The following is a 576,716-nucleotide window of genomic DNA, read 5'->3' on the forward strand; positions in this document are numbered from 1 at the left end:
GCAGAGCTCAGTAAAACTTTAATCTGCTTGACTGCTGATGGGTGGGGCTGGGTTCCCTCCCTGTTAGTTGTTTGGCCTGAGGCAACCCAACACTGGAGCCTACCCGGGCTCTTTGCTGGGGTAATGGCAGACTCTGGGAGGGCTCACGCCAAGGAGTACTTCTCAGAACTTCTGCTGCCAGTGTCCTTGCCCTTGAGGTGAGACAGAGCCACCCCCCGCCTCTGCAGGAGACCCTCCAATACCAGCAGGTAGGTCTGGTTCAGTCTCCTGTGGGGTCACTGTTCCTTCCCCTGGGTCCTGATGCGCACAGTACTTTGTGTGTGCCCTCCAAGAGTGGAGTCTCTGTTTCCCCCAGTCCTGTCGAAGTCCTGCAATCAAATCCTGCTAGCCTTCAAAGTCTGATTCTCTAGGAATTCCTCCTCCCATTGCTGGACCCCCAGATTAGGAAACCTGATGTGGGGCTCAGGACCTTCACTCCAGTGGGTGCACTTCTGTGGTATAAGTGTTCTCCAGTTTGTGAGTCACCCACCCAGCAGTTATGGGATTTGATTTTATTGTGATTGCACCCCTCCTGCCGTCTCACTGTGGTTTCTCCTTTATCTTTGGATGTGGGGTATCTTTTTTGGTAAGTTCCAGTATCTTCCTGTCGATGATTGTTCAGCAGTCAGTTGTGATTCTGGTGTTCTTGCAAGAGGGAATGAGAGCATGTCCTTCTACTCCACCATCTTGAACCAATCCTCACTACCCAATTGAATGCAGTCTTAATAGCTATAAACTGCTAACTATAAAATATACATGATTATATTACTTTTTAAGATAATTTTTTAAAATGTTATTTCTTATAGGTGGAAACTGGTTCGTTTGAAATGTAAACTGCACTTAAGCAGTTGGGCTAAAGACGGTAGTAAAATTGCTTCCTTTCTTGGAAAATAGGTAAAAGAAAAAAAATCAAGCAGTACTTTGAATTTAGAGCAGTGAATTTAATAATGAAGTTAAATTTCACAATATCTGAAAAATTTAAGAACCTAAGCCATTTTACTTAAGGAGCTAAGACTTTTCATTTAAGCCAAGGTGTAATTTCAATATATCATCAGTATAAAATTGTTAATAAGATAATTTATATTTTTAATATTAATTCTTTGAAATCTGATGTGTATTTAGACTTACCACATTTCTCAGCTTGGATTGGCCACATTTCTGGTGGTTAGTTGCCATTTGTGGTTGATAGCTACCATATTGGACCTTACAGTTCCAATCTAACTGGTCATACCAATACAGGAGGATTCTAGCGAGGGCTACTCTTCGTTGCCGTGCGTGGGCATCTCATTGCGGTGGGTTATCTTGTTGTGGAGCACAGGCTCTAGGTGCACGGGCTTCAGTAGTTGTGCCACGTGGGCTCAATAGTTGTGGCTCGCGGGCTCTAGAGCGCAGGCTCAGTAGTTGTGACGCACAGGCCTAGTTGCTCCACGGCATATGGGACCTTCCTGGACCAGGGCTTGAACCCGTGTCCCCTGCATTGGCAGGCAGATTCTTAACCACTGCGCCACCAGGGAAGCCCCTCATTGCATCTGTATTTCACTGCTATCATGTTATTTTTTTTTCAAGTTTAATAGACAAAAAACAGCATTTCATCATTTTTAATTTGTTTTTGATTAGCAGGAATATTTATCGTAACTAATAGTTATTGAGAACCACCTGTGTGCTAGGATTGTAGTAGTTGCTTTATTAATGTTATCTAGCTCTTCACAAAGATATGAAGATGTGTTAAAGGGTAAAGGGGTCCCAGAAGGTTTCCAAAATTTGCCAGACTCACACAGCTTTAAGTGGCGGAGCTGGGATCTCAGATCTTTGTTTTTGACTGACTTAGGAATTTATGTAGGGCCAGTGGTCTTGAGATTCCAGGGAGCTATAAATTGAACTTTATTTCATAGGCAATGAAACTATGTTAATTGAAATGAGTGTGAAACTCTAAATATAGTCCTCTGATTCTTAGGTAACTCCTCAAATAAATTCATCTCTGGTGCCCAATATAGCTGAAGTTACCTGAGAAATGGGCTCTAAATGGATCAAATGTCATTATTTTGGTTATCTGCTATGTTTGTTCAAATGAACAAGTATTAATTAACTCTGTTGTAGATATTCACCACTCTACTAACAAATATGCAGGAGTTAAATAAGGTTGCTTATTGATGAAGACCGTCTGATTTTAAAAATATTTCCAGATTATATTTCATTTTGATTCTAGAGGAATCGAGGACTTTTTCCTAGTAGTCCGTCTGCCCTGTACGGCTGTTTTTCTGGATTCTAAAGCGCTGTCACATAACTTCTGCTTGAAGTTATGCCTCAGTATGCAGTGGGTTCCTGTTTGCAGCAGAAGCCCAAAGAATGAATTGAAAGTGTCCTCTTTGTTTGTATATATTAATGTATAAGTGCTTCTTTCCCAGGATCAGTTTTAAATCCAAGGGAGCTGGAACCTTTTTAGTGGTGATTTGAACCTCCTAGACTGTTGAACATTGTGAACATCAGAAGATCTCTGGTATAGAATATGTTTAATATTTTGAATCTCCATTAGCACCAATATGAAATCCAGATATGGCAGGAAATATCCATGTGTATGAGGAAAGCAGCATCTTTTGAGTCACTGAGTAGCCATGTAAAAGAAGTTTTGAATCTTACTCTAAAATAATTTTCCTTTTGTCAGGATTTTAGTTACACATTCAGGTGGAGATCATTTTTATGCTGAGGAAATACCTTGGCCTTGGTCCCACTGTCCTGAACGGAATAGGAAGGGGCAGATGGATTTCTGGGAACCACAGAGCAGCATGCAAGTTTGCTTTGGAGACAGGGTTTCTTGCCATGCGTGTGAATTTCAAAGTGAAATGTTAACCTGCCTTAGCATCTCTAAGCCTTCATTGTTGGTTTTGGCTATTGTTTAGTGACACTTGTACTACCAGCAGTTGGAGAGTTTGCAAAGGCGTCTGTAGCCTTGTTTTTAATATTACTCTAGCTGTCAGTAAGTAGAACTTCAAAGCCATCATTTTGAAGAAGTTGCATTGAAAATGAACTCCATTTTAGATGAAATTCTTGGTCAAAGCAAGAGAAACATTATCATAAAAGTTTTATGACTTTTTCAGTGTTGACTTACAGGGTAGGATTCAGTATGAACCCAGGACAACATGGAGCATACAGAGACTGGAAAGAAGGTAGAAGGTCACAGCCCTGGGCCACTAGGATGCCAAAACTTCTACCAAGCTCAAACGTGATTCAAGAAACTGTGTGTACTAGGAGTTAGGACCATAGTTAGTTCTTAGTGATAAGGTTTTTCCAGGCAAATGGATTTCTAGGAAACAAAGTTAAGTAATGTTAAGCTCTGACCACTTTAAAAGCAAAAGAAAACTCACCCTCCTACTGCTATCTTTCTGACTGAGGCCTTAAAGCTTACCCCAGGTTTCAGGTCAGGCTACTTAGCATTAGCAAAGATGCGAGAAACTAGAGCATTCTGGAAGAGGCCATATCCTCCACAAAGATTCTGTGGGCTTCCCCAGGAAGCGAGAATTTCTAGTTACATCTCTGCAAGGGGTCCGTTTTTTTGTTTTGTTTTTTTGATTGAGCATATCAGCAGGAAGTAAAGGTATAGAGCAAGTAGCAGGTATTTGACAGTGTAGGCTGGAGATGGGGGACATATTAAAAGCAAGGTACTAATCCACAAAGAGTGCTTCACATACATTAGAGGGGTTTCTGAGTGCCCATCACTAAATGCATTTCAAAGTGGGGTTCTTGTCCCAGAAAAGTCCAAAATCTCAGGCGTGGTCATGAATCAGGGAAACTTCAGGGGAAATGTGGCAGTAGCCCAAGTCTTTTTACAACTATAATAGGGAATATCAGGAAGACTATCTCCCTATGCACGGATACTGGTTGATACAAGAAAAGAGAGGGGCGATCCAGGACCCTATATGTTATGAGGAGCACCGTATCCTGGCAGCTGACCATAGGACTGACTGTAGGAGAGTACTGATAATCTAAACCAAGGTTGATCCAGGCACACAACCTGAAAGTCAGTGGTCGCAGTGACCCCTGCTGTGATTGGTTGGCATGGACATAAAGAATACACTGGCTCTCTACTAGACCTAGTAGGAAGAGACCAGGCGTATCTATAGATCACCCCCTAAGGTAGATCCTAAAAACAATATGAATAAGAAAAACAGTTTACCATTAAAAAAAAAAAAGCCAATCAGAGATTATATTAGTACAGTGTCTAACACGTTCACTAGCTCAACTTTCACCCTACTGGTCTCTGCTAGGTTGTTACATGTTAAGAGAACAATATATAGTGGCACTGTTAATAATTCCATTTGAATTCAAATTTACTTCAAATATATATCTTTAAAAATAAAGAGATGGCATATTTGAGAACATCTTAGGCTGATGATGATAATGATGTTTTTGTCCAGAATACTTAGACTTTTACCTGCATAACGGTGGAATTACATGAAGGTAGTGATGGAACTGGATGATTCAGAGGAGAGAAGAGTGAAGGAAACAGAATAAACCACAGATTCTAGAAACTACAGTGCACAGTTTCCCCTGTTACTGTAGTAGGAGCGCTCACGGTCATTGCACAAAGCCATGTGGCTTAGTTAGCTTAACAGAATAATGGGAGAACAACAATCTTAGAAGGTTTTTAAAATTCTGTTTCAATGGGATTTTTCCCCAAAATTGACAGCTTATGTGCATATTAATATTTTTAACTCATAAATCTCCATCAGCTTCATACTTTTATTTTGAGAAACCCTAAACAATGCCTTGCTGAAACCTGGAGTTACATAGAGAACTACTTTGAAACCACTCTGGGGATTCCACTGTCCCTCCCCAAGGAGGAGAGATGGAAGACTGTTATAATTCTGTAGCATCCTGAAGATCATCTGTTTCACTGTGCTACGCTGTGCAACTATCAAATCCCAGCCTCCCTGATGTTTGTGTTCTTTGAACTCTCTTATCATGGAAATGTTCAAAAGATGACTATTCCACATATGAACAGGGATAACTGCTACAAAGTTCGTAGTTGACAGAGCTCTTCCTCCTTAAAATTCCACCCATCTCTTCAAGTTCTTTATTGTTAAATGGACAATTTTATGCTAATTGATTATTCCCCACTGTGACACGACCGTTCTTACTTTCAGTGCCATAAATCTTCAGAACCTATTTATATTGAAACAACATACATATTGCCTCTACAGTTCCATGATGCCATTTATTAAATACTCATTGGATTATTCACGACACTGTATTATCCATTGTTTCTCCCATGAATACTGGCCTCTGGTGGCTCCCTCAGAGGTTGTTCCTATAAACACTAATAACCATGAATGGACCTCTTACTCAGAATGTGGAGGGAAATGCAAACCATAATTTGTTTTCTAGTCATGTTAAATTTAGAATTTAGAGTGTGAACTGAGAATAACACATCCATCTTTCAATTATATCTTTTCATGAACTCTTTTGGCCATAATAAGTGCTTTCTTAGATTGTAATCTTTTTTTAAATTTTTTTTATTTTTTGCGCGGTACGCGGGCCTCTCACTGCTGTGGCCTCTCCCGTTGCGGAGCACAGGCTCCGGACGCGCAGGCTCAGCGGCCATGGCTCACGGGCCCAGCCGCTCCGCGGCATGTGGGATCCTCCCGGACCGGACCGGGGCACGAACCCGTGTCCCCTGCATCGGCAGGCAGACTCTCAACCACTGCGCCACCAGGGAAGCCCCGATTGTGATCATTTTGAATGTTAACCGTGCCCCTGTGTTCTACAGAAGTCCACCCATAGGTCAGGGGTGAGGGGACCTTGGATAGAGAGAGAGAAGTTGCCTCTTCATACAAGGAATATCTCTCCCTTGGCCATACAGCTGGCGACCGACCTGGGGAAGCACATCAGTAGGAAGTAAGAGAGGATATTGATCACAAGGACTCATTAGCATTAGGGAAAAACGGTCTTGAAAGGCCTTCGAGAAGATAGATATGGCCACTACTAGAGGACTGTCTGACAATTAGCAAATGGGGAGGGATGGCAGCTCTGCATGCAGTGGGCAATGAGTCCACAGGATAGAGTGCCTGCTGCTACCCCCTGCTACCCTTAAGTGCTATAGACTAGCAGCATCACCACAGTTGGAACATGGGCAAACTGATGCATGGGCCCACGAAGCTCAAGGCTGGTGGTAGACCTTTGGTTGCCCAGAACCTGAACTCGCCCTCTGTCCAACATGAATAAACATTGTTCAGGATCATTTATGTTTGCACCATTTTTGCAACCTAACCTTGTACAACCTTATGGAAGAAATAGTACACTGACGAGTGGGAGGGATCCTTTTCCAGGCTGCTCTCCTGGAACTAGAACAAGGTCACTAAGCCCTGAAATAAGTGTGAATCCCTAAACTAATCGGAACAACTGGTTCACCCCATACTTGGGATAAAGCATTGGAGAAGACCTCAAATAGAGGAAAACAGGAATAGGTCCAATACAGTTCTGGTCTGAATTCGAGGTACCACACCCAGATAGCACTGCAGACCCTGGTACACTCCAGGCACCAGAGAAGGGCTTCTTTAGAAAATTTCAGTGAAGTGGTATAATGTTTTAGTTATGCAAGAGGAATAAGTTCTAGAAATTGGCTGTACAACATAGCACCTATAGTTAATAATACTGTATTGCACACTTAAAAATTTGTCAAGGTCTTCCCTGGTGGCACAGTGGTTGAGAATCCGCCTGCCAATGCAGGGGACGCGGGTTCGTGCCCCGGTCCGGGAGGATCCCGCATGCCGTGGAGCAGCTGGGCCTGTGAGCCATGGCTGCTGGGCCTGCGCGTCCGGAGACTGTGCTCCGCAATGGGAGAGGCCGCAGCAGTGAGAGGCCCGTGTAACGCAAAAACAAACAAAAAAACAAAACAAAATTTGTCAAGAGGATAGACCTCATGTTAAGTGTTCTTACCACGTACACACAAAACAGGAAGGAAACTTTCAGAAGTGATGGATATATATGTTACTTTGTGTTGATGGCTTTCTGGCTTTATGCATATGTCCAAACTCATGAAACTGTAAATCAGATATGCGTAGTTTTTTGTATATCAGTTATACGTCAATAAAGTTATTTTAAGAAGAAAGGAAACTTTCAAAGAAGGCACTTCAAGTGTGGGAGCCCCTGAAGACTGGGGCCCAGGACAGGGGCCTCACTTGCCTGGTTGTAAAAGGTGGCACTGCCCATTAGAGCTGTTTAATTGTGTAAAAAGTTTTCTTCTTGGTTCTAAGTCATCTTTTCTTGTCCTTCTCAATTTCTTCCAGTCTTCCCACAAGTGGATGAATGCCTTCTGAAGTATAACAACATTGTAGATGCCATTCCTTTATGTGTGTGACCGTCTGTGCATGGGTACTGTCCTTCCTAATTAAGCTGTACATAACTGTCGTCTGCATTGTTTATATGTTTGTTTGGCATTCATATCCTTAGTAATACAATCTGTTCAAAATCAATAAAATCACCCCAATTGTCACTCATCAAATGCTAATATTACCACATAGGCAATCATAGTTATTTTGGTACATGTTTTAAGGCCCACACAGAGGACTCTGGGCATTTTGTAATTGGGGCCAGTCATTGGTTATTTTGAAAGGAAGATAGAAATGAGCTATTCTTATATATTTAGGAGTTTATAATTTAATCCTGAAGTGTTTTAAGATCACTTTACTCAAGTTGCAGAGGAGAGTTTAACCTCATTTAAGTTGGTATTTAGTTGATTTGAACATGAAATTAATTTTCTTTGTTACTTCATGAGATTTAAAAAAGGAGACTTTTATTAAATTGGTTTTATACTGTTTTTAAACCCAATAAAACATTGCATTGTTGTTAGCTGTTGGGAAGGAAGAAATTTTTTTCTACTCTTCTAGGTTCTTCTGGCTGGTCTAAGAATTAAATGGACATGAGACAGATTAATAAGAGAACATCAATCAAAAGTTTAATAACATGTACACATGGGAGAGACACAGGAAAACTAACTTGGCAAAATGGCCAAAGCCCTCACCTTAAATACCATCTTCAGCTAAAGCCAAAAGAGAAAGTTGGCGGTAGTGGTTTGGGACTTCAAACGACAGGAAGGCAATTCACATGGAGATGGAAAAGCAAATATTTGGTAAACAAACGTTGGCTGGTCCCTGCAGAGACAACGGGACACAGAGGGGAATTTTAACAGACTACGCTAGATTCCTCCTGGTATACCACACCTAGTTCATACTATAGTTATCTACGGTGTTAGTTCCTTTCCTGGAATAAGTCCTCTATCGACATTCTTTTAGGCAGTTAGGGAGAAGGCCAAAGGTTCTTCCTGAGTCTCTTGGGCCTTGATGATTTTCAGCTCGAAATAATCCACATGCCAAAGAGACCCATTTTGGGGTGGTAAATTCTGCTCTCCTACATGGCTTTATTGCATTTTGTTCTGCTTTAACTATTTCACCATCTTATAGGAGGTCTGTAGCTCTGAATTAGCTAACAGACCTCTCCTTTATAAACGGAGTGAGTAGGTACATAAATTTCTGCATATTCATGTCAATATATAAGTGACATTTGTGAAAGCAAGTCTGGGTCATTGTTTTGGAAGCTATCCCAGTTCACATAACATATATACCTCATCCAGGAAGTATCTGCATATGCATCAGCAAGCCAGTCTTCCCCATGCCCTCTTGTAAAATCTCTTAATGGTATGTTGTCAATTATGCTAGGTTAAGAAACCTGCTTAAAAGTTTTCATGAACATAAAACGTTATGAAGGCTATTAAATTAAAAAATGTGTTTGGAAGGTGGAAATCCCCAGAAATCCTAATCTTTCAAACTTTCTTCTTTATTCACATCTTGTTGGAAGAGGCTAGTATGTTCATACCCGGAGCTGAAGGAAGACTTTTGACAACAGTCTTGCTGCCAGACCTGAATTCTTCAGTCTCCAAAGTTCTTTGACCTTTCTGAGACCCTCAGCCACAAATCTCTTTTCCAGCCACTTTGGCCTCAGCTCTGTGCTCTTGTGCCTCTCTAAATGTCAGTGTCAGCTGCTTACCCCATGACTCCAATTGTTCACTGATCAGACTACCAAGAACAGATTGTAGACGGGTCTATGGTATCTAGGTATCATGCCAATTGCTTAGGCTATGAAGGTAAATGATCTATTTCAAGGAGGTGCCTTTGAAGATCACATTCCACTGGAGGAGAGGTCCCATTACAAAAGAAGGTGATAGGTGCTGCAGAGACTTTTGAAAATATAGAAGCAGCAGCAGCTGACTGTGTTTCAGGCATTCAGTTAAGATGATTCTTAAGCTAAGTCAGGAAGCCAGAGAAGAAAAGGGCCATGCAAATACAAGGAGTAACATGACCAAAGGCGTGCAGTTCTGAAAGAACATGGGGTACGGGAGGAAGAGTATGGCTGGAGTCTAGAGTTCACGTGAGAGATGGTCAAAGCTGATGCTGAAAGGTAGAGCCAGTACCGTGGAAGAAAAGGAAATTCAAGATAGGCACACAGACCGAGAATAGAAGGAAGGCCAACAATGAAACCTGAAGAAACTGACTAGATAAGAAGAGGACACCAACATCAAAGAATGACAGAAGAAGAACCAAGAGAACATTATAACACAGAAATAAGAAGAGAAAACTGTAATGAAGGAGGAAAGAATCATTGGTGAACTTTGAAGGAGGGACATGAAACCAAATGAGAAGTGTGCAATGATTATTGAATGTCACAGCTAGATCTGTTTCATCTGACTTGTTGGGAAAGAAAAATGGCCATAGTTTGAGAAATTTAAGGGACATGAGAAAGAGGAGATGTTGAGTGGTCAAATTTGTTGAAGGAGAAAAAAGAGCAGAGAATTGGGACCTGGAGTCTCATCCAAACAGGCTACTTTTTTGCTCCCAGATCGAAAAACTTAGATCACATTTATCCCACAAGGGAGAAGAGCTAGAGGAAAGGAAGATGGTGAAGATATAGGAAATAGAAGAGATTGTAATTACTTTTAAAGGAGGTGTGGAAAATCTGTCAATTCCTTTTGCACATCAACACCACCTTTTTCTCTCCATTTCTTTTCCAAGTGAAACTTAACTCCCCCTTTGGCATGACTGTAATCCACCAACAAAGGTATTCTTTTTATCTCAGTCTCGGAACCTGGCTCAGCACTTTCCTTAGTGGCTGGCCCTTTCATTCCCCAGTTATCATGGCCTCATACATATTCATCGAATCGCTGTCTAATATGGATAATGGCCAAGAGAATGTTTTTAACATTGAAAGAGGATGGTTTTCGTATAAAAAACATATTGATATAGCTGAAGAAAGTAAAAAATAGGATAGCCACATGGCCTCAGGACAAGTCCCTTAACCCTCTGAGCTTCAGTCTCCTCCTGCTTTTTTAAAAAATATATACTTTTAGAGAAGTTTCAGGTTTATAATAAAATTGAGGGAGGCACAGAGATTGCCCATATACCCCCTGACCCATAGTCTCTCTCATTATCAGCATCACGCTTCAGAATGGTACATTTTTTACTAAGGATGAACCTACATTAGCACATCATAATCACCCAAAGTCCTTAGTTTACCAAACGGTTGCCTCTTGCTGTTGTACATCCAGTGGGTCTGGAAAAATGTATAATGACATATATCCATCACTATACTATCATACAGAGTGTTTTCATTGCCCTAAAATTCCTCTGTGCTTTGCCTGTTCATCTCCCCTCCCTTCAACCCCCTGAAACCACTTATCTTTTTATTGTCTTCATAATTTTTCCTTTTCTGAACTGTCATATAGTTGGAATCATACAATATACAGCATTCTTAGATGGCCTTCTTTCACTTAGTAATATGCACATAAGTTTCCTTCATGTCTTTCATGGCTTGATAGCTCATTTTCTCTTCTTTTTTTTTGGAATATAGTTGCTTTACAATGTTGTGTTAGTTTCTGCTCTACAGCAACGTGAATCAGTTATATGTATACATATATCCACTCTTTTTTAGATTTTCTTCCCATTTAGGTCACCACAGAGGATAGCTAATTTTCTTAAAATGCTGAATAATATTCCATTGTCTGAATGTACCACAGTTTGTTTATCCATTCATCCACTGAAGTACATCTTGGTTGCTTCCAACTTTTGGCAATTGTGAATTAAACTGTTGCAAAAATTCCACGCACAGGTTTTTGCGTGGACATAAGTTTTCAATTCCTTTGGGTAAATACCAAGGAGAGTGATTGGTGATAGTATGGTAATAGTATGTTTAGTTTTATAAGAAACTACCAAACTGTCTTCCACAGTGGCTGTACCATTTTGTATTTGAATCAGTAGTGCATGAGAGTTCCTGTTGTGGCATATCCTCACCAACATTTGGTGGTGTTAGTGTTTCAGATTTTGGTCATTCTAATAGGTATGTAGTAGTATCTCATTTTAATTTGCATTTTCCTGATGACATATGATGTGGAGCATCTTTTCATATACTTACTTGCCCTCCATATATTTTCTTTGATCAGGTATCTATTAAGGTCTTTGGCCCTTTTTTTTTCCTTTATGGCTTTTGTTTTAAAGTCTATTTTGTCCGATATGAGTATTGCTAGCCCCACTTTCTTGTTCCCATTTGTATGAAATATCTTTTTCTATCACCTCACTTTGAGGTTGTGTGTGTCTTTCATCCTGAAGTGAGCCTCTTGTAAGCAGCATATTGTAGGTTCTTGGTTTTTTTTGTTGTTTTTTTTTGTCCAATCTGTGTATTTTGACCCATTTTTTAAAACTTGGATGGTTTGTTTTCTTATTGTTGAGTTTTGAGAGTTCTTTGTATATTTCGGATAGCAGTCCTTTATCAGGGGTGTCTTTTGCAGTAATTTTCCCCTGTCTGTGGCTTGTCTTCTTCATGGAGTAGCCTTTAATTTTAATGAAGTCCAGCTTATCAATGATTTCTTTTATGAGCCATGTCTTTGGTGTTGTATCTAAAAAATGCATCACCATACTCAAGGTCATGTAGGTTTTCTCCTATGTTATCTTCTAGGAATTTTATAGTTTTGTATTTCACATCTATGACTGTGACCCATTTTGAGTTAATTTTAGTGACGGGCATAAGGTCTGTCTCCTCTTATGTTTAAAAATGATAATTTTGTATAGCTTCTATCTAAGATGTATTCTAGCTAAAAATTCAAGTATACTAAAATTAAGCAATTAAGAACTTTATGAAAAGGGATGAAATGACTAGTAGGAAGTATGGTGGAAAGTCAAGGGGTCACAGGGGTAGGTTCCAATCTTGGCTTCTGGTATGGTAGTTTTGTATCTCCACCTAAGTTACTTGAACTAAGTCTCAATTTTGACATCTTCATAATGGGTAGGTATAATTTCCTACAGGACTGTTGTGAGAACCACATGAGATGATCTGGATAAAATAACCAGCACAGATGTGGCACATGATGTGTGCCTAGTGAATATTTGTGATTCTCTTCTTCCTAAAGTTAATTTTGCTCAATGGTAATGCCTTTTCTCAAGAACATATTAATAGCAGACATTGAATGAAAATTTACTATGAACAAGGCATTGTTTTAAGTCTTTTACATGAATTAATGTATCTAATCTTCTTTAAAAACCTTTTGAGGTAGGTAGGTATTATTTTCATTGCCATCTTATAGTTGAGGAAACAGGCGTAGAGAGGTTAAATAATTTGCTAGGGTCACTCATAAAGTAAAGAACTAAACCCAAATTGAAATCCAGGCAGGTCAGCTCCAGAACTTGGTTTTAAACTACTACATATAGTTGCTGTTTATTTATGAAATAATTCTTAGTCAAATATGTGTTTGATATAAATTACATTTGATATAAGGCTCAGTTATATATGGCTTCCAAGCTTTCAAATATAATTTCTAATATAACTTCAGACATATGTAAGATGCCCAGTTTGTCAGTAATAACTAACAGAAGAGCACAGATCCCAGAGCAGTCATGCCATCTGTCAGAAGCATTTTCTGATAGTGCAGTAGTTACTGTATTTGAAAAGAGGAATGTTGATCTGTTTTGTATGGTTAGCCAGATAACTACTTTGACATCTGAGACTTTTTCTGTACATTTCCTTGCCCTAAAAGAGTAAACAGTAAATTCATCAAAGAAAAGTCACAGGAATGTTTGAAGAGACAATTCTGATCATGGGTTAGTAAACAGGAATTACTACACTTTTGTAAATTAGTAAAGTAAAGCTTGAATCATTAGAGTAATTTAGTAATGATCTCAACTTAAATGGTTTACTTTTGTAATTAAGTTAATATCTTTGATGCTAGTGTTTGAAATATACTGCCATTATAGAAAGTCAGATGTCTCAATAAGGAATTGATTTTAAAAAGTTATAATGATGACTATTAGACATTAATTGAGCATATCCTATACTGATATTTTTTCGGTTAACCTGGCAGTGAATGTTATTAATTTTTAAAAAACTGTCAGTTCCTGTTTTGAGATGGTAGCTTCTCATCAGTATATCTAGTGAAATGAATGTTTGACCAATAACTGGGATATTCAGGTTAATTTTTTTTTAAATGGAGTTAAGGAAATAAGAAGGAGAAATTTGTTTTTAAAGAAGATGATGGGTTTGAATTTGGGTATGTTTTATTGGATGCCAGTAGGAATATGGAAACACAAGACACAAGAAACTTGTTCATGCTAGAGTTCTAGATTTTATTTTTTAATTTAAAAACTTTTTTTGTCATTGGAAGTATTAAGAGGCTGGTGGTGAGGGTCTTTCTTTAGTTTATAAGAAAGAATATTGGCACTGAGGACAACATTCATAGGAGTGGAAAAATCAGAAATGAGAAAGCTAAATCCCTGTAGGAGGAGCGTAGATTGTCAGTTTGCAGTCTCAGAGATGGAGCAATTCTAAATGAAAAGAGGTTCTCTCCTGAAGTAGCCTTGGACTTGGATGTCACTGGGATTGAGCATGTCAAGGAACTGAGCCAGTCAATAAATTGTCCTCCCAAGTAACCAGGTGAGTGTTGTTTAGTGAGGACTTTTGCCTGAACTACTTAAGAGCTCTTGAAAAATAGACCTAGAAAGTTGAATTTGACTTAGCAGTGGCTTGTCTCAACAGTTGCCAAGAGCTTCAGGTCTGAGTAGTTAATGAGAGCCTAGCAATCACACCTGTACCACAGCTTCTGGAGCCTGCCCACCATTCCTTGCTTTTATATGAAGTCTAAGACTTTACCATTTGGATTTAGGTTAGCCCAGGATATGACCAAGTATGAAAAATTAATACTATATATTCAACATTGGTACCTACTAATAATACTGAATATGTATCATTCTTTTATGATGGACCAGACAGTGTGCTAAGGGCTTTGCATAATGATCTCCTTTAGACCTTACCTCAACCCTGAACTGGATATCATTAACTCCATTTACAGATGAGAATACTGGGACTTGGAGAGGTTGTGTGATTTGCTCCAGGTGACAGCACTAACAAGGGGCAAAACCAGTATTCAAACTTGGGTCTGTCTGATCTCTAAGTTATACTGATTCTGTGAAGGCTTTTCAAAAACTTTGTATGCTTTGTACTCTGAGCGACAGACAATAAAACACAAAGATGATTTCAAAATAAAAGAAGAGATTAATTTTGAAATCTTTTAATTAGGAAAAAGCAATGACTTATCACCAAACTAAGTATTTTTACTCATAAATTTTTGACTGTACTTGTCAATCCTTTTATGAATAGTATATGTCTTTCTGTAAGGAAACCTCAGAATCAAATCTTTGCTGAAGCTAATGATAAATAGTGTTAACACTGAAATTGACTTCACTGAGTAAAATTAGTAAGGAGATGCTAGCAATTTTCATATTAAAAGCTGCACTGAGTTTTTTTTTTTTTTTTTGGCTATCCTTTTATCTTAAATATAAGTTCTTCTTGGTTTGATAGGTTCTGTTTCAGTGGGTAAACTCACAGTCACATGAGAAGCTGTTTTAAAAGGAAAATCCTTGATGGTTCAAGCAGTTGGAATCTGTGTTGAATTCTTAACTGAGGTTTAGGATGACTGTTGATGGGCAAAATGTGCTTGTGGGACACACATGTTACATGATAGCACCCAGACCTGACTTAATGAACTAAACAGATTGCTGGTCTTTCCTACCAGCTGTTCCAGCATTCTTTAGTTGTTTGCATTATGACTTTTCATGAACAACAGATAAATCTGGGCATTTCAATAGCATATATATTATGTGAAGAAACTGTAATGGTAAAAAAATAGGCTAGTTTCTGACACTGTATCATTCCAATATTTAATCATCCTAAATGGCAGAAACAGATGAGTTCTTCTATTGGCTACAAAGCCATCCAATGTCATAGACATGACATCATTATGGGATATATAGCTGGTTGGCATGCACTTCAGTAATAAATAATCAGAGATTGTTTTCCCCCAAAGTGTTGATTATTTACTGTATCACGTTATCAGAACTCCTTTTGCCCAAAACCATCAGCTTTTTATTGTTTTCTCTAGTGATGATCCTCAGGGATAAGAATGTACTGAAATTATTGTAGACAAAAGCAGAAAGACTGTGATTGTTACCACCAAGATTGCAAAAGAAAAGCAATATAAACAATAACATCTTCCATTGGAATATTCTACTTGATGTCCCTATTAGTTGTCTTTGGATTTTGCAAGGTGTTCTATGTATTTTAAAGAAAATTGACTGCAGGTCATTCTGTTTATTCTGTTTATTCACAGATATTTATCGAATACTTACTAAGTTCTAGTAAGTAATACTTACTTACACATGTTGGAAATATATAATCTCTGGCTTGGTGAAGTGGAAAAATAATTAGTGTCCCAATGGAGTTTAAAATCTAGTAGGGGAGTCAGACAATAAGTATGTTAGATGGTGATAAGAACTATGGGGAAATATAAGGCGGAAAAGGCAAATAGAGAATGCTGTTGGGGAGTCTGAGGAGGTGCAATTTTAATAGATTAATTATCAAAGATTAACTCTCAAATATGTCTTTTGACAACTTTATATGCTGTTTTTCCCAGTGTACATAATATGTAACTTTGATATGTTTACTTAATTATGTCATCACACTATATGCTATTTTTATATTTACGTCAACTGATCCCTGCTGTTTTGTTAATGAACAAAAAATAAGTAGGATTTGGCAGATTCACAAGCTGCTGTTCTATCTTAGGAACTGGTAGGCATTAGATATGGTTATTTTGCAGTACTTTGTATTATGTTGCCAAAAACTCTGTTAGGTTTTTGTTGTCCTTACCTTGCCTGTTAAGCTCACGATCAGGATTGGTCATGGGTTAAAAATGCTTGAGTTCACATGACATTTTTACATTAATATTACTGAATTAACGTGAATGAAATAATTTTCTTGCGAATTACGTAGCAGTTTCTAGTTGTGATTTTCATGCTCAAGTGAACAGTGATGCATAGCTGCCTGCCCAGCTATAGAGACTAGAAAGAATGAACATATCATCTTCTACTCAGATGTTCGGATGGTTATATTCTCACACACTGGGAAAGGCATAACAGGAAGTGTCTGCAGTTATCCAATCACTGCCCTCCTTTGCTCCACTTCTGTGAAGAGGGAGGGTAGACTTTATTAGCTTTCATAAGTAGATGCTGGTCATAGTCTTATTTTTCTGTATAACCACTGCTCAATCAGCAATGTATAACAGTGTATTCAACGGACTTCTCAGAGCACATTATTTTGATGTCACTGCTCCAAATGTTTAGCAAAAGCTGGAATGAGAAAAAGAGTACTTATGGAGGATTCCTTGAAGGAGGCGCAGATCATCCACCCCCCTAGACTAGTAATTACAGACTTAAAGGACTAGAGAAGCCAAGAAAGTAACAAAATTGAATGAAGGCAAATATGTGACCTGTGGCCTCCTGGAGGGTCACATGCCCATCTAGGGACAATTATTCCTCACTCCACAAAACACTTTTTGAAGGTTGATTTCTGCAAGTAGATGACCACCTTAAAACCGTGCCTTTAAATGACCAAAATCTTCCTCTGATTACAATAGGCTGGTATCTGATTAAGATACCTAAACCACATTTTTTCCAATCTCTGTTAAAATATAATTCTGAATTCTAATGTGTTGTGAATATAACAGTCTACATTGAGGAAGTTAAAAAATAAAGATTTATGAAGCCTGCCATTCTATTTACTATATTTATATATCACAGAGTACTCCTATGGGGATCCCTGGGAGAAATTTCTGTCTGATCTTAGTACCAGGATTAGTTGAGCTTATACTGTGAACAAATGAATGATTTTATCTTATGAATAAAATAAGTAAATTTGTACCATTATATAGAAGGAGCTGGTGGCTTTAGACATGGATATTCCACTTAAAAGAGTCTATTTGTCAATTTCAGCTGTCTCTTGCAAAATGTAAATTCCTCACCAAGCTCTAGCCAGTGGATCTCATCTTGCAAGGTGTACTTGTCTGTCACCTTCACTCCTGACTTATCTTACCTTTCTTATTCTCATTTTTCCTCTGATCTATTTAAAAATTTATATTTTAATCTTAAATTTAAATTTATATCTATTTAAAAATTTAAATTTATATCTATTTAAAAATTTATATTTTTTTATTGTATATAACTATATAGACCACCTTCAAACTTTGGGAACAGGTAAGATTAAAAATAAATGAATAATCAACTTCCAAAATCTATATTGGTTGACATTTTTCTTATCACAATAGCATTGCATACTAGTATATCATCAGGTCAGTCACAAATGCCAATATTTTTGTTACCAAACATAATTAAATAATAATAGCAAAATATTTACATTTTGACATGAATTGATAATTACTAGATGGTCCTTATAATGATATCTTAAAGAAGACCATCGTTCACTTTCTTAAGTTTGATAAAAGAGGTAAATTTACATCTAATGCTGGGAGTAGCATGTCAACGGAAGTTTGTCCTTGTGTGTATACATGACTGCCACTAGCCCATGTGGTACCTTTCTATGGTTTAAAAAAGGACATTATGGGCTTCCCTGGTGGCGCAGTGGTTGAGAGTCCGCCTGCCGATGCAGGGGACACGGGTTCGTGCCCCGGTCCGGGAAGATCCCACATGCCGCGGAGCGGCTGGGCCCGTGAGCCATGGCCGCTGAGCCTGCGCGTCTGGAGCCTGTGCTCCGCAATGGCAGAGGCCACAACAGTGAGAGGCCCGCGTACCGCAAAAAATAAAAAAAATAAAAAGGACATTATGTCCTCTTAGAGGATACAATCTAAGGTCAGGTCTCATACTTTTGTCCTCAAGGTGTGGCAAGGATTTTGGTCCCCATCTCTCTCAGACCAGGAGTTATTTGGGAAAGGCATAACCTACCAGGCCATTCATGGAAACCTTACTAGTGTGTTACATGTGAGTTTCATCTGCCACATGTGTCTGGCCAAGGAAAACTAGATTGAGATCTGATGGGGTAAATTCTAGGTTGGTGACATTTTATAAACACATGAACAAAAATAAGCACTTCTAATCTCACAGAAAAGAAAGATATGACAACAGGGTGCATATGTGTCATATAACAGATTAGTAATTTATTGATATGTATTGAACTCTTCCTGCATTTAATAGCTAAATACTTTTTGGTAGGTCATAGACCTCTTGAGAATCTGATGAAAGCTATGATGCCTCTACAGAAAAACGCACAAAGGCATAGGTGTATATATATATATATTTTTTAATTGAATTTATACAGGTTACCAGATGTTCAGAAACAAACCCCAACTATTGATTTTGGAGAGCTCATTCATTCTCAGTCCTTTGTTCAGAAGGATGATGATAACCTCCTTATGAAGGTACTGCACCTCTCTGACACGATGTCTCAAAATCATCAATCCCTAAGCTCATCAAAGCCATGCTCTGGGATTGCACCACTGATAAATATGGCCTCTGAACAAGTCTAAACAGGAGCAGTTTTATGCTACTCACACAGTGATTAATAAAAATGAATGTGAAGATTTCCTTATCCATGTAATCCAGTAGTTGAGATTCCACTTAGCGTATCCTGATGCTTAAGCGTATGTTTAGGAAAACAAGGATTAAGTAAATCACTGTACATTTATTCAGTGAACTATTACACAGACACTTAAAAGAATGAAAAGAATTAGTAACCATCTAGGGAAAAATGCTTGGTGTATACTGTTAAGATAATAAAGTAGACTATGTAAGTGCTTAATCAGTATGATTGCAACATTTTTTTCTTAAAAAATGTATTAAAAAAACTAGAAGATACTACACCAAAAATATTAGCGATTCTTTGATAAAATTATAGATCATTATTTTTTGTTACACCATTTTATTTTCCACATTATTATAATGAACATGTATTATTTTATATGAAATGGGAAAAAATTTGAAAATTATAAAAGCAGTTTGCTGGAGAAAGGAAATTGTATATATTAGTAAAGTATAAAATTGTCATCTTCAAGCAAAAAGAGTTCTCAATCCTCACTAACAAATGTGTATATAATTACATAGCATCAGCTGTTGTCTTTGGGACAAAGAAAGATCAATTTAGTGATTATTGAGATTGAATGTCTCAAATGACTGAGTTAAGCTGTGATGTATATTGGAATTTGTAATTTTGTCAAATTATTAATAAAAACACATTAATAGGCTTTGAAAATGTAAATTAAAAAAGAGGTCTCTTTGATACTAGCCTGTGCCACTTTGCATATGTGAGAATAAATTATTGGAGTCTATACTTATACATTGCTTTGTAATGACACTTTTGTGGCAGTTGGTCACATTACTTATTTCTGCTACAAGTGTCAATTTTGGATAAATGTTATAAAGCAACTGAGATTTGTGGTTTTGAGTTGAAATTTTGTCACGACACTGAAAAATCTCACCCAGAGGGTATGAATTAAACTTTTGGCTTCTACCCATGAGTAGGGCGAAACTAAAACTAAAATAATATCTCAAGGGGTATAAAACCAACCATTCCAGTAAAATGGACATACAGGCAATGCCTTGTTTTATTGTGCTTCGTTTATTGCTCTGTGCAGATACTGCATTTTTTTGCAAATTGTACGTTTGTGGCACCCTTGTGTTGAGCAAGTCTACAGGCACCATTTTTCCAATAGCATTTCCTCACTTCATGTCTCCATGTCACATTTTGGTAATTCTCACAGTATTTCAAACTCTTTCATTATTATTATGTTTGTTACCGTGATCTATGATCAGTGATTTTTGATGTTATGATTGCAAAAATATTATAACTCACTGAAGGCTCAGATGATAGCAATTTTTAGCAATAAAGTATTTTTCTATTAAAGTATGTACATTGTTATTTTAGCCGTAATGCTATTGAACACTTAATAGACTATAGTACAGTGTAAACATGACTTCTCTACGCACTGGGAAACCAAAAAATTTGTGTGATTCACTATACTGTGCTATTCAGTTTATCATGGTGGTCTGGAATTGAACCCATGATATATCTCCAAGGTGCCTGTATTCTGAAATTGAAGTTCTGTGTAGCTTGTATATACTCAGACCATCCAGGACTGCTGAAAAAGAGAAGTTACAACAATCTTAAACTGCTTGTTGGGAAGAACTAATATATACAGCTGGGCCACCATGTTGCACAACTCAGTGAAGTTCAATGTGAATAAAGTATGAAAAGTAGCTTCCAGAATTGGGCAAACACTGGGTGGACTTAAACAGTCAAGGAAGACTTTACTATTCGTGACTATTAGAGGTCAAGACTATTACAGTAAGATTCAAGGTTATACAGTAGAGGAGAGAGATTGTTTTAATTCTGATGAACCAAAAGGCAGTAGATTTTTTTTTTTTTAAACCCACATTTGTTTATTTATTTATTTTTTGGCTGTGTTGGGTCTTCGTTCCTGTGTGAGGGCTTTCTCTAGTTGTGGCAAGCAGGGGCCACTCTTCATCGCGGTGCGCGGGCCGCTCACTATCACGGCCTCTCTTGTTGCGGAGCACAGGCTCCAGATGCGCAGGCTCAGTAGTTGTGGCTCACGGGCCCAGTTGCTCCGCGGCATGTGGGACCCTCCCAGACCAGGGCTTGAACCCGTGTCCCCTGCATTAGCAGGCAGATTCTCAACCACTGAGCCACCAGGGAAGCCCTGCAGTAGAAATTTTAAATGCTGGGATGAGCTAGTGGAATGTGGGACATTTGTGGGGAGGTTGGTCAATGTGTTTGCAATATGGCAGTTTACCTAATCTAGGCTCCTACCCTCCCACTGAGACTGGAAGATTGAGGCTCAATCTTTCTTGATGATAAAATTTCAAAGGGATGTTTCCCAGGTCCTTGAGAAAGACTTTCCTAGGTAGTAGTATGAGCTAGAGGCTGGGAAAAGATTTATATCTCAAAGGGGAAGAGAAAGAATTTACAAATTCAATGTTTTTAAAAGCAAATCCTCTAAGAAAAGAGAAGGCAGAGGCCAAAAGTCAGGAAGAAACCTGTCTAAAGTTTAGTGATGCTGAGGGGATTCTTAAGGCCATCTTTGTTACATTCATTTTCCTTGGAGGCAGCATGGAGATAGAGAATCCTAACCATACGAGGTAGGTTTTGTCCTTGGCTCTGCTTAGGTGTATTTTGGGGATGTTAGTTTTTCCTCTATGAGTTTTCTATACTGTGTAACAATTACCACACTTAGTGGCTTAAAACAACACACATTTATCTCACAGTTTCTGTGGGTCAGAGATTTGCTTAGGCTCTGTTGCAATCAGTGTGTTGACCACAACTGTGTTTTCTTATAGAAGTTCAACTATGGAAACATCTGCTTCCTCCACTGGCATGGTTCTTGGCAGCATTCCTTTCTCTTTGGCTGTAGAATTCATGGCATTTTGCTTCTTCAGAGTGAAAAAGGGGAGACAGAGATCCTAGAGCAAGTTGGCTAGCAAGGGAAGTTTTGCATAACATAGTGTAATCCTGGAAATGACATCTCATCACCTTTGCTGTAGTCTATTGGTTAGAATCCTCACATTTTCCATGCACACTCAATGGAAGGCTTTTACATAGAGATGTAAATACCAGGAGGCTTCTGTAACAATCTATGCGCCACATCTTTCATTTGCAAAATTAAAGCAATTTCACTAATAATAGTTTCCTTCGATGTGTAGGAGTCCTCAAGTTGCTTCTAGAGAGGTTTGGTGATGGAGGTGATGTCTTCATGTTACAGAGCTCTGGTTCCCCATATCTACTTTAACCTAAACAAACGTGTTGGGGTTCCTTATGAAATTTGTCTGTTTCTTTCTCCTCTTTTTTCTTTCCTTTTTTTTTTTTGATGAAGTTTTTCTGTTTCCTTCAAAATATAATAAAAAATGCACCACACCAGATAATAATTTTGATCACACTAGCTGGAAAAGCTATGATTCAAATAAAATTTAAAATGAAAACTTATCTCATGAATTAAAGCTTAGCTTTATGAATTTGACCAGTCATATAGTTATGATGTGACTTGTCCTAGAGAGAATTTAAAGATCCCCTAGCTTGAGCAAACAACCTATAAGCTGGCAGCTTATTTTGCACAGAGTTTTTATCCTTGTGTATCCTTGCATCCTTCATAGCTGTACCTTCTGAAAGAAATTACCCCACTCGAAATAGGAAAGTAAGAAAATTCTAGCAGAGCTGAAAGTAGTATCCAGATGAAAAAGGACCAAGTCACATGTTGCTCTCATTCTAGACTGTTTATTGCTTACTTGAGCTTTCCACATTTGAGAACATACTTTAATTTTCCCCCACTTTTTATTTGCAAAGTTCTCTTTTCCATCTTAGTGTGAAAATGGAGCATATGCTGATACAATATCCCAGGCTGTGTTTACAGACTCTCTGGAGGTGAGGTGGAGGTGGGAGGGAGCATGGGAAGAAGCAGTTCCTTAGCAGTTGTTTTTCTCATTATGTTGTTAAGCAACCCATCACAAGTTATCCTTGGAACATATTTTTTACATTCACTTATACCACTGACTCTAGATATGATTATTTATTTTTCAATTTATAATATTAAGGTGCCATTTTAAAAGGTGCTGTATTAACTCCAGTTTGGACTATAGATTCCAGCTGCTTCTTCATGTTTTACTTATTAAGACAGTTGGAACCAATCCTTGCCTTTGTACTTATAAAGTGTAAGCACATGACCTTTCCGGGCCTGGTGGGAGAACCTCCCCAGACCGAGCACATGGAGCCTGCAGTTGTGAAGAAAAAGGAGCTAGTGCAGGTCTGGTGGCCTTGTTCTCAGGTGGCCTGGGCCTGCAGCGGCTTGAAGCAGGATTGCGGTTCCCAGCCAGAGATTGAAGTCAGGCTGCAGCAGGGAGAGCGCTGAATCCTAGCCACTAGTGGCCAGTGACAAGGCCCCAGCCCGTACGGCTTTGCAGAGAATGAATTTCCACAAAGAAATGGAAAGTAGTGAAACAAGTAAAGTGTTTATTAGGAGGAAAAGGGGTACGTGTAGATAGGCACACGGGTGGACTCAGAGAAAGAGTTGCATTGTGGTGGTAGTTTGAATCACGTATATGGGGCATTTCTTCCGGGTTTCCTTTGGCCAATCATCTTGCTTTGCCTGGTTCTGTTTCCGTATTTGGTTTACCTCAGGGTCCTCTCATGTGTGTGTGTGTGCATCTCTTGGCTAAGATGCATTCTAATGAAGAGGCCTGTGGGTAGGTTGACATTATATCACTCCCTTTTTTGACCTCCAAGAAGCCTTTCTGCACATGTAGAGTGGGGAAGGTCTCCTTAACCTTGAGAATGAGAAATCTATGGTCTCTTACCTGGGCAGGGCTCAGCTTCACTCTCGCTCCTGCTATTTAGGAGTATCTGTCCACAGGGGACCAACTCCAGCTGCTCAGCCTGGGGCCTGTCTATCTCCTGCCTCAGCCTCTGATTGCTAGTGTCTGTCAACCACATTGCCTTCTCTCAAGAAGTGCTGGGAATGTGATCAGGCAGAAGCACACTTAAGTGAATTGCAACAGTGGAAACTACCAAGGAAGAGTATGGTACACAGAGAAGAGTATGGAGAAGAGTAGACCACAATGTGAGCTTCCAAGGAACTCAGCATCTTGTTGATATGGAGGGACGTGGATTATGTAGAGAGTAAATAAAGTGTTATGGGAATTAAAATAAGGGGCAAAATTTTTTTTTAAGTGGGGGAATGGGGCAGGATTCATGGAAAGGATACGTTTGATCTGGATCATATGGAATGAATAGGACTGAAAATGGAGCTTATAAGGGTGAGAATGTTTTACATTAGAGGAAACTGCATTAATAAAAGGATGGCCATCTATGGCTTGAGGTGTATAGCTTATTTGTAGATACATGCATTTCAATTTGCCTGGAGTTCAGGTTCCATGTGGCTGAGCTAGAGAGGTAGGGGCAAAGGGAGAGGTGACTCTGGAAAGGCAAATAGAAGCAAATCATAGGGGGCGCGGGGGTGGGCTCAATGACCAGGTTAAGACTTGTTGATTTTTTTCATGGGTGTGTGTGTTGGGAGCAGGCTAGAGTTATAGTATAGTGATTCAAACCACAGACTTTGGGATCAGAGTAACTTGGGTTTCCATCCTGACTCTGCCATCCACAAGCTATGTGAACTTGTATAATACATCATGTTTCTGACCTTCAGTTTTCTCATCAATAAATGAGGAGCAATAATGCAAATTTATTTGAAGCATTCTGAGGATCAAATAAGATTAAGTACCTAAAGTGCTTAGGCTGGTACCTGCCACTCAGCAACATTCTGTGAGCGGCAGCTATGATCATGCTAAAGAGAAGGATGGAAATACCACTAACTTCAACACCATTACTCTCTTCAGTTGTTGGTGGAGATGTAACATTCCCTCTCTCCCAGATAAGTAGAAGCTGTCCCTGCTGTATTGAGCTTATTGCCAAGTGGATTAGAACACTGGACTGAGCAGGGAGTCCAGTGATCTCATGGAGAGAAACGTAAACCAAAGTCATATAGAAGAGTGTACAACAGAATTATCAATGAAGACAGGAAGGATCTAGAGATGAGGCAACAGAAAGCACAGGGAAACTAAAGGAGATGGAAATCCTGTGAATTCAGAATGAATTCCCTGAGGTATCAAGGCTGGGAGAGATTTTTTAGGAGCTTGCAACTATGAGTTGTTCAAAGAGGAATCTATTATGGTACTTCCTTGGTCTGGATAGAAGGGAGTGATGGTTCTTTATCCTTTCTATTAACCTTTGATTATCATTCTGAATAACACTAGGAACTGAAAACTGATAGACTTACTAAGATACACATCATGAATGGAGGTTCAAACTACATACTGATTAAAGTCAGAATCTGAAAGTATTGGTAGTTGAGCAGATACAGCTGTCAGAAGTTAGGCTACGCAGGGACCACAAAACTAGGACAATGTTACCTAAAGGAAGGATGATATAACTAATATCCCATCATCAAAAGCAGGAAGTTACCTGCTAAAGGCATGTCAAAGTTAGAGGTGCAGTGAGAGTCAGTAGTAGAACTCAGCCTATGGCCGGAATCAGTTTGGTCAATGAAGCAGTTCCTTGAACTAGTATCTTGTATTTTCCATTTCTTGTATGGCTGGAGGAGCAATATGTTGGAAGGATCAATTTGGGTACATTTGACATTGGGAGATGTGTCTGTCAATGATCTTAGTACCAAGCTTCAGAAGCTAACTCACAAAAGTAAAATGAAAATTAATAAGGATAATGTAAGTTCAGTGAATTAGTGAGAAGGATACTGCAAGTTCAGTGGATCAGTGGGAACCTGGAGGTCCAGACTTGGAAAATGGACAGGAGCTATAGGCACAGTACAGGTTGAAGAGCAGGAACCACAGTGAAGGTCACGTGGCCTTCATGCCTCCACTCTGAACTCCAGTTTTTCCCATGTTAATTGTTGTATCACTTACTCAACACTGAAAAACCTCAGAGAGCCTCAGACTGACCTGGACTCTGCCCATGCCTGGCCTCTTTCTGTCCTGAACAGGGTCGTGAAGATATTTACTACTTTGACGTCCTTAGTGAGAAGTAGTCACTATTTCCTAAGGCAACGTGCAATGGGGGAGGATGGAGATCCCCTAAACAGAGATGGATGCTAATCAGAAAAGGGTTTGCATGTTACACAGATGCCTTCCTAGGAGGCACTGAGGTAAAGAAGTAGGAAGAGGGGGAAGGGAGCTAAAGAGGGTAAAGGGAGACAGACAGAGGAGGGTCAGAGTGTTCTTCTTGTACTGGCTGTTTCTTAAGTAACTAATTCAAAATCATCAGTATGCCAAAGTGGCATTTTGGGGGCAGCCTACCCTGAACGCTGTCAGCAATAATGGTAGGCTCCCATGGTAGCTTCAAGATGCCTTTTATCAGGGGGCAATTTTCTCAGTACATACTTTGGAAACCCAAAAAACCTGTGGCCATTCCTCCTTCCAAATCCTTTAGTAACAGAGCTTACGTATACTGAGTTGAGGAGAAGTTTGTCATGTTAAACCTTTAAGTCAAGGCTTAGCAGGAGCTGAATGATCTCTTTTGATGAGTGCAGATTTATAAGAATTTTAGCTTGGGGTTTGAGATCAAATTCTCTCACCTAAGCTGTGGGAACCCATGAAATCTTTCCAATAAAAATGATTGCAGTTGAGAGTTTTGCCAAATAGGGCCTCTTAAAAAGAGTCCCTATTTAAGTCATTTCTCAGACATAATTGAAAGTGGCTATTTTGTTATGCTCCTAACTGCTGTGTGGTACCACTTATTTCTTTTCGAGAAGTATGATAGAGAATAAGATAATTCTGATTATGGTGAAATACGAGAACACTGATATTATTTTATTGGGTTTTTTTTCCCTGAGTTAAAACTTTATATTTTTGGATTGTTCATCATATACCCCTTTGCCTGCTATCATTTCCAAATGGTGACTATTATCCATGTGTTTTAATATTCTTCATATGTCATTTTAATGTTGTTCATATGTTAAAACTGAAGGGACTGCTTTTTTTTTTTTTTGGTCTTTGTAATACTAGGATAATTTAAAGAGAATGTTTTTGAAACATCACTCTATTTTTTTGTGAAGTGGGCCAAATAAAATATTTTTGTTCATTTGGGCAGCATGTCAACAGCCACGTAGTTCAAATAATAAGTATAATTTCTTTGAACATTTTGAAGCAGTTCAGATGGAGGCAGCATACAAGGTGGATCCTTGGAAAAGCTCCTGTTAAAAGATCCTATTTAAAAAAAAAAAAAAGATCCTATTAAAGCTGATGTTGAGAGTTGGGGTTACAGATGGAAGGACTATATAGAAGAAATCCCTGAATCTCTAACTCTTCCCTTTTTCCTATCCCCACATCACCAGCTTTTATCATTTCTGACTGCTCAGGGTCTCTCTTTCTGAATGCTACGAGCAATGGTATTAAGGTCTTAGCATCACATTGTTCTTCTATAGGATGTCTTGGCCTTCTGTCTCTTAGCACATATTATCCTCAGTTCCATCATGCCATTTCTCTGCTCAAACTGTTATTCCCCATTATATCAGAATACCCAAGAAGAGCTTTGATGTTGAAGAACTATTTATTACTTTAAGTTGATGGAAAAGTACTCCCTTTATCCTCTCGTCTTATTGGACAATGTCATCCTGAGGTTGAAGAGCTGGTGAACACCAGGCACAACTGTGGAGAAACAGAGTTCTTGTTTGTGCGGCTCACCCGTCCTACCTGTCCTTTAAACCGGCAGCACTTGCTTAGATGCCCAGAAGGTAGCTTCGGTACAAACACCGATGTGACCTGCGAATTTTACTGGCATTGTTTCTTTTAGGATGTATTCATTGTCTAATGGATTAGAATTCATAAGCCTCCACCTCGTAGCGATTCTTTGAACTAAGTTAAGCAGTTTTTAAAAATAATCTTCTTTGTTATTTAGCAATTTTTTGGGAAACTGTTCATTTTATGTAAATGTGATTTACCAAGATGGTTGGGTAGATCATCATACAGTTAATACGGAGTGTGCAGTTTGATAGGTCTACAGATATACACATTTTAAAATTGTTCATGGACTTTTCTTGATAATGATTAGATCTAGATTTAAATGGCAACGTGTTTGAAAATATTTTCAGTATTATTAAAATATTTCATTAGCCCTGTTAGCTTGAGAACAAAAAAAAGGAGAGAGAGAGAGAGATGACTGAGAGACGGTATATTATACAGTTCAAGATGCTAGAGCTAGATTCCTAGTGTTCTAGTCCTAACTTCACGAATTATTAACTCCGTGATCTTGGGCAAGACATTTCACATTGCTGTGCCTTGCTGTTTTCATCAAGTATGCATAATCCTCATGGGATTGTAGTGAGTATCAATAGACCCAAATAATGTCTTTACTGTGGATTTTATGGAAGTGTATCACGTGCATATACGCAACTTTCTTACTGTTAAGAGTTATTCAGAATGATGTTGAGACGTTTGTAGTAAAATTAGAAATCCTGGATGTTAAAAAGAAATGCAGCAGGTAAAAATGTGCTGCGTTCATTTCTCAGTCTGTGAAGGTTTGGGCCTTAAGTTAATGCCGAGTGTGGTCAGTAGAGGCAGAAAGCCTGGCAGGCGCGGAAGGATAGTCCTGAGATGGGCTCCCATGTGTGAGCTTGGCCAGGTTTCTTAACCCCTCTGTACCCCTGTTGTCCCATCTATAAAAATGCCAACTTGGATTACCTGATCTCTAAGGTGTCTTTCGGCTGTAAAAGTCTATGAATCTTTCAATATACTTTGACTTAATGCATTTTACACATGGAATGTTCTTGAAAGCATTTAGCCTTTTTCTAAAAAAAAACAAACAAACAAAGGCTTTTTCAGGTGTTTCCTCTTCCTCCTCCTCCTTCCTGCCCGCCTCTCCTTCTTCCTTCTATTATGTAGAAGAGATACCAGGCCTGACTACTGCTTTCAGGATGGTTAAATGATAGGATTTCCATTTCTAAGACATAGTAATTGAGATTACATGAGATTAACTTCTTCTAGTAGATTGAAACAGTAACAAAATAAAAAAATAAAACTAAACTTGATTTTGTCTCCAAACCGAACTTCTCTTCTCTGTTTCCTGGTTCCCCAAAATCAATCCCTCCCCTGCTTTCCCTCACCTTGTGCATGGTATCCCTTTCTACTCCATCTTCCCCAGCCAGAGAAATGGAAGCCACAGTAGAAGTGTCCCTCTAACCTCCTATCCCATCCACAGTAATCCAGTAGCCAAGTCATGACTCTTCTATTTAACATACGTACTAGTCCATCCTCTGCTTTCCATTTCCTTTTGCCACTGCCTCACTTCAGACTCTAATCATTTCTTGCTTGGATTATGCTAACGAACCTATTTTCCTTATTCTGATCTCAAATCCTTCCAGTAAATTTTCCCCTTCTCTCCCAGAGTGGGATTTCCTGGAAATTATGTCTGATTGTCAAATCCCTCCCCTAATAAATATCTCCATTTTCTTACCAGCTCTCCATCAACTGCCTCCTGCCTACATTGCCACTTAATTTATTAGTCATTAATTCCTCTGTCCCCTGACCCTCTACCCTCTAGCTGTTATTGAACTACTTTCTTTTCCTTAGTACTTTTCTTCTGGTACCCACTGCCTAGCTTTATCCTCCTGTTCCCACTGTCTGGAATACCTTACTGTTCTTCATCTGCCCACTAACTCTCATCAGCAGTAACAAGCCTCTCTTTGGTGCCCCTACTGTCATTTGCAATATAAATAACCATAAAAGAAATGATAGCAAATTTTCTCATACTACAGACTACAACTGTGATGCACAGTGGACACGTGCTTTCTTTTTTTTTTTTTTTTTTTTTTTTTTGCGGTACGCGGGCCTCTCACTGTTGTGGCCTCTCCTGTTGCGGAGTGCAGGCTCAGTGGTCATGGCTTACGGGCCCAGCCGCTCCGCGGCATGTGGGATCTTCCCGGACCGGGGCACGAACCCGTGTCCCCTGCATCGGCAGGCGGACTCTCAACCAGGGAAGCCCGACACGTGCTTTCTTAAACTGAGCTGGTGTCCTTCACAAAGGCCTACATCTTCTGACTTATCAGAAAAAAATAGATAAGATATATGCAGCTGGCTCTTTAGGTGGTGCTTGGCATCTCTAGGAGAAAACATTCAATCTTGGATTCAGGCCTCTGCCCCATTTTAGGCTTTTTTCCTAGATTGGTCTGGGTATAAGGTGTTGAGGAGTAAATGACTTGCATAGTCTTATGGGTAAAGAGTTGAGGTTCTTGGGTTCTGAAACTTCTGTTTCCTCTGACCCCTGGGTTGATTACCCTTGTCCACCTGGTTGCTGGTCTTGGCAGGTGGGGACAGCTATTAGTGTAGTTTCCAGTCTGGCTTCGTGGCTCGGGCAGGGCCGACCTTTGCCCCCCAGTTGACCAGACTTTGCTTGTTTCAGAGGCTTTCTGGCCTTTGAGGCTCTGCACCATCCTCTGTATGGTTTGAGATCATGGACATTTATCTCAGCCTATAAGATTCACTATCCAGGGGGCCCTTCAGCAGGCCCAGTGACTCTCAACTCACTGTCTAACGATGTAAGAACATTTCAGGAGTGAAAACTAGAGCCTCTCTGCTGGACCACTCCACTCAGGCAACCTCTGCAGACTAGGTCCTCCTTACCTTACTGCTTTCCTCCACTTACCTCATGTTTTTAAAGGCATTTCTCTCCACCACTCCCTTCTCCCCTTATACCCTTTTAGGGTATAATTTCAAAAGAGGAGGAAAAGGAAGGAAGAGAAGAAGGCAAGAACCTTGACCTCAGTTTGGTGTTTTCTTAGTTCCTGTAAGACAGTAAGAATGGTTTCCTTTTGTTATTCTTTCCTTCTGACTCATCCTTATGGGTGGGTCCTAATGATAAAAGAGTATTTTCCTGGCATGTGGAACAGGTTCTCTGATGAGATTGAACCCACTTAGCTCTTAGAAACTTATGATGGGTGCTTTAAACATACTGTCTCATTTAGTCTTCATAAGTCCCTTATGACATAGGTGCCGTTATCATTTCTATTTTCAGAAGAGTTGCTGAGGCTCACAAAGGGTAGTGAGTAGCCCATGGCTTACCACAGGCATGTGGCAGAACCTAACATCTGGTACGTACTGCTGTAAAAGCCACCTAAGCACAAAGCATCTTACGTTTTTTTCCATCAACATCATCTAACATTAGTATCATTCTCACTTTGTATGCTACTGCCAGACTTACTTTCTTCCAATTCCTCCAATTTTTTTTTTTTCTTTTCCATCTGCTTTTCCCTCTGCTTGGAATTCCTTATCCTCCTACAAGCAGCAAATATAAAGCTCAGTTCACAAATGCAGGTGCCAAGCAATAAAAGTCTTGGTTTCATAATTCAATTTGTTACTTTAACCAATTAAACCTCCTGTTAGGCTGGCAAAATATTTAATCTTCAGCCTTTTTTAGGGCCCCCTCATACACCCACCTACATGGTACCCAAATATCATGTAGGGCTAAGGCTTTGGACATGGATCGTGGTGGCCATGACAATACACCTCTCAGACCATAAGCTACAGGGAGCATCACTGAACCAAGTCCCCTGCTGCTGTGCCCTGAACTCCATCAGCACGTTGACACAGGCTTCTCGGGGGACTGCTCACAACCAGTTACTAAGCACAGCAGGGATCTTAAGGCAGGCCTGTTCCATGGGATTCCTTTGATGGGCAACTCTGGTTCAAGGACTCTCCACAACCTTGCTGAACTGTCCTTCGATTGCCCAGCAGCCTGAGGCACTTTCACTCCCAAATGTCCTTCCCTCTCTCCTCCATTGGGATCAGACTGGTACAATCTGAAGGCAGGCACAACCTTTTAAGTCTCCCTCCCTATTTTCTTTCATAGATGTTTCCCATAGTAAAATCTTAGCACATTTAATCCTGTCTCGGTGTCTGTTTCTAAAAACTCCCTCACTAATATATAGGGGATTTGGACATCACCAAATCATCACTTCCCACCAGTTACTACCAAGAGGCATTTCTCTCAGTGGACATGTTACTGTGGCCCTTCAAACCTGCTGTCTCTTAGCTGGTTCATTCCATGATTCCAGTGCAAGGGTCTTCAGAGAGGCAACCTATGGCCCTATGTGCCTAGTTACCCTAAGAAGATAAAACCTTTCTTGGGCCTTGCAGATGTCAATTGCAATTGTATGGTCCAACCATACACCAAATGAGGCTAACCTCTATGAACTTAATTTCTACTGAGAAAGCACAGACGATAATGAAATGAAATGAATAAATGAGTGAATAAGTAAAATAATTATAGCTGATAGTTAATCTTGTGAAGGAAAAAAACAACAAAAGAGGTATAATAAAAAGAATCAGGCAACATTATATTGAAATCAGGAAGGTTTCATTGAGAAGGTGGTATTTTGTCTAAGACTGAAAGAGAAGTGATAATTTCTTAATGTCTTCTGTTTAAGGTGTTAAGGTAGTTAAGTTGTAGCTTCCAATTTATAATATAGAAGAAAAGCACTGAACTTAAGGTCAGGAATCTGTTTATAGCCAAGTTTTCCTCTCAAACTATCAAGTAAAATCTTGGGCAAATAAGTAAATGTCTTAGGGACTCCATTTTCTTATTGTTATTTAAATTAGGTGGTTTTTAAGATCACTTTACTTCTAATGGTCCCCAAATTGAAATCAAGCTACCACCTAGCTATCGATCGAGAAGACTGATCTTGCCAGCTATCTATCTAAAACCATGTCATTTTAACATCAACCTTTATATTTTTCAGAGCACAGTGCAGCAAAGTCAGAGATATTTGGGTTTCAGTACTGGTTTGCTTTCACCTAAGATGTGTGACCTGGGTACAAGTTTTCAACTTCTTCTTACTATAAAATGAAAATAATAGTGCTTTTCCATATTGTGTGTCAGAATGGAGATCATGTGTGTACAATGCCTAGCACAGATAAACAGTGTCTCTTGCTTTTTATTTCATTTACAAAATATTCATGGAATATACATTATTGTCCTATTTTTACAAATTAGAAAACTGAGGCACAGAAAACACAACTTACCCAGGTCATATCAGAGCTAATAAGAGTATTAATCAAGGTCTTAGGAACCCGATTTGTTTCTTCTATAACCTATTATTTACATGTGGTGTTCTTTAAAAGCATCTTTTGTGGGTTCTCAATATATATGTGTTTGTGCATGTTAAACTGATTCAAAAATTATGATGTGACTATTTCATTATATACTTAGAGTAAGTAAATCTGTAACTAACACGTTTGCTGATTTAATTTTCTGTACCTAAGGATTAAACAGAATTTTTACAAAGTAGAAAGTTGTTTAAAGATAACGTATTCAAATACCTTCATTTGATAAATGAGGAAGAAACTAAGTTCAGGATAGGTAACACACACTGCATGTTTAACAAATTTGCTTTAGTAAAGGCAATTTGAAGTTAAGCATTTCCATTGATCTCTCTCTTTCAAAACTCATTGTTACTGTGATATATAAATACATTTAGTCTTACATAACTTTTATATATGTATATAGTTAGTTATATAACTGTATGTAGAAATTATGGAAAATCAGTGCATTTAATAGCTGTGTGACAGACAAATTATTTAACATCTTGAACCTCATTTTCCTCACCCGAGGAATAAGAATACAAGTAAAACCTTGTTTATAAGGCTTCGTGAGGATTAAATGAGATAATGTTTGGTGCTTGAATATGTAAATTTTAATTTTATTTTATAATTTTTAATGATAAATGATAATAAAATATCATAACTGTTATGAATACTGTTGGGGGGGACTTCCTTTCCTCTGACCTCATGTTGCTATGAGGAAATTCTTGAGGGCAAGATTCATATAGGATTTGACTTTGTTTTTCAATGTTTATATACTATAAATAGGTATCAGTGAACGAATTAATGAATTAATGAAATGGAACTTCTCTTTGATCCAAATAAGTAACTTAGAATTACTTCATTGGAGGAGAAATACCTTATCAATTAGCTTTTAGTACATAACAAAACACCCCCAGACCACCATTCATTAACAAATTGTTCTGTGGCTCAAATGGAATGTTTTTTGTCTGCTCCGTGTGTTTTGGCTGTGTTCAAGCATCTGCAGTGAGTTGGCTGGTCCCTCATGGCCTCGCTCACATGTCTGTTGGTTGGTACTGGCTCTCAGCAGGACCACATGTCTATACAAGGCTAGCTTGGGCCAGAGCAACAAGAGATGGGGCACACCCCAGTGTGTAAGTACCGTTCAGGCATCTGTTTGTATAGTGTTTGCTCTTCTTCCATTGGCCAAAGCACATGTGGGAGGAGTCAGTGTGAGAGGAGATAACACAAGGGTTTGGATACCAGGAAATATGATTATTGGGGCTCTTTCTTGTAACAGGCTACTACAAGTATAACTTTTGAGCCTCCCTTGCTTTATTGGATTTTTAATTTATGTTTAATGCTTTGCTTAGCTTTCCTGTTAATGAAGTAAAATGGATAAATCATTGAACGTGATTTTAAAGTCAACATGATCCTTTATTAAGAATTATTGTCTCATTATAATTTTTTTTTTTTTTTTTTTTTTTTTTTGCGGTACGCGGGCCTCTCACTGTTGTGGCCTCTCCCGTTGCGGAGCACAGGCTCCGGACGCGCAGGCTCAGCGGCCATGGCTCACGGGCCCAGCCGCTCCGCGGCATGTGGGATCTTCCCGGACCGGGGCACGAACCCTTGTCCCCTGCATCGGCAGGCGGACTCCCAACCACTGCGCCACCAGGGAAGCCCCTCATTATAATTTTTAAGTCAGAATGTGACTGAGCCAAAGTTTAGTTGCTATGACTGGCGATAAATACTAAGAAAATTTATTCCTCCCCCAGTGATGATGATGCTAATGATGGTGACAGCACCTAACAATAAATGAGCTCTTAATATATGTCACACACAATGTTAAATTCTTCACATACATTCTCCTCTTTTAGCCTTATCATAGACTATTATTTTTCATTAAAAAAATCAAACAGGAAAGTGAAATACTAGGAGGCTAATAAGTTCTCCCAGAGTTATATACTAGTAAGTGGTAGAGGTGACAATTGACATTTGTTGGTCTGACATTAGAACACAGACTTCTGATTTCTACTATACAGTGTCACAAATTTTATATGTGTATACATGTATACATGGGTTTGTATACATATATATTTTAAATATGAAATGAATGTATGTAATTACAGTGCTTTACGTTATCTGTACTTAGTTATAATGCTGTTATATTATTTGATTCTTCCAGAATCTCAACAGTAATCTCAGTGAGTCAATGTCCCAAAAAATTAATGACACAAGTAGAATACTGTGTTAAAAGGCATCATTCTCACCATCATATGTACTTGCTTTCTGAGAGGTATAACAGTTAAAACATGTCAAACCATGGGTTTGGATAATAGTTTAATAGTAGGAGACTTGGACTTTCATGGAACATCAAAAGTAATGTCATGAGATGGCTTTTGAGGCCTTGAACTTGGCAGCCACTGCAAAGATTCAATTTGGCCAGCCAAACATAGGTAAAGGCCAAAAGGGAAGAGGGTAAGCAGGAAGGGACTGGCTGTATTTATGGGTGGGCTTTAGAAATGAAACTCTCCCAAAGCAGAAATGGAACATGCAAGTCAACTGCCATAGCTAATAAACTGAGGTATTTAAATCTACAAATCACACGTGTTTGCTATCGTGGTGTAAAGTAAATGGGTTCTAGTGAGTGTATAATGGAATGTTCTTGGGGCTCATATTTTTCTTGAGAGAATGTGAAAATTTTGATGGTTACTATTTATAAAATGGAGCATTTGACCCCCGAAAGTCATTGGTTTGATATTAGCCTTAGTTTTCTAATATTTCCTAACAAACAAAATAGGCATTTTTCTTGTCATTTTTAAGTATAGTAGGTACTACTATGGTCTACAAACAATTTATGATTTTATTTAGAAGTGATTATGTAACTCTGCTTTTAAAATTAGAATTAACAGCAGACTTTGGCATCTGTGGAGGTGGCCTACGTATCTGAGTTTATATCAGAATGAGTTGTCAAGAATTAATTGGGGGAATATTTTTAAGACCTGCTTTTTAGGGCTTCCCTGGTGCCACAGTGCTTGAGAGTCTGCCTGTCGATGCAGGGGACACGGGTTCGTGCCCCGGTCCGGGAAGATCCCACATGCCACGGAGCGGCTGGGCCCGTGAGCCACGGCCGCTGAGCCTGCGCGTCCGGAGCCTGTGCTCCGCAACGGGAAAGGCCACAACAGTGAGGGGCCCGCGTACCGCAAAAAAAGAAAAAAAAAAAAAAAAAAAAGACCTGCTTTTTAATGGACACAGATGTGTGAGATAAAACACATAATAGAAAATTCCTCATTTATTTCTATACTTATTCACCCAGGATACTCCTCATGATTTTTTAAAACATTGCAATTATTCACAGTGGATTCTATGATTTTATTAAAGAGGCAATTAGGGCAAAACATGACAACAGTCTTTTCTTACCAAAAATGATATGTTTCTTTGCTTTGCCTACCTGAGCATTAGAATCTGAAAAAAATTAGTTTTGAATTCAGATTCTAATTCATCTAGATTTACCTTGGGTACAATATTGAATCTCACAGAGTTTTAGTTCCCTACAACAAAAAACTGCTATTATAACCTAGCTCAAAGTATGGCAGTCAGGATTCAATGAGCTAAGTATATGACAGCAACGTGGCAGAGTGGCTGCTGCATAGACATTACTCAGTAACTATTAGTTCCTTTCCTCCATTTACATGACTACATACCGTACTGTGTGTATGTGTGTGTGTGTGTGTGTATATATATATATATACATATATGTATATATATATATTATGTGTATATATATATGTGTATATATATATAACATATATGTAATACTGTATATGTAATTTATATCATTACATAGCATGCATTAAAAATACTGTCATTGTGAACAAAAACTAAACCTTACCTCAAAGTGGTTTTAGAGATGTAATGGATTTTAAAAATTAATTATACATGAATTTTAATTTCTTCTCCTATTTTTAAAATTCACATCCTCAACATTTATTTGCAGCTCTCTCACACAAACATACATGCTGAGGAAGAGAAGGATATTTGTTTTTCCCGTGATTTTAGAATTTCTGTTTTGACACTGTGTACTTACGGTATTGATTTTCAGAGCCTCAGCACGCATTAATATGTTTTTTTGCATTCTTTCTTCCTTTGATGAATAAAAATGGAACTTGGGGGATATTTTATTTCACTAAAACTCTGAAAAAGTAGTGTGCTCCATCCAAATTGGAAAACTTAGTATAGAAAACTTAAATTTTTGTTTCTTGGGTTTTTTGCTTAATGATAAGTCAACCTGGAATGCTTGCTGTGACTTGCTTCCCAAGACTTCAGTTTAATGCCTGGAAAAACTAAGAGCTGCCCCTCATGTCCAAAATTCTTCATTCTTCAGCCCTTTGGGGGTAACTCCCTTAGCCCATCAGAGATGTTCATCTTCACTCTTTCATGATTTCTAAGTGAAAAGGTCTTGTCTTAGCTTCCTTTTCAGTTAGTAAGCTACTGAGGGAGAGATGACATTCCTTACATCTCTCTCTGCTCTTTATAGCACTTTTGCTCATAGCTGCTGCTGACTCAATATTTGATAAATGAATGAATGGTCATGTAGTCGCTCATGGGCTCCATGTTGAACATCCTAGAATTGTACATATAAATATAAAAGTGGGCTAAACCAGTCTTTAAAAGAATACATCATTTAAAAGAAGCCTTTGGCGTTAAAGTGTTTCCATGAGTATAAGAATATGAGAAACACAGTAACGGACTCTAGGAAAACCATACCTAAGAGATTTGAGAAGTTAGGTATGTCATGAATTTCGTATTAGATTAACTGTGTGGTTTACATTTATAGCTCAGTCCAGCTTATCTCTGATTTTTAGGAAGGAAAGATGGAAAAAGAAGAAATGCTTTTGCTATTATTCCCAGGGATTCAAAAGGAAAACAGTTTCTCCTGAGAGAGTCAAATAATTGTTTTCTGTAAGTGGATACTAGGGTAATATAAATGTGTTTCAAGTGAATTGTGTTAATGAAGCCCCAAAAAAGCTTTAAAAATTACATTCTTCTTGTGTGCCTAGTACTTTGAAAACTCCTTCAGACAATTTAAAGGGTACATTTATTATGCAACATCCTATATTCGATGATATTTTAATGACAATGTCACATTGTCTAGCTTTCTTCCTTGGTATATTGTTTACATTTTAGCCAGTGAACTGAGGAATGAGTTACTATCTTTCTTGTTTTTTTGTTTTCTTTAGTTATGAAAAAAATGCAGAATAAAAAAGTACTTTGCTGATGTGGGTTGTTTATTCTTTATGTTTGAACTCTGTCCTTTAAATTGGGTTAAGTTGCTAATTTCAAATTCATAGCAAAACCACCCTTGTGTGGCTTTTTCCATGGTGAATTACAAATCATTTTGGCTTTAATGTTTGGCAGATATGTACTTGGTCTGTGTATCAGATCTGCCTTTGGTTGGGTTCCTGGTTGCTCCAGTGCAGCAAAAATTGAATTGCAAAATATTTTTATTGGCTTGTCACCTTTGTTGTTGTAAAAATACTAAATCAAGTATCTATTAAAACCAGATTCTCAAATGCCTGACTATTCAAACTGTTCTGCTCAGGATTGATCCGGGTTTTGCCTTCTTTTTCAGTTTAATTCCAAATTCTGTTGGTCAGTTTTCTGAACTTAGTCATTTTACACATTTTTTTTGGTACAAGATCCATTATATGTTTTTATGTTTTAGTGAATAATTGATTGTTATTACTTGTGAGTAACTGATTGTTTTAAAGTGATATTATATGATTCCATTTATAGACTGATAACTGTTTTAGAAAAAGAAAATACTTTAAAACTTAGCGTAATGTTGCAGACCAACAAGGCTAAGCAGATTTTTCTTTCCAGGGTTAAATACTTTAGGGCAATTATTTAAAATAGAGCTAAGACATTTGACATTCGTCAACAAATATGTTTCTTAAAAATTTTTTTAATTCTTTTCATTCCTTAACAAATATTTCTGCCAAGCCATTATGAATAAATGTAGGCCAATATTCAAATTGTCTTTTTTTTTAAATTGCCACTTAAAAGATTTATGTTAAATCAGCTTTATTAAGCTTTCTTATTTTAATACAAAAATACTTGCTCATTTTAAAATATGCAGTGAATGATAAAAATAAACAAATAGCTTTATATCAGATTCCCCTGCTATGACTACTGATAATAAATATTGAAGGCAGTTAGATTTCTTAAAGGGAAAAATTGAACCTTTTCAATTAAAAATATTTCTCTCACATGGGATGTAAATGTGCATAGTAGATAAATTTTTAAAACTTAAAGAATAAAAGTGTTAATTAGTATTGTAGTTATTAGGTGGTAGTGTCTCTGTCCAGTTCTTCAGCATCTACTCCTATAGTCCATGAATATCTACTGATCCTCCACCCATTCTTCCATTCTTTCAGTATCATTTAAGAGCATGATAATCTGCATAGTATTTGGCCTTGTTTTCTAATATATGGGAAAGCTAATTATAGTAATTCATAATTAAGAGAATATATGATAAAACAGGTATTAAGACAACCCTTTCCTGACAACCTCCATCCCCAAGTCTCAGTCAGATTATTTAGTTATATGTTCTCAAGGAATGTTTCTTTTTTTCAAAGTACTTTTATTGATTTGATGCTAAGCCTTCTTTAGTTTGATAATATAATTCTTCTCATTTGTTGTAAGGGGCTCACCAAATTTTTCCAGAACTTAACACAGTGCCCTGCACATAGTGGGTGCTTAACAAATATTTGTTGACCGAAGGACTGAATATGAAATACAGCATAAACACTCAGAGAAGTGAAAGTTAACTTGGGGTTGGAATTAACAAGGAAGATCTAAATCAGTAAATGACATGTGAATTGCCTTTCTAAGAAGAGAAGGACATGGATAGGTGGAAAGAAGAAAGAAAGGCGTTCACTGGAAATGCTGTAAAATAAGAGAAGATAACATAGCACAAAATTAACCATTTTGAAGTGGCATCAGTGGCATTTAGTACACTCACAATGTTGTGCAACCACCAACTCAATCTAGTTCCTTAAAACTTTTATCACCTCAAAAGGAAACCCTGTACTCATTAAGCAGTTGCTCATTTCCTCTCCTCTTCTTAGCCCCTGGCAACCACCAGTTTGATTTCTGTCTCTATGTATTTACCTATTCCGGATATTTCGTAGAAATTGGAGTCGTATGACATATAACCTTTGTATCTGGCTTCTTTCACTTAGTACAGTGTTTTCAAGGTTCATTCCCATTGTAGCATATATCAGTACTTCATTCCTTTTACAGGCTACATCTTTCATTATATGTATATCTACAATTTGTTTATCCATTCATCCATCTATGGGCCTTTGGCCTGTTTCCACCTCTTGGCTATTATGAGTAATGCTGCTATGAACATGAATGCACCTGTAATTTTTAGTATATTTTTTTTCATGCTTTGAATTTTCTTTTTTATTTATTTTTACTGAAGTATAATTGACTTACTATATTATATTAGTTTCAGGTGTACAGCATAGTGCTTTGTACACTATGCTGTACAAAAATGTGTTTTTATACATTATGAAATGATTACCCTAAGTTTTGTTACCATCTGTCACCATATGAAGTTCTTTATAATGTTATTGACTATATTCCCTATGCTGTACATTACATCTCTGTGACTTATTTATTTTGTAACTGGAAATTTGAACCTCTTAATCTCCCTCACCTACTTCTCTTCTCTTCCCACCCCTCTCCCCTCTGGCAACCACCTGTTTTCTTTGAATCTATGATTCTGTGTCTGTTTTCTTAAGTTTGCTCATTTGTTTTGTTTTCTAGGTTCCAAGTATAAGTGAAATCATACAGTATTTGTCTTTCTCTGTCTGACTTATATCACTTAGCGTAATGCCCTCCAAGTCCATCCATATTGTTGCAAATGGCAAAATTTCGTTATTTTTTATGCCTGAGTAGTATTCCTCTGTGTGTGTGTGTGTTGTGTGTATGTGCACCACATCTTCTTTATACATTCATCTGTTAATGGACACTTAGGTTAATTTCATATCTTGGCTCTTGTAAGTAATGCTGCAGTGAACATAGGGCTGCATATATCTTTTCTAATTAGTGGTTTTGTCTTCTTCAGATAAATACCCAAAGTGGAATTGCTGGGTCGTATAGTGGTTCTATTTCTAATTCTTTGAGGAATATCCAGACTGTTTTCTACAGTGGTTGTACCAATTTATTTTCCCACCAACAATGCACAAGAGTTCCCTTTATTCTACATCCTTACCAAAACTTGTTATTTGTATACTTTTTGATAATAGCCTTTTTGAAAGGTGTGAGGTGATATCGCATTGTTGTTTTGATTTGCATTTCCCTGATGATTAGTGATGTTCTGCATATTTTCATGTGCCTATTAGCCATTGGTATGTCTTCTCTGAAAAAATGTCTATTTAGGTTCTCTGCCAATTTTTTAAATCAGATTGTTCATTTTTTTGATATTGAGTTGTAGGAGTTCTTTGTATATTTTGGATATTAACCCATTATCAGATATATTATTTGTCAGTATCTTCTCTCATTCAGTGGGTTGCCTGAGGAGACAGATCCAAAAAATATTGCCAAGATTCTACTAGGAATCTCACAGCTTCTGGTATTACATTTGTCCTTGAGCCATTTTGAGTTTATTTTTTCATATGGTGTAAGGTCCAGTTAACTTCTATTGTATGTAGCTCTCCAGCTCTATTTATTGAAGAAACTTTTTCCCCATTGTATATTCTTTTTCTTTTTTTTTAAACTTACTTATTTTATTTTTGGCTGCGTTGGGTCTTTGTTGCTGTGCGTGGGCTTTTCTCTAGTTGCGGTGAGTGGGGGCTACTCTTCGTTGCAGTGTGCGGGCTTCTCATTGCGGTGGCTTCTCTTGTTGCGGAGCTCAGGCTTGACTCTAGGCGTGTGGGCTTCAGTAGTTATGGCTCACGGGCTCTAGAAGCGCAGACTCAGTAGTTGTGGTGCATGGGCTTAGTTGTTCTGCGGCATGTGGGATCTTCCCGGACCAGGGCTCGAACCCGTGTCCCCCGCACTGGCAGGCAGATTCTTAACCACTGCGCCACCAGGGAAGTCCCCATTGTATATTCTTGCCTCCTTTATCGTAGATTAATTGCCCCTATAAGTGTGGGTTTATCTCTGGGCTCTCTATTCAGTTCCACTGACCTATGTATCTGTTTATGTTCCAGTACCATATTGTTTTGATTACTGTTGCTTTGTAGCATAATTTGAAATCAGGGAGAGTGATACCTCCAGCTTTGTCCTTCTTTCTCAGGATTGCTTTGGCTATTTGGAGTCTTTTGTGTTTCCATACAAATTTTAGAATTATTTGTTTTTAATTCTTTAGGTTATCTATTCAGGAATAAGATTGCTGGATCATATTTTTATGACATTATGCTGATTTTAGGGCATATTATGACCAAATATTTGATATCCTAAGATAAGATCATTTTTTGAATATTATGACTATTCATTTTGCTAATTTTTGCATTAATGGAAAAATTATTTTCAAGTTTATGATTATTTTATTCACAAACATATCTTATTAAAATTATTTTCTACTGTATGTGAGTTTAAAATCAAAGTTTACTTTTTGGTTTGTTTTAACCCTTAAGCCTTTTATCTTCTTACTACTCAGATGAATAACCTGGTAAGGTGATTCTTGACTTTGGAGATGCTGATTAATTTCAGAGCCTTGATTCCATCATCACATTTTTATTTACACTTAACCTTGACATTTCTTTATAATATTCTGCAAATTGGTAAGCATAAGCATAGAAAATTTTATTCCATTCTTCTAGGATTTCTTCATTCAGTGAGACATGTATTTTCCTCTGTTTTCTTTTACTGCCCTAGCCTGAAATAACAGCCCCACATCCTGTTGCCAAACTCCATGCCATTCAAATTCTTTAATTGTAACAAACTTCAGCTTCAGTTCTATTCCTTTAACTTACCTTGTACTCTCCTTGGACTGGAGATACCTGGATAGCCTATTCTGATGGGAATTTAAGTGATTGGCTAAATATGAAGATAAATAACTTAAATAATGAAATGCTATTTAATAAATGATTCTTTTCTACCCACCCTGACTTCCATGATTATTTCAGAGATCAGAGCTTAGTCCCTATGAAGTATAGAGAAACTTTTTTTTTTCCTAATGTAACAAAAATCACATTTGCTCATTGAGCAAAACTCAGGGATTGACATAGACAGTCTTCATAAATAAAAAGTCACCAAACTCTTAAGGGTCCTGGAATTCTCTCAGCCATTGGTTCCTGGGCAGAGTTTACATACAAGCAAGGAGCCTGTGTGCAATGGACATCTTTTGTTTTCACCTGCCAACATTCATTACTCATTCTTTTGCTAACAGCACACTCATTTTACTTTGGGGAACCAGCCATCAAAGACATTGGATACTGTCTACGATATATCAAGGTACTCTACTTTTGCTGGCCAAGGACTAGGGATGTGACCCAAGTTTTGTGAATCAAGTCTTTTTTTTCCCCGGAATGCAGTCCTTGAACAGAGTAACAAAAAGTCTGAACTTGATCTTAGGAAGCCCTGAAGAAAGTACCCATCAGTTCCTGCCACTCAGATCACCAGACCTGATTGATTTGTTTTGTTTTATTTTTTCCTCAGTTCTGTTTGTATCTCCTCTGCATCCTCCTTCCAATGGTTATATTCATACATGGAGAGGCTATCCCAAATCCTAAAGCTATCCTACAGAAAACAGCCTGGGAGAAAGATGAACCCATCGAAATAAAAGGGCTTAGGGAAGACAGAATTAAATGTGTATCTAAGAGATTGTTCATAGGGAATTATGAAGGATAGGACTAGTCACCAGCCACAGGGCCGGTACTAGATTGGTTCACAGGACTGACAGCAATTACTCAAAAAATTGGAGTCTGGCACTAATCCAAACTATTTCAGGAAAGGTGGCAAATTCTAGAACTTCAGTGTCTTCATTTCCTTCAGTTATTTTTTTTTTTCTGGCATCTAGTATAAATACATCTAAGTTATTCTCAAAAGTAAACCCTCTTTCTTGCTCTTGCCTGTGTTGCACACTACAAAACAGTGGTTCACAGAGTGCGGTCTCCAGATCAGCAGCATTTAGGAACTTGTTAGAGAAACAAATTCTCAGGCCCCACCCCCAGATTTATCATTTCAGAGACTCTAGGGGTGGGGCCCGGCCAGCTGTGTTTTAGCAAGCCCTACTGGTTCCGAAGCCCACTACCATTAAAGGACCACTGACCTAATATCATGCCAGAGTTTGGTGGACACTCACAAGTCCAATATCCCGGGGGAATTAATGTGTCATTGTTCAGGGAGACTCATGGCCCTTCATAGGTTGAGGAAAAACTGATTGGGGGAGAACATTTCCTGCCCTGTGATAAATTTCTCAAGAATCCTTTGGGATGATGTGGTCTCCAAATCAGGCATTCTGCTTTCTCTGCCATGGCCTGGCATTGAACTCTACTTCCACCAAACTCTACACCATGCAAATCGGAAGAGAAATAAATAAAGCAACACCAAAGCGATGGAGATCTTTATTTGAAATGTTATACCAAGAAAACAACAGGGAGAAAAGGTTGAATTCAAAGGGAATGAGTGGGTTAGAGCCAATAAAAACAACTGATTGTGGTAAGCAGAGGCAGTTACTGAAACAGGGAAAACACTGGATCCTGTGGAAAGTACTAAAGAAGTGCGAGAAGCAGTTTGTAAACTGAGAAAGTGAGTCCTCATGGGCACAGGCCTACTTTCCTCCTTAATTAGACTGGAATTACCCATTAGTGGGACTCACCTGTGATTAAACCCAACAAAACACAGTCCGCTACTGGATGTGCAAGCTTGAAAACAAGTTAAGACTGTTTTAAGATGGTTCATGGTTTTAAAATGTTGATTAGAAAGTTGCTTCTGCTGGGGCTATTAATCAGTGCGGTTGGAACGTGAGTCCCCAACTTAGGGAGAGGAAGAGATGTTTTGTTTTGTTTTTTTAATTTTCCCAAAGTATTTAGATGTATGCAGCAAGATGTGCTGATTTTGCTATCATTTAAGTTGGCACTGTTAATGGAGGGGATCCTTGAAGCCTGCAGGGGTGGAAACTGACATGAACATCAGAGCATGGCAATGTAATTGACAAGGTGGTGAGTGCTGATGGTGGAACGGGGGATACACGTTTCTTGAATTTTAGTTCTGGCTCTATTCACTACCAGTCAGATGTTCTTCGTTATTTCAAAGTAAAGTTTGAGGCTGAATAAATAAATAATACAAAAAGCAAATAATTTGTAGACAGTAATTTTAGTAATAACTTACTATTTAGTTCAGTGCAGTTTTTTATTTATGGCATGACAGTTACTTATATTGTTTATATTGAAGCAATTAAGGATCTCCCTTGATCTGGAGGATACTAGAGTGGGCAGAGATACAATTACTTTAAAAATCCAAGTGGTGAAACTTGAACATCTTGTTCTGTGAAGATGCTGCTATGTTATTATGTTACTATTTTCTCATTACTAGAATTACAGCATATGCATTTTCAGGAGCACATAGTAAATACTGACCTTTCATTTTAAATATTTGGGTAGGCTAACGATCTCTACTATGAGTAGATAGGTTAAATATGGTGCATTAAAGCAATCCTGATACACCCCTTGATGTATGGCTTTTTAAATTATCATGTACATCATCTCCAGTAAGTTGTAGCTTTTAAAATTACATTGTAGTCTCATAAAATTATCGCTTTATATTAGAACATCTTAGTTCTAATATAAAGTGTGGTCATGGCTTCCTGAGATGTCATAATTCATCAAATCTTTTTTCCCCTACATCTCATCTCCACATCCTTTCTGAACTGTACACTGTAATTTTTAGATTGCCAAGTATGACCTATCAAAACTAGAACTTGGGTGTGGTACTTAGTAATTTTTGGATATTCCAATAAAATAATAATCTGATGTCTAAGGAGAACTGGATACTTTTCTATCGATATTTTATGGTATTTTGGAACCTCTTAATATATGAGTATGCACTAGCAGAGGTGGGGAATTGAAATACATTATATTATGTGTCAAGCTAGTCTCATATGTCAAATGATTTGAGAGGACAGGGAATAAGAGCCAGGAGTACTGAGGAAATATAAGATAGAATTTCAAAGGCAGGAAGAAACTTGATGGGAGAGTAATTAAGAATGAATTGGTGGAGGTTTGTGTATAATTACAAGGCATGTTTGGGGGAAATGAACACAGTATTCTTTGGAAGGGGTTAAGAATGAAGACTGTTAAAAAATGCTCGAAGCAGGAAGTCTGGAAACATAGGCTGTTTTTAATGATGTTTTGTACTGTAATATCCATGTACCATCTAATGTATTCATCTATATTTTCAGACTTGATGACCACCCTCCACTATGATCAATATGTAAATAAGTGGTTTTAGCTCAGTCAGAGAAGAAGGTGCATTTGTACAGAGAGAAGGAATTTGTCAGCCTTCTGAAAAGTAAACACACTGGAAAACCACTGTTTTCACTTTCTGGGTAGAATTGGTACTAGGTCAGTATTTTCAGATCAGCTCTAAGATAATGGCATTTATATCCCTGTGCTCCCTTTCCTGTGAGTTTATCATCCAGGACTACCTAGAAGTTCTTTATCCAATGTGAGCACAAATGACTAGAAAAAATGAAAGGTGAAGCCACCAGGTAGCCTGTGACATGCAGTGTTACTGCCTCTCTCTTGAATGGTGCCCAGCTATGGACCCTACAGTCTTTGTGCCTAGTCAGCTTTGAATTTTACTTACAAACACGGTATCTTTTTCCATTTAGCTTTATGTTTACTTCGTTTTATTATTTGCCACTCCTCTCCCCACTTCCCTAAGCCAGAATTGGAGGAGAAAAATTTATATCAGTAGGCAAATAGTTTAAGTTATTTGAAGTAAATAATGTGGGTTTGGGGCTTTATGTTTCAGCTCACTTCTAAACATCTTTATGATCTCTAACCTATGGAGGGAATTTTCACTGTTTTCCAGTGAACGTTTAATGCTAAAAGTTCAGAGAGAATAATAAAGTGCCGTCTATATGGTAACAATTCTATGAATTCTTGCTGATTGACAAACTGAATTTTGTGACTCTGTGTCTGCACAGCTGGTATCTTACATGCTTCCGTCAAATTGTGGTTGCTCCTGTTGATTTCAATTTTTTCATTCTCTTTTCCAATTTATTATACTCTTTCCATCTTCTGGTTGGCTAGTTATTGATGCTTAAACCTAGTTTACTGTGTACACGTTGGTGATCAGTTTTTGGAAGGATGCTTGTAGGAGCTCAGATACTGAGAAAGAAAATATACCAATAAAATGTAAACTGGAGAGAAAGAAAGTGGGCAACCAAACTTTAAAGCTTATCTAAATGGAGCTCACTGTTTTAAGATTGTGAGCCTGGAATGACTGTACCTACTTTAAGGTTTACTAATAATTTTACCCTGTTAGTGAATATTCTGTGAAGGAATAATAAGCCCTGTTCTTTGCCATAGATGCGTTGTTTAAATCAGATCTTTTGGAGAAAAACTCAAGAGGAGAAGCTGCTGAGTTTACCTGAGTTTTGTTTTTTTTTTTACTTTAAAGTTTCCTTGACGGCACTGCTTGTTGATTAAAATGCTTTGAAAAGTTCTTCCAGTGATTCTGTCAAGAACACACTCTACTTTTTTACTGCAGAGGCAAATGTTAACCTCTCTTCAGGATTTTCTCCTTTTCAGCTCTTAACATTGCCAGATGTGCAATTAAATGGTCACTTCACCTTTATTATAGTTTTCGTGGCATGTTATTGTCATTATTTTTCTTGTTTATGTACACTATAGCAGTTATGGTCTCCATATGCTTGTTTTGTAAGATAGCTTTTAAAACCCAGCTGAGAGATGCAAGCTGGTGGGGAAAAAATCACCACTGGTCTCTCATTTATCTCCTTTTAACCCTCAGGGGTAAATTCATCTGGGTAAATGTGTGTCTAAGCATCTTTCAGGATCAGGCAATGTTGTTGTATAGTTCCTCTCTAGAAAGAGGAAAGAGGGCTACAATATAGAACCTGATCTTATCACTTAATAGCTTTGGGCTATTGAGGTAGCACTTTTTAGATAAGATACAATGAGCAGATGAATTAGAAGCTGAGGTGTGGTGAAATAAATATATGTAGAAACTGGGCTTTTTGTGTTTGGGGAAGAGGGCATGTAAGGATTTCTTCCTGATGAGTATAAAGAAAAACAACTTCAAAGAACATGGGAGTTTAATAATTTAACTAACTTAGAGCAAGCCATACAATTGAATTGAATTGATTTCTCATAATGCTCTTCTTAGAGAAATCCCAAATATCTTGTTTCATGAGAGTCTGGGATATGTACAATGCAAGATGCAAATATGCCGTTATTGCTGAAAGAATTACAGAAATAAAACTTCTAGAATGCACATCCTTTGGGGCATGGTTTTTAAAACTGTCCTATGAAAATGATATATTTCTAATGAGTAATTTTAATGCTTAATAGGAAACAGGGAAATTGGCTTTATGGGAGAAGAATCTATCCCATCCAATTTGAATTATGAAACTTTCCATTTACGTTTGTTCAAAGTGTTTTGTCTTGTTTTGTTTGCCTGTTTTTTGTCAGAAAGCGTGGAAAGTTGGAAAGTGTGGAAAGTTGGCAGTGTTGTCCCCAAGACTAAGAGTATGTGAACCCTTTGTTTTCAGTGACCTCATCCAGGTTAGCATCCGATGGTCTCCATCAGACAGGGTTTAGAGGAGAGGAGACAAATAACACATTACCTTTCATCGTTAACATTTCCTCTTTCATCCTGCCTGCATCTAAGAGGAGACAGTTCTTTTCTGTTAATTCCAGAAAATATGTGAGAGATTTTGTTTTACTTATGATAAAGAATATGAAAATACATTTATTATAAGCCAAGTTTAAATAATGAAAAGTGAGATTATTTTAAAACTTAGCAAACTTTTCATTCCCCTGTTTCTGTATTCCAAGTTCACATGTAGGATGTATCATGCCAGTTGATAGATTTCAGCCCATCCCATTTTCAGCAAATCTAATAGTATTTTATTCTATTTTATTTTGACTGTGCACATTTTCTCCATATTCTTAAAATCCATTGAAGGCATTTTCAGTGACTAAGGAGATCTCTGTCAGTGATAGTGGAATTGATTGATTTCAAACCTTCTTGGTACTGTTATAGAACTTGGCAAAGAGAAGACTCATGGCAGCGATAGATGTTTCTGTGAACTTTTTATGAGACCAGTGGGAAACTTATAAATTTTTTTGGTGATTCCCTCTCCCCTCACCCTCTTTTTCCTTTTTGTCTGGACTGACTGTTAACATCACCATGGTATAAATGTGCTACTCATGCTGAAAGTACAAGAATTGACTAATAGTGAGGATTTTAAGCTGACGTTACCAAGTCAAACTTCCTCTTCTATTAGATGAAAATCTACCTTATCACCAGCTACTTAGTAGCATGTTATTAGCAAATTTTAAAATTCTCATTTCTTCTAAGTCTGAGGAATCTAATTCTTAAAAATATAGCTATTGAAAAATGAAAACTAGGCTGACGTTTTAGATACCAAATTTAGTTATCCTTTTCTTCCCCCCATTCTCATCCTTGCCTAGCCCCTAACGCTTATAAAAATTTTGTGGAAGCATTGTGGGGGGGATGAGAAACAAAATGTTTTTGTGAAAATATTTAGCAAGAGAATATGGGTACAAGGAATAAAATGAGGAGAATAAAACATCTTAACCTTAGCCTAAATTTTCAACTTTGTTAAAAATTAGAAGCTCCTCATGTATATCTTATGTTGATAACGATAAAGAATTTCCTAAACTAAATTAATTAAAATTAATTAATTAAAAGTCATCTTTATAGAAATCTGTCATACTTTATCAACAGTATACTTTTCTACTCAGCCATGTTCAAGGTTCAAGCAATTAAAACAGAAAAGAGGAAGATATTTAGGGTAACATATGTGTTGTTCATAAAAACAGTGACCAAAAATATGTAAGAAAGATTTAGGCAACTATTTCTACTGCTGTCAGAAATCATTCTTCCTTTATGAAATTTCAAGAAGAGGAACCCTTGAGATTCAGATAATGTGGAAGTGAAGGGAATGTATATTTGGACATCAATATTTTAGTAAGAAAACAGATTGGGAAAGAAAACAGATGTCAAGGTCAGGATGAATACAATGTCTAAAAGGAAATACATAAAGGAAAACTATTTTGGTGAAAGGCAGATAAGAAAGAAAAAGAAAACTGTGAAATGTTCCCTCAGACTTTTTTAAGAATATATTTGAATCTTGCATCTTTTATGGTGTATTTTCTATATATTCTGAATCCAATGGATTAGATGTCCCTGATACAAAAACATGGTTTTCCTGTTATTAGTCTTATTTTATTTCTGGGCTATTGAGAATAGGACCATTGCATACAGCTGGGAAGATTGTGCACTGCAACAATCCAGGTGTGAAAGGCTCTATAACTACAAGTGCTGGCCCTGGATCATTACTTTTGTTCAGTGGAATAAACAGATGATCTTAATGTATATGTAATATTATGTTGCTGACCAAGCACCTGAATAAAATACTCAGGATAGTAGGAGAACAATCCTTAGACCTCATGTTTTCATCCTCACTCTTCCTAATTCCCTATTTCTTTCTTTTTTTTTTTTTTAAGATGTTGGGGGTAGGAGTTTATTAATTTATTTTTAAATTTATTTATGCTGTGTTTGTTGGGTCTTCGTTTTTGCGCGAGGGCTTTCTCTAGTTGTGGCAAGCGGGGGCCACTCTTCATCGCGGTGTGCGGGCCTCTCACTATCGCGGCCTCTCTTGTTGCGGAGCACAGGCTCCAGACGCGCAGGCTCAGTAGTTGTGGCTCACGGGCCCAGTTGCTCTGCGGCATGTGGGACCCTCCCAGACCAGGGCTTGAACCCGTGTCCCCTGCATTAGCAGGCAGATTCTCAACCACTGCGCCACCAGGGAAGCCCTCCCATTTCTTATTTTCATGCCTTCAGGTAGGATGAATAATAGGGAAACTTGCTGCATCTCTCAGTACTTCTCCTCTCCTCCCCGCCTCCCTCCCTCCCTCCTCCCTCCCTCCCTCCCTCCCTCCCTCCCTCTCTCTCTCTCTCTCTCTCTCTCTCTCTCTCTCACACACACACACACACACACACACACACAGCTGTTTTGAAATATCCCCAGGGTTCCTAGTAAAATATTGTATGACGTGATAAAGACCACCTTTGCAAAGCTATTGATTTGGGTGGGTTTTCTGGGTGGTCTCCTAGAACGGAGATGAAAGTTAGTTATATCTGAAACTCCCTTTGCTAAAACTAAGGGACATATCTCCTGATCACAGGCAACAATTAATTTAACTCACTTTTTGGGTTAAAATTAAAAAATAAAGTTAAAAAGAGAACTTTAGAAAATATTTCTTCTGAATTCCTGAAAGAATCCTGGTGCACCCTCAATATATCTGAAATAAAGTAGGGGATAGTTAACATTATTCTGAAAGAGTATTCTGAAAGAGTAAGAGCAATGGTTATATATCATGCCCTAGGATGCTCAGGATATGAAAATGTGTAATGTTCCAAGTGATATTCCTACAAATTCTTCCCAACTAGTAAGTACAACCTTTGCAAACATTATTACTGATACCTTTTAAGCAGTCGTCTCTTTGTATTTTAACCAATTCATATTTATATATAATATTCAAAAATAGCTGAAAATAATGAAAAGTGGCAAGAAAACAGTAGTAAAAAAAAAACATACTTTTATAAAAAAGTGTTTTTACATATTGTTATGCCTAAAATTATTTGGCTGCATTTTCCAGGACCAAACTGTCAGGACGTGGCTTAAGTTCCCTTTCTTTACCTTCATAACACAGTGTGTTTGTGTACTTATATGCCAATAAGAGTAGTCCTTTCAAGTGCAACTATTTTTAAAGTTATTAATGTCCTTTTTCAGTAAGGTCTGCTGTCTTGTTGGAGCACTGAAATTTATCTGGCAAGACTATCAAAGAGATTTTTGTCTTAATAAAATAACTATCCTTTCTCCAGATGTGTATATTTTTGACTCTGGGGGATGATATTCTGAAAGGGAGAATATCAGTGTGAAGTGCCATTTCAAAGCTCACTGTATTTGCTTTTCATTGTACTTTGTGGTTAAGAGGCCTTCTGAATTTGGGGAATTTTATTTGCTCAGTTAACTATATCAGTAGTATATTGTAAGGAAGCCTGTAAGATGCTAAATATTTGCCATAGAGCAAATACAATTAGTTTTCACCTCTCCTGAATTGTTCCTCATTTTAGTGGTTATGATGTGCATTTCCAAATGTCCATTAACTTTTATTATTGGTTCCTTTGTACTCCTCACCTACCTTTATATTTGAACCAGCTGGTTTACCTTCTTTTCCCCTGCTTAATACCACAATAAAGGCATATCTTGGCTTATTGCTCCCTCAAGTATACTACATGGCTAATACTTCTCTCTGCATCAAATTTTTCTCAGATATCTGAAAAAAAATGGTGCCAATGGGGATTCTGGAAAGACATTCTAAAACAGGTCTTAGTGTTTTAAGTGCTTCAAGCCAAGTTTGGAGAAGAGTTTTAACTCCATGCTCGTTGTATCCTGTATTAGTTTTTATTATTTGAATTTTCTCATTAGAGCTGGCAGACAGTCTAACCCAATCAATCAAACATTTTGCAAGTTGTCAGTACAAAATATTTCTTCTCTAAGGTTTAAGGGAAGTTCTCAGCTAAATGAAGGAGGCTAACAAACCAATAAAGGTTTTGAGGTATATTGTGAAAAACTAATAACAGTAAACAGTTTTCAGGATGGATTGGAGAAAAAAAATTAAGATCTGACTCTTTACTTTTGCTTCTAACCATTATAGATTAATAGGGATCTGATTTAATCTTCTGTCTTAAACAACTAGAAACTGGACAAAAGTATAAAAAAATATATTATTCAGCCATTGGATAAAAGGCAGCACAGGTCTGTGATACCCAAGGGAAGGGTAATTAAAAACCAGTCCTATTATTGTGCCAGCTTACTGCCTGGAGGCAATATCCAGATCCCAGAGAAGGTCTGGAGAACCCACGTAGAGTCCAGCCATTGTGCTGAGTTGTAGAGACTGAAATCAAAGTTCAGGAAAGCCTAGAGGTCTAAAATTTTCAGACAGAGTACCAGGAAGGAAGGAAAAAATGAGAGAGAGAATGAGAATGAACACTGGAAACTTACAGAGGCGTTTCCTCCAGTGTTTGGTAAAGGTACTTGTATGAGAAGAAACAAGCAAAGGTCAAGGAAAGAAGTACCAGAAAAGAGTAAGATAAACAATTCCCAGAACTTGCATAAGTCTGGGGACACTAGGTATTTCCCCCGGCTGGAGTGGAGAGGCCACTTAATAGGCATTTGTTTGAGTTCAAAAAATTGTATTTCTTTAGGAGTGGTGTTAAACTAGCCCTAGACAACAAGCTGCTCTGTACCTTTTTAAAAATAGCTTGTAATAAAGTCTCAAAAGGAACTTAATTGTGCCATTACAAAGTCATACACCACATGAAATCCAGCACACAACAATGTATAACTCAAAATGTCTCCCATCCAGGAAAAAATTACCAGACATGTAAAAAGCAGTATAACATGAGTCATATGCAGGAGGAAAAAAAAAAGTCCATTAATAAAAACATACTCTGAAATGACAGAGATGATAAAATTCATGTATAAGAATATTAAACAACTAATATTAATATTCCTCATAAATGCAAGAAGGTAGAAGAGAACATAAATACGGTGAGAAAAGAAATGGTGGATACAAAAAACACTCAATGGAACTTCTAGAGAAGAAAAATGCATTATCTGAAATAAAATACACTAGATAAGGTATAGCAGATTAAATATTATAGAAATAAGTAAAGGTTGGTGAACTTGACAATATAGCAATAGAGGTTAATTGATTGCAAAATGAAAAACAGAGTTAAAAAGACCTAAAGAATAAATGAAAGCATTAGTAACCTGTGGTACAAAAGAAGATGGTCCAACACATATGTAATTGGAGCCCCAGAAGGAAAGGGGGAGGCAACAAATATTTTTAGAAATAACTGTTCTACATTTTCCAAATTTGACAAAACTCTGAAGACTGCCAATGAACACAAAACCAAAGAAGCATAACAAAAGTCAAATTGCTAAAAATGACTAAATTGAGGAAATCATAACAAAAGCTGGATAAAATAGCCACAGTACACAGGGAGGAGCAAAGATCAGAATTACAACAGACTTCTCCTTAGGAACTATGCAAATGAAAAAAAATAGAGTGACATCTTTAAAGTATCAAAGAAGGAAAATTTTTAACTCAGAATTCTATACTCAGAAAAAAATTTCTTTTAAAAACAGAGGTGAAGCAAACTCTTTTTCAGCCAAATGGAAGCTGAGACAGTTAATCACTAGCAAATATGTAATAAAATAAATTTTACGGAGGTTGTTCAAGGAGAAGGAAAATGATACCAGATGGAAATTTGCATCTACACAAAGTAATAAAGACCACCGGAAACAGAAATTATGTGGATAAACATAAAATGCATTTTTATTCATTTTTGTTTTTCTTTAAAAGGAAATTGACAGTTTAGAACAATGTAATAATGTGCTATTTTAATGAATGTAAAGAAAATGTATGACAATAATAACAAAAAATGTGAGGGGAACATGAAAATAAAATACTGTGAGGCCTGTACATTATACATAAAGTGGTTTAATATTATTTGAAGGTATATTGTAATAAGTTAATGGTTTAAATTGTAAACCCTAGAGCAACCATTAAAAAATGTTGACATAGAACTATATGTTATTAAATCAATAGCAGAGATAAAAGGGAATCATAAAAAAATGAATCGATCCAAAGAAGACAGCAAAAAAGCGGAAGAAGAATAAAGAAAAAATAGAAAACTAATGGAAAGATGGTAGACTTAAACCAGTCATATCAATAATTACATTTATCTGAAGTGGTCTCAATACTCCAATTAAAAGGCACAGATTGTCAGAAATAATAAAAGAACAAGATTAAAAATGTATACCCTAACAGAAATCCAGTTTAGCTTTAAAGACACAAAGAATGGAAAAGTTATACCAAACACTAATCAAAAAAAAAAAAACCACAAAATATTGCCAAAGTAGACTTTAGAATAAGAAATACTAACAAATATAAAGAAAGTATTTTCATTATGAATGTTAGAGACAGCTAGCTCATCAAGAAGAAATAATAATCCTAAATGTGTATGAAGCCAGTGATAAAGCTTTAAATACATAAAGCAAAAACTGATGATATTGTAAAAAGACAATATTAAGATAACTAAAGGGTGTCAAGAACTATAAGGCGTCTGAGACTTTACTCTGTTTGAAAGCTAATAATAAATTAACCTGGCATATATTCATGGGTGTTGGCAGAAGACATTAGACTTCTCTGTTAGAGACCAGAGATGGTTTATTACTTAGAGTAATAGCAGTAGCCAGAATATCGTATTTTCTTCTGTAGGTTTCTCTAGCCTCAGTTCCTACAGGACAGTGTGACAAGGGCCAGGTGATGTCTGCATATGCAGTAGGTTGGGTTACAGGAGAAGAACTTTGAGCCTAGGGAACACAAGTCTTTTATAATTAGTTGTAAGCAAACCTGTGTCACCTTTTTTTCCTGGAGGGAGACATGATTTTTATTAGAATATACAGCAAATAACTCTACTCTTTGCTTCAGGGGAAACACCATTCCTATCTTCCAAGGCTGTTTGCTTCTAGATAGAAGTCTTCCGAGGCTGTTTACAACTCAGAATCCTAGAAAAGATAATTTAGCATAAAAGGACAGTTAGTTATGGCCTCTGCTCTCAAGACTGCAAAATTGTGAAAAATATAGAGAGAATTTTCTCCTAATGAAAGGCAATCTGTATACTAGGAGAATATGTTTTTAAAAATGTATCTAAGAAAGGACCTGTATCCAAAATATATAAAAAGCTATTAAAACTCAATAATAAGACAAAAATATTGGTAGACATTTTGAACAGATATGTCACCAAAGATGATATATGGGTGGTATGGCATATAAACATATGAAAAGATACTAAATAAATTATTAGAAAAATTCAAATTAAAACTGCAGTGATGCACTATGCACCTCACTAAAATGGCTAAAAGATTGACAGTGTGAAGTATTGCCACTGGTATGTTTTGGAAAACAGTTTGGTAGTTTCATATATAGTTAAATACATGCTGATCCCCTCCTAGTTATTAATCCATGAGAAAATAATATCAACACAAAACATATACACCTATTTATAGAGGTTTGTTCATAATATCCTCAATCTGGAGACAAGTCCGTATGTCCTTCAGCTGAAGAATGCATAAACAAATGGTGCCATACCATGCAATGGACTACATCTCAGCTATACAAAAGAAAGAACTGTTGATACACATAACATGGACAGATTTCAAAAGTATTATGCTAAGTGAACCAAGTCAGACAAAAATACTGCATGATTTCGTTTAAACGTGTACTTGAAAAGGCAAAACCAGTGTCAGAAAGCACTTCATGGGTTGCCGGAGTTGGGTGTGGGATGTTGACTACAAAGGGGCATGAAAGAAGCTTTTAGGATGAAGGAGATACTCCACATTTTGATTATGGTGCTGGTGACATGAAGTATTTCCTTAGAATTTTATTATGTGTAAATTTTACTTCAGTCAAGCTGTTAAATATAGGAGTGTGACTCTCTCTTAGAAAATATCAGAGTTGACTAACCAATCATATTTTTTCTTTTCACAAGCGTGTTTTTAGTGTTCATAGTAGTTCTTTTTTTCTCTCTCTTTCTTATAAATGAATAATAGCAAATTGTCATGTCATGGGGTTTTATTATATATTTTCAAAATCACTGATATTAAAATCTAGCCTGGTTAGGATTCTCTTACTGCCTTCGACTTAAGCTTGGCTTTAAAAGGCAGTATGTTTTAGGAGTCATTGCTGCTTTTCCTGTTAGGTTTGATGGGAAAAAATGACTATAAATTTATCTCATTTTTATTTTCAGGATTTTACCGAGTTCAGTTATGTTAACTCTATGATCCTGGCCAATCTCTTCAGTTATGCCTCTTGACCTTACCTCAGTAATTCTCAAGGCTATTATATTTCTAATAACATTAATACCTAACATTCATTGAGCACTTACTGTATAGTAGACTCTGTTCTAATGACTTCATCCATTTATTTTCTTTAATTCTCACAACTACCTTGTGAAAGAAGCACCGATTTTTTCCCATTTTACAGAAGATGAAACTGAGTCATAGCAGCTGCCAAATTCATACAGCTAGTAAGTGAGGAAGCAAAGATTGGACTACAGGCAGTCAAGCCTTTTAGAGTCCATTCCCTGAACTGTAAAGCTACAAATTAAGTAAAATACAGATCATAAATTTTAGTGTCTAGGAGAATCAATCAATTTATTTAAATTCAGTTCTCAAACTTCTCCCTCTCCCTCCTGATTCTTATTTGGTAGATTTGGGATGAATTCAGGAATCTATGTTTTTAGCAAGCACTCCAGGTGGTGGTTTGTTGAACCCAGTTTGAGAAACCCCATTTTCTGTGACCTTAAGCTAATTACTTCTAAGGGCCTTTGTCTCCTATTCAAAGGTGGATTCTTTTAGGAAGAAGTGCTTGCCCGGTAACTGCTATGTAGTACATTTCCCATATGTATTAGCTGTAAATATTTTTATTATCACCATTATTAAATTTTAAATGATTACTATATATCTGGTGCCCTGTTCTCTGTATTTACTATATTTCCATAACCTAGGCAGGCATAATCTGTTGGATGAGTTAGCAACTTTAGCTGCTATTGCATGAATTTAACCTGATTTCATGGGATGAAACAGAATGAACACCGTGGTTCATGGCTGTCAGTAGTGAAAAATAGCTGGAAATCAGACAAACAGCTTCATTGCTGGGATTGTTTCCGGGCTAAAAGTTCTTCCAACAGCTGTTTGTTTTGGCCATTTATCGTGTCCATTCTTTTTTTTTTTTAAGCTGGGGGAAATACAATTTTCTTTAAAAGGAGAATGCAGGCTGGTTATTTCTGAAGTTAGGAAGAATGCCTGTCCTTCCACTATTGTGGTCTTTTGGCTGCTTTGACAGTTGGACTGAAGGGCTTTCCTTTTGTTCTTTTTCACTCTCAGTGCTCAGACTCAGACTGTGTAGTGAGAAGAAAAGGTAAAACTAGGAGCTCTTTAATCCTAGAGAAGGAGCTTTGTAGCAGTTACCTTCAAGAAAAGTTTCCTCCCCAAAGGAATATTTAATATTACATGGACACTGAACAGAGAGAGAGAGAGAATGGATATATGAGAGAATGAGAATATGAGAATTCAAGCCAGCAAGAAAGAAACTTAACTAAAGATGAAGGGGAGTTTTGCCTCTTCCTGAAAGTTATATTATTAGTTGTGTTTTCTTCGTTTTTTTTTTTTTTAAATCGTGTTGACTGCTAGTTTTGTTTAAAGTATTTGTTCTGGAAGTACTAAAGTTGGAGTCTACCAGACTGAGGTTAGAAGCATTTTCTTTGGCAGCAAGAAGATACTTTTATAGAAGCCATGCCTGTACTTGGGGTTGCCTCAAAACTGAGGCAGCCAGCTGTTGGGTCAAAGCCTATTCATACTGCTCTTCCGATACCAAATTTTGGCACTACTGGGTCACAGCACTATTCTTCGAGACCTCTGGAACTTACTGAATCAGAGAGCTCGATGCTTTCTTGTCAGGTCACATTACAATCAGCCTGTGAATTTGAAGAGAAGAAACCCCTCCAAGGAAAAGCTAAGGAGACAGAAGACAGCAAGGTTAGTGGCTGAAGGTTACCTACAGACTTATAAAGCTGAAATGCAAATTTCCTTTTAGGTAGAATATAAAACATGCTGTGAAGTGGGGAGTAGTAGAGGAATACCGGTGTAAGAAAGTAAGTAGTTTGAAAAGCTGAATATTTAGCCTGTGCAGAACTGTATTTATAATTTATGGTTGTAAAAGTTGTGAACGAAATTCTCTGAATATGCCTGTGTTATCAGTACTACTTACTGATGAAGTGCCTAGTTAAATCCTAGCTAACTCTCTTACTGCTAACTGTAATTGATCACAAATAGGAGGAAAAGGGGAGCTATTTTTCAGATATAAAGCAAAAAAAAGATTTATTTGTGAAAACTAGTACAGACACCTTCACTTTTCTCTAAATGTCGTTTGCATTTTAAACACTTTCTGATTGAATATGTGAATCCTAGCCTGCTTAATTCATGAAGCAAAATGAAGTATGATTTTCCTTGATACTGCACATTTGTCTGGGTTTTCACTTGTAAATTGAAACCCTGCTCTTTTACTTATTACTGACATCTTTTTCAATCATTTAATTTATGACATTTGTGAGCAGTAGCTCACAGCTTTGGGGTTTTAAGCCATACTACACTCATTTTCTCCAGATGCTGAGGGGTAGCATGGCCCTTCAGTTGGTGAACTTAACGGGGACTCCTTTGTACCTTGATGAGCATCACTTTTTAATGCAGCATTAACTATGACATCAAGCTTTACAAAGTCACCATTCTCACCTCTGGCTCCTTAGGGAATGATTTGATTTTACTCTCCCGCCCAAATGTAATTTAAAATAATTTAAGAAAAGGCTTCATATGGAAATCAACTCTACAAGTTAAAAAGGAAGTCACGCTTTTTGTCTGAAATGTCCATTCAGTCTTCACCTGTTCAAATCCTCTCAGGTGCAGCCCAAATGCAGCTTTCTTCATAAAGTCTTTGCTAGTTACCCTTTCCTTTCCTGTGGTTATTCATCTGTAGTAATGCTTATGACACCTTAATTTATATTGCGTTTTAATTATTTGGATAATTTATTTCTATCCCCACTAAATTGAAAATATATAGAACCTAAGACCTTATTCTGTGCTACAGCTCCCTCTCCTCAATGCTTTAGGCATAACAATTAGTAATTGAATGGATTGATACATGAATGAATGAATCAATGAATGAACAATTATACTGAGAAAGATTTAGTTACGTTCATTAGTCTCTTTGGATCATTCAATCTATAAAACGTAAGGTTTAGAATGAATGATTTTTAAAGTACTTCTAGTTCTAAAATTATTCCTTTTGTGTTTTAGGACAACACTATCTACCCAAGAAAAAATCAATTAAAATAAAATAGTTAATTTTAGGCTTAGAGTTCTCAGTCCAACATAAGCAATTCAGGGTAAAAGTAGGGAAGTGTAAATTATCAATAAAAGACTAACAATATTTAACTTTATGCAAATAATGAAAACAAATGCATGCTGTTCTCTTCTAATATTCTGTGTACCCACAATGACTTGTCTGGATTAGATGGAAGAGAAACCACTTTTCTCTCCTGACCATGGCTATCATCTCTGCAGGTTTACTCAACCTTGTACTTTGATAAATGGCCTTGGCCTAAGACTTGACCACTGTAAGTACTATTTGCAATAGAATTTTGGTTGGTCTCTTTGGTTAGCAAACATAATCAATCATACATCGGATATTCCAATAAGACTCTGTGGTAAGCAATGTTGTATTTATAGAGATGTTTTTACCATGCTGCTTATCAGATGGAAAACTTTTTCAAACAAATGTAAAGAATACCTGGTCAGCATTTCAGAATATTTCTAAATGTTAGAAGAGAATTAAGATTTGTATAAACTTCTGAAAAAAAATAGAACTAAAGAAAACAGCAAAAATGATCAAGGTCGTTGTGTTAGAGAAAATTAGATTTGGCTGCAAATAGTAAAAGGAAAAAAAACAAAAAAAACATAACAGCATAAATAAGATAGGAGTTTATTTCTTTTTCATTTAGAGGATATCTGGAAGTAAGCCATCCATGACTGGTATGGTGACTTCATGCAATTGTCAGGGAACCAGGCTCTCTCTTTTTGTCCACCGACGTCATTTTGGCATCCATCTCTCAGTCTTGAGTGGATAATTGAGTTACACTCAATTAAAAAGACACATCCTGGGCTTCCCTGGTGGCGCAGTGGTTGAGAGTCGGCCTGCCGATGCAGGGGACACGGGTTTGTGCCCCGGTCTGGTAAGATCCCCCGTGCCGCGGAGCGGCTGGGCCCGTGAGCCATGGCCGCTGCGCCTGCGCGTCCGGAGCATGTGCTCCGCAACGGGAGAGGCCACAACAGTGAGAGGCCCGCGTACCGCAAAAAAAAAAAAAAAAAGACACATCCTGTTTCATTAAGGATTCTTCCATATCCATTTGGCCTGTTGATAGTTCCAAGGCTTTATCTAGTTGCAGTGGAGACTGGAAAATGTAGAGTTTATTCTAGGCCCAACTAAAAATTATGGGTTCTATTTCTCAGGAAAAGAGACCATTGATAGTACCCACAATAGATGACTGTCATTAAGAAACACTTATGTGGAGTATTCTGCTGGTCCTTGCACCAAACAGCCTCAGTCTGGTGAGAGAGAACAAACCTGTATACGACAGTGTCAGAAATGTATCTTCAGTCCAACACTCCCTTCTCCTACCCTTGTTTTTGGTTAGTGTACATGCCATCATTCCAGGCATCTAATCTTGAATTGCTAGTCTGATTTCTGGTGATATACATTGCTATTCCACATTCCATAATTTGCTAGAAATTGGAGATTTTGCTTCTGTACTACAGCTTGGATTTATCCCCTTATGCACATCCTCATGCTTTGGCCCTTGTTAAATTTTCTGTCAATTACTGTAATCATTCCAAATTGGTCTCTTCTCCAGTGGCTCTCCATCACATCCATCCAAAACATTTACCCTTCTGATTAAAGAAAAAACTTTAGTTTCTTCTCCTGTCTCACAATTTTTTTTTGGAGCACAGGCTCCGGACGCGCAGGCTCAGCGGCCATGGCTCACGGGCCCAGCTGCTCCACGGCATGTGGGATCCTCCCGGACCGGGGCACGAACCCATGTCCCCTGCATCGGCAGGCGGACTCTCAACCACTGCGCCACCAGGGAAGCCCTGTCGTACAATTTTTTAATTCAGGCATTTCAGTCTCCTAATTGTTGTCACTTCTTCGATCATAGCTTTATCTAGCTACTCTATATCTCATTCTTGGGTGTCCCAAATTTTTCAGATTGCTTAATCTCAATGTTCTTTTTTTAAATTGAAGTACAGTTGCTGTACAATATTATATGAGTTACAGGTGTACAATATAGTTATTCACAATTTTTAAAGGCTATACTCCATTTATAATTATTATAAATTATTGGCTGTATTTCCCATGATGTACAATATATCCTTGTAGCTTATTTTATACCTAATAGTTTGTACTTCTTAGTCTCCTACACCTATATTGCCCCTCTCCCCTTTCCTCTCCCCACTGGTAACCACTAGTTTGTTCTCTGTATCTGTGAGTTGGTTTCTTTTTTGTTATATTCACTAGTTTGTTGTATTGTTTAGATTCCACATATAAGTGATATCATACAGTATTTGTCTTTCTCTGTGTGACTTATTTCACTTAGCGTAATGCCCTCCAAGTCCATCTATGTTGCTGCAAATGGCAAAATTCCATTCTTTTTTTTTTAATTCCATTCTTTTTAATAGCTGAGTAGTATTCCATTGTATATATATACCACATCTTCTTTATCCATTTATCTGTTGGTGGACACTTAGGTTGCTTCTCTATCTTGGCTATTGTAAATAATGCTGCTATGAATATTGGGGTGCATGTATCTTTTCAAATTAGTGTTTTTTAGGGGGGCTATATACCCGGGAGTGGAATTGCTGGGTCCTATGATAGTTCTCTTTTTACATTTTTGAGAAATCTCCATACTGTTTTCCATAGTGGCTGCACCAATTTACATTCCCGCAAGAGTGCACGTGGGTTCCCTTTTTTCCACATCCTTGTCAACGTTTGTTATTTGTGTTCTTTTTGTTGATAGCCATTCTGACAGATGTGAGGTGGTATCTTGTTGTGGTCTTAATAAATAACTTTATAAATAAAGTGGTCTCAATAAATAACTTTAATTACAGATTCCATGGCCTATTTTCAAATTCCACCATGATATCTAAAAGGCATATCTTTTCTATTTACCTCTTGTTCTGATTTCTTGCTTTCCTTGAATTTTCTAGAGTCTCTCCTCATATGGATTTGTTTTTCCTTTCTTCCTGGGCGTTCACCCAAATGAGAAGGAGAGTAACTTTGCTTTGGAAACGTTACTTAAGAATCTGGAGATTAAGGTTAAGAAGAGTGTTTTACATTGTCATGGTTCACCAAATAACATACAGTTGAGCATTAGACATCCTTGTTCATGAAAGTTCCTCAGCCATACCTACCACTGAAAACTGGCCTTCACTGTTTAATCCCCATCCTCCTTTCGGCTTGATCTGTCACCTAAATTTTGCCCCTGTTCTCATTTCTAACTTTTTTCAGACTTGGGCTTGCTCACCCCTTCTTTCTTGAAGTACCTATGCAAACTCAAGATTCTTTTTACATTATTATAGAAAAGAATTAATTTTTTGAGCACCTATCTTGTACTTTATAGGAAATTTCTCATTTTATTCTCACAATGTTTCAAAGAAGGCACTGTATCCACATTTACAGAGAAGTAATCTGAGGCCTAGATAGAGTGGGAGACACTCGTGAGATCAGACAGTTAACTACCAGTTAATTTTGATACTACTAGTATCAAAATCCAGAATTTGAATCTAGATTTGTCTCTACAAAGCCTTTATTGTCTTTTACATTACACTCTCTCATCATGATATACTTGCAATATTTTTTCTAGTTATAACCTTTTCTCCAAGTTCCACCTATTTTTTTTAAGGCTCACTTCAAAAGTCAAAGAAAATAATCAATAAGTTGTTGTGGAGGTTAAAAGGAAGGAAAGTTTATATCCAGTTGGGGAGATATAAAGGAAATTCTTGAATGAATAGTGGAATTTATATACATAGTAGAATGGATACTTGCTTAATGTTCTTACCCTATTAGTTGTAAGGACAATCAAGATAGAGATTATTGCTTACTATTTTGTTCATATAGTGCTAACACTGATGCTTTGAAAACAGAAGATACTCAAAAGCATTAAATTGAATATTTTTTAAAACATAAATTGTGATATAGACAAGCAAATATATGGATAATATTGCTAATGAGGGCAATTATTTCATAATTTACATTTGAGAGAAATCCTGTTTGGTTGGAACATTCAGAAAATACTTCATCAAGTAGTTGTAATTTAATGGGCAGATAGGGCTCATATAGAGAGAGGAAAAAGCATTCTTTTGAGGAGAGGGTTTCATAGAGGAGTACCCAGAGAGTAAGCCATCATGGTTTGAGCAGACTATTAGTGAAAACGAACAGTTTGGGGTCAGATGATAGATGTAGGCAGACTTCATTAGGAAGACAATGAGGAAGGCTCTTCCGTAAAAATGAGACAAAATTACACTGTCAAAGACATTTGGGAGAAGTAATAGCAGAAAGGGACTTACATTAACTAATGTCTATAGAGGCTTGCTATATGCCATTTACTGGACCAAGCATTTCACGGAGTATTGTATTCAGTCCTCACAATAGTCTTATAATATAAGCACTGTTATCATCCCCATTTTACAGTTGAAGAAACTGAGGCTGAGGTTAAATTACTTGCCAGTATCCCAGTGTGGTAGAAAACGGATTCAAACTAAAACTGTGTGATTTCAAAAGATGCTACTCTTAACCAATAAACAACATTGCAACAATGGGGACTTCTGGTGCCAGGGGGAGAGAAGAAGTGCTATTGGTTGACTTGATTTCCATATATATATATAAAAGTAAGGTTTGCTGTAAGTATTTAATTAGCATTGCTCCTGAGTTGCAAATAAAGCATTGGTATGCCCAAGTGCCTAGAATTATCAGAAGACAATTAAGTGGACACAGGGTCTCCACCGACTTGTTTGAAAAACAGAAATAAATAAAAGAAACCCCAGAAGAGAAATATATAGCAGCAGATGTCAATAGAGTAGATGACAGGCTCTGGGCTCCAGCTGTTTCCTTCATGGCGAAGATGCCTGATTGCTGAGGACTGTGGACACCCCTGTTGGCTCGCTCACATGGTAGCACTTCCAGAGCTGGCCAGGCCCACAGCTGCATAGGTCAGCCCTCAGGTCTCTAGATGATTCCGCCTGCTTTGCCTGTTTCTGCTGCGCTTGCACATTTAGTTATTTGTATTTAAAGAAACATGATGATTTCTTTTTCTGGTTATACTTCATGCTCCAAGTTTTATAGTGAAGCTGTTAATGGTCGTTTTAATTGTTTTTGCCTTTGTGGTAGCAGTAGTGTAAAGAATGCTGTAATGACCCTTGAATTTTAACTTTTTCTCTGCTGGAAGAAGGCTCAGATTTTCAGTATCATACATTTATTTCCCTTAAGTAACAATTTATAGAAATGTGACAGTCTAATACTATTGTCTATTATTTTTGTTTGTGCTTTACAACGTCTTTAAAGAATTATATGTAATGCTTTAAACTATGAAATTACCAGAATTTCTGGTGTAAATTACATGTGATTAAATGTTATTCAGAACCTCATACAACTTTTAAATTGTTCTTCTGCAAGTGTCAATATTGAGTGTATATTTGATGCTGATTTGCCAAATGTATTCTTCTTAGTTTCTTCCTTTCCAGTGTTATAGACATTTTTCTTTCCTTTAATAAAAAGGAAGGCACTAAGTATATTGTTTATGGAGACATAAAATCATTAGGTATGTCATAATTTTTAAACAAAATAATTGTTTCATGGTTGATATTTATGCTGTCATATCTCCAGCAATTACCCTCAGTCAATCTTGAACTTAAAATACTAGGTGTCATAGTGAAAAGAACATCAAATTAGGAGCTCAAAAGATCTGAATTAAACTTCTGCTAGATTTTGAAATGATAAGTCACTTAAACTGTCTCAACTTCAATCTCTGTTATCTGTTAAAAATGAAAGAGAACTGAGGACAATAGTTCTTGGTAAAGCTTTTCTAAGGAGAATATTTTTATTATCTCTTCCCCTTCTTCTTCTTCCTGATTTTTGTCTTATCAGTTATCACATTTCTCTTATTTTTTCAATCTCTTCCAATCCAATGGATTCTTTGGACCCAGATTTTTCAAACTTGTCACATTTGGGAGCTGATAATTCTGTGTTTTAGGGGAATAGTCTTACTATTGTGGGATACTTAGCATCATCCCTTCCATTATCTACTAAATACTAGTAGCGTTCTCCAGTGTGACAGCCAAAAATGCCTCCAGACTATGAAATGCATCTGTGGGGAAGGTGAAGTCAAACTCCGTGGAGATTCCCTGCTTTAGAATCAGCTTCCAAAAATGCTCAGATCTTTACTATTTTTAATAATTATTATTATTATATCCTTCAACATGCTTCAGATGATCACTCTTTCTAACTTCGCACATACATTTCTTTAAAGAGTACTTTGTGTCCATTGCCACTATTCCAAGGTTTACATTTGCTTTACTTTTCCTGATTTCAGACTTCTGTTTTCTGAGAGGTTACCGGTGGCTTTTAAAAAGACATCTTTTCTTTTTTTGCCTTATACACTTCTAAATTGCAGGGATTTTTTTTTAACATCTTTATTGGAGTATAATTGCTTTACAATGGTGTGTTCGTTTCTGCTTCATAACAAAGTGAATCAGTTATACATATATCCCCGTATCTCTTCCCTCTTGCGTCTCCCTCCCTCCCTATCCCACCCCTCTAGGTGGTCACAAAGCACCGAGCTGATCTCCCTGTGCTATGCGGCTGCTTCCCACTAGCTATCTATTTTACATTTGCTAGTGTATATATGTCCATGCCACTCTGTCACTTTGTCCCAACTTCCCCTTCCCCTTCCCCACATCCTCAAGTCCATCCTCCAGTAGGTCTGTGTCTTTATTCCTGTCTTGTGCCTAGGTTCTTCATGACCATGTTTCTTTTTTCTTAGATTCCATATATATGTGTTAGCATACGGTATTTGTTTTTCTCTTTCTGACTTACTTCACTCTTTATGACACACTCTACGTCCATCCACCTCACTGCAGATAACTCAATTTCGTTTCTTCTTATGGCTGAGTAATATTCCATTGTATATATGTGCCACATCTTTATCCATTCATCTGTTAATGGACACTTAGCTTGCTTCCATGTCCTGGCTATTGTAAATAGAGCTGCAGTGAACATTTTGGTACATGACTCTTTTTGAATTATGGTTTTCTCAGGGTATATGCCCAGTAGTGGGACTGCTGGGTCGTATGGTAGTTCTGTTTTTAGTTTCTTAAAGAACCTCCATACTGTTCTCCATAGTGGCTGTATCAATTTACATTCCCACCAACAGTGTAAGAAGGTTCCCTTTTCTCCACACCCTCTCCAGCATTTATTGTTTATAGATTTTTTGATGATGGCCATTCTGACTGGTGTGAGATGATATCTCATTGTAGTTTTGATTTGCATTTCTCTAATGATTAATGATGTTGAGCATTCTTTCATATGTTTGTTGGCAATCTATATATCTTCTTTGGGGAAATGTCTATTTAGATCTTCTGCCCATTTTTGGATTGGGTTGTTTGTTTTTTTCATATTGAGCTGCTTGTAAATTTTGAAGATTAATCCTTTGTCAGTTGCTTCATTTGCAAATATTTTCTCCCATTCTGAAGGTTGTCTTTTGGTTTTGTTTATAGTTTCCTTTGCTGTACAGACGGTTTTAAGTCTCATTAGGTCCCATTTGTTTATTTTTGTTTTTATTTCCATTTCTCTAGGAGGTGGGTCAAAAAGGATCTTGCTGTGATTCATGTCATGGAGTGTTCTGCCTATGTTTTCCTCTAAGAGTTTAATAGTGTCTGGCCTTACATTTAGTTCTTTAATCCATTTTGAGTTTATTTTTGTGTATGGTGTTAGGCAGTGTTCTAATTTCATTCTTTTACATGCACCTGTCCAGTTTTCCCAGCACCACTTATTGAAGAGGCTGTCTTTTCTCCATTGTATATTCTTGTCTCCTTTATCAATGATAAGGTGACCATATGTGTGTGGGTTTATCTCTGGGCTTTCTATCCTGTTCCATTGACCTATCTTTCTGTTTTTGTGCCAGTACGATACTGTCTTGATTACTGTAGCTTTGTAGTATAGTCTGAAGTCAGGGAGCCTGATTCCTCCCACTCCGTTTTTCCTTAAAAAGATTGCTTTGGCTATTTGAGGTCTTTTGTGTTTCCATGCAAATTGTGAGATTTTTTGTTCTAGTTCTGTGAAAAATGCCAGTGGTAGTTTGATAGGGATTGCATTGAATCTGTAGATTGCTTTGGGTAGTATAGTCATTTTCACAATGTTGAGTCTTCCAATCCAAGAACATGGTATATCTCTCCATCTATTTGTATCATCTTTAATTTCTTTCATTGGTGTCTTATAATTTTCTGCATACAGGTCTTTTGTCTCCTTAGGTAGGTTTGTTCCTAGATATTTTATTCTTTTTGTTGCAGTGGTAAATGGGAGTGTTTTCTTAATTTCACTTTCAGATATTTTCATCATTAGTGTATAGGAATGCTAGAGATTTCTGTGCATGAATTTTGTATCCTGCTACTTTATCAAATTCATTGATTGGCTCCAGTAGTTTTCAGGTAGCATCTTTAGGATTCTCTATGTATAATATCATGTCATCTGCAAACAGTGACAGCTTTACTTCTTCTTTTCCGATTTGGATTCCGTTTAGTTCTTTTTCTTCTTTTCTGATTTCGATTCCTTTTAGTTCTTTTTCTTCTCTGATTGCTGTGGCTAAAACTTCTAAAACTATTTTGAATAATAGTGGTGAGAGTGGGCAACCTTGTCTTTTTCCTGATCTTAGTGGAAATGGTTTCAGTTTTTCACCATTGAGGACGATGTTGGCTCTGGGTTTGTCATATATGTCCTTTATTATGTTGAGGAAAGTTCCCTCTGTACCTACTTTCTGGAGGGTTTTTATCATAAATGGGTGTTGAATTTTGTCGAAAGCTTTCTCTGCATCTGTTGAGATGATCGTATGTTTTTTCTCCTTCAGTTTGTTAATATGGTGTATCACATTGATTGATTTGTGTATATTGAAGAATCCTTGCATTCCTGGGATAAACCTCACTTGATCATGGTGTATGATCCTTTAATGTGCTGTTGGATTCTGTTTGCTTGTATTTTGTTGAGGATTTTTGCATCTATGTTCATCAGTGGTATTGGCCTGTAGTTTTCTTTCTTTGTGACATCTTTATCTGGTTTTGGTATCAAGGTGATGGTGGCCTCGTAGAATGAGCTTGGGAGTGTTCCTCCCTCTGCTATATTTTGGAAGAGTTTGAGAAGGATAGGTGTTAGCTCTTCTCTAAATTTTGATAGAATCTGCCTGTGAAGCCATGTGGTCCAGGGCTTTTGTTTGTTGGAAGATTTTAAATCACAGTTTCAATTTCAGTGCTTGTGATTGGTCTGTTCATATTTTCTATTTCTTCCTGGTTCAGTCTTGGAAGGTTGTGCATTTTTAAGAATTTGTCCATTTCTTCCAGGTTGTCCAGTTTATTGGCATAGAGTTGCTTGTAGTAATCTCTCATGACCCTTTGTATTTCTGCAGTGTGAGTTGTTACTTTTCCTTTTTCTTTTTTAATTCTATTGATTTGAGTCTTCTCCCTTTTTTTCTTGATGAGTCTGGCTAATGATTTATCAACTTTGTTTATCTTCTCAAAGAATCAGCTTTTAGTGTTATTGATCTTTGCTACTGTTTCCCTCATTTCCTCTTTCATTTATTTCTGATCTGATCTTTATGTTTCTCTCCTTCTGCTAACTTTGGGGGTTTTTTGTTCCTCTTTCTCTAACTTCTTTAGGTTTAAGGTTAGGTTGTTTATTTGAGGTGTTTCTTGTTTCTTAAGGTAGGATTGTACTGCTATAAACTTCCCTCATAGAAGTTTTTGCTTTTGCTGCATGCCAGAGGTTGTGGGTCGTCGTGTTTTCATTGTCATTTGTTTCTAGGTATTTTTTCATTTCCTCTTTGATTTCCTCAGTGATCTCTTGGTTATTAAGTAGTGTATTATTTAGTGTCCATGTGTTTGTATTTTTTACAGATTTTTTCCTGTAATTGATATCTAGTCTCATAGAGTTGTGGTCGGAAAGGATACTTGATACAATTTCAATTTTCTTAAATTTACCAAAGCTTGATTTGTGAACCAAGATATGATCTATCCTGGAGAATGTTCAATAAGCACTTGAGAAGAAAGTATATTCTGTTGTTTTTGGATGGAATGTCCTATAAATATCAATTAAGTCCATCTTGTTTAATGTATCATTTAAAGCTTGTGTTTCCTTATTTATTTTCATTTTGGATCATCTGTCCTTTGGTGAAAGTGTGGTGTTAAAGTCCCCTACTATGATTGTGTTACTGCCGATTTCCCCTTTTATGGCTGTTAGCATTTGCCTTATGTATTGAGGTGCTCCTATGTTGGGTGCATAAATATTTACAATTGTTATATCTTCTTGGATTGTCCCTTGATCATTATGTAGTGTCCTTCTCTGTCTCTTCTAATAGTTTTTATTTTAAAGTCTATTTTGTCTGATATGAGAATTGCTACTCCAGCTTTCTTTTGATTTCTATTTGCATGGAATATCTTTTTCCATCCCCTCACTTTCAGTATGTATGTGTCTCTAGGTCTGAAGTGGGTCTCTTGTAGACAGCATATATATGGGTCTTGTTTTTGTATTCATTCAGCCAGTCTATGTCTTTTGGTTGGAGCATTTAATCCATTTACCTTTAGGTAATTATCAATATGTTTGCTCCTATTACCATTTTCTTAATTGTTTTGGGTTTGTTTTTGTACGTCTTTTCCTTGTCTTGTGTTTCCTGCCTAGAGAAGTTCTTTTAGCCCTTTTTGTAAGGCTGATTTGGTGGTGCTGAATTCTCTTAGCTTTGCTTGTCTGTAAAAGTATTAATTTCTCCGTAAAATCTGAATGAGATCCTTGCTGGGTAGAGTAATCTTGGTTGTAGGTTTTTCCCCTTCATCACTTTAAATATGTCCTGCCACTCCCTTCTGGCTTGGAGAGTTTCTGCTGAAAGATCAGCTGTTAACCTTATGGGGATTCCCTTGTATATTATTTGTGTTTTTCTCTTGCTGCTTTTAATATTTGTTCTTTGTATTTAATTTTTGATAGTTTGATTAATATGTGTCTTGGCATGTTTCTCCTTGGATTTATCCTGTATGGGACTCTCTGTGCTTCCTGGACTTGATTTACTATTTCCTTTGCCATATTAGGGAAGTTTTCAACTATAATCTCTTCAAATATTTCTCAGTCCCTTTCTTTTTCTTTTTCTGGGACCCCTATAATTCGAATGTTGGTGCTTTTTTTTTTTTTTTGCGGTACGCGGGCCTCTCACTGTTGTGGACTCTCCCGTTGCGGAGCACAGGCTCCGGACGCCTAGGCTCAGCGGCCATGGCTCTCGGGCCTAGCCGCTCCGCGGCATGTGGGATCTTCCCGGACCGGGGCACGAACACGCGCCCCCTGCATCGGCAGGCGGACTTTCAACCACTGCACCACCAGGGAAGCCCGAATGTTGGTGCATTTAATGTTGTCCCAGATGTGTCTGAGACTGTCCTCAATTATTTTCATTTTTTTTCTTTATTCTGCTCTGCAGTAGTTATTTCCACTATTTTATCTTCCAGGTCACTTATCCGTTCTTCTGCCTCAGTTATTCTGCTATTGATTCCTTCTAGAGAATTTTAAATTTCATTTATTGTGTTGTTCATCATTGTGTGTTTGCTCTTTAGTTCTTCTAGGTCCTGGTTAAACATTTCGTTTTTTCCGCCATTCTATTTCCAAGATTTTGGATCATCTTTACTATCATTATTCTGAATTCTTTTTCAGGTAGTCTGCCTATTTCCTGTTCATTTGTTAGGTCTGGTGGGTTTTTACCTTGCTCCTTCATCTGCTGTGTGTTTCTCTGTCTTCTCATTTTGCTTAATTTACTCTGTTTGGGGCCTCCTTTTCACAGGCTGCAGGTTGGTAGTTCCCATTGTTTTTGGTGTCTTCCCGTAGTGGCTAAGGTTGGTTCAGTGGGTTGTGTAGGCTTCCTGGTGGAGGGGACTGGTGCCTGTGGTCTGGTGGATGAGGCTGGATCTTTTCTTTCTGGTGGGCAGGTCCACGTCTGGTGGTGTGTTTTGGGGTGGAAAAGACATCGTTTCTTGACTCATATTTACCTCTTGTTTTCATCCTGTTTACAGCACTTGACGTCTGCTGACCACAATTCTCTATTTAGAATGCTCCAATATTCACTATCTAAGTGACCGTGGCAAGTCAATTAATACTTAAGTTTCAGCTTCTTCATCTATAAAATGAGGACAATAATGTAAACTAACCACATAACGTTCGCATATAAACTGTATGCCGACAGAGTGCTGTGCATAGTTGGTGGTCAACTTATTACCTATTATAATACTATAAAAGTATCTAATAGTTTAATACTGAAAGTAGTAATATTAAGCATTGTTAGTAGAACAAAGGAGACAGTGACTAATTTCCACCTACGAGTAAAGTAACATTTCAGCCATGTTTTGAAGAATGAATTTTTTTAACTAAATAAATATGGAAGAAAGAACATCTTAGGTAGAATAGCATCTATCAAGGTATGAAATACTGTGCTATGTTTAGAAAACTACAGATTATTCTCCAATCCTAGGTTTTAGATAAGAGAGATGCCGTTGAGATGAGGCTATGGGAAGATGATATTAAATGCCCAGTAAGGAGGTTGGACTTAGTCTATAGAGGATGGGGGGAAGGATGTCAAAGAGATATGATCAAGTCTGTATTTTAGAAGGGTGAGGATGAAATGAAATGTGGAAATATCCAGTAAAAGGAGAGTTCAAAAATCAGAACATTTAGGAGTGTGTGATGGAGCAAACTTTTGTCTAAGATATCCCTCTCAAGAGCAATGGAAGAGGGACACATCTAGTGAAATAAGCTGTAGCTGTTTGAAATAACTTATTAATTATCAGCAAAACACAGAATTCTGCGTCTTGAAGAACACGTACATGTTTCTTCAAACAAAACTTAGTTTATTTGGAAATGATAATTTGTGAACTTGGCAGCAAGTAGCAATCAACCAGTGATAATTATTAATACTTTCTGAGTATCTACCACATGCTGGATGCTATACCCAATTTATTTTTTTTACAATTAAATATATGTAGAAACTGAGCTCAGAGAGGTACTAGGATAAAGCGGGAATGCCACCCTAGGTCTGTTTGACTCTTAAGTCCTTGCTTTTCAATCTCCCTCTCTGTCTCTCTCTCAGAACAATTTATGAACCACAGTCAAAATCAATGTTATTATTTCTTCTTTTTGTGGATTCTGAGTCACATAATGGGAAAACAAAGAAAACTGTGGATTCTTACAGGGGGGCTGAATTAATCTTTGACAGATTTCACTTTGCACTCTTCTTCCTCCCACTGTTACTCCACTTTTGCTTTAAGAAGTGCTTTTCTTTGGACTCCTAGTCACTAGAGCCAACAGAGAAATTCAATATCTGTGGGAGAGATCATTAATTGGACACATAGCAGGATTTCTCCACTGTTCCCAGGAAATGGAATGATTTGTTAAAAAGTGTTACAAGTCTGCCTGGAGATAAAGGCACCAGATGAAAAGGCAGTGGCAAAAATTTACCTAATTTTTCCCAATAACATAACATGATCTGATCTCCATCAAAGAAAAGAAACCCAAAGAAACAAAAACAGCAGGCCATCTCTTTTTGCTGTATTTGCATGTTGTCAAATTGATGTTCACTCTTGAAGTTATTCTCTGATGTTTACTCTTTTGTAAAACTGAAAACCTGAGGTGGGCATTTCCCATCAGGACATGAGTTAGAGTAAACTTCGTAAACAGTGGAAATGGCATTTTATTAGTCAAGGTAATGCTAACTTCTCTAGCAGACAGATTCAAGATCTCAGTGGCTTCACACAGTAGGAGTTTATTTTTCGTTCTCTTGGCTGTTTGTATCATCAAGGGTAGACAAACGGTGGTCCATAGGTCAAGTCTGGGTTGGCACCCAGTTTTAGTGAGTAAAGTTTTATTGGGACACAGCCAGGACATTTGCTTCTGTGTTGTCTACGGCTGCTTTTGTGCTGTGACAGCAGAGTGGAGTGGTTATAATAGAGTCAGTATGGCCTGCAAAGTCCGAAATATTTACTATCTGATCCTTTATAGAAAGTTTGCTGACACAGGTTTATGGTAACTCAGGAAATCAGATTTTTTTTTTTTTTTTTAGCTTGTGGTTGTACCATCCCACCTTTAACTAACCATCAGTGAAAGAGAGAAAATAGAGGATGTGTAAGAGACTTAGAAATTCCACATATCACTTCTACTCAGTTCTATGGGCCAGAACCCAGTCATATGATACCTAATTGCTAGAAAGGCTAGGAAGTATAGTCTAGCTGTGTGCCCAGAAATGGTTTGGTGAGCTATTAGCCAGAATTTAGTTAGCCCATGACTGTCTAATTAGTCAGATGTTCAACATTAGGCAAAAAAAATTGCCATATGAAAAATATTCTAAGGGCCCAGAAGTGGCTTCCAGGTTGTCAAAATGTTGCCTTGAATGATAAGAACATGTCTTTAACAGCAAAACATTGAATGTGTGGAGGACCATAATTGTATTCAGGTTTCTCAATGTATAGAAAGAAAATATCTTGTAGTTAACTCTGCTTTTAAAAAATGGACCAGGCCCATCTACACAAGTGTATCATACAGAAAGCTCACTGTGGTATCGTGACTCCTCAGGCTGCTTCCCACTTGATGATTTTGCTAACCACCTTCAGTTTCTCCTGTTCCAACCTGGTGATCCAAACTCACGTCCTGAAAGCAACTCTCTCTTGGTCCTGTGCCCTTGTTTCTACTCGCTTTACTACTCAGCTTGTAGCATTCTTCTCTTGTGGGACCTGGAAACTCTCCATCAAGCTGGGAGCCAGAAGGGCCAAGACAGTGTCAGATCTGAATTCTAGAAGTGAAATTTAAAGAGTCAGGCTGGAGTCAGGCGTCACAGCAGGAAGGAGGCATTTCCTGGCTTCTAGATGTCAAATGGGTGGCTGTGTAGTTGTGTGAGGGAGTATCTGCTCCCTTGGCCTGGAGACACCATGTAGCTTCTGTCACTACATTGCAGATTGGTTCCAAAAAGGACCTAGTGGGAAAGTATGAATGGGTCATTGACAAACCCACCACTGGTATTGAAATAAGCAACTCATATTACAATCCTTTCAGACCTTGGTGAGCAAATATAAAGCAGAGTGCATAAAGCAACCTCTTTTCAAATGCAAGGTAAATTTCTAAATGACTTAATTGGTCTTTAGATTCAGTTGTGCATCTGGGATTATCTACTCAGGTTTCTACTTCTCTTTCACAGTGTTTACTATTTAGCTTTAGCATGGATCAATTTAAGTTGTTCAGTTTTTAGACTCTGAAACGTATGCAGGTAACAGACATTTCTCTTTACTGCCTCCGAATGCTTACATTTTTAATCTTGCTGTGCCTTTCTTTTTTTTGGCAATTTGTTGGATTTCTACAGAGTGATATTTTTGCCAGAACCATTTATGTTATTATTTTGACCCATATATTTTTTTGGATTCTGTTTTACATTTCCTTTCTCTTCAAACCATCTGCTTTTTATAGCTGTTTCTTCCTTCCTTTGGCTGACTTTTTGATATCCACATTTGTGTGTTGCCTTCTTCCATTGAACACAAGGTTTATCATCTGCAACAATATGTTCTCTCTGCTCTTTTCCTCTCATTCAGGCTAGATCTATTGTATTCTAAAACAAGGTGGCTATTGCACAAATGTAAATCCTTCCAATTTCTACTTCTGCCTCTTATCATGGATCCTAGTTGACTTTTCTTATCTTTATTTTGTTTTAAAGAATCATCTTTTTTAAAAAATTTATTTATTTTTGGCTGCATTGGGTCTTTGTTGCTGCACGCGGACTTCCTCTAGTTGCGGGGAGCGGGGGCTACTCTTCGTTGCGGTGGGCGGACTTCTCATTGTGGTGGCTTCTCTTGTTGCGGGGCACGGGCTCTAGGGCACGTGGGCTTCAGTAGTTGTGGCACATGGGCTCAGTAGTTGTGGGTCGCGGGCTCTAGAGCGCAGGCTCAGTAGTTGTGGCGCACAGGCTTAGTTGCTCCGCGGCATGTGGGATCTTCCCGGTCCAGGGCCCGAACCCGTGTCCCCCTCATTTGCAGGCGGATTCTTAACCACTGCGCCACCAGGGAAGTCCCTCTTATCTTTATTAATCAATTAGTTCATCATCAACTATTCATTGTTTACTTACTATGTACGAGGGGAAGTGTGTGTGTCTATGTGTCTGTGTCTGTGTGTGTGTATGTTTGAAAGCTCATTTTGACATGATAGGCTTTATGGGAAATATACTAGCAACAACTGGGACTCTTTTTAGGAATTTATATTTATTATATGGGGCAACATTAAATTCCTGTTTGATATTACCTAGAAATATCAGAAACAATTATTCAGATTTCCAGTAATCATAACTGTGATTATACATTCGAGGAATGTTTGTTTTATTTTGAACGGATTTATTCTCTCCAGTTGTGACAATCAAAAATGTCTCCAGACGTTGCCTCCCCTTGGTGGGGGAGAAATTGCCCGCAGTTTAGTATCACTGATTTAAATACTGTCTCTTTTGAAAAAAAGATTTAGTAGAATTTTTTTAAATGCAACATATAAGATTTCAAAACATGTGCAAATAAAATAGGATTATAAGAAGAAAAGAGTAATAGAATAGGATAAAGCCAGAGGAAAGAGCTGGTATATAAAATTTGTGCTGCAATGTTTTGTATAGTTACTAGGGGTCATCTGCACATTTGGATACAAGCTTTTGAGTTGGTGATATGTAAAGGTTAAGCAAGTGATGTTTTAATCAATGCCCAATGCATGAGCTAATATTTGCTTAGGAGGTTCACATCTTTGTCTCCTTTTGGGTGTGCAAGAAATATTTCCTAGGGGCATACAGAGACATTAGTGTGTAATTTAAATAAAAATTTTCTTGATAGCTTTTTTATTCCAGATTTTACTTACTGTTTTCTCCCCTGACCCCCATTTTCTATAAGCAACCATTAAAATAAAAGAAATTATTGAGTCTACATAGAGTGACCAGCTATAGTGGCTTTCCCAGAACTGTCCTGATTTTAGCACTGAAAGCTCTTGTTTTGGGAATCTCTCAGTCCAGGGCACACTGGGATGGTGGGTCCCACTAATTCTCAATCAGATTTTCATGTGTTCCTCTTTAATCTTATTGCATTTTTGTCTAATTATTAATTCTAATTTTGTAGTAGTAGAAAATGTATTTCATATTTATTGATTTTAAAACATTGCCTCGTTTGATTAAAAATTCATTGCCAGACTGTCTAGTGAGATTTAATAGAACATGTCCTTTCTTGAATGGCAGTTATTCAAATTAGAAGTAGTTTCTGTGGAGGTTTTAGTCATTCAAAGAAGAAATTTTTTTTTGAGGTTCAGATACTTACATCTGCTCCTTCCTTATCTGTGTCATTTTAACTAGTGTTGGCAATAATGAATGTCCTGTTGTTTCCTTTTGTGTGAAAGACTTAGAGTTGTCAACAAAACAAACATACTTAGTTCCCAGAGTTCATCAGGTAATTTCCACCATAAGTCCTATAGGTCCTGAGTTGAATTTAGAGCTACCTTGAGGTTGATTTGTTTTCTCTCCACCTTAGAGACTACACAGAAAAACAGGACTTTGATTTTACTCCAGCAGCATCCTTCTCCATAAGACAGACAGGATGTGGTCTGGGAGAAAGTCCACACTTGAACAATAGACCATTGACAAAATGTTGGGGAAGTTCAGAGAGCATCTGTGTACACCCAAAATTATCAGAGGCATTTGTGTATGTGTGAGAATCTTAGGTTTCAGAAAAATGTTTTTTAAGGTCACCCTTTTTCTGTCTCTGTTTTTATTGGATGAGGAAGATTGCCTTCAAGATAACACAGCATTTTAAATTCAGGGGAGGAATTGCATCACACTTTGTCTAGTTATCCTAGGCAGAAAATTAATTCCCTCAGGCACTAAACACATTTTGTTTAGCTCTTATGTCTGGTCTGTGTGAAGCAAGCTGAGAGAATTGAAAGAGCGAGAAGATAAAATCCAATTGAAAGATAAGGCTGCAGAGGTTTCAGCAGGAAAGAAGTCCTTTTAGGCCAATAGTGGACCAGGTGCTGACATTATCTACAGCTCACTCTGCCTGAAATATGAGAAAAGATGCTACACGGAGTAAGGGTATCACAAGCCCTGGTATGTCCCTTTCTCTTCTGCAGCCTTGATCAAGGAATAAGTAAACTTTTAATTAAATTTAATATTTTAAGGAGTTGCAAGAAAATCTTGGACATCATATCCCTGTGTTCGTTCTGCTGCATCTGTAGCTCATTTCACCTTCCAGAGGAAAGTTCCTGTCTATACCACCCTATCACAATGGTGACTCAGGAACATATCCAGTTGGTGCAGCTGCCTTTAAGTTGAAAGGAGAGTTAGAACAAGTCCCAATGGCTGCCTTGTCTTTTGCTTTCTTCTTCTCTAGTGCGGTTGTGTAGAACTTTTGTTCACATGTCTTACCACCTGGATCCTCTTGTAGATGTGTCACTACTCTCCAAAGGACTTGGCCACGGTTAGTTCCTGTTGTACAACAGGCTTTCCTTTACAGGACATCTGTAAAACCACAACATGAATAGTCATAATAGCAAAAACGGCCTTCTAATAAACATAGTAAAATTTCAGAGCACATTCTTGAGCCAGGGGAAAGTGCCCCAAAGAACAGATGTGATTTAGGATGAGTAAGGCATAAGTCAAGGTGCGGGTCTTATACTCTCTACCAGAAAACAACACTAGGATTTCCTGGCAATACAATTATGTAATGACTGTGGTTTCTTTCTGTAAACTGTGTTTCAGACAGGGAGGAAGAAGGAACCAACTGGATTGTGTAACTTTATAAATAGAAACAGCCATGTTAAAATAACAGGACTGCTCTGAGTTAAGCCTATGAATTTTGCTACTAGTGGCAAAGCTGGGCCGCTGAATGAATATAAGATCCATTCTGTGGAGTAATTTCTCAGGTTTGCCCAAGAATGCTTAATGGGAAAAATCAGTGAGAAGTTCTTACCCTCCTTCCATTGTATGCCAAGTATTTTAGTCCAAGTAAATCAAAACTTTTCTCTGCTGGAAACAGTCAAGCTGGAGACATACAGGAACTTTGTCCTCCACTACAAAAAATAAATAATGAGCTCACACCATTTTTAATACAACACATAATTTACTAAATACTTGGAACAGTTTGTTCTGGCAGTGGCATAAAGGATAAAGAGGTACCTGCCTTTTTATCTGTTGAACAAAATGAGTGCTACTTTTGCCATCTGTTCTGGAACACTAGATGATTTAAATTTCATTGCTGTTCTTTATTTTAGAGGGCAGAACCCAGGTAAACAGAGATAAATTTCTTTAATAAAGACTGAAGCCATCAGTCTTCTCAGCGTGATGCCATTCGATTTGATATATATTCCAAAAAAGAGATTGCGCTATGTTGCCAGTTCACTGAGGTTTATAGATCATAAGTTTAGAATCTCTCAGGAATGACTGTATAATAGCAATGTTTTCTTTGATTTTTGTGGCTATAAAAGTGATACTAGTCCTTCCTAGACGCTGTTGACAAATTAATATTCCCTAGCACAGCGGGGAATCTTGGCATTCATTCAAAGTTCTCCCTAATCTAATTGAAATGAATTTTCTCATTTAAACTCTTACTTTAAGGAGAGGCCTATTTGATTCATGTTTATATCCCCTGAGATCCCTAACACAATGCCTTGGGTACAGTAAGAATTTAAACATATTCATTGAATTAAAAAAATCAATAATGACTTTTGTAATCTTATTTTTTTCAACTCATGATTTGCCTTCTGAAGACTTTGTTTCAAAAAGAGCTCTCCTAGAGGCTGTTCATGATTGCTAGGATATAAATATTGGCTCTACTGTTTCGGTATATTTCTGCTATTGGAGTAATTCAAGGTCAAAATCTTCCTAATTTTAGCTTTAGTATAGTATACTAGTCCATCTTGAGTGAATCTATCCTGGTTCAATGGTCGTTTCATATATCTCTAAATCTATATCATGAAATGTATCATATTAATAGTGGAAGGGATAGTGGAGGGTATTCTAATACAAGTATCTCTTTTTTGTACATTGATAAAATCAAGACCCAGCAAAGTGAAATGGACCATCTTAAAGCCATATAATCTTAAAAAGTGAATATAGAAGTCTTTGACCTAAGTGTCCCAGTTGTTGTTAACTATTACTTAGGTTACCCTAAGAATCCGGCTTGAGAAAAATGATTATGACTTTAACATCAAATCCAAGACTCATCGTTTCACAGAAAGCCAGCCATTGCTTTGTGCTGGAGGACCAGTAAGGAGATGGGAGGTGTTCCAGGCATGCTCCAACACGTCAGATTATCTTGGCATTCTTTGATTTCCTTGTCAGTTAGAACATAATTGATGAGATCAGTCTATTCATCAACCATGTCCATGCTCTATCGCCAGAGTAGGTTTATGGATGTTAATACAGTTTTCCTTGTCTAGGGTGATGTATGATCTGGATCTTCCTGTAAGTAATCACAGGTCCATTGTAGTGTAGTAAATTCAGCCAAGTGCCTTGTAATTTGTATGTTTGACTTAAAGGGCTTTAAGATACACTACTTCTCCAAGGTATAAAAAAATATAATTCAGTATCTTCTATAACATATCTCTTCTTGCTCTCCAACCTCCATTCCTGCTGATAGTAGTAGTAAAGGTTGGTGAGGATGGGAGAAACCTAAATTAGACTCCTTTTTCTGTTTGTTTGCTTAGGAAAGCCTCATTAGAGTAAATATTTAGTAATTTGAAGGTGAAACTTCTTGTCAGTGCTGTTTTCCTTTCTCTATGAGGTTTCTCTCTTCTTTTCTCATTTCTGAAATGGCATCATCTGACAGATGGACACAGTATGTTTAGGGAACTTTGTGTATCCTCAAGGTAGTAGCAGATGGAGTGGGAAAGGCTCTCGGGTTTGCTTGCAACCATCTATACCCTTACTGGTCTGTGCTGGGATGGCCCCATGCAGCTTGGTCACTGGGCGTGCTGTGCCATTTTCTGCTGAGAGTTGGGCTTTAGGTACTGTGGACACCCACTGCTGGTTACCATCGCCTAAATTCTGCATCTGCCTTGCCGTAACGCTCTCTTTGGGTACATAGTCCTGGCAGCACTGTTGCATATCCCCACTGGCATACATAGAAACCCTGGATTTGGTGCATATCAGGAATGCTGTTGCAAGCTCTGTCTGGCTAAATGTGTCCTGTTGCCATTTTCCCTGTACTTTGGCTATTGATATTGGCAAGGGGCACCCTGCATTTTCGCCCTCCCAGCTACCAGATGGGAAGTGGAATGCAAGTCCTCTTAGCTTTCACCCTGATCCTCAACGTACCTGGGAAGTCTTCTTAACCAACAGTCAATCCTGGGACTACTCCCCAGGGTATGGAGTCATGGTCTTCCATCTCGGATCCTAATGGTATCGTATTTTAGACATAGCCCTTCTGAATCTCCTTGCTTCCTACCTGCTATTGGAATTTTTTAAAATTCTCACCATCACAGTTAGTCTCTCTGAAAATATCTCCTGCATCCTCTGCATTGTGTTTTATATGAACTCTATGTTCAGGTTTTCAATGTGGTAGGTAAAAGGTAGCTTTTGCAATCTGGGAAATGGTCTCATTCAATGAATCCTAACTTTCAAAACTATTTTGTCACTATGGACTTAAAAAAATATTTGAAATACAGTTGAGCAATGAGTTCCTTGTCATATGCTGAATTCTGTCTTCTTGAAGTAATAAATATCATTGTTTTAATGAATCGAGGAACCATATGTCAACTAAGAAACAGAAATAAATAAGGACAAAAATATGCTGTTTTGAAATCTCAAAAATACACTCCCTCCTACCTAACTACAATGAATATATGTTATGATTAGGTAAAATTCACAACTCACTCTTAAATATTTGTTTCCTAGAATGTTGAAAACATTTTCTAATTCTGGCCTCAGGGTCTATTATATACCTCGTGAAGAATACTACTAATAATTAGTTATTAATGAAAAACATTATTTGAGATATAAAATTGAATATGTATAATATATTTCACAGCTGCTTTGTAATACACACACACATTTATAAATTACCAAACTGTTCTATTGTATAGCCTGAATTTCAGTATATTTTTTGCGAAAAAAAATTAGTGAAATCATTATCCAAAAAATCTGCTAAAATTGAAATATCTATGACTGTTATTCCCTTGACTACCAACTTAGTAACACTGTCACAAAATGAAAGAAAGTTAGTTTGATAGAATCTATTCTTAGTGAACCTATGCTATCCCTAAAGGGCACTATATATTTTCCTATTTTCTCATAAGGTCTTTGTTTAATGACTTTGTGGTATAGTATAAAAATCCTGCATGACATCGTAGCTCCTCTCATCAAAGTGGGGTGCAGGATGCTACCCCCATTTTGAATCTGGGCTGACCTTGAAATTTACTTCTAGCAATAGGATGTAGTTGAAGAGACACTCTAAGAATTCTGAGCCTAGTGGGTTTCCCACTTGCTGCTCTTGGGAACCCTAGGTGACTAAGCCTGGACTAGCCCACTGGATAATGAATGGCAAATGATTCAGGTACCCAGCCAACAGCTATCTCATGCCAAACTCACTCAATGAGTGAGACATCGACTACCAGCACAATGCAGATACTTGAGTGAGACCAGCCAAGATCAAGTGAAGAACTGCTCAGCTGAGCTTAGCCCACGTTGTCAACACACAGTGTCATGAGCTAAAAACTGGTGGCTGTTTCAATTTACTAAATTTTTGGTAATGTATAATATTTTATAATAAATGCTAACTGATACTGATATGTACTGGATTTTCATAATAATGTTATATAGTTTATCTCCATGTACGTTTTATTATTAAAATTTCTTTTTCCTGTACATTTTGGAATATTACAGTTTTCACGTCAATATAATTTTTCTGAAATTCATTTTTTCTGGCACATATGCCATGGATTACAAAGGAATGCTTTATAGTTCTTTTTACCAATGGATGTACATTAAGATCTTTTAAGTCCCTGCTGTTTGTTCTCTTTTAGGAAAAACGTAGGGCTTGTAGATCTTGGGCTTCTATTGACTAGAGTATTCTTATTATTGTTCATGTTACCTTTAGCTGTTTAAGTCTGAACATAAATACCAGTTTATGAAATGATAATGACAGGGTGAAATTAGGAGAAAATACTGATAAATTGCTCATAAATTATGAAAGCTGGCTGTTGGCATCTTCTGAGCCCCAAGGGCTATGTTCTCACACAGAAGTTCCACCCGAAATTTGTTGTCTTTATTCTAAAGTGTAAAGATACACACTGGAAATCTAGATTTGTTTCAATTAAGACTATATTGGCTTAACTTAATGTTTAAAGTTCTTAAATCCAAAAATAATTGAAAAACTTTCCCTTGGAAAATTTTGTAGTGGAAAGAATGTCATCACAGAGTTTTAAATTGATGTAATAAAAAGTAAAATAGTAAAAATAAAATTCTTACTATTATATTATTTTACAATTTGGGGAAATAAAGAGACATTAAAATGTAAAGTTGGAAAGAAGAAAAATAAAGTTAATTATCTACTTTCTTTTCTAAAATAACATTAAATATTTGAATATTAGGGAATGGCTTTTTAAAAAAATTTTCCCAGACATTGTGAAAGTAAACATTTGAACTGTTTGAGTTGAAAATAAGCAATGATAGTTTCTGAGGACTTACCTGGCAGTCCAGTGGTTAAGACACCCTTCCACTGCAGGGGGTGTGGGTTTGATCCCTGGTTGGGGAACTAAGATCCTGCATGACGCATGGCCAAAAAAAAAAAAGAAATGATAGTTTCTGAAAATAAGATTTTTACAGATCTTAAAATGGTTTAAAATGTTTACACTTACTTTGGACAGTGAAGAGATAGAATGGTTAAGTTCTAATTGTTTAGACTTCATTTAGCATTATCAAGTATTTAAAACTATTTTTCTAGTTTTGCATAGAATACATCTTTAACTTTTTTTAAACAAATGCATTCATTTTGATAATCTGTAAAATGAGATACCAATTAAGGGAAATTCAAACCTACATGTTTCTGATAAATTTGCAGAGGAATTCAAGCATGAGAGTTGGAACCAGCCTATTTTACACATAAATTCCAGCCCTGCCACTTATTAAAGGAGTAACCTTGAATATATCATTCAACCTCTCTGTGTTCCATGTCCTTTCTCTCTAAAATGGAGATCATAATATGACCTTCATGAAGTGTTTTTAAGTGTTAGATATCTTTTTATAGTGATTGGAATAAATTGAGCCTTTAATAATAATAATAATAATAGCTATTGTTATATACTCTTAGATTTTAGTTTCAGTTTTCTTTGAACTTATATGATAATTGTGGGATTTCTGTTTTATTTTTAGTGGTGATGGTTGCATGGAATAGAAAGGTTGCGACAAAAATTTTTTAAAAAAATTAAAAGTCTCATTAATTCAGCAACTAAAATCAAAATGTAATCAATTCTGTTATCTTCAAATATTCAGCCATACTTGTAATAGTGAATTTAAAATATCATTATTTTGATTCCTAACAGTTCCTTTTTTCTGAATTTTAAACCATTATCTTTAGTTATATATGACATTTCTTGGATTTTTTTTAAGGACATGAAAAAAACAAGGTTTTGGAAAAAGTCTTCCCTGGATAATCTTTTCCTCAAAGGAATTAATCATATTTAAATGTTCTTGCGAAATATTTAATTAAATGCTCAGATATAAAGCCATGTCTTAAAACTGAGGATAATAAAAATATGTATCATGTAGATGTATTATGTAGCTGGAAAATGATCCACCCCATAAACTCTTATATTAGCAATGCTATGGAGTTGGTTACATTTTTGTGACACAAAGTTGATGAGTTTTGGTGTTGTTTTATTTGCCTTACTTTTTTTTTTTTTTTTTTTAACTATCTTTGTAAGGACATGAGTGTAAAATTCACGTTAGGTAACAAACGTTATCTATGCATTTTGCCGAGACTAAAAGCACATTTTACATTTGAGACAAAATACAATCCGTATTTACTTCGCGGGTTTAGGAATTTCAAGAGGTCGCTTCTACAGGAGAGTTCTAAGGGAGTTAGGAATCTGGCCTGTGATTTTTACTTTTGGCAGTGGCTACTGAAATAAAACACAATAGCTTATAATATTTCACAAAGTTATCCATCATTCACACTGTAAAGTACATTGCAGTATTTTAAGCTCTGGAGTATGGCTTGAAAAATTTGCTATTCATGGGGGGTGGAAAACATGAAAAGAAAATGAAAATGGGAGACAGGGGGTTTAGGGGGATTGGGTTCCATGTGCATGAAGAATTTGACTCAAAATACATATGTTCCAGGAAATGTTTCGGGAGGACTGTGTTGTTAATTAAGATTTACAAAGGTTCAGCAATACCTCAGGTACTCAGGAAGTATGACGCGTACAACCACCATGTTAAAGTTAATATCTAAGACTCCAGCTGTTTATATACACAATTGATTTACCAGGAGAATTGGTGAGAAAGCAGCTCTGTTGAAGACAGATTGGGAACTCACAGCCATATTTTATTACCACTATCTCATTGCGGTTTTTCACACTGTGGGAATTCTGCTTCCAGAACTAGGGGAGCCTCTCTACTCTCATTTCAGTCTGACCACTTTTCTTCAGGGAAAGCAAAAGCTCACAAATCAAAAGTGTGTTCCTGTTGAACCCCAGGAAAATATTTAAAAGGAAAATCCTGCTGTATAAGCATGCTTATCCACATAACAATAGCTGCTTTACCCAAACCCAAACCAATCCAAATAAAATCTTACAAAATCTCATTAAGTATACAACTGCATGTGCAGTGCTTAGCAGAGGAGTTGCCCTGGATAATTCTGTTATGGTTTCCTACTGAGAGAGATGCAAGCTTCTTTACCCCAACCTAAGATCATAAGCCTTTTGTGTTTATTGACTGGCATTACATATCGACAGGTATTTCTTCCAGTTTATTTTCATTACAGCTGTAGAAAGGGTAGCTCCTTACTTTGTTTTTAAATGAGTAAGGGTATATCATTCACAGTAAAATAGTTTTGGTCATCCTATCCAAGAATGAGAAGTAGAAGTTGTAAAAAACTGGTTGAGATCTCTTTTCAAGAGATCTGTTTTCAAACTGGTTGAGATCTTTTAGAGAAGGGAATAAAATTTCAGTTTAGCTGTGATTTTTCTTTAACTCATGAAACTTTTAGCATATCTTATTATACTCGTAAGCTTTCCTTGGGATACAGTTACATTCCAAGATTGCAACCTTAGAGATTATATTGTAAGACCCTGGAAACTATTATTGCAAATGTGTCTTAGAAACAATTTAAAATATAACTCCAGTCTTCAAATTTTTCAGTTTTGTCTAAGAGAAGTATATAGTCCCTAGAGATATGTCTTTTGGCCCTCAGGGCAAAGGTTCTATGACAGAGTTAGTACTTTTTCAGGCTTAAGGAAAATCAGATGCGGCTCTCTTGGGAGAACAGTTTTTTGATAGCAAAGACTAAATTGATAGCCTTTCTTGCAGTATCTTTCTGATATTCAAGAAAATATTTAAAATGGTAACTTAGCCTTGAATTTGAACTCTGACATGCCTTGTCATTCTTGTATTTTTTTCCTTCTCTTGCTTACACTGTCACCATTTTATTTTTATGCTTAATTGTATTTCCTCATAAGTGGAATCAATTCCTGCTAACAAGTGAAACACATTTAAAATATTTCCCTGTTCATTGAAAAATGTGGTTGATCTACATGTACTGATAATGAGTTAGACTCAAGATGTGTTAACTGGAAAGAGTAGAATGCATAACATGGTGGATAGGATGCTTCCATTTTTGTAATCAAATACACACAAAATACATTTGCATGTATATGTACATATGTATTTATTTATGCATATACCAGCTCTGGAATGATACATAGGAAAATAGTAACAGTGATTGCCTCCAAGGAAGGAAGGGAAACTGAGAAGCTTAGTGCTCAAGGGTAGAGGTGGTCTTACTTTACTGTAATATATAATAATATAATATACTGTTACACTGTTATATATTTATATGCTATATATATAATTTATATATATATAAAAGTAAAGTACACACATAATTATACACATATATACATATAACACACATATATCTACAAGTATATATATATACACTTATTACATATATAAAGTTATACATGTAAACACACACACACCCACACACATATATATATGCACTTTGTACTGTTTAAAATTTTATTATGCACATTATTTAAAATCAAAGAATATTAAAATGTTGCTGAGGTTTAAAAAACAATTGTTAAATCTTCTTTCATACTTGAATTAGAAATAGCCATTTCCAAAGTAGTACTGCACAGCAGCAATCATGAGTATTCAAACAAACAAAAAATATTTATTTTTCTAGTTACTAGAAAATATTTCTCTCTCTTTTTTTCTTTTTACATCTTTATTGTAGTATAATTGCTTTACAATGGTGTGTTAGTTTCTGCTTTATAACAAAGTGAATCAGCTATACATATACATATATCCCCATATCTCTTCCCTCTTGGGTGGGATAGGAAGGGTAGGAGGGAGGGAGGAAAATTTTTCTCTTTTGTTAAATGTCTTCTGGGTGTAGGGCACAAATTGCGAGTATTCAATAAAGCTTTATTACTTTGGGCTTGGAATAAATTGCCATTATTTTATTTGAATAAAATACAATACTCCCAAGTCTGTATTTGACATTTAAACAGAATGAGGTTAGTTTTTACTGTCAAAATATTAGGTGCAGATGTGAATGCCTAAAGTCAGGTTTAAAATATTAAATAGAGCTCCACATGGGTTTCAAATTGAATGGGAAGGGATGCTGGCAGTGTCTCATACAATTTCGAATGGCAGTGAGCTTAGCATTTCAGTAATTCTTGGTCAAACTGCTTTAATTGGCCTATAAAAGGGATATAAAGGGCTTGAGGATCAAAACTGCCCTTCATAGAATGGGTAAGCATGATCATTTTAGTCTGAATTACTTAACTGTATGATACAACATTCATTTGATATGTGTTTGTGAAGAAATGACAAAGAGTCATTTAAAAGCAGAGCATCGGTAAATCCCATTAATTCCTTTCTTGATCACAGAGACATTTGTTCGGGGCATTCGTATGCTTCATCTTGATGCCATAACCATGATTGTCTCTTATGTAGTACAGATAAAGTTAGCAAGTGATTGCAATATCATATAGCCCTGTAGTATTTACAGGGTCATAATTGTTTAAAATGTTTCCTGGCTTAAAAAGAGAAACTCAAATTTTCTTCCTCTTTTTTTTCTTCTGTTTTATGCAGATGATTATATACATTCATCTGCATGAAATTCTCTTAATTAACCTCAACCAACAAGAAGTTTTGTGACTTTTTGTCCAGTTTTCTATTATCATATGGCATCAGTCATGATTAGAGATGACAATATTTAATGGGTTAAATTAATAACATTTACATTCTGGTCAAATGCTAAGAAATTTGGAATGATGTTCTAATGAAACCAGTTTGTATGTCTCTCTTAAAAGCACACTAAGAAAATGCTTCAGCGTTGCAAGTGGAGTTTCATATTGTATCCTGATAAAATAAATCAGACAGTTAAATAACATGAAATATGGCCCCCTGAATCCCCTGGACTTTTGCAACCTGCTATATAAGCAATAAGATGTCTAAGTTAGAGTTTCTGTTACCTTTTGGCCGGATATCATGGAAGCCAATTTGGCTTTAAGCTGTTGGGTTTGGGGAGGGGGTAGATTATGGGAAAAAGCTCCTGAAATCTTAGAGGAGACTATAAAATGTCCTGAGATCTTAAATAATTTTTCTGAAGGATGTTTACTAGTTTATATTCTATTACATATTATATTTGAACTCCATAATTCTACAAACGAAGTTCAATTTTTGAGCCATTAGAAAAATAGTCACTCCCTTCCCAAGCTAATATCAATGTGAATAAACATTAGGTAGGATTTCAATCATTTTTATCAATTGATATAAGTTGTGTTTGTCTAAAAGTACTTTTAAAATATACAGTGAAAAGTCAAGAAAGAATTCAACACACACAAAAAGATACTTTTCTGCTGCCTCATTTCTGACTTGTTTTCTAATTTTTCCAATGGATAATATTGTGATGATTGTTATTTTAAATAACAGGCAAATACAGCTCTTCAGGGGTTTCTGCAGATGTGGGATACACATTAAAATGAATTATGTTTCTCTTCATGGGTCTTTGGAGGAGTACTGAATAAAGTAACAGTCTATTAATTTTATTTTTTATGTCATTAAAATAATGTTTTTTAAATGTTTTCAAGTTAAGTGTATAGAGAAGAGCAGTTCATCAGTTACCCCTGAAGAGCCTTTTGAACAAAGGAAAATTTGGTGTGACATTTTAATTACCTAAAGTTTAATGACAAAGATAATAAAGTATCTTGCCTTCCTTGAGTCAGTTCTGCTTGTCAACGAGATGAATTTGTTTCCAGTTTTGTAATGCCAAAGGAGTCTGGGGGGAGGTGAACAGAAAGTTGGACTATCAACTGAAACTGATGCAGAACCCGCTATGGCCAGCCTGTAGAATCTGTTGAATAATTTGAGACTGTTTCCTTTGGCTTGATGTTCTATTTTGAAATGGAACCAAAAGTAAAAACATGTATTAAATTCATAATCCTTCCTGTAATCCTTCGTAGCAAGGTCCAATGAGTGTACCAAGCAAATGATAACAAAAAATTATTAAAAAGACAGCATCATTATTCTCCTTTTGTTGGAATTCATCAAACAAATGAAAGCCCAAAGGGAAAGTATTGTTTCATTGGTGGTGATATGTGACCTTTTTTTAAAACATTATTTTGATTAAACGATAGCTTATCTAATGTTTCCATATTAATCAGGCAGAAGTTTCTTGGATGAAGCAACTATTTATTTTAGGACTTGAATGGGGACAGGATGAAGGAGGATACTGTCACACTCAATTTTAGAAGGTCATGAAACCTTTGCCTTCCTTTTTTTCTCATCTTTAAAAAAAGAAAAGAGGCTAAAGCATTCCCTTTCTTTACTTGTATCATAAACACTGCATGTTACCATTCTGAATTCCCTTTCTTCTTTGCTAATGAAAACTTTTTGCCAGTGACTTGATGAATTGTATTCATAGTCTTAAGAAATGGACATCTTGAAAAATCTGTGTTAAATTATCTGCATCTGCTCATACCAAATACAACAGGTTTATATTTAAAATGTAAGGGCTGGGAGTGCCAACTAGAGAAATGAAGTGCAAAGTGTAAACAAATAATTCCGCTAAAGATAGGTATATCAGAATACATACTTGCTTGACAGAGTTAGCTTTTAACTTATTTATCTAAGCCTTGTTAAAATGAATCATCTATATTTAAAGTCCTAGAAGCTCAGTTCTCTTCAGATGTCAGGGGATATGTTGAGAAGATACTCTGACTACTGGTTAAACTTGTACAAATCACCCAAGTATTTTTTAATCACTTCATATTTCCTTATTTATAGTCACTATTTGGTAGACAACTTTTTGAAGGCCTCCTAATTAAGTATTTTAACTACTTTTTTTCTAAAATAAATAATAGCATAAGTTACTCTACTGATCATTTTAGCAAGATATTTTTATCTGGTTTGGGTCGTGATATGTCTAACTCTTCAGTTTTCTTTTTATTATGATCCTTTGCGTTCCCCATTGGCATAAGTGTGTATGGGATTCATTCAGTTTGCATTATTCTTATAGTCTTAAATTATCCTTTTGAATGAAAAAGTTTGAATTGACTACATAGGGAAAAAAAGTTTTTCTATAATCGGAGAGAGTCATATTTTAAGGCTACAGTGAATATTTGACTGACCTTTGAAAGTAGGAAAATTGAGAACTAAGACATTTACTTAAAGACAGTTTTCTCACAATTTAATTTTATGTGGTTTTTGTTTGTTGGTTTTTAATAATAGGGCTATTACACCAGAAGACAGGAACAAAAATCATTTAAGGGAGTCACTCAGGGCAATCAAGTTAATAGTAACAGATCCCCAAATTCTCCAACATATATATTAATATTTCAGTTCATCTGTCTCTGTAAAAATATGCCTCTTATGGCAGATATTATAATATAAATGGGGGCAGGACTAATGGGTGTCTTTGGTACATCTTAGAAGATACCTAAATACAAAGATTTGTTTAAATACCGTGATTAGGGCATCTCAAATTTGATTTGTACTTTCATCCTGCTATAGCTTCTTCATGCACCCCTTGTTTATATCTTCTTTTTCCATTTTCAGTCCTTTACTGAGTTCTACCAAGTTATACTTCCCCTTTCCTTATCACTCCCTCATCTTCTCAGAAGTAGGGCCCAGTGGTTTGCCAATGTATGTAAGTGTAATAGTGAAATTTGTTCAAACATACGTCGTTATGAAATAGCTTTGAGTCCTTTTCATAACAAGTAATCCTTATTTTAACTACCTTACAAATATCACATGTCCACTAGCATATGTTCACTGCAAGAATTTCCCTGGTGCAGCAGAGTGGAGGAACTTGCTAAACAAATGCTACTCTCTATAGTAAGCATTTATAAAGCTTTGATGCAGTTGGTTATAATTTCTGAGATGGCTGAGAGAGCAAAGATTATAGAAATTCTTAAGGCTAGTCTGAATAGAAGTAGACATCCCTCAGAACCATATACACCAGTAGAGTCTCTGCTCACCTCTTAAGCAACCCTTTTCCTATCTAAAATTCCCTCTGCCCACCCACTATGTGTCATGTTACCTTTTTTTATTTCTTTCTTGGTATGTACCTCAATCTGTAATTCTCTTACTCATTGTTTTGTTTGTTTTAGAATTATGCACCATGAGGGGAGAGGCCTTGCCCATCTTATTCTTTTTCATCCCAGACCCTCTGTGTCTTGAGTGGTGTCTTGCACAAAGTTGGTGCTCAATAAATATCTATTCAAATAATAAATGGAGGAATGCATGAGTGAGCTAAGCCGGGAGTAACCCTAAAAGGGTTCAGAATGTTTACTCTTCTCCAGGATTAGCCTGCTGGCATCAGGCACGTTTTATGATTGATTTTGATTCTTTATGGCCATTACATGCATCATGATAAAATCTATGAGAAAGGCATTTTTATGTTGTCAATAAATGATGACTTTGATGAAATGTGAATAGTTGGTGAGGAAATATGTAAGGTATGTTTATTTACATTAGCTCCTTTTTAAAACTACGTGGTTGAACTAAAACATACTCTACAGTTCAAAACTCTTTCATAGTTCATGTAGATGAGTCTGTATGTTTTCATCCTGTTTTTATTTTATTTTACTTTGAAATGGGAGGAAAAACTGATACGTGAGACATTTCTATTGAACAAGAAAGAATAGATGCTTCCTTTTACTCTCATAATGTCCATAAGGACACTGAATATTTCAAATCCTTTTACCAACAAACATAATAGAACTTGTTTTTGTTTTCCAATCTTCTTTTATTACAAACACATTTTCCAAGGGAGATTTTGAGGTTCTTTGGAACTATAGCTATCTCTGAGATACAGGAAAAATATTCATTAGTTAATGTTTGAACCCTTAAAATGTATTTAGGCACTGCCGTTGATAGTAGTTAAATAGTTTAAAAAATTAGCTCTGTTAAATAGTCTATGTATTATAATTTAAGGGAATGATATTAAGAGTAATATTTAGGGATGTTTATAAGTTTTAAGATAATGTATTTAACAACAAACAAATGAATGTACAAAACCTCTACTATGTAACTTTCTACAATATAAAACAACCTATTGCTTTTATTATCCTACATGCATATTTTTGTCATCCTAATATGTTTGCTTAGTGACTACTGTGAAACAAATGTTCCCATTTCCCCCTTTTTCCCTAAGCTTTGAGATCCTTTACTTTGTGCCTAGCAAGTAATCAGTATGCACTTCTTTTTAAAAATGCATGAAAAGACAATCCACTGCTCTTAGGGATGTTCCCATTGGCCTCACATGATAGGAGTTTGTCAGTTTGCCACCAAAATAATATGTGATAACATTTTTCCAGTATTTGTTTACCAAATACATTTTATGAAGAGTAATTAATAAAATTTTAAGCATATGGTTTGAAACCACGTTTTAACTTTAAAAAAGTAAAAATCCAAACACAAAAGAAAAACATAATTCTTGAGCACAGTTATATTGATGTTGAATGATTTGTCAACTTGGATAAAATATGAATAGTGGTAGAGAAATTATGGGGATATTAGAATATTATCTTTCTACATTCTATTGGAGAATTGAGATTGAATACATAAGGCTTAAGGTTTAATTAGAATGGTTTTGAGGTTTACGCAGTGCTGCTGGATAGAAGAAGGGAGTTTTTATTTATTGGGTTTTTCTATTTTTCTTTTTTATTGAAGTATATTTGACATACAATATAATATTTCATATGAACAGCCTAGTGATTTGACATTTGTATACATTGTGAAATGATCACTACAATAAGTTTAGTTACCATTTGTCACCATACAAACTTGAAACAATATTGATTATATTCCCCATGCTGTACATTACATGCCCATTACTTATTTATTCTATAAATGGAAGTTTGTAGGGAAGGGAGTTTTTTAAAAGACTTTGGTACCACAGGAACAAGTTAGCCTAAGTGGCTGCTGGCTCATGCAAATTGTACAGGCCTCCTGGTCTATGGGGCCATAAGGGCACTTTGATTTGACTCAGAGAAGCCGGAGGATCCAGCAACCACAGGATACAGAACCAAACATTTTCTTCATTTAACATCAAGACCAATAACTAAGGTTAATTACAATCACAGAAGAATTTTGAGAAAGGCCTAGTGACAGATTTACTCTGTTGGTTATTTATAAGAAGTTTGCCATTTGATTAAGATTTAAAATCTCTTAAGTTTGTGGCATAGAAGGTATATATTTGCTCTATATTCTTCTTGAATAACTCAGCGAGTAACTTGAATAGCTCATTTAATAATTATAAAAGGAAAGAAATCCTCTTAATATCCAATCAAAGCTTTGGTCTATAGCTAAATTTGCCCATCAAATAACAAGAAACATAGATTCCCAATGAAGATAAATTCTTGAAAATGTCTCATTTATACTTAGCCTCCTCTTCAATGTAACCAAATAAAATTATTAACAGCTACATTTATTCTTTAGAACATGCCAATAACATGGCAAGGATTAAATTTAGTAATGTGACAGTCAAAACAAGCAATAAATTTAACAGTTTAAAAGGAAGTCAGTGTTTAGACATGATAAATGCAATTGTTCAAGTTGAAAGTGGATGAGGTCCAAGATACATAATTATTCTTTTTTCCTCTTGACTGTTGTATTTCTTAATACATATTGATTTCCTCTAAACTTTTCTCTAAAAGAATATTTGGCATTTCTAAGCTGAAATGCATATGCAGGGCTAAAGTACATTTAAAAAATATGTGAGTTATTAAAATATAGGTTAGTATATAAAATCCTAAGGGTAATTGTTTAAAGTAAGTGAAATTAAAATTTAGCTGAGCTTGATGGTTACAGGGAGATGAGTGTTGAATGATCCTTGAAAAATAATGAATAGATGGGGGTGAGGAGCGGAGTGGAACACACGATGTGCTTTCAAACAGAATCAAAGCTGTAGAATATTCTACAGTATGAGAATAAAATGTGAACATTCCCAAGCATGGCAGGCAGGCCGTTCCTAGAGCTGTGACACTCAACCCTTGAGTAGACCCAAAGGTATAATAAAAACTAAAACACTAATTAGTTTGAGTAATTGTAGTATAGCAAAATCTTTCTTCATGATGATAGAGTAAACCCTAGGGTGCTGTTGTGACCCCACCCCCTCAGGCCCCAAATAGTATAAAAAGCAGGCAGCCTACAGTTCTGGGCTGCACTGACCCAGTAGATTGCAGGGTGCCGAGGCCCCTCAAGAGTGGATGTGTTTAGGTAAATCACTGAGGAAAACCAGGGAGTGGAGTCTGCTCGCCCCAGATACTGTCCTTCATCTCACGCACAGGCTCTGCATTGTGGATGTGCTGGTTCTATTGTAAACCAAAGTTTGTCATTTTCTTCTAGTCTTCAAACTTTTTAGTTGGCTCTAACCCAAAGAACTATTAATATTTGGAAGAACTTGAGAAGAAAAAGCAGCATGCTGGGATCTCTGGATTATAATGTGGAGAGAAACAGAGCCAGGGGAATATGTTCCTATGGACTAAAAATAGGTACTCCTAAAAAACTCAACTCTTGCATGAAATCTGGTTAATTTAAATAATTGTTATGAGAGCCTTAAATGTCACTATGCAGAAACGACACTTACAGATCTGCACAAGCCATTTAAAATGATTATTGAAGAAGAGTGAGAATGCTCTGCTCTACTACTGAGAATGCATGTTTTAATTGATATGGTGGAAATGAGGTCAAGTGGAAAGAAGCTGGGCTCTGGGCAGGGCTGATTCTATTCTTAGGTTTGCCCCTTACCAGCCTTATGACCTTGGGCAAATTGCCTAACGATTCTAAGCATCAATTTCCCAGCTGTACTAGGATTCCATTAAATAACAATATAAAGTTCTTGACATATAGTAAGTAAATACCCTATTTGGGGAAATAAATGTCAAGTCAAAATAATTTTGCATTGAAAATATGTTTTGGTAGTGATAATTTTTTCTGAAACACATCAGCTAATGTACTGACATATTATGCCTATGATCATTTGTTGAGAAAATGAAAATTTGTCTTAATGGATGTGAACCCGACCATGTCAGCCATTTTGAACATGGCATTCCCCTCCCTCTTCAGGATTTTTGGAAGTGCTGTTTGTGTTTGGAGTTTTCTTCCCTTGCTCTTAACCTGGTTAACTCTTACTTGTTTTCAGATTTTAGTTCAAACTTTACTTCTTCAGGGCCAACTTCCTGGACCACCTGCCTCCACCATCCAAATTTAGATTAGTTTCCTTTGCTTTATGCTCTCCTGATATCGTGTTCCTTTCATTGAAAGCCCTTATCTCTATTTTTCATAATACATTTATTAGTATAATTATTTATTAAATATATTTTTCCCACTAGGCCACAAACTTTATGGGGGAAAAACCTGTGATTTTTTTGCCAACCAATATATTTCTAGTGTTTAACATATACAAGGTGTATACTGTTTGATGAATGAATGAATGATGTGTGTTCAATTCTGTTTTGTGTATCATTTTTGTGTTGGATAGGAAATAAGTAAATACATAAATAGTCTTTTGTTGTTACCTAACTCAAATTTTATATCTATGACAGTTTACCAAGAAAAATATCTGAATATGTTATTGCAACATACTATATAAAGATAGACTATATAAAAATTTCTAATAATCATCACATCTCTATATAATTTTGGGCAAGAATGTACAGGGATCAAATTACTATATTTTAGGTGATTGAGTAAGTCAGAATAAAGCCTAGATAATTGGAACATTTTCTTTCTATTAGTGAGACATTTAGGAATAGAAATCAGGGAGAAATATTGGGTCTGGAAATGAAATTTTATCAAGTTGATGAGTCAGTTAGTCATGGTGCTTCTGTTACAGGTGCTGGAGAATGTTCGGATGGGGAATCTGTCACACACTGGGGAAAGGAAAGGAAGTGAGCAGAGTGGGAAAAACAACCAGTATTTAAGGATAATTCTGTAGAGGAAAATAGTGGGAGACCTGGCAAGAAAAAGTTAATCCACGAGGATCTTAAAAACCAAACCGAGAGAGGCAAAGAATTTAAACTGAATTCTGAAAATCACCATTTTTCACGAAATTCAAGGATATACATCATCCTCAACTTAAAAGCAAGGTGAAAGCCTGTGTGAATATGGTAGAAAGTCCATTTATGATAGCTTTAGCTCTTGAATCCAATCATTTACAAGGGTATTGAAAAATGTGTATGCCCAGCTTCACTTGTTAGGAGCTTGTAGTCAATTTAAATACGTGAAATACATTTTAATACAGAACTAAGTAGATAGAATCTTATGCATTATATCTCTTATTATATCTCTTATATGAGAAAGAACTTCTATATATTAGCATATAAGTAGAAAATAAACTTTAGTAAAAACTGTCTTTGAGATTTTCTTATATTGAAGACTAGCACACATGATACTTTTGTGTACTATACTAGCTTACAATTTATTGTTTTCTTTTTCCTGAAACATGAGTGCAGATTGCCTTTTCTTTAATCATTTCATTGAACATGAAATAAGGTAAGCTTATATTTGAGACCAGCTAATATGAAAAATTAAAAAATAAATGGCATAGGGATTTCCCTGCAGACCAGTGGTTAAGACTCCATGCTTCCAATGCAGGGGGCACGGGTTCAATCCCTGTTCAGGGAACTAAGATCCCACATGCTGCACAGTGTGCCCAAAAATTAAATAAATAAATAAATGACATACATGATGCTGCCTGAGTGGTATTTGTGTTCATTTTACATATACTGTAACTTCACTTTAAGTTCTAAATTTCTGAGAAACAAAAGCATTCAGAGAATAACCTGATGTGGGTATTAGTGGAAATGCATACACTAGAGCTGAGGGTACACCCTGAAATGTTGGTACTTAGTGAAAGACCGTGGTCTTGGGAAAGAGACCTCAGACTCGGGAAAGCTCTGGTTGGAGATTCTAGGACACAAGGCCAAGTTCTAGGACAGAGCCACTAGTTAATGACAATCCTGGGGAACCAAGAAAACATATAATAGAGGCACAACTACTGAGAAAAGTCAATTGAAGCATTTTATTTTCTTCAAGCTGAGGTCTTGGCCACTGCAACTTAAATCATCTTTGCCAAGATATTAATATTACTCTTTTGTAGACTTTTAAAAATTTGGAACCCTCTAAATATGTGATTATGGCTCTGGCTTTAACCAATGTGGATCTGTTTTTTTATATCATTTTTCTATTGTGTTGAATAAATATAATGTATGCTCATTTCAGAGAACTTGAAAAATATAGCTGAAAGTTAAAAAAAACCTCTAACCCCATTTTTCATATGTTACTTTTAAAATTTATTAGAGTAATTACCTTTAGTTTTAACATATGAGAAGATATACATTTTGTACATATTTTATCCTTTTAAACTAATATTTAAAAAATATTTCTCCATATCCATACATATTTTGAGGAAGTTGATTTTTTTTAATTGAAGTATAGTTGATTTACAAGGCATGTTAGTTGTTTCTGGTGTATAGCAAAGTGATTGAGTTATAAGTGTGTGTGCGTGCTTGTGTTTGTATATATTCTTTCCCAGATTTTTTTCCATTATATAGGTTTTCCCGAGATACTGAATATAGTTCCTTGTGCTGTACAGTAGGACCTTGTTGGTTATCTATTTTATATAAAGTAGTGTGTATCTGTTAATCCAAAACTCCTAAGTTATCTCTCCCCTGCTTTCCACTTTGGTAACCAAAAGTTTGTTTACTGTGTTGTGAGTCTGCTTCTGTTTTGTAAATAAGTTCATTTGTATCATTTTTTTTAAGATTCCACATATAAGTGATATCATCTGATATTTGTCTTTCTCTGTCTGACTTACTTCACTTATTTCACTTAGTATGATAATCTCTAGGTCCATCCATATTGCTGCAAATGGCATTATTTCCTTTTTTGCGGTTAATATTCCACTGTGTATGTATGTACACACACAATGGCATATATATGTATGTGTATATGTATACATACCACATCTTATTTATCCATATGTCTGCTGATGGACATTAGGTTTCTTCCATGTTTTGGATCTTGTAAGTAGTGCTGTTGTGAACACTGGAGTGCATGCATCTTCTGAACGGGGAAGTTGATTTTTAATGACTGAAAGAATTCCTACCATAGGTCTGTTAAAATTTCTCTCAGTACGTGCCTAGTGTTCAACGTCTGTTACATGTAATTTTTGTTTGCAAATTTTTATAATGTCATAAAGAACCATGACTATTTTTTTTATTTAGGGTAAATATCTAGAAGACCAAATGTTGTTAACATTTTAAAAGCTATATATTGTATCATATTATAGCATGTTAAATCATATTATATTATATGAAATTTCTCTTTCTAAATATTGTTTGAATTTGTTCTTTCAATAACAATGTTGTAAGAGTGTCTGTTTCTCTATAACTTAGAGAATACTAGGTGCTAACATTCTTTTTAATCTTTTCAAATGGGTTGGGTAGATTTTTAAAACACCCAAATTTATTTGCATTTTATTAATTACTGGTGAATGCTTTCATGTGTGTAGGTTTTAAGCTTTGGAATCTCTCAGAATGGGTTTATATACTATAATTACCTTTTGGGAGTCCCTCTGGAACAAGTTACAAAAGGCTGTGATGCTTTAGGTTTTTGATCTCTAAAATGAGGTTAATAATACCTACCTTATTATGTTATTATGAGTAAATGAATTAAGCATACAGGGGTATCTGGCTTAATAAATGATTATTTCATTCTCCTTACTTGCTATAAATTTGGTTACTCAATTTGGCGTTAACAGCTTCCATGATAAATATATAAAAATATACATTAGAGGAAACTCACAAAAGTCGCACAGCAGATTTATATTTTCTTATAGGAAGAATGCATTTATTTTAACTTTACAAATAACAAGCCATTGGGCAAGAGTAAAGTTTTTCACGGCAAGACGTTAGCTGCCACCAGTAGAGGTGAAAGGAAGGTCTTTTTGGTCATCTGTTGGTTTTTATACAGAAGAAACATTTTGAAAGTATATTTTCTCCAGAAGTGTTTTTTGGAAAGCCCCTTTTTCTTCAAACTGCCAACAAACTACAGTGTAAACATTTAAATTACTATTTTACACTATTAAACACTCCATGCATGATTGCCTCAGGACTTCTGTAATGATTGTTACCCTTAGGTTACCCAAGGCTCATCTCTATATTTTATACAACTTTCTGCTCCAGTGGCACCTCATCAAAAAGATCTTCTCTGACTACACTTCTCGAGAAAACACCTTGTTGCTCCTTATTATCCTGTTTGATTGTTGTGCTTGATAAGTGACAGTACTTATCAATACATTATAATTATCAATTAACTTCCCCATTGGAATGTGAGCTGTATGAGAACAAGGAGTGTTCACTATTGTGTTCTCACTTCCTAAAACGTCACCTGGCATATAGAACAGCCACAATACATATTTATTAAATGAATGAATTTATGAATGAATGAATGAATACGTTGAATCTAGTAATAATGAGAAAAGAATTCTTATTTGGTTATGGAATTTGATTAAATCGACAGTATTTTGATTGTATCCCTGCTCATATGAGTGATGTATTTTATTGACTACACGTATTTAAGCTGTATGTAAATTACATGGTAGATAATACATTGCAAACACGTTATTAATGAGTAGCCTATAATATTCTTTGTCTCCATTTGCATGTTCCTCTATCAATAGGTAATACTTAGAGAGACCCACAATAATTTCCTCTTTGCCCTTGTATCTTTTGAGAAAAATAGGACATACTGGAGAAACACTTAGCATTTCAGGTTAGTCCTTTTGCAAGGCATAGGGTAGCATGACAATGGCGCTGTGAGCTGTTATTGTTCTTATTTCCATCAAAATTCTAAAATAGTATAGATATGAAAGTAAATGTGGAAATGCAATTGGTTTATGTTTCTATCACTATTTTGTAGCCATGGTCTGAGAAACGTGCAGAGCCAGGAGGACCTAAGCAGACATAGCAACTAAAAGTATTATGGTAGCCTGAATGAGAGCCTGGAACAGGAAAAAAAAAGACGTTAGTCAAAAACTAAAGAAATAAGAATGAAACACGGATTTTAGTTAATAATAACGTATTAATATTGATTGGTTGATTGTAACAAATATACATAGTAATGTAAGATGTTAATAAAAGAGGAAATTGGGTGCTGGGTATATGGGAACTCTCTGTACTGTCTTCTCAATTTTCTGTAAACCTAAAACTATTCTAAAAAACTGTCTATTAAAAAAAAAAAGGTAATGTGATCTGATTAAGAGGTCTCTGGCAAGTGGAGCTTAGACATTCTGGTTACATTTGTTTTATTTTAATTGTATAATGGTTGTTAGAGTTCCCACGGTACGTACTCTTTGCTCTCGAAGTAGCTTTTGGCCATCAAATTCTGACCTGAATTGCTTTCTGAGAATGGCTGAGAAAAACTAACCCTCACCTCTGTCTCATAAAGTTCAATAAGATGTTTACGGGGAGAGACGTGAATTTGTAGATTTTCAGTCCCCATTGAGCATATTTGTGACTATGTCTGCACATGCTTTGTCTCAGACAGCCATTTCTTAGTTTTCAATGACTAGTAGCAGGAGGCAGCTCTCAGTGGGCAGAATGTGGCAGTGCCTGGAGGTCGGTAGCTCTTTACCACCAAATATAGCTGATGCAGAGGAACTATTTATGAGTTAGTAAGGGAGAGTTACAACACAGTCTAGATTAAGCAAGTAACCCTGGAAAGTCCCCAGGCTCAAAAATTTCTCCTCCATACCTTCAGAGAACCATAGCGTTTTAAAACAGCAAGTTGTTTTAGTAGCAAGTTGTTTAGTAGTCTAAATCAAGTCTCTACATAATGTAAGATTCATGTTCACAGAATTCATATTAAATGGGAATTAAAATAATATTTGATCCACAGGGCTATGTGAGCTGAATGAGATCATGTATGTGAAAATTATTTTACCACTGTAAAGTACTCCATATGGATGTACATAATTATTATGTGTAATCATCAGAGTTCACTGCCTCACAAACCAGTTTGTTTCACTGTTAGTGAGCTATAACTTTTTAAAAAGCACTTTCTCTTGTTAAGTCAAAGTCATCTTTTCCAATAATGATGAAGTCCCACAGATGTGCGTTCAAATGCTGGCCCTCTTACTTACTAGTCAGGACCTTGGATAAATGATTTAAGCTCTCTACTCTCATTTTCCTCATTGATACATAATGGCGATAATCTCTGCCTTACAGCAATATTGTAAATGTGATAATATTTGTAAAAATGTGCCTATCCTAAGTGCCTAATAAATGGTAGTAGTTACTATTATATGAGTTTTCCTTTTACGATTCTACAATAGGTAAGAGAGAGTGAATAGGAGCCCCAAGCCTTTCCGGCCTCCCAATGGCACTTCATAAGAATATGCTTGAACTTCCATTTCTAAGTAATTAAGACACAGTGAGTGGCATAATTCTGTTCCTCTTATTGTATTTCTCATTCTAGGAAGAGAAGGCCTGAGGGAGGAAATCCTTCTTTGGCACATAGCTTGTCTCATAGCGGAGTCACATCTTGTAAAATGTGGTTTCCCCTAATTGTCAGGAAAATGGACAATTCCATTAGTATGCAGTACTTTTTCCTTTAGAGAGGTTCCGTATTTGTTAGAAGTGGGATAAACCCTGCAGGCAAGTAGTACTTCTTCAAACTTCTCCATCCAGGGCCTCAGTGTTGTGTTGCTCCAACTTTGGTAGATACTATCTATTGATACATAGACAGCATGTAAATGGCATCCTCTGGAGTTGTGCATGGCATTGTTGCTGTCTCCACCTACCCTGCCAATTAATGACCAGCTATTTTGTAGTTGTTTTGAGGCAGAATGCCTGGATAGCTGTGCTTTCCTTTAGGCTACCTTTGTGGATCTCAAACGTAAGCGTGAATAAATATGAGTTTATTATCAGCATAACATTTTTTAAAGGGATTTTTTTGACATGGTGATTTTGACCTTAGGAGCTGGCTTTAACATGGGTCTCTCTCTCTCTCCTTGCCCCATTCTAACACTTGGCTCCACTGTGCTGCCAGGTGAAATCTCAAGTCATTACAGTGTTTGCAAATGGTTAGTAGCTCAGTTGGAATCTTCCATAAACTGCGTATCAGGATCAGATTTCATCGTCCGTCAGCATTCATGGAAAATGGCAGTTAGTCTTTTGCAGCTTTATCCACTGCTCAGCAAAATCGTTTGATATACTGTTCGGGTAAACAGCTATTTTCTTCTAACATGTTTACTGAGAGAGAGAGTGCGAGAGAGAGGATGTGCACTGACTAACATTTCACAGTAAAGAGACTTATTTTCTCTTTTCTTTTCCTCCAAGATGGTCTCTGCTGCATTACGTTTTTGCTGCAGTTACTTGGTTTTTCCCTTTCTCTTAACTTTCGGTATACCACAGGGAAATTGGAAATCACAGGTCCAGCTGGAAATCTTTCCTAGAAAAGATTGATTATACTTTCATGCCATATTTTTTAAAAGAGGTACAAAAATTACATTTGGCCACCTGAAATATTTTTTCCATGTGATCTTGTAGTAATTTGAAATAAAGCCAAAAGTAACCTCTCTGGGAGGCCCAGCACCTACTATAGCTTTAAAACTTTATCGCCCATTCAGCTAAAAGGCAGAGCTGGCTTCTAAAACCAGTTGGTTCATTTAATAACCGGGTGCCATTTAGCATGGTGCCTAGAAGCAGCTCCAAATGATAGCTCTGATTATTTCTTTATTTCTGGAATTCTCAGATTCCCCATCAATTCAGTAAAACTTTAGAAGAAGGAAATAAATGTTGACAATGCCAAATTATTATGAGATGCACCCCATTTTCAGAAATGCTAAGTATGGTTTATCATAAGAATAGTAATAAGGATGATGATGAAAGGATGGAACATTTCTGGAATCTTTATTGTTAGAAAAGTCTATATTCATGGACTATAAATCTACCATGGAGAGTATATCCTGTCAAATTTTGTGTCATTTACTTTAAAGTAAAGGAGGCTAACCATTTAATTGTCTCATGGTTGTTCCTGGAAACATGAGATTATCCTTATAGAGAGTAGGGGAAAAAATTAAAATATTTAAGCTTTTTTTCTAGGAGTTAGTGTTTTATTACAGTGAAGTGTGTCGATTTATGTCAGAGTCACGGAGTCAGAGTTTGAAAGGCCCTTAGAATTCAGTGGCCTAATTGTACAAATGATCAATCTGAAGTCTAAAGAGACTACGTAGTCACAGCTTTTACCATTACTTGTTTTTTTTGTAGCTATATATGCATATGTGCCTCTTATTTTCAGAAAAAAATGTAGCCATGCACAACAATACCTTGTACAGAACAGTGCTCAATAAATGCGTATGTTTGTTGTATAATAAATATCTACATAGAAATAAAAGTTATGTTGGTCATATATGGAGGTTCCCTTGCTTCTTACAGGTTGTATCTGCCCCAGAGGAGTATTTTTGTGAATCAAAATTTTCAAGACTATGCTCTGATCTTTAATTGGAAGTGATGTCTAATATTCATTCTAAATTTCTCTGCCGAGGCCCATCTCCTTCCATTAGTTTCTCAGTTGAGTAGTTATCGATCATTAACATGCACTTAAATACATTGGAGTGGTCACATTCTTGAAAGAACATTGCTGAACCAAGGAACCAACTTGCAATTTGAGTCATTCTCCAACTGTCCTGTTGCTTAAGACTAATTTTAATCCAAAGCGAGATATAACTCTAGCTCCATGAGCCTTCTCACCATTTTTGACAATGGGAGCAACTAAATCTTTCCGTTTAAGAATATTTCTGTTTAAACAAGCAATAAATTATTTTTGGCATTTCCTCCTCCCAGTTAAAAGTGGCATCATTTATCTATTTAAGCCAAATATCTATTCTTCATTCCTGGTATCAAATTAGTCACCAGATCCTGCTTATTTTATGTCTTAAATATTTCTTCAACCCTTCCCTCTCCCATTTCTCTCTTTATCACTGTCCTGCTTCCCATCATCGTAATCGCTCATCTGTACTCTCTGAAGTCACCCTGTTGATAGTCCCAATCCAGTCTTACAGCCTCCCAACCAATCTTTCAACTGTTGCCTGAGAAATGTCAATTGTACCACACCACATCCAGGTGAATGCTCCCTATTGCCACAGGGTGAATTCCCATCTACACAGCATGGTATACAAAAAAGCCATGATCTGGTCCCTGCATTCATTTATGGCATCATTTCTCTGCTCTAGTAACACTGAATGGCTTCTGCTCACACAACCTGCTGTTCAGTGGTTCAGTTTTTTTTCCCTCTAGCTCCTTTGAACTTCTGTATCTTCCCACTATCACTACAGTGTGTCTATATCTTAGACTTAACATATTATGTTTATTTATATTAGCTTTGTCTTAGTCTAACACAGACTATAAGTCCCTCAAGTATAGTAACCATGCTTTGTTCATATTTCTTCAATGAGGGTGTAATTTCTTTTCGTTTGAAAATATCTCAAATTGGTCTTAGATGTCATTTAAGCATTTTGTTGCTTCCACCCCTGGATAACTTGTTGCTGAATTCTTCTTTCTCAAAGCTGTAGTTACATCCCACAGTTTTTCTGATATTCTTGTTTTTAACTGTTGTAGCTTGCTGAATAAAAGCTGCTAAATTTGTTACATGTTTAATGTCATTTCCTTCATCTTTCTGGAATTGGAGGTACTTTTTATTTTTTTTTTTAATTTAACATCTTTATTGGAGTATAATTGCTTTACAATGTTGTATTAGTTTCTGCTGTATAACAAAGTGAATCAGCTATACATATACATATATCCCCATATCCCCTCCCTCTTGCGTCTCCCTCCCACCCTCCCTATCTCACCCCTCTAGGTGATCACAAAGCACCGATCTGACCTCCCTGTGCTATGCAGCTGCTTCCCACTAGCTATCTATTTTACGTTTGGTAGTGTATATATGTCCATGCCACTCTCTCACTTCATCCCAGCTTAACCTTCCCCCTCCCCGTGTCCTCAAGTCCATTCTCTACATCGGCATCTTTATTCCTTGGAGGTACTTTTTAAAAAATCTGATCTTCTTAAATAAATATCTAGCACAGTGCCTACCACATAGCCAGCTCTCCAAAAATAATTACTAGGCTGAAATGAGGTATGTAATTGTGGTTCTAGTCTGGTGTTGCCTTTTGACATGATTTACATACAACTTACCCCTTGATTTCAGTCACCATAGTCAATTTAAAATGTCTTCGGGTGAGATTTTTCATTGTTTTCATTTAGTATGGATTCCAAGCTTTTTGAGAAAGGAAAGTTCTCTTCTAGACTCATGGAGTTTTGACAACAGTTTTGCATGCTAATTAAATGAACAATTATTAAGTTCCAGCTACGATGTTAGATGCTAAGAATATAAATTTGACCTTGCTTTAAAGAAGATCCTGTTCTCAAGAAACAGATGCACCCCTCACAGTGGTGTCCCATCATAGGTTCATTTAATTTAGAATACTTTATTTATAGGCACTGGTGAAAGAGAGAAATTGGGAGTAGATAATGAAAGAAATTAATTTAAATGCTGTGGAAAACTCAGCTCATCATTCCATCATGAGATGGAAGAGTTGAATCCCTTCTTGGTTTCAGTTTCTACATGACTAATAGAATAGACTTGTATACTTAAAACTATGCATCTTCTACTTTAGCGGAAACTTCAGTATTTTTCAAGGGAAAGGTTGAGTATGAGTAATGTGTGCCTTATGTGGTAACTTGAGAACCAGTATCCAGGGAAAGACAGTGACTCCTTGTGTTTAGGGATGTAGTAAAGTTCTATCAAAATTTGTGTTTATTTGTGCAATTATGTGATGCCTATTTTCTCCACTAGATTATGTTCCATGATAACAGAGACCATATCTACTTTGTTTACTCTTACATCATTAGCCTTTAGTAAAATTCCCAAAACTTAAGGATTAGAGGAGTTATTACATGTTAATGTGATTTTCCCCTTCAGTAGATTTATTTAGATATTTATACTGCTTTTGTAATCTTTAATTCTGAGTTCATGTTTTCTGTAACTTGTGACTTATCTTTTTTAGATACTAGATATCAATATATAGGATTTAATTTATTTTAAAATAAATAGTAAACTTTAAGAGAAATACAACACCTCATTTTATCTTAAAAATTGATGTAGTTTAGAAAGAACATCCACCTTTTGGGTAGCGTGATAGTTAATTTTAGATGTCAACTTGATTGGGCCACAGGGTCCCCAAACATTTGGTCAGATGTTACTCTGGGTGTGACTGTGAGAGTGTCTATAGGTGCGATGACATTTGAATTGGTAGACTGAGTAGAGATACTCTCCCTAATGTGGATGAGCCTCATCCAATCAATTAAAGACCTAAATACAACAAAGGCTGAGTGCTTGAGCTGGGACATAGTATTTTCCTGCCCTTGGACTAGAACTTACCCCTTTGGTTCTCCTGGTTCTCAGGCCTTTGGACTCAGACTGGAACTACACAACCCACTCTCCTGTGTCTCCAGCTTGCTGACTGTACACCTTGGGATTCTCAGCCTTCATAATCACATGAGCCAATTCCTTATAATAAATCTCATTATATGTGTACCTTCTGTTTCCATGGAGAACCCTGACTTATACAGGTGGATTTAGCTAGGATTAAAATTTAAATGCTGGACAATCCATGGTAAATGCAACTATTTCAACTACCATAAATTATTTCAATGATAACTCAGTAAATATTCTTTTACTCTGTAATAAATAATGTTATACTGAACTCAACAAATCATGTTATACCGAACTTAAAGAATCTTGTCATTAATCTTGATCATCATTAATTATAGTTTAGGGTTATTGGCTGTTGAGCTGTTGAAACCCAGTTGTTATTAGAGATATACATGAACCAATAACTTTGGGCTCTTCTTAATATCATTCCTAAGTACAGTTCATATCTTTAGGGTGAAAGAAAATTCTAGTCCTCACATAAGCATACAAAAATATGTCCAATAGTTATACCATTTATCTGCATTTGGTAACTTCTCCAGGATATATGAAGAACAGCTATTATAAATTTGGATTCTATAAATACATGCAGTAGTTACCACTCTTATCCTGTAGCTGTCTTAAGCCTACTTATTCATAACTGAAACCAAACCCAGTGGGTAGGTAGAATAAGAGAAAAACCTAAGAATTAGAACTTAATCTTTGAATTTTATGTTATGTTAGTCTCATAAGCCTTCATTTTATAAATTCTTGTTCTAACAAATTATAATTCATGTTCAATCAAATCTTAGCTCTTGGTTAAATTGTTTTGGTGAATGACCTTCCTGAGAACTTTGCTATTTATAGCCTATTTTGATTTCTTTAATTTTAAGGAAATTATGAAGTAAAGAAATATAATAAATATAATTTTTATGCCCTAGCTCATCTCTAATTCATATGTGGTTATCCATGGCTTGAATTAGAAAAACATGTCTATTTTTTACCTTTCCTTTTTAATTTAGAGAACATCTGTTATACTTCGATATTTATAAAAAACCTCAGAGGGTAAATAGCCTGTTCTATTTTGACTTAGAAAGATATCCCTAAATCTCAATATACCAGCTATAATATTAGAATTTAAAGTATTGGATATGAAGATGACTTTTTGCCCAAAGTAGGTACTCCACAATGTGAATATATCCCAAACTGTCTTAAACAGCTATCTGTAAGCTCTGTAGAAAAGCTTCAAGTTCTTTTGAAAGTAGCGTCAAGTCACATCAACATCTGAAATGCCTATATAATGTTTCAGAAACTAGTTCAAAGGGAGGGAATCATGCCCAATATTCTAATATGATAAATGATTTAATAACTGAGACACAAGATAGTTCTCCAAAGTAGCCTGTGCTTAGTCAAATATTTTCTGCCCTTTCTTCTCTTAAGCAAGATTGTCCTGTTTTATAAGTAAGAGTCCTTGTTAATTTAGCATTCCTGATGAAATATTAGCACTTTTCCTTGGTATTTCTGCTTTAAAAATTGGTAAGTGAAACAAAATGAAATGACAAGATAACTTAGATCAAATATATTTTCTCAGTGATCTAGATAGGGTATTCTGTACCTATGCTGTGATTCAGTATAAGTGTACTACCAAAGATTATTTTGATAATAACTTAGTAAATGTTTATGTGATGAGCATTGTTTTCATATTATGTTGAATTCAAAATATTCCATAAGGCACTTTTGCCTCTCACCTTCTTGTTTATATTCTTGGCAGACAAATATACGTATGTTGTCTGTTTGGGGTAAATGCAATCTTGTTTCTCGTACACTCAAATCTAGATGCAGACATACCTTGGAAATATCGCAGGTTCAGCTCCAGGCCACCACAATAAAGCAAATATTGCAACAATGCAAGTTACAAATTTTTTGGTTTCCCAGCAAATATAAAAGTTATGTTTATACTATACTGTATTCTATTAAGTATGGAAAGCATTATGTCAAATAAAAATACCTACCTCAATTAAAAAATACTTTTTTGCTAAAAAATTCTAACCATCATCTGAGCTTTCATTGAGTCATAATCTTTTTGCAATCGTAACATCAGAGATCACTGATCATAGATCACTGTAGCAGATATAATAATAGCAAAAACGTTTGAAAATTACCAAAATGTGACACAGAGACACAAAGTGAGCAGATGCTACTGGAAAAATGGTACCAATAGGCTTGCTTATTAACACAGGGTTGCCACAAACCTTCATATTGTAAAAATTGCAATGTCTGCGAAGCGCCATAAAACAAAGCACAATAAGATGAGGTATGCCTATATATTTTTCAAGAGCTCCTTAACAAATTTCCACTCCTATTATTTGTGGCCCTTTACATTTTTTGAAACAGTAACAACCGAAGTTCAGTGATATAATGCACTTTATCGTGTATATCACAAACAGCTAGCAATTTTTTTTTTTTTTTTTTTTTTTGGCGGTACGCGGGCCTCTCCCTGTTGTGGCCCCTCCCGTTGCAGAGCACAGGCCCCGGACGCGCAGGCTCAGCGTCCATGGCTCACGGGCCCAGCCGCTCCGCGGCATGTGGGATTTTCCCGGACCGGGGCACGAACCCGCGTCCCCTGCATCGGCAGGCGGACTCTCAACCACTGCGCCACCAGGGAAGCCCACAGCTAGCAATTTAACAAACACTTGTTCATTGAAACAATTGGAGTTGAAGGACTTATGCACAACTCCAAAAGCCAGCAGCCATAGAAACGGCATTGGACCCTGCTTTTCAGTCTAATAGGCTTGTTTAACACTATACTGCCTTCCAGAGACAAGACATTCATCCTAAGTGCCACTGTTCCCTTGTCCATTGATTTTCCTTCACAGGAAAGGTGTCATTGATTCCATCAGTTTCTCCCCTTTGCTGCTCTGTGACCAACAGCCTTGCAGGTGTAATTCCTCATCTACTAGTCTAGCAGAAGCCTCTGGGAGGCTAGTCATCCACTCTGCAACTTTCATGGGTTTAGAGACATTGACCTACACCAACATTTTTCAGGTGTATTTGACCATGGAACACTTTTATAATTATAATTTTTTTGTTAGATTACTGTATTAACAAGATACAATAATAGAGGGGAATAATTCAAACTAACAGAGGGTAAAAATGGTCTCATAAATTAATTGCTTAATAAATTATCAAAATGTGACACATTTTATATATCAATACAATAAAGATACTAAAGTTGTAAGCCTATGTCATAGCCTGTAATCACTGAGAAGCGTTTAATGCAAAGATGAGTTGATGAATGCTTCATATATCTTCTTGCTGATGGAAAATTATTTCTTTATATGTCAGAGGATCACCAAAGGTTTCCCTAAGTTCGTAAGGGAGGCAAGCAATTGAATCAGAGTCTCTTGTTTTAATTTCAGCTTTACCATTTATCAACTGTTTGATTTCGAGAAAATTATTTAAACCTGATAAGCCTCATTTTCTTTATTTCAAAATGAGAATAATGAGAAAATAGGAATGAAGTGCTGATACAGTACCTGGTACAAAGTAATAAATATATGTAGCTATTATAAAGGAAAGGAGAGCAGGGTAATGAATATTTGGTAGGTAACTAACTTTGATATTAATTATGTAAGTAAGGAAACAATATCATAAGTGATGAGTTTCATGATAATCATTCAGTGCCATTGAGTAACAAATATTAATATCTCAGTGGATGTTAGTCTTCTGATCAATGCTTAGAAATACTGACAGAGTTATAAGAACTTTATATCTAACTATAGCATTTTTCTTACATGGTGTGGAAAATGTCTTTATAAATATAGGATTCAAAGGAACTAAGGAAAGAAATTTGTTATCTTTAAGAACCTCAGAAATGAGCTAAATAACCAACTACAACTTACATCATGCTGCAAATCTTCTAATGTCAAAGTTTATGGAGGTCCCCTTCTACGAAATTAAACTTTTTCTTAGGAGTTTACTGTTAAGTCAGACTTCCTCTGCTGCTCAACATGAACTTTTTCCTCAAGCATAAAACTCAGAAGAGTAATTAAGATTGTTTGTTTAAATTGTTCTTACTTATTTATTTACATATTTATTTTTATTGATGCATAGTTGATGGACATATTTTATTGATGTGTAGTTGTGTTAGTTTCTCTCGTACAGCACAGTGATTCAGTTTTTTATATATATATATTCTTTTTCAGATTCTTTTCCCTTATAGGTTATTTCAAAATATTGAGTATAGTTCCCTGTGCTACACAGTAGGTCCTTTTTGGTTATCTATTTTATATATAGTAGTGTGTATAAGTTAATACCAAACTTTTCATTTATCCCTACCCCTCCTTTCCTCTTTGGTAACCATCAGTTTGCTTTCTGTGTCTGTGGGTCTATTTCTGTTTTGTAAATGAATTCATTTATATCATTTTTCTTTTAGATTTCATGTGTAAGTGATATCATATGGTATTTGTCTTGTTTCTCTTAGTATGATAATCTCTAGGTCCATCCATGTTGCTTCAAATGGCATTATTTCATTCTTCTTATGGCTCAGTAATATTCCATTGTGTGTGTGTGTGTGTGTGTGTGTGCGTGCATGTGTGCGTGTGTGTATGTGTGTGTGTATGCCACATCTTCTTTATCCATTCAGCTGTTGATGAACATTTAGGTTGCTTCCATAAGATTGCTTTAAAATAAGAAAAAAGGAAAGATCTAGTAGAAGTCCATAATGCCAATATATTCATATTAGAGTTGAACTGCATAGAGTACTTACATTGGCATGATCATATGCACATATTAATAAACAAAGCATCTTATTATAAGTGAATTGATAAAAAACAAAGACTATTATTGTAAGAAAAATCAGATACCCAATCTAAGAAAAAGTGAAGGGGGATTGAAAATTTGAAATTGTGTAGGCAAGCTTAATCTGACTTTTAAAGGATGAGCCTTGCTCAAAGACAAAATCAGGGGGTCAGGATCGTAGAGTTAGGAGGCAAGAATGGTACCTTGCTCCAGTAAGGCTTTGGAATAGTGACTTCAGCAACTTAAATCAGAGTTTTGTTTGTTTGTTTTTTTGCGGTACGTGGGCCTCTCACTGTTGTGGCCTCTCCCGTTGCGGAGCACAGGCTCCGATACGCAGGCTCAGCGGTCATGGCTCACAGGCCCAGCCGCTCCGCGGCATGTGGGATCTTCCCGGACTGGGGCACGAACCCGCATCCCCTGCATCGGCAGGCGGACTCTCAACCACTGCGCCACCAGGGAAGCCCTAAATCAGAGTTTTTGCAGTGGTGTTTAGAGCAGAGTGAGTTTGTCAGAGCTGGAGAAGCATCTTCAGGATGCTCAAAGAACTTCCTTTTAGCTCTTGAATGAAAACTTCAACTGTAATTATAACATTGCTCTCCTAATTGACATCTAGTTACACTAACATATTCTAAAGAGTAGACAAACAGCTACCTGTTTTCTGCAGAAAACACCAAGGATGTCAAAGGCAACTTGTTTTTGCCCATCTGTTGCCTTTCTCTAACTCTTGGCACTTACCTGTCCCCTTTCAAATGCGTGATTTGATCTCATGGGTCCCAGAACTTCAGCTCCCCTCTCACCTCCTGACTTCCTGAAACTATAGCAGTTTTACTTTGGTTTGTTGACTTTGGAAATTTGCCCAGCACTTTCCTAGATATTTTTCCAGTTGACTAACACTGTGGTGTTGTCACTGCCCTCTCAGCATGACAATTATGAACGTAACCTAGAAAGGTTTCTATTTCTAAAATAAGATTCAAAATAGTTTATAAGCCAAGATAAAAGTTAGAGAAAATATACATCTGTTATAGATCTTTAAATCTTGCTCTAAGTGGTATTTCATGTTAATATAAAATTTCAGTAATTTGGGTTTGGAAAACAATAATCTACAGAAAGTGAAGCAGGATTGATTGTTAGAAAAAAACCAAATCCTTGGCATTGCATTATTTTAACCAACCCTACCAACTGTAGCTAGCTGAATTAGAAAGCATTAGCCAATACCTAGTACGGGAATTGTAAAGTCAAAGAAATGTCTCTAGGGACCAGACAAGAAGAGGTAAATATGTGAAAAGGGCTGATGATATGAAACTACAGGTAATGGTGAAGAAGATTGGTTAACTGAAAAGCGGTCCTTATTGACATGCAAGAATGTGGATCTAATGCTGCTACATCTTCCCATTTCTCAAAAGAAGCCAGAAATCTGAAATAATCTGAGTTTTAAAAACTAGCTAAAATCTTTTTAAAACACTGTGTTTGCGAAACAAAGCATCTTTGGAGGGCTTGATCCGGTTGACTGCCTACCTCTGCACTCACAGATATTTCTCACACATTCTTATTTTCTTGACACCAAATGCCTCACTTGTACAGGAGTAACTCATTAAAATATTAGCAAATTAGGGCACATTTGAAAGAGACGTGAGCTCTTGGGGTCTGATCAAAGAAAGAGGGATAAGAAAAGGACAGCGATGTTTCTTGAAGAATATGTCATTTTCCTGGATTCCTCCAATGACTGCCTTGCATGGCTGGGACCCCTGTGATGGGGTATGATGAAAGGAATTGGGGATATGAAATACGAACAAACAGAGTAATAGAAACAAAGAGTGAGAAGTCAGCAGAGACTTGCTGGTTTGTCTGGGACTGACCTGATTTTAAAAACACATTTTAAAAAGAAGGGGAGGGCTTCCCTGGTGGCGCAGTGGTTGAGAGTCCGCCTGCTGATGCAGGGGACACGGGTTCGTGCCCCGGTCCGGGAAGAAGATGCCGCGGAGCAGCTGGGCCCGTGAGCCATGGCTGCTGAGCCTGCGCATCCGGAGCCTGTGCTCCGCAACGGGAGAGGCGACAACAGTGAGAGGCCCGTGTACCGCTAAAAAAAAAAAAAAAGAAGGGGAAGAGTGTGTGTGTGTGTGTGTGCGCGCGCGCGCACGCGCACGCGGACGCGCGTGCGTGCATTTTGTGGGACGGAGGAAAGAAGGGAATCGTAGACTGTGGATGGTAGAATGTTCAAAACTTTCTGGTCCGTGCTTTCATGATAAACAGTAAAGGGAACGGTTTTTGAGTCTTGGACATGCTCCTGAATATAAAACTTATACTCTCCAAATACAAGATAAGTATTTTGATTAGAACCTGCCTTTCTATTATTTGGCTTTGACTTTATGTTGTTAATGTTCTCAGCGGTTCTCAGTGCAAAATTTTACTCCGGAGCTTTGTATAAAATATTTTAAGTTTTATGTTTTCTTTTGTAAAAAAAAAATATTTTAAAGTATCTGCTTTAAGTAGGCATCATGATTCTGTTTCAGATCTGCCTTCCTTCCATATGCCACTCCACCCTATACCAACATATATATATATGCACACACACACATTAAAAAAAATTCTGTCTGGAAACATTTACACAAATGTTCCTTTTTAAACAAAATACACAGATCTGATAAGGGGAGTTATGTTTCCCACTCTTTTGCAAAGAGCTCATATAAAAGTATACATTATGATTTATAACCACTGAAAGTGGGATTTGATTTTATTCTGAACTTTTGTGGTCATTTAGTTTGTCTTTTGATCTCAATTTCCAGTTAAAAAAAAAAGATTCTGTTAATGCTATTCTTAGGACAATGGAAATCTGTCACAAAACAGAGAAAGTGGTGCTAATGTTAGAAAATTAATGAAGTAAGCAATTTATAGTAAAGTTGTGCGTTTAATTTTATCATCATTTCTGATAACAGTAAGTAAGATCTTTTTCAGGATAGCTATAGCCCTGTTCTCTAGTTTGTCAGGCCACAAAATTCATCTAAAAGATTGACTGTGAATCTATAGATTCACTGTAGGCAGATGTAAGTATAGCTCATGGATCTGCCTGCACATTAAAACCAGTGGAAATACTAATGTAACAAAACAGGGTACTGCTAAAGGAGTCCAAAAGAAGGCTCTTGATTCCAAGTCTCTGTTTTCTATTAGCAGTTCATTTCATATTACTGTTTGCCAGGCTCTGTCTTAGGTACTAGAAACAGATAGATGAATAAAACCATGTATTTCAAAGTCAAAAATGTGAAGGGGATTGGCAGATAATATAAATGATTGATATGGAAAAAGTATACAATGTGATACAACTAGGTTTACATTTGTTTCCTCAGTTTTGACAGACATGGGGATGGAAAAATATCTCTCTTCTAAACAAAATCAACATAAAAATTGCATGATGAATAGAAAAATGGTCTCTGCCTCTGTCAGGGATGTACTTGGTAGTGAAGGAGGCTGCTGGCAATTGGATCGGACATGCCTCCTCTGAAGGGGTAACTTTCCCACCCCTCCAGTGTCAACTGATGGTTGACAGGTGCAGTGATGCCAGCTGTCTTAGGATTCTAAGAGAACCAGGAAACCCAATCTTTACATATAGTCTCGTGCTTTCTCATTGTAGACTTTAAATTGTGTGGGCCAAACAGAGCAAAGCTGTAGGTCTTGGGCTGCAGGAGGCCAATGACCAGCCACAGAAGACCCACGTCAGGCTTTGCAGTTGCTGACACACCAGTACCTCACTGGTTAAAGTGTGGACCAGTGGTAGAAGCATAACCTGTCGCTTGTGAGCTTTTTAAAAATGCAAAATCTCAGGCTCTGCTCTAGATCTCCTGAAGAGGAATCTTCATTTAAATAAGTCCCAAGTGATTTGTAGGCTCATAAGCATTTGACAAGGTCTGGCCTAGGAAGCATCAAAAAGAAAAAAATTGACTTTTCTCTAAAAGTCGTGACTTTGAACTTTGGGCCCTTTCCTTTTATTTCTTCTGGTGCTTTTTCTGTGCCCACTGACCATTTTCATTGATTCTTGGTCTCTCCTAGAGAACAGCTCATCTTAACTTGCATGGAAATAAATCTTCTGAAACCATTACAGGGTGTTTCAGTAAATGACTAGTACATGTTGTCACATCACATCATTCTTTAACTTGATAGGCTATTCGAGTATTTACTGGCATTCTCCATGTCATCCTGGAGCTCTGACCTCGTTCTTTGTTGCCCTTTCTTGCCAGTTTGCCTCATATCTACTCTCTCATATTTATTTGACTCAGAAACAAAGTGGTCTTTCCCTAGCTGGGCCTTGGGTACACCTCTGTGGACTTCAATTTCCAGTTACTTTGTCACAGCAATTTGAATGGCAAGCCTGTAGGCTGCCCTGGGCTTAGTACTGCTCTGGCTTCTGTGGTTCTTTCTTCTGCTTTCTTTCATCGTGAACTGTACTGGTAGTCTCCATCAGCCCATTCTAAGCTCCTATTTTGTCCTGTTTTTCTTTTATATTGGCATATTTTTTGTTCCGGGGGCTGGTTGGCAGGTGTGTAGGGTGTATGTTTATATAATATGTCTGTGTTCATGGTGTTCAAAGTGCTGTGGGAATTGTACAATTCCAATGAGGTCTCAAGAGAGAAAATCTATGTACATATTTTATTATGGATCCTACACTCATTGAGCTCAACGTCCAATCTCACAACCCTGTTTCTTTATAGCTCTGTGTCTAAGTGGTCCACATCTCAGCTGACCTAATACTGGGACATCTCATCAATAATTTCTATTATAAGTACATATTCTTATGTGGCTTTTCATTGCTTTTGAAATTTATACTCCGTTTGTTTCTTATAATAACCATTACAGGTTAGGTGTCCCTATATTCCCATTTCATAGAAGAGAATATGATGATTATGGAAATTAGCTAAGTGACTAAGATCACACACACTTGAACCAACGCTAAATTTCTGGCATTTGGTACTTTTTTGGAATCATGTTATATCACATATTCTCTGGCAAGCATATACAGAAATACCCTTATAATCCATTTGCATTTCATCTCATTTCAATTATCATTAAACTAGTCAAACTGAATGAATATGCTTTTGTCCTGTTAAATACATAGTTAAATATTACAAAGGTAAAGTTATCAGAATTTGCTGACAGATGGTGCACAGGATATAAAAGGAAGAGGGGAGTCAAGGATGACACCAGGGTTTTAGAATGGCCAGTTGGAAAGATAAAATGAGATGGGACATGAGATGGGGGAGAATGCAGGAGGAGCCAGTTTCGGTAAGGTAGGGATCAGCGGCTCAATTTTGGAAATGTTGGCTTTGAGATGTGTATTAGGATTCTTCAGAGAAATAGAGTTCTTTTCTGTTGTTGTTGTTGTTTTGCAGTACGCAGGCCCCTCACTGTCGTGGCCTCTCCCATTGTGGAGCACAGGCTCCGGACGCGCAGGCTCAGTGACCATGGCTCACGGGCCCAGCCGCTCCGCGGCATGTGGGATCTTCCCAGACCGGGGCACGAACCCGCGTCCCCTGCATCGGCAGGCGGACTCTCAACCATTGCACCACCAGGGAAGCCCCAATAGAGTATTTTATATGCATTATATTTATATCACATATATAATATATGATGAGATTGCTCATAGAGATTTATTGTTTATTAAAAGGTATTGGCTCACAATAGTATGGAGGCTGAAAAATCCCATTATCTGCTCTCTGAACGCTGGAGACCCAGGAAATCGGGTGGTGTAGTTCAAAGGCATGAGAGCCAGAGAGCCGATGGGGTAGATTCCAGTGCAGGTCCGAAGACCTGAGAGCCAGGAGTGCTAAGAGCGGAGGACTGATGTCCCAGCTTATTCAGTCAGGCCGGGAGCAAATCAGCCTTCCTCTGCCTTTTGGTTCTATTCAGGCCCTCGGTGGATTGGTTGATGCCAGCCCTGCTTTCTCCCCACACACACACATTTTGGGGAGGGCCATCCGGTTTACTCAGTGCACCAATTCAAATGCTAATCTCTTCGGAAACACCCTCAGACACACCCAGAAATGATGTTTTACCAGATATCTGGGCATCCTGTGGCCATGTCAGGTTGGCACATAAAATTAACCGTCACAAGATGCTTTCTGGATATCCATGTAGAGACAGTGGGTTGGAAGTTGGATCTGTGAATCTGGAATATAGATGAATATATCATCTCCCTAGAGATGATAATTATAGTTAATAATTTTGGAGTCAGTAATGTACAGGTAGTATTTAAAGTCATGAAACTTGATGAATTCTCCAAAGAAGAAAGTGTAAATTGAGAAGAGGTTTGACTACTGATACTGGAGAACCATCAGTGTTGAAGGGTCAGGGAGATGCAGAAAAAAAAACCCAAACATGTGGAGACCAAGAAGGAGCAGTCAGGGAGGCAGGAGGAAAACCTAGAGAATGTGGTGCCCTGGAAGCCATGTGAGGAAAGGGTTCAAGGAGGAGAGAATGATCAACTACATCAAAAGCTGCTGATATGTCAAGTGTATCAGAATGAAAAAATGACCCATGAATTTAACACTTGGAAGTCATTATTGACCTTGAAAAAGACAGTGTACAGGGAGAATGGAAGATGGGTCATAAAATGCAATGGACTGAGTTTTATGAGGATGAGATGCTAGAGGATGCAGGATGATCTGTCCAAGCCTTCTTGAGGAGACAGATAAAAACTGATCGTTTCTGAAGATGTAAATGTGAATTTTGGAGCAGGGAAGGGTGCAAAGTCTAAAATTTTAATGGTATCTGGATCATAAAATGAAGCATATTTTATGGTTCAAATTTTTAAAGTTTGTATATCTTTTTCAAAATAAACTGTTCATTCACTAGCTACAAAAGTCCCGTAATATAGTCAACTTAATTTCTGTTCCTTATATCTCTTTTTCTTCTGTTTGTTGTCATGTTTTCTTTGTCATGTACTAACTGTCCTTCTTTTCTTTGGCTGCCTTCTTGAAATCTTGACCCTTTTGTTCCTTTCACTTCCAAATATGCTAAATAACTTCTTGTTCTCGAAGTCTATTTAGCATATTAAATATTGTCTATTAAAAATAGACAATTTTGTTCTCGAATTTCTTTTACGTTAGAATCGCATTAAAGCTTCCGCAGGTTGGACCTGGTGTCTGCCTCTTTGCTTCTTTATAGAGGGCGAACTTGGCCATTTTATTGTTTGATTTATTTGATCTTTTCAATATGCTGCCCTTAACTCTGCTCTCACAGCACTGTCCTCTTGAGGGCAAGAGAGGGCACAGATTCTGAACATGAAGAGAATTTAATACAGGTAATGTCAGCAGTTATAAAGTCCACCCGAGCTGAATGTGGAAAATGAAGCTCACCTGGAGATTGCTCACTCTGTACAGCTCCCCATACCTGGACTATTCTTGCCATAGATCCTTCCTTCTCTGGTTCTCTGAATCAACCATCAGTCTTTCCTGTAGCTCTATCCTTCTCTGCTTCATATTCAGACTGAGCCGTTGCTACCCTTTCTACTAGTCTCAGCTGAGCTACCCTGGCTCTTTAAAGAGGAAGATTCTCTTCTTTCCTTTCTGTTTGGGGTCTCTGGGTTTGCTTGAGTATGCAGCTCTGAAATTATCCAGTGGTGTCTTTCTGAGTGGCACGTAGAAGTACCCTCTGGATTTAGCAATAGTTGTCTACCATATGATTGTATGTAGGGTGCTTGTGGAAGAAGAGATGGTCCTATAGTAAATGATTTCATTGTAATTATCTTTACTCTTATTTGTCTCTCTGAAACAAGTGATTTATATTCTTATTTTTTATTTCTGGCATTACATTTTAGTTGTTATATGTTGTTTTCAAAAATCGTCTCCCGACACTTTGACTAGATATTTTATTGGTGGTGGAATTTCTCTGAATTATCTTCCTTACTTAATTATCTTTAATTAGGATGTACCTGAAATTGGTTTCTGGGAAGATCATGCCCACTCTATGAAGTGGTCAGTCCCACTGAACCAGTAGTTTGGCTGGTGCCCAGCCATTTGATTGAATGAACCATTGTGTTGTTTTTACGTGTGTAGACAGCCCCTGTAATACTGGGCCTGTGAAAAATGCACTAAAGGTTATCCCAAAAGGTAGTGGTCATGAAAACCAAGCCAACAGGGAATAGAAGGGCACAGCACTACTTATTAAATTTACTTTAGAACTACTGCCAGGTTCTCTGAATTCTATCCGAACTTATTTTGGGTTTAGGACCAAAAGTTGTTTTCATGATTATTTCATTATACGTCTATCGACTCTAATTTTCCTTCTCTGCTTTATCTGCACAAGTGTTGGTGTTTTGTTTTCTGGCTGTGCTGGTCATGCCATATGGTTGCTTTAATTTGATCGGGTACTTTATTTTTTTAAAAAAAATACTAAGAAAGAGATCTGAAATAAGTATGTATAAATGGTGCCAATGCATAAATCAAGGAATGAAAAGTTATTCTCATACTAACTGCTACAGATAGCAAAGCCAATATGCTATCCCCCTGGTCTGTAAACGCCTTTGAATATATCTGAAATTATTTCATTAAAAACTCACCTTTTGGCATAGCGAAATGTTATCTATGTCTTCAGGGATTTGGTGATTTTTAATACCAACTGAGATCTCAATATTCAGATTCAGAATGGATTGATATATTATAAGCTATAAAAATTACTTTGGGGGGGCTTCCCTGGTGACGCAGTGGTTGAGAGTCCGCCTGCCGATGCAGGGGACACGGGTTCGTGCCCCGGTCCGGGAAGATCCCACATGCCGTGGAGCGGCTGGGCCTGTGAGCCATGGCCGCTGAGCCTGCGCGTCCGGAGCCTATTGCTCCGCAACGGGAGAGGCCACAACAGTGAGAGGCCCACGTACCGCAAAAAAAAAAAAAAATTACTTGGGGGAAAAAACAAATATATCTACTTGCATTCATTACTGGTTGTATGCAAGTGGGAAAAAGTGTTTTCTTTGCCATGCATTTATTTCTTTATATCATCAGTGAGTCATTTTGTTTGAGAGAAATTCTCTAGATTTTATATCATTATCTCAAGTATTATATGTGTATGGGGGAAAAGCATCATAGTTTTTAAAGTAGGGAGACCTACAAATTGCATCTGTCAAATTATAGGTTGGCGAGGACCTAGAGAATTTGATTGATTTGTCCAAGGTTATAGAAGTTTGGTGCCATAACTGTGTGTATTCTTTTTCCTTTTTCACATTTACTTTCAAATATATTAAGTTTATATTTTCAGTTTACATTTATGTTTTCAGTTTTCAATTATATATTTACCTCCCACTGGATTTTATCTCCAAATTTAATGCATTTCTCATTCTTGGAAGCTTTTTGAATTAATAATAATGTAACTCAGTATAGAAATAATATGTTTATCTTTTATAGCAATAGTAATTATATTATTGTTTAATAAAAGCTATATTAACTGTGGCTGACCAGACCCAAAACAATATTAGCACAAAAATTACCACAGTAATTAACTTTTGTGTGTTGATCACAGTAGAAACTTTCTGAGCTAACTAGAACATTTTGGATTGGTGTTGAATACTGAAGTAGACAGGTCATGGGTACCTGGGGCTTCCTTCACTTCACTGAGTACTTTTTCCACAATCTACTGAGTAGGCAGCATGCCTTGGGACATTGCTTCCTCTGGTTACTTCTGTTTAGATAAAGGGTGGATTTTTGACCCAAGCTATGCCAATTCTGTTTCTTCTCCCTGAAAATTGTAGACCATGAGTGTAAGTAGTTAGCTTTAGACACTGGATTCATTAGTTCAAAAACATCAAACCTGTATTTGCCATAGACCTGCAGAGCTGAGAAAGTCAATCGACCCTCATGAAAGAAGGAAGAAAGACATTAAGGAGAGAGGAGGGGAGGGAGGGGAGTCCCCCAGATTAGGCATCCTGTTTCCAGGATCCCTTTGATAGCTTATCTATAGACATGCCAATAAACTCTAGTGTCCATGCTTTCTCTACCACTCTAGAGCTCCATGATATGAGAAGAGGATGACTGAAAATCAGATTGCAAAGGATTGCAGAGAACTTTGGATTTGAATTCAGATTTTAGATTCTTTGGTGGATGAGTAACAATCAAGATAACTGATTAGAGAGGAGAGGAAAGGGAGGGGTAGAGAAGATGGGCTCAGTAGGTATGAAAATCTTCCCTGAGGAGATACGACTCAAAGAATGTATCGAGGGCTTCCCTGGTGGCTCAGTGGTTGAGAGTCCGCCTGCCGATGCAGGGTTCGTGTGCTGGTGCGGGAAGATCCCATATGCCGCGGAGCGGCTGCGCTGGTGAGCCATGGCCGCTGGGCCTGCGCATCCGGAGCCTGTGCTCCGCAACGGGAGAGGCCACAACAGTGAGAGGCCCGCGTACCGCAAAACAAACAAACAAACAAACAAACAAAAACAAAGACTGTATCGAAAAGCAAAAAGGGCCTTCAAGTCAGAAGGAACAGAATGCAGAAAAGCCTGAGTTCAGGAGAGATGAGAGTTCATTCAGATAGCATGTAATTATTCCCAGTCTGAGTCTTTGAGAGTTTTATTCATTTCTGTGGAAAGCCATTCCTCCCTGTCTTTCTACAGGCTGAGCTTTGGTTGGTGTGGTTTCTAGTAGCCCCCAGATGGGAGCTGTTGGTAGCTCTTTCATCTCATAAGATTTTGCTCAGTCCCATCTCTTCTATGCAGCTTTTCTCACATGCTCCAGACTTCTCCTGGTTCTGCCTTTGTGATGAATAGTAATGCAAGTCACTGGTTATCTCTCTCTTATACTTTTATGTGGTATTCATTTGTTTTATATATACATAGAGATAGGGAAACATATGTGTGTATGGGGGGGGTGTATGTGTGTGTGTGTGTATATATATATATATATATATATATATACACACACACACACACACACACACACACACACATACACCCCCCACACACACACACGTGAGTCCTCACAACAACTCTGTATAATAGGTTTTATTACACCTGATTTTTCAGTTAAGAAAGCTAAGACTTCAGCACCATCTCTTAAGACTGTAAACACCTAAGAGGCAGCTAATATATCCAGTATATTGGACATAGGCATGTTGCTGGGCAAGTGAGCGAGCTCAATAAACATTAACTGACAGCAGTATTTCATATCTGAATGACATTACATGTGTGCCACATACTTGTAAGTAGGTGTGGATTATATGAACTTTTCTTTCACTGTGTGAGTGGCTGAATAAAGTTACTGGCCTCTGTACTAAACACAGTGATCCTCACATATTTTCTTCCATAATATTCTGGAAAGCTAGAAATAAACCACTCTCACATAGAAACTATAGAATTATGGTTAGCAGTGGTTTTTAGCTTGTTCTGTTATATTTTATTCATTATTTTAAAACATAATGAGGCCTTGGTTGTAAGTAGCAATCACAAATTATATATTTATTTGTCAGCAGGCTATTCCAAATAACTTGTATTCAGAATTGCTTATTTCCACATAGACTACTAATTACATATTGGAAAATATACATAAATATTAAAATCACCATATTGTAAATATGGTATAAAACCAACAACATATGCTTCTAGAAAGTATTGGAGCTGACATATTGTTTATGACTTCGTATGGGCTAAATATATTATGCTTCACTGGAAAGTTTGGAAGTCTTTTATTTATTTATTTTAGAACTATAAGATAGTTTCCAAATGGGCATCACTCAGCAAAATGTACACAAATGTATTTGTTAGAAGAAAAAGAAACAATGATATAAATATTTTTAAAAGGGAGAAAACGCAGTTTAAAAAGAATATATCCTTGTTAATCTCTAGCTTCCGGTGTCTAAACAGTTTTTGGTGATCATATGAATTCTATTTCATAATAATGTTTAAACTTTCTACTATTTTTTCTGAAAATAATATTCATCATAAAAATGCATACTTTGCTTTGATAAGTGGCTTAGATATAGTTAAAAGACCTTGATTAATAGTTGGATTTTTCCATTGCTTTACTATTTACAATATTTCAGAGAAGCATTCAGCATACCATTCTCAGATTTTTTTCTCCTTTGCATAATTTATAGATCAGATTGCTCCTTCTGTATAATGGCAGCACTTTATCCTTGCCTGTAAAAATAGCTTGAATAGTTTGTGTTTAAAGAATCTGAAAGTCAAAACAAACCATACATAGTTCAGGGAAAAGAACATAGACTATAGATGTGGAAATAGGCAGACTGGATTCAAATCATGACCCATCCATTTGATGTTTTTTTATCTATTTATTTATTTATTTATTTATTTCTGGCTGTGTTGGGTCTTCGTTTCTGCGCGAGGGCCCTCTCCAGCTGCGGCGAGCGGGGGCCCCTCTTCATCGCGGTGCGCCGGCCTCCCACCGTCGCGGCCTCTCTCGTTGCGGAGCACAGGCTCCAGACGCGCAGGCTCAGTAGTTGTGGCTCACTGGCCTAGTTGCTCCGCGGCATGTGGGATCCTCCCAGACCAGGGCTCGAACCCATGTCCCCTGCATTAGCAGGCAGATTCTCAACCACTGCGCCACCAGCGAAGCCCCCCATCCGTTTGATGTTTGACGCTGCTCAAGCTACGTAATTTCTCTCAGCCTCAGTTTCCTTATCTCTAAAACAGGACTAATACTATTTGCCTTATAGTTTTGTTGTGAGGATCAAACTAGATTCTCGATATAAAGCCCCTAATATAGTTCCTAGCCTGTAGCTGGTGCTCAAAATGTGGCTACTGTTATTATCAGAATTACATTTGTAGGTATAAGATTTTATAACTATCTGATCATTAAAGATGACATAAACTTTAAAACAGGAAATACAAATCAGTAAATGTATCTGAACATACATAGTTGAGAAATTTTCGGGGACCTTCTTCTGCTTTGATCTTGCTAAAACAGTGGTGCAGCTTAGGCCTGTTTCCAGCCAGATAATGACTGCATTCCCCCCGGGTCTAGGCTGATTCACAGATAAGAGGAAGGAGCACAAAAGATGCCAACTCAAAGTCTATAAAGAGAGAAAAAATGTTATGAGGAGATTGTGGTACTACATGCTAGTGATTGTCGTCACAGAAGAAAAGGCAGACCAACTTGTTTATTCTCCCTTAAGTAGAACTAAGCAGTTCCTTCTTCAGTGGAACATAAGCAGTTCCTTAAATGAACACAAGTGTTTTGCCTTTTAAAATCAGCTACTGGCATGAAGTTGTCACCTTTTGAACGTGTCACCCATTATCTAATGTGACTCAATGGAAATGGAGAATTTATTTTATGGTTCTCTTATACAGATAATTTTCATGAATGCTTATATATTGTGGAATAATCTCTTCAATCTTTATAACTATCAGATGCTATTGAAATGATTGGATTAATGTCAAAGTCTACAGTTACTAGGTACATTTTTAAAGGTATAGCGATTTACTTTAAACAAAGAATTGAATATCTAAAAATGTGTTTAGGGGACTTCCCTGGCGGTCCAGTGGTTACGACTCCATGCTTCCAATGCAGGGGGTGTGGGTTCGATCCTTGGTCAGGGAAGTAAAATCCCACATGCTGTGTGGCACGGCCAAAATAATAATAATAAAAAGCAAACAAAAAAGTGTTTACATTTGCCCTGGTGGTGTGGATACCTTTAGGGGCTAAAATACCTCATGATATTTAAGCTATCATTTAAATGTTTTCGCTGTTGTCGTTTTTGAGACATCTTTACAGTGTTCCTACTTTTTTTATTTTAAAGTTCTTTTCAGAATAGCACTATTTTACTATTAAGGCATTCTTAAACTATGTCCCAGAAGGAGTTCAATTAGAGAGGATGAATAATATTTGGCTATTCTAATGTTCAATAGAATTGGAGTAGTCTTAAGTTTAACAGATTGCTAATAAGGGTATCATAATCTAAAAACTCTCTCTTGCCTTTGTCTAAGTATGTTTGCTTTGAACTTCAGCAACTTGCTAGGACCTGGTCACAAGAAGCATTAAACCCTCATATCTGAGAAACTGTGGTTCCAGCAAGTCATTCTGCACCCGAAATTGGTGACATGGAAAGCCCTGGGCACCCCAAACAGATGACCTCTGTGGAAGAATAGAACTGAAAGGCTCTAACAGTTTATGTCCTATTATCTATATTCACGAGGTTCCCCTAGAGCTCAGAGAGAAAATGGGCACCCAATAGGCTGATGATGTGTCTCTGAAGCCATTTTTGCTTGAAAGCTGAGGGATGAAAGAAACATGAGAAACAATAAACCATGGGGTGCGGGGATTGGGGAGCGAGAGAGAGAGAGTGCAAGCAAGCTAGCTAGATACTGAGGTAGTATAGATACTAATTAGTAGAGAGAAACAACAGAAGAGCAGAGGGGAAAATTCCCAAAACTTCTGTATTTGGGATAGAATTGAATGGCCACCTCTTTTATACTTCTATCAGCCTGTAGCATAGTGCCTAGAAGATAGTATGGGCATAATAAAGAGATGCCAAATGAAAGAAATAAAGAAAGGGAAAGGAAGGGCAGGGAAGGGAAGGGAAGGGAGGAGAGGGGAAGGGAGAGGAAAGGAAAAGTAGGGAGGGGAAGGGAAGGCATAAAAAGGGGAGTGGGGAGAGGGAGAGGGAGAAGGAGAGGGAGAGAAGGAGGGAGAAAGAAAGAAAGAAAGAATGAATCTGTTAGGGCAGTACTGTGTTATTTCAACCAAACACTAGCTGTTGAATAACTTAGTACCCACGTGTCCAAAGAAAGAGAGAAGAGCCATCTTGATGAGATAACTGATCAAGTACCTCGAGACTTCATGATAAATGAAGATTAGAAATAGGATTTATACTAACCTTTAGCTGTTCTAGAATTTCCTTGAGGAAATGGGATTAGAATCTGGCATTTTCATAAAATTTATCCAACTTGTTGACTAGTGAGAGCATGAAACTTTGCCGTGAAAAATTTGTCTCTTGATTTATCATACCAGAATTGTTTTAAGATTTTCACTCAATCTTGTGTCTTTGTTTTTGTTAAAATATTAACTAATAAGAAGAGAAAAAAGATATTTTGGTTTATTATCAATTTAGATTCAAAGAATGGAATCCTATCCAGGACTTTCTGCAACATCCTGGCAAATGATGATCCATCCTATATATTAAAACAAAAAAGAACAAAAAACAAAACTATCATTCTGGCAATGTTTCTCTAATTATTTTTAATTAATTTCAAAAAAATAAAATATCTACAGACTGATGGAATGAATATTTACTTATAAGAGTTTGCCAGAAATCAGTTCTCCAGACTTGTTTTGAAGCTAAAATTATTTATGATACCCTATGTGAATTTAACATTCCATTACAAAATGTGTTGATTTTAAAATAAAATTAATGTTTTAACTCACTTATCATTCGATAAAGTTAATTTCCATGAAAGATACAGCATGTTAATCAGAAAGGTTTTTATACCACCAATCACACATTTCATTATCTCCAGGATGTTCGTACCCCAGTTTCAGAAACAAAGGCTTTGTAATCAGGTACTTCCACGTTTAAATGAGACTCAGCCTCTTACTTGCTGTGTCCTTCCAAAAAAGTAAATTAATCTTAACAAGCTTTCTTTTCATCAGTTAAGAGGGAGTGATGCCTGCTCTACAGAGTTTATGGCAACCATTAATTGAGGCAACATAGTGTCAATTACCTGGAATAAAGTACTATTGGGGATTGAACTGTGACCCCCCCAAAATATATGTTGAAGCCCTAGCCTACAGTACCTTATTTGGAAATGGGATCTTTGCTGATATAATCCAGTTAGGTTGGGATCATACTAGGTTAGGGTGGGCTGTAATCCAATGACTAGTGTTCTTATGAGAAGAGGGAACTTTGGACACAGACACATAGGGAAAGCACCATGTGACCATGGAGAAAGAAGAGAGTGATGGGTCTACAAGCCAAGGAATGCCTAGTAAACCTATTACAATGATATGGTGTTAATTTGATTTGTTCCTAGTAAACAGTCTGACTGCTAGAAACATCTTTTACTATGTAAATACTCATAAATCAATTACTTAGTACTTCATGCTAGAATTTTTCCATAAATCTGCATCAAGCTAGTGATCTGCAAATACACATTTTCCCCCATTTTGAAAAATTGGATCAATCTCTGTTTCTGAAAAGATGATGATAATGATTATCATGGTCTAAAAACATGCTTTTTTTCCCAAGAACTTTGGGAAATAGCAATGTGTACTTTAAGACTTTAGTATAAAGTGTCTAGATAATTTTTTTTTTTTACTGTTATTTTCTATTATCTTCTGTTATTTCGGTGACCCTCAATCATGTTTTTCCATTTCCAGGTTACCAGTTACATTTGAATCACTCTTTTGTTTAATGTAATTTCAAAGTCCATTTAAGATAAGAAAAAAATGTGCCTAGTGAAAAAAAATCCTTAAAATAGTTTAATTGGCCCCAATATATAATGTGTACATGGTATGTGTCATATGTACACATATACTTTCACTTTGTATATTATGTACACAGCAATTCTTATACTCAGAGGAGAGCCACTTAGCTACACTAAAGGAAAGAACAGAAGGAAAGTCCACATGCCTATGACCAATGGCACTCAAGTCACTATTGGTGATTGGGTTGCGGGTAGAAAACTCTCAACAGTCCCTGAAACGTGTGCTCCATCCAGTAAACCACTAGAAGGTTAATGTATTTGAATAAGAAGAGGTAAGATTATGATGATCATCACAGATAACACTTATCTAGTATTTAACCATGTTCTAGGCATTATTCTAAGAGTTTTGTAGGTACCGTATTAACTCTATTCAATTGATTTTTTTTTAGTTAGGATCATTTGACTTAGGTTGTAGTTTATTGGCAGATTAGATTCTGAATTCAAGGAATATGTTTGTGAATGAGGCTTTAAGAGGCTAGAAGCAAAATAGGATTTGCATGTTTTTATCTTTTCTCACTTAAGTTCTATCTTTAAATATAACTAATTAAAATGTTTACACAATTTTTATGCTGGGCTTCAGACATTTTTACAGCTGATTTTTAAAGTGTTTTCTTAGTTCTGTGCCTCTTCTTTTTGTCTGTTATACATATCCTTTTTCAGTCTGATGTGGATCTTGGATTTCTCAGGCAGCTTTTTTTAGCACTGTGCCTAGAATATAATACAGATTCATTGAATGTTAACTTTTTTTTTTCCTTAATTCTTTGTGGGCCTTAATCATATCCAGTGCAGAAGTCCCTCTTTACCTCTGAGCCATGACATTTTAAGGAAGCCAAGTCGAGGTTTTAAGATGCTCTGCTTTTAATTGAATGAAAATTTCAGCAGATGTTTAGCTGGTTAATGTGTCCCACAATTTTTACATTTTGTATCTATGCCAACTTTTTAAGCTGCTTCAGGGGAGAACCATCCAACAATCTCTTCTGCAGATGAATGCTTATTGGTCTTATTGGCATGTGAAGAGAGTATGCCTTTGATTCACTATTAGAAGCTTCAGTCGTTTATTCACTCATCAAGCAGCCCATCAGTCAATCATGAGAAAAGGTGTAAGATGTTTTGGGGGGTAAATTTCTACTGCGTGTACTGCAGCTGGCCTCTGAGTTTAGCAGCTACTTTGATATCTTAGTGAGGGGTGCTCTCTAGTGTTTTGCTACAGATGTTTCTGTGTCATGAAATTGCAAGATAAATGATTTTGCTTTTATCTAAAAGTCATACTTGAAGGATGACTTCTTGTTTGGGGGATACCATTAAAATAAATTATGGTCACAGGCACAGATTAAATTCCCTCAAAGGGTTAGCTAGTGCCCTATGGGATAACCTGTATATCTTGCTTTTATTTTCCTTGCACAAATATGGAGTGACAATGCATGGGATCTTGCCTAGTCTGTTCTGCACTAAAATGAATGTTGAATAGTTTGTAGAAAGCAATTTTCAGATATCTGTTCTCATTCATAAAACAGACACTTAAAACTCAAAACAGTAAACTTAAACCCGTTACCAGGTTAAGAAATGTGTAGGTGCTTTGTCTCTGTTTCAGGATCTGGTGTTTTTCCATTTTATGCCTAATGCGTGTGTTGCACATGCGTATTATTTTACAATATAAGTCATTTAAATGGCTTTTAAAAATCCAAGCTAAATGCAGCTCATTAATTTCTGAAGATCATTTAGTTTAGTTATGCAGTGTATGTTTAAGAGATATTTTGCATCTTTTTGATTCCAGCTGTCAGAATCTTGAAAACACCATAACAAAACCTAAATGTCTTCCTTCATGCCTTACAATCCTCCTCTCTTCCTGAGCTCTGCAGAAATTTCTCCACCCTGGATTTACTTCCTGACCAGCTGCAAATTTTGACTTTTGCCTCCTCCCAGAGTCAAGTGGCTTAATTTCAATATGTAATTAATTTTTTTTAAATACCATAGTGGACACATCACAGAATTTCACATTTCATGCTTTATGCAGAAGAATGCATCAGTAAGTAGCCATTTGTGTGTACATTAAATAAAACCTAACATTTATATAATGGCTAAAAATTCTTCCTGGCATTGCATAGCGCTGTGGAGTTTGTTTAGGGCTTTTCTGAAATTTCCACTTGTATGGCCCTCTGGAGATCTGTCAAATAAATAACAGATGTAGAGATTATCAGTTACTGTTGAATGTTTGACAAAAACAGACATGCAAGCCAGGGATTTCCCACTGGGTCTCTTCATGTTAAAAGAAAGAAAAGATCTTCCAGCCAGAATCAAGTAATTCAACTGAATAGTGTATTCTTTGCATCTTTTTATGTAATTTTTATCATTTTACATCTGCAAAATTTGATCAGGACCAGGAGGGTAAATTTTTCTGATCTTTGAAGATAATCACTTTATCTCTGAGAAATAGTTAAATTGACTGCATCATTGTCTTCTCCAGTAGAACTGTAAAGACAAGGAAGTTGTGAAATTGGTAAGATGTTTGCTACGTGTACTCTGTGGCCACATGCGTTCCTCATTCATTCATTTTATCCCATCAATATTTACTGAGCACTTCCTATGGGCAAGACCTAGTCCAAGAGACTAGAGATGCAGCAGTGAGCAAGACCATACTTGATGACATGAAACTTAAATTCTAATGAGGATGTGGAGGTAATTGGGAGACAAATCTTTAGGGTATCAGGTGACATTAAGCACTTGAAGAAAATAAAGTAATATATAGAGTTAGGCAGTGACAGAATTGGGATGGCGAGAGAGTATTTTATCAAGAAATTTAAGGAAGGCCTCTCTGAGATGGTGATTTGAGCAGAGACATGAATGAAATGCTTAAGGGAACAAATGAATGGTTAGGTGAATGATTTATTGATGGAAAAGCGTTAGGAACCGAAGGAGCAGTGAATACAATGCCCTGAAGCTGGATAGGACTTATATGATACCTAAATTGCAGCAATTTTTATTTAATGCTGCAACTAAAAGACTATTTATTATTTGAAAATCATTGGAAAATATGTACTACCGGTCCAATGTTTCGTTCCAGGAAGAAGAAAGAATAAATCCAGAGAACTGTTTTGAAGGGAAAGACTAAGGCTCCTTTCTGGTTGTACCTTGTGGGAGTCCAGTTCCTTCACCTAAAAGGTACCAAAGCAAAGAGGAAGGAATGGTTAATCCTACCAAGAAAGGGACAGATGTTGTAAAGATTGTATTAGAAACAGAGTAAAGGCTATTAGGCATTAGTTGAAATAGGAGGGAGGCAGGTTTTCACTAGATTTTAGTGAACATTTCAACAAAAGTCTAAAGTACAAAATCTACCTAATATATTTTTTCCTGTTGTATTCAGTATATTTTAATCTTTGAACACTTGTGGATGGTAGGTTGGCATTTTATGCAGTGAGTGTGTCTTCTCTTCTGTGGTCTCATATCTCGTCAGTTGTAGCTTCCATCAGTGAAGTCTAGCTTCTAGGATTCAGCAATACCACACCTCTTTTCCCCTTTGCTGTAGAGGTGATAATGGTTTCCTGCTCTTGCTAAAATCTGGATTAAACATTCTTTATTTGTCTTCATGGCTGTTCAGTGGCCACAGATTAGATTCTTAAAGTCTTACTTCTCTAGAGTGATTTCTATTTTCCTGACTGTACGGACCCTGATTCGTACTGTGATTTTGCATCTAAAGGCAGTGACCAAATGGATCCTTTTAATCTGTAGTTTCTCTTCTGAAACGTGGAAAGCATGGAATGGCATTTAGAAAAACTTTAATTTACCTGCACATTGTCAGCAGCATTGTTTTCTAGCAGAAGAGCTAACAAACGATGTGAAGTCCGGATTGAACTAATCAAAATTAAGCATTAACTTATACCTAAAGAACAATATTCTGTCTTTCAGTATGGAATGGGCAATTGTGATATTTTTCTCTTCTTCCTCGATCCTAGGGATTCCCCTTGCTTTAATTATTAGAGCTCTTCTTAAATGAGATATATTAAGCACCACTTTGTGACCCTTCTTTTGGACAAGTTTTCATGGTCAAGGCTGTTTTCTTTTAGGGACTCTATTGTCTTGCCTATGACATCTACATTCTGTTGGCCAGTGATCCATAAATAGAAGCTATTTGGCTGAGTAGGATTACAGTCTATATTATGGGGACTTTTTTTTTTTTTTTTTTGCAGTACGCGGGCCTCTCACTGTTGTGGCCTCTCCCGTTGCGGAGCAACAGGCTCCGGACGCGCAGGCTCAGCGGCCGTGGCTCACGGGCCCAGCCGCTCCGCGGCATGTGGGATCTTCCCGGACCAGGGTACGAACCCATGTCCCGTGCATCGGCAGGCGGACTCTCAACCACTGTGCCACCTGGGAAGCCCTATTATGGGGACCTTTTACATCGGCTAGTCCAGAGCTGTTAGCTACTGATTCTGTTAGCACATCCATACCTATTTCGAGTTATTGGAAGATGTATCGGGTAGCTTTTGCTGCAAAACCAACCCAAACTCCATGTCTTAGGACAACAACCATTTATATAGTTTACCACTTTGTGGTCGACAATTTGGCTTGGGCTCATCAAGGCAATTTAACTGTGTTCCATGGGTCACTCATGTTCGTGGTCAGCTGCCAGACAGCTAAGTGATCGTTTTTGAGAGTTGGGTGGCTTTTGTCAAGCTGGCCCACAGTGGCCTTATCTGATAAAACTGGGATGACTGGGACTTCATTCCACATGGTCTTTCCTTATCCAGCAGAATAGTCCAGGCTTGTTCACATGGCAGCTCAGAGTTTCAAGAGCAGCAGGCAGCAGTGTCTATTGCACAAATGCTTTTCTAGGCTCTGCTTGTGTCATGTTTGCTAAAGTAATGTTGGGCAAAGCAAGTCAAATGCCCAACCCCAGTTCAAAGTTAAAGAGCGACTCCATATCAATATGGGAAGAGTGGACAACATTACTACACTCTACCACAGAAAATGTGTACAAATGGCCAAGTGATTCATTCAAGGAAGGGGAAAGAATGAACCCAAGAGCTCGTTTGAAGGGAACATAGGAGAAAGAATACTTTCAAAGACAACAAGATAGAGGAAGAATTGGAATCTTTAGTGAATGAACAAGGGAGAGAAACTTAGGTTTGGAATGAGTATACGTATCACAGAAGGAGAATAAACAGAACAAACATTTGTCGTCTATGGGCAAAACGAAAGGGATGCTTGGCATGCAGGCTCTTAATCATGGATTAAGGTGAGGGGGGGTTAAAGTGTGATCAAAGATTTCTTTGCTCTGTTAAATCTTGACCAGGTATCCACATGAATTAAAACATGGGCCAACAAATGAAGGAAATACACGTGAATTAGGTCATTTAGACCTCCTTATCAGAAGACCCACATGAGTGTTGTTAATTTAGACTTCAACTACTGGGGTGGAAGTGGAGGAGGAGAATTCAAATATTGCAGTATAGACTTTAACTATTGGGGTCCAGCTTAACGTCTAGAAATACTCAGGCAGAACTGTTGCAGCTTTACACAAGTAGAACTTGGGATAGCAAGGAATACATCATGGCTAAGTAAGCCATTGCCTTGCACCTTACTTTTTGATGCCCTGTTTTACCAAAATACATAATTTTTTAAAATTCAAAAGTCTGTAATTTGGCTTATTTCTTTTTTTTTTAATTTTTTTAACATCTTTATTGGAGTATAATTGTTTTAAAATGGTGTGTTGTTTCTCCTTTATAACAAAGTGAATCAGTTATACATATACATATGTTCCCATATCTCTTCCCTCTTGCGTCTCCCTCCCTCCCACCCTCCTTATCCCACCCCTCCAGGCAGTCACAAAGCACCTAGCTGATCTCCCTGTGCTATGCGGCTGCTTTCCACTAGCTATCTATTTTACGTTTGATAGTGTATATATATCCATGCCACTCTCTCACTTTATCACAACTTACCCTTACCCTTCCCCATATCCGCAAGTCCATTCTCTAGTAGGTCTGTGTCTTTATACCTGTCTTACCCCTAGGTTCTTCATGACATTTTTTTTTCTTAGATTCCATATATATGTGTTAGCATACGGTATTTGTCTTTCTCTTTCTGAATTACTTCACTCTGTATGACAGTCTCTAGGTACATCCACCTCACTACAAATAACTCAATTTCGTTTCTTTTTATGGCTGAGTAATATTCCATTGTATATATGTGCCACATCTTCTTTATCCATTCATCTGATGATGGACACTTAGGTTACTTCCATCTCCTGGCTATTGTAAATAGAGCTACAAACAACATTCTGGTACATGACTCTTTTTGAATTATGGTTTTCTCAGGGTATATGCCCAGTAGTAGGATTGCTGGGTCATATGGTAGTTCTATTTGTAGTGTTTTAAGGAACCTCCATACTGTTCTCCATAGTGGCTGTACCAATTCACATTCCCACCAGCAGTGCAAGAGTGTCCCCTTTTCTCCACACCCTCTCCAGCATTTGTTGTTTCTAGATTTTTTGATGATGGGCATTCTGACCAGTGTGAGATGATATCTCACTGTAGCTTTCATTTGTATTTCTCTAATGATGTTGGGCACCCTTTCATGTGTTTGTTGGCAATCTGTATATTTTCTTGGAGAAATGTCTATTTATGTCTTCTGCCCATTTTTGGATTGGGTTGTTTCTTTTTTTGATATTGAGCTGCATGACCTACTTCTAAATTTTGGAGATTAATCCTTTGTCAGTTGCTTCATTTGCAAATATTTTCTCCCATTCTGAGGGTTGTCCTTTCATCTTGTTTATGGTTTCCTTTGCTGTGCAAAAGCTTTTAAGTTTCTAGGTCCCATTTGTTTATTTCTGTTTTTATTTCCATTTCTCTAGGAGGTGGGGCAAAAAGGATCTTGCTGTTATTTATGTCATAGAGTGTCCTGCCTATGTTTTCCTCTAAGAGTTTGATAGTGTCTGGCCTTACATTTAGGTCTTTAATCCATTTTGAGCTTATTTTTGTGTATGCTGTTAGGGAGTGAGCTAATCTCATACTTTGACATGTACCTGTCCAGTTTTCCCAGCACCACTTATTGAAGAGGCTGTCCTTTCTCCACTGTACCTTCCTGCCTCCTTTATCAAAGATAAGGTGACCATATGTGCGTGGGTTTATCTCTGGGCTTTCTATCCTGTTCCATTGATCTATATTTCTGTTTTTGTGCCAGTACTATACTGTCTTGATTACTGTAGCTTTGTAGTATAGTCTGAAGTCAGGGAGCCTGATTCCTCCATCTCTGTTTTTCGTTCTCAAGATTGCTTTGGCTATTCGGGGTCTTTTCTGTTGCCATACAAGTTGTAAATTTTTTTTGTTCTAGTTCTGTGAAAAATGCCAGTGGTTGTTTGACAGGGATTGCATTGAATCTGTAGATTCCTTTGGGTAGTACAGTCATTTTCACAATGTTGATTCTTCCAATCCAAGAACATGGTATATCTCTCCATCTATTTGTATCATCTTTCATTTCTTCCATCAGTGTCTTACAATTTTCTGCCTACAGGTCTTTTGTCTCCTTAGGTAGGTTTATTCCTAGATATTTTATTCTTTTTGTTGCAATGGTAAATGGGAGTGTTTTCTTAATTTCACTTTCAGATTTTTCATCATTAGTGTATAGGAATGCCAGAGATTTCTGTGCATTAATTTTGTATCCTGCTACTTTAGCAAATTCATTGATTAGCTCTAGTAGTTTTCTGGTAGCATCTCTAGGATTCTCTATGTATAGTATCATGTCATCTGCAAACAGTGACAGCTTTACTTCTTCTTTTCCAATTTGGATTCCTTTTATTTCCTTTTCTTCTCTGATTGCTGTGTCTAAGACCTCCAAAACTATGTTGAATAATAGTGATGAGAATGGGCAACCTTGTCTTGTTCCTGATCTTAGTGGAAATGCTTTCAGTTTTTCACCATTGAGGATGATGTTGGCTGTGGGTTTGTTGTATATGGCCTTTATTATGTTGAGGAAAGTCCCCTCTATGCCTACTTTCTGGAGGGTTTTTATCATAAAATGCTGTTGAATTTTGTCAAATGCTTTCTCTGCATCTGTTGAGATGATCATATGGTTTTTCTCCTTCAATTTGTTAACATGGTGTATCACGTTGATTGATTTGCGTATATTGAAGAATCCTTGCATTCCTGGAATAAACTCCACTTGATCATGGTGTATGATCCTTTTAATGTGCTGTTTCATTCTGTTTGCTAGTATTTTGTTGAGGATTTTTGCATCTATGTTCATCAGTGATATTGGCCTGTAGTTTTCTTTCTTTGTGACATCTTTGTCTGGTTTTGTTATCAGGGTGATGCTGGCCTCGTACGATGAGTAGGGGAGTGTTCCTCCCTCTGCTATATTTTGGAAGAATTTGAGAAGGATAAGTGTTAGCTCTTCTCTAAATTTTGATAGAATTTGCCTGTGAAGCCATCTGGTCCTGGACTTTAGTTTGTTGGAAGTTTTTTTTTTTTTTTTTTTTTTTTTTTTTTTGTGGTACTCGAGCCTCTCACTGTTGTGGCTTCTCCTGTTGTGGAGACCAGGCTTTGGATGTGCAGACTCAGCGGCCATGGCTCACGGGCCCAGCAGATCCGTGGCATATGGGATCTTCCCAGACCGGGGCACGAACCCGTGTCCCCTGCATCTGCAGGTGGACTCTTAACCACTGCGCCACCAGGGAAGCCCTGTTGGAAGATTTTTAATCACAGTTTCAATTTCAATGCTTGTGATTGGTCTGTTCATATTTTCTATTTCTTCCTGGTACAGTCTTCACTGGTTGTGCATTTCTAAGAATTTGTCCATTTCTTCCAGGTTGTCCATTTAATTGGCATAGAGTTGCTTGTAGTAATCTCTCATGGTCTTCTGTATTTCTGCAGTGTCAGTTGTTACTTCTCCTTTTTCATCTCTAATTCTATTGATTTGAGTCTTCTCCCCTTTTTTCTTGATGAATCTGGCTAATGCTTTATCAATTTTTTTTATCTTCTCAAAGAAACAGCTTTTAGTTTGATTGATCTTTGCTCTCATTTCTTTCATTTCCTTTTTCATTTATTTCTGATCTGATCTTTATGATTTCTTTCCTTCTGCTAACTTTGGGGTTCTTTTGTTCTTCTTTCTCTAATTGCTTTAGGTGCAAGGTTAGGTTCTTTATTCAAGATGTTTCCTGTTTCTTAAGGTAGGATTGTATTGCTATAAACTTCCCTCTTAGAACTGCTTTGGCTGCATCCCATAGGTTTTGGGTCATCCTGTCTCCATTGTCATTTGTTTCTAGGTATTTTTTGATTTCCTCTTTGATTTCTTCAGTGATCACTTCATTATTAAGTAGTGTATTGTTTAGCCTCCATGTGTTTGTATTTTTTACAGATCTTTTCCTGTAATTGATACCTAGTCTCATAGCGTTGTGGGCAGAAAAGATACTTGGTACAATTTCAGTTTTCTTAAATTTACCAAGACTTGATTTGTGACCCAAGATATGATCTATCCTGGAGAATATTCCATGAGCACTTGAGAAAAATGTGTATTCTGTTGTTTTGGGATGGAATGTCCTATAAATAACAATTAAGTCCATCTTGTTTAATGTATCATTTAAAGCTTGTGTTTCCTTATTTATTTTCATTTTGGATGATCTGTCCATTGGTGAAACTGGGGTGTTAAAGTCCCCTACTATGAATGTGTTACTGTCGATTTCCCCTTTTATGGCTGTTAGTATTTGCCTTATGTATTGAGGTGCTCCTGTGCTGGGTGCATAAATATTTACAATTGTTTTATCATCTTCTTGGATCGATCCCTTGATCATTATGTAGTGTCCTTCTTTATCTCTTGTAATAGTCTTTATTTTAAAGTCTATTTTGTCTGATATGAGAAGTGCTACTCCAGCTTTCTTTTGATTTCCATTTGCATGGAATATCTTTTTCCATCCCCTCACTTTCAGTCTGTATGTGTCCCTAGGTCTGAAGTGGGTCTCTTGTAGACAGCATATTTATGGGTCTTGTGTTTGTATCCATTTTTTCTTTAGGTGGGAGCATTTAATCCATTTACATTTAAGGTAATTATCAATATGTATGTTCCTATTACCATTTTCTTAATTGTTTTGGGTTTGTTATTGTAGGTCTTTTTCTTCTCTTGTGTTTCTTGCCTAGAGAAGCTCCTTAGCATTTGTTGTAGAGCTGGTTTGGTGGTGCTGAACTCTCTCAGCTTTTCCTTGCCTGTAAAGGTTTTAATTTCTCCATCAAATCTGAATCAGATCCTTGCTGGGTAGAGTAATCTTGGTTTTAGGTTTTTCCCCTTCATCACTTTAAATATGTCCTGCCACTCCCTTCTGGCTTGCAGAGTTTCTGCTGAAAGATCAGCTGTTAACCTTATGGGGATTCCCTTGTGTGTTACTTGTTGTTTTTCCCTTGCTGCTTTTAATATGTTTTCTTTGTATTTAGTTTTTGATAGTTTGATTAATATGTGTCTTGGCATGTTTCTCCTTGGATATATCCTGTATGGGACTCTCTGTGCTTCCTGGACTTGATTAACTATTTCCTTTCCCATATTAGGGAATTTTCAACTATAATCTCTTTAAATATTTTCTCGGTCCGTTTCTTTTTCTCTTCTTCTTCTGGGACCCCTATAATTTGAATGTTGGTGCATTTAATGTTGTCCCAGAGGTCTCTGAGCCTGTCCTTAATTCTTTTCATTCTTTTTTCTTTATTCTGCTCTGCAGTAGTTATTTCCACTATTTTATCTTCCAAGTCGCTTATCAGTTCTTCTGCCTCAGTTATTCTGCTATTCATCCCTTCCAGATTTTAATTTCATTTATTGTGTTGTTCATCGTTGCTTGTTTCCTCTTTAATTCTTCTAGGTCCTTGCTAAATGTTTCTTGCATTTTCTCTATTCTATTTCCAAGATTTTGGATCATCTTTACTATCATTATTCTGAATTCTTTTTCAGGCAGACTGCCTATTTCGTCTTCATTTGTTAGGTCTGGTGGGTTTTTATCTTGCTACTTCATCTGCTGTGTGTTTTTCTGTCTTCTTTTTTTGCTTAACTTACTGTGTTTGGGGTCTCCTTTTTGCAGGCTGCAGGTTCTTAGTTCCCGTTGTTTTTGGTGTCTGCCCCCAGTGGCTAAAGTTTGTTCAGTGGGTTTTTTAGGCTTCCTGGTGGAGGGGACTAGTGCCTGTGTTCTGGTGGATGAGGCTGGATCTTGTCTTTCTGGTGGGCCGGTCCATGTCTGGTGGTGTGTTTGGGGTGTCTGTGGCCTTATTATGATTTTAGGCAGCCTCTCTGCTAATGGGTGGAGTTGTGTTCCTGTCTTTCTAGTTGTTTGGCATAGGGTGTCCAGCACTGTAGCTTGCTGGTCGTTGAGTGAAGCTGGGTCTTGGTGTTGAGATGGAGATCTCTGGGAGATTTTTGCTGTTTGATATTACGTGGAGCTGGGTGGTCTCTTGTGGACCAGTGTCCTGAACTTGGCTCTCCCACCTCAGTGGCACAGCCCTGACTACTGGCTGAAGCACCAAGAGCTTTTCATCCACACGGCTCAGAATAAAAGGGAGAAAAAGAAGAAAGAAAGAGGATAAAATAGAATAAAATAAAGTTAGATAAAATAAAGTTATTAAAAAAAGTAATTATTAAGAAAAACAAATTTTACAGTAAAAACAAAAAATACAACAACAAAAAAACGGACGGACAGGACCCTAGGACAAATGGTGAAAGCAAAGCTATACAGACACAATCTCACATAGAAGCATACACATACGCACAAAAGGAGGAAAAGGGGAAAAAATAATATATCTTGCTCACAAAGTACACCTCCTCAAGTTGGGCTGATTCGTTGTCTGTTCAGGTATTCCACAGATGCAGGGTACATCAAGTTGAGTGTGGAGATTTAATCCGCTGCTCCTGAGGCTGTTGGGAGAGATTTCCCTTTCTCTTCTTTGTGCGCACATCTCCCAGGGTTCAGCTTTGGATTTGGCCCCGCCTCTGCGTGTAGGTTACCTGAGGGCATCTGTTGTTCTCTCAGACAGGACGGGGTTAAAGGAGCAACTGATTCGGGGGCTCTGGCTCACTCAGGCAGGAGGGAGGGAGGGGCTTAGAGTGCGGGGCGAGCCTGCAGTGGCAGCGTCCTGCATGACGTTGCACCAGCCTGAGGCGCACTGTGCGTTCTCCTGGGGAAGTTGTCCCTGGGTCCCGGGACCCTGGCAGTGGCGGGCTGCACAGGCTCCCGGGAGGGGAGGTGTGGGTAGTGACCTGTGCTCACACATAGGCTCCTTGGTGGCGGTAGCAGCGGCCTTAGCATCTCATGCCCTTCTCTGGGGTCCGTGCTGATAGCGGCAGCTCGCCCCCATCTCTGGAGGTCCTTTAAGCAGCGCTCTTAATCCCCTCTCCTCGCGCACCAGGAAAGAAAGAGGGAAGAAAAAGTCTCTTGCCTATTCTGCAGCTCCAGACTTTTTCCCGAACTCCCTCCCGGCTAGCCGTGGTGCACTAACCCCTTCAGGCTGTGTTCACGCAGCCAGTCCTCTCCCGGTGCTCCGACCAAAGCCCGAGCTTCAGCTCCCATCCCCCGCCCGCCCCGGCGGGGGAGCAGACAAGCCTCTCGGGCTGGTGAGTGCTGGTCAGCACTGATCCTCTGTGCAGGAATCTCTCCGCTTTGGCCTCCGCACCACTGTGGCTGCGCTCTCCTCCGCAGCTCCGAAGCTTCCCCCACTCCGCCACCTGCAGTCTCTGCCCGTGAAGGCACTTCCTAGTGTGTGGAAACCTTTCCTCCTTCACAGCTCCCTCCCACTGGTGTAGGTCCCGTCCCTATTCTTTTGTCTCTGTTTTTACTTTTGCCCTACCGAGGTACGTGGGGAGTTTCTTGCCTTTTGGGAGGTCTGAGGTCTTCTGCCAGCGTTCAGTGGGTGTTCTGTAGGAGTTGTCCCACGTGTAGATGTATTTCTGATGTATCTATGGGGAGGAAGGTGATCTCCGCGTCTTACTCTTCCGCCATCTTCCCCCTCTACCTAGCTTATTTCTTAAACTGAGATATGTTATATAGCAACCTATGAAGGACATCTTTATATCTTTCAAGGCAGAATTCATATTATTTTATCAAACATCTATTTTCGTAGGAGAATCAATGTGTTTCCATCGAGACAATCTGCCTGGACAGTGTTCTCAATGGCAATTATACTCTCTTTGCTTTTTATTTGATCAGATCAACAGAATTCTGGCTCTCAGAGGGCCACTGTTTATTCAACTTTATGAAAACCTAATTGAGCTTTGATTGTCTGGTGACCTTTTATCACTGTTGGGCTGTGTGGTTAGAATTTTTTTTTTTTTTTTTTTTTTTGCGGTACGCGGGCCTCTCACTGTCGTGGCCTCTGCCGTTGCGGAGCACAGGCTCCGGATGCGCAGGCTCAGCGGCCATGGCTCACGGGCCTAGCCGCTCCGCGGCATGTGGGATCTTCCCGGACCGGGGCACAAACCCATGTCCCCTGCATCGGCAGGCGGACTCTCAACCACTGCTTGTGTGGTTAGAATTTGAAGGGAAGGAGCGATGATTTCTGTAGAGGGCTGAACAATCATTTGTATTTCGTTTTGGCAATGACACTATACATATAGGAAGTTTAGAACTTAGCACCGTTTTAGACATTATTTATCAAATGCATTTAAAATTTAACATAGTAGTAAATTTGAATAGACAGTACTTTGCTCTATATTGTACGTAATTTTCTCAGTTACTTTATCCAATTCAAGCTGTTTTCTCTTGTTTGAAAAAAATTGGAGTTTGTTTTGGGAATGAATGGTCTAACATTGGACATGAAGAAAATGGAAAAGATAAATTTAAAAAACACAATAAAAAGCTCCCAAACTATAAAATGAAGTAAGTCCTAAGTGACTTTTTTACTTAGAAAGTTCATAGAACAAATGAATACTACATAGCATTTTTCTGGAAACGTAATTAATTTGGTATTGTGGAAAATTAAAGTTTTAGAGAAATATATATTGTGAAAATTAGAACTATCGGAAAGACAAGTACAAATATGTACTTGTACATATTTGGTACATTGGCAAATGTACCAATGCTCAAACACCTTCTTGCTCAGGCAGCCAAATATTTGCCATTTTTTCTACTTGATTTGAAAGTATAAATCCAAATATTAACAGCAATATTTGTCACAAAATGTTATATTAAAAAATTACACAAGGGCTTCCCTGGTGGCGCGGTGGTTGAGAGTCCGCCTGCCGATTCAGGGCACACGGGTTCGTGCCCCCGTCTGGGAGGATCCCACATGCCGCAGAGCGGCTAGGCCCGTGAGCCATGGCCGCTGAGCCTGCGCGTCCGGAGCCTGTGCTCCGCAACGGGAGAGGCCACAACAGTGAGAGGCCCGTGTAACGCAAAAAAAAAAAAAAAAAAAAAAAATTACATGAGATGCTTCTTGTCTTGAGAAAGACAAGATTATCAAAGAATAAGGTGACACTGACAATTGTTTTACCTTGTGAATGTGGAGAGTATTAGACGTTTAAAGGTCACTGTTCAGGTTCTTTTGGGTTATCTGCCCATGTCCTTGTCAAAAAAGGGAATGGAAGACTGTAGGTATTTCTGAATAGAGAATTTTGGTTAGGAAAGTGGGCTTCTAATTATTCCATCTTAAGAACATGAAAAGGACACCCATTCCCAAGACTCAACTGCCAGTGAAGAAGTTGAAATTTAAGAGTAGAGGTATGTGAAGTATTCAACAGACTTTTTGACAAAGGCTTAACCTTAAATTTAGGCTAGTTTGAGAAAAGATGTGAATTTTTTTTGTCATCATAAATCTAGTAACTGAGGACATGTATCTTCAAGATATGGAGTTCTGTAAATGTTAATTTTTATTCAAATTTTAATTTGAAAGTTTAGAGACTAATAAATGTTCTGCCAAGTCCATACCAACTGCATATAGTTGATGGAGTCATAGAGATGAAACTCAAATTTCATTTTTACTATTGATAGAACTGTTGAAGAATTATAGCCATGTGGCAACAATATACTTTATAATCCTGCACCCCAGAATTAACCATATATACCCTGTCAGAGACACTAGCAGTCTGGAATAATCAACAAATTGTGATCATTATTAATCCAAATATATTAGAGCAAAAACAAATGCTATTAATAACTGCAGCTTGGAACTGATTTAGGAAAGACTGTCCAACAGTAGGTTCTTTCTCTTAGCTAAGTCCTTTTACCATGGAGTTAACATGATCCTTCTAATGTGAAAAGATGAAAAATTTATTGGAAAACATAGGGTTAAAGTGACATATTCTTAAAAGACCCAGCTATTTTATGGGCATATAAAGGCAATACCAGGGCAAACATTTTGAACATTTTTATATTACGCTTTTTTTGTTTGTTTATACCAACAGAGAAGATGATATGGAGTCATTGAAAACATATGGGTATAGGAGAGAGAGAAGCAGTTTCAAACCTGGCTCTGTGACTTACTATTTATAGACTTTGGCAAGTTGGTAAAGTGGTCTGAGCCTCACTTGTCTCCTGTGTAAAATAAATCCAGTGGCCTCTCGGTGTCCATGAGGAATTGGTTCCAGGACTCTCGACAAACACCAAGCCCTCGTATAAAATGCATAGCACAGTCAGCCTCCATGTCTACAGATGCAACATCTGCGAATGCTGAGGGCCAACTATATAACAATGCCCATCTCATAGGATCCTTTGGAAGATGTAGGAAATAATACCCGTAAAGTGCCCAACTCGTGGGAATAAATGCTGTACTGGGGCGGGTGTTCTTCATGTCTTAGTGGGAACTGTGGCAGTTTCTTTCTTCTTTTTCTTTTTTTTTTTTTTGCAATACGCGGGCCTCACTGTTGTGGCCTCTCCCGTTGCGGAGCACAGGCTCCGGACGCGCAGGCTCAGCGGCCATGGCCCACGGGCCCAGCTGCTCCGCGGCATGCGGGATCCTCCCGGACCGGGGCACGAATCCATGTCCCCTGTATCGGCAGGCGGACTCCCAACCACTGCGCCACCAGGGAAGCCCGGAACTGTGGCAGTTTGATCAGAGCTTGTTCTGAATATTTGCGTCAGTGAACTTTGAGTACAAGAGCTTCTAGTCATTTGCCTAAAGAAAGCTACTGGCTCTGTCAGCCCTGAAGACACTCCTTAAATGAGCCATCAGTTCCAATTACCTCCTCTTCCTGAAAGTGCCAGAATAGCCACCCTGGGATGGTTCCCTGCCTCAGTGTTTTAAGATCTCTGAGCTGTGAACCAGAGAGATTTCTGTTTTTAAGATTTCTGCCATTTTGGAGGCTAGTGCTTTGTATTCAGTCTCCTAATTGCTTTTCTGGTCACCGTGCTCTTATGAACATCCTGGTTCTTGTCTGATCCCTTGATCTTCTAGTTCTTCAGTTGCCTCCACGCCTTTATTTCTGGGAAATTCCCTCATCAGTATTTCTTCCAACTTTTGCAGCTCCCTTGTGCCCGCCTTCTGCTGTTATCCTGCAAAAGTGTTGGTCATAGATGGGCCACCCCGAAGTGCTTTCAGACTACTTGCCAACTTTGGCGCCTACCTTTGTCCAGAACTGGCTTCACTCTTGTGTCCTTGGTATGTGTCCCTCAACTTTATGTGGTCCCAAACCCCTCTTGTTACCTGTAGTTCTCTCTATGGGAATGATAAGTAGTAATGAGTATTCATATTACTGCTTTGAATTCAAAGTCTCACTGCATCTTTTTTTTCAAGAAGACCAAGAAATGCTCTTAAAGTATTTTTACTAATCTTATATACCTGTGCAGTAATGATTTCAAATCAATTTTAATTATATGAGAAATGTAATCTTACAGAATTTTGTTAAATATAGACAAAAATCTGTAAATCTAATCACCCTCATTACAAATACTGTTATTCCCTGCATTTGCTTCTAGTATTTTTTACATGCACATCTAAAGATTATCTTATAGTCTACTTTTTTGCATCATATTAATACTTTTGCATTTTGATATATAAGCATCATAATTTCTATTTTTCATGGCTACTTAATATTTCCTAGGGTGAATAAACTTTATTTAGTAATAATAATTTACCTATTGGGTTTTATTTTAATTCTTATTTTTAAATACTATAATTCATATTACAAATGACATTTTCTTGGCACATAAATACACATTAAAAAGAGAATAAAGAAGATCATAGGGGTGTATGGCAAGCCTAAAGACAATTTGAGAAAAAAAAACGCAAAAACATTCTATTACTCCAGAATTCTACCACCTAAATTATGATAGTGAAGAATTCTGAATTTTAAAAACCAGTGCTTATTTTTTACATAATTTATAAGCCACTGAATTTAATTTCACACACACCCACACATCAGAACTAAAATAGATGAGAGGCTGTGATGGAATTGATAGAAATTGATCATCTTCCAAATTTTTAAAAATGAATTTTTAAAAAAATGTATTTTACTGAAATTTGGAACCACCATTGCCATAGAAGCAATGTTATAAATGATGGTTAATTTTCCCAAACAGTGCATCTAAACCCATATTACCCCTTCTGTAGGTCTGTAACGTAGGACTATAATTATAACACCTTCTCTATTCAATTCCAAAGAGTATTGTGAGGGGACTTCCCTGGTGGCACAGTGGATAAGACTCCACACTCCCAATGCAGGGGGCCTGGGTTTGATCCCTGGTCAGGGACCTAGATCCCACATGCATGCCACAACTAAGAGTTCATATGCCACAACTAAGGAGCCCATGTGCTGCAACTAAGGAGCTGGCGAGCTGCAACTAAGGAGCCGGCGAGCTGCAACTAAGACCTGGTGCAACCAAATAAATAAATATTAAAAAAAAAAAAAAGTATTGTGAGGAGCAAGTGAGATGACTCACTTGTAAATTATAAAGCAAAATTGGGATATTAAATATATTTAGGACTGGGGAGCTTCAAGATGGCTCAAGAGTAAGATGCAGAAATCACCTTCCTCTCCACAAATACATCAGAAATACATCTACATGTGGAACAGCTCCTACAGAACACCTACTGAACGCTGGCAGAAGACTTCAGACCTCCCAAAAGGCAAGAAACTCCCCACGTACCTGGGTAAGGCAAAAGAAAAAACAGAGACAAAACAATAGGGACGGGACCTACACCAGTGGGAAGGAGCTGTGAAGAAGGAAAGGTTTCCACACACTAGGAAGCGCCTTCGCGGGCGGAGACTGCAGGTGGCGGAGTGGGGAAGCTTCGGAACTGCGGAGGAGAGCACAGCAACAGGGATGCGGAGGGCAAAGCGAAGAGATTCCCGCACAGAGGATCGGTGCCAACCAGCACTCACCAGCCCGAGAGGCTTGTCTGCTCCCCCGCCGGGGAGGGCTGGGGCTGGGAGCTGAGGCTCGGGTTCAGTCGGATCGCAGGGAGAGGACTGGGGTTGGCTGCATGAACACAGCCTGCAGGGGGTTAGTGCACCGCGGCTAACCGGGAGAGAGTCCGGGGAAAAGTCTGGAGCTGCCGAAGAGGCAAGAGACATTTTCTTGCCTCTTGTTTCCTGGTGCGCGAGGAGAGGGCATTAAGAGCGCTGCTTAAAGGACTTCCAGAGAGCTCCTTAGCCGGGCGCGAGCCACGGCTATCAGCGCCGACCCCAGAGACGGGCATGGGACGCTAAGGGTGCTGCTGCCGCCACCAAGAAGCCTGTGTGCACGCACAGGTCACTATCCACACCTCCCTCCCAGGAGCCTGTGCAGCCCGCCACTGCAAGGGTCCCATGATCCAGGGACGACTTCCGTGGGAGAACACACAGTGCGCCTCAGGGTGGTGTAACGTCACGTTGGCCTCTGCCGCCGCAGGCTCGCCCCACATCCGTATCCCTCCCTCCGCTCGGCCTGAGTGAGCCAGAGCCCCCGAAGCAGCTGCTCCTTTAACCCCGTCCTGTCTGAGCGAAGAACAGAGATGCCCTCAGGCAACCTTCACACAGAGGCGGGGCCAAATCCAAAGCTGAACCCCGGGAGCTGTGCGCACAAAGAAGAGAAAGGGAAATCTCTCCCAGCAGCTTCAGGAGCAGTGGATTAAATCTCCACAATCAACTTGATGTACCCTGCATCGGTGGAATATATGAATAGACAACGAATCATCCCAAATTGAGGAGGTGGACTTTGAGAGCAAGATATATTATTTTTTCCCCTTTTCCTCTTTCTGTGAGTATGTATGTGTATGCTTCTGTTTGTGATTTTGTCTATATAGCTTTGCTTTTACCATTTGTCCTAGGGTTCCATCTGTCTGGCTTTATTTTGTTTTTTACTTTTTAAAAGTTTTTTCTTAATAAGTATTTTTTATTTTCATAACTTTATTTTATTTTACTTTATTTCATTTTATCTTCTTTCTTTCTTGCTTGCTTTTTTTTTAATTTTTTTTGTGGTACGCGGGCCTCTCACTGTTGTGGCCTCTCCGCTTCCGGAGGACAGGCTCCGGATGTGCAGGCTCAGCGGCCATGGTCACGGGCCTAGCCACTCTGCGGCATGTGGGATCTTCCTGGACCAAGGCACGAACCCGTGTCCCCTGCATCGGCAGGCGGACTCAACCACTGCATCACCAGGGAAACCCCTTCTTTCTTTCTGTCTTTTCTCCCTTTTATTCTGAGCTGAGTGGATGAAAGGCTCTTGGTGCTCCAGCCAGGCGTCAGGGCTGTGCCTCTGATGTGGGAGAGCCAAGTTCAGGACACTGGTCCACAAGAGACCTCCCAGCTCCACGTAATATCAAATGGTGAAAATCTCCCAGAGATCTCCAACTCAAGGCCAAGACCCAGCTCCACTCAGTGACCAGCAAGCTACAGTGCTGGACACCCTATGCCAAACAACTAACAAGACAGCAACAAAACCCCATCCATTAGCAAAGACCTTGCCTAAAATCATAATAAGGCCACAGACACCCCAAAGCACACCACCAGACGTGGACCTGCCCTCCAGAAAGACACGATCCAACCTCATCCACCAGAACACAGGCATTAGTCCCCTCCATCAGGAAGCCTACACAACCCACTGAACCAACCTTAGCCACTGGGGACAGACACCAAAAACAACGGGAACTATGAACCTGGAGCCTGGGAAAAGCAGACCCCAAGCACAGTAAGTTAAGCAAAATGAGAAAGAAGAAAAACACAGCAGATGAAGGAGCAAGGCAAAAACCCACCAAACCTAACAAATGAAGAGGAAATAGGCAGTCTACCTAAAAAGAATTCAGAATGATAGTAAATATGATCCAAAATCTTGGAAATAGAATGGAGAAAATACAAGAAACATTTAGCAAGGAGCTAGAAGAACTAAAGTGCAAACAAACAGTGATGAACAACACAATAAATGAAATTATAAATTCTCTAGAAGGGATGAATAACTGAAGGCAGAAGAACGGATAAGTGACCTGGAAGATAAAATAGTGGAAATAACTACTGCAGAGCACAATAAAGAAAAAAGAATGAAAAGAATTGAGGACAGTCTCAGAGACCTCTGGGACAACATTAAATGCACCAACTTTCGAATTATAGGGGTCCCAGAAGAAGAAGAGAAAAAGAAGGGACTGAGAAAATATTTGAAGAGATTATAGTTGAAAATTCCCTAATATGGGAAAGGAAATAGTTAATCAAGTCCAGGAAGCACAGAGAGTCCCATACAGGATAAATCCAAGGAGAAACATACCAAGACACATATTAATCAAACTATCAAAAACTAAATACAAAGAAAACATATTAAAAGCAGCAAGGGAAAAACAACAAATAGCACACAAGGGAATCCCCATAAGGTTAACAGCTGATCTTTCAGCAGAAACTCTGCAAGCCAGAAGGGAGTGGCAGGACATATTTAAAATGATGAAGGAGAAAAACCTAAAACCAAGATTATTCTACCCAGCAAGGATCTGATTCAGATTTGATGGAGAAATTAAAACTTTTACAGACAAAAGCTAAGCGAATTCAGCACCAACAAACCAGCTTTACAATAAATGCTAAAGGAACTTCTCTAGGCATGAAACACAAGAGAAGGAAAAGACCTACAAAAACAAATCCAAAACAATTAAGGAAAAGGTAATAGGAACATACCTATCGATAATTACCTTAAATGTAAATGGATTAAATGCTCCCACCAAAAGACACAGACTGGCTGAATGGATACAAAAACAAGAACCGCATATATGCTGTCTAGAAGAGACCAACTTCAGACCTAGGGACACATACAGACTGAAAGTGAGGGGATGGAAAAAGATATTCCATGCAAATGGAAATCAAAAGAAAGCTGGAGTAGCACTTCTCATATCAGACAAAATAGATTTTAAAATAAAGACTATTACAAGAGATAAAGAAGGACACTACATTAATGATCAAGGGACCAATCCAAGAGGAAGATATAACAACTGTAAATATTTATGCCCCCAACTTAGGAGCACCTCAATACATAAGGCAATACTAACAGCTATTAAAAGGGGATATCGACAGTAACACAATCATAGTAGGGGACTTGAACACCCCACTTTCACCAATAGACAAATCATCCAAAATGGAAATAAATAAGGAAACACAAGCTTTAAATGATACATTAAACAAGATGAACTTAATTGATATTTAAAGGACATTCCATCGAAAAACAACAGAACACACATTTTTCTCAAGTGCTCATGGAACTTTCTACAGGATAGATCATATCTTGGGTCTAAAATCAAATCTTGGTAAATTTAAGAAAATTGAAATTGTATCAAGTGTCTTCTCCGACCACAATGCTATAAGAGTAGATATCAATTACAGGAAAAAATCTGTAAAAAATAAAAACACATGGAGGCTAAACCATACACTACTTAATAACGAAGAGATCACTTAATAACCAAGAAATCAAAGAGGAAATCAAAAAATACCTAGAAACAAATGACAATGAAAACATGACGACCCAAAACCTATGGGATACAGCAAAAGCAGTTCTAAGAGGGAAGTTTATAGCAATACAATCCTACCTTAAGAAACAAGAAACATCTCAAATAAACAATCTAACCTTACACCTATAGCAATTAGAGAAAGAAGAACAAAAAACCCCCAAAGTTAGCAGAAGGAAAGAAATCATAAAGATCAGAACAGAAATAAATGAAAAAGGAAATGAGGGAAACAGTAGCAAAGATCAATAAAACTAAAAGCTGGTTCTTTGAGAAGATAAACAAAGTTGATAAACCATTAGCAAGACTCATCAAGAAAAAAAGGGAGAAGACTCAAATCAATAGAATTAGAAATGAGAAAGAAGTAACAAGTGACACTGCAGAAATACAAAGGGTCATGAGAGATTACTACAAGCAACTCTATGCCAATAAAATGGACAACCTGGAAGAAATGGACAAATTCTTAGAAATGCACAACCAGTGAAGACTGTACCAGGAAGAAATAGAAAATATGAACAGACCAATCACAAGCACTGAAATTGAAACTGTGATTAAAAATCTTCCAACAAACAAAAGCCCAGGACCAGATGGCTTCACAGACGAATTCTGTCAAACATTTAGAGAACAGCTAACACCTATCCTTCTCAAATTCTTCCAAAATATAGCAGAGGGAGGAACACTCCCAAACTCATTGTACGAGGCCACCATCACCCTGATACCAAAACCAGACAAAGATGTCACAAAGAAAGAAAACTACAGGCCAATATCACTGATGAACATAGATGCAAAAATCCTCAACAAAATACTAGCAAACAGAATCCAACAGCATATTAAAAGGATCATACACCATGATCAAGTGGGGTTTATTCCAGGAATGCAAGGATTCTTCAATATACGCAAATCAAGCAATTTGATATACCATATTATCAAATTGAAGGAGAAAAACCATTTGATCATCTCAATAGATGCCAAGAAAGCTTTTGCCAAAATCCAACAGCAATTTACGATAAAAACCCTCCAGAAAGTAGGCATAGAGGGGACTTTCCTCAACATAATAAAGGTCATGTATGACAAACCCACAGCCAACATCATCCTCAATGGTGAAAAACTGAAACTGTTTCCACTAAGATCAGGAACAACACAAGGTTGCCCACTCTCACCACTATTATTCAACATAGTTTTGGAAGTTTTAGCCACAGCAATCAGAGAAGAAAAAGTAATAAAAGGAATCCAAATCAGAAAAGAAGAACAAGAACTAAAAGGAATCCAAATCAGAAGTAAAGCTGTCACTGTTTACAGACGACATGATACTATACATAGAGAATCCTAAAGATGCTACCAAAAACTACTAGAGCTAATCAATGAATTTGGTAAAGTTACAGGATGCAAAATTAATGCACAGAAATCTCTAGCATTCCTGTACACTAATGATGAAGAATCTGAAAGTGAAATTAAGAAAACACTCCCTTTTACCATTGCAACAAAAAGAATAAAATATCTAGGAATAAACCTGCCTAAGGAGACAAGAGACCTGTATGTAGAAAATTATAAGACACTGATGGAAGAAATGAAAGATGATACAGATAGATGGAGAGATATACCACATTCTTGGATTGGAAGAATCAACATTGTGAAAATGACTGTACTACCCAAAGCATTCTACAGATTCAATGCAATCCCTATCAAATTACAACTGGCATTTTTCACAGAACTAGAACAAAAATTTTCATAATTTGTATGGCAACAGAAAAGACCCCGAATAGCCAAAGCAATCTTGAGAATGAAAAACGGAGCTGGAGGAATCAGGCTCCCTGACTTCAGACTATACTACAAAGCTACAGTAATCAACACAGTATGGTACTGGCACAAAAACAGAAAATATAGATCAATGGAACAGGATAGTAACCCCATGCACATATGGTCACCTTATCTTTGATAAAGGAGGCAGGAATGTACAATGCAGAAAGGACAGTCTCTTCAATTAATGGTGCTGGGAAAACAGGACAGGTACATGTAAAAGTATGAAATTAGAACACTCCGTAAAGCCATACACAACAATAAAGTCAAAATGGATTAAAGACCTAAAAGTAAGGCTAGACACTATTAAACTCTTAGGGGAAAACACAGGCAGAGCACTCTATGACATAAATCACAGCAAGATCCTTTTTGCCCCACCTCCTAGAGAAATGGAAATAAAAACAGAAATAAACAAATGGGACCTAGAAACTTAAAAGCTTTTGCACAGCAAAGGAAACCATAAACAAGATGAAAGGACAACCCTCAGAATGGGAGAAAATATTTGCAAATGAAGCAACTGACAAAGGATTAATCTCCAAAATTTAGAAGTAGGTCATGCAGCTCAATATCAAAAAAAGAAACAACCCAATCCAAAAAAGACATAAATAGACATTTCTCCAAGAAAATATACAGATTGCCAACAAACACATGAAAGGGTGCCCAACATCATTAAAGAAATGCAAATGAAAACTACAATGAGATATCATCTCACACTGGTCAGAATGGCCATCATCAAAAATCTATGAACAATAAATGCTGGAGAGGGTGTGGAGAAAAGGGAACCCTCTTGCAGTGTTGGTGGGAATGTGAATTGGTACAGCCACTATGGAGAACAGTATGGCGGTTCCTTAAGAAAGTAAAAATTGAGCTACCATATGACCCAGCAATCCCACTACTGGGCATATACCCTGAGAAAATCATAATTCCAAGAGTCATGTACCAAAATGTTCATTGCAGCTCTGTTTACAATAGCCAGGACATAGAAGCAACCTATGTGTCCATTGACAGATGAACGGATAAAGAAGATGTGGCACATATATGCAATGGAATATTACTCAGCCATAAAAAGAAACGAAATTGAGTTATTTGTAGTGAGGTGGATGGACCTAGAGTCTGTCATACAGAGTGAAGTAAGTCAGAAACAGAAATACCGTGTGCTAACACATATATATGGAATCTAAGAAAAAAAATAAACAAAGGTCATGAAGAACCTAGGGGCAGGAAGGGAATAAAGACGCAGACCTACTAGAGAATGGACTTGAGGATATGGGGAGGGGGAAGGGTAAGCTGTGATAAAGTGAGAGAGTGGCATGGACATATATACACTACCAAACGTAAAATAGATAGCTAGTGGGAAGCAGCCACATAGCACAAGGTCAGCTCAGTGCTTTGTGACCACCTAGAGGGGTGGGATAAAGAGGGTGGGAGGGAGGGAGAAGCAAGAGGGAAGAGATATGGGGATACATGTATAACTGATTCACTTTGTTAAAAAGCAGAAACTAACACACCACTGTAAAGCAATTATACTCCAATAAAGATGTTTAAAAAAAAAATGACCAACAGAAACATAATACCAAGTATGTCTAGACTTCATTTTATGTGACATTGAGGAGTTAAATAAATTTGATGATATAAAGAAAAATAAATAAATTTAATTCTTAGTTCTCTTTTTAATCATCATTAAGAAAAAAAAGTTATACCAAGTTCTAAGGATTCCAGTTGTGGAAATTTCACCAACGTATGCCCACATTCCCATCCCAGGGACCGTAGCAACAGGTTGAATGGATTGCTCAGGACCCACGGTCAGAGCTTCACAAGGAAGGGAGAGGCATTCCTAATGATGAAGAGCTCATAATAAGTGCTCAAAAGGTACACATGAAATGAATTAATGAAAAGATTATCAGGAATGAAGAGAAAGTCCTTGGTAAGGACTGTGGGTACAGGGCAATGGTCTCTGGAAGGGAAATAGGAATATTTCCTATTTTTCTCCATTGGCATCATCATCAAATTCTTGGACACAGGAGATTTGTTCTGTGAAGAGTCTTCGGCTGCAAGGAGAATGTCTCTGTAATTTAAATTAACATCAGTCTGTAACAAACACCTGGATTCCAGCAGCTTAGCACAGTAGCTGTTTATTTCTCACTCCCACAGTGAAAGGTGTTTCCTGCTTGTTGGTTGTAGAATTAGGAATGCTTTGTTTTGGACAGTCACTCAGAACTTATACTAATGATAGCTCTGCCATTTTCACTATGTGGCTTCCATATTCCACCTAGATATGAACTTCCAGCTGCACCGAGGGCAAAAAGGATGGAGAATACGGTGTGGGGTATTTTTATGGGCCAGGCTGGGAAGAGATGAATATCACTTCAGTTCACATCCCATTGGTGAGAAGAAGTCTACATTTTCCTACCTAAATGCAAGAAGAGGAGAGCTGGAAATGAAGTTCCTGTGTGAGAAGCTGCTTGCTAGAGGATAGTCTATGCTGTGGAAGCTGGAACACCAGTTTTGGTGAACAGTAGCTAAAATGTAATAGGTTTTCTGACAAGGGATGGGAGTGGGGTCACTTACAGTCATGAAGCGGTTGGAAAGGCATTGCTAGTTAGGTCAGCTCTTCATAAAAATCATCCATTGTTATAATACATAGCTGATGTATGGCCTTTCTTGGAATAGACTAGGAAATACATCAGATATGGGCAGAGAAGAAATTCGAGATAAGGGCATTTTGTGGAGATAAATTCGTTTCTGTGTCTCATTAATGCAATTAAAAAACAAAACATAATTGATCTCAGTATGCATGTGCAATAGTTCTTTGAAATGATTCTATGTTTGTTTTGGGGGAATATGTTTTTAAATGTAATTCATGGGTAACATGTTTCATGGATTATAATAATGATGCCTTATTTTGTATAATATATTTTGCTTTTGCAAATGTTTTCTATTACAGTTAATCCTCACAATAATCCTCTGAGATAGGCAGGGTAGATAAGGATATGATCCCTGCATTAAAGAGGAGGAAACTCAAGATCCAGTAGTAAGTGGTACAACTGGGAAAGGAGCCCAGAATCTCTGACTCCAGGCTCTACTTCTGAAACCCTTCAAAAATTTAACTTTTTTTTTTTTTCTCAGAGGGATTGGGAGTTAGAGAACAACATCAGCTGAGATTGGCTTACCTGCTTAGTGAGAAGTTTTACTTCCTGAGTTGTCCATGTTGGGTGAATGTTCTAGACCATGTTTCACATCCTCTTGGGGAACAACTTCAATCACTGGAATAGGTTTATAAGAAAATAGATTGTAAAATTTGGTTTGGGGGCTTGAACTTGAAATATTCGCCCAATTAGAATCTTTGATTTCTATTTGCTACCTTGCATTTGTGTATAAATACAGTATGAAATCATATAGTGAGCAGTCTGCCTTTTTTTTTTTCATTTTTATTTTCCATTTTACTTAATGAAGTGTAATAACTTATAAGGGATTTAAATTGAATCCTTAGCAGTCTACCTGTTGTGGTACATTTAAAATGAAAGGATTTCAGAATGAAATTTGGAGATTTTTATGGTGATTGTCAATGTGATGACTTCTAAAATCTTGGTGCTCTCGTCGGGGTCAAGAGACCACTAGTGTGGTTGTCCAATTAGGTGAGCAGGTTTACTCTGCAGCAGGACAGAGCTGTACAGTAGATGCACTCCAGCTGATGGTCTTGGAGTTATGTGGCTCTAGCCCCTACCTGTGGTGATTTGGAGCTACAGCATGTCACTGTAGAGAAACCACCTGCAGGAAGCCGATAAATAATTGTGTCTGATTGGAATATAAATTGGATCCATCAGTGTCCTCAGCAAACAGCAGACTACATGGCACATATCACCATGTGTCGTGTATACTACAATGCGTGATAGTTTCAAAAATTTCAAATATTTATGAAAATAGGATATGGCCCCATGGGGATCAACAAAATCTTCCAAAATGTATTGTGTTTGCTTAGAATTCATGTAACAACGACAAAAAGAAGATGGCAAGAAAACAAATATTTTTAAAAGTCTCTCTTTGTCCCCAGAAATTTCACTCCTGCAGACTAGCAGTGGCTGGATGGATGTATCAGTGCCCCTGGGGTGATGCATTTCTATTTCCATTGCTCTTCATTGCAGCTTTTTAGCACAGCAGGAAGTGTGTTCTCTCTCAGCTTCCAAGTTTTATGTTTTTAGCCTAAGTAAATAGAAACCACCTGTTGTTCACCTCCTTGTAAATAGATTTTTTTAACCTTGATAAAACTTTGAAATGGATACCTACCTTTATTACTAAAAATTTAAATATTTTAACATAAGAATGAATGGTTTGCAAAGAGCACTTACAGTCAGTATTTTCTGGGCTCACTGCGAGGTGCTTTTTGGTTTTGGGGGGTTTTTTTGGTAGCAGGAGAATTTTAGGGGGTAAAGGAAAATACTATATAAGCTGTGAGTCTTTTGTTACTTTTAATTTACATTGAAATAACATTCTCTTTACAGTGAAACACAGTTTAAAGTGCTGGAAATAAACCCATTTTTATGTGTGAACATCATTGTCTATGCCAGTGGTCCTCAAATATTAGCTAGCATACATCAAAATCACCTGGAGAATTTTAAAAACTCAGATTACTGTTCCCACCTTTAGAGTTTCTGAGTCAGTGGTTCTAGGGTGAGGGCTGATAATTTGCATTTCTAACAAGTTCCTAGATGACTCTGATGATGTTGGTCCAGGGGCCATACTTTGAAAATTGCTGGTCTATGCTTCATGTTTCTAACAGTCAATTCCTCACTGTTAATTATGGGTACGTGAGTGGAAATACCCAGGTCAGAAGCCTAGAAACTGAATTGCTAAGACTAATCAAGGTTTATTCTCTCTTACCTTTGTGTTTCATTAATATTATTTTCTTACGCATATTTTTCTGCCATATTATTTCTTCTTTGAAGGACGGTTGCTAATATTTACCTTGAACTTAACTTACATCAATTATCAGACTGAGATAAAAAGAAGGTAAAAGAATTTCATGTATCATGCTTTTTTTTTCCCCCTAGAAAAGTATGAGAAGTAACTAAGTTCTCTTAACTGGTTTTCTAAAATACTCTTTGGTACAGTTTAATATGCAGGTTTTAACACATGTTGTCACCTGGGTTATTAGAATTTTGCAAGCAGTTAGGATGGATTCCCCATAGAGCATTCTATAAACGCAGTGGCAATGCGATTGAAGTTAAGTGAAAAAAATTTAAATTAGTACCAGAATTGTACTGTATGGTTATAATATCCAACACCTTTTTCAGAAATTTACAAAGTGTCATTTTCTCTGTAGAAGAAAAGATCATTAAAAAGCGCTGAGAATTTAAGACAGGGTAGATGGTTCTTTATATATTTCATTTCTGGCAGAGTGTTTATCGGATTGTCCACTGATGAGGAAATTGCCCAGGATGATGGTGACACTTATGGTTAGAGGAGAAAATATGACTCAAAAACCAAAACAGTCCGTACATTTGGAGTGGTCAGAAGGATCAGAGAGTGACATATGTGACCGCAAATAAATGCCAGGGAGTCTTCACAAGCGTGTGGGGAGTGATGATTTGGAAAAAAGATCGAGGTAGCTGGAATGTCACCAGATAGGCAAGGTGGAGAGAGACGAGGCAATCATCATTGCAAGGAACACCTGGTGGGTTCTCAAAATTGGCTAACCTGCTCCCTGCCCAGTCCTTCCTTCCCTCCTCAGGGACAAACTATGTGTCTTATCCTTTTTAATGTGGCCACAGTACCCAGCACAGCGCTGTGCAATCAGTGTTGGCTGATTTGATTTGATTATGCATGCCCCAGTTTGTATTCTGGTTTCATTATTTTCCCTACAAATAAACTGCAGGTTAAAAAAAAAAAAATCAGGAATACTGTAGTTAGCATAGTAAACTCTATCTCTTGTTTTCCTTTTAGATTACATTTAGGTCTGTTTCTGCTCATCTAAAAATTTCTTATTCCTATATGAAAATACAGGCTTACCTCGTTTTATTGTTTCACCTTATTGCACTTCACAGGTAACTGCGTTTTTTGTTTTTGGGGTTTTTTTAATGAATTGAAGGTTTGTGGCAACCCTGCATTGAGCTTTCCGAGCAGCATTTGCTCGCTTCGTGTCTCTGTGTCACATTTTGGTAATTCATGCAATATTTCAGCCTTTTTCATTATTATTACATTTGTTATGATGATCTGTGATCAGTGATTTTTGCTGTTACTATTGCAAAAAGATTACGACTTGCTGAAGGCTCAGATGATGGTTAGAATTTTTTAGCAATGAAGTATGTTTTAATTAAGGTATGTACATTTTTTTTTAGACATAATGCTATTGCACACTTAATAGACTACAGCATAGTTTAAACATAGCTTTTGTATGCACTGGGAAACCAAAAACTTCTTGTGACTTGCTTTATTGAGATACTTGTTTTATTTAGATGGTCTAGAATCGAACCCATAATATCTCCGAGGTATGCCTAAAAGGAGATATTATTACATTCCAAGCTAATCACTTGGGCTATAAATTTAAACAGATAAATGCAGTTGTAAATGAAAATATCAATATAATTTCAGTTTCAATAAAATCTGAAACTTGAATCAAGTGGTACATTTGACAGCTGTGTGCCAAGGAAGTGTCACTGGGATGGGTAGGGTTGCAAGCATGAAAGTTGAGAATGTTGATGTTGATTATTTGCTCCATCTGGCTTACGGTCAAAATAAGTACAGTAGGCAGCCAAGGTATATTCTCTTCTCAGGTAGGAAATAACTCTCAGAGAACTTGAAAGGTTAAATGCAGTAATAATGGAAAGTGATATTTTTGCATGTATATGAATTTTAACATTTATTTAAGACTGGTGATCCCTTCACATGGAATATATTATTAGTAATATATGTGACATGGACCAGAATTTTGATATACTAATCATCATTAAGAAGTTTTCTTTTTTGTAACCAAAAATCAAATATTTTTTAAGAATTAAGAAATATTTATATTTTCTTAAAATCTAAGAATGAAAGCATCATGTATATCATGTATATATTATGGATTGTGTATAGATGGACCAAAAGGCTGTGAGCCAGGCTTTTTTGGGTGTCTATTAAGTGGTAGACACCAACATTATAACGAAGTCTTTTTCTACTCCTGCCTTTGACACTGTTTTATTCTTTTTTATCTACCCATCTGGTGTCTGTATTTTATTTTAGAGGATTTCATCAAATGTATGGTAACCTTCAACTCTGCATGTATCAAGTGTGAGACACTAAAAAGCTATGTTCACACATCCACACATTTCTTAGTGTCCTCTGGGATTCACTCTAGGTCATCCACTGGCCAGCTGGTTGATCCACTGGGTACCTTGAATGATGATGTCTGTTGGTCTTAGGGATGGTAATTGTTGTCCGAGAAGGACTTTCCATTTCTGGCTGGAATGCGGATGGGGCAGATATAATCTTGCATTTCTGAAGGAGAAAGAACCTAGGACAGGAAGACAGTTGCTGGAGTCTTAGTATCAGGATGCATAATTTCATTGAATCCCTCATTTTCATTCCTATACCTCCACCCTCCTGTCTGACTGATATCTCTAGTCTGGATTTTCCCTGGTCTGTAGTTCCTGCCTCTTGATGGTATGAGGGAGAGGTAAAGTAGCTCTTGTCTCTGGTTTCCCCCACCCCAACTTTCCACTTGGTCTGTTGCCCACACTTCCTGAGCTGTTCTGGGATTCTATGGGAAAATCTCTTTGCATTGCTCTGATGTCTCCCTCCGCAGGCTCCTGTGGGCTTGATGTTCCTTTACTCCTCTTTGCTAAATCATGTATCACTCTTTCAGCTGCTTTCCATATTCATATACTGTAGTCATAGGAGATTGAGTTTGAGCCTTCGGTTTTTGTTCTTGCTGTCTTAAGGGAGAATTCCTAGAAAATACAGGGTGGAAAAGTTTTCATTTTACCATCCAGAAAGTGGGAGTCTTACATCTTAAGCCTTAGCCTCTTAAGCAGTCTCCCTTTACTGTTTTTCTCTGTCCCTCATAGCTACACCAGAGCTAGAGTTTAGAAATACAGCCATATCTGTCATTTTTATGCCTCCTACATAAAAATAAGCTTTTACCTAAAATATTGATACAGCCCTCTTTACTTTACATAGGACCCCTGCCTCATTCCTGTCCTCTTCTCTCTAACTTTTCCATGTGCCTCTTCCCCGTGCTCTGACCAAATGGAATTATTCAGACCAAATGGATTCAGAATTCAGAATATGAAATACACCTCTGCCCCTTAATAAGTTTCACTATCCCTCTTCATATATATATATATATATATATATATATATATATGGAATATGCTTTCCCCTTCTCTCTGCTTGTCAAAGCTCATCCTTTTGGATGGCATTCCTCATTCTTTCATCATTCTTCTAGGACCTTCATAGTTGTGGCTTTCTTTTTTCTCTTTTTTTTTTTTTGGCCATTTTTCTTTAAACAAATTCACTTTTTTTTTTTTTCGGTACGCGGGCCTCTCACTGTTGTGGCCTCTCCCGTTGCGGAGCACAGGCTCCGGACGCGCAGGCTCAGCGGCCATGACTCACGGGCCCAGCCGCTCCGCGGCATGTGGGGTCTTCCCAGACCGGGGCACGAACCCGTGTCCCCTGCATCAGCAGGCGAACTCTCAACCACTGCGCCACCAGGGAAGCCCTAAACAAATTCACTTTTAAGAACTGGAGTAAATTGGCTTCATAAGGAAACTTTTATTCTGAAGTCAAGTGGGAGCTATCCTGTGATTTTTAGGTAGGAAGGTAAATTACTTTATCAGATTTGCATTTTAAAGCAGTCCCTATCTATAGTGTATAGAATAGTTTAGTGCATACCCTGCCTAATTTAGAGACAGTTTCTAGGACTTTTAAAGTAATTTGGGTGAGAGATGATGAAAAGCTGAACCAGAATAATTACAGCAGTAATGGAGCCGAAGGGTCAAAAGATATTAAGGAGATAGAATTAACAGAACTGGGTCAGAGATTGGGTGTGAGAAATAAAGAAAAAAAGCAAAAGGAAATTATTAGAGTTTATTTTATGTTTACTTTAGAATCTACCTGCTTTCATAGACCTTCTTCTGATTTTCTGGGGTTGCTGACTCATCAATATTCACTTTTAATCAACCTTCAAACTTGAAATTTTTTAAAAAATTTCATTAACGGTATTTTCCTTGATGTAAAAACTGAGAAGTAAACTAGCTGAGTTGAACCATTTACTTGGTGAATCTATTACTTATATTGTGATGATGTTTATATTATCAAAAGCTTTTAATGGGTTCATTTTATACTAGTCCCTCATAGCCCTCAGTATGGAGATTTCTAGAAGGTCTGCAAGAGTCATGACATTGAACTCCATGGATCTTTTGGTCATATCAGTTCTGCGATAGCAACTGAAGATCCAGTCTGTGATCAAATTTCAAACTGAGTAAAAATAGCATGTTTCAGGTCTTAATTCCATACTGTAATTTTTCTAATCTCCTTCGCCCAACATTGCCTATCACTCATGGATTTTTGAATCATACACTGAGGTGTACAAAATTATAGCTTTTAAAAAGAATATATAGGGAATTCCCTGGCGGTCCAGTGGTTAGGACTCTTCTCTTGCACTGCAGGGAGCCCGGGTTTGATCCCTGGTCGGGGAACTAAGACCCCATAAGCTGCGCAGCGTGACCAAAATAATAATAATAATAATAGGCAAAGAGATAGATTCTATTTCTTTTTTTAAAGAATATATATATAAGTTCACCTCTCAAATTTCTATTTCTGTACAGCAGGAGAAAATTTATTTTTCCCAAGTCAAAGTATTCAGTTACTTCTGGTTTAAAGTTCAGTCCTATCAGAAAAGGCCCAGTCAACTTCAGATCCTTCTCCTTCCCTTGTACATCTTTCTCCCTGAAGTGATAGTCTGGGGAGGGTTGGTGAACAAGGGTACTTACTTCCAAGGCACCATGATGCCACATCTTATGGGCCGTTAGTGCCCATCAGTGCCACTGTCTGGTAAGTGGTGAAATTTATGATGTCTGTCAGACTGGAGTTATCATAACCTGTGCTCACATATTTCTTGCTTTTTGTCCTTTCCCATATTAGGTCTAAGCATCCTTCCTGTCCTGATTTCAAATACTCTCTGGGCTCACTTGCTTTCCCTTAGAAAATCCCATATGATTCTCAGGAATTGGAAGAAAAAAATGGTTGCTCTCCCATAAGCTTTTGGTAGATGTTATGCTTTGTGAGTCCTTCTCGGGTCCAGATGCTATGAAACTCCACCCAGAGACGTAGCCTGTTAGGTCGAATCTTAGCACCTTCCCTTCCTTCCAATTCTCTTCCCAGGATTAATTCTTCTCTTTGTGGGAAAAAACACTTTCATCACTGGTCACTCTTCCCTAATCTACCATTTATGGCTTATCTTTTATGTGCTTAGTCCTTTGCTGATTTATGTAATGTGAAAACCCAATTATTACTGTTGAAATTGTTGGTTTTCAAAACAGTTTCTTTCTGCTGTGGATTAGAAGAGCCTATTTGACTTCTCAAAACCTATAATTTGAATAAACCAGAGAGCAGTGCTTACGGGAATATATCACTACTCCTTGAATGTTGGGGATAAACTAATGTGTATAAATAAATGCAGGGTTGAAACCAGCTCAAGTGATATTTAAAATCATCTGACTTCATTTATAATATTTTCTAAGTAGGTTATAGGTTAGTGTCTTTCTGTTAAAATAGGCTCTTGACTGAAGAGTCTGTCTTTCCCCACCTACTTCTCTACATTTCTTTGATCATTTAGCACTCATTAAAAATAAATTTGTATCTCATTGAAACATTTGTATACCTCAGTGTGTAGTGTATGCAGTAACAAAAACAGTCATAATAATTTTTATATAACTGTCAGGTTACTTATAATACACTCATCAAATACTGAATTATGGTTAAAAAATTCAGGAGCAGTTTGCTGTGATACACAAAGGCAGTGCATTATATTGTCAGTAGTGGAAAAAAAATTCATCATAAACAAAAGTTTAAGACTCCATGGAGAACCAAAGTAGACCTTCTGATGTTGTTTTACTGTAACAGGATAAAAGCAATATGATGTCTATATTTTGTCTTCTATTTTTGTTTGTTTGTTTTACAGCATATTTATTATTTATTCATTTGCCGTTTTATTGAGAAATAATTGATATACATCACTGTATACGTTTAACGCATACAGCCTGATGGTTTGGTTTACATATACTGTGAAATTATTACCACAGTACGTTCAGTTAACATCCAACTTGTCATATAGATAGATACAGTAAAAAGAAAAAAATGGAAGGGGGAGTCTTCTTGTGATGAGAATTCACAGGATTAACTCACTTAACAAATTTCCTATGTATCATATAGCAGTATTAACTGTAGTCATCATGCCACGCATTACATCCTTAGTGCTTATTTATCTTGTAACTGGAAGTTTGTACCTTTTGCCACCTCTCTCCAATTCCCCCTCACCCTCCACCCTCCGCCTCTGGTAACCCCAAGTCTGATCTTTTTTCAATGAGGTTTTTTCATTTGTTTTTAGATTCCACATGTAAGTGAGATGATACAATATTTGTATTTCTCTGTATGACTTATTCCACATAGCATAATGCCTTCAAGTTTCATTCATATTGTGGCAAATAGTAGGATTTCCTCATTTTCTATGAGTGAATAACATTCCATCGTGTGTGTGTGTATAAACTTATATATCTATATTTTATATATCTATATATGTACCACAACTTATTTTTCCATTCATCCATCGATGGACACTTAGGTTTTTTTCTATGTCTTAGCTATTGTAAATAATGCTCCTATGAACACGGGGTTGCAGATATCTTTTTGAGTTAGTGTTTCTATTTCCTTTGCATATATTTCCAGAAGTAGAAATGCTAGATCATATGGTAGTTCTATTTTTAACTACTTGAGGATCCTCCATACTAATTTCCCTAGTGGCTATACCAATTTAAAATTCCACCAGTAGTACACAGGGGTTCCCTTTTCTCCATATCCATGTCAGCATTTGTTATCTCTTGTCTTTTTGATAACAGCCATTCTAACAGGCGTGAGGTGCTATCACATTGTGGTTTTAATTTGCATTTCCCTAATGACTAGTGATATTGAACATCTTTTCTTATACCTTTTGGAATTTTGTGTATTTTCTTTGGACAAATGTCTATTCAGATCCTTTGCCTATTTTTAATTGGGTTATTTGTATTTTTGGTATTGAATTGTACAATTTCTTTATATATTTTAGGTATTAATTCCTTTATCAGATTATACTGTTTGCAAATATTTTTTTCCCATTCCATGGGTTGTCTTTTCACTTTGTTGATTCCTTTTGCTGAGCAGAAGCTTTTTAGTTTGGTGTAGTCCCACTTGTTTTTTGTTTTGTTTTGTTTCTTGTGCTTTAGATGTCATATCCAAAACTTCATTCCCAAGACCCATGTCAGGGAATTTATTCCTGTGTTTGTTTCTAGGGGTTTCATGTTTTCAGGTCTTAATCCATTTTGAGTTAATTTTTTTTAAGTGGCATAAGATATGGGTCCAGTTTCATTCTTTCACATGTGACTATCTTAATTATCTCAGCAGCATTTATCGAAGTGACTGTCTTTTCTCCATTGAGTGCTCTTAGCTCTTTTGTCAAATATTAGTTGATTATATATGCATGGTTTTATTTCTAGGCTCTCAATTCTGTTCCATTGGTCTATTTATCTGTTGTTATGCTAGTACCATACTGTTTTGATGACCATAGCTTTATAGTATAGCTTGAAATCAGGAATATTGCCTTTTATTTGACCCTATTATTTTATAATTTACAAATTAGCACTGTAAAAGAAATATTATAGGATCAAATAATTAAGAGATCATTACAATTTGCAGCAGTTTTCCTTAATTAGTTAGGTCAACTACCTTTGGGTGGACAGCTAAGATTTAAGGATTTGACAAAGATACTGTTTTATAATGCTAATAAACCAATTATGATTAATGTAAATATGAAAATGTGAACTAATAATACTATTTGACATTTAACAAATATTTAGTAAGTGAAAGGCCATGTTCCAAAAGTATAAATTTATTAACTCCTCACAATAATCCCATTAATAAGTAATACTATTATTGCCATTTTACAGATGAGAAAAATCTTACACTGAGAGGAAATAAATGTTCAGTCGGTATCCACATGGATATTGAGTGGCAGAGCAGAAATTCCAACCGTATAGACTGTTCCTTAAAGAATACCTGCTGTTGCATAATAGGCCCTAAAACCCATGCTGATAAATATGAAATATAAAGTATGCCATAGTGCCTTAAATTTCTATTATTTTAAATTACTGTAAATGCATTATTAAACATACAACTGTGCTAGAGTTTCTAAGTAGCACTTTGGTAAACGTAATCTCATTAATTCTTCTGAATTAACTGAAATATAATTATTACATGAGATGACATTTATATTCATAATATTGCAGTTTAAACATCTGAAGCCAGCTTTCCTCAGATGTTTTAAGGTAAATGATATTTAAAGCTTTGGTCACAACCTTGATGACTTAAACACTCAATGGCCCTGTAGAAAATACCAAATATTGATTTACGATTGATATGATATTATTTTCAATTATATCAGTTTCTTCACTAAAAAAAACAACAACTATAATTCATACCATAATCCTACAAAATAAGTACCACACATTTCACTCATTCAACTGAGGCTAAGAGGTTAAATGCTGTGATTATTTTTATGGGAATGAATCAAGGGCAACTTTGGAGCTCAGATCCAAAATCCGGACATGATTTCACCATTCTGTTGTGTTTATTTGAACAACAGAGTCTAATGATGATTGACAAGGTTGTTTGTATCTTCTCTCATCAGGTTATTACAGAAGGTTTATCGATGAGTTTTAAATATATATATTTATATACCATGTGTCCTTTGCTTGAAAACTGTCTCCTTAAAGACACAGTTCATATGTCCACTTTTTTAAATTTAATTTTTTATTTTTTAAAAGACAGGAAAATATAAGTTTATATATACTTAATTTTAAATATATGTATAAGTTGCTTTGTAATTGTTTTATATTTCCTAATCTAGATTATAATCCTTTGAAAATCACTGATTTAACTTGAATCAGGTATCTTCTACACATGTCTGTTAGAAAGAGTAAGTAAATAAAGTGCATGGGACTTAGTTTTTAAATTCATTTATTTAGTCTGAATAGATTTTTCTGATTGCAGCTAAGTCAGAGCTACTATCTGAGCAAAGTTTCATGTGTTAGAGCTGCTGGACGAGTCAAAGCACTCAGGCTTGGGATTCCTCTAGAAGGAATCCTGGTTCAAGTGAAAACGTGTTTCATGAGCTCAGCCAGAGGCTATCCCAACAAGGTCTTGAAGCCAACCAGCTGGTTTCCCATCTGTTTTCCCACCTGAGTCCCAGGAGGGGTTTGGATAGAGACTAAGGCACTGTTGACATGCATTTGGAAAATAAAGGTATTATTGTTTTTATTTTTAATACATTCCATTCTGGGTATATTTAAATAAGTTAAATGAATATATTTTCCATAATTTAATGCCTTCATCAAAAAAGAGGAATCCATGCAACGTGGAGTTTGTTGGAGGCTGTGTCATGATGGAGGCATTGCAGGCCTGGATGAGAACATCACAGCCTTAAAATTGGATGCATTCCTCTGAGTTTGGATGGCAGACAGATCTGTGGCCCCAGTGAATTAGATAGCAGGAGTCAGAGATGTGAGTAGTGTAAGAAAGCAACGAGTACAGTTTCTCCAGTCTTCAACTGCCAATACTTTCAAATTTTTTAACCTTTGCAAAATGATAACATCAACACATATTTTTTGGAAATCCATCATAGCAAATAACACTTAGATGCCATAAAATGATAATAACAGCAGACCTTTTTTCAGGGCTAACGCTGTGACAGGCACTTTACAAGTGCTGTTTTATTTATTCCTGACACAATTTTATAATGTAAGTATTATTATTACCCTTATTTTTCAGATGTGGAATCAGGTTTAGAAAGGATAAGCAACTTGTTCAGTGTCCCAGGGGTGGCAAGAAGTCTGCTGGGCCTCAAAGCCAGGTCTGCTTGACTACAGAACTCATGTTCTTCATCTTTGTGGATCCTTTAAAGTCAATTAACTGGTGCTTATAACTCACTGCCTAGGGGACAGGCACAAATCAAGCCTGGCTTGCCCTGAAATTTCTACTAGAAACCAAACAATTAATGCTATCATTGGTTGATGTGTAGATGAAGGGAAAGTGCTCAATTTTTTATATTCTAAACAGTATAAATCCTTATAAAATTAAAATTTTACAATAACACAAGCAGACTAAAATCTTGAGGAAAATGATCACCAAATAAAAGTGTCTATCTAGAAATCATGTGTTTGTTTTCTAATTCAGGAGACAGTTGTGCAAGTGATTTTTCTCACTTAATATCACTTAATATCTCACTTTAATATCTTCAGTATAAAGAAGATCATGAACATGGAGAAAGATGTAGTGTTGCTGTCATATATGTTTTTCTTATGCAACAGGATGCTTCAAATTATTTATGTCTTTCAGGACACTTAATACCACTACATATGCATTAAGATATCACTTTGTATTTTCTAAAATAAAGAAACACCCTCTTTTTCTTCTATGTTGTATTTTGGAATGTTTGTACCTAGGATACATTAAAAAAACTTAGTGGTCCCACTTTTAGGTTTTGGTCCTGTAAAAAATACTAGTATATGAATGTGCCAAGATACATATATAAGATGTATCTTACAAATTTAGATGCAGTGGAAACATTTTTTAAAAAATTAAATATCCTTCAACAGGGGATTGATATTATGTATAATATTACATCAAAAATAATGAGAAAATATATGCAAAATGGTTTTAGAAGTGTTATTAAAATACTGTTACATAAAAAACTGAAAAATGTAGTGATAAGTAAAATTGAGCTAGATTTGGTTACACATTCTATCATGAGTATGTGTATGTGTGTGTAATATTGTGTCATGTGGTGAAGTGTGTAGGCGTAGAAAAAATTCTAGAACTATTTATACCAAGTTATTCAAAAGTGGGTGGGGTTGCAAGTTGTGGGGAAACCTCCATTTCTCAGTTTCTACACTTCTATTTTATTTTATTTTTACCAAAACATGTATTAGTTTTGTTAGAAATAAAAAAAGCATTTTTTACATTTGCTTGGCACTCAGTGCTCATGACTACAAGGCTCAATTTACCTTTCCAATCTAATTTGTCACAATTTCAGGCATCCTGCCTTAATTATATAATTTACAACTGTGCCCTTGATTCCTTTTTTCCTCTGCCTTTCTGTATCTTGTCCCCTCTGTGGGGAAAGCCCTTTCCTTCACTTCCTATCTTTACGTTCTATTATGTTTACAGTTCTAATTCCAGTGCTTCTATAACACATTTTTATGTGTATGTTTCTCAGTTAATTGTCCTCCTCTATTCTCATTTCAAATTTTGCATTCTTCTATCATATCACATATTATAGTCTGCCTTGTAATAAATGTATTAATATGTCCATATGAGCCATTCATGAAATTAAAGTCTTAACTTATTTATTTCCTTACATTTAGATTACATTACATCAGTAAGTGCCTATAACATTTGAAAAATTAGTAACATTTTATTTTTGTGAAGTTTTTGAGCAGTTTCATTTTTTCTTCTATCATAATCTGTTATTGGAGAGACACCTCTACTTTATGTAGATTGCCAACCTTATGGCTCATAAGCTGCTCCTCGATTCTGTATTATAATTTCTATGTAATAACTGCATTTGCTTCCTCTATTCTCTTATATAAATGCATTTCAAGAGGCTGAAATGGGATATGACAGTTCAAATAAAATAGCTTAGGCATTTGCAATTATTTCATAAAATGATGCCAAAATATTGTCACATACAGTATCTCACATGACGAATTTAATAAAGTCTTCTCAGAGAAACACACATTTTTATAGTAAGATTCTGGTATAAATCAATCCAGGTGGCTTCCTTTTACAAGGACAGGCAGATTATTTTCAATATGATAGAACCAGGGGCAAGAGAGTAAAAACTCAAACTGATTTGCAAACAGGAGCTTCCTCAGTAGTCATCCAGGAAGGGAGTTTTGCTGTGTCACAAGTGACTAGTCCCGGGTTTTGAAAAAAGAGTGAGTCATCCCCCTTTGAAACAAGAGATAAGTGGGGGAAAGAGCTGTTTAAAAATTATTTTACAACTGTTTCCTTTGGAGCTATGACTCCTTAAGCTGGAATGTGATCCAGAATAACTTCCCTTTGAATCCAACATTTGTCTTAAGCATTTTTATTGCCTCTCTTTTCCCTCGTCCCATCTCACTTCTTCCCTCCCTCTGTTCAACAGATTTACACGGACTGGGCCAACCACTACCTGGCAAAATCGGGCCACAAGCGGCTGATCAAGGATTTGCAGCAAGACATTGCAGATGGAGTGCTGCTAGCAGAAATCATCCAGATCATTGGTAAGATCTGCCCTCTGAGAAAAGCCATGAAAGTTTCTGCGCCCACGCACTTTGGTAAAATACAATTTAATTTGGATGCTTAGGAACTTGGTCCATGTGTCTCTGAGATTAATGCAGCCCTCCCCGTGATTTAATTAAAATGTTTATGTGAGAATGTTTGAAAAAGGCAGTTTGGCCATACTTTTAAATGGCTAGAACTGTATCTTTACATACACTGAATTGTCAGAAATGAACGCTTCATTAAACCATATGTCTCCCATGTGTGCATTTCGTTAGCTGGAGCAACTCATATACTCTGAGATTCCTTGAAACTATATCCTGATCCAGCAGGGACAATTGTGAAAGGTTTCATGCCAGCAGTCATTTGGCACAGGCTAAGGAATTAGCAGCAACTTCCTTCTCACTCACTTTTTTTTTTATTTGCCTGATTTGTGCATATGGACCTGGCGGCTGCTAACAAGAGTGTCTTCTTGTACACGGCTTAGGAGGCAGAGTGAATGTAGCACCAGCATTTTGCTTGGTGTTTTTTTTTTTTTTCTTTTTAGTCTCCTTTTTTTGTGTTTCACTTCATGGCTTAAGCATGTCATTCTTTTTTTCTCTCTTTTATTTTATTTCTTGGCTTTAGCAAATGAAAAAGTTGAAGATATCAATGGATGTCCTAGGAGTCAATCTCAGATGGTAAGAATCATGTTTATTCTGAATATATTGCTTGTCTTCACTTCCAGAGTTAACTGCATTTATAAATGGACTAGAAGTTTTGCATGTCTCTCTCCTTGTTTAAGAAACCATTTGATCATATTCTATCATATATATTTCTTTGGGTGCAATTTAGGAAGAAGTGATAACAACAATACAGTTGAATATGTATGACTCCTGAAGAACCAATCTCCAGGTGTTTTATCAGATTCTTGACCTTTTTTTTTTTTGTTCTGATGTCTGAATAATTTAACACTGGTCTTGGTGGCAATAAATCCCATTTCCAGTTTTAAGTGGAGCCTTTTTGTCTGAACAACTGGTTTGAAGAAAACCAAACCAAAAGAAAACCAAAGTTGCCATGTGCATTTTAAAAATATATGAATAGTATTTTCTTCGCTCATAACAAAGTCCAATGTAAACACATTGACTCTTCAACACTTTTGGAAATAACTCTAAGGGCAGGCTGCTGGAATTTTGCTGAGCAGGGACTGACTAGGAGATATGATTCATAGCCTTTTCCAGAAAGTTGTCGATCTAGAGGTCTGTCTGTCCCCCAGCCCTCTCTTATTTTTACCACTTGGTAAAGCCTAGAGTTTTATAATAAAATAATAGATTAATAAGCTGCTGAGATAAAAACCCACCCCTTTCTTAATTAAATAGCCACAACTTTATTTTATAGGACAATATGAAACCAAAATGCCTTAACTGAAGTTATGTCAGCAGATATAATCAGGAATGACAGCCAAAATCCACAAGATGAGGTTTCCTCCAAAACTCTTTTTAGCATAGAATAGGCATTTAAAATAAAAATAATGAGTAGTTAATTGACAGAAACTGGAAGAATGAAAAAAATGATGAACTGTTTTGACCTACTGACCTGCTTTATTTAATGTCAGAAAACTGAAATCCAAAATAATAAAAAGAATTTATTTTTAAAGAGTGATTAACTAGCATGTCTGGGTGTGTGTGTGTGTGTGTGTGTGTGTGTGTGTGTGTGTGTGTGTGTGTGTTTAAGCACTCCTCTAAGGACCTACTACAATGTCATGAACTCTGTGTCGCTCTTGTGAAAAAAATCACTATAAAGAAAGATTCTCTGTAAAACATTTCAGTTTTAAGGAAACTTCCTGATCTAATTACTCTGGGCACAAAGACGACTCTATTAAAATTAATTATAGTTATTTCCTGAAGTTTTACTGGAAGTAGTTATAATACCTTTAGGCCCTGCTATAATAAAAACTGCACGATGATGGGAAAGACATGTAACTTCTCTGAGCCTCAGCTTTCTCATCTGTAAAATGAATCTGTAAAATGAACCCTAATTATGATATGATAATAACATATAATTATGGACATTCTTTACTACCTAAACTGATATGGAAATGCAGAATAGTATTGCTACAAACTTTATAAAGAGCACATTCATGAATTAATACCTGTTAAAAGATTTTTAAGGCTTTATATTAAAAAGCTCTATAGTCCCTGAATATCATATGTTATTTCTCAAACCCAACACTGTTGGTTTTACTTTCATTATTTCAACCATAAAGAGATGTTGGATACTAAAACTCTTATGTTCTCTGCTGGCATTCCAATTTGATTCTGATTACAGTTCAATAAATAGCCAAGCTATTACTTCATGACAGATAATAAACAAATAAACCTTCAAAACTCATAACTATAGATAGAGATGCGGTCCTTAGATATTTATCTGAAACATCTGTGCCTAAAATTCTACAAATCTGAAAATATTCTCATGGGTATAAGACTCTCTTAATTTTATTACTTCCTGTTCCTTATTAGCCCCCAAATGTCATGCAACATCTAGTATACATGTTATGTTGATATTTCTGCTTCTGATTTAAAGCAAACAAACAAACAGAAAAACCAAAACCTGAGAAATGCAAATGTTATAAAATAGGTGATTTTTTTTTTCCAGCCAGAAAGTTTTAGTCAGAATTACACTGAATTTTGAGTCACAATGTGTTGTAACCTCATTTTTTTTGATGTGGTTGAATTTCTAACCTGAAATTGGCATGCCTTCAATAAGGTGATTCAGAAGAATACATATGACACAAATGTAACTTTTTTGGCTGAATTATTTTTGCCTCTGTTCTTAAGAATTGGCGTCGGTACTATGTTATTAATGAATAAAAGTTCCAGACTTTAACTGAGACAAGAAAGTAGAAGAAAGAGAATTATGATAGCATGACTAGGCTTATAAATTTCATACATCTTTTCCAAACAGGATGTTGCCTGTTTCTTTATTGTGTAACAACCGAGCAGTGCTGTGTTAGTAACAGTGAGCACTGTCCTTACTTATAGAACTACTTGTCCAATGCTTTTTATATATCTGATTTTTCATGGCCTTTGGTTGGCGTTCATGTTTAATAACAAAAGGTAAGGTAAAACTAGGTCTGCTACTGTTTCTAGTTACAAATTGTCTTTTTTTCTTTTTTAAATTTTAAACTTGGTAACCTTTATTGGATTATTTTCAGCCTTGAGTAATAGAAGTTCTCTCATGGTACGAATGTATGGTATATTGATGAATAACAGCCAGCTATTCATATTTAGGCAATATTAACTGAGCACATAAGGCACCAGGTGTAGGGACAATTGAGGATCAGAGGAGCAAATATTCAAATAAATAATAGCAACAGTGTTAATTGGGAAGAACAAAAGGAATGTGAAGGAAGTGAGCTTGGTGTGTTCTAGAAGCAGAAGATGACGGTGGTTTGAGCACAGTAAGAGGTGATTGGAGGGGATGACGGAAGCCTGATTATGTAGGACCAAAGGAAGGGGTTTGTATGTTACTCTAAGTTGATTGAGGAGCCTTTGGAGGACTTTTAAAGCTGGGCTGTGTTGTGATTTGATGTAAATATTAAAAATGATCACCCCAGGTGCTTTCTGGGCATTGTAGAATACTTAAGTGTTGGCCTTCAGTTGGGTATGGGAGATGAAAAATACAGGGACTATGCAGTGGTCCCCGATTTTTTGGCCTGAATGAGTAAGTAGTTACCATTAAACCAGATGATTATTATGGAGGGAGAAAACAGGCTAAAAGATGAAGAAGGGAAGAGGACAAATTCAGATTTTGACAAGTAGAATTTGATGTACCCATTGGAACGTGAAGTAGGAGGTTATTGGAGGCAATTAGGCATGTGATTCTAAAGGCCAGAAGTAAGATATTGGTTAGAATATACGTACTGCGTAGATAACGGTTAAAGCCATGGCCAAGGATGAGATCTCTAGAAGGTCTGTGTAAAGTCAGAAAGGAAGAAAGCTGAGGTTCTCACACTGAGGAATACCAACATGTATGTGATAAGCAGAGGTGAAGGAGTCAGAAAAGGGTGAAAAGAATGGTGAGAAAGTGAGCCCATCACTGAGAGAGTGGATCAACAGATATGGATTGTTAATCCTTAGGATAGCTATGGTAGCTTAAGCTGTAGTACATACTCGGACTAACCCAGTGGGGCAGGGCAATGTAAGATGAGGAAAATGTGGCAGATGCTGTCAAATGCTACCTAGTCAATGGGTTGGTATACCAGAAGGCAGGAGAGTTAGTTTTGGTAATTAGACAGGCGTTAATGACCTTCATGTAAACATCTTCTGTAGAGTGATCATGTGTTCAAGAATAGCTGAGAGGTGCAGATATCCACTGAGTCTTGAATGATCTTTCCAGGACTTTCCTGTTGAAGGATGAATAAAAAATATATAGTTTGAGAGGAAGTCAAGGTGAGGGGAGTTTTTCAAGTGCGGAAGTAGGCAGAGAGGGAGGAAGCAATAGGGAAAGGGGAGGATCCAGGGGGATGGGGAGACAAGTGACCATGCCAGATCCTCAGGGATGTGGCAGAGGAGGAAATTTGAAGTCTGTGTGGAAGATTTAATGTTGGAAAACAGTGGGGATACACTTTCCTTTCATAAGGGGATATGATTGCTTGAAGAGGTGGTATTTGTTAGTGGATTACGTAGAAATGGAAGGAATTCAAATAAATATGATAATGACTTCAGACTATTAGATAATATTACTGTGCTCTTTTTCATGTCCTTTTCTAATGGTTACCTTATAATATAAAGAAAAAACATTGATTATAGTATTTTATAGCAGATAAAGAAAATTCAACAAAAATTCTTTCAAATATCATTGGCTAAAGGGCACATATTTAACAAAAATATGAACTTGTCTTTATTAGCAGAATTATTGAGAGGTTGATTCATATTTATTCCAAGTTTCAACTGCTATCTATTGCTATCTTTCCTTAATAAGTTTGAGACCAAACTCATCCTGAAAAACACAGAACTAAGTTTGTAGGAGCTTATTCAACACTATATTTAACCTCATCCAAAGATGAAGTTACTAATGTGGATGACACCTGTTAAGTAATTTCTAGGTGGGTGGTATCAGGATTCAAAATATATGCTGCATGCCACAACTCTGGTGAGATTACATGAGGAAATAAATTAGCCAACTATAAATACCAGGAACATCCAGAATGCCCAGCAGATTAAAAATAGCAGAAAAAAAATGCCCAACATGTATTTGAAATGCAGAGGCACAAGTGCAAGGTTCTTAGACAAAAATGTAAGACACGTAGAGGAAACGTTGTTTTGAAAACAAAATTTTCTTTATTTTAAAATAGACCATTAGAGCACTTGGCCAGTTAGCTCAGTTGGTTAGAGTGGGGTGCTAATAAACTAGGCCATGATATTTAATAATCTTCATAAATGCATGGAGGGGTTAGGAAATTTGATCATGTGAAATAGTTGCAAACCAAGAATTAGATGGTGGGGCAGAGGTGAGGGTGTGGTTCCCAGCCTGTCCTTCCTCTTCGCTGCTTCCTCCCTTCACCTCACTCTAATAGCTCAACTGGTTTTTTCAGCCACAACATTCTCCCTTCTTTTCTATCATATCATATTGTTTAAAATTTGGTGAGATGCGGATTTTGGGAAAACTTGTGCCTCTTACCCTTTTCTATTCCTAGGAGATGAAAAATTAGGTTTTAGTCTTTCCTTAATTCTCTGATTTCATGTCCCACGGGGTTATGGCTGCCACAATAATTACCATCATGGATTTCACAGGCATCTTTATTCCATTTCTATAGTTTACAGCAATCCAGACAGTGAAACTATTCTTGACAGAAAAAGTATCCTGTTCTTTTATCACCATGCTGTCCTTTTAAGTTTTAATTCTTTCAGCCACTGCTTGTTATTGCTGCCCTTTTAAAGGATCTATTTAGGTAAGATAAGAAGATGAGGCTCCTAACCAAATAGGGAAGAGATAAAATATTGGAATGCTCTAAAGGTTTAGTAAAATCTTATAAATGGCACGCTGCAGGATTCTAGCACTATGACTCAGAGGAGTGGAATATTGCTAAGTTAGTCCATTCACATGATCCCCTGCCATTTTGAAACTGTTCATCTTCTGGAATGTCTAGAAAAAGATAGCTTAATGAAGACAAATGCTTTCCTACAAATAGAGCTCTGATCTCTAAAGAAATACTAACTGAAAATCTCTACTTTGTAGTTTCCTTAATGATCATTATTTTTATTTAGGCTTATACTTCAGGAGAATAAGCATAAACTACAAGTATTAGGAAATTTATATTAAATGATTAGAGTATCACCCTGATGATTTTTAAAACTGAGTTTGTCTCTAGAAGTTGCTCTGTGTACTTGTAAAGTTTGAATGAAGTAATTGAAATAACATGGGGGTGCTGAGAGTAAGTGTGTCATGTTGAAAGGACAGTGGTCACTGGAATTCTAATTCTGATTAGATGATCCAGGAAAAAGAATTCAGTAAATGCTCAGAGTTTTCACTCATTTCTGCAATGAGGAAATTAGACTGATTAAAGTCTGTTAGAACTCCGACTTGCTAGACTGATTTAATGAAACACCAAAGACCACGGTTTCTGTTCAATATTTCATCTTATAGATATACCTGGGTTTTCAATCTTTATAGCTTTTAAAACCACATTCATAGTAAAGTAAGAAAGACATTTCTTAGAATATATTACGTCTAATTTACAACGAAAAACAATATTTTTATGAAAGTTATCTGGTCTGCCATTCAGAAATTAAATAAATGCTGAAGATACAAGAATGCTTTTCTACATTAATTTTATATTATAGAATAAATAGTGTAAATGTTTTTCTTATGAGTATCAATATTTAAATTGGTTTGTGCCGTTAGTAGAAATTGAAGTTAAGTAACTCCCTTTAGGTTGGACACCAGATTCCACATACAAATTTTTTCCTTCTTTCTGGAGACAAGATATAAAATATTTCTGGTTTTGCAGGTAGTTATTAAGCTTTATTCTGTACATAAAAAATTGCAAAGGTACTTAATATTTCTACTATATATTTAAATACCAACCACTTTCTTAAACATTTAGAATGTTCTTTATCCTGATAGTTTTGACTTAAAATGCTGTAAGTTGTTTCCCACTGATAAGCCACTATCTGAGTAAGCACAAAATACCATCATACCTTGTATTAGAAAACATATTTTGTAGCAATCCTTTTGTAATTTTAGTTTTATTACCCTCACTAATCTAGTTTTCTTTTTAAAGAACTTACTGCTCCATCTTTTTCAACCCTTCTTGAAATTAGTAGAAAATTAACTGAGAAATTTAATACTCAGTACTAAAAAATATGAAATAAGAGCAGTTTTTAAAACCCTAGTTCAGAAAACCATATACTAAGATATGAAGCCATTTTAAATATGACCTATGATATTCTTAGCTTAAAAACCTATGGTGATTAAACAATGTTTTTAAAAAATACTTCCATAGGACAGAAAAAGGAAATGAAATGGGGGAATCTTATTCACTTGATCTCAGTATAATCATTTGGCAAGTATATCTTTGATAAAATAAATTATTTGAAAATCAGTAGATGTACCCAATCTACTTGTTTTATGATATTATATTTAAATGATTTTAATATGAATTAAATTAAACTGACCTGTGTGGATAGCCACAGACAAAATTCATGACATGTCTGGTTACACTTTGAAAAATTGTATTGCCCGTTTGATTTGTATTAGCCATGTTTCAAACATTAAAAAAATATTATGAAATCATATCATAGAAGCATCAAATTTTAGAGATGGACCTGAGAGTTCAGCCATATCAGTATCGCTTATTGATTCATCTGCAGGTTGAATGTCAGCCATCTTTATCCAGTGCTGTACTAGATGCTTTGCTTGCATTTTTCATTGAGTCATCATAGCAAACCTACAAAAGAACTTGTCTCACTGAGGCTGCCTGTGTCCCTATTTAGTCAGTGGAAGAATCAGTGTTTGGTCTCATGTCTATTTGAGTCTAGGCCAAATTGCTTTAAAACTTATTAACAAATGCATTTAAGAAAATACAGCCTGGGACTCAAGTCTTGAGATTTTGATCTCTTCCTCTTCTTCCCCCTCCCCCTCCTTCTCTTTCATCCCCGCCTCCCCTTCTTCTTTAAAGTTTGGATCCCTCTCCCCCCGCTCCAAACTTGCAATATAAATGAGGATTTTTCTTTAATATTATGCTTGTTTCTTCCATCTATGACAGGAATAAAAGCTTTGGTTAGGTTGGGAGAGGGTGTGGGCATATGAGATAAATAATGATTTATAAATTTTGTGGTGAAATTATGCATTGGGAAAATAATTAATTGTTATATGTAACTTTAGTCCTATATCTAAACAGATATTATTTTAGAATGGTTTTGTAATTTCATAATAAAAGAGTAAGTTTCCTTGTTTTGTTTTGTTTTCTGAAACAAACCGAGAAGCAGGAATTATTAAAAACCTACAGAGTATATTTTCAGGTCAATGAGTACTGACATAGTATTTTATAATTTTATATTTATAATACTTTATATTGGCAATTATAGCCTATAATGAAGATTTAATGTCATCTATAATTGGCAACCAATATTAAATGATGTTCATTATTCTCTAATCACCAAGTCAGTTAAAGCAGAATATAGAATTTTAAACAAAAAATAATTTTTATCTGATAAAATTCTAATAAATTTTCCATATCTGTACCCTTATCTATCTATCTATCTAGTCACATACACACTTCTGTTATATATGTGTTTATATAAAGCATTCCTAGTATGAAAATTTATACATACACACATGTACACACATAGATACACATATGCCTAGTATGGAGCTAAGCTCTTCATAAACATCTGCAATCCTCACATAATATATTGTGTGGAAACTGCTTTCATTCTCATTTCACAGATAAGGAAGCTGAGGCTTCAGCAGAGTAAAAACTTTATTTCTAACAGTGTGTAAATTGCATAACTATGATTCATATAAGACTGCAAAACTTTAAACTATTATACTATAGTGCTTAATTAATGAACTGACTCCTTGTAGCTACCCCAGACCAACTAAACACAAAAACAAACTGAAGAGCTAAACAAAATTTCTATCTCCTACCTCTCCCTATCCCACAACACAAACTAACGAGATAGGAGAGGAAAACATGGGACATAGCATTCAATGACATGAAATACCTAAACTGTACCTTTCACCTCCCCTCCCCACAGACTTAACAAATCAAACCTCAGAAGGCAAGGCCTAGAGCTCTGCATGCTTACAGATCCCAGCTGACCCTTAGGCTTGCTAAAGTTTGGGGATCTACTGCTCTGCTGCACTAGTTTCCTGTGACTGCTATAACAAATTATCACAGATGTGGTGGCTTCAAACAGTAGAACTTTAATCTCTCACTGTTTGGATGCCAGAAGTCTGCAATCAGTATCACAGGGCCAAAATCAAGGCTTCAGCAGTCCTGTGCTTCCTCCAGAGGCTGTAGGGGGAATCCATTCCTTGCCCATTCCAGCTTCTGATGGCTGCCAGCGTTCCTTGGCTTGTGACCACATCAGTCATTCTGTATGTTCATCTACCGGGAGATAAAAATGCATTGGTTAGTTGTGAAATAATTTGAAATCATTTAAACCTTATGAACTTAGAATATGGATGGAACAAATAGATTTTGCATACTCTTTCTGTCCTTCCTTTCACATGACACAATTTCATCCTTACATTCAACCACATATTTATGGAGCACCTATCTTGTGCCAGGCCTGTATCCTAACTGCCTGTCAATCATGTAGAGAGCTTGAGTCGGAAGCTGGAAATGGCTCAGTCAGAATGTCTAAATTATAGTGGTAGAAAGCATAATGTAGCAGAAATGGTGATTTCATTGGAGACTGACAGGGTTGAGTTTGAATTCTGGCTCTGCTATTTATTAATTGCGTAAACTTGTACAAAGTATGTCATTTCTAAGCCTCTACTGAATGGCCAAAATAATATCAAATTTACCAGAGTCTATGGTAAAGATGAAAAAAGCGTTTTGCATTTGCAGTAAATAACACCCATGCTTAAAGCTGTGTATGGGGCTTCCCTGGTGGCGCAGTGGTTGAGAGTCCGCCTGCCGATGCAGGGGACATGGGTTCGTGCCCTGGTCCGGGAGGATCCCACGTGCCTCAGAGCAGCTGGGCCCGTGAGCCGTGGCCACTGAACCTGCGCATCTGGAGCATGTTCTCTGCAACGGGAGAGGCCACAGCAGTGAGAGGCCCGCGTACCGCAAAACAACAACAACAACAACAACAACAACAAAAACTGTGTATGAACTCCCTTCCTGTGCTGGGTTAAGTGGTGAAGGAAAAAGTGGCTTTCAAACCATTTCCCGTGCTTCTCTTCTTGACATGTAGTGTCCAGTTCCTCACAGTGAAGCCTGTTCACCTAGTGTGTTATGAAGTTAATATTTTACAAATGACATATTAAAATTAAATACACTAAAATAGACTTTTTAAAAATCAGAGTGCATTGCAGATAGAATGGGTAGAAATTGACTTGTGAAACTTTTATTAATTTCTATCTATAAGCCTATGTATATACTATGTGGTTATATAAAATAGATATCTTCAGTGCAACGCTGACCATTTCTTTCACATCAGACACACCATTAGTCCCCTGAGCTCTACTATCAAGCCCAGGCCCTTAGCAAGACGTGGAAGATGTTCCACATCTAGCCCCTGTTTATCTCTATGGCCTCGTCTTCTGCTGCTAGATTTTCCAGATCTCAAGATACTTTTTCCTGGAGTCTTTCTGGCTGTTCTCTCCTCCAGCATAGTTTCTTGAAACCTACTGAAGGCCACCAGCCTTTGGAGGGGCCTGTTTTCGCATTGATAAACAAAGATGTTGTGGAGAAAGATTTAAGTGGGGTTCAACTCTTAATATTCCTGGCTATTCTGAATTCCCCAGTCCCTTAACTAATGGTGTTTCTCAACCCTGAGCAGTTCACATATTGCTCCTTCTTTGGGTTCACTTCACCCCAAATCCTGTTATTTGGTTAGCCCTTCCTAACCTTTCAGGGGCTAGCTCAGGCTTCCCTTGAAGCAGAAAAAAAAAAATGTGGGAGTTAATGATACAGGCTCTGTTTTTCACATATTCTCTCTGTGTATCCTTGAACATCTCAGTTTAATTCTCTGATCAACACTTTTATCATTGGAAAAATGCTATAGTTATGGCAACTTCAGAAGAAGGTATCTTTGTAACCATGATAGAGAAGTCTTAGTTACTAATAACTTTCTCCTTTCCTGGTCCCTTTACCTCTGATCATGAATAGACTGTTCTGCATGCTTCTTTAGGAGTCTGTGTTTCTCTGATTATAACATTCATCACATTACATTGGAATTATCTCTCCTGTGAGACTATATATATTTTTAAGGGCTTGGACATGTCTCAATGAATAAATAATCATTATGGAGTGAATGAAAGCAAACATCTTAAGAATATTTAACCAATGCAAAAACACTGTTGCATTTTACTTTAATTCTTCAAACATTTATATTTGAAAGAGTTATATTAAAATCTTTGGCTAAAATCTATATAATTATTTGAATTTTATGATAGGATGGGGTTTTGCTCAAACTGAGCCATCGTATCTATTTATTTTTGGTTGAAATCAAATGTAATTAATGTATATAATGATACTAGCAGTGTATGTTTATCATGAAAAATAGGAAGAATCGTTAATTAAAAATAGCACAGGTCCCAAAAGAACTTACCATTGGAGAGAATGAAAGTGATGTTTGCTTTATATTCTTCTACACATTCTCTGTGTATGATTCACACAGCAGTACCTCAAACATGCCCTAACCAGGCTGCATTGTGTCTATAGAGAGAACTCAGTCTTTGAAATATTATGCCTACTACCTGTTTTACAATTATTTAACTTTTTATATTGCAGTGGTTTTAGGATCCCAGGGGGCATCAGAGCCTTTTCAGTTCCAGGCCGAATTCAGCTCTGTAAACATAATTGCAGAAAGGAAAGGCTGGCATGGTCTGTTTTCAGGCATCCTCTTGAGCAGTTGTGTGTTGCTCTAAGCTGCTCTGCTGGGCATGGCTGCTCCCCCTTCTGAAGCTTGTCTAACCTTCTCAGAATCAGACTTCTCCTGGCCATCCAAATGACACTTCTTCTTTGAAGCTTTCACCAGATCCATAGTGAAAACTGATAAATCCATTCTCTTCACTGCCTTATAGTGTTCTCTATAATTCTTTTTTGGACTGTTACGCCTTGTGTAATGGTGATTTATGAATCTTTTTTCATCTCTTCAGCTATTTTACAGCTCACAAAGCTCATAAAGGCAAAGACCTTATAGTCATTTTTATATCCTTTAACCATCTAGTAGAGCTGTTTGCCCATAATAAACAGTCAATAGTGGCTGAATGAATTGATTACTTGTTGTTAAGTGTTGGTGCCATGGTTAAAATTTAATCACAAACTGATCTCAATTGATACTAATCACACTCAGAATGTAATTTCCATTAAATATCCGTAAGTAAAAATGAAAGAAACCTATGAATAGGCAAGGCATAACTTTGTTAATATTGTGAAAGATGCCTCCAATTACATCTTCCAAAACAGATTATCCTAGTTTTGTAGTAAAAATACTAAAAGGATGGGTGGCATCAAATGTGCCACTTAAAGTTCATGAGTTCAATAATTGGGAGATTGGGATTGACATATATACACTATACACTAATATGTATACAACAGATAACTAATGAGAACCTGCTGTATAGCACAGGGAATTCCACTGTACAGTAGAAACTAACGCAACATTGTAAAACAACTATACACCAATAAAAAATAAATAAATAAAGTGAGTCTCTTGTAGACAGTGGAAAAAAGAAAAGAGTTGTGCTAATTAAAAACACTACTCTTTTTTGGACTACTTCATTCAACACTGAAATGAATAAGTCCAAATATATGCAATACACAGTCTGCGTTTAATATGTTGAGAACACATATTGACCCTCAGGTTTAAAAAATATTTGAAAGCATGCATACAATGATGACTGTTTAGAGTTTTCATAAGTGAAGATAATGAAAACTCTTGTTTTCCTCATTTGAAATCCAATTTGTGATTTAACAATTAGCCATGTTCATACTGAGCAAGTTCATAAGGGTCAAGATAAATGTACAATTATGAAGTCAGACAATCAAATCTCTGAAAAATGACTCCCATTCTTTGTGGGAATAGTGGAAAATACTGGAAAGAAATCAATGCTCTTTAGAATATACGAGAATAGTGGCTATATCTTGAAATTTATATCTGTAGCACCAAGTACAATTCCAGGCATAAAGTAAGTTTAATAAATGATGAATTGGAGACCTTCAAGATGGCAGAGGACATAGAGATCACTTTCTTCCCCACAAATACATCAAAAATACATCTACATGTGGAACAGCTCCTACAGAACACCTACTGAACGCTGGAAGAAGACCTCAGACCTCCCTAAAAGGTAAGAAACTCCCCACGTACCTGGGTAGGGCAAAAGAAAAAACAGAGACAAAAAATAGGGACAGGACCTGCACCTCTGGGAGGGAGCTGTGAAGGAGGAAAGGTTTCCACACACTAGGAAGCCCCTTCACTGGTGAAGACGGGGTGGGTGGGAGGGAAGCTTCAGAGCCATGGAGGAGAGCGCAGCAACAGGGGTGCAGAGGGCAAAGTGGAGAGATTTCTGCACAGAGGATCGGTGCTGACCAGCACTCACCAGCCCGAGAGGCTTGTCTGCTCACCTGCCGGGGCGGGCGGGGGCTGGGAGCTGAGGCTTGGGCTTCGGAGGTCAGACCCCAGGGAGAGGACTGGGGTTGGCTGCATGAACACAGCCTGAAGGGGGCTAGTGCGCCACAGCTACCCGGGAGGGAGTCCGGGAAAAAGTCTGGACCTGCCTAAGAAGAGACCATTGTTTCGGGGTGCACGAGGAGAGGGGATTCCTTCCCTGTCTGCCCACAGAAGGCAGAGCACCGCCTAAATGCGCTCCAGAGACTGGTGCGAGCCGAGGCTATCAGCATGGACACCAGAGACGGGCATGAGATGATAAGGCTGCTGCTGCCACCACCAAGAAGCCTGTGTGCAAGCACATGTCATTATCCAAACACCCCCGAGAGACTGTGCAGCCCACCACTGCCAGGGTGCCATGATCCAGGGACAACTTACCCGGGAGAACACACGGCGCACCTCAGGCTATTGCAACGTCATGCTGGCCTCTGCAGCCGCAGGCTTGCCCTGCATTCTGTAGCCCTCCCTACCCCCCGGCCTAAGTGAGCCAGAGCCCCCTAATCAGCCGCTGCTTTAACCCCCTTCTATCTGGGTGGGAACAGATGCCTGAGGGCAAACTACATGCAGAGGTGGGGTCAAAACCAAAGCTGAACTCCAGGAGCTGTGTGAACAAAGAAGAGAAAGGGAAATCTCACAGCAGCCTCAGGAGCAGCGGATTAAATCTCCACAAGCAACTTGAGGTACCCTGCATCTGTGGAATACCTGAATAGACAACAAATCATCCCAAAATTGAGGAGGTGGACTTTGGGAGCAACTGTAGACTTGGGGTTTGCTGTCTGTGACTGACTTGTTTTTGATTCTTACGTTTACCTTAGTATAGTTTTTAGCGCTTGTTATCATTGGTGGATTTGTTTATTGGTTTGGTTGCTCTCTTCTTATTTTATTTATGAATGTATTTATTTATTTAAATATTTTTTATTTTAACTTATTTTGTTTATTTTTTTCTTTTTTTTCTTTCTTCCTTCCTCCCTTTTCTTCTGAGCTGTGTGCCTGACAGGGTTTTGGTGCTCCAGCCTGATGTCAGGCCTGAGCCTCTGAGGTGGGAGAGCCGAGTCCAGGACACTGGACCACCAGACACCTCATGGCCCCACGTAATATCAGTCGATGAGAGCTCCCCCAAAGATCTCCATCTCAACACTAAGACCCAGCTCCACCCAACGGCCAACAAGCTCCAGTGCTGGACCCCCCCATGTTAACAACTAGCAAGACAGGAACACAACTCCACCCATTAGCAGAGATGCTGCCTAAAATCATACCAAGTTCACAGACACCCCAAAACACTCCACCAGACGTGGCCCTGCCCACCGGAAAGACAAGATCCAGCCCCACCCACCACAACACGGGCACCAGTCCCCTCCACCAGGAAGCCTACACAAGCCGTTGAACCAACCTTACCCACAGGGGGCAGACACCAAAAAAAACAGTAACTAAGAACCTTCAGCCTGTGAAAAGGAGACCCCAAACACAGTAATTTAAGAAAAATGGGAAGACAGAGAAATATGCAGCAGATGAGGGGGAGCAAGGTAAAAACCCACCAGACAAAACAAATGAGAGGAAATAGGCAGTCTACCTGAAAAAGAATTTGCAGTAATGATAGTAAAGGTGATCCAAAATCTTGGAAATAGAATGGAGAAAATACAAGAAATGTTTAACAAGGACCTAGAAGAACTAAAGAGCAAACAAACAATGATGAACAACACAATAAATGAAATTTAAAATTCTCTAGAAGGAATGAATAGCAGGATAACTGATGCAGGAGAATGGATAAGTGACCTGGAAGATAAAATAGTGGAAGTAACTACCACAGAGCAGAATGAAGAAAAAGAATTGAGGACAGTCTCAGAGACCTCTGGGACAACATTAAACACACCAACATTTGAATTTTAGGGATCCCAGAAGAAGAAGAGAAAAAGAAAGGGTCTGGAAAATATTTGAAGAGATTATAGTTGAAAACTTCCATAATGTGGGAAAGGAAATAGTCAAGTCCAGGAAGCACAGAGAGTTCCATACAGGATAAATCCAAGGAGAAACACACCAAGACACATATTAATCAAACTATCAAAAATTAAAAAGAAAAAATGTTAAAAGCAGCAAGAGAAAGGCAACAAATAACATACAAGGGACTCTCCATAAGGTTCACAGCTGAACTTTCAGCAGAAACTCTGCAAGCCAGAAGGGAGTGGCAGAATATATTTAAAGTGATGAAAGGGAAAAACCTACAACCAAGATTATTCTACCCAGCAAGGATCTCATTCAGATTCAATGGAGAAATTAAAAGCTTTACAGGCAAGCAAAAGTTAAGAGAATTCAGCACCACAAATCCAACTTTCAAAAAGTGCTAAAGGAACTTCTCTAGGCAGGAAACACAAGAGAAGGAAAAGACCTACAAAAACAAACCCAAAACAATTAAGAAAATGGTAATAGGAACATACATATTGATAATTACGTTAAATGTAAATGGATTAAATGCTCCAACCAAAAGACATAGACTGGCTGAATGGATACAAAAAGAAGACCCGTATATATGCTGTCTACAAGAGACCCACTTCAGACCTAGAGACACATACAGACTGAAAGTGAGGGGATGGAAAAAGATATTCCCTGCAAATGGAAATCAGAAGAAAGCTGGAGTAGCAATTCTCATATCAGACAAAATAGACTTTAAAATAAAAACTATTTCAAGAGACAGAGAAGGACACTACATAATGATCAAGGGATCAATCCAAGAAGATACAACAATTGTAAATATTTATGCACCCAGCATAGGAGCACCTCAATACATAAGGCAAATGCTAATAGCCATAAAAGGGGAAATCGACAGTAACACAGTCATAGTAGGGGACTTTAACACCCCACTTTCACCAATGGACACATAATCCAAAATGAAAATAAATAAGGAAACACCAGCTTTAAATGACATATTAAACAAGACGGATTTAATTGATATTTACAGGACACTCCATCCAAAAACAACAGAATACCCTTTCTTCTCAAGTGCTTATGGAACATTCTCCAGGATAGATCATAACTTGGGTCACATATGAAGCCTTGTTAAATTTAAGAAAATTGAAATTGTATCAAGTATCTTTTTCTGACCCCAATGCTATGAGACTGGATATCAATTCCAGGAAAAAAAAAAACTAAAAATACAAACACATGTAGGCTAAACAATATGCTACTAAATAACCAAGAGATCACTGAAGAAGTCAAAGAGGAAATCAAAAAATACCTAGAAACAAATGGCAGTGAAAGAAGATGACCCAAAACCTATGGGATGCAGCAAAAGCAGTTCTAAGAGGGAAGTTTATAGTAGTAGAATCCTAGCACAAGAAACACGAAACATCTCAGATAACCTAACCTTACACCTAAAGCAATTAGAGAAAGAAGAACAAAAAAAAATCCAAAGTTAGCAGAAGGAAAGAAATCATAAAGATCAGATCAGAAATAAGTGAAAAAGAAATGAAGGAAACAATAGCAAAGATCAATAAAACTAAAAGCTGGTTCTTTGAGAAGGTAAACAACATTGATAAAACATTAGCCAGACGCATCAAAAAAGAAAGGGAGAAGACTCAAATCAATTGAATTAGAAATGAAAAAGGAGAAGTAACAACTGACACTGTAGAAATACAAAGGGTCATGAGAGATTACTACAAACAACTCTATGCCAATAAAATGAACAACCTGGAAGAAATGGACAAATTCTTAGAAAAGCACAACCTTCTGAGACTGAACCAGGAAGAAATAGAAAATATAAAGAGACCAGTCACAGGCACTGAAATTGAAACTGTGAATAAAAATCTTCCAATAAACAAAAGCCCTGGACCACATGGCTTCACAGGCGAATTCTATCAAACTTTTAGAGAAGAGCTATCACCTATCCTTCTCAAACTCTTCCAAAATATAGCAGAGGGAGGAACACTCCCAAACTCATTGTACGAGGCCACCATCACCCTGATGCCAAAACCAAAGATGTCACCTAAAAGGAAAACTACAGGCCAATATCACTGATGAACATAGATGCAAAAATTCTCAATAAAATACTAGCAAACAGAATTCAACAGCACATCAAAAGGATCATACACGATGATCAAGTGGGGTTTATCCCAGGAAGGCAAGGATTCTTCAGTATACACAAATCAATCAATGTGATACATCATATTAACAAACTGATGGATAAAAACCATATGATAATCTCAGTAGATGCAGAGAAAGCTTTTGCCAAAATTCAACACCGATTTATGATAAAAACTCTCCAGAAAGTAGGCATAGAGGGAACTTACCTCAACATAATAAAGGCCATATACAACAAACCCACAGCCAACATCATTCTCAGTGGTGAAAAACTGAAACCATTTCTTCTAAAACCAGGAACAAGACAAGGATGCCCACTCTCACCACTGTTATTCAACTCAGTTTTGGAAATTTTAGCCATAGCAATCAGAGAAGAAAAAGTAATAAAAGGAATCCAAATCGGAAAAGAAGAAGTAAAGCTGTCATTGTTTGCAAGTGACATGATACTATACATAGAGAATCCTAAAGACTCTACCAGAAAACTACCAGAACTAATCAGTGAACTTGGTAAAGCAGCAGGATACAAAATTAATGCACAGAAATCTCATGCTTTCCTATACAGTAATGATGAAAAATCTGAAAGAGAAATTAAGGAAACGCTCCCATTTACCATTGCAACGAAAAGCATAAAATACCTAGGAATAAACCTACCTAAGGAGACAAAAGACCTGTATGCAGAAAACTATAAGACACTGATGAAAGAAATTAAAGACGATACAGACAGATGGAGAGATATACCATGTTCTTGGATTGGAAGAATCAACATTGTGAAAATGACTATACTACCCAAAGCAATCTGCATATTCAGTGCAATCCCTATCAAACTACCAATGGCATTTTTCACAGAACTAGAAAAAAAAATTTCACAATTTGTATGGAAACAGAAAAGACCCTGAACAGCCAAAGCAATCTTGAGAAAGATAAATGGAGCTGGAGGAATCGGCCTCCCTAACTTCAGACTATACTACAAAACTACAGTAATCAAGACAATATGGTACTGGCAGAAAAACAGAAATAAAGATCAATGGAACAGGAGAGAAAGCCCAGATATAAACCCATGCACAAATGATCATCTTATCTTTGACAAAGGAGGCAAGAATATACAATGGAGAAAAAACAGCCTCTTCAATAAGTGGTGCTCGGAAAACTGGACAGATACATGTAAAAGAATGAAATTAGAGCACTTCATAGCACCATCCACAATAATAAAATCAAAATGGGTTAATGACCTAAATATAAGGCCAGACACTATAAAACTCTTAGAGGAAAACATAGGAAAAACACTTTTTTTTTTTTTTTTTTTTTGCAGTACACGGGCCTCTCACTGTTGTGGCCTCTCCTGTTGCGGAGCACAGGCTCCGGACACACAGGCTCAGCGGCCATGGCTCATGGGCCTAGCCGCTCCGCGGCATGCGGGATCTTCCCAGACCAAGGCACGAACCCGTGTCCCCTGCATCGGCAGGCGGGCTCTCAATCACTGCACCACCAGGGAAGCCCAAGAACACTCTTTGACATAAATCACAGCAAGATCCTTTTTGACCCATCTCCTAGAGAAATGGAAATAAAAACAAAAATAAGCAAATGGGACCTCATGAAATTTAAAAACTTTTGCACAGCCAAGGTAACCATAAACAAGACAAAAAGCCCTCAGAATGGGAGAAAATATTTGCAAACGAAGCAACTGACAAAGGATTAATCTCCAAAATATACAAGCAGCTCATGCAGCTCAATATCAAAAAAACAAACAACCCAATCCAAAAATGGGCAGAATATCTAAATAGACATTTCTCCAAAGAACATATACAGATTGCCAGCAAACACATGAAAGGGTGCTCAACATCACTAATCATTAGAGAAATGCAAATCAAAACTACAATGTGGTATCACCTCACACTGGTCAGAACGGCCATCATCAAAAAATCTACAAACAATAAATGCTGGAGAGGGTTTGGAGAAAAGGGAACCCTCTTTCACTGTTGGTGGGAATGTGGATTGATAACGCCACTATTGAAAACAGTATGGACGTTCCTTAAAAAGCTAAAAGCAGGGCCTTCCCTGGTGGCGCAGTGGTTGAGAGTCCGCCTGCCGATGCAGGGGAAACGGGTTCGTGCTCCGGTCCAGGAAGATCCCACATGCCGTGGAGCGGCTGGGCCCGTGAGCCATGGCCGCTGAGCCTGCGCGTCCAGAGCCTGTACTCCGCAACGGGAGAGACCACAGCAGTGAGAGGCCCGCGTACCGCAAAAAAAAAAAAAAAAAAAAAGCTAAAAACAGAACTACCATATGACCCAGCAATCCTACTACTGGGCATATACCGTGAGAAAAACATAATTCAAAAAGAGTCATGTACCAAAATGTTCATTGAAGCCCTATTTACAATAGCCAGGAGGACATGGCAGCAGCCTACGTGTCCATCGACAGATGAATGGATAAAGAAGACATGGTATATATATACAATGGAATATTACTCAGCCATAAAATGAAATGAAATTGATATATTTGTAGTGAGGTGGATGGACCTAGAGTCTGTCATACAGAGTGAAGTAAGTCAGAAAGAGAAAAACAAATACTGTGTGCCAACACATAAATATGGAATCTAAAAAATACCCCCCTGGGTTTGCGGGGAAAGGGTAAACTGTGATGAAGTGAGAGAGTGGCACTGACATATACACACTACCAAATGTAAAATAGACAGCTAGTGGGAAGCAGCTGCATAGGACAGGGAGATCAGCTCAGTGCTTCGTGACCACCTAGTGGGGTGGGATAGAGAGGGTGGGAGGGAGAGGCAAGAGGGAGGGGATATGGGGATATATGTGTACATAGAGCTGATTCACTTTGTTATACAGCAGAAGCTAACACAACATGGTAAAGTAATTATACTCCAATAAAGATGGTAAAAAAAATTTGAAAACCAAAACTAAAAAATAAAAATAATTTAAAAAATGATGAATCAGTGAATGGTTTGATTTATTGAACATAAAATTAAATGGTATTGCTTAAGATACTAATATTGGTTATAGAAATTATTCATGTCTAAAAATATGAATCAACTTCTGTTGAATTTATTTAGTATCTTCAATAAAAAAAAACACGCAGTGATCAATTTACTTATTTACTCTAGAAAAACTGTGTTTTGGTTTAGGCCATTGTGATAACATTATTTTCATACAATCCAAAAGCCTGAAGGCTCAGTGTGCCCAAACATTTTTTTTTTTAACTCCCAAACATTTTAAAACTTCTGAAAGTATTGATTGTATCTAGAATTTAGAAACTGTTGGTTTTATTTTCAGTATACAGTCAATATTTTTATAGTTATTTAGCCATCCTCAAGTTTAGCAGGAAAAAGAGAGGCAACGTAGGTGTTCCATGCCAATAAAATGTAAGCCACAGACAGAAGGACCCAAGAAATAGTGCAAGACATAAAATAGGCAAGTAAAAGTCCTGGGAGTTGTCCATGAGCTGCAGATATGAGTGTTACCTGAGCCAAATGAGAAATGGGGTGTCCAAAGAACAGAACGGATTTCTTTGTATTACTACTACAAAGGCAAATATATATTTTAATACCAAAGGAATAAGTATAAAACACATGAATTATATAGTATAATGGTTCAAATACACAAAAGACAATATAGTGCTGCAGTGTGAACAGTGCAATTCTTGCATGCACGTGGGGTAAATTGAAATTATATTCAGTTACTTTCTTTGAAGAGCATAGGTGGAAGCTTTGTTTTCCAGGCATTGCTGCAAACTGGAATCACCTGGGGACTTTGAACAGTTTTTGATAACTGCTCTCCACAGACATTCTTATTTAACTGATGATGGTGTAAATTGGGCATGTATACATTTAAAGTTCATCAGGCGATTCTAATGTGTAGCAAAGTGTGCAAACTGTTGAATTAAAAGTTTGGAAAGCAGGTTTTGTGCAGTGTGGATAATTCTCAGAAAAATTGCTGTAATACCAAAAGCAAAAGGTGCTATGATGCTATTTTATACCACTACCACCTGCTATTAATTTTTTTTTAATTTATTTTATTCACTTATTATTTTTGGCTGTGTTGGGTCTTCATTGCTGTGCGCGGGCCCCCTCCAGTTGCAGCGAACGGGGGCCACTCCTCGCTGCGGTGTGCGGGCCTCTCATTGCGGTGGCTTATGCCATTGAGGAGCACGGGCTCTAGGCGCGCAGGCCTCAGCAGATGTGGCCCGTGGGCCTCAGTAGCTGTGGCTCGCAGGGCTCTAGAGGGCAGGCTCAGCAGCTGTGACACATGGGCTCATCTGCTCCGTGGCAGGCGGGATCCTCCCGGACCAGGGTTCAAACCTGTGTCCCCTGCATTGGCAGGCAGACTCCCAACCACTGTGCCACCAGGGAAGCCCACCTGCTATTAATATTAAAGACTGTTACAGTAATCACAGCTACTTTTTTATTCTTGAGTTTATTAGAGTTCTTACTATGTGCAGTTCATTGTACTATGTACATAGTTATGTGCAGTTTCATTGGGTCCTCTGAGTAATGATGTATATTATCTGTTTCTCATCTCATTATTTAATTTAAAAGGGTCAGATAAGATGATCTTTATGGGCTCCTCAATTTTGGAAATTCTTTTAAATTATTTATTTCTATCAATCCTAAAATATAATGTCAACAAGTTCCCATAGAAGGGTAAATGGGAGAGGGGAGATGCTGGATCCCTCCAGTGTAGATGAGTGTGATGAGCATTAGAGAGGAGAAGCTTAGGATGCTGCAGAAGTCTAAGTTGCCTGGGCAGATAACGCTAAATTTGATTATTAATAGTATTATAAAGTATTGTTTATGTCTTTTTTTATTTGAATAATCTAGGCATAAAACACCATTTTATCCCTGTGTAGTTAATTCATTCCCTCAACAATTGTTGATAGCGTGCCTAAGGTACTCTTACTCTCTCTATGTGTGTATACATATACAGAGAGGGAGAGAGAAAGAGAAAGAGAGAGCCCAAGTGCCAGCAAGCATGAGAGGCCGGGAATAGTAGGATTGAGGCTTTTGTCAGTTGATTTATTTAATCCTAAATCTAAGAGTCAGTTCTTAGTTCTCATCTTACTTACCAGCTGCTTTAGCTAGAGCTCATGTCTCCGTTGGAGTTAATGTACTTTCTTCAGGTGCTTTTCTGTGTCCCATACTCTCCTAATTTGCGTGACATGTCACTGGTTGCTTTTCCTCCATTTCCTCTGTTGGTTCCTCCTCTTCTTTCCAGTGAGTCTCCTCAGGCCCACTGTTTGTTCCTCTTCTCTTTTATAGCTACACGCCCTTCGTGATTTAATCTAGCCCCATGGCTTTAATTACTTTCTGTATGAGGATAACCCTGAAATTTAGATCTCTGTTCCAAAACCTCTCAGTTGAACTCCAGATTGTGTGTCTAAAGGCCTGTACATCCATTTGGGTGTCTAAGAGACTAGATAACAGGTCCAGAAATTAACCCCTTGTATCTGTCTGTGGCTTTTCCCATCTTATGGCTGGAGATGTCATCCACCTGGCTACCGAGGCCAGAAACCTTGGCGTCATCCTTGACTGCTCTCTCTTATGTGCCACACCTTCCCATTAGATTCCTTCAAAGTATATCCAGAATCTGATCCTTTCGGATCCAGGTGATCCTTTCTCATCACCTCGCTGCTGCCACCATTGTCTGAAACACTATCATCTTTCACTTGAATTACTTGCATGAGCTACCTGATGCGTTTCCGTACTTCTATCTTTATATGCCTGGAGTCTATTCTCAACAAAGCGAGGGACCAATCATTTTATTTTTATTTTTAATTTAAGTAAAACATACATAGAAGAGTATAAATACTCTAATAGAATTTGAGGTAAAGCAAACATAAAAAGTGTATAAAATACTCGAGTCTTAAATATATAGCTGATAGATTTTAAATATCTCTACACCTGTGTACTCACCACTCAGATCAAAACAAAGGATACTTCTAGCATGTCTGTTCCCCTTGTGCCACTTTCCAGACTGTACCCCTCTAAAGTTCATCACTATTCTAATGTCTGTTTTCATTGTTTAGTCTTGATCTTGAATTTCATAAATTGAGCATCATATAGTATATACTCTTTTGTTAGCTTCCTTTGCTCATCTTTTTTTTTTTTTTTTTTCCGTACGCGAGTCTCTCACTGTTGTGGCCTCTCCCGTTGCGGAGCACAGGCTCCGGACGCGCAGGCTCAGCGGCCATGGCTCACGGGCCCAGCCGCTCCGTGGCATGTGGGATCTTCCCGGACCGGGCACGAACCCGTGTCCCCTGCATCGGCAGGCGGACTCTCAACCACTGCGCCACCAGGGAAGCCCTGCTCATCTTTATGTGAGACTTTCTCTGGAGGTCAGTTGCTTAATCTGTAAAGATGAGGGTAGACTAAAGATGAGATTAGGAGCTAAAATTTGAAAACAAACTGGTGTCCAATCCCAACTCACAGAATTTCTGATTCTTATTGTCTGGGGTCAGACACAAGGAAGTAGTATATTTTAAAAGATCCCAAAGAGAATATAACATGTAGCCGCTGGATCAAATGACTCTCTGTCTTCCTCTGTCTCTATCTCTGTCTCTCTTTTTTATTTCCTTGGATTCATTTTTTCCAAAAATACAAGGACCAATTGGCCAACACTCCTTTCCTCCCTTCTTCCTCAAGTATGTACTGTGCATCTATCAGACACCAAACACCATGCTAGGCTGCCAAAGGTGCACGAGTCAACAAAATTCAGTTCTTGTCTCTCAGAGGCTTAGAGCTTCGCTAAACCCATGTCTTCATATAAAAAAAACCAAAAAAAAACAAAAAAAACAAAAAGAAACTGAATAAACAAATAAATAAATAAAACTATGAAAACTCAACAAACATCTCTATTTACCCGCAAACCAAATAGAGGGAGTGAGGAGAGAGAGATCAAGAAATGATTGACTTTGTTAAATAACCTAGTAATTTTGAAATAGTTGTTTAAATTTGGTCAAATAACTGATTGCTTATGAAAGATTGACTCAAATTTCAACTCAGTTGCTTTCCTTTTCAAAATGATTTGGTATCTAGACAAAAGGGATTGAAAAGAGTTAAAATTCTTTTTCAGATTTTGAACAGAAGGGCGCCATTTTTAAACACATCCTAAAAATTAACTATGTGATTATATAACCAGTATTTTGAATATTTTGTTTTTGTTTTGTGCCAGTTAACTGATGTAATTAAATCCATGCAGAGACTTCGCTTGTGAGGATAATTTTCCACTTTCTGATTAGTCATTGAGTATAATGCCCACCCCCACCCCCCAAAAGAAAAGGTACGGTAGATGTGTCAATACTCTGGTCTTTTCAGGGCAGTGTTTTTCAAATTGTGGATTACTGTCCATCAATGGATCCTGAAATTCATCTAGTGGATTTTAACCAATATTTAAATACAGATTAAAAAGCATTAATTAATTAATGAAAAGAGAAGACAATGTTATTAGCAGAAAGCATCACAAGCGATTTCATGTAGCAAGTGTAAGTACTGATCTATGAAACTTTTGTTTCCATTATATTTAGGTAACTGTGCATTGGGTTGTTTATTAGTTTATTAAGTGCATGAAATTATTCTAATTAAAAATTGACCCAAATTATTAGCTGTTAAAATTACAGTTTGAATTTTGATAGCTTATTTGATATATGATTCAAATAATACTGAGAAAAAATAAAACTCACTTCAGTTAATTGGATAAATTTGATGGCAAAATCACTTTTATCTGTTTAGGATTTCAAAAATGTTTGGAGGTTTTTAGTTCAAACAACAGTTGAGGTTTGACATGACAGAAAAATTAGGAACTAAAACAGTATTTATAGATATTTAACTGGGAAATGTGAGGGGACAATCTATTATTTTAAAGCAGGAATTTTGAGAAACTAATGTCTCAAATTTATTAAAATAAAAATAATCATTAACCAAAATATATTATTATGTAGGTAGAAAGTATTCTCAAATTATTTTAGAGTATGCCTCTGACAAGGAAACTAAACATATAAATGACATTTAACAACATTTCTCATAGCCATTTTCTTTTATTATAACATCGCTGGGTAAAAAATGTAAGTAGTACCAACAAGCATGATTGAATTTATAGATGACTTTGGAGTTAGGTAGGGAGAGGATATTATTTTCTTAAGTTATGTTTGTTATGTTGTTACATTGTTGGAAAATTAATTATGACCAAACAAAAATTGGTGAATAAATAAAGTGTAATGAACTATCCTTTAATAGTCATACTGGAGATTTTGTATTCAAGTACTTATTCTGTTGCTGTTACTTACCTGCTATAGTAAGATGGGAAACAGAATTAACTACCTCAAATTGTTGGTGCTCATAGTGAATGACTGTAAAGGACTATTACAAAAGGTTGAATGCTTCTGATAAATAGATATGAAAGGAATGTAAGGTATATTTTGAGTATTTTTTTCTTTCCTCTACTAGGACCCTTTTAATTTCCCTTTCTAATTTATGGTGCATATTGAGAGAGAGTTGTTTGTCTCTAATACCCAATCTAGATAGCAGTTTTATTTTTTATTCTGTTTTATTCTGTATGGCCAAAAAAGCCATTTTACACTTAATTACAGATACAGTTCATGAATATTTTCTTGGTCTTCCAATGAACTAATCTGTTTATGTATAATAAAAATACATTTTGCAGTAAATTATATATATTTGGGCCAGAAATCTTACTTTCTATAAAATTCATATAATTGGTGTAAAATTAATAATATCAATAATAATTGTTGCAGCAAACATTCAAAAATACTCAGCTCAATTCTCTGTCTTAATATTAGGCCACAATAATTATTTGGCATCTTTTATTTTTAATCAACCTGAAAAAAATTTTTTTAAAGAACACACTGGGTAGACACAGTAGTATCTTCTGTTTGTTACACTTTTCTTTTTCTTTCCTTTATGTTATCTTATTTTCTAATAGCAAAGTGAAATGTGAAAGAAAGAATTTGAAGTGGATTCCAGAACCATAGGTTTTTTGGGTATTCAGACGTTGACAAGTAGAACGAGAAGGTCCACTTGGTCATGTAACATTCAGCGTCTTCAACTCTATCATTCTTTCAGTAAAACTTATTTTGAAACGAATCAAGAAGTTATTTTTTTCTCAAAGCAAATGTGTATACCTTGGCTGCAATCATTTTGAAGTAAAGAACCTCTCATTGGATATTATTACTTTAATTTTGCACAAAATTACATTTAAAAGGGAACGTAAACAGTTGTCCATTTTATAAAGACAGATTCTGGAATATATTTTTTTCTTTTTATTTTCTTTAACAGACATTTTGACCTTCCTATGAAGCTCAGCTAAAGAGGACATTGGCAAAACTTTGTATGTCCTCCTGCATAGCTTTTGATGAGAATTTAATAAGACAGAAAACAGTACCTTGCCAAGTATTAACTTTAAATCTCTTATTTACTTTAGAATTTCAAGATTTATGGAATACCACAAAACCCAGGGAGATGACTCACAAAGAACTGGAACTTTCTAGTTTCCTACATTCTTTTAAAAAGTCTTAGCTATTTAACTTTGCTACATAATGCCATAACTAATACTGAAATCAACCCATGAATTAACATAAATTAGTCTTTTTTTTTTTTTTTTTTTTTTGCTTCTCACCCTAAATGGTTAATCACTGGCTATCATGTTGCAAGGAACTGTTCAAAAGCAGTGGCATCACTCTTTTAAATTACAAAGGCAATACCTATATTTAAGCAGAGAATTAGCAACTGTAGAAGTACAAATACAGTTTTTAAAATAAAGAATTTCTATGATTTAGGATGAAAATATGCTTCATTTCTTTCATGTATATCAACCCTTATCTTTTGGCATACTTACCAAATATTACTGTTCGAATCTCAGTTACCCACATCCTAGTATTCTAACTCACAGAAACAGGAGTCTCCTCCTATTTGGATACTTTAGTTGAGACTTGTTTGTGAAGCACAAAATCAGTCTGGTTTTATGTTAAGTAGGTGGGTTGCTAATCTGTAAGAATGCCATTCTTGGTCAGGCCTTTATGAATTGTTTGTAAGTACTAAATCGGACAATGCAATCTTTATATTCATTCTGCAGTTAGCCAAAATAATTCTAGTTAAACTCTGGTTAAAGATCTCTAGTATGAAATGAATGTAAAATATTCATTCTTTCTTTATCTTTCTCTCTGGCTTCATTCTAGCTCATTTATTTATTTAAAAATAACCTTCTAAGTTACTTTTTCACTGCTTTTCATGTTGCAGATTGAAAATGTTGATGTCTGCCTTAATTTTCTAGCAGCCAGAGGAGTAAATGTTCAAGGTCTATCTGCTGAAGGTAAGAAAAAGCACAGTTGTCACAAATGGATCCATGTTTGTAAAAGACTTTTTATAATGCTAGAAATGTAAAGTGGGAGTACATAGCCCCTAATACAAGAAAGGAAATCAGTAAAGTTTCCAAAATAATAGAAACATAAATTCAATGGTTATTAATGTACGCCTTATGTAGGTATGTTCCAGATTTTGCCAAAATTGTTCTTTACATTACCGAGTATATGGGAGGGGGACATACTAACAAAATATCTTTATGTTATTACCAGTTGGTAGTGTTTGTAGAGTCTTAAGTAGATGGATGGATAGATAGATAATGCTGGATAATAAATACAGTAGATGGACATAAATACAGTTAAAATAGTGTAATTAATGCTCAAATATTTTATCAATAACAATTCTATAATTTGATCAAGTTGGTAGTCCAAGTCTAAATATTTGTTAATTTTAAATAAGTCATCAGGAGTTCTTACTTAATTAGCACTAACAGTATTAATAACTGGTCTTTGTAAAGTCCTTAAAATTATTAAATGTTTAAAAGATCATCACTGACATTGAAATATAGAAAAGTGGAAAAAGAAAACTAGATCTGTTATTTTTTTTCCTGCATTTCTTTTTCTTCCACATATATTTTTAGGAAGCCTTTGCAAAATTTTCAATTTAGTACTATTAACAAAAAACAATTGCTAAAGTTATGAAATACCAAGTCCTTTGAGATCTGTATCAGCAACAACCATTTTTAATTAGAATTTTATGATTAAACACTTTTGACAATTTATGTTGCTTCTTGTTTCTGCTACAGTCAGTTTACTCTGAAAAGCCTTTTTCCCCCACAGATAGTAGAAATATTAGACAATTCTAAGCTGTTCAAAGTTTGCTGCCATTGGAAAAAGAGGAATTGTGTGACTTCTGAAATATTATGGACATGTACTAGAATTATTTACGTTTGTCAATTTTTCTTCACTATTTAAATTTTAAATTTCTTTAATCCTTTATCTGTATATGTCATCATGATGTTTAATCTTAAATTACATATTTAATGGCAAAAAACTTATGTTCAAATCTAACTCATGGTTCTGTTAACTTAGAATAAAATTTGATAAAATCCTCCAGGATAATACTTTACTTTCTAAGTGGTTAAAGTTGGTGAGAAATGTTACCATTTATTCGTTTTATGTCTCTTCCGTATAACATGACATCTTTTTGTTTGGCTTTGTTTTGTTTTTTCATATTCTTTTTTTTTTAAAACATCTTTGTTGGAGTATAACTGCTTTACAGTGTTGTGTTACTTTCTACTGTATAACAAAGTGAATCAGCTATACGTATACATATATCCCCATATCCCCTCCCTTTTGCCTCTCCCTCCCACCCTCTCTATCCCACCCCTCTATGTAGTCACAAAACACCAAGCTGATCTCCCTGTGCTATGCAGCTGCTTCCCACTAGCTATTTTACATTTAGTAGTGTATATATGTCAATTCCACTCTCTCACTTCATCCCAGCTTACCCTTCTCTCCCAAACCCGTGTCCTCAAGTCCATTCTCTACGTCTGCGTCTTTATTCCTGTCCTGCCCCTGAGTTCCTCAGAACCTTTTTTTTTTTTTTTAGATTACATATATATGTGTTAGCACACGGTATTTGTTTTTCTCTTTCTGACTTACTTCACTCTGTATGACAGACTCTATCTAGGTCCATCCTTTTCACTACAAATACATCAATTTCATTTCTTTTTATGGCTGAGTAATATTCCATTGTATACATGTGCCACATCTTCTTTATCCATTCATCTGTCGATGGACACTTAGGCTGTTCCATGTCCTGGCTGTTGTAAATAGGGCTTCAATGAACATTGTGGTACATGACTCTTTTTGAATTATGGTTTTCTCAGGGTATATGCCCAGTAGTAGGATTGCTGGTTCATATGGTAGTTCTGTTTTTAGTTTTTTAAGGAACCTCCATACTGTTCTCCCTAGTGGCTGTATCAATTTACATTCCCACCAACAGTGCGAGAGGGTTCCTTTTCTCCACACCATCTCCAGCATTTATTGTTTGTAGATTTTTTGATGATGGCCGTTCTGACTGGCGTGAGGTGATACCTCATTGTAGTTTTGATTTGCATTTCTCTAATGATTAGTGATGTTGAGCATCCTTTCATGTGTTTGCTGGCAATCTGTATGTCTTCTTTGGAGAAATGTCTATTTAGATCTTCTGCCCATTTTGGGATTGGGTTGTTTGTTTTTTTGATATTGAGCTGCATGAGCTACTTGTATATTTTGGAGGTTAATCCTTTGTCCGTTGATTCATTTGCAAATATTTTCTCCCATTCTGAGGGTTGTCTTTTCGTCTTTTTTATGGTTTCCTTGGCTGTGCAAAAGCTTTTAAGTTTCATTAGGTCCCACTTGTTTATTTTTATTTCCATTTATCTAGGAGGTGGGTCCAAAAGGATCTTGCTGTGATTTATGTCATAGAGTGTTCTGCCTGTGTTTTCCTCTAAGAGTTTTATAGTGTCCAGTCTTATATTTAGGTCTTTAATCCATTTTGAGTTTATTTTTGTGTATGGTGTTAGGGAGTGTAACATGATATCTTTTATTAACATAAACCTCTTGCTTTTTATTTATCTCCTAAAAATATATGAATGCCCAAAATGATTTTCTAAATTGATTAAACATGCATAGTAATAAAATAAGAAGTTAAAAAAACCTCTTTCAATAAGATCATTCAGGTTTACAGGAGAAAATTAATACTTTCTCACTGTAGCTTTATATTGAACAAGCCAACACTTATATGTTATGACCCCTGTGAGGAAGATTGGGGGCTTATAACAATTCAGCCTCATTTTATATGAATAATTCCACGGCATAGTGTGTGTGGCATTATAAACCATCAGAGAGCAAGAAATCTAAGTAGTTTATTAATGTTTCTAAATTCCAAAAAGGAGCCATAAAACCTTGACCTCAAAGGAGGATATATTTTATTGCCAATAGCAAGTTTCAGTTAAATTATGATTATAGGTTGTGTAGCATTATATCAAGCTTTACTTGCATCTCGTTTTCTAATTTTAAAATTAGAAAGGAGGAAAATGTAGGCTCATGTTGTAGCCTACTTTGTGCATTGAATTTTTTATTCAATATTAGAAAAACTTACACAGGAGCCCCATGTGTTAGAACTAGGAATTCCACTTACATTTATTCAATTATGTTATCTAAAGTCACGAGTAAGGTGATCTTTAATATTTATTAATATGTAACATAAATTAAAAATAAAAGAATTGGAGCATTAAAAATGGATACCTATGATGTAGTCTGCTTTTTGGAGGACATATACATATATTTTTGAAAATAACTTGGTTGGTGGGTGATTTAGAATTGTGCTAACAGTTATAAATCTAGTTGCTATTATGAGGTGCACCCGTAGCATCAGTATTTATAATGTAGGACAACCGGCATTTAAGTGGCTTTCTTTCTCTAGCTCATAGCCACCACCGTGTTGGTAACAGCTGTGTGTGTCTGTGAGGGAAGCAGAGTGCTAAACCAAATGATTAGCACAAGACTGACAGCCCATCCATTTCCATGAAGAAACTAACTCTAGAAAAACTGTCATTCAGGGTCAGCAAAGAACATCACTTGAGTAAGCTTTGTTCTCTCTACGCTTCATCCCTTCCCTCTCTCCCTGAAATTTCCAGGCTATTTGGAAATGCTAGCGTGTTTCAGAAAATCAGATTTGCTTAACTCTGTGACTGAGAAAATCAAGTTGTATTTCTGTCTCCGTAGATTTAGCCTAAGAGAATTGCTTCTAGAATTTCATTTGTAAAAAATAATCATTTTCTATGATACTGTTTTTATATTTTCCGCTTGATACAGAAATAAGAAATGGAAACTTAAAAGCCATTCTAGGGCTGTTTTTCAGTTTGTCTCGCTACAAGCAGCAGCAGCATCATCAGCAGCAGTATTACCAGTCCTTGGTGGAGCTTCAGCAGCGGGTCACCCACGCCTCCCCTCAGGCAGAAGCCAGTCAGGCCAAAACCCAGCAAGATATGCAGTCCAGGTAAGGAAGGGAAGCGGGGAATGTGTTTAGAATGAATTTCTGTTGATACAGCTTGTTTTTAACAAGTTTTTGTCTGCGAGTTTGGAAAACATCTTTATATAGTTGTATCAAAGTGATGGGATTCTTTGATTAGCGTTATAGAATTTAAAACCACTTTTCTATTGGTTGGACGACCAACACTTATCACTTTTTAGGTGAAATATTTGTGTTCGTTTTCTGAAGGTGATTGTGGTTTGTATGAAAATGTGTGAAATGTTTTTCTTGTCAGTAGTATATCAGAGTTCCTTCCTTCTACACGTTACTGTTTAGAATGTGCTTTTTGCATCCTAGTCTCCAGTTGTGTAGTTTTCTTTGGTTGATGCTTTTGATCGATTAAATCGTTACGTCTGTCAAAAATTTCAGGTCTGTTAAACACAGGAGTTTGAGTGTTTGGGAACATACCATTTTGATGTGAGATTATCTGTGCATGCACGTGCGTGTATACGTGTGTGTGAGTTTCTATACACACATTGTTTGTCTGACTTGAGTCTGTGGGTGCATGTAGACACAGTGGGTGTGGGGTGCTGGCAAACCACTGCAGCTTCCTTTACTCTTTCGTTCCTGCCTTTTTTCCAGTTTGGAACTATATCAGTCATGATTCAGCTAGAGAAGCAGAATCAGTAAGAAACAGTGCAAACAGATTTATTTTAAAGAATTGATTCACATGATAATGGGGTCTGGCTAGGCAAGTCTGAAATCCTGAGGGCAGCCCAGCAGGAAGACAGGCTGACACTCTTAGCAAGAGCTGAAACCGCTATAAACTGGTGGAATTTCGTCTCTCAAGGAGGCCACACTCCCACTTTTAAGACCTTTCAAGGAGTGAGTCGGGCCTACTATCCTAGTGATAATCTAGGATTATCTCCCTTACTTGAAGTCAACTGCTATGGACTTTAACCACATCCACAAAATGCTTTCACAGCGACACCCAGATTGGTGTTGAGTGGAACTAAATAAACCTAGCTAAGTTGGCACATCAGAAAATGATCACAGAACGTAATTAAGTTAACAGGTTTCATGCAAATTACTCATATGTTTCTGATCAATTTTCGGGTTATCAGATCATTAGCTCTATGGCATACATAGCTATGATCATTTTTCTTAAGGAGGGAGAATGTCCAATATGAAAATACTCTTTTATTGTCTACTAAAATATACACACTGTATCACACATATGTAAATATTTAACTTTTTCCATCTTAGAAGCCAAGCCTAAAACCTAATAATACAGTTTGCCTTGAGTTTGTTTTTGGCAATTAGTATTGACTCAGAAAGCTAACATAAAATTCCAAGATACATTCACAAACCACTTCCCACTTATTGTCAATATTCAGCAGCTCAGAAATCCCCTTCTCTTTCATCTGTCAACCATCCCTCACTTCACATTAAGCAATGTTTCTGTCTCTGTACAGCCATGTAAACTCATTTCCTTTGGCAAATTTTACTCATTAGTGAATTATTAATAAAGAAAAATCACAGTTTCACCAAAAAATATGGAGTGTACTACAAAGGCCATGGAATGATAAGGGATATTTGTTTTTACTAAGTAATGCAGATGTGCTTCTGTTCTTTAAGCTTGTCTTGGTATTTTGTGATGTCATGTGAAATTGTGCAGGAATCAAAGTGAAAAAAACATTCTCTACAGTATAAGTTCTTTAGATTTCCTTAAGAATAGAGAAGGAGAAAAAATAAAATATATTTTTTATTATTAATCTTTTTGGGGAAGTGGTGGTTGGTAGAAAGAGATCTAGATTTTGAGAACTGCCAGAAATAATATTTCCTAGAGTTTGGTTTAAGTCATTTGAATGGACAAGAAACAAGAATGGTAGCTGGAAAAATATAGGAAGTAAAGTGGTATTGTGCAAAGGATGTTGACTCTGGAAGTGAGATGAGATATCGTTTGTCATTGCTTTCCCTCACTCTATTTCTGTATCTGCCATGTGGAGTTTCTTGCCCCACATTTCTCAGTGGTTATGACCCGTTGGGGGAAATTTTTTTCTCTTCTTGCTGGATATGCATGGATATTATGAAACTGTATTATATTTTAAAATATAGACCTATGTATAATAGGCATGGTCATTTTATACCATCTTGGGGAGAGCTATCTTATTTTTTTTAAGCTATCTTATTTTTTTTAGCTTACGAAAAGCATTCTTTTCACCAGTGTCCTTTAATTCTGAGATAGACTCTTAAATAATTTTTTCTTTTGATAAATTGGATTTGATTACTTTTGGGATTGTTAATTTAATAAATGCAGAGTAGTTACTGTACTAAAGGTAGTGTAGTACTTAGTTAGCACCATGATAAAGAGGAGCTCCAACTCTTCATTTTAACAGAATTTATTCTATGTTTTGGAGAATGTTATATTTCAGACATTAATACTTATTTCCATTTGTATAGATTTGACATAGTAAAATAGTGTATGAATTATAATCTATGTGAACTTAAATATAACAATGTACCTAAGCATTTTTCAAAGCCTGTATTGATAGTGTACATAGGAAAGGAATAAGTGTCTATACAATAGAACCAAGATAATTAACATGGAAAAGAATCTCAGTGACACATTATCTTCATTTACATGAGATGAGAGTCATAAATCATGATTTCTGAAGCCTTTCTGTGATTCCAAAGCTCTTCCCAAGTGGATAGCTTGAATGACTGGTGGCTATATTATTCTGGATATTTAGCCAGAAAAATGTTCTTGTATTTTTCTCTGTAGACCTAAAATAATTTTAGTGCACATTGTTTCATGAGAGTATTTTTGTTTTGTTCTCTTTGTTTATTTAAAGTAAATTGACATAACTCCACAATAATTTCCACAATATTTATTTTATACATTAAGAATTGCTAATTTGTTTTACTCTTTTGAGAATAATCCCAAATGTTTTCAGTCAATTTGAACATCTTTCATTTAAACAGACATTTTGATCTAAAGGTTAACAAGTAAAATATACAAGAGAGAAAATAAAATGTGGACCAAGAGACATAGAATGTGGATAACAAACTCTCCTCTTCTGGCTTCTCAGCTTCCTCTCCACTCTTGAGTGTGTGTGGGGGGGTTTGTGCACATGTGAGCGAGCATGCGTGCCTGTGTGTGTCCTGTTCAAGGACTGAATATCTCCTTGTTAAGAGCTTACCTCTAGGGCTTCCCTGGTGGCGCAGTGGTTGTGAGCCCGCCTGCCGATGCAGGGGACACGGGTTCGTGCCCTGGTCCGGGAGGATCCCACATGCCGCGGAGCGGCTGGGTCCGTGAGCCATGGCCGCTGGGCCTGCGCGTCCGGAGCCTGTGCTCCGCAACGGGAGAGGCCACAACAGTGAGAGGCCCATGTACTGCAAAAAAAAAAAAAAAAAAAAAAAAAAGAGCTCACCTCTAGAGTCAGACTGCCTGCATTTTGGATCCCAGTTCCACCACTTCCTAATTGTGTGACCTTGGGCAACTTACCTAACCTCTCTATGCTTCAGGTTCTCATCTGCTAAAAGGGTATAAAAAATGGCATCGATTTCATGAAATCGTTCTGGGAGTTCAGTGGGTCAGTATCTACAAAACTCTTTGAACATACCTGTCAGATGTCACTCTTTTGCTCAGAGCCCTGCCATGGTGTCAAATAGACTAGGCTTGCTCCCCGCTTAGGAAATATGCTGTAGCTGATTCCTTTGCCTGGAATGCTCTTCCTCTGTTAGCCACTTGGCCGAATCTCTCACCTCCTGCAAGTCAACTGCTCCAGTGTTGGCTTCTCACTGATGCTGACCTTAACTTCTCTTTTAACACTGCAGTGTGCCCATCTGCACTCCACATCATGGTTGCTGTAGTTTTCCTTCTTTTCTGTAGCTCTAACCCCTCTCTAACCTACAACTTATTTATTATATTCATTGTTTATTATTGCCACTTCCTCCCCTCTGGAATGTAAGCACTGTGAGGACAGCAGTATTTTTACATTTTAACCACTTCTGTATTTCAAGGGATTAGCCCAGAACCTTACACACAGTACGTCCTTAGTAATGATTTCTGAAATGAGTTAAGTAAGAATGAATGAACCTTTATTATAGCTGCTTCTAATTTTAGGTAGGAAAACTTTCTAACATTCACAATTGCAATGGTACGTCATTTAAAATGAGAATTGTGTGTATTACAAAACTGCTATAATAAAGATAAAATGTTCTTGATTCTTGGGTGGTCATGATATTGAACTACAGTTAGTTTCAGAATGATATGTAGTGGAACCATCAGACCTTATCCAAGTCTGATGGAACTATTTGCTTCCATCCTTGTTGATGCCTGACTATATACCTCTTTGGTCTTTTACCTATTTATTATAAATATTTTGTTCCCTTTGTTTTCTGGCTATCATTCATTAATTCACTGCTATCAGTGTTGCTGCCTCTGTGGAGTACCATTCCTTTACCAATATGTGGTTTCTGTTTTGCGGGATAAGAAAGCAGATTACCAAGATCATTAGCATTTTGGTACCACGAAAAGTAATAGGTAACGTGAGTGAAGTGTTTGGGCTATGAAATATCATTGATAGCTTAAAGCCTTGCATGTTTATAACTCCTGTCTTCTCTGTCAAGTTTGGTTTAGACAACGAAAGAAGATATCTGATCTAGGATTAAGAAATGATGCCTCTAATTTGCAGCTAGTGCAGAGTTTAAAATTTTTAATTAAAGGCTGGTTAAAAAAATGAATGCCACAACTAATCCGACACAAATGTATTATCTTTAAAATGTCCAAATTACTAATTTGTTTTGTTAATAAATAATATTAATACAGAAGTCCTTACCTCGTCAACATAAACTAATATTACAAAGGGAAAAATACTGTTGAAAGACCTATGTTCTGAATTAACCCTAAAATGACATATGGTTGGTGTAAGTTTAGTGATGACATGTGAGGGCAGTCTTGTTCCTTGATCACTGATCTGTTTATCATTTGACTTGAATTATCTACTTGTAGTATGTGTATTAAAATAAAGCTGCGACTCATTCTAAATTTCCTCAGTCCTGCAACAATCTCAAAAATTCGAACATATTTCATATAAAAATTAATTTTTCTCTATTTCAGTGGTCTTTGGAAGGACTTAACATAGGTAAAGTTGAAACATTTTGCTATATTAAAGAATGTTAAGTATCCTGTTTGCATTTATTTAATATAAAATATAAAATCAATTTCTTTTATTTTTCTGGCGCTTCATTTTATTTTGAAAAGAGTATATTAAAGGCCCTTTGTCTAACCAACTGGAAAGAGTATGAGAACTGTTTTAATATAAAGTACTAAAAATCTTATGTAAGAGTTGTGATCATAGTTATCTTCTATAGGCATTAACCAGGAGATGGGGAAAATAGTACTTCTTATTCAAAAAACAAGGTAGACATGAATCCTATTATTTTCAAACTCAGAAAATTTATTTCCATCAGTAAATATGTCATAGACATTCAGGATATTTCTGCTAATCATATTTTTACATATGTGAGTTTTGGCAGAATTCTAGTTGACATGAAAAGTAACAGAAAGTTCAATTTCACCAAAACTGTACACAGTGCCTGGCACATGAGACCAGCCAGCACTGAGCAGAAATCATGTCATGAATGTCTAATTTTCCTGAGAATATCTAGTAAAACATTATAGTGAAGGAAAATTATAAAATGAAAATTCATTTTTCTTATGTACTGGTCTGGTTATACATGAGATGTTAGGGTAATAGTATACATAAAAAATGCTTTCTATTTGCTAAAAGTTTAAAAAAGGGAGGTGATTTTCCTTAGAATACAGGCCTTTTAGCTTAATTTTTGTCTGCATCATTAAATGATTTCCCATCCCGTTATTAAATAGTTGGTGAATTGTACCAATCCCAAAACAGTGATTTTTGAATCACATGAACACGTATTTTTATATTATAGAGAATTAAAACATGTAAAAAAGAAACACAATGCATGTGAAAGTGTAGGTAAGAAATTAGATAGGTGATAGAGTGTTAAAGGCAGTGATAATAAGTCTTTCTCAACTAAAATAAGAGCTATTTGGGGATTTGGGGAGATTATGGTCTCCACAGAAAATCATTTGCCCTTCTGCTTTACATTTGGTAGGAGAAAGTCAAGAATGTGTCCACTTGCTGTTTAGATAAATTTGCTCCTTCCTATAGGACTCACAAGTCAAACTGCAAAATCTCTGGGCACGTGCTATTTGAGTGACTTGTCTATTCCCTTTGCAGCCCCTTCTCGAGGCTCCCATGACCCCTGCCACACACATTGCTTTTGGAGCCTTCTTCCATGGAGGACATTTGCCTTCCTCTTTTCCAGGAAACATCATTTCCTTCTGGGAGATTCACTCTGAAACTGGGATGGTTTACAGCTTTTCAGCCTGGGGTTATAAATCTTGAGAAGTATATAAGGGAGTTTAATTTAAGATGACAGGAAGGCTCTGGTAATTTAAGCCCTCATGAACCTGGCTTTAATTAGTTGCTTAATTGAGCTCTGTGTTGTGGCCTATAGTGTGCTCTTCATAAAAGACAGTGAATCAATTAAACTTTAAAGAAAATGAAACAAACAAAAACGACATTTATGAATCTCCTTTTAAATAACAGAATTTTTTATTTCTAGAGAGAAATAAATTATTTTATTTATAAAATTTATATTTATAAAGAAATTATTCTTTAATTGACTGATCAAGGAAACCAAGAGAGGGTGTAATACTAAGAGTATGTACACACACACATACACACACTGCTTATGTTCTGTGCTTCTAGTCCATTATTTTCAAAGCTTGACAACCACTCATGGTTCTGTTGTTATGATGAAGCAGCATATGTATAGTGTTGGTTATTTTAGAGTCAGGCAAACATGGTTTTCAATTCTGCCAACCAATTCCCAGTGATGTGGCATGAGGCAAGTAATTTTAACCTGCTCAAATACGAGGTTTCTTACCTCATATTAGAATAGTGGTAACCTTCTCAAAAGGGTATCGAGAAGACCACCTGACATAATTTGTGTTTAAAGTTCCTCCTTAGCACAGCCCTTAGCATGTAACAAGCACTCAAACCAGCCACTTTCATCTTTCCTCCTCCCACTTCTAGTTCATATCACATATATAATGAAATATATTGACCCACATTAAAACCTCAAGTCAACTTCATCACTGTTCCTTCCTCTCTCACTTTCTCTGATCAATTCTGTCCATTACACTTCTAACTTCTATTAAATACATAAATGTAATTCAAAGTAATAATATCCTTATGATTTAAAAATGACGGCCCAATGCTCAGACCTTCCCAAGCCTGGTCTAGCTACAGAGAGGTAACCCCATTAATTATTTTAGGTATTTCCTTTAGTAAGTATTCCCTTATAGCTAAATAAAATACTACTACCCTAATTTTTATTCATTAATTTGATCATTATCTTTTGATGTACACACTCTCCCATCTCTCCCATCCCCCATTAATATATTCAACAAATGTTTATTAAGCACTTAGTGTGTTCCAGGCACTCTTCTAAGCGTTGGAGATACAACAGAGGACAAAAGAAATCGAAGAATCCTTGCCCTTTTGAAGCTTACATTTAGTGATAGACAAACAATTAAAAATTTAAATATGTACTAGTAATTGGACAGCTGATGATAGAGAGGCATAAATCAGAAAAGGAGAAATAAGATGTGTAGGAGCCATATTTCTGCACATTTCAACAGGCTTCTGGGAAGGTCCTCACTCAGATGATACTGAGCAAAAAGGGTCATAGAACCAGCAGTTCCATTCCTGGGTATCTATCCAAAAAAACCCCAAAACACTTATTCGAAAAGATACATGCACCCCAGTGTTCATGGCAGCATTGTTTATAATTGCCAAGATATGGAGGTAACCTAAGTGTCCATCAACAGATGAAAGGGTAAAGAAGATATTGTGTGTGTATATATGTGTATACACACACACACACACACACACACACACACACACACACACACACACACAGTGGAATATTACTCAGCCATAAAAAAGAATGAAATAATGCCATTTCCAACAACATGCATGGACTTGGAGGGTATTATGCTAAGTGAAGTAAGTAAGGCAGAGAAACACAAATACTGCATAATATCACTTACATGTGGAATCTAAAAAAACAAAACAAACTAGTGAATATAAAGAAAAAGAAACAGATCCACAAATGCAGAGAACAAACTAGTGGCTACCAGTGGGCAGAGTGAAGGGGGAAGGGGCAAGATAAGGGTAGGGGATTAAGAAGTACAAGCTACCATGTATAAAATAAATAAGCTACAAGGATATATTGTACAACACAGGGACTATAGCCAGTATTTTATAATAACTATAATTGGAATATAACCTTTAAAAATTATGAATCACTGTGTTGTACACTTGAAACTTATTGTGTATCAACTACACACTTCAATTTATTTATTTATTTATTTGTTTTAGAAAGTAATTCTAATTTATTGGTTATCTGTTTTAAATAAATATAGCAGTGTGTACATATCAATCCCAAACTCCCAATCAATCCTCCCCCTCCCACCCTTACCCCCTGGGGGAAGTTTGTTCTCCAAGTCTGTGAGTCTGTTTATATTTTGTTAAAAAGTTCATTTGTATCAATTTTTTTAGATTCTACATATAAGTGCTATCATATGACATTTGTCTTTCCCTGTGTGATTTACTTCACTTAGTATGATAATCTCCAGGTCCATCCGTGTTGCTGCACATGGCACTATTTTATTCTTTTTAATGGCTGAGCAATACACTTCGGTTTGAAAAAAAAGAATAGGCCATAGCTCCTTTAATGATGCTCTAGAGGGATGTCAGTCCAGGTATACTGAGAGACCCCTCTTTGCTGGCATTTTTTTTCTTTGATTATTCAGTTATTATAGTTAAAATCGCTTCTTGTTTGTTTGGATGGTTAATTGGTTTGTTTGTGTCTGGCCATGGAGTGGTCATCAATAGTAATTGACATGGATGTTCGATTAATCTCCCTCTTTTTATATCCCCTTCATCTTATCTGAAATTTCCTAGTCCAGCCTCCCTCGTTCTTACAGACTGAATCCTCCCTCCATGCGTATAGTAGGATGAGGCTTCTGTGTTCATTTTGATGGAGAACACATGGAGGCTATGTGTTCCACATCAAAAATACTTCATTTATTTTCAGTTCTCCAAAAGCTGCTGAAGTCTCTTGGTCATTGATGGCCCCTTTTATCTATCATGTTATCCTTTGATGTTTTGAACTTAAACCTTAATATTGTTTATCAACATGTTAATGGCATCACATTCATTGACAGAACCATTCTTCATTCTGATAACTTTTTTTTTCTTTAACTAAGTAAAAATCAATTAACTGAGATTGATTTCTCCAGGTAGAAAATGCAAACATCACAGTTATACTCCATCTTTCCAAGGGAATGGTGAGAATATAATATATATTATAAAGTATTAGACTCACTCCTAATTTAGAGAATTTGACTTGTGCTCTCTGACATAAATGTCTCGATAAAAACAATGGTAAGCCAATGTTTCATAATTTTCTCTTGTAATTACCAAATATATGATCCATGTATCATCACAGAGCCGTTACTCAGAATAGCTAATTTGTGATTTATTTCTTTAACATTTTACTCCAGGACATTTTGATATCCTGTTTATATATTGCATGAACATTGTCTCCCAAACACTAGACATTGTTTGGTTCTATTTGATCTTTACTATTTCTGGGGCACTCTCTTCTCAAATAGAGCACTGATAATGTAGAGTTGATTATTATATCTGCAATTTTATACCATATGAAATTATTATGTATTAATCTGTTTTCCACTAAAATCTGTCTCAAAGGTTCAACTTATTGTCTTACAATGGAAAAATGCATCTGTCACAAAAACTATAATAATTGTGTCAGTATGACCATTGAATGTTTTCCTGTCACCAGGTCTACAGAGAAAGACAAATTGTAATCAGGGGATGACTGGGTGAGCATAGAATTGAATTTGGGGGACTTGCATGTTTCTGCAGCTGAGATAGTCTTGCCATTGGTTAAAAGTCCTTCTTCATTACAAAGCGCACTGTCAACATTTGCCTCTTCACACTCCCATTTCCTGTGCTTCTGCTGCTGACCACTCATAGCACCCACCCCTTTCTAATTGACTTCTCAGTCTCAAAAGATGTGTAAATAAAACCAGCTTTCTCTCCTCACAAGTGGGGGCAGACTCTAGACCAGATTCCACCATCAGAGATGTTTTGAGACCCCAGTTATCCCTAATGATATGAAACTGACTGTATTAGTGATTACATTTGCTTTGCAGTAAATTGAGAGGAGCCCAATTATAAGGACTCTCTAAAATAGACTTTCTTCTAGATCTTCAAACATTTATATAATTATTTTATAAGCATAATAATTAAGTTCATTTTCATGAACATGGGTACTAGGAAATAGTTTAACATAGTCTGTGCTTCCTACAATACTTTTATTTATTTATTTTATTTTTGGCCACATTGGGTCTTCATTGCTGCTGCACACGGGCTTTCTCTAGTTGCGGCGAGTGGGAGCTACTCTTCGTTGTGGTGCGCGGGCTTCTCAATGCGGTGACTTCTCTTGTTGCGGAGCACGGGCTCTAGGTGCCCAGGCTTCAGTAGTTGGGGCACACGGGCTCAGTGGTTGTGGCTCGCGGGCTCTAGAGCGCAGGCTCAGTAGTTGTGGTGCACGCGGTTGTGGTGCATGCCGTTGCTCACGGCATGTGGGATCTTCCCGGACCGGGGCTTGAACCCGTGTCCCCTTACTTTTTAAATCTTCAGAAGTATTAAATAATCCATATTTTTTCACTCATCAGGGTAGTCTTTGCCAAAGTTTGTTTACATTTTTAGCTTAAAAAATAGTAATAACCTATATGGGAAAATAATCTGAGAGAGAATGGATATATATATGTATATCTAAATCACTTTGCTGTACACCTGAAACTAACACAACATTGAAGTCAATTATATCCCAATATAAAATAAAAGTTAAATTAAAAAAATAGTTTTGTCTAGCGGTATTCAGGGTCCAGTTTTTTTAAGGTGGTTGCATTAAATTGGGCTTTTAGAATGGAGCACTGAATGCATTGAGATATAATTTTACTCCACACTGAAAGCTGTAAATGGAAAAGATCCATGCAGCAGCATAGTGTTTTGAGCTACATGTAAGTAAAAGCAGTGTGAAAATCTGATTTATAGTAACAGTGTGAGAGAAATGTGAGCCTGGTTTCCTGAGTTCTTTATCTTGAAGTTCTCCATTCCTAAAAGAACATGAGACTTTGATGCAGTAATATCCTAGCCAGGCATCTCCCTCTTTAGTTACTGTTTTGAGATCCCTCAAAAGCAGACCATGCAGGTGGCCTTATTAACTGTCAGTTGAAATTTAAGATAAGACAGAGGTTATAATAGATTTACATGCCATCTTTCACTAATGGGATAAGTTATCACAGTAACCTGTCTCACATGTAATCAGGATATTTCAGCCACCCAGCTGCTAAAAAGAAACACATGTGGATGAAGGCTAAGCTTCTGACTCATTTATGGATTAGGCAATAACTGTTTTTAGTGATGTCTCTGCAAAATTTATGTATAGGGACAACATTTTTATCACATACTCTGATGTGAGTATAGTTGTTACAAAATGTCTTAAATATTTTTGAAGGAGCGTATATGGTTTTAAGGTACAAAAGATAGTTTGCAGAAGTGGCTGAACACTTTCCTCTTTTTTAGAGCTATTAGCTTGTCAGTTATCATTTTATAACATTGCACAAGGACCCTACAGAAGGGAAACTGTATATACTAAAGGAAGAATTTGGTTTAAAGAATTCTTTAAATATTAATTCTGAAGATACGGTTTAATTTTTAGCAATCATAGGATATATAAGGAAATGTATTTCAATCTATCTCAGCCTTAAAAATTTTAGTGAATGTGTTCTACTATCTTCAATGTTTGTTATTTTATATAAAATCCTTAGTTTAAGACTTTCTTCCAATGTGCTTAATTATAATACACCTTGGATAATTTATCCCTAATTTTCTCTCAAGCCATTTTTAGTAAATTTGAAAGGAAATAATTCCTGTCTTCTTCACATGATACCATCTTACAAAAGAAAAGTAAAATTGGGAGGTTAAAAAACTTCCACCAAAATTTATGCCCAAGAAATTTCTTACCTCATATTGTGTAATTTGCTTCTTTGTATTCCTCCTTGGTTCCTTGGGAATAGTGTTGTTAGTAGAACAAATGTGATTTTATGGTTAAGCATTTTTTCTCTTTCTTTGGGAATCAAGAGTACTAAAGGTGTCACTGTAGAGGGATTCTGTATAGGGATTTCCACTCCTGTTTGTGTGACTCCAAGGCTGAAGTCAAGTAGACTGAAGGGAGGAAAGATGGTTGATTCTAAAACAATTTTCTGTAAAATCTCTTAATATAGATGAGGAGTTATAAAAACCTACATAATATGAAAGATTGCTCTGATAAACATAGTGTATTATCATATTTATATGAAATACATCCATTTTAAAAATTACTGTTTTGTGCTTATTTTTATGTTTTGATGAACCAGTCACTGTGCGTAGTCCATGAATACCACATGGCTTAATGAAAAACAACATTGTTCTAGTGATCTTTCACATATTACCTTAGAGCACAGGGTTCTTTCTTACTGGTGGTTTGAAAGTTCAAATGTGACCTTTCAACAAATAAAGATTCAGCCCCCACTGTGTGCCAGGAATTATGCTAGATGTGCAGCTGAGATCAGGTGATGCTTTAACCTTTTATTTCACCCATCATCTAATAGAGGACCTAGATGTTTAAACAGGTGGTTCAGTGAGGTGTGCTAACTACTCCAACAGAGTACAAAAGCCCATACAAAGGCACTGATGAGGAAAATGCCATTTCACTTTCAGGAAGCTGCCACTTTTGGGCTGAGCAGAAAGTGAAAGTGGAAATGCGTTCTGGGTATCTCTTGCTGTTTAAAATATATTGGCACAAAACAATAACGATTTTATCATCCTCATGGATTTTGTGAGCTTAGGAGTCAGACAGGGCACATCAGGAATGGCTCGTCTCTACTCCACTATTTCTGGAACCTTCACAGGGAAGGGTGGAACGGCTGGAGTGTCACAGGCTGCCCCGAGGCAAAACACCTGTGGTTGGAGAATCCACTTTTGAGGTGACTTCTTCACTCACATGTCTGGAACAGTGACTACATATGGCCTCACCAGCATGGCTGTCTCAGGGACATTGTACTGTGACCCAACTGTATTGTGACCCAACAGATGAAGAACTGACAATTCCACCCAGCTTCAAAGGGAGGGTGGGTAGGATAGAGATCTCACCTTTTAATGGCAGGAGCATCTAATAATTGATTGTAGCTCTGGGTTTAAATTGCCACAGGGCATGATGAGAGGGAGGCTATAGGCAGAGGCCAATTCATGGGGGCTCTGGATGCTCCTTCTAGGAGCTGGGAGTTCTTTCTTGCAGGTAAAGGAAGTTGCTTCAGGAATTTTCTTAGCAGAAGGAAAATGAGGCTGCTTATAACTTAGGAACATGACCTTGGTGACAGGGTGGAGAAAAATGTGCTTTGGGGAGAAATGTGAGCGGGTCCAGGTTTGTCATACATTATAGCTATAGAGACAAGAGTTTGAACAATTTAATGTTAATAGGCATGAGGGTGGGACTGAGGAAGATGGATTTGGGGACTGTTTGGAGGTAAGGGCCAAAGAAATCATCACATTTCTAGTTTTGTTGACTCACTGGTGGTGATGTATTTCAACAAGGGAAAAAATAGTAATGCTGTGGTGGAAACAGATGAGAAGGAGATGAAGAGAGGAAGTTCAGCTTTGGCCTTCATGGATTTGACATTTCAGTGGGACTTCTAGATGGTGATATCTAATATGAGGCTCTGGAGCCCAGAAGAGTGGTCAGGGCCAGATATATGGACCTGGGAACATTGGCTTAGCAATGTTTTGTTGATTGAAACTATAGAAATGGAAGAGATTACTCAGGAAGAGAGTATAAAGCTAGGGAAGAAAAGGAGGGCTCAGAACAAAACTCTGGAGACTACAAACATGTATGGGTCAAGTGAGCAAACAAGAGAATTCCTTTTGTTGTTTTGCAATATATTCAGAATTATGGAGGCCTGTTTGCTACCTTCTTAAAGGCAAATTATTTTTGTTGTTGTTATCGAGGACTGCCTCAATTTCTGACACATTTTACCCCTGTCTTTCAAATTAGTTATGACATTTAGAGTGCAAATCTAACACAAAACTGTGGTTGAAGTATTAAAGCAAATATACTATAGCATTAAGCATATCAAAACTATATTTTCATCTAATGACTGTATCACAAAACAGAACATTTATGAAATTCTGTATTTGAGATACTTTGGGGATTATGTACAGTTTTGAGAATTGCAGGTTCTGGAAGGCTCATCCTGTGCGTGCTGTTTTGGGAATGGTGGTTCTTGGATGTCCTATTGGGGCAATTTTCTGATGATTCTTTATAAGATTAGGACCTATAGGGCTTGATATTGTTGAGTTTAGAAAACAAGAAGAGTGAGTAGTATCCAGAGAGGTTTGAGGGAGAATAAGACAATTGTATTTGCTTGCACGAAATCGGGTCTCAAAGTAATTATAAACCAGGAGATTGAGAGCCAGAGTTAAAAGCTCAGGCACTGTCCTGAGATGTCCGTGCTTGTGGGTCTTAGAGTAAGAATGTAGTAGCATCAGAAGTGATAGGTGAGGGCTTCCCTGGTGGCACAGTGGTTGAGAGTCCGTCTGCCGATGCAGGGGACACGGGTTCGTGTCCCGGTCCGGGAAGATCCCCCATGCTGCGGAGTGGCTGGGCCCGTGAGCCATGGCCGCTGAGCCTGCGCGTCCGGAGCCTGTGCTCCGCAACGGGAGAGGCCACAACAGTGAGAGGCCCGCGTACCACAATCAACCAATCAATCAATCAATAAAAAATAAATGTATGTATGTAAGTAAGTAAGTAAGTGATAGGTGGGGCCAAAGAATGTGGTGTGGTGTTGAGTAGACAACCAAGCACAGGAGGGCAGGGTAGTTGTAGGAACATAGGAAGTTATGTTTTAATGAATTCACCAGACTATTTATAGAGCCTCACATGGGGGCTTAGTAAACCCAGGGACTCCCAAACGTACATCTGAATCCCACTGAATTTTCTTTTTAACTGTTCCAGCACTTATTTCTACCAGACACCCTTCTAAGTGATCTACAGTTTAATCCTTATAAGAACCTTGAGATAGATAATATTGTCATCCTTATTTAACCCCTGAGGACACAGGCACAGAGAACAGCTGAGCTGGGATTCAGGTAGAGTATTCAGGCTTTAGAGTCTGTGCTACTAACCAATATATTAGATCTTTACTACTGGCATTTCAATTTAATAATTCACAGAAGGTAGATATTTGAATGTACCACTTTTTGCACACTTGCCTGCTATTGTTTCGTTTCTTCTTCCAAGGTTGAAGTCAGTTCAGTTTCCATTAAATATCAAATTGTATTTTTTAGGAAGGGTTTTGAGTTGGAATACATGGTCTGAAGGGTTATACTTCTCAGAGTGAAACAGTCATCCCTGCATTCTTAAACCTAATTTTCCCAAATTAAATCGTTCTAGCACATTGCTGATACATGCCGGTGGTCAATAAAATCCTTTTTAATGATTTATTAATTGGTGGATAACGTCAATCAATATACGCTTATTAGAATAAGTAGAACACAAAACTAAATCAAATTTCTCAATATCTATGTCTGTCTGCCACTTTAAATACCTTAGGGGTGTGAAGTCAATTTCTTATTTATTAATTTATTCAATATCCAAAACTATTATGTGCTTTAAAAAAGAGCTATTATAATATGACCATAAAGTGATCTTTACCTTTTCTCTGCTGTGAAAATGGATTTATTCATCTGTGAATATCCATCTTCCTAGTATTTCCTGTTACTTTATTCACCCTTTGACTAATGGCATAACTTAAAAGTGGAGTCTTGATTTTTTTTTCTCATTTTACACTCTATCAGGGGTGTTAAATCTCTTTTTCCTGCCCTCTGTTCCCATGTAACTGTACTGCGCAACCCAAGCCAGAGGCCCCAGAGCCATCTTAGATTTTTCCCTTCAAGTCCTGCGTCCATGATTATAACTTCTCTCATTAATCATTTACTCTTATTTCCTGTGCCTCTGCCTCCATTCAGGCCCTCATCAAATCTTTCCTGAATTGTAGCAGTGATTTCCTATGTGGTCTCCTGGTTCCAGGCTTGCTAAATATCCCAACCTCTTTCGTCCCCCCAATTTCTTCTTTACATATCAAAGAAAATGATCTCATTAATCTGGGAATTTATTATTTATTCTGCAATTTAAACCTTTTGGTATTCTCTGCTGGGGTCATGACAAAGGCTCAATTTCTTAGGAAGTTACTGTGGCTCTCCAACTTTTTACTTGGGCAATGAGTAGTTGTTAAAAGAATATTTTAACTATCATGGGAATTAGATAGCAATTAAGGCAATTCAAATATTAACTGTCTCAACTGAGATTTTTTTTTTTTTGAAAGAACCTTGATAGTAGCCAATGGAGGTAAAGAATGATAGACGTGTGAGGCTCAGATATTATGTTTTGGTGACTTTTAATGACGCACATGTCTTTGTATCTGGGTCCAATTTGATTTTTGAAAATGAAAGCTAAGGAATAAGATTACATAATTTTTACTTCTGCATGGAAGTCCACTGGTAGAATAACTACAACAGAAATAGAACCTTCCACAAAAATCTTGCACTGAGCCACTCAAAATCTTCTTAACAATATCTGAGGAAAGCATAAGGAAGAGATCGAGTAAGTTTTACTCTCATTCTAAGTGTTCTGATTAGTAAGGGTTGCTGGAGTCCTAGCCAAGGATTTTGAGGCTACCACAGGACTCAGCAGAAAAAAGTTCTGTGATTGATTAATTAGTCATGTGTGCAATGAACATGGGAGTGGCAAGTTATAAATAGTATGCCATAATTTTCTAGCTCTTACTAAAATGTGGCTTAAACATTTAAAAAATAGTGTTTACTTGGAAGATTTTTGAGAATTGCTTGGACACTAAAAGCACCAGACCATTTAAAATTTGTTTTACTGTTTATTTCTTATTTCTACATAAAGTCATCTGTTGAATGAAATTATTTAAAATTCCCTATCTAAATGCTGAAGAGTATCTATTGAAAGTAGATTTATTTGACACCGGAAGAGATGATACTCTGAAGGCAATATAAAGTTATTATCATGATGTCTTGGAGATACAAATCCAAAAGGCAATGAATTAATAGCAAAAGAAACATTAAAGTATCACAAGTTGTACTTTGCAAGAAAATGATATGGTATAGTAGAACATAGCACAGCTTATAGAATCCAACAGAAGAAAGTTTAAATTTCAGTACTATTATATATAAGATGTATAACTCGTACAAGTTACTTAATGTTTAAAGGCGGTTTCATATTTTTCAGTCAGAAATGGAGTATCGCCTTTGCAGGACTATTGTGAGGAATAAATGAGAAAATAAATGTAAACTGTCACTTAATAAGGACACAGTGAAGACAAGTGTCTTCCTTTAATATACTTCTGATAATTCCATTCTTAAAAAGATTTCCCTTGGTTAAAAGATGGTGGTATAACATCATTTTTTGATAATACTACCCAGTTAATAGCAATCAATAGTTAATTACTGAACACATACCAACCCATGATAGGAACTGAGAATGAAGAAATGAACATACCGTAATTCCTGTCCTGGTGAACAATGCAATCTGTTCAGGAGATAAGCATTTACCCTGATAAATTTCCATGTTAACCTAATCCTTAGAGATGAATAAGGACCTGGGGACTAATGGAGGACAAAATTAACTCTACAAGACTTGAGAAATGCCTCAAGAAGGAGGTGACACTTGAGCAGGATCCTAAAGCAGAAGTAAGATTTCATGATGTGGGGAAGAGAAGCCATGGTGTTGCAGATGAAGGAAACCTCATGAGAAAAGCCATGGAGCCGGGGGAGAAGAGGCCTCAGGCCAGAAGCAGAGGTGTGATGACAGTGGAGAACATGGCATGCAGGATGTGCAGAGGAGATGAAGCTGTAAGAGAGTCTGAGGAGACACACGGAAACACTCAGTAAACCAGATCACAGAGCTTGGACTATATCCTACAGACAATGGGGAGTCAACAGCAATTTCAAAGAAAGAGATTGACATCTATTCTCTCTTGGGAAGTTAGTTGACTGTGAGAAGAATGATTGGATTTGGTTGGCAATAAAAACGGGATGATAACAAAGAGACTAGTGGAGGGGCATTATCAGAGTCCATGAGAGAACTGACACAGAGGTAGAAATGGAGTGGGTCATGTCAAAGAAGACAACTCTTCTTTGTTCAATGGAAAAATAAAAAGTTGGTGACTCTAAATTTAAATAACAAAGTCAAAGAGAGAGAGATGATTTGAAAGAATAATGAGTTAAGGTTTGAACATTTGGGAGATATCTGGGAGAAATATAGCTGATAGATCCAGGTAGAATATGTAGGAGATAATGAGATACTTAGAAAAGAGGCTCTGAGTTTAGAATTGAGATTGGAGTATAAAATACAGATTTGATATAAAAAGAATGGAGGGATATACCAGCTGAGACCTAGGATTATGGTTTTGAAAATATTCGTGGGCATAGTACAAAATTTAGAAGGGGTGATGGTGAGTGGACCTGTGTCTCGGAAGGAGGAGGAGTAGCTCAAGAGACAGCTGTCGTGTTAAGAAAGCTAAGTGAGTTGAGGATTTCTAGAGGAAGGAGGGTGTCAGCGCTATCTAAAGCAGCAGCAGCAGAATAGAAAATGAGGCATGGCTTGAGATGTTTAGATTATGCTCTTTGATTTTGGAAACAGGTGTTTTTCTTCCAAGCTTGGACATCTGTGGGTGTTCTGTAGAGCACAGCTTTTATTATGCGTAGGAATCCTGTTAAAATGCAGATTCTGATTCAGTAGATTTGGGATGAGACCTAATAATCAGTATTTCTAACAAGGCCCAGGTGATGCCATTTTGTTCGTCTGTGGACAACACCTTGAGTAGTGAGGCTCTGGTGGTCAATGATTGCAATTATGATCCTGATTGCAATTCAGGATCGGTTTACTTTGAGAAGTTTTCCTTCCTTATAATAAATGGATATTACAGTTCTACATGGGGGTTTGCACTGAAGCTGTATTGGATAGTTCTGGCAGTTTGGATCCTTCTGTGTATTGAACACCAGATGAGTTTCATCCTTTTTTTTAATTGACTGTCTCTAATCTCCTCCTCTTCCCTTCCATGTTAGGGGAAATAAAAAGCTTTCCCTTGATATTCTACTTTACAGGATAGATGAGAAGATACTTCCTTTAGTAGAACCCACAGTGTGTCTCAAAATATTTATTTTTTTATGCTTTTGTTTCTGATACTTTTTGCCACCCATTAGCTAGAAAGACTTTCATTTGACAACATTTCAGGAAAAGAATACATAATCTTCTAACCAGATGTCTGCAAATCCTTAGTTTAGTGGTGTTCTGACTCTATTTATCTGCCCCCACTTGCCTCAGAGCTGTGTCTACATGTCCCTTGTGTCTGTTTCACTAATAAACTGCTTTGGCTGTACCTACTCACTTGCTTTGTTACTAGCCCATTTGTAAACCTGAAATTAGGGACATGGTATCACAAGCACTGTGGGGAAAGAAATTCATTTCTGCTGCATAGAGAGCCAGGGCCAGATAAAAAAGGAAGGAAGAAAGAAAGAAAGAGAGAGAGAGAGAAAGAGAGAAAGAAAAAGGAAGGAAGGAAGGAAGGAAGGAAGAAAGAGAAAGAAAGAAAAAGAGAGAAATAAAGGGAGCTAGAGGCATTGTGAGAAGTGTTGGGGCTTGAGTTAGATGGTAAACATGAAAATTGAAGGAGAACATAGATAAATTTGTAGAGGTCAAATCAGCGTGGCAGGGTATTGATTGCACATCTACAATAATTAAAAGGAAGGAAAAAGGGAAGAGTTGACAATTGAGGTTTCAAGCCCAAACACCTAAAGAAAATGGTGATCCTGTGTACAGAAATCATGAAATGAAAGGAAGGATCTGATTAGAACTTGGGGGATTAAAAAAAGGAAAATGGTGAGTTTGATGTGGTAATTGATTTTGAAGGTCATGGAAATGGATGTCTTTTATTCAGTTGATATTGATGACTGGGAGTATGATGCAGCTATTAACTCTAGTTTCTAGTAGGGTTCACCTGAAATCTTAGGTAAGAATCAAATGAAAGAATGCATACAAGTGTTTGAGGAAAGATGACATATGAAAAAGCATGCTTTTAAGAGATGGGTAAGGGGAGAGGGCCTGGTGAAAGAAAGAGAAAATGGACAAGAATGATGGTGGGCAGATCAAGTGAGTTTATTAGTAAGTCTGTGAAAGAGAGAAATTTAAAAAGGCAGAGAGAAAAATAGGGTCAAATACAAAAATATTAGAATATGGTGAGAGTTGAATCAAACTCTTCTTCAAATAACAGTTTCACATTTGTAAGGATAGTATAGGGCAGAAGCCCAGTTTCAAAGAATTAAAGTAGGATGGCTTGGTACAAAAATATAGGCAACTAGTAGAGTATTCTCATAATAATTAGAAAACACAAGTGGGCAATAAAATCAGACTGATTTTGACCAAGTCGATTAACCTCTAGATTTTGTTGTTGGTTTTCTACTTCTATACTAGAAATTATGATACATCTTTAAAATCATGGAAGAAAAAATCCATGAGGTGGCTTTAGTTCCCCGAGGGAAAGTACATTGTTTTTTTGGCATCTCTCCTGCTAATATTTGTGTTCAATTTGGAGGGTACAGGATAGAAGACATCATGGTGAACCTGTAGGTAGTTCTCTTATTCTTGGGTTGACAAAGCAGACTGACATGTTCACAGAAGATTCTTTTTTTTCACTTTGGGTACTTTTAGTTTTAATTTTTGAATTAATATTTCATTGGAGTGCTTTGGTTTTTACTTTTAAATTGTCCTCTGATATTATTGTTGCTGAGGTAGTTTGGCCAGTTGTAGCCAGTTGTCTCAGTGTCCAGTACAGTTAGAATACAGAATGCACTCTCTGCAAATAAGAATATATCACATATCCACTTGAAAAACAAGTGCTCTGAAAAGCTGTCTAGATATGAGGAATTCTTTATTCCTCTCTAGCCAGGCAGTTCAAAGGCCTGCATACTCCCACCACAGACTGGCTGCATGGAGTAAGAGTTTACTCAGGAAACATGTCACCATCTTAAGGGATCCTTCCCTTGGTTAAATACCCTCTACTTAGCAGCAAAGCAACTGGATTAACAGCAGGGCTCCACATGACCCTTCCACCCTGACTCCAACAACCCCATGTTGTTCCTGTTTCCTTGGAGGCCTTGGAAACTGTGCATGTACAACAAATGTGTTCATGTAGAGTCATAACAATTCACCAGCAGAGTGATTCTCCACTCACACATCAACCCATGACAATCACAGCACGTGTGAACATGTTTAGGCCCACTGAGTCTTACTATAGCCTTCAGAACACTAATTTCAGAACCATTAGGTAATTCAGAAATCAGTTCAAGTTAAAGCACACATGTTCATTTCATTTATAAAGTATCCACTGCTCTTCAAAACTTGGTTTCCATAATGCTTTTTGGTGTGTTTTCGACCAAAGATTGTGATTTAAAAAATCATTAAGAATTGTAATTCAAGAATGCCCAGAAATTGTCATCAGCAGTTGTTCAGTCCGTTTTTGAAGAATTTGACTCCATTTTAATCTCAATTTTTTGCATAGATCTTTCTCTAGAAAAACATCTTGTATTAATCACGTCCATAAAATATTCTATCCAGGACTAGAGATCAACAATAACTTACTACACAGAAACCAGATATTTTAATCTTTTGGCTTTCAAAATCGTATTTAGGTTAAAACAGCAGACTAGAAGAGTTTATAAAAGAAAATAATGACTCTCATTTCATACTCTTTTTTCCATTTGAATCTTTTTGAGAAAGAGATCTTGCTATGGTGTTAAGTCAAACTTTAGCTTTCCTGAAGTTTTCACTGTCATTTACAAAGGTTGAATTTTTTTCTAAGATGGAATAATATTACTTTAAAAATATTAATATTGTCACACAACCATTTTTTAAAATTCATTGATGACACACTTATTAAGGGGTCCACAGCATTATTTATTTCATAATATGTTCATAATCAAAGGTCATGGTATATGTGTTACATTATCATAATTTTCTAATTTATTCTTTATACATGTTTGTACATGTTCTAATTGCATTTCATTAACTCATAGTTTTCTTGTAAGTTTGTACTTTCTTTCCATGTTCAAAGAATCTCTTTAATTCAATTTCTCTGTTTCTCCTCATACAGTCTGGCAGCCAGATATGCAACTCAGTCTAATCACAGTGGAATTGCAACCAGTCAAAAAAAGCCTACTAGGTCAGTTAATATCTCTAATTTATTGCTTGTTAGTGATAATAAAGTAAATGCCCAGTGATATTTTGTCCTATCATTCTAACTTTTTTCAAAAACTGACATACTTCTGGATGAAAAGCTTAGAGTACCGAATTCTTCCAAGTAGATTTCCATACGCCTTCTTGGGGGTGAGCATGTTTGTGTTAGATTATGAAATGGGTCTTGGGTTCTTCTAATTCAGTTTAGTTATACATAGTGCTATGACTGGGCTGAAGTCTAGGTTCTAGGCTTAGAGAAAGTCAAGGGGAAAAATTGCTTTGAAGACCCCATTCTTTCCAGGCCACAAACCTGGAAGTAAAACAAGATTGTAATTGCTTTTTGAAATGGGTATGCGTTAATTATTGCACATTTGGAAGCAGAAGTGAGAAACATTGGCAGATTTTTGTGGGGAAGTTAGCACCAGCTCAGCCTGAACCATTCTTTTATCTTTAATCATTTAAATTTTTGCTTCTTTATATCATATGTATTTTAAAGGCAGTCTATTATAATAAATGACAGTGCATTCTATACTGTTTGGAAAATACTGGTACAGAAAAATGTGTGGAAAGTGACTTTTTTTAATGTTAGGTTACTGGAGGCATGATGGTACAGCTAAGTGAAGCCACAGCAAATGTGTTTTGCCCCCCTGATTATTATGTGATTATATGTGCCATCTCACTCACTGGGGAAGTATCTCAGTGGTGGTTTACTAGTCACTACTCTAATAATTAATCATATTGTGCAGTATTTGACCACAAGAACTACTTATGATGCCTTGACTTGAGGTTATGTGCTTTTCCCCTTGCCTTGGTTTCCTAAGTTATGTTCATTTCCATAGTAATTAAACTGATTCTGGAAAGGCAAATTAAAAGGGTATTTAATTAAAAATCAAAAGAAATGATATAAACTAGGATGCGCAAAGAACAGTGACCTGCCATGTTCAGTAAGCATTTTTTATTATTACTTCTAAGACTTAATGAATATAAAATATATTTTAAGTACTTCTTTGATTTAATAGAACATCTCTTTTTTTGGCTTCATTCTCATTTCTCTTTTTATTACTTTGATGAATGATCTTGAGCTCTGGCTGACTGTCAAATTAGGGTAATGAGAAGAGCAAATGGATTTTTTAATTTGTTTTAATTTGTTCTTCTGAGAACTAAATGTCACTTGGCTTCATGGGTCACAGTCAAGATCAAAATGCATTTTAATTGCTTTCTAGAAACAGGTCAAGTTTCATTGCAAGCAGGGCAAATTTTGTGACAAAATTTGTTTATAAATGTGAGTTTGGAATGAACTTTCTAAGCCTATGGCTGTGTCTACAGGACTAGTCTCAGATTTATTACGATGGGACATTTGGCCAAATTAATTAGTTGAGTTCCTTCTACATAGTGCAATCACTGGTACTCAAAATTCCTGGTGTCTGTGGTTATTGTGCTAGACTTACAAACCCTGTAGATCCATTTGAGTAAAAGTTAAATGCTGGAGTCATTTGGAAAAGATTCTAATCTTGTGCATGACACAACCTCTAATTAGCAAAATAGCTGAAGGAACTATTTATTAGCCATATGTATTTAAACTCCAAAATACAGCCAACATTTTGAAACTATTAACTATTCCAAGATATCAACATTTCTGGTCTTAAGCTGGCGTGTGTGTTTTCCTGATGTTCATTCCATTTCGCAATACCTGTTACTATTATAAAATATTTATAGTATACATTTAAGAGTTTGATTTCCTGATAATCTATGGAAATAATGTGTCAAGTAGTATAATAAGGTGAGTTAAAATTTGAATATTGTAGCAACTGATAGTGAAATGTTGGGTACCAATATACTAGATATAAACATTCTTTTATTTTAAACATTTTGTATAACAAGAAAAAATTATTTGCTACATTTACAAGTTATGGATTGTTTTTGTTATTTTTCTTTTAAAATAGAACTTATTAGAGCAGTACACAGTGACATTCACATGGTGGCAGCAAACACTAGCAAAGATGCTGGCAACCCTTAATATCATGTTTTTAAATATGTCTTAAGATGCCAATATTAATTCTTGATTTCTAGTTTTTCATTTATGCGGACTGAGTTTACTATACATACACAATATACATTAGTATTAGTATAAAATAAAATATAGTAATTGCGTATTTTACGCACAGTTCTTGAAATAATTGATACCTGAAATTTTAATATGGAAACTGTTTAAACAGTGAAATAAATGATCCAAACTGATGTTTAATTATAGTTCAAATAAAATAACTGCAGATGATTACCTCCTATCAAACTTCCCCTAATTCTAATACAGTCTACCTACATTTCCTCATGTCTTGTCCTTCATACACAACGAGTAGCTAAAGCTACTATCACTGTAGGTGTGTTTTAAATTGTCATTCTACTAGCATAGATTTTCTTCTAGATTTTCTTCTTCTGAGACCTGCATCCTTGTCGCATGGCCTGTGTGATCAGTTGGCCACACTTGTGAGATAACCAGCTAGAGTCTAGGTGCTTACTTTTGGCAAGAGAGTGAAAGTTTTTATGTGAGACAGATCAGTCAAATATGAACAAACTCATGACCTTGGTCTCCACACCATGTTTTTGAGTAATTAACTAGCTTAGATATTCAGTAAGCATTTGCTATTTGCAATTTGTATGTAACTGTCTTCTTCTTTTTATTAATGTACAAGTTCATCTAAGATACAGCCACCTAAGATAAAAACAAATGTCCCGTATATTGAAAAGAACAACTTAACAACAACTGCAGGCAGCTGGTTAATACCCTGAGAATATAATAGATTCTAGTTAAGTATTATTATTTCCGTTGCTTTTCATGTAATTGTTAGAGTACCTTTAAATCAAAGTTTTATTCATCAGGTACATATAGGCATGACTTTTTAGTTAAAATTACTTTATTTCTAATTGTCCTGCATTATTAGTGTACTTTGGAGGCAAATTATATCATATGAACCAAGATTTTTCTGAAGATTTTCAAACCTTGTGTTTAGCTATTTGTCGCTTAAACCAACATTTTCTGCTGAATGTCATAAATTATGATTTTCCCATTAACTCTTCCCTGCTCAGAACCTCCTGTTCCCTATGTTTTTATAATGTACAATAATGATGTAATTTTTCTTGTACTATTTCAGACTTCCAGGTCCCTCTAGGGTACCAGCTGCAGGCAGCAGCAGCAAGGTCCAGGGAGCCTCCAATTTAAATAGGAGAAGTCAGAGCTTTAACAGCATTGATAAAAACAAGCCTCCAAATTATGCAAATGGCAATGAAAAAGGTAAGTGTTCGCCCATTACATCATTAAGGCACAAGTGTAACATATGGGCCTAATAAATTACATGCTAAATCTAGTATTTAAGCAGTGTTACAGCATTTGGAATGGAAATGTTATCAGTGGACTTCCTTACATTGTCTAAGTGCCTCCTCCTGAATTCCAGCTTTTTTCAGGACCTTTCCAATCTGAAGAACACTTTAAGGAAATATAGTCATTTATATTAAAGTGGTTAGTGATTATCCCCAAGTATAAAATCTGTTTCTCAAAAAAAGTTCCTCCTGGATGCATGTAAATAGCATTTTCTTTTGTTTTCTCATGTTTTATGAGCACTTATCTTGAAATCATAAACCTATATGAAGTGTTTTCAAATCCTTGGTTTTAATTAACATTAAATGCCATACATGTTTGAGGAAGTTAAGGTTGGAGCATCAAAATTTAAGACATAATTATGAAGGGTACTTAGTCTTTGAGAGCAGCAGGACAGATAAATATTATGACCTTAGTTTTTCCTATAAGAGACAAATTATTCATGTTTGTTTTATTTTCTTGAACGAGTGTATGATAGAAATATCCAATCACACGATCAGGAAGAAAGGACACAGTGGAAGTGTGTGTTAAAGGCAGATTATATATTAACTACTGTATGATACACAGTTCTCTCCAATGTGCACAGTGCATATTTAAAGAGGTGCTGGCTTGATGCATATCCCTGTGGAGCTTGCATCCGAACGGTAGGATGTGTAATTTACATCTAAACCATGAGAAAATCAAGAACCTCTGCTGTTGGGAGCAGTGTGACCCTGTGAGGGACTAGGGCATGTTACGGGATTTTGAGGTAGTATTTTCTAATCAATAAAACTTTAACTTCTCTGTGTAGTATTTAACTCTCCATGCAACAAGACATGAAATTCCAAAGTGACAAATACACTTAGTAGAACAGCTGGCAAATTTGGTTTGACTAATTGAACCAGGTAGAAACCTTTTGGCTCAGATTAGATCATTTCCAATTGTTTAATATGGATTATCTGATTAGACTTCTCTTACTCAGACATGAATTGACAGGAGTGATCTATGAATTATACACTTTCATGAAAATTTCCTACCCATTAAAACAAAATTGGACAGACTGTAAATCCCTGTAAGCAAAGCAGTGTATCTTGATCCCTGTAATATCCCCAGTTCTTGAGTTGAATGGAAAAAGAAGAAAATAGTATGTGTTTGGAAGTTAGGATTTTCTCTTTAAAATAAAGAATAAAACCTTTGATTGGAGAACCTAAGAAATGTTACTGAAGACTTACGCTTCTCCTGGAGAGAAAGGGGACAAGAATTTCTTATCAGAAAAACATCTCCCTCATTTTGTGACTTTCCTAGAAAGCATCATACAAAGGCCTATATATGCTATGAAATACTAAGGGAAAATAAACATGTTTAGACATTAAGATATGCTGAGTGGACTGCTCAAGTGTCTGATTTTAGCTACATGAGACTACAGTTGTATAAGAGTTTTGCAAAAAATGACTAATAACATTGGCAAAGAAACCTAGAAATGCTTTAGATGACCCAACGTTTTGATATCATAATGTATTTTTTGATCATGTGAAATAATTTTTGTATTTCTGGTGTCTAAAAGTAAAAATCCAGAGGTAGCCAAGTATTCATATCTTTCCATAGGCATTCAGCCTCTCTTATGTATGTCTAAGAAGTAGTGCAAAATTAGAAAGTAGCAATATTTATAATAACCACAAGGTGGAGACAGATAACACACATTACGAGGTTTTTGACCATAAGCAGATTTCCTTAGGTCGGTATCAAGAGCAAAAGTTTTCATGGTGAATTAGCCATTACTTTTAATTCCAACAAAGTAAAATTCCAAAACATTTAAAGTGTATGATCTCACATTCACAAATATTTATAATATTATATATCAAATGTAGGCATTAAATGTCTGTAAACTGTCAATCATAATTAAAGCATAAATTGCATTATATAATACAGCCTTCTAGAATTTGTTTTGCATGCTATATGACATTTTCTATTAATGTGGAATCACAGCTTCATATCAGTATATCCAGTATCATCTCTAAATTAATCATTGTGTCATGCTATTTTATATTTCCAAAATATTAGCTTAAATTATAGAGCAAACAAAACAAATATAAACATCACATATGAAACAGTTTATAATTTATTCTTTAGACTATTTGAATGGTACATCGTTTTGGATAAGAATGTCTTATTTAACCTTTGACATGGAGATTTTTCATGTTAACACAGCATATAAAAAAATAAGATTCCATCTGATGACAGGTTGATCTCTGTGACAATATAGTTCATACATAGCCTAGGCATGGCTAAATAAGGTGGAAATTAAACAAGAATTTTCAAAGGTTACAGTATTATAATAACAGAATTCAGAAATTACTAACTTGAGTATTCTAATTGCCATTCCTTTTTAGTTATTAGAAAGTATAACAGTTAAATTCAATAAATTAAGATATGGGCTCCCCTGGTGGCGCAGTGGTTGAGAGTCCACCTGCCGATGCAGGGGACACGGGTTCGTGCCCCGGTCCGGGAAGATCCCACATGCCGCGGAGCGGCTGGGCCCCTGAGCCATGGCCGCTGAGCCTGCGCGTCCGGAGCCTGTGCTTTGCAGCGGGAGAGGCCACAACAGTGAGAGGCCCGCGTACCGCAAAAAAAATAATAAATAAATTAAGATATTTTTACTCAAAAGAAATAATCACACTCTCTGTAATGTGCTCCCTGAATGCTTCTAAGTGAAAATGTACTTTCTGCTTTCTTTAAGAAGTCTTAAATGTTGAGTTATGTGAATCAATTGGGGAATCTCTAGAATTTGTAATAGATAGTAAAGGTTTATTCACAATTAAAACAATTTCACTTCCTTATTAAAAAACATACTGTTGAAAGCACAGTAGCTTCTCACATGTATGGAATGGTAAAAATAGCTTATTTATGAATTGTGTGGCTTATCTAATAAAGGGAAATCAGAAGAGAATCACAAACTGCACTTCAAAAGATACCTCTAATACCATTTTAATAGTAATCCAAAAAATAGTGTGCTCATTTCACCAAATGGATTAAAATATCGGTGAACATGGCCATAGATTATCACTTGCAGAGAAGGCTGAAATAGAAATGTTAAAATAGAAAGCAATGCCACCCCACCATTCTGTTGAAATGGAATGTAGGAACAAATTTCTCAGAACAAATGGTGAAGTGAAGATAGTATATTGTTTGTAGAAAAGCATTTCTTTGGGGAGTCCAAGTTTCTTCCCTTGGTGACCTGACATGCAGAGACTGACAATGAATAATATGTTCTGACACTAGCATTTATCAGTTTGCCCATGCACCCTATGAGATTACTCTAGACAGATGTATGCTTTAAAGAAAAATCAAATATCTTTTCAGTGGAAATCAGGGATCTTGTGAAAAAAAAAATGCCCTGGTTCATTTGGGCACACATTTTATATGCCTGAAGCAAATTATCTTCAGAAATAATTCTTGTTTTGTAAAATCGACATGATAAATATGAAAAAGGCTTAACAGTTCAGTACTATTAGGAATGTAAATGTCCCTAGCTCTATTTGGAATCCACTTTCTGAATTATGATCTGTAACCACTTATTACTTGGCAGAGTTCTTTAGCAGAGAGATGTTTTTCTCTGTTGCTAAGAAACATGCCACAGTACCAGAGGGCATGCTCCCATCCCTTTATTGTTTCTCCCGTGTGATTCTTACATGGTACCTGTACATCTGTGGAAGAGGAGATTTCCTTTCTGTTCTCCTGGGTTCTAATGAAGTAGCTTCTGGTGTGAAAGTGTTTTCTTTCATTTACACTCAACATAGATTTAGTATGATTGATATGGAGAATTTAGCAAAATTGAAATTGAACTTTTTAAAACTATAGGTTTAATGTGAATGTTACATTAGTCGTGGAGTTTTGACAGCTAAAACATAATTATCTAGTTCTTAAGTACTTTTTTAATTACTCTGAAATTACTCTGAAGACCACAGAACTGAACTGTTTTATTTCCTTTTCAATGCAATGCAAATACGTTTTACTCATTATATCTCTTTACGGGTGATTTCATTATGTGTTCCACCATGACTTTTTGCTTTATTTCCTTAATAATTATATAAACCTATAATGACATAATTTCAAGTTAATCTTGAGGATGTTTATGAGGTAACAATTAAGTACATAGGTCAAGTGATATGACTAAATAGACTTGGGCATATGTGTTGTTTACTTACGTATACATGCTTACATATTGAGGTGTACATGTATTTTATATGCCCGTACATAAATTACATACTTTAAAAAAATCTGGCTGGTGAGTTAAAGCTTCCCTAAATTTTTCAATAGTCCACAAAGTGGCACTCTCACGTTACTAATGGTACAATATATGCATGTGCAGAATGGACAGTGCCCCTACAATCCCTGTAATAGCATTCCATGTTTCTGTTCAGCATAAAATTGATGATTGAGGCATTTCGCAAGCCATCATTTATGGGAGACAGTGTGGTGAGGTAAACAAGGGGCCAGTTGGTAACAAAACAACTGAAAACAAATGTGAATGCTATTTTTTTTAACTTTCGAAACGTTCATTGCATTTTGGTATATTATTGTAAAATGAGAGTCTTAAGTTAGTTATTTACCAAGCTAATTGCTGTCACCACATTGATCAGTCATTTCCTTCCTTCCGTAATGATCTGTGATGCTGAAGTCGTTCTGTAATTAGCAGGGACCATACATATCACTGAGCACAATGCCTGCTGTACAGTGAATACTTTCAAAAGAGTGGTGCCATTGTCATTTTTATTGTTGTTGCTCCTTTCTGTGTTGTTACTTTGTGAACTGAAAGCTGGTTTGCTTCCATCCAAACAGTATACTACTCAGTGAGGAAGAAGAAATAAACAACTGAGGATGTTCCCTGGTCCTTTCTCAGGCTAGTAGCACCATTGGCAACGTAGCAGTGAGCTCGGAAGCGAACCTGCCAAATTTCCATGGAGAATCGTCTTTATCTAAACTTCCCATATGCCTGTTGTGACTGCCACATTTACCTCCGTGTATTAATTTTAGAACTAGATTGGCATTTTTCCCAGGTCATCAAAGTTATTTTTTTTTGTATATGAAATAACTAAAAATTAACTCTCTGAATTTAGATGTTTTCTAAGCAGGAATTAAAATCTATTCTTACATCAACTCAAAAGGATGGTGCCAGTAGGAGATAGTATATAGGTAACTGAATAGTGAGTATCTTGTATCATGTTCTCCCCATTTATATTCTGCTCATTGAGGAAGAAGGAACCCAAATTTCGGGGAGTTACCCAGTTGCCTTCACTGTTGTGACAAACATGTGACTTTCTGGAGAACCGAACCGGCAGAATTTTTGGGTGGGCAAGCAAACATATGGAAAGAAGGGAGAGTCGAAAGCCTCCAAATTTTGTAGTCACATAAACCTGGGTTCCAATTTTGGTTTTGTCTTTTCTAAATTTTACTCTATGCATGATTTGGAGCAAGTTACTTTCTCTAAGCTTCAGTTTTCTCATTTATAACAAGAGAAATAATATGTATATTATAGATTATTATGAGTTTAAATAAGAGGCATATGGGTAGAAGCTCTAAATGTGATACCATGTATCAAAGTACTTGGGAAAAGTAAACAGTTGATAAATAATATTATTTGGTTGCAATGGAATTGGTGGTGGTGGATGCGAGGTGGAAGAAGAAGGGGAGGAAGAGGAGAGGGAGTGGAAGAAACTTTCTCTTTGGAGGCTAGAGACAAGGAACCAGCTATAGGCAGAGAGGCCCTGCAAACGCAAGATACAAGTTTGTTGCAGGAATGCCCTTAAATATGTGCATTAGATACCTGTGCTTTTCCGCCATACCCAGCTAACAGTTCATTTATAGTCAGAAGCTGAGTTAACAACACTCAGCAATGCATCAGTTGAGACCAGGCTACTTACTATTGAATATGTAAATCGCACAGATTGTGCCGACCCCCGCTCTGTCAGAGCTGCAGAGGCTGCCATTTCAGCAGCTGTTGTTCTGCACCCTTTCTTGTGAGGTGTCCAGAGAGACACTCATTATTCTAATGCTCTCCTGATGCACAGTGACTTATGATTTTCACTCTTCATGCAACGTGAAGCACCTCATTGCTGATTATAGAGAGGAGCTGGGCACAGATTGAGAGTTGAGTTCAGAGAAGTGTCTTCTATGTGTGTACTTATCTGAGAACGATTTTATAGCTTTTGCTGTGACCGTTACTGTAGGCTGGATGTCGATGTCATAATTTGGAGTCCCTCCTGTCTCATTTTTGGGTGTGATGATGTGGAATTTCCTCTGTACTTGAACTGCGGTAGCAGTCTATCTAGCTAATGTCAGCACACTTACAGAGCATCCTGACTGGTCCTTTTCTGCCCTCTTCTCTCATCCTCACCAAAGCTCCCAGGCATACAGGGGTAGGAGTCCCCTGGCTTCTTAACCTAGTTGCAGAAACACAGAAGATATACACTAAGTATGTGGTGAAAATGATGAAATAAAGGACATTAGGAAAACCTCTTTTGTTTCTAGTGATCTCTCACCACAGATTGCCAAGCATCCGGGGGGAATGCAGAACTGACAGAGCTTCCAGAATCCCACAGAACGAAGAATATTAATGCTGCACAGCTATGGAACATTTAATGAATTTAGCCGATTTGAACACTGTCATAAGAAATAACTCTTTAAAGCCAAACATGGTCTGCGACCAGCAGCGTTGGTATCATGTGGAAGGTTGTTAGAAATGCAGAATCTTGGGGCCTCCTGCAGATCTGCTGAAGCACAATGTGATGTACATTCAGTAGGATCCCCAGTGACTTAAGCACACATTAAAGTCTGAGACCGTTATGTTAAACACTTAAAATGTCAGACATTCTACGATAATTATAGAGCTTGGGCTCTAGAATCACACATGTGGGATCAAATCCTAGCCACACCACACATTCCTCACTAGCTGTGCACCACTGAATGAGTTGTTTAGACCCTCAAAGCTTGGGTTTCCACAAGTGTGAATTAGAAATAGGAGCCCTTCCAAAAAAAGATAGGCAAAGTGATTATGAAATTGTCACACACAAAAAAAAATAGGAGCCCTTCCCATCTCATCAGGCTGTTGTGAACACTAATGTGAGATAATATAGTTAAAGAATCTTCAGCAAAATGCCAGTAGGCATTATTATATTTGTAATAATTATTAATATTATTTTCATTATAGAATAAGAAATATTGCAAATAACTTTTGAGATCAGTGTAAGAAAGTGAAGATAAATTCAATATGAGGCCATTATGTTCCTCTTAACAATACTACAGCAGACTATGATTTCATTTTGGGGGTACTTTATTTCTAGCTCTGTGTCCCAATATACGTATGTACTTTTTTTTTTTATAATTTATTTTATTTATTTTTGCTGTGTTGGGTCTTCGTTTCTGTGCGAGGGCTTTCCCTAGTTGTGGCAAGCGGGGGCGACTCTTCATTGCGGTGCGCGGGCCTCTCATTATCGCGGCCTCTCTTGTTGCGGAGCACAGGCTCCAGATGCGCAGGCTCAGTAGTTGTGGCTCACGAGCCTAGTTGCTCCGCGGCATGTGGGATCCTCCCAGACCAGGGCTCGAACCCGTGTCCCCTGCATTAGCAGGCAGATTCTCAACCACTGCGCCACCAGGGAAGCCCCGTAGGTACATATTTTTAAAATGTAAATAAATAGAATAAATTTTCACATAGTTTCATATAAAAATTCTATATTACTCCTGCCTTGAATGCCTGCATATCTCCCTTAGCTCATCTGTCTTGATCTTATTTAATGTTGTACAGCCCTTTGTGCACTTCTGATCTCTACCATTTTCTTTCCCACCTCCTACTCGTTTAACGTTTACTATATGCCATTCATCTTCTGTGAGTCTGAGTCTGATTTCTTTCCTCTGACTATATTGTAAGGTGTCTTGGGGAGTCTTACACAGAATAGCCACTCAGTAAATATTAACAGATGTTATGCCTAGATTCAAGTCCTAGAGATTGTAGGAACTGAGTAGCATTGATTAATATTTCTGGAAATAGTAGAAAAATGGAGGCATATATGTTGGACAGAAATCTGCAAAACAGTAAGGTCACTGTGTGAAATGCACGGGCACATACACAATTCACTGAACTTGAGAAAATGCATCTTGTTTGGAGATGTTCTTAGTTTCCAGTTGAATCTAGGTAATCGAGAAATAAAGTTTACTTGACAATTCTATTAAAGGCATGAATTTGACATACACTATTTTTTGTGTTTCTAGAGTCAAGGAATAATGTTATAACTGATAAGCCATTGAACTTCTTGTACATTTGAAAAATCATAGTGATTGACAGAATTAACTTAGAATCCCAAGCTAAGTTCAGTTCTCAGACTTGTCACTTACAAGTTGTGTAACTTTGACCAAGTTCTTTTACCTCTTTGTGCTTCAGTTTCTTCATGTGCAAATTGAGGGTAATAATGAAAATTTTATGCAGTTGTTGGAAGGACTGAGTTAATGTATTTCAAAAACTTAGTTTAGTGCCTGTCACACAGAAGGTGCTTTGTGTGTAATGTAGAACTACGCATTACTGGTGTGGTCTTTGCTTTCATGGACTGTATCAACGGTGCAGTAGAGGAAACAGGCAATCACAGTGAAGTTATCTACGTTTGTCTATACTATTGGCATTGTTAATATAAACTTCACAAATCTATTATATTGTTTTAGGCACACTTATTTTCTTTTAAAAAAACCTAACTCACACAAATATTTAATGAAGAATTTAACCTCTTTTCCTATCTCTTTCTTTATTAACTTTTTAATGTAAACAACTTCTTCTGAAAAATGGGTAAGACAAGTATTCTATACCAATTGGCTTAATTACCTACTGTTTATCATGCATTTTTGATACTGTTGGAAAAAACATTTAAAAGTGAAAGCATTGTAGTTTTAGATCTATGAATATTTAATGGAATTTAATGGTCTCCAATTCCTGAATATTATGAAAGGATTTATTAATAAAATATTTCCTTTGGACATTTCATTTATTTGACAATATATAGTATGTTAACAGTATCAACGTTGCCTCTTTTATATAAATATCTAATTTAATCATTTATCCATTTTTTTCTCCATTTCTCAGAAGAAAAAGAAAAAGAGGAGGGAAGAGGGAGGTATTTATGGTAGATGAAATTTAAGGTAAATAACATGACCAGAATTATATAGTTCTCCAGTGTCAACATTTATACTGAGATCTCTTAACTCCAAGCTCAATTTTTTTTTTATTCTATGCATTGTTATAAAATCTCTTTTTGGTTTAGTCTTTCATGCTTAAAAATAAGACTTGTAATCAAGCATTAATCAGTGCTATAACAGTCGTATAGAAATTCATATCATAATGAGATTTCTACGTGGAAAGTAAGTAAACACTAGTGCCTTATAAGTACTTATATGATAATTGGCCTTATTTTCTTATAGCCCCCAAAAAGTAGCTTGATTTTTTTATTAGAATTTAAAGTTTGTTCAGATCCCTACAGGAACCTGCAGGTGTGCTAGTTAAGAGCACAGGCTTTGAAATCCGTTCAGGTCCAGGCTGGATGATTTCGGACAAGTTATGTAGAATTTTTTAAAATTATTTATAAAATTATTATTTGTAAGAATTATTTGTAAAATATCAATACATACCTTGTAGGGCTGTTATAAGGATTATACATATTATGTATTACACATTTTTTAGTATTAAATATTTGTATTACATATTTTATATATTTCTTAGTAGATTATCTGACCCATGTAAACATCCCTTTCAATATTTATTTTGTACAAATAAAAAGAATATTAACAAAAAGCTAAATTATGATTCAAAAGCATATTTAATCAGATAAGAATAAGCTAGGCTCCCTGTAGGTTAAAGCAATCTCTCAGTATTCATTATTCTTATAAGGCAAGGTGGAATATCCATTCACTGCTATGAGCTACAGTAGTAGCTGGAAGAATACAGAGAATTGCTTAGGGGAGGGATAGTGTTTTATTCATCTATAGACCTCTGTGACCAGCAAAATTCGTTTGGCTATGAATAATTTTAGAAGGGGAAAAAAGTGTTGTGGTTTTTTTTTCCCCCAACATCACTGTCCTTCAGACACTGAATGTTTGATATCTGGTACAAAAACCACCACATTACAGAAGTGATTGATGCCACATAGCATGTCCGTTTCCAGTTCAGAGGAAAGAAACTTCCTTGTGCATACAGTTAGAAATACTCAGTGGTGTGACATAAGTGATCAAAAACTAACCAGCCTTTTTAAAATGTTTCTTCTTAACCACGTCCAGATTCCTCCAAAGGACCTCAACCATCTTCAGGTGTGAGTGGCAGCACGCAGCCCCCCGGCGCCGCTGGGCAGCCCCCGGCCTCGGCCATCCCGTCCCCGAGCGCTAGCAAGCCGTGGCGCAGCAAGTCCATGAATGCCAAGCACAGCGCCACCTCCACCATGCTGACCGTGAAGCAGTCGAGCCCAGGCACCTCTCCCACACCATCTGCAGACAGACTGAAGCCCCCTGCCTCGGACGGGGGCAGAGCAGCTCCCTCGGGACAGAAATCCATGCTTGAGAAGTTCAAGCTGGTCAATGCCCGGACTGCTTTACGCCCCCTGCAGCCTCCCAGTTCAGGACCCAGTGATGGTGGGAAGGAGGACGATGCCTTTTCTGAATCTGGTGAAATGGAAGGCTTTAACAGCGGTCTGAATAGTGGCGGCTCAACAAATAGCAGCCCCAAAGTGTCACCGAAATTAGCCCCTCCAAAAGCTGGAAGCAAAAATCTCAGCAATAAAAAGTCTTTGCTACAGCCAAAGGAAAAAGAGGAAAAGAACAGGGACAGAAATAAAGTTTGCACTGAAAAACCAGTCAAGGACGAGAAAGATCAGGTGGCGGAGACGGCTCCAAAAAAGACCTCTAAAATTGCAAGCTTCATCCCAAAGGGCAGCAAGACGACAGCAGCCAAGAAGGAAAGCTTAATCCCCTCTTCCAGTGGGATTCCAAAACCGGGCTCAAAGGTGCCAACAGCAAAGCAAACTGTTTCACCGGGAAGCTCAACAAGCAAAGAGTCTGAAAAGTTCAGGACTACCAAGGGAAGCCCTTCCCAGTCCTTCCCTAAGCCCGTAACGACTGAGAAAGCAAGCACATCCAACTGCCCTGCTCCTTTGGAAGGAAGGGAAGCTAGCCACGCCTCTCTGGCGGGTTCCTGTGCGGGGTCAGCGGCGCAAGGCAGTGGGCAGAGCGTGGGAAATGGTGCTGTCCAGCTCCCTCAGCAGCAGCAACACAGCCACCCAAATACTGCCACCGTGGCTCCATTCATTTATAGGTAAGGCGAGCTCCGTTGGTCCACAGCTGTAAACACTGACAGGTCTGCATACTCAGAGTATACATAATAAGGAAGGTTGGGGAGTCCTATTTCACATAGTCATTTTGGAACAGTATTTCATTCTGGAGAGAGAGGCCTAGAATTAAAATTTTTAAAAGAAAGCCTCCCATATCCTCCAATCTATTAGTCCTCATCTCCTTCCCCTCCCCCCTCCCCTCCCCCCCCACTCAAGAACCGAGGCCTTTGAAAGTTAACCTACTTGCCGTCAAAGGCAAAATAGAACCCAGATGTCATGACTTTTCCCCGTGTCTATTACTTTTACTACTATTATTTCTATTATTAGTCTTTTAAAATAATTCTCATTTTTATAGAGTTTAGAGATATTTTTGTTTTCACCCATGAGAAAACGTAAACCATAATGGTTAAGGGGGCATGCTCTGGGTTCAGGCAGATATAGACTTAATGCCCAGCTCTGCCACTTACCAGCTATATGCCTTTGGACAAAGAATTTAACATCTCTTAGTCTCATTTTCAGCCGTCAAATAGAAATAACAGTATCTACCTTGTAGAGTTGGGAAGAATAACAGGCAAAATGCATATAAGATGCTTATTGTATACTGTGGCACATTGTACATGTTTGTTAACTGTTGTTTATAAGGCGTTGCTTTCCCAGCATAAAATTTATATTAATTTCCACAGCTAGGCCTGTTGTTTCCAGGCAAAAATACTAATCTATATAATTATTATATTTAACTTTATTAACTTTCTTGTTATATATTTATATTATTTTTCATTTATTAAAATATATAGCACATGCTATATTTTAAAATATATATCCTACTAAACAGTTGTAGTGTAAACACATTTTGCCTATTGTCTTGTGGTAAGTTTTACTCGATTAGGACTATGTCAGTGCTGCTGTGTCTCCGTTTTTATCCACTGTCCTTTCAGTGAAGAGGTGGCTAGGGAGGAATAATGCCTGCGACTTTGGCAGGTGTACAGTTCATCAACAGGAAAAACAGGATGTAGGATCTGCTGCAAATAGGAAAAGGTCAAGATTATATAGTTTCAAATTTTATTAAATTTATTAAATATGTGAGTTTTTAAGTAAAGAAAATAATTATAATGATTTGTTTTCCCTCAGTGAAAAACCTAAGTGCTTTAAGTGATTTTTTTCTGGGGCTTTATATACTCATCCACACAAATGTATAATTATTGAATTTCAGGCCTACCTCAAATAGCTACCTCATTTAAGGCTGCTATTCTGACTTTAATAGCAAAAATTCATTTAAAACCTTTGTATCTGCATCACATGGTGTTACCGAGCCCAAGCTTGCTCTGCTTGCCACATGGCAGGCCAATAAATCGGGAGATGAGTTGTTGGGGCAAGGAATAACGACTTTAATCAGAAAGCCAGCAGACCGAGAAGATGGCACCCTAGTCGCAAAAAAACATTTTCCCTCAGTCCGCATTCTCTGGGCTCTTTTTCTACAGAGAAGGGGGAGGGGGAGGGGCCCACTGCAGTGCCAGCCAATTGCTGAGTGTGACCACTAACAGTCAGTTGCTCATTGACAGTTGCTCACTAGCGGTCGCTCGCTTGGGGGAGGGGCCCACTGTGGTGCCAGCCAATGGCTGAGTGGGACCACAAACCGTCAGTTGCTCATTGATAGTTGCTCACTAACGGTCGCTCGCTTGTGGGAGGGGCCCACTGCGGTGCCACCCAATGGCTGAGAGGGACCACTAACAGTTGCTCATTGACAGTTGCTCACTAACGGTCGCTCGCTTGGGGGAGGGGCCCACTGCGGTGCCGCCCAATGGCTGAGAGGGACCACTAACAGTTGCTCATTGACAGTTGCTCACTAACGGTCGCTCGCTTGGGGGAGGGGCCCAGTGCGAGGCCGACCAATGGCTGAGGGAGACTGCTCTAGGTCGTGCCTGTCCCACCTGTATTACAATGGGAGTCTGCAGATCCTTCTAGCTCCAGAGACCCTATCTGACAAAGGAGAATTTCACATGTCAAAATCATAATCCACGTTTCAAAAATATAAGAAAAAATTATAAACTTTAAAATACGTCATACTCAGCACACTTGTCACTCTCAAATGTATTCTGTAAGAACATCTGTCATTTCAAATCACCATGGATGAATTTCACAGGGAAGTATAAATCTAAGCAAAAAGAATATATCCACCAGTTTAGCAAGCTTCTTTCTATAAGTAGCAGCAAACTTCTTTGGTTGTTTTCAATAACATATCCAGTGGGTACAGATTTAGTGATTTTCATTTGGCAGTGTAACCTTTGCTATCTGAAAGAGGAAGCAGCACAGTTTAGAGGTTAAAGTGTGAATCAACCATGCGACTGCCAAATTCTCCAACCTCTTTGAGTTTCTTTTTGCCCTGTTTAAAACGGAGATTATAAAAGTGAGGTAATATAGCCGAGTAGCTAGGACTACAGGCTGTAGAGTCCGTTTGCTCTACCATGGTTCCGAAACTGCACCTTGTATTATTGAGACAATGGCCCCAAGAGCCAGGTTGCCTGGGTTGGAATCGTGATGACACCATTTATTAGTCATGTGACTTTGTGTAAGGCATTTAAAGACTTGAGACTCAATTTTTATAATCTGTAAAATGGAGATGATAATAATAGAAGCTTCCTCATAAGGCTGTTTTGAAGATTAAATGAGTTGATATTTATACAGGGTTCAGAACAGTACCTGCCACACAGTAAATGACCTTCCCCAGACTTCAGTTTCTAATTCTGTAAAGTGTGGTAGAAGAATATCTACCTAATTTGGTTGTTTTAAAGATTAAATAAGGCAATCAAGATTGTAAAGTCTTTAGCACAGAGCCAGATTCAGAATAAATTGCTTATAAATGTCAGTAATTATTTGTTTTATTATCAATAATATAAAGTAGTTGAAAATAAATAAAACCATCTAATAAGAAATGTCACATCGTAGTCTACATATGAGGAAAAGGCTGCTTGGAGTCTTTTATAAATTCAGAATAATTTTATAAATGATAATATAAATGCTCTTAAGGTTGAGTAGTCAATATTCAAGTTTCTTAACTGTCAGTGAAAGAGATATCGTAGAGTCATGTCATTTGGCTTATGTGACCCCTGATGTCCTTTCCACTCTGACTACTCCAACACCATTTAAGAATTTCTCTTGCAAAATCCCTGGCAGACTTTTCTGGAGGTGCTAATCATTTGATACAATAATAGTAATAATTTACTATTTTATAATGGTTTTTGTAGAGTGCTTGCTTAGTACAAGTCTGTATTACAAAATTTATGTTAATTTTTTCATTTAAACTGTGTCATCAACCCATGACAAGGGAATGTTACCCCATTTTACAGAGATGAAGAAGCAGCGATTTCAAGGCAGAATAATGATAATCTTTTACAGTCACAGGCCTGGCAGGAGTTTGCCTTTGAATCCATATATGCCTGAGTCTGTAGTGTGCCCTCCTTTGCTTAGCAGTTCTTGCTGTATGTGTAGAAATAAGAGGTATTGTTACTAGGAAAATTCTGGCTGGGAAAATGTCAATAGCAGATTTGCAGATATCGCAATCAGAATTCATTTATATTGGGAAATAATTGCTTTTAAGTAGAATAACTTTAAAATACATATATATGTATGTATATGTATAAACATACATACGTTTGATATTTAAAGAAAATTAAATAACCTCTATATAATGGGAAGATCCATGGGTGATGGTGATATTTTTCCCCGGTTCTCAGCCCACTTCTAGGTCATGCTGGTTATTAATTATTCCTTCTGGGACCTTATTATATGCTTCATAATACTCCTTCTTGCAAATTGAATGTTCAAAGTCCTATAAATGTAATGTTGAGTTCTGGAAGTTAATGAATTTCATTTTAGTCCTACTTCCTGCACAGTGCAAGGATATTCTATATTAAGTTTTTATAACTCATTTATCACTACTATGTGATAAAAGTAGTTTTGAATTGGGCATATCTTTATCCATTTAATGAGTGGATATAACTAAAATCAAAGGTGAAAACTTTAAGAAGATTTTAACTCACTATAAGAAGTTCCCAATCAGTAGCCCTGTGTGAATGGATTAGCCTGCCTTTTTTAAGTGCTGCGGTGGCTACCGGAGATTGTTAAGAAGCGATACAGTGACCAGTTGCCATAGTTTAAGTTAAGGGAATTCACCAAATATCTTTTTTCTTTTATGTACTCATCACTCATTCTGCAAATACTATGTAATAAGAATTACAAAGAGTAAAAAAAAAAAATTATCTGCTCTCTGGGAACTCAGTTTTATTGGTGATAATGAAAAGAATTTAATCAAGAACTTAAAACATCACTGTTGTCATGGAAGTGTATGCAACAAATAAGGTAGAAGAGTTTTCCTGAATCTTACATGAGGGTGGAGTCAGTGTATGCATTACAGAAGAGGTAAGAGAAGAGATGAGACTTAAAGGATGAGTTAGAATTTGTCAGGTGGAAGGAGGAATGTTATGGCATCATCCAAATATGACATTCTACAATTTTACAATCCAAGCATGTTGGAAAAAATAACAGGCAAATTACGAAGTGCTATGCAAAATGCTAGTAACTAAAACTGCTAAAGACTAGAGGTTAGAATTCATGATTACTTGAATGGGAGACTGGGAAGAAAATTTGGAATGAATCCATACTTTGTTCTTCTCTTCGCTCACTCCCTCCCAACACATCTTATTTTCAGCTAGTCCTGTTGGCTCTTGCTGCAAAACATACCCTCAGTTGGGCATTTCTTTCCATTTCCACCCTGCCTTCCCGTGATCAGGGCACCACCAATTTTCACCTAGTTTCCAACGAGTCTTCCAGCATTCACTTTTGATCCTTTCTGGTAGTATCCTTCACACAGCAGGGGCTCTAATCTTTTAAAAGTATAAAGTGTATGTCATTTAAATTCATGAGACCATCTACTGGCTTTACATTACACTTGAAAAGTAAAACCTAAGCATCTTACCAAGCCCTACAAGTTCCTACATAATCCGGCCCTCTCTCTAGCCCTTAAACTACGCTCACTGCCTCCCTGCCTTCATTCTGTTTCTTAACAAACTAACCTGTCCTGCTTTGGGGACTTTGTCATAGATATTCTCTCTGTGTATAAGGACTCTCTTCTGGATCAAAGCAGCCTCCTGGGACTTCCCAGGTGGCGCAGTGGTTGAGAGTCAGCCTGCCGATGCAGGGGACACGGGTTCGTGCCCTGGTCCGGGAGGATCCCACATGCCGCGGAGCGGCTGGGCCCATGAGCCATGGCCGCTGAGCCTGCGCGTCCGGAGCCTGTGCTCCGCAGCAGGAGAGGCCACAACAGTGAGAGGCCCACGTACCACAAAAAAAAAAAAAAAAAAAAAGCAGCCTCCTTCTTCTCATCAGAATTCTGCTTACATGCTACTTCTTCACACAAGCCGTTTCCAACCATCTAGTCTGAAGGAACACTCACAATGCCTTTTGCCAGAATTATACGCCATTGTCCCCTTGTATTTTATTCATAGAGGTTATCACCATCCACTGGGTTTTTGTTTACTTATTAACAAGTGTGATTTCAGCCACCTCCGACTATAACATAAGCTCATTGAAAAACAAGCATCTTGTCTTTTTTTATTTAGTAGCGTAATTGCCCAGGACAGAGCCTACCTACAATAGGAACCAACTAAAAATAGTTGAATGAAACACCATCATCATGGGTTAGACTCATCTGCTATAGAAGAATAGAAACACTACCAAAAATGTACAGTGGAATAAGAAAAATTCAGAAGTCTTTTATTCCTATAAATGGTAGGGTTTAATTGAAATATAAACGGCTTTAAAATGTTTATAGAATGAAACCATATCTTCTCTTCGGGACCTTCATTCACTTATTCTTTTCCTCTTTCGACTACCTACTAAATACATTTACCGTGTAAGGCGTCAGGGTTAGAGTGAAACATCACACATCCCATATGTTATTTCCCTTCCATGGTCCACAATGTAGTAGGCAAGAGACTGACTGAAACACGACTACAGAATGAAGCAGGAAGTGTAAACCCCCCAAGCAGTGAACCAGATTTGGTATACTGAGACTTCAAAACATGGAAAATGACCGCTAGTTGTTGGAATCAGAGAAAGTGGCTTCTTGTGCTTCAGAGATATGTGAAGTAAAGTTGTGAAGTGATTCCTGAGTCAAGGAGGAAAGAAAGACGTGCACATTTTCTCTAAACCTCAGTATTTTTAACAGCCCCCAATAAATTTCAAAATAGCTACTAACCAGATTCATAACTTGCTAGTTTGAGGTCTACATGCTCTTTGTTATTTTCTGACCATTTGTAGTAAATGTCAAGAAATCAGTGCATTGGACATAACGCAAACATCTAAAGGCAAAGGGAGAGAATCAGGGTGAGGACAGTTCACAGAAGGAAAAAAAGGAACCCAACCTTTAGATAAGGCAAAACATTGTTAAACAGAGAAGAAAATCATTGTGCTTCTTAGACCCATTAATTAAATATAAGCAGAAACCCTCTGTACACACTTGATTTGTAAAATTAGGTCAAGAAAGTCTGAATTTAGAGGTTTCCTTTTGTTACGCATATGTATATGTATATATATAATTGGTATAATATGATGTGTCTTATATAACAGCATCAAGGGTTCTCAGGAAAGATTGTTGTAACAGTTTTTGTGAGATTTCAGATTCACCTAGAAAGTGACATGGAAAATTGGCCCTTGAATATATTATATTCTGAAAGGCAAAGAATACAAAACATTAGTTTTGAAAATGCTTACTCACATGGTTTTAAGTTTGGCTTATTTGTTGAACCAGTAGATTCAGTAGGCGGATCTGTGAGTCTATGAATTTTGAAACGTGGAGCATAGAACCGTCTTGCAGATAAAGCTTTTGTAAGCCCTGCAGCTATTATTACAGATTATACTGCAATTGTGGTTTTATGTGAACTGGGCATAATTGGTTATCAGCACAAACTAAAACTTACTGAATGCTTGTCTTGCAAACTTGTCTTTTGCTGGGTTGGATGTATATCTGTGCATTGGGTAGCAGTTTAAGCTCCCTCACACAGCAGTATTTTTAAGCTGGAATGCAGAGCCAATGCTGGAAGAGGGTCTGTTGTGTAGAAGACTGCTATGAGTTGGCATTCTCCCCACAGAGAAGCTTGATAAACTGCCCTTTCTGTATTTAGTTTACGAGGTTCAGCGCCAGATTGCCCAACCAAACCACAACTGTTTCTTTTTTCTGTATTTTATCTTCTCTTGGAAAAGCTGTTAACGTTACAGAAAATTTGCAAGAATCGTACAAAGAACTCCCATATACATTTAACTCAGAGCACCCAGAGACCTTTTTCAAGTTTCACAAATTGTCCCAGAGATAGCACTTTTAGCGATTCAGGATGAACGTTGTACCCAGTCGTCATGTCTTCCTAACATCCCTCGATCTGGAACAGTGCTTTAATCTTTCCTTGACTTCCGTGACATTGATATGTTGAAGGCAAGCATTTTATAGACTGTTTCTTAATGTGGGTTTGTCTGATATTTTCTCGTGATTGCAGATATATGTATATAAGTGTATATATATTTATATATATATAATGTCACAGAAATGATACTGTGCTTTTCCATTGCCTTTCTACCAGGTATCAACATTATTGATATTCCCCTTTCTGGTGGTGTTGAATTTGATTGCTTGATTGGGATGATGTTTGCCACAGTGGGTCTGCTTTCACCCATAGGTTTTAGCATCCATTGATGTTTCTTGCCTAAATTAATAGTTTACTCCAATGGATGTCATGTGATTTCTAATTCCATTATTCCTTCTGCATTTATGCCTTGCCATTCAACTTTAAGAAAATGATGTCCCTTTCTTATTTTTCTCCTCCTCCCCCCTCCCTCCTTCTCCTTCCCCCTCCCCCCTCCTCCTTTTCCTTCTCCTGTGCTCTTTCCCTCTCCCCCTCTTTGAATTTTGTGGACTAATGGATTCCTACTGTCTTCAGTGGATTATAATCCATCAATATGACTATTTATTTTGATGTTTAGAATTTCCCAGATTTGGTTGCTGGGATGCCCTTCAAGCTGGCTTCTGCCCCATTATTCTTTGAGAACTTTGTTTCTTTTTGGCTCAAGGTAATCTAGGCTCACCTTGTTCTCTCACTGCCTTGGCTTCAGCTTTTATCTAAGGTGCCCTGATTTCTTTTGTGAAGAGTAATATTTAGGAACCAGATCTCACTGCTCCTAGCTTTCCTAAAATAGTAAAATATATGTAGGTACACACACACACACACACACTCATACAGACACACACATATTTTTGCAAACCTATTTCCTTTTTTAAAAATTAATTTATTAATTTATTTTTGGCTGCGTTGGGTCATCATTGCTGCGCGCGGGCTTTCTCTAGTTGCGTAGAGTGGGGACTACTCTTCATTGCAGTGCACGGGCTTCTCATTGCGGTGGCTTCTCTTGTTGTGGAGCACGGGCTGTAGGCACACGGGCTTCAGTAGTTGCAGCACGCGGGCTCAGTAGCTGTGGCTCGCGGACTCTAGAGCACAGGCTCAGTAGTTGTGGCGCACGGGCTTAGTTGCTCCGTGGCATGTGGGATCTTCCCGGATCAGGGCTTGATCCCATCCAGCCTGCATTGGCAGGCGGATTCTTAACCACTGCGCCACCAGGGAAGTCCCTACACACATATTTATCTCAATATCAACGAGCTATCTATGAGAGAGAGAGAGAGAGAGAGATGGGTATATAACCGTAAATTCACAGTGCCTCCAATTCCAAATCAACACACAGAGTTTATTCTTGCTTTCTCCTTTCCATACTTGCACCTTCCTTTGTCAACTGAGAAACCTGGCTCCCATTATACTCAATATGTTTTCTTATTTGCTCAGCCCCCCAACCCCCAGCATACAAATCTAACAAATCTCTCATCCACACTGGGCTACTCTTCACTCTGACAGATTCCTGGCCTTGGCCCTGGCTGTCACCTGTCTTCCTTCCCACCAAGAAAGAGAGAGCTGGTTTGGGAAAGATACTTGTTTGTCTTTCTTTTAGGTTGGGTTTATAAAGCAGGAACTCTAAGACCATTAGTTATTGTTGCTGACTCAAACCAGTTTTGTTTGTGTCCACATCTGTGACTAGTATAGCCATATCAAGATGAATTCACATGGCTATATTTTTAATATAAACCAATATGCAACACCCCTATTTATGAAATTGGAAATCTGAAGATTGCTAGTATCTAGGTGTATTGCTGAATTCCTTTAAATGGCATGTATAATAGCTTCCTTTTCTTAGGAGTAAAAATTTAAGGTAGTAAAGAGTAAAATTAAGGTTAGGCCATTGGGTATTGTCACATTCAAATACTGTCTGTTAATAACTTAGTGACTAAGCTATCTGTCAGCTAAGGAGACATCACATACATTAACATGCTCAGTGTCCAGAGACATTTGGAATTAAATGGAATTAAATTGTAGGGTAGTGGTTAATAAAACAATATTTAGAAGCTTCCAGATTTAAGTACAGGTTAAGTATCTCCCAGCTTGTTACACAGGGCAAATTATTACATCTCTAGAAGCCTCAGTTAATCCACAGCACCTAAATTACAGGTGTCTTAGTCTGTTCCAGCTGCTCTAACAGGAATACCATAGACTAGGTGGCTGACGCAACAAACATTTATTTCTCATAATCCTGGAGGCTGGAAAGTCTAAGATCGAAGTGCCAGTAGATTTGGTATCTGGTGAGCTCCTGCTTCCCGGTTCATAGATGACCATCTTTTCACTGTGCCCTCACATGGCAGGAGGGGCAAGGGAGCTCTCCAGGGTCTGTTTTGTAATGGCACTAATCCCATGCATGAGGGCTCTATCCTCATGACCTAATCACCTCCCAAAGGCGCCACCTCCTAGCATCATCACATTGGGGGTTAGGTTTCAACACATGAATTTTGGGAGGAAACAGATATTCAGTCCATAGCAACACAATTGTTGTGAAGTTTGAGTGATATGCCCTAGATAAAACACTGGGCATAGTACTTGGCATATAGTAAGTGCACATAAACAGGAACTAGCTTTTATGTTAATTATTGGTGAAACCTAGACCTCTGGCTACTAGGACTCTTAGTAACAGACACTAGCACTAGCTTATTAGAACTCTAAATAAATTAAATGGTGTTTTTGCAATGCCCTATCTTACAGTTTCAGTAAGTGCTTATAACATGTTGACCATGTTGTGAATGCACAGTAAGATAGTCTGCACAGGATGATGTCTTCTAAATATTTTGAATCATTTTTTCCTTTTCCCAGTCAATATGAGAGGAATGCAGTATTGGTTTACATGGGAACAGTGAATGATGCCACTGCAATATCCACCTTTTGGTTAGAAAACACTATTGACTCTGAAGTCTTCGTAAATTGTTTTATGAATCAACCCCAAAACCTGTTATTTTACTGGAATGAAGCATGCACAAAAGTAGAGGACATGCTTAGAGCCTTCAGAGATTAAACTGAACTTCTTTGATCATTTATATAAAAGTTAAATCTTTACCAGTTACCTTTGATTGTCCCTCTAGAGACTGGAGTTAAACTCTTATTCCACTTTAAAAAATAATGAGGTAGAAATCCTGGGGAAATCGATGTCTTGTAACATATAGAGAGCAGGGGATCTGGACCCATTTACATGTGAATACAATCCAAAGATAATTTCTGAGATCTTTTTATAATTATTTGAAGTTTAACTTCACCATGTTCCTTCCCTTGATCAATCTGTTGCCCTATCATTTCTAATGTAGGTAACTCAGATAGGGAACACTGTGAAACATATACCAAAGAACTTGAAAATACGGTATAAATAAGATTTTCTCTTGTGACCTAAACTAAAAAAAGAAGTTAAAGAACAAATCAGCCAGAAATGTTCACTGCCACATTAAAAAACAAAGTAAAACAAAGGTTTCCAAGACCAAAGTTTGAATACTTTTTTATCAGAGGGTGGGGACTTAGACAATGGAATTGAGTACTAGGTTTCATACACTGAGAAAGATAGCCGCACACTGAGAAATATTTTTTAAGATCTGTATATTTGCAGCAAAGAAAAAAGTCTACTCCCAGAACACATTCTGAATATTCTTTTGCTCCATAGAGATTTTCCTAGAGGGAGATGCTCTGCATCTTTATAACTAACATAGCTACAAGTATTCTGGTTCCTGTAATTGCTCTGGTCTTGTTCTAGTAAAAATCAGTTGGCATTGGGCTTTAGACAGCCATCCCAGTGAACTACTTTATGTGACTCAGCATCTGAGAAACCAGTCTGTGAATTCTGAGCCTGTATGACTGTAGGCCAACCCTGGCTCCCAGCCAGTTCACCCAGGCACCATGCCTCTCTGAGGCTTCTTGGCAAGCAGCCAGTAAGCTTTCCCTGGGGTGTCCTATCTTACTACATACTCTCCATTTAAATGGCTTCAGCAAGTAACAATCCTTAGAAATCTTCAGAGGAATTTTTTCCCCTCATTCATGGACATTAGGCTAAGGAATAAGCCAGGGAGGTGCAGTGGCTCACAAGAAAAGAGCCCAAGTGGAAGAATAGATGATAATGAACTTTAGAAGTGAGTGGGGAGGGGCAGTAGACAGGGGACATAGGAGACCCTGGGGGCCAGAGAAGAAAAGAAACAGCCCAGAGAGCCGGATATATTCCCCACATTATAACGTTGACCAGAATCCCACATGCTTCAGGAGAATGCCTTTCCAGGCCTTTGGTAATAATAACACTTGAGCTCACAATTATTTTGTGAGGAGCATATTTTTCTTTGCCTTTTACACATAAGCAAATTGAGGTTCAGAGAGGCTAAGTCACTTAGCAAGGTCACATGAGTTAATAACTGTTTAGCGAGAGAGCTAAGTTTTACAACCAAATGCAGAGCATGTACCATTATACCGTGCTTCCTTCTGTGTGCTTTACCCAATAATGACACTGTTTTATGATCACTACTGATAAGATTTATACATTCAGTTATCAAATATTTGCAGAGTGCAGCATATCTGCTAGACATGTGGCTAGGCATTGGGGTGCAATGATGAGCTTAAACATCGAGAATGGACTCTAGTTTGGAAGATGAACATTTATCAAATAATTACACAAATGTCATGTTACGAGAGTATGAAGTGCTCAAGATAGGTACAGGGAGAAATAAGTATTTGTAACTTGGGACTTCACCTGAAAATTTGGAATTGTTCTTTAAGAAAGAGTCACTTGAGCTGAGACTTGAAGGGAGAAATTTAATTGGATGTCGTGGGAAGGAAAATATTCAAGTAGAAAGGACCTGTTGAGGCCAGGAGCTATATTTACTTATACTTTGTATTTTAGGATATATTTTATAGAATGTGCATGGAAAAAATAATTTTAGGGGTGTTTTCGGTGCTTTTATCATTCTCAGAAGAACACAGTTTAGCCAGACTTCCTCTAAGACAGCAAAAAAAAAAAGGAATCTTTTCTAGTCTTTTGCCCAGAAAAAGTGCAGTCAATTATTGGTAATTACAAGCTTTCAAACTTAGAAAAGTCTAAGAAATCTGATTTAATACCTCACTACAACTTGGGTTGTATATGAAAAGTAAGGAAATTCTCCTGTAGATAGACAGCTTTGGAATGTCCCAGACATAAAGAAATGCTCACTTACCTTCATAGAAAACTTTCAATACATTGATTTCTTCTTGTACTAGAGAACTTTGATGAGCCGCTGGTGACAGCAATTGGTATTTCTGTCTTCTTGGTTAATTTCAGAGCACATTCAGAAAATGAAGGTACCTCTTTACCATCTGCCGATTCCTGTACCAGTCCTACTAAGATGGATTTATCATACAGTAAGACAGCTAAGCAGTGCCTAGAGGAGATATCCGGTAAGTGACCTGATTGGTGGGTAGGTCAAACTCAGAATTTTTATGATCTCTCCATAAGTCTTTTTATTAAATCATATTTATGCTATACTGTTTTCCCTTAGGCATAAATGGACTGTGTACATTTCATGCTTCAGAGATGCTTAGGTATTTGACTGTTCTGCTTAGAATGGTCTCTGTTGCTCTGTAATGAATTCTGTAAAGAACGGTAGTGCTCTCAGAGGCTGAGATTTTAAGTCATGGTTGCCCTCAGTCTAGTTGAATACTATCAGAGAAGACCTGGAGAATCTTCTATTGTTAATAAGGCAGTTCTTGAATATATCTAGAGATTTAAAAAAATATTAATGATCAGATGGCAATGTAAAATTTCCAAGGCCTCCAACCCTGCTCTGTCTACAATTCTGTGTTATTTTGAACATTTCTACATAGTGGCTCCAAATGTGTGTTCTGGGAAAAATCTAATTATGGAAATATTTCATTATATATAAATAATGTAAGAAAAATGACATATACATACTCCAGACCCAATCTGTCAGATTCTCAGCTTTAGTCCACTATTTCTCCTAGGATCCGGATAGGCCTAGGCACATATGGAAGCCCTCTGGTATAATTTTATTATATATAGGTCCATATGGACCTATATAACGTATAATATAGGAACTAAGTAGGCTCTTAACGTGATATACTGCTTCCAAGGGGAAAGACAGTTTAAGAACATTTTATGTGTTTCCAAGTATAAGAATGCATGGCAGTAGAGGTATGTCTTTTGGTCCAATAAGTCTCTGACTCAGACCTTGTATATTCCTAAGGAAAAAACGAAAAGAACTATTTAAATTTTAAAAATTACTATAGTACTCCTAGAACTCAAAGTATTGCTCTGAAGCTCATGAGCGTAGCCATATCACAAATTTGGAGGTTAAGAAACTTCCTCACTTAAGCAGACTTGAAACACTTTGGCGAGCATTAGCAGTTACCGCAGTATCCATAAATGGATATTGGCAACAATGACAGCACCACATCCCAAGGGTTCCTTCTGGAATTAACATCAGTGGTATCATAGGCTTCAGAGTTTTCATGTGGAGATGACAGTGGGCCAGTTCAGGGTAAGGGCAGAAATGGTAATGCAAGGCATAGCTATAGGGATACTTGTAGATTTTTCAAGCACTTGGAGAAAGTGTTGGTTTTCCCTGGCTCCCGAGAGCCCCTTGGTGAGTGATGATATGTATCTGTATTGTGACTAGATATTATTTAAACATAGTGTGGAACGTTTCACACATTTCTTTACTCATGCATGTCTTCAATTAGTATCACTATGCCTACAAAATACTAGAGCTCAAATCTGTAGGAGAAAATGCATTTAAGTACACTTTGAATTCTAATTATGTGATTTTCACAAAGAAACCTTGTTTTTCTGAAATTAGTATATTGCTTAGTATCTCTGATTGAATCAGTAACCCATGTTTGATCTTTTTTCCTCCAGTTTCTTATTCTTTTGACCATTTAATCATTTTTTATACATCCAATTAGTATTTCCATTTATGTAAGTCACGTCATTATGTTATACACCTTAAACTAATACACTGCTACATGCCAATTATATCTCAGTAAAACTGGAAAAAACATTCTTAATTTCCATTTAATGTTCTGATTTTTAATAGAATATTTGAAAGTGAAAAATAAACTAGACTTTAACATAATACAATAGTCTGATGGATTTATTAGAAGGTATAATATTAATTTATGTCAATAAGTATTGATATAGAATCATAGATTTGAATCTATGATTTAGATAGAAATAAAAGAAAGAAAACAGCACATAAGTGCTGAAATGAGGCTTATCTGATTATGTCATTCCTACGATCATTTGTTTAAAATGAGTCTATAGTGGAGTACCGAAAATTTCTCTCAATGCAAACTTGAGATTTCATGAAAGAAAGATATTTATGATTAGAAAGCTATAAATTGAGTACCATAATTGGAGAAATGTAGATGAGAGTATACTGGTGGACCAGTGATGAGAGGATGACAGTCATAGGGAAGTAGGCCAGTGACAAGAGCAGAGCTGGCATACCCTGACCTTTCTTCTAATGATCTTGCCTTCTAATCCCTCCTTGAGCTACTTATTCTCCTGTTCATACCCTACATCTGGGCACCGTCGGAATCTGCAGCTTCTCTATAATCTCACTTCCATGCATCCCACTCTTGCTGATGACATCCTCCTATCCTTTCAATGCCCTTCCTTTCATTCTCTGACTCTGACACTGGTCCTACTAAGATTTGCAATTTATTGATCCCACCACCATTACTTACCCTCACCAAACTCTACATATCCTTTCTTCCTTCCTTAATCAGATGAATTCCTATAGTGACTGAATGTGATTTTACTTTTACATATACCCTTTACTCCCTTACACCTCTTTCACTTCATTGTTCTCATTGGATGAAACCACAGACCTAGTAACATTCAGGTCTCCACCTAGTCCATACCAGCAATGAATGAACCTGGAGAAAAACACATCACGTGTTGATGTGATTCGCTTTACATTCATGGCCACCAACTTCAAGTGAGTAGTTAATGCTGCCCGGCAATCATTCTGTATTTCTCTGGCGCATTTACTCATTTTTTGTCATCTAAGAACTTGAGATTGTTCTTACATGACAATTTTATACCTTATCTCTTCTTTACAAAGCTACAGTGCCACTTCTCCCATCCCTTCTCTTAACTGATGACCTTGATGTCACTAAAAAAAATTTAAGCAGAGAGAAAAGAATTTCACAAACCCCTGCCACCATATCTACCCATGTACGGCATTTTATACCTATTTACTTCACTTTTCCTTGGATTACTTTCTTTTCTACCTTATCTCCCTCTATACCAAACCACTCTCTTTAGCCCCACAGGATGCTGCCATCTCTGCAATCTTAATTTAAAATAAAACAAAACAACTTTCCTTGACCCCTTCCACAGCTTTCTTTCTCTATCTAATTTCTCTTGTTGCTACTATATTCTGGCTCCTAGGGAAACCACAGACCACATGCACACTTGAATTTAATGCCACGTCTTAGACTAGCCCTTAGAATATTTCTTCAAAGACAGCATGAGATATGAGCAGGTAAGTGTTCTAGGAAGTAGAAAAAAATTAATCCTGGCCTCTGCACTGCCATTATTTTGTTGTTTGCGTTGTCCCTTAGTTCCCTTTTTTGTGAGGTGACTGTAGTGATGCTTAATAAACTCAGGATTATTGTGAGATACGGTTTTATTCTTCCATCCATCTTTTCAGTAATCATTGCCAGGTACGTTATAAATGCCAAGCATGCCAAGGATTGGGAAAACAAACATGACTAAGACATGAGTTCTCCTATGGAGGAATAAGAGACAAATAAACTTTAACACCACAAATAATTGAATTACTAGATTTATGGGAACAACTAACTTAACTGTAAAGATTTATACAGGGCCTAAAAGAAGATCACATGTGTGTATAGGAGAATTCTAATGGGTAAAGAAATCAGGAAATAATATTTCAGGAAGAAACAACTTCAATGGAAGTAATTTGAAAAAAAAGTTTTACTTGTTATTTTTGTCTGTTTCTTATTGTAAAAATGGGTACTTTTGGGATTTTGGTAGCTCAGTGATTTTCAATGCCAGTTTCAATGCCAGTGCTACTGTTGAAGCCTTATTGCTAAAGGTTGCTGTGGGGACCTCAGTGGGGAGTAAATCTGTCCTGTTCCCCAAGTGAAGTAGCCTAAATAATAGAGAACTCTGATGGAGTTAGTCTTGGCTGGATAAGATCCAGGTTTTGTGAATTTTTGAAGCCTATACAATTTGGAGGAGCCTGGAAATAATTTAAAAAATACAAAGTTACATTGGCTCAACTAAGTTAGAAGCTCTGTATATTAAACACCACTGGCTTCACAGTAGACGTACCTTGATGTCCTGGTATCGTTTTGCCTGACCAGCATCCATTGCTGCATCTGCTCATAACAGCCCCTTGATTTTCTTTTGGGGGACCATAGCCCCATCAATCTCTGTTCACGTAGTTCAAATGAAATTGACCCAAGCAGATCCAATCAGAACAACCCATCCCGTTGACCACAGTGACTCTTTCAGGAGTGGACAACTGACCCAATTCAGTTCAATCAGAACCAATGAGAATCAGTCTCAGAACTTTTCCTGGCTGTTAGGAAAGAGACACTCCGTTTTTCCACTAGACCTGAAGCTAATCAGAAGAAAGCTTGGAGCTGCTGGCAGTTACCTTCACCCTGGAGTGAAACAAACGTAGAGAAAACAGAACCTAAAGCAGAAGAATATTAGCTCAAGGTCTTTGTAGAAAATGTCTGAGCCCCTGAACAAGCCACGTCAGAGACTCTGTCTCTCTCCTTCCCTGCACTTTTCTGTTGTGTTACCCAGGGAAATCCCTTTTTGTACTTAAACAAATGTGAAAAGCATCCCTATTGCATGACCTGTGAGATGCATGACAGGTAAAGATCTATGATACTGTTAAGGAGAAAACTTGAATAGTCCACATTGAAAAGCAGATTTGTTAGGAGGCTTAGCTCTTTACATTTCCTCTATGCAGTAACTCATTTGAATTTATAAGAACAGTGTCTTCACGATTAAATGGTAGCAGAAGTTAAAAACGTAGTTAAATTGTGGTGTGAAGATAAGTATCAGAAATGAGTTACACAATAAAATGGCATATGCTGGAGAAAACTCAAGACTTTTACAATTTGGAGACCTTTTATCCCTCCAAAGTCTTTATGTATCTCTCTCAAATTTCCCATTATTTGTCATGTTCTTAGGGAGGAAACTGTGATATTTACCCAATCTGATGATGGTGGGTCTGTTAATTATTACAGTCAGGTGATATGCATTATATAATTTGTGACAAAGACCGAGTGAGCTTCTTGCTTCCAGCCTATCCTTAAGATTCATGCCATGACCTCAGTATTACAAGTCCAGCTGAACTGATGGTTTAGATTTTACTGCTTTGGCTTGGATTTTATTCTCTCATTCATTGACAAAAAGAATCTGGCTTCAGAAACCATCCCTTTCATCAAGTGCCAAGAGATCCTGCCAAATGCAAAGTGAGCTTTGTTTTTCATTCCACTGGAATCATTCAGAAAGTTTTTAGATTTTTTTTAATACATAGGTTCACACCTGCCCCTTGTTTTGCATAAGACCGTCTACCAACATGTATAACATTTATTTAATCCACTTTTTAACCTTTATCTAGAATTTATATTCCACTGAAAAATGGTGATAGATGCCAGACTGAATCAGAATCAGTGAAGCCAATATGTCATTTGTAAAAAAGTAATTAAATAATTGGATGAATTCAGGAAATCATTTTAGAAGTAAGAATTTAAATTGAACAGAGAGATAAACTAATGGTTACATGTGTTTTTTTCTGACTTCCCAGACTTTGTATTGAATAATGGGAAGTATTTGGTATTTAAGACCTGTGTAAATGATCACTTATTTTGCCTTTATCTTGGGTGTTTATAAAGATTAAGATGATCAAGCTCAGGTCATTTTAAATCAGTTTAGATCTTTTACTTAAATAGCTACTTTGTAATTATGTTTACTAAAGAGCTCAAAAGCATTCCTTTGCAGAACATTATAGTAGCTCTACTTTATGTGAGGTCTTGGCTAAATTAGAGCGATTCACATTTTCAGTGTTGATTGGGCGTATTTGTCTCATACACCGAGGCTTCCTCCTCCACCTTGTGTAACATACATTTCTGAGCATGCTCTCTGGAGCCCGCGAGCCACAACTGCTGAAGCCCACGCGCCTAGAGCCTGTGCTCCGCAGCAAGAGAAGCCACTGCCATGAGAAGCCCGTGCACCGCAATGAAGAGTAGCCCCCGTTCGCCGCAACTAGATAAAGCATGTGCGCAGCAACAAAGACCCAACACGGCCAAAAATAAATAAATAAATAAATAAATAAATCTATTATAAATAAATAAATAAATCTATTAAAAATAAGTAAATAAATAAACGATTGAATACAAGTAAGTATAAATACACCCATGTATGAATGTACACCCAAAGCAAGCAGAGATAACTGCCTCTAGAGAAGCAATAACTGGGTTCCCTGCTGTTGTTCAAGGTAAACTTAAGGACCCATGTAGTTGTTCCCAGGGGAAAACTACAAGTTGACAATATCTCTAAACAAAGAAACAAGCAAAAAATGCCCTTTTGGTGCTTTTCTCTGTTCGGGTTATATCTTCAAAACAGCCAGCCTCTCGCTGCTGTCTCCACTGGACTTAGTCCCTTCCTAAATTCACCCCTACAGCTGTGTTATACTTTTTACCCAATGAATCAGAATGGACCATGTGATTTCATTTGACCAATGACATGTGAGTGGAAAAATGACATGGGCCATTCTTGAGCAGAAGCTTAGGTTTCTTATCTCTTTTTCCCTCTGTCATGATATCAACCTATCCTAGACTGAAGTTGCTCTTTCAATATGGGTCTTTGTATAAGGGGTACCTGGATCAGAGCCACAGCCAACATAGAGTGGACATTAATGTGAGCCAAGTGCATCTTTGTTTCTGTAAGCTGCTGAAATTTCTAAATCATTTGTAAATACAATATAATGTAGTCCAAGCCAGAATTTCTCAACCTTGGAACTATCAACATGTAGTCTGCATAATTCTTTGTTTGGGGAGTGGGGTTCCTGTCATTATAGGGTGTATAGCAGTATCATTGGCTTCTACCTCTCAGATGTCAGAAGCACCACACCCACCTTTGTGACAATCAAAACTATCTTCTGATACTGCTGAATGTCCCCTCGGGAGGACCCAGTTGAAAACCACTAGTCTCTAGTCTCACTCTAGAAGTTCTCAAAGTGGGGTTCGTTCGAGAGCTAGCAGTATCTATATCACCTGGGAATGTGTTAGAGATGCAGCATCTCAAGCCCCTTTCAGACTAACTGAATGAGTAGAGCTGGGGCTGGGGCCCAGCAGGCTACGTTGTATTAAACCCTCGGAGAGATTCTGAACATTCAAGTTTGAGAACCACTGGTCTAAGCTGACTGGTACACAAGTATCCTTGTATAAGGAGAGGGCATCTTTATTGCTTTCACTTATAATGCTCAAGTTTAACTTTTGATGCCTAAAGCGTAAGAATTCCATTTTTTGTGAATCTGTAAGACTTTAGAGGATGCTGCTTGTGTCCTTTAGTGTAATACATATCAAACACATTAAAGTTTCATAACCTTAACAAATTTACTCTAGTCTTATAATCTGCTGATTTACTGGATCACAATAACTCCAAATGAAGAAAAAATCCAAAGTGAGGTAGCATCTTGATCTTTTGAAAAACACTTTATAAAATGATGTTTTTAGAAGGATAATTGTCAGTTTCTATGATTCAGCCTTTGTACCCTCATTTTATTTAAGCACATTTTGTATAAACATAGATTATTTTTGAAGAATGAAGAATTGAGAATCAGTATTCATAATTCACAGGTTTGTTTAATTGCAAAAATTTTTATCACGAATGATTGCCCTTCCTTCCATCTAATACCCTTTTACATATACCCTTGAGCTTGAGCATAAGGAATAATTAACTTTGCAAAGTAAGTTGTTATCATATGTAAAGGTATAGGCAGTGTACATTATAATGCTAATTTACATAGTTAAAAGACTGAGCATTCCCCCTAGCTGAAGTTAGCAACAGGAGGTTAAAAATCAGAATTAATTTGATGATATTAGCTCAGAAAATGCTACGGAATTATATCAATTTGAATGACACGAATATTTTAATCTATTTCTCCTTGCTGCCCCCTTTTAGTGAGGAATGTTTATGGGCAGAAAAATCTGAAAAGCTTTTCCTTGATGCTCTTCTCATTAGCTCTTAGTGGTACATGGTCTCTACTATACCTGATAAGTGTTTTAAAAGTTTTCCTAAAATCAGAATTTCAGGATGGTAATTATAACCAGTACAAGATAAATATAAGAAATTTACCCTTTAGGTTTTCTGCTTTTTATCAAAATATTAAAGAGCTGATTGTACAGTAATAGGTTTATGGAATAGACTAAGAAAAATGCTCTATGTCAGAAAACATAATATACGTTTTATGGGTTTTGTCACATCATTATCTTCAATGTACTTGGCCATCAACTTTCAATTATACGCTTTGAGTGAAAATATTCATTCTCAAAAAGAAAAAAGAAAAAAAACCGTTGGAGGTTTTTTTTGCGCTATTTTTGTATAGGAATAAATCTTGATTTTTATTGTCAGATTAGGATTGTACTAAATATCTTCAGAATAAAAAGCCCTTGGATTTGTTCTTTAAAAGAGGAGGTGAAGTCTTTCCCTTTAAAGCATTATCTGTCTGCCGGCGGAGAGTGTCACGCTCCGTTTTTTAGGTCCTTTACACTCTTGAATTTGATTTGTGCTTTTACAGCACAAATCCCAACATTCAGAAGACAGATCTGCCTGCTTCAGCTGCCTGCAGCTACAGAGAATTAGTCTGTCGTTCTCTGTCGTGGAGTGTGTGTTATGTATGTGAGTGAGTGTGTATGTAGTGTGTGTGTGTTTCTCTCCGTATCTGAGGCGGGGTAGCCGAGAGTGATTTAAACATGCATAGGGTTAATCGTGGAGCATCTCATTCAGGCTTGGCTTTGAAACCTGTGGCATGCTAGGCTGGACAGCCGCTTCTGTGCCTCTGTTTTAATTTAGCAGGATGTTTGCTGCCATGGCAGCCAGCAGCATCCACTGCAGCAAGGAAGAGCCATAGATCTGAGAATGCAGGTGGAATACTAAAACATGAGAGGCGCGTGCAGGGCTGGCTTCAGTGCTTAGTCTGCTCTTACGGGGCTCTGATGTGGAGGCTCTACATGCTGCACCCTGTCAGTTCCTCTAGAGTAAAGGGCTGCAGACCCAGATAGATCAGTGAAGGGCTGGTGAGAGGCAGGGAAAAAAAGCAAAGCCAGAGACATCGCTGGTGCTTCACTACCTCGCGTTTGGGAATACAGAAGCGATAGAGGGAAATGTGGACCCATCGCCCTGCTGAGACATGTGATTGGATAAAGACTGGAAAACGTAGTTGGCTTCCTGTGCTACTTTTCAGCTGGAGCAGTGTCTTTGATGAACTCTTTTCTGCTTCTGATATATACAAGCAAAACGTTTGTAAGTACTGCTGATGAGGGGCATGACATGGCAAGCTGAATTGTGGGCAACTCATTGATTGTACTATAGCTCTAGAATCTAACGTGAATGTTTGAGCCTTGCCTGAGCTTTTATTGAAGTGCAAGTGTTAATTAAAACCAAAAGGGCCAGTTGGCATCTCAGTGCAGAAAGACAATATGAAGTCCAATTGAAAAAGAAGAAGCCAGTAAGGAGAGCCATGCAGCGGCCAGCTGAACTCTCTGTGTTTCAGAGCAAAGTAAGGCCAAAGGGAGCTTGCCTTCAGAAGCAAAAGTCTCTGACCAATCTGTCCCTCACCAGTGAGGGGGAGAGGCGACCCACTGTGCGCATTTCCAACTGGTTTGGAAATGCCGCCAAGGCCAGCCAGAGAGAATCCAGCTATGCAGAGAGGCGCTCTCTGTCCAGATTCCTGTCAAGGTCCATGCAGTCCCTGTACCACACCAGGGGCCCAGGGGCCTGGAACCTGCTGCCCACCAGCCATGCAGGCAGTGAGAGCTTAGAAGAGTGGTCTTCCGGAAAAGGCTTGGAAGGTGAGAGTGATGAAGACAGCCGGTCCGAAGATGAAAATGTGTCCTCCAGGCCTGGCAGCATCGGCAGGAGCTGGGCCGAAGAGGAGGGAGAAAGCTGCCTGCGGGAAGGCACAGCTCATCTGGACGAGGATGTGATCCTAACAATGCTGGGCGACCTGGAACAGGCCCTTTACACTGACTTGTTAGGTAAGTCGGGTCTGCTCCTAAAAGGAGGATGGAATTTTCAGAAGCTGCCTCTTTGCATAAGCCAATAGCTTCTGTTCTTCTGACTGATGGTTTCGAAACCGTAGTTACTCAAAACAATTTTAAATTCCTTGTTTCTTGAAATGATTGTCTTCAGAAAACTGAACTGTGAGAACTAGTTGTAAAGTGTATATGGAGAAAGTAAATAGCAACCACCTGCCCTGGGCATTATTGGCCTAGAGTCTAGTACACTCTAGACATCCATAAATAAGTGTTAACATTTTAAAACTCCAAATTTGTTTTTTACTTAGTCATTAACGGGGCCTATTTATTCAACTTCCCTCAAGGCGACCTCACCACAGATTTGGAATGAAGAATGAAGGACCTCGTGGGTAAATTTTTTGTATAGTCAGGTTTCTTCTGCTGCCTCAGTGGTGTCTGAATAGATGGCCTTGTTTGTACCTCGGTGACAAGTACCATACATTCTAGTTATACTTGAAATGCAGAGGCCTCTTCTGACAGCTTTACTCACTTACTTTTTTTTGAAGTGTTGGGCAAAAAATACTTCTGAGTGTGTACATTATAACTATTTAAATTACTATGTAGATGCATGTGAACTGTTCTGATACTTTACAAAGTAGGCCTGTTTGATGACATGATTCTTAGGAGTAACTTCTGATAATAATCTTTAATTAATTAGATATGACAATGTCTGAAGTAATTCTTCAGTCTTGCCACCTGCCTGAATAGCTAAACTGTATACGTTTTCATTGTTATATCTAATTTCAGTGCTCTACTGTAGCATATTTATATCATACGGTGCCTTCTTCAAAAATTCATAAGCATTAAACCATTGACCACATCCTCTTTTATGTCAGTGTGTATTTCCACAAAGGACTTCATATAGGACTCTTTAAATTTGAAAGAATTAAACCAGACTAGTGATCCCTTTGTTTCTGATTCATACAACTGAAGCCAAATATAGGTTTGTTTTTATTCTCTGTGTAGACCCTCCTGTTACAAGGGGTTTTATGAGATTTTCTGGAATCTTAGTGAACCAGCTTTAGAAGAAGAAAGCTTAGAGAGACAGCAGAGGTGAATATCGCTCAATTTTTCTTGTTAGTTTAGCTTTAAAAGAGTAATGTTTCCACAGTTGCGGGAATAGTGATTTCTGAATCTGAATACACCAGGTGCTCAGACACTGAATATTTACTTCTTCACCATTGTGTGCTTTCCGTGATGAACTGCTTCTCATAAAAAAAAAAAAGAAAAAAGAAAAAAAAACTCTGCATGCAGTACAAAGGCAAGAGGGGGAGTCTTAATCCTTAAGAATTTTTTTCGTTTCTTGATCCTCTGAAATGGTAAAATCAAATAATATTTGTCCTTTGCCTTGAAAATGGTAGCATTTATCTTGTTCTAAGTACCTCTTATGTAAGTATTTTCAAAGATATGACCAGAGTAAAGTCCCCTGAAAGCATGTGTTGGTTGTTCTGTTAAATGATAGCATGCTGTGGCTGGGTGTGTATATGACATACGCCTGTTTGTACATAAATAACTTGGAGCATTACTGTCAGAGGGTCATCTCTCAGTAGGTGTCTGTGTATTCCATGGTTTTTAAACTGAGCATCTGCTAATTTATTTATGGGATTATTCTCCTTAAGGCTTTTTTCTCCCCCAGCATATGCCAGTATTCAAAGATGCAAATGAGAAAGTAAGAGGAAGAGTTTATTCAAATAGCTCTGATATGAATAATCATATCAGGATAATGAAGCATTGCAATGCAATTCCCTAAATAATGATGCATGTTAAGTTGGTAAATATATCCAAGCCCACAGCACACAAGAATTGCAGGATTTCTGCTACGTGCTTGACTAGGTTCTGCTTCTGACTCAAAATGGCTTCTTCCAAGTTAGTTTTTAGGCAGAGTTCCCTGAGTTCAACTCTTTATTCTTGGATATCCTAATAAATCAGACAGAGTAGGGTCTGTGCTATAACTATATAGGAGAATATTTAAAAGGTAGTGGTAAAGCTGTTAGCCATATTTTGCTATTTTTCCCCCAAAGTGTCTGGTTTAACCTGATGAGTTGAAAAATTTTCTATCCAACTCACCTTTGGGGTCATCCACAAAACTAGGGTGATTTCTCCAAATAAATCAGGCAGCTGTACTCTAAAAAATAACATTTGTAATATAGCTGGTGTAGAGGACATAATTCTCTGTGAATCAGGTTCATTCATATGTAATTTGATTTCCTCCTAAAAGATGACAAAGGCTGGCAGTGTTATTAATTACAGTGTGTGTAATTAAAGCTTGAAAAGTAAGGGCAGGACTGCACAGATTAAATGGTCTGTCTGCCATTAAGTAAAAACGCAAAAGCACCAAACTGAGCCTGTTACTCTGTCCTAATAGAAGAGATGTTACAAGCAAAGAGAAAGTAGTTTGCACTAATGTGAAAAACTCAAAGCAAATTGCAGAATATGCCGTTCTGGGAAATGTGTGTAAGCCCTTACTATTTTGTCTGACAGGAGGCTTCTTCCAGGAATAATAGCTAGCTTTGAGATTATAAAAGTGAAAGGGGATACATTTTTGTGACTAAATTTCTCATGTGCATTTTTCTGCTAACTTTTATTTGTTACTAAGTGTTTAATGGTATTTGCGCTTCTACATTTGGCCTTTTCACAGTTGTGATTCCCTCCCTGCCCCCATTTCTCTATTTTTTTATGGGATTTGGATACAAATTTACAGGATATTTCAGGCTTGTGCAATCCTTAGGGGGGGTTGTAAGTGCATTTAACCTTATCTTGCCTTTCGTGGGTCATTGAGAACATTTGCTGCAAGAAATTTTGATTTGGTTATTATCTTTCCTGACATGAATGAGGCAGCAATTATGTTTTGCTCAGTAAGTGTTGGGAGGAAAAGGTCCATTTGTCTGATTGTCATGAGTGGTGCAGTGTCATGAGTAGATGTCATGAGGAGAAAAAACAATGGAGAGAGAGAGAGTGATGGTTCTGAAACATGAGGGAAGCTGTATAAAGAAACACTGGATTCAATTGGAAGAATCCAAGGATCTAAGATGCCTGTTGGATTGGAAGAAGGAAATTTAGAAGGAGATAAAGAAGGTGTTAAAAAATACTGAGTGAAATGGAATGTCGGAAAATACACTGTTCTTAAAGTTTATGTAAAAAAGATATTGACAGTAATTCAAATATCAGTGTTACTAATATTATGCAATTGGCAAGTAGTTGAGATGCAGCTTGATTACAAAGTCAAAGTTCTCCCCAAAGGAAGGGGCTAGGAGATAGGAGATAGGGAGCTTGTAATGGTGTATTTTTGGAACTTGTGTAAGGGCAATGACTTGCCTTCCTTACTCCCTCCAATAAAAGTCATCTCAGCACTTTCTCCTTTAAGACTTTTCTCTTACCATCACTTAGAATCTTAGGCTTCTCTACTGTGTGAAATCTTAGATAAACTACTGTATATTAGCTTTAATGTGTCTCTAGTTTGGTCTCATCCTTCACTGTTACTTTTGCCATTTTAAGTAAAATCTCTTCTTCACCTCTGCCTTTCCTTTGACTGTAATGATATTTTTTTCTGCCCTTCAAGATTTTCCTTACAAAGCCTTCTTTTTCTTTCAGCCTACTGCCAGATTGTTTGGAAATAAGAGGTAGACTTCTTTCTAGCCATTTCTCAAATATGCTGTGTTATATTTATGAGGAGAAGGATGGGAAGAATTTCCAGAGAAAATATAATTAGAGTCTTAAGGGTTATTAACAGTTCTGAATTTTAAAATAATGTTAATCTATGAGGTTAGAAACTGTATGACTTGAATTAGGGTTAGAAAAGTTGTGCCATGTACAACATATTCTTATTTCTTTTTTTTAATTTCTTTTTTTATTGAAGTATAGTTGATTTACAATGTTGGGTTAATTTCAGGTGTACAGCAAAGTGATTCAGTTATACACGCACACACACATATATATTCTTTTCAGATCATTTTCCCATATAGGTTATTACTAAATATTGAGTATAGTTCCCTGCGCTATACAGTAAGTCCTTGTTGTTTATCTATTTTATATATAATAATGTGTATATATTACTCCCTCCTCTGCCACCTTTCCCCTTTGGTGACCATAAATTTGTTTTCTCTGTCTGTGAGTCTGTTTCTGTTATGTAAATAAGTTCATTTGTATCATTTTTTTAGATTCCACCTATAAGTGATATCATATGATATTTGTCTTTCTCTGTCTGACCTACTTCACTGAGCATGATAATCTCTAGGTCCATCCATGTTGCTACAGATGGCATTATTTCATTCTTTTTTATGGCTGAGTAATATTCCATTTGTGTGTGTTTGTGTGTGTGTGTGTGTACACACACAGGGAAGTTAGGGAAGTTTTTCAGTACTTTCTAAATCTGAAATAATAATACAGTTATTAAGCATTTCAATCATTCAAATAATTGGTAAATTAAAAGGAAGAGATTTGCAGACTGGCAGCAGAGTGGTGGTTGTTTTGGCAACCATTCAAGATGAAAGATAATGAACAGTATAGTAGTGTTTGGCTGAAGAAGAAATTAGCATTTGTCTTTCTGAGTGGCTGCCATGGTAAAGTGATATAAAATTATTCATTTGGTTTCAGAGCCATTGCGACCCCTGGGTGGAAGTTAAATGGGGGCAAATCATTATTCGTCCTCAGAATTGTTTTTATAATGAGACCTAATTGGCCTAATATTGGAAAGAGTCACCTCTTACTGGAGAGGAGGAAGCCTTTCCAATCTTGGAGGTTTTAGGCAGAGACCCATGGCCACCTCGCTAGTGACACAAAGAGTTTTCCCTCATTGGCTGAGAGGTGAGGCAAGACAATCTCTGAAGTCCCCATCAACTCTAAGATTCTACTATAGATGTTAAATGTGTGCATCTGTTGTGTGTGGTTTTTTTTTTAACCTGGCGTGAATATTGTGGAAGAAGAATGAACAGGTTGAATATCTCCCTGTATTCTTAAAACTGATGGTAGATATGCATCTTGACTTGTCTATGTGACAGTTTTCATACTGGAATTTAATACATGCCATTTTCTACCTTCACTTTTCCTTCTTTTTTTCTTTTCCTTCCATCCCGTCTGCATTCCTTTCCCTTCCCTGCCATCCCCTCCTTTGCCATCCTCTTCCTTTTCTTTCTTTCCTATACCTTCTCACCCCTTAATCCATTCATTCCCCTTCCTTCCTTCCCTTTTTTTTTCCTTCTTTCTTTTTATTTAAAATTCCTCGGGCTTCCCTGGTTGCGCAGTGGTTGAGAGTCCGCCTGCCGATGCAGGGGACGCGGGTTCGTGCCTCGGTCCACATGCCGTGGAGCGGCTGGGCCCATGAGCCATGGCCGCTGAGCCTGCACGTCCGGAGCCTGTGCTCCGCAACGGGAGAGGCCACAACAGTGAGAGGCCCGCGTACCGCAAAAAAAAAAAAAAAATTCCTCATCACTGGACATCCTCCTGAGTCCAAATTGAACAGAATTAAGACTGTGTTTCCTCTCCTTCCTTTCCATGTTGTTCTTACTATCCAGATTCACCAATTTCAATGGCCACTGGCCTGGGAATTATTACATGGCCATAAACAAAATGGTTTAATGGCACCTCTGCCCCCAAATGACAGATAGAGGTTGAACAAGGCCAACAGTTGTCACCCTGGCAGAGCTGTTTATTTTATGTGTAGACTTATTACTGGATTAGATGCCTAAGACTTTACTGGCGCTCTGGTGTCACATGTGGATATTTTGATTCCCTGTAGAAAGTGGAGAAATAGTTTAAAATAAAGCTATCCAATTCTTGGGTCTTGGTTCATGTGTCTAATAAAATAAAAGACTTAAAAAGATGTTGCTTCTATGAGAAAAGGCCTCTGTCTGATTCCCCAGAGTATAAATGTATACTTGCTACATAAGTCAAGTTTGTCTCAGCTATTCTGAGCACACTTTGAAATAGGTGATTATGAAAGTAATTAGGATCCAGATAGTTTCAGATATTTAAATTAAGCTTAGAAACATGGAGCACTGTACAGTATATTTCCAAACGACTCTCTCATTTTGCAATGATTAAGGTCATAGACCTACGAAATACTGTTGTATCATCACCACTTCAGATTATTACTTGTAACATTACATTTGTTTCTATTCACATTTTATTTGTAGAAAAAAATTATAATTTCAGATAATAATAGTCATTTGGAATTTTCTACCTATTATTTTACTTTTGCAAAAAGGAACTCATATCTATATCTATATAATTATTCAGATTATTCCCAGGACAGTAAATGGCATGAATAAAAAACTTATTATTATGTTGCTTTTCTAGGTGAAGACCCTGAAACAAGAAGAATGAGAACAGTTAAAAATATAGCAGATTTGAGGCAGAATTTAGAAGAGACTATGTCCAGTCTTCGTGGGACCCAGATAAGTCACAGGTCTTCTTCAATTCTGCCTATTTGGGGGCCAATAAAGAAAAAATTACAATTAAGCATTTAACTTCTTATAATGATAAAGAAGGAATTCTAGTTTTCCCTTACTATTTTCTCACTTAAATTTTATATGACAGTGAACTGGTGACTTCTCAGCCCTACCCAGTGATTTTTTCTCCTATCCATCTCTTCTTCAGTATAATTTCCCATTTAAACTGAATTAGCTACTGAAACTAACACCATCACTGCTAAATGGATTTTCACGCCTGCCTCAAATAACAACGGTGGAAGTTGTAATTAAAATGCATCTGAGGAGAGGTGGTAGAGAGTCTTTCAAACATAATTGTAGTTAACTTCCAGAAAAGTTCTGGGAAGGCTACAATGGGTTAAATTAAGGGTTGGTTGAGAATGTGAAACAATATTTTGTTTTATCCAAAATGTAATGATGGCGTTTCTTTTGAAAGCAAAAAATCTGTGATGAATGCCCCTTCCTACATTTTGATACCTGCAGAGGTGTTTAGAATCTCAAAATGAATGTATAATTTGACTTTCATGAAAATGGACATACTTCTAAGAAATGACTCTCAACTGTAGGCGTTCCTGTCTTCATGCATTCTGGGTCTATGGCCCCAGGTGAACAGAATATAGTGATTTCTCTATTTTATTTGACAGCACCCTGGAGACAACATTTGACAGCACTGTGACGACGGAAGTGAATGGCAGGACTATACCCAACTTGACAGGTCGACCTACTCCCATGACCTGGAGGTTGGGCCAGGCATGTCCTAGACTTCAGGCTGGAGATGCTCCTTCCCTGGGTGCTGGCTACCCTCGCAGCAGTACCAGTCGTTTCATCCACACAGACCCCTCCAGGTTCATGTACACTACGCCTCTCCGTCGAGCTGCTGTCTCTCGGCTGGGAAACATGTCACAGATTGACATGAGTGAGAAAGCAAGCAGTGACCTGGACATGTCTTCTGAAGTCGATGTTGGTGGATATATGAGTGATGGTGATATCCTTGGGAAAAGTCTCAGAGCTGATGACATCAACAGTGGGTAAGTGGCCCTGGGCCCCGGTCTCTAACAGAATTGTGTAAAGAGAGGTGGTCTACTACAATGCAGTAGCTGTAGGAAGGGGATATAGGTTAGTTAATAAAGTCATTAGAAAATGTGAGAAATCTAAGGTTATTTGGGGGTATTTCAGCCTTCTCTTCTAATCATTCATGAACAGTAAAATGTCCAAAATTTCTCTAAAGTCTTTTCATTATAATCCATTAACTTTTTCTATTGTTAGTTCAGAGAAACACATGTGCCCTGTGTTTTTCAGAGCGATTTTCACATGCTTCTTAAATAACAGATTTTGTAGTGAAGGACGTGGGAAGGAGATAGGAGGAGTTTTGCTGAGCTGCTTGATTTTTTTTTGGCTTGTCAAAGCTGCCTGTAACTGCTTTGAGGAACACAGATTTTCTAGCATTCTTCAATTATATACCTCCAATCTAACTTGAGAGAAAATCATTTTAGATCTGAAAATTTCAATCTATTTATTCTCTTTTGATGGCATCAGATTTTTTGTGTTAACCCCTGCTTTCCTTCTGTTTTCTGTTACATTCCAAAAAGAGTTGTGATTATGAAACTCTCAAAAGCATCTTGGCAATTTGGAATATTTAGTTCAATCTGAGGATGAGCCCCAATGGAGGAAATAGGATATTCAATTAAAACTACTTCTATTAATAACTGTAGTTGACACGTTGAAAATTTATTACCTACTTCACTCTTTTTAAGCGCTTTAAGGACATTAATTCATTTAACCCCCTCCCCACCACCAACCCTTATGAGGTAAGTATTTTTATACCTGTTTTACAGATAAGGAAACTGATCCCACTTGGCCCCAACTGTATTAAAGCTAAGCAAAGACTAGACTTGCATTAGGACTCAGATACATCTGACTTCAAAACCTAGGCTCTATAATAAAAGGAAAAGCTTCCCAACTAACTTTATCTATATTTTTCATGTGAGTCCAGGTTTTTACCTCTTCTTTGTCCTTATGCATCTGAGAGGACTGGTCTCTGAAATCATTCTTCTGTACAAGTAACCTTTGCTGACTTCAGTCATGAAAAGCTTGTTTGAATGGGAACAAGACCTTAAAAAGTACAAAAAAACTTTTGATCAGACTTAACAGCTCTGCTTTGATATCCTGATACCCACCAGTTCATTCCTGGTGGCCACCTTCTCTGAGTTTCTAAAGGTCTACAATTAGGGAGACAGGTTATTGTTAATTAGGGTAGGAAGCAGTTGAGTTGCCCCTGGAGTTGGAGTGTCTAAATTAAGTTTCTTTCTACCATTTTCTATCTGCCAACTCCTTGAGAGCTTAATGTATCCAAATTCCTTTCCGTAATAAGGATAAAATTGCAAAATCTTCATGAAATTGTTAAGAATGAAGAAAATAACCCACAAAATTGCACTTAGCACAAAGCCTGTCACAATATGTGTTCAGTAAATTATCATCATCATCACAATTACATTTTTATCAGTAATAATTATTAACCTAATGATTAATAACCTAATAATCATAGGATATGATCTTATATAGGAGATAGTAGAAATTATGAGAGGTGTGAAGAATCCTGGGAAAAGAATAGAGAAGAGAGATCATGAGCTGAATTATGTATGTGTGTATGTATGTATGTGTTCAAAAATATTTGTTGCATTCTTCCTATGTGCCAAGCAACATTCTAGGCACTGTGTGTTCAGTGGTGAACAATATAGGCACAGTACTGGCCCACATATACTCACGTTAGTGTTTTTATATTTTTATAGTTGCTCATTTATTCAATAAATGAATAGTAATATGTGTACATATGTATGTACGTGTGTATGTATATACATTCTTAGATAAGGGGTTTTTGAAAGTCATTTTTTAAAAAACTGAGTTCTGCTTAGAGTAGTATATTTCACCAGCATACCTATAGTCAGGAGCATTTTGTATTTTCCAGGACTCTAGCGGTATTAGGCAACTAACTTCTGTAACACAGAAATCTCAAAATCTCAGTAACTTAACACAAAGAAGTTAATTCCTCCTTCACATAAAACCCCTCCTAGTGTTTCTGATCATCAGTTGGGAACTAAGATGGATGGTAGGTAACTCTGCTATTATCCAACCAGACTGCCGACGTCACCCTGGGTGTTGATTTCAACAGACCGATGACAAAAGAGAGAAAGAACCATGGTGTAAGAATAGTTCATATGTACCAGGTCTGGAAGTGGGGGTTATGACTTCTACCCACATTTCCTTACCCAGAACTGCTGCAGCCCCATCTCACTGACAGCAAGGCCAGGAACCAATGTTCATCTTTGTGCCCAGGAGGAAGAGGAAATTGGTTTGATGAGAGCTGGCTAGTCTCTGCAGAACTAATGAGAGATTTTTAAGATACTGGTATATTCTTTGTACTTCCTACTTGTTTCCTGCCTCACTGGAAACCTGATTCTCACGTCTGTTCTCCAGTTTTGTTCTCTGTTGGCCTTTCAGAGGAGGTCTTGAATAGTCCCACAAATGAGTCCATGTAAGAACTCATTAGTGGTCTGCATGCTTTGTGTTGAGTCTTTCATACTCAGTGTCTAAAGCAGAAGAAGAAAAAAAAAACTAAGTAAAAATAACACAAATCCTATTTGAAAACTTCCTCTGATGATGTTTACCTGCTTGGCCTTATACATGTTCTCTTTCCCATGATAGAGTACAGGACACTGAAATTTAAAGAATGACTCAGAGTTCTGTCCCCTGGATGGAGCATGACTAGACGTGGTCAGCAGGCAGTGTCGCCGGTCTCAGCTCAAGGGTGACTGGGGTGTTATGGGGAGGACACCTAGGATATGCTGTACTTCCTCATTGCTCACCAGCAGATGTAGTGTACCATTGTCAACATCAGTGGGATGCAGCCCGATTTGTCAGCCTAAAGTTAAAAGATAGGAAGATATCCCAGGGGAATTTTAATTTGATGTTTTCTTTAAGAAAAAAGGGCATAGAAAAGTCTGTGCTACAATTCACGAAAAAAATTGAATCACAAAGTTAACTGTCTGTTCCCAATTTTTTAAAGTATGTTTTAGTGATTAAAGGGACAAAAAAGGCTCAAAAGACAAAGCAATGAATGAAGATGTTTAATCTTGGATATTCTTCTCATGCAAGAAGGAATGTCATGAAGTAAATGGGAAAGGAGTTTCATTTTTTTGTTGTTGTTGTGGTACACGGGCCTCTCACTGTTGTGTTCTCTCCCATTGCGGAGCACAGGCTCCGGATGCGCAGGCTCAGCGGCCATGGCTCACGGGCCCAGCCGCTCCGCGGCATGTGGGATCTTCCCGGACCGGGGCACGAACCCGTGTCCCCTGCATCGGCAGGTGGACTCTCAACCACTGCGCCACCAGGGAAGCCCGAGTTTCATTTTTTTCACATACTTCAGGTAGAACTCAGAAAATTAGTTAATCGGCATTCTGAGAATTCGAGATTTCTTGAAGCATGCAAAGGCTTATCTCTTTCTTCTCTTCCAAAAATTACTTTAAGCACTTGGGAATGTGAATCTGCCAGTAATTAGGAATTAGTCAGAGGAAGTCTTCTTACTTATAATGAATCTCTTTGAAAAAGTCTCCATGTGTAAAGCAAAAAAAAGGAACATCCTGGAAAACTGGGGGAAAAGTTACATATTTTAATTGGGTGGAAATTGAAGTTATCTGCAGGTGTCACAGTGATAAACAGTTGGGCCAAGAATATAACCTAAAATCCTGCTTTAAATGGCCCAAACGCAAAGTGATTTAATTCTGGAGAATGACACTTTTTAAAAGGGAAGTGGATACTTTAATGCTGCTTTAATCCCCTGATGCTCCCACAATTCTGCTTTAGGAAACTTTGTGATAACTGAAGCATTCAAGACATTGGGAAGGGCAGGGTTACTTGAGTTGGGTTAAAAGGATGTACATGGGAAACCACATATTCCTAATCACAATGCTTCTATTCATTTCATATTCAAGATATGAGAGTTATTTTTAGTGAATGTAGAAATGCTAATGGAAAAAATAGCCAGTAACGTTAGTCGACACTTATGTAGCACTTATTATGTGCTAGGTCACCATAACTGTAAGAGATAAGCATATCATTACTATCTCCATTTTACAGATGAAACAACTGAGGCATGGGTAGGTTAAGTAACTTTAGGTAGAACTCAGAAAGTTAGTTCATTGGCATTCTGAGAATTCAGACTTTCTTGATGCATGCAGTGCTGGACTTGAACTTAAAAGCAGTCTGGCTCCAGTCTGCACTCTTAACCATCTTGACATACTGACCCTGTGAAGTTGTCTACATGTCTACTTGCCCACATTTCTCTCCTAGGAGTTGATTTTTACAAACAAACATAACAGAGCTTCACAGCAATCATTCATTATTAGTATAGTTTTCTTAGCTAGCTAGCACCTTTGATCAAGGGGACAATCCTTAATATTATCTGTGTTCATGATCTGTGTTCTAAGCGCTGAACTAAAGTTCCTTAGAGGTTGAAAACACACACACACATTTTAGATGCCCTGTGTTTTCATGTCATAACGAATAGCTAATTGTTATATACAGTTTCTGATATAAGATATTGAATGTAAAAACGGAATTCTAGGAAGCTATGGTAGGGGCATAGGTGAATCTTTCCAAGTACCCACAAAAATAGACAAAACAACTAGATAGCAAAACCACAGGGAAAAACCATGATCGTTGTGGAAAAAAGATGATGACAAGATATCACCTCAAACCCCAGGTATAAGCAGTGAAGGACAAACAGTCAAGAGCCAAAGGAGCAGAATGATATCAGCATCTGTGTACGAAGAAACAGAAGGTAGTAGTGGGGTGTCTGATGACACTGAGAACAGAAGAACCACAAAATAGCCAAGAGAAACTGACTAGAAAACACACAGGGCTTATCTGAAGATAGCAGCTGAAGCTGGGAAGGTTTTGACCACTTGACCAGCCAGAGACAGTAAGGGCTGAAGGTCACATCTGAAGGGAGTGGAGCAATCTTGTCCCCATGTATTCATTAAACTCTCCAGCCACAGCTCCCTTCCAGGACAGGACCCCACACTGAGGGAAAACTTCCAGGAGTAGAAGCAGACTGAACAGGATGTAGCAATAAAAGTGAAGATAGAGAAGGTCCAGATAAAAGTGGGAGATGGGAACAGAGTCCAAAAATCTCAAAAAAGCTATTTATCACATTCTAAAACACTACACAAAAATAACAGAAGCATTTACCGTGTGTGGTTAGAAAGGTATCTAGATCAAGTTTCTTTTTATTCTGAAGAATTAATTTCACATAAAAATAAGTAAGAGAAAAATGTCAGGATAAAACCCCACATAAGCCACAAACATATACAAGACGTACAACTAATAAACGTATACTATCAATGGGGAAAGAAAAAAATAAAACTAAATATAGAATCCAATAGAAAAATGAGCAAAAGTCATAAACAGACATTTCACAGACAAAACATAAATGACCTATAACAAAGTAAAAATTTGATCAACCTGCTTGGTAATCTGGAACTTGTAAATTAAAGCCAACACGAGAATTCTTATTCATAGACAAGTAGAAGTTTATTCTGAAAATGTTTTGAAAACTCTTCAGCATTGACTAGTAGGGTTTGAATATGTGCATGTATCCCTTTTGACCCAATGATTCCTCTCCTAGATAGAGACCTTTGACAAGCTCTTGCCTGTGAGCATAAAGAAATGTGCATATACAGATGTTCATGGCAGAGTTGTTTGTAACAGCAAAAAATCTAAAAACAGCTCAAATGTCTGTAATAGTCAAACAGATAAATAGACTAGTGTGCTTGTAAAACAAAGCTGTGTAACACTAACATTAAAAATGCAATAATACATATCGAGATAGATGATTTGCAAAAATGTAACTTAGAGTGAAGGAAATAAGTCACAAAAGAATATATACAGTGTGATTCAATTTATATGAAGTTCACATGCATGAGATGCTAAACAGTGTATTTTTAGGAATATATGCCCATGTGGTTAAACCGTAAAGGAATGCTTAACACAAAATCCAGGGCAATAGATATCTCTAGAAGGGAGGTTTAGAAATGTAGGACTGGAATGAGCCTATATGGTCACTGAAGAAACTGGAAATGTTCTCTTTCTGAAGCCAGGTTATGGGTACATGAAAACTGATATTATTTTTTAATTATTTAATGTGTACTGTTACATTTTATACTCTTGCAAAAATATGATGTATTTAAATATGAAGCTTTTTTTGAAAAAGCATGGAGTTGCTGTGGAGGTGGAATTGTATGTATTTATGTTGATTGAGAAAATGAGATTGAATAGCATACAAAAAGAAGATGTTTATAGTTTCTTCCTATTTCAGTGAATTCCAGACATGATGAGAACAGTGATGTTGATTCACAGGTCTGAACAGACTCCATCCTGTAGTAATTGAGGGTGGTGAGTGACATGAAGAAAGTCACTTACCTAGATTGTTAACTAGGCGGATGGTGTGTTTCCCTATAACTGTATTAGTATATACAAAAGGAGCACGAGCTTTAGTGGTAAAGGCAATATATGGTCTGTTTATGCTGTATTTGAGGTGGTTATGGGAAATCCACGCATCTGTGCACAGGAAGCAGTTTAATATCTCATTCTAGCGCAGGGTGGAGCACTATGGCCTGGAAATATTAATATGGAAAACACACACCTAAAGAAAATGTGCCAAAGTATGCAGTTTTTCTACAACAGAAGGAAGACGAGAGATGGCAGTGGAAGGGAGGAAGAGTTAGAAATGCTCTGGGAGACTATTGCGTTTTTTATGTGAATCATCTTATAGCTCATGGAATTTGAACATGGCTAAAATTATCCTAAGACTTCCATAGTTTGAGAGATTTTACTTTCTGTCAGTAACCTTCACAAATTTCCTTTGCAACTTTTTGTTTGTACCAATCATCCTGTGACTATTACGTCTTAAACTCATCTTAGCTTATGGTTTAGAAGTTCAGGTATAACATTATTAGGAAATCTTTTTTTTTAAATTTTACATTATTCCTTCAAAATGATCTCCTAACATTTATATTTCCTGGATTGTAGCAATTTTTTCTAGAGGAACTATGAAATGCATGTTATTTTAGATTTTTAAATGCTTCAGAAAAACTGAAAAGAAGGAAGAATTTTCAAGAAAAAAATTTAAATGAGAAATTTGCTTGTGTGATGCCCATATATATTTTTCAAATAACAAACTTTTCTGTTATGAAAATGCCCTACCAACATTCCAATGCGACAGTGTCTGTAAACAGAGGAAATAGACACTGATGACTATTTTTGGTTCAATTAATACCTGTTGTAAACTTATTTGATATTACCTGGAAAATCCCAGGGTCAAAGGAAAATGAGTATCCTTTGAAATGCTTCCTAAAAAAGTTGGGTTTTTTCCTTAATTCATTGAAATTTTAAAGTTGTTTTTTTCTTTGGAAAATTAGTTTTCAAAGCATTTAACCTTTGTCTGTAGAACTTACTCTTCTGTAAGCACTGAATAATTGAAAGCTTATGTTTCTAATAGAAGTCATCTTCCATCTTATTTCTTGTTTACATGCATCACCATTATGGCTAAAGTGCTGAGATCTGCTGTCATGGTTTCTTCCTGCAATGGGGAGGCCTTTTAAATTCAGCTGAACAAATGTTTACTATATTTGTTGGTACCAAACTATATACAAAACACTTCACTAAACACGTTTAGAGATACACCAATGAATAAGACAGACCAATAAGATGTAAAACTTAACATGTATACATTGTTTTAACTTCCTCCTGAGGTTAAGTTTAGGATCAAGCATATTGATAGTTTTTTTAAAAAGGAGTCTCTCACTTATCTGGAGAGAACATTTCTGCCATCCCCAAACTTTTAAAACACAGTTTCAGGGCTTCCCTAGTGGCGCAGTGGTTAAGAATCTGCCTGCCAATGCAGGGAACACGGGTCCGAGCCCTGGTCCAGAAAGATCCCACATGCCGCGGAGCAACTAAGCCCGTGCGCCACAACTACTGAGCCTGCGCTCTAGAGCCCATGAGCCACAACTACTGAAGCCCACGCGCCTAGAGCCCGTGCTCTGCAACAAGAGAAGGCACCGCAATGAGAAGCCTGCACACCGCAACAAATAGCAGCTCCTGCTCACAGCAGCTAGAGAAAGCCCGTGCACAGCAACGAAGACCCAACACAGCCAAAAGTAAAATAAAATAGAAAAATTTTTTTTAAAAATTCAAAAGGAGAGTGAATGAGAAAAATGTTTTTCACTAAACACTTTATCAGGAATTTCATATACTTCACCTTAAGAAAAGAAGCAATAAAAATATTTAGAAGTGGGCTTCCTTGGTGGCGCAGTGGTTTGAGAGTCCGCCTGCTGATGCAGGGGACACGGGTTCGTGCCCCAGTCTGGGAAGATCCCACATGCCGCGGAGCAGCTGGGCCCGTGAGCCATGGCCGCTGAGCCTGCGCGTCCGGAGCCTGTGCTCCGCAATGGGAGAGGCCACAGCAGGGAGAGGCCACAGCAGTGCGAGGCCCGCGTACCGCAAAAAAAAAAAAAAAAAAAAAAAAGATAAGAAATTGGAAGTAAGAGTAAACAATAGAACACTGACAGCATCAATATGGCAGCTGACAAATTAAAAAGTACGAAGGACAAATATCCTTTAATCTTTAATTGTCTCATTTAGTATCACTGTATATGATACAGGAAATTGATGCTCATAATCATGAATTAGTTATCAAAAAAAGTTGTCATATCTAGTATTCCATTTAAAAGAGTATGTCAGTCTTCAGCACATTTTGGAATCAAAGTACTCTTTTTTTGTTCTAATTTTGGTGGGATTAAATTCTTTGGTTATCAGGAAAATTAACCATGTAGAGTACCTTATGAGGATAATACAGCATGACTTTTTGTTTTGTGTATAAAATTCATATATTTCCTTTTAAACATATGTTGGGAGAGACTTTGTGAATAACAAGTCACTATTATTTATAGGGTTCTCATATTAAGAGCTTTATGTATTTCTCCTTTAATTACCATAATATCTATCTTCAGTAAATTTTATTCTTCGCATTTTGAGGCAGAAATTGAGGCACAGTTTAAGAAATTTGTTTAAGGTCCTTCAACTAATAAGGACAGAATTTACTAATCATGTAAGCAATTAGCCAGCTTCATAATCGTAGTTTTAACTATTTGGTCGATCTTTAATATGGTCATGATTAAATTTTTTATTCCAAATAGTGAAATTAACTCGAATTTGTTTAAGCAAATTGGGGATCTTATTACAAGGAAGCAAGGATATCTCCTAGAACCCCAGGAGAAGTTGTGAAGCTGAAACCACATGGCCAAGTGTGCTTTTTGTGCACCTGTGTCATTCTTCCTACTTTGCTGATCAGCTTTCTCTGTGCCTCTGCATCTGGTGAAGATAAATACCCGAAGCTCCTGGGTTTTCATTATCATAAACTCTTTCCACATAGAAAGACTGATGAGTTATCTGTTAATCCCATTTCTCAAGAAAGAAACATTTGATTAGCCCCACATGGGGTAGGAGATTAACACCTGTTCTAATCCCCGATTGCCAAGAAAGGATTATCAAATAGTCACATGACTATGGGAGTCTACCAGCCCTGTGTGAAGATGGTGGTCCTGTGATAGCAAGGAAGTAGTTCTCAGAGACAGGAAACGGGCAGGCCGTGTGGTCCTTCAGTTCAGACAGCAGTGCATGGTGGTTAAGGTCATGGTTTCTGAAGCTGACTTTCTAGATTTATTCTCAATTCTGCTGGGACTGGTTGAGCAACCTTGTGTAAGTCCTTAACCATTTCGTGCTTACTTATTTTCTTTATCACTAATGTGGGGATAGTAATGTTATTACATGTAAACTATATAGAACGGTTCCTGACAACATCTTAAAACATTTAATACATCTTAGTAATTATTTTATGATAGTGGTCAATTGCTGTATATATTTTATTTATCAAATAAATTAATCTAATTTTAAGATTACTCCTGTGACCTTCAATGCTTCAAAGATAGTGTTTACAAAATGAAATAATCCTGCTCTTATTTTGCTAAGAGTTACATTATCTCTAAATCTGTTCAAAATATTGATAACAAAGCGGAGAAAAAGGAAGATCTTATAATTGGCTAGTTACTTGTTGCAGTAAGGAAGATTAATTTCCTAATAAGATTTTCTAATACTTCCTGGTGAGTAGAATATTCATATAGAAAAACTATAATAGAGCATATTTGCATAATTATTAAAAATTTTGCACACCGTTTGTTTATTAAGTTAAATTATACAGCTGAGGTCAATTAATTTTCTGTTGATTAATTAGGCATTTATTTTCAGGTACATGACAGATGGAGGGCTCAACCTGTATACTAGGAGTCTGAACCGAATACCAGACACAGCGACTTCCAGGGATGTCATCCAGAGAGGGGTTCATGATGTGACAGTGGATGCAGACAGGTAATGTCATCAGCATATTTGATGGTGAGGAATGCATAAAGCAATTTTATAAATGAGATCCTAGGAGTTTTACAGTATTAAACCAAAGGACTTTTTATTTTGATATAATAATTATTTTGGAACATTTTGAAAACTAAGGTGTTTTTGCTTACAAGACTTTTAGCTCTGTACACTGAAAGAAATTGCATTGCTGTTGAGAACATTTAACAAATTTCAGGTTACATGGTGGCAAATTTTAATATCTGCCAAAGCAAAATTATAAACATAGACTTCTGTTCCTTACTTGAAAAGAACCCTGGCTGATAAATTCCTTTCAATTCAGATGCTCTCAGATCTACCTGGGGGCTAATGACATAAAGATGAAAACATAATTCTAATTATCAGGTAAAATAAGTTTGATGCTTTTCTTGAGGGGTTTCTTGAAAGCATACAACTCTTGCTTTAAGCTAATCTCTTTCATATTTCAAATTGCGTACAGGTTTGTGTGTTTCATATACTTGTTATTATTTTGCTGGGAATTGTTTTGCAAATTTTATCAGAATCACTGCTGTTTGACAACATTGTCTTTGTGAAATAATGTTGTAAGACGTATTTCTGACCTGATTTTGCCCCCTCTTCACTCAGAATTTTTAATTTCTTAAGCAGGAAGGGATTGCCTATTTCCAGAGCTACTGTATATCAATACCTAGAGTAGTTCTTTAATTCAACATTTATGAAGGGGACGAAAGGGTAAGACCTAATGTGTCCACATTCTGAAATAAGAACTGTGTACAATTCATAGTGCATTTTAATATAGCCAACTCCAAAGGCTAGGCAGTGAATTCTGATATTCGTCGTCAATTCCTCCTTACTCAAATGCTGTTGATGTTTTAACTCCTGTCGGCCAGCTCTCATCCTGTATATACGCTAGTCTCCTAGGCTGTACACAAGGTGTCTGTGTGAAGCATGTGGTTACAAAAGGCTTATGAAAAATTTTGCTCACTCCACCCCCCACCTGAACTATTCTTCAACTGTTTTCCCTCACTGACTCTCACTAACTTCAAACACGATGGACTTCTGCTTTCACATTGATGCCTCCTCTGCCTGGAATGCCCTTTTCTACATTCCTTGCATTATTGCCTCCATCATATTTCTGTTTCAGCTTAATGTTACCTTCTTAGCGAAGTGTTTCCAGAGTAGCTAAGGTACATTTCATTTCCAGTCACTTTCTTTCCCATTATCTTATATTATTTTCTTCAATGTACATATCACTCCTAATTATTGTTTACATGTTTATTTTGTATCTCCCCCATTACAGTGTAAGCTCAGGAATGCAAACTTTTCATCATATTTACGATACATTGAGCTTTTAACAAATGCTTGTGGAGTGAATGAACAAAGGAATGAATATAGGCTATATATTCATATAGGCTAGCGATAGCATCCAGTTGACTAAAGAGACAAATAAGACTGGGAAAAGAGACAAGATACTGCAAGGATATTATGTAAGAGAGGGAACGAGTTATGTGGGAAAATAGGAAGGAGTGATTAGAGGGAAAGAAATCCAAAGTGTGGGCCACATTTTGAAACTAATGACCAACTCATTGTTAGCTGACAGTGGAAAACATTAAAGGAGAGGAAAAAATCTGTTGGTCTTTGGGAAACGAGATTTATGACAGCAGAAGCTAGGAATCAATACAAAGGTGACTGACTTTGGAGGCATTTGGGATAACCAGCTCTCCAGGCTCCAGATTGGAGCTGGGCTGAGGAACCCCAGACCAACGGAAAAACCCAGGTATTCAACTAATAAATTGGGACCCGCAAAAGCCATAGTTCTTAAAGTGTGGTACCGGGATCAGCAGCAGCAGCATCACTGGGGAATTTGTCAGGCATGCAAATCATCAGCTCCATCTAAGACTCGCCGAACCCAGTGTCCAGCCATCTGAGCTTGAACCAGGCGATTCATGTATACACCAAAACTACTGAAACACTATCTTAAAATGAACAAATAGATGCCAGGCCTATGAAAACGTAAACATTTAACATAAACATGTAAACATAAAAAATAACATTTGGAAAATTTTACTTCATTAGCTGTGCTTTGTCAAGTGAAAGAGACTATCAAAATAACAATGGCATTAATCTTTAAATTAGATCAAATAATGATGTGTTGCACCTGAAATAAATTGTCTCAGATTCAGATTTTGAGAAGTATGTAGAAGGTTTTTGAAAGAATTATGTAATTTGAGGAATACAAAAACGCTTTGGTCACTTTTATGTATTAAACAGCAATAGGGTTATAGTGAAAATCCTACTATAGGAGTTTTAGGATTTTCTCTTTTATTATAGCTAAATCTCAAGCTCTTTTAAAATTGTGTATTCAGAAAGTGATTCAAGATGTTATTGTTTTAAAATGCATAATCTTAGATATTAAAGTTGTGAAAGTCCTGTTAATTTATAAAGGATAACGTTTCATAAAATTTTCTTAATTCTGATAGCCATTCCAAGTAGGATTGACAAGAATAGCTAAAGGTACTGAGAAGTCCTGCAGTTTAAAATAAAACCTGCTTAACTTTATTTAATTCATTGCTCCTTAAGTTTTTTTCATCGATTCCCCCACCTTTTCTCTATAATGATAATTTGTTCCTATAATGTTTTAAGAAATGCTCATTTAGCCTAATGCTCTCATTTAGTGGATATAAAAGAGTGAGGAGTTAGGTCTTTTACTCCTGTACTTCTAGTTTCCCAGCTACCTTAGTCAAGGTTTTTAAAAAATAATAATATAAAATGTATTAGTGATTGGTTCATTTTAGCAAATCGGTAAATAATAGGGCTTACAATAGTTCACTGATAAGAAAGCTTAAATGCAAAAAAAAATCAGCAGTGTTTTCATATTTCTTAGATATTCTTTCTAAAAGGTATATCAGGGAAAAATGCACTTATATAATGGCAAAGTACCCAGCTGGCTAGTATGGCAATGGATTTGAATTGTTCGTGTTGCTGTAGTGAAGGTTATATGCTCCCCTTTGATCAACTTCTGGAGAAAATGTGATGGGCAATAGAGAATAGCTGAATTCATCTTCTCAGCAGATTGAAATGGCCCCAAAGAAAAGAGGAGGGCTTCCAGCAGCCAACTGTATTACTCAAAGACATTGCAGAACAAAAGCGGGGCATCATTTCGAGAGGAACTTGGGTTTGGTCCGTATGTAGTACTCTGCTCGGACTGCCATAACAAAGTACCATGGACTGGGTGGCTTAAACAACAGACATTTGTATTCTCACAGTTCTGGAGGCTACACGTCCATGATTACAGGGCTGGAAAATTCATTTTCTTATGAGGGCATTTTTCTGGCTTGCAGACAGCCACCTTCTCACTGTGTCCTCACATGGCCTTTTCTCTGTGCTCTCTTGCAGTGAAAGACAGATCTTTAGTGCCTGTTTCTCTTCTGATAAAAACCCCAGTTGTATTGGACTAGCCTCCTCCCACCATTATGACCTTATTTAACCTTAATTACCTCTGTAAAGGCACAATCTCCAATATGGACACACTGGAGATTAGGACCGCACCATATGAATTTGGTGGTGATGGGGGATGAAGGGACGGGCATAATTCAGTCCATAAAACTGTGTAACTCCCGGGTGGTTTTATCCTTGGAGATATAGGTTCAGTGTCTCTGTAGGTGCTGGATTAAAGTAGTGGATGTATGTATTATGCATATCATAAGCCCAGACCCTACAGGGATCAGGAACATCACATGAAATGAGTGAAGCAGAAGAGACACATGGTAAACATGGCCAGTCCAAGTGGGCATCTACCCTCCACTGTAGAGGTCGCTGCCTGTGGAAATGCACAAATGTAGAAAGGAGGGCTGAGGATTGCAAACCATTTGATTTTTTTAATTTAATTTTTATTTTATATTGGGGTATAGTTGATTTACAATGTTGTGTTAGTTTCAGGTGTACAGCTAAGTGATTCAGTTATACATATATACATTATTTTTCAGATTCTTTTCCCATATAGATTATTATAGAATATTGAGTAGAGTTCCCTGTGCTATGCAGTAGGTCCTTGTTGATGATCTATTTTACATATAGTGGTGTGTATATGTTAATCCCAGACTCCTCATTTATCCCTCCCCCACCCCCACATTTCCCCTTTGATAACCATAAAGTTTAGCCAAGAGTCTAGACTCTTTTGAGAACTCTCCGAGTTTTTAAGTATTGGTAACTGTCTTAGCACATCTGTGAGATCAGTAGATAAAGATACACGTTTTTTTCAAGTTAAAGATACACATTTTTTTCAGTCAGATAATCTAGGAAATCACAGAGAAGCTTATATAAAGCAAGAAACCATGAACATTCTCACATATGGTCATGTAAACTTCCTAGGTCCATTAAATTTTCCCAAAGAAATACGCTGGTGGTGATACCTGCTATACAGAATGAGAATGCTGCCACTCATGAGAAGCCTGCCCGGCAGGTGCAAGGAATTGTGGCAAAACTAGCTAAGCATGTTTCTAAGTTTTTAATACAAGATAAGACCAATCTAAGGTCTGTATCCCAGCCATAGCATCACTCTGGAGGCTGTGAGGCCTGTTATGGCAGCAACTATAGTTAATTTTGTTGAAAACACTCTGAGGATTAACACTGTGCAGGCCAAAAGCTCATTTGGATCGGTGATGCAGAGAGAGAAAACAAGCCTTGAGAATGAACCCTTGACATTTAACAAGGGAATAAGGGAAGAGCAGTCATTGAAGAAGGTAGAGAAATCAGCTCTAACACAAAGGTGAGGACAAATAGGGTTAACTGGTACTTTGAAAATGGAGAGAAGAGGGAATAGGCACCAGTGTCAAATTCCATGGAGAGGTTAAGTTAGGTGAAGAGAGTTTATGCCAAAAAATAAAGTAAAATAATATGAAGTTTCACATTTGAGAGGTAAAGTTTCCTGGATGATTTAAGCAAGCTGTAAGTCATTGCCTGAGTGACTAGAGTAGAATGGTCATAGAAGTCAAAGTTCGGTTATGCAGATGATTTATCCAGGTGGCCATTAACTCATGATGACAGAATGAGTCTCAAAAGAGAGGAAGACAGGGCTTCCCTGGTGGCACAGTGGTTGAGAGTCCGCCTGCCGATGCAGGGGACACGGGTTCGTTCCCCGGTCTGGGAAGATCCCACATGCCGTGGAGCGGCTGGGCCCGTGAGCCATGGCCACTGAGCCTGTGCGTCCGGAGCCTGTGCTCCGCAACAGAAAAAAAAGAGATGAAGACAAAGCTCCAGGTACCAGTCTTTATTGAATACTGACAAATTCCTCAAATTGCAATAATAGATTTCACCAGGTCTATTCTGGATTGTCTATTACATTGTTATCTAAAGTATATTCTTAAATATAGTGATTGCTTATTTCAATTATAAATGAATCAATTTAACTATTCATATTTTTACTTATTTTTTGCATGTTTAGTCATGACTTTTTGAAAATATAAAAACAATATATCATAGAAATTATTATTGTATTGTATTAAATGACAGATTGATTTCATTTATGATACTATAATCGAGAAACTAAGATCACAGCTGATGAACGAGTTTACAAAAGACATTAAGGATATCATATTACATGCCTCTAGATTGTCAGTCATTATAACTTACTATATTGAGGGAGGTCTAGTTCCAAGCATCTAGTCATAATGAATCCCCTACTGGAAGAGGAAATCTTTTCTCTTAGGTTTAGTGGTTGGTGGCCTGCAAATTACTCTGACAGAAAAACAAGAGGCAAATTTTTATACACATATGTATGCAGGAAATCACAGAAAGATGTGATTTAAGGGGAGATGGTTAGAAATTGGGACATCTTCATAGGGAAAAGAGGGCAGGGAGAAGGACACTTTTGGGAACACAAATGACTTTCAGGAAAGATAAATGGGACCATAGAAGAAGAGATGGGAGATATGATCGTTTTGTGACAGTGTCTATTTGGGCAGTTTCTTACTTGGTGCCCTTTGTCTCTGGTGATAGAAGTCAGTCCTGTCTGGTGTGAAACCCCCAGGGAGGAGATTTATGACAGTTGAATTCTTTGGGGAGACACTTTCAGGCAGACAGGGGGAGTTTAGGAAGAAAGAAAAAGCTCTTTGCAGTGGTATATTTTGGATCCCTTCACCCTAAATCCACAGTTTTCGTCAATGTGTAGAAAATTGCACTGCCTCTACAAAAAGGCTCAAGGAAAATTCTCATAAAATCAGGTGGGGAGTCATTTCTAAGGGTAGGAGGCCTTTGGTATTTTCACGACTTCTCCAAACAAGAGAAGTGAAGGCAACTGAGATTCCTCCCAAGCCACCAAGCAGATATCTCCAGAGTCTGAATTCATGATGCTTGTCACTAGTTTATGTACACTCTAATACTTCCTTCTATTCTGTGTTGATTTATTCCTGCATAATCACAGAAACAGTATATTCCCATATCTGAAGTATTTTCTTCATTAGCTTACTGGCTTTCCATAGTAATGAAAAGCAAACACAAAACAGATTAATAGGCTGAGATTAAAGTAGTTAAGTAAATATAATTATTCCATTTTATAATTAAATGGCCTGCCATTTTGGCCCTCCTTTCTTTAAGTAGGGAGAGATGACTGCAAAACACTGGAGAAGTGGAAAAAGTTTTATTTGCCCCCCTCAACTTCCCTTTGGTACCCTGCTCATCTTTGCAGGCTTATGCACTGGTGCTAAACTTCTCTCCTGTGTCCTGATTCTCAGCATTACCTGACCTCATTGTGAATAATCTTACAAACTTCCAATACTTTTAAGTAACACCCCTCGTAGAATTAATTCACACTGTACACATGTGAACACATTGTGTGCACGTGTACACAACGTGTGCACGTGTATTGAGACCCTGCTCTCTGCCAAGTTCTGTGCTCAATCCTGGGGGACCCTGTACTCAAAGGTCTTACATTAGAAGGGCTTTTTAGGCTTGATTAATTTAAAATAGGGATTAATGAAGCCTAAAAAGCCATTGAGATTCAAAGGATACTTAGTCAGTACAACTAGCCCAAGTTGTAGATATTTTTGATTGGGATACCTTTTAGTATTTTTTTTTTTTTTGGCGGTACGCGGGCCTCTCAGTGTTGTGGTCCCTCCCATTGCGGAGCACAGGCTCCGGACGCGCAGGCTCAGAGGCCATGGCTCACGGGCCCAGCAGCTCCACGGCATGTGGGATCTTCCCGGACCGGGGCACGAACCCGTGTGCCCTGCATCGGCAGGCGGGCTCTCAACCACTGCGCCACCAGGGAAGCCCTTTAGTATCTTTTAAAACATACATACAGGTGGCTGTAAGTTTTACCACCCTTTGTAAGACTGCCCCTGATATTAAACTTGGCCATGGCTAAACTTTACCATTACAGAATACATCTCCCAATAGAGGAGATGGTCCCCAGTACTCTTATTTATGAAGTAGTTTTACATTATCTCCTTCCAAAACAATTTGCTTATGAATCTTATGAAGATGGTGATGATGATGTTGAAGACAAGGAGGAGTCATGGCTGTTACAGTAAAAATAGCCAGAGTATGTCTCTGTATTGAGGATCAGGTAGTGCAACCAACATACCATACTAGTTAAGTACGTTGTTCTATTTTACCTTTATGGCAGCCCTGTGAAGTGCACTTTATTACTGCCGTTTTATAAGTGAGGCAGACAGTCCTTTGATCAAGTAACTTGCCTATAGACACTTTGTTGATAAATGGTAATGGTTGGATTTGAATCCAGTTCCTGTACTCTTACTGTTATTCATAAAATTATTAATATGGATACGGGTTTTATCATGCCTGGATAACATACTCTGATTTTTAAAATTATTTCAGTTGTCCCTTTCTGGCTAAACATACCTGTAAAATATGAATAGATCTTTCTTATTCAGCTTCGTAAATGTTGGTAATTTCCTTCAGCATGTAATCATTTTCTATTTCTACTGCAGATTGTCAATAAATGTAAAAACACGATTGACAGAACAATATTTTCACATGCATTAGAGCTTCTAAAAGGCTGGCTAGTTTGTTAATCAGTAACACAATTTAGCAGTGTTTTGTTCTTTTATGCATGTAAATCTATCCTAATCTTGAAATCTAATGTCTTTTGAAATATCTATTTCTAACAGGCTCAAGGAAATAATAGAAAAATGGAAAGGGGAGAAATATGATTCATCCTATATACAGAAAAATACTAATAAAAGTGTACTTATATGAAGGGAAAAACAATGCGGACCTTTTATAGTACATGATTTTTTTGTCCTACAAAGAGCAATAAAATGGGAGAGGTTTTTGTCAATGAACTTAATTGTTTAATTTGATTTAAGAGTTGCATCTATACATGAAACAGTTTTTTTCCCCCTTCAAAAGCTACGGATGAATTCTTTTTTTATAGGCTAACTAATGGGGTGAGACATTCAACTTGGGATCATTAAACTGAGGTCTTCCGGCTGGCAGCTGATAAATTCTGCACCTTCCTTATTTCAGCTGTTTGAGTGGGTGGCATGGACATATTTATTAGAGTCATATGTGCTCCGTTTATATTCTTTTTTCTTGCTTGACTTAATTTGTGTTTGAAACGGTTAAAGTTATCTGCAGTGAGCTGTATTTTTTCTTTTTTTAAGCATCAACAGAGCTTCCATATTTTTTTTAGATAAGTTGCAAATGAAAGTGTTTTCATTACAAATGAGTGCTTATTCTCTGAATTAGTTATTTTGCTATTATAAAGCTTTTCTGTGGTTATTGAGAAAAGTTCACAGAATAAGTAAAAGTATAAAGAAGAATCTAAAAATAATTCATAATCCTCCCATCCCCAGAACAACCAAGAATATTGCTTCGATGTATTTCCTCTCAGGCTTGCTCATCCGCTCTGTTTGCACAGTTTGGGTTATACCATCTATACAATAGATTATCCTGCTTTCTTTACCTACTTATGTAATGAACACTACCCCATAATATTAAACATTTTTTTAAAATATGACTTTTAATGATTGCATGCTCTTCTACCACATGGGATAAATTTTATCTAAGGAGTTTGTGTAATCAACCATAAAATTTTTAAGACATACATCAAATTTCGGATATTATTGGCAAGGCCATTAGGAGAAACTTATCTGATTGTCTGTCTATATGTATTTTTTCTTAAAAGGTAAACACCTCACATATGCACATGTGCATATTTGTATATATATGTGTGTATGTATATACGCAGGTGCATTTGAAATTTAGTTTTATTTCTCCAAGTAAATCTCATTCCTTAAGATTTATAATTTACTTTTACTTTAGGTTTTTAAAATTTCAAGTGTATATTTAGGGCTTTGTAAACTCTTAGAATTCATGAGTTTGATATAATTTTAAAATACTTTGTCAGCCAGGTTTTCTTACAAAATAGGTGGTAAACAATATTGACTGAAACTGTGTTGCTTCTTCTTCAAACATAAGCAAATATCCAAAGGGGCTTTATTTCTTAACAGAACAAAACCCTATCACTTGTTTCTCTAACAATATAATCTGTTCTGATCCCAGACAGTTTGTACAAGGCACATCCACTTGATAACCCAAATATTTACTAGATAAAAATAAAAATAATTATGATAATAGTGCCTTTATTGAGTGTCTCATTAGTGCTAGACATATTTCTTTTTTTCATCTTTGGAGATATTAATATACTTCTTTCAGGCACTAATAGAACAAGAAGACACCCCCCCCAAAAAATAAATATATAGAAGATTTGACCCATACAATAAGAAAGTTGACCTTATGTACATGTATAGAACACCAGAACCAAGAAAGTAGAATTCATTCTTTTCAAGTACACATTGGATATTTACAAAAAGATGTGTTGGGCCATGAAGTAAGTCCCCACAGATTTCAAAGAACTGAAATACTATAGAGTATGTTCTTTGACCACAGTGCTTTAAGCTAGAAATCATTAACAAAAAAGATAGACAATCTCTGTATGTTTGAAAATTAGAAAATGTACTTCTTAATAACATTTGGGTAAAAGAAGAAATCACAATGGAAATTAGAAAATATTTTGTTCTGAATGATAAAGAGAACACTACATGTTAGAATTTGTGGGATATAGCTTAAAATCATGTTTAGAGGGAAATTTATAGCCTTAAATACTTATATTTATAAAACAAACAAGAAAGGCTGAAAATCAATGAGCTAAGCTTACAAGAAGTTAGGAATTCTCCAGTTCAAGGAGTTAGGAAAAGAAAAGCAAATTAAACCCAAAGAAATAAGAAAATATACATAAACGCAGAAACCAATGAAATAGTTTTTAATACTTCACATGCATTAACTAATTTAATCCTCAGAACAACGTTCTGTATTTGGAACTGTAATTGTCATCTCTTTGCAAATGAAGCGTCCATAGCACAGAGAGATTAATCATTTTCTTCAGTTCACACCATTAGTAAATAGCAGAGCTAGACTTAAACCCAGGTGAAGCAAAACAAGTGGATTGTAAAAGCAACATTCATAAGTATATATTTTTTAATTTTTAAATCTTTTCGAGCTTTAGTTTTGACTAAGTAATTTGATTGTCCTCTGTCCTTCTTGTCTAAGCCGGTTTGATGGGCTGTTGGCTAGAACAGGTTGATCATAGTAAAAACCAATAGAAATTCTGCCCAAATTCCATTTAACTACTACCTTTTGAGAATATGTTGGTGTCGTTGATTTTTAAGATTCAGATATCATACCAGCTCTGCTGCTACTGAAACTTTCCAAATATTTTAGTGAAAAGATTTTTAAAACACATAAAGCCACAATGGTCAGAGTACAGTTGGCCCTCTGAATCCACAGGTTCCCCATCTGGGACCATTTTATGTAACAGAGTTGAGCATCCTTGGATTTTAGGAGGGTGGGTGGAACCAATCCCCCTGCAGATACCAAGGGACAACTATACAGAAGGCAGCAATAGCAGGAAAGCTGGGAAAATGGCAAGACAGAGGGAGAATGGTGATTGATTTAACAGCCCCGTGAAAGCACGGAGCGTGCCAAGGGTGAAGGCAAGAAGCAATGCAATTTACACCATGGGAACCCCCAAAGGCTTGGGAATTTTAGGATTAATTACCTTGGGATTTAGGGCTGAGTATGAGGTAAAAATAGGGGGAACTGGGTTAAAAGGTTTTTAAGAAGCAGTCAGATCCCCAAATCCCCAACCCAAATGTGAATAACTGGGCACCTGCCCCTTTTCTATCTTGGCAAAAGACCGGAGATTATTTTCTGGGGAGGAGAAAAGAAATAGAATTTGTGTGGGACACAGAGGAGGACTGACCACAGGGTAATTAAATGAAGTTTTCATAATAAACATGGAGATTCCCAGCTTTTCCTCCAGTTTGGACCCTAAGTCTAAATTTAGGCAACCAGGTATGAGTCCATCTAATGAGGACCATCGTTTACCTTCTACTTTCCCCATGTACCTGCCGTGTGCTTACTGGTTACAAATTCTTAAATCACTATAGGCAGTATACATTTGGGAAAAATATGGTATTGTGATCTAGAATTTAGCATAATTAGTTATTAAAAAGGGTTTTGAAGTTTGGATTCCTGGCTTCAGATCGCAGCTAAACAATGGCTGTTTGTATGACTTTAGAAAGTTGCATAGCTCTCTTAGCCTCATTTTTATACTTATAAAAATGAATGATCGGGCTTCCCTGGTGGCGCAGTGGTTGAGAGTCCGCCTGCCGATGCAGGGGACACGGGTTCGTTCCCCGGTCTGGGAAGATCCCACATGCCGTGGAGCGGCTGGGCCTGTGAGCCATGGCCACTGAGCCTGCGCGTCCGGAGCCTGTGCTCCGCAACGGGAGAGGCCACAGCAGTGAGAGGCCCGCGTACCGCAAAAAAAAAAAAAAAGAATGATCTATTAGTAATAACTAGTTACACTCTTAGGCCTCTTTTAATTGTAAATGACAGACAGTCATATTAAAACTGAATTAAGAAAAAAAGCATGCTCTGTTCCAATAACTGAGAGGTCCCTAAGTATCTCAGAGTTCGAATGCGGCTGCATGTAACAGTATCCGGTTCCCTTTATCTGAGTCCTACATAATTCAAGGTTCAAGTTCAGTGCAGAAGCAAGCTTCTGCGACATTCCTAAGACTCACTAAAATTGGACAGGTTATGGTATGCACATTCTTGAACTAGTCACCATGGCCAAAGAAGCATTTTCACTGCCTAAGTTCTTACTTGTATCTTAACGTGCTTAATCTATACAATTACCATCGCACCCTTTTTTTGACTCCTTCCCTTCTTCTGTTCCAAAGCTGGGCATCCTGGCATCTCGCCCACAGCTTTACCTCATATGTGACCTTGCCTGACCTCACAGTTTATGCTTTGGAAATATTGAATTATTTATTGCTTCCCCCTCCACACACATATACACATATCGACATACTAAAATCAGCTGTTCCATGTCTTTGCTTAGGCCTGGAATTCCATACTCAACCCTTCTGTCTTCCTTCATAATGCTTACTCATTCGCTGAGAGTTACTTCAGGTGTTGTTTTTCTTTGTGAACTTTCCTCAAAACCTTAATAGGCTCCGTGTTCCTTCTCCATGTACTGGGTGTACTTCAATCTTAAAATTCATCATATTATTTTGAAGACTCTCGTTATGTGTCTGTCTCTCCCACAAACCTATGATATATCCAAAGACAGGGACCGTGTCCTATTCATCCTCTTACCCCAGTTTCAAATACAGTTCTTGTCAATATACATCTGTTGTCCCGAAACCCCATTTAATCTTGTGCATTCTTGTATTATACAATACTCTCCACATGGTATCAAAAATATTTTTTCCATGTCTTATCCAACGTTATATTTTCAGCATCTAACACAGAGCCTGATACACTGTTAGTACTCAATTAATGTTTACTTGAATGAGTGAATAAATGAAATGCTTTATTTTGTGGAGAGCTTGTTTTAAAACTATAGGTAGGAAAAGAAGCATGTAAATAAGAATGTTAACATTGAAGGCATTATGGAAGAGTTTATTATGTGTGGATGTCTTTGAAAATCATTATCATCCAGAATATTGCTATTTGCTTCTTTTTGTAAATTGAGATATAATTGACATATAACATTGTGTAAGTTTAAGGTGTAAAATGTGTGGATTTGATTCTAGCTGGTGATCACTTAAAAATATTTTGGTCAAGACACTCAAACCAGAAATTTGGTCCACAGTCATAATTTGGTGATTCCTGTTCTAGACCATTCTTAGGCCTGACATTTATTCTCTGTATTAGTTTGCTAGGGCTGCTGTGACAAACTCCCACAAATTGGGCACCTTAAACAATAGAAATGTAATGTCACGGTTCTGGAGGCTAGAAGTAGGAAGTGCAGGTGTCTGCAAGTTTGACTTCTTCTGAGACCTGTGAGGGAAGGACCTGTTCTAGTCCTCTCTCCTGGCCTTGTAGATGGCTGTCTTCTCTTCATGTCTTCACATTGTCTTGCTCTGTGTGTGGGTATCCAAATTTCCCCTTTTTATAAAGACATCAGTCATATTGGGTTAGTGCCCACCCTAATCACCTCACTTTAACTTAATTTCTTCTGTAAAGACCCTATCTCCAAGAAGGTCCCATTCTGAACATGCTGGAGGAATAGGACTCTGCCATGTGAATTGCGGCTGGGTGAGGAGAGTGGCATACAGTTCAACCATAGCATTCTCATTCTCTTTGTACTACGTCAAACTTGATTGCCACCGGGAGGTAGAGTAACACTACTCTTTCTGTCCTTCTAAATGTCAAGCCATAGCTTCTCTCTCAGTAACACTGCACGGTAATAATAAACAAATAGAACTGAACCAAGAAACTGGAAAGATGGCCCTATAAGGCTTGCCATTTCAATCCTACAAAACACCCAGAAGAAAATACGGCATCGTGTCAGTCATCTGAATATTTAACCACTTTAGAAAATGGGCAGCAATATGTAGAAAAATAAAATTATAAAGAAAATTATTGTCATCGTACTTCTAACAGATATTCTGCTGGTTAAGATCCTTAACTCTGTGATTCCCTAAAAATATCAAGAATAAGACCCACACAAATCACACCCTCCTGTGTCCAAGCAGCAGACAGAATTGACTCTAAAATAAAACTGTCATTTGAAATCCCCAGCTGTGAATGTGCCTTGTTGTTAGGAAGTGTCGTACCTTTTGTAACTAGAGCTGTCACAGCATGCAGAGCCGAGATGCCATTGAGTCGCACAGCTGGGGCAAGGATAGGTTAGCACAGGAATTCTAAAGAGGTTTTTTAAAAAATTTTAAATGAAAAGACCATGTGAGGTTCTTCGATATAAAAGCTTAGATTTGTAACTTATATACCTGAAACTGTCTTTGGAAAAATTGGTCCGTAGTCATCAATTTTGAAAGAAATGTGCTTTAAAATAGAGCATCATATTCTATCTCTTTGAAGTCTTATTAGGCTGCCATTGTTCCATGTGTTATTTTCATGACTGATGACATTTTTCTCAGCAAAAAGAAGCAGTATATTTTGGTATTTGTTGTTTGATATTCAGCATTTGATACCTGCTCCATCATCCCAAACCTACTTTAATAGGAGAGTTGTAATCTTATATAGTGCCAAGCACAATTTTTTTTCTTTCTCATCACAGAAGTGTTAATTTTTAAAAACCCTCCCATCTTTAAAAATAAGGAAACAAACATGAGACCTCTTTAATTAGCTAGAGAATGAGTAGATACCCTGGTGCACTGACCATACCTCTAGAATAGAAGCATCTTCAAAGAGAACGCTGGAGAAGTGATTAGGCCTGTCTACCAAATGGAGTTTCCGTCACTCCATGCAAGGTAAGTGATGGTTACTCCCTTTCCTGCACATGGCAGTAGAGAAATGGAAGGGGACTTACATTGTTTAACTACAGGCCAGATGCCATGCCAAGTGTCTTATATTCATAACCAAAGTAATGTATTCTGCATTTTGCAAATGAGGGAACCGAAGCATGGAGAATGGACACATTGACCACGCCAAATGCGTTTTGTTTATATCTTAATACCTTATGAACATGATCCTGCCCTCTCCCACACACACACATTCTGTTGACAGCAGAATCTCAAACTATATCCACATACCTGGGCTTTCTTGACTGCTGTTTCAGACTAGAATAGTTTAGGGATTGGATATAGGTAAGAGTTTTCTAACTTACAAGTATCCCTTCCATAGTAGGTCCTCACGTGGTGTAGGTTGAGGTATAACAGTACAAAGAACCAGTGGGGAGAGGAAAAGGAGAGTATCACATCCCCTTAGCAAGCAGGCAGCAGAAGTAGAGCTGGCCTCCTTCTCCTGTTTTCTAAAGACAACTTAATTTTTGTAAAATTAAGTTGTCTGTGTGATATATGGAATGAGCCTTAAATTAACTTTAAATGTTTTCTATCTTGAAACATGCTTTTAAAATAAATTTTCACCTGAGTAAATGTTCTCTTTGGATTAAAGGCTTAATCACCACACTTTGAAGAGATAGTTTTGCGGTACGCGGGCCTCTCACTGCTGTGGCCTCTCCCGTTGTGGAGCACAGGCTCCGGACGCGCAGGCTCAGCGGCCATGGCTCACGGGCCCAGCCGCTCCGCGGCATGTGGGATCTTCCCGGACTGGGGCACGAACCCGTGTCCCCTACATCGGCAGGCGGACTCTCAACCACTGCGCCACCAGGGAAGCCCTGAAGAGATACTTTTCTTAACCTTCTGACTGCATTGTTATTATAAGGACAGCAGCTCGTTAACACAGTGGGTGTCAGTATTAATTATGACTTTTGTTGTTGTTGTTTTTTTTTTGCGGTACGCGGGCCTCCTACTGCAGTGGCCTCTCCTGCTGCGGAGCACAGGCTCCGTACGCGCAAGCCCAGCGGCCTGGCTCACGGGCCCAGCCGCTTCACGGCATGTGGGATCCCCCTGGACCGGGGCACGAATCCGTGTCCCCCGCGTCGGCAGGTGGACTCTCAACCACTGCGCCACCAGGGAAGCCCATGACTTTTATTTTTATTTTTTAACTTGAGATATCTGGTTTTTCTTTTTAAATTTTTGAATTTTACTTTATTTACTTTTTTATACAGTAGGTTCTTATTAGTCATCAATTTTATACACATCAGTGTATACATGTCAATCCCAATCGCCCAATTCATCACACCACCACTTTTGCCTATTATGGTTTAATTTCTATCTAAAATAGATCATAACTCTTGATTGGCTGCTACCTTGGAGTTTTTCCAAGATATTGGACTCATGGTAAGATAATAGTGTTCAAATGGATACTGATGGTCATTAGGGACTCAGGACTGTTTTCTCCTACTGTGATGCTCTGTTTTGCAGAATGCAATGGTATGGGTAGTCTTCACTGCAGAAATAATCATGAGAGTCAAGTGCATGCCGCAGGTACAATCACCACCATCTAATTGTCTCAAAGTTGTTTGTCTTATGACTTTCTTTAGCTGAGCACACGCACACAATAATAACAAACAGGCTAATTCAAAATCCTGTCAACCGCAGGCAACTTAGTCATCATAAACGTGGTCTGGTGCATTTTAGAGATTGTATCTACTTGACAACCTAGCAGTTATGAAGAGGAAAGGCAATAAGGCAGGAAATAGAGAAGTCAGAATTTGATTTTTCTCCCCCTTAGGAGAAAATCCTATCAAGATCTATAAGTCTTCCTTCAATGTATACTTGAAACATTCAGTTACTTACACTGTTACAACATCTCTAATATCTTATAAACTGTATAACATTATAAGATGTTAAGAGAAAGTGAGGTTGATTTTTCAGACTCAAAGGAATGTACTTTTCTTTAAAGAATCTCTCTTGGTCAGAGTCAGCAGACACTATGATGCCTTTTATAGGTGCAGCTAATGAGCCTGTTACTTCAGCTCTGCAAGGCTCGTAGCAGCCCTGGTACAGGCGCAGAGCTTGGGGCTCGGCACACCCAAGGGCCCCAAGGTGGTGATTGCAAACCTTAACAGGATGTGAGTGGCAGGAGATGCATGGGGGAAGTGCTGTCTGTCCTTCACGCTCCTCTAAGCGTATGTCAGCTGTCTGTCTTGCTGACAATCTCTTGTTCACTGTCCACAGTCATTTCTTCTCCTTGCCTCTTACTTCTTTCTCTCTTAAAACCCTGGCCTAGGCCTTTTTATACACCTGGGAAATCTGAGAGGGTCCAGGCTGGAAGTGGGAGAGAGGTTTGTCTGAGGCACTGTGCTGTTCATCCTTTGTGGAAATGATGATGTTTCTCCCAGTCCCAAGAGAGGGGCTACCTGGGACGCTCCCCAGGGTCCCCAGGGTCAGGCATCTTGAGTGCTGAGCCCTCCACATTCACCAGCCTCGTGTTTTTGTAACCTGTGCTGTGTGTTTCTGCCTCTGACCACCTGTAAAGATAATGTTTCATTTTAAAATGCAAAACTTCCTGAAGACAAGCACGTTGATGTGTCATTTCCCTGGGTGCTCTTTAATTTATCTCATTCCCTGGCATATGCGCGTTTTCAAATATAAATGTAGGGGCCGATGAATTATTTTACCTCCATTGTTTTGCCAAATGAATGACCCGTTTTGAAAATACCTGTGCACGAGTTTTAAGGAAAACATGTTATTTTGGGTTAGTTAACTTTTTTTCTGCTAAGTTTTAACATGAGGGTAACTAGTTATACCTTGACTACTTTGGTATTTTGTTCTAGACACGCTCCGTGTGGTCTCTGTTCATCTATTATTAAACAAAAGCAGTGTGTGATGTAGTCCTCCTACTGTTAACATTTTTTTTTTTTTTTTTTTTTTTTTTTGTGGTACGCGGGCCTCTCACTGCTGTGGCCTCTCCCGTTGCGGAGCACAGGCTCCAGAGGCGCAGCCTCAGCGGCCATGGCTTACGGTCCCAGCCGCTCTGTGGCATGTGGGATCTTCCCGGACCGGGTCACGAACCCGTGTCCCCTGCATCAGCAGGCGGACTCTCAACCACTGCGCCACCAGGGAAGCCCTACTGTTAACGTTTTAACAAAAGATGTTTGATTTACAAACTGTGTTGTTACATACATCAAACTTTTCAAGACATACATTTAGTGTGACAATTAAAAGTTTCTCCCTCATACCTATACCCCTCGGCTATATAGTCCTGTAAATCCTTTTTCAAACTCAAGTTTTCCACACCTTCCGGATACCGGAAATCCTTTCACCACACTTCTTAGAATTTAAAACCACTGTCAGCTAAATTGCCTCTGTCAGTAATCTCTTCTTGAATCACACCCTTCACCGTCTTTTCACTCTAAACTGCCTCTCCCTCCAGGCTTCTAATTCCATACAGTTCTTCGCCCACAGACCTCCTGTGACTGGGCCTGGATGTAGGTTCCACGTCCTCCTTGTCTACCCACTCCCCTCTCTTTCCAACAGACATCCAGTTTTGAAGCCCCTACTATCAGTCTAGACCCCCTGCTGCCCCTTCTTGGTGTTATCATTCCAAGAACCTTAAGCCACTCTCCCTCAGGTATGCAAGATGTTAAGTCAGTTTTTGTCGCTTTCTCTTACACTACTCCTGTCATAATCCATTACGGTATCAGTGTCAGCACACACTTTCCAACAGCCTAGCTTCTCAGGACCTTGATACCTTACCTTGCAGGGATCTTGCCTTCCATTCTCTCTTAGCACTCTCTTAGTGCTCCCAGTATCCCCTCCTAGAACTTGCTGTTGATAAAAGTTTCACGCTCTGCATTGGAACCGTTTTGAGTATCATGATAACAATCGCTCTGACTCCTCCAGTTTCCTCCTTTTATTATTCCAGCCCCAAGAGTAATATAATTCTACCAGGACCTTTAATCCCTTAATTCCAAACTTGTCAGAATCCCACACCTTCGCTGTGTCCTCATACTCTTTGTTAGACTATGGCAAGTTAGATTCCATGATTCATCAAAAAAAAAAAAAATCCCTTTATTGGCTATAGATGTCCCCCCTACTCCACTGCCCCCTTCTCCCTTTGCTTATTTGACTAGCAAAACTTCAACCTGTAGTTGAATCCAACATTTCCTCTACTCTGTGTCTGCCCAGCTGAATGTGGCCAGAAAATTTCAAAAATCATGCAGACTGATTTCATGGCAAATTCATGACTAGTGATCTCAAGTGGACTCCTAGTATGCCCAGAAACCCTACGTTCCCTTATTCCCTCATCCTTCCATTCTCTTAACAGATAATTCACCCCTCTTCTTTCTCCTCATACTCCTATCTCCCCTTCCCATTTCGACTCCCAGTTAGCAGGCCTGCCATTCCCCTGAGAAAATGGAAGCAATTCAAATAGAACTCCCACCACCTTAGGTCTCTACTTACTTACCACTCACTTATATTATCTTCTGTTAGTCTGTCTCAGCTATTATACAAGGCCAAACACTCCAGTTAAGTCCTGGATCCCATCCCCTATCTTCTGTTCAGGCTTTTAGCTCCATTACTTCTAAGCTGCCTGGATCTTCAGATTTTTGTTTGTTTCCCCTAGGTTATTCTTATCAGCACACAGACATGTTGACATTTATCTCTCACCATGAACAAATAAGACAAAGCCCCCTCTGCAAAGTCCATATTGCCCTTGAGCCACTACCCTCTTTGCTCTTCTTTACACCAAAACTCTTGAAACATTTTTTAAAATTCTCTTGCTATCTCCAGTTTCTCTCATCCTGTTGACTCTTGACTCCACTCTTGCAAATCTTTTCTTCCTGAGGTAATAAATGATTTTCTTATTAGGGTTAGCAATGACTTTCATTGAGGTCAAATACATGTTGCTAAATCCAGTGTTCATTTCTCATTCCTCTTCTGACTGGACCTATCAACACTATTTGATAAGTGGGTTACTTAGTCTTCTGTGAGACCTTTCCTTCCTCTGCCCCTTAGAAAATCATATATGATGTTTGTGAGATGCTCAAAGTTCACTTGAGGAAGAGTCATCTTGATAGAAACTAGAGTAAAAGACAGGCATAAGGAATTGCAGATCATCAAAAGGGATGGTAATGATCAACATAATTAGGATAGTGGTGGTGAAAATGTAAAAAAAAAAAGGATGGAAGATACATTACAAATGTAGAACTAATGGAAATTGCAATCGATTTGATGTCAAGGTGAGAGCAAAATGAAAATGTATAGCTGCAGTTACAAGAAATAACCTACTGATATCAGTGTCTTACAATAACAAGCATTTATTCCTTGCTTACAAAACATGCCACAGTTGTGGCTTGACTGCCATGGCTTGGCTTTCCTTTGTTTTCTCATTCCTAGATCCAGGCTGAAGGGGCAGCCCCTGTTTGAGTATCTTTTCTTAAGACAGAGAGGAAGGACAAGAAAGCCAGCAGAAATGTGCACTGCTACTTAAAGGATGTGTCATACGTCATGTCTGCTGACACGCAGTTGGCCAAAGACCATCACATGGCCAAGGTCAAAGTCAATGGGATAAACATGGATAAGCCACAAAAAGAGAAGGGGGATAGAATATTTGTGAACAAGTATACCGTTTACTATAGGGGTAATTCAAACTACTAGTTTCTATCCTCCTAAGAGAATGTGAAAAGAGTGGGCAGAAACAGAAAATCTAGTAGAAAGGATGGATTTGGGAAAGAAGAAGATGAATTCAGTAAGAAACATATTTTGTGTAGGCTGAACATCCAGGAGCAGATGTCAGACAGGCAGTTTGAAATGGAAAACTAGCACTTAGGGAAAAGGTCAGGTCTAGAGATTCTGAACAAAGCCAAGAACAGATCATTTGGAAACACCTACATTTTGGCAAAAGGAGATAAAGGATTTAACTCTAAGAAATAGAGTAGGTGGTTCCCAAATTACAAAAATCCAAGCTCCGAGTAAAATGTATTCTGATACAAGTGTGGATGGGTGATTCACTATCAAGTTGCCTAGACTTACTCAGCAAGTAGGTTCTGAGTTTTGTGAATTTATCAGAAAGACAATATGGCATAAAAATTAAAAACATAAGCTCAGGAGTCCAAGATACAGTTTTACCTAACCGCTCAGCCATTTTGTAACTCTTTCAGTTTGGGCAAATTATTTCACTTCCCTAAACCTGTTTCCCTCTTTGCAAAATAGTGACAATAACACTTACCTTATAGGATTGTTGAGAAGCTTAAATGAGATTTTGCTTGCAAAATGCTCAGACAGCTCCTGGCTTGCTTTAAATATTGAACTGGTGATAGTAATGCTGTTAACAAAATTACAAAAAGAAAACTTTAACTCTGGCATTATTTACCTTTGCTTTTCTCAAAGTCTTTTCTTGAAGCATATGTTTTTTTATTTACTTGTGTTAATATTTCTTTTGACAACTTAACAAGAATGGCTGGAATTATTATCCAATTATATGAAAAATGCAAATAAGGTTAAATTCAATTATAATATGTGTGCAGCACTTAGAGTAATAACATTTATTTTTAAATTAATTGCACCCAAATGCTCACTTCTTGCTCCTTGTCAGAGTATGGCTGTACAGCATGCATATTTACTGCTACCAATATTTTTATTACATTGACACTCTGAAAGTCTATTTGGATGGTGTTGGTACTATTTATGTTCAGCTTCTTAAGTTTTTATGCTTCATAAGAAGTCATGGTAATGAAAGAGTTTTGAAGGGATGAAATATTGCTGAAGGACTATTCCATTTAGCTCAAAGAAATAAATGAAACAACTCTTGAAAGTTGGCTAGAATTAAAAACTTGAAAAGATATATCTGTTTTACTGTCAGTATTTCTACAGCCCACTTGTGGCCCAGATTCACTTTACATTTTGTTCTGCATTATCATTTCTTTCCATTGAGATGTGATTTCCACTGAGATATATCTGTGTGTTGGGGTTATCATGGCTTCACTGGCCATCTTTCATACTAGTAAAAAAAATTAAATACTCTTTAGTGAAGAAGATTCTCTTTATGACACCAACACTTTTCCCCATTTTTTGAATTAACTGACTATGAAGTGTTAAAAGTTGTCAGTGAAACAAGATGTATTCTAGAGTCTGTAGCCCATATTGCTCTTTTATACTATCTTGCGGTTTTCCTGTGAAATGGTTTTTGGTGTTTATTTTTTTTAAGCGTCACTAGCCATTTTTTAGACTGCAGGGCTAATTAAAACCCAGACTCCCATATGAGGCTTACAGATGTTGCAGAATTAAAGGAAATTAGCTTCAGGTCTGGCAGTGATTTTCTAAAAATGGTTCTGTTGATCTCACTGATATCGAGGATTTCTTTGCTAAGTTGCCAAGATACATGAATCTACAAGAGCTGGTTCTGTAACAGACCTTGCCGTGTATGATCTAATTGTAGAAATCAAACTTTTAACTGAAAATCAACAGCCTCAGGGAGGATTAAAAGTTCTCTTGCTATCCACGTGTGTATTCTGTCCTGTATTGGGCAGATGCATTTGGAGGTTGTACATTCAGAAGGAATCCAAAAGTATCTGTACATTATCACTATAACCTCCCTGACCTCCCCTTCCCAGCTGCAATGCACAGCCAAGAAATGAGTGTTTAGAAGGTGGGGTTGTGACCTGGGTGGGATTTAACATGCAGTTTTATGTTGTTTGACTTTTTTTTTTTTTCAATTTAATGACAGCCATGTTAGTGGGTGGTTAAGTAATCTAACAATGGTCAAGTAGACTTATCATGAAGTATAAGGTCTCACCTTCCTGTCTGCTTCTAGAAATAATAGTTTATAAAATGCAGCCTCTAAAATGAATTGTCCTCTTTTGACTGTTTTCCCTGTATATTATGCAATGAGTATTTTAGAATCAAAATGTTCAGCTAATTAATTTTTATAGTCTTACAGAGACTTTATATTTAATTAAGGATATATTTATTTTCCTTACTTCTGCAGATGAAATCCTAATAGAAAATTAATTTGAACATTCATTTATTGATCAATGTGATTAATATGAACTATTATTTTTTATTGCAAAAGCAGTGTAACATCATAGAGGACTTTTGCTAAATAGAAAAAATTCCCACCTCTTGTTTAAGCACAACTGATGTTATCATTTTTCTTTTCTAATCTTTTTTCATATGCATATTTCTATTTACCTACATGATAATGTATAAGGTTCATTCAATTTTATATGCTGCTTATTCACTTAACATGTAAGGCTTCTTATGATAGTTAGAATTGATCTTTATTGTCACAGCTATCTAGTTCATGTAATACATAAAATACATTAAAATCAAATAGTGATTCTGAAATGCATGTGAAGAAAAATAAATCTACAGGTAGCATATTATCAACAAAATATAACAGGATAAAATATAAAATTCATTCAAGCATTGTCTTTTCTTTCCAAACACCTTTCCAACAAATCATAAAATTCTATTATTATAGAATGTGTGAATGGATTATCACTGCAAACAATATTATCTCAACTAGGCAAACAAAGGGGGAAGACCCAATGATCAAATTAGCTTGGCAACTTTTACTTTTGAAGTTCAGTGCTTTATTGAAATTCACTGTCACATAAACTTACAGGCAATGCTAATAATGTCCTCTCTAGAAGAGAAGATCAAAAGTTCTTCATCCCACTTCTTTCTCCTTTTGTTTTCCTCTCAAGAGAGAAACTCAGGAAGCAACTAAAATAAATCCTTTTATCCAGAACTCTACGTAAATGCTACTGCTCTTTCAACCACTGCAACTTTCTAGGTCTTGCTTCTCTTAGGCAGCAACTACTTGCTTTTACAGGGGTCCCCAGAGAATTTGAAGATGGGATGGCTCACCCAGAATCTGAGAGCATGAGTGGGAAGATGGCTATGTGTCCCAAATCTGCAGAGTGGATCCAAGACAGACATGTTTTACTAGCAAAGATGGGATCCAAAAAAAAATTTATATTACAGCCCCCAAAATCTCTTACTGGCATTTAGATTAGGAGTTCTAACTTCTGACCTTTCATAAGAAACTATGCAGTTCATCGTCAGTAACTGCACGTTGATCTCTTAGAATTTGAGATTATTAATGGATTCTACTCTTCATATATTTTGAAATTGGCATGAGAGGCATGTTTGTGCATTGCACTCGCTTTGCAAACATGGCAGGTCTGATCATCTAAATTTATGATTTAGTCAACCAGCTGATTCTCTGCCCCCCACCACCCCTTTCCCCATACCCCTCACAAAACAAAACAAACCTTATAGAGTTCACCTATTTATAAGCTCAGATTTCTTCCCTCTGAGATTTAATTCAAGTGGAGAGAGAAAGCTAATACAGGGGAAACAAATGAGAAAGAGCTAAATGCTAAACCATGTGGAGAAGGCCATAATTAGTAATAAAATATTCAGATAAACATGTTAACACACCTAAGAAACTCCATTTTATTTAACATATGAAAAGAACCAAGGCACTTTGCCTTGGTTAAATAGGCATAACTGTTGTTTCTGATTTGTCAAAAAATAAGCTATAAATCTCCAGGGTACTTAGCCTTTTCATAGATACACTACATTTGGTTTTCCAGAAGTTTCCTTTCTCTAATTTCCTTCCCTTATTTTTAAGATGAAGTAAACTTCATTTCAGTTGTTTTATTAGCTTGGATAATGGCTTTTAGGTTTAGCATTCTGAATGACTTTTGAGATATTAATCCTATTTGAATGCACTAATTAGTGGCAGGGTCAACAGTGGAAATTAGGACTCTGGGGTTATGATGAGAGATGCTCGGTGTTTTATGGGAAGTTGGTTCCCTTCTGCCTCCTCACCACATGTAGATTGATACTTGTGGTCACCAGTCTACATATATACTACCTGGCAATACTTCCGTAGCTACTATACCTAACTCATCTAATCAAAAATAATTTCAGATCCCTAATGTTTCAGTGTATCATCACCTTCTCAAACTCTGACTTAAGCTTTCTTCTGCTCTGCACTGCTTGACTTTTATATGATTTTGTTTACTTATTTTATGAATTGAACTCTATCACCATTTTGCAAAATTAGAATCATACATAGGTTTCTCCTTCTCTTGTATCTCCATCATCCCCCGCATCAAGCGATAACTAACATACTCTGTATTCAGGCCCCTCCAAAAAATATTTTGAAAGTTGAATTAAATTGCAAGTGTTCCTATATCCATACTTCTTTGGTTCCACTACTGCAAATAAATGTGGATGTTATAATACTAAGCTATGGAAAATTCAAAGGTGTTAAAAAATTTTATCCAAGATTCTAGTTTAAGCTTGTCTGAATTTAAAGCCTCTGCTACTAACATTAACCATATTGCCTGATGATGCCTGTTAGAATTCACTGTAGGAATTGCACCTTAAATGATTCCAAACTGTTAGATAATATAAAGTATATGGTGAGTGAGCTTCTTGGAATATTTTCCCACTGATCATGGTACCATTGACATTAAATAGACCTTTGTCGTCAGTATATTGTGGACTTTATTACAGAGTAACCCTAGGCACTGCTTTTATAGGTTCTTCTTAAAATTACCTCCACATGTTTTTAAATTTTCTCTAAAACAGAAATTGCAATGGTTGACGCCCCATACAAGTCTTTATGACCTATCTTTAAAGTGATAAAGACAGTTCTACAGTAGTTGCTTTCATATTTCTAAAATCCATTGATTTCAAAGATAAAAGTTAAAAACATGTGAAAATCCCTCTGCATGGAGTCCATGCTTTCACTTCCAAACTCTAACAATAAAAGTGAAAGATGAATGGCATCTTGCAGAGAGTTGGAGCTATTTCTGAGCTTTGTGTGGGCATGTGTGTGTGTGTAAGTGTGAACATATCCAAAGAGATACAAATTTAGCTTTTTACTCAAGTAACTATTATATTGTAAAATGGCATAATATAATTGAAAAGAGTGCAGTTTATATCTTAAAATGCCTTTTTGAAATACAATGGATTACTAACCTAGGGAATTCAGGAGACCCTACTTAGGTTATGTGCTTGAAGTGTTAAAGATCATATAAACAATACCTATTGATTCTTACTGATGTTTTGACTTTTTTTAAACATCTTTATTGGAGTATAATTTCTTTACAATGGTGTGTTAGTTTCTGCTTTATAACAAAGTGAATCAGCTATACATATACATATGTCCCCATATCTCCTCCCTCCTGCGTCTCCCTCCCCCCCTCCCTATCCCACCCCTCTAGGTGGTCACAAAGCACTGAGCTGATCTTCCTGTGCTAAGCGGCTGCTTTCCACTAGCTATCTATTTTACGTTTGGTAGTGTATATAAGTCCATGCCAGTCTCTCACTTTGTCCCAGCTTACCCTTCCCCCTCTCCATTTTGTAACCTGCTACTTTACCAAATTCGTTGATTAGCTCTAGTAGTTTTCTGGTAGCATCTTTAGGATTCTCTATGTATAATATCATGTCATCTGCAAACAGTGACAGCTTTACTACTTCTTTTCTGATTTGGGTTCCTTTTATTTCTTTTTCTTCTCTGACTGCTGTGGCTAAAACTTCCAAAATTATGTTGAATAATAGTGGTGAGAGTGGGCAACCTTGTCTTGTTCCTGATCTTAGTGGAAATGCTTTCAGTTTTTCACCATTGAGAATAATGTTGGCTGTGGGTTTGTCATATATGGCCTTTATTATGTTGAGGTAAGTTCCCTCTATGCCTACTTTCTGGAGGGTTTTTATCATAAATGGGTGTTGAATTTTGTCGAAAGCTTTTTCTGCATCTATTAGATGATCATATGCTTTTTCTCCTTCAATTTGTTAATATGGTTTATCACATTGATTGATTTGCGTATATTGAAGAATCCTTGCATTCCTGGGATAAACCCCACTTGATCATGGTGTATGATCCTTTCAATGTGTTGTTGGATTCTGTTTGCTAGTATTTTGTTGAGGATTTTTGCATCTATGTTCATTAGTGATATTGCCCTATAGTTTTCTTTCTTTGTGACATCTTTGTCTGGTTTTGGTATAAGGGTGATGGTGGCCTCGGAGAATGAGTCTGGGAGTGTTCCTCCCTCTGCTATATTTTGGAAGAGTTTGAGAAGGATAGGTGTTAGCTCTTCTCTAAATGTTTGATAGAATTCGCCTGTGAAGCCATCTGGTCCTGGACTTTTGTTTATTGGAAGATTTTTAATCACAGTCTCAATTTCAGTGCTTCTGATTGGTTGGTTTATATTTTCTATTTCTTCCTGGTTCAATCTCGGAAGGTTGTGCGTTTCTAAGAATTTGTCCATTTCTTCCAGGTTGTCCATTTTAGCGGCATACAGTGGCTTGTAGTAATTTCTCATGATCCTTTGTATTTCTGCAGTGTCAGTTGTTACTTCTCCTTCTTCATTTCTAATTCTATTGATTTGAGTCTTCTCTCTTTTCTTCTTGATGAGTCTGGCTAATGGCTTATCAATTTTGTTTATCTTCTCAAAGAACCAGCTTTTAGTTTTATTGATCTTTGCTATTGTTTCCTTCATTTCTTTTTCATTTATTTCTGTTATCTTTATGATTTCTTTCCTTCTGCTAACTTTGGGGTTTTTTTGTTCTTCTTTTTCTAATTGCTTTAGGTGTAAGTATTAGGTTGTTTATTTGAAATGTTTCTTGTTTCTTGAGGTAGGATTATATTGCTATAAACTTCCCTCTTAGAACTGCTTTTGCTGCATCCCATAGGTTTTGGGTCATCTTTTTTTCATTGCAATTTGTTTCTAGGTATTTTTTTATTTCCTCTTTGACTTCAGTGATCTCTTGTTTATTTAGTAGCATATTGTTTAGCCTCCATGTGTTTGTATTTTTACAGTTTTTTTTCCTGGAATTGATATCCAGTCTCATAGCATAGGGGTCAGAAAAAGATACTTGATACGATTTCAATTTTCTTAAATCTACCAAGGCTTGATTTGTGACCCAAGTAATGATCTATCCTGGAGAATGTTCCATAAGCACTTGAGAAGAAAGGGTATTCTGTTATTTTTGGATGGAATGTCCTGTAAATATCAATTAAGTCCATCTTGTTTAATGTGTCATTGAAAGCTTGTGTTTCCTTATTTATTTTCATTTTGGATGATGTGTCCACTGGTGAAAGTGGGGTGTCAAAGTCTCCTACAATGATTGTGTTACTGTCAATTTCCCCTTTTATGGCTGTTATCATTTGCCTTATGTATTAGGTGCTCCTATGTTGTGTGAATAAATATTTACAATTGTTATATCTTCTTCTTGGATTTATCGCTTGATCATTATGTAGTGTCCTTCTCTGTCTCTTGTAATAGTTTTCATTTTAAAGTCTGTTTTGCATGATATGAGAATTGCTACTCCAGCTTTCTTTGATTTCCATGTGCATGGAATATCTTTTTCCATCCCCTCACCTTCACTCCGTATGTGTCTCTAGGTCTGAAGTGGGTCTCTTGTAGGCAGCGTATATGCAGTTCTTGTTTTTGTATCCATTCAGCCAGTCTGTGTCTTTTGGTTGTAGCATTTAATCCATTTACATTTAAGGTAATTATCGGTATGTATGGTCCTATTACCATTTTCTTAATTGATTTGGGTTTGTTATTGTAGGTCTTTTCCTTCTCTTGTGTTTCCTGCCTAGAGAAGTTCCTTTAGCATTTGCTATAAAGCTGGTTTGGTGGTGCTGAATTCTCTTACCTTTTGCTTGTCTGTAAAGGTTTTAATTTCTCCATCGAATCTGAATGAGATCCTTCCTGGGTAGAGTAATCTTGGTTGTAGGTTTTTCCCTTTCATCACTTTAAATATGTCTGCCACTCCCTTCTGGCTTGCAGAGTTTCTGCTGAAAGATCAGCTGTTAACCTTTTGCAGATTCCCTTTTATGTGATTTGTTGTTTTTCCCTTGCTGCTTTTAATATTTGTTCTGTGTATTTAATTTTTGATAGTTTGATTAATATGTGTCTTGGCGTGTTTCTCCTTGGATTTATCCTGTATGGGACTCTCTGTGCTTCCTGGAGTTGATTCACCAATTCCTTTCCCATGTTAGGGAAGTTTTCAACTATAATCTCTTCAAATATTTTCTCAGTCCCTTTTTGTCATCTTCTTCCGGGACCCCCTATAATTTGAATGTTGGTGCATTTGATGTTGTCCCAGAGGTCTCTGAGACTGCCCTCATTTCTTTTCATTCTTTTTTCTTTATTCTGCTCTGCAGTAGTTATTTCCAATATTTTATCTTCCAAGTCACTTATCCGTTCTTCTGCATCAGTTATTCTGCTACTCATTCCTTCTAGAAAATTTTAAATTTCATTTATTGTGTTGTTCATCATTGTTTGTTTGCTCTTTAGTTCTTCTAGGTCCTTGTTAAACATTTCTTGTATTTTCTCCATTCTATTTCCAAGATTTTGGATCATCTTTACTATCATTACTCTGAATTCTTTTTCAGGTAGACTGCCTGTTTCCTCTTCATTTGTTTGGTCTGGTGGGTTTTTACCTTGCTCCTTCATCTGCTGCATATTTCTCTGTCTTCCCATTTTGCTCAACGTACTGTGTTTGGGGGTCTCCTTTTCGCTGGCTGCTGGTTCTTAGTTCCCATTTTTTTTAGTGTCTGCCAGAGTGGGTAAGGTTGGTTCAGTGGGTTATGTAGGCTTCCTCATGGAGGGTGCTAGTGCCCGTGTTCTGGTGGATGAGGCTGAATCTTCTGTTTATGGTGGGCTGGACCACGTCTGGTGGTGTTTTTTGATGTGTCTGACTTTATTATGATTTTAGCCAGCCTCTCTGCTAATGGGTGGGGTTGTGTTCCTGTCTTGCTAGTTGTTTGGCATAGGGTGTCCAGCACTGTAGCTTGCTGGTCATTGAGTGGAGCTGGGTCTTAGCATTGAGATGGAGATCTCTGGGAGAGCTTTCGCCATTTGGTATTAAGTGGAGCTGGGAGGTCTCTGGTGGACCAATGTCCTGAACTTGGCTCTTCCACCTCAGAGGCACAGGACTGACACCTGGCCAGAGTACCAAGACCATGTCAGCCACATGGCTCAGAAGAAAAGGGAGAAAAAGAGAAAGAAAGAAAGGAAGGAAGGACAGAAGGAAGGAAGGAGGGAGGGAGGGAGGGAAGGAAGGAAGGAAGAAATAAAATTAAGTTATTAAAATCAAAAATCAAAAATAATTATTAAAAATAAAAAAATTTTAAAGTAATGAAAAAAGAAAAAAAAGAGAGAGCAACCAAACTAAAAATAAATCCACCAGTGATACCAAGCGCTAAAAACTATACTAAAACAAACAAACAAAAAAACGGACGGACATAACCCTAGGACAAATGGTAAAAGCAAAGCTATACAGACAGAATCACACAAAGTAGCATACACTTACACATTCACAAAAAGAGAAAAAGGAAAATTTCATATATATATATGAAAATTTCATATATATATATATATATATATATATATATATATATATATATATATATATGTATATATATATATATATCACTGCTCCCAGCATCCATCGCCTCAATTTTGGGATGATTCGTTGTCTATTCAGGTATTCCACAGATGCAGGGTACATCAAGTTGATTGTGGAGGTTTAATCTGCTGTTCCTGAGGCTGCTGGGAGAGATTTCCCTTTGTCTTCTTTGTTGGCACAGCTCCTGGGGTTCAGCTTTGGATTTGGCTCTGCCTCTGCGTGTAGGTTGCCTTAGGGCGTCTGTTCCCGCTCAGACAGGACGAGGTTGAAGGAGCAGCTGCTTCGGGGGCTCTGGCTCACTCAGGCCGTGGAGGGGGGGTACGGAATGCGGGACGAGCCTGGGGCAGCAGAGGCTGGCGTGACGTTGCACCAGCCTGAGGCACGCCGTGTGTTCTCCCAGGGTAGTTGTCACTGGATCACGGGACCCTGGCAGTGGCGGGCTGCACAGGCTCCCGGGAGGGGAGGTGTGGAGAGTGTCCTATGCTTACTCTCAGGCTTCTTGGTGGCTGCAGTAGCAGCCTTAGCATCTCATGCCTGTCTCTGTTGTCCACGCTGATAGCCATGGCTCACACTTGTCTCTGGAGCTCATTTAGGCGGTGCTCTGAATCTCCTCTCCTTGCGCACCCCGAAACAATGGTCTCTTGCCTCTTAGGCAGGTCCAGACTTTTTCCCGGACTCCCTCCTGGCTAGGGGTGGTGCACTAACCCCTGCAGGCTGTGTTCACGCAGCCAACCCCAGTCCTCTCCCTGAGATCCGACCGAAGCCCGAGCCTCAGCTCCCAGACCCCGCCCGCCCTGGCGGGTGAGCAGACAAGCCTCTCGGGCTGGTGAGTGCCGGTCGGCACCGATCCTCTGTGCGGGAATCTCTCCGCTTTGCCCTCCGCACCCCTGTTGCTGCGCTCTCCTCCGTGGCTCCAAAGCTCTCCCCACCCCCACCCCCCCCCCACCCCCCGTCTCCTCCAGTGAAGAGGCTTCCTAGTGTGTGGAAACCTTTCCTCCTTCACAGCTCCCTCCCAGAAGTGCAGGTCCCATCCCTATTCTTTTGTCTCTGTTTTTTCTTTTATCTTTTGCCCTACCCAGGTATGTGGGGAGTTTCTTGCCTTTGGGGAAGTCTGAGGTCTTCTGCCACCGTTCAGTAGGTGTTCTGTAAGAGTTGTTCCACATGTAGATGTAGTTCTGATGTATTTGTGGAGAGGAAGGTGATCTCCACGTCTTACTCTTCCGCCATCTTGAAGGTCTCTCCAATGTTTTGACATTTGAAAGCTCATTTGAAGATGTAACATTTAATAATAATCTTAGCTTTGTAAACAAAGTTGGTTTTAGGAGAGGATTATAATCAGTTCTTTGGAGGTGCACTATTGGCCCTTTCTTGCTAAAATGCATTGTTCTTTGATTAATGTTGACAGTTTTAAAATTGTTGAAAATTAGTGATTCAGGAAATAATCCTATGATAAATCCTCATTACTTAGCACGTTCAACAGATCAAAAACTTAACTCAAGGTAAATGTTATGTGAAAACAGTGTTTTAATCAGGGTCTAGCAAGTAATTCATCTGTTCTTTGGCTACATTTCTTATTGTTCCTCCTTTTCTTCCTTTTTGAGTTTTCATTTTAAAGTCTGGACAAAATACAAAGAATCACTATCATGCTCAGTTCATTATCAAAATAGCACTCACTCACTCTAAGTTAAAGAGCAATCATAAGGGTAAGAAGGAAAATGCTTATTTAATTTTCCTGATATTTTTCAGCCTGTGACATTCATTCATTATTATTCCAGCAAATATCCAAACCTAATATATACAAAGTGCTGGGGAGCTGGGGATATAGTAATGCAGGGCACAGGTTCCATATAGCCCAGATTCTTGCAGAATTTCTTGAATTCATGCGAAGTTCACATTCAAGTTCAAGGATGTTTTAAGTAACATTTCACATTGGTACCTGTGAAAATTGGGAGACAAGGGAGCAGGGAGTGGTCAGCCCCATCTGAAATACTTGGCTTATATAGAGGGAGTGTTACAGTGTATAAGATAAATGCATCTTTAAAGATGTGCTCATGCTTGGTATGGTAATATTTTTCTAATGCCAGGAAAAAGGACTCATTTTAACCTTTGAAAGTATTATTTTCTCAACTGTTTCATCCATATTCACTTGGGCCTTAAACCAAGTTCTAAGGCTATTCCATAGTAAGGAGACGCAGACATTTTATGTCTCCCTGTTGCATAGTGCAGAGTAAGGTATGTATTTGGCTTTCATATATTGATTAAGTATTATCTGGTTGGTGGGTCAAATCCCCCAGAGAAATTTGCCAAGTCATGTTTACTTCCCACAATAATTTCCAATTGGTCAAATCCTAGGGGGCTGGATTTTGTTCCTTTCATCTTCATAGACTGAATAAGCACCTAGCAAATCCTTGGAGCATGAAGGAATAAATGAAAGTAGAAATTATTTTATAAACAATGAATATGATTCATTAAGTAACATTTTCAAGTTTCTGTGGTTACATCTGTGACTGCCTGTTTTGGGAACAAATTCAGGGGTAGATTTTCCATGACGCATTCTTAATTTTCTGTCATTGACTAAAAATAAGCTAAAATTCAGGTTCTCAGTTATAGATATTTACCCATCTATATTTTTCCGCATCCTATTTGCTTATTGAGGACACAATCTCATTTTTGTTTATTATTTTATAACAGCAATTAGTATGGAGCCTGGAACTTAGAAGGCGCTCATAAATCAAGAATGGAATAAAAGAACAGAGGAGGCATTTTAAGCTTTGATTAGGAAATCGAAAGTACCATTAAATCTCATGGTATATGAAGTTGTGATGGAAGTAACACAACAAATCCAAATATTAAATGTTTGGAAATAAAACACACATCACTGTAGTATAAAGATTTGCAGAGCACTGGAAAAGCAAGCTGTAGGGCCAGAGGCCATACGCTTTCTGTGTCAGTTTGACAAAACACAGGGACTCTAGGGACTAACACAAACAAACAAACAAAAACAGTGGCGCATTAAGCAGGAAAATAGACAAGTTTCTTCTTTCCCAGTAAACATTATTTCCTACCCCAAATCATCTTTCCTTTTACATTAGAAGATATACTTATTCTAGGGCATATTCAGAAGACTGTCGTTTACCAAGATGTATTAATAATCGTTTTCTTACTATTTGTATTTTTGAAGAGAAATTCTAAAGCAACAATTTTGAATACAACTGGAGGAGGAGACATTCATACCACATCCATTCATTTGAGTTTATCTAAAAACACGGTGAAGCTGATTGTTTGCGAAGACTTGGGCCAGATTGGAATTTCCTTCCAACATAGCTATGAAGTCTGCTCGTCCTTTATCCCAAAAGCAATCTAAAAAATACGAATTTCAAATGCCCAAGGTATAACATTATGTCTAGTTTGTTAAGTTATGGGCTGTTTATTTTTAATTAAAATGACTCAATGGATATAATGATATCAATACAACATTTTAATGAGAAGAAAATAATTCTCCAAATCAAAAAACTATACCTGATAAAGTAGCAACAATTACTGAGATGATTGCAAATTACATATTTAAACTTGGAGGATGACATTAACCCTGTCGTATCATTAGGAACATTCTAAATCATTTGATCTTTTAAGGTCATAATTATAATACTTTGTAACTACACAATTATAAATGTGTACTATTTTAGTTATTATTAGAGAAAGCCCTCAAGAATATGAGGAAGAGTAAAGAAAAAGTGTTTTTTATTGATAATTACCATATTATAAGTCAGAAGCACATAACACCTAGTTTTAGTGTCTTGCACATGAAAAATATTTTTAAATATTTCTTGGTATGATAGACAGCATATTGCTGTATTTCATACTATGCATTACCTCTGTCAATACCAAAGTTCCAGAGAGCCTTGCAAGTTAGGTAGGCTCCACAGGAAGGTATTCCAGTTGCTGAAAGTGACTTCTGTAAACTTCCTCAGTCAATTCAAACTCAAGGATTAAAGAAAGTGTAAGGGTAAAAGAGAGAAAGAATATGAACATATATGTTTATAAACACAATTGAAGTGTTCCTGGTGTTTTTATTTCACCAGTCCACTCCAAGAGCCCAGACCTCAGAGTGAGCACAAATGGGAGAGTTCTGTCTGTAGAGTGAGACAAGCAATGATTCTAGGATTGAAGATAGGTTTCTTTCATATATTTTGGCCCCTCAGTAAAACCTAGCTGCTTCCTATGAGGCTGAAGTGAATAAATTGCAATATGTTGTAATGAGACTGAATGAGACCACCTTGGGATAAAGAAAGGAAGATCAGTAGAAAGGCTTCGGCTTAGGAATGCCAAAATCTGCATCTTTTGCCTTATTTGAATTCTTACTGGACTCGACCTAGTCTTTTATGTGTTAACATTTGAAGAGTAAAAAATTACCAAGTTGCTGCATTTCATTTTTCAGAGATTTTGTCTGAAGGACAGGCAAAGATTGGGAGATTGTCATATTTTAGCTTTTTGAGAATGAAATTTCCCAATCTTATATAAATGTATTGTTAATGTAACCCATGATATTTGTACAAGCTTACACAATTTATTATACATGTAATCAGAAATTACCTTCAAGCAGATCACATCCCAAGGAAAAAGATAGATTAAAAAAATAAGTAATAGCAATTTGGTGAGAGAAGTGCTATAATGAGGAGTATAAAAATTTGAATTGGATACTCACAGAATACACAGGAGGGTTATGTAAGAGCCTCAGGTGTTTGAGAAGGTTTTTGAGAAGGAACTAAAGACATGTAACAGTCTGGGGGAAATGGACATACAGAAAAATACATTAAGGGATGCATGAATTTATGAAATTGAGAGAACACTTGAAAAAGTGCAAGGTAGCTCCACATGACTATAGGTAGAAAAGCAATGGGAAACTAGGCTAAAACACAAAGAGCAGACTTCGAAGAGTCTTTGTACCATGCTAAGTTCTTGGTAATTTATTCTGGCTTTTTGGATGATGCACTGGACCAGACCAGAGGCCGAGATGGCAATTAGGAGATAGTACTACTAGTCTACTGGGAAGTAGTGGGATCATTAATTAAGACAGTGGCATTGGGGATGAAGAGATGCAAATGGAGGGAATAGAGATCAGATTGAGCTTGGTGACCAATTGGATTTAGGTCATACAAGATGGAGAAATCTAGGTTTTTGTCTTGGGCATGTGCTTCCATGATCATATAGGATAATACAAGTTGTATACTTGTACACACAGCTGAATGACTGTGCAGCTGAAATCCAGACCACACTGCTTTCAAAGCCATGCTTCTGTGGAACTATATAAATACACTTGCTACATAGGCTATTTTATTTATTTATTAGCTGCTTTGTGTCTTCGTTGCTGCACACAGGCTTTCTCTAGTTGCGGCGAGCGGGTGCTGCTCTTTTTTGCGGTGCGCAGGCTTCTCATTGTGGTGGCTTCTCTTGTTGTGGAGCACGGGCTCTAGAAGCACGGGCTTCAGCAGTTGCAGCACGCAGGCTCAGTAGTTGTGGCGCACGGGCTTCCTTGCTCCGCGGCATGCAGGATCTTCCCAGGCCAGGGCTCAAACCCATGTCCCCTGCCATTGCAAGGCAGATTCTTAACCACTTTGCCACCAGGGAAGTCCTACATAGGCTATTGACAGCCCTAGATGTAACCCAGATGGAATATAGGAAATGCAGTAGATTTGGTTTAAACACTACTGAAAAAATTCATTTTCTGACCCTAACATTTTAACTCATGCAAGCCTGAGAAGAGTCTTCCATATATCTATCTTATGCCTGAAGCTAAGACAAGACAGTATTAAATTCACTATGTGGAAAAGAGAAATACAATTCTCAAAATCAATCCCATGAATCAGTACCACATAGGACATTCCCCAAGCAATTACCTGACTTCCTCCAAGCTTATAGAATAAAACCTAGTTCTCCTCTCTTGAGAGGACTAAGGAATAACATCATAACCTGCATCCCAAACTACCTGAAAAGGAGATGCTTTTCTCCACGGCTTTACATCATTCCCTCAGGCTCTTCTGTTTGCCCTCGCTAAATCCTGGGAAATTGATTTCTGCTCAACTGATAAAAATGCTCTCTGTTTCAGACGGAAGACTGACCCATTTGTCAAAATCTTTTTTTGTTACTGAGTATCACATTTGTTTTTCCTCCTGTTTATGTTCTGAGCCTTTTCAACTCCTATAAATCCACTCCCCAGTGTGCGAGGACTCAGTGACCTCTCTTGCTTGCTTCTGTTCTGCCCTCTTTCTTTTTTGGTGTGCCCTGACTCCACTTTACCTGCCTAAGGTGAGAGATGGTCTGTTTACCAACCACTGCCTCGTCTTGAAGTGTCACCTTTTCTGAATCCTCAGTTCCTCCTGGGTGGGACACAAGATGAATCTGGTCAGAGATTATGATCCAGGATTAGCAACAAAAATCTGTGGATGAAATCTTCATCTGGAAGAAGACAGAAACCAAATAGAAGTTACTAAGCAGGGCTCGGGGACAGAGACTGATGTGGAAAGTGAGAGAGTAGATTGGGAGCAGCTGGCAACGTTTCAGAGCCGGAGATAGTTTAGGCAAAGCATCAGCAATAAGTTAGGTGCCTGGGAAATCTCAGGAGACTCAGACACCTAGCCAGGGTCACATCATCACTTCACTCTTGCTTTTAACGTTTAATCCTTTCCCTGTCAAGGCAATTTAACTGTCATTCTTGCATTTTTTTCTCCTTTATATCCATGCATACGATACAAGGAGACAGCAGTTAGCTGTTTGTAGTGGGAAATATAAATGGCTATTTTGAAAGTGTGCCAGCCAGGATCTGCTGCAAGTTTTCATTGTTACTGCTGCCATCTGTTGTTCTTCACTGCTGGGATGTGAATTTCCTGGCAAACATCTCTCTGACTCTGAACTATCTTTCACCCCCTCCTAGAGATATTCACTTGCTGGAGTGGCTTGTAAAACAATGTTCTTTACCAAGGCAGCTTTCCGAAAGTTGAATGGAAGAATCTGGAATGTTTTTATATAACATATTTCTTCATTGTTAATAATATTTCTCTTAAAAATAAAAATATCTTATTGAGTTCTTGTTACTTTAACGTATGCTATCATGGAACAGATTTCCATTTTGAACCTTGTTTGCCGTTAGGTCTGTAGCTAAGTTGTTGGGTTTTATCTAAGTTCTTTTATCTCTACATAACGTTTCTGTTCACTCAACCATGAGATTATAGTAATTTGGGGACTTCTCTTCTTCTGAAAGATGGCTAATGCCAAAAATATTTCAAGTGATAAAGGAGGTTTTAGAGAGGGGAGACAATCTAGCTGAGGATTAGTAGCTGTGATTGCTACTTATTAAGTAAAATGTCTATAACTAAATGTTCAGATATCAAAAAAAAGTCCGAGTTCTCAAAAGTGAGAATTACACATTTTCTACATTAAAGGAAAAGTTATGTCTCTATAATATCTTTTTGATTTCTGTATTCTCAGTATTTTCCATAATGATACCATTCAATAAATGTTTCATGCACTAATTAGTGAATAAAGCTATGCATGGTAATAACTTTTTTAGAAGAATAGCTAATTACTATAATTTTGAGAAAGTTTTTTAAAAGGCTTGAATTCTTAGTTAAACATATATTTTTAAGTTGCAGTCTTTAGTCTTTAAAAAAAATATAAAAAAACCTCTGGACCTCACTATACTAGAACAGCATGGTATTACATGTATGTATGGTATTACATACATAATCATTTAAAAATAGCATATATTGGGCTTCCCTGGTGGCGCAGTGGTTGAGAGTCCGCCTGCCGATGCAGGGGACCCGGGTTCGTGCCGCGGTCTGGGAAGATCCCACATGCCGTGGAGCGGCTGGGCCCGTGAGCCATGGCCGCTGAGCCTGCGCGTCCGGAGCCTGTGCTCCGCAACGGAAGAGGCCACAACAGTGAGAGGCCCGCATAACGCAAAAAAAAAAAAAAAAAAAAAATAGCATATATTGAGACTTGATAAGTGAACTATAATAAATAGAAAGGAATAGTTATCAATAAATGATCTCTTTGAAATTCACTGTTTGTTTAAAAAAATAGTTTCTTACTTTACCATAACAATGGAATATAAAAAGGAGGAGGAGAAATCAGATTATATATGCAAATTTTTCTGGGAGAAATTGTAGAAGAAAAGATCAAAGATTGATTTTTTTGAACCCTATATATTAAAATATAATAAATAAAACTAAAAACCAAGAAATAGATTGAGAAATATTTGAAGTACTTTAAATATATAAAAATCTAATACCTATATGTTGTTTAAACTCTATTAGAAAAATACACGAAGGACATAGACAATTTATAGATATAAAACTAACAAATAAACCTATAGAAAATTTAATCTCACAATTGCTCAATTTAATTAAAACTACATTAAACAACTATTTCACGTTTCAAAATTTTTGAAGGAAATCACATACCTGAAAGTATCCAGGTTTTGTAAGATTGGCACTCACATGGCTGGCAGGAGTGTAAAATGATGTGTTCTTCATTTATTATGCTACATCTGCAGTGTTTCAAATGTTTGTGTTCTGTGAATCACTAATTCTCTTTCTAGGAATTTATCCTAAGAAAATAATCATAAATGTAACTTGAATACTCTCATTGCAGTATTACTAACAACAGTAAAAAAAAAACTATAAAGTATTTCATATATCCTAAAACAGAAATGGTAAAATATATAATAATTCATATAATATACTTGTGTCAAAAAAAATTTAAGGATATTAAAAATCACTATAAGGTGATATGAAATAAATGAAGAAGGTACAATCAGATATATAGTCATGTATAATCAGCAACGTCTCAACCAGGTATGTTACATATGTATATATTATACATCCAGAAAATGACTGGACAGAAATTATAAAATGTTACTGGTGGGTACTTCTAGGTGGGATTACAGATTAATTACTTTATCTCTTTTATACATTTCTGGACTTCTGAGTTTTCAACAATGAACACATATTGGTCTTTTACTTAATACAAAAAGACACCAAATGGACCTTAATGAATCCTGAGTTAGCTTTCATATGAGTTATATGTTATATTCTCAACTTGTCACTAATAGAAAACCTTTAAATAAACTTGTACACATTTCAACCATATAACAGCATCGTGAAAATGGACTTTGAAATAAACTAGCGAAACCATAATAAAAGCATCGTTCCAGTGATGTGGTTCAGCAAAGTAATTTTTAATAAAATTATTTTATCTCGTGATTTCAGCCCATATAGTAATAAACACAAAAATAGATGTTTCTTATCTGCCTCAGATAACATTAAAACAAAAAATCTGCCTGATTACATAAATTCATTTCACGCTAACACCATTCATCACATTTAATCAAATCTATGTAGGGCTTTCTCTTATAAAGAACAAGAGCTTTTTCTCTTTTGTTTATCTTACCCTATCTGATGCCATAATAGAATAGTTGTAAATATTCATTATTTGTTTTCTAGAGACAAGAAAAGGGAATGAAAGGTCAATGCATAGAGTTTATTGATGCTCTCCTTACCCAAAATCCCCACAGTATTTATGGTGGTCTCTCTAAATATTTCATGGATAAATATATAGCATTTTGTGCACACTAAAAATAATGAAAATAGACTTTAACCCCGTGTTGACGTGAATTGCCAGTTTTGTAAAGAGTTATACACTTAAACTATGATATTGTAAACTCATATAAGCTTCCCTTGATATATGAAAATAATGGTACTAAGTGCAAACAAAATTTAAGATTAAAACTATGCAAGAGATCTAGAGTCTTTTTGTTTTCTCTTTTACCACATTCCAATTAAAGAAAAACTGTTTTCTATACAACCTACTCACTAAATACTTCTGACACCAAATGTTTGGGGTTTTTTTTCCCCACACCAACTAATTCTTCAACACCACCTGCGTACCCTACAATTCAGTTCAGCTCAGTGCTGGCACTATTTACCCAGAGTTTACATCTGATCCCACAAAGTTAAGGGCTCAGTCCCATAAGACAGCCCCACTTCAGAAGCCAATTGTAAGCCCAGACCTCCCATATTTCTGACTGGCCAGCTGTAAATTGGGGGCTCCCATGATCCCCTCCACAGGTTCAAAAATTTGCTAGAACGGCTCACAAAACTCAGGGAAACATTTACTTATATTTACTGGTTTATTATGAAGGATATGACAAAGGATATAGATGACCAGCCAATTGAAGTGTTACATAGAGCAAGGTATAGAGAGGGGCATGGAACATCTAAGCCCTCTCTTGGCATGCTACCCTCCCAGCACCTCCCTGTGTTCACTTGGAAGCTCTATGAACCCCATAAATTATGGATTTTTATGGAAGCTTCATTATTCAGGCATAATACATTAACTCAATCTTCAGCTTCTCTCCCTCCCAGAGGATGGAGGTGTGAGATAAATCAATAAATGATGTAGTCTTACAAAGTCACAAACTAAGGCCTTAATCTGTGATACATTCACTCATTCTAATATGTAAGTGTGCAAATAGTTATGAATTGTGGTTTTAAACTAAAGACCAATGGGCTATCCAGGAGCCAGCCAAGAGTTGTCTTATTAGAACAAAAGATGCTCCTGTCACCCAGGAAGTTCCAAGGGATTTAGGAGCTCTGTGTTAGGCACCGGAGTCCAAGACCAAATATTAGAACAAAGGTCTCTAATATTAGAACAAAAATATTAGAACAAAAGGTTCTAGCACATCTATCACTAAGAAAATTACAAAATTTTTAGTAGCTCTGAATCGGCAACTGGGGACAGAAAGCAAATATATATATCTTATTATGTCACACCATCCAACAGCAAATCTGTCCTCTCTACCTCCAAATATATCTTGAAACTGCCTTCTTTTAATTTACTTGTAAACCCCTCATCAAAAACTGAAGGACGTTGCAATAGCCTCTTCATTGAGCTTTGCACTTCTACGCCTCTTTACCTCTAATATATTCATAACACTAAAGTAGTATGTTTAAACCCTATATCTGCTCATGTCGTTTCGCTGCTTAGAACTATTTGATGAATTTCTGTCATATTTCTAAGGAACTCTCATGTCTTCGCATTGTCTAGAAGATCCTTGAAGGGCTGCCCCTGCCTCCCTTCCCAGTCTCAGAACTGACACTTTCCCCTTGCCTGCTGCTGCACAGTCCTGCTGCCCTTTGACCTTTGTGGCTTCTGAGTCTTTACACTGGCTGTCTCCTCTTCCTGTACTGCTGTCTTCTCCACCCTTTTCACAGATGGCTCTCCTTCACCCTTCAGTTGTCTACTTAATGACTGTTTACAACGACCTCCTCACAGGCCGTTCTTTATTCACCCAGAAGTAGTAGGTCTTTCTGATTGGTTTTTCTCTCACATAATCACATTGATTTTTAACCACAGTCCATAATTATGTGCACATTTGAGTGTTAGAATGAGTGAATGAATCACAGATTAAGGCTGTAGTTTGTGACTGTAAGATAGATAATTTATTGTGTCAATTGAAAAAAATGCACAACTTAAGCATGGAAATTGTGTTTTATTTGGTAGACAAAACTGAGGACTTAAGCCTGGACACAGACTCTTAGATAGCTTTGAGGGACTGCTCCAAAGAGATAAGGGCAGAGCCAGGATATATAGGAGTTTTTGCAACAAAGACCAGGTAGTCAGAACATCAAAAGATGACCGTTAATTAAAGAAAAGCAGACATCTCAGGTTAATGAATTTAGTGCTTTTCTACGTATAAGAAGATGCAAAAGGCTGGGCTCATTGAAATCATTCCTTTGATATGTACCTCAGCTATCTGGGGCTAGTATCCTGTGTTTTCCCATCCTGAGTCTCCTCAGCGTGCACCCTTGGGAGGTGGCTGCAGGGCTGATGGCTTGATGGCAGGCATGCTGTTTCTATCCTGAGGGACAGCTCTAATGTGATGGCTTGATGGCTGCAACATCCTTTGTTTACTGATATGGCAGGCAACATTTTTTCACTCACAATTGATTTATTCCCCAAACACTAGGAACCTATCATGGGCCAGATGCCAACCTGAGCACTGAAACTGCAAAAGAGAAGTCGCTCTATTTGCCCTCAACCGCAGTCCTGTAGCTGAACCCACTTTGCAAGCAGATAATTTACAGAACAGTGGGAGCACACTTGTAGTAAATACAGACATGGAAGAGTTAATGTTTCCTTGGAAATCATGGAAGGATTCATAGAGGAAATGACGTTTCAACTGGATTATAAACCAGTTGCTTATGCGCCACTGCACAGTTAAACAGTGGAAGGACGAAACACTTTAAAAGTAGAAGGAAATTTTTTTAAAACTGCAATGAAGACCATGTTCATTGTATAGGTTGAAAGGACTATTTTTAACATAAAATCATGTTTAGTATATTGATGTTGTTATATACTTAGGTTTCTACAATTCTGAAGTCTTTTTTAATGATATTCTTTTTTTCTTGGTAATAAAATAATTTTCCAGGGAAATGCTGAATAAATCGTTGTTGAAATACACTCCATTGCTTTCTATCAGTGACCCTGAAGTAATATAGAATTTACACTTCAGCAGTTGCAGTGCTCAAATGTGGCAGGTAGTGTATTGCGTTTGCTGATTAAAAAAAAAAAACAATGTATGGCATAGGTCTAAGTGGTTTTGTGCTCATTTAGTCTCGAGGAAAATATCATTGACTTAACATATTAGTACCAAAGTGCAAAGCCTAGACAGTTGACTCTCAGTATTTTAAAAATTATTATTGCAAAGCTCATTATGTCTAAATAGTTTTAAGATACCTGTATCTCCTTATGTGTATTTTTCAAATTGGCGTAAACAATGGGAATGGAAAACAAAGCTATCCTGGAATGTGATAGAGTTTTGTTTTAAGTGGTGACTTTATTTTCTTAGGCAAATGTTATTTACTTTTCCCTCAGAAACAGGAAGCATACCCAGAAGTTTTTACGCAGTGATCTTATGGATAGCTACGGAGACTTCGTTTTTCTTTTCATGAAATAATTATTTGTCTTAAGAAATGTTTAGTAAAATCCTTAGAACTTATGCTTTATCATATCTTATTATGTTTTAGGTTGGAAGAGAGCAATTTTTCTCAGTATGATTATCTTATGAGATTTTTAACACTGGACCTCTAATATACCAATGAAATGTTAGGAGTTTGTATCCCCTTTTCTTCTAGCCTCTAGATTTTTTTCTGTTTCTGCTACCTCACTTACATCTTTAAAAATCCCCATTTTATAGTAGACACTTGTGGAATAAATGGGAATCTCCACATTCATCTCAAGTGTCAGCAGTGCCCAAATACTTCTAGTGTATCAAACTATATGTTTGTGGAATGTCCACAGGTCTCAGACACTGGAATGAACACTTTATTTACATTATCTGCATTATCTACCAATGGCAAACTTGACTCCAGAATTTTCGTTTAAATCATATATAAAAAATGTTGCATTTGCTTAACATTTTAAAACCTTTTATGTTCTTAAAGTACTTGAAAATGGAACCAAGGATATATGAGTTTTAATTTAGAGTTCGGAATGAGGATGTTGTGGGGAAAGATTTAGGACTTGTTTCGAGACCTGTCCTATATATCTAAGTGATATTCAGAGACTGAGATGTAAGTGAGAGTGGCATCCACAAATCTAAAGCAGTGTACAGTAACCTATGGTTGGTGATACATGTAGAGTCCGACCAGGTGTTTACTGTCAGCATTAAGAATCAGGTACATATTGCAAGAATCATCGTGAATGAGGGAGTAAGACATGCTGGTACCCTGGAGGAAGAACCTTACATTGACGGTAAACCTCAGGCACTTGGTTCCATAGTGTTCCAACAGCATTGGCCTAAGAACACTCAGATACTGACAAATATTAAACATCCATATTTTCTAAAAAACATGCAATGTATAATCAAATAATTTTAAAAGATACACAAACATTGTTTATATGGCTATTTCTTATTTTAACTTTTAATAAAATGAGCTAACAAAATAGTATATTGTTAAAAGTTTAGGTATAAGAAGGTGTTTTTATAGCAATCAGAGATAATATCACCTTAGTGGGCAGCATTTCCATGATTGTAGTTGAATTAGGGTTGGAACTGAGTACATCTAAAGGAAGCATGTTTGTTTATTTCATTAATGAAATATTTAATGAGCTGGCAAATTGAGACTGAGGTTACTGTTGAATGCCTGAAGTATAGAAATTAGTTTTTATTGAAAGAAAATCTCTATGTTTTATATGTATATGTATAAGTAGTACAGTTGACCTGCCAATATAAGCTATCAAAGAGCCTGATTGAATACCTGCTAAATGAAGTGCTACCACACCAAAAAACAGGAGTGTGTTGAAAAATTACTTATAAACAGGACTAGCATTTTCCTCTGGAATTAGATTTAAATCTGCAAAATTATTTTAATATTTATTTACTTAATATTTCAGAATTCTTCAACATAAAAAGCAAAAAAAAAAAAAAAACCACTCTCAATATATAACACATTTGTTTTCAAGCAGGTCTGCTTCTAAATGTAACTCCAGGGGTGAACGTAGGGGTCAGAGCCACAAATGCACAACCAGATAAATAAAATAGATCCCTGGCCCCACTGAGTTATTAAGCATTAAAAATATAAATAGTAAAAGGCATACCAAAACAATCCTTTTCTTCTTAGATTAATGAGTAATCTAGTGTATATCCAAATTGTAATTTATCAATAGCTTAATAGGCTACATTTGTTTTTACTTTACATACAGTGTTTTTTTCTACAGTTCTAAGTTTTGACATATGCGTCGTCATGTAACAGCCACCACAGATCTTCCCACACTCCCATCCACTGGCAGTCACTGATCGATCCTACATATCTATAGTTTTGCCTTTTCTAGAATGCCACATAAATGGAATGTATGTGAATGTTAACAGCTTTATTCATAATATTTTAAAACTGGCAATAACTCAGTGTGTAAATGCAAACTATGTGGATAAGATACTCAGATTTGTAATTTTTTAGCCGTCCTAGATTGTTGAGAAGAATTTAACAGATCAATAGATCTGTAACTTGGAGACAATAAAGACTTGCCCTTTTATAAAGAATATAGTCAAGAATTCTTAGCACTTAAGGAATTTAAAAATGAAAGGATGAAGAAAATATATTGATGGGTTTGAGACATACTGCTCAGGGCTAATTATGTGAGTAAATTAACATTTTTGTCAGTTAGAAAAACTATTTTCTATGACGTTTTTAACTTAATTAAGTGTTCCATGATAAGCAAGATTAATTATATCCTACCTAGGGAGAATTCTGGCTCTACAAAACCAAAGACGAAAGTCAAAACACAGAACCTTAAGATAAGGAAAATGGTGTTGTCATCAATAAAAATTTGTTCCTTTAAGATTGTTTAGCAGAGAAATATGTTGAACACATTTTTCTCAAATTGTACATTTATTATTGCATTCAATCTGACTTAACTTTATTGGATAGAAGCAGTATTCTAAGTAAAACTGCTTCATTTATTTAACAAACATCTACTAGTCATCTATTCAATAGTTGACACCACGTTGCATGCTAGAATTATAAAGATAAGTGTCACACAGTCTCTGGCTTCAGGTAACTCAGATTATGGCCAAGAAGATAGAAAAACACCAAAATAGTGGTTATATTGTAACAAGTGATATATGCTGTAATACAGTGGTTAACATTTATTTCCTCTGATCACTCTGCAATATCTCTGTCATGAAGAAATGCTTGAATTCTTCAAATGAGTGGTAGTGGCTCTGTCCTGCCACACACTTAACATTCATCTCTATTACAACACTTGCCATTTTGTATTATAACAATTTGTTTAAACTTCTGACCTCCACAATAAGCAGTGAGTTCTTCACAGGAGAGGAGCTGTAATTTATTCATCACTTAATGAATAAGAGCAGATTCTTACTAATAGCTTTCATGGAAGGAGGGACAGGCATGCACAGTGGCGATGTGGAACAAACACAAGGAGGGCCATGTCACCTATAGCTGAGATGGATTTTCAAAGATTAGAGACAACTTGATTAACAGTGGATCCAGGTGAGAGAAGAGAGGTAATAACACTAATATTTTATGGCAGAAGGATAAACAGGCAGTCAGTAACTGAAAGGGAGAAGAATTGTTAACGAGAAACGATGGAATCTAGGTAGTGAATTTGAGATGTTGACAGGACATCCTTGAGAAAGTGTTCAGTAGAAGGCTGGAAATGCTGATCGATTAATCAGGAAAGAAGTCTGGATTAGAGCTGTGAATTTGAGCGTCATAATCATGGAGGTGATATTGAAGTTGTGAAAGACTAAGAAATTTCCAAGAAAGAATGTCTAAGGTGAGTTAAGATTAAGTACTGAATTTTGAGGAATTCAAAGGAATCCCAAAGAAGAGGAGAAAAGTAAAGGGTTCTGTGGACTGGTGAAGTTTGCAGAGAGCCTGTAAAGGCACATCATTGGTGTATTTCAAGGTAAAAGGGGTGAGAAGATGGGAGGCAAGGGAGTGGAATACTGACCAAGCTTTGGGACATAATTCCTGGGTTCAAATCCCAGCTCCATCATGGGCCTTGGGCACATCATTCAAACTACCCGAACCCCTTTATCTTTACAATGCCTGTCTCATGGTTTTGTTTGGGATTAGATTATATAAAATATTTAAAAGAGTAGGACACATAGTAAGCACTCAGTCCATGGGTTTATTGACCTCAATGAAAGCAGTTTCACTAAAGTATTAGGAGGAAGATCTTGGAATCCAGAGGAAGAAGAGAGAAACAAAGCTATATCTTTGGAATTTGAAGAAAACCACTTTTGGAGTAGGCAGAATTTCTTAGTGGCACTGAGAAATCACCTGAGGTTAGATAACTTGAATCTATACGCCTTCAGTCATTATAATTATTATGTATTATGAAATATACAATAATATTGTTATATTAGTCATTCTGATTAGTTGAATTTGCTGTCATTTTCCAAAATAATAATGGAGAAAACATGTTTAATTAACATAGAGACAGGACCGGTATGGAAGACCATTATGGTGGCAAGAACTAGAACAGAGTACTGGTTAGATTATGACTTTAGCGATCCTTTCGTTCCAGCATCTTTGGATCCTGCATCATTTGGTAAAGAGTTCAGTGGAGTAAAAAACACAAGAAGGCTATTAAAAGTAGATAATAGGAAGTAGCTATAAACTAGACGTAAAAATTAGGAAATCAGTAGCTTTTAGAGCACTGGAAGTGTAGAAGACTGTGATCAAAAAATGAGATTGCAGAATTTGAGATCTTAGAGGTAAAGCAGTTTGAGGAGATGGAAAAATGTAAAGTATTATCAAATGGTTCATATAAATGATTCATTTGCTTCCCACACTAATCTGTGAGATAGGGAGATCAGAATAGCAAGTTTAAGTGAACATACTAGCTACGCCCCTCTAAAAAAGGCTCAAGTGAAAGGCTTTAACTTTAGGAATCCATTGTGCTTTACATTACACCAGGATAAATTTGGAAATTTGTTCTTCATGTCTATGATGTTTGTTAGTTTGATATATTTTTATTTTTCTCTCAAGAGATTGAAACTTTCTATCTTATTTTGGGTTCTTTCACTTATATCATTTTAACTACAAAGTCATTGTGTTCATTTGAGTCTTTGAATGGTTTTAAAACAACTGATTTTTTAAAATTCTAGTAAGAGTTGATGCATTTACTTTTAGTCGCTAATGCTAGGATTTACATTGGTAAACGCTATTATTAGAAATATTGATTCTATATTCCTTGCCAGAGAAATAGTTACTTTAGAACTATTCATTTTAAAAAAACGGTAAAATTTCCTCTTTGTTTAATTTTGCTCTTTGAGTACTGAATATATTGTGGTAAGTATTTCTTAAATATTCATTTCATGTGACTATGAAAGATGACCTCTGTAACTGCCTTCCTTTTAATCTCAATAAACCATGAGAATTTATTCAACATTTATGTCAGCCATTGCCATAAATAGTAGAAATTAAAAGAAAAATACTCCACAGTTCTGTGCTTAGAAAACTCACAGGCTAATGGTCCATTTTGACACGTATTTATAGATTTATAAAACAATGTGCTAAATCCAGTCCTATAAGTCTGCATAGTATTATGGCAGTGCAGAGGGGAAGCTACCTAATTCATCCCGACAGCGGCAAGTAAAAGGGGCTTCCCAGAAGATGGATGCTAGAACTGCATTATAAGATAAGTATGGGTTAGTCAGGTATGCGCAGGGGTGCCTTGATTGAAGACAGAGGTTGGAAATAATGTGATGGTGATGGGAATTGAATGCAGCTCTAAGTCAGAGTGCACAAAGTGAGGCAGGTGATGTAAAGAGTTTAAGCTCAAGAGGTAAGCTAGGGCCACATAATGGAAAGCCTCGTATGTCTTTTAAAGGAGCCTGAACTTTGCTTTAGGCTAGTGATTGCCCAAGTGTGTATATTTATAATTTTATGATTATATGCATGCATTCCTATGAGAAGATAATATATGTATTACACTACATATATAAACATGAAAAATTTAAAGATAGGTTAAAGAAGAAATAGTATTTTTAAAATTATGAATGTATTGATAGAGGTTCTTGGTTGCAAACTACAGAATCTACTATCTAATTTAAGGAATAAAGTGATATAAGAAGGCTCTCTGAATAATTGGGGTGATTGGAGAACCAGGCTCTTTGTAGTTGCTTAGCCAACCATAGCTCTAGGGCATCACTGCTTCCTCTGCTTGGCACCTCTGACCCTTGGAATTAGAGACCAGATGTCTGCCAGTGTTTACAAGAGAAAACTTGAATGATTGCTGCTGTGTTTGCCAGAAGATTTTCTCATCTGTGACTCTGTAGGTCCTTTGTTATATGTCATATCTGTCTATAAGGGAGTCTGGAAATGTGAGTTTTTTGCAGTCTACCTTCGGAAGGTAAGACTCATAATGTGGGAAATTATCAAAATAAGATGTAGGGAAGATATTAAAAAGATTTGAGCAGCCGCAAATGGCAGGTATTTGCTACGGTGGTACAAAATACTCTTTCGCTGTCATTAAAAATACAATTATTATTGGTAATAATATGATCTATAAATGTGTTTGGTCATCATGTTTTAAGCTCTCAGTAGCTAATATCTCAAGCAAGATACTAACCTGGGGGGAGGTCATCATTAATATTTTCTATAGGTTCAAATTTCACATTTTCTTCTTGATAATTACTTTTCTAGTTGGTTTGCTATATGATCTCAATACGTCACTTTCATTTGGAATGTATGGTGAGACTCTTAAAGTACACATAGCAGAGTAGGAGAAGTTACCGGTTTACCGTTCCTTTATGGTTAGCTTGTGCTTTCGTTACAAATACTCTCTTCAATGTGTCGATTATTTGCAGGCGGTTTTTTTAAAGCCACTTGTCTATTTTATGAGACTTAACTTTTGTCTGTATCTAATATCTGTATCCAGTTTACCTGAATTCAATTAATAGAGTGCAGGTGAGCAGCAGTGTATCATAGGAGACTGAGAACCAGCCAGTAAGTGAGAGAACCATGGTTCAACCCTTCACCCTGTGGAGCTCCCATTCTCATTCAGGTGACCCTGCTCACCCTACATTACTTCTGCATCTTCTGACACACTGACTAAGTGAGGGTGCCTATGTTAGCCTGCACATGAATATTAATATAGCCTATTTTACTTCTTCTTTAGACTAAGAACAGATATATTCAGAATTTCAGATATTTTTCTTATGCCCCAAGGGATTACTTTGTGCACCTCGCAGGGCAGGTGCATTACATTTTGGAATCTACTACCTTGGTAAAGCGAAGTCTTTGAAGAGTGGTACATAAGGAAATGACATGACCAGATGTGAGCATTCGAGCACTGACCCAAATTTATCAGATGAAGTTTACTGAGAAAGACTGAAGGCAGGAAGTCCAGATAAAAGAATATTGTATGTTGCCCAGGCCAGAAATGGCAGGAGGGATGATATGCTAGAATAAGTCTCAATCTTCAAGATTTGGTAAATGATTGGGAGTAGTTATTGGTAGGAGAAAGAATGAGGAACGATTTTCTGGTTCCTGACCAAAGCACAGTTGTTTTGTTTTGTTTTGTTTTTAATTTTTAACACAACAGGTGAATTCTTATATGCTGTGTGAATCCTGATTTCCTTCTCAGGGGAAAAAAAAGGTTGTGGATAATGTTCTTCTTTCCTGATGCCATGCGGTATTTGTAGCAGTATTTTCATTCATTCTATAAACATTCCCCTGGATCTGCTCTAGACACTGATTCTTAGCAAACCTCCGATAAGATTACTCTCAGGTTTGCGCTCAGTTCTTAGCAGTATGATTTTCCAAAAATGGAAAGTGCACATTTTTCATCATAAGATTAAAAAAATAAGAATTCTCTTCCCAACGCGTGACACACGTTAAATGAGAGTGTGGGTGACTTTTGCATCTTGCCTCGTGTGCTTAGCTCATTACTGCTGCCTGTTTTGCCTTTAGCTGGGATGACAGCAGCTCGGTAAGCAGTGGCCTCAGTGACACCCTGGATAACATCAGCACTGATGACCTGAACACCACATCTTCCGTCAGCTCTTACTCCAACGCCACTGCCCCGTCCCGAAAGAACATGCAGGTGAGAATTGCCCTCTCTGTTTCCCCAGGGCTTCTGCCACATTTTCCCCCAAATTATGTTGCATTGCATTAAAACATAGCACAACCTCTTAATCTGAAGGAATTGCATAAACTGAAGCAGCTTATGTATATATATTTTTTCAGTTGATTACAGTCTAACCCAGAAAGCCTTATGTTGCCATATCGGTCTTTATAATAATATGTGTGTCTAGAACTCCAAAAATGATTTTAATAGTCTAATTTTAGATAGTTCCTGATTAATTTTATACTGGTCTCTGAGACACATTGCTGGATCTCTTGTGAATGGTGAATCGAGAATGAATATTGGGTAATTAAGTTTTATTTTGTCTTACTTTTCCTTTTTAGCTTTGACATAGAAAGTGCCTTCCTCTCTGGAGTGTTCAGTTGGGGTTTTCTGCACACATTTCTTCTGACATTCTCTAATATGTGCAATTGAGAATTATAGGGCTAAAATTAAGGAAACTTAAATGAAGACAGAGATAAAAAAATAGAGGAATCTTCAGAACTCTTTTGAAATACAAATCACTGCTTCTTTTTTTTTTTTAACCAGTTATCTAAAAGGACATTCCAGGGCCCAATTCACACTTGATAAACTTTTCTGCACAAAGTTTTTCTGTCCTATTTTCTTCATAGCTGAAGACAGATTCAGAGAAACGATCTGCAACCGATGAGCCCTGGGATAGTACCGAGGAGGTGAAAAAAACAGAGGAGGACTTTGATAGCCATGGGGATGGAGGTGGCAAGTGGAAGGGCATTTCCTCCGGACTTCCTGAAGACCCTGAGAAGGCAGGGCAGAAAGCCTCCCTGTCTGTTTCACAGACAGGCTCCTGGAGAAGAGGCATGTCAGCCCAGGGAGGAGCACCACCTAGGCAAAAAGCTGGAACCAGCGCACTCAAGACCCCTGGTAGGCTTGTCATCTGGCAGCTGTTATGCCAAATTGTTTTATTGTTTCCATTCGATCTTTTTGTCTTTCACAGTAGCTTTTCTTAATTAAATCAGATTTTCCTTCATGCTAAATTTCTAAATTTCACATGCTTTGTCACATGCATCCACATGCCTGTAACATTCCAGGCATCCTCTAGAGGGCACCCTCATAATTTGGTGAGTGTCTATTTTGCCACCGTCATTTCTGATCGTGTGGAAATAAAATAAGCCTACTTATTAATAAACATAAGATTGCCTTCATTCTGACTTTCTTATGAACGTTTGGGATATTTATGTTAACTCTGCCCCTACGTTTCACTTCCAACTCTAAGAGAAAGAGCAGTCACTCTAACCTACTTGGAAGGCTGGAGATTTGAAACATCATTTCTTAATTAGACTTGATGCAAAAAGGGAGTGAAAGAATTGTGCAAATTGTACTATCCTTTTTTTAAAAAAGACTCTCTCCCTATTTTAAAAATGGTTCCTCATTTTAAATAGTGCCACCTGAAGTACTGATGTAACAGGGTACTCCAAATACAATCATCTCAGAGATATTCAAATGAATTCCTTTCTGAGCACTTAGTTTGATGAGATTAAGTGCTGTCTTTATAAAGGAAGGGAGTTGCAAGATATAAGGCAATAATAAATAGCAAAAATAGGTGTTTTCATTTTATCTCCTTGATCTCTCTTCGCTTTCCTCTAACAGCCATATTTTTGTAGCTTTGTAGTTAATCCTCTGAATGTATTAAGAGGACATGCCTATTTAAATCTAAAACAGTGAATATTTAGGAATTGAGGTAATAGAAAGATGTATTCACATTTTACACTTTGTTTAAAGAAATATTGTGAAATCAAAATGTGCAGACACGTAAATTTGTGTATTTTTCACTCATTAGGGAAAACTGATGATGCCAAAGCTTCTGAGAAAGGGAAAACTCCCCTGAAAGGATCGACTCTACAGAGGTCTCCTTCAGATGCAGGAAAAAGCAGTGGAGATGAGGGGAAAAAGCCCCCCTCGGGCATTGGAAGATCCACGGCCACTGGCTCTTTTGGATTTAAGAAGCCAAGTGGAGTGGGGTCATCTGCCATGATCACAAGCAGTGGAGCCACCATAACAAGTGGCTCAGCAACACTGGGTAAAATCCCCAAATCTGCTGCCATTGGTGGGAAGTCAAATGCCGGGAGAAAAACCAGTTTGGACGGTTCACAGAATCAGGATGATGTTGTGCTGCATGTCAGCTCGAAGACCTCCCTGCAATACCGCAGTTTGCCCCGCCCATCCAAATCCAGCACCAGTGGCATTCCCGGCCGAGGTGGCCACAGATCCAGCACCAGCAGTATAGATTCCAATGTCAGCAGTAAGTCAGCTGGGGCCACTACCTCGAAACTGAGAGAGCCCACGAAGATCGCCTCAGGGCGCTCGAGTCCCGTCACTGTCAACCAGACAGACAAGGAAAAGGAAAAAGTAGCAGTCTCAGATTCAGAGAGTGTTTCTTTGTCTGGTTCCCCCAAATCCAGCCCCACGTCTGCTAGTGCCTGTGGGACACAAGGGCTCAGGCAGCCAGGGTCCAAGTATCCTGACATTGCCTCACCTACATTTCGAAGGTAAGAAAGCATAAAATGATGCTGAGAAAATATAAAATGCTATATCTTAGGATATATGTGTGTCCTATATCCTATCGTAGAAAAGATGTATATCCTAAACATATATGTCCTAAGTATATATATTCTATGACACATATATCTTAGAATGTTTTATTCAGTTTCTGAGTAAAATGCATTTTATGAAGCTGATGATATAAATAGCTAGTGAAAGAAATATCGCTCATTTTGAGAAATGCTTCAACTTTGTACTTTCACTATCATTGTCGTATTAGCAACACAAATAGCATTTATGAGAGACTTAAAAGCAGATGGCAATACCTAGGGGGAGTGATAAAACAGGAGCTTGCAAAATTTCCATAGATTTTCATGTTTCCACAGTTAAAAATAAAATAGAACGTTAATAGGTCTTTCTGACTATTGGTATTCATTTCTAGTGTCTGTATTATCTTGCTGGCTCTTAATGAGCTGGTGATCATGAGTGTGGATGAAGTTGTGTTCCTTGTACAGTACTGGATCACAATGGACAGATGTATATAGTACCATATCTTGACATATGAATGAAAATCAAGGTATGATATGATTGACAGAATTTGAAAAACTTTGGATGTTTGATACAGGATTATAACTAAGAAATGGGCTAGGTTTTCTAACTCTTCATCAGCTTTCTTTGATATGACTCTGATAAGCAGCAGGACTTGGTTTCTGCACCGGGACTGTCTTTGGTATTGAATATGCAGAGTTCTCCTTCGAGATATCACTGTTTTAAATACTGATGTGTTTTAAGTGGCAGGAAAATACATACAGTGAAAGACTTGGGACAAACAGTCAAACCTCTCTGGGTCTGTTTCCTCATCTATGAAATGATAGAGTATGATTTGTCTTTCATGACATGTTAAGTATTTTTAATGTTTTTATTATACTGACTAACCCAAGAACCTTGATATCTGGGAGATACCAAGGGTCTTGAACCATTTACTTTTATATTTCAGGCAATCTCAGATACATGGCTGTTTGCAAAACCTAGAGGTTTTATATCTCTCAGTAGCAATATTAGTCCTGAAGAGCTGGTTTTTTGAAATGTTGCCTCGCGTTGCAAAGAATAGTCGCTAGTAGTGGGAGTAAATATCTATGTTGCTTAAGTAGAAGCCAGTGGTGCCCTCCAGTGGCCTTTACCTATGAAACAATTTCTCATATTCGTCACAAAATGTTTCACTATAGGAAATACGGATTCCACTGCAACTTAATTAGTCATCGTTATGCCATTACTTCATGTCACTTTATTTCCATATTTACATAAATTCGATTATATCATCTGCTTCATTTACAAAACTAAAATGTTTTCTGAACTAAACTCCAGCGTCTAACTTAGCACCAACTGTGTTTCAAATCACTATTACAGATATGTATTTGAATAGCACTGGCAACTGACGTAAAACCCTTTGGTCTTTCTTGGGGAAAATACAGACAAACCCACATGTTGCTGTCAGTGTCCAATATCGTTTCTAACCAAATGCTCTCTGAAAGTCAATCAGGCCACCAGCTATACAACATAACCCCTAAACCTTGCCTTAAGCATTCCTTTTAGATTTTGAATAAACTTTAAAATGAAAAGAAAAAAAGAAAAGAAAAATAATTTACATGTTATATACCGAATGCGTAGAAGTTGTTTCATTATAATGGTTCTGTAAATAGGTAGCAGCAAGTACGTGCAAACTATTTAAGTTTTGCAAAAGATTCTCATGATCGCTTAATTGTGAAAACCAGGGACTTTCATGTTTGATTTACAGTTCCTTTTGTTTGGCCCATGTCCCCCCACCACTGGGGTGGCAGCCCAGGACCGACTTACCCTTTTGGCGATATGAGAGATTTTTGGCACTAGAAGTTCAAGCTTATCAAGTTCATTAACATAGAGACAGGAAGTGCTCGGTAGCTCGGTCCACCAAAGCACACTTGGCTCTATGTACTGTAACCCTAAATATTAAATGTGGTTATTAGTTTCTCGGAACAACTGAAGTTGTTATTTGTTTTTCTTTTAGGTTGTTTGGTGCCAAGGCAGGTGGCAAATCTGCCTCTGCACCTAATACTGAGGGTGTGAAATCCTCCTCTGTAATGCCCAGTCCTAGTACCACATTAGCGCGGCAAGGCAGTCTGGAATCACCGTCGTCTGGTACGGGCAGCATGGGCAGTGCTGGTGGGCTAAGTGGCAGCAGCAGCCCTCTCTTCAATAAACCCTCAGACTTAACTACAGATGTTATAAGCTTAAGTCACTCGTTGGCTTCCAGCCCAGCATCGGTTCACTCTTTCACATCAGGTGGTCTCGTGTGGGCTGCCAATCTCAGCAGTTCCTCTGCTGGCAGCAAGGACACTCCAAGTTACCAGTCCATGACTAGCCTCCATACGAGCTCTGAGTCCATTGACCTCCCCCTCAGCCACCACGGCTCCCTGTCTGGACTGACCACAGGCACTCACGAGGTGCAGAGCCTGCTCATGAGAACGGGTAGTGTGAGATCTACTCTCTCAGAAAGGTGAGCTCTCCTGGAGGCGTCGATGAAGTCCTCACCCCCTCCTCCCTGCACTGTACCTCCCTCTCCCCACACCCCGCTCAATTCCCTTGATTTCAGTGGGAGTGCCACTTTGCAGAGGGACATCAGATTGATGAGACTGGCTGGGCCTTTTCTTTGGTCTCATTGCCAAGTTTGTAGAAGGAAAAAACCATTAAGGATCCATAAAAAATTGAATAATTAGTTTCTTAATATGAATGCATACATATATACCCAATAGGCAATTTAAATAAAATTCATAGCATGTATTTATGTATTGAATGATGTTTTCTCAAGACATGTCAGTGATTTGGCTTGAGCTCTAGGACAGCACAGCTCCTTAGGATAATTTAAGCATTTTTAAAGACCAAATTTAAATGGATTCTACAATTATGCTCAGAGTAAAATGTTCAATTGGCTTTATTAGTATTTCCATGGAAAAATAGCAAATGGATCACTGGGAATCCTAGTTGAAGTGGAAGAAAGATCAGTTGTCAGATATGAATTCTTAGAGAAAATTACAACACTGGTGACATTTTTAGTAGGCCCTTTAAAAATAAACCACATTACAAGGTGTTTCTCATTGATTTAATGAATTACTGTTTTCTTCTAAACTTAAAATGAATACCTTAATGAAGCATGCCTTACCTAATATACTTACCAGAAAGCATCTCTGTTGACCAAAATGGCTCTAGATTCTCTTCCCTAAAAAATCCTTTCTCAGATATTTTGGTACTGACTGTTTCCCTCAGGCACATGTCTTAAAACTGCCCCTTTTTTCCTGATGAACTTAATGCTATTTGTTTCTTGGCACACCTAAAGCTTTTAGAAATGGTCTTGGCTGTATATCTTTTTTTTTTTTTTTTGCGGTACGCGGGCCTCTCCCTGTTGTGGCCTCTCCCGTTGTGGAGCACAGGCTCCGGACGCGCAGGCTCAGCGGCCATGGCTCACGGGCCCAGCCGCTCCGCGGCATGTGGGATCTTCCTGGACCGGGGCACGAACCCGTGTCCCCTGCATCGGCAGGCGGACTCTCAACCACTGCGCCACCAGGGAAGCCCTGTATATCTTAACTCAGTTATTTGTGAAAGCACCACTGGTCACTGAAAATGCCTGATACCTTTCCCAAACTTTTGTTCAGTCTATTATTGATGCTGACATATCACCTCAAAATAAGCACACGGCAAATAGGTTATTGTTTGTTAACCAGAATCAACCTCCAAGATACTGATTAGTTTTTAATCATGAATATGACTGCAACAAGTTGACCGTTTAACCATCAACCTACTTCTTTGGCATTGATGATACATTAAAAATACAGAAAAGTGGTCAAGTAATTATCTGTAACCAAGTAACCCTCAAATAAAACCAGATGTTAAGATTGATGAGTTTTATGCAACATAAATGCAATGTTAATATTTTACTTTGATCTATATTTTAGCAGAAGTCTATATATATATATAGATAGATAGATAGATAGATAGATAGGTAGATAGTCTCACTATAGAAATACACTGGCAAATACACGGTTACATATTCTCTTTAAGCAAATCTTTTCCTTTTTTTCAGTCTTTGAAATAGACCAGTTTTACAGATGGATGTATTATAAATAGCCAGATAAATAATTTTTCTAAAATAAATTTTAAATAAATTAATTTTGAATAAATGAATGTTCTACCGTTGATTCTTAGTAAAATATATTGATGAATATTAAACTGTGAAAAGCAAATTATCTTCATAGGTATATTATATAATATAAACATTTAATTAGTTTCTTCCAATAGATTACTAGATTGAAATAATTTTTGATATAAGAAATTGTGCCTTTTCTTTCTTGCGGACAAATTTGCAAGTGATAGCAATTTAGTCTAATCCTTGAAAGTACACCCAAGAACTTTACGATCCCTTGAAGAGAAAATTAGATCCTATCAGAGATCCTGGCTTAATCATAATTAAGTCCGCAGAATGTTGGGAACATCAGGGAAACCAAAGAGCCATGCCTAAGAGAAAATGTGCCGAAGTGTAATATTTAAGACAAAGTAATTAGAAAGACATAATAGAGATGTATGTAAGTTCATGACTTACCTGTTTATCTACGATTTCAGAAGACTTTATTGATACTCATTATCCTAGTACTGTTAAGTAGTTTTTCATTCAGATTTTAGTCTAAATTTCTTCTCAGTAAAATATTATAAACAAACAAACAAATTCTTTAACAGTTTTTCCTCTAACTGCTCTAGATCATTGGTGGCCTTTGGTTGTAACTATTAATAGTTCACATTTGTTTTGTTCATTTTGTTTTTTGTGACCAAACCAAACCTTAAAAATAATTTTAAATTGTAGCCAAATTTTGAATTTTCTGGCTTGTTTTTAACTATCAGACCTGGCTCCCCTGCCTTTATAACGGTGCACTGAAACAGTGCCTGTCTTCTTCAGACTGTTGGTTAAAATTCCTCCTTCACTTGTGCAGGCGTAAGAGTTTTCGACTTTTCAGGGTTTGAGAAAACTGTCTATATTATAAAATCATTAATATCCAGATTCAAACAGATATTTCTGCTTAAAGTTTTAACTTACATTGGTAAACTTAAATTTTTTTCTGATTTTTCTTTCATTAAATTCTCTGCATCACACAAACACGTAATGTTTATACAATTAATAACATGGGCAAAACAATGCCTATTTTCAATGTACTCTGAAATGTTAAAATTGAATAAATTTGCACACATGAAAGAGAGAATCTTTAAAATGGCTTATGACTGTATTAATGTTTCAGCACTGTGTAGTTTATATTTAGAGGTCTCTTATATTTGTTCAGTATGATTCCTTTTTGTTTGTTGGTTTATCTACACTATTAAAAGCACATCTATAGTCACGATGTATGCTAGAACTGGCCTCTACATAATATAGTAATTACCCTATGTGGACATTCCCAAAACATAAGGTAAAAGTTGTGTGATGCTTTTGGATGCTTTCTATTGCAGTGCTAAATAATGGAGTACACATAGAAGAAAACATTTTAGCTTTGATTTTGAGTGATTAAATTTCAAGTCAATGTGTTTGCATTCATGTTGTATCATCCCCATTATGCATATCATGTGTATTTAATTTTGATCACTTGAGGTTCTAATGGAAGAGATGTATCATTCTGCAAATTCAAATTACTTTTATTATTTGCTTAGCCACATCAAAGATTATAACAGAAATTCCTAGACTTATCCCACCTAGTTGTTGACACCCTCTTCCTTTATTTTTAGGAAGGCCACTTCTCATTTTCTCCAGACACATTCTTTCTTCCCCTTCTAAGACCAAATGGGAATTTTTAAAAATAGAAACTGAAAACTTATAGCCTTTTAAACATCTAATTTATAATTTCTAAAAGGTGGCATCATTTAATTTCCTTAAAATATTTAAATGATGCCAGAAACATTACATTTCAAGCAGATACTATGTATTATTCTTCCTCTCTTATGTGTAAGTGGGATTACATCTGCCTTTATTTTTATTAAAGATCGTTTAAATACAAAAAATAAGTATTAAAAGGTGTTTTATATCTTCTCTGTCCATTGGAAGTTGTCACTTTAACTTAGGCAGAGAAGATCTTTCTTATTTCCTCCTCTATGATTCTCCTGCATGTGAAATCATAGCAGAAGCCTAGTTCTTTGCATGGGGAAGGAAAAACTACCACAGGACTAGGTAAATAGAATCTAGAGAAGAATTATGTTAACATATAATCTATCTTCTCATAGTCCTGTCACTAAATTATCATCGAAGGTGTCACAACAATGGACATCTGGTCTCCTTTGGTTGGCCTTTTCCAATGAGTTAAGCATTAAATATGTGTTACAAGACTTATTTTGTGTAATTCAAACAGAACCATTTATGTTGGATGTGTAATTTCGAAGTTTTGTTTACATTATGTCCTTAGGGGTTTTCTTTGTTTTAACAGCATGCAGCTTGACAGAAATACACTACCCAAAAAGGGACTAAGGTATATATTTCTCTCAGCACAATTGCTGCCTTTCTCTGTTGTTACGTAAACTTTTTGTACTGTCTCCTTACCTCTTTCTTTTTTTGTTTGCGAAGAAGCACCTGACATTGAGGATGAAATCACTTTTAATCCTGATGTTTTCTCTGGCCTGAGGAGTTGGTGAGATGGCCCTCAGGTAGAGATTTTGTTAGAGGCCAAAACTCAGTAAATTAAATCTAATGTAAAAGCCATTATTTGGGGGGCAGCAACTTTTAGTTGAATTCAGAACTCACTTCTGAAAATTAAAACAAAATTTTAATTTTCCTAACATTCGCATCTTGGAGGCATATGCTTGCAAAACCTCGCCCCATATAGTCTACAGATGTGGCCAGTGAATGTTGAAAAGTTGAAGGATGCTCTAATTTGAATCAAAGAAAACATATTTTCATCGTCAGATGACAAATACTGTAATTAAAGTATAATTTTTAAAGAATTCTTTTGGTAAAAACTCAGAAGAACTTTATTTTCTATTTTTCAGGAGTGCTGGTATCTATCAGATCAATATAGACATGAATTAGTCTAGTATTACATCATAATATCAAAATAATCATTCAGTTCCTCATAAAAAATAAAATGAAAATTTAATGCATGGCCATCCTTTACTGTACACTTTTATCTGATGAGAAGATATGGAAGGAACTATGAATAGAGATATAACACTATATGAACATAAGTCAACTGCTCTTTGGTACTAAGAATTGACTTACTCTGGTAAAAGTGAATTCTGGCCAAATAGGTCTTTCTCTGTTATCCTCCTCCTCTCCACTTTCTTAACAAGAGCAAACAGCTTGCAATTATTCCATTCTAAGATTTCATTCCAGAAATTTATTTTCCAATAAAGGAAGCCCATTTCTCTCTCCATTTTTTAAAAATAGATCCAGACATGGTGTCAAGTGGCATTTTAACCAAAAAAGTGTTTTTCCTTTTTTTTTTTTAAATGATCTGTCAATTTGTGTTCTATTTCCTGTGTCTTCCTGTGAGCATCACTGCAATTCCCTTGGCTTCTGGCCTACTACTGTCCACCATATTTAGTCTGTTTTTCACCCTCTTCATATCCTTCTAAACACTGTGCTTTTGAGCCCTTCTCAGTTAACCTGGCTGTCTGCTCACTGCTTATGATTTTCAACTACATATCTCACAGAAGCATAATTTTCTTTTCAAAATCCTTTATTTTTTTTCCTGTGAGATTCAAACAGATGGTGTCAAATCATCTGGAAGAACTAAGCAATTATAATTAGATTCAATCTGTTTGAGAATGTTGCTCAGTCTGACTAGTAAGCTCCTCTCAATTGTTTTCTCGTCTCAATATTGCCTTGCCCTTGCAGATGTGCTGAAGTGTCTTAGCTGTGCTGTTTTGCAGATATACTCCGTCATCTCGGCAGGCCAACCAAGAAGAGGGCAAAGAGTGGTTACGCTCCCATTCTACTGGAGGGCTGCAGGACACTGGCAATCAGTCGCCCCTGGTCTCCCCTTCTGCCATGTCATCTTCTGCAACGGGAAAATACCACTTTTCCAACTTGGGTAAAATATTCTAAAACATCAGTTTCATCTTGTTCCTTTCACCACATACTCTCCCAGGAGCCCTGGCATCTCTCCATAAGAATGGTTCATTTAAAGAGGAGTTAAAGACACCTTCACAGTACCTTTTATTTGTATGCTTACTGTCCACAAAATAATTTCCAAACATTATGCAGTTTATTGCTCATGACAACAAGTTGGCATAGGTAATACTGTTGTTATTTTATAGTCTAAGATCCAGAGGCAAAAAGAGATTATTTGACTTAAAAAAAAAAAAAGGCTCACCCCTTGTAAGAGGCAGAGGCAGTAATTGATGCCAGAACACCTGACTTTAAGTCTAGGGGTTTTCTCAGAGTCCTCTTAAAAACCAGTAAAACACCTCCTTATTTTCTGTTTAATTTTTTTTAATCCTTATAAGAAAATGAATTATCTTTTTGTAGAAAATAGAAATAATTAGGAAGAAGAAAAATATGTGATTCCATGACTCCACGATCACTTCTTTGATCATTTTAAAGTTAAAACTCTCCTTAAAATGCATATGAGAATTCCTATTAAGATAATACCCTGTGAACATTTTTGGATAAATGCACTGAAAAGAAATGACTATTTGAGCCATTGGATTACTTTGTGTTTAGCATAATTTGTATGAAATATAAAATCATTTGTGTAAATGTGATAGAAAACACAGGGAAAGTGACGAAATAAAGTCTAAACATGACAGTTATCATTTAATAGATCCAATGCTTTTAAAAATAGATTTCTTTTCTATAAAGTCACATATAAAATAGTGTCATTTTTTTTCTCTTTTCACTTGAGAAGTTTTTTTGTAATGATAGACCAACAGATTGTCCAAATTCTTTAATAATTTGGGCTTTTCAACTTTCCGCCCTGTAGGGATAGTCAAAGCTATTTCTCTTCTATTGTAACTATTCCTGCTATACAGAATAGAGCTTTTGGCAATGAAAAACACAATTATTTTGGTCATGGTTCCACATGCACTAATGAATGTCTATCAAACACCAAGTTTTTGTTGCTAAACCTGCACAATGATGAGACTTCTTTGCCTCATAATGGCAAAGAATGGTATAACTTTTACTTTGAGTTGTAGTTGTAAAACACAGCAGGAAGCTTAAAACTTTGACTTCAAAAAATGAAATAAAAATGTTTTTATAGAGTCATAGGTATATGAAGCAAAATCTAATTTTATACAACATTGGAATCAAACCCATGTCACCTAGTTTGCTAAGTTTGCTGGGTATCTCATGTCTCCTGTCAGTCTTTTCATTACTTGACATTAATTTGAGTATTTGAATCCCCACTCCATTGTTTTCCCATTGTTGTTATTCTGACTCTATCTAGTCCATCTTTCTTTGAGAAGAAAAAAAACTCACTACTTACTATGTCTGATCTTAGCAAGTCATTTAGCCTCAACTTTCTCATCTGTTGAATGGGTTCATAATACCTAGGTTATATTGTGAGGCATGACTAATGTGTGCAAAGACACAGGAGATTATCAGACTTGGTGGACTCTGCTACATCATCATGTTTATTGGAAAGAGATGTCTTACACTGTCAGAGACAATTGCAGTAGATTTCAAATTGATTTTACTGCCTCTACTCAAATCTCTCAACATTTTCACCCAGTGGGACTTATGAAGAAAGATCTTCCCATACATGTCAACACACTCTCATGTGCCTAGCCATATTTTATAAGCATATGTGGATTCAAATCAGGCTTCTGTTGTGTTTTTTTACAAGAGAAAATGATGACTAATTTTAAAATCATGAAAATTACTTTTAGAGAATTTGGGTTGTATTTCCAGATCACTGGAACTTATAATTATTAGGCAAGAAAGTAGATACTATTAAAATGCAGTCATAAATAAGAGTTACTTTATTATTAAATTTTAAAAATATATCAAATATAGCTCTTTAATTTGAATATGGATAGCATTGTCCTACATTTTACTTTGGTCATCACTTGTTTTCAATTTGATCATTATTTTTTCTGAATGATCAGTAAGATAAGTGATTATTACTAACATTCAAGAGTTGCAGTATCCATGTTTTTTTTATCCTTACCCATTAAAAATATGTTAATACATAAAATTTTTAGAAATATTACTGTAAAAATCACATATATATAACAAACATTTAAAATTTAAGATCACTACTATTATGTCATTATTAGTAGACTACTGTGAGCTACTGCCAAAGTAAACTCTGATTTGTATATAGTTTCTGGCATGATAGCTATGTTAGAAACCATTCCTACCCAAGAAAGCATAACAGAATATATTTATATAAAAAATAATAAATTATTGGGTGCAGTTTCATTTACTATTGGTCACAGCCCTTGTGAGGCATCCCATAACCTAGTGAGGCTCATTGTCATAGTCCCACGAGTGATGATAATTGCTCAGATTCATTTTTCACCTTGCCTCAAGGGTTACCATGTAGAAGCATTATTATCAACCTGCCACTTTCAAATCTGTATATTTGATGGACCCTTCTGCATACAGAGTGATGTTTAAACCCCTTTGTATAGGAAGTTTCTTTGCTTTACTCCCAAAGGTCCCTCTACCTCGAATGTCCTTCTACTCCCCTCTCCGTATTCACCCTTCAAGCCATTCAGAATTAAGCCCTTTCTTCTATACTTATGGAAGAATAGAATCTCAGAGTTGGAAGAGACCTACATCTGGTTCAATCGTGCATCTATTATGTAAATCCTAACGACAGCTCTAGCTTCTCCTCTAAACCCACCAATGACAGAAACTACTTAAATCTAGATATATCACACTTTTGAAGTTCTTTAAATGATCAAATAAACATTTCTTGAATCTCCACCTAGTTCCCAGTTATATTCCCAAATTCCACAAAATAAATTAAAATTAAGTTACATATGACAACTCTTATTAAAACATCATAAACTCACTAACTGATGTGTCTAGATGTGGCAGCAAAGTCAGGGGGCAACTTGGAGGTATTTAAAAACCCACTCCATATTTCTGTCAGTTCCTATTCTCCTCAAATCATTACAAATAAACATATAATTTAATAAAAACAGTGGCTTTGGTATGATATATAGCTTAAGACAAAGTCAGTAGTCCTCTTTTCCCTAATGCATAGTCACACCTATATCTGTCCTATTAGAAATGTCTTCTCCTGGCTTTGAATGGGTCTTAGAGGCCATTTATTCTGCCATTTTTATTTTTTAATTCATGAAGAAACTGAAGGGTAGAAATGGAGGTATTTGCCTAAAGCAAATGGAAAGCAAAGCCACCACTAGAAGCCCTGTACTAATTTGTGTCCCATTACAAAAATTCTCTGTCTGTCATACTTTTGTCTTCTATTGCATAACTTTTCTCAGTCTGTTCTATGTTATTAATTTCTCTACCTTTCAGTCACCTCCCCTAGAGGTCACTCTTGAAGCCAGGGATCTTGCCATATTTATCTTTCTATTCAACCACAATAACAAAAAAGCAAACCCGTCATAGATTTTAACTTAATTGAACATTCTTAAATAAAATGAATATATTTCCAATGGAGAAGCTATCAGATGTGCTTATAAATACAAACTATTCCTTTTAAAATCTACCCTAATCCTCATTACTATTTCACTTTGAATGAGCTAAGTGTTATGTTTTAAAATTATAGAAGGATACTTACTTGGATATCTCTGCAACCATTCTGTAAGAATTATGCAAAGCCAAACAATGAATGAAATGTCTTTCTAACCTCTATATACATATATTAAAATGATGTACTTCTTTGCGTTGAATACTTCATTTATTTAGCAAAGGGTCAATTCATACTGTGGACCTAGAAGAGTCTGATTTACCCCAATCCAGATACCTTAAACATAAACATTCAAGTCTAGAACATCCTTTGGAGTATCTTTTGGCTGTCCTCAGCAGTCAGATTGATTGTCACTGCTGACTGAAGGAATGTGCCTGAAAGATCTCTCTCTCTTACTCTCTCGCTCTCTCTTCTTTTCTTCTTTCTTTCCTTCTTTCCATCCTTTCTTCCCTCCTTCCAATGGATTGGGGACTTTGCAAATCCCCCGTTTCTTTCTTTCTTTATTATGTGTCACATATGCACACATAGGTACAGTTCTTAGGCTTTTTATTTCTTTTCTTGGTCTTTTTTTACTGTAATTCATAGCTAGCTGTATCAGAGTTGTTCTGTGTATTGATTCATTAATACCTGTCAAATATCCAGCATAGTGCCTGGCAAATAGGAGATAATCTCCTTAAGTTATCTCATAGTATGTACTCCTCCTATTTTAGTTTGTTCTGAGATCCAGTAATTACATTAAGAAATGTGGTCTCTGTGTCACAGAAAAAAATAGCATGTTCAGTCCACCACATCTTTCTTTAAATTGATGATTATCAGCTGGCCTAAAAAGTTGAGTGTCATTAGAACTATTTGGCAATAAGCACTAGGTAAATAAATTCATATTCCAAATTACAGACTTAAGGTACTGCTTTCGAAAAACAAGTTTGTGACTTTTGACAGTCTCACCGTGACATTCTCATCTTAGGCACAGTAGAAAGTAGCTTTATGTGATAAACCTCAGATGAGCTATGGATACCACATACATTAGATTGTATTTCATTTTTATTTGCCTCTATCATAACCTAACTTTGATAATAATGATGGTACTGATCATGAACTGACAAAAATTTATAACTCAAAATGACTGAAAGTCTTTGGTTGGAAGCTTCAAATGTTTCTTCCTGGGAAATTTAAATTTCTTGTATTTTATATTCTTTTCTATTTTTGCTTTCCCCATTAAAGTGATCTATTTTTCTCTAAAAAGAAATGTGCAGCTTCTAGGAACACAATCTTTTCTTCATAATGGGCAGCAGGAAATACCATGTTATTTCTAGCAAAAAACAGTAGAGGTGACTCGATGGTTTTGTTTAATACTGCTTTAAAAAGTGACATACTGCTTGCCATGAAAGTGCTAGAAAAAAAGAGGACTCCACTGTAACTGCTATTGAAAATTTCAGAGGCAGACATCCCAGAATAATAGGCTGTGTGTGCTTTGTTTTTCAGTGAGCCCGACAAATCTGTCTCAATTTAACCTCCCTGGGCCCAGCATGATGCGCTCAAACAGCATCCCAGCCCAAGACTCATCCTTCGATCTCTACGACGACTCCCAGCTTTGTGGGAGTGCCACATCTCTGGAGGAGAGGCCACGGGCCATCAGCCATTCAGGCTCATTCAGGGACAGCATGGAAGAAGGTAGGCATGGGGGGAAATAAAGATGAAGTTACTTTAGTTAACTCAGACATGAAAACTATCACATCACTCACATGACAAAGATTCCCTCAACAAAGTAAATACGTATAACTCTCACTTGGGAGCCCTGAAGCTTGAAGAAATTTTAGTCTGCATTAGCTTCTGTTTCTTTCTGTATTTGAAAATATGCCAGAAATTGTTTCGATTAATACTTGGCTATAGAGCAGTTCAGAGTAAGTCTGGTGTTCTCATACAGAAATCTGTGTAATTTTAGAGACTATTTACCCTGGTGTGCCAAATATCCAAGTGACTGTTTTGTTTGACACCTCAGTTTAAAAACCATAAAAGATACATAAACCAGAAAAAATTCTCTTATGAAACAACCACATGCTGCCGACTTTTATTCTCAGAAACTCCCCCTGGTGTTAGTTTTTATTATCATATTATTTTAGAATTCATATTGTGCCTGCTTTTTGCTTTATAAGTTACATTTCCTTATCCATTACATTAAGATTCTCACCGGACCTAATAAATGTCTTTGTAGTTGTAAAGTTCTACATGAATACTTTATAACAAAAACTCTTTGAAAAACTCAGGAGGCTTAATTGGTTTTCAAATGTGTGTAATTTTCTGAACTGTATAACCTCAAATGTCAAACTTGATGATAACATTTGAGAGATTTTCTTCTTTGATTTAATGAATGATTTTTAAGTACCCACACAGGAAAATTGTGGCACACATATTATAAAGCATATCAGCTAAGGATAAAATAAAGGTAAACACAGAAGTTCAAATAGATTAGAATAAAATCAGATGTGTAATCAGCCCTACTCTCCTAGTCCTTAGTAAGTCTGTATAAAAAAGGGACTCTAGATCTTGAAGCATACCAAGGGTTTAAACCTCTGGTCATCCATTTATCTGTGGTATGAACATGAGCTAGTTTTGTAACTTTATTAGTCCTGATTTCTGTATGCGTAATTTCTAAGGATGAAAACAGAGTCAAGAATAGTTCTGTTCCCTTCTCTTTCCCCTTCCTACCTTCCTATTTAAAGTATCTTCTGACTGTAATTGAGGTAGCTGTGAAAATTGACTCCTGGTCTTCAGGTCACCGCTGTACATTTATTTAATACGTTGGTACTAAATCAGTTGACCATAGTTGCCACTGCCTTTTGGGATATTAACCAAACCACTGAATTCACCATGACAGGTAGTGAATTCTACCCTGAGGGTCTGCTGATTGCTTCAAGTGTAGACAAAATGTAATTAATCTGAAATGTAAAGTCATCACCTTTCTGAAATGGTTCTATCACTCTCTTCACAGACAGGCCTCTTATATACTGGAAAAATGATTTGCTAAGCATACTGATGGCTTTCTAGGGTGCCTCATTGACAGCGCAAATGCTCTTTATATGCTGGGAAATTCTGGCCTTCCATGTATGAGAATTAAATAATCTGAACTGTTGAAAGCCAGCCCCAGTGGGTGAGATGGCTTTTTGATGTCTATACATTGAATACTGAATTATTATAATTCTTAAATTATGCTCTAAAATCAAGGACTTGTTGGACAGGAATTGTAAGGGACTTTATTGATTCCCTGCCCGGTGCTCACGGTGAAAGATGAGGAAACTGAGCCACAAACTTTAAGGTTATAGACCTAAGCAGCAGAAAAAGGCTAAAAATGGGATCTCCTGATTCATCGTCCACCTTCCTACTGGTGCACCATGCTAACAGTCTAAGTTCACACCAGTGTTATTAGAAGTTGAAAGAACGTGCTTTTGTTTAAAGATGACTAGCATTTTTCACACCTCACAGAGTGATTTGCTCAAGCTAGGACTCTGGGAGTCGTCCTTTATTCCGCTTTTGACCCACATCAGTTTTAAAGAGGTTCTTCCTGGTGTCTCTCAAATTCATCCCTTTATTTTTATCCCAACTGCCTCTGTCCTACACAGTTTTCCTGGTCCTCTCCAGAACAGGTGTGACCACCCCCAGGTGCTTTTGTAGTACCCAGAACATTGCTCTTAATAGTATTTATATGACCCTGTGGTGATTATCTTTTTAGTTACATATCTTTCTACTTATTTTTGGGCTCCTAGGATTGTGGCATTCAATTTTACAGTCCCAGCATCTAGCAAGGGCCTGTCACATTGTGTGCATTTGACTAATGAATAAGCAGAAATAACCTTATATTATCCCACAATGAAAAGAAGAAGAACTTTTCTACAAATATAATTAAGCACAATTTTATCCACCTTTTGGGCTTAATATTGTACATTGAACTTGCAGAAATATAAATCATTCTGTTAATTGTTTAAGATTGGTATTTTGATGCACCTACCTAAAAGACAGTATGCAATTTCCATCCTTAATTTCAATGAGACATCACCTTGAAATAAGAAGTACTTTCTGTTACTAAAATTATGAAGGAAACCATACTTCTCCATTAGAATGGGTATAGTCAGCTCATCACAGATAATGTTGGAAGAGCTTGTTTCCCTGAAAGTTTATGGAGAAAAAAATTGAAAATGGATCTTTGTTGTATAAAAATGAAATTAAATAAAATACATAAAGTTTTTTTAAAGTTTAAACTTTCATGGCAACTTTAGGTGTCCATGATTTTCGGATTATTTATTATGTGGGAGTTTACTCCAGTTTTCAATACGTGCAAAGCATGCTAGAAGGGCTTGCACTTGTCAGTTCTTCTCTGTAATGTGGTGGAGGAGGTACTTTAGGGACCTTTCCATGGCTCAACATTTTCGATCTCTAAAAAATGACAGCAGACTTGTTCTCAGATTCTTATGTTATTTTTATTTCCTTAATCACCTATTCTTCACTTTTCAGTAAAGGTCTGGTGGTTCTGAGCAGACTTCATTACTTCACCTCTTGTTCTTTTTTGCTTTCTTCAGTTCATGGCTCTTCATTATCACTGGTCTCCAGCACTTCTTCTCTTTACTCTACGGTAAGTGTTGACTGTTAAGAAAACGCTTTTGCCTTTGCCAAGCACACAAATGGTTAAATAGGTTGGCATTTACACAAAAGCCGCGCAATTAAATAAGGGTGTACTCTAAGCTCCTGCATACTGATAAGGTGGTGGGTGCTCTCCCAGCCCTTCTATGGCTCGTTTGTATGTGCTTCCACTTGACTTTTATGTACTCATTGTAATCAATGAGTGGATAGAAAACTGAATCTCATAAAACCCGATGGGCTGTGACTCGGAATCCCGGAAACCATGTATGATGATCCACCATAATCTTATAATACTGACCACTTTTCCTTGTTCAGTTCCCTGAGCCATGACTGGTAATTGTTCTATGGTATCTTCTCCATTTTCTTTCATAAGTTCATTTTTTGAGAAGATCACACCAAAGGGTAAAAGCATAAAAGGCTTGGTGACTTTTTAAACTGTATCTTCTGAAAGAGTGTGATTTTAAAAACTTCATTTCTTAAGAGAGAAATGCCAGTGTATCAGCGTATTTTCCCAATGTGTGAAACTATATTTTGTTTTTGCCAAGATGAGTTTTCTGTCCACTTATTAAAATTTCATCATTTTCAAAAAGTCTACAGGCAGTTACGTTTTACGAAAAGTTTCCTTCATCCTAGGTTAGAGCGGGGTATATTTTAGTTTATGAATCTCACTGAGTCTTGAGCACTATGAATAATCCCTAATCCTGTATCGAAAGGTTCATGAAAAGTTCAAAGCCTCAGCTGTCACTGAATAATTAAGCATTAGGGGCAATACTAATTTTTTCATTCGTTTTCATTAAGTTCAAATGTTGTGGCCCTCTTTTTATATTTATTGCTTTAAAGTGTTACTCAGGATCAGACTATCATTGGCAGAGGCAATATTTTTCTTATCATTTCTCCTTTTAATGATTAACATTGCCAATCGATTCTATGAATAATGAAATCACTGTTAGCATTTAGATAAATCTGCTGTTTTAGGCAAACAGATAAAGAAGTGAGAAATGTAAAAATGTATCGGAAAAAACACAAAGAAATATGTCGTGTTCCTCCCATTGGGCCAATGCCACTGCTTGACGGGAGGTATATTCTGACTTAAACCCTTGCAATTGAAGTCTCTATATAACATTAAAAGATGCAGCATCATTATAGTCATATTTTAAATATATGGAAAACAATATTTGGATAAGACACTACCTTCATGAAGCCTGAGAAAAACTCAAGAAGAAAAAGAGCATGGGTTGAGGAAAAACAGATGGCTAATTAGTATACAAGAGTCTAACAGACCTTTCTGTGATAATAAAATTATTCTATACCTGTACTAGATTATACAGTAACCACTAGTCACATGTGACTATTGAGTATTTGAATTGTGTGTGGTATGACAAAGGAAGTGCATCTTTTATGTTAAGTAATTTGAATTTATATAGACACGTGCCTTGTGGCTGCTATACTAGATATTACAGGTTTACAGGGAACAAAGGAGGTACATTGAAAAGATTATAGATTTATAGGAGCAGATGTCAAAATAATAAGGATAAATTAGAAAGTATAAATGAGAAGTATTAAGAGTACAATATGAAATAGGCACAGAGATGAAAATGAAGAAACTATACACACATATTTATGTGATGAAATAGACCCTCATGTTAAGTGTGAAAAGAATGGATTAGGTGATCAAATCACACGAGAAGGTGATATTATTAGGAAATTAAGAAATTTAAATAGTTCTATTGGAAATGATGGAAATTATATAATTGAACTGACAGCCTGTAGTAAGACAATTAAAATAAATGCATATGTGGAGGAGTAATAAAGAGAAAAATCGCAGGTGATAGAGGAGTCATTTCTGTCTCCAGTCCCCCATTATCATGCACTGATAGTTAATTGGCAATGAAAAGATATCTGTGAAAGTGCTTTTCAAACTATGAAGTGAAAAGTCAATTTATCATTTTTCTTCATGCCTCCTTAAGGACTCAGGATGAAGGATCAGTTGATTTACATTTTTGCCTGACTCTATCAGGAGTTATTGTGTGACATCAGGCAAGTTGCTAAATTTCTTTGGACTGTACCTGCAATGTAAAGTTGGCAAACAGCAGCCAGATCGAGCCCATCTGTCCCAAGGGATTTCTGCAATAGTTAGAGAAGATAAGGTTCATTACATACCATAAATTACAGAAAACTATAAACTGCATGGGAGCACCATTTATATCATAGTCTTTGTGATTTGCACCTTTTGAAGTTATGCCATGTGCAAGTAACACAGTTGTGCATGATATCCGTTCATAAAATAATTAGGGAACTTGCCGGCGGTCCAGTGGTCAGGACTCCGCACTTCCACCGCCAGAGGCCTGGGTTCAATCCCTGGTTGGGGAACTAAAATCCCGCAAGCCACGCGGTGTGGAAAAAAAAAAAGAAAATTAAAGTGTTTAGGGGAAAAAGATTATTATTTTTTTAAAAGACTACTAGACACTATTTGCTATTATGAGGCAATATACTGCTCTTCCTAACCATGAATATAAACAGTCTTTAACACCATCATTTATGCAACTAATAGAAGTATATGTTTTGATTAAAAATATTAAACTAGGGCTTCCCTGGTGGCGCAGTGGTTGGGAGTCCGCCTGCCGATGCAGGGCACACGGGTTCATGCCCCGGTCCGGGAAGATCCCACATGCCGCGGAGCGGCTGGGCCCGTGAGCCATGGCCGCTGAGCCTGCGCGTCCAGAGCCTGTGTTCTGCGACGGGAGAGGCCACAACAGTGAGAGGCTTGCGTACCGCAAAAAAATAAAAATAAAAAAAAAAACTAACAAAGATGACTTGTTGTAAAGAACATTTACCTGTCAAATTACAATATAATAAATCCAATTGAAAGGATTGTTTCTTCACATATAACTCTTGAAGTCTCTACCAATTATAATTTGGTAAAATTTTCCAAAGTACCTTGTTATAAAGCTGAGTAAATCATCTTACAGAATTTTTGAGCAGAAAGATCCAGGGAGATTACACACTGGTTGGAAATCACAGAGCCAATCTGACCTGCCAAGCTGTTACCTTTGGCAAACTTTGAGTTTGTGTGTTTGTTCTTAAATCTAAGCCAACACTGAAAAAATATGGAGTTTTACCTAAAAATTCAAATTTCTCAGTTCCTTTTGAAACTAATCGGAATATCTAGCAACACGGAAATGAAATTCCTCCAGGTTTACAGCATCGCCCCTTTTCGATGTTGGCATGTGAATTCAGGCAAGACCCAGCCTCCACCAATTCTCTTCCTGACACTGAAGCTGAGTTTGCACTGTTAGTTATTATTGTGCTGTTGCGTTTATTGCAGGAAAGAAATACTCCTCAGTATCCATACCTGTATGAAAAGTGGGGAAAACAGCTAACCTAGGAAGGCTGTGTGATTTTGTTTTAATACCCAGGGCTCTTTTTATTCTTTGTATGTCTAGTCCTGTTAAACATTTAAAATTTTGATCCTTGCAATAGATGTTTTCTGAGTGGCTGTATATTAAAAATTGTATTGAACCCGTTTTGTACTTGGAATCTAATTTGTATTGATTTAATAAGAGCGAGCGAGGGCTATGTTAGTTTATTGTGGAGCCCTTCAGCATATTTCCTAACACATAGCTAATACTAAAGTAAACATTTTTTGATTAGTAAGTTTGAAAGGATGAATGAATGGCCAAGTAATGGCTTACAGAATAAAGAATCATCTAATATATTTTTATTTAGGCAAGGTGTTTTATATTGTTTACCACCCTTGAGGACATTGGGCCAGCTTCAAAACCATCATTTAAAAATGGCAAGTAATCATATTCCATCATAATGTCATCAATCCATGCCTAACCCACTGAAAGAAATATTAATATTCTGGCTCATTGCTTCAACTTTATGGTAACACCTACCCAGTATTGCTAACCACAGGATATGAAAGAAGGCAAAGATTAAAGAAAAAGTTAGTTCTGAAAAGTTAGCAAAGAGAAAGTCATTCTGTACAGTATATATAGAATTAATATGTGATGGTTATGCATGTAACTGGTGTAACTTATTCAGGGCTTTTTTAATGAAAAAATGTGATGACTGTCTTTCTTGACTATTTTTTTTAAATAGCATACAATGCTCTTTTCAATATGCAAGTTACTTACTGAGTATCAGTTCTGTATAATCCTAGCAAGCCTAGAAGCAGGATTTGGACAGAATAAACTGGCAGTAAATATGCAAAATACCAGGGAAACCAAATAGTCAAAGTTAATCGTACCGTATGTCTCAAGGCAAACAACCTCCAGCTTTTGATCCATGAAATTTTTATCTTAAAATTCCTTCATTCTGTCTGATTCAAAAATCAAACTTTATATGAAACATTGAAATTATTATAACTTAAAAATATTGAATCTTCAGTTTAAAAAGTTGAGATATAAAACATTAAAGCTTTATGTCAGAATTTGTTTTTAAAACAGTTTTCTTATAAAGGCTATTAGGATTCTACTAGTTAACCACTCTTCATTTAACCACTATATTAATAACTACATATTTTTTAAGAATAAAAATATAAGATAGAAAAAAATCCAGTTTAAAAGAGATGCTTATGCATAAAAAATATCCTGAGGGTTATTTTACTTTGTTTTAGTTTATGTTTTCTGGAGGAAAAGAAGAGATAAAAAATGGTTTAGGTACTTCTGTGTCAGTTAATCAGGAAATGTCTCAAAAGGAGAGATAGGAGATAGGAGATTGTTTTTCAGCTTTGGATCTGCTCAAGGCAATGAACAGACTTGTAATGTTCAGCAATATTATGCATTCTCCAGCTTTTTCCAGAATGAGGGAGCTTCCCAAATACAATGGCGCACATAATTCATTTTCTGGCATTTTGCAGCCCAACGTGAAGAAGAAAAACAGAGCTAGGAGTTTTCTACAGCTGAGGCCAAAACACCCCTCAAGGTCCTACAGCAGTGCTCATTTCCATTATCTGTGGAGCCGATGTTTGTCAGCCACTTTTATCACTGCCTTACCACTGGGGGTTTTAATGTTTTGCTGACTTGGAGCCCAATAAACTTATTTAATGATCATTAAGAAAAGCAAATAAAATAGAAACTAATCAGCAGATTTTCTGTGGTTGTCAGTATAGGTCAATATTTTTCCTCTAGTCTTATTTGGCATTCTTTATTATCTATATATCACAGAATAAAACTCCGACTCCTAGGTCTTGGCTAAAAATCTCTGTAATTTCATAGAGTATAAATTTCCTAAAATCTGTATGAAAAAAAGATCTACTCTATTATTTTTTTCTGCACTCATATTTTTTAAAGTTTAATTTTATACCTTTTTGTTGTTTATGGTCTGGATCTTAGGGTAACACCATTTTTTAATTCTATCCTTTGCTTTCAAGACATAGTACATATCCATAAATCAAATAACTGATATTTTTAAAATACCGTTAGGTTTATATATAACGAAATATTCATTTGCAGTCCTACAGGTTCCTGTTTTTACTGTTTTAATTTAATAATATATATTTTACCATGTTCTTATGTTAGACCAAAATAACATTTTAAATACACAGTATAATTATTTTATTCTTTTATACTTGTAGAATGAATTGACACTAATTATTTATAGTTAAATTCTTTTTCCTTTTTTTCTTTTACAGGCTGAAGAAAAGGCTCATTCAGAGGTAAAAACCTTGTAGCATTTTTACATTTGACTGTTTTCGTTTACATTTATGATGAAATGAGTATTTCGACCACTAGAGGGCTCTATGATACAACCCATAACTCTCCAACACTGCTAATAGAAGTGACCCAGCTAGTGATAAATGGTCTTGGATATTTCCTCTTAAAAGAAAATGAAATGAAGTTTTTAGAAGCAAACTCTTTTCTCATGTTCTAGCTTGGAGTCTTAACTCAACATCTAATAAGTTGTCTCTAGTAGTAAGCACTTACAAATCTTTGATGGATGAATGAATGAATGTGTGGTCTATTATATTATAGTCTCTTCCCCCACTGCCTGTTAGACTAAGTGCATAGGATTAAGGCAAGTATTGAATTTGAGGCACTAGACCGCCACAACACAATTTACCAGTATCCCAACCCATCTATTATTTGGTGCCAGGACTTTGCTGCTTCTAATCACTTGATGTATACTGTAGTATATTGTTCTAATCACGTACATTTCACAAATATTTCATTGCAATCATGTACAAATCAGATTGCAGCCTGGAGAGAACATTATTTTTCTTTCCCTTTTTATAAGAGTTGTCCTGGCCAAGGAGAGCAGGGAGACTTTAATTAGGCCTTTATTCAAGGTGTGCTAATGACTATTTGATTGGTTTTACCATGAGCAAAGAAAAATGCATTGGTAACAGCCTCTGCAAAGGAACTCTTCCCTTTGAAGTTTTATTTTATTAGCCTTTTAAAGTAAAATTTGTGCTGTATTTTTAAAAATTGAAAAAGTATAAATTATATCAGTTTTATCTTTATAATTGCTAGACCAAAGAGTAAATACGGTTTTGAAAAACCTAAACTATTTACATCTCACGGACATGGCAAAATTCTACCATCGACCGCAATACGTATAGCTACTAAGGCATAGAAATACCACATCTGTTTGCCGTATTAGTAGTTATCCACCTCTCCTTTAATTATTTATGCCCCATAGTAGGTTATGGTTCTTTTTTAATGATTTATATTACTTTAAGGTTTCCTAGATTCTATTTTAAAGGAAATCTGATCATGTAATAGAGACTCTTAATTTGAGAAAGCCTCTTTGAATTTGTATTGTTTTAAGAATAAAATAGATGTTCTCTGCTTTCTGGAACCATTTGCAGTCGTCATCATTTGAATGCAGCTCAAATGCTCTTTGGGTCTGGGTGTATCTCTTTTTTTAAAGGACAGGAGCCAAATGGAATCACATTTACTAAAATTATGTAAATGTCCCCTGTCTCTAATTCCAGTTTAAAGTTTAGTTCTTCTTTAGAGTTTTTTCAGTATTTACCACCATTTCTTCTCCACAAAAATTTAATGGGTAGGAAAAAAAAAGACAGTTAATGAACTGTGTCAAGAATGCTCTTTCAAACTAAGGTAGTGTTTTGAAAGTCTAACTACAACAATAGAAGACTTGTTTTTGAAGAAATGAGAATCATCAGAGTAGAATGTTTGGCACCTAAGTAACTAAAATCCCTTGAGACCAGAAGTATACTTGTAGACTTAGTCTCAGTTGCTTATAAATATCTTAACCTTACTAATCACTGTCTATATTTCATGGAAACATGAAACATGAAGATTAAACTGTGGAAAGTGCTTAAATTAAAATTTTAAGTATGATATATATACTCTCATCTTTTTCTGGTTCACTTTTATTTGAGTGTGGACCTAACCAAACAGGAAAACATTTTAGCATATTTATGTTGGTGGTTTATCTAGCCATTTTTACAGTATTACTGATTTTTCCCCTTTGAAACTATGGATAATCTATAACAGCATTTCTGCCCAGAGCTCATAGTAACTCACTGAATAAAGGACATTATAACAAAGACTTGGGAAGGCTTCTCTAAGTGTTAGGAATTAAAACTCCAGCCAATAAAATTATTTTCAAATATGGAATCATTAAATGTTGAATTGGAGCCAACTTTCAGTGACTGCAGGATATTCTACAGCTTCTGAGAAGTTGCCAAAGTATAGGAAATAAAAATAAACATACCAAAAAATGGATAGAAAAATAAAAAGACCCAGAAAATATATATATGTATATTTACTGGGGGTAGGATGAGCTAATTATAGTATTGGCTTTTTTGGATTGAATTCTTAGTTTTAGGTTAAAATCTACTAGCATATTGATTTGATTTTTTTTTAATTACATTCAGCAAATTCATAAACTACGGAGAGAGCTTGTTGCATCACAAGAAAAAGTTGCCACTCTCACATCTCAACTTTCAGCAAATGTAAGTCACTTTTGATTTTTTTTGATATATTAAAACAGATGTTTATATAGTAAATGGGATAATTTTAGTAACAGACTCACAAACTTTAAATGTTCAAAATTATACAGACTTTAGGTCACTAAATAGTGGGACTTTCCTGCACGCTGGGTAATCAAACGTAAATCCACATTGATGAGGAATCACAATGTGGTTAAAGCGGCTTTTTGTTTCATGTAAAGTTGGAAACATTAGTAAAAGCTACAAGTCTTATTTCTTTTCTTATTTCTCATTGTTACCAACGCCCAGCCCCACATACGTAAGACTTTCTTCAGCTCCAAGACAATGAGGGGTTGACAGTGATTAACTGTGGAGTATAAAAAATTCTTGTGCCCTGTCTCCTTCAGCACAATTTATTGGACAATTAGTTAAGCAGCCAGTTAATTCTCTAAATTTGGGTTTCTTAGCTATATTATAAATGAGCTAGAGTTCTCTCAAAAACCTTGGTAGCCTCCTTATAGCAGTTAAAGCAGCTGAGGATCGCAAAAAATGATGATGGCAAAAACCATCAGTTATATTAACATTTACTGAAGATCCTTCAGTGTGCCCCGGAGTATACTCAGAGTAGGAGCAGAAATAAAGGCGAACATGTGGCATTGTGCCTGGCCCTAGGGAACAACAGTGTTAGAAGCAGCAGTGAGGGGTGAGGAAGCTCCCGCTATTTTGCCATATGTCCTGACACCTTCACTCAACATCAGTCTGCTCACTTCCACCGGGTGGCTTTGAGCCTGTTCCTGCCTCACCACTCTGCTCTTCGTGGAGTTCTTCCATCTGCTCAGCAAAGCTTAACACAGCAAGAGTGAGCAAATGTGGGCTCACTGGGTATGATTTAAGTAAGAGATTTTTTTTTTTTTTCGGTACGCGGGCCTCTCACTGTTGTGGCCTCTCCCGTTGCGGAGCACAGGCTCCGGACGCGCAGGCTCAGCGGCCATGGCTCACAGGCCCAGCCGCTCCGCGGCATGTGGGATCTTCCCGGACCGGGGCCCGAACCCGCGTTCCCTGCATCGGCAGGCGGACCCCCAACCACTGCGCCACCAGGGAAGCCCTAAATAAGAGATATTTTAAGAATAAAAGTTATTGTGCAATATATTGGGTTGGCAAAAAGTTTGTTTGGGTTTTTCCGTACCATCAATAACCCAAACGAATTTTTTGGCCAATCCAGTACCTTCCACAGTATATAAGTAAGTCATTTCACTCACAATGCATTCATTTTAGCACTGTTTTTGAATTGACTTTATCTTTTTAACTTTGGGAGAATCAAATGAATTTGGGATTGGCTATATTTATTTTTTATAGATGTTGTCAGGGGATTCTTAAAATAATAGCCGGTTTTAGAGAACTGTTTAGACAATACTGGAAGAGAACAGTATTATTTAACCCATATTTTTTGTCTAAGAATAATTCTTAAATAGTTCAGAAGCCACTGTAAATTTTATACTATAGGCTATATGTATAGTAGTATAAAGCACTCCTGTCTAGATCCCTGAATTTGCGCCCAGAGGACATATTGCAGTGTAAAAGCCGGAACACACTGGGTTGTGTTTGTCTGCAATGAGGAAGGCTCAATGACAGACCTTATGCGCTGGACAGTAAAGACATAAATGTCTTGAACGATTACTCAGAGTTTTGTTTTATTTTGTAAATGTCTCTTGCATGGACTTACATATCAGTTGTTGGATTAATAAACGGCTGCTATACATAATAGAATTTGGGCTTTTACCCAATAATGTTTATACTGTCTCCATTTAAAAAGTAATATGGTTGACCCTTGAACAACACGTGTTTGAACTGTGCAGGTCCACCTATGCATGGATATTTTAAAAATCTGCATGTAAGTGGATCCACACATTTCTAAATATCTGCATATAACTGGACCCGCGTAGTTCAAACCCGTGTTGTTTAAGGGTCAACCATACGCAATCCATGGTTGGTTGAACCCCTGGGTGTGGAACTCACAGATGCAGAGGGCCAGCTGTGGGACTTGAGCATCCACGGATTTGGGTCCTGGAACCAATCTCCCACAGACACCAAGTGACAAATGTACATGTATATTGTATTAAAAAGAAAAACTGAAATTAAAGGAAGTGTTTAATAAAAGATATATATTCGTTTTTCCCTCTGAGATTCCCATTCCCATTCTTGGTTATTGATTTCTTGTGTTTCCTTTCAACATTGTTCTTCTGTATACCCCTGAATACATATATACAGTACACATTTGCAAAGGCTTATACACATACACACACACACACACACACACACATACACACAGAAGGAGCCAAGTTCTAACATAGGAGGACAGTCCTGGGGGACAACTCGATGCCATTGTTTGGAAAGGTACCAAACATTTTACAAAGATGTCAGCCATTGGCTATCTGCCACTTCTCTCAAGTCATGCATGCCACACTATTTTCACTGTTGTGTTTTCACGACTATGGACTATGTATTCTCAGCTGGGCATTGATATGATCGTCAAAGCATGAATAGTGTTTCTTATGGTGGGAAAAAAAAAAGTACTCTTTTTTTTTAAAGTACTCTTTTTATGCATAAAGCACAGATATATACAGAGTACATAAACAGGTATCCAGCATATCTGTGATATTAAAATGGCCATGGAGGAAGGGGACAATTAGGAAAAAAAAAATCTATAATGTCTCCCTAGGGGATGATAAAGAAAAAAAAGTAAGAAACATAAAATTAGAAAAATCGGTGCCAAACTGATAAATTTGTTTAAAAAGTGCTAGTCTTGCCAAAACTATCCAAATATCTCCAGCCTTCCCTGTCCACGTCTGTGTTATCATTAGTAGTACATTTTGCACGTGGATGGGAGCTTAATATATATCCTATTTGGTATGTTCTTCTTCTTTTTTTTTTTTTTACTTCATAATGCATTTTAGAAATATTCTCAAATCACCTCAGACCCACACAGAAACCTGTACATAGCAGCTTTATTTTTTAATAGTGCAAAAATTGGAAACAACCAAAATGTCTCTTAATAGGTCCATGGATAAACAAACTCCGATAGATACATCCATACCATGGACTGCCACTCAGCAGTAAAATTAAATAACTATTAATACACACAGCAACTTGGATGGATCTCAAGTGCATTAAGCTTAGTGAAAAAAAGACCAATTTTAAAAGGTCGCATACTATGTAATTCCATTTATTCAACATTCTCAAATGACAAAATTATAGAAATGAAGAACAACTTAGTGGTTGCCAGGGTTTAAGGAAGGTGGTCACCTCTCTCCTGAGAGTGGGTGTAACTATAAAGGGTAGCAATAGGAAGAGCTTTGTGGTGATGAAAGGTGGTTATTTACATGTGTGAATCTTCATATGTGTACCAATAATGAATTTCTGGTTTTGATATTATACTATAATTTTATAAAATGTAACCATCGAGGCAAACTGAATAAAGGGGTACAAGAGTCCTCTCTGTACTCTCTTTGAAACTTCTTGCGAATCTATAATTATTTCAAGTTTAAAAATTAAACACCTAAAGATCTATCACAATTTTTTAAAGTGATGTCTAGTTTTTAATTTCTTGGGAACTTAAATCTTATTTCACCATTTAGTGCTTTTTTTATTCGGTGGTGATATGGATTGTTTCAGCTTTTTACCATCAGATAAATGTATTGCTGAAACCGTCAAAAGATAAAAGTCAGAAGATTCAGGTAATGAAGATATATATTATCTTCTATTCTTTTACAAAGCAGTTTATCAAAATTTACTTTAAAACTATTGCAGTAACTAAGAACTTGTGTAAGTGGATGCCTGTATAAATGTTTATAAAATAATTTTAAGGTCAGTCCTATTTTAAACATTTAATAGTATCATTATAATTACTAGGGATGGAGTCTTGTATATTTATGTTCCTTTGTATCTTTAAGGATATAATCTCCTTTACACATTCAGAAATTTGAATTATTTATAAGGCGCAAACCATCTTGAACTCATTCTCTTTAGCACTTAGTTTAAAATGTCACTTTAGATTCCGTGCACCATTATAAGTCATCAAAGGATTTACTTGAGAAAACACTTGGTTTCTCAGTTCTAAGAAATACTGCATTTAAATTTCATTCAGAGTGTGTTTCACGTCATTGCCTCTGAGTTAACATTTGTTGATGTATGTAATATATGCATATATTTTAATATACTTGTACAGAAATGAAATTAATTATAAGACTGAAAAGTTTTTCTTTCGAGTTTCTTCAATGTAAGTGAAAATTTTTTTTAATCTTGTACATTTCCTGTTTGGAGGTAAAGATATGCCTTTTATTTATTATTTTATACAGACCACGAGTAAACTTTTTACTTTTTGGTGAAATGGGATCACCACAATGACCATTGTTGTATAGAAGTGTAATAGCCATGATTTATAAAGACAAATTACAATGTTTGGTTCTGTAGAAAATATCATTAACTGTTATTATTATCGTTTATTTAGTAATCATTTTAAGATCCAGCTATTCAGTTTTACTCAATATATGAATAATTCTATCAGGACTTAATTGGTTTTCCTTAATTTGGGCTTTTGGGGTTTTTTTTCTTTTTGTAATTGATGTGTCACATGTTTGGACCTGGCAGCATGATTATATTTATATGGAGTCCAGACAATAATCTGTGTTTTAATATTTAAATTTGAAACATCTGTTTCTCTGCTTTTTCTCCCCCTTTGTTAAAAGGGGCAGTGGTAAGTCAGAAAGTTATTCAGTCAGCTCACCTCTCATTTGCCTGACAGAATATGACCTCCATTCAGTAGAAGGTACGCTGAGCCTTTCCCTCCCCTTGCGAAGTTCTCTGAGCAGAGTTGCAGAAAGCCTGGGAAGCCTCTTTATAGAGCTGTGTCCACTAGGATGTCTGGAGAAAGGAGAGAGGGTATGCTGGCCAGCGCTATTGCCTGGCCTTCTTTGAATCAATACCCCACCAACAAACAGGAAGAGAACAGGAGCCCCACAGTCCAAGGCCCCCGGGAATGTATGGTCACATCAGACAGTCAGCCAGGTGCCCCCTGGCCTCTCACCCATACCTTCATGCTGCCAAGCCAGGTGGGATGCATTTAATGTATTTCTTACAAATCTCAGCCCTTAGGTGATCTGGAAATGGGCACTAAGGCTAGTTATTACTACCAGTTTTCAAAAATATCGCTGAATGAATGTGTAACCAAAAAAAGTTTTTTTTGTTTTTTGTGTGTTTTGTTTTCTTGCCTTTCAGTGCATAAGTCTTTTAACCACAGATCTCTCAGGTGTTATTTTCCTTGGGATTGTGTCCTATATCTTTGCGCTATTTAATATTTTTATATAATCTGGCAGTTACTTTTGTTTTTCTACATCTCCTTTAAGGGAAAACTATTTTGCACATAATTAACAATGACAGACACTGAAGGGACAATTTTATACAGTAAAAGAAATATGAAATCTTATTTATGATAGTTTCAGAGTCATTTTCAGTTCATCTAACTATTGAATTTCAAACGTAAAGTCATCTGTTTCTGTCTATCTAATCTGTCTATCTATCCCCATATACATCTATGTAAAGCGTATGTTTTATTCGGCTGATGGGCTGTCACTGAATTCTGAATGAACAAATGCAATGCAGGCATTTTTCATAATGATATTCCATCTTATTGTTTAGTACCACAGTTTTTTACATGTCTATTCAGATTATGTGATTTCAAAACTAAAGACAATATGTATTAAAAATATTTTCCCTTAACTAGTATTCAGTCTTGTCTATTTTATTACCTTCACAGACTTCACCTAACACAAGTAGGAAATATTCATCAACATATTGATACAACTTTACTGTGGCTTGAAAATTACGCAGCTGCTAAGAGAAAAGTCAGAACCATGTAAACTATGATTAACAGTCCCCCTAAAAATCCACAGTTCTTTTAAAGTTATCATTTTATAAAGTTTTTAGACAAGATATATTTTCCTATAGTTTAATCAGTCTTACATTCCATTTTTTTCTCCAGTAAGGTGACAAACATTATCACTGGTATAAATGCCTTCCTTTATTTTACCTATTGTAGTGCCTTTCCATGAATCCAATTGGTGCGAAAGTTGCCCTTTTATTAACTTCAAAGTAACAAAGCTATTATGATAAACTAAGTTAAGGGGGCATAAACTTAAAGCAGCATTTCACAAACATACTTTTAACAAACTTTTCACGGAGAACAATGTGACTCAAATTAAAATGTTCTTTTGTAACTAGTTTTATATGTTCTTGTAAATAATTAATGAAGAGCAATTTTCCAAAGATTGAAAACTGACCTTCTAATGGTGAACATTTTATATTTACTCATAGATACCAAATATAAGCAATATATTTGTGCAGCGTATTCTTCACAGTCCTGCTTTCTTTGTCATATTTTTAATTCCTATTAAACTGATAAAATACGCACAGCTGGTAAAATGAAGCAATTTTCTATAAGTATATACATTCAAGGACTCGTTGTCCAACAATTAAACCTTACAGTTGTTTGGGAGAATTGAAACTTTTCAATGTTACGTAGAGTCTTGCACTTCTTGTAGTGAATATTAACAAAGTTCTTCTATTTTAGAGGAAAACAAGCAATTTTAGCTTTAGAATTTAGTAACCCATTTTATCTTCATAGCAGGATTATTTTTAACAGTCTGAACTGGAATCAGCACTAATGGTCGTCACGGACCAATAAATGATAAATCACACAGAGCAGTGCTTTACAGCAATTTCTAACTCCTGCTGCACACCACATGGATGAATCTCAAAATACAATGTTAAGCAAAAGAAAACTGTCACCAAGAAAATCATGCCATGTGATTCCACTCGGATAGTTTTAAAAATAGGCCAAGCTAAAACATAGTGGCCAAACTATATAGGGAAGCAAGAAAATAATTATAACACAGGTCACTCCAGTGGTTATGTTTTCGGAAGGGAGAGGGGACAGAGATGAGGAAGGGGCAAGGGAGGACTTCCAGGGTCTTCAAACCCTCTTTCTGAGTGCATGAATATTTGCGACGATGAACCAGCGAGCTGTACATTTTCATTCTGTTCACCTTTAACATAGTGTGAAGGTTAAGTATAAGAGAAAGTGGGACATAACCTTATGCTAATTTCTGAGGGTACCAATTCTGATGTAATGACATTCCTTGTCATTGGAAACGTTTTGAACTATTAGATACGATTTGTTTTTTAAAAAGAGTGTTATTTATCTGATTAAACCTGCTAACAAACCTTGGAGTACAGTTCTCAAGGTCGTGAGTATGTGTGTGTCTGAGAGAGAGGGAAAGGAGGAAAGAGGGAGAAGGGAGTGGAAAAGAATAGAGGCTTTTTTTGGTTATTTAAAAAAATTTTTTTATTGAAGTAGAGTTGATTTACAATGCTGTGCCAATCTCTGCTGTACAGCAAAGTGACTCAGTTATATAGAAATTCTTTTTTTATATTCTTTCCCATTATGGTTGATCACAGGATATTGAATAGTTCCCTGTGCTATACAATAGGACCTTGTTTTTTATCCATCCTATATATAGTAGTTTGCATCTGCTAACCCCAAACTCCCAGTCCTGCCCTCCCCCACCCCCCTCTGCCTTGGCAACCACAAGTCTGTTCTCTATGTCTGTGAGTCTGTTTCTGTTTTGTAGCTAGGTGCGAAAGAATAGAGTTTTACTTACTGATGGACTGGAGATTAATAGCATCTTCTATAAATCATCTTTCTCTATATTATAGTGTCAGGAAAACAAAGGCATCCCAGGATGAGCTCAGAGCTAGGAACAAAGACACCTTTGTATCATGATGCTAATGCAAGGGACTTGTACATTCTAGCTGTTAACCAATAATGGAATAAACTTCTGGCTGTTACTAATAATGAAATAAACTTCTAGCACCCTAATTCTTAGGACTCCTGTGATCCATTTACAAGGCGATTTATTTTAATTGCATCCTCTCACTCCCTTCTCTCAAAAAAATAACCTTTTGGCAAATTTTCCCCCACACATAGTTTATTATAGATGTAGGTTGTAAAACATTCTGTACTTGTATCTTTTTATGGATGCAATAAAATTGGAGAACATACCTGTGGTTCTACATCAAGCCACAGTGAGAGGTTGACTTATCTCTTCATGCATAATATTCTGTGGGTCAAGCTGTTGCATGATAGCATGTCAATAGAAACTGGCCTATTTTAGAACTAGAATAAGATTTTCAAATACTTCTTAATCGTAAGAGTTACGGTTATGTACTGCAATATGTATAATTCTCTGAGATTTAAAATAAAACCCCAGAGCCACAAAAACTTAAATAAAATATAACTGAATATTATTTCTAGCTGGCCTACCTACATTTCCTTAGTGGAAGGGAAAAAAGTAGGAATAAAAGCCCTTTTTATTGAAAAGAGTTTGGAAAGTGAAGACAACTCTTTTCGATTCAATTCTTTGTTAGTAGAAAAAGAGGAAAGATAATGTTATAGCTGTCAGCAGATTTCCGGCACTTGGAAGAGAGCATCATTTCAATAGAGGAGCTAACAATATCTTCAAAGGTCATCATGCAGGTATAAGAATGAGGAACATTCGTCCATTGAGTATTGCCGCAACCTCCTCTTGGGCTTTGAGTCTAAAAACTTGGCAACTCAGAACTTTATCCAGTATTTTGGGTATCAAATCCTCCATGATGTGCAAGTTAGAAGGTGTTTTTATTTGCAAAATAGCATTCCCTTTCAGAAGTTGAACTCATTAAATGTCAAGATTGAAACACTGATTTTTAAGCTGAAGTTTAGAAATAATAGATGAAGATGTGTGTTAACGGAGAGTCAGCACTGAAAGCCAGACATGGCAGTCATAGTATTTAAAGAGTAAGAATTCCTGAAATTAAGCATTTTGTAAAGAGAAGTGTTTTCATCCGTCCACATAAGGTTCTGACATTTAAGATATGTTCCTTCCGCTTTGTTCACAGGCTCACCTCGTAGCAGCTTTTGAAAAGAGTTTAGGGAATATGACTGGCCGACTGCAAAGTCTAACCATGACAGCGGAACAGAAGGTATGTTCAGGAATTGCCACTGGGGCTTGAAATAAGATAGGAAATTGCATAGGGTGTTTAAACAATACCTGAGATGCAGCTCCTTAGAAATAATACTGAGAGGATCCATTCTAAAGTAAATTGGAACAATGGCAAGATAATACCTTTTCTTTTCGGATTTTAATTTAAAGACTTATGATTCCGATTAACCTATATTGGAACACACACACACACACACACACACACACACATGTTCTTTTCAGGCAGTCTATTATTTTACTTCTGACTGGAACTATTGAAAGCATACCAAATGTTAAGAAAAAGAAACAGGAAAAGAGTTAGAATATTCTAGGAATAATTTAACGCAGTTGATGAGAATTGCAGTCTGACAAGAATTTTCACAAATTCATGGTCTATAAGCCCAGTTATAGACCATGGCTGTGATCTGAGATACTCATGAAGAAGGCCTGAAGTAGAGGTTAGGGCTCTGTAAAGTAAGGGGCCTTACGTTACAGTATCCACGAGACAAGGAACAGTCCTGCATAATTTTGGAGTAACAAGACTAGTTGGCATCTGGGGACGCTGTCTTTGAAGTAAAGCTAAGCTACATCAAAAGCTTTAAAACAAACCTGAAGGATTTTATGGAGTAGAAGAAGGAATGGTTTAAAAAAAAAAAGCAACAGAGAATTTGGTTCACAAAGGCAGAAATATCAAAAGGTCCACACTGGATAGAAAGAATCTGGACACTTTCCATATGATGACCAGTAACTTACCTCCCTGCCATTAATTTGGTGGCCCTAACCTAAGTCCTTGGATGAGTGTCTAAAAAGTCTTTAAAATTGTGTGGAAATATTTGTAAGAATGGCATATGTGCATAATATGAGCAGATTTCCATGGTTTTCGTCTAATTTTCAAAGAGATCCATATCTAAATAGTTTGGGATAATTTCAACCGATGTAGAATCAGTTCCTATATCTTTCCATAGGGATGGCTTCGATTTTGGCTTCAGTTCTGTAAAGTATGGCTTTGGCTTTAAAGAACTAGCATGTGTTATTGAGTTTTGTCAGTTTACTACTTTTTTTAAAGTTAAAAAACAAAACAAAACAAAACTGAACAGTCCAATTAAACCAAAAGAGAAAATCAAATATTCCTATAGTTGCCTGGTATAATTATAGAACTGTATTCTGTTTGCCCTTATCTTTCATTCTCCCATTTCGTAGCTCTCCCCTGCCCATGAAAGAGAACACTGTCCATCCCTGTCAAGCCTGTTCTGAAAGAGAAGATAACAAACTCCTTTGACCACATAAATTTTGTCTTAATCTTTTTGGGGGTGATACAATTTACCATTTCACTATGTAACATAAGAATTCAGCAAGTAGGATTACAAGGCCTTTTTAAGGGCATTCAGGTGGGAAAGATTATAAATGTTGGAGTCCAGTAGCCTCAAGTTTGAATCTCGGCGAGGTCTCTCAAGAGCTGGAGAATCTCCCTTTCGTAACCCTCAATTTTGTCATTATAGAAGTGGGAGTTATAATAACTACCTTGTAGAATCATTCTGAGGAGTGAGATACTGTAATATGTCATAGGTAGTGGATAGTCAACAAATGTTACCTTTCTTTATATTTCTCTCCTTTTTTTCCTTAAAAAATGTAAGATAAACCAAATTCATCATTGGTCATATGCCAGGCATATTGCTAGAAATCATGGTTAGTATTTAAGTCTCAATATCTTTAAGAAGTCAAAATTTATATATTTTGCCTCTCCATATTTCCTTCAGCTCTTTTTTATTTGTAGGCAAATTTCTCGTAGAAATTGGAAATATATACATGTTTGTTAATTTATAATGTCTATGAAAAATTCCTGAATATTTTAGAATACATCTCCATAATACAAAGAATTGTATAATTGTTGCACATTATCCTTGAAGTAACATTGCCAAAATTGTAAAGTTTTCTTGGAAGATATCATGATGTCTGCAATTGCCCTTGCCATTTTTTTAACTGAAAGTAGAATGGTTGCTCTTTTAATTGAAATATGTATACACACAAAACGATGCTTATTTTATTTTATCAACATTAGGTTTTTTAACATTCACATTAGCATTGTATTTTATTAACAATGTTTATTTCATTATATTATTTATTTAACAATGTTTATTTTAGTAATCTGAGATTTATAACTTGCTTTTTTCCAGAGTGGTTTTGAGAATCTTATAAAGTTTATTGGATTATGATATAACACACTTCAATGACAGAATCTAGTGAAAACCAGTAGAGGAATGTATATAACAAGATACTTGAGCCTAGGTAATTACCACCCCAAAGTAGAAATTCTGAACTGAATTGATTCTCAAGGAAGCTAAGGCACAAAGGGAGATTGCTTGGCATGTTTAGTTTTCATTTTCTGACCAGAAGAGCATAATTTAGATTGAAGAGACAAACTTTCAGACACTGAATTCAAGGACAAATTTATTGTAAAATTTCTTCAATTGGGGTCATGAAATAACAAAAGACAAAATCTCTGTTCAAATAGACATTTCTCTAAAAGCTGAGGGCATAACATTTAATATTTCAGGAAAGCCATTTTCTTCAGGGAGCTGAGATAAAAGGGCATATTGTTCTCTGGTGATCCAACAATCCTGGGAAAAAAGAGCAGAGAATATAAAGCAGAGGTTTTGAAATTCTGTTCTAGACTTCCAAGGTTCCTTTGTCCATTAGTCATGCACCAAAGTTATAATGAATTTCTATTGTGTATGAGATACTGTTCTAGCTACTGAGAATTCAGCAGTGAAATACACACACACACACACACACACACATACTTATATCCTAGTTTATAACCGGTTATAATATAAAATAGAGTTTATATTCTAGTAGGTGACAGAATATGATAAAAATGTAATTCAACTATATGGGAATTTCAGGTGAAGGTAAGGACTACTGAAAAATTTAAAGCTAAGAATGAGTATATTGGGAAGCAAGGTAGGATGCTAACACATGAAGAACCGAAGGCCAAGGTGGTTGCATGTGCTTGGGCATCTACTTAAGAAATAGATAAACTAGGGAAAAAAAGAAAGAAAGAAAGACATAAACTAAACTAGGACTCAGATCCAAGACTCCTGCTTCAGTGTGTGATTTTCAACAATCATATGGCATTAATAGCCTGAAAACTGTATCAAAATTTTAGTGAGGTTCATAGACCAAAATCACTCCCTTGAATAATGTTCTAAATTTTTTCCTTGCTTCCAGATGCCAAGTCACACCGATTCTCTTGCTAAATATATGTGCCAAAACACTGCTTTTATATACTTGTAGCCTGGTAAAAATAAATAAACAAATAAAAATAAAAGAAAGAAAAGACATGTATGAATAACTCAGGAGGCAGAAAATATGAGGTGCAATTAGAAGTATAACAGGACAGTGTCCTGAGTGTTCTCACAGAGAACCATTGCATTTTCACACTAGTTTTGGTGTGTGTGTGTGGGGGGGGGTTGGGTTTTTTTGTGTGGTTTTTTGTTTTGTTCTGTTTTTTATTGAAGTGTAGTTGATTTACAATGTTGTGTTAATTTCAGGTATACAGCAGAATGATTCAGTTATATATATAGTTATGGAATAGTTATATCTATTCTTTTTCAAATTCTTTTCTCTTCCAGGCTATTACAAAATATCGAGTATAATTCCCTATGCTATACAGCAGGTCCTTGTTTGTTATCTCTTTTTTATATGGTAATGTGTATATATTAATCCCAAACTCCTATTTTTTCCCTCCTCCCCTTTCCCCTTTAGTAACCATAAGTCTGTTTTCTATGTCTGTGGGTCTATTTACATTAGTTTTAGAGGAGAGGTGGCCAAGAGGAGCCTTGTCAGGCTCTGGGAGGATGAAAAAAATTAATTCAGGAGAGATGGAGGGCCGCTTGTCATAGAGGAAGGAACATCATGAGTGTGAACTGCAAGGAGGGAAATTATGGGAGACATTAAGGGAAAAAGAAGGAATGTGGAACCAAGGCTTGAAGGATATCTAAGGAATCCGGTCCTTGGAAACAGGGAGCCATTCAAAGATTTTTGACACTAGGCTCACATGATAAAAGTTAGTTAATGAAGATCAGTCTAGCAGCATTTCCCAGTAGTTTAACAGCATTCCCTGTAGCTGCCAGAAGACCATGTGTTATGGAACAGTAAATCTATAAATAAGAGTAATTAAGATAATTGTCAGTAATGCTGCCCAGAGGGTGACACTATCTCTAGGTATCCCCTATACCTAAGGCTCAACAGATTGTGATGGTGACATAGTTTGATCAAGAATTTTACCTGGATTTCAGGTCCTTGTCCCTTAACTAGTACTTTTCCACCAAGATTCTTTAAAAGAATTAAGACCGAATGCCCTGAAGCATCTATTATATGTGATGAAACGGCTTCTTTTCAGTGCATCTAGAGTGGTACTAGCTACATACCATCCGTATCAGAAATGAAAAAATTGTCACTCAACTTATAGTTCAGGGTTTTATTTTCTTATGCTGCAATAAAGGTCATCAAAATGATAAGAATTCTGCAAATCTATATTTTTATGAATGAAATTTTTACACAACTACTGCTAAATCCTTGCAAATTTACTAAGACTATATACTCATTGACAATTAGAAGACTTTCAAATCACTTCCTTATATCTGTAGTGCCAGAGGCAATTAGAACATATGTTAAGGTGTGGTAGGTTAGTCTTGTTAGAAGGTCAGAGCATGACAGAGGAATATATTTTTGTTTGAGTAGTGAAGCTCAGATGTTGATTCTATGCTAACTATAAAGTCTAGGGTTTGCTCATTCTTACCTCTGTGAAACTACTTTTTTGGATGACTAGATGAATAGACACTTAAGTGTTAAAACTTAGAAAATTCAAAACCAACTCTCTGGAAATAGATAATGTAGAAGCTAAAATTTTAGTTGAATTGTATCTTTACATTAACTCCTAGTTCAGGTTAAATATTTATCATCTAGAAGTGTTTTTAAAAATTTATCACTAGACTCAGAAAATACATTCATTAGCCTTTTACGGCATAGGATAATTTGAATCTGTAAGTTACTTATGGATTCAAGTTACTTGTGGTACTGGGGTTTGATGAATTCAGTTCATTTAGTTAGAACCAGGGCTGGCCAGGTTCTTTCAGCAGAAAACTTCACAAAATTTTAAGACACATATGAAGGGGTGGAGAGTGGGGTGTGTTCAAAGCAACTATAGCTAGATAATGTGAGATTAACTGTGTCAGTGTGAGGAAACAAAAGACTGGTTTAGTGGAAAAATTTTAAGAGCCTTGCCTAGAAGGTCAAGTAGAAGGTCAGGCTGGTTGATGAGATTTGTTGCCAAGCTGTGAGATTCTCAATAAGGCCTGTGTCCAGGAGAAATTTGGAAAGAGGTCAGATGTTGTTAAGGAAGTTAGGTTGGAAAAACACGGAGCAACACCAGTATTATGACACAGTATTTGATCATTTGATCACTTTACTTTGAAGCATTTCAAGTCTGACCTTGATAGCTTGTTTAGCCTCAGAGACATGTAGAAAACAGTTAGAAGAGATACTGACTCCATCCAGCCTCTTTTACACAAGAAACTCACATGGACTACATTACTGGAATCTCACGTGGTCAGCCTATGTTTGGGGCATCGTTATCTTGAATGGCTCATTGTAGGTAAATGAAATTTGAGTTCGGTTCTCATGTTTTAAAGTATCATTTTTGAAAAGTGGAAAATATCAATAAAATATTATCTGATCATCTTATTCCCAAGACCCTCTGAAGAGTTACTCCAGCCCCAATCTTCTCTTTGGGAGAAGAGTACGAAACTGAAAACTACTAAATTAGAGGAACAAACTTCAAATTCATCTCTTGATGGTATCTACATTTTCCAGGTTCTTTCTGAAGGTTTAATAGGGATTCTCAAAACTTAAGTTATCTTCTATTAGGTCACCTTTAAAATGAAAAGACTATGTGAAAATGTTTCAGATTATCAAAAGATTTTATAGTTGGTTATCTCTGGAACTCACTTCTAATTATTTTTCTAATCCACACTCCCTGCCACGGCCAAAACTAAAGCAGGGAGACCATAGTTGTCCTTGGCGGCAGCACTGCAAGCTCCATGATTATAGACATCTTAGAGAATATGTACCTTAAAAATAAATGTAAGCAATCAGCTATAACTACAAAGGGGAAAAAAGGAAGGCTAGAAATAAACTATTTAGAAATTTCTTTCTTAGTCCAGTTTTCATTCTAAAATTCTTTATATTCATAGCTATACACTTTTGGAAAAGAGAGAAAGGAAAACCCACTTTGTTGCCATCCAAAGGAAGTGATTCCACTGATTTAGCCACATTGAGACTTTCAGTTTATAATGAATAATAAAGTTATTGACGTTTTTAGTATATAGCATCCTAAGTGATCAGACACCCTCTTGTTAAAATATGCAGTAGAGTTGAAATTTTACATCATTTTTTGAAGGGAAGAAACACCTGTTTAACATAGACCAGACATTTGAACAAAATCGTCCCAACATTTACTGAAATTAGATCATAAATCAGGTGAAAAGATAAACTCTCCGACAGATAAATAAGCTGAATGCATTAAATGGTCTGGATGCATAGAGAAGGAACCTGTTCATTTTTCCTCAAAGGAAAACTAAGAGGTGTCATGTGGATGGAGACGTGTCACCATGGCCCTTAAGGGTGAAGGATATTCAAAGCACAGGAGGAAATCACATGGAAAGACTCAGAGAAAGAGATAGTGCTAGTTTGAATGATGGTGAGGGTGGATCTCATTAACTGAAGTAAGAAAAAAGGAAGGGACTTTTGCAGATATGGAGAGATAACTAGTTCAGGTTTAACACACTATCAGTGTAGAATTTAACTATCTTTGTTTTTTTTAATTTTTTAATTTAATTTTTTTATACAGCAGGTTCTTATTAGTCATCAGTTTTATACACATCAGTGTATACATGTCAATCCCAATTCATCCCATCATGACCCCCAACCCCCGCTGCTTCACCCCCTTGGTGTCCATACATATGTTCTCTACATCTGTGTCTCAACTTCATCCTAGAACACCGGTTCATCTGTACCATTTTTCTAGGTTCCACATATATGCGTTGATATATGATATTTGTTTTTCTCTTTCTGAATTACTTCACTCTGTATGACAGATGTTAGATGCATCCATGTCTCAACAAATGACCTAATTTCATTCCTTTTTATGGCTGAGTAACATTCCATTGTATATATGTACCACATCTTCTTTATCTACTCATCTGTCGATAGGCATTTAGGTTGCTTCCATGACCTGGCTATTGTAAATAGTGCTGCAGTGAACACTGGGGCTCATGTGTCTTTTTGAATTATGGTCTTCTCTGGGTATATGCACAGTAGTGGGATTGCTGGATCATATGGTAGTTCTAGTTTTTTAAGGAACCTCCATACTGTTCTCCGTAGCGGCTGTATCAATTTACATTCCCAACAACAGTGCAAGAGGGTTCCCTTTTCTCCACACCCTCTCCAGCATTTGTTGTTTGTAGATTTTCTGATGATGTCCATTCTAATTGGTGTGAGGTGATACCTCATTGTAGTTTTGATTTGCATTTCTCTAATAATTAGTGATACTGAGCAGCTTTTCATGTACGTACGTCTTCTTTGGAGAAATGTCTCTTTAGGTCTTCTGCCCATTTTTGGATTGGGTTGTTTGTTTCTTTCATATTGAGCTGCATGAGCTGTTTATATATTTTGGGGATTAATCCTGTGTCCGTTGATTCATTTGCAAATACTTTCTCCCATTCTGAAGGTTGTCTTTTCGTCTTGTTTATGGTTTCCTTTGCTGTGCAGAAGCTTTTAAGTTTCTTTAGGTCCCACTTGTTTATTTTTGTTTTTATTTCCATTACTCTAGAAGGTGGATCAAAAAAGATCTTGCTGTGATTTATGTCAAAGAGTGTTCTTCCTATGTTTTCCTCTAAGAGTTTTATAGTGTCCGCTCTTACATGTAGGTTTCTAATCCATTTTCAGTTTATTTTTGTGTATGGTGTTAGAGAGTGTTCTAATTTCATTCTTTTAAATGTAGATGTCCAGTTTTCCCAGCACCACTTATTGAAGAGACTGTCTTTTCTCCATTGTGTATCCTTGCCTCCTTTGTCATAGATTAGTTGACCATAGGTGCGTGGGTTTATCTCTGGGCTTTCTATCTTGTTCCATTGATCTGTGTTTCTGTTTTTGTGCCAGTACCATATTTTCTTGATTACTGTAGCTTTGTAGTATAGTCTGAAGTCAGGGAGTCTGATTCCTCCAGCTCCATTTTTTTCCCTCAGGACTGCTTTGGCTATTCGGGGTCTTTTGTGTTTCCATACAAATTTTAAGATTTTTTGTTCTAGTTCCATAAAAAATGCCATTGGTGATTTCATAGGGACTGCATTGAATCTGTAGATTGCTTTGGGTAGTATAGTCATTTTCACAATATTGATTCTTCCAATCCAAGAACATGGTATATCTCTCCATCTCTTGGTATCATCTTTAATTTCTTTCATCAGTGTCTTATAGTTTTCTGCATACAGGTCTTTTGTCTCCCTAAGTAGATTTGTTCCTAGGTATTTTATTCTTTTTGTTGCAATGGTAAATGGGAGTGTTTCCTTAATTTCTCTTTCAGATTTTTCATCATTAGTGTGTAAGAATGCAAGAGATTTCTGTGCATTAATTTTGTATCCTGCAACTTTACCAAATTCATTGATTAGCTCTAGTAGTTTTCTGGTGGCATCTTTAGGATTCTCTATGTATAGTATCATGTCATCTGCAAACAGTGATAGTTTTACTTCTTCTTTTCCAATTTGTATTCCTTTTATTTCTTTTTCTTCTCTGATTGCCATGGCTAGGACTTCCAAAACTATGTTGAATAATAGTGGTGAGAGTGGACATCGTTGTGTTATTCCTTATCTTAGAGGAAATGCTTTCAGTTTTTCACCATTGAGAATGATGTTTGCTGTGGGTTTGTCGAATATGGCCTTTACTATGTTGAGGTAGGTTCCCTCTATGCCCACTTTCTGGAGAGTTTTTATCATAAATGGGTGTTGAATTTTATCAAAAGCCTTTTCTGCATCTATTGAGATGATCATATGGTTTTTATTTTTCAATTTGTTAACATGGTGTATCACATTGATTGGTTTGCATATATTGAAGAATCCTTGCATCCCTGGGATAAATCCCACTTGATCGTGGTGTATGAGCCTTTTAATGTGTTGTTGGATTCTGTTTGCTAATATTTTGTTGAGGATTTTTGCATCTATATTCATGAGTGATATTGGTCTATAATTTTCTTTTTTTGTAGTATCTTTGTCCTCATAGGGTGATGGTGGCCTCATAGAATGAATTTGGGATTGTTCCTTCCTCCACAGTATTTTGGAAGAGTTTGAGAAGGATGGGTGTTAGCTCTTTTCTAAATGTTTGATAGAATTCACCTGTGAAGCCATCTGGTCCTGGACTTTTGTTTGTTGGAAGATTTTTAATCACAGTTTCAATTTCATTATTTGTGATTGGGCTGTTCATAGTTTCTATTTCTTCCTGGTTCAGTCTTGGAAGGTTATACCTCTCTAAGAATTTGTCCATTTCTTCCAGATTCTCCATTTTATTGACATAGAGTTGTTGTAGTGTTCTCTTAGGATGCTTTGTGTCTGCGGTGTGTTGTAACTTCTTTTTCACTTGTAATTTTATTGATTTGAGTCCACTCCCTCTTTTTCTTGATGAGTCTGGCTAATGGATTATTAGTATTGTTTATCTTCTCAAAGAACCAGCTTTGAGTTTTATTGATCTTTGCTATTGTTTTCTCTGCTTCTATTTCATTTATTTCTGCTCTGATCTTTATGATTTCGTTCCTTCTGCTAACTTTGGGTTCTGTTTGCTCTTCTTTCTCTAGTTCCTTTAGGTGTAAGGTTAGATTGTTTACTTGAGATTTTTCTTGTTTTGAGGTAGGCTTGTATAGCTATAAACTTCCCTCTTAGAACTGCTTTTGTCACATCCCATAGGTTTTGGATCATCGTGTCTTCATTGTCATTTGTCTCTAGGTATTTTTTGATTTCGATTTCTTCAGTGATCTCTTGGTTATTAATAGTAACATATTGTTTAGCCTCCATGTGTTTGTGTTTTTTTACTCTTTTTTCCCTGTAATTCATTTCTAATCTCATAGTGTTGTGGTCAGAAAAGATGCTTGATATAATTTCAATTTTCTTAAATTTACTGAGGCTTGATTTTTGACCCAAGATGTGATCTATCCGGGAGAATGTTCCATGCGCACTTGAGAAGAAAGTGTAATCTGCTGTTCTTGGGTGGAATGTCCTATAAATATCAATTAAATCTATCTGGTCTGTTCCATCATTTAAAGCTTCTGTTTCCTTATTTATTTTCATTTTGGATGATCTGTCCATTGGTGTAAGTGAGTTGTTAAAGTCCCCCAGTCTCACTGTGTTACTGTTGATTTCCTCTTTAACTGCTGTTAGCAGTTGCCTTATATATTGAGGTGCTCCTATGTTGGGTGCATATATATTTATAATTGTTACATCTTCTTCTTGGATTGATCCCTGGATCATTATGTAGTGTCCTTCCTTGTCTCTTGTAACATTCTTTGTTTTAAAGTCTATTTTATCTGATAGGAGTATTGCTACTCCAGCTTTCTTTTGATTTCCATTTGCATGGAATATCTTTTTCCATCCCCTCACTTTCAGTCTGTATGTGTCCCTAGGTCTGAAGTGGGTCTCTTGTAGACAGCACATATATGGGTCTTATTTTTGTATCCATTCAGCAAGCCTGTATCTTTTGGTTGGAGCATTTAATCCATTCACATTTAAGATAATTATCTATATGTATGTTCCTATTACCATTTTCTTAATCGTTTTGGGTTTAGTTTTGTAGATCCTTTTTTTCTCTTGTGTTTCCTACTTAGAGAAGTTCCTTCAGCATTTGTTATAGGGCTGCTTGGGTGGTGCTGAATTCTCTTAGCTTTTGCTTGTCTGTAAACCTTTTGATTCCTCCACCGAATCTGAATGAGATCCTTGCCGGCTAGAGTAATCTTGGTTGTAGGTTCTTCCCTTTCATCACTTTAAGTGTATCATGCCACTCCCTTCTGGCTTGTAGAGTTTCTGCTGAGAAATCAGCTGTAACCTTATGGGAGTTCCCTTATATGTTATTTGTCGTTTTTCCCTTGCTGCTTTCAATAATTTTCTTTGTCTTTAATTTTTGCCAATTTGATTACTATGTGTCTCGGCATGTTTCTCCTTGGGTTTATCCTGTATGGGACTCGCTGTGCTTCCTGGACTTTGGTGGCTATTTCCTTTACCCTGTTAGGGAAGTTTTCAACTAGAAACTCTTCAGATATTTTCTCGGGTCCTTTCTCTCTCTCTTCTCCTTCTGGGACCTCTATAATGCGAATATAGTGTGAATATTGTTGCATTTAATGTTGTCCCAGAGGTCTCTTAGGCTGTCTTCAGTTCTTTTCATTCTTTTTTCTTTATTTTGTTCCGCAGCAGTGAATTCCACCATTCTGTCTTCCAGGTCACTTATCCGTTCTTCTGCCTCAGTTATTCTGCTATTGATTACTTCTAGTGTATTTTTCATTTCAGTTATTGTATTATTCATCTCTGTTTGTTCTTCAATTCTTCTAGGTCTTTGTTAAACATTTCTTGCATCTTCTCAGTCTTTGCTTCCATTCTTTCTCCGAGGTCCTGGATCATCTTCACTATCATTATTCTGAATTCATTTTCTGGAAGGTTGCCTATCTCCACTTCATGTAGTTGTTTTTCTATGGTTTTATCTTGTTCCTTCAACTGGTACATAGCCCTCTGCCTTTTCATCTTGTCTATCTTCTTGTGAATGTGGTTTTTGTTTCACAGGCTACAGGATTTTAGTTCTTCTTGCTTCTCTTAACTATCTTTTTAATGAAAGACAATTTATACTTACAAAGTTCTCTAAAAGAACTGCTAATCTGAATTTGGCTAAACTAATTATTTCATTTATTTTTTTCCCCACATTATATAACAAATATATTTCTTACTTAGTTATTCTTCTTTTGGGCTTATTGTGCCACACTGAGTAACAACTACCCTGCTAATATCTGTTGTTGTTAAAAATATACTTAAAATTTTAGAAAGTGATCATTCTTCTATTTCATTAAACACAGTTTTCTGAAAAATCAATATTACCTGAACATTTTACTTCTAATTAAAAAAAAAATAGTTTTTAGAAGAGATTTCTCTAGAAAAGGGTAGAATTTTGACAGTAAAATAAGTCAGCCAACCCATAAAATTAAGCTAAGTTTTTAGACATTTGTATGAGATTTCAATATCATTTTTCCTCTTTAAACCTAAAGCCAAATGTTTTAGCAGATTTTTAATCCAAAGTACAAGCACTGTTAATTTTAAATTCAAGGACGAAAATCTGACTTTATTTAAAATTTAACATTCATCTTAGTCTATATGTTATAAAATTAACTATTTAAATTATGTGATTCACTAAGTATGCACTATAGGTATTCTTTTGTGAATAAATTCCTGGTAAAAGCAGAATGGATTTCCAATAAATATTTCATCACTTTGGAGATTTATTTTAAGTGGGAAATAGATTCAATTTTGGTACAATTATCTATTACTAGTTGGACAAGTGACAGAATATAGATAAAACTCAGAGGGACTGAGAAATTATGATGGATTGAATTTGTCATGGAATTGGCAGTTTTCACAAACCTGTTCTTTTTCCTTTATGATAAATAAATGCAAATGAAATTGTACTCAAGTATCTGAAGATCCATCTATGAATCCAGGAGGTCGCTATTGATTTTCTATTATGAGATTCTTTGACTTATAAGCTATTAAAAGTCTGTAAGAGGGTTTGTTTTTTAAAAATACCTAACTGTCTTCTATCAGGAATATGCCAGATACTCAGAGAAGATAGATATGTGAGATGCCAAGGAGCTATTCCAAACTTGGATATCGTTTCAGTTAGCACCACCTATCTTTTTTTTAAAAAAGTGTCTAAGGCTGGAATAGTCATTGGACATTCTCATGTATGAAGCAGTTTCCCGCAGAGGTAGTTGTCATGGTCCTGCCTTTTTTCATATATACTGGGAGACATTAAGTAGGGATAAACTGCTTACCATGGAGTGAAGAACCCAAGCCTGATTCTTTGGCTTTCTGACGAAGAAAGAAAATGGAGAAAATGATGAATGACAAACACGTTATGGAGGAATTCTCCCCCCCCCACCCAGAGGCTGACAAAAATTCTAATTTTTAGGCTTGCTATCACTGCCAAGAAGGATACTGCTTGTATTTGTGCTCCTGATGGAAATATTGCTTCTGCTGAAACAGCACTCCAGTTCCTTGTTGTTGTGTTGGTGCTGTTATCTTATCTTCCTAATAGTGAGTCCTTTATTTCTGATAAAGATATTCATTTAAATGACTATGGGAGATCAAATTTATACACGGATTTTCGTTGAGACGTAGCTTAAAATTACCCTTAATTCAATAAGAAAATAGGTGTTTTATAAAAATTTGATTTGTAAACTTTTTAAATAATTTAACTATTTTAAGGACTATACATTACATATATTTCTATTCACTTTTTTAAAATTCCTGTATTGCTTTGGCTTGGTGAAACTAGATCTTCATAGTAGGAATTTTGTTGGATGAACAGTGCCAGAATCTAAGATGACATATGGCATTTAATAGGAGTGAGTTAGGAATTAATTCTAGGTTTTGTTCTTGAATGTAAAGAATCTATTTCCTAAGGGCAAAATAAATGAGAAAATCTAAAATCACTCATTTGACAAAAACTCAGGGTTTCCAGTTAACAGTAAATGCAATATGATGTACCAGTGCAATAATAGTATTTATCTATGTAATATAATCATAGGTAGTATTAATAAGTTTGGTATCTGAAATGAGCAGTGTGATATCTTGCTTTTTATGGTACTGGTCAGCTCTGGGTACCACCCTTTTAAAGAAATAAAGACTGTTCAGACCACATGTATAAGAGAATAACTAAGACATTATTTTTTAATTCTCTATTGCATTTACCTTCTTACATTTACAAGTAAGAGGTTGTAAGACACAACTTGAAAGGTCAGCCACGCATCTAAATCTACCAGGACATTAGCACTACATAAAATCAAACTCATTTGATAGTGAGCTATGAATAAGAATCTTTTACTTTTAAAGCTCCTAAATTCTGTTTGTTTCACAGGAGTCTGAACTGATCGAACTAAGAGAAACCATTGAAATGCTGAAGGCCCAGAACTCTGCTGCCCAGGCAGCCATTCAGGGAGCGCTCAACGGTCCAGACCACCCTCCCAAAGGTATGTTTAGAAATCTTGCCATTTTTCATCCAATCTGCTAGGAATCTATTTTTATTCATTAATTAGAGCAAAGCTGCTTTTACTCAGTCGCACTGCCTTTTATAATATATCAACATAAGTTGCTACTAATGCAGTCAGAATCTCAGAATTTAAGAACAGGAGGCTTCAGTATCAAACTGACCTTAAGGAAATTGCTTCTATAGTCCAACACTTTTCTCTGAGGAGGTTGGTTAATGTATTCATATCTGCCTTCAAGCAAAACAAACCTGGGAAGGAGTATGGAAATCTAGATCTGTATGTAAAAATACAATAATCAATATGGTGAAGTAGTGGATACTGGGAGCAACTTGTCCTGGGTGGGGGCAATAAAAAGGTACATTTTCTGTAGAGAACTTAAAAAACAGTAAGAAAATGGACTAAACATTGGTGTATTTTTAATTATTACTGTGCTTCAGCAATTGGAAGCAATGATAAAATAATCTTCTCTGCCACCACCCTACTCCTTAAATTGTCACTGAAGAAATACTCTGTGATAATGTCATGTCATTGTTTTCTTTGCATAGGTTGTCCTATTCTGACTCTTTTCAGTAGCATTCAATATGCTCAACTCTTGACCAGCTGAAAAATGTTTTCCTAAATCCTGAGTGCTCTGTCATCTCTCTTCGCATTTCCAGATGAATTTTGGGAAAGCTTGATGGAATCATTCAATGTCTTCAACAGCCAGTTACACTTCAGACCATGGGAGTGTGGTTTCTCTTTCCACTACTCCAGCAAAACTGTTCTCTCCAGCATCAATAATGACTTAGATGACTCTAAATCCAGTACAAAGTTTAAAATTCTTATTGCATTTGTTGTGCAAATAGCATTTGATGCTGATGTCCACTGCATCCTACTTGAAATATTCACTTCTTCTAATGCTCATGACATCCACATTCTTAGTTTTTCTTCTGCTCCTTTGAAATTTCTTTCAGTTTCTCTTGTAGATTCACTCGTTTGTATGCATTTGTTAAATGTTGATGTTTCTTAGAATGCAGTCCTAAACTGTCTTCCATTATGATTTTATACATTATGATTCTCTTCATCCTATCTAAAATTTTGTACAAGCTCATCTAGTACTCTACCTATAATTATTATTTGTGTTGATAACTGTCAAATATATCTCTCCAGGGCAGCCTCATCTCTTGAGTTACAGATCTGTATATCTACCTGCCAAAGAGAAAACTCCATTAGGTTATCTTCGGATGTCTGTTTGTCACCTGAAAGTCAACATCCCCAAATTTGAATTTGTCTTCTTCCTTCTCAGACCTGCTTTGCCTTCAGTGTTCCTTTCTCAGTAAACAGCATCACCATCCTTCCATGTGGCCAGAAATCCTCCTCTTCGTACACAGTAAATCACTAAGTTCTATTGATTCTATCCATTAAATATATCTTGTTCCCTTTTCTCTGATCCTGCTATCACCATGCCTCATATCTCCCCTGAACTATGACCACAAACTCCTAAGTCTCAAGGAGCCTTCCTGCTCTTCATCTTTCACCTCCTTATGCCATTCTTCACACTGAGACCAGAGCAGTTGTGTAACAATATATATTTAAAAGGTATCCCATTGCCTTTGGTTGAAATACTAACTCCTTAACATGACATAATCTCTCTTGGCCAGCTTCGTTCATTCAACAAGTACTTATTGATATTACCATTTATGTGCTAGACGCTGTTCTAGACCGTGTGTCTTGCTATTTTGTCGTGTTGTGTATTTCATATTTCAGCTACGCAGAACTTCTTTCAGTTCTTCAAAAGTTCTTTATATATTCTCTTTATTCTACTTGGAACTTTCTACCCTGTTTGTTCAGCATAAAAACTTTTTGAGATCTTGCAAGAGTTAGCCTAAACATGCCTGCTTGTGCCTAAACTATATGAGGTCCCTCTATGATGTGTTTCTGGAAATAACTGTACTTCCCTCATCAAAATTTGCATTAAGACACTTTGGTGCCTTAATTTGTTTATGGTCTGCCTTTGCTGGTCGATGGCAGGGTGGTCTGTTTTCTTAATCCTTAATCCTGGCCGTAATGATGGCTTGCACATAAAAGGGGTTTATTCAAATTTTATAGAAAGGACTAATACAATTTTTTAAAACTTGAAATTTAACTTATAGGAAAACAGTTATATAAAGTGAGATATACTTAAATTGAAGGACAAACTAGTTCTCTAGGGGCTACTTCTGTTAAGAATTTAGCAACTTCCCATGTGGGGGAGTTAATGTATGTGCTGCATGGAAAATTACTGCATATTTAAAGCTTATCTTAGAGCCATAATAAAGCAGCTTATGTTCTAAATCTTCATGTCAGTAAATAGGTCCAGAAGGGATTTAAAAAGGCTTAATCCTTTCTTTACCACAGTACAAGTCACTGAAGTAAAACTTTCTGGAAAGATTCCTTTTATCGCAGGCAACAGGTAGCTTGATATATCTACTGGAATTGAAAAATAGGAATTCCTTTGCTCAGAAATGTGGGAGGGATACCTAAAATGAACAAAACGATAACAGTTAATATTCAACTTGGCTAAGAAAGATTAAAAAATAATTTTATAAGATTTAAAGCTAACAAAAACAAATAGTTATAAAGGGTTGAATGTATATAGAATATCCAGATTGTGTTTCTGTAGTAGTAGAACTCCTATCAAGGCATATTGTAAATATTTAGAGGAGAGCATTCCAGGAGGGTCTTGAGACAGAAAAGAGATTAGTGCCTTTATGGAACTGATACAAGGAAGATAATGACCAAAGGTAAAGTAAGTAGAACCAGGTTGGAGAGATAAGTACTGACCAGATTACTGAGGAACATTTGGGCCATATTTAAGAGTTGAGGGCTTCCCTGGTGGCACAGTGGTTGAGAGTCCGCCTGCCGATGCAGGGGACACGGGTTCGTGCCCCGGTCCGGGAAGATCCCACATGCCGTGGAGCGGCTAGGCCCGTGAGCCATGGCCCCTGAGCCTGCGCAAGAGTTGAAATGTTTTCTATTCTTATTAAAATGGAAATCATTGGGAAGTCTCAGGTAAGGGAGTGATGGTGAGGTTTTTCTTTAAAAAGATTTCTCTAACTCTGGTTTGTAGAATGGTTTGAAGGTGAGTTGGATAGCTGTTCTTTCTTAGAGCAGGTAGGTGATGTTGGTGGCTTGAACTAGAACAGTGACGGTGCAGAAGGTGGGAAGTGGAAAATGAATGAATGAATAAACATAAAACTGAAATAGATATTTTTAAAATAAGCTTCTCCATTCATTCAGATTGTTGATATTCATTTGGTCACCCATTCTTTACTGAGCTCTGCAATGCCACATGTATTCAGTCAAATACTTACAAACACTAGAAAAGAATTGCCAGAGAAAAGTAAAATGCATTCCCTTCATTCCATGGTATTATGGAAATTATGCTCTTGCCAATCTTTATTGGAAATGCGGTCATAATTGAACATAACGAATACCTCCAAGGACTACTTTTGACCTACGGTTAACAAGAATTTACCTATCTTTTTAAAATTTGGGATTACTTGAAGTCAAATATAATTTATTAATTCTGGATATAATAAAAACTCTGGAATACTTTAATGCTTAATACATCTGTTTTATTTGTAAAAGTCAGTTATGAAGGGAAAAATAGAAAATACTAATCTTGTTCAGAAAAGCTTATAGCCAACTGTAGCAGAAATTTAAAACACAGCTACCTACACATGTTCTTTTATTGCTTATTCATATTATTTCCATATTAGTTGATTAAGGGATACTGTGCTCCTTTATTGTTAAATCAAAACAATACACATAAATACCTTGATTTAGGTTTTGGTACTGGTAATGTTTTGGACATGCAAAAACAGTAAATGTTCTCATCATTAAAAAAAAGTACTTTTGGACCAAACTCTAGGGATTCTTAAAAACAGCTCTGTTTTTACCCTCCTGTAAAATTTTTCAACATGGTTATTCTCTTAATGGAAAAATTAAAGTACTTATTGGTATGTATGTGCATGAGATTAAGGATGGAGATATGTACATACATATTATACACCCACACATATACTTATTTATTGTATGTTTTGAAAGTAACCAGTTACAGTTCCATTGCCATCAGCCATTTTACTGTTAAATTAGTCAACTGCAAAGCTTTGATTATATACTATTATTTCTATGGGAACTTTTTGAAAGCTATATAATAATTTCTGACATCTTTTAAGTTCCACTGAGATTTTTTTGCTTGGATAATATGCATTGATACCAATTATATATGACAATAGAAATGGCCTAAAAGCATATTTGACCTTAAAATAATTTTATGAATTATTAGTGTCTCCACTAACACTTAAGTTCACTGTGAGTGGAAATCATTTCAATTTTAATTTTAATGACTATAAATAAATCTTATAAGCTGATTGTATGGAGTAAGTGAGTATGTTCAAAAAGTGATTTAGTATCAGATGGTATCCTCTTCAAAATATCGTATTATCTAGAGAAGCACTCCATGCTTTTTAGGAGTATATAGAGGTGATATCACCTGGCAATTAGTACAAAAGACAGTAGGATACTTCTAAGTCTCAAGTTGGCTCCACTGTTTTTCAGCTACGTGACCACAGGGAAAATTTAATAATTACACTCATGTCAGTGGTTTGCTTTAAAATTACGTACTCCCAGAGCAGAGTAGTAAAAGCTAGCTTTATTATTACCTGTTATTATTGTTACTACTATTACTCTTCCAAGTCATGGACAGGGGTTAGGGGTATGATGGAAGAATTACACTGTCTTAAGTATGATTTCTGTTTAATTCACAAATGCAGTCTACCCACATTCTCTCTTGAGGACCTTCGCCCCATTCGCTCTTTGACCTTGGTCAAGTTACTTAACTTCTTTGCGCTTCAATTGCTCCATCTGTGGTATGAAGTGCTTAGATGACTTGCAAGGTTTGTTTTGGCTCTAACAAGGTAGGATTCCATGAAATGGAAAGTTAGTATATTTGGCTTCGGTAGCTTTATTCAAAGGACAAATATTAAAAACACACAATTAATTATCATGCTATTAAGAGTTTCCTTTTACTCCATGGAACAAATCATTTGGAATAAATCATTTTGGAAGTGCTGTTTGATCCAGGTATTCAGTAAAAATCACTAGCATAGCATTTCATTTTGGGACAAAACTCAGAATTCATTAAAACACCAGTGCTACAGACTTACTTGAGATTCCCATTGAATCTTAATACAGATAACCCAGTTAATTAAAGCAAATATGGTTGTACATTATTAAGCTTATAAAACCAAAACTGCATTGAAATAATCTGTACAAAGCCATGTTGACATTTATTAGAGGACTTCCTCTCAGAAAGCCTAAAAGTCTTGTTTGTTCAGATTGCAAGTTTTTATGAGTAAACATGATACTGTCTATCTGTGGCTAGATCTCCGCATCAGAAGACAGCATTCCTCCGAAAGCGTTTCTAGTATCAACAGTGCCACGAGCCATTCCAGCATTGGCAGTGGTAACGATGCTGACTCCAAGAAGAAGAAAAAGAAAAACTGGGTAAGCCATTAGCATTCATCTAATTCAGAAGCTTATTACTGCACAGTGAGTCAGGCTTTTTCCTTTTGGGCTTTAGAGATCCACAGCAGTTTACAGTGTCTCATTCAAGTGACTGACACCTCAAAGGCTACACTCATCACCGAGATTAGGGCAGCATGGTGCTGAAGAGCAAATGTTTTGGAGTTGGCACTAACTTAACTTGGATTTGAATCCCAACTTTGACACTTACTATTTGGATCTTAGGCAAGTGACCTCACCTTTTTGGGGAGCCTAAATTTTCTCATCTGGAAAAATTGGATAATTAATACTGACTTTATAGAGATACTGTAAAGAAAAATAGGGTAACATGTGTAAATAAATGGCTCCGAGCAGGGGCTTACTGTGGAGGTAGAGATGAAGAAGAAGAAAAAGATGATGGTGATGCTGATGGTGGTGATGGTGGTGGTGCTGGTGGATGGTGGAAGTGGAGAAAAAATGGAATAAAAAAAGTAAAAGGGAAAGAAGAGACCTTGAAAGCCTCTCCACCCCTTGCATCAACAGGGTTTATAGCGTGAATGAAGTGTCACTGTATAAGAAAGCGACTGTATGTATTTCTACCAAAAGAACCTAGGATAAATATAAAAATGTACTTTAACAGAACTGTCCCTTAAGTTTGCTAGAGATAGAATTTATGATATTAAGTAATTGCTGAAAAAACTGAGGGGAAGATGCTATCACTGCAAAATGTTTAAAAACAATGAAGTAAAGGATTTCTTTTAATGCCATGCAAGAAAAGTAGATGTTAAATAAGTAGAACTCTTGATGAAATCCAAAATATAACTAGCAGAGGATTTTACTGGAGTGCTTTCTGTAAAGAATGAGAGAAATATCTTTTCTGTTTTAAAAAAATGTTTATGTAGGTAATATTTTAAAATACTGATCAGCCTTCATTCCCTTGATTTGTAATTCCACACTCTTTCATGTTTCTGCAAGGTGAACTCTAGAGGAAGTGAGGTGAATATAAACCATGGACAATTTGGCATGCATCTATAAAAATACCCACCCTTGGCATGAATGCTATTCATTTTGGCAGGAGGCTTTTATACCTTTTAAAAACAGGTTACCTTGTATGTCTTTTCTTTGTGTCTTTTCATTTTAATCTCCAGTTTTAAAGAGAAGTAAAACTACTTTCTGAATAGCGCTGTAGGCCATACCAACTCTGGTTTCTCATAGTCCGGGAACTGAAAATTTGAATAGAAACTCACAATTAATGAAGTGTTAGGTGAATTTGATTTCATTTTGCTTTTTAAGTTTATATTGTCAGCAGGCCCTGACTTGATTGTAGCGCTAAAGCAGCCATTTAAAACAAATTGCCTTGAAGAGAGGAGCCTTCTGAACGGAGATCCCTTCAAGGTACTTCGTTTTAAATGAGTGCTCTGACAGCCATGCCCTTGACCCTGCACTGTTTAAAAGCCTTCCATGTTTGCGCTGCGCTGGATTAATACAAGAATAAAACAAAAACACAAAACACGGTATCTTTTTTTTTTAGAGATACTGTGCTGCAGCTGTTAATCCTTTGCTTATACATACTGACCCCAGGCAGTGGCTAGGATGGCACCTGCAAACTAACGGCCCAAAGCAAGATGCCCCCAGTGCAAATAGACAAGGAAGGTAATTTCTGTCCTTCTTGCAGCTGAGAAGCTCATTCAAACAAGCCTTTGGGAAGAAAAAGTCCACCAAGCCTCCATCCTCACATTCGGACATTGAAGAGCTTACTGATTCGTCCCTTCCAGCGTCCCCCAAGTTGCCCCACAATGCGGGTGACTGTGGGTCAGCCTCCATGAAGCCCTCGCAGTCTGCCTCAGCGTAAGTCGCTCCCTCTGCCGGTTGCGGAAGTATTTGTTAAAGACAACTTCAGGCCAAGCCTAGATCTGTGTTCTAAATGGAACTGCAGCACCATCTCTATACCAATTATTTTCAGATCTTCCTTAGAATAGCAGACAGCATTTGTTTCTCTTCTGCTTTCCATACATTAGAAATTGAGTGTTCTTGATCTCATTCTCCCCTTTTCTAAGTTATTATTTTCACTTCTTTTCACTTGCATTTGTCCATGTATCTGTCTAACTGTGCATTAAATGCAGGTTACCCCTTGTCTGGCCACCAAAGAAACGGCAAAATGGCCCTGTGATCTACAAGCATAGATCCCGGTAAAATGGAGTGTGATGCATGAAAACTGCAAAGATCCTGGTTCTAACCTAAGCAGTGTTCACTCTTGCTTTTTCTAAAATCACTCGCATGCATTTCAACAATGACTACCTTCTCTGTCCTCCTGTTTTGGAAGTACAATTTGGTTTCCTCAAGCCAAACTTCAATCCTTTGTTCTTTAATTGTGTTAGATAATCTAGCATAATTTTTTTATAGTATCCCACTAGTTGATGTTACAAGAAAGAATAAAACATTTAGAATGTAAAACATGTGCTCTGATAATTCTCTTTGTTCTATATACTATTTAAATGAGATTTCCTTGTGTGCCCAAGACAGTGGCTCACCCAGAACTCATATAAAGCAGGGCCACTATTAGAACCATTTAAGACCCTTGTACACCCTGTATAATTTCCTGACTTAGAGGAAAGAACATAGCACTATCATTTTGTGACCAGCAATGAGTCCTCACATTTTAAGTGGAAAAGATATTCATTAACATAAAACAGATTCTTTTGACATACTTCCTACAAAGCTGTCTATAGAACCACAATAGGATATAATGTATATTACCTTCAGGCAACCCCCAAGTCGCCGGCTCGTTTGGGTTGAAACCTGTGATTCAGTTTCATGAGCTGATCTCCTAAATCAGCTGAGCCTACCAGGAGGCTTATATAACACTCATCCATTATTTAAATACCCAAAACTAATCTCCCTGATTTATTTTCTACAATATTTATATTGAATTTGATCGTAACCTGAAGATAGTATTGTGGCAAATAAGGTTATTCTTTGCAAAATTTTACAAAACAAGAAATCAACATTTTAAGGACATAATAACTTTGCTTTAAACAAATTTCATGTTGCAAATAGAGGCTTAAGTCCCTTGAAAAATGGTAGAATGAGATGTAGTAATATTATGACTTTTCAGCTCCATAAACATCAGCAACAAGGGAACTTTGAGGATCACTTTATATACAGTAAAGATAGATTGTTTTTAAACTTCAGAAAATAGGAAGAAAAGATTAAAAGAGACGGCTACTATTTTCAGTTTTGAACCTGTGAATGTATTACTGTCTGTAAAACTCTTTTTCCTTTTCTCTAGGTATTGCCAGCAGCAAATAATCTATGTACCTGCTGGATAATATTGCAGTTCAGCTTTTAAAAGAAGCATTGCCTTTCATAATCCTCTGGCTTCCCCAACCACTGATTTTGTGCTTGTTTCTTTCTTCAGGATCTGTGAATGCACAGAGGCTGAGGCAGAGATAATTCTGCAGCTGAAGAGTGAGCTCAGAGAAAAGGAATTAAAATTAACGGATATTCGGCTGGAGGCCCTCAGCTCTGCTCATCATCTCGATCAGATCCGAGAAGCCATGAACCGGATGCAGGTCGGTCCGAAAGCACCTTCAGGGAACAAACAGGAGAGATTTAAAATGCTGCTTATTCTCTTCTCTTAGTTATTATAAAAACAAATCTCATGTTTAAATCCTTTTTGGAAATGCACTCTGTTTATTCAGTCTCTGCACCTCATTTCTCAATACTGGATGGAGAATTTTGTCAAATCCAGGTTTGGAAGTGGAAGTGCCAACTGGCCAGTTGCACTCAAGGACCATTGAAGTCACTGTACTAGAGCTAAGGTTTTAGAGAAACTACTACAGCCCTTGCTTCTTCACTTTTCCATGATTTACCCTTATGGTAACTTTTTCCTATTCTTTTGAAATCTGACTTTACCTGTTTTCTATTGAAAAACAAACGTAATGAGGAATCAACAGAAATATAACACAAGCTTTCTAAATATGAAAGTAAGTGTGATATAGAATGCCATCTGTAGAAGTAAAGCTTTTCTATTTTTTGGAAGCATCTGAAGGCTAAATTCAGAATCAGTCTGTGCTCAGACTAAATTTTCGTTTTATTATGGTCAACCAGTAATCACTTGGTACCACAAGCTGACTGAAATAGGAGAAGCTCATTGCTGAGCAGATTCATCTGCCAATGGATATATTCATCAATAGGCTTGTGTTGTTTTTATGAGCTTAGTGCCCCATTTTGAAGGAACAAAAACTTTTTCAGACGTTATTTAGGATCCTGAGGTAGTAATTTTAAATCACCTTATTTATATTATTTTTGTTTTACTGTGGTTTTCAACTCTCCCTGAATTCAGAGTATTACAAACAGCATTATTTTCTATGAGATTTTAACATTACTTTCATTTAAAAAATTTTTTTTAAGTTTTTTAAAATTTTTTATTTTATTGAAGCATAGCTGATTTACAATGTCATGTTAGTTTCAGGTGTACAGCACAGTGATTCAGTTATATGTATATAACTGAATATATATATATACATATATAGATTGATATAGATATAAAAAGATATTCTTTTTCAGATTCTTTTCCCATATAGGTTATTACAAAATACTGAGTATAGTTCCCTGTGCTATACAGTAGGTCCCTGTTGGTTATCTATTTTTATATATGTAGTAGTGTGTATGTTTACTTTTAAAATGAGAAATGGTATGAACTCTTCAATTATGTCTTAATTCACATAAGACCATGTCATATTTGGAAAACTCCTCAAGTATATGATAGATTTTTTAAAAATTATAAAAAATTCTACTGGTTAGTGTGTGTATTTGTGAATAGCTGAATATGTGTATGTGAGAGACAGAGAAAGGGATTCCCTTTCCTTCTTTGGAAGGAAATCCTGTTTTCATAATTTATGTTTGTTTATTTAGTATGTCACCACATGGTTTATTTAATACATGAACCAATTGACCCTGTTAAAAGAGTTGGTACCCTTTTCTCAATCAGGCTAGCTCTATGTTTTTCATGTTTTCCATCTTCACAACAGAATGAGATTGAAATACTGAAGGCTGAAAACGACCGGCTGAAGGCAGAAACGGGGAACGCTGCGAAGCCAGCTCGGCCCCCGTCTGAGTCCGCAAGTAGCACTTCCTCCTCATCCTCACGCCAGTCCTTAGGACTCTCTCTGAACAATTTGAACATCACGGAGTCTGTTACCTCAGGTGATTTTGTGCACACACCTGCCTGAATCAAAGCATGCCTCTGACTTCACAAGCCCGGAGACCTCGAATTTGGAGACCCTTACCCAAGCTGCAGCTCTCACCCATACCCTCTTAAAAATGTTAACGGCCTAGCTCTCAGAAATAGTCCTTTTTCCTCTTATAAATTTATTTTACTTCATTATCATTTTAATTTCTTTTATTTATTTATTTTTGGCTGCGTTGGGTCTTCGTTGCTGCACACGGGTTTTCTCTAGTTGTGGAGAGTGAGGGCTACTCTTCGTTGCGGTGCGCGGGCTTCTCATTGCGGTGACTTCTCTTGTTGCAGAGCACGGGCTCTAGAGCGCAGGCTCAGTAGTTGTGGCACACGGGCTCAGTAGCTGTGGTGCACGGGCTCAGCTGGTTCACAGCACGTGGGATCCTCCCGGACCAGGGCTCGAACTGGTGTCCCCGGCATTGGCAGGCGGACTCTCAACCACTGTGCCACCAGGGAAACCCCTTCATTATCATTTTAAAAGAACATTCTGTGTGAAAGAGTAAAAAGACATAGAGATATGGTTTTCATATCATTTTTTAAAACAGTTACTTGTGTTTGAGAAGTACTTCCTCCAGGGTTACAAATAGGATGAGAAAGTAATATTCTCAGTGATGATTGTTAGTACTAATGAATATAATACTCAGAACCCCATGCAATTTGATAGTGTTTTAAGTGTACGAAGCCCGTATACAAGTGTATCAGGACCTATTCCTAAATTTGACTAGATGATCCTGCATGATGTGGCCCAGGGAGAACATAATGCTACTACATCACCCAGACTGCAGCTCTATTAGATTTTCAACAAACAAAAAGAACACACTGGATTCTATTATTGTATTCAGTGGTACTAATGATGGAACAAGGGTACAGTTTTATTCAATTGCAAATAGAATCATATGACATAATGTTGTCTTAATAGCTGATGAACTATTCAGTTATAAAGTATAACTGCTCCTATGGCATCGAATCGTTCTATGTATATAAGACTTAGCTGAGGAAAGATTTACATGAGGATCTGCAGTGATTGCAAAGCACAGCCACTAGATGACGCTTGGAAACCAATAATATGTATACATGTTCCTGGGCAATTTTAGATCCCATGATAGAATTGAGAAACTTCATGGCTTGCCTTAAATTACACCAAAATATAGAAAAAGAAGATAAAGATGAAAACGAAAAAGAAAAAAAAAGAAATACAGCAAGCTGATATTGATGATATTTTAATGAATCATATCTCTTGCTTCTAAAAGGTCAGAATTTTTAAAATTCTCCTAATTACATCTGCCCTTCATGGTGTAAAATGAATGGCCCAAATGCATACTTGCTTTCTTCTTATAAAAGGTAACTAGAAACTAAAAGGCAAGTAGGAATTTCCTGAAGTTCATGAAAACAACGTTTATACCATTTGGCAGGGACTGGGGAAGGAAAATGAATTTTGAGAATACTCATCAAGTAAAAGAAATATTGGTAGCTAAGAAAAAACAGATGTCATAATTAAATGAGCTTATAAATCATTAGGTAAAATAAAACTACAGAAATATGGTAATAACTTGAATGTGTAAATTGTCTATGAAGTGTTATCATCCACATTCTTCAAAAGACGGGAAAAAAGAAAGAACAAAAATTTTAAATGTATAGAATCTGAGAGTCCTGAGTCACATCCTATACACTGGCTTGCCGGTGATGAACCTGAGAGAGGTGAGGTAGGAGCCACACCTAGTGGCAGTCAGTGCCTGCCTACGTCCTGGAGCTTCACTTCTAAGGAGAGAAAAGGACTGGTACCTTATAGGATGGCTTAATGGTGGGATTTTACTGCCTGTTACATGATTTTGGTTTAGCCTATGGAAATATGATAAGGCCTGAAGGAGGCAAATTTAGTACTGAAGGTAGTTTAGGAAGAACAGCCATATAAAAATGAAACCAAAATGAATGTCTAGGAAAGACTAGGACTCATAAAGATAAATATAAAATCAAAGAAATTAAATTTACATTTTCTGTGTCCATCTAACCGATGGCCGTGATTCAGAATTTGGGGCAATTTGGTGAGGAGAGGTGTTTTTTTTTCAAAAATGTGCTTTATAATTACCCGTTTCATGGTTTATTTTTAGTCCTATATTATTTTATTTCCTCAACTATTTTTCAGTAGCGATACTTGTGTCTGAACTAGCAAGAAAAATGTAAATCACTTGACATCACTTGACTAGGATACTTTTCAAGTCAAGTTTTCATTGCCTTCACTCTTGTTTAGTGGGTTCAAAATTGGAAATCAAAAGTGCCTTTATGCTGAGACTTTTCAATAGAAAAAGTTTCTAGAGTTCATGGTTTTTTTTAAAAAAAAGAAGTAGGCAGGAGAGAGGCTAATTGACAAATGTCCAGTTCCTGAAATAATAGTGCATGTTCCGTACATCCAGTGAAGACAGAAGTTTGAAACACCTTCAGTTTTTGTCGGAATTTCACTTGACTGTAACCAGAATGGCAAATCTTTTTTCAAAATGTTGACAGAGGACTCTAACTTATTTTCCATGAAACAACACAGAGAACCCTTATCTCAAACTGGCTGTTATTTGTATTTACTCAGAGTTGTTTGTTCAGGCGATCATCCCGTCAATGTAATGTGGGTGGGGGGTGTACATTGACTCACTCACCCAGAGTGAGTCATGATGTGCTCCTTCCACTGTCAACACAAGGAGTTAGAATAAACACACAGGGAAAAGGAGTAATGGTTAGAACAGATAAACTTACTAAACACGGAGGATAAAGTGCTTTAAAAGTGTTTTCTGTTATGTTCTCAATAACCCTACGAAGCTGGTGCTTTTGTGCCCCAAGAATTAGGAAAGTGATTATGATAATTTTTCAAGATTATGCATCCAATATGTGATAGAGCTAATATTTGAGCCCAGATCTGGATGATTCCAGTGCCTGACTCTTAACTACTGTATTCTTTTTGCTAAAGCACTTAAAACATTAAAGATTACCTTGTTGAGAATGTATACTCCAAAAGAGCAGGGAATTCATCTTCCTTCTCACCATGGTATTCATTCCCAATGCCCAGCACAGTTCCTGATTTCTTTTTTTTTAATACATTTATTTATTTATTTTTGGCTGCGTTGGGTCTTGGTTGCTGTGTGTGGGCTTTCTCTAGTTGCGGCGAGTGGGCGCTACCCTTTGTTGTGGTGCGTGGGCTTCTCGTTGCGGTGGCTTCTCCTGTTGCGGGGCACGGGCTCTAGGCACACGGGCTTCAGTAGTACCAGCATACGGGCTCAGTAGTTGTGGCTGGTGGGCTCTAGAGCGCAGACTCAGTAGTTACGGCGCACGGGCTTAGCTGCTCCGCAGCATGTGGGATCTTCCCAGACCAGAGCTTGAACCCACGGCCCTGCATTGGAAGGCAGATTCTTAACCACAGCTCCAGCAGGGAAATCCACAGCTCCTGATTTCTGTGATGCTTAATAAACTGTCAGCTAAAAATAAATATTTTTGAATATTTATGAAGTTATGAATAATTGAGCAAAGTACTAAAGAGGTAATTTGGTCATGAATTACAAGATATTTAGATGTGAACGATAAGCCACTTTAAACTTTTGAGAAAAGGAGCAAGAAGAGAATTAAAATGACACTTAAGGAAGAGGTTTGAGTTGGATAGGAAGAATGGTGAGAGACTGGGAGGATGTTACTCTAGTAAAAAAAATAAATAAATTTCAGTAAGGGAGATTGTCTGACAATTTAAAAATTTCTAGCAAAAAAATTCCATATTCCTTAAACTCTAAATGTGCTTTTGATTGTTATGGTGTTATGGCATTTTTTAAACTCCTTCCTTTGCAAAATTGCATATTCCTAATTATTATATATATTATTATTATATATTATAATAGAAGCATTTTATTTTCAGAAGGCACTTGATGAAATTGTTGCTTCTGTAATGGTACAGTCACAGTCCTTGGCTCTCTAAATTTACACTTTGAGCAGTTGAGTCCTCTTGTCACCTGGCACATGTACTCTTCAACACGTAACCAAGTTTTCTTTGTCCCCAGAAAACTATCTTCATATTAAACATAATAGCATCCTTGTCAAATGAAAACATATATGTGGGATAGTTTGCCTTAATCATTCTCCAAACTGGACATTAATCTCATATATTTTGAAAATTAGTCTTTAATCACATTTTAAGGTTGGTGGGTTAAAGGTTAGCTAGCTTTATCATGCTTCTGTAACTCTTAGCTGATTACTAGAAGTATTATTTTGGTTTTGAAGCTATAAGCATAAAGAGAACAGGAAAGCAATAATTAATATATTTCTGTGGGGAAGTATAATGCCGTGGTTGAAACTCAAAACATTACCTAAAATTATCGATATGAGGTGAGTAGTCATATAGCAGGGAATGTGCCAAATGCTTGAAAATCATTGCAGTTGCCAGTCAGTCTCACCACCTTTGCATTCATAACTACATGGGTGATGAGCTTGGATGTTTTCAGTTGGATAGAAAACTCAGATTGCTTTTCAGTTTGTCACAGTTATAATGGTAACTATTACTCAGGTATTACTCAGACCTGTGCATAATAGAAAAAAGGAAACCCCTTATTTCCTCATGTAAATGCAATGGGTGCCCAACACTTGGGTGAAGATCTTTGGAAGCAGAAATAAATTCTTAGATGGAAACTTTAACCCAACACAGTCACTCATCTTCTTGGAAGCTGAGGTTTTTCAAACCAGTTAGGTTAGAATGGGTGGCAGAAAATCTGAATATTCCCATCGAAAGATGTAAAACTATGAGGGAGAAAACGATGACAGTAAAGACATCCAAGCTAATGTGACTCTATTGTATGTGTGTGTGTTTGTGTGTGTTTCTTTGAAAATTTGGTAGATATTTTGCTCGATGATGCTGGTGATGCAACCGGACATAAAGATGGCCGCAGCGTGAAAATTATAGTCTCCATAAGCAAGGGCTACGGTCGAGCCAAGGTATTTCTTTAACCTTAAGTTCTTTATTACTAAAAGATGAGAATGACCATGAATCAAATAAGTATTTGTCATAGATATACTATCAGCAGTGATTGTCTTGGCATTGGCCTAATCTATTATAAAAGCATGAAAGTTAGGGACTCGAAAGAAATGACATCATCCTATAGGTAAAAATGTGTCTCAGTATGTCATGTTCATTCACTGAAAACAATATTGGTTGTCAGCCACCCTCATTTCTAAAACCAAAAAAGCACATTGCTTTCTTTGACATTAACATTTTGTCTAACTAAATACAGGTGATATTTATGATGTATAGAAACATGTTGCTAGAGCTGCCAAGATGGTCTTTGTACAAAGAAGAGACTATAAGTTATATGGCTCTTCTAGACACTGGAAAGATATATTTTATTGAACTCAGTATGACAAATTCCATTGACGCTACTTGTGTGTATCATTTTAAAGCAAGGTCTTAGATGATAAGGCAAATATTCTAATTTTTCTGGAATCAAATATTGCCTTCAAATTGGCAATACCATTCTGACCCTAGCCTCTTCTTGAAACTAAAACTATTATTTCAAGTTGAAATTGTAGTTCAGTGGCCAAAACTACAAATTTATAAGTATCCAAAAATGTTTTATCAGACAGAAAAACAAAAAAATCTTTAGAATTTTAAGATAATTGAAGTTTGGAAACTGAGCTAGCAATTGTGAATTTTTACACTGAGCATATATTCCAAGAATTCTAATGCCATAAACTTTCTGCTTGAGCTGCAGATCTGTGCCTGAATTTCCCAAGTGGGTCTTTATGTAAAAGACTGTAATAGTCTCAGTGAAGCTTAGATAGTCTAATGATCTCTGATTTGAAAGCAGCTGCTTAAAAGCACTGTATGCATGTCCATTTTGACTCAGTTACAATAACGCTGTAAAACAAGTTTTCTTTTTCAAAATAATTCTGAAAGATAATATTTTTGAACATTGGAAAGTAGTTGTCTTAGTCTTCTTGGGTTACCATAACAAAATACTATAGATTGGGTGGCTTAAACAACAGAAATTTATTTTCTCACAGTTATTAAGTCCAAGATCAAGGTGCTGGCTGATTTGGTTCCTGGTGAGGGCTCTCTCCTTGGGTTGCAGATGACTGCCTTCTTCCTGTGTCCTCACTTGGACTTTCCTCAGTGTTTGTACTTGGGGAGAGAGAAAGAGATCTGTCTCCTACTTCCCCTACTTAGAAGGCCACTAATCCCATGATGAGAGACCCACTCTCATGGCCTAATCTAGCTCTTATTGCCTCCTTCTGGCTCCATTTCCAAATACCATCAATTGGGGGTTGAGGCTTTAATATATGAATTTGGGGGGAGGGACACAAACATTCAGTCTATAACAGTTGTTACAAAATAAGAATGGTTTGCTGTGAATTTCTCAACTTTTTCTGTAACAGATATTGGCTTCAGGTTATATCTAAATAGTGCTGATAATCATTTACCCTTATAAAGTTAAATGTTGCAGATGAAGAAATTGAGGCTCTGAGCCAGCTAAGTGACTTGAACTAACATCACATTTCTTAATTACATGGTAGATGTTGTGTGTTGTGGAATCCATGTCTTCTAACACCTGACTCAGTTATTTTTCCACCTCTTAAGGACTATGCAAGTTGGTGACTAGAATCAGGATTGTGATATATCAACTGTCTAATTATATATACTGGTGTCATGATCACTATCTCATGTAACCATTCCAGTCAACATAAAAACGGCTTCAGTTAGACTATAAATTGAATTGCTTACTTTTCTAATATATGTAGAAATTCCTCAAAATCCCATCCTACAAAAACGATAAATTTGGAACATTTGTTTGTATTATAAAGGAGTTCTTTGCTTGACAAAATGAGTCCTGTAGGATTCCCTGGCAAGTTCTTCTAAATGTTGAATTTTCTGATACATTCACAATGGGACCTGTGTTGTGAATATGTGAATGCCATACTACCATGACTAACTTATTTTTCAAAACTGGACTGGATATTAGAGATAACGTAAATAAAAAAATACACTGAGTTTTGGACTTAACAAAGATAAGGTCACAAAAACATTAAGATGAGGCTCTAGGACTCATGATACAGTTCTGTTCCATCTCTATCACTATTTCCCTCCTACCAAGTTGCTTCTCTTCAGGAATGCACCCACTGCATTAAAACGGAAGACTTGTTCTCTCCTGGCCCTTTCCCTTCTACTGAACAGGTCATGAATCAGTTTTCCTTGACCATACCACTTCATCTAATCTCTTTCTCTCTTGTTTTTGTTGCTATCCTGTTACTTTGTTAGTTAGTTTGTTTGTTTGTTGGGGTATTTTGTATAATCCACTGTGTATGTCTGTTATTATAAAACCCATAGGTTTAATATATATTTTAGTGTTAATCACCACTAATATTAATATTTTTTAGTAGAAGATATCATAATAAAAAAAGACACACAGTTGGATTTTATCTTGTTTTATTTTGTTCTTACTTAGGATCAGAAGTCTCAGGCATATTTGATAGGATCCATTGGTGTCAGTGGAAAAACCAAGTGGGATGTCTTAGATGGTGTAATTAGACGTCTCTTTAAGGTAAGTTGTGCAAGATATCCTGATATTAATTTTCAAATGTGTTTCATTTTGGATGTTTCCCTTAGCTTTAATGGCATAGAGATATCTGCTTTTCCTCTCTTCCATTTCAAATATTAAGGAAAGTTTTCTCTCTTTATGCTGTTTGATATTAATTGTTCTTATATTACCCATTTCTAAAATTCTTGATAGCTAGCTTCACATCCCCATGAGTTTTGTATTTGTTGTAGAGGAGTTGGACCTCTGTTTTGACTTTCCTTTTTTGTGTATACCATTTCAGGAATATGTGTTCCGAATTGATACATCCACTAGCCTTGGTCTGAGCTCTGACTGCATTGCCAGCTACTGTATAGGAGATTTAATTAGATCCCATAACCTAGAAGTGCCTGAACTGCTGCCTTGTGGATACCTTGTCGGCGATAATAACATCATCACTGTGAACCTGAAAGGTAAGAATAAAAATGAAAAGCACAGTTATATATTTTTTACCAACATTTATTTTCTTTTCTTTTTTGCAGTTTCCCTTCAAATTTTCATATTTGAAAACTATGTTAACCACTTTGATAATTTTGATATGATATGAGCTGTATTTATATTTAAAACACTAAAATCCTACTAAAAACACAAAAATCCAAGTAAATGAAATTCTTTGAGTTTTTGAGATGTAATTTCGAAGTTTCTTCAAGACTCAGAAAAACAAATGTGATGTAGCGAATTTCAATTTTCTAGATTTTCTCCATTATCATCTTAGATTTAGGGGAGATTCAAAAAGTTTATTGCATATTCCAAGGTAATATATTCATTCTTTTACCTTTAATTTTAAAATATGTATACCCGATAAGTACCCACTGGGGATAGAGAATGGAAGTTAAGAATCAGGGATGAGAAATTCTCTTTGCTTTGAATAATGTGACTAATTCTAGGCAAATGGAATATCTAAAGTATGCTTGTATCCATAATTCCTTGTTCATATATGTTAAAGAGTCAGAACACATCTATATAAACTATGGATTAATAGAGGGATTTGTCAATATTTGATTTTATGATTAAGGTAATTGGGTGAGTAAAAGGAGAAACTGTTGCTCTCCTTCTTAATTCCTTACCAAATACCTATTATATTTATATTCTTCAAAAGCTTAAGGGGTGGTACAGCTGGGATGTATAATGAGAGCTAGAGGGAAATAAAGAGAAGGAGGAAAGAGGAAGAAAAAGAGAAGAACATACACACTTTTATACTTTTAATTTTTACATTTATTCTTAACAAAACTACCACCTTCAAAGAGAAGGAGGATTTTATGATAGAATTCATAGTGATGCTTCCATCTCTTTGTGGAAACATAAGTGAGAAGCATGAAATAGACGAGGGAAGTCTAAGCAAAGAGGAAAAACCTGCTTTCATTTGGATGTTCACTCTGCCTTATTACTGATGTTTTCTGTCTTAAAATAGCAACACACGTGGGATCAAAATGTCAAGGAAAGTATCTTGCAAGGACTGCATTCCAATGGCTAACAAAGCCCACTTGCCAGTTGACACTATATTTTAATTTCAAGCTTATGTAGAACAATAAACCACACTCTTCCCTTTGTTTCTCCCTTCAGGGGTAGAAGAAAACAGTTTGGACAGTTTTGTTTTTGATACGCTGATTCCTAAACCAATTACCCAAAGGTACTTTAACTTGTTGATGGAGCATCACAGAATTATACTCTCAGGACCTAGTGGTACTGGAAAGACCTATTTAGCAAACAAACTTGCTGAATATGTAATAACCAAATCTGGGAGGAAAAAAACAGAGGATGCGATTGCCACTTTTAATGTGGACCACAAGTCTAGTAAGGTAAGTCAAGGCTCCTAAGACAACTGCTGCTATTTATCCGTGTCTTAAGCAGCTAAGCTTTAAGATTATATGAAACTTCCATATTGTACATGGAAACATAGCCGGCTCTTCGGCTGAAACTAGAATCTGGTGAATGACTAAACCCTATTTCATGAATTTGAACAAGACTGCTCAGTGACATTCAGGTATCAGGTATTCACAAGCATTGAGAATGGACAGAAGAAAAGGACAGAGTCTCTGTTGTCTGATTTCTCGTAGACATCATTTAGGAAGTATTAGAGCAGAAAGAGATCCATGCAAATACCACAGAAACAAGAGGCCATGACTCTTCCTGCAGGAATCAGAGCTTTATAAAAGCCAATACTTGGTCTAGGTCATAATAAGTAAGTAGGAATTAACTGAGATGTTGCAGCAATGGGGATTTGGGTGTAATTAATATATTCTAAGCAGAAATTCTGGGAGCAGCAATTTGTTTACATCATATTTCTATAGGATTTCTGCTTAGGAACCTTAGGAAATTGAACAATATTCCATTTCACCATCTGCTAAGGTTTAATGTACCATAATCATCCTGAGTGCTCTCAGCTCTTAAATAGGCATGAGGGACTATAAAACCCAGCCAGTACTTTCGTACATTCACAGTGAAATAAAGAATCCTAAGAAGGAAATAGTTGATGCCTAACATATTCCTAACACTGGACTATTTTTGCCTATAGTTATTTACATTCTCAATCGGTGCAACCTAAGGTTCTCTTAGGAAACTACATCTGGTATAAGCAATACCTTGAAGATATCCAGATGATACTGGGTTCTGTTGTTTTTCTAGAGATAACCTGGTTAGGTGATCTAAACTGACCCAGTCTCGCAGAAACCTCTGGCCTGCAAATTTTTAGAAAAGAAACATGACTCCCCAGAGCAACCCAAACCCACTGGATTCTTGACATAAACAAGACATTTAATTTAGTGAACAAAAATTTCTTAAAGGAGTATAAGTCCATATCACTGACCAACTGTGGGACCTAGGGCTGATTGTTAAATTTCTTTGTGCCTTACTTTTCCCAGCTGTAAAATGGGAAAAAATAGTGGGGTTGTGGTAAGGACTAAATGGGTGTGTATCTGTGTGTGTGTGTGTGTGTGAGAGAGAGAGAGAGAGAGAGAGAGACGGACAGACAGACAGACAGATAGAAGCAGGGAGAGGGAGAGAATAGTACAAGGTGCAGGCACCACCTAAGGGTTGCCTGCAGTTATTAATTATAGCTCTTGGTTCCCAATACTGTAACGGTTTCTTACACAAATACACACAGACACATACAGACCACCCACCCCCATCACACACACGGCTCTTTGTTCAAAATTGGCTTATATGTATCTTTCAAGGAGAACAAAGGTGTGTATAAAGCATGATGGGATCTCTTAATGTGGACTCAACACAGCACATGAATTCCGAATGTTTCTTTGGAACTCAACACTATTTGGATTCTGGTTGAACCACCCATTCTCATTTCAAGTAGAGAGAGACATGGCACTTGAGGCAGAATATTGAACTCTTCTTTTTTTTTTGCGGTGCACGGGCCTCTCACTGTTGTGGCCTCTCCCGTTGCGGAGCACAGGCTCCGGACGCGCAGGCTCAGCGGCCATGGCTCATGGGCCTAGCTGCTCCGCGGCATGTGGGATCTTCCCGGACCGGGGCACGAACCCGTGTCCCCTGCATCGGCAGGCGGACTCTCAACCACTGCGCCACCAGGGAAGCCTTGAACTCTTCTTTAAGCAGAAGCAGGAAGAGCACAGTTGTTTGCTTCAGCCTACACCTTTAATGCCTCCAGTGAATTCTGGGTCTCCTCATAGCTTTATTTAAAAGCTTTAAGCACATTTTGTTTTCTTTTCAGCCAAAATGATGAAAGAATTGACATCTCTTAATTACCCTCAGTGCTCTCTTTGGTGTTTCCTTAATGTTGATGTGACAGAACTCTTTAGAAGTTACTTCTGTTATGAAAAAAACAAGTGGTTGGAAGATGAGAGAAGAATAGATTTATTAGAGGAAACAGGCATTTTGATAAAGTTGGAGAATCACTTAAAATCAAGTTTCGAATCAGATAAATTTACTTGGATATAATTCGACATGCTAAAATAAAGTAGGGTAACTTAACATTAGTTCTAAAATTTGCCTCACTCCAAAATATACTGTTATATATAAGTTCTTTTTATTTCAGTTAAAAAAATGTTTAGTACTTGGAGATATTCTTAATAATAATTTATATGTCCTTTAAAATTTGATCAAATATATCCAGCACTCTTATTTTCTACTTTTTCTGAATAAAATCACTTGTGCCATTATAAGGTCAGTTTAATCTTTGCTATTACAAACCGATGAAAAATGAAGCTTGCCAAGAGCCTTTGAACAGAACAAATGATGCTAGTAAACAGTAATAGGAAGAAATCCATGGACAAATCACATGGCATTCATCACCAAGAAAGCACAAACTACAACTAACAAATGCTTATTGTTTCTTTAGGTTTGTAAGATTTGAATGAGCTGTGAGTAACGTTGCATACCAAGTCATGGCCAGAGAATTTGGCCAATTCTTGCCAAATTGTCGGAGAATCCACACTTTATTTTCGGGGGGTTGATGGTATGTGAGAGTGGTATAGAGAAATGGGGATGACAGGTTGGGATTGTAGGAAGGATGCTGCCAAGTGTAGATTTGCTTAAGTAAAGGGTGAATGAGGTACGAAATAAATTCTTTTCCTGAGAAATGGAACTGTGTAACTGCTGACATGCTTTCTGCTATGCCTTCGATAGCTGTGAAGAGACAAAGCCACAAATCACTCACTGATTCCAAAAAAAGCCAATAATAAACCATCAAATGAAAAAAATCTTTCCATGTTTTTGTTCCCTCTGCATTTTAGATGCTTTTCCTCTTCCCACTCTTCAAGCCCTCTCTCGAGTTGCCAGCTGGAATATTTTGATTGAAAGCAGGACACATGAACAGTTACACTTTGTGACATTTGATATGGTGGGCCCAGAGGCTAGAGATGGCTTAAGCAAAGAATATGTGGCCAACTGAAGCCACTTGGAAGGTTAGGTGGGAAAAGAGCAGAAAGCTGGACTTGGCAGATTCATTCTGAGTGTGTCTGGAGTCAAAATCAGAGATAGCAGTGATCAATAGTTTTTGTATAACTGCTGTGTGTTCTGTGTATATTTTCAAAGCATGGGATTCATCTCATTATCAATGTCCATCTAGTAGATATACCTGTTTTTTTCTGCCTGATTAGATCTTGGACATGAAACTTCTAATACTAATGTATCAGTACTTCAATCTAAGATTTTACCCTGATTAAGCTAGAGTGGGGATCATGAAGTGATTTCAGAGAGGTTTGAGAAAACTCAAGTTGTATGACCAAATTATTTGTGTATGCCTGTTTCTACTTGTGACTGGTCCGTAGCTTTCATTAGATTCCCAAAGGGATCTACTACCCTTCTCAAGATGAGAGAGGACCACAATAGAGTCTAATGGCCCTATTTTTCCAAAATCACCCGGTGATTCTTCTTTACCAAATTCAATTCAAACTTCTCCCCTTCCCCTGCCCCCTTCAGCTCCACCACCTCCTCCTCTCCCCCCACCTCTCTCTCCCTCTTTTGATCCGTATATACTAAATTGCTATAATTGATCCCCCCTTTCTAGAAATTGTTCTGATTTTCATGATTATCATTCTCTCCTTGTCTCCTTCCTACCCTCTAGTAAGCTGCTGCTCAGTGCCTTTCACTGACTATTTTTCCTTCACCTTCCAGTAAATGAAAATATTCCCCAACATTCTGTTCTCTCCCACCTCTGTTCTCATCTGGATAACTCCCTTGTTTCAACTTGTATTGGCTCCAATTGGACACTTTTGGCCATGCCCACTCTTCCATATGGTAGGCATTTCTATTAGCTTACAAGTATGTTTTCATTAGCATACTAAATATACATGTTTAGGAATGCCAGTTTCAATTCTTGTATATTTGTGATGTATCTGTGAAAATATATCACAAATCCATCTTCCTTCATCCATCTCTACTACCATTACCCTCCCACCCAAATAAACACTCTGTCACTTACTTGGACTATTGCAATTGTTTACTAACTGCTTGATTTACAACTTGCATTAAATCCCCCTTCTCTCTGCCTCTTTATCCTTGCACCTCATGGAAATAGAATGTCTTCTATTCATTCATAATTCTTCTTTCATAATTAAAAGCTGACCACATTAAAATCCTGCAGTGTTTCCCCACTGCTTTCTGCTCTAGGTCAAAAATCTTCCCATACTTCTACTATTTCTCTTGAGTCCCACAGTGTCTCTTGGCTTCAGCAATTTCAGTATCTCTTGACTGGTTTCTCTTCCTCCTTTGCAATATACTTACCACACTTTGAAATCATGATTCTGACTACATCACTCAGATCCCCAGAATAGTCAATGTTTCTTCACTGTCAGTAGGAAAAGTCCAGTAGTCTTACCAACCATTCAAGGTTGCAAACTTTCCTTTCCAATTTATTTACCACTCTTTCACAAAACATATACTACTGGGTTTTTCCTACATGGATATCATATTTTTATGTTTCTGCCTTTGTTCTTCTCCATCTATGAAGAAAGCTCTTCTTCCATTTTTAAGCATCACAGTATTACCTAATCTTTAAAATAAAGGGTTAATAGCAAATAATACTGCCACCACAAAGTCTTTCCCAGAAGCTACAAGTAATCTTTACATGCTCTGAACAAAATCTTTAGTGTATATTCTTTTGAGGTAACGTATTAGTTTTCACTGTGAATTTTAGTTATCTATATACATGCCTAACCTATTCTGGGCAGTAAGCATCTTGAATGTGTTTTCCATTTCTAATTAATCATCCTATCCTTCACATGTATGTCTCCTTCGATAAATAAATTTCTCTACCCTGGGGAAAACAACAACATATGAATGGTGCACATGTTTATATAGTAAAATCCAAATTCCTCTGCATGGATTCAAAGTCTTTTCGATTTCCCCTTTCATTGAGATCACTACTGCCATGGACCATTTCTCTTGCAAAAGCAGAACACCAGTATTTCTCCCAACACATCACACACTCGTATCTTCCACCTCTTACGCTTTACTCTTTATTCTTCAATTATAGCTCCTGCCCTCATACGCTATAGTTCTATGAACCTTAAATCTGGATTAGATGCCTCTCTTTAGTTTTTCTATAGTGTTTTATGCATTTCAGTTATCACATTGCCTTGAGACTTCTTGTTGGCCTGCCTTTCTATCAGCTCTAATGCCTGAATATAAAAGTAATATAAAAGTACCTGGCACATAGTAGGCGCTTGCTAAAGCTGTGTTGAAAGAGTAAAAAACTACGTACTTATCATTTGGAATTCTATTCATTATTCAAGATCCATCATGAAATTGTTTTTTAACCCTGCTCAAGATGTACAAATGGAAAATGTCATTGTAAATATGCAAATATTATGGAAATGCTCTTACTGATTAGGATAATTCTAAGAAATCTAATTATATTTCTGGCCTACCCATCTGTGAGAGCAATCAGTGAACTGGTTATCATATTTAGATTAAAAGCTATTAGAAAGGAATAATATCTGTAAAGAACCAAGAAGCTTAATAAATGCTAAATGCTAATGTCAAGTGACCTAATGAACTATAACACATTTTGTCTGTTGTTATAAATTACAACAATTGCAAGCAGATAATAAATAAATAACAAATCAACCAACCAACCAACCAACCACAGTTTTATTTGAGTCCCAGGCCTGTATTTTCAGATGCACCTCATCAAAATGAATTGGAATTAAAATATTTAAAGTCTTATTGGAAACTTAGGGGGTACCATTTTGGATTTAGTGTATACTTGAAATTATAAGGTTTGCTAAAATCCATCTTTATCATTGTAATACCAAAAACAAGAATGAATCTCAGTATTTGTGGTTTATCCTAAGAGCTCATATCCAGAATTCTTTTTTTTTTCACTTTTCTTCCAGGGAGAAAACAACTGAGGAGTGTGTCCTTGTGTTTACAGCTTTATTTTTACTTCAGGTGTCCTGTACTGGCTTTTCTCTTTCCTTTAAAAGTGTATCCTCTCAACATTGGATGTTTTTTTGCTTTGTAGAGTAAGGTTTTATATCAATGGAATGATCTGTGAGTTTTAATCAAAGAACCTGGATGGACGACAAAATGTATCATTCCTAAACTATGAATTGCTTTCCATTGGTATAAATTTCTCATTAACATATTTGTTTTCTTTTTTTTTAAAGGAATTGCAACAATATCTAGCTAACCTGGCTGAACAATGCAGTGCGGATAATAACGGTGTAGAGCTTCCAGTTGTAATAATTCTTGATAATCTTCATCATGTGGGCTCTTTGAGTGATATCTTCAATGGTTTTCTCAACTGTAAATACAATAAATGGTATGCTTGTGAAATATTTCGAGTGATAAGATGTGAAAAAATGGTGATTAAATATGCATTCTTGTGCCTTTATACCTTTTAAGACGTATAGTGGATGCTATTAATTTGAGAAGCCTTCATTACTATTATACCATATTTCCAAAGAACCTCTATGTGTTCATTAGAACATCTATTTATTCATTCAACAACTGCGTCCCAGGCACCTTTATGGCAACATTACTTACTTGATGATGTTAACTTCTACAGGTATGCTGGAAGTCTGGGAGACCATTATCAATGATGGAATGTTTGAATCAGGGAAATTAAGAACTAGAACGAAGCTTTAGAGCTCTTGTTTCACTCTTAGTCCATTTAAAGTTTAAATTCAGCCTTCCTATAGAAATAATTTTAATACATTCAGATATACCTCTCTCCACTAGTGATTCTAATTTTATCTATTTACATGAAAGAAAAGGTTAAAGTAGGGTATAAAAAAAATCTGAAAACCCACTTAAGATTCACTATAGTATGGCCTCTAAAAAAGGACATATAAGAACAACAACATAAATGTTAGTTTTAATGGTGCAAGTAACCCAGTTATCTCTGCTAGAGATTTTTTAAATGTTAAAAATTAATCAGCATAAAATAAATATTGAAACAAGAATACAAATTCTTTCATGTTATTAAGAACCTTTGAAATAATTATGAAACAAAAGAAAAAAATTAATGAATTAGATTATAAGCACAAGAATCATAAGATGTTGGAGTAGAGTGAGATCACTGCGATTATTCTGTCTAATCTTTTCATTTCATAGATGAGAAAACATGGGATTAGAGAGGGAAAATGATTTGCTTAGGATGCCAGATCTGAAATTAGAACCCCAAACCTTAATTTCCAGTTCAGTGATCTTTGTCATTTTCCAACCAAACACTACAAAATTACCCTTTTACAGCCTAATGTTAAAATGGAAAAATCCATATTTATCTAAATTGTTTTCGCAGACAATTTTAATGTATTAATCTCTTTTACCTTTAGTACATATAAATTTTCTTTTTTTTCCCCAGTCCATATATTATTGGAACAATGAATCAGGGAGTTTCTTCATCACCAAATCTAGAGCTGCATCACAATTTCAGGTGAAGATAAATTGAATTTTTTTAATATTGTCTCTTTTCTGTTTGCTTTTGGTTATTGTTCTTTCCATTTGTACATTGAGAAATCCTGCCAGTGGTGACCTGGGGTGTGAAAATAATTCTCACTTCTTCTGACACTCTTTCTCAAGCAGACATTTTGTGATCCTCAACCTGTAATCAGAAGTGTTTCTTTCAAAAAGAAGAAAAAAGAAATGTTTTTCCTGCTCACTATGTCCTGGCTAAAGTAGAGCACTTTTTTTCTAAGTGTGAGAAATGTGAAGACAGTTCCTATTTCAGGATTTGTGATTCTCCTACAGAAGAGTGCTCAGCCTGTACATGCCCACTCACTGCTGTGACGCACATAAGCTTCTCTTTAGCTCAAGATGAAAAGTTAGTTACGGTATAGCTCTAATGCTAATAGACCTTCTCATCCCTTTGATCATTAACATATGGCCACCAATTAAATTAGGAACATTATTACTTTATATTGGAAAGAGAATCACTGTAGACTTAAAGTTTAATTTATATAAAAGTTTAATTTATATAAAGATTTCTGAGTTTTTGGTTTTTTTCTCTCTTTTTGTAGGTGGGTACTATGTGCAAACCACACAGAACCAGTAAAAGGCTTTTTAGGCAGATATCTTCGAAGGAAACTGATAGAGATGGAAATTGAAAGGAACATACGCAATAATGACCTAGTCAAAATTATAGATTGGATTCCTAAGACATGGCATCATCTCAACAGTTTTTTGGAAACACACAGTTCTTCTGATGTTACCATTGGTGAGTTCCAAAATTGCAATATGCCATTTTCCAGGAACTACGAGTACGTGGTAAAGATGGCCAGATTGGAGGGCAGAAAATAACAAGTGAAGCTCATGTTTTTCAAACTTCCAGAGATTTAAGTTTTCATTTTTTTTTCCTTCTGAAAGTTTGCCTTCTTCCAAGCTTTGCATAAATATTTCTAATTAGATTCATTTTGTCTGACTATTATGGTTTACTAAGATTTTACTGACATCGAATAAGTTTAATATAGACAAATATCTAAAAATCAGATAACCATTTGAAATAAATTGTGTCTGTTTAGAGTACCTTTCTTTATGCTAAAAACAAATATTAGCTTATGGCTCATATCAAATATAGTTGTGAGAGAAGATTTTAGTTAGAGATAATTTAAGTGTTTTACATTTTTCATGAAGACAAAATTGTTTGAATTATTTTCTTGAGTTGGCATAAAGATGTTTGTTTTTGTATTCCTTCTTAAATTGCATGAAAAAAATGTCCCTTTCCCATTGCGGTGGATCATAAAGACATACTCACTAAAGACACAGGGTAAATTAGAAAGAACAATTCTATATTTGTGATCAGAAGACCAAGGCAGAGACCCACTTCTGCAAATAATGACATATTTTGTATTTGACAATTCATTCCAGCATAGTTTTGTCATTTGTAAAATGGGGCAGATTGACTGGATTATGACCTTTAAGGTTTCTCCTAATGCTAAAATGTTACATTTTAGATGAAGGTTTTAGTGTAAAAAGAAAGGAGGGTCCTGGAGATTGGGTCTTCAGTGAAACACACTTTAATATAATCAAACTGGCCAAGATTATAATTTTCTAAGAATCCTATAAGAAACATTCCCCCCAAATGGTGTCTAAATATGGGTTTAGATTGCTACATATAATGGTTCTTAAAAATGTTTTGTTATTTGTTTCTTCTCAGGTCCTCGACTTTTCCTTCCTTGCCCCATGGATGTAGAAGGTTCTAGAGTATGGTTCATGGATCTCTGGAACTATTCTTTGGTACCTTATATTCTGGAGGCAGTGAGAGAAGGTCTGCAGGTATAGTACTCAATTTTCTTTACTGTTTTAAAAAACTAAGTGAAAAAAATCATCCTTTAAAAGCAAAAATAATTCATTTCTCTGAGTGTGCAGAAAAATAAGGCATGAACTATATAAATATAGTGGTAAAGTTTGAAAGAACAAATAGTATACACTACTTTTTTTCTGTTCTGAGAATAAACATGTAGGAGAAAGAGAAAGCACAGTTATTCTAACAAGTACACATTGAAGGCCAAATTTATTGCCATAGGTGTTTACAGACCTGTTTTTTTAAAAATATTTATTTATTTATTTATTGGCTGCACTGGGTCTTAGTTGCAGCACCCGTGGGCTCTTTGTTGCAGTGCGCAGGCTTCTCTCTAGTTGTGGCACGACGCGAGGACTCTCTAGTTGTGGCACATGGGCTTAGTTGCCCTGCAGCATGGGGGATCTTAGTTCCCTGACCAGGGATCGAACCAGCGTCCCCTGCATTGTAAGATGGATTCTCAACCACTGGACCACCAGGGAAGTCCCCAGACCTGTGCTTATTAGATAGCTAGTTAATTGCACAGTTCTGCATCTTATAAGAAAGGCATGTTTATATGGACCTTGATCATTTATTCCCTTCTTATCTAATCTGCAACAAGTAGTTTTTGCTTATAGTTTCCTTGCTTTAGGATATTTCTTTGTTTGAAGCCCTTTAACGTCACTTGTACGATCCTTTACTATTTATGAGGGTGCTCTAAATCTAAGGCATTTGACTTTTTAAAATCTATGGCAGGCGGGGTCAGGAGCGCCCCTGCTGTCCCTGTCATCCACCTGTCATCCACCCCTTCTATTTACTCTTCACTAAGAAGTCAAAATATATCACTAATAGGAAAACCCTTTTTCTTCAATAAAATGTATCATCCCTTTTCCATCACTCTTGATTTTTTCCTTATGTTGAAGTTGAAATTTCACGAAATTGTAGAATTATAAAACTTACATGTGAATATTTTAAGATTGATATTGTATAATTACCACACTTGTGGCAGAAAAATCCAGTCATCTTTACAATAACTTAGCTAAGGTTTAGGTAGTATTTTGCTTAGGCATCTCTATTTCTGGTTATCACAACGGCTGCTAGAATCAAGACATACTTCATGCTTTGCACATTTTGTCATCTGCATTACTGTGTTAAGTCTTTATTTTACTGTCTAAAAAAACTGGTTTTCTATTTTACTTCATTTTGCTTCCTTTTACCATCATGCTTTCCTCACCTAGTAGAAGGCATGGCAGTGATTTAGAACTATCATATTATGAGGGTGTTCTGAAAATTCAGAGGTAATGATCCTAGAGAATGCTATCAATTGGTTCTAATCCATATTTAAGTAACTCAATTTCATATTTTTAAGGGTATAAGCCCAACTAGCCCCAGAAAGTGTCTCCAACAAAATTAAAGACTGTACCAAAGGTTTTTATTTTTCAAGTATAACATAGCACATGTGAGGATTCCTCTAAAACTATTATGCTATCTCAGATGTGAGTTGGGTCTCTTGATTTCAACCATTTTTACCAAAAATATATATATATATTTTTTATGAAAATGTATTTAAAGTATTCACGGTCATAATTTTAGAATAAATATTTAAATGAATTATTTGTTCTCTAGATACTATTTCAGTATTAATAAACTATGATCCAAATCTTTATATGTGAAATTCTCCTTATTTCATATTCATTTGCTAATATCTAGAAAGAATTAGAAGCGTTTTAAAAACTCAAAAACCATAATACCTAAAAATCCTTAGATCTCATTTTTTTAACTGCATAGTGTTTTTAATATTTAAGTCAATATTATTTATAAAACACTGTCCTGAGAATTATCATACTATAAAGCTTCCATTTAAACAAAGGCATGATCACTAAGGTAATACCAGTTTCCCAAACTGAGAGATACTTCAAAAGAATTTTTGAGGCGGGATTAAAAGATCTCAAGTTTTTTGCTGTGGTTCTAGATGTTTAGTAGTAGGTTAGTGTGAAAGCTGGTTCAACCATGATGTAGGGAGTAGCTGGATGTTGGTGGGGGTTGGTGGCAGGAGGCAGGAGGAATTCAGCACTTGGAGAGAAAAAGGAAAACCCTTTGGTGAGTAGAGAGTTCTCATTGCTACTGAAGGATATGCTGGACCAGAAGTCTGTTGGCAGATGATGTTCTTGGGATGGTCCATATGTGACTTCTGGAGGAACAGGAAAAAAAGGAACCACACATGTCATGAACCATTTCCTTGGCTATCCTGGCAACAAAGAACCATGCATTGGAACAAGAGGTGGAAAAACAAAGCGTGGTTACAAAGATGAAAATCTGAGTTGAGAGGAACAGAAAAAGCTCTCTTCAAATGAAGGCTGATACTTTGATGGAGAACCGTATGGGGAATACACTTTACCAGATGTTCTAGTTGAAAAGAACACTGGTGATGCACTGGATTTCAATTTTTATTCTGATGATTCTATCTTTATTGAAACATCAACCATCAGATTATCTCCTGAATGTTTAAATTTCATTTCTTTCAATTCTTCTTCTATAGCATCTATTTTACTCTGAAATATAGAATTGAGCCTGTTTAGCTTTCTATTGGTCACCCCCAATTTTGCTGTCCTTGATGATTCTTTAAAAGGCTGGCATCATTTCCTTTCCAAGAATTATATGCTTTCCTTCAGTTAGTTTAAGTTGTATAGCAAGCTATGTTTTACATCCTCTATAACGTAGATTTTTAACTGAGAGAAATTTTCTGCTCTAAAAGAAGAGAACTATTAAAAAAAAAAAAAAAGAAAACTAACCATTGCCACCCCTACCATCATCCCCTAAAGAAATGCACAGCTATCAAGACCTGAACTTTTTTTTTTTCTTAAGACAAGCTGCCACAATGTCATACAACTTCTCCAGGAAAAACTCAAAAGACAGTTCCAAGGCAGCCATGGGCTTTCATGGCCTCAATGTCCGCCATTTTGCTTTTGTCTCACTGTACCACAAGAAGCCACATAGAACACTTAACACGGTGTTCTGTGCCATCCACGACCAAGATGTGTATACACCTAGTAACCAGGATTGCCCTCAGTGGAGTAGGAGAGTCCATTAAAGAACTAGCGTACCCATGTTACTGTCCTCTTCTCTTAATTTTAACTTTTCTTTCTGTGCCCCTGTGGCTTATACTTTTTTTTTTTTTTTACCAAGTCCCATCAACCTCTTTTTCCTCAGTGTGCCCTTCCCAGTTTGGTTTTGGCTTTGCGTTCAGCTTAAAAATTCTTTAACATCGCTTGGATTCATCTGCCCTCTACTCCACTGCCAGTACTTTAACCAGGCTTTATAATCCCTTTCTATTAATTATTTCTATTATTTAGAAATAGAAATAATTAATAATAGATATCTATTCTATCTATTATTTCTATTATTATTTCTCCCTCCATATGAGTTTTGACAAATCTTTCATTTCCCATGATTCTCCTCTTTTACTAGTGGCCTTATAAAAAAATATCTAAAAAGAGTTTTAATGGGAAGCAGTGAGATTATAGAGGAAGTTAATCCGAGGGAAATGGTTGTCGGAGAAAGGATTCTTATTTTCAAGGAAAAATTTGAGTAGAATGAAGTGGACAGAGAAAAGAAGTCTCTTTTATTCACCATCTTTCCAAAGTGCACTTTAGTAAAGAAAGCTATTTAGTGTCTAGCTTTTTAATTTCTCCATTACTGGAACTTTCCTTTCTCAATGATGAGCTTTCTTTTAGTTTGTAAAAGTACTAACAAAGATAAATGGGGCAGCCATTTCTTCATGTATTTAAAATAAAGCTCCCTCATGCTCTCCTCCAAATGTGGATAACCTATCCCAAATGTTCAGCTTTATTTTGTCTCAAGCTTTATTTTGTCTAGCCTTCAAGTTTTAAGTGAACTATATAGAGAGATATATGTTTAAAATCTGGAAAATTGTGTATGGACACTTCATTCCCCTGAGTCCCATAGGAACTCAGTGTGCAAAGGAATCAATCAATTAGTAGTCACCTTTTGTACTGAATAGAAATGCATTTTATATGTGCTAAATTTGTGATCACTTTTTAGATGTATGGGAAACGAGCACCCTGGGAAGATCCCTCAAAGTGGGTGCTTGATACATACCCATGGAGCTCAGCATCTTTGCCTCAGGAGGGCCCAGCATTACTTCAGCTGAGACCAGAAGATGTTGGGTATGAGGGCTGCATATCCACAAAGGAAGCTACAACCTCAAAGCACATTCCACAAACTGACACAGAGGGGGATCCCCTGGTAAGAAGCTGATGTTTGGTTCTTCCTATATAATCTTGACTATAGTGTGCGGTCATTAGTATTTATGCATCAGAGACATTAGTTATCCTAGGTAGTATTTGAAACTGTCCTGATATTGGTACTCAGTTTTAAAATTTTTACCTTTGGCCTACTTTCATTGGGTGAAACTCTTAAAATGAAAGACCAAACTCATATGCTTAAAAATAATCAAAAAACACTGAAACCAGGCTGAACTCTGCAGCCATAATTTTTCTTTTATTATGCAGAAAATTGTGTAAATAAATCAATAAATTTTAAACATTCAGTACTCAATTCATTAGGTATGTAAGAGAAAACTGAATTTTGTTCTAAAATGAAAGAAACCAAAAGAATATAATCTAATGTATGCTTGAAGAACTAAAGAATGTTTTACACGTATCTGACTAAATTTAGAATTAGTCCTCTGTTGGCAACAGTAGGGAAGAATAAACTGACTTGAAATCAAAGGGACGTTATTCTCTGCCTTGCTCAGTTTGCAATCATGAAAGGCTTAATATAAGTCAGTAAAACTCCAAAGTATGAATACTCTGAAAATATTAAGTACATGATAGGAAAATGACTTTATTTTTGTATGTATATTTTATTTTTAGAGATGACTTTCCATAGATTGGTATCAAACGTAATGTGTTTGTTAGCTTACTATTCTCTGACTAAAGGGATCACTGGGAAACCAATACAGAAAGAAGACATGCTGAGATAAAGGTCATTATGTTACTTAAAACAAACAAAAAAGGAAATGATTAAAATCATAATCTATAACTATACCTAAAGACAGAAAATGACTTGCTATCTTGTGGAATACCCTTATACCAACAACCCCGACATGTATATGTCGTCATCACTTCAGCTGATCATTCTGAATATTTGGGGGTTTATATGTGAACCATCTGATAAAGTTTCATGATTTTTTTCCCAACAAAATGGACACACACAGAAGATTTTGCATACTATTTCAAGAAGTTCCATAAAGTCACAGAGATATAAACATTGACCTACTTAGAGCCCAGGGATCTCTTATTTTGGACCTTTGATCTAGGCTATAAACTTCTTAAGGGCCTGGAGTTGTATTTTTATAACAAGTATCTGGCCCTTTAGCTCATACGTAGCTAGAAATCAACAGTGGTGGTGGAATTGGTTTGAATTCTGCATAATTGTGAGCAGACACTAAGTAATTCCTGATAGGATGATTAAAATGTAATAGAGTAAAATTAAGCCTTAGAGGACAAATATGGGTTATTTCCTCTGAATTTTTTATAAATTCCAGTTGTCCTTTTGCAGATTTTAATACAGTTCCTGATAAAGGTGAGGTGTTTATAAGGTTTGTTTTCAGGGTTACTCTACAGAGTATGGGACATTTAAGGGATGTCTTAAATTTTCCCAATTCCCATAGTCCTGGTCAGCTAAACCCATTAATCACTCCTTTCCCTGGCTCAGAATGCTCTTGTCTTCTAGTATGGAAAAGAGATCAGGATCTCCACATTTTGAATGAGAATTTCGGTAAAAAATATCTCTAATTCCTAACCTGCTGCTCACCTAAACATCTTAAGGAACAAGGGGTTATGATATCTGACATGTTAAACGACAAAAACCTTGTCATCTAAAAATCTTTGAATTAGGCACATTCTGATAGAGAAGTAAGTACCTCTCCGCATTTATTGCTCTATATTTTTATAATTATTGACATAGGTAAAAACCTATTTGCAGTCCAATCTAAATCAGAAAAAAATCTACTATTTAATGTCAGTAATATATTTTTGAATCTGAACACGGATGCAAGTGTTTGGCACATCTCACAGTGTTTAAAAATATAATGTGTATTCATCATCAACAAACTCATTAATTTCATTCATTCAGTAAATATTAGTAAATAATAAGTATGTACTCAAGGCTAAGACCTGGTGATCAGAAAATAAATTAGATCTCATTTCTGATCTTAAGAAGCTCACAGTCCAGCCGTGGAGAGAGACATGTATATATATAAATTATAGTAAAATAATGATAGAAGTGTATCCTAGATAGATATATCCTAGATAGAGTTGTGAGTCTGTTGAGGAAGTGATTAGGAGAAAGCTCCAGAGGAGGAAAGGCTTGAGCTAGGTCTGGAAGGATGAATAGAAACTCATCATGGGGTTGGGTGGGGAAGATCCAAAATTAAGAAAATAGCACGTGAAACGTGATGGAACAGTACAGTAAAAATAATGAGTTTAGGGAGCTGTATACAAATTGTTGGGATTAGAACAAAAGGGACGGGAGGAATTACAGCTACAGAAGTCTGCAATTGTAAAATCATGTGAAGCCTTGTTTATCTTGTAGGAAGTTAAAATTTTATCACGCAGACGATGGGGAGCCACCAAAGGTTTTTGAGCAAGGGACTTACGTCATTAGATTTGCAGTTTATAAAGGTCACCTTGATAATAGAATAGAGGGCAGATTAAAGGAGAGAGGATGGAGGCTGGGAGACTAGCAGATGTGTAAATACCAGGGATGATAAGGACCTGACGGAGGTGTTACAACTGTAAGACGTTATATTTCTGACCCTGGGTATGGGAAAGAAGGAGGGGGGAAGAGAGCAAGGAAATACTTTTGTAGAGAATAATGATCTATCCGAGTGACTGCTGAATGGTATGGAACCTTACCTCCCTCTTGTGATCTCCTTTGACTTGAATGTACAAAGCAACCCTATGAGAAGGCAGAGTAAAGCCTTCATATGTATTTATTATGAATCTGAGATTCTGAACTTATTCTAATAGAACATATTTACTATATGGCACCATTTTCAAAAATTAAGACCTTAATAATACTGTTATTACACGGTGAAACTTCTACAACAGTCAGCATTCAAGTGATTTCAAACATTTGTGACTGAGATAGAAGCACAACCCTTGAAACTATTTCTGCTCTTGGAAGGTGCTCAAAACACAAATCTCTTTTACAAATCATCTTCACCCAGATGCTTGAATATACAGCTGGCTACTAATAAGGGAGGGGCTGACAAAAGAAAGGAAAAAGAGAATATGAAGGTAGGGGTGTGTGTGTGTGTGTGTGTGTTTGTGTGTGTGTGTGTGTGTGTGTGTGTGTGTGTGTGTATGCACTCACACGCTCGAGAGAGACAGAGAAACAAAGAAGAGAGGAGAGAGAGGGCAAGAGAGAAACAGTATATTGATGGAGACATTTAGCTTTTTGACTCACTGGGTTTAAGAGGTTATCACCAACTACTTTAATTTCATATCTTTATGTAGCTAGTTTAATAAATTCAGGGAATTAGACAAAAAATTATATTGAAAAATATTGTCCTGAAGAATATTAAAATGACTTTAAAATATGCTGTAACTGTAGCTTCTTCGTCAGAAAGGCATCCTTGCTGGAATTGGTAATTACCAGTTTGTCATTTTATTTCACAGGTCTTTTTTGAACACACATTTTACACTGAGCATACAAGCATGCAGAGCCTAACACATGACTAAGGAATCCTTTTTAGATTTCTCCTTTCTTTGGGATCAGATTCCCTGTATTTCTAATTTGGAAACAAAACCCAAAAAACTTTGATTACATTATGAAATAGCAAAGTTGGCATGCATTAAACAATACAAACATTATTACAATTTACAGAAACCCTTGATAAGAAAACAACCCTCCCGAAGGCATGTGCCATATTTTCTGTGCTTTCTAAAACTGTTGAACCATTTATTCATGATTCACTTTTAAACAGTCTTTCTTTTTCCATCCCTACCGGTGGATCTGCAGATCTATTAAAATCCAAGCAAGGTGCCTGCCTTTTATTTTCTAATACATGGAAATGCTAGCTGTCTTTCTCCCCAGCTGCTTTCACGCCTACGTCCCTTTTATGAGAACAAACATTGCCATTGTCCTATAAGGCTGGGAAACTTGAGACAGCCGCTCTTGTTCCAGGAGGTGGTTGTAGTTTTCAGTGAGTTATCCATCATATTTTAGCCAGACATTCAACAACCACAGAAACTTGACAGTGATTCTTCCCTTCTCCCTCTTCCAACGTTCATGGTCGGCTTCATTTGGTCACCTCTCAAGGTCAGCTCCTAAGCAGCAGATGGGGGGCTCCATTCCACTCCATCCCCACCTCCTCTCCAGGGACTATGTCCAGGAGCCCGTGTGTGCATCCGCCTGTAGGAACATTCAGGACTTTCAGTTGTCATTCAGTGCTTTCTGCTTCTCGCAGCCAAAGAGCTGGGCAGCTTGGTGTACTCTCCAGCCACGAGCCCAGATGTCCAGCTGTGATACAGTTTCCTTTCCCCTCTCCCTGCTGGAGCTGTATTCATTTACAACTGCAAATAAAAGACTTATGCGGAGGCCCTATTTTGTCCTTATGGTTTGCTGTTGTAGTCACGTTTGGGAGAAACCGTGTAGGAGCCAGGGGCAGCTAGTAAAAATCTACAATTTTTTTCCGTTTCCCTTGGAGGGGATGAGATGGGTCGTCGTGTGGCTCGGGGCCCGTGTGTTTTCTGGGACTGGCTTCCTCCGTGCATCATTGCCTCCATCGATGTCTCCTTTTCTTTCTTCAGATGAACATGCTAATGAAACTCCAAGAAGCAGCCAATTACTCGGGCACACAAAGCTGCGACAGTGATAGCACCAGCCACCATGAAGACGTTCTGGATTCGTCTCTTGAATCTACCCTCTAGAGGGTGAAAAAAGTTAGTGGAAAAGACTATGCTTTAGAAAAAGAAAAAAAGGTTAAAAAGTAAGGTATTTTCACTAAACCACTGACAATATGAAAGCACCCTGTCCAGGGCCCTGATCCAGGGCCGTGGTCTCCGAGGAGGCAGTAGAACTAAGTTTGAACCGCCAAGATGCTAAATTGACACAGAAGTGTAACTTGCTTTCCTTTCTAGGCATTTTTATATCCGTGGAGTGATGTAAGGCTCCATTACTCAACTGGAAAGGACCCTAATGACAGGGCAACTGAATAGATTGCACATGGGATAGCCAAACTGGACTTTCTGTTTTTCCTCTTTAAAAGTTTACAATGCAGACCTTTTTTTGTTGTTGTTCCTTCCTTTGGTTTCCTCTGAGGGGCTGTTCTCCCCAAGCAGGGTCCATTCTTCTGATCCGTCCAAGCTCCTTTGTGCCACATGGTGCTGGTCACGGAGCCCCAGTAGTGTTTGTGTTGTGCGCTCACCCCATTCCTAAATGAAGAGGCCAGGCCTCCGCAAGCACAAATGGAATTGTGCAACCGCCAGGGGAAACACTGCTGTGACAAGCTGGAGAAGTGCCAGTGTCATTCAACTGCCATGATCACAGGATGTGCTCCACCCACTTTTTAGTGTCTGAGTCACGGGTTTGATAAGGTTGTTTTTACCACCGTGGTCTTTTTAAACCACCTGCCCACTCCCTTAAAAAGAGTTTTATACCAATTATTAGTCAACACTGATAAAAGGCTTTTTTAGGGCTTTATTTGTTTGAGCCTTGTCAGTGAAAAGAAGCAACATTTCCTATGGTGCTGTCTCACTGCCTTAAAACCAATTTCTACAACAGTTTAACAGTTGGTTTAAATCCTAAACCATGGGTGATTTCCACTGTCTTTTCATTTACACCACCGGTTAACGCAGTAGCCTCATCTCTCTCTATTTTTGTGTTTGTTTTTGAAGAAATGGATAGGAGAAAGATCCGTATTTTTACCTTGTGAATAGATTGCTTTGCCTGTCCTCCAAAATACTCAAGTAAACCCAGAAACCCTCTTTGACTGTCACTTAAAAGCGAAGCCATGTGGCTAAATTTCATCCAGCTCTAGGGGAAAGAGTTTCAGAAGGCGGGAGATTGTGATTTCTTATCCAGCAGAGCTGGAAGCACTAGATGCAGCATGAGCACAACGATTCCGCTTTTCTCCCCTATTGTTTTTTTTTTTTTTTAATTATTATGAGTTTTGAACATGTTGTTTTGATGGATATTGTTGTACATGAGAAATTCAGCATTCGAGAACACTGATGCAGTGAAGTCACTGTGGATGAGGAAGCGTTTATACTGTAAAAGGACGTTAGATTTGCACAGTCTACTGGGTAGGTATTGTAAATAATCATTTTAAAAACTTGCACAAATCGAAATAAACACACAAAAAAAATTGTATTTTATCCTGTGGGTGTTAAGAGATGTTTCACTTGCTGAGATTTCCTGTACTTTGCAAATACAGAATGCAAACCCTCAACACTGTTATTATCTGGTGTGTTTGTCCTGTATTTACAGTTGTGATGACCATGCAGGAGCTATCAGTGCTAGAGTGAGCATGCTTCAAAACTGTCCATGAAGCCAATCCATTTTCGGAAAAGTAAAAATGTCTGAAAGTGCATCTGTCGTGACAGGCTTTCAAGAGAGTGCATGAAAACTGATGGGAGTGATTGGAGGAGTTCCCACCACACACAGGGGACAGGTTTGAAATTTATCAACCCAAGGGCTAGGCCATGGTGTAGACTTGTCCCATGCATGTGAAAATGTGCTACTTTCAGGACGTGCAATTGGTGCTACTCTCTGTGACCACCCACGGGTCAGTTGCTATAGAACAATAACAACACGAGACATCTGCGCAGTTGTCAGAATGTCACTCAGTCCATAGGTCCTCCACGGTGCTATTGCCCTAAGGGAAATCGGAACTGAATTTATGCACATAGAATGGTCACCCTGACTTTGAAGCCTCTAACGTGGATCACATCTGTGGTGAAGCATCAATATATGTAGCTGGATGAGTGACTAGTGGCCCTTGTATAATATGTGATCTAAGAAAATTGCTAATCTTTCCCTGCCGTTTTGAGAAACACAGTCCAAACACGGTCATAAACAAATTCCTGCAATACATCCCAGTAGGTCCGCCTAGTTTACAACTTAAACTAGTTTGTGAAACATTTGTCTGTATACATTTTATATTTTGTACATTTTTGATGTAACATATCATGTAAATAGAAACAGTGAAATAAATCATCTGAAAAGTTTTGTAGTCTTTGTAAAGCCCCGACAACAAGTACTTGGTGTCAGTGGACATAACTGGGTGATGTATTTTCTATTGGTTGATTGTTCCTCTAGCTTGTAAACCAGCTTGCATATATTTTTTTGCAAATGTGCACCCTGTATCTGTCTAAATTATTACTTTGCCATTAAAGTGGAATTATTTATTGACAACAAGGTGTGGCGTCTATATATGGAGAAAATTGAATAATTATGCACCGGAAGTATCAAGCTTTAAAATGTTGCTTGTACTATTAATATGCCATAAGTAGGGATGTATGTGAATTTTTATTTTTCATTCCTTGTAGAAAGGACCTCATAGCTTTTAAGTAAGGAAATAAATTGAAGGCACTAGGTATATCTTTTTAAATGAAAAGTATTTATTCAGTGACTATTTTTAGAAAACTCTGACTAAATGGTTATAAAATAAGCATTAATATAAAATAAAATGTTGATATTCACTTAATTATTTGTTTTTATTCCATTAAGTCTTTTTTTTAAGCTTTTAGCTCTAAAGATGCTTTTAACATAAAATAATTTTTCTGGTGGTGCTTTATTTTTAATAGAGATTATAAAAAGAAACAGAACCCCCTTTAAAATGAGAATTTTTTCAAAGCACCTCAGTCTCCAACCCCAGTAATTGGAATGTTTATTTGGGTACTCTAAGTAAGGTTTTAATTCTAAAAACAGGATATTTAGAATAGTTATTGAGCAAAAAAATATATATTAGTTAAAATGGGTCTAGTATCCATAATGGATTAAAATTTAGGAGATTGGGAAATTTCCACAATTCATCTTATCCAGATAAACACTGAATTAATGCAAAACTGGAACATAATTCTGACACATGCAACATCAGGCTGCATAAGTGTGAATCCCAACACTGTCATTCTTCTCTGTGTGACCTTGGCCAATTTACTCACCCTCTTTATGCCTAGTTTCCTCACTTATCAAATGATCAGAATAATACCCATTTCTCACAGATTACTGTGTTGTTCAGGGGTCAACAGTATTTAAAAAAAAATTTTTTAAGAGTGCATCTTTTAACCAAGTTTTCTCATTTATAACATAGGGGTAGTAATATTACCTACCTCATAGGGCTGTTGGTAGCAGTGAGTTTAGATCTGTAAGGCACTTAAAACAATGCCTGGCACTCAGGAAACTGAATAAATGCCTGCTGCTGTATTAACGCTGCCATTATAATCAATTAATAATGTCAGTAGTGTAACAAATACTCTCAGGATTCAATCTGTAAATGTATTCATGGTAATATTAAAGTCTTATGAAAAGTACATCTTTCATCCAGTTTCCTAATCTGTAAAATGGGATAGTTACAGTATCTACTCATAAGATTGCTTTGAAGATGAAATATTTTATTTATTTATTTTAGATATTTTCTATTTTTTTATTTTTACTTTTTAATTTTGTTAGAATATAGTTGAGTTACAATGTTGTATTAGTTTCATGTATACAGCAAAGTGATTCTGTTATACATATATTCATTCTTTTACAGATTCTTTACCCATATAGGTTATTACAGAATACTGAGTAGAGTTCCCTGTGCTATACAGTAAGTCCTTGTTGGTTATCTATTTTATATATAGTAGTGTGAGTATGTTAATCCCAAGCCCCTAATTTATCCCCCCCCCCCACATTTCCCCATTGGTAACTATAAGTTTGTTCTGAAATCTGTGAGTCTTTTTCTGTTTTGTAAATAAGTTCATTTATATCTTTTTAAATTAGATTCCACATATGAGTGATGTCATATGATATTTGTCTTTCTCTGACTTACTTCACTTAATATGATAATCTCTAGGTCTATCCATGTTGCTGCAAATGGCATTATTTCATTCTTTGTTATGGCTGAGTAATATTCCATTGTATATATGTACCACATCTTCTTTATCCATTCCACTGTCAATGGACATTTAGGTTGCTTCCATGCCTTGGCTACTGTAAATAGGGCTGCAATGAACGTTGGAGTGCATGATGGGTCTTCTCCAGATGTATACCCAGGAGTGGGATTGCTGGATCATACGGTATTTCTATTTTTAATTTTTAAGGAACCTCTACTGTCCTCCATAGTGATTGTACCAATCTACATTCCCACCAGCACTGGAGGAGGGTTCTGTTTTCTCCACACCCTCTACAGCATTTATTGTGTGTAGACTTTTTGATGATGGCCATTCTGACTGGTGTGAGGTGATACCACATTGTACTTTTGATTTACATTTCTCTGATAATTAGTGATGTTGATCATCTTTTCATGTGGTTTTTAGGAAGATGGAATATTTTAAAATACATAAAGCACTCAGAAAAGTCCGTCACATCTTAAGTGCTATATGTTGGCTATTATTATTACTCAACAAATGTTTATATTATACACCTAATATGTGCCAAGCAACTTTCTTAGGCCTCAGAATCACTGAGACTCAGGTCACAAACCTAAGTGACTTACAGTTAGTACAATTGGGTTTCTGCTTCTTATTTTGATGAGTACCTAAGCTCTCTACTAGAGAATGACCAATGAGAAATCCAATGAATAGTGGCCAAAAGATATTCAGACACTAGTAGAATCAACAATACGAATGGATTGTGTTTAAATTTGGAGAAATTCAAATACCTTTATTTCAGACGTTTGGACTTTAATGTTAAAAAAAAAACAAATCACAGTATTTTTATAAGAAATAGGCCACCTTAAAAATTGTCTAAATCTATATCTTTGATCAGCTAAGACATTTAAAAAGCTTCAACAGTGTTTTGCTTGGCGGGCGGGGGTGGGGGAACCGACTGATAGGTAAAATATTGCATTACTGAATTCAATATTAATTTTTAGTTCAGTGGAGATGATTTGGATAAGTAATCATTGGAGGCTGTCTTCTCCACATGAAATATACATTATCTCTTAGTTACTCAGGAGTTCATCAGCAAGAAAACAATTTATAGAAATTAAACATAGCGCTTTCTGAACTAGAATCTTATTAGAGAAAAATGAAAGTTCTCAAGTTGTTTTCCATAAAATTGTAAAAAAACTTATAAACATTTTATTTATCACTGGAATTTTTATAGTTTGCCTGAATATTCTAGACTAGCATGGTACAGTTGAAGCTGATGAACAACTGAGTAAATAATTTTTACAGTGATTACATGTTAACATGAAAATACTTTCAGTATATTGGATTATATTAACTGCAGTATTAAAATTAATTCACCTGATTATTTTTCCTTTTTTAATGTGGCTACTACAAATTCTACAATTAAATATGACGTTCATATTTGTGTCTCACTTCATATTTCTATTCCTGTTGGATAACACTACTATAGAAAGATTGATCTTTATAAAACGTAAATGTGATCACCTACCTCCCTCACCTCTTTTGCATTTTGTTTTTAGGAATAAGGTTCAAACTTCAAAGGACAATTCTTTGCTCAGTCTGGATTTTGCTTATCCCTTGACTTCCTTTTTCACCATGTCCCCTGCCACCATTTTGGTCTGTTCTCTACATTAGCCTAATTGTAGAACCTAGAAGTAATTGTTGAAACATTAACAACAACTTTCCAGACAATTTAGCTATGAGCATGCCTCAACATTTTCGTATAATCTTGATGTATGGAAAAAACTTCTGGCATGCCAATTTAAAGGTTTCTCTCTTAGTAGAGAGACATTTATAGAAAATGTAGATTAGACCAAAAAAAAAACCTATTTAAAGATTCCCAGCCTTTTTTTTTTTTTTTCTTTACGCGGGCATCTCACTGTTGTGGCCTCTCCCATTGCGGAGCACAGGCTCCAGACGCGCTGGCTCAGCGGCCCTGGCTCACGGGCCCAGCCACTCCATGGCATGTGGAATCTTCCCGGACCGGGGCACGAACCCGTGCCCCCTGCGTCGGAAGGCAGACTCTCAACCACTGCACCACCAGGGAAGCCCCAGATTCCCAGCCTTTTGACTGTCAGGTGGATGGGTGAGTAGATGGTTTCCAAAATCAAATATTAATCCTATAAGTAATTAGGCAATTATTGAAAATTACTAAACATTTATCAATGTTCTAATTTATTCAAAGAAGATTACTAGTTTTATCAAGCAATAACATTTTGTCCCAGACCAGGTTTAGAACAATATTTCTTTTAGTGTAATTTACTTCCCTTTACCCCAAGGCCCTTAAACATTCTCAAATACCATTACCTTAGACAAACCCTCTGATCCCACAGACTAGGTCAAAAATCTGAGTTATTTGCTTTTCTAGATCCACATATATATACTGTGAGTCACTTATCATGTTCGATTTCAGGGCCTAGAATATAGTGCACTCTCAATAAACACGTATTGAATAAAAATATTTCTGAACATGGAGACAGAAACTGAACTTTATGGTAAACAAAAGCAGTAAATTTGAGAAGAACCACTTTACAGGTAGAACTCCCTGGAAAGCCAGATCAATAATTAGAATAGTGTTTAATGACCACAGAAGGAGGAGGATACCTGAGGATTTGTGTCATCCAGTACAAAATACTGCCTCACGCTTGGGATTTTTTTTTTCCCTTTAGATGTAATGTACTACATACCATCCACAAGTTTTCTTTTTTCTTTCTGCTTTTCAAGTCCTTTGAAGACGTCTTATTGTATATAGCACAATTTAAATGTGTGGGCTTTTTAGGGGAAGAGATAAAATACATCAAGAGGTTGGAAATGTGATGCTAGAGCCCAGAAGACAGGTGGGGACTGGGAAGGTCAAAATAAGAATCCTTAGCATAAAAATGAGAAGTGATGTGAATTTCACTTTGGGATGTTTCCCCACAAGAAAGATCTTGACTGAGAGGGCAGACAACAGAAACAAGAAGAGATACAGTCCTGCAGCATGTGGAACAAAAACCACATTCACATAAAGATAGGCAAGATGAAAAGGCACAGAGCTCTGTACCAGATGAAGGAACAAGATAAAACCCCAGAAAAACAACTAAATGAAGTGGAGATAGGCAACCTTCCAGAAAAATAATTCAGAATAATGATAGTGAAGATGATCCAGGACCTTGGAGAAAGAATGGAGGCAAAGATCGAGAAGATGCAAGAAATGTTTAACAAAGACCTAGAAGAATTAAAGAACAAACAAACAGAGATGAACAATGTAATAACTGAAATGAAAAATACACTAGAAGGAATGAATAGCAGAATAACTGAGGCAGAAGAACCGATAAGTGACCTGGGAGACAGAATGGTGGAATTCACTGCTGCAGAACAGAATAAAGAAAAAAGAATGAAAAGAAATGAAGACAGCCTAAGAGACCTCTGGGACAACATTAACTGCAACAACATTTGCATTATAGGGGTCCCAGAAGGAGAAGAGAGAGAGAAATGACCCGAAAAAATATTTGAAGAGATTATAGTGGAAAATTTCCCTAACATGGGAAAGGAAATAGCCACCCAAGTCCAGGAAGCGCAGTGAGTCCCATACAGGATAAACCCAAGGAGAAACACGCCGAGACACATATGTGTCACATGGCAAAAATTAAAGGCAAAGAAAAATTATTGAGAGCAGCAAGAGGAAAATGACAAATAACATACAAGGGAATTCCCATAAGGTTAACAGCTGATTTCTCAGCAGAAACTCTACAAGCCAGAAGGGAGTGGCATGATATACTTAAAGTGATGAAAGGGAAGAACCTACAACCAAGATTACTCTACCTGTCAAGGATCTCATACAGATTCAATGGAGGAATCAAAAGCTTTACAGACAAGCAAAAGCTAAGAGAATTCAGCACCACCAAACCAGCTCTACAACAAATGCTAAAGGAACTTCTCTAAGTGGGAAACACAAGAGAAAAAAAGGACCTACAAAACGCAAAACAATTAAGAAAGTGGTCATAGGAACATACATATCGATAATTACCTTAAACATGAATGGATTAAATGCTCCAACCAAAAGACACAGGATTCCTGAATGGATACAAAAACAAGACCCATATATGTGCTGTCTACAAGAGACCCACTTCAGACCTACGGACACATACAGACTGAAAATGAGGGGATGGAAAAAGATTTTCCGTGCAAATGGAAACCAAAAGAAAGCTGGAGTAGCAATACTCATATCAGGTAAAATAGACTTTAAAATAAAGAATGTCACAAGAGACAAGGAAGGACACTACATAATGATCAACAGATCAATCCAAGGAGAAGATATAACAATTATATATGCACCCAGATAGGAGCACCTCAATACATAAGGCAACTGCTAACAGCTCTAAAAGAGGAAATTGACAGTAACACAATAATAGTGGGGGACTTTAACACCTCACTTACACCAATGGACAAATCATCCAAAATGAAAATAAATAGGGAAACAGAAGCTTTAAATGATACAATAGACCAGATAGATTTAATTGATATTTATAGGATATTCCACCCAAAAACAGCAGATTACACTTTCCTCTCAAGTGCACACAGAACATTCTCCAGGATAGATCACATCTTGGGTCACAAATCAAGGCTCAGTAAATTTAAGAAAATTGAAATCATATCAAGCATCTTTTCTGACCACAATGCTATGAGATTAGAAATCAGTTACATGGAAAAAAAAAAACACATTCAGGCTAAACAATACATTACTAAATAATGAAGAGATCACTGAAGAAATCAAAGAGGAAATCAAAAAATACCTAGAGACAAATGACAATGAAAACACGACAATCCAAAACCTATGGGATGCAGCAAAAGCAGTTCTAAGAGGGAAGTTTATAGCTATACAAGCCTCGCTCAAGAAACAAGAAAAACCTCAAATAAACAATCTAACCCTACACCTAAAGGAACTGGAGAAAGAAGAACAAACAAAACCCAAAGTTAACAGAAGGAAAGAAATCATAAAGATCACAGCAGAAATAAATGAAATAGAAACAAAGAAAACAATAGCAAAGATCAATAAAACTCAAAGCTGGTTCTTTGAGAAGATAAACAAAATTGATAAACCACTAACCAGACTCATCAAGAAAAAGAGGGGGAGGACTCAAATCAATGAAATTAGAAATGAAAAAGGAGAAGTTACAACAGACACAGTAGAAATACAAAGCATCCTAAGAGACTACTACAAGCAACTCTATGCCAATAAACTAGACAACCTGGAAGAAATGGACAAATTCTTAGAGAGGTATAACCTTCCAAGACTGAACCAGGAAGAAATAGAAACTATGAACAGCCCAATCACAAGTAATGAAATTGAAACTGTGATTAAAAATCTTCCAACAAACAAAAAGTCCAGGACCAGATGTCTTCACAGGTGAATTCTATCAAACATTTAGGGAAGAACTAACACCCATCCTTCTCAAACTCTTCCAAAAAATTGCAGAGGAAGGAACACTCCCAAACTCATTCTGTGAAGCCACCATCACCCTGATACCAAAACCAGACAAAGATACTACCAAAAAAGAAGATTACATACCAATATCACTGATGAATATAGATGCAAAAATCCTCAACAAAATACTAGCAAACAGAATCCAACAACACATTAAATGGATCATACACCATGATCAAGTGGGATTTATCCCAGGGATGAAAGGATTCTTCAATATACGCAAATCAAACAATGTGATACACCATATTAACAAATTGAAGAATAAAAACCATATGATCATCTCAATAGATGCAGAAAAAGCTTTTGACAAAATTCAACACCCATTTATGATAAAAACTCTCCAGAAAGTGGGGATAGGGGAAACCTACCTCAACATAATAAAAGCCATATACGACAAACCCACAGCAAACATCATTCTCAATGGTGAAAACCAGAAAGCATTTACTCTAAGATCAGGAAGAAGACAAGGATGTTCACTCTCACCACTATTATTCAACATAGTTTTGGAAGTCCTAGCCATGGCAATCAGAGAAGAAAAAGAAATAAAAGGAATACAAATTGGAAAAGAAGAAGTAAAACTGTCACTGTTTGCAGATGACATGATACTATACATAGAGAACCCGAAAGATGCCACCAGAAAACTACTAGAGCTAATCAATTTGGTAGAATTTGGTAAAGTCGCAGTATACAAAATTAATGCACAGAAATCTCTTGCGTTCCTATACACTAATGATGGAAAATCTGAAAGAGAAATTAAGGAAACACTCCCATTTACCATTGCAACAAAAAGAATAAAATACCTAGGAATAAACCTACCTAGGGAGACAAAAGACCTGTATGCAGAAAACTGTAAGACACTGATGAAAGAAATTAAAGATGATACCAAGAGATGGAGAGATATACCATGTTCTTGGATTGGAAGAATCAATATTGTGAAAATGACTATACTACCCAAAGCAATCTACAGATTCAATGCAACCCCTATCAAATTACCAATGGCATTTTTTACAGAACTAGAATAAATCATCTTATAATTTGTATGGAGATACAAAAGACTCTGAATAGCCAAAGCAGTCCTGAGGGAAAAAAATGGAGCTGGAGGAATCAGACTCCCTGACTTCAGACTATACTACAAAGCTACAGTAATCAAGAAAATATGGTACTGGCATAAAAACAGCAACATAGATCAATGGAACAAGATAGAAAGCCCAGAGATAAACCCACGCACCTATGGTCAACTAATCTATGACAAAGGAGGCAAGGATATACAATGGAGAAAAGATAGTCTCTTCAATAAGTGGTGCTGGGAAAACTGGACAGCTGCATGTAAAAGAATGAAATTAGAACACCCCCAACACCATACACAAAAATAAACTCAAAATGGATTAGAGACCTAGATGTAAGACCGGACACTATAAAACTCTTAGAGGAAAACATAGGAAGAACACTCTTTGACATAAATCACAGCAAGATCTTTTTTGATCCACCTCCTAGAGTAATGGAAATAAAAACAAAAATAAACAAATGGGACCTAATGAAACTTCAAAGCTTTTGCACAGCAAAGGAAACCATAAACAAGACCAAAAGACAACCCTCAGAATGGGAGAAAATATTTGCAAATGAATCAACGGACAAAGGATTAATCTCCAAAATATATAATCAGCTCATGCAGCTCAATATGAAAGAAACAAACAACCCAATCCAAAAATGGGCAGAAGACCTAAATAGACATTTCTCCAAAGGAGACATACAGATGGCCAAGAAGCACATGAAAAGCTGCTCAGTATCACTAATTATTAGAGAAATGCAAATCAAAACTACAATGAGGTATCGCCTCACACTAGTTAGAATGGGCATCATCAGAAAATCTACAAACAACAAATGCTTGAGAAGATGTGGAGAAAAGGGAACCCTCTTGCACTATTGGTAGGAATGTAAATTGATACAGCCACTACGGAGAGCAGTATGGAGGTTCCTTAAAAAACTACAAATAGAACTACCATATGACCCAGCAATCCCACTACTGGGCATATACCCAGAGAAAACCATAATTCAAAAAGACACATGCACCCCAATGTTCATTGCAGCACTATTTACAGTAGCCAGGTCATGGAAGCCACCTAAATGCCCATTGACAGACAAATGGATAAAGAAGATGTGGTACGTATATACAATGGAATATTACTCACCCATAAAAAGGAATGAAATTGAGTCATTTGTTGAGATGTGGATGGATCTAGAGACTGTCATACAGAGTGAAGTAAGTCAGAAAGAGAAAAACAAGTATTGTATATTAACGCATGTATGTGGAACCTAGAAAAATGGTACAGATGAACCAGTTTGCAGGGTAGAAGTTGAGACACAGATGTAGAGAACAAACGTATGGACACCAAGGGGGAAAAGCCGCCAGGGGCGTGGACATGGTGGTGTGCTGAATTGGGCGATTGGAATACACTGATGTGTATAAAATTGTGACTAATAAGAACCTGCTGTATAAAAAAATAAATTAAATTAAGAAATTAAAATAAAATAAATAAAAATAAAATAAAATAAAAAAAGAAAGATCTTGACCAAGTAGAGAAGACAGAAGAGAGCCTGAGAGATGTGGTGGACATCTTTATATTTCATTTGGCTTTTATCATTGGCATAATATATTTATGCCCAATTAATGTGACATTTCTAAAAGAGGGGTATAATGTAAGGAAAAAACCATTGAATTCAGAGTCAGAAAATCTGTGTCCTAGTCATGTTTTGTGATTTTTTTTCAGGAAGAATCAACTACTCTATTATCTGTGTTCACTAGATTTTATACTCTAAAGATTGTGACAGATAATGAAATGTACCCAGTGCAAATGGAGTCATTCTAAACATCATCTGTGATACAAATAATGTGTACCTATCAGTTCCCAGAGAACCATATTCCTGGGAAACAGTAGAAAGTCTAGAAGTCTAGTCATAGCCCAGCCAAGAACACTTGAGTGTTGATGAGTATCGTCGGTAATCGTGTTGAGTGTGATTTGGTCCTACCTTGGTGTCCTGAGTGGAGGTAGCTGAATATAAGTTGATTTTAGAGGGTGGTATTCAAGGTGTAGATTAGAAGCTGGACCAAATTCCCTATAGACACTTCGAATATGGTGGAATGATCGTTGGCCTAACATCAGTATTTTTTGAGGGTGAGCTGCCTAGCTCCCAGGAAAATGGCTTTCTTGGGAAGCTTCACATTCCCTAGTCCAGCCCTTTCATGGGTTACCGTGGGACGTAGGTACTGGGCAGGCTCTTTAGCCAGTTGGCAGGCTAGAGACTCAGACAGTGATGGAGCAGTGCTGCCCAGAAACCTGGTATGGATTGGATTTCTGAGGCCAAAAGCGAGCACAGTGAACAGCCAAAGTCAGGCTCATGGTGGCTGGAGATAAATCCTCCAATCTGGCCATTGCATAAAAGCTAGAGGCGAGTCTTTGCCAATATCAGTGGTTTCTCAGAGGAGGGAAATTCACCTGGACTCTGCTCACTTGTGAGGCTTCCTACTCTTTAAACTATTACAGCCCTTCCAGTATAAATATAATGGGAGCCGCCCATGCCATTTTACATTGTCCAGCAGCCTTATTACTAAAAGTAAAAATAAATAGGTAGAATTAATTATAATAATGTACATACTTTATTATCTTGACATATCAAAAATATTGTCATTTCAACATATAAAGAAGCTAAAATACTTTTTAATAAGACTTTTAATATTTTGCATTTTTCCCTTTTTTTTGTACCAAGCCTTTGAAATCCAGCATGTATTGTACACTTAGAGCACATCTCAATTTGGAGACTAAATTTTCAGAAGGACTTAATCTGTGCTCAGGTTTCAACAATTTACAGGTAGAAAGATTCACATAGGTAAGCGTTCCAAACATAGTTAACATGAATTGAGTATCGGTTTTAAATTTAAATTTTAGATAATTACCATTAAAGTTAAAAATTGAGTTCCTGAATTGCTACAGCCTGCAAGTGCTAAATCACCACAAGTGGACAGTAGCTGCTCCTGAACGAGACAGTCCAGCCCTAGCCTCACCCACAGCCAGCTTTCTCAGATCACAGGTAGAACTTCTTCCAAGGTGCAAATGCCAACACGGAGCTTTAAGTTGAAACTTTTCCAGCGTATTCAGAGACCCAGACTTGTTTTCCCTTCACATGCAGGTGCTGAGTTACAACAGTTGCTTGTAACTATTTCAGTGACCCACTGAGTGAAAAACCATGGAGTCCTTAATAAATGTGTCCACTTCTTGTCTGGACATCTCATTTCATATATATATAATATATGCACATATATAATATATGTACATGTATATATAGTAATTATATAATTACTATATATAGTAATTATATAATTATATGTATATATGTCTTCATATCTTTACATATATATATCTCCATATATTTACATATGTCTTCTTAATCCCAGGACAAAAATTGTCTACTCATCCCACACTTGGATGAAAAAGGACCTCTCCTCAAAGAGAGACAGAAGTTCTTTTTCTGACAGGACAGAATTCTCTTCTCTAGATTAAAAAAAAAAAAAAGAGGTAGCATCCAAAGACATTTTAAATAGCAGAATGACTCCCAGAGCAAGATCAGAACTTCAATGCAAACCTGTCAATAATATTAACATATATAAATATAAAAAGAATGTTTTTAAGATTGGAAGTAGGAGAATAAGAGAAATATCTACAAATACACTAAAAATGGACACGCATACTAAGTATGAGACAGAAGAAACAGATTAAAGCAGTGCTTTTTCTGATCTGGATAAAATATCCCTCAGGGCTAGCCACCTACTTTTTTTGCCCACATTCACTGTTTACCAAACAACACTAATTGTTTATCTTGCTTTCTAGAAACCCCCAAACCTATAAAGGTATTTCTCAAATGTAACATTTTTTTGCTTTCTTTTTCTTATATATTAAAATTCAGTGAATATTTCTTTCCAAGATCTGAAACCTCATATTTCCTTGACTACACATGGTTGGTTGGTTGGTTTGCTTGTTCGTTTGTTTGTTTGTTTTTTAAGATCCGCTACTAGAAATTTAGTTCATCTGCAGAAGCCACAGGGCTGACTATAGAGAACACACTGTAAGATGTCCCCTTGTGAAAGCAGCACAGTAATTAGCCTTATTAAAAAATAGTATACCCTTCAGCTGTTTGCTTTTTTCAGCATCAACCAGGAGTTTTATTAACTAGCTTAAGAGGAAGATGTCTGTTATACTGGGGCACACTCAGAAACTAGAAATGATTAATACTCCAAACACACATTAGGGTTTAAGTAAAATGAATGAATTATCCTATCAAATAAAATTATACTTGGTACTAATGTTATCTTAACTGCAAACCTGAAAGTAAAATTTCTATATGCCATTAGCACAAAACAATAGTGGAGGAAAGTTTTCGGGGGAGCCAGTTGGCGGGTGTAACTATGCGAGAGCAATTCCTGTGTTACTCCTTGCAGGACACCATGGACTTGCAGCATGCTCTGGAAATTTCCTTCTCACAGAATGATTTACAGAAGATATGCAGGACCTCCAGAGAACTAGAAACTAGATCATGTGCAAACAGAGGAAAACATTTTACCAACCAGGCAAATATTGATACTGCCAGAAGCCGGCCTACAGTTATATTGTGACTATTAATTTCAAAGAAAGGTCAAGTTGCAGATTACGTCTCAACATTACTAAGGCAAAAACGGAATAGGAGTTTGAACATATCATAGGAAAATACTGTAAACAATTTTATTTATTTATTTATTTATTCATTCATTTTAAGCTGCGTTGGGTCTTTATCGCTGCTCGTGGGCTTTCTCTAGTTGCAGCGAGCAGGGGCTACTCTTCGTTGTGGTGCACGGGCCTCTCATTGTGGTGGCTTCTCTTGTTGCGGAGCACGGGCTCTAGGCACGCAGGCTTCAGTAGTTGTGGCACATGGGCTCTGTAGTTGTGGCTCGTGGGCTCCAGAGCACAGGCTCAGTAGCTGTGGTGCATGGGCTTAGCTGCTCTGTGGCACATGGGATCTTCCGGACCAGGGCTTGAACCTGTGTCCCCTGCATTGGCAGGCGGATTCTTAACCACTGCACCACCAGGGAAGTCCCTGTAAACAATTTTAAATCATTACTATTATTGGGAAATCAACCCATGTTAATTTGAAGAAAGAAATGATCTTGTGGCCAAACAGTTGTAACTTCTAGCATATTATAATGTTAACAGTATCATAGAGATCTGTCTACAAGGTAGTGTAACCAATTTTTAGAAGATCTACAAAAATATCTATTAAGTAATTTTATATTACTCTTCATGTAGAACAAGGGACCTAAACTGAAGAAAAAGTGGAATCCCAGAATCAGCACTACTTTTCAATCAAAGGGAACAATTTAGTTAAATGGATGCCTTTTTAATATGTATGGGACACTAATTGGAAAATTCCAAAAGAAACAACAGTGATACTGTGATAGTTCTGTTTTATGTACACTTTAGCATTTCTAAACAGATATTAAGACTCATCTGTGGCCTCTAAAGGTAAGACATTTGTTTTATCTATTGACCATCCATTATCTTATGAGTGCATTGAGTATACAAATGGCTGATTTCAAGACATAATACGTGCTAATGAAAGGATAACACTTGTCCTCTCCTCACATTTTGGCCTTAGGCCATAGGGGATAGAAATTTTACCTGGGAAGAGCTGCTGAGGGACTCTTTCTCCATCTCCACCCCCAGGGTAAGGGCCTTGCACAAGTAATGGCCTAGTATTCTGGAAAGGGGGAGGGGTTACGTGGCCAAGTCAAAGTCCAAACAAGTTGTGTTTGTAAAAACCTCATGTAAAGATTATTAGCCAGGTTTCCCTCAGGTTTTCTCCAGGGTCCTAACCTGCTCCTGAAAGCTCTACCCCTTACTTGAACCCGCCCAAAGTGGGAGTACTTACGTGAATGGTAATACAAGCAGCTGCTCACATTTATCTGCCAAGGAGGGCAGAATGGTCTCAAATCTACTTGTGTACAGATCCAGTTCACCAGCTTTTATGCAGTAAGCATCCCTGGGCAGGGTCTCTGCAAGCAGTGGGAGGAGATTTTGGAAAGATATTGAAGTTCCCCAGCTTCTCCACGAGCAACCGAATGAGTCCAACTGTCTTCTGTCTTCAAATTGGCATTTATGTGTGTGATGGTGAAGAAGGGTAGCTAGGAAATCTTGATAGCATCTTTAATGGAACCTATACATGTCCACTTCTAACTACAACAGAAAGATTAAACAAAATGAGGTAGATAGTAAGGGACTCAAAGCCAGCTAGCTATCATATCTTTTTAGTTGTCTTTGTTCTTAGAATTCTATTCATAATTCAGTGCCTTGAACATAATAGGTGTTCAATTAAAGGTGCTGAATAGATAAGGAGAGTCTTATAAGGGCCGCAAGGTACTTATTAATTAATCATTTTTATATTTAAAAACCACTTTAGCCAAAGAACATTATTATTTGGACCATGAAATGAGAATAAATTTATTTCCAGGGCCACTTGAAATAATCTTCTAAAATTTGTTTACCACAAGAGAAACTACCTCTTATAGAATTTTTGAACTTAACTGTATTTACTGTTTGCTATTGAAGCTAGAGAACGTATGGGAATGCCAATTTTTGCCACCTATTTTTAAGATACTTCCTCAATCAAGAATAAATGAAGCACATCTGTGGATGCATTCAACAAATAGTTTATTTTTAGGAAAAAATGTAACAGAAAATTTCCTTCCTCTTGATTTACCTCAATGACCTCAAAGTAACACGTGCAGAAAACATCCACAAAGCCAATAAACTGTCTCTATAAATGCGCTTGCGCATTTCATCACCTTATGCTTTCACCCATTATCCAAAATGTGGATGATTTTTATTTGCACTTCAAATCAAATTATTTCTTTTTTTTTTTTTTTTTTCCCAGTACGTGGGCCTCTCACTGTTGTGGCCTCTCCTGTTGCGGAGCACAAGCCCCGGAGGCGCGGGCTCAGCAGCCATGGCTCACAGGCCCAGCCGCTCCGCGGCATATGGGATCTTCCCGGATCGGGGCACGAACCTGTGTCCCCTGCATCAGCAGGCGGACTCTCAACCACTGCGCCACCAGGGAAGCCCCAAAAGATTATTTCTTAAGTGATGACCATAAGAAGCACATTGTATAGTTTGTTACATTACAAGATGGAAAAACGCTTCCATCTGAGCTCATTCACCTCACCTAACTTATAACAGAGGCTGCAAACTAATACCTTCTTGAATGATAAGGTACTAAGTGACCTACCGATGATTTTTTTTAAAATTGTAATTGCTAACTGTATTAGTTTTCTGTTGCTGGGTAACAAACAACCACGTAGCTTGTGACCTAAAATCACACCCATCTATTATCTCATAGTCTGTAAGTCATAAGTTAGGCTGGGCTCAGTTCGGTTCTCTGCTTAGGGTCTCACAAGACCAAGATGAAAGTGTTGGCTAAGATGAGCTCTTCCTTAAAGGATCTGAGGAAGAATTTGCTTCTAAGCTCATTCAGGTTGTTGGCTGAATTCAGTTCCTTGTGGTTGCAGGACTGAAATCCCTATTTTCTTGCTGGGACCACTCTCAGCTCCTAGAGGCTTCTGGGTTCTTGGGCATGGCCTTCTCTGAAGGCCCATAGCTCTGAAGCCAGCAAAGGCTGTCATATATACCCTTGTCCTGCTTTCCCCCTCTGATGCTATGTCATTAGATTAGGTCAACCTTTTGCCCCATGATATGAAAGTCATGGAAAACGTATCACATTAACAGATCCTATTCACATTCAAAGGGGATGGGATGATACACGGAAGGTCATTGGGAGTCATTCTTAAAATTATGCCTGCCATATTTACCAGCATTTAAACATCAGGGTACTTCATATAGATATCCAGAAATCTGGTTTCTCTTAAAAGGAGAATTTCCAGCAACATTGGGTCACATTCCACCATTACAATTGGCTAGACCTGACAAGTGATAGCCTCTCTCAGAAGAGCATTCACCAATCGCCATTCATGTACATCCACCCACTTTCACTCTGTACATATTTCTGCTTTCAACAACTGCCTTACAAAATAAACAATACTGCAATACAACCTTCCTGACAGAGTACATATTCATACCTCTTCAAACCTAAATTTATCCTGGAAACTCAATGATCTCTGCACTTTGACAATAACAAGATAATCTCAAGCTGGCACTGATGTTCCTTTGCCTCTCGAGACTCATTCTTGTAATAACATTTCAATAAACTTAGTAATTCTGAGCATGTACCATCTTTTGGTCTGATAAGTGAATAATAGTGCACACATTAAATGCTACCGCTGAGTTAGCCCATGCAAAAACACAAATGTACTCTCAGTGGACAAATGCATTCCTGTGTAATCATGACCACAGCAGAAAATGGAATGTCATAAAAAATAAATCATCCAAGAGTCAGACCATGTTCACACAACTCAGCACTAAATTTCATTTTCCTTATTCTTCAGCTGAGAGTCTAAACGAACACTTATAAAACAGTCTGACAGATCACATTGTTCATCAAAGTTCATTCAGCCTCAGAATTCAGATGTCTGAAACCGTGGCAGCTGGGAGACCCAGTGCTTCTTGTGTGCTGGTCTCTCTGTGATCACACCTTCATTCAGTTAGGTTTTCCAGTTTCAGAAGGCACAGAGTGCAGAGAGGTGGTGCAAAGCCTGCTGGCTGCTTGTTTTGGGGGGAGTATGGGAGGGAAGTCTGGAGTTGATAAGGGTTGAAGTAATGGAATTAGCTAAAGGTTGTTGTGGGCGAGATTGTGGAGGTGCTACTTGTCAGGGTAAGACATTCAGAAATTATCTTACGGCAGCCAGGGAATCTCATTTAGGGCAACAGAAGAGTACAGTAGTTAGAAGTCAGCCTTTGGAGCCAGACTATGTGGGTTCAAATCCCACCTGTGCCACTTCCTAGCTATATGACTTGGGGTGAATTATTTTTATACTCTGTCTTAAAATCTTAATGTAAAATGGGGATGACAGTGAAGATGTGTTCATATATTTACAGCATTTAGAACAGTGCCTGATACCTGGTAACAATCCAGGATATGTTAGCCATCACTGCTCCTCTAACAATCCATGTTGGGGCTAACACTGAGATAAAAAAGGAAATAAGAGACCACAAGTAAAACTTGTTGGAAAAGAACAATTTTTATCCCTTTAAATGTGCATATTAGATTCCTCTGGGTTGCCCGGAAGAGGCACAATTGAGTTGCCTCAGTTAATTAGACTTTATTTTAAACCTATGTTGCTTCTTTCTGCCTCAGGTCTAATGTTTATGCAAGACTTACTGCCATATAGCTCTTCATCTCTTTGCTTCTGTTCTCTCTACTAACTTATTTTCTTGCTAAGTGCTTCACATTTAAATTTAAAAGAAGGGATGTGAGTGGTTTTCCCAATCACCATTAAGTGTGGCTCTTTCAGCTGTGCTTAGCATGGCAGAGAAAACACTTGTAAACCTGTGTTTCCCCTACTGCATGCTTGTGAAGGTAAGTTGCAGATAAATACATTATTTTGCTCTCTTCTGCTTTTAAGGTCATTGGTGCTTCAGGTTGTGGTGATGAAGAGTCTGTGAGAGAAAAGACAGAAGGGACAACAGCTTTATTGCCAAACTTTTCAACAATAGCAATGAGGAAAGAATAGCTAATTTACTCAGGGGTCGTTAACTCAAAGAACAGCTCTTGTGAAAGCAACATATTGTAGGTGGCATGGGAGAAGGGGAGAAAGCAGGGCATGGAACGGCATAGAGGATGGGAATAGTTCTTCTGTCAGAATAATGAGAGGCTCAGGAGTGTTTCATGATATTAGAGAATAGAAGAAGATGGGGAATTTTAGTAAGAATTCTTGTTGACTATGTACACGGATCCTTTTTTTGTTCTTTGAGAGATCAGGCAAAGATTGGAAACATCATTTGAACCATGCTTCTTTGATTGTGAAACTTCCCTAGCCTAACCATGTGGAACACAGTTTAAATAGGCTTATACAAGGGACAGGCAAAGAGGAGTTTGGGCACGGACATCACTCTGAGCCTCCCTAGGAGGGAGCAGTTTAATTAGATTATTCAGTACAGCAATGGATCCTGGAATTCCAAACACCATGCTGATTCCTTACCTTCTTTGTGAGCATAATATGAATTTAATTACTTGAGAAAGGACTTTTTTCAAAATCTGAAATTATAAAATAACATTTGGCAGCTAACAAATAGATGTTTTAAATGCATACCTTTTGAAATCAACAAAAATTGAACTAGATACTTGCATTTGGTTTCTAAATGTGCCCTCAAGAGATCATGTGTTCAAATGTATAGATGTTCTAGGCAGTAGAGAGCTGTGATTAAAACATCTGGTCCACACAAAGATTGAAACAAATTCAAATGCAGGCTTTTCCACTTCTTAGCTCCATTGCTTTAGATAAGTTAACTTGTATAGTGGATTTAAATTATGTACACAAATTCTTTGACATTCTTCCCTTCAAGAGTTGGAGCTCAATTTCCCTCCCGTTGAGCTTCTGCTGAATGTAGTGACTTACTTTTAATAAATAAAGAGAAAGTAACGTGTTTGGATTTAGAGAGTAGGTCATAAAAAGCACTCCAACCTCCTCTTTAGGATTGCATGCTCTAGAGAAACCCAGTTGCCATGTGTGAGAACACAGCAAGCAGCCCTATGGAGAGGTCCATTTGGTGTGAAGCCAAGGCCTTCTGCCAACAACCTTGTGAGTGAGCCATTTTAGAGTTAATCCTTTAGCCCCTGTCAGGCCTTCAGATGACTGCAGCCCCAGCATACATCTTCATGAAACCCGGGACCAGAGCCACCCAGCTAAGCTGCTCTCCAATTCCTGACCCATGCAAACTGTGTGAACAAAAAAATGCTTATTGTTTTAAGTTACTAAATTCTGTGGGTAATTTTTGTTACACAAGAAGTCATTTTGGTAATATATGGAAGCCAGCGTTTGACAGGGGTTCAGAAAAAACATATAACTGTCCTGGCCATTACAGTAGCTGCTAGCCACATGTGGCTATTTAAATTTGAATTAAAGTTAAATAAAATTTAATATTCAATTGACCAGTCACATTAGCTACATTTCAAGTAACTCTATAGTCACATGGGACTATTGTATTGGATAATGCAGATATAGAACATTTTCATTATCACAGAAAGTTCAATTAGTGTTTCTCTAGAGCAATGAGGCTCAAATGGGAACCTGCAAAGACTTAGGAAAACATGGATACATTTTGTGATCTTTATTTGGATTTAAATATTTGGCATGATGATTATTTTTTTAAAAAATGCATTCCAGATCATTTGGACAACTGTCTTAAAACCAAATATTGCTAACTGATTTCTGTTCGTGATTTAAGACCTTGAATTTGGATGTTTATAATGGAGTTCCAACCAGGCAGTGCTACTCTAAATGTCGAGGGCCATTGATAAAAGAACAGAATTTAAGTCTCTGCATAAACAATGGGCACTTAAGATGTCTGTGATATCAACCCATGGTGTCAAACATGCTGACTGAAAGTTCAGTCATGGGAAAATTGCTTTATCAGCATAACACACTGAGAAGTCAGTGATTCACTTTAAGCAAAATAGCATTCTCTACATATGAAATTTATGCTCTTAATTTGACTATCATTGATTATATAATTTTGTTTGTATTTGTAATTATCTTTGACCTTATAAATGGATAGTGGCTATACATGCAAATATAGTGTTAATACTTATCCATGGTTGTCACATTGTAAAAAATTATTATGATCATACTGAGATTCCATGATATTTTCCTCCTTTAAAAGTGTACCTCCATGACTCAGATTTGGAAAACAAAAATCCTAGAGGTATTCCATTCATCTCAATTTGCAATTCCTAATTTCTGTGTATCTGAGTATAAATTATTGAGCAAAAGATCCTGATTGGCCCAGCTTGAATCATGTATCCCCACTTGTCCAGTGACCTATGATTAGGATGGCAGGTTCACACTAGTTAAATATTTCTCTCAGGCTAACTCATATTAATTGAGGTACTTTACAAAGAAGAAAAGCTGGGGAGATACTCCCAAGTTGCCATCTACAACGCTATTAACCATTAGAGATGAGAATCATGCCTGGAAAAGAAGTCTAGTTTTCCTTTCAGTTAGCAGACTTAACATTTTACCCAAACCTTCACAGAAAGGAATACCTAAGCCTGAATGACGGGGCTGGGGGTACCTATTTTCTGCACAATAACAAGCCCATGAGGGAGGTATTTTTAAATGGGGAACCTCTCCTTGCACTTCACAGCATATCCAGGACGTGGCCCTGCCTATGCTTTTGCAAATGCCCGTGAATACAAGCGCTTCTTTGATGGTGCATTACATTAGCTCTGTGAGACACCTAACTACTTGCAGAGAACAGGCTTCTAAAGAGAGAAAGGCTTTGATGAATGCAGTAGCATTATATTAAGTTATCGGCATACCTTTTGTTATGTTGATTGTGTCCTGGTTTTTATTTGAACTGGATGAAAAATAAAAAGGACTGAATTTCTCGCTCAGCTATGCCTGTGCAATTCTTTGCAAGAGCTCACAGAGCTAGGTCAACCCTTTCTGGGTAAAACAGGTTGGCCTTGGGGCATGCTGTTTTCTCCAGTGTCCTCTTTTCCTGTGTCGTGGAGTGGACTTGAGAAATGACTCTCCCTGCTATTTATGGGGGCAACCAAACTGCCTTTAGTAACTGCCAATCTCAGTTTCACTGCTGTTGATTCCTCTTTTCCTCCTCTCCTCCCTCAAATCCATTTGCAAAAGTCTTCTGTCATCTCCCACTCTGCCTTGTCACCTTCCCAGGTTCCTGCATTCTTCATCCTTGCTTAGTTTATTTCCCTTTAATTTAAACCCACATCTATTTTTCACTTAGCCTTTTGAAAAGTCTCTCCAGGTTTTTCCTCTTTGAAGGTGTTGCAATTAGCTTTTTTATTAAGTGCTACTGACTTCCCATTGGTGGCATCCATTTAGATGGTAATGTTATCTTTGTGACATGTTTATTCGAAGAGCGAACAGGGCCTGCCTTCAGAGGTCTGAAAGGAAGGAGTTCCCATTTTCTCACAAAATTTTTTCCTGAAACTTAGAATAACTCAGATCTTCTTGAAATGCATCCTATTTCCCACAGGAACAATTGTATGACTGGGTAAGTCACACAGGTGATAACAGACACTTAGTTATGTAAAACACATTTGGGTCACATTCAAGTTCCTAGCAATTCTAGAAGAGTTAGAACAAATGCACCTGATTCTTTGGGGACCCCAGTAAGAAATGAAGTGAAATGAAATCTTACTATGTGTTATATAGTATTAGCTCTCTCATTTCAGTTTTTTTAAATAATATTTTGTATGTGTGTCTCAACACTCATAACTAGAATAGAAACAGTGGATTAGTTTAAGGTACTTAGCATAGTGCCATCTACCTCCATAATGATTTAAAATAGTAAAGTTAGGTGGAAATGCTCTAAATAGGCACACTTGAATCAATCGTGCTTGTTTCTAGTACAAAGATGTCTCCTATTCCTTAAAATATTGTCAACAGCCAAACTCTGCACACTGAGTGAAAATAAAAAGCAGAAAGATGAGTTTATTGCAAGGATTTCAACCTGCAAGCTGAGAAATTCAAGGCTACAGGAGCAATGAGTTCTGAATTGCTCACAGGCTAGGGAGTTTTTATGGGATACACGTGGAAGTTACTTGGCTTTTTCAGCTGATTGGTTGCCTGGTGGTCTCCTTCCTCATTTGGATCCGGGTAGCTGAGTCAGGGGAGCAAGGAAGTCCGGAGATGGCGTAAACAGACTTGGCGTTTGGGGGCTGGCTGGCATCCTCTTCTGATTTCTGAGAAGCGCTGTAAATTCCTGCAACTTCTGTTAGGTAAAGTTAACTTTCATTTTCTTTAATGCGCCTGCATTGCTTTAAATGGCCAACTCCATTTTGTCTCAGACGTAAGCAACTGTGTTTCAGTTTGGTTCAACAACGTTAAAAAATAAAATTCTACCCATGTGTAGAACTGGGTCACTGGGCATGAAGGATCTATTGAAATTTTATACTGTTAAAAAAACAGAATTCAACTGAGAAAATTTGAGGATTGTGTTGGCTTTGTCCAGTGATTCGTGAATCGGGCAGCGTGCAATCTAGCAGATAGAAAGGAGCTCTGTGGGGCCATACGAAATGAAAGAATTATGGGCAGAAGGGAGCAGGAACGAGAAAGTTATACTACACTAAAAATCAGGTTGGTTATTGCAAGGTCATGTTCCTTTAAGGGATGGCACGGGTCTCTCCAGCAGCTTACCTAGCTAATGCTTATCAGGTGATTCCTAATTGACTGGTTTAAGATTCCATTTCTGGAAGAGAAGAAACTGTAATTAACTCGTCTCAGTTTGGCGACACTGGGCTTAGCATAAGCAACTCCATTTTGTGCCTATTTTCTTGTTTTTAACAATATGCTTGCTAAAGTAAACATCAATTAAAATCACCAAATGGTATTTCTATTGATATTTTAGATTACAGAAGATTTATTTTAAAGGGCCATATCTTTTTTTTCTTCTGTACAAATAACAACTTTATTTGTCCACACCAGGATTAAGTTACTTAACAGAGAGACAGAGGGTGGTGGGAGGTTGGCATCCACAGCACCATTTACGTCATGGGCTTCTGGAAGCACAGCATCACTCCTACTGTGGTACCACGTAAAGAGCCATATCTTTTGATTGTTGATTCCTTTCTAATAAACTATCCAAAGGAGTTTGTACAGATAATTTCCCCATAGTTAATGTTCAGAGTCTTTTTGTTGACCTTTTAGTGGCATTCACGTCTGTGGTCATGCTTTTCAAAACAATATCTGAAAGACTGAATATATCAGTAAAGTATTTTAATAGTTAATGTGAGTTCTTAGAATGCCTTTTGGCAATGAATATATTCTTACGTTTTGTAGTTAAATTGACAATTTATTAGAGTTCCACATTCAAAAATCATGTTTTCCTTTGGCCTTTAAGCTATTTTTCACAAATTTTATCTTGTCACATAAATCTAATAAATTCTATTTGAGAAAGAACAGTCACCTCTCCTCGTTTACTTATCCTTTAATTAACTTTGATTAGCTCAAGTCTAATGGCTTAAACTCTCAAACAATGAATTCCTTGAGCAACTTCGTTAATTAAATTCCCTAAAATATTTTAAACAAAATTTATAATTTTAATATCTTCAATTTTTAAGCACCAACTTGACAAACTCTTGGTGTCTGAAGATGCCAAAAATGGTTTACCTGCTCCTTGCCTGAGTTTGAAACCTATTTATTTATTTTTTAGTTGATTAATTTAACAAATACTTTTATAGTGCTTACTCTCTCAGGCTGCTCTACCCCGTAGTCAAGAAGATCTTTTATTCCCAAGGTTACCAGATAAACAATCCACTCCTCTTCCCGTGGAGGGGAGGGGATGGGACAGGGGAGTTATCCACTGGAGCACCTGCAGATGAAAAGGTGAAATCAAGGGAAACATGTTCCCTCACTCACCCAGTCAACACACACATACTCAAAACCTCTGGTCTTGTATTCCTGTTACTCTTTGGGCTTATTCATTAAAGCTATGCTCCAACAGGGCTCTGTTTCCATCAGTGGGGGACATCAGTGTGTGGCCTCTTCAAAAAAACTTGTACCTGATGGTAGAGGAAAAGATGACTTTAAGACTATTACAGTAGTAGTCAAGACTGTTGTAAGAAGGGATAGAGAATGAACTAAATTTCACTGAAACAAACGGTGAGAGAGTTTTAAGCACTGAGGTGAGCTAGAGGGAAAGTACTGGAGGACTTTTGGTGGAGTCGGTCAATGTGATTAAGCCATCTAAGGTTGCTAGCTGGTGCTTATCATGAAGTTAGGCTCCTGTCCTCTCACAGAGACTGGGAGATTGAGGCTCCATCTTTCTTCCTTTTTTTACAAAATTTATTTTATTGAAGTATAGTTGACTTGCAATGTTGCGCTAATTTCTGCTGTACAGCAAAGTGATTCAGTTATACATATATATATATATACATATATATACATTCTTTTTCATATTCTTTTCCATTATGGTTTATCACAGGATATTGAATATAGTTCCCTGTACTGTACAGTAGGACCTTGTTGTTTATTCATTCTATACATAGTAGTTTGCATCTGCTCATCCCAAACTCCCAGTCCATCTCTCTCCCACTCCCCCTCCCTCCTGGCAACCACAAGTCTGTCCTCTATGTCTGTGAGACTGTTTCTGTTTCATAGATAAGTTCATTTGTGTGACGTTTTAGATTCCACATATAAGTGATATTATATGGTATTTGTCTTTCTCTTTCTGGCTTACTTCACATAGTATGATCATCGCTAGGTCGATCCATATTGCTGCAAATGGCATTATTGCATTCTTTTTTATGGCTGAGTAGTATTCCATTGTGTATATATATACACCACATCTTCTTTATTCATCCATCTGTTGATGGACATTTAGGTTGTTTCCATGTCTTAGCTCTTGTACATAGTGCTGCTATGAACATAGGGGTGCATGTATCGTTTTGAATTATAGTTTTGCCCAGATATATGCCCAGGAGTGGGATTGCTGGATCCTATGGCAACTCTATTTTTAGTTTTCTGAGGAACCTCCATACTGTTTTCCATAGTGGCTGCAGCAGTTTACATTCCCACCGACAGTGTAAGAGGGTTCCCTTTTCTCCACAGCCTCTCCAGCATTTGTTATTTGCAGACTTTTTAATGATGGCCATTCTGACTGGTGTGAGGTGGTACCTCATTGAAGTTTTGATCTGCATTTCTCTACTAATTAGTGATGTTGAGCATCTTTTCATGTGAGGCTCCATCTTTCTTGATGATTACATTTCAAAGGGATGGCTCTGCATAGGTCTGAGAAAAATAATTCTGGTTTTTAATTTTTTTATACAGCAGGTTCTTATTAGTTATCCATTTTATACACATGAGTGTATACATGTCAATCCCAATCGTCCAATTCATCCCACCCCCCCACCCCCCACGATTTTCCCCCCTTGGTGTCCATACGTTTGTTCTCTGCATCTGTGTCTCTATTTCTGCCCTGCAAACCGGTTCATCTGTACTATTTTTCTAGGTTCATTTTATATCTAAAAGGGTCAGAGAAAGGAATAAGTAGAAGATTGTAGAAGATTTATATCTTAAAGGGTCAGAGAAAGGATTAAGTAAATGCTCTAAGAAAAGGGATATCAGGAGCCTATAGTTAGGAAGAAAACTGTCTAAAATTTAGTTAAGCTGAGGAGTTAGACCTCAGGTGGGTGGTGTCTGTTCTCACCCATAAGGCTCAGAAGTGGCTAAAAACAGTAGCCCAGTAAATCAAATCTGAGTGTGTACCCAAGGACAAAGAATGAGAAAGAGGCAGCTATTCTTTTGTCCAGGCTAATATTTAGGGGTGCCTAAGAGCTATTTGTGTAATAGATCACCGTAGATCTAATCTCTTCTTTAATGTACTTAAAGTTTTCATTACATCCTTCTGCTGCTTCCTCCCATCTCTCAAATGCCACTTCATCCTCTTCTAGGAGGTGCTTAAAGAAGGTAATAAGAACAGAAGTGTATGCTGATACTTGTTATTCTGATATATTTAGTGAGCATTACAAAGGGTGGAATTTTGATTCTTGATTGAAATGTAGTATTACAAATTAACTTACTAAGATCTATGTTCTAAAGAAGAGGAGGCATTCCCGTTAAGAAAAATTCATACCTGAAGAGTTTAATCTTTTTAAAAAACTTTCTCCAGCAGTCTTCCTCATGATATACTGAGCTTTTGTACCAACCTGCCATTTAATATTTCAGTTCTTAGAAGCCGGCTAAACCTAATGTGGGCAGAGTTACCAGTTTTGATTTAATAAAAACAGTGACACTCATGTGGAAGGTGAGAAGAGGTGGAATTTATCCATAAGGGAGGAAATTAAATTTTCAAATTTTGATTCATTCTGGAATCCACACTTCTTGGGGCTAAGTTGATAAGATACTTTACCTGAAGAAAAGCCAGATTTAATAAAATGTAACTGTAAGTATATGCTAATTGAAAAACGTTAGAAAGTGTTAGAAAAGCAACTCATTTTGTAAGTGCACTGATAAAGAAGGTACTGCAAGGGGATTTATGTAAATATAATTAAGCATTCATCTTGCAAACTTGTTAAACAGCAGTAGGCACTTTAGAAGGTGAAAATAATTAGTTCCTCAGCTCCCTTGTGAGCCCAAGTCATTGTTACAATTATATTTGTTTATTACTTCAAAATGACTTTTTATTTCAGTGCAACACAGACTTAGAAACCTATAATCACATCACATTTTTCCTAATAATTTTTGTTTGTATTTAATGTACAAACAATAAATTCCCATCTTTCATAATGTTATTGACCTTTTATCTTTATTTATATTGATTGGTTGGTGGTAAGGTAACAGTGCGGTGCTCTAGGAATCTTGTGCTCAGCCTGAAGTTACCATCCTCCACCTGGGTGGAGGTCTTAGTTCCTGTAGAAGAATTCAAAGATACTGTTATGTATATCCCTTGAGGAGGAACTGGGGCCAGGGCCCAAGGCTACACTATTGTTTCTTGATTGTTCCTCCTTTGTTTATTCATCCCCTCCCTTCCATGATTAGGTGATTAGCTACTGTTTGAATTTGCTCTTTAGTGTTCAGGAAAGTCTAGGAGGCTGAAGCTTTTATCCTGCAAATAAGAAGCTGGGGACAGGAAAGGCTTTGTACCTAGGAGGGCCCCACAGGGTCTTGATCAGTTTCAATCACATTGGCCTTAAGCTCTTCCTACCCCCAACTTCTTTTTTACCCTAGGCCTTTGCAAGTGCTAATCCCTGTGTTCAGAACACTTCTCACATCTTCCTGTCTTGTTAATTCATTTTCACTATTCTCATCTCAGCTTAAGTCTAACTTTTCCAGTAGCCTTTCTCGAGTTCCCCAAACAGTTCAAATTTCCCCCTTTTGTGACTTTTCCACCCTAACCACTACATACGTTAGTACCGTGGTAGGCTTCTTTATAACACTTTACATAGGCACCAATTTGTTACTCCAAAAGTTAATCACTTATGACCATGTTTAATAGATAAAACTTTAATTTGGCTAAGTGCACAGGAACGAAAAACCAGTACTTAGAAAATTATAGGTTTCGAGGAACTGTTACAACCCAAGGAAAGAATTTTAGGAGTTATTCTAGACTTCTAGGCAGCTCTAGACTGCATGTTGAGAGCAATGTGAATTATGATCCGTAGAAAAAAATAAATAAATAAATATCCTTGTTCCTCTGCCTATCACCACAGAAAGATGTGTTATCAGAGAAAACAGGAAATTAAACATAAGAACCATTCAATATCTTTGCTAGGCTGGATTCACCAAACCAAAATGATTTCATCAAATAAGATTTGTCGCTTGGTCTAGAAATATTTATGCATAATCAAAAATTCTCAGTGTAGGGCTTCCCTGGTGGCGCAGTGGTTGAGAGTCCGCCTGCCGATGCAGGGGACACGGGTTCGTGCCCCGGTCCAGGAGGATCCCACATGCCGCGGAGCGGCTGGACCCGTGAGCCATGGGCACTGAGCCTGCAGGTCCGGAACCTGTGCTCCACAATGGGAGAGGCCACAACAGTGAGAGGCCCACGTACCGGAAATAAATAAATAAATAAATAAAATAGTGCTCTGGAAGAGAACATTTAAATTGCAACTGGATTAATAAAAAGTTTAAATTAATGGTTGCTGGATCTAGACCATCATTTCTTTTTTGCTGTTGTTACTGTTATTAAGCTAAAATGCACACTTTTTAATTAAAAGCCCATAATTTATTCTGATTGTTATTCTTTAAATCAAAGAATATTCGTACAAATATTATAGCCCTTATATAATACTGTATTTGCTTGTTTGTCTTCCTGCCAAAGTATGAGATCCTAGTGGGTGTGTTCTCATTTGTCTATAGGTATCTAATTTTCAAATGAATAAATAAATGTTTGAGTAAATAAAAAATGAAGATGAGGGTAAGAAGTGTGGATAAATTTCAGTTTCCTCACAATTTTGCCTTGTTCTCAATCTAGTCCTATCACTAGATATATTTACATTCTGATACAGGCTGATATCAGAATCAGAGAATTTTTATTAGAAACTCATAGAGGTAGAAGGTATTTTAACTTTTTTTTGTTTTTAATTAATGCTCTTGAATTCTGGTGGAGACAGAAAGGATTGAGGTGCTGCAGTATATGCCAAGAGATGCAGAGACAGGAGTGAAGAGAAAAATAAGAGAGAAAGTTGGGCTTGAAGACTCACAATGAGAAAAGTAAATACCTTCCACTCTGACATCACTCCTGGGTTTATATAGCAAAGTGCAGAAGAAGCTCCCAGGTATAGTCAGACAGAAGTCAAGTCATGGCATATTAAAATTGAGAGCAGTAAAAGTTATTATCAAAAGTCAACTTTGTCTTCTATTACCACTTCTTTTATTGACATCCTTGTATTTATAATTAAGAATTTTCCTAAATTTCAAAGCTTGTTTTTGTTCTTAAGACAGCAGTTTGCGAGCATTTTATATTAAATGAAAGAAAAAAGAAAGCACACGTAAGAACCTGCTTTAATCTTTTCTTTTAGTAAATTTTCCGCTTGTACATGGAAACACTAAACCTTGAAGAGAATTTAAAAGTCTGTCCTGTAAACATAACTCTCCAATGGCAGTTATGTTTCTTTGACTACCAGCAAACAGAACTTGATTTTGGTGTCTTGAACAACAACAACAAAGTATTTATTGGGTAGCTATGAGCAGCAGTGTATACACTCACAGGGAAAGTTGAACAACCAGGACTCTTCAAGGATAAATCATAGGATAGTTCCAGTACTTTGGGTTGCAAAAAGAAATAATTAGATTTATTTTGGACATTGCTCTTGGGATAAATCAAGAGTCCATTTTTGTTTTAAACCTTTTATTTTGAAGTAACTTTAGACTTACAGAAAATTTGCAAAAATAGCAGTTTCCATACTCTTAACCACATTGCAACTACTAATACCACGACATGAACATTAGTGTAAGGTTATTAATTGAACTAAAGACCTTATTTGAATTTGACCTGTTTTTCCACTAATGTTTTCTGTCTGTTCCAGAATTCCATCCAGAATCCCATTTTGCTTTTAAATTTTATTTCTCCTTAGTCTCCTGCAGTTTGTAATAGTTCCTCAGTTTTTCCTTATCTTTCGTAACAGTCGTTTCTTGTCCTTCATGATCTTGATACTACTGAAGGCTATTGATCAATGACTGTCAAATCTTCTTCAATTTATGGATGCCTGAAGTTTTCTCATGATTGAATTGAGGTTATGTGTTTTGACAAGAATATCACAGAAATGATATTATGTCCTCAGTGCATCATATCATGGGGTTCATGATATTGATAAGTTTCTTTACTGGGGATGTTGACCTCGATCACTTGCTTAAGGTGGCTTCTGCCAGATTCCTCCACTGTAAAGTTAATATTTTTTCCTTTGTAATGACGAATATCTTTGGGTGCTAATTTGATACTGTGCAAATCCACTTTCTCTTCAAATGTTTAATCAGTAATTTTAGCTTCTATCTGTTGATCTTGTCTGCAACAGTTATTACTGTGGTGTTTGCCAGTGGTGATTTTATATTTCCCTTTATATTTTTAATTGGACTTTGTATTAAAGAGCTATCTTTCTTCCTCATGCATTTATTTAATTGATTGTATATTTGTATCACTATGAACTCATGGATATTTATTTTTTATGGGTTATAAGTTAATACTTTTTTTGTTTGTTTGTTTGTTTTGAGGGAGGGGTCTCAAATTATTCTAGTTTTGGCCATTATGAATTGCTTCAGATTGGTACCTGTTTTTGAGAAGTATTTTTTTGAATACTTTCATACTATCTGATATTACATAATTTTTAGTTTTATCTTATATTTCACTGCCCCAGTCCTGGAGTCAACTATTTCCCTAAGGATCCCTGGTTCCTTTTATTGGAGGATAGTGTTTAGAAGCCAAGATCTGGGTACTGTGTGTGCGCATTGCTACTGGGATGTCATATATATATATATATATATATATATATAGACACACACACATATACATATATATGTATACTAATTCAGGCATCCTCAAATATCTATATATAGGTATCCATCTCCTTGTATATATATTAAAACCATGAATTTTCTCTGAGATATTGAATTCCAATTTAATAACAAGTGTTCATTTTAGATTCCTTCCTTTGCTCCAACAGTGAGAAACCTGGCTCTTATTGTCTCCCATATGGTTACCTATTTGTTTAAATCTAGTATACCCATAGATAGTTTCTGAACTCCTAACTTATATCCCTGTGAGAAAGATTTTTATCAACTAGATAACAACACTTATGTACAAGTTTTTTGGTCATGCTATATCCGGTTTAGACATTGTTTTCCAAAGTTACCTAGGTTAATTTTTCTCTTCCCTATCACAAATGAATGTGGTTACTATTCATTTGTAATACATTTAGAGTTCTTTTGTAGTATTTGTATCTTGTTTTGGGTTCTTACCGATTTGGGTTGGTTTTATTGTTGTTTTTTGTTTGTTTGTTTCCTTTTTTGAGTATGTGAAACATTACTGTGGGTCTCTGGGTTAGAGCTATGCAAAAAAACATATCTACTCAGAGTAGTATCACTCCCTCCTGTTCCTGCTACCTTGTTCCCATTTCTCACTTCTTACAACAATTTTCACCAGTCCTTATAGGTAATATGTTGTTTTTAATTTCTGGTTTATCCTTCCAGTATTTATTTCACACAGATGAAGAGATAATGTGTGTATTTTCTTATATTCCTTTTCTTTCTTAAGTGAAGTTTGCATACTCTTTTGTGCTTTGTTTTTTTCACTTAACGGTATATTTTTAAAATCATTCTGTATCAATTCATAAGTGTATTCCTAATTCTTTTATTACAGTTGCATGAGACTCTGTTGTACAGATGTGCTAGAGTTTACTCAACCGCTTTCCTATGTATGAACATTTAGGTTGTTTCAATATCAAGTAATTACAAACAATGCTACAATGAATGACCTTATGCACTTGTATTTCTGTATTATTGGAAGTGTATTTTCAGGGTAGATTCCTAAAAGTGGGATTGTTGGTCTGAAAGATATGTGCATATATACTTTTGTTAGGCATTGTTAATTTCATTTTAGAAGGGCTATATGTATATTTGCATTTCTATCAGTAATGTATGAGAGTGTCTTTTTCCCCATAGTCTCACCAACAAAATGTTCTGTTGTATTTTAAATTTTTTTCCAGTCTCTAAAAGATCAAAAATGACATCTTGCAATTCTCTCATTATGAGTCAGTTTGAACATTTTGTCCCTATTTGAGGAGAATTTTTAATATTTTTTTTTTTTGAGAAGTGTCTGTTCATTTTTTATGACATTTACAAATTTATTTATTTATTTATTTATTTTTGGCTGTGTTAAATCTTTGTTGCTGCTTATGGGCTTTCTTTAGTTGCGGCCAGCAGGGGCTACTCTGTTGCAGTGCACAGGCTTCTCATTGTGGTGGCTTCTCTTATGTCAGAGCCTGGGCTCTAGGCGCATGGGCTTCAGTAGTTGTGGCACACGGGTTCAGTAGTTGTGGCTTGCAGACTCTAGAACGCAGGCTCAGTCGTTGTGGCGCATGGACTTAGTTGCTCCGCAGCATGTGGGATCTTCCCAGACCAGGGCTTGAACCTGTGTCCCATGCATTGGCAGGCGGATTCTTAACCAGTGCACCACCAGGGAAGTCTCCATATTTTCTGACATTTTTATTGAGTTTTTGTTTTTTTCCCCTTAATTTTAAGGTTTTTTTAAAAAATATGCTAGGGATATGAGCCGTCTGTCTGTGGGGTATGTTGTTAATAGTTTTTCCTAGTTGGTTAGTTTCCTTTAGACTTTGTTTATGGTGGTTTTTTCCATGCAAATTAAAAAAAAATGTTGTCAGACTTACCTGTCTTTTTCTTATTGCCTCTGAATTTTGAGTCATAGTTAGATAGCCTTTCTCTATGATGAAGTTAAAGAGGAATTCATCTGTGTTTTCTCTTATTATTTGTGGTTTAATTTTTTTCATTTAGGTTCCTAATCCATTTGGAGTTTATTCTTATTTAAGGTGTGAGATATGGGTCCGATTTTATCTTTTTTTTTTTTTTCCCCCAAATGGCTCCTTAGTTGACCCACCACCATTTATTTAAAAACATCCATCTTTACCCAAGGATTTGGAATGCTGTCTTTGTCATATATTAAGTTGCCATGTGCATATTTTATAAATTTATTTATTTAGGCTGCATTGGGTCTTCATTGCTGTACGCAGGCTTTCTCTAGTTGTGGCGAGTGGGGGCTACTCTTCGTCGTGGTGCGTGGGCTTCTCATTGCGGTGGCTTCTCTTGTTGCAGTGGCTTCTCTTGTTGTGGGCTCTAGGCACGTGGACTCAGTAGTTGTGGCTCATGGGCTCTAGAGTGCAGGCTCAGTAGTTGTGGTGCATGGGCTTAGTTGCTCCGTGGCATGTGGGATCTTCCCGGACCAGGGGTTGAAACTGTGTCCCCTGCATTGGTAGGCAGATTCTTAACCACTGTGCCAACAGGGAAGTCCACCATGTGCATTTGCATCCAATTATGGACTTTAATAACTGCATAGGGCTCATAATTTTTCTTTAGCCATTTTTTCATGCAATTCTTGCATGTTTGTTTCTCCATATGAACTTTAATAGAAATTTGTCTAACTGCAAAAAAGCGTTTTTGCATTTTTATTGGAATTGTATTAATTTTATATATTAACTGAGGGAGAACTGACATCTTTATGTCGAGGTACTCTATCCAAGAAGAGGAAATGTCTATTTCAAGTCTATTTTTGTGACTTTTGAATTGTTTCACAATTTTCCTCATAGAGATCTTATACATTTTATGTTAAATCTATTCCCAAGTATTCTATCTTTTAAAATAAGATTTTAAATGGTTTTTCTCTATCTCTATGTCCTTTAACTATTTATTACATGTTTATATGAAGACTATTGATTTCTGTATCTTAATGTTATAGTTTGTTACTTCACTGAATTATTTTATTGTTTGAGTTAGTTTATCATTGATTCTTTGGTGATTTTCAGGTATACTATCATTATTTGCAAATAAAGATAATGTCACTCCTTTGTCCATTCTTATTTTCTTGTCAACTACTTTTGTCTAATTGTATTGACTAATATTTCTAGTACAATATCAACTAGGAAAAGAGATAGTGGAAATGCATGCAGTATTTCCCCTTTAAATAAGATAATAGCTTAAGGAGTAAGGTACACACATATGTTAAGAAAATATCTATTTCTCAGTTCTTATTTTCTTGAGGCTTTTTTTTTTTAAGCAATAGTTGGGTGTTGAATTTTGTCAAAGATATTTTCAACACCTCTGAAGATAATCATAATATTCCCCTTAGATTTAATAATATGGTGTATGATATTAATAGATTTCCTAATATTAAACTAACCTTACATTCTGGGAATAAATCCCACTTGGTCACGGTGTATTATTTTCTTAATGTGGTTCTGGATTCTGCTTACTAATATTCTGTTTAAAAAATTTTCACCATTATTTATGAGTGCAGTTAGTCTTTAATTTTCTTCCCTTGTACTCTTTCTGGTTTAAATAAGTTTATTATTCTTGCTTCATAAGGGAAACCTTTTCAATGCTCTGTAATAACTTTAGAGTATTAGAACTATCTGGTCTTCAGAAATTTGGTAAAATTCCTCTGTAAAAACCCCTAGGCCTGGTGCTGTTTTATCAGTTTGTTTAAAAAAAATTTTTCTATTTCTTCTAAAGAATGTGTCTGTTTCAAATTTCAAACTTGAATGGGGTCAATAGTGGGGTTTTATTTTGTGAGCCAACTAGAAAATCTTTTTTCTTGTAGTAGGTGAATGTTTTAGGCTGAATTGTGTTCCCCCAAAATTCATATTGAAGCCCTAAACTCCATTATATAGAATGGGATTGAACATGAAGATAGGGCCTTTAAGTAAAATATTAAGTTAAAATGAGCCTGCAAGGGTGGGCCCTCATCCAATCTGACTGTGTCCTTATAAAAAGAGGAGACTAGGGCATAAAGAAAGACACCAGGGATGCAAATGTAGAGAGGAAAGACCATGTGAGAACACAGAGAGAAGGCAGCCACCTACAAGCCAAGGTCAGAATGAACCAAACCTTCTGACAACTTCATCTTGGATTTCTAGCCTCCAGGACTATGAGAAAGTAAATTTCTGTTGTATAAGTCACCTAGTCTGTGGTGTTTTGTTATGGCAGCCCTAGCAAAGTAATACAGTGAATTAAGCTCATTCACAATTATTTTTGTGACTAATATGTTTGGTCTCAATTCTTTGTGATATATATAGTTCACTCATTACATGTGTTGCCCTATGAGAGTATTTCTGTATAAGTTACATATAGTTTGCTCTTTTATTTTAAAAATTTGGCGGAGTATACAGGAAGGTCTATTTTTGTCTAGTGGTAACCTAGTAGTAATCTTTTGAATGCTCTTTATTCAACCCTTTACCACCTAGCTTATCAATTTTCATTTTATTTTGTAAGTATCCTTTAGCACCCACATATCACCTATACAGCAAGGAACTTTTTATGTTTTCCTCTTTTTCCCTCTCTTCCCATTTTTAGTTGCAATATTTCTGATTTATCACAATATATAACAGTTGGGTATTAGTCTTACACTCTCACCTCCAACATTATTTTAGTCTTATATGTATATTCCTTTTTTTTTTTTTTTTTTTGGCTGAGCCACATGGCATGCAGGATCTTAGTTCCCCAACCAGTGACTGAACCCGTGCTCCCTGCATTGGAAGTGCAGAGTCTTAACCACTGGACCACCAGGGAAGTCCCTCATATGCCTATATTTTAAAGTGCTTGCATTCAGTCCTTTTGCTGAAGTTTTCCTCATTATTATTTGGTTGAATAAAGCTCATCCTCTAGTTGGCAGAGGTCAGCAAACTTTTTCTGTAAAAGGCCTGATGGTAAAAATTTGAAGCTATGTAAACCGAGAGGCCATAAACTGTTTCTGTCACAACAACTCTATCATAGTGTGAAAGTAGATACAGGCACTATGTAAAGGAATGAGTGTGACTGTACCTTACCAAACAGCACCTTGGGCCATAGTTTGCCAAATAGTACTCTGGTAAATTTCTCAAAAAGGTCTGATTTATACAGAATTCCCTAAGTTCTTGTATATTGAAAATTGCTCATTGGCTTTGTTTTACATCCTCGTTATTTGAAGGACAGCTTGGCTGGATACAAAATTTTTGTTTCATATATTCTTTCACTGAATTTTTAAAAAATGAAGTCCCACTGTTGCCTTGCTTTTTATGTTTTGAAAAGTCAGATATCTTTATATGACATTTTGCCTGCATGTCTTGAAGATCTTATCTTCATATTTGAAATTGAATAGTTTTAGCTAGAATATGTCTCAGAATTGATTGATGTGGGTTCACTTTACCACGTAATTTTTTGAGTTATTTCAGTGTGTATATTTGGGTCTCTTTTTATATTTTGGGAAAGTTTTCTGGGATTAGAGTTTTGAATATTAACTCTGTCCCGTTGTGTTTTTTTCTTTTTCAGTGACTCTGATTATACGTATGTTATTCCTTCTTTGCCTGTCTTCTATTCCACTGCTTTCCTTCAGATCCTTTTCATTTCTTTCGTTATGTCATCTTTATTCTCTTGGTTGCTTTCCTGTATTCCTTGAATGTACCTTTTAATTTTCATTTGAGTCGATTCTCCCTCGAGTATTTTAATGCATTGTTGTATTTACACTTTATAAGGACTTAAGTGTTAAGGTGATAAACTAATATCCACATTTTACACATGAGAAACATGAGACTTTATGCACTGAATAAACTATAGACCTGCTTAAAGGAAGTTCATGAAGTAGAACCCAGAATTGTTGAGTCCTGGGGAACAACGTTTGCACACCAATATGCCATGCTCCATGTTAGTGCAGAACAGAAGGATCAGCATAATAGTCACTGTGTATGTCTCTGCAAACACTAGAATGTGAGCTCCAATATCTCGAACAGAGGCTGGCACCAAAGTAGATATTGAAAATTGTTGCTGAGTTAATATTGCATGAGTCATGTCCCCATTGAAACTGCAAAACACCTGATCTTCAGGACACCAAAGAACAGGTGGCGATTGCAGGCTGGCAGTTCTTGTGACAGCTGATATCTGTACTGACCTGCAAACCACTTCTAAGCCTCCCTATTCTCCCAACACCTAGTTTTTTTCACTTTCCTTCAGCTTTATCCCATCTGCCCTAATAGGTACATCTCTCCCTGCCAAATGGTAACCAAAGCTCTGTTGGAAACTTGGGGATAAGACTAAGAGCACTAACCAGATAAGTGGTTTGTGATTTGCTCACATAGATTGTTTTGAATATTTACTAAACAGGAAACTCTCCTAAAACGATCCTGAGGATTAGACCCTGAAGCAAAAGCCATCTAAGATTATCTGTGGATTTATCTATACTCTTAGAGAACAGAAGACATGTTTGGGGAGGAGGAGGTAGAAATAACCGAATAATTGAGGAATTAACTTTTACAGACTTCTATTCCCCTCTCCATTTTTAAAGATCTCCTTAATTATACAGACCTATGTGGAAACTCTCCTGTCTTTAAATTTGCTTCTTCTCACTTATTTTGCCACTTACTTGTCCGCTGCTTACTGGGGAATGTGTGCAGTGGGAAATGTAGGTGCTTTATGCAGTGAGATAGTACAGTGAAATATTGAGTGTGAACTTCCTTGTACATGAGTCTTCCCATAGTCAGAGCATGCACATTGCCTGGAGAATAAGACTGTTGTGCCAGGAGTGCAAATAGAAAGAGACAAGTTTCAGTGTTTGACTTCCAAATTGGCAGTGACATCAGAAATAATAGTCAGCACCAGGAGACTGCTGAAAGCGCTCAGTCTCCTGTGCCAGTAAGCAGAGAGGGAGACAAGCCAAGGCTTGCAGGCCGTTGGTGCCACTTGAGCAAGCTCATTGTGTTCCTTGTGCTGGGGGGCCTCATTAGCAGTTCTTGTCAATGCCAGGAGAGTTTTCATCAAAAACTGCTGCTTGAACTTGTCCAGGAGATGCCCACCTGTGCTCAGAGAATTTGCTGACATTTATTTAAATGGCCTCATATAGACCACTCATCCCTCCCCTTTTCTTCCTTCTCCCAGTTGCTTTTTCAATCACCTTGGATCTTTGTAAGTCAAATGCTCAAAAACAGAATGCAGTGGACAATGAAATGCAGAGATAATAATGTTGTAAAGAGAATGTCCATGGTGTATTACTTGGAGGAGATCAAGCAGTGGTGAAACTCTCAACTGTTATATTGGAGGACTTTTTAATACTTTTAGGTGAAGGGACTTCCCTGGCGGTCCAGTGGTTAAGGCTACGTGCTTCCAATGCAGGGGGCGTGGGTTCAATCTCTGGTGGGGGAACTAAGATCCCACAAACCGCACGGTGCGGCCAAAAAAAAAAAAATCATATCATCTGAATAAAGACAATTTAAAAATAAATAAAATAAAAGGAAAGACAACTGATGAGATAAAAGAGTGATGTAAGGGCAATGGTGATTTTGCCCTCAGAGCAAACCTATGACTGAACTGGGCCATTACTCGTTGTGATAATAGAACTTCAACAGGCATTTCCATGATGGGCATTATTCACCAAAAAAAACCCAAAAAAACCCCAAACTTTTAGGTGAGAACAGACATTCTGGGGAGCCTGGCTCTTCAAATTATGAGAATCTAGAATAGGGACATTTTTGAGTGGGTATGTGTGATTTGGGTAGGAGTAAAGAGAGAAGTTGATAAAGATTTATAACAATATCATGCAGCTGTTCCAGTGGCTGGTGTAAGTTCCAGTTCAATTCAGTTTCAAAGGCCAGAGAACCAGGAGAGTCAATGTCTCATCTCAGGCTGTCAGGTCAGAGTAGAGCACTCTTACTGAGCTCTTTCTCAGCCTTTTTGTTCTATACACCTCTTCAACTGATTGGAGGAGGGCCACCCACATTAGGAAGGGCAATCTGCTTTACTCCATCTACTGACTCAAATTCTCATCTCATTAAAAAGCACACCCAGGCACACCCAGAATAATATTAGACCAAACATCTGGGCACCCTGAGGTTTTTTTTAAATTTTAAAATTATGCATGATATGCAGTGTAGGATATTGTGGGAATGGATAGGAGAGACCACATTCTTCCCAGTATTAAGAAATTCTAAATATCTTAATGCAGCTTTATGTAAAGTGTTAAGGTATAGTAGATTTAAAAGGTGTATTGTGAAAACTTTTTATTCAATAGAATTATGTATCTTTCAAATCAGATGCAAAATATACCGAGTATTTTGGTTGTTTATGTTGTTAAAAAATTTGCTTACATTAAAATGGATAAAACTAAATGTTAGTGAAAATCTTAAAAAATAAAAGTTGGTGCATAAAATTAACCATCACAAGGATATAATAAACCCTCTGGATATAGTGAATCAAGTTGGAGTTTGGGGAACTGATAGGGGAGGTGCTTACAACTAAAGGTTTCTACTTTTCCTTCTTTAACCATTTTCTTGGGACTTTTCAAGGAGAGATTAGTTCAAGATGGGAAGGATTAGGATAAATCCTTTAGGAGGAAAAAGCAAAAGAAGTAAAATATGTCCTTCTATCTCTTTTTTACTTTTTATGAGAATGTGATGATGTAAGCACAGAATATCTGTAACAGAGAGCCCAAGTCATGCGAGCTTTAGTTTGAAGTAGCAGAAGAAGAAAAAACATTGTATCATTTTGAAGGTTGGCACAGAGCTCCTTCTAAGGAGAGAAGAGTCATGTTTGGTCATAAATATGAGGATGAGGCCCTTTGGGCACGAGCAGATGCTTTGTGATAAAACAGAGGGTTAGCTAAACACTTCTGCAGCAGAAATTATCTGAACATTGGGTGGGAGCTCCAGGTGAGTGAGCTTGGTTTGAGGAGAAATGGGGGCAGCAACATGTTGCAATGCTAAAATCCTAGCAGCAAAAATGGCCACCACAAATTCCCTAGGTAAGTTCAAGGAGTTTCAAGGCCAGAGGTATCTAATAGTCAATGTTAAGTCATTGTCCTGCTGTACAGCTAAGTAAACCTACCTCTCTCCTTGTTATCTCTAAATTCTTAAGTCAAATCTGAAATACACATCACCTTGGGATGGAGGAATTTGAGAGAATAAAGTATCTGCGTGTGACTCAATGGGTCAGTGAGGCATAGAACAAAGGATTGCACACATAGGAGATGTAATTCGTGATGGAGAGTGAAAATTAAGCTGAAATGACACAGAGAAACACGGGCTTGCCTACCACATCTCTACCCAAATAATCATAGGGGATTTAAGAAGTTCAAGCTAATTTCATGCAAATATATTAAGAATATGGTCACCAAAGCCAGCTGGAGAAACTAAGTATGTCCAGATGTTTGGATTACAGTGTAATGGAAACTTTTCTGCTTTACTTCTTTATCTGGCTTTCAAAAAAATTTCTGACCTGTGTTGGAAGCTACACCTGGGGTTAAAGTCAAAAGGATTATGAAATCATGCATTGGATATTTCGATCCACATTTGTCCTTTGGTTCTTTCTCCTTAAAAACTAAGCTCCAACACATTTGCTCTAGGATGTTTTCTCTTCCTTTCTGCAGCTCTGGGTACATGCTGTTGCTTTTATATTCATACTCAGTGGTGTGTTCTCTGAAACCTATATCAATCAGAGCCTTTCAAAACAGAGCTGATGTGGAGAAGATCTGGAGGTCCACGCTGGAGTCTCACTTCGTGATGGGCTTGGAAATCAAACAACAAATGCAAACGGTGTTATTAATCAAAACAGGCTCAAAGAATATTTGCCTGGCAGCACTACAGAGAGCAGTAATAAAATTAAATAAGTGCCTTAGGGTAGTTACATATGAAAAAATATTTCTTTACTTGTATAAGAACAGATAAATGGTGAAGCACGTTAGGATTTGAAAGCCCCTTTCAAAGAAGGCTCTCAGAATGGCCATTTACAGACCCCAGCTGGTTGTCAGAGTCTTCCATGCATCCTAATGGCTCCTCTACTGTGGCTGCCAGAGACTCATTTACATTGTCATAAAATAAGAGTCAGAATCTCTTCATTGTTCCGAATTGGAGGCTAAACATCCTTATAGGAAGTGGCACCTGGAAACAGGGACTAAGTATTATGCCTAGGATTTGGAACAGAGTTGAGTCTCGGCTCTTCAATTGTTCCATTGGTTCATTCATTTGGCCCACAGATCCTTATTATTCATCATAGGTTGCTCACTACTGAATGATACAAACACGATTTAGATACGTATCCTTACATAAAGGAACTTCCCATTTAAAATGAGAGAGAATGTAGGTACACATATAGTCAGAAGAGCCGCAGATCAGGAGTGCTAAATGTTATGAGAATATTATTAGCTGTCTTATTTTCACTATTGCCCTTATTGTGTTTTTCATGTACTGAAATGGATGAGGCACTATAGATTTAAAGGGTCTATACTTTCTGTCTCCCATTCTTTACCTCTTACTCATCCCTTACCCCACTGTAATCTGATATTCATCCTCACCAGTTTCTAAGAAATGTGCTTTGCAAACATCATCAATGACCTCCTAATGCTGAAAACTTCAATACATCTTAAGTCTTCAAGCAACTTGATGTTCAGACCTTCACTTCCTTCTTTATTTTCTGTTCAGTATTTAGAAGGTGGACCAAGTCTTCCATCAAGGAGTTGATTTCATCCTCAGCTTCCAAGATGGGCCTCTTCTGTTTTCCCCCTGTGTCACTGGCTTCTCTTTTCCAGGTCTCTTCCTCTGCCTACACCATCCATGAAAGTGATACTTTCATCTTGGCATCCTTTCCTCTTCTCTTTTCTACTCCCTTTTCCTTGAAAACTCCGCACGTGAACATAGTTTCTCCTAACAGCTTTATGTTGTGGACTCCCAGATTTCTATCTTTAGTTACAATATTTAACAGTATTTAGTTACAGTATTTCTAAATCCCCAGTGAGCAAATCCACCTGGATATTTCTCAGGCATCCCAAACTCCTAGTTCTGCAATTGAATTCATTGAACTCCTTCTACATACAATTTCTATCAACACATATCAGCCCTCATCCTATTTTCTTTATTTCAGAATGGTTCTACCATAACGATATTCAATGGCTAAGCCAGAAACGTAGGGGTCACCCTTCCCTCCTTCTGCTGCTTGACACTTACCAAATTCTTAATATCATCTGAACTCACTATATCCTCTTCATCTACAAAGTTAATTATGGCCCTCATTATATTTTACTTACATAATTAAAATAGCTTCCTAGTGAGTCTTTCCATTTTTTAGCCTCTCTTCCAATCCATTCTTCACACTGCTAGAAGAATTATCTCAGGAATTCCAGGTAGTTGAAGACAGTGGTGGCTGCCTATGTCCATATTTCCTAATATTTCTTCCAAAAACAGTATGGATGAACAAGGAGGATAAAATAAAACAATAACTTCAGCATAATTTAGAGATAGAGAATAATGAAATTCATATAAATTCTAAGACAGAAATCTGAAACAGCAAAATCCAGCCTGTGGTCTCATGCTACCATCCAGCACCTCCTAGAGCAAGGCCTTGCAGTAAGAAAGAGGCATGGAACCATTCTGGGAGAGGGAAGATGGGAGCTAGAATTGGCCTAGGGTTGATTCAAACCTACCACCAGAAAGACTAAGCCACCCTAGGAGGTCTGGAAATACTAAATGTGCCTGGTAGATCAGAGCATAGACAACAGGAAGGAGTTTGAAAGTATGTGGGATTTGAAGAGGCAGTCTCTGAAAGGCACAGTTTCTGGGGAGAAAAAAGGGCCAAAGGGAAGGGAGAAAAGCCACTTGGAATTTGTTTGTTTGGACTGCTATAACAAAATACCATAAACTGTGTGACTTATAAACAAGAAATATTTTTTTTTCACAGTTCTGAAGGCTGGAAGTCTAAGATCAGGGTTCCAGCATGGTCTGGCAAAGGCCCTCTTCCAGGATGTTTTCTTGTTTTATCTGCACGTGGTGGAAGAGTCTAGGGAGTTCGCTCAGATCTCTTTTATGACGGCACTATTCCTTGTGTGAGGGCTCCACCTCATGACCTAGTGACCTCCCAAAGGCCCCCACCTCCTAATACCATCACCATGGGAAGATTTTAACATATGAAGTTTGGAGGGGACACGGTCATTTTCTTTTTCCACATAAAACATCTATCATTTTCATCAGATTTTCAAAAACATCCATCAGGCAAAACAGTTTAAGAAACTTTGCTTTTGATAGAGATAGGGAAAGTCTGTCAAGATATGTCAGTACCTTGGGAAGAGGACTGTTAGACAGAAGAACACCATATGTGCTTTGAAAGGAAGTGAATGAGTGGGAGCATTTATTTTATATGGTCAGGCAAAGAATAAACTTACCCACACTAATTAGACTAAAGGTATATCAGTGAGGACTGATACTGTATATATTACCTGATAAAGTCTGGATTATTCTGTCTGCAGAATGATGAACAATAAGGAAATAATTTTAAGATAAAAGGAAATAATTAAACAGAGAGATGATATATTTCTGAGTTATACCAAATGGTGAAAGGCTGAGAATAAGACATTGTATTACTTTTTTTTCCCCAAGGAATGTATGATTTATTTTTTATTTTTTCATACAGCAGGTCCTCATTAGTCATCCATTTTACACACATCAGTGTGTACGTGCCAATCCCAATTGCCCAATTCATGACACACCCACACCCAACCCCCGCCGCTTCCCCCCGCTTCATGTCCATAGGTTTGTTCTCTACGTCTGTGTCTCAATTTCTGCCCTGCAAACCGGTTCATCTGTACCATTTTTCTAGGATCCACATATATGCGTCAATATATGATATTTGTTTTTCTCTTTCTGACTTATTTCATTCTGGATGACATTCTCTAGATCCATCCACGTCTCTACAAATGACCCAGTTTCGTTACTTTCCATGGCTGAGCAATACTCCATTGTACATATGTACCACATCTTCTTTATTCATTCGTCTGTCATGGGCATTTAGGCATGTCCTGGCTATTGTAAATAGTGCTGCAATGAACATTGGGGTGCATGTGTCTTTTTGAATTATGGTTTTCTCTGGGTATATGCCCAGTAGTGGGATTGCTGGATCATATGGTAATTCTAGTTTTAGTTTTTTAAGGAACCTCCATACTGTCCTCCATAGTGGCTGTATCAATTTACATTTCCACCAACAGCGCAAGAGGGTTCCCTTTTCTCCACACCCTCTCCAGCATTTGTTGTTTGTAGATTTTCTGATGATGCCCATTCTAACTGGTATGAGGTGATACCTCATTGTAGTTTTGATTTGCATTTCTCTAATAATTAGTGATGTTGAGCAGCTTTTCATGTGCCTCTTGACCATCTGTATGTCTTCTTTGGAGAAATGTCTATTTAGATCTTCTGCCCATTTTTGGATTGCATTTGTTTTTTCAATATTGAGCTGCATGAGCTGTTTATATATTTTGGAGATTAATCCTTTGTTGATTCATTTGCAAATATTTTCTCCCATTCTGAGGGTTGTCTTTTGGTCTTGTTTATGGTTTCCTTTGCTGTGCAAAAGCTTTGAAGTTTCATTAGGTCCCATTTTTTTATTTTTGTTTTTATTTCCATTACTCTAGAAGGTGGACCAAAAATGATCTTGCTGTAATTTATGTCAAAGAGTGTTCTTCCTATGTTTTCCTCTAAGAGTTTTATAGTGTCCGGTCTTACATTTAGGTCTCTAATCCATTTTGAGTTTATTTTTGTGTATGGTGTTAGGGAGTGTTCTAATTTTATTCTTTTACATGTGGCTGTCCAGTTTTCCCAGCACCATTTATTGAAGAGACTGTATTTTCTCCATTGTATATCCTTGCCTCCTTTATCATAGATTAGTTGACCATAGATGCATGGGTTTATGTCTGGGCTTTCTATCTTGTTCCATTGATCTATGTTTCTGTTTTTGTGCCAGTACCATATTCTCTTGATGACTGTAGCTTTGTAGTGTAGTCTGAAGTCAGGGAGTCTGATTCCTCCAGCTCCGGTTTTCTCCTTCAAGACTGCTTTGGCTATTCGGGGTCCTTTGTGTCTCCATACAAATTTTAAGACTTTTTGTTCTAGTTCTGCAAAAAATGTTATTGGTAGTTTGATAGGGATTACACTGAATCTATAGATTGCTTTGGGTAGTATAGCCATTTTCACAATGTTGATTCTTCCAATCCAAGAACATGGTATATCTCTCCATCTCTTGGTATCATCTTTAATTTCTTTCATCAGTGTCTTATAGTTTTCTGCATAAAGATCTTTTTTCTCCCTAGATAGGTTTATTCCTAGGTATTTTATTCTTTCTGTTGTAATGGTAAATGGGAGTGTTTCCTTAATTTCTCTTTCAGATTTTTCATCATTAGTGTATAGGAATGCAAGAGATTTCTGTGCATTAATTTTGTATCCTGCAACTTTACCAAATTCATTGATTAGCTCTAGTAGTTTTCTGGTGGCATCTTTCGGGTTCTCTATGTATAGTATCATGTCACCTGCAAACAGTGACAGTTTTACTCCTTCTTTTCCAATTTGTGTTCCTTTTATTTCTTTTTCTTCTCTGATTGCTGTGGCTAGGACATCCAAAGCTATATTGAATAATAGTAGTGAGAGTGGACATCCTTGTCTTCTTCCTGATCTTAGTGGAAATGCTTTCAGTTTTTCACCATTGAGGACGATGTTTGCTGTGGGTTTGTCGTATATGGCCTTTATTATGTTGAGGTAGCTTCCTCTGTGCCCACGTTTTGGAGAGTTTTTATCATAAATGGGCGTTGAATTTTGTCAAAAGCTTTTTCTGCATCTATTGAGATGATATGCTTTTTCTTCTTCAATTTGTTAATATTGTGTATCACATTGATTGATTTGCGTATATTGAAGAATCCTTGCACCCCTGGGATAAATCCCACTTGATCATGGTGTATGATCCTTTTAATGTGTTGTTGGATTCTGTTTGCTAATATTTTGTTGTGGATTTTTGCATCTATATTCATGAGTGATATTGGTCTGTAATTTTCTTTTTTTGTAGTATCTTTGTCTGGCTTTGGTATCAGGGTGATGGTGGCCTCATAGAATGAGTTTGGGAGTGTTCCCTCCTCTCCAATTTTTTGGAAGAGTTTGAGAAGGATGGGTTTTAGCTTTTCTCTAAACGTTTGATAGAATTCACCTGTGAAGCCATCTGGTCCTGGACTTTTGTTTGTTGGAAGATTTTTAATCACAGCTTCAATATCATTACTTGTGATTGGTCTGTTCATATTTTCTATTTCTTCCTCGTTCATTCTTGGAAGGTTATACCTCTCTAAGAATTTGTCCATTTCTTCCAGGTTGTCTAGTGTATTGGCGTAGAGTTACTTGTAGTAGTCTCTTAGGACGATTTGTGTTTCTGTGGTGTCTGTTGTAACTTCTCCTTTCTGACTTCTAATTTTACTGATTTGAGTCCTCTCCCTCTTTTTCTTGATGAGTCTGGCTAATGGTTTATCAATTTTGTTTATCTTCTCAAAGAACCAGCTTTGAGTTTTATTGATCTTTGCTATTGTTTTCTTTGTTTCTATTTCATTTATTTCTGCTCTGATATCTATGATTTCTTTCCTGGACTTGGGTGGCTATTTGATTTCCCATGTTAGGGAAGTTTTCTGCTATAATCTCTTCAGATGTTTTCTCGGGTCCTTCTCTCTCTCTCTTCTCCTTCTGGGACCCCTGTAATGCGAATGTTGTTGCGTTTAATGTTGTCCCAGAGGTCTGTTAGGCTGTCTTCATTTCTTTTCATTCTTTTTTCTTTATTCTGTTCTGCAGCAGTGAATTCCACCATTCTGTGTTCCAGGTCACTTATCCGTTCTGCCTCAGTTATACTGCTATTGATTTCTTCTAATGTATTTTTCATTTCAGTTATTGTATTGTTCATCTTTGTTTGTTCTTTAATCCTTCTAGATCTTTATTAAACATTTCTTGTATCATCTCGATCTCTGCTTCCATTCTTTTCCGAGGTCCTGGATCATCTTCACTATCATTATTCTGAATTATTTTTCTGGAAGGTTGCCTATCTCCTCTTCATTTAGTTGTTTTTCTGGGGTTTTATCTTGTTCTTTCATCTGGTACATAGCCCTCTACCTTTTCATCTTGTCTGTTTTTCTGTGAATGTGGTTTTTGTTCCACAGGCTGCAGGATTGTAGTTCTTCTTGCTTTATTTTTTTTTTGCGGTACGCAGGCCTCTCACTGCTGTGGCCTCTTTGTTGTGGAGCACAGGCTCCGGACACGCAGGCTCAGTGGCCATGGCTCACGGGCCCAGCCACTCCATGGCATGTGGGATCCTCCCAGACGGGGGCACGAACCCGCGTCCCCTGCATCGGCAGGCAGACTCCCAACCACTGCGCCACCAGGGAAGCCCTCTTCTTGCTTTTGCTGTCTGTCCTCTGGTGGTGGATGAGGCTATCTAAGATGCTTGTGCACGTTTCCTGATGGGACGGACTTTTGGTGGGTAGAGCTGGCTGTTACTCTGTTGAGCAGAGCTCAGTAAAGCTTTAATCTACTTGTCTGCTGATGGGTGGGGCTGGGTTCCCTCCCTGTTGGTTGTTTGGCCTGAGGCGACCCAACACTGGAGCCTACCTGGGCTCTTTGGTGGTGCTCATAGTGGACTCTGGGAGGGCTCAAGCCAAGGAGTACTTCCCACAACTTCTGCTGCCAGTGTCCTTGTCCTCACAGTGAGACAGCTCCACCCCCGTCCTCTGCAGAAGATCCTCCCACACTAGCAGATAGGTCTTGTTCAGTCTCCTATGACGTCACTGCTCCTTTCTCTGAGTCCTAATGCACACACTACTTTGTGTGTGCCCTCCAAGAGTGGAGTCCCCGTTTCCCCCAGTCCTGTCAAAGTCCTGCAATAAAATCCCGCTAGCCTCCACATTCACATTCTCTAGGAATTCCTCCTCATTGCTGGACCCCCAGGTTGGGAAGCCTGATGTGCGGCTCAGAACCTTCACTCCAGTGGGTGGACTTCTGTGGTATAAGTGTTCTCCAGTTTGTGAGTCACCCACCCAGCAGCTATGGGATTTGATTTTATTGTGATTGTGCCTCTCCTTCTATCTCATTGTGGCTTCTCCTTTGTCTTTGGATGTGGGGTATCTTTTTCGGTGAGTTCCAGTATCTTCCTGTCGATGATTGTTCAGCAGTTAGTTGTGATTCTGGTGTTCTCACAAGAGGGAGTGAGAGCACGTCCTTCTATTCTACCATCTTGAACCAATCTCCCGACATTGTATTTCATATACAGAAAATGTATAACAGTATTGGCTATTGGACTGTAGTCACAAGGACAGACTTTGGACAATTCGCAGTATCCTATCAGGTAATAAAGTTTACCCAATAGATGAATCAAATGTACCATTTTTTTTTTGAGTTTTTGTTTATTTGTTTTGCTCCACGTAGAAAGTTCTTATTGATCTAATAGCATAGTAGCATAATGATTATTTAACGGTAATGTTGTATAGATGCTAGAAGCTTGGCTATGGCTTTTCTGTATCTAGTTTCATTATTATCATTATCAGAGCTAACATTTGCTCCATGTTTCTTGTCATGCTATGAACTTACATACATTACCATATTTAATCCTTAACAGAAGTTCTTATGTAACATATGCTGTTATTATATCAGCTTTAGGGAAAGGGAAATTGAGGCTGATAACAGTTAACTCACTTCCCATAAGGTGGCACACACCTAGGTCTGTGTGATACTGAACTTATTTTGCTACTAGGTTCCTAGCAGAATGTCTCCATTTTAGTTTTGAGAGAGCATTAAAAGAGACAGCACTGAGAGAACCTGACACCATCTTTTGCCTGGAAACAGTGATTCAGGATCATGTATCCTCTAAAAAGGAATAAAGAACATTGATTATGATTTGCATCAAACCTCAAAAACATTGCAAAGTAGCAGGATGGAAGAGTCCTAGAGGAAAATGTAAAGAAAAGGAGAAAAGAAATAGGAGAAAAAGGGAGAAAAGGAAAGGATGGAGAAAATAGAAAAAGTCAGTGAGTGGAGACTAGAGACATCTAAGGAAGAACGGGAACACTGCTGCTTCCCCTTCATTCTCCACCCACATAACACTTGGGCTGAACTGTGTGAAAATCTGTGAAGTACGAGAAAGAGCCCATTATCATTTTTTTAATAAAAATTATTCTAGAATTCAAGGAAACCATTTTCCTCCCCTATATATTTAGCTTTCTGCCATTTCCCAGTGTTGGATCTTTTATTTAATAAATTTGTGTTCATTTACAAGCTCTCCAAAGTAAATTTTAACTAATGGCTTAAACTGTTTTTCCTGCATATTTCGTTTATGACTTTTAAAAATCCTTGCCTTTAAAATTTAATCAGTACCAAATAGAATAAAGCAATTTACATATTCCAGAATTATAGATAATTTCCTTTTTAATGAGTTTTAAATAATAGAATCTGATGTCCCTGGTCATTGGCTAACAGTAATACTGGTAGCTTCTGGGTGCGGACAATGGATCAGACTCTGTGCTAAGAATTTAACATGGATTAACTAATTTAACCTGCACAGTAATCCTGTGAGGAACATTGTGGCAGAAACTGCAGGTTAGCTACCAATCTAATTTTCCTTTTCCTCTTTTGTACCCCACTTTTATCTAAAGTGACAAAGTGTCAGCTAAAAGATTCCATTTCCAAGCCTACTTTGTAGCTTCACGCAGATATGTGACTGAGTTCTGGCCAATGAGATGTGCACAGAACTGTTGAGTGGAACTTAGGCTGTTGAGAGATGCTTCCTTTTGAGCCCACCCTCTACCCCCACCTTCTCTTTTTTACTCTCTGGAATGCAGATGTGATGTCTAATGACTCAGCAGCCAGCGTGGACTATGGTAGCTTGAGGATGGAAGCCAGTGCTGAGCCTGGGGGAGCAGAAAGATAGAAGGATCCTAGGTTCTGGATGACTTCCTGGAGCTACCCTACCATAAGCTTTGGACTGCTTCTCTCTGTATTTCTTTTATGAGAGAGATGAATCCATATGTGTTTAAGCCACTGTTATTTTGAATAGTCTACTATATGCTATTCAAGAGAATTCTTAACTGGTACACAGGTATTATCTCAATTTTATGAGTGAAGAATCCTATGATTTAACCACATTAGGTAACTTTAACAGTATTTGGATTCAAATTGGGGTCTGTCTGACTCTAGAACCCAACAATTTACTACTAGCTTAATACTGATAGAGAAATTTTATTGTGAATATCCAAGTCATGTAACATTCAACATAATTCTTTTCAAAGCAGCAATAGCAATTCATATAGGAGTAGAGACCCTAGCGAGCCAAGTCAAGGTCATGCATTCCTTTCCCAAGGAAGTCAGACTTATTTCAACAATCTGTTAGTGCCTCTGGCCACTCCTCAGCTCCTGTCCCATGCTGCACAGTAATCATTCAGAAAGCTGGATTAGGGTGTGTACGACTGCTCACCACCAGTGAGAAACGACAAAGAGTACTGTCCATGAGACTCTGCATATGTGTGTGCATAAATCATCTGTATTCCAGACCTGTCAATCAGTTCACCTGCTATCATCCACTTTCCTTCTTGCATATCCACAACCACAGCCATTTACTTCAAGACCCTCCCTGCTCTACTACCCCTCCAGAGGCCGATTACACCAATGGCAGCACTGAAGGTTAGCCAAACCCTGCATGGACCAGGCTAAGTCAGTCAGATTCTCCACTTTAACAACAGAGACCATAGGCTACATGTAATAGCCTAATGGTTGTGTAATTTCCAGATTTGAAGCCATCTGTATTTTGGGTCTCTGCAAAACTTGTAAATAGGCAAAAGAAACTGCATAGGCAGAAGTATAAAGCAGACATGTCAAAAGGAGGGGTTTAGGCCACACACGATTGTACTAATAGAAAGTCCATAGCATCACCTGCCTGGTTCCCTTCTGTTTATTCTTAATATTTCAACCTCAACTTCACTTCTAAGAAGGTTTTACTATCCTCTCAAAATCAACTGGGCTCTGTGTCTAATATTTCTTCTTTGTACAATATTACTAATTTTAAAATATTTTAATTAATCAATGTCTGTGACCCTCCCCCCCAAAACTGTGAGTGCCAAGAGGTCAGAGACAATTTCTCATTTCTGCTGCCTAGACAGTGCGTGACACATAGAGGTTACTCAGTATATATGCGTGGTAGACAGTATTACCAGAGAGAAAGAAAGAGTCATCTTAATGCTTGATTTTCTTGTCCTGGTCCCAAGTAGATACAATGGTACTTCAGTTTCTATTTCTGTATTCAATAAACTACCATGTTTATGATGATAAAAATAACCCCACATCTTCTTTCTTGATTTGGCTTCATATATTTCTCTTCTTTGAAAACAAAGGAAACAGAATTAGAGAATGTATGTAAAATAGATGGTTATGTAAACAGAGAAGGGAAAAGCCATAGATATAGGAAAGTGGAAATTACGTCATGTGAAATAATAGCACATGTTCAGTTCATTCATTGCTATATGTTTAAAATGAGTGTAATTATGGTTCTTATGATAACATTACATCAAACTTCTATTTTGACCAGCAGTTTGAAGCATATCCTTGGACACCACACTATTTTAGTAAATGGTGAAGTTCAAATTAAAGAATGGTGTAGATTTTCTTCACTGACATGTTTCTTTACCCAAGGAGGGTATAAGGGTTAACATTGCCAGAAATACGCAGAGAAAACTTGTGGGAAATGATGTTTTATAGAAAGCTCATTTGGGTGACTGGCCTGTCCATAAGAACCTCCTGATTGAGGAAAATAATGGTTTAAAAACCTTCTGTGCAACCTATCAACTCAAATGCAAATTTCCATTATATTTTGTGAATTCATTTAGATGTAAATTATAAAAAATAAAAAATTGTAAACAAGTCATGGTGGCAGACAGGGAACAAACAGGTTTTGTCTAGCTCTTAGGAAGAAGGGGTTGCCTGGAACAATTTAAGCTGAGAGATTGTTTCCTTGAAATGATGCTTCATAGGTAACAGATGACGCCACATCAATAGCTGATCGGAGAATAGCATTTGGCATTCTGTCCTCTGGGTAGGAGGAAAGAGTGTTTCAATTTTAAGGGAAAAAAACGCAGCTCATGAGCGAGATTGGCATACAAATGGAGAAAAGTGCTAAGGAAAAGAGTCTCTTTCTTTCCATTCAATATCCAGAGAAGCGTTGAACAAAAATCTGTCAGAGCTCAAGTCAAATGATAATTTCATTTGGGCTTATTTCCTTAGGACTGGTTGTTTGATTTCGAATCACTGGTACTGCTAGGGATACATTCCCTCCTTCCTTGGGTAAACCTACCTAGGATTGTTTCCTTATGTGACTTGTGTTGTAGAAAAATCAAGGGCTGAGGAGACAGTGGGTGCTCAGCCCCACCAACTAGCCCTCTTGTTATAGTAAGTAATACGTCATCAGGAGAAAAATCCCACAGTCTCTTCCCTCTCTCATCCGCTTCTCATATCTCGGGCTGTTCACGCTGACTTGAAGTAGACCCGGTCTCTCAGGTGTGTTGCACTGATGCCACTTCTACCTTTTGTCACGTGCCTAGATCTGAATTCTTCCACCTGTGCCCCCCTGGAGTAGACTGCCAGACATCAGATACTGAGGAGAACATTCAGAAATACTGAATGACAGGTGGCCTGTGGACTTGCTCACTCTGTGTGTGTGTGTGTGTGTGTGTGTGTGTGTGTGTGAGAGAGAGAGAGACAGACAGACAGACAGACAGAGAGACAGAGAGAGAGAGAGAGTTACTGACAAAGGCTGAAGTTAGTTGATGTTAAGGCTAAAAGTTAGCAAACCCCAGCGGTTTCTATAAGAACCTTGAGTTTATGAAGGTGTCTATGGTGTATTAGCAGAGACTTCATAAAGAAAACATTTATTACCTCTGGCAAAATACAAGCATAGGGCTTCCCTGGTGGCGCAGTGGTTGAGAGTCCGCCTGCCGATGCAGGGGACACTGGTTCGTGCCCTGGTCCGGGAAGACCCCACATGCCACAGAGCGGCTGGACCCATGAGCCATGGCCACTGACCCTGTGTGTCCGGAGCCTGTGCTCCGCAACAGGAGAGGCCACAGCAGTGAGAGGCCCGCGTACCGCAAACAAACAAACAAACAGATTTAACGTAGAAGAATTACAGCATCTCCTGGGCTTGGCACTGGATTATGAAGGAATCATCTGGGTACATTCTAAATTGTCTAAGAAATCGAGTGGAAAAAGACTTTCGGCAGACTGTCTCCAGGGTCAAAGCTGCATTAAGTTCCTTTAACCATTAGCATGAACATTTTCATAGGCTTCTTGTAAGATATGCACTTGTATTCATCAATATTCATCCATATAATTTATGAGCATTTTATGTATGCCTACATTTTGTTTCCCAAGGCAAGAGCCCATTCCTCAGGTTTAAAAGCTAATAACATTTGAATAATGCATACTAGAAATATAGTGTGAACTGGCACGGATTAATGCTTGTATTTTCTTTCCCCACACCCACCCCTTTTCTTGTTTATTTTTAACCAGTGGAAACGTCAAGAAATATTTTTCACTGTACCTGCAAATATGGGAAATATGGGTCTCAAAGGAAGTTCTTTCCCAAAACAGAAGTAGCAATACACAAACTTTTTTACTTTTTTTTGAGCCTTATCCTTTTTTTATTTTTTTTAATTTTTTTAAAAATTTATTTTTGGCTGCATTAGGTCTTTGTTGCTGTGAAGAGGCTTTTCTCTAGTTGCAGCGAGCGGGGGCTACGCTTCATTGCGGTGAACAGGCTTCTCATTGCAGTGGCTTCTCTTGTTGCAGAGCACCAGCTCTAGGCGCACGGGCTCAGTAGTTGTGGCTCGCAGGCTGTAGAGCGCAGGCTCGGTAGTTGTGGCACATGGGCTTAGATGCTCCGTGGCATGTGGGATCTTCCCAGACCAGGGATCAAACCCCTGTTCCCCCATTGGCAGGCAGATTCTTAACCACTGCACCACCAGGGAAGTCCCAACTTTCTAACTTCCAAGAAATTACTATGTACCAAGACATGGCAGTAAGAAAAAGACAAGGAATGCTAGAAAACTATGTCTTTGAGGCATGACCCTTCAAGTTCTCAAGTCTAGTTTACTGCAGGGAGGCTGACAAGTGAGCCATTTTAGGGCACATGCAGCTGACACTTGGTAAAGAGGTTTCATATCCAAACTATATTGCCAATTTATTTGAAAATTATTTCTGTCAATATTTGCTTCTCCTGTTAAAAGACCCTCAGCATATGTCTTCTCCCTGCCCCCTAAAAATAGAATATTCAGTTGATCTACTTTCTAGTACACTAGTAGACTGTTACTGGGAAAGAAAGTGACTACAGCCTGTAACATCTTTAATTGGGACTTAGGTTCAAGCAGCTGTCTTTCTGCAGATAGCCTGGGCCCCGGAGAACCTAACTAATGTAATGTTCAGCTTTGCTCACAGCAGCCTCCCCGCTCCATCCTGGGAGCTAAGATTTGCATGCTTCTCCCAAATTAACTTCCTCTTTTAAAAACAAAAATATGTGTGGGGAGCTTCTAATATAAAATGCCCATCTTGTTTCCTGAGCAGAATTCAGTCTTGGCTGAAATATTAGTTCTAGAGTTCGTATCACAAGCTAGTAGAGGACAGAGTTCAGCCCTTAAACGCAACAGATTTCAGAAGTGTGGAGGCTTACTGTCTTGTTACCTTCCTTTTCACTGTACAGTGGTCATAAGGAAACTCTTCCTAGTATGCACTGTTTTTCTCTGTGTTTTGAGAGGCAAAGAATACTTTTAATGTTATTACATAAACCATGTTTTCGTTATCGCTAAGCATTAAACCACGTTGATTTAGGAAAGGATTTCATTGAATCATAGGATCTAACGGGGTTTATTCCATCTTGTCCTGATGTGAGATTATAGTTTACTACACTGGCCTGATAAAGTTTCTCCTGTTTTAAAGATCTTTAGTGAGATGGTTTTAACCATCCATACTCCACTCCAACATGGTTTATACCATGGTCTGAGGATCAGCAGAATCTGCTCTATCTGAAAGCTTTTATTTTTAGAAATGCAAATTCTCTGACCTGAGGAATCTCTGGTGGTGGACCTTTAACAAGGCTTCCTGGTGATTGTCTTGTCTGCTTAAGTTTGGGGAACACTGAGCTCTATGATACATCAGTTGTACACTGTGGATGGTTAAGAGCATAGACTGTGGGGTTTAGACTGCCTGAATTCAAATCCTGTTTGGGTATCTTACTAAACTGTGTCAACTTGGGTAAATTACCTTTCTGTACTCTATGTTTTCTCATCTGTAAAAATGAGATGTTAAAAACACCTAAACTCATAGATTTACTCTTAGGATTAAATGAGTTAATACATATAGAACACATGGAATTTTGCTTGGTACATATATAGTAAGCCCTCGTAAGTAGTACTCATCATTAGAAACGTACTGTATGCAATTGTTTTGCAACATTTTTGTGTTCACCAACATTTCCAGGGAACTCGAAGTGAAAATAAACCTTTACTAGAAATCCAAAGAAATCAGACGACTTTTTGAGGAATGAAAAATGTTTTGTCATTATTATTATTATTTGATGTGGACCATTTTTAAAGTCTTTATTGAATTCGTTACAATATTGCTTCTGGGTTTTTTTTTGTCTGTGAGGCATGTGGGATCTCAGCTCCCTGACCAGGGATTGAACCCACACCCCCTGCATTGGAAGGTGAAGTCTTAACCACTGGACCACCAGGGAAGTCCCGTTTTGTCATTATTTATTCCAATCAGGAACTGCTTTTCTTATGCATGTCCTGAAGTTCACATGAATCAGAAAAAAAAGAAAAGAAAAAAAAGGAATATAAGAGAAAACGTGCATAACGTTATAGACTTAATTTTAGGAGTCAGAGTAAGTTTAAGTACAAATTCTACAATTTGTTAGTTGTGAGACTTTATTGATATATTTTTTTCTTTGTAGGAAATGCCTTTTGTTTCCTAAGAAATATTTGTTTAGCTTCTAGGATGCAAAGATTTTCTATGTTTTCTTCTAATAATTTTGTAGTTACAGTTCTTTTTTTTAAATCTGTAATCCATTTCAGTTAATTTTTGTGCATAGGTTGATGTAAGGGTTAATGTTCATTATTTTTCCTTATGAATATGTAGCTCTTCTAGCACAACACGTTGGAAAGTCTATCTTTTCCTCACTGAATTACTCTGCATCCTCACTTGACCATTTGTGCAGTTCTCTTTCTGAACTATTTGTTCTGATCATCTATACATCTACTTTACATGAGCATCACCCAGTCTTGAGTACTTTAGCTTTATAGTAAGTTTTGAAAATCAGTAATATAACTCTTCTAATTTTGGAAAAACTTTAACATGGTTTTGGCTATTCTATGAACTTTATATTTCCATATAAATTTCAGAATCAAGCATCTCAATTTCTACCAAAAAAGCTGCTGGGATTTGATCGAGTTTACTTTGACTTAATATTCCATGTGCTGTACAATATATACTTGGCTCATTTATTTTATACATAGCAGTTTGTACCTCTTGATCCCCTACCCCTATTTTGTTCCTCCCCCAAGAAGGGTTACATATTTATGCTGTGAGAGTATTTGTAAATTGATGACAAGCAGTGTGATTTAAGAGAAAAATATAATTTTAGCATATTACTGGTTAATTTGGTATACTAGTATATTAACAATTAGCATATTGATATTAACTAGCATATTGATATTAACTACCATATTAATATTCTCTATTTCTTCAAGTTTCATTTGGAAAAATAAAGATAAAGCTATGAGCTATAGCTTTGCCCAAACCAATAAGAAAGAAATAAAACAACAACAAATTCTTAATAGATCAAAGTAGAGAACTGGGCTATGCAATATTCCCCCAACACCTCAACTTTAGATAAATATCAGTTAATCCATATGTTGTCATAGAATTGCTGATTTCCAGATTTACTACATCAACCATATTTCTCTTGGCTATAAAAAGAATAATAATAATAATCCTTAAAAGAGCTAAATGAAGTTAGCCTTAACTAAATAAAGTTAATCTGATAAGACTTGTTCTATTTTATCATAAGCCACCACTTTAAACATTGGTTATAAAATTTTTGATTCAGAACAACATAAATGCCAACTCTCTGTAGGTGATATAGTGCTTATTATAAATACTACAAAAGAGGCCGGGCCTTACTTTTCATTATTATTTCTCCATTGCCTAGTACAGTGTTTGGCATGTAATGGAAGTATAGCATACTTATTAAAAAAACGAATGAAAGGACTTCCCTGGTGGCGCTGTGGTTAAGAATCTGCCTGCCAATACAGGGGACACGGGTTCAAGCCCTGGTCTGGGAAGATCCCACATGCCATGGAGCAACAAAGCCCGTGAGCCACAATTACTGAGCCTGTGCTCTAGAGCCCGCAAGGTACAACTATGGAGCCTGAGGGCCACAACTACTGAAGCCCACTCACCTAGAGCCCATGCTCCACAACAAAGAGAAGCCACTGCAACGTGAAGCCCGCACACCACAACAAAGAGTAGCCCCCGCTTGCCATAACTAGAGAAAGCCCGCATGCAACAATGAAGACCCAACACAGCCAAAAATAAAAAATAGATAAAATAAAATTTATAAAAAAAAACAAAAAAAGAATGAAAAATCTGTTTTCTTTTTAAAAAACAGGAAATCCTCATTTGGCAAATTACAAGTTCCCAGCATGTTTCTTAATCTCCATAATTCTATTTTTTAATATTTATAATATTTCAAGGGATGCACACAAGTATAGATAATACTATGAGGAATACCCATGGGTCTACCATCAAGATTATGAAATAAAGTGTTATAGATATACTTGGAACTAACTACTGTGCTGAATATTTTTAATTTTATTCATTCAAAAGATAGTTTTACTAAATATACACACATAGGTAATATATAAGCATTATTTTGCTTGATTTGAATACTTAAAAATTATATAATTGGTATCAAATTATACAGCCCTCAAGCAACTTACTTTTATTTTTTCCTCTCAACCTTATATTTGTGAGATTTATCTGTGTTTATAAGCATAGCTCATATTTATTAATTTTTACAGCTTTATACTATTCCATTGGGTCAGTATTCTAAAGGCAATCATGTAATTCTTGAATGTGGTTCCCTCCAATCCTTAATATCATCATTATCACCATCAGCATCATTCTTCTCCTCCTCCTCATTTTAGTATGATGCATAAACAAACTTGAAATGAGGTATCTGTGATGAATGGTCACAAAATGACCCCCAATGAACCACAATTCTCTGTACTCATACTCTATCTCCTCCTACACTGAATCTGGCCTAGGTATTAGCTTGGTTTAAGCTTGGTTTAAGACTGTTGTAGATACAATGGTGTCTGAGTTCAAATGCCCAAACTTTATGAAACATTGCGGTTGCTGCTTTTGCCCTCTTGAGATTCCTGAAATGCAATGTAAAGAAGCTTGAGCTATCCTACTGAAAAGCCCACACAGAGAGAAAGATTCCAGGGAATGAAAGCGTATGACGGGAAAGAGGTCTGGGAAGATGAAAGTCTATAAGTAGAGAGGGCCCCAGCCATCCCAGATAAGGGACTGGACATGTGAGTGAGGCCATCTTGAATTCTTCATCCCAAACTAAAGCCATATTAGTAAGCCCAGCTGACGCTTAAGTGAAATAGACAAGTCATCCCATCTGAGCTCTGCCCAGTCAATTCACAGAATCATGAGAATTAGTAATCATTGTTTTCCTAAAGCACTAAGATGTGAGGTAGTTTATTTGTAACAATTGTTTCAACTGTTACAGTGGAATGGCGAGATTCTGTTATTGACTTTAAAGAAAATACTTCTAATTTACTTTTAAGCATAATGTTTTCTGTAGTTTTTTGGCAGGTACCCTCTAACAAGTTAGTTTCCATTTGACCATAGTTTTTAAACACTTTATTTTTTATTTTTATTTTTTGAATGCCTTTCCCATATCTGTTGTAATGATGGTTTTTTCTTTCATCTTTTAGCATGGTTAGTTACATTTTCAAATATTAAATAATCTTTGCGTGTCTAAGGTAAATCAAATTTTGTGATATTTTTACGTATGTTGCTGCACTCTTTGCCAATATTTTATTTAGGATTATTATATCTATACTCATGAATATAGTTCTTGCATTATTTTTCTCTCTTCAGTTGTTCATATCTAGTCTTGTAGTAAGGTTTTATCATCCTCATACAATGATTATAAATACAGGCATCCTTTGTTATTAATATGCATCAGATAATGTATACCTGGATATATGCTGGACAGAATATATTTGCATATTATGTGTATATTATGTGTACCATTTAAAAAAAATTTTTATTTATTTACTTTTGGCTGTGTTGGGTCTTCGTTGCAGTGCACGGGCTTCTCATTGTGATGGCTTCTCTTGTGGAGCACAGGCTCTAGGCACGCGGCCTTCAGTAGTTGCAGCACGTGGGCTTAGTAGTTGTGGCTCACGGGCTTAGCTGCTCCGTGGCATGTGGGATCTTCCCAGACCAGGGATCGAACCCATGTCCCCTGCATTGGCAGGCGGATTCTCAACCACTGCACCACCAGGGAAGCCCCTGTGTACCATTTTTAAATGGTACAAAAAATGCATTCTCAGACCATCCAAAGCCCTCATCAAGTTTCTCCACATATCACTAAAACTTTCTTAATACAAGGCTTTTCGTATAATAGAAGGAATCTAAAACCACTTATTCAATTATTTTCACTATTAAATAATGATAGTATCAGATGCAAATGGTATTTGTAATGTGTACATACAAAGAATATGTTCTACCATATAAAACTAATCAGTGAAATAGTAGGTTGAAGATATTAATTTTAACTGGACCCAGTTGCTTAGCATAAGCAAACTGTAGTGCCCAGGGCATATGTGAGAACATATAGTGATTATGCAGAGTCTTTTAAAATAGAAGGAGATTAAAATATACCCTTAGGAGACAATCTAGCGTAGACTGAAGCCACATTACTTTCTATGGCCCTGGGTAGTGTACACATTCAACATTTTTCCTGGTATATAAATGTAGATTTTTAATAGAGAGTTTTGACTCAAATAATGAACTTGGGCAAAAATTTGCAATTCAGCATTTGAATATTCATATCAAGAAAGTTTTTGTGGTGTACTTGTAATACTTTAGCTTGTTTCACAAAGTTTTAACATGTAGCATCTTCACATTTGAGTATTTTAAACTTATTCTCATTTCTTTTTGTTGTTGTTTTATGAGTTGTTTAGAAATGCTTTTTAAACATTTCAGATGTGTTTCTTAAGTTATTTTTAAAATCATCTATTGCAGTGCTTTATCATTAAGAATGTGTTCTCCATGTTACCTATATTTTGGCATTTGTTTCAAACTCATTTTATTGTTTGATGCTTGATAATGTTTTTGTAAATATATCATGTGAATTTGAAACATTGTATATAGTCTTTAATCTTGGCATGCATGGTTCTATACATGTATCATCATACCAAGTTTGTTAATTGATATGTTCAAATCTTCTATATTCTTATTGAGTATCTGCTGAATATTCCAATTACTGGAGGAGGTGTGCAGATTTTTAAAAATTTCCCACAATGGTAGTAGAATTTTTAATTTCTCCAGGTAATTGTCTCAATTGTGCTCTGAGATGTGTTCTTAGGTACATGCTGATTTTAATTTTTTTAATTTTTCTGTTAAGTATTATTGTTATGTAGAGAACATTTTTTTTCTCTTAATTGTGCTTTTTACCTTAAAACATATTGTGCTTAGCCACGCTAGCTCTCTTTGGGTTAACATTTTCTTGGTATTTTAATATCCTTTTTCAAGTTTTGCATCTTACTCATTTTACCATCCAGTCCTCCTCATTGGTCATAATTAGCTTCTAAATGATTTCCCTTAGTTAATACCCCCTCTCTCTGGGAGTTTTAATTTTCAGCAAAGCTAGTATAGAAATTTTCAGACACTCTGTTTTGAATCAAAGGATTCTCTCAACACACTACTAAGTCTTGTGTTTCTTATTCCTCATTTGGTGGCCCTAATCCTAATTTTACCCCTTAACAGAACCCTAACGCTAACACTAACCCTAATGATTCATTCTTTAACTCCAAAGCAAAATCTCATGGGTTAATTATTGTTCTTTAAAAAAATTACCTCTTAGATGTTCTTAAGTAATCTTTACCTCTTAGAATCTTGGTTTTCTAGTGGACATAAAACTATGCCACTCCTCTTCCACTTCTTAGTAGGTCTATTTGCCCTTCTAACACTGTATTCCCGTCTTACAAAAGTCTACCAAGTCTACAAATTGATTTTTTCTTAAAATTTAAATTCACATCCCTTGGGACCAGCACAATGATATATATTTGCATTTGAGGTTCTCGGTACATTTGGGGTTATACTGACTGGTTCCGGGTCCAATTGTTTTCTCATATGACTCACTGGCACCACCCACAGTGTTTTCCTTCCTTCAGTGTTATAGCTACTGTTTTCCATAGTAAATCGATTTACATATTTATCTTCATGTTTTTCTCCTCCCTCATCGCATTTAGGTTCCTCTTGATTAGTTTATCTAGCCTCAAGGCAAACACATTCTTCAAGGAGAAAAAAGTGCTTGAGCTTGACAAAGCTTAGAAAATAAGATGAAAATAGGGAAGGCATTCTAGGCAAAATGAATGGTGAAGAGATAGAAACATAATATGACTAGGGAACACTATATGGGTAATTATGGGATTTCTGAAAGAAAACAATGGGAGTTTAGATAGAAATGGTTGTTATAGGATACAAAATAGCCTTGAATTTTAAGTTGAAAAGTTTAGTTTATCCTATAGATTTTAAAACTTCACCTGAAGTTGTTGAGCTGTGTTGCTCAAAATGACATTTTAAATAGATTACTCTGAAAATGGCTTGTAGAAGAACATGGGAGACAGAAATCAAATACACAGATTTGTATAACAATCTGAACTGCAATTCTAGAGAAAATGGACAAGAAGTGAGAAATTTAAGAGACACTGGAAAATGGATAAGAATGAAGTGAGACAGATACAAAGGAAAAGACTTTGGTAAGATTTTTTTAGCTTCTTTGAGAAAAACAGTATCACTGATCCACATAAGAACTTACATAGGAAAAGTAATAACAGAAAAAGAATGAATTTTTGCTACACGTGGGGAATTAGAGGCACTTTCAAGTAGCAGTGGATGAGAAGTCTGTTAAATGATGCTTTATACTTGATAGAGTTTGAGAGACACAATCAGGGTCTTCTGGATTAGGGAGGACAAATGTGTGATAGTTTAAGAGGGACGCTATAGCATGACTATTTCAGTTGCAAGCGATAGAAACCTAACTCAAATTGGTTTAAGCAATAAAGATTTATTGGGAGTACTTGGGTAGTTCACACAACGAAGGAACAACTTTGTTACAGAGCAAGGGTTCGCTGCCCAGTCACATAGAAGCCAGTACTGTGGCACTGGCTTTGGAGAAAAGAAGGAGCTATTGCAAGGTCGACTGGCAAGGAGACAGGAGGCATGGGTCAAATCTGTCTGCCCCACCTGGGGTTCCATCAAACCTTTATGAGTTAGGGAAGGAGGTGTGGTAGGCTGAAGTGCTGGTGGGCAGGTTTTGATTGGAGGGCTCTGGAACTTGGTCCTTTATGGTGAGATATGGTTAAGAGGCTCCAGAACCACATCTTCTTGGATAATGGACCCTTGGCTTCTGAACGGATTCCGACATTAAGGTTCCAGTCATGCCCCTGTCCTTTGATTCTGTGGAGGGAAAAAGGGAGTGTTATTTGAAGTCAAAATTTTCTCCTCTGCCCGTGCTTCAGTTGTATGACTTGCAGTTTTGCTCTATGTCTCTGAAAAACAACTCAGTATCTCATTAGAAATAGGATGGGGCCAGATGGGGCTGGTTCTGTGGTTAAAACTTCAGGACTTGGGCAGTTCTGGGGGCTTGAGGACTAAAGCTGGGGCTTTGCCACAACCACAGTTCTTTCTGTCCCTCTGTCTTTCCATGTTTGTCTCCCTTTGGTCCTGTTTTCTTCTATGTTAGACAAACTTTTCCCTTGTGATAAAAATGGTAATTGCTGAACAACTTTGGAATCACATCATTAGAGAATTTTTCTAAAGAGGAACTGTTAGTTCCATAAAATCTGATCTGGGAAAGGTCTCTGATTGATTTGGTTTGGGTCATGAATCTATTCCTGGGTCACTCAGTGTAGTCAGGGGCAGGGGACACTCTGGTTAAAATCCATCTCTGTGGATAGTGTTGGGGTCCAGGGTAGGCCACCCCAAATGTGCCCCAATGGTATATTGATTATTTTGAATTAAAGTTACTTAAGAAATGGGAAACACTCTGACTCTACTTTCTGTCTCCTTAAAAGCAGGAAATAAATCTCTCATGTGAAGGGTGCATTCCCTGCATCTGCAGGTAGAAGGACACCCTTATTGCCAGAGACAGGGAATTTGGGGCCAAGAGACCTATATAAATATACCTTGTTAATTCTTTAAGTTACTACCCCAAACCCAAACTCTGTTTAGATTCTTCACTAATTGGCACCCAAAACCTAAGTTTCTTTGCTCTATTAACTCCTCACAAATTTGTTTCTTTCTAAACAGTATAAAAGCTGCCTACTTTGGCAACTTCTTAGGTTATATTTCTATGGGACCTCCATGCCCATGAATTAAAATTTGTTTCTCTCCTGTTCATCTGTCTGGTGTCAATTTTATTACTGGTCCAGCCATAAGAACTCAAGAGAAAGAAATTTCACCCTCCCCAACAATAGAAAGGTGGGATGTATCACTAGAAGAAGTGATGGAGGAAAATATGTCTATAGAGAAAAGCAACTATAGTTTTGACTAAGACGGCTCAACTGTACCTCCCAATTTTATGATGCAACAATGATTAAGAGATTTACACCTGTATAATTGTGCTGGATATTAATTCTCATGCATGTTACACTAGTTGACTGCAACCTCATCAATGATGATTAAAAACGAAACAAAACGAAAAACTGATGGGCTGACACTGAAGTAAAAAAACCTAAACTAAGCGGCTACATACTGTGTCTTTTTTTTTTTTTTATTTTTTTTCATACTGTGTCTTATAGCAAATCTATAGCCCTCTAAACCAAGTAAGGATATCATCAAAGGCATTGTCTTTCTTTGAAGTCATTAGGATCAAACGATGAGACATCAAAGGAGAGGTTTCAAGATGAGCCAAAGAAAGTCGGCTTCAGGAAAAATAAATTGCTTGGTATATGTACCATTAGAGTAGGGTGAAGTCAAAAGCATGAAGACAAAAATCCATCGACCTGTGACAGCTTGACTCTGAACGAGTCAGAAAGTCAATGATGTTGTAAGTTGGACTCATCTGTAACAAAAGCCATGAGGCAATTGATGTCTAGAGAAAGCAGAAGTCATGAAGAAGAGTAAAGGCAGGCAGGAGCAGAATAGGAAAAAGGAAGCGCATGGAGAGAGAGAGAAACAGAAATGGAGCTGTTGAGTTACCATTAGGGTGGGGCAGAAGATAGTTGAGTTAATTGAGGTGTTGCTGGAGCTGATTTTAGACATCAGCATCTCATTCCTCCATGAAATTTGACTGTGTGGCAGTTGGAACTACTTCTGTTAGTTCTTACTTTCCCATGTGTGTATCCTTAGGTTAGGCCTTTACTTATTGAAACAATCTCTTCATGTATCTGTTCTTTAAAACCTTAACAATCCTCATTTTACTTATCATCTTTCAGGCAAATCTTTTGTTTAGAGAGAATGGCTTCCTAATCAAGTCTATGGATTTTTCAGCTCTGTATCCTTGATTAATGTATGTGTTTGCATATTGTTGAGATTTAAGCAGCAAGTACAAGTTGAATTAAACTGAATTTATTTTCCAAATGATTTCTCTAGTTTAACAAGAACGTGCTGGAAAATATGATATGGAGATAATGTATAGTATGGTTTTAGAGCTCTGGACTTTTAGGTCAGATAGACTTGGCTTTCAATTGTGAAAGAGTTCTTCTGTCTATGTCCTCAAGCAGGTTTTCTAAGCTTGAATTTTAACCTTTTTTTTTTTTTTTTTTGGCAGCGTGGCACTTAGGATCTTAGTTCCCCCACTAGGGATCGAATCCAAGCCCGCTGCAGTGGAGTCTTAACCACTGGACCGCCAGGGAAATCCCAAATTTAACGTTTTTTAAGTGGAGGTAATAATAGTGCCTCTCTTAGGGCTGTTTTGAAGATTAAGTAAGACAATTTCAGTAGAATTATCATTACATGGTGCCCAGGAATGTTAGCTGTTAATTATCATTTGACTGGTATGTTAACTATTATTACCTCACATTAAGTTATTGATCTGGAATTCATAAAATTAACTTTTGCAAATATGAATGTCCTATTATATATTTGAATAGTTATTCAGATAATTGCCTTGTTATGCTAAAACACTTGTATGATAGGCTGGCAGCTAAGAAAACAAACGTGAGAAAAGAATGGTATTCGTTCAAGTCCCTTGGTTGTTCTACCCATATATAATGATCTCTGCATTACTTATTCTATTTAGTGGTAAATGAATTAAGTAGAATATAATTTCTTCAAACATGTGGGGGTCTGGGAAGCCTAAGAAACAACACTATCGATTCCCTACCTGGAGTTCTGAACAGCTGAGATATAAGACAAAAGAATAAAGCAGTATCATTGATAATACTGATATTGCACATGGTGGCTGATATCTGCAGGAAGGTGGGATGTCTAATACAGAACCACTGGACCGCCAGGGAAGTCCCTCATAGTAGTATTTTTAAACTAAGTCTAGCAAAGTATTAAGATTTTTTTTTCCATATTTTCAAAACATGCATAATTCAGTATATAGGTTAATGAACGAAATGTTCACATATTGAGGTATGGGGAAGCCATTCTGGCTTATACATGATCTAATTCAAATTTTATGCTAAAACAGCATGTTTGTGGTTGTCAAATATACATTGTGCATGTGCTTTAATTATTAAAGAGTACATGGACCAGAAGTAAAAATATACATGTTAAAGATGAAGATTGAATGCCTCCCTTCCTTGGTTGCCAACGCTAGTACTCCTTAGATGATAAGACTCCTGTACACGCTGATCTGGTTTTTTTAAAACCTTTAAGTGTTGTATCCCTGACTTGTTTGATGTCCTTTGTTCTAACAAGATAGAAAACTGTACTGAAAACCATGCTCCTCCAGAGTATTTCTTCAGGATTTTATCTGAGAGGCTGTCTCCTGGGCTATAATCCTGTTTGGCTCAAATAAAACTCTTTTCCTATAATAGATTGTTTATTGATGATTCCTATGGACAAGATAATGAGTGGAAAAGTAGATCATTGTTTAGAGCAAAAAGAGGATGGTAGTGTCAAGTAGACTTTGGAAAGATAAAGAAAACAGCACCAAAACATAACAGCCTTAGGACTGTCCATGATGGAGGAGTGTGCAAACCCATGGGTGAGCCAGGTCAGAGCACATGCCTGAGTTCCGCTCTGCTCCTGCGTAATCAGGATCAGGGGAAGTCTTGAACCTAGATCCTATGGAGAAAAATATGGATGGGTGAGCTGGAGAGAGAGTCTTAGTTCTGAATTTTCCTCCTTAGGAAATTCATTTAAATGTGATAAATTTCAGAGCAACATTGTCATACCAAAATCTGCGAAAATATCCCTTTCCTCTAAGGCCAACACTTCACCAGGGGCTGGTTGCTAACAGATGTCTGGATGGGTAAAGATTTGCACTCAGAACATGTGATGGTATACAAATTTATGAAAGAATCATTGATTCTCGGTTGAGAGGTAAGATTTTACTACAGTGTCGTATTCATGCGATGGCAAGTGGCTAACAGCTATAAATTTCCTCTTCTTTGATTACGATATTTTTAGATTCAGAAAAGCTTGTTACTTCTTTCACCTAACAAGCACTGCCTTTTTTATAACTTGTGAAAAATGTGATTAGAGGGTGAGATCTCAGCTGAAGGAGCCCTGACTTTAATAGAATAGCCTCTGTGATGTGGCGTTTCCATCTCAGACATTGTGGGAAATTGTTAATAGGTGAGCCTGTGTACTGGTGGTTAATACGATAATTGCTCCCAGCTGTAATGGCTTAAGCTTCAATTCGCTCTCAGTGGATTCAAATCGAAATGTCAGATTCATGGAGAGGTAAATGGAAAAGTTCTAAAGGGTGGAATACAAGAATTAAAATCTAAATTAACGTCCTGCAAGAAAAAAGAGGGTATTGTGTTGTATGTAGTGAATATTTTATTTTTAATTTATTTCTTAGTGACAGTTAAATTGTTAGGTAATTGTTATATTCTAACAGAATGATATTTCTTCCCAAGAAATTGTCTGTTGCTTATTACAGAGGGAAACGTGACCACTCTAGAAAAGAAACACTGCTAGAAAACATTAAATCTTTAAGAGCACTAGAGGAAAAGTTCTGAAAGTCATTTCTTAAAAAAAGACAAAGTGATTTTCACTTGCACCTTGCTTTGCTGCTGAATTCAGGTTTCTAGTTTTTTGGCATGACTCATGGTTTTTATTTTAGTAATACACTATTTAGACATAGATGAGATGCAGGGAATTCTCTTGGCAGAGCTGTTGTTAACAACTGCATTGATGTTGAGAATTATTATTCTCAATAACTAATTCTGATGCTGTTAAATATTTTTCTTTCTTTTTTTCCAAATCCAGTGAGCCTTCCATAATGAGTGAAATTATGGTACAGAAGGGGCTCTCCCATAAACCTAATGAGGGTCTGGGGAAGTATTTGTTATGCATCATTTCTGGTTTATATGAAAGAATATTAGATATTAATTTCCTATGTAACAATTACTTAATCATGGGATACTTACTGTTATTTCACTTTGTTGAGAATTTAAAGCTCCTACCTTCTAAAACATCACTCTTTAGGCACACAAAGTTGTATTGAAATTAATGGGGACAGTTGGCTAATTAGCAATACACAAAACTTGCCTCTTTTTGTATATAAAGTATTCTACCTGATATAGCTTTTCATTAATGTTGGTTGAAAAGATATTTAGCACTCAGCCCTCTATTCTTTAAAGTTGAGAGGGCCTTTATTTGGAAAAATTTTTTTTTAATATAAAAACATAACTGTGCCACACTGTTGTGCTATCTTGGCTGCCAGGTGAGTAATTCTTATACAGGAGATACTGATTTAGATTCGTTTTATGTTGTGAAACTTCCAAGAGTAGTGACTTAATAAACCCAAATAGAAGGCTGAGACAGGTGGATGTGTTGTCAGCCTATACTTGGTGTATATTCCACCCTTCCTTCCTTCCTTCCTTCCTTCCTTCCTTCCTTCCTTCCTCCCTTCCTTCCTCCCTTCCTTCCTCCCTTCCTTCCTTCCTTCCTCCCTCCCTCCCTCCCACCCTCCCTCCCTCCTTCCCTTCCTTCCTTCCTCCCTTCCTTCCTTCCTTCCTTCCTCCCTTCCTTCCTTCCTTCCTCCCTCCCTCCATCCCTCCCTCCCACCCTCCCTCCCTCCTTCCCTTCCTTCCTTCCTTCATCAAGACCTTATTAAGTTGTTTTATTTTTCAAAGATAGAAAATGAGTCAGGGAGATGGAGATCAAAATACTACAGCTTAATTACTAATAAACTGAATTGGAAAATGTATTTCAGATATGTAGCGCCAATCAGGCTTCCTAAGATTTTTCCTTCAGAATATAATCCATTCACTCAGAAATGCAGTCATCTCCCCTTGACAGATCCAGAGCCTGATTTCAGAAAGCAGAGAAAGCATGCATCTTGAGGCAAAACTCCTGGCAAGAAATATAGGAGCAGGGATTGACAGGCTCAGGTTCTTACCCCTAATTAACCACTGAGATAAGCCGCCTCTCCTCCTTGGGAAGGAGAGAGAGGCCTCCAGGATCCTCCACACTTTTCTCTCCTAGGTTGCCCACTCTCCTCCCTTTGCAGGAAAAGTATGGGATAGAGAACTGGCTCCAGCTCCCCCATGTCTGCCCTCTCCATTAGTATTTGTTCTGGGCAGGTGATTTGCCAAGTTTGGGGAAATATGCACAGCCAGAAAATTCAAATTCCTTGGCCCTAAAACAATCTCATGTAGGAGGGAAACTGATACCTAAAGTGCTAAGTGTCAGAGACATAAAACGTTATTCCTTCTGGCCTAGATCTTAGGAGGGACATCAAGGTAAGGAGAGCTTTAAGCTGGGCTTTGAAAGATAAGTAGGATTTAGTCAGAAAGAGACAGATGAAAAGGCATTAAAAATTAGGAACAAACAGAAAGTGATGAAAAATCGGAGAATAATAGTTGGACTAGAAAAAAAGATGTGAGTCACTCTGAAGGAAAAATGAATTAGTTAAGTTATGCAACAGAAATGGAGAGAATAAGAATATACACACAAAAGAGTGGGTTTTAGAAGATTAGTAATTTGGGATTTAATATTCTTGATTCAAATATTTAAGAACTACTCCCAACATTTCATGACAAATTTTAAGTGGAATTAATTCTACCTCATAGGCTTGTTCTGAGGTTCATATGTGCTTATGCATGTGACGCTGTTAGACCTGCGCGGTCTCCTAGGAGTTTCGACTCGCCCAGGAAACAACAAGAGTCGGAAGTCGATGCAAAACGCAAGAGGTTTATTGAAGGCCGGTGCACCGGGGTTCCTTGGTCCTCACGCAGGAGGTCGAAGAAGGAACCCTTTTGGGCGGGAATATGTCAGTTTTATAGGTTCCCACTTCCCCGTATGTAAATTATAGATTTGGTTGTGTTCTCCTGCTGATTGGTCCCGGCTTAGGCTCGGACCAGAGAGGGAATTTATCCCCAGCTGTCTGATTGGTCTTTGACAGACACCTATTTTGTTTATCTCCCTCCTTCTCTCCAGCTGCCTGATTGGTCTTTGACAGATACCTATTTTGTTTATCTCCCTCCTTCTCTCCAGCTGCCTGATTGGTCTTTGACAGATACCTTTTTTGCATTTTGTTATCTCCCTCCTTCTCGGAAGGGGGCCGGACATCCTGGAAATTCACCCATTGTCTAAGAAGCCCCTATTGTCTGGAGAGTTCTTAATCATTAGCTGGAACAATGTCCCTCGAGTCCCACAACGCCATTGAAAATAAATATTAATGGTGTGGCCTGTGAACTTGGGCTCAGGTCACTTAGCTAAAGACCAAGCCCAGAATTCACTTCCAAAATAATGGTTGCTGTAAAAGCAGTCATTACCCAAAGTTTTGGATGAATCAATTTCAAAATTTGAAATAGTCTATTATCCTTAGGCAAGAAGGTTAGCATCTTGCTCCCTGAAAAGCTCAGAGCATACTGAGTCCTATTCTCTTTGCAAAATTTTAAACTGTGGCATGTAAGGAAGAAAAAAGCCACACCATATTAAACTTTCTTTAGTTCTTGAACTCTTCAATTTTGTTTCAACTCAAGCCCTTTCCTTTGCAGGGGAGCAAAATCTGCCACCCCAAGGTATGTCTCTTTGGCATGAAAACTCATTTAGGCCGATTATTTTTTAGGCCCCAAAGGCTCAGGAAGAAACTTTTGACTTTCCCCCTAGCTGCCTAAAGAAATGTAGATAGAAGATCTGTTCCATGAAGGGAGCTATCGCCATAGGTAATTATAGTATTAACTAGGTGTGTAAACAGGAGGAACCTAGCAAAGTCTATTGCTTAAAATTCCTCTCTATGTCCCATTGTCTCTGTGTGGCCCAGCAAACATTTGGTTACCAAACATTTGCTTTTTCCATCTCCATGTGAATTGCCTTCCTCCCCTTTGAAGTCCCAAACCAAAACCCCCAACATCCTTTTTTTTTGTCTTTAGCTGAAGATGGTATTTAAGGTTAAAGTTTCGGACATTTGAGCACGTTACCCACTTCTCCTGGGTCTCTTCCACGTATACATGTTATTAAATTTTTGTTTGATTTTCTCTTGTTAATCTGTCTCACGTCAATTTAATTCTTAGACTAGCCGGAGGAACCTAGAAGGGTAGAGGAAAATTTCTTCCTCCCTGACCCTTTGTGCATGGAGTATTTTAGCTTTTGCATGACTAGCTCCTACTCAACATTCATGTCACAAGTCAAATGATATGTTCTTAGAAAACCCTTTCTTGTATCCCACTTTAGAGTAGTTACTCTAAACTACTCAAAAAACTAGTTTCTCTCCTACCTTAGACACAGTCTTACAGCATCATGTTTTATTTTCATTCAGAGCACTTACGAAATTATCACTTTTCTGGTCAACTTCTATACTTTCTGTCTTCCTCTAGATGGAAGTTCTTTGGGGTTAGGCAATGTTTCTGTCTTTGTATTCTACTCTATTCTTAGCAAATAGAATGGCTATGAATCCACATATTATCAATAGACTGTTGGATGAGTGAATGAATGAATGAATATATAAACAGGCCATCTATCTGAAGAACTGACAGGTATAAATCCTAAACCTTGGCAAATTTTGGTACCCATAAATCAATCCTTAAAATATTCTTATGAAAAATATGAATCGAGTATACAATGTATATGGCTCATTTTGTTTTCATACGAGGATATTGAAGTGAACAGAAGGGTCAAAAAGAAGATATTTCTGTTGTTCTCTTTTGTGATTTTTTCATTTTTGTCCGCTTCGACATAGGTTGTTCCTAGAGTATATGTATAGAATGGGTAGGTCGATGGCTCTCAAGGAGAACCTGGCCAAAAAATGAGTTGCTTTCTTAACCTGATAACACATACCCAGTGAGGAGAGTGGTTGCTGTAGCGACCACATTCCCTTGATTCACCAGGGTACTCCTGTTATCTTGTGCCCTGGCTGTAGAGCTTTGTCCTCTGAGAAAGCTATCAGAGAATGGGTAGAAATAAAGGAAAAACAACAACAAACAAACAAAAAACTTGTGCTGAGATTTAAAAAATTTTGTTCTAGTGTTTCATCTCTTGAAACAATTGTGAAAAACTTGGTAACTTTGAATACAGCTTTTAAGCCTGTGTTACGTAACTTTGAGTACCCCAACTCCTACGACAGTAGTGAAACTGATAGGTGTCGTTTCGGCTTCCGTTACATGGTTTTGTTGCTAAGCAAGTCTGCTTGGTTTCATGATTAAGCAAACCTGCTTTCTTAAGTAATCATTAACTTACAGGGGTCTCCCGTATTTTTTTAACTTATAATCCCCTAGTGGGATTAACTATTTAATCACCTATTTTGTCCCTTTACTGTGTCCCTATCAGTAGGACCATATCCATTCGAGGAAAACATGGGTTTGAAAAATCTGAATACTTAGCATTTTTAGCTATTTTGTTAGGCATCTTGAATTTTACAATAGATGTTAGTTTTTAAAAGTCCAAACACCTGCACTGATCCTAAATGGGTCAATTCACAATCACTATCAGTTTCATGTTGCTTCTTCCACTGTACTGAGGAATTGAAGACATTAATTGTGATTCTAAAGCTATAGGTAAAAACATATAAAGCTACACTTTCATCAGAATGTAAAAATGGGAATTTTTCTCTGTTTTAACACAGGCTTAGTTTTAGGAAACGTAAATAGTAGTAATTTTAAGATATTTTCTGATGCCTGAAGTAGTTAGATTTTTTTTTCTTTCTTTGGCCACTATATCTCAAGGCTATTGACTAAAGTTTTTTGAGTAACTAATAATGTTTGTTCTAAATTCTCACAAATAATGTTTGTACTCTCAAAATGTTGAGCTATCCTGATATGTCATGATGTGAATTCACATGTCTCAGAAAAAAATTATTATTTTTACAATAATATAATCTACTACAGTTGACCCTTAAAAAATGCAGGGGTAGTGCCATGACGATTCACACAGTGAAAAATCCATGAATAATTTAAAGTTGACCATCCATAAATATTCAGTTCTTCCCTATCTGAGGTTCCACATCCATGGAGGATTCAATCAACCCTGGGTCATGAAGTACTGTAGTATTTACTATTGAAAAAAAATCCACTTGTAAGTGGACCCATGCATTTCAAACCTGTGTTGTTCAAGGGTCAACTGCATGCGCTTATTGGTAGGAAGAATGTGTGCTGGAAGGAAGATAAAAAATTTTTTTCATGTGAAGATGCTTGAGGAGTTTTGAATTTTATTTTCAGTTTAGAGAACACAAAATATTTTTTCTTGAAATATAAGCAATAAGAATACAGCATGGAATTTTAAATGTTTCAAAAGCCATACAATATAATGCAAAAGAAAAAATGAGAAATATGTTTTTGGCCAATGCAACTTTATAAATCAGATGTAATTATAAGGGTTTAATTGAGCAGTATGAGTTATTTCACATTTACTATTTTTCTGTAATAAAAAGGAGGATGAGAAAGCATGGTTGCAAAAGAGAAGAAATTTATTTCATTCATAGAACTTAATTACAAAATGTTTGCTAAATCCAAGTTTACTGAAAGCTAAAGTCAGCTTTTAGTTGTTTATACTCAAGATCTATGATAATCTTTTAAATCAACTGGCACTGAATTCTTAAGCAAGAAGGGTTTCCTGGGAAATGCAGTTTGGATGAGATGTCTAGAAATCGATGTTCTAGCATTAAACCAGGTCTCGTCTTTCTTTCCTTAGGTTTCTGTTTCATTTTCTCTTTTCCTGGGCGTGTGGCTTTTCCCTTTAGCTTATGATCTCACTGTATTGGCACTTTCCTTTCTTTGAGGAAACAATATTATTATGAGAAAAAACATTGCTATGCACGTCGAACATTCTCACTCAGTTCTGTAAGCTTGAGGATGTCAGCCTGCTCTCAGCTGTCAAATTGTATTTGCTTCACTGCATTACCTCTCTTTCACAAAGCCCCTTGTTCCAAAGTACAGCCTCAAGATGGAAGTTCTGAAAGAGCTAATCATGAATCACAGTACTTGGAATAGTTTGGAATAAACTGATGAAAACCTGTAAGCAGTACCTTAGGGTCTTTGAATATCTGGTTTGAAGTTTTGGTTTCTGCATTGATTGGCAACAAAACATTCACTAGAGCTAGAGGATAAAAAAAGAGAAAGGAAAATCTGCCCATAAAATCTTGACAAGTTCAGGGAAGAAACTTTGCATTTCCTTTCAGTATTCATGGGAAGGAATCTTGACTTGCTCAAAGGCTGGTTGTTATTTTCCAGTTCATTAATCATTGAGTGTTAAAGGGCTGTGGGAGCAGAAGGAAGCTGGGGCCAGCCAGCCAGTAGACAGCCCATAATAATGACAGGTGGCAGAGGTCTTCAGCTGAGGGCGGCCAGCCCAGGCACAGGCACTGTGATCATTAGTCGCCATAACCGATTGGGCTTGACATGCCCTCTGCTTTCCAAGGAAGCAATGCTGAAACTCTCAAGTCCACCGATGTACTTGTGTAATGCAAATGGCCTATTTTCCTAGATTTTTCAAAGTAATAAAAGCTGAGACAGACTGAAGAGATAATGACTAAATCAAAATGTACAAGAATATTTCCTCTCCTTAAATAATTGCTAGTTGATCTACAAAAACATTGCAGGTTTTGCAGAATAATTCTCACTTGTTCAATATTAAATATACGGTCACAATTACTGTACCTCGGGTGTGTTTTCTTAGTTGCCTTCCAATTCTTTACTCTTTGTTTTCTTCCTCACTAAACTCAATCTGCAATAAACATTATACAGACGATTTGCAGAGTTCTTAGGGTCACAAGTCCTGGCTATAAATGCAGAGCAAATTGTACTGTAGCTTGATCAATATAACAGTTGAATGCTGCTTACATAAATGATTTAAAAACCTCTGACACTTCCTTTGTAAAAGGCTTGTAATAAACACATCTCTTCTTTCAGGGGGAAGTTGTTTATAAGTGCCTAGAATTGAATGCCTTTCAAATAATAATCAGACATTTTTTGATATTTGACAGTTTTATTTCCAGGCTTTGGTGATAGTTTTTATGTTTTAAAGTTTTACTCACCAATAATTTCTATTGTTTTGTGTCTTTATGTAAAGAGCAGTATAATATATTGATAGAAAACTCAGTATTACACATATTTAAATTGAGATTTTATTAACTGAGAATCTATTGTTTTTCATATGACACCTAACGTGAAGTTTAACTTTGCATTTCATGATTAGAAGCTTTGCTAAACAAAATGAGTTACGCAAAGTTAATTGTCAAGGAAATGTTTTAAAAGAATTAAAATGTAATAATGAATGTTGTTTTTAGATACATGAAATTTGGAAACATTTGTTTACTTATGAATAATTGAATTCCTAGTTATAAACCATTTTTCTGTGTATTCTATATACCTATAATGAACAATGCTAACCTTTTATAGTCATTCAATTTGCTTGAAAGATATGATTTTTTGATATATGCTAAAATTCTAAAGTTTCTCTTCTTTGGATTAATCTTTTTCCTCATTGAGCATGCAGTAAGTAAGTCTATTTAGAACCACATTTAAAACTTATTTTGATGTGTGTCTTCCCTAAGGAAATTTGTTTAACTATGGCAGTGATAGGGTATATTGTCTGGACTTAGCTTTCTGACTGTCCTTATACAATACCATACAGTTCCTACAGAACTGTATCTTAGGCGGTATCAAGCCTTGAATCAGATGTTCTATCTGTCAGACCGATAACCCCAAAATGTACATGGAGGAAAAAAATCTAATAAAAAGGAATCTTCGGGGCTTCCCTGGTGGCACAGTGGTTGAGAGTCCACCTGCCGATGCAGGGGACACGGGTTCGTGCCCCGGTCCGAGAGGATCCCAAGGGCCGTGGAGCGGCTGGGCCCATGGGCCATGGCCGTTGGGCCTGCGTGTCCGGAGCCTGTGCGCCACAACGGGAGAGGCCACAGCAGTGAGAGGCTGTGTATCGCAAAAAAAAAAAACAAATGAATCTTCAATACTACATAGATACAAGGAGGATCTTAATAAGCCAGGAGAGTTGCATGTTTACAAGAGGGGATGGGCTTTACAGCGACCATAAAGTGGTACGTAGACTGACCCTGGGCAAAGCTGGTCAGCAGAATCAAGCTGCTTCCAGTTAAAATCGTCTTGTTTACTAGAATTCTTGATTGGAAGAGCTTTGGCTTCTTTTTCAGAGCTCCCTTTGCCTCTCCTTTGTCTCCCTGACAACTCTTCTAAATGTTTGCTGACATCCTGGTTAAATCTTATATAACTGACTATAGCAAGTGCTCGTGTCTTCCAAATTCTGCCTAGAGCAATACAAAAACCCAGCAGATAAATTATGGGTGAATGAAAGGAGACTTATTACATTTCTAAAAGGTTTCACCTCAGGATTTCTTTAAATATTGTACTTCTCTAATGTAATTGAAATAATTCAATTAACTTAAAAAAAAGACTTTCAGAGAGATATCCGTATTTAGTTTTGGTTAACTCTTGTCATGTAGCTATTAGCACAGTGGTGATGTTTTGAAATACCATTAAAACTAAATGAGAGCTTCCCAAGTCCTCTCAAGGTTTATAATTTGTCAGAATTAGAAATTTCATGGAACTATTCAAAAGTATTTATGGAGTATCTACCAAATGAAAAGCACTGGCAGAATAAAAATATATATACTAGGGCTTCCCTGGTGGCACGGTGGTTGAGAGTCTGCCTGCCGATGCAGGGGACGCGGGTTCATGCCCCGGTCCGGGAAGATCCCACGTGCCGTGGAGCGGCTGGGCCCGTGAGCCATGGCCACTGAGCCTGCACGTCCAGAGCCTGTGTTCCGCAACGGGAGAGGCCACAACAGTGAGAGGCCCATGTACCGCAAAAAGAAAAGAAATATATATATACTAACTGTAACTAAACATTTGGCTTCATGATATATTTATTAATATATAAATGTACATTTATTAGTATATAAATATATATTTATTAAGATATATAGGTCAGTAATTAAAACAAAAGGCAAAATATAAGGATCATAAAAGAAATATGTGGCTAGGAATTAAAAAATAAAGATAAGAATTATTTATCTTTGAAAATAATTATGAAAAGTTATTGGAAATCCACAGGACTAGAGATGTATACATGTGAAAACTAAAAAGATAGTGCGGTAGAGATTGTAGGTGTCTTAAAAAGTAAAAAATTAATGTTGATTTTTGGCAAATTTATAGATTATTAAAAAAAATTTTTTCATGTCAGTTAAGATTGTGTTTGGCTGCAAGTAACAGAACTCTGACTACTGTTACTTAATCTAACAGCACTTAATTTTTTTGCAAAAAATGGTAGTCCAGACATTTATGCTGGCTCAGTGATGCCAGCAGTGACCTGAGTCCTTCTCTCATCCTTCATTTGCGTTTTTGTTCCTCATACTTCTTAGATTGTTGGTCTACTTAGAGACATATCATGTTTGTAAAAGATGTCTGCCAGCTAAGTGGGTCTCTTTTTATCAGGAAAACAAAAGCAGACATCATCTTCTGCTTGCAGGACTACGTCACATAACCATCCTCCAGCTATACATCATTGTTTCTCACCAAGTGTCATAATTTCCCATGTTTAAACCTCTGCTTTGTCTTGACCAAACTTTAGTCAGACTTCTCTCTTTCCCAGAAGGTCCAGAACATCAGCTTGCCTCCAAGCCTAAACTAGCAGTAAAATGCAGAACACTCCCACCTATCAGCTTATGCTGAGAAGTGGCAGACCACGAGACACATTCCCTGTCCACCCTCACAGAACGTAGACTGCATACTCCCTCTTTTTTTGCTGACTTCTCTTACTTATTGCTTACCCCCTCCTTCTAAAGAAAACCCTTTTTCTGTTTGATTTGGAGATTTTGATTTCTGAGATTGAAGAGCTCTACCTATTGCAATAGTCTTTCTTCTAAATAAAGTCTCTCCTTATCTAAGTCCAGATTTGTTTCTATTTGACACTTCAGTCTCTGGTTTGGAGGAATAAGGAGAAATGGGGAGTATTGGTATTGGGTATTAAGTCATGTGGAGTGTCTGCTGAAGTTTGTAAGCACTTGGCAGTGTTTAAGCACAAGCTGGCCTATTTACCACCATTGTTATGTAAGGAAATCATTTATACATTGAGAAGAAGCTTAACCTAGATAATCCAAATGTTCTCTCCAAATCTAGCAGACTGTGATTCTAAGCATGGCTCACGCATCCCCTCAAATCAGCTTTCACTCAGAGTTCATATCTAATTTTAGTCAATTGGGAAAACATTTAGAGACAATAAAATTTAAATTAGACTTTAATCATGCATAGAATTTTGATAGTTGAGACAATAGTGTTACACATTTAGGCAGGAAAACACTCAGGATTTGTAGTTCATTGCTATGTGACTGTCTGGAATCCTGTATCTAACCACCAGTGATTTCCCAACTCCCAACTTTTGTGAAGAGAACAACTAAATTCAAGGTTCCCATACATGTTGGTATTTGACCCCTACAAGATACATTCTTTGGTTAAAAACAGAGCAAAACAAAACTTTATTATTCCCATTTTAGTTTAATCTAGTCTTGGTGAGAAAATAAAACCAGTATGCAATTTTCTTTCCTCTTGGTTCAAGAAAGCAATGTGATAAAACTGTATCTCAAGCTCATCGAAAGTCATTTAAATCATCCCAAAGCATCAAATATCTAATAATGTTTGGAAATAAGATATGAAAAAAATCCTTCACTACTTCTCATGGAAAAAATAATCCTGTTTTACGGGTATTCTGAAAGGTGTTAATACAACTTTCCAACAGAAATATATGTAATTCAGTGTCTTAGCAGAAATGAATGCAGTACTTCATTGCAGTAAGGCAGAGACTGTTAAGAAAAATACATTGATAAAAGTTGAAAAATAGTATTTTCCTCAAAATTCACCTCACTTTGTTTCATAAACACTTTTCAATCACATTAGCTTATTTGTTTCTTTCTGAATGAGTGAAAAAATTGTCACAATTTTTTTATATACTCATCTTGATACTATATATTGACATAATCATTTTAATAAAAAAGGGAGCAGAAAATCATTTTGGAAATTTTTATCTAAGATTTTAATCCTACTGTTCAATTCTCTTTGTATACTTTAAATAGACATTAGTATTTCCGGTCTCAAACAGCAAGTGTTTTTAGGCAGGCACCCCAGATGAAACATTTCTGTCTTCATTCTAGGAATAGAATTCTTGTCTCAAATTTCACTTATAAAACAGCATTAGTAGGAAATTTATGCCATTGATTCATGAAGTAAAATATATCTTTCTCTGCAGAAACATGAAGCTCCTTTTACTGATTTGTCTTTGTTTTGAAAAGTTAAAAAAAAGAAAAAAGGCAAGGTACAGTAAGTAACATAACAAATACCAGGTGGCTACCATACAAAATTGGCCAATACTGTCATGTTAAAGTTTTGTTCTGTGTATCTCTTCACTTATTCATCTTTTGTGTTCTTTAATATTTTATAATTTTTCTTTGTAGGACTCACATAATTTTTATTAGATTTACTCCTAATAGGTAGTAAAGATAAATATAACTTTCATTGCTGTTGTGAATGCTTACATTTTTTATAGCATTTTCCAATTTGTTATTGCTTATTTATAAGAATTCTAATGATTTTAGTATGTTGTTTTTGTATCCATCAAATTTACTAAACTCTCTATTAGATTGAATGATGTCTAGGTTTGTCTTGGATTTTCTGTGTAAATAACAACTATTTTGTGACTTTAAAAATTTTGGGGGCTTCCCTGGTGGCGCAGTGGTTGAGAGTCCGCCTGCTGATGCAGGGGACGCAGGTTTGTGCCCCGGTCCGGGAGGATCCCACATGCCGCAGAGCGGCTGGGCCCGTGAGCCATGGCCGCTGAGCCTGCGCGTCCGGAGCCTGTGCTCCGCAACGGGAGAGGCCACAACAGTGAGAGGCCCGCGTACCGCAAAAAAAAAAAAAAAAAAAAAAAAATTGTATGCTTCATATTTATTTTTTTTTAATTAAAATATTGGCCAGAATGTCTAGTGCAGCATTCAATAATTGAATGATAATAAAACATTTGTTTTATTTCTGATATTAGTAGGAATGATCCTTACATTTTACTTTTAATATAATATTCCTATAGATTTTTGTTAGAACTTTATTAGAAAAATGTTCCCTTTGATTCTTAAATTGCTGAGAATTTTTCAAATGATTTTTTCTGCACCTATTTTTCTTCATCATATAACCTTTCAGTTTAATAGATGTTTTATATTGACTTGCCAATTTAAAAAAAGGTGTTGTACCAAACTTGTATCCCAGAATAAACCTTTTTTGGTATTTCTGAGTTCTTTTTAAATATTCTATTGGGTTGAATTTGATTTCCATGATTTCTTTGTATTTCTTCTTGTTTCTTGAAAGGTGAGATTTAACTATAATTTAATTTTTATGCTGTTGCCTGCTTTCCATATATGTTACATTAGATTCACAATATGAGTAAGATAGTTTTTTTAACAATTTTTTTATCTTTAAAATATTTTGGTAATATAGGAATTACTTATACTTTTAGGTCTGGTAAAACTTAACTCTGCAATGATCTGGAATGAATGACAATTTTAGAGAAAGGGTTTTTTTCCATCTGATTAAATTTTAATGGCTACTGGTCTATTCAGGTTTTCTACTTATTAAATCAAGTTTAGTAACATTTCTTATACAGTTTTGCTCATTTCATCTATCCTTTCAAATATATTGACATAAAGTGGTTTATAATATTCTTTTATGATCAAAAACAATCTCTAAACTACTATCACCATATTGCCCCTTTAAGAAATACTGTTTATTTATATCCTTCTTTTTTTTATAAATTTATTTATTTATTTGTTTTTATTTTTGGCTGTGTTCGGTATTCATTGCTGTGAGTGGGCTTTCTCTAATTGCGGTAAGGGGGGGCTATTCTTCATCGCAGTGTGCGGGCTTCTCAGTGTCGTGGCTTCACTTGTTGCAGGGCACAGACCCTAGAGCACAGGCTCAGTAGTTGTGGCTCACAAGCTTAGTTGCTCCGCGGCATGTGGGATCCTCCCAGGCCAGGGATCAAACCCGTGTCCCCTGCATTGGCAGGCGGATTCTTAACCACTGTGCCACCAGGGAAGCCCTTTTTTTTTTCTTTTTACTATTATATACTTTTTTCTTTATCAATCTTGCTAGAGGAACCCACATCTAAGCCTGTGACACATATAATTCTCCTAGCCACAATAATTATTTCAGGAATGGACATGTTGGGGAAGAAGAAATTTTCTTCTACTCTTCTAGGTTCTTCTGGCTGGTCCAAGAATTAAATCAACATGAGACTGATTAATAGGACAAAATTAAACAAAAGTTTAATAATATATATACATGGGAGAGATCCAGAAAAACTGAGTAACTCACCAAAATGGCTCAATCCTTCACCTTAAATACTATCTTCAGCTAAAGACAAAAAAAATGGATGTTGGGGTTAATGGTTTGGAACCTCAAAGGGGAGGAAGGCAATTCACATGGAGATGGAAAAGCAAAATGTTTGGTAAACAAATGTTTGCTGGGCCAAGCAGAGACAGTGGGACACAGAGAGGAATTTTAAGCAGTAGAATTTGCTAGATTCCTCCCTGTTCACACCCCAAGTTCATACTATAGTTATCTATGGTGACAGCTCCCTCCCTGGAACAGGTCCTCTATCTCTATTCTTTAGGCAGCTAGAGGGACGGTCAAAGCTTCTTCCTCAGTCTTTTAGCCTTGATTGTTTTCAGCTCGGAGTAATCCTCATGCTGAAGAGATATTTTGGGGTGGCAAATTTTGCTCCCTTACAAACACATACTCTAATATACAATAGTGATAAAGGGGGAAGAGTTTTATGGAGCTTTTGGAAAATGTGGTCTCTTCCTTAAGAGATAGATACAAAATGAGGTGGTTTCTTCCTTCTGAGCACTTTTGAGCACAGATGTGTGGCCCCAAACTACTCTAACCCGATTAGTATTACCTAATAAGAAATGGCACTGCTGGTTTTATAAATGATGGTCTTTTTTCATCTTACTTGGTGATAATTCAAGCTTTATATTTTCTACATAACTGAGATATTTCTTACTCAAAAACTTTTATGTTCAAAGTAGAACTTTCAACTATAACTTTGAGAGGCAGGCTGTATAGTGAAAAATTATGTTGTCTATTCATTCATCCAGTCTTTCTTTAATATGCATGTATTGGGTGCCTACTAGGTTTTAAGCACTGCAACAGGCACAAATGATACCAAGAAAAATGAGATTCAATCGTTCTTTGAAGGAATTTACAACGTAAGTGAGGGATACAGACAGAACCATTCATTCTAAAACAAACAAACAAACAAAACAACGAGTAAAATAGAAACACCAAGAGGGATATCCCTGGGAAAAGACAAAAATGGCAATTCTGTGTCCTTGATAGTGAAGGAGGGTTTAATTGAACACTAAGTCTTTTGAGGTTCCTTAAATTTTGATGCAAAAGTGGTCAGATGTAGAGTTCGTTAAGACAAGTATCCGTTGTACTCTACCCATGGAAATCAGACTAAAATTGTGAAAGCTTTTACTCAGAGGTACCTAAAAAACATAATACATTTAAATTTACAGTGACTAAGGACATAATTTCTAAAGTGATTTAGTAATTATAGCTATTACTTTAGAACCGTTAGTCATTACACTGAGGAATTGTGGAATAAACTTTCCTGAGAATAGCTAAAATCCATGTTTTCCTTATTTAAAAAAGGATTGGATAAAAAAATAAATAAAATGTTGGCTTGTGTTAATAGACACATTAAGCAGAGAATGACTTATGAGCTTGGAAGCAATTTTTAAATTATGTTAATTTTAGGGTATACGCAAACATGTAACATTTAAACATCAACTATTCCAAGTGTTTATTCAGTGTTAATTTAATAACATTGCCATAATGCTGTATTATTATTTATCTATAACTCATCCTTCCTTCCCCCTCCCTGTTATGATTCATTGTGATCCTAGTGTAATTCCCTGCCCATTGACTTTGGTGTTGGCCATGTGACTTCCTTTGGCAATGGGATGAAATGATGGTGCAGTGAGAATGTACCAACTCTAAGATGAAGCCTCAAGAAACATTAAATGGTTTTGCCCACCCTTCTTGGAGATCCTTCCCCCCATAAATGAGAAGCACTTGCCCTGGGTATTTGGTGGACTAGAATGACAAATACATGGTTCAGAACCTAATCTTCAGTCTGAAATAGAGCTTTCCCAGCCAACCTGTAGACCTATAAGCATGAAATAAATTCTTGTTTTAAGCCATGGAGATTTGGGGGTAGTTATACAGCATATGTCAGCAGAAACCTGACAAATACAGATCGTTAACTCACTGTCTCTCAAATCTATCTTTGCATGAGGATGATGAAGAGAAAGAAATTAAACTGGTGCATTCTCTGTGCTAGATACTACTTTAGGTATATAACACATATTATCTCATTTGTAGTATAGCTCAGTGATCAAAATCTAAGTTTTATCAAGCTTTATCACTTATTACCTGTTTGTCCTTGGGAAAGTTACTTAACACCTTGGTGCCTAGTTGCCCTGTTAGTAAATAGGAAAAATAGCAGAATCTATCTCATTAGTTCCTTTATGGTTTGTATGAGATTTTAAAAAGACAAGAAAAACACTGGCCAGATACACAATAAGTACTCACCAAATGTTAGATACTATTACACTAATACTCTTTATCCCAGGCCGATGAGGCAAGTTTTGTTAAATCAATTTTAATAATTAAAGAAGATAAGTAATATTAACTATTCTTGCATGGTTTTGAACTCAGGTTTGCTTTATTATAAAGTTTGTACTTATTACATATACTTGTGAGTTAGAAATCTCTTTCCCCTACAGATCCTACATTTCATAAAAATCTATTAAGGCTTTTTTTCATTTAATGCCAGGATGCTTTTGGGCTAAGGTATCTAATTATTTCAATATGCTCTAAAATATATGGAAAAAACTAAAAAGATAAAGAATAATTCCTATGAGAAAATGTAAAAGGAAATAATGGGGTTTTTTTGGAATTTTATTTTATTTATTTTGTATACAGCAGGTTCTTATTAGTTATCTATTTTATACATATTAGTGTATATATGTCAATCCCAATCTCCCAATTCAACCCACCACCACCACCACCCCTGGAAATAATGTTTTATCTGAGGAAAAAAAAGGGAAAATGTGGAACCTCTTTCTAATTATACAGAGCATTTTAAGAACTTTTGTGGTTTTTTAAAATATACTAAGGTAAAGAGTGTCATAAACTCCAGTGTACTCATAACCCAACTTTAACAATGCATGTTTTTGAGGCATATTAAAATTCAGAAGCTAATCATAAGATGTAATAAAACAAGCTAATTGCACTTTGCTATGGATATAAAAAAGTAATTTCATTATCTATTGCTGTATAACAAGTTGCCTCAAACCTTAGTGGCATAAAACAACAAACATTTATTACCTTACAAGTCCTCTGGGTCTAGGATCTGAGCACAGCTTAGCTGGGTGCCTGTCCCTCAAGGTCTCTCCTGATGTTTCAGACAGCCTGTCATTTTTGGTCTCATCTGAAGGCTCAAGTGGGGGAAGATTTACTTCCAAACTCAGTAACATGGTTGTTGGTAGGATTGAGCTCCTCACAGAATTCAAGTGTTTGATGGCTTGTTAGCAGGAGACTTTCCTCATTTCAGGTGGCAGAATTTAGTTCCTTAACGTTTATTGGCCAGAGAACTTCTTTATTTCCTTGCCATGTGGCTCTTGCCATAGGTTAGCTCACAATGTAACAACACATTGTGAACAAATGAGCGAGAGGAGAGAGAACATGCACCCAAGGTGGAGGCCACAGTCTTTTTTTACAACCTAATCTCAGAAATGAAAATCTTGTTACTTTTGTTGTATTTTATTTGTTAGAAGTAAGTTAATGAGTCTAGCCCCCACTCAAGGGACACAGTGTGGGAATACCAGGAAGCAGGATGTTGGCAGCCATCTGGGAGGCTGCCTCCAGCAGGTTAGGTATAACTTTAAAGTCTAAGATGTCCAAGACACCAGGTCCATAAATACAGGCAATAGGCATTAGTGAAAAATTCTTCTCTGACTTATATGGTAACTGTGTGATTGGCAGGTGGCAACAGGGTTCTGGGCATGGTTATGAATCTAAATTCTCAAAGCTCTTTAAGAGGATATCATTATTTATCTTATATCAACCAGACCAGCATTTTTCAGTCAGTGATCTATAAAATCCTTGTGTGTTTAGAAATATTTTCACGTTTCTCTACGTTTAGAGCCATGAGGTTTATAAAATCTATTTTTTATTGGGAAATTTAAACAGTTAAATCTAAAAAAAATTGTTAACTGAATCACTGAATGAGTGAATAAATGAAACTCACTCATTTGTCTGTTAGGCATGCTGATATGATGGGTATAATTTAGGAGTCTTTGCTCTGACATTAGTCATACGAAGAAGGAGATGTTCCTTGAATGAAAATTAATTCTGGTTACTATGCACTCTCTTACAAATTTTCCTGAGACTAGAATATCCAGTAATTGACACAGTATTTTTTAAAAGTTTCTTCTCTGAAACAAATACTAATTTTCTGTTTGCATTCCTGTAAGTTTTCTTTGAAATTATATTGATATTTTGGTTGTATTTGAATGACATGAAGGTTTCCTATGAATTGTGAATGGATAAGTTTTGCATTCAGGTCTCAGTTATGTTTTCCCAATGATTGATGACATAGTGAAGTTAGGTTTTTACTTTCTAGTGCAAAATCAATTTTTCAACTAGAGTAACTGGCAACTGTAATGAGTTTGGAAAAATCTTTTCTGGTTTCATGCTGAGATTCCGTTATCTGCATTTAGAGATTGCTATGTACACAGATGCACAGTACCAGTGGAATGCTGTGTTGCTGTAGTTGCCCCAAACCATTCAGTGGCATAAAGTTTAAATGAGTGTCCTAAAATTACAGCCTTTGGAGAGCCTTAAAATCCTGGGAACAAATTGTGTCGTGTCAGTTAATGTAGATGTCTTCAAATCTGGGATTTTATTTCTCCAGAGTACATGTTTTACTTGGGAAACTTCCAGAAATAATAGGCTTCTAGTACCCAGTGAAGTCTCCAACTAAAAATGTTCCTAAAATGTCTATGTTGAGAGGAAGCTAATTCTTCATTGTTTCTTTGGATGTTCAATAACGCCAAAGCAAAATATATGTATTGCATTTCATAAACTAGAAGGAAATTAGTATTAAATTTTATTTGCAAGTTGCAAATATTTTAGCACTAATATTTTATTCACATTGCCATATTCTTTAGTGTGAATTAGTTCATTTTAAAAATATTTGAGGGCTTCCCTGGTGGCGCAGTGGTTGAAAGTCCGCCTGCCGATGCAGGGCACACGGTTTCGTGCCCCGGTCCGGGAAGATCCCACATGCCGCAGAGCGGCTGGGCCTCTGAGCCATGGCCGCTGAGCCTGCGCGTCCGGAGCCTGTGCTCCGCCGCAGCGGGAGAGGCCACAACAGTGAGAGGCCCGCGTACCACAAAAAAAAAAAAAAAAATTGAAACTGAGTTAATCAAGGGTTTTACTAGTAGCATTGATAGGAAAGTTTAAAATTCCTGTAAGATAAAATTTAACAACTGAAATCTCAAATCTCTATAGTCATGATAAGTGCATTTTATGTATATATTTTTTCCCATCTCTTTGGCTTTCTCTCTTCGATTACATCCTCATGACACTAATATGTGTTTAAAAGCAAAATAATTTATTTGGTCAATTAATCCTCTTGTTTACATAATGATAAAATAATCCACTGTGTTTTTTCCACAAAATTTCTTGAAATCACCAGTATTCTCCATCCTATATGGTATTTACAGACTTAGAATGTTTAAAAAAATTGTTCTGAAGTTGACAAAAGGGAAGTCAATTTAGTACCTCTGGGGTGGAAAATAAATCTAGTGCAAAGCATGCAACATGAAGGAAAACTTGTGAAGAAATAATGTTAAAATATCCAGAGGTGAGAGTGGAGAGAAAATTGTATATGACCGTGCATTATCCATCCAACTGAAGCAGGGCTGCGCAAAATGCCATTGAGTTTTCCCACTGGATACAACTCCATCATATTACCTATTAGGGAGGTGACAGACTTTCTACTTATGTTGCCTTTGTGAAAAACACCCCAGAGTATTAAATTCAGTCCTGGACAAATCAATACTAGAGAAATAGAAAGACCGAGGTGGGGTTTTGAGAAAAACAACACATTGTATGAAATGTCTTAGGATCATAGGGCTGAAAGGAGCCCAGAAAGGTCATCTAATCTCCCAGCCTGCCTCTGGGCATGAGTGCATTTAAACCACTGAATCTCCTTTGAGAAAGGAAACTATACAACATTTCTACTGTTTTAATATTTCAGATATGTATTTGGCACACTTAACCTAAAATCATTAGACTATAACTTTTTTGTAAACTTGTTTGTTTTTAATTGCAGTGAAGTGAACAAATTTTAGGTTTAAAGCTCCATGAATTTTTACAAATAAATATAGTGGGACTACAATGCAAATCAAAATAAAATACCACATTCTCAGCATTACAGAAGCCTCCCTCAATTCCCTACAATTCAGTATTCCCCCATCACCCCACAAACACACTGAAAGTAACTGCCATTCTTATTTATAGACATATTAATTAGTTCTCCTATTTTTGAACTTAATATAAATGTAATTATATATGTTTATCTTTGTTTCTGGGCTTTTTTGTTCAATGTTACATAATTCAGCTTTGACTAAAGGAATTTTTTTGTTCTATCATATTCCATTGTATGAATATAGTACAATTTATTCATTCTACTGTTGATGAATATTCTTTTTTCCATTTTATTATGAATAAAGTTGTTTTGAGCATTCCTGTGTGTATCATTTCGTAAAGCTATGTGTACATTTCTGTTGGGGAAATACCTAGGAGAGGGACTGCTAGATCATAGAGTATGTGTATGATTAGCTTCAATAGTATCATCAAACTCTTTCTCAATTCATACCTGCATTGTCAGTGTATAAGAATCTCTGTTCTTTCACAATCTTACCACTACTCGGCCTTGTAAGTTATTTTAAAATTGTAGCCATTCTGGTAGTATATAAAGATATCTCACTGAGGTTCTAACTTGCACTTTCTTGATTACTGATGAAGATGAGTACCCTTTCATACCCTTATTGGATATTTTGATATACTCTTTTTAAATACCTCTTCATGACTTCTGCTGTTTTTAACTGTGCAGTAAGAAAAAAATGTATGTATATGTGCATGTGTGTGTATCTTTTTAGATCTGAGTCTACCTTTGATATAGGATATCCGAGTTTGCCCTGGAAGTTACTCCATGATAGCCAATTAAAAAACAAAAAAGGAAAGAGAATGTAGGATTGCATGAAGATGCACTTATTGGGAAGGCCTGAAATTGATGTTACTTCTCCACCCATTCTATTGGTCAAAATTTAATTTTGCTACAGGAGTTCCATTAACTGTAAGAAGTTGTAATCTTGTTGATTAGCCAGGATGTAGAGACTATAAATTTGAACACCTAGTCAATCTCTGGCACATACTAAAAAATATTTTATAGAAAGGTTTTTAGAAAGCAAGGCATCTCAGTATCATAATTAAGTCAGCCTATCTTGACTGTCTCTCTATTAGAATCAAAGCTAGGTCTGTGCTTACCATTTATTTCTGATTTTGATTTTCTGTATATATGTGTGCGTGTGTGTCTATATCTATATCTATATATCTATATCTATATATATATCTATATATATATATATATATGAATTCATTCCATCTAACTTTTTGTTAAATTGAGTTCCTTTCATATAAATTTTGTTATACTGATTTCTCAGTCTTTTATAGAATCCCAGAGTTGAAAAAGACCACAGAGGTCATCTGGTCCAATCCTCATCCAATGCATAAATCGCCTCCAGCTGGTTAAACTCATTTTTAATTCCAAAGCTATTCTCCAAGCTTCTAGTCATTTCATCAGCAAACTTAATTAACGGGGACTCTATTCAATCTATTGACTCATGAGGCCAGCTTAACAAAATTAATAAATATATAATTTGGCTGACTGCACAGTGAGGTGAAAGATTTCAGAGTAATGTGCATTACTTCAATGCCTGTAATTCCTTCCATAACATTACCAAGCAATATTAGATCATCTTAAATTCACTTTGCTGTGAAAAAATAAAAATCTGTCTAGTTACAACAGCATGCTATTGGGAGATCAAAAATATTGTGCTTGTAGGTAAAATGTGCTAGATGGGCAAATTAATGTTTCAGATGAACCACAGGAAGCAAAGAACACTTGAAATTCAGTAACTTCATGAATTTTTTCTAGAAAAATGTATCATATTTGAAAAGCTACCATGATTATGGACCAAGCTGCCAATCTTAAGTACCAAACTGCAATATGAAAACTATTGATATTTCCTGGGCTTGTGCAGTTCACAGACATTTGGTCCTAACCAGTCTGTTCATGTACAAAACTCAACAAAGAGTAAAATTAAAAATTTGAATTTGTGTTATATAACATTTGAAATTTAAATAAGGTAACAAAGATGCCATTGAAAGTACCTGATCCCTAGTTATAAAGTAAATTGGGTAACTTTATTTCATGTTGACAAAAGTATTTTCTTTTTCATTAGCAACATGAGTTTTCATAGGTCATACCATATCCAGTGAAGATTTCTGACTGATCAATTGCATGTGGAAACTTGCTTTCCTACAGAGGCACAAGAAAACCCACACTGTGATTGACAATAACTGTTATAAGTTACTTAAGGTGCAGATTATGATAATGATAAATATTTTACCAACTTTGAAGTTTCTTATTGTTAAAGTACATTTCTGATGGATTCAGAATGACTTTTGCAGACACAAAAGATTATTCAGGGGTCCACTTTGGTTTTTAAAATATATATTTGATTTCTTAGAGGAGCTAGATCTTAAAAATTTAAGCTTAGTTTACAAATTTTTTTTTTTAAGTTTTTTTGATGTGGACCATTTTTAAAGTCTTTATTGAATTTGTTACAATATTGCTTCTGTTTTATGTTTTGGTTCTTTTTTTTTTGCAGTACACGGGCCTCTCACTGTTGTGGCCTCTCCCGTTGCGGAGCACAGGCTCCGGACGTGCAGGCTCAGCGGCCATGGCTCACAGGCCTAGCCGCCTGGTGGCATGTGGGATCTTACCGGACTGGGGCACGAACCCGTGTCCCCTGCATCAGCAGGCGGACTCTCAACCACTGCGCCACCAGGGAAGCCCTTTTTTTTTTTTTTTTTCTGGCCACGAGGCATGTGGGATCTTAGCTTCCCGACCAGGGATTAAACCCTCACCCCCAGCAGTGGAAGGTGACCTTTTAACCACTGCACCACCAGGGAAGTCCCAATAAATACTTTTATTCTGCTTGCAAGTCTAACAAATATGAACAATCACTTTTAAGAGGGTTTTTGATTAATATGTAGTCTCCTTCCTAAACTTGGAAAATTAAATCCCTTTAAATATTTTAAATTGTAATTATAAACTTTAAAATATTAAATTTCTTCTTTCTGTACTTCAATTACCTGAGAGATAAATCTTCTAATCCATTATAATTAACTTAGGAGGGTCTCCACAAGGAGTATTTTTAGGGTTACCTTCTTAGCTAACAAATATTGCTTATCAACCAGAGATCTAATTTGGGAATACAATTTAAAGATGCTCAGAAGCAGGGTGATTTGAGTGTTTTCTTTTGCATTCTTCTGACAGCTCTAATGGAACCCCTTCTTACAGCCATATACCACAGACTCCAAAATTTGAAGAGAACATTGGGTTAGGTAGCCAAAAAGGAAGGTTTGAGCCTTATCAAATTGCTTAAATTACAAGTCAGGTTAGAGTCTGTAATCCTCTGTAAGGTGATTATGCCACTGTTTGGATGTAACTAATATATTTTCTAAAACATTCAAGTCTGAATTCTGTTTATATTTTCTTTCTTATCTGTTAGAATCTTTTCCTACAAGTAATAAAATAGTATCTTACTGAATTTTAAATATTTTCTCCTGATATATTTGTGCCTTATAGTCCCAGCTTTTAAAGTCATTCTACTGAATTATAAAATTAAACATTTTTGTATTAATTTTACATGCAGTCATCGGCTCTACTAATTTCCTATTTTATGCCTCAGAGTTGGCATAAGTTGAGGTTAGAGAGTAAGGGTGAAGAAACGAAGTCAGTCTTGATCACCAAACACCTCCCAGTTATATTCTTAGATTTCCCTGGTATTTCATCTCTCTTATGGTTCCAGGCATATCTTACAAGGAACTTTCTTAAAGTAGTATGAGTTTTCTATCAAGGAGCATTACTAGCTAGAACACATCCATAAAATATACTCACACTCTCCGTGTTTATTCAGGGAAGGCATCATACCAACGCTCAGTTTGAGTAAAGAGACCAAAGAAGAACAGAGGAATGTATTCTATGTAGCTAGTTCTCCAGTGGCCTGGCTTCATCTAAGGGCAGATTTCAGAGCACGCAGAGTCATGCTTCACAAACTAGAGTATCTTCCAGATGACAACTCACGAAAATATGTCAATGAGTTTTCACAGCTGTAGGATAACCAAAGCACATTTCAGTTCAATGCCAAATTTCCCTGAATATTTAGAGAAAAATATTTTTGAACGTATATTCTCTTTAATGGTATTTTAATGCTCACTCACATGCAGTATCAGTAGAATCCCACTTTACTACATCAGCCAATCTCATAGATATGTTTTGACAGTGCATTCTTTTGTAATACTAGGGAATTCCATGGGATAGTTGTATCAAAGTAAATAGGATATACTATTTTAGAATAAGCAACGTATGCCAATGTATGGCATGGATGTGTTGTAATAATCGCTTATTGAAATTATCGAGGATGACATTGAAAGTCTCTTCTTGGGGACTTCTCTGGCGGCACAGTGGTTAAGAATCCACCTGCCAATGCAGGGGACATGGGTTCGAGCCCTGGCCTGGGAAGATCCCACATGCTGCGGAGCAACTAAGCCCGTGCACCACAGCTATTGAGCCTGCGCACCACAGCTACTGGAGCCTGCGCACCTAGAGCCCGTGCTCCGCAACAACAGAAGCCACCGCAAGGAGAAGCCTGCGCACCGCAACGAGAAACAGCCCCCTCTTGCTGCAACTAGGGAAAGCCTGCACACAGCAACGAAGACCCAATGCAGTCAAAAATAAATTTATTTTTAAAAAGTCTTCTTTTGAAAATTTTATCACCTTATAAACCAGTTTAATTTTGGTTTTCGCTTTAATTACTTAAAAAAACCCTTGACTCTCAAAAATCCACTCATCCTCCTGCTGCAATTATTATAGATCAGATCTTTTGGTTACATGTTGTACCGTTTAGTTCCACTTTCTCAGTGACAGTACCAAATAGTCCAAGGTTGTGATTTAGTTGCATCGATAATTTACCATTTTACTATCCCTTATTTTAAAAATATGTGTTAACTTGAAACAATAATTCAGGAATTAAGAAACTAAAAAACATTAGAAGTATAAGAATGAATTTGCTAAAATATATAACGTAATACAAAAAGTTCAAGGGAACATTAAATTATTAAGACAATAGCAAAGAAGATACTATCATCATTCTAATCATAACATGAGACTTGATGGTAGGTAGTGATAAACAGTCAAACAGTAGGATGTACTTACATGCTTATTTAAAATATGAATACAAAAAATGAAATGTCATCCCCCTGAGCAAAAATTATATAAATTCACTTCTTTTTTGTAGTAATAACCATAACATAATAATCATGAATTTAAATGAAAATCACCAAAATATAGGGAAAAGAAGAAAAGTGTTGTTTATAGGATACAATAAAATATTAACTTGATCAAAATAGCAAATAAAAATTGCTTGAATCTCATTTCAAGGTCAGCTTTAGAACTACCTAATATGGTTAAGTTCTAGATTAGTATGAGTTTGCCTTCTTAGGTCGTTATTATTGTAATTATTATTAAACTATTATAGAAAGGGACAAAAATGTTTGGGTCAAAATGAAGCAGCAAATTTTAAAAAAAATAGTCTTTGTTAAACAATGCTATCTAATTACAATTTAAATGTAGTGAAAAACGTGTCGGCACAAGTGGTTGAGAGACTATGGTGATTCTGAATATTTTACAGTTGGACTACACTATTAATATAAATTATTTGTCCATTTCATTCGTCTTTTTTTGGATAAATTTATTTTATTTATTTATTTTTGGCTGTGTTGGGTCTTCGTTGCTGCGCTCAGGCTTTCTCTAGTTGCGGTAAGCAGGGTCTACGCTTCCTTGCGGTACGCAGGCTTCTCATTTCAGTGGCTTCTTTTGTTGCGGAGCACTGTCTCTACACTCACAGGCTCAGTAGTTGTGGCTTGCGGGCTCTAGAGTGCAGGCTCAGTAGCTGTGCCATACAGGCTTAGTTGCTCCTCTGCATGTGGGATCTTCCCAGACCAGCGCTCAAACCCGTGTCCCCTACATTGGCAGGCGGATTCTTAACTACTGCGCCACCAGGGAAGCCCTTATTTGTCTTTGATATATTTATATTTTATGATGATATCTGTGATAACATGAAAATGTGAAGAATGAAGGATGATAAACTACATGATGAAAAAAGATAGGATCTATAAAGATGACGTTGATTTTTTTAAAAGATTTTCTTGATGTGGACCATTTTTTTAAAATTAATTAAGGCTGAGCCAGGTCTTAGTTGCAGCATGTGAGATCTTCGTTGTGGCATGCAGGATCTTGAGTTGCGGTGTGCATGCAGGATCTAGTTCCCTGACCGCGGGTTGAACCCAGACCCCTGCACTGGGAGTGTGGAATCTTACCCACTGGACCACCAGGGAAGTCCCGATGTGGACCATTTTTAAAGTATTGAATTTGTTACAATGTTGCTTCTGGGTTTTTTTATGTTCTGGTTTTGTTGGTCACGAGGCATGTGGATCTTAGCTCCCTGACCAGGGATCGAACCTGCACCCCGTGCATTGGAAGGTGAAGCCTCAACCACTGGACCACCAGGGAACTCCCTGACATTGATTCTTTAAAAAGCTTGTTCACTGAAAAAAAATTGTCAAATTTTCATGAAAACAGACTGGTATAACCCACGTTAAGGTCATTGTATATCTTCTTTATTTTTCTTCTTCAAAATTGTCTGGCTATTCTTGTCTCTCTGCATCTTCACTTCATTTTAATAATCAATTTGTCAAATGTCACAAAAAAAGTCTGGATTTTTCATTGAAATTTCATTGAAATTGTATACATATATTTGAAGGAAATTGATATCTTTGCATTATTGAGTCTTCCAATCCATGAAAATCCCTCCAACTATTTTTGCAATCTTTAATATCTCTCAAAAATATTTTGTAGTTTGGTGTATAGACTGATTTTCTGTATTTTCCTTTCTTTTACTGTCTTTGCTTTAATCTAAATATATTCTACTAACTTATCTATCTCCAACTAGTCTTCTCTTTAGCTGTGTCTAATCTGCTGTCAATGCCGTCCATTGAGTTATTTTTAATATTTATTGTATTCTTTACATCTAGGTTCTCCATAGTTTCCATAGTAATTCTTCTTCATAGATCCTGGTTATATGCTGATATTAACCATTTAACCCCCCCCCCCATTTTCTTTAATATATTAATCATAGCGTCCTCGAAGTCAAAGCCTGATATTTCTAATATCGGAATCTCCAGTAGATTTTTTTTTTAACTCTTGATTGTGGTAATTCATGTGTCAAATGTAGTGTATTCTATTGCTGTGTCAGATTATTTTTGATTGCATGCTGAAAATTATATATGAAAAATTATAGATATAATTTGAATCTTTTGAAGGTGTTGTTTTTCTTCATTGAGGATTTCCTCTTGCCTGTAGCAAGATTTAGACTAGGAGAAGATCATTTAAGTCTATCACAGATTAAACTGGCTTTCTGTCATTGTGAAAACCATTTCTGATTCTCCTTTAATTCTTTGGTGTAGCAGCCATTCGAGCATCCCAACTGAAAATTTGAGAATGTCACCAGGTTCCCTCCTCATTGATGTACTCTATATACCTTTTTTTTTCCTTCTTTCTAGCCTTTTGAAACTGCTAAAGGCTACTCAGTGGCTCATCCATCACTGATGAACAGTCATATGCTGCCAGGACAAAAAATGTACTAAATGTCAGACTGTCCCTCTGCACTTCTCATCAGGATCTTGGGTATAAGTTTGAGTACCTTAGCAGCTCTCCCATTTCTTCAAACAGATGTTTTTAATGTATATTATCCATCTTTTCCTGTTGTTATTGGTGAGAGGATTGGTCTGATACAAGCTAGTTCATTATAGCCAGAATTAAAAGTGGCGCTCTTACCTCTTCATTTAAGAAAAACTTCAACTAGTATTTATATGAGACAGTCAACATTACTAATCAGGGGTTCCCAGACACTCAGAGCAATTTTATGTAACTTATCTCCTTATGAGATGTACATCAAAATTTCCAGTATTAGTGACCTGTTTTACATCATGTTTTCAGTAATACTCTGGGCATTACTCCTGTGTGATCATATTAATCTCTTGCCATTTTTTTCCCCACATACTAAATTTTATTGTGTTTAAGATAACATCGATTTTAAGAAATAAAATGTTTTATATCATAATTTAAAGAAAAAAATGCTATCAGTTATAATTATGTCAAAATTTTAAGATGCTTCCTGATTTCAGAAATGCCAAAATGTTAATAATATGAAGCTATATGAACTATAAAACTATATATAGTTTCATACAATAAGAAAAATAGTTTTTTTTAAATTAAACTTGGGATCTCAAAATATTGGAAAACAAAGAAATACAAAATTGCCTATCATAAAAATGTGATACATAATGTGGGTTTTTCTCAATTCAGTCATATTTTTGGAGTTGATAGCTGAACTAAAAATCATCATTAATTAATGAAGTAGATATGAAATTTAAAAATTCTTTTATGATAATTAATATAAAACCTTGGCATTTAAAAATAAATATACAAACATATATTATGTAATAGGGTACAAAAGTTTTTAAACATGACACACCAAAAGTTCTTTTGTGAAGAATTTGAGAATTACTGATTATGAGTAATAGGTAAATTTTGGATCCTTTTAGAAATTCTTTAAAATAGTGATCCTGTAATATATATCAAGCAGTGGTTAACATTATTATTAAACATTATTATTTTCCCCAATGAATGAAACATTATTATTTTCCCCAGTGAATGAAAGCTTGTCTGAATGAGTGAGAAGAAGGATATCATAAGTATGCATATATCATTTTAATTCCTGATTTTCATTAATTCGGCATGTATTTAGTACTCCTGCACCAAGCAGCATAATGAATGCTGAAATTACAGTTCTCACTATATTACCTCGTGCTAGTGGTACATTGATGCATGGTTCTTGCTCCCAAAGTATATAACACATAATAATGAGAGCATCAAGGAGTTCATATGCCATTTTAAAAATCATATGATAAAGAGTATTATGGCAAAAAAAGCAAGATGGTAAGGGCATAATTCCATAGAAGATGGTCTAGTTCTCCACTGGAAGGTAAAATTCACTGGGCAAATATGCTAGGTTTCCAGTGCTCTAATCTTTGAAGGCACAGAGATATGAGAAAGCATGGCCTATTTAGTCTGCCATTGTTTGGTCTGGCTAAAGGATTAGAATGTTTGAGAGTGAGAACTAGAAATTAGCATTAGAGGGACAATCGCAAGCCAGCTTGAGTTTTATGACCTTGTCAAGGGATTGAGAATGTACCATGTAGACTTAGTGGGGCTATTAAAGAAGTGTAGCAAGGGATGGCCGTAAATATGATGGGATATGGCAGCTGTTTTCCAAGATCTGTTGATAGTAGAATTGTAGTAGTGAGGGCCAGGTATAGCTCAATGTGTTTTACGTGTATGAACTCATTTGTTCTGCGTAACAATCCAGTGGAGTAGCCCCACTCTTTCTTATCTCACTTAACAGATGAGGACAGGCTGCGAGAAATTGCATAACTTGTCCATATTCACACAATTTGAAAATGTTGAATACGGCATTCAGTTGACATTATAACTTCAGAGCTTGAATTCACAGCCTGTCCTTTAAGCACACACTTGCTACTCAATGGAAGTGCACTAAGCAGCATCACTGACATCTTCTGAAAGTTGTGGGAAACACAAAATTTCAGGCCCCACCCGGACTTGCATTTTAACAACATCTGCAGGTGATTTACCTGCACATGAAAGTTTGAGAAGCATGGCACACTACTTCTGCACCCCAGGCTCTTTTGAAAGAAGATCTTTCTGGGATAATAGGCCTAAAATGCCTTTTGTTCCTATGGACTTTGTTCCAGTGTTTGAGTCATAGACAGAGATTACACCTAAGTAATACCAATAAATCTGGATGAAAATTGGAAAACTTACTTTGGATATTTTGCCTGCTCAGTAAAAATGCTTGTCATGTGTCTTCTGCCTTATCTGTTTAAGTAGGAGCACCAGATTTGGAGGTGAGACAGGCTCAAAAGATACGTCATGAAAAAAATATATAACATTACCGTGCTTCCCCAGGGGTAAGATAAGTATCACCGGATGTGAGACAGACCATTTTAGTTGGTACATGGACGAGATGTTACACAGCAAAGATTGAGGACATAACTCCATTTTTAATTCTCTCTCAATCCTCTGATCAACTCAGATCAAGCATTTTTGAGACTCTATTTCTCTTAACATTTTTCTACCATTGTCCTTCTTAAAAAGAGAGAGAAATAGCTTTGGGCAGGTAATAATAACAAAGTGGGATTTTTGCCAATGTTTTGGTTTTGTTGCATTTTTGTTTATAATCATTTTATATTTATGGGGTTTTTTCTTTTTTTTCCTTTTTTTCTATATTTATGGTTTTAAAGGATGATAGATTTGAAACTCCCTTTAAGATAAAATTTAAGTAAAAATCTGTCCGTTTTAAATTAAGTAATTAAGACAGTAATAATATAGTTGATACGTGGATGTGGAAAACACTGTGATGGATGTGTGTTAAAACTGAAGATTAAGACCACTGATATACAGGGAAATCATTGTTAAAATGTTTAAAAAAAAACTAAACACATGAATCCATGACAGAGCTTATTCTCAAAGAGTTTTAAGCAAGTTTAAGAATCATTTCAATTAACAATGTCTTTTATTTCCCTTTGTCTAGAGTGTGGTGTTATCTGAATGTCCTTCTAGGAGGGCAAAGGCTCTGGGTCACCCTGTGACTCACCACTCTTGCCTCCAACCAAGATGACACCTGACTGGAAAGAGGAACACGATGCAGTCAGTTGAGATAGGAACACATATTTCCTCTTGACAGAAGCACAGGTCTTTTCCCTCTCTGGGAGGATCCCTAAAGACAGTAGCTAGTGGCTTCTCAGCTTACCTCTACCACATCCCTGACCTTGTCCCTTTTGGAGGACGACCAAGAAATTCTGGGATGAGGCAAAGAATGAGATGCATTATATGAAAGATCCTTATGTAGAAAAAGTGCTATACAAATATTGATTAGGCATATTGTTATTATTTTAAGGGGAAACATCTTCCCCATATATAGGGACCAAATGGAATAAGGGGAAATTTGGACTCTAACTTACAATCTTGTTTTTTTTAAAATCCAAAGCTTATTTAAATAACAACTCCTTCTCAGACCCACTAAGATCTGTAAATCACTATATTTTTTAATGCTGAGGAAAAGAAAAGATTACCTCTAAGTGCTTCAAATCCCAGCAGTGTTTTTAATGAACAAGCTTGTTTTTAATCAATACTTAAGCTATGGGGGTTTTATTTTTTATTTTCTTATGGTGTTGCTTTTAGATTTCTGTGCTTACAAAGAGAAAATAACAAATGCCATGCTTGGAACAGAGAAGTGACTTGGATGCCGCAAATCAATGAGAAGAATTGTTTAGCTAAGTATGGCAGATAAAAGTGAAAACAAATGCCATTTCCCAATCTTATAAGAAATCACCATTATGAGGCATCATCTGCAGGTGGGCACCGGAAAAGGTAGCTTTTGAGCCTGGAGCTTTAGGTTGTTTGCAGAAATCTTTTCAGGTTACTATGAGTGAAGTGCAATGCCTTCCAGAACATTAAACCTGTCTTTAATTGTTAATCTCTTTTATTTGTAGACCATTTTATTTTGTACAAAGTGCCTTTACCTCACATTGTATCATTTAAATCTCACAACATTGCTGACAGGCAGACAGAGTGGGGTTTTATTATAGTCATCTCACAGATGGAAAATTGGAGATTCAAAGATATTAAACAATTAGCCTAAGGTCATGCAAACTGGTAAATGGTAGAGCTCAATGGGTACATAATTCATGTAGAGTCTGAGGAGAGAGAATTTGTTCTTATTTCCTAGCCAAAATGTCCTCAGTGGATATATTGAAGAGAAAGGGTTCAGTTTCAAATATAAAAGTAATTAGGTAGAAGTTAAATTCTTTAAATCCAATGTAATCTTTATTAATTTATTCAACTAATATTTATTATGTACTGTCTGCATGCTAGATGTAGTTCTGACATTGAGAAGAGGGCAAAATCCAAGACAGTAGCAGTCCCTGAGTTTGAGAAATTTACAGTCTAACAAATTATGATTAAGCATGTTTTAAAAATTTATTTATTTTATTTATTTATTTTTGGCTGCATTGGGTCTTTGTTGCTACATGCAAGCTTTCTCTAGTTGTGGCGAGCGGGGGCTACTCTTCGTTGCGGTGCATGGACTTCTCGTTACGGTGGCTTCTCTTGCTGCAGAGCATGGGCTCTAGGCATGCAGGCTTCAGTAGTTATGACACGTGGGCTCAGTAGTTGTGGCTCACAGGCTCTAGAGTGCAGGCTCGGTAGTTGTGGCACACAGGCTTAGTTGCTCTGCGGCAGGTGGGATCTTCCTGGACCAGGGCTCGAACCTGTGTCCCCTGCATTGGCAGGCAGATTCTTAATCACTGTGCCACCAGGGAGGCCCATGATAAAGCATTTTGTTTGAACATTTATTTCCAGTTTCCCTATTGAGTAATTTGGCATGTACATTCAAATTTAAAATGAATAAAATTTGACACAGCAATTTTACTTTTAAGAATTTATCATAAAGGGTGACCAACATGGTGGTATAGGAGGACCCTGAGCTCACCTCCTCCCATGGGCACACAATAATTACAACTATTTATAGAATAACTATATGATAATGACCTAAAGACTAGCAGAAAAGATTTTCCACAACTAAAGATATAAAGAAGGAACCACAATTAGACAGGTAGGAGGGGCAGGGATGTGATACAGTCAAGACCCACACTCATGAGTAGGAAACCCACAAATGGGAGGATAATCATAACTGTGAAGGAGATCTCTGAGTGACCCTTAGAGATATTTTATTTTATTACTTTTTAATTTTTTTGTGAAGGATTACACATATTCATAGCCAGGTGGATCTATTGGTCCATGTCCTCTCTGGAGAGTCCCAGCATCCCAACACCCTTCTTTATTTCATCCCACCTCTGCACCCTTCAGTCCAAGCTGGCAGTATTTCTGCTTAAGTGATTGGATCCATGGATTACATATCTAATATCTCCAGCAAAAGTTTGTACAGTCAGACCTTGGCCCTGTTTCAGATCACACTATCTGAACAGGCTGAAAAATTTCCAAAGCATCAAGTTCCTTTTAAAATTTATCTATTTCTCATTTGCTATACACAACAAGGAGAAACCAGATTACATCCTCAACACTTTGCTAGGAAATCTCCTCAGCTAATTATCCAAGCTTATGGCTTAAAGTTCCACTTTCCACTCAACAGCAGAAAATAATTCAGCCAAGATTTTTGCCACTTTACAAAAGAATACATATTTCGAAGAGTGGCCAAGATGGATTCAATGTATAATGGATAAATTCCTAGAAATGTACAATCTCCCATGACTGAATCAGGAAGAAATACATAATAAGAACACACCAATTAACAGTAATGAAAGTGAATCAGAAGGAAAAAACTCCCAACAAACAAAAGTCTAGGACCAGACAGCTTCACTTGGGAATTCTACCAAACGTTTAAAGAAGAATTAACACCTATCCTTGTCAAACTGTTCCCAAAAAATTGAAGAGGAAGGAATGCTTCTGAACTCATTCTATAAGGCCAACATCATCCTGAGACCAAAACCAAAGACACCACAAAAAAGAAAATTACAGGCCAATATCACTGATGAACATAGATGCAAAAATGCTTAACAAAATATTAGCAAACCAAATTCAGCAATACATTAAAAGGGTCATACACCAAGATCAAGTGGGATTTATCAAGGAATGCAAGGATGGTTCAGTATTCACAAATGTGATGCACCATATTAACGTTTGAAGAATAAAAATCATATACACCTCAATAGACACAGAAAAAGCTTTTGATAAACTTCAACATCCATTTATGATAAAAACTTTCAATGAAGTGGATATAAATGGAACATACCTCCACATAATAAAGGCTATATATGACAAGCCCACAGCTAACATCATACTCAATCGTGAAAACCTGAAAGCATTTTTTCTAAGATCAGGAACAAGAAAAGGATGCCCATTCTCACCACTTTTATTCAGCATAGTATTTGAAATCCTAGTGACAGCAATCCAACAAGAAAAAGAAATAAAATGGATCCAAATAGAAAAGGAATAAGTAAAACTCTCACTGTATGCAAATGACATGAGACTCTATATAGAAAATCCTAAAGATGGCACCAAAAAACTATTACAACTAATAAATGAATTCAGTAAAGTTCCAGGATCCAAAATTAAAGTAATCTGTTGCATTTCCATACACTAACAATGAACTATCAGAAAGAGAAATTAAGAAACAATCCCATTTCCAACTGCATAAAACAAAATAAAATACCTAGGAATAAATCTAATCAAGGAGATAAAAAACCTGTACTTGGAAAACTATAAGACATTGATGAAAGATACTGAAGACAACAGAAACAAATGGAAAAATATACTATGTCATGAACTGGAAGAGTTTCTATTATTAAAATGACAATACTTCCCAAGGCAACCTACAGATTCACTACAATCCCTATCAAAATAGCAATGGTATTTTTCATAAAACTAGAACAAATAACTCTAAAATCTGTATGGAAATCTAGAACAGCCAAAACAACAAGGCTGGGGGTATTATGCTCCCTGATTTCAAATTATTACACAAAGCTACAATAATTAAGATATGGTACTGACACAGAAACAGACACATAGATCAATGGAACAGAATAGCCCAGGAATAAACCCACCTACTGAATGGGAGAAGATATTTGCAAATGATATATCCAATAAGAAGTTAATATTAAAAATATACAAAGAACTCATACAACTCAACATCAAAGAAATAAAAACAACCTGAGTAAAAAATGGGTAGAGGACCTGAATAGACATTTTTCCAAAGAAGACATACAGATGGCAAACAGACACATGAAAAGATGCTAACATCATTCATCATCAGGAAATGCACAACCACAACGAAATATAATCTCACATTTGTCAGAATGGATTTGTTTTAAAAAGACAACAAATCAGTGTTATTAAGGACATGAGGAAAGGGAACCTCCATGAACTGTTGGTGGGAATGTAAACTGGTACAGTCACTATGGAAAACAGTATGGAGGTTCCTCAAAAAAAAAAAAAAAATAGAACTACCAAGTGACCTAGCAATTCTGTTTCTGAGTATTTTCCTAAAGAAAATAACAACACTAATTTGAAAAGATATATGTACCCCTATGTTCATTGTAGCATTATTTACAGTAGCCAAGATATGGAAGCAACCTAAGTGTCCACTGATAAATGGAAAAGGAAGATGTGATTTATATAGACACACACACACATATATGTGTATATACATAACACACACACAATAAAATGTTACTCTGATTGAAAAAGAATGAAACTTTGCCATTTGCAGCAACATGTTTGGACCTAGAGAGCACTATGCTAAGTAAAATAAGTCAGACAGAGAAAGACAAATACTATATATTATCACTTATATGTGGAATGTTAAAAAAACAAATGAATAAACATAACAAAACAGAAGCAGACTCATAGAACAGAAAACAAACTGGTGGTTGCCAGACAGGAGAGGTGGAGAAATGAGTGAAATAGGTGAGGAAAATTAAGAGGTACAAACTTGCAGTTATAAAATAAGTCACAGCATGTACAGCATAAGGAATATAGTCAATAACGTTGTAATAAACTTTGTATTGTGACAGATAACTAGACTAGTCTTGGTGATCATTTTGTAATGTATAAGAATACTAAATCACTATGTTGTGTACTTGAAACTAATATGTATTATAAGTCAATTATACTTCAGTTAAACAAAATTTATCATGAAGAATATCAGACATACATGCAATGCATACATTGGATGTTCTCAGAAATTTATAGTGATAAAACCTGAAAATAATATATGTTCATCAGTAGAGGAATAGTTAAATATATTATGATATATTCACACAAGGGATTATTATTTCACTATTTTAAATAATTATGTTGATTGATAGTTATGGATATTAAAAGCTGCCCATAATATATTATTATTTTAATAAACAAGTTAGAGATTGTATTGCTTGTTGGATCAAATGTATGTAATATTATTAGTGTATAAACTTAAAAGGTTTTCTGAAAAAATAACCAAATATCAGCTATTATGTCTTTGAACTTTTAGATTTCTACTAATTTTGCTTTTTTTAAAGCTTTTTGTATTGTTTCATTTTTAAAAATAAGCATGTTATATTTTATGATTAAAATGATAGCATTTTATTATTAAAATAATTCATTAAAAATCAATTATTTAAAGAACATTCAGTCTTTTTATAAATTTATTTATTTTTGGCCGCGTTGGGTCTTCATTGCTGTGTGCAGGCTTTCCTCTGGTTGCGGCGAGCAGGGGCTACTCTTCATTGTGGTGCACAGGCTTCTCATTGCAGTGGCTTCTCTTGCTGTGGAGCACAAGCTGTAGACATGCAGGCTTCAGTAGTTGTGGCACACAGGCTCAGTTGTTGTGGTGCACAGGCTTAGTTGCTCCGCGGCATGTGTGATCTTCCCGGACCAGGGCTCGAACCCATGTCCCCTGCATTGGCAGGTGGATTCTTAACCACTGCACCACCAGGGAAGCCCCCATTCAGTCTTATATATAATGAAATGTGTTGTTAGGAAAATTGTGATATGTACTTTATGATTTGAATGTATAGGATCTTTTCTTTATAATGCCTTGTTCCATTTTTCAGATTATCTTTTTACTTGAATTGCTCCATTTGGCGTCTGTTAGATTATAGCATATATTTGATATGCTGGAAGGCCATACTGGTATCATTCTTTTACGTGAACTTGGTTATTCCTTGGACCGCATAATATTCTCTTCTTATGGTTAGTTTCTTACTATAAAAATTTTCTAAAAGGAATAAAAAGGGCAGCTTCTTTTTCAACCACTATCAGAATTGTGCTAAAACCTATGTGAAAACTTTTGATTTAGCATTTAGTTTATATTTCTTTCCAGGTAGAATTTTTCCACAGACAAGCAATTATTCTTCCCAAACTCCATCTAAGAGGATACAATTTCTTCTACTTTCTAAAACCTGATCTTACACAGTAAAAATGCCAGTTTTGCTTTGTCTGAGATGAATGCAGAAAAGAAGATAATCTGTTTATTTAATGCTTTGGTTTATATTATTCAGATATCCTGAAGCTTTTATTCCCCCTTTGGGAAGGTTTGGGAAAGAAGTTCTAAACTTTTATTCAGTAGAAACTTCTGTAAATTCTCAAGTACTGTGTTGAGATTGTGAAAGGTGAAGGCTGTGCCATTCTTGATATAAATGAACAGATTCTCTTACTGACATGGTACAGTACATCACCAAAATTTATCTACTGTGTCAATGCCAGGGACTGGAAAAGGGGGATATAAATAAAATTGGAGAAGTCATAACTTTGGGCTCCTAACCTCAGGACTCTGGTCAGTAAACTCTTTAATCTCTGTGTTGAGAAGAGTTATGATAACATTGAAGGGAAAATAAATGTGTGGTCTGTATTGCCAACTCCTAATCCAGGGAGTGATGCTCATTTTGTATTTTGACTTGGTCCAAAAGGTCTATGTTTTGAGGCTGGCTTCTCCACTCAGTGTGTATGCTTTAAAGGGAATGAGCAATCATTATTTGCCTTGATCAGAGCCATGTAATTATCTTATTATAAAAAGAATGACATTCCTCACATTTTCTACACAGGGATGGTGACATTGACTCATTAATGGTGGCTACCTCAATGTCTTCCTCATCACAGTTCCAGTAGCCACAATTAATGAATCAATGGCACCATTGGATCAAGGATAAGAATAAGAAAACCAATGAAAGCCTGGAGTAAAAGTCTCCCATTCTCATCCCTGCAAGCTAGACCTAGAATTCGCTACTTTCTTTCTCTTACAGAACAAGGAAAGACTGAGAAAAGAATGCCTGTTTCTATCTTCAGAGCCAGCAGAAATTATGTATGGATATTTACCGAACACTTGAAATTGAAAATTTTAAGGCAACAGCAAGTAGGACCTGATTTCTTTGCCTATAGAAATATATAGTAAGACCTATGGAGAAAAGTGGGGTTAGAGATACATTTTGGAAGTAAAGGGCAGAGAAAGAATAAGCAACACACTCAAATGACACCACAGGATAAAGGAGGGAGTGAGGGAGTGAGGTCTAGCTCAGGGTGCGGTATAATATCCTACACCCCTCCTCCTGCTAAACCGTTACAGCTTAGGTGAATTGCCTATGTCCTTGAGTAAAGAAATGCATAAAACTTCATTGGAGTCCTGTGTGTGTTCAATTCAGATAGCAATGACCCTTGAAGTGATAACCTTGCCTACCCAAACCTCTTTACATAATGGATATCACAGGCTGTTGGTTGATATTATTGATTGTGAGGTGTCTCTACTCAAGATGATGCAACTGAAGATACTGCAAGTTTGATTCCTGGTCCTCCAAGGATGGTTAGGGACACTTTGTGGGCCAGAAAAAAAGAGTTTATCAGGAAAAAAAAATGAAGAACACTTAAATAATACCTTATTGTCCTTGATTAATGGTTCAAGTAGGTCCTTGGTTATTTAAATGGCAGCATATACTCATCACCCTTATAGTAAAAGTGAGCTGAATAGAAACTAAGCAGCATATACCCAAAACCCATTCTGCACACCATAGGACACAGAAACATTTGGAGGTGCAAGCAGTTGCCTTCAGAACAGTGTGGGGCTGAGTCAGCTGTCCTGCCCAGCAGTCTGGAGTCAGGACCAGGCTTGTAGGTGGCAGTTGGGGAAAGAAATATAGATGTTCAAGTTTTGTATAATGTGTTGAGTTTCTTCTCTCTTTCACTCAGAAACCTAGGTGTTCCTTTTTTGTTTGAATCTTATAGGTTGCAAAGAAAAGGGATATGTAATGGAAGCTTATTATAAGGATTTGCAAGAGGAAAGGGCAGCTAGAATTTGTGAGATGCAGCAATTGCCTTTCAAGCAGGCCTTATGGAGACTGGTTTGACATTTGGAAGCTGGAAGATTGTTCAGGGGAACTCACTGATTCCTCAGAAGCAGACATTTTTACATGGTGTTCTAGTGCTCTATGATTTGGGTGACTTTTTTTTTGTTCTCCCTGTATCTCTGCTTCATGTTGGCACAGCCAACATGCTTGTGAAAAATTGGACAGTGAGGGCTAGCCATTCAAAATAATTCAACTGAAGACATTCCAGACTGATTCCTGGCTCCTCAGAGAATACTTAGAGATACCCAGGGGGTCAGAAAATGAAGAAACATTTTAGGTGCAGTCAACTTTGGTTAAAGGGGAGGGCACAGCTGTCTATGGTCCTGGATGCCACTTGCCTAGTCAGAAGGCAGCAGTGAACATGGACTTTTTCCTCAGAATCACTTGTAGGAATAGCAGACATTTGGGTTCTTTTCTTTTTTTTCTTCCATTCCTTCCCAGACTAGAAATAATATAATAATGAAATGTTTATAAAGTTTCTTAAGAATGAGGACCCAGGGTACCAGTTGTGCAGAGAGCTACTGACCAGGAAATGGATGGCCTGGTGGGATCTGCTGGCTGGTGGCCCTGAAGAAATGTGGATCCTCTAGCAACAAGAGGTGTGAAGAGAGAGGACCTTCAAGATGGCGGAGGAGTAAGACATGGAGATCATCTTCCTCCCCACAAATACATCAAAAATACATCTACATGTGGAAGAACTCCTACAGAACACCTAGGGAATGCTGTCAGACTTCCCAAAAGATGTGTGGCTGACAGGGTCTTGGTGTTCTGGCCAGGTCTCAGGCCAGAGCCTCTGAGGTGGGAGAGCCGAGTTCAGGACATTGGACCACCAGAGATCTCCTGGTCCCACATACTGTCAATCGGCGAGAGCTCTCCCAGAGATCTCCATCCCAACGCTAAGACCCAGCTCCACTCAACAACCAGCAAGCTCCAGCGCTGGACACACCATGCCAAAAAACTAGCAAGACAGGAACACAACCCCACCCATTAGCAGAGATGCTGCCTAAAAATCATAATAAGTTCACAGACACCCCAAAGCACACCACTGGGTGCAGCCCTGCCCACCAGAGGAACAAGATCCAGCATTATCCACCAGAACACAGGCACCAGTCCCCTCCACCAGGAAGCCTACACAACCCACTGAACGAACCTTACCCACTGGGCACAGACAACAAAAACAATGGAAATTACGAACCTGCAGCCTGTGAAAAGGAGACCCCAAACACAGTACGTTAAGCAAAATGAGAAGACAGAAAACAACACAGCTGATGAAAGGCAAGGTAAAAACCCACCAGAGCAAACAAATGAAGAGGAAATAGGCAGCATACCTGAAAAAGAATTCAGAGTAATGATAGTAAAGATGATTCAAAATCTTGGAAATAGAATGGAGAAAATACAAGAAACATTTAATAAGGACCTAGAAGAACTAAAGAACAAACAAACAATGATGAACAACACAGTAAATGAAATTAAAAATTCTCTAGAGGGAATCAGTAGCAGAATAACTGAGGCACAAGAACAAATAAGTGACATGGAAGATAAAATAGAGTAAATAACTACCACAGAGCAGAATAAAGAAAAAAGAATGAAAAGAATGAAGGACAGTCATAGAGACGTCTGGGACAACATTAAATGCAACAACATTCGAATTATAGGGATCCCAGAAGAAGAAGAGAAAAAGAAAGGGACTGAGAAAATATTAGAAGAGATTATAGTTGAAAACTTCACAAATATGGGAAAGGAAATAGTCAATCATGGCCAGGAGGTGCAGAGAGTTCCATACAAGATAAATCCAAGGAGAAACATGCAAAGACAAATATTAATCAAACTATCAAAAATTAAATACAAAGAAAAAATATTAAAAGCAGCAAGGGAAAAACAAAAAATAATGTACAAGGGAATCCCCATAAGGTTAACAGCTGATCTTTCAGCAGAAACTCTGCAAGCAAGAAGGGAGTGGCAGGACATATTTAAAGTGATGAAAGGGAAAAACCTACAACCAACATTACTCTACATAGCGAGCATCTCATTCAGATTCAACAGAAAAATTAAAACCTTTACAGACAAGCAAAAGCTGAGAGAATTCAACACCACTAAACCAGCTTTACAACAAATGTTAAAGGAACTTCTCTGGGAAAGAAACACAAGAAAAAGAAAAGACCTCCAATAACAAACACAAAACAATTAAGAAAATGGTAATAGGAACATACATATTGATAATTACCTTAAATGTAAATGGATTAAGTGCTCCAACCAAAAGACATAGACTGGCTGAAAGGATAAAAACAAACCCGTAGATATGCTGCCTACCTGAGACCCACCTCAGACCAAGGGACACATACAGGTTGAAAGTGAGGGGATGGAAAAAGATATTCCATGCAAAAGGAAACCAAAAGAAAGCTGGAGTAGCCATTCTCATATAAGACAAAATAGACTTTAAAATAAAGCCTATTACAAGAGACAAACAAGGACACTACATAATGATCAAGGGATCAATCCAAGGAGAAGATATAACAATTGTAAATATTTATGCACCCAACATAGGAGCACCTCAATACATAAGGCAAATGCTAACAGCCATAAAAGGGGAAATCGACAGTAACACAATCATAGTAGGGGACTTTAACACCCCACGTTCACCAATGGACGGATCATGTAAAATGAAAATGAATAAGGAAACACAAGATTTAAATGATACATTAAACAAGATGGAATTAATTGATATTTATAGGACATTCCATCCAAAAACAACAGAATACACTTTTTCTCAAGTGCTCATGGAACATTCTCCAGGATAGAACATATCTTGGGTCACAAATCAAGCCTTGGTAAATTTAAGAAAATTGAAATCATATCAAGTATCTTTTCAGACCACAACACTATGAGACTAGTTATCAATTACAGGAAAAAATCTGTATTAAATAAAAACACATGGAGGCTAAACAATACGTTACTAAATAACCAAGAGTTCACTGAAGAAATCAAAGAGGAAATTAAAAAAATACCTAGAAACAAATGATAATGAAAACATGATGACCTAAAACCTATGGGATGCAGCAAAAGCAGTTCTAAGAGGGAAGTTTATAGAAATATAATCCTACTTCAAGAAACAAGAAACATCTCAAATAAACAACCTAATCTTACACCTAAAGCAATTAGAGGAAGAAGAAGAAAAAATCCCCAAAGTTAGCAGAAGAAATCATAAAGATCAGATCAGAAATAAATGAAAAAGAAATGAAGGAACTAATAGCAAAGATCAATAAAACTAAAAGCTGGTTCTTTGAGAAGATAAACAAAATTGATAACCATTAGCCAGAATCATCAAGAATGAAAGGAAGAAGACTGAAATCAATAGAATTAGAAATGGAAAAGGAGAAGTAACAACTGACACTGCAGAAATACAAAGGATCATGAGAGATTACTACAAGCAAATATATGCCAATAGAATGGACAACCTGGAAGAAATGGACAAATTCTTAGAAATGTACAACCTTCCTAGACTTAACCAGGAAGAAATGGAAAATATAAACAGACCAATCACAAGCACTGAAATTGAAACTGTGATTAAAAATCTTCCAACAAACAAAAGTACAGGACCAGATGGCTTCACAGGTGAATTCTATCAAACATTTAGAGAAGAGCTAACACTTATTCTTCTCAAACTCTTCCCAAATATAGCAGAGGGAGGAACACTCCCAAACTCATTCTACAAGGCCACCATCGCCCTGATACCAAAACTAGACAAAGATGTCACAAAGAAAGAAAACTACAGGCCAATATCACTGATGAACATAGATGCAAAAATCCTCAACAAAATACTAGCAAACAGTATCCAACAGCACATTAAAAGGATCATACACCATGATCAAGTGGGGTTTATCCCAGGAATGCAAGGATTCTTCCATATACACAAATCAATCAATGTGATACACCATATTAACAAACTGAAGTATAAAAACCATATGATCATCTCAATAGATGCAGAAAAAGCTTTCGACAAAATTCAACACCAATTTATGATAAAATCCCTCCAGAAAATAGACATAGAGGGAACTTTCCTTAACATAATAAAGGCCATATATGACAAACCCACAGTCAACATAGTTCTCAATGGTGAAAAACTGAAACCATTTCCACTAAGATAGGGAACAAGACAAGGTTGCCACCTCTCACCACTCTTATTCAACATAGTTTTGGAAGTTTTAGCCACAGCAATCAGAGAAGAAAAAGAAATAAAAGGAATCCAAATCGGAAAAGAAGTAAAACTGTCAGTGTTTGCAGATGCCATGATACTATACATAGAGAATCCTTAAGATGCCACCAGAAAACTCCTAGAGCTAATGAATGAATTTGGTAAAGTTGCAGGATACAAAATTAATGCACAGAAGTCTCTTGCATTCTTATACAGTAATAATGAAAAATCTGAAAGCGAAAGTATGGAAACACTCCCGTTTACAATTGCAACGAAAAGAATAAAATACCTAGAAATAAACCTACCTAAGGAGACAAAAGACCTGTATTCAGAAAACTATAAGACACTGATGAAAGAAGTGAAAGATGATACAAACAGATGGAGAGATATACCATGTTCTTGGATTGGAAGAATCAGCATTGTGAAAAGGACTATACTACCCAAAGCAATCTACAGATTCAGTGCTATCCCTATCAAACTGCCACTGGCATGTTTCACAGAACAAGAACAAAAAATTTCACAATTTGTATGGAAACACAAAAGACCCCGAATAGCCAAAGCAATCTTGAGAAACAAAAATGGAGCTGGAGGAATCAGGCTTCCTGTCTTCAGACTATACTACAAAGCTATAGTAATCAAGACAGTATGGTACTGGCACAAAAACAGAAAGATAGATCAATGGAACCGGATAGAAAGCCTAGAGATAAACCCACACACATATGGTCACCTTATCTTTGATAAAGGAGGCAAGAATATACAATGGAGAAAAGACAGCCTCTTCAATAAGTGGTGCTGAGAAAACTGGACAGCTACATGTAAAAGAATGAAATTAGAACACTTCCTAACACCATACACAAAAATAAACTCAAAATGGATTAAAGACCTAAATGTAAGACCAGGCACTATAAAACTCTTAGAGGAAACATAGGCAGAACACTCCATGACATAAATCACAGCAAGATCCTTTTTGACCCACCTCCTAGAGAAATGCAAATGAAAACAAAAATAAACAAATGGGACCTAATGAAACTTAAAAGCTTTTGCACAGCCAAGGAAACTGTAACAAGATGAAAAGACAACCCTCAGAGTGGGAGAAAATATTTGCAAATGAAGAAGCTGACAAAGGATCAATCTCCAAAATATACAAGCAGCTCATACAACTCTATATCAAAAAAGCAAACAACTCAGTCCAAAAATGGGCAGAAGATCTAAACAGACATTCCTCCAAAGAAGATATACAGATTGCCAACAAACACATGAAAGAATGCTCAACATCACTAATCATTAGAGAAATGCAAATCAAAACCACAATGAGGTATCACCTCACATCAGTCAGAATGGCCATCATCAAAAAATCTACAAACAATAAATGCTGGAGAGGGTGTGGAGAAAAGGGAACCCTCTTGCACTGTTGGTGGGAATGTAAATTGATAGAGCCACTATGAAGAACACTAGGTAGGTTCCTTAAAAAACTAAAAATAGAACTACCATATGACCCAGCAATCCCACTAATGGGCATATACCTTGAGAAAAACATAATTGAAAAAGAATCGTGTACCACAATGTTCATTGCAGCACTATTTACAATAACCAGGACATGGAAGCAACCCAAGTGCTCATGGACAGATGAATGGATAAAGAAGATGTGGCACACATATACAATGGAATATTACTAAGCCGTAAAAATAAATAAAATTGAGTTATTTTTAGTGAGATGGATGGACCTAGAGTCTGTCACACAGAGTGAAGTAAGTCAGAAAGAGAAAAACAAAGACCGTACGCTAACACATATATATGGAATCTAAAAAAAAAAAAAAGGTTCTGAAGAACCTAGGGGCAGGACAGGAAAAGAAAAGAAAATGAAAAAAAAAAAAAGAAAAATTTTTATGTGAATTATCTTACTTAATTCTTACAACCATGCTATGATATACTCAATTTTATTGTATCCATTTTGTAGATGAAAAATTAAGGCTTAGAGAGGTATAATACCTCATCCAAAATTACACAGTTAATTGCCTGAACCTTACCTTAGATTCTGGCACTTATGTCAAGCTTTTTGGGGAAGAGTAGCAACACGTGGAAAGGAATATGATGAATTAAGCCCTGTGTTTTACATTTTATCTGTATATTGGCATATTAGTGGTATGTGTCTCATAGAGTTTTGCATATTAAGGATAAGTAATGTACCTAAAGCATTTAGCATGTTTACTGGACCTACAAAAAACAATAAATGCTAATTATTATTATTAAAATTTTTATGAATGATTAGGAGTAACTCTATTTGGAATAATACGTGTGCAAAGGTTTTATTTAAGTATAAATAATGTAGTGTAAGCAGAATTGAGATATCACATCTTGCATCCTACTAGTGACTAGCCACAGGGCAGACTATGGTGCCACTGATGGGAACATCACTTGACTGTCTCTTTACTGTCTAATAACTTTAGTTATGTCTTTCTTTTCTTCATGCACTCTGTGATCCTTCTTACTGCCTCTCTCTTTCATCTCTTCCTCCATACTTCTTCAAATTGTCCAGCAATTTTCCTATATGTTTTTCTGTGTCACTTACCTCCCCAGCTCTTAGAATTGGCTGTAATATTGCATTTAGGAGCCTGCCTGGGAGTTGTATTTCTCATATAGGGCCTTAGGGATTGATCTCTCCCACCAAAATGTTAATTGAGCAATATAATTTTTAATAGGAGTAAGATGGAAATAGGTAGAAATGCCCTCCTGCATCCAATCCTGAGAATTCAGGAGGAAACGTTTTAATTTATTTGTGGGGAAATTGTTTTTCAGCGTGGAGTCCCTTTTTTCAAAATTACGTTTATGTAAAGATATGTTTGATAATGACAATAACTTGCTAGTAGACATATTTAACGATGTTAGTTCCTTGAGAGGAGGCTCTGGTCCTTGTCCTTGTATTTCCAGCACCTAGCAGAGTACACATAGTAGGTGCTTAAAAATTGCTGGAGAAAAAATAGAGACATAAATAACGATAACTAGTTAATTGTTATGTAAGTAACATTATATAAATATAATTATAATAATAATTACAGTGTGTGAACCTGTACTCCTGTTTTGGACAGTATATCTATTGACAGTGTTCAAACTCAGGTCTCATTAATTCTGGGAGATTTATGGACAGAAATACATACACACCTCACAAACACAGCCTAAACCTAATTTAATCAATAATTTAAATACTTGCCTCACTCTGGAAACCTAACATTGGTGATGGTATGCACAAATCTATATGACTTCCTAAAGAAGCCCAATGAAACTTTTCAGAACCGCTCTACTCCCTGAAAATGTCCTGGGGATAAAGCCTTAGTAGACTTTTTTTTTCTGTTTGCAGGCATGTTTTAACTGGCCTACTTGAAATATTGTTAAGAAGCTTAGGGAATCCACAGTTATTATCTGAGAATTCCACGTTTATATTTTTGGTTATAGCAGAGCGACTTTAAAATTTGACTTATAAAGAAAGACTTCTGAATACCAGGTGATTAATATTTTACATAAATAAGGAGCAAATGGAGAAGTAAAGGAATTCAGTACCCTCACTAAAATACAATGACTAATGTGCAAATATGGGAAAGGTCATTGTATTTGATGCTCACATTATGCATAAAGAGATGAGGCTTCTTTTGAAGTGTTTATTGTAGTGATTGGCCATGGGACTGAGTTATGAAATCAATGCAGAGTCTCTGAGTCCTGTAGTTAACACACTAGTGGCTTAGTACAACCTGGGACATACACACTCGGCTATTTGTGAACATACTTTATGTTTAGAGAAAAAAAGGAATTAGCCATCTATGGACCAGATGAGTAACCTCATAATAAAACAAAACAAAATAAAACTGTGAGACAGTTGACATCTCAATATGATTAGATTTAATCCTGTCTAGTGAAAGATCATTTCATGGGCTTTATCATGGGAGTGTTAAAGTAGAGGTTTATTAAAGGGAGCATAGAGTAGTATAATGACCTGATAGATTTAGTCAGAAGACATGAATTCACTTTATGGCTTTCTTCCTTCTCCTTTTGGTAAAACTAGGCAAATATCAACCTCATTCAGCCACTGATTCTTCATCTTGAAGATGGTGGAAACAATATCTACTCACCTATCACCAAAAAAAAATTTAGGCTAAAATCTAAAAAAAACCCCTGTAAAGTGACATAAAATACTAGTTAATCTTCAAAAGTAATAATTTTCTTTATTGCAAAGGATTCATAAGAGTAAGATATTCTTAAAGACCACACTGAAATAAGGATGGATCTTAGGATACTTGCTGACTTCTCTATGGCTCTTGCAGGATCTATCAGAGTTCTGAAAGATGTTTGTGCATATGTGGCTTTAGTTTCAGTTCTTCATTTGACCTGTTCATTATTTTTTGTGTCACTTTTTGAGGGCCAGATTTCCCAAGCATTTTACCATTTATCTTTTATGCACCTATGCAAGAGACTTATGTGTGCTATTTTTGAATGTTTTTAAAGGAACTATTTGGAATAGTTTTATTCTTTCTATTGATTTTTTTTTTTTTTTGGCTCAGTTAATAGGTTGCCAGTTAATAGGTTTAGTGAGTCTAAAATTGAATATCCTGTTTGTATATCTGAAGCAGGTAATGGGTAATTATTATTACCTTGATGCTGGCAATATTCACTTGAGAGTAAAAATTACATTGATTCTCTGATTTGAGTAAAAATACCCTCTACAGAAAATGTTTATAACACTTTCTTCTAGTCTTTTTTTTAACTCTTTATAACTGTCATATCTCAGTTCCACAAAAAAATGAGTTTATAGTTGTATTGAAGACAATTATCTCCAAATAGTCTTTGTTTAGTTATTTAAATAATTTCTATAATTGAGAAGATGTGGATTGGTTTTAGCTAATGACATAGTTTTCTAAATACTTTAATGAAATAAACCTCTCCATGCAGTTCAGGTATAACTAGATTATTTAATGAAATACCTTGAGAAAATTTATTCAGCAGTCCTGGGTTACCAGCTGTGTAACCTTGGGGAACTTAGCTAATCTCTCTGATCCTCAGTTTTCTCTTCCATGAGATAGTGAGATAAATAATAATACCCAGTCTAGCTACATAGATTTGTGGTTGAGATCAAATGATATTTATACATTGTACAAAGATATACTGTAAAGTGTTAAATATTACATACACATTTAAAATATTAGAAGATATCTTTAGCACACTAAAACATCATTTAAATACATTTCAATGTGGAAGGCTCTTTCCTTCTTGAAATGCCTTTGTTGAAAGAAAGGCTACCAATTTCTGACTATCTTTTTTGTTTCCTTCTACTGTATCCTCTTCCTCTGTATCTCTTCAGTGTAACTATTAATATCCTTTGGTGTTTGATCTGCCCTCTTCACTCCTTATAGCCCACTGGTTGGAATTTTTCTGTCATTCACTAATCCATCTGGCATGATGGTCTCCTGAATCGTATTTCTCACTGTGGAAAATTGTAATAGCATTCATCCAACCATTCATGCCAGAAATATTTCTTCTTTAACTTCTATATTCAGTAGATTACCAAGATTTGTTAAATTCACCACTCAAATATTTCCCAGATCTCTCTATAGATGCTGTCTTTGTTCAAGTCTCTCTCAACTTGGATGGTTGGAAGAGCCACTTAATTTTTGTCTTCAGTCTCACTTCAACCCAAATGAATCCTCCACCATTCTGTTTAAGTGAGCTTTCTCAAATACTTTTGGACTTTGCTTTCACATGGTTTGTAATTCCGTATGTTTTTTGATGGGTTGCTGTAGAGGACAAAGTACAAACTCCATATTATGGCAAACATTTTTCATACTGTGTTCCCATATGCACCTCACTCCAGGTAAACAGACCTGGTGGGATTTCCCAAAATAGAGTATGAATTCCAAAACTCTGTACCTTTGTACATGTCCTTTTCTTGAAATGACCCTTCTCCTTTTCACCCCTCATTGCCTGGGAAAATGCTCACCTCAAACATAACTTTCTCTCTTGAGTTCTACCTGTGTCAAGACACTACATGCCTTTGTGATTTTATGAAATCCTTTGCACTTCAGGACTACAGCCTTTAAGAAGATTCCATTAGAATTATTTTTCTCACATTTGTATTCCTCAGTAGGCTGAGCTTATTCTTTTCTGGTCTTTTTTCTCCTAAAAAATGTTTGTGAAATGTTTACTGATAGAATGAACGAGGGGTAATGCAGTTTAGTTTTTCATTTCTTATCACTTCCAAAATAAAAAGGCTAGGAGAAGGCAAGGAAACTCAGGAAACAGGAAGAAGGCAAGGAGCTGGTGCTAAGCTGCCATCAGCCTTGACAGAAAGAAACCTCTTTCCCTGTTCGTTATGTGCTTCAGAAGAGATTGGTTTTGATTCATGTTGTTTGTAACAACTTAGGGCCTGTCCTCTGTTCCTCTATTTTGTCTTTAAAGCATATTTGTAGACACCATTATGTAATGAATAATATATCACAATAAGTTTTTCTGAGGCTTCAGATTAGTAAATGGTTTTCTTTTCATGGAAGCGTTCAAAACTAGTGATTCAAACAAACAATATTTCTCATTTTTGAACAATAGATTTTCTTTCTCTCTCTAATCTAAAGATCTCGTAGGTACATTCAGTTATTACAAACATCAGATAAAAACATATTCTGGAAGAAATATACATAATACTTTTTATTTTTGCTAGGTTATTTGTCTGTGGCATTATATCTATTTTTTAAGACCAAAACCAAATGTCTGAGTAATACGTGAATAAGATTTAAAAGCAGCACATTGTTATCAGAGAACCCTGAAGTACAATGGCATGATCATATGCCTGAAGCCCATGATCCATCATGACAGGGAGTTCATGTATCATATTGTCATGGCAACAGGATGTCTTCTTAGGTTTAAATTTGTTTGTGTTGCAGATCCATAACTTTAAAAGCTTAGCCAAAGCTTTTAAAGAGCAACTTGTATTGCTTTCATGGTTCATGCTGTATGCTAAAAATTCATGGCTATTTTGCAAATGGTAATTTGAGTGTTCTTTACTTTTGTTCTTTTTGTCTCTAAAGTGCGCAGTCATCAGACTAAAATGGTTATGCCTGAGTGTTTTGTTTTGTCACTTGTGCAGCTTCAAGACAGAACTGTTGGGGGTAAAGATTTGCTTCCCTATATTTGCTATGCAGAGACTCTGGATTTAGGCTTTTGGATGTAAAGATGTATATTCTTTCACTGAGGCTATAATGATGAAAAGCAAACAGCTATTTTAACCTCCTGAATATTCCAAATTTAATGAGCTTACTGTGTTGTTCGGAAAAGCCGAAACCTTGCAGCCCCCTCCGTGCTTTCTGCATGGCAAAGACAGTTCTCTTGCCCAGGGAGTCTCTGTAAACGCTGAGGAAAAACAATGATCAGTGGTCCTCCTGATCATTGCTTTAGTAGAATGTCCTTGACACCCTTCGCATTGTAGCACAAGGCTGACAGTTAATGTTCTCATTTGGAAGCAGCGAGCAGAGAATCAGGGGAGTAGGAATCACAAAGGGTGAGAGGGAGAGAGTGAGGGAGAATGGAGGGAGGGGAGAGAGACAGCAAGAGAGACAGAGGCAGAGAGCCCTTTGTTGTTGCCTTCTTTGCAACTGTTAACCCCTTAGAGCTAGAGATGGAAATTTCCCACATCAACAAGCACTGTATTATCCCCTCCAGTGAAGCAAATTGTTTTTGTAAGTTAGTTTTGTCTTTAAAGAGGCATACAGATGAAGGTTATGAAGTGAATGTGAAATAGAAAAGGCCCTCTGTGATGGTGTTAATACTGAATTAAGAGGAAAGGCATCTGCAGATTAAAAAAATTACTAAACTGGGAACTAAACTCGACTGAGTTTTATTTTTTTTTTCTATTGCCAATTATTTGTCTCGGGGTATTCCTATATGGGTGATGAAAAAGACAAGATGCAAGATATTCCATAGGTTTTTCAAGTGGATCTCAGGTGTTTTTGTCTTGTTCCTATTTTTGTTGTTTGATATATATATATATTTTTTTGGCTTCTTTCTGGATGTAATAAAGATTACAAGAGTTAAAATCTTGGAATTTTTATGCCTGCGTATCTACTATCAGTTTGGCAAGAAATATGGCAAATGAAATATGACTTTGTAACATTCATAAAGTCAGTTCCATTATTTATAATTTGATTTTACAAAACTCAATTTGTGGGTCTAATTGTAATTAGTATTCATATCTCCTTCTGAAGCCCTTAGCCATAAGCTTTAGGAAAGAAAATGAGGAATATTGTGTTAGATAAGAATAAAGAAGCAACCCTTTGTTTGGTCAGCAAAAATTAATCCTTCACGTCTGTTGTTGGGAAAATGACTAAGCTTCTAACATCCCTGGTGATGATACAGTATGCCTATTGCAGAAAGATAGACAGTAACATTTTAATATCACATCAAGCCAGACATTCAAGGGCATGGTTTACTCCAGGTTCTGGGTGTATATTGTACATTTTTCTTTTTGTTTGCTCAAGTCTGGGACTATTTATGACTATTAGAGACACTCAGTAGATCTTTGGTGGCTTGAAAGAGTGGAGACTTGCTGTAAACTTCAACTTTTCCTAAGAAAATTGCTTTTAGTAATGGAAAAGTTTTTAAAGAAATATTTTTCTGTTGGGAATAAGTATCTGTTGGTAATACCTTAATAATATTAAGTATGCATCCTTAGAATACTTTTCACAGAGACAGGATTTTATTTGAGTTGTGTTGGAGAAAAGGTCCATCTGTGTAAAGTACAGCTGGACACCTCTCTATTCCATTCCCCTACCCCAGCCCCCTGACCACACTAAGAGAAGACCAAGCTCAAACTCATCTGAAGGAGAGAGAATCATCACCAGGAACAGAGACTGTTTCACTTCTTCAGTGACTATTTGTGAGGAATATTCAGTCAAAGTGTAGTTGGTTGAAATGTGATGTGCCCCCCTCTTCCCCCCAAAAAGAGACACATCCATGTTAAATCCTTGGAACCAATTAATGTTACCTTATTGGAAAAATGAGTTTTGCAGATGTGATTAAGAATCTTGAGATGAGATCATCCTAGATTATTGTGTGAACCCTAAATCCAATGACAAGTGTCTATATACGAGAAAGACAGAGGGAGGTTTGAGACAAACAGCAGGAAAGAAGATGATGTGACCATGTAGGGGTGATTGGAGTGATGCAACCACAAGTCTAGGAATTCCAACTGCTACCAGAAGTTGGAAGAAGCAAAGAATAGAATCTCCCCTAGAGCCTCTGGAGGGAGGCTGACCCTGCTGATCCCTTGATTTTAGACTTCTGACTTCCATAACTGGAAAAGAATAAGTTTCTGTCTCGTTTGATGATGACAAGTTTGTGGTAATTTGTTATAGCAGCCACGGGAAACTAATGCACAGAGGATCACCAGATCTGACTCATATGTGATGGTTGCTGCTTTGCCAGCATCCCTTCTCCCACGTCCACCCCCATATCAGCCTGTGCAGAATCCTAGGAGGGAAGAAACTAGTTAGCAATTGAGGAAGCCATCATTTTGGCTTTGGCTTTGAGTTATGCCTGCTTCCTTCTGCAAACATTCTCCTTGGCTGTTAAGCATCATCCTGCTCCAGATCCACCAACTTTAGCATCATTGGCTTTTGCTTCTAATTTACATCTTCCCTCTGCCTTCCCTTCTTTAACCTCAGTATGCCAGGTGTTATGTCAATAAAATGTAGTTTCTTCTCAATAGAATATTGTTTGTGTCTCTTAAAACCTCTAAGGTTTTCTTTTTTTTTATTATTTTTGAATCACAGCTTTTGCAACTTCTGGACTTTCCTCCAAAAAATTCTAGGTTTAACTAAGAATTGATCATAGAGGAATGTCAACCAAATGGAATATATAGAAAAGGGCTGGCTGCCAAATGCAGTCTCTTCTTTTGCTTCTGATTTTAGTGATCCATGTGGGGTTTTTCCCCCTTGTAATTATCAATATCCTTTATGGCTTGCACCTGCCATCCTCCTAAAAATCATAGCAGTCTGAATGAATAGTAACTAGTGAGTTTGTTTCTTTTTAGCAATTTTAGGTCAAAAGCTGTTGAAAGATTCTGGTCATAGAAAAATAGGAGCTCTTGGCTTGTCTTAATAGCAACAAATATAATTTCTGAAGCATTACATGAAATGATTGACTTAGAAGAAATGGATTGTTTACTCATGTTTGCTTTCACATCTAGGAGACAGAGATATTACTCTAATGGCAATGGTTTAAAGGATGGACAAGGCTATAAACTCTCATGGCTTCATCCTTTGCCACCACCTAATATGTAGAAATGTAATGGCAGGGGTTAGACTTTAATATATGGTAGCTGATAAAATTGATTTTTTTCTGAAACATATTTTGATTATGTGTATAGAGCATAGAGCCTAATGGCTAACAATGGACAAAAGTTTGATGAAAAATTTGATGCTTTCTTTGGTAGCACCAGGTAAAAATCCCATTTAGCAATGATGTGGTTGGTCATTGTGGAACTGCTCTCTTACATAATAGTTGGAAATTGTTTTAAAAATCCGGCACTATTCTAAGTTTAAACAGGAATTTGCATAATAATTAAGCTTGTGATCTTTTGAATTAGATAGATAGGATTAAAACTTTGGCTCTGAAACATATTCCTAGACTTGTGTGTCATCCGACTTACTTGTTCCTCATTTTCCACATTATCATTGGGATGGTTACAATACCTATCTGAAAGAGTTACAAAAATTAAAGGAGGCCATGTATAGCAAACACTTTGAACAATGGGTGTCATGTAGTAAGTGCTCAGAAAATGTGTATTATTGCTTCTTCTCTGTATCAAACCTTGGAAATTCTTAACTATATTTTTTAGTATAAACCCAGAGAAGATGAAGAGGAACATGTAAACTGGTGTGAGTTAAGCGTTTCCTGCCCTGCTCTCAAGGTCTTGACAATAATTTAGGGAAGCAATAAAACCTGAAAAAGGAATTGATTAAGATGCAAAAGAAGAGAGGATTTTTACGTGAAGTGACAACTAATTTAAAATCTAATAAATAAAAATAAGGACTGAATTAAAGTCAACTTAGAAAGCTAATAGCATTAAAGAATGCTTAATCAATGCAGGTCTTGAATTTACAACAGTTGTACTTTACTCCAAGATAAAACAAAAGTATGATGAAGCAAGACAACACTTCTCCATAATTTTTGTTTTTATCTTTGTTTTTATGAAATACTAAGATAATCAGAGATAGGAGAAGGAAGAGAGGAAAGAGAGCAATCAGCAGTATTTCAGGGCTTGGTAATGGGGAACGTTAGGGATTTAGTCCTTCTAAAACTAATAGAAGGCAAGTTGCATTACTCTCACTTTATAAGTGAAGGTGTAAGGGAGGAAAATTTTTCCTCTACCCTTTTGGGTTCTTTTGGCTGGTCTAATGCAATTGACATAAAACAGATTAACAGGAGAAAAACAAATTTAGTGTTATATATATGGGAGCCCCACATACATGAGTCTCCCAGACAGTCAGGCAACTGAGGCTTATATGCCATCCTGAGCTAAGGAGAAGGGGGTAAGGGTCAGGGCTTCAAAGGAAAGGAAGGCAATTCACAGGAAGATGGGAAGAGCAAGTGTTTGGTAAACAAGTGTTTGCCATGCTATGTAGAGATAATGGCACACAGAGAGGACTTTGAACAAATGGACCCTGCCTGCTCACCGCCCACCCCCCACCCCCTTACCACATCTAGCCCACACTCTCTGTAGTTATCTCTAGTGATAGTTCTCTTCCTGGACCAGACCCCCCCACCACCCCCGTCTAAATTCTTTAGCAGTTAAGGGGGAGGTGAAAAGCTCTTCTTGAGTCTGCTTGTTGGGCCTTGATTATCTTCAGCTCAAAATAATCCACATGCCAAAGTGGCACAATCTGGGGCAGCCTGCCCTGGACCCCATCAAAGTAACTGAGGCTCAGAGAGGTTAAATAACCTGTCCAATATCTTCAGGTTCTTAGTGGTTTAAAAAAGTGCTGTCCACCTTACCAGAGTTTAAGGTTGAGTTGATAATAATCAGTGAAAAGGAAATCTGGGGAAGAGTTTCACCTGGTAGAATTGGGCTTTCTCTCTTTCTTAATGCTCTGAATTTAGTTATCTTAATATATTGATTTATTAGTGTTCTGAATGGTGTCATGGGGGGAGAAAACAAACAGAATATATGAGAAAACAGAGAACTGTTTTCTCTCTTGGATTAAAATTCCTAGGGAAACAATTCAAAGTGGATGGGACATTACCTCACCAAGGCTCATCTCTGACGTCAGTTCAGATATCCTGTTACTTTGGATAATCTAGGCAAGTAAGCCAACAGGTTTGGTTTTCACATACAGTAAGAAATTCCAGGCTTTCAAAATCTGAGCTCTGAGCAAACCATATTTTGGAGGCAGTAAAACATGTAGTCATTAAAAATATACTTAAGAGTGAGAAAATAATTTAAAACTCAGTTCTTGGTGTATACCCTAAAGCCATGGGGTCCTTAAACTGTGGTTCTCATGGCAGCAGCATCAGAATCTCTTGGAAGCTAGTTCGCAATGCATATTTTTGGACCCATCTGTAGAATCAAAATCTCTGGGGTGGGGCTCAGCAATATGAGGCTTAACAAGCCTTAGGTAATTCTGATGCGCATTAAAGTTTGAAAGGCACCGCCCTAGAGCTGCAAATGATTAAATAAAGGGAAGGAGAAGGAGGGAGATCTATGAATGAGATTGCAGAGGTTTCTCTTTCTAAGGAACAAAGTGGAACAGGGATAGAAAAACAAAGGGAAAGGTCACCTTAAAAAAAAAAGTCTTTAGGAAATGATATGACTTAGACATGCTATCAGGGCTCCAAAGGTGGGCATTTGTCTTCTTGTACCTCACTGCGGAGGAATGCAGAGGCAAAAGGACAGAAATCAAAACACAAAGAGAAAGTCAAAAGAGGCCTTGTGCCCACATTCTGCTTCCTATACAACCAAGAGCAGAAACCTCAGGAGTTTCTGAGCATTGGGATGATGGTAGAGATGAGCATAGATTGCTCCCGTCTCCAGACATTGCTGAGGGGTCTCGGAGTCAGTACTGCAGGTGACTGAGCTGGGGTGTTTCTGTCTGGACTGTGTTCCTGAGGTCTGCCCTCCAGCCTTAGGATGAATGTGTAGGATGTCTGAGGAGGAATGTGAGCATTGTTTCAGTCTGATGGTCTTTAGTGGTCCCTCTGCCCAATGTGGCTGTGCACCTGAGCCTCATTTCTCATTGTTTTGTGAAATACTGTTCAAAGTCACCTTGTTTCCACCAGTCAGCACCTATCAGAGCACTTTGAAGTAAATGCCAACCAGTTGTGGTATCTGAGAAGAATGTAGTGTTGGTGCTGGAGCTCCTGGCATGATAATGCAGAAATTCTAGAATAGAATCATGCAACTAGCCATAGTTCTTGAGATCTAATCCAGACTCCTTGCTTTTCAGTACAGGAAATGTAACCATGGAGAAATTAAGTGAGCAATACAAGGTCACACATTAGTGGAGCAAAGACAACTCCATGTTTCTGGTTTTAATTTACTCAACAAATGCTGATTAAGCATCTATTAAGTGCGAGGCAGTAGGTGAACAATGATAAGACAGTCCTTGCTCTCAAAACTCTTGCCACCTAGTGGACAAGCTAGGTAAGAAAACAAGCGATTATGTGGAATTTAATAATTTTAATGATGAAGATAAGGCTATGGCACTCTATGATCATGCAAGTGGGGCACCTAAGTCAAATCTGGAGGGTGTAAATGACTGCTGTGGACCAATGACAGCTCTGTGCTGTCCGTCCCTTTCCTTTTTGAATGGGATTATCTTTGGCTGTCATCCTATGCTTGCTTCACCACTGTATGTTGGGTGTGTGGGGAACAGAAGAGCAAAGAAGACTTGTTGGTTCATAGGTCTGTAGTTTGAGAAGAACTGTCCCCCAGGAATTGCACTTGAGGCTGACTGAAATGAGAGATCAGGGGCTTCGAATCAATCCCATAATGGGATGAGCCTGGGGAGCTCTTGGGAGGAGGATGACTATATGGCAGTGGCTACAGGGCAGACTGTGGTCAGTAAATTTCAAAATGGTCATCACCACATCCTTCCCTAGCTATATGTGCATGCTGATCTTCTCATCAGGATGTGATAGCTTATCCTCCTCTTGTTAAATCTGGACTATCCTGTTAAATCAGGTCAGTAAAACACAGCAGAAGTAACCTTTGGGGACTTCCAAAGGTAACTCATATAGGAAAGCTCATCGTTTCCGCCTGGGACTCTGGGAGTATTGTGCTTGATGTGCTTCCTCTTGGAACGCAGCAGCCATGCTGCAGAAACCCAAGCCACATGGAATGGCCACAGCTGACAGCCCTAGCTGAGCTCCTGGCCCACAGCCAGAATCAGCTGCTAACCGTGTATGTAAATCATGCTGGACATCAGCCTAGGAAAGTCTTCAGATAACTGCAGTTCTAGGCCAACATCTGTCTGCAGCTGCACGAGACCCCAAATGAGAACTGCCCAGCTGTGCCCAGTCAACCTACAGAACAAGGGGAGATCACAGTGACTCACTTAGAGCCCTCGAGTTCTGGGATGGTTTGCTATATGACAACGGACATCTGAAATACCATCTTACACGTAAGGAAGTTCAGGCCTAAAGACTTTAAGTAACTCGTTAGAAGCAACAGAGTAAGTCACAGAGCCTGAACTTTAAGATTAGAGTCAGATTATTTAATTCCTCTGCATTCCCTCTTACCCATTATATTTTATTTCTTCCTACTGTTAACAGCTCAGACCTTCACTATATGACATTGATTGAGCCTGATTCTTTATCTGTGAAATGAGACTAGTAAGTACACTTCGCTCATAATTTTTTTTATGCCTGTATGTGTGAGATTAGATGACTTGTCACAGGTTATATAACTTGCAAAAAGTTACAACTAGAATTTGAACATAGGATGTTTCTTATTCCTAAATTTGAGTTCTTAACTATTACACAATACTGCTTCCTAAAATTAGTAGAATGAAGGCCTAGTGTGCCTTCACTGTTTCAAGAACATTTTCATAAACTTCAGCATCTAACGGTGGTAAAATTCAGAGGAATCAAAGTTCTTACAGTAGCGGTTGGGAAATGCTTAAACCGTCCATGAAGAGAGGCCAAGATTGGGAATCCCCTTACTGCCTTTTAAAAAAAAAATGGCTTTATTGAGATATTATTAACATCCAGTGAAATTCACCCTTTGAAGTGTATAATTCAGTATTTTTCAGAGAAGTGTGCAGCCATCACCACTATCTAATTCCAAAACATTTCTTTACCCACAGAAAAAGAAACCCTGTACGCTTTAGCAGTCATTTCCTGTTACTCCCTACACCTTAATCTCTTCTTTAAAAGATTTTTTTTTACATCTTTATTGGAGTATAACTGCTTTACAATGGTGTGTTAATTTCTGCTTTATAACAAAGTGAATCAGTTATACATATACATTTGTTCCCATATCTCTTCCCTCTTGCGTCTCCCTCCCTCCCACCCTCCCTATCCCACAAAGCACCGAGCTGATCTCCCTGTGCTATGCGGCTGCTTCCCACTAGCTATCTATTTTACGTTTGGTAGTATATATATGTCCATGCCTCTCTCTCACTTTCTCACAGCTTACCCTTCCCCCTCCCCATATCCTCAAGTCGATTCTCTAGTAGGTCTGTGTCTTTATTCCTGTCTTACCCCTAGGTTCTTCATGACATTTTTTTCCCCTTAAATTCCATATATATGTGTTAGCATACGGTATTTGTTTTCCTCTTTCTGACTTACTTCACTCTGTATGACAGACTCTACGTCTATCCACCTCATTACAAATAGCTCAATTTCGTTTCTTTTTATGGCTGAGTAATATTCCATTGTATATATGTGCCACATCTGCTTTATCCATTCATCCGATGATGGACACTTAGGTTGTTTCCATCTCCAGGGTATTGTAAATAGAGCTGCAATGAACATTTTGGTACATGACTCTTTTTGAATTATGGTTTTCTCAGGGTATATGCCCAGTAGTGGGATTGCTGGGTCATATGGTAGTTCTATTTGTAGCTTTTTAAGGAACCTCTATACTGTTCTCCACAGTGGCTGTATGAATTTACATTCCCACCAACACTGCAAGAGGGTACCCTTTCTCCACACCCTCTCCAACATTTATTGTTTCTAGATTTTTTGATGATGGCCATTCTGACTGATGTGAGATGATTTCTCATTGTAGTTTTGATTTGGATTTCTCTAACGATTAATGATGTTGAGCATTCTTTCATGTGTTTCTTGGCAGTCTGTATGTCTTCTTTGGAGAAATGTCTATTTAGGTCTTCTGCTCATTTTTGGATTGGGTTGGGTTTTTTTTCTGTTATTGAGCTGCATGAGCTGCTTATAAATTTGGGAGATTAATCCTTTGTCACTTGCTTCATTTGCAAATATTTTCTCCCATTCTGAGGGTTGTCTTTTGGTCTTGTTTATGGTTCCCTTTGCTGTGCAAAAGCTTTTAAGTTTCATTAGGTCCCATTTGTTTATTTTTGTTTTTATTTCCATTTCTCTAGGAGGGGGGTCAAAAAGGATCTTGCTGTGATTTATGTCATAGAGTGCTCTGCCTATGTTTTCCTCTATGAGTTTGATAGTTTCTGGCCTTACATTTAGGTCTTTAATCCATTTTGAGCTTATTTTTGTGTATGGTGTTAGGGAGTAATCTAATCTCATACTTTTACATGTACCTGTCCAGTTTTTCCAGCACCACTTATTGAAGAGGCTGTCCTTTCTCCACTGTACGTTCCTGCCTCCTTTATCAAAGATAAGGTGACCATATGTGCATGGGTTTATCTCTGGGCTTTCTATCCTGTTCCATTGATCTATCTTTCTGTTTTTGTGCCAGTACCATACTGTCTTCATTACTGTAGCTTCGTAGTATAGTCTGAAATCAGGGAGCCTGATTCCTCCAGCTCCGTTTTTCATTCTCAAGATTGCTTCAGCTATTCGGGGTCTTTTGTGTTTCCATACAAATTGTGAAATTTTTTGTTCTAGTTCTGTGAAAAATGCCAGTGGTAGTTTGATAGGGATTGCATTGACTCTGTAGATTGCTTTGGGTAGTAGAGTCATTTTCACAATATTGATTCTTCCAATCCAAGAACATGGTATATCTCTCCATCTATTTGTATCATCTTTAATTTCTTTCATCAGTGTCTTATAATTTTCTGCATACAGGTGTTTTGTCTCCTTAAGGTAGGTTTATTCCTAGATATTTTATTCTTTTTGTTGAAATGGTAAATGGGAGTGTTTTCTTGATTTCTCTTTCAGATTTTTCATCATTAGTGTATAGGAATGCCAGAGATTTCTGTGCATTAATTTTGTATCCTGCTACTTTACCACATTCATTGATTAGCTCTAGTAGTTTTCTGGTAGCATCTTTAGGATTCTCTATGTATAGTATCATGTCGTCTGCAAACAGTGACAGCTCTACTTCTTCTTTTGTGATTTGGATTCCTTTTATTTCCTTTTCTTCTCTGATTGCTGTGGCTAAAACTTCCAAAACTATGTTGAATTAGAGTGGTGAGAGTGGGCAACCTTGTCTTGTTCCTGATTTTAGTGGAAATGCTTTCAATTTTTCACCATTGAGGATGATCTTGGCTGTGGGTTTGTCATATATGGCCTTTATTATGTTGAGGAAAGTTTCCTCTGTGCCTACTTTCTGCAGAGTTTGTTTGTTTGTTTTTTTTTTTTTTTGCAGTACGTGGGCTTCTCACTGTTGTGGCCTCTCCCATTGTGGAGCACAGGCTCCGGACGCGCAGGCTCAGCGGCCATGGCTCACGGGCCCAGCCACTCCGCGGCATGTGGTATCTTCCCGGACCGGGGCACGAACCCATGTCCCCTGCATCAGCAGGCGGACTCTCAACCACTGCGCCACCAGGGAAGCCCTCTGCAGAGTTTTTATCATAAATGGGTGTGGAATTTTGTCGAAAGCTTTCTCTGCATCTATTGAGATGATCATATGGTTTTTCTCCTTTAGTTTGTTAATATGGTTTATCACATTGATTGATTTGCGTATATTAAAGAATCCTTGCATTCCTGGAATGAACCCCACTTGATCATGGTGTATGATCCTTTTAATGTGCTGTTGGATACTGTTTGCTAGTATTTTGTTGAGGATTTTTGCATCTATGTTCATCAGTGATATTGGCCTGTAGTTTTCTTTCTTTGTGACATCCTTGTCTGGTTTTGGTATCAAGGTGATGGTGGCCTCGTAGAATGAGTTTGGGAGTGTTCCTCCCTCTGCTATATTTTGGAAGACTTTGAGAAGGATAGGTGTTAGCTCTTCTCTAAATGTTTCATAGAATTCGCCTGTCAAGCCAGCTGTTCCTGGGCTTTTGTTTGTTGGAAGATTTTTAATCACAGTTTCAATTTCAGTGCTTGTGATTGGTCTGTTCATATCTCCTATTTCTTCCTGATTCAGTCTTGGCAGGTTGTACATTTCTAAGAATTTGTCCATTTCTTCCAGGTTGTCCCTTCTATTGGCATAGAGTTGCTGGTAGTAATCTCTCATGATCTTTTGTATTTCTGCAGTGTCAGTTGTTCTTCTCGTTTTTCATTTGTAATTCTATTGATTTGAGTCTTCTCCCTTATTTTCTTGATGAGTCTGGCTAGTGGTTTGTCAATTTTGTTTATCTTCTCAAAGAACCAGCTTTTAGTTTTATTGATCTTTGCTATCGTTTCCTTTATTTCTTTTTCATTTATTTTTGATCTGATTTTTATGATTTCTTTCCTTCTGCTAACTTTGGGGTTTTTTTATTCTTCTTTCTCTAATTGCTTTAGGTGCAAGGTTAGGTTGTTTATTCAAGATGTGTCCTGTTTCTTAAGGTAGGATTGTATTGCTATAAACTTCTCTCTTAGAACAGCTTTTGCTGCATCCCATAGATTTTGGGTTGTCGTGTCTCCATTGTCATTTGTTTCTAGGTATTTTTTTATTTCCTCTTTGATTTCTTCAGTGATCACTTCGTTATTAAGTAGTGTATTTTTTAGCCTCCATGTGTTTGTAGTTTTTACAGATCTTTTCCTGTAATTGATATCTAGTCACATAGCATTGTGGTCGGAAAAGATACTTGATACAATTTCAATTTTCTTAAATTTACCAAGGCTTGATTTGTGACCCGAGATATGATGTATCCTGGAGAATGTGCCATGAGCTCTTGAGAAAAATGTGTATTCTGTTGTTTTTGGATGGAATGTCCTATAAATATCAATTAAGTCCATTTTGTTTAATGTATCATTTAAAGCTTGTGTTTCCTTATTTATTTTCATTTTGGATGATCTGTCCATTGGTGAAAGGGGGGTGTTAAAGTCCCCTACTATGAATGTGTTATTGTCGATTTCCCCTTTTATGGCTGTTAGTATTTGCCTTATGTATTGAGGTGCTCTTATGTTGGGTGCATAAATATTTACAATTGTTATATCTTCTTCTTGGATAGATCCCTTGATCATTATGTAATGTCCTTCTTTGTCTCTTGTAATATTCTTTATTTTAAAGTGTATATTGTCTGATATGAGAATTGCTACTCCAGCTTTCTTTTGGTTTCCATTTGCAAGAAATATTTTTCCATCCCCTTACTTTCAGTCTGTATGTGTCTCTAGGTCTGAAGTGGGTCTCTTGTAGACAGCAAATATATGGGTCTTGTTTTTGTATCCATTCAGCTAATCTGTGTCTTTTGGTGGGAGCATTTAGTCCATTTACATTTAAGGTAATTATCGATATGTATGTTCCTATTCCCATTTTCTTAATTGTTTTGTGTTCGTTATTGTAGGTCTTTTCCTTCTCTTGTATTTCTTTCCTAGAGAAGTTCCTTTAGCAGTTGTTGTAAAGCTGGTTTGGTGGTGCTGAACTCTCTCAGCTTTTGCTTGTCTGTAAAGGTTTTAATTTCTCCATCAAATCTGAATGAGATCCTTGCTGGGTAGAGTAATCTTGGTTTTAGGTTCTTCTCCTTCATCACTTTAAATATGTCCTGCCACTCCCTTCTGGCTTGCAGAGTTTCTGCTGAAAGATCAGCTGTTAACCTTATGGGGATTCCCTTGTGTGTTATTTGTTGTTTTTCCCTTGCTGCCTTTAATATGTTTTCTTTGTATTTAATTTTTGATAGTTTGATTAATATGTGTCTTGGCGTATTTCTCCTTGGATTTATCCTGTATGGGACTCTCTGTGCTTCCTTGACTTGATTAACTATTTCCTTTCCCATATTAGGGTAGTTTTCAACTATAATCTCTTCAAATACTTTCTCAGTACTTTTCTTTTCCTCTTCTTCTTCTGGGACCCCTAGAATTCGAATGTTGTTGCATTTAATGTTGTCACAGAGGTCTCTGAGGCTGTCCTCAGTTCTTTTCATTCTTTTTTCTTTATTCTGCTCTGCAGCAGTTATTTCCACTATTTTATTTTCCAGGTCACTTATCCGTTCTTCTGCCTCAGTTATTCTGCTATTGATCCCATCTAGAGTATTTTTAATTTCATTTATTGTGTTGTTCATCATTGTTTGTTTCATCTTTAGTTTTCTAGGTCCCTGTTAAATGTTTCTTGCATTTTGTGTATTCTATTTCCAAGATTTTGGATCATCTTTACTATCATTATTCTGAATTCTTTTTTAGGTAGACTGACTATTTCCTCTGTATTCGTTAGGTCTGGTGGGTTTTTATCTTGCTCCTTCATCTGCTGTGTGTTTTTCTGTCTTCTCATTTTGCTTATCTTACTGTGTTTGGGGGTCTCCTTTTTGCAGGCTGCAGGTTCGTAGTTCCCGTTGTTTTTGGTGTCTGTCCCCAGTGGTTAAGGTTGGTTCAGTGGGTTGTGTAGGCTTCCTTGTGGAGAGGACTAGTGCCTGTGTTCTGGTGGTTGAGGCTGGATCTTGTCTTTCTCGTGGGCAGGTCCACGGCTGGTGGTGTGTTTTGGGGTGTCTGTGGACTTATTATGATTTCAGGCAGCCTCTCTGCTAGTGGGTGGGGTTGTGTTCCTATCTTGCTAGTTGTTTGGCATAGAGTGTCCAGCACTGTAGCTTGCTGGTCGTTGAGTGAAGCTGGGTGCTGGTGTTGAGATGGAGATCTCTGGGAGATTTTTGCCGTTTGATATTATGTGGAGCTGGGAGATCTCTTGTGGACCAGTGTCCTGAAGTTGGCTCTCCCACCTCAGAGGCACAGCACTGACTCCTGGCTGGAGCACCAACATCCTTTCATCCACACAGCTCAGAATAAAAGGGAGAAAATTAGAAAGAAAGAATTAGTAGAAGTAGAAAGAGAGAAAGAAAGAAAGAATGAAAGGAGGGAAGGAGGGAGGGAGGGAGGAAGGAAGGAAGGAAGGAAGGAGGGAAGGAAGGAAAAAAAGAAAGAAAGAAGGTAAAATAAAATAAAGTAAGACAAATATAATAAAGTTTTTAAAAAATAATTATTAAGAAATAAAAATTAAAACAAAACAAAAAGGACGGATAGAACCCTAGGACAAATGGTGGAAGCAAAGCTATACAGACAAAATCTCACACAGAAGCATACACATACACACTCACAAAAAGAGGAAAAGGGGAAAAAAATCATAAATCTTGCTGTCAATGTCCACCTCCTCAATTTGGGATGATTCGTTGTCTATTCATGTATTCCACAGATGCAGGGTACATCAAGTTGATTGTGGAGCTTTAATTGGCTGCCTCTGAGGCTGCCGGGAGAGATTTCCGTTTCTCTTCTTTGTTCTCACAGGTCCCAGGGGCTCCGCTTTGGATTTGGCCCCGCCTCTGCGTGTAGGTCACGGGAGTGCGTCTGTTCTTAGCTCAGACAGGACGGGGTTAAAGGAGCCGCTGATGCGGGGGCTCTGGCTCATTCAGGCCAGGGGGAGGGAGGGGCACGAGTACGGGGCAGGCCTGCGACGGCAGAGGCCGGCGTGACGTTGCACCAGCCTGAGGCGTGCGTGCGTTCTCCCTGCAAAGTTGTCACTGGTTCCCGGGACCCTGGCAGTGGCAGGCTGCACAGGCTCCCCAGAAGGGGTTTGTGGATAGTGACCTGTGCTCGCACACAGGCTTCTTGGTGGCGGCAGCAGCAGTAGCCTTAGCGTCTCATGTGTCTCGGGTCTGCGGTTGTAGCCGCGGCTCGCGCCCGTCTCTGAAGCTCCTTTAAGCAGCACTGTTAATCGCCTCTCCTTGCGCACCATGAAACAAAGAGGTAAGAAAAAGTCTGGACCTCTTCGGCAGGTCCAGACTTTTGCCCGGACTCCCTCCCGACTAGCAGTGGCGCACTAGTCCCGTCAGGCAGTGTTCACGCAGCCAACCCCAGTCATCTCCCGGCGCTCCAACCGACCCAAGCCTCAACTCCCAGCCCCGCCCGCCCCAGCGGGTGAGCAGACAAGCCTCTCGGGCTGGTGAGTGCTGGCCGGCACCGATCCTCTGTGCGGGAATCTCTCCACTTTTCCCTCAGTATCCCTGTTGCTGTGCTCTCCTCCGCGGCTCCGAAGCCTCCCCCTCCGCCACCCGCAGTCTCCGCCCACGAAGGGGCTTCCTAGTGTGTGGAAACGTTTCCTCCTTCACAGCTCCCTCCCACTGGTGCCGGTACCGTCCCTATCCTTTTTGTCTCTGTTTATTCTTTTTTTTTTTTTTGCTCTACCCAGGTACGTGGGGGGGGGGGGGGGGTTCTTGCCTTTTGGCAGGTCTGAGGTCTTCTGCCAGCATTCAGTAGGTGTTCTGTAGGAGTTGTTCCACGTGTAGATGTATTTCTGGTGTATCTGTGGAGAGGAAGGTGATCTCCGCGTCTCACTCTTCCGCCATCTTCTAAAAGATTTTTTATAAAAGAAAATATTACCTTCTCTATTTCTTCTTCAAAATATTAATAGATATTTAAGGGCTGTTAGTGTGTAGGTGCCATAAATGCACAGGGAAAATCTGATTTAATTAGAGCTGTGTCCACCAGAGCCAGCACAGAGCAGTGGTACTCAACGCGTATTTGTTGTATGCACGTATGTGTCCTGTAACTGATATTCCTTACTAGCAGATTTTTGTAATTCCCCAGAATGAAAGCCTCTGCTGAAACCCTAATTAGAAAAGGGGTTCTCTCGTATAGTATGTACAAAAGCCCAAATGACATCCTCATTTTCCTACCCTGCGTGTAACATGCATCAATAGTTACCTCAGGCCTATAAATTTCTTGTTCCTTCACCAGTAAACCCATGATGGTGTTGGAAACTACAAAGGAGACAGGGTTTCCTATATTGTAGCTGCACAGATGTTGTTATGGACTAAATTGTGTTTTCCTCCCACCCCATATTCTTATGTTATAGTCGTAGCCCCCAGTATGACTGTTTCTGGAGATGGGGCTTTTAAAGAGATAGTTAAGGTTAAGTGAGATCATAAGGGTGGGGCCCTAATCCAATATGACTGGTGTCCTTTTACAAAGAAAAGAGACACCAGGGATGCCTATGCACAGAGAAAAGTCCCTGTGAGGACAATGTGTGTGAGCCATAATGGCTTCCCTGTATGGCAGGAAATATCCATGATGAAGCCTCCTCATCCTTTATCCTGAAGACAGAGATTGAAGTAGCCCTTGTGTTTTTCACTGAGAAGGTCATAGGTTTCCCTCTCTGCTGCTCTATTATTGCAGATGACTTAAAATGGAAATATTGCATTCTAATTATTTAAAATATTTTTCATTAAGAAATAACTATTCAATGTGCATCCTAGGATAAGTTTCAAATGGTATTTAATCCATGTAACCTGAGGAAGTTTCATTTTTAATAATGGCGTCAAACATTTTGTAGTACAAAGTGAATTTAAAACTTTAAAAAATAGCCCTAAGATAATTTGAATAAAGTATACCATCTTTACAATAGAAGCTTTACAGAATTTTGAAAGAATAATTTCTCTAATGGTTAAACTTAGTAAAGACTCAGAGTGTACCACCTTATATAGTAAATGCAGAGACAGTAAGAATCTGAAATATATAATAAACAAAGAGGCAAAATAGGAAACAGAGTCATACCAGTGAGGCAAAGAGATTCAAGTGGAATTATGATGAGTAGGTGCTGGGCTATGTTTTTTTAGCTGTCAGTTTTTCAACATTTAGTGCATTATTTTTAGAAAAACACTCAATACAAATTTCAGAATGACAAAAGCCACTATTTACATATAGATCCATAATTCTAGAGACTAACAGGATGAAAAATAATAGACTTTGTATACTATTCCTAAAGGTTGTCAACTTTCAAAGGTGCAAAGCCTGCTAAAGATGTCTTTTCCTAGTTTCCTTGAAGTAAAGTTTTGCTAAAGTTGGAAATAATTGCTATGAAATCCTAGTTCTGGTGAGTCATTCTGGTAGAGTGTGCAGTTTGACAATAATGGAAAGAGACCATTTAAAATCCTATCTTGCAAGGAAATATGAACCCAATTCCCAGCTAAGGATACAGGATCTGAGAGTTCAACTGATTTGATGAGGGTCACACAATGATAGGAAGTAGAGAATTCAATCTCAGGCATGTCTAATCTTAAAGTCAGGACATTTTCCTACTGTACCTGCCATATGGTCAGAATGTTCTGATGCTAGTTAGGGGGTACTAAATTGTCAAAGGACTCCTGAATGGAAAATATGCAGCAGGTATTGAGATTCTTCCTTAATTCACTAGATTTGAGAACAGATTAAACAGTCATACCAAAACATAGAAGGTATACACTGTAAAAGCTTATTATTGTCACTTGAATAATGACTATGTAAACCACCTGCAAAAAAGCAAATATAAGGAATGTATCTCTGAATATTCTTGTATACTGAAAGTGTCCCACATCAAAAGGAGCAGTTCTAATCCATTTAAGTAGACACACCTGATGGAGATGTAATAAATCCATTCTCTCTTCAAGGCTTTCCTCCTTTGGGGAAGGAAGGGGGGGAGGGTCTTCAGAGTGGGGACTTCACTTCAGAAGTGAGGTCCCAAACAGTTAAAAAAAATTGGTTTTATTTTTTCCTCAATGTTCCTTGACAGCATGGGCCTCATATTGCCAGAGGGCTGGTTAAAGGGAACTATTGAAGTTTTTAAGGAGTTATAACCAGAAATTTCAGAAATTACAGCTTTACATAAATACCAAAATAGATGATCAAACATTAATTTTGCTATAGTATGTGTTATATAGAGCATGGTTAGTGAAGACAGAGCTGTGCTTATTAATGGGAAAGAAGGGATAATTATTGATTTCATTTTTTATTCTGCCCAATGATAAACTCTTGTTCATAATCTAGGAATTATAATCTGGACTCTCACAGTGTAAGACATGGCAGATATGGTAAATTCTCCACCTGTAGCTAATTGCCCTCTTCTTTACTAACATTTCCCAAATTTGGTCTAGGAGGCAGTGTGCCCAGCTCAAATATTTGCCTCCTGCAATCCCTGTTTAGCTGTGGGTGGCCATCCGAGGCCGTTCTGGAAGACATCTACTGGGTGGGGCTTATGGGAAAATCGCTGTTATCCTGAATAAGAGGTGTAGGTCCATTGGTATGTCCCTTTTGTCCTGTTCCATGTGTGTGGCAGCTGTCTTTCGATAATGAGGATGATAGACCAACTCTAAGGATGGCAAGGCAAAGCAAAACAAAAATAAAACAAAAACAGAAGTCTGTCATATGGAGTGACAGTGCCGATCTTAATTTATTCCCTTATTCTCTTCCCAGGCTTATTTTTAAGTGAGAGAAATAAACCCATTCGATCAAAGAAAGTTTTATTACATGGAGTTGAATGCAGTCCCTCAAATGATTCACGTGTTGCTATTTAACAAAATCACAGTATTGATAATTACCAGTGGCTCTGAATCAACCTCAGTAACATTTTAGACAATAATTCACAGAGCTCTTTCCTATCTTATTTGATGTTTTTATGATAACCTGGTAAAATAAATCAAAACCTACTGTGTTAGTAGGTAATAAAAAAGTAGTTCCACAAAAACATAGTGGAATTCAAAAGGAGAAGACATATCAGCAAGTAAGTACTAATAGTAAAGACAGTGATTTACAGTAGCAAATAAATAGCTTAGAGAAACAGTAGAGCTTTTCTTCTGCATAATGAAGTAAATATGTTATTATGGTTCTGTGGTGAACAACTAACCTACTTACTAAGTACTTACTACTTCTTACTAATCTACTGAATATCACATGGAGGGATTGGAAGATAATCTTTCCATTCTAATCTGCATTAGTCAGACTCTTCCTGGATTACCTCGACCCTCAGGGTTTTTCAGCTGGGCCTGAGAATTAAACTGACATAAAACAGATTAACAGGGGCAAACAGCATACAGATTTACATTAAGGTTTACATGACATGGAAGCCTTCATAAGGACTGAAGACCCAAAGAAATCGTGAAACTACTAACTTTTATCTTAGGTTGAACAAAGAGAGGGAAAGAAATTGTAGGAAAGTGACTAAACTATGTAGGGAACCTAAAGGAACATTAAGAATGATTTTAGCAAGGTCTATACAGAATTCTCTCAGTCTCAACTTCTTGTCCTTAATGATACTACTTTCCTTCTGGTAAAGAGACGATATTTTTCATGTTGGAATTTCATCTCCTGGAAGGAAGATCAGACTGTTGTTCTTGTATTTGCTATTTTTCAAGTGTTTTTAACTCAAAATTGTCAATATGCCAATGTAGGTTATTTTGGGGTGACATGCTTCAAACTCCTTCACTGTACAGTTTATGTGCGTACTTGATCATTACATTTTAAAGAAATGCTGAGAAACTGAACAGAATCCAAAGGAGAGTGACAGTGACATAATGATTAAAGTGCTGAAAAGTAAGTCTTAACAAGAAAAGTTTAAAAGAATTGGCATTTAGCCTGGAGAGGAGTAAGATGGTTACTATGCTCAAATATATGAATTTTTTTTGGTGTGATGCTGTGGTAGACTGAAAAAAGCATTAGGAACTCTTTGAGAGAATTCTTCATTGTCTATTCAATACACATTTCTTGAATGTTACTATCAGTCAATCCTGGACTAAGTAAATAAGTCATTGTTTTTAAGAATTTCACAGTACAGGATATTACACTGATATAGGATGAGGATAGTTGAATTTCTTAGGGTAATGGCTAAGTTGCTTTATCAATGAGATCCTCAAATATGGTTATTCAGATACTATAGAATGCAATTATCCAGTCACAGCTGGTGAGGCTGACCTGCTCCAGGAGGTGTTAGGGAAATGGTCCTTGTACCAGGCCTCTCTGCCCTCAAAGGTAGTACACTTGTCTATGTGGTTGAAGCTGGGTCACCACCCACCCATGGAGGGTGATAACAACCCCAAATGGAGGGCATCAGTTTACTTCAGGAAAGTGGGGAGGGGGTTGCCATTAAGCTCACTGGCCTTGTTGTGAATTTAGTCATATGACTATATCTAGTTGCAAGGTGAGCTGGGAACTATTGTCTCTAACTGGGCAGCCATATGAGCAGGCACAATCATATTATTATGGAAGAAGGAGAGAAAGATGTTAGGAAACAGCTAGCAGTTTTCCATAGATAAGAAATATTAGCATATCAGTATTTCCAGTCTTAAAATTATGTGGCAAGCAGCCTACAATGCTGCTGGATAATTAAGATATACTTTGCCTAAAGTCTGAAGGGTGAGTTGATCTTGTCTATACTATGTGTAAAAGTGTTGGGGTTATTTTTGGCCATTTCTGACAACTTGGTTTTTAAAGTCTTTTTTGGTCTCTGAGGATTTCTACCTGTAGAAGTCTAGAGAATACCTAAAATTTCTTAAATTCTATAAATGAAAGATATGATCAGAGAGTGAATTTGGTCTTGGGTTTCTGTGTTTATCTTCTTGCTATGAGGCTTCTCATCCTATTGGAACCTCTTCCCCTAACGATTGCAGGATATTAGAACCCAGTTATGTTCTATTCAGCTGTTTTTGCAGACAAAGCACTTGGGTCACCATACTCTCCCAACAGCTAATAAAGCTCAAGTGTAGAATTTTATTGAAGTCTCCCTGCAATGGATACTCTTTATCTACATTTTTTGTTTGTATTAAAATAATTTTTTTTTCAATTTAAGCAAAAGTTTAAATGGGTATTTTCTACAAAATCCTATCTGATCCTGACATCATAGGCAGTACATTGGCAAGGTCTTATATGATTTAATAACGTTGTCAGGCTTAGAATTAATTTAGTTCAATTCTTACAGTTCAAATTCAATAAGCATTGTAACAAACAATTTTATAATACATGGAAAGACTTTTAAAATAATCAGTCCAAAAACCAGACTCTCAAAAACCCTTCTAATGAAATTGCTTTAATTTATCCTCAAGAAGATATTATTTCAACCAGAATAAATCACATCCTGCATCCTGCTGTGTTGTATTTTTTGAAGAATGACGTATGTCCCCTATGGCTTCATCTTATAACAATAATTGGAGATAGGAATTCTTTGAAAAAAATAAAAAACACTAGTTATTAGATTAGATAAATTAAATACTTATTATTAGATGTATTAGATTAAATTATTAAATCTCATGTTGACTTTCTAAAACAGTGATTTTTAAAAAACGGTTATATCTGCATAATAGACTTTTGAATGAAATATTACTTTAGTTAAATAATCATATTTTCTAAAACAAAGGTTCCAGTAAACCCAAGCAAAATTAGTTTGACTATTTTTTTGTACAGGTTGGCTAACTGACTAGTCATTTGAGTCAAGATGTTTGTATTTATGGTGCATACAGTTAAAGCCTGTGTATATTAAAGTCCCAGTCTCACTAACTCCCATCTAATAATGTCACAGGTTATATAGTCTTAAGGTGTTGAGACTCTATATTACAAAGTGATTTAGTCAATCAAATTTCTGTGGCTAAAATATGGTCTCCTGAAAGTTTAAATTTTCAGAAATTATAGCCTTAGCACTTGCAGGACTATTTTAAATAATCACCGAGGAGAAGAAAACTTAATGTTCTGGACGTAGCAGAAACTATGTGCACTGAAAAATTCAACCTGCCTTTTATGCACAGTTGAAGTGATTCTTTTCAAATTGTTTGGTTATTTTAAATACAGTCATAACACATTTCTAAATAACTGATTCAGATCTGTCACTACAATATCCAGACTATCTGATTGCTGTTCAAGTTTTTTCCATCTTTTTTATTTCTTGACAATTGCCTAGATTACTGCCAATATGATTGGAATAAGATTCCATGTTTTAATGCTGGGATTCACTGCTATGAGTAAATATTATAAGTAACTATTTTCTTGCATTTATGATATTGTAGATAATGGAAATATGTTCCAATATAGTGTTGAGATCTAGTATAAGGTTGTCTGGAGAGATGCAGGAGGCCTGGCAATCCTGTCCGGCTGCATCTTAGTAAATCTATTTTGGTGAGGATGAGAATAGGAAGGAAGGTTGTATTTGCTTGTTTGCTTTTAACCACGGTTTGCCTGGGATATTTCTTTTCTCCTTAGGTCTCTGACACACTTCCAGTTTTCTTCCGAGGCAAACTTTTCAGCAAAATTATCCAAGGTAGCTTTTTCTCTCTCTTCTTCTTGACCATCCCCAAAAGACCTGGATATGGTTCAAATGATCCTTCCATCTGTTTCTTCTCCTAATGCCATGACCTCAATCCTTTTCTTTAGAGTTATATCTCCCTTTGCACACTAATTATTGCCTAGACCTGGCTCAAGTTTGATTCCCTCCATCTGGCTTGGTGACTGTGCTGTGCTGGCTTCTCTCTAGAGGAGGGAGATCACGTGAATTCTGTTCTCATGCTCTATCTGGGTCTCATGCACTCCCAGAATTCCATGTTGCTACAGCCCAGTCTATGTTAATTCTCTTCTAGGAAAAGGCTGGGGCATGTAAAGTTATGGGAAAAAAGTGAAAACAGGAAAAAAAAATCAACCGTAGGGTAGTGGTTAAGCCAATTATGGTGTATTCCTGTATTCTCCCAATTGATAGATGTTTTTTGTTGTTTTTCTTTCTCAGTCTTTTTTTTTTCAGTTCTAGTTTTATTGATTTGAGTCCTCTCCCTCTTTTTTTGATGAGTCTGGCTAATGGTTTATCACTTTTGTTTATCTTCTCAAAGAACCAGCTTTTAGTTTTATTGATCTTTGCTATTGTTTTCTTTGTTTCTATTTCATTTATTTCTGCTCTGTTAGCTATGATTTCTTTCCTTCTACTAACTTTGGGTTTTGTTGGTTCTTTCTCTAGTTCCTCTAGGTGTAAGGTGAGATTGTTTACTTGAGATTTTTCTTGCTTCTTGAGGTAGGCTTGTATTGCTATAAAGTTCCCTCTTAGAACTGCTTTTGGTGCATGTCATAGGTTTTGTATTGTCGTGTTTTCATTGTCATTTGTCTCTAGGTATTTTTTGATTTCCTCTTTGATTTCTTCAGTGATCTCTTGGTTATTTAGTAATGTATTCTTTAGCCTCCATGTGTTTGTGTTTTTTTCCCTGTAATCGATTTCTAATCTCATAGTGTTGTGGTCAGAAAAGATGCTTGATATGATTTCAGTTTTCTTAAATTTACTGAGGTTTGATTTGTGACCCAAGATGTGATCTATCCTGGAGAATGTTCCATGCGCACTTGAGAAGAAAGTGTAATGTGCTGTTTTTGGGTGGAATGTCCTATAAATATCAATTAAATCTATCTGGTCTATTGTGTCATTTAAAGCTTGTGTTTCCTTATTAATTTTCTGTTTGGCTGATCTGTCCATTCGTGTAAGTGAGGTGTTAAAGTCCCCCACTATTATTGTGTTACTGTCAATTTCCTCTTTTAGAGCTGTTAGCAGTTGCCTTATGTATTGAGGTGCTCCTATGTTGGGTGCATATATATTTATAATTGTTATATGTTCTTCTTGGATTGATCCCTTGATCATTATGTAGTGTCCTTCCTTGTCTCTTGTAGTATTCTTTGTTTTAAAGTCTATTTTATCTGATATGAGTATTGCTACTCCAGTTTTCTTTTGATTTCCATTTGCATGGAATATCTTTTTCCATCCCCTCACTTTCAGTCTGTATGTGTCCTTAGGTCTGAAGTGGGTCTCTTGTAGACAGCATATATATGGGTCTTGTTTTTGTATCCATTCAGCAAGCATTTTGGTTGGAGCATTTAATCCATTCACATTTAAGGTAATTATCGATATATATGTTCCTATTACCATTTTCTTAATTGTAATGGGTTTGTTTTTGTAGGTCCTTTTCTTCTCTTGTGTTTCCCACTTAAAGAAGTTCCTTTAGCATTTGTTGTAGAGCTGGTTTGGTGGTGCTGAATTCTCTTAGCTTTTGCTTGTCTGTAAAGCTTTTGATTTCTTCATCGAATCTGAATGAGATCCTTGCCAGGTTGAGTAATCTTGGTTGTAGGTTCTTCCCTTTCATCACTTTAAATATATCATGCCACTCCCTTCTGGCTTGTAGAATTTCTGCTGAGAAACCAGCTGTTAACCTTATGGGAGTTGCTTTGTATGTTATTTGTCATTTTTCCCATGTTGCTTTCAATTATTTTTCTTTGTCTTTAATTTTTGTCAATTTGATCACTATGTATCTTGGCGTTTATCCTGTATGGGACTCTCTGTGCTTCCTGGACTTGGGTGGCTATTTCCTTTTCCATGTTAAGGAAGTTTTCAACTGTAATCTCTTCAAGTATTTTCTAGGGTCCTTTCTCTCTCTCTTCTCCTTCTGGGACCCCTATAATGCGAATGTTGTTGCATTTAATGTTGTCCCAGAGGTCTCTTAGGCTGCCTTCATTTCTCTTCATTCTTTTTTCTTTATTCTGTTCCACAGCAGTGAATTCCACCATTCTGTCTTCCAGTTCACTTATCCGTTCTTCTGCCTCAGTTATTCTGCTATTGATTACTTCTAGTGTATTTTTCATTTCAGTTATTGTATTGTTCATCTTTGTTTGTTTGTTCTTTAATTCTTCTAGGTCTTTGTTAAACATTTCTTGCATCTTCTCCATCTTTGCCTCCATTCTTTTTCCAAGGTCCTGGATCATCTTCACTGTCATTATTCTGAGTTCTTTTTCTGGAAGGTTGCCTATCTCCACTTCATTTAGTTGTTTTTCTGGGGTTTTATCTTGTTCCTTCATCTGGTACGTAGCTCTCTGCCTTTTCATCTTGCCTATTTTTCTGTGAATGTGTTTTTTTTTCCACAGGCTGCAGGATTGTAGTTCTTCTTGCTTCTGCTGTGTACTTTCTGGTCTTTTTCTCAGTCTTTTGTAATTACAGAAAAATATTACAATGAATAGCTCTATAGATATGTTGTATTATATATATATATATATGCATGTAAATTGGCAAAATAAATTCTTAGAAATATAGATGCATCACACAGTAAATGCATGTTGATTTTAATAGTCATTGTCAAGTGGCCACACGGATGTTGCATCATGCTTTACTAGTAGTGTATTAGAGGAATTGTTTCCTTACAAATTGTCTAACAGAGCTTATTGTAAATTTTAGATTTTTGACATATCTATATAGGTTAAAATTATATCTTGGTATAGTTTATAGTTTGCTGTTCTTTTATTCTGAGAGAATAAGAGAATAAGAGAATAAGCTTTTATATGTTTAAGAGACTAATTTTTCTTTTACCCTATAAACAGTAGGTTCATATTATTTGTCCATTTTTCTGTTGGGTGTTGGGTTTTTTACTTAATTTTTAGAGCTTTTTATATATTCTTTCTGTGATATTTACTAGGTTTGTTTGTTTGTAATTTGCTTTTCTTAGGGTGTTTTTAATCATGCAAAAGTTGAATTTATAGCACTTTCAGTGCTGTGTGGAATTGAGGTCATAATTTGGAAGGCTTTTGGAGCTCCAGAGGCACAATCAGTGTGTGGTACTTATTTAGTTTGGAAGGCTTTCTCTACTTCAGGACTTTAAAGAAATATGCCCATGTTTTCTTCTAGAATTTACATGGTCTTGTTTTCCCTTCTAAACTTATGTTACCATCTGTTCTTTTGCTCTGTAACAGTGTAGCAATTTACTTCTGACTCAATTTGAGTTCTTATTAAGAAAGGGGTCAATTCATAGTATAGAATAAAAACATAAAAAAATGGATTTGAGTTAATAAATATGATTTTGAATCCATCTGGAAAAGTAAGGAAAGACTCCAACATGTTATAAAAAAATGAAAGAAATTATTTCTTGTTGGTTATTTCTGGATAACTGGTGGGAAAGTAAGTATATCATTGGAGTCTATTATAAGACTACTCTCACTGTTTTTTTCAAAGTAGCTGTTTTCTGCGAAAGAAATGGGAGTCTATTTTCAGACAAGAAAGGGCTAGAACACTTTTAACTACCTCCAGTTATATTCCTAGCCAGGCATAAAAGAGAATGGTTGAGAGTACGGCACACCAGGCACACCTCCCTACTGGTTAGGTTACTTTGGGGAAGTCATTTACCCCTCAGCTTCAGTTTCCTCATAGGTGAACTCTAGAAAATAATGTTTTTTTCATAGCACTGAGAGGATTAAATGAGATGACACAAGTACAGTGCCTGGAACGTTTATAGTACATATATTATATATTTAATAAATAGCTATAATTAGATATTGAAGTTGGATTTTGTTTTAGATGACTCCTTATTTTAAAAAAAGATTTTGAAATATTAATAGGAACATATACATGTATGTTAACCAAAAGTAGAGGCAGCATTGGAGAATATGAGAAAACGAATCTTCAAATGTACTGTTTCATTTCCCATTTGAAAATGGCAACTTTGGTTATTAGATGAGGCCTTGGAGATGTTCATTTCCAAGGTATTTGGAGAATAACTATGCAAGAACTCACTAGCTGGTGACAGTAATTCAGTTGGTTTAACATCTTTCTAGTGGAATCTAGAGTAAAATATACAAAACCAGGTGATAAATTTTGAAAGCGGCTCTGGTATGGCGGTGTCATGCATTTTAAGTGTACATCAAGCTTTCTGAAGACAGCTGGGGATGGATGTTCCATGTGTTGGTGTCACATTTTTAGACATGTTCCCAAGGTCTCATTATTTTGTCTCTTCATTCTTACACTTCAGCAGCTAGAAATGGTTTTGCTACTTCAAAATCCTGTGATATCTCTTTATTGTAAATTTAGATTTAAAATGCCATTGTCACTTGCTGAATGCATTTGTAAGGAATGTGCAAATCAGCAAGTCTTTTTCAAGTGTATTTTGGCTAAATTATCTTTATTTAATGAATAGTTCCGAAACAAAAGGCATGGGTGATACTCATCATCCTTCTTTTGTTCTTGCTGCCTTGGCAAAACTACAGGAGACAATTGGAAGCAATCCATTGTTCTAATTTATGAATAGTGATGAATTTTTGTCACCGTGACTTCTAGAATTTGGCTTTGTTCAAGCTGCTGTTGAAGAGCTAGAGTTATAGAAATATAAATGGTATAGTAACAGTGAAAGCGTATTCACGCATAGACACAGATTACACCTTGTTCAGACAGTGACTGATTATTCTCTGTTGATAGAGAATTTCAGTAGTGGTAAAGAAATGTTGAATAGCAATAAAAGTAACATTCTTAAAATCCCTATATAATTATAAGGAGGTTTGTCACTTATTTCTATTAATAAATACAGAATGCAGCGTTCAGCTTTAACGTTCATGAGTTGGGTGAATATAAAAAAATTAACTGCTGTGAGCCTCCATTTTCTCATGTGCTCAGTGTGGGTAATAGTACCTATCTCCTTAGATGATGATGAGAATATGTATCTAAAGCAGTAAGCACAGTGTCTGGTCTGTAGTAAGCACACAATTCAAGTTATTCATGTAAAGATAGAAAAAAAGAATGCATGCTTATTTTATGGGCATAGATTCTTACTTCATACCTCTCTATGTGTGCATTCGTGTGAGTTTATTTCAGACATGAAGCTTATTGCCATACTTTTATATTTATAGATTAGGTGGTTGATTTAATAACAATTATCAAAATAAAACTCATGTATAAATTTATACTTACAGACAGCTTTTTGTTCTGAAAGTCTGTTTTTAAGTCTGTTTGTTCAGGGATTCAAGATTTACAAAGGATGAATAAAGGTTATAGTTCTTTTTGCAAGTATAAGAGTGTGATTATATTCTCTGGAGCTTTAAAAAAATTCATTGTCTTTTTTTATTCTTGCAAATATATGTTCTATATGGCACCTTTATCTAAACTAGGCCACCCACTTTATCAACATTGAAAATCTGTGGAATCAGGTAGTGCACCAACGTGATGTTCTTTGAGTTTATTTTAAGGCTATGCTATCCAGTAAGGTAGCCACTTATCACTTATTGCTATTTAAATTTAAATATAAATTAATTAACATTTAATGATAATATTAACTTTTAAAATATTATTTATTAGCTAAATAATATTAGAAACTTAGAAATTTATTAGAATTAGAAATTTCCTTAGTCATACTAGCTACATTTCCAATCCTCAGTAGTCACAAGGAGCAAGTGGTTATTGTATTCAACACAGATGTAGAACATTTCCATCATTGCAGATAACATGGTCAGTGTTATCTTATAGAATCTTAGGATCTACTCCATTACAGATGGAGTAATAGGCTCTGACCTTCTGTGGCTTGAGACATTTTTATAATCAGACTCTTCTCCAATCTTAAATTTAAGGTTTTGAATGAATTCCCAACCTTCTCCTGCATTAACATGATACCAGCTGGCGTCTGGCATGGATGCCATTACCTTGATTCAGTGATCCTCAATCTTGGCTGCACATGGGAAGAACTTGGGGAGATTTAAAAATCTAGATCTCTAGGCCACTGCTACATCACAGACCAATTAAATTAAAACCTCTGGGGAGGGGCGAGCAGACATCAGGATTCTTAATGGCCTCTCAGTGAGTTCAACAACTGGCAAAGTTTGTGACTGTGGAGCCAGCCACACAGATCTGGTTTTCCCATCTGCAACTCATTTTTCTTATCACTTGGTGATTATGTAGTATTGTAAAGGTACAGAGCTCTTTCCACACATTGCATGATTTACTCTTTTCCTTTAAGACAGTGCTAGTATGCTTTATGTACATGCAACATTCTTTTCTCACAAACGGCTTCATTTTATTATTACTATTTTCACTCCAAATCAGAGGTCTTCTTTACCAGGAACTTTTCACATTCTCACTGTCTTTGCATTTTTGAAGTGCTGGTGAACATAAGTTCATAAAATACAAAAAACCAACTCTAAACAGGAAAAAATGCAAAAAAAAAGAAAAAACCAGATTGAGGAAAATAATTTGATCTTATATACCCTTCTTCCAACTGCTTGTAAAGTCAAGAGTTAAGGTGCTTTGCTGCAGAGGCAGCTTTTGTGAATGCACAAAGCTTCTTAAATTAAAAGTTTATAAACGCAGGAGTGTCTGTATTGACATCCTTCCAACCAAAATGATTTTCTAGGAACAAGTTTTAAACTACCTGATTATTTTGGGAAGGCTTATGATGCAAAGAAGAGTTTATATTGAGAACTTTAGGCAAATGCTAACATTTTCTTAAAATAACAGGTGAGGAAAATCTGTGGATGGTGATAAACGAGAAATAAACTTGTTAAATAATATTTGAAGCCCATGTGCCACTGGAATTGTATTTTGTTCATTTACCAAAATAATCCAATTTGCAGAAACTGCTAGTTGTTCCCCAATATCTATTCTTCCTTTTTTTGTGTAGTGGTAACAGTTTTAGTTGACTGTATTAAGATCTTTCAAGAGAGAATGAAAAATAAAATTAAAATTTTATATATTTAAAGGACCAAATACTATATATATATATATACACACACAGACACACACACACAGACACACACACACACACACACACACACACACATACACACAGAGGGCAAATGCTGAATCTTTATGGGGATGAGTGAATACATTAGTTTGAATATTGGTTCATCTCAGTAGTAGAGAGCAAAGATAATAGTGTCTTGATCAAAAAGGAATTTTTTCTCTTTCACATGAAAGCCTAGGAAATTGGTCCAGGCTAGCATGGTAATTCTATAAATATCAAATATCCAGTCTCCTTCTGTTTTGTTGCCCTTTCATCTTTAACAAACAGCTTCTGTCTCATGGTACAATATGGGTTTTGCTAGTCAGAGGAAGGGAGAATAAAAAGTGGGAAAAAGAGGCAACATTTTTTTCTTTTATGGCCATTATTTGGAAATTGTCCATGATAACACCATTTATATTTCATTGGCCAGAAGTTAGTCACAAGACCATACCTTGCTGTGAGGGAAGTTGGGAAATGCTTTACATAGAGAAGCTTTGTGATTAAACAAAAATCCTATTACTATGTGAGAAGGAAAAAATGATTTTGAGAGGAAAGTGTCAGTCTGTACAATAAGGCATTCAAATATCCAGACACACTCCTTCCTCTTCCTTAATTATCCTTCCCCCAACAACCTCCTCAAACAAGATACCTACTTACTGAACTCAGCTCAAAATCTAGTGTTTCTGAAGGATATACAGTCTTCCTCTTTAGATCACAAGCCACAGTTTCAAATAAAAATTTTATCCGTGGCCAGTTTCAGAGTCTGGCTTTTTGTTGGGAAGAACCCATACAGAGCTAATTAGAAGGGAGAAAAGAGCAAGTGTTGTTGTTTAGACATCTTCTGAAAATATTATTGTGCTGCTTGAGTTGCCATTTTATATTGCTCATTAGAAAATGAAAGTTATAAATCGTGACAGTGAGATACCACTATGGGTTCAGTTGTCAAATCACATTTACAAAATCTAGAGATCTGACCCTATATCAAACTTTTCTAATCGTTCAAAGGAAATAGAGGTGAAATATGGTAAAGTCTGGGACTGATAACACAGTATTCTACACCTTTCCTTATAGCATTGGTATTGGGTTGGCCAAAAAGTTAGTTCAGGATTTTCATAACTTGGAAAAACCTGAACGAAATTTTTGGCCAACCCAATATTTACCGTGGCCCAGATTTAATATATAAAGTCTCTAAGGGACGCATGTAGAGCATTGCTGACACAAAGGGAGATGTGATGGTTATAAAACTCTTCATTTTATACTCTGTTAATTATGTAGCTGACATGGCATTTTGTAGCTGACCATGCCTCATAAATCCATAAATTCTGGGTTTGTTTACCATTAACAATCTGCACAATCAAGTTGGAATCCGTTAAAAGCATGAAGAGATAAGAATTCTCCATTATGTTTGTACTTGTAACTACTAGGAAGATGTTTAATTAATGTGTTTACTTAGAGATTTAATCCAGTCATTATTCCCAAATAAAGATAGATTATGCAAGGGAAAAATGTAATAGAGCATAGAACATAAAATGTAAATGTAGGTTGGCTCCAGGCTTGGTTTAGAGACTTTACTATGACATCAGGGACCCAAGTTTTTTCTGATCTGCAATTTCAGTGTGTTGACGTTTATCCATAAGTTTGTTTCCTCATGGTCACTGGAAGTCTACCACAGCTCCAGGCAGGACATCCTCTTTTTATGAAAAACAGAAATGTTTCCCAGGAGCCTGTCAGCAAACTTAACCTTGAGTCCCATTGATGAAGACTGGGTCACCTGCCCATGCTCTACCTGAGAGAGATTGAGTGATTGTGTGTCATCTTCTGTCTCTATAGCATGGAAAGTAGAATAAATATCCTAGCAAAGAAGAATAGGACAGACGAGGGAATGGCTGTTGTTTAAGCAACTGAAAGTGTCCTCCTCCACACCCTATAAATTTCATTTCTAATAAAAGATATAAAGAGCAAGATTGTTGTCTTTTCTATAACTCTGCACAAGGCTTCCTAGCCCAGAGCTAATTTGCTATACTGAACTTTGGTGAAATTTCATTTAAAACTGCCATTGACTGGAAACATTGAGGGCTACACATGAGAACTCACTTATGGAGTTAACTCAGGAGATCCGTAAACCAAATGAATCTCTAAACAGAGATAAAAAGCAAGTCCCAAAGATGGTTCAGGAGGATTTTTAGAATAGTGGTATTATATTGTCTGTATTAGTATTCACCATCACTATGAAAAGGTCTATAATTTAAAAATAATGCTGACATAATGTATGTGAGCCTGCACACATTATGTGAAAAATAAACTCTAGGTAGTTTTGTCATCATGGAACAAATTAACCTGAAAGTACTTTAAAATTCACAAAACTGTTCTGCATGATGATACATATATTTTAAGTAGGTCATGTAAAGACATTTGTTCAGTTACCATTTTAAAATATTTTAATCATTCTTTTCTTCTTCATTAGTGTTATAGTACCCCCAACAACTAAATTAAAGTTCATTATTCTCAGTAGTAATTTTGTTCATATTGAAAGAAAAACTATGTGACTTTCTCTTCTCTGTAATTGAGGTTCCCAACTATATAAGGAAATTCTGGATCATTCTAATGGTTACCAATGAGACATATCCAGTATAATAGGAATTCCTTAGCACACTGTTGTTTTTTTTTAGTGGTGGGGGGGATAACTTTCTCATACTGATCAAGATATCAACCAAATTAATTCTACCTGGTTGCTTTCAAGCAAATGGTAGTTTAGCACTGGGGCAACACTTTTAGATAATCACTGAATCCTGCCCCGAGATTGAGGGTTTCTGACACAGAGCTGGGGGGAGAGACAACTCTAGTTAATAGGCTGTGACTGGAGGTGAGAAGGCACAACCACCTTAATGTAGCAATTGTAATAGAAATGCAGGATAAGAAACTAGTGGAGGGAAGGGTGTGCTATAAAAAAGGGCTTTAAATTCTGAGCCTTTGAAATCTTTGGGAAAGCTGGAGATGACAGTTCTTAAGATTCAGTGAGAAAGTGGAAGAGACCAGTAGTGGATTTGGGTAAGGAAGAATAAAAGGAGACTCAGGAAATGACCTTACTGTTAAGACAAATATTGTCTGTGGGATATAGAACTGTGAGATGGAAGACTTAAATGATGGACTAAATCAATATTGCCTTCCCAGCTTCATTTCATATGTTCATCCTTTCGGTCTTTAAATACCTATTGCACTTTGCTCATGCATATCTGAATCTCTGGCTCCTTTAAACCACCATACCTATTCTTGGAGCTCACTGCATAAAAAGAGAAACTGATCTCTCACTTCTGGCTGCCTGAGTTCTGAAGTGTTTTCACAGTGCAAATCTGATCATGTTACATCTTTGCATCAATGACTTCATTGGCTTTCCACTGGTCTTATGATAAAGACCAAAATTCAGAACATGACCTACAAGATTCTGCATGACCTAACTCTGACCTGTCTCCCCAGCCTTATCACTGCCTGTCTCCATCACCCTTCTCTCCTTCACTTTCTGTGCTCTTGCCCCACTGGCCTCTTTTTGGTTTCTCCAGTGCCCACTTCAAGGTCTTTGAGCATGCTCTTCTTCTCTTCTCTTTTGCCTACCTCCTTCTCCTTCAGATTTTAGCTCAAATTTACCTCTTCTTTTCACAGCGCTTATCAGAATAGGTAATTACATATTTGTGTAATATTAATATTTGTCTCACAACCAGCAGTGAACCTATTTCTGGATATCATAAAAGCCTGCACATGTCCAGCAAGCAGTAAGGACCGATCCAGTAGAAACTTATTTATAAGGGGCAGAGAGTATCCTTAGAGAAAAACTCATTCTAAATAATAGATTCCCAATGGAGACGGGATAAGGCAGCGTTTCTCTGAAGAGGCACCTCTGAATTACATGGAGGGGGACTATCTTCAGTTGTTGCATATTCTGGCATACCCTTCTCCAGAGATATGGCCCAGCGGATGCAAACACTGTAGGAGGTTATTTATTGTTTGTCCATGATGGGAAGATGGTGTATACTTTAAGGCTGTGAAGTGGAAAAGATCCAGTACCTCCTCCCCATTCTGTAATCTCAGCTTCTTATTACACTGAAGAGAATAGAAAGCAATCAGGAAATGACTTCCACCACATCTACCATGACACACCTGCACCTGTATCCCTATGCTCTGTATTCCCTGCTGTTACTGTGGATAAAGTGCTCTTGCTAACTGCCTAAGGCTAACTCTCCTGTTTGCTCACTTGATCCTACCACGTCTTACTCACTGAAGAAGATTTCTCCATTCATTTCCCCCACTCTATCCAGTATCTTTAGTTTTCCCACTTGACTGACTTAATCCCACGGACATGAAAACACACTGTGATACCAACCATGTTAAAAATGAAACCACAACTTCTTGATCCAGTATTTGTCTCCCGCTGTCCTCCCAAGTCTCTGCTCATTTATATAACTCTTTGAAAAAGTCATCTATACTCTGTCTCAAATTTCTGTCCTCCCATTTTCTCTTGAATCCTCTCCAGTTAGTCTTTCATCTGCACTACTCCACTAAAACACACCTTATCAATGTTACCAAAGACCTCCACACTGCTAAGTCCAGTCAACCTCATCTTACTCAATTACCCTCTCCTTCTCAAAGCTATTTTTTTTTTGCGGTACGCGGGCCTCTCACTGTTGTGGCCTCTCCCATTGCGGAGCACAGGCTCCGGACGCGCAGGCTCAGCGGCCATGACTCACGGGCCCAGCCGCTCCGCGGCACGTGGGATCCTCCCAGACGGGGGCACGAACCCGTATCCCCTGCATCGGCAGGCGGACTCTCAACTACTGCGCCACCAGGGAAGCCCTCAAAGCTAATTTTTTATACAGCTTCCAAAGCACTATGGTTACTGACTCTTCCTTCTGAGTCTCTCTTATTGGTTTCATCTCATTCAACTCTTCGCCTCACAATGTTGCTGCACCACAGAGCTCAGTCATGGCACCTCTCTGTCTATGCCCACTCTCTAGAGGGACCTCACTGAGTCTCATGGCCTTAAAAATAAAACCGTCTAAAAGACACCACAGATTTCCAAATGTGTAATCAGAAGCAGATTTATATAACCTGCTAATCTTTCAGCAGGTGTACCTGGATGTCTAACGGACACCTCTTAGTAAGTCAAAAACCAGACTACGGATGTTCCTGTCTCTTCCCCCAGTCTGTTTCCACCACAGCAGCCCAGTGGCCACAGAGGTCTCTTTAACACATAAGTCAGGTCACGTCACTCCTCTGCTCAAGGCTTTCCACTGCTTTCTTATCACACCGAGAATAAAATCCCAAACACTTCCAACGACTTATAGACACCGGGATCAATCATCTGCACCTTTTACTTTCCTGGCCTTCTATCCCACCACGGTATTCAAACCGTTTTTTCCTAAATTCTGTATTTGTCTATTTGGCATCCATTAATCGCAGGGCCAATCTAATGGCCAAACTCGTTTACATCTCCCCGTAATCCAGTTTTTGCAGGCACATGAAAATCATATTACAAACCCTCTAATCTATACTGACTCCATACTCCCAAGCCCCTCTTTTATTTAACTCTCACACACCACTTCAGGATTTCTCCTGCCCTAAACCAGTCCAGGGTCAGATATCAGACAACTACAGACAGCCCCAAAATTCCAAAATTCCCACCTCCCCCCACCCTATATGGACACTATTCTCCTTAATCTATTTTGTTTTCCATAGAATGTATCCCCACTGAAAATATGACCTATTTGCTTTTCTAGAAACATAACTAGAATATAATAAGCTCCATGAAGAAAGGAGACTTGTTCACAATGCATCTCCAGGGCAGAGAACCATATTTGGAATAAAATAGGCGTTCAGGAAATATTTATCGGTTGGAGGAATGAATAAATGGATGGATATGGCTACTCCCAGGTTAGCCCAAGAGGCTGTGGACAAGATGATCAGAAACTAAATATTAGTTTCCTGTCTTCCTGTCGTAATGATCCCACCTTGCCCCAGTCTCCTATCACGCATAGATAGGTACATGCTGTAATCTGATTAGAGAGGGGATTGGATACACTTAAATGTGAGAGAGAAAAGCCGCTGTACATAGAAAGATATATTATTCCCATTATAAAGGAATAACTAAAAGCAACAAAATAGAACCAGAAAAAGGAGACAGATAGTCCTCCTTAGGCTACCCTGAGCTGTCTGATAGAATGGCAATAGCATCCAGTGAGACCCCATGGGGCCCAGGCAATGTGAAGACACTAGAGGTTAACTGGCATTTTATTTGTTCCAGTATCTTACAACAGGATATTGAATTGAATTGTGTTCAGAAATATTACATATGATGAAAACAAAGGTCTAATGGTAGTCCTGACACTACCCAGTTTCTTGAGGGCTTCCTCTCATCAGAGATGCTGGCCTCTCAGACCTAAAGAGAAATATGAGCTGCAGTGATGCTTTCTTTCAAATATTTATACACTGATTTGCATGTAATGGTGTACTTTTTACTAGACGGTAGCAAATCGATTATCATACGGTTTCTTCAGTTTTTCACCCAGGTATAAAATATAATTGCTGGATTAATTTTCCTGCCTCTTCTCATGCAAAAAATCTTTTCCAGTTTTAAGAACTTATGTTGGCCCCAAAGATACACATTTTCACTTATTATTTCTACCCATATATTTTATCTATGAACACTGAAGGATTCTGTAAATGAATATGGAGGTAGGCTTTTTCATGGTCGTGGTCTTCAATTGTTCCGCAGCTGGGTCACTAAAACCTAGAACCAAGGCAAGTGAATCCCATTATCTCATTACTTCATGCTGTATTTGCAGGCTACCGTTTTTTCACACTTGACCTTTAAGAAAAATCCACTGAATGATTATGCTGTGTCAAGCAATGTTAGATACTCTTTTATGGCAGCAAGAATGAAACAGTATACATCTATGTTATTATCCAGTGGATGTGATTTTTGGGTGGTTTAAAATTACATAACTTAGAAATCCAAATAGAAGTTTAAATACAAAAATCTGATTGACTGGAAAGTGGAAACATCAAATTGATGCAGCAGGTGGTTCCAACCATTATGTAGTCATGGCCTAGCTATTTCTTTCTTTAACACTCTTGTTCATTTTTCTCTCCCTACTTTCATTTTCTGATTCAGAGCTTGGTTGGTTTTCTTCCCATCTCCAGTCTTTTCCCCTTTCAATGAATCTTTTATATAGCTGCAGAAGGATCTTTCTGCATCAGTGCATTAATATGTGTGTCCCCGCTAAAAATCCTTTGAAGGTATCCCATTGTCAATGAAATGAAGTCCCATTCCCTAGCATGGAATCCAAAGCCCTCACAACTTCATTCCACTGAATTTTGATCTCATGCCTTTATCCTTCCTCTACGTTACTTTTTCCTTAAACCACGATATTCACTGTTCCCTCTAGAGGATATAAACTTTTTTTTAAACCTCTTTGTTTTGCTCAAGCTGTTTTCTCTGCCTAGAAGGCCTGAATCCTATTCATCCTTTAAAATTGCCACTCCCTTCATGAAGTCTTTCTAACTACTTCTGGTTGGTATTAGCTTTCTAGAGTTTTTTTTTTAATTTATTTTTTTATAAATTTATTTAATTTATTTTTGGCTGTGTTGTGTCTTCGTTGCTGCAAGCGGGCTTTCTCTAGGTGCAGAGAGCAGGCTTCTCACTGCGGTGGCTTCTTTTGTTGCAGAGCAGAGGCTCTAGGTGTGTGAGCTTCAGTAGTT

The 576,716-nt window shown here is 37.0% G+C and overlaps 1 protein-coding gene across 4 annotated transcripts; it reads left to right on the top strand.

Annotated features, from left to right (window-relative positions):
* Window positions 1-58,704: 58,704 nt before the first annotated feature.
* On the top strand, window positions 58,705-422,371 carry NAV3 (neuron navigator 3). Of its 4 annotated transcripts, XM_060025294.1 has the most exons (41): window positions 58,705-58,947; window positions 169,774-169,891; window positions 170,517-170,569; window positions 198,051-198,123; window positions 201,977-202,160; window positions 224,602-224,670; window positions 227,834-227,973; window positions 238,348-239,374; window positions 252,147-252,262; window positions 268,469-268,577; window positions 269,244-269,627; window positions 279,961-280,080; window positions 330,875-331,007; window positions 331,661-331,931; window positions 332,848-333,556; window positions 335,593-336,081; window positions 340,040-340,081; window positions 341,481-341,641; window positions 346,700-346,888; window positions 349,789-349,841; window positions 355,488-355,511; window positions 357,699-357,776; window positions 366,744-366,827; window positions 381,041-381,152; window positions 386,578-386,699; window positions 387,672-387,692; window positions 388,372-388,544; window positions 388,820-388,885; window positions 390,115-390,268; window positions 391,730-391,904; window positions 396,797-396,894; window positions 399,399-399,494; window positions 399,772-399,940; window positions 401,091-401,326; window positions 407,612-407,766; window positions 408,811-408,882; window positions 409,466-409,662; window positions 410,602-410,720; window positions 414,787-414,990; window positions 419,565-419,696; window positions 421,243-422,371. In XM_060025294.1, exons 1-40 carry the CDS (start codon window positions 58,705-58,707, stop codon window positions 419,682-419,684), a joined length of 7,158 nt encoding a protein of 2,385 aa, XP_059881277.1. In that variant the 3' UTR covers window positions 419,685-419,696; window positions 421,243-422,371. The 4 variants fall into 4 exon arrangements, with proteins under 4 accessions (XP_059881277.1, XP_059881276.1, XP_059881279.1 ...); XM_060025293.1 differs by having other exon boundaries at window positions 419,565-422,371; XM_060025296.1 differs by lacking the exon at window positions 388,820-388,885 and having other exon boundaries at window positions 419,565-422,371.
* The last annotated feature ends 154,345 nt before the right edge of the window (window positions 422,372-576,716 follow it).

The sequence above is a fragment of the Delphinus delphis genome, chromosome 11 (assembly GCF_949987515.2).
Source record: "Delphinus delphis chromosome 11, mDelDel1.2, whole genome shotgun sequence".
NCBI lineage: Eukaryota > Metazoa > Chordata > Mammalia > Artiodactyla > Delphinidae > Delphinus > Delphinus delphis.

Coding starts and splice junctions, on each gene's coding strand:
- NAV3 (XM_060025293.1), top strand. CDS start 58,705: ATGCCTGTACTTGGGGTTGCCTCAAAACTGAGGCAGCCAGCTGTTGGG. Junction 390,269..391,729: donor AAGCCATGAACCGGATGCAG/GTCGGTCCGAAA, acceptor TCTTCACAACAG/AATGAGATTGAAATACTGAA. Junction 396,895..399,398: donor AGGGCTACGGTCGAGCCAAG/GTATTTCTTTAA, acceptor GTTCTTACTTAG/GATCAGAAGTCTCAGGCATA.